This window comes from Heteronotia binoei, chromosome 5 (assembly GCF_032191835.1).
Source record: "Heteronotia binoei isolate CCM8104 ecotype False Entrance Well chromosome 5, APGP_CSIRO_Hbin_v1, whole genome shotgun sequence".
NCBI lineage: Eukaryota > Metazoa > Chordata > Lepidosauria > Squamata > Gekkonidae > Heteronotia > Heteronotia binoei.
Genome location: NC_083227.1, coordinates 13,436,514 through 13,877,826, shown reverse-complemented (window position 1 = coordinate 13,877,826; position 441,313 = coordinate 13,436,514). Strand labels below are relative to the sequence as shown.

The window sequence follows — 441,313 nt, the reverse complement described above, 5'->3', positions numbered from 1 at the left end:
TGCTGGAATGGCCTTGGGCCAGCCATAGCTTTCGCAGGAGTTGTCCTTGAAAGGGCAGCAGCTGTGAGAGCCTTCTCAGCCCCACCCACCTCACAGGGTGTCTGTTGTGGGGGTGGGGAAGGTAAAGGAGAATGTGGCCGCTCTGAGATTCAGAGTATAGGGTGGGATATAAATCCAATATCATCATCTCTGTGTTTCTGTAAAGCCCTTCTGCCAGATCATTTGTGGAAATGCCGTTTGGGAAGGTGGAGGACTTGAAGGGCATTTTGCTCCCCTGTTTCCATGGCGTTCAGCTGAATCTCGCTGATTCACTTAAAAGCCGAAGGGGATTGCTGGAAAGAAGCAAGTTTAACACAGTCGCAAAGCAGGCTGTCTTCTAGCTCAGCCTAGCAGAACGATTGGTCCCTTCCTTTGACAACATCTTATTTGGACGCTTGGATCCATTTCATGGTGACATCAGAACTAGGCTACTGCAATGCACTACACCAGGGGTGGCCAAACTGTGGCTCAAGAGCCACGTGTGGCTCTTTCCCACATGATGTGTGGCTCTTGAAGTCCCCACCGCCCCATCGGCCAGCTTGGAGAACTCATTTGTCTCTTTAAGTCATGTCTCCAAGCCAAGCCAGTCACGGCTTGGAGAATGCTTTTAAAGTTGCTTTATTTCCACCTCTCTCTTAGATTCATAGAATCAGAAGGTACCTCTAGGGTCATCTAGTCCAACCCCCTGCACAATGCAGGAAACTCGCAAACACCTCCCCCTAAATTCACAGGATCTTCATTGCTGTCAGATGGCCACCTAGCATCTGTTTAAAAACCTCCAAGGAAGGAGAGCCCACCACCTTTCATCCCTTCCCTCCCATCTATTCCTTTCTCCCTCTCTCCCTCCCTCGTCGTGCGGCTCTCAAACATCTGATGTTCATGATTTGTGGCTCTCAAACGTCTGATGGTTATTCTATGTGGCTCTTGCATTAAGCAAGTTTGGCCACCCCTGCACTTTACATTGGTCCTCCCCTCAAAAGGAATTTGGGAACTCCAGTCGGTGCAGAATGCTGCAGCACAGCTATTATCAGCAACTAGGTGGAGCATGCATGCCTGAAACTCCCGTTCAGCCAGTTTTGGGGTAGTGGTTAAGGGCATGGTCTATAACCTGGGAGAGCCAGATTTGACTCCCCGCTCCTCCACTTGCAGCTGCTGGAATGGCCTTGGGTCAGCCGTAGCTCTCACAGAGGCTGTCCTTGAAAGGGCAGCTGCTGTGAGAGCCCTCTCCAGCCCCACCCACCTCACAGGGTGTCTGTTGTGGGGGAGGAAGGGAAAGGAGATTGTAGGCTCCTCTGAGCCTCTGTCCTTGAAAGGGCAGCTGCTGTGAGAGCCCTCTCCAGCCCCACCCACCTCACAGGGTGTCTGTTGTGGGGGAGGAAGGGAAAGGAGATTGTGAGCCGCTCTGAGCCTCTGTCCTTGAAAGGGCAGCTGCTGTGAGAGCCCTCTCAGCCCCACCCACCTCACAGGGTGTCTGTTGTGGGAGAGGAAGGTAAAGGAGATTGTAGGACGCTCTGAGCCTCTGTCCTTGAAAGGGCAGCTGCTGTGAGAGCCCTCTCCAGCCCCACCCACCTCACAGGGTGTCTGTTGGTGAGGAAGAAGATAAAGGAGATTGTAAGCCACTCTGAGAGAAGGGCGGGGTATAAATCTGCAGTCTTCTTCTGCTTTCACCTGCGGAGTGACCTTGGCTGAGTCACAGTTCTTGTAGTGGTTAAGCACACAGACTCTAATCTGGGAGAGCTCTGGGTTTGATTCCCCCCTTGCACCTGCTGAATGGCCTTGGGGGCAGCCATAGCTTTCGTAGGAGTTGTCCTTGAAAGGGCAGCTGCTGTAAAGAGCTCTCTCAGCCCCACCTACCTCACAGGGTGTCTGTTGTGGGGGAGGAAAGTAAAGGAGATTGTGACCGCTCTGAGATTCAGAGTATAGGGTGGGATATAAATCCAATAATAATCATCATCATCATCCTCCACATGCACCTACTATGTGACCTTGGGTCAGCCACAAGTTCTCTCAAAGCTGTTCTGCTCAAGAGCAGTTTCTGGGAGAGCTCTCTCAGCCCCCACCCCACCCCCGCCTCACAGGGTGCCTGTTGGGGAGAGAGGAAGGGAAAGGAGACTGTAAACTGCTCTGAGACTCTGAGTGAAGGGTGAGGTATAATTCCCCTCTCCTCTCCTCTTTCTGCAGTCACTGCCCATCAATTACTGGGCTCAAGTTAAAGGAGGGGCTGTCTCATACCAAGTCCTCCATGGCCTTGGAGCCTCAAACCTGCAAAACAATCTCTTTCCTTTGGGGACGGATGGTGGCTCAGTGGCTTGGTAAGCAGAAGGTCCCCAGTTCAATCCTCGGCATCTCCCAACTAAAAAGGGTCCAGGCAAGTAGGCGTGAAAAAACTCAGATTGAGACCCCGGAGAGCCACTAAAGGGGAGGGACGGTGGCTCTGTGGTAGAGCATCTGCTTGGTAAGCAGGAGGTCCCAGGTTCAATCCCCCGGCATCTCCAACCAAAAAGGGTCTAGGCAAGTAGGCATGAAAAAACCACAGCTTGAGACCCTGGAGAGCTGCAGCCAGTCTGAGTGGGCAATACTGACTTTGATGGACTGAAGAGGGTCTGATTCAGTAGAAGACAGGTTCATGTGTTTCTTATGCTCTGCCATGAGGGCTTCACTTGTCTGAGCAAGGACTTCTGTAGGTCCCACTCTGCACACAGACAGGATCAATAAAGACCTATATATGCACCGTCTCCTTTGAGATCCCCACATTGTGGTATCGCCTTCCTGAGGGGGTCACAAAGGCATCCATTGTCCTGCTTTCCCTCAAATTACGGACAATTCAGTTATTCAGGAGGGCTTTTCTACACAGGCAACAGGCACTGTCCAAAATTATACACAGAGAAATTCGTAGAAGACGGTAGATTTGTACCCCACCTTTCTCTCTGAATCAGAGTCTCAGACCGGCTCACAATCTCCTTTACCTTCCTCCCCCACAGTAGACACCCTGTGAGGTGGGTGGGGCTGAGAGAGCTCTGACAGAAACGGCCCTTTCCAGGACAACCTCTGCAAGAGCTATGGGTGACCCAAGGCCATTCCAGCAGCCGCAAGTGGAGGAGTGGGGAATGAAATCCGGTTCTCCACCTGGAGGTTCTCCACCCATAGGCCTGGCAGCACCCTCTGGGTGACTTGATGCCACCTGACTGGCATGAGTTAACTACCTAGCTGCTGGGCCCCCCATGACAGCCACTGTTACTTGGCAAATTCCTGGAGATTTGAGGGGTGGAGCCTGGAAAAGGTGGGTTTGAGGGTGGGATTTGACAGGTGCATTGCCATAGACTCCACCCTCCAAACCAGCCATTTCCTCCTTGGGAATCACTCTTGCCAATCCCCAGGTAAGGGCTGGAGGTCACTCAGAATTACAGCTGTTCTCCAGATGGCAAAGATCAGCTGCCCTTGAGGTGGGAGGGGAGTGAATGCCTGCCCTTGTGAGGGTGGGAAGACAGCAATGGGGGGGGGGGGCACTTGCCCAGAGCTGCTTTCTAGAGCCCATTGTATTTTTCCGCACAATGGGCCCTATTCCTAGTACATAAATAAATGTCTTAATTCATTAGCTGCCTTGGTGGCCACTGTAGGGGCAGAAAGGCAGGGAATCTGGATTTTGTAATTTAAAATAACTGAAAATAAATTCTCAGCTGTGGTGGTTGTAGGTGGGCCAGAAAGGACCCCCAGGTGTGATCGTGTGGGATGAGTTATAGAAGCCCTTTGGCTGCTACACATGAAAAGCGTTTGGGGTATTGCTTCATATCCCTCTGCCATTTTCCTGGTTCATTGTGTCCCCGTTTTATGTTTTTACTGTATAATCTTTATCGAATTCTATCAGATGCTATGCAATAAACATTGTTAGAGAGTATAGTCATTGTCGTTTTTAGTGTTAATTTTTAATTATTTATTGCTAATACAGTTGTTAATTATTTACTGTTAATACAAAAAGTATTGAAATAAAAGTATTACTACAAATTATATTTACAATAGCAAGTGTTTATAGGGTATAACAAGTTCTTACTTAGTAAAGAGTTCTTCTAAGAAATAAATCAAGGAAGAAGAAGATATTGGATTTACATACCGCCCTCCGCTCCAAAGAGTCTCAGAGTGGCTCACAATCTCCTTTCCCTTCCTCCCCCACAACAGACACCCTGTGAGGTGGGTGGGGCTGGAGAGGGCTCTCACAGCAGCTGCCCTTTCAAGGACAGAGGCTCAGAGCGGCCTACAATCTCCTTTCCTTCCTCCCCCACAACAGACACCCTGTGAGGTGGGTGGGCTGGAGAGGGCTCTCACAGCAGCTGCCCTTTCAAGGACAGAGGCTCAGAGCGGCCTACAGTCTCCTTTCCCTTCCTCCCCACAACAGACACCCTGTGAGGTGGGTGGGGCTGGAGAGGGCTCTCACAGCAGCTGCCCTTTCAAGGACAGAGGCTCAGAGCAGCCTACAGTCTCCTTTCCCCTTCCTCCCCCACAACAGACACCCTGTGAGGTGGGGTGGGGCTGGAGAGGGCTCTCACAGCAGCTGCCCTTTCAAGGACAGAGGCTCAGAGCGGCCTACAATCTCCTTTCCCTTCCTCCCCCACAACAGACACCCTGTGAGGTGGGTGGGGCTGGAGAGGGCTCTCACAGCAGCTGCCCTTTCAAGGACAGAGGCTCAGAGCGGCCTACAATCTCCTTTCCCTTCCTCCCCCACAACAGACACCCTGTGAGGTGGGTGGGGCTGGAGAGGGCTCTCACAGCAGCTGCCCTTTCAAGGACAACCTCTGCCACAGCTATGGCTGACCCAAGGCCATGCTAGCAGGTGCAAGTGGAGGAGTGGAGAATCAAACCCGGTTCTCCCAGATAAGAGCCCGCACACTTAACCACTACACCAAACTGTCTCTCCATGAATGAAAACATAGTATTGTTTGAGTTGAAAAGTAATTACTGGGAACCAAGGAAAAATATTTTTTTTCTCATAAGATTACAGTGATGTGTTTTAATAACAGCTATATGCTAACTTGCAATAAATAGAATCCTCCCAGATTTTGCTGTACCAACTTTGCAATGAAGGTAATTGTGCATCTTTCCACTTTTCAGCTAATAATGTTTCGGCAATTGATAAGAGCAGTACTAACCATTTCTTTTTTGTGTCATCCTGCAATGTTTGTGTTCACAATAGTTGAAATTGTGTCCCCCTGTTAATCCACACAGCTCCCCTGCCTAACTTGGAGAGGTTTCATGCTTCTCTGCCCCTTCCCCTCTGCCAAGTTATTGCGCAGAGCTGTTGCCAAATGTGTCCAGCCTGCTGAGGACCACTGTTCCCTCTAAGCTGAGTTAGAGTGAGCTAGCTCACAGATTTTAGCCTCCAGCTCACACCTTTTTGTCTTAGCTCAGGAGGATGACCCCAGAGCACAGTAATTTATTCCGTAGCTCACAAGAGCCAGTTTGGTGTAGTGGTTAAGTGTGCGGACTCTTATCTGAGAGAACCTGGTTGATTCCCCCCACTCCTCCACTTGTAGCTGCTGGAATGGCCTTGGGTCAGCCATAGCTCTGGCAGAGTGGAGGGCAGGATATAATCCAGTATCTTCTTCTGCAACTTTAATGCCAAGTAGCTCACATATGAACATATGAAGCCGCCTTATACTGAATCAGATTCTCGGTCCATCAAAGTCAGTATTGTCTACTCAGACTGGCAGCGGCTCTCCAGGGTCTCAAGCTGAGGTTTTCACACCTATTTTCCTGAACCCTTTTTTAGTTGGAGATGCCAGGGATTGAACCTGGGACTTTCTGCTTGCCAAGCAGATGCTCTGTCACTGAGCCACCGTCCCTCCCCCTCACGAAGTAGAATTTTTGCTCACAAGACTCCACAGCTTAGAGGGAACACTGCTGAGGAGGTGTCTGCAGTGGTTAAGCCCTTACCAGTCATTTTCTCCTGGGCGTCAACTGACATCCTCACAGAGATTTCACTGGGTCAGCAGTGTTTGTAAGCCCAAAGGCTCATGGTTTCCCGGAGCTTCTCTTTCACCCCTCCCACAATTTATTGAATTTTGAAATTGTTATTGAGTGTGCCTATATGTGTGCTTTCATGGTCCTGAGAGGAAGAGTTAACAAAGCAGGAGGGTTTTGGGGGTTTTTTGTATGTGTGTATTTTGTTCATGTGTGAGAGCCAGTTTGGTGTAGCGGTTAAGTGTGCAGACTCTAATCTGGGAAACCTGGGTTTGATTCCTCCACTTGCACCTGCTAGCATGTCCTTGGGTCAGCCATAGCTCTGACAGAGGTTGTCCTTGAAAGGGCAGCTGCTGTGAGAGTCCTCTCAGCCCCACCCACCTCACAGGGTGTCTGTTGTGGGGGAGGAAGGGAAAGGAGACTGTAGGCCGCTCTGAGCCTCTGTCCTTGAAAGGTCAGCTGCTGGGAAAGCCCTCTCCAGCCCCACCCACTTCACAGGGTGTCTGTTGTGGGGAAGGAAGGGAAAGGAGATTGTAGGCCGCGCTGAGCCTCTGTCCTTGAAAGGGCAGCTGCTGTGAGAGTCCTCTCAGCCCCACCCACCTCACAGGGTGTCTGTTGTGGGGGAGGAAGGGAAAGGAGACTGTAGGCCGCGCTGAGCCTCTGTCCTTGAAAGGGCAGCTGCTGTGAGAGCCCTCTCCAGCCCCACCCACCTCACAGGGTGTCTGTTGTGGGGGAGGAAGGGAAAGGAGACTGTAGGCCACTCTGAGCCTCTGTCCTTGAAAGGGCAGCTGCTGGGAAAGCCCTCTCCAGCCCCACTCACCTCACAGGGTGTCTGTTGTGGGGGAGGAAGGGAAAGGAGATTGTAGGCCGCTCTGAGCCTCTGTCCTTGAAAGGGCAGCTGCTGTGAGAGTCCTCTCAGCCCCACCCACCTCACAGGGTGTCTGTTGTGGGCGAGGAAGGGAAAGGAGATTGTAGGCCGCTCTGAGCCTCTGTCTTTGAAAGGGCAGCTGCTGTGAGAGCCCTCTCCAGCCCCACCCACCTCACAGGGTGTCTGTTGTGGGGGAGGAAGGGAAAGGAGATTGTAGGCCGCTCTGAGCCTCTGTCCTTGAAAGGGCAGCTGCTGTGAGAGCCTTCTCCAGCCCCACCCACCTCACAGGGTGTCTGTTGTGGGGGAGGAAGGGAAAGGAGATTGTAGGCCGCTCTGAGCCTCTGTCTTTGAAAGGGCAGCTGCTGTGAGAGCCCTCTCCAGCCCCACCCACCTCACAGGGTGTCTGTTGTGGGGGAGGAAGGGAAAGGAGATTGTAGGCCGCTCTGAGCCTCTGTCCTTGAAAGGGCAGCTGCTGTGAGAGCCCTCTCCAGCCCCACCCACCTCACAGGGTGTCTGTTGTGGGGGAGGAAGGGAAAGGAGACTGTAGGCCACTCTGAGCCTCTGTCCTTGAAAGGGCAGCTGCTGGGAAAGCCCTCTCCAGCCCCACTCACCTCACAGGGTGTCTGTTGTGGGGGAGGAAGGGAAAGGAGATTGTAGGCCGCTCTGAGCCTCTGTCCTTGAAAGGGCAGCTGCTGTGAGAGTCCTCTCAGCCCCACCCACCTCACAGGGTGTCTGTTGTGGGCGAGGAAGGGAAAGGAGATTGTAGGCCGCTCTGAGCCTCTGTCTTTGAAAGGGCAGCTGCTGTGAGAGCCCTCTCCAGCCCCATACACCTCACAGGGTGTCTGTTGTGGGGGAAGAAGGGAAAGGAGATTGTAGGCCGCTCTGAGCCTCTGTCTTTGAAAGGGCAGCTGCTGTGAGAGCCCTCTCCAGCCCCACCCACCTCACAGGGTGTCTGTTGTGGGGGAGGAAGGGAAAGGAGATTGTAGGCCACTCTGAGATTCAGAGTGGAGGGTGGGATATAAATCCAATATCTTCTGTATGTGTGCCTGGAAGTCATAGCTGAGAGCCAGTTTGGTGTAGTGGTTAAGTGTGCAGACTCTTATCTGGGAGAACCAGGTTTGATTCCCCACTCCTCCACTTGCACCTGCTAGCATGGCCTTGGGTCAGCCATAGCTGTGGCAGAGGTTGTCCTTGAAAGGGCATCTGCTGTGAGAGCCCTCTCCAGCCCCACCCACCTCACAGGGTGTCTGTTGTGGGGGAGGAAGGGAAAGGAGATTGTAGGCCACTCTGAGATTCAGAGTGGAGGGTGGGATATAAATCCAATATCTTCTGTATGTGTGCCTGGAAATCATAGCTGAGAGCCAGTTTGGTGTAGTGGTTAAGTGTGCAGACTCTTATCTGGGAGAACCAGGTTTGATTCCCCACTCCTCCACTTGCACCTGCTGGAATGGCCTTGGGTCTGCCATAGCTTTCGTAGGAGTTGTCCTTGAAAGGGCAGCTTCTTTCAGAGTTCTCTCAGCCCCACCTACCTCACAGGGTGTCTGTTGTGGAGGAGAAAGATAGAGGAGATTGTGACCACTCTGAGATTCAGAGTATAGGGCGAGATATATATCCAATATCATCATCATCTCCTGGTGATTCCTGCTGGGCTTGGATGTTCAGAGAGGTAGCTTCATATTGCCTGCCTCTGCATCCTGACGCTGGTATTCCTTGGTAGTCTCTCATCCAACTATTTGCCAGGGTCAGCCCTGCTTAGCTTCTAAAATTTGATGAGATTGGGCTTGCTTGGGCTATCCAGGTCAGGCAACGAAGCAGGGTTCAAACAAGCAAGTGAACAAGGGAGTCTTGGCCAGGGGTGTCAAACATGCGGCCCAGGGGACGAATCAGGCCCCCAGAGGGTTCCTATCAGGTCCCCAAGCAACTGGCTGTCATCTGCTTGCTTCCCCTTCTCTCTTGCTTCCTTCTGCAAACCAGCTTGCTCTGCAAGGTTTGCTCAATCACACGGGAGCTACAGAGCAAAGCCTCTATTTTCTCCATTGACTGAGGCTCCTCCCTTGGGGAGGAAGGGGGGGGGAGGCAGAGCTTGCTTTGACTGGCTCTCTCAATCGCACAACAGAGCTACTGAGCCAAGCCACTCTTCCTTCTAAGATGAGAGCCAGTTTGGTGTAGTGGTTAAGTGTGTGGACTCTTATCTGGGAGAACCAGGTTTGATTCCCCACTCCTCCACTTGCACCTACTGGGATGGCCTTGGGTCAGCCATAGCTCGGGCAGAGGTTGTCCTTGAAAGGGCAGCTGCTGTGAGAGCCCCCTCAGCCCCACACACCTCACAGGGTGTCTGTTGTGGGGGAGGAAGGGAAAGGAGATTGTAGGCCACTCTGAGCCTCTGTCCTTGAAAGGGCAGCTGCTGTGAGAGCCCTCTCCAGCCCCACCCACCTCACAGGGTGTCTGTTGTGGGGGAGGAAGGGAAAGGAGATTGTGAGCCACTCAGTAGAGGGCGGGATATAAATCCAATATCATCTTCTTCTTCTATTGGCTGAAGCTCCTCCCCCAGTCCCCTGGGGAGGGAAGGAAAGAGCCAGTTTCCTTTTCCCCATTCCATGGATCCCATGGGAGAAATTGTGTTTGTGTTCTTTATTAAGTTTATATCTCTGCTACCTAATCTAAATTAGGAACACACGCAGCCTGCCCGACAAGGCCTCATTTATGTCAGATCCGGCCCTCATAACAAACGAGTTTGAGACCCTTGCTCTAGGCTAACAATCTTTCTTCCTCAGTCTGCCTTTCAGGCAGTGGACAGGTGGTGTTTAGCCATAGTCTTTGCAGAGGTGTGGAAAGGGCGGCTTGCACCTCAAGTTCAGGCAGAGATGAGCAGAAGAAGATACTGGGTTTTTACCCCGCCCTCCACTCTGAATCAGAGACCGATTTCCCATTCACGCTGTCGGCCAATTTCACACTATCTGCCTCGGGGGCTGCAGCAAGCATCGGTGTTTTCACGCAGCAAACATAAACTGGTTTTTAGCGGTTTCTGTTTGCTGCACGAAAACGACGCTTACTGCAGCCCTGGGACAGATAGTGTGAAATCGGAAGGAAGTCCCGCTGAGAAGACAAACGTGAGAGCGGCGTAAGGTGAGTGGGAAATCGGTCTCGGAATCTCAGAGCAGCTCACAATCTCCTTTACCTTCCTCCCCAACAACAGACACCCTGTAAGGTGGGTGGGGCTGGTCACCGCACCTCAAAAAAGATATTATAGCATTGGAAAAAGTGCAGAGAAGGGCAACTAGAATGATTCAAGGGTTGGAGAACGCTTTCCCTGTGAAGAAGAGGTTGAAACTCTTGGAGCTCTTTAGCTTGGAGAAGTGTCGACTGAGGGGTGACATGATAGAGGTTTGAAAGATTATGCATGGGATGGAGAAGGTAGAGAAAGAAGCCCTTTTCTCCCTTTCTCACAACACAAGAACTTGTGGGCATTCAATGAAATTGAATGGATAGAAGGTTAGAATGGATAGAAGGAAGTCCTTCTTCACCCAAAGGGTGATTAACATGTGGAATTCACTGCCACAGGAGACAACTTCAAGAGGGAATTGGATAAATATATGGAGCAGAGGTGTCAAGATCCCTTGTGAGTTTGTAATGCTTTATTCTCTTACTGTCTGTACTGAAACACCTGCTATGCTGCTTGAAAAACGAAAGTATGTAGGCCTTCTTACACTGTCTGTCCTTCAAGGTCAGTCCTATCTGTTAGAATGTGTTGCTAACAAATACTGTGCTTTGAGAATGTCTGCCTTGTTACAATTGAGTTTGGTGTAGTGGTTAAGTGTGTGGGAGAACCGGGTTTGATTCCCCCCTCCTCCACTTGCAGCTGCTGGAATGGCCTTGGGTCAGCTATAACTCTGGGAGAGGTTGTCCTTGAAAGGGCAGCTGCTGTGAGAGCCCTCTCCAGCCCCACCCACCTCACAGGGTGTCTGTTGTGAGGGGAGAAGACATGGGAGATTGTAAGCCGCTCTGAGTCTCTGATTCAGGGAGAAGGGCGGGGTATAAATCTGCAATTCTTCTGCTGCTGTTTTAAACTTATCTTGTGCGGAAGTAACATCTAACTGCTTATATATACCATCACCTGTATCCCGCCTTAATTTCACTACTGGCTTTGCCAATGGTACTATCCTGTCTTAAAATAAACGCTAATCCTATTCAAATGGAGAGTCGTTATTATTGAAGATAGTCATAGACCTGACAAGAGGTCCATCAGTGGCTATTAGCCACAAAGTATTGATGGAGCCCCGTGGCGCAGAGTGGTAACGCTGCAGTACTGCAGTCGGAGCCCTCCGCTCACAACCTGAATTTGATCCCAGCGGAAGCTGGTTCAGATAGCCGAGTCCAGGTTGACTCATCCTTCCATCCTTCTGAGGTGGGTAAAAGGAGTACCCAGCTTGCTGGGGGGAAAGTGTAGATGACTGGGGAAGGCAATGGCAAACCACCCCGTAAAAAGTCTGCCGTGAAAACGTTGTGAAAGCAACGTCGCCCCAGAGTCGAAAACGACTAGTGCTTGCACAGGGGACTACCTTTACCTTTATAGATGGAACTCTCTTTTCTGGGGCAGTGATGCTCTGTATCCTTGGTGCTTGGGTGGGGGGGCACAGTGAGAGAGCTTCTAGTGACCCGGTCCCACTGGTGGGCCTCCTGATGGCACCTGTTTTTTTTGCCCATTGTGTGACACAGAGTGTTGGACTGGAGGGGCCATTGGCCTGATCCAACATGGCTTCTCTTATGCTCTTATGTGACACAGAGTGCTGGGCTGGATGGGCCATTGGCCTGATCCAACAAGGCTTCTCTTATGTTCTTATGTGACACAGAGTGTTGGACTGGATGGGCCATTGGCCTGATCCAGCATGGCTTCTCTTACATTCTTATGTTCTCTCAGAAGCTGCTCTTTCAAGGACAACCTCTGCCAGAGCTATGGCTGACCCAAGGCCATTCCAGCAGCTGCAAGTAGAGCAGTGGGGAATCAAACTCGGTGCTCCCAGAGAAAAGTCCACGCCCTTAACCCTCCCTCCTTTCACAGAGGGACTTTTGCTCCTGTAGCTGCTGCAGGCGCCTGAGGGAAGGAGGTTCTAAGTGCCACGCCCCTTTGCCTATGCCAAGCTCTGCAATGGACTGCCCTCTTCCAGAGTACAGTGTCTGCCTGGCATGATCTCTGATGAAGGAACCTGCTTTTTCTTTCAGCGCCCCTTTTCCTTTGAGGAGGTGACCGTGTGTTTCAGCAAAGCTGAGCCGGCGCTGCTGGAGTTGAGCCGAAGAACTCTCTACAAGGGAAGTCACAATGGAGAACTATGGGAGCTCGGCGTTTCTGGGTAAGGATGTCTCATAGGTGCCAAAGGTGCAAATGGCTGCCATTCAGGGGTTGTTTCGTCGAAAAATAGGTGGCAGAGGTCATTGCGTTTGATATTTTTTTTATTAATTTTGAAGCATATAAATAAATATGAATATGCATCTAAAATCTTACGGAAACAAGCTAATGCAAGCACAAATACTTACATATGCATAATGAAATATCATAGAAGGACGTAAACTGTGTAGATGTAACAAAACGCGGCTGACTAAGTATAAAAGATATCTCTTTCCACGGAGAGAGGTCAGGATTTATGCAGAATTAAAAGTGCGGCGGTAATTTCTGTATCAGAATACAGCCAATCAAGATAAACATATATTACTATAAATAATAATAAGGCATCGATATGAGTGTTTAACTAAATATGCAGATTATTCCAAAATTACTGTTAGGTGCGCGGAGCTTATTAGCATAACTCATTAGCATATGCTCCCCCCCCCCCAGCCAAAAGCAACCCGATGCAAGAAAGGAGAGCCCCAGGCAAGAGAGACCTGCTTGGGCTGGCTAGAGATCCAGCCAGCCCAAGCAGGCCTCGCTCACCTGGGGCTCTCTTGGGCCGTCCTCCCCCCGCCCCCCATCAAAATGCCAGCAGGCCATCCGCCACCCAAAATAACATAAGCAGGGCTCTTTTTTTTTTTTTTTGCAGCAGGAGCTCCCTGATGTAGCCCATCCTTCAAGAGTTTACAGAGCTCTTAGTGCAGGGCCTACTGTAAGCTGCAGGAGGATTGGCTACTTCAGGGGGCAGGGCCTAATATGCAAAGGAGTTCCTGCTACAAAAAAAAAGCCCTGCACATAAGAAGTGGAGAAAGGGTGGGGCAGGCTTCTCCAGGGGTTAATGAGGGCTGCTGGGGGTGTGGCAAAGCCCCTGGTGGCTGACTGGCTGGCCGTTCTAATCCAGGGATTGTTATGCAGCTGCACCTGCTATTCAGAGGACATTCCCTCTGCACGCTCGTCAGTGGGCAAGAGAGGAATGCCTTGGCCACGGAGGAGGGCCGGCTGGACCGCCTCCTTCGTGGCCCAGTAGTCCAAAGGAGACGTTTCCTGCGACTCGTTGGGCTCCGGAAGATAGTCCCTCGCCATCGCAGCACCCGTCTCCGCTCTCAGGGGCCTACCGCTCCCAGAGAGGCCAACGAGCCACCCAATGAGTGTCATCTCGGCACTCTTCTTGGCGTGAGCCTGGTGGGAGACACTGCCTAGCCGGGGAGGTTGGGGACGAACAGCAGCGGAAGTGGCAGATGAGCTGCTTCCACCCCGCTCCGCCTCAGCTGTCGGCACTGGGCCCGCCCTGACTCTGCAGCGCTCGACCTTCTGGGAGAGCTCGTCTCGCCAGCGATCGAGCTTGTTGGCCCGCTTGGCGATCGTGCCCTTAAGGTGCGGATCTAACATGGTCGCCATCATATAGACCGTATCCTGGGTGAAAGTCTGAAAGCGGGCCTCAAGCCCTTCCTGCAGCCTAACAACCAGGGCGTGCACCACTGGAAGAATGTCTGCACGGCCTTGAGCTGGGACTAGAAACAAGGCCAGGTCCTCACAGGCCATGTGGACCGTAGGGACGACCAGCACGATGCTCGGTTATAATGGACAATGTAGGTGGGGAGGAGGAGGAGGGGGAACCCTCAGAAAGGTTCAGGAGCTGTGCTCCTGTGAGCTCCGGCTGATTCCGAGGCCTGCTGGGATGAGGCATAAATCAAACTGCTGCTCACGACTACCTCGTTTTCAGGCCTGGCTCACTGCTTGTACCCTGTTGGGCAGTTGGGGCAGCAGGGAAAGGGAGAATTCAGCATTGTCAGGGAGGGTAACCGAATATATCCGAAAAGGATCTCGGGGTCTTAGTGGACCATACGCTGAACGTGAGTCAACAGTGTGATGCGGCGGCTAAAAGGGCAAATGCAATCGTGGGCTGCATCAGCAGAAGTATAGCGTTCAGATCACGCGAGGTGACGGTATTTCTTTACTCTTGCTCTGGGAAGACCTCACCTGGAATATTACGTTCAGTTTGGGGCACCATATTTTAAGAAGGATCTAGACAAGGGTCCAGAGGAGGGCAGCGAAGATGGTGAGGGGTCTGGAGACCAAGTCCTATGAGGAAAGGTTGAAGGAGCTGGGCATGTTTAGCCTGGAGAGGAGGCGGCTGAGAGGATCACCATCTTCAAGGACTTGAAGGGCTGTCATCTAGAGGATGGTGTGGAATTGTTTTCTGTGGCCCCGGAAGGTAGGACCAGAAGCAATGGGTTGAAATTAAATCAAAAGAGTTGCCGGCTCAACATTAGGAAGAACTTACTGACCGTTAGAGCGATTCCTCAGTGGAGCAGGCTTCCTCAGGAGGTGGTGGGCTCTCCTTCCTTGGAGGTTTGTGCAGGGGGTTGGACTAGATGACCCCTGGGGTCCCTTCCAACTCTATGATTCTGTGAAGCCACCTGGCTGGCCCCAGGGCATCTAAGGCAAGTGTTGTGGCCATCGCAAGCCAGAGAGGGCTGTCCTGGTCTGCAGCTAAGGAGGGGCTCAGAAGCAACGTTCCCTCTAAGCTTCAGAGTTCCCTCTAAATTGGAGAGCCAATTTGGTGTAGTGCTGAAGTGCACGGACTCTTATCTGGGAGAACCGGGTTTGATTCCCCACTCCTCCACTTGCAGCTGCTGGAATGGCCTTGGGTCAGCCATAGCTCTCACAGAGCTGTCCTTGAAAGGGCAGCTTCTAGGAGAGGTCTCTCAGCCCCACCCAACTCACAGGGTGTCTGCTGTGGGGGAAGACAATAAAGGAGTTTGTAAGCCACTCCGAGACTCTGATTCAGAGAGAAGGGTGGGGTATAAATCTACTGTCTTCTTGAGAGCCAGTTTGGTGTAGTGGTTAAGTTTGCAGACTCTTGTCTGGGAGAACCGGGGTTTGCTTCCCCACTCCTCCACTTGCAGCTGCTGGAATGGCCTTGGGTCAGCCATAGCTCGAGCAGAGCTTTCCTTGAAAGGGCAGCTTCTGCGAGAGCTCTCTCAGCCTCACCCACCTCCCAGGGTGTCTGCTGTGGGGGAGGAAGATAAAAGAGATTGTGAGCCACTCTGAGATTCGGCGTGGAGGGCGGGATACAAATCCCATACCACCTTCATCTTCTGAGCAACAATTCTACTTTGTGAGCTACTAGCATTAAAGTTGTGAGCTGCTGCATCAATGTTTGAGTGTGTTTGAATTGCCAAGTTGAGTTACAGGACGGTTTTCACGGGGGCAGTTAACATATGAACATATGAAGCTGCCTTATACTGAATCAGACCCTCGATCCATCAAAGTCAGTATAGTCTGCTCAGACTGGCAGCGGCTCTCAAGCTGAGGTTTTCATGCCTACTTGCCTGGACACTTTTTAGTTGGAGACGTTGGGGATTGAACCTGGGATCTTCTGCTTACCAAGCAGATGCTCTACCACTGAGCCACTGCCCCTCCCAAGCTTTACCACTCTGCGCCACGGGGCAGAATCAAATAGGAACTTTTAAATTATATTTATATCATGCTGCCTCTCAACATCAAGTATTCTCTGTTTCACCACCATTTTGGCTTGATCGTAGGGGTGTGTTGCCCAGATCACTCACGCACGTCCACCCAAGTAGCTAGCAAAAGTATCCTCCTCCTACCAAAGAGAAAATATGCCAGGATTGTAAACCTATGTCTATCAGGGTCGAGGTATACACCCAACACTCAAGAAATGAAGATGTGAAGGTTTGGAGATACCCTTCACTCAGAGCAGCTTACAATTCCCTTCCCTGCCTCTCCCCACAACCCACACCCTGTGAAGTAGGTGGGGCTGAGAGAGCTCTGAGAGAACTGAGACTGAACCAAAGTCACCCAACAGCTGCATGCAGAGGAGTGGGGAATTGAGCCCCGTTCTCCAGATTAGATTCTGTCACTCTTAACCGCTATACCAAACTGGCTCTCTGAAGCAGGGGTGTCAAACATGCGGCCTGGGGGCCAAATCAGGCCCCCAGAGGGCTCCTATCAGGACCTTGAGCAACTGGCTGTCATCTGTTTCCTTCTCCCTTTCCTTCTGCATCACAGCTTGCTTTACAAGGCTTGCTCAATCGCACAGGTGTTACAGAGCAAAGCCTCTATTTTCTCCATTGGCTTAGGCTCCTTCCTTGGGAAGGAAGGGGGGAAGCAGAGCTTGCTTTGCCAGGCTCACTCAATAACGCAGCAGAGCTACTGAGCCAAGCCTCTCTTCTTTCTATTGGCTGAGGCTCCTCCCCCTCCTGGTCCCCCGGGGAAGGAAGGAAAGAACCAGAGCTTCCTTTGTCCAGTTCCCTGGATCCCACAGGAGAAATACAGAGAAAGCACCTTTAAGACCACGAGTGCTAATGTTTTAAGCATGTTTTATTTTTAGTTTTTTTAAATCTTTAATTGTGTTTGTCTGTGTCCTTTACAAAGTTTATTTCTCAGCTACCTAATCTTAATTAGGTACACACATGGCCTGGCCCCAACATGGCCCAGCCCGACAATCTCTCTGTCAGATTCGGCCCTCAAAACAAATAAGTTCGACACCCCTGCTCTAAAGGAGATGAGCTTCCTAAACAGCAACAGCAAAAAAATTAAATGTATTAAGTTAACAGAAAGGGGAACCAGGTTAGGTCAGGAAAATAAAAGCGCGGGCACTACAAAAAGGAAATAAATGCACATGTGAAGTGCAAGAACAGTATAAACCAGGGGTGGGGAATAGTGGCTCTCCACATGTTTTTTTGCCTACAGCTCCCATCAGCCCCAGCCATTGGCCATGCTGGCTGGGGCTGATGGGAGTTGTAGGCAAAAAACGTCTGGAGAGCCACTGTTCCCCGCCCCTGGTTTAAACTCTTTCCCTCAGTTAGGGCAGGTCTCGTCTTTCAATCGGAGGGACTCACTGTACCAGAACAGAAGCAATTGTGTGAGACAAGAAAAAACAGCGCATGACCTTACCAAGAATATTTCATAAATGATTAATGCAACACTCCTCGTAATAATTTATAGAAAATTCAATAAAGTTTTATCCATCGATTTATGCGATATAGATTTGCTTTTTTCCTCCTTTTCAACAAGATGCTTGTGCCAAGAAATAATTGCTAGTTCATAAATTATTTGTTTGCAACTGGAATCAATAGAAGGACATCGGGACCACTACCTCAGCGGTCCTAGCTCATTTAAAAAAACCTGTTTCAAAAAACCTTCTTTAGGGAGGTATTAAGAACATAAGAGAAGCCATGTTGGATCAGGCCAATGGCCCACCCAGTCCAACACTCTGTGTCACATAAGAATATAAGAGAAGCCATGTTGGATCAGGCCAATGGCCCATCCAGTCCAACACTCTGTGTCACATAAGAACATAAGAGAAGCCATGTTAGATCAGGCCAATGGCCCATCCAGTCCAACACTCTGTGTCACAGAAGAACATAAGAGAAGCCATGTTGGATCAGGCCAATGGCCCATCCAGTCCAACACTCTGTGTCACATAAGAACATAAGAGAAGCCATGTTGGATCAGGCCAATGGCCCATCCAGTCCAACACTCTGTGTCACAGAAGAACATAAGAGAAGCCATGTTGGATCAGGCCAGTGGCCCATCCAGTCCAACACTCTGTGTCACACAGTGGCCAAAAAACCCAGGTCCCATCAGGAGGTCCATCAGTGAGGCCAGGACACTAGAAGCCCTCCCACTGTGCCTCCCCCCAAGCACCAAGAATACAGAGCATCACTGCCCCAGACAGAGAGTTCCAACAATGCCCTGTGGCTAATAGCCACTGATGGACCTCTGCTCCATATATTTACCCAATCCCCTCTTGAAGTTGGCTATGCTTGTAGCTGCCGCCGCCACCTCTTGTGGCAGTGAATTCCATGTGTTAATCACCCTTTGGGTAAAGATATACTGTATTTTTTGCTCCATAAGATGCACTTTCCCCCCCCAAAAAAGTGGGGGGGAAAGTGTGTGCGTCTTAAAGAGCGAATACTGCAAAAAATTCACACAAACGCCTCTAAAAACTAGGTGCGTCTTATGGTCAGGTGGTACTTCCTTTTATCCGTTCTAACCCAGCTGCTCAGTTCTTGTATTGTGAGAAAGGAAGAAAAGTACTTGTTTCTCTACCTTCTCTATCCCATGCATAATTACTGATTATGCATGATTAGAGATTAGTGATCATCCCGTATCTCCATAACATTCCAAACCTAAGAGCAATACATACATTGACTATATAGTTGTACATTATGCCATATTAAATTACAATGCAATACAAATATATAGTGATATTGTCACTGGCACTTTACTCATCACTTGGTACTGTCTGGGAGAACCGGGTTTGATTCCCCACTCCTCCACTTGCACCTGCTGGAATGGCCTTGGGTCAGCCATAGCTCTGGCAGAGGTTGTCCTTGAAAGGGCAGCTGCTGGGAGAGCCCTCTCCAGCCCCACCCACCTCACAGGGTGTCTGTTGTGGGGGAGGAAGGGAAAGGAGATTGTAGGCCTCTCTGAGCCTCTGTCCTTGAAAGGGCAGCTTCAGTGAGAGCCCTCTCAGCCCCACCCACTTCACAGGGTGTCTGTTGTGGGGGAGGAAGGGAAAGGAGATTGTGAGCCGCTTTGTGATTCCGAGTGGAGGGTGGGATATAAATCCAATATGATCATCTTTTAAGGAAAGCAAGCGCAAATCAGACCTCCTCCTGTGGGTGCTAATGGGATCTCTCTCTGTCTTTATTCCAGCAGGGGATGATCAGAGGGACGAGGAGAATGGGGAATTGCATCTTCTGTCTCCAGATGAAGTCAAGACTGAAGACCTGAGAGAAGATTTTGGGAATCAAGAAATACCCAAGGAAGACCCAGTCAAGAAGAAGGATGAACCTATTTCTTGCCAAGAGGAGGATTTCCATGAAGTAATTCACGTGGTGGAGGAAACGTACCCGTGCTTGGAATGTGGAATGGACTTCTTAGATGAAACCCAATATAATATCCATTTGCAAATGCACAGTGGAATGGAGACCCCTCAATGCCTGGAGTGTGGAAAGAGCTTCCTTGATAGAGCAGAACTAATTAGCCACCTAAGAACCCATGCAGGAGAGAAGCATTATAGTTGCTCAGACTACGACGAGAGTTTCTCACAGGAGTCTGACTTTATTGAGCACCAAAGCATTCATTCAGGAGAGGAACCATCAATCAGTTCAGAGAGTGGAATGGCATTCTCTGATGGAAAGCAGGAAAATCTACATTTCCCAAGGAATACCATAATGAAGGCATATAAATGCTTTCAATGTGGAAGGTACTTCAAATACAGGTCACAGCTCCTTGTGCACCAAGCAATACACACGGAGGAGAAATCGTTCGAATACTCCGAATGTGAAAAGAGATTGAGTGACAACAGCAATTTCAGTTTCAATCTTCAACAGCATCTAAGAACCTATACAGGCGAGAAGCCTTTTGAATGCTCAGTATGTGGAAAGAAATTCAGTCTGAGAAACGAACTTCTACAGCATCAAACAACACACACAGGGGACAAATCGTTTGAATGCGCAGAGTGTGGAAAGAGATTCAGTTACAAACGTAGTCTTAAACAGCACCTAATAATCCACAGAGATTACAATCCTTTTGAATGCCCAGAGTGTGGAAAGAAATTCATTCAGAACAGCCATCTTCAGCTACATCTAAGATCCCATACAGGAGAGAAACCTTTTGAGTGCTCAGTGTGTGGGAAGAGATTCAGCAACACAGGTGGCCTTCAAAAGCACTTACGAGTCCACACAGGGGAGAAACCTTTCGAATGCTCAGAGTGTGGAAAGAGATTCACTCTGAGTGGCGACCTGCAACAGCATCTACGAACCCACACAGGGGAGAAACCTTTTGACTGCTCAGAGTGCGGAAAGAGATTCAGTTGGTGCAGTGATTTGCAACAGCATCTAAGAACCCATACAGGAGAGAAACCTTTTGAATGTTCAGAGTGTGGAAAGGGTTTCATTCGGAACAGCCATCTACAGCGGCATCTAAGAACCCACACAGGGGAGAAACCTTTTGAATGCTCAGTGTGTGGGAAGAGATTCAGTCAGTCGTGCAATCTTCAGCTTCACCAAAGATCCCACACAGGTGAGAAACCTTTTGAATGTTCAGTGTGTGGAAAGAAATTTGGTGAGAAGGGGAGTCTTCGCAAGCATCAGAGATCGCACACAGGGGAGAAACCTTTTGAATGCTTACTGTGTGGAAAGAGATTCAGTCACAGTAGCACTTTTCAATTGCATCAAAGACTCCACACAGGGGAGAAACCCTATGAATGTTCAGTATGTGGAAAGAGATTCAATCAGAGTGGCCATTTGCTACAGCATCAAAGAACCCACCCCGGTGTGGAACATTATGAATGCTCAGAGTGTGGAAAAAAATTCAGCTTCCCTGACAGTCTTCAACGGCATGAAAAAACCCACTTAGAGGAAAAACTTTTTGAATGCTCAGAGTGTGGGATGAAATACAGTCGGAGTTACAACCTTCAGCAGCACCTAAGAATACACAATGGTGAGAAACCTTTTGAATGTTTGGCCTGTGGAAAGAAATTCAGTCAGCGTTCCAATCTTCAGCGGCATCTGAGAACCCACACAGGGGAGAAGCCTTTTGAATGCTCAGAGTGTGGAACAAGATTCACTCAGAGTAGCCATCTGCAGCAGCATCTACGAATCCACACTGGGGAGAAACCTTTTGACTGCTCAGAGTGCGGAAAAAGATTCAGTCGGAGCAGCGAACTCCAACAGCATCTAAGAACCCACACAGGAGAGAAACCTTTTGAATGTTCAGAGTGTGGCAACAAATACAGTCAGCGATGCGAACTTCAAGAGCACCTAAGAATCCACATAGGGGAGGAACCTTTTGAGTGCTCAGAGTGCGGAAAGAGGTTCCGGTTACCTAGCAGTCTTCAAAGACATCAAATAATCCACACAGGGGAGAACCTTTTTGAATGCGCACAGTGCGGAAGGAAATTCAGTCGAAGTTATGACCTTCGGCAGCACCTAAGAATCCACAATGGTGAAAAGCCTTTTGAATGTTTGGATTGTGGGAAAGGATTCAGTCAGAGTTCCAATCTTAAGCGGCATCAGAGAACCCACACAGGGGAGAAACCTTTTGAGTGCTCAGAGTGTGGGAAGAGGTTCACTCAGAGTGGCCATCTGCAACACCATCTAGGAACCCACACAGGCGAGACAGCTTTTGAGTGCTCAGATTGGTTCGAGAAGTTCACTGAGAGTGACAGTCTTCACGAGGATCTAGGAACTCACACAGAGGAAGAAACCTGAGTGCTCAGAGCGTAGAAACAGATTCCATCACAGTGGCAATCTTGTACTGCAGAGAACCCACACAGGGGAGAAACTTTCTGAATGCTAACAGCACAGAAAGAAATTCACATTGTCAGTTTTCAAAGACAGCAGATAATCCACTCAAGGGATAAACTTTTTGAGTGCTCTGAGTATGGACAGAAATTCAGTCTGAATGAGTCTTCAGCAGTATCTAAGAACCCATCCAAGGAGAAACCAATGTTCTGTTTAGCTTGTGAAAAGCGCTTTTCTCTCCTTTCACTTGAAAAAGACAACCACAGACCCTAGAAAGGGTTGAACTCAAATAGATTTTACATGGAAGAAAGCAAGGATGTGTTCTGAGGGTGGAAAGTGATTCAAGACCAGCCCATATCTCTTTAACCACTGAGGAATTCACACAGGAGAGGAACCTCATAAATGCTCACTGTATAGCAAGAGCTTGAGGCAGAGACCCAGCCTTCCTGTTTGTAGGATAATAAACACAAGGGCAAAACTTTCCTATAGTGGATTCTGGTGAGGCTCTTCTTTAAGTGCCCAGGTGTTGGTGGCTCAGAAATGCTCCAAAAGTAGATATAGGAAGAAGAGCCTTTTTAGTGGTTGCCCTCCTTCAGTCATCTGCCAAACAATACTCCCTCTAAGCTGTGGAGTCTTGTGAGCAAAAATTCTACTTTGTGATCTAGTGGCATTAAAGTTGTGAGCTCCTGCATAAATTAGTTTGCTCTGGGGCCATTTTTCCTGAGCGAAAACAAAAACGAGTGCGTTGCAGGTTAAAAAACTGTTTGCTAGCTCACACTAACTCAGCTTAGAGGGAACACTGCTTCCAAGCTACTTCTGACATCTTCAAAACTGGCAAAAAACCCAGGCCTGTTTTCCAAACTCTGTGATGAAATAGACACATCAAGGATAGCAGATGTCTGTGGATAGATTTTAGGTGGTCCATGAACTTGGATGGGGGGGCAGAAATTACCTCTTTATTTTCACTACCCTCTGGCTGAAATTCAGCATTTCTTTCCATTATGAAAGTAGGCAACCAACCACAGTAGTATTAGCAGTACCTGTCGTAAAGAAAATAGTTCCTTGAAAACTTTGACCTTTGTAAAAATCTTTGGTTCAGGCTGCAAGAGTGGCCTAGAGAGTGTTCCCGGAAGACCGTTGGAGGCCTAGAACAAACCGACCTTGCTAGATAGATAAGATGCAGCTGGGCATGAGAGAAGATGTAGCTTGCACTGACTAACAGTTAACGTTCCAAACAATTGAGACCTTTGTGAGCGAGGCACCCAAATTGCAGGAAGTTTCATTTCTCTTCCCCCTGGTCAAGTCACACCATAGATCACATGGTCAGCAATACAGAGTTACATCGTCTCTCAGGGTTCTGATTGGCTCAACAGAACTTGAACCAATTTGGGCCCCTCACCGTAAAGACAATTTGCTTTTGCCAGTTAGTAGCTTTTAGCTTCTTAGCCATTTTTCCTTGATGGTGATTGTTTAGGGTTGCCAGGTTTAATTCAAGAAATATCTAGGGACTTTGGGGGTGGAGCCAGGAGCAAGGCTGCGGCAAGCACAATTGAACTCCCAAAGGGAGCTCTGGTCATCACAATTAAAGGGACTGCACACCTTTTAAATGCTTTCCCTCCTTTGGAAATAATGGATAGAGGCACCTTCTTTGGGGGCTCATAGAATTGGACTCCCTGGTCCAATCTTTTTGAAACTTGGGGATTTCTTATAGGAGAGGCAACTGATGCTATGCTGAAAATTTTGTGCCTCTACCTCTAAAAACAGCCCTCCCTAGAGCCCCAGATACCCATGGATTGATTCTCCATTATACTCTATGGGGACTGGTCTCCATTGGGAATAATGGAGTTCCCAGCAGACATTTCCCCCCCCACACACTGCTTTCTGATAACTCTAAAGCAGGGAGAGGGTCTCCGAACCATGGAATCCCCTGCCCCCAGCTGGGGATTGTAGCAACCAAGAGTCACACAGAAAGTGGAACTGGAAACAAAAACCCCAAGGCTCTGTGTATAAACGCCTCTTCACGATGTCAACACAGTATTCCAGAAATGCACCCAAAAATTATTTTGTATAATAAAGCTTTACTTCTCACAGTGTGCCCAAGCACACAGGTAGTACTAGAGAATAACAAAATTCCAATTTGTACACTTATAATATTCCACCGATGGGAATAACGAAAATTCCAAATGACATTTTAATAATCCGCTCAACCTGTACAGCTACAGGCAAAACCGATTTAACGTCCTGTTTCGCATATCAGCTTTTTCTGGCTTCTGAAATCACGATCAATAAATACACTTTCCACTTATCCACAGCACTGTGCTCCACACTCAATCTCACACTTTTGTCATTTGGAATTTACATTATTACCATTGGCAGAATATTATAAGTGTACAAATTGGAATTTTGTTATTCTCTAGCAATACCTGTGTGCGTGGGCACCCTGAGAAGCAAAACTTTATTATTATACAAAATAATTTTTTGGGTGCATTTTTGGAATACTGTGTTGACATCGTGAAGAGGCGTTTATACACAGAGCCTTTGGGTTTTTGTTTGCAGTCCACCAGTTACTTTGCTCCTGGGAGCCATCTTGATTGATTGCTTGCTTGCATGGGCCATACAGCTTGCTGACCCTCAGGTATGTTTGGAGAATGAGGGCCGCTTTGCTGCTGTAACCTTAAGCCTGAGTTGGATTAACATCTGGTAACGTGGAATCTTGTTTGTATTAGCTAGTGCCTTAATGGATTAGGGTTTTTATTTTCCCTCACAGTCTTGTCTCTGAACTATTTTTTTGCACCTTAATAAAAAAAATAGCTGTATTTTTTCCGTTGTGGTTTTTGCCTTCACTGACCTCAAATCTAATTCCAGAGCCTTGATCCAGTGACCACCTGGTTTGGTGTAGTGGTTGCGTGTGTGGACTCCTATCTGGGAGAACCAGGTTCGATTCCCCACTCCTCCGCTTGCTGCTGCTGGAATGGCCTTGGGTCAGCCATAGCTCTTGCAGAGCTGTCCTTGAAAGGGAAACTTCTGTCAGAGCTTTCTCAGCCCCACCCACCTCACAGGGTGTCTGCTGTGGGGAAAGAAGATAAAGGAGATTGTAGGCCGCTCTGAGCCTCTGTCCTTGAAAGGGCAGCTGCTGTGAGAGCCCTCTCCAGCCCCACCCACCTCACAGGGTGTCTGTTGTGGGAGAGGAAGGGAAAGGAGACTGTAGGCCGCTCTGAGCCTCCGTCCTTGAAAGGGCAGCTGCTGTGAGAGCCCTCTCCAGCCCCTCCCACCTCACAGGGTGTCTGTTGTGGGGAAAGAAGATAAAGGAGATTGTAGGCCACTCTGAGACTCTGATTCAGAGAGAAGGGCAGATATAAATCTGTAGTCTTCTTCTATCTCCCTGGTAACTGATTTGTGTTTCGAAACTCAGCCTGCAGGCCCACCCTGCAAGGTTGACTTTCTTGTTAATTCCCTGAAAGGCTGAGAGACTTGTCCTTTTGCTTCTGAGCTGCTGGGATAGACCAGGGGTGGCCAAACTGTGGCTTGGGAGGCTCTTTCACACATACTGTGCGGCTCTCAAAGCCCCCACCACCCTGTCAGCCAGCTTGGAGAAGGCATTTGTCTCTTTAAATCACTTCGCCAAACCAAGCTAGCCAGTGGCTTGGAAAATGCATTTAAATTTGCTTTCTTTCCACCTCTCTCTCTCCCTCCTCCCCCATCTATTTGCCTTCCCTTCTTCCTTGCAACTTCCAAACATCTGACACGCATGTCTTGCGGCTCTCCAATATCTGACATTTATTCTATGTGGCTCTTACATTAAGCAACTTTGGCCACGCCTGGGGATGGACTTAAAGGACTGGCGGCAGCTACTGAGATAAGGTTGAGAGCAATTGCACTCTGGTCCTTTTTTTTGCAGCTGCTTTCCCCTAACGAAAGTCCTTAGCCTGAATTTGAATGAGGGCTTTTGACACCCATGACTTTCACTCAGAGGACTCACAGGGTTTTTTTTCTTTTCATATATTAGTTGTTGCCATTTGCACTCCTCACTACTCTGAAATTAGGGTAATTATTAGACCTGCCATTTGATTGTATGTAATCACAGTCTTCCTGTCTACAAACCCTTGTGTGGCAAAGCCAGCCAGCGATTGGGCAACTCTGTGCCTACTTGCCATTCAGCCATGAAACGGTTTTGAAGTGGAGTGTTCTTGCACTGGTGACCTAGACATCTACATTGATTTCGGGTATTCCCTGTGTCCAATTTTTTTTGTTGATCAACATGTGGGAGGAAGTGAGCTATTGTCATTCTTCGTTGAAGTTCTGCAAAAGAAGAAGAAGAAGAAGAATTGCAGATTTATACCCTGCCCTTCTTTCTGGATCAGAGACTCAGAGCAGCTTACAATCTCCTATATCTTCTCCCCCCACAACAGATACCCTGTGAGGTGGGTGGGGCTGAGAGGGCTCTCACAGCAGCTGCCCTTTCAAGGACAGAGGCTCAGAGCGGCCTACAATCTCCTTTCCCTTCCTCCCCCACAACAGACACCCTGTGAGGTGGGTGGGGCTGGAGAGGGCTCTCACAGCAGCTGCCCTTTCAAGGACAGAGGCTCAGAGCGGCCTACCATCTCCTTTCCCTTCCTCCCCCACAACAGACACCCTGTGAGGTGGGTGGGGCTGGAGAGGGCTCTCACAGCAGCTGCCCTTTCAAGGACAGAGGCTCAGAGCGGCCTACCATCTCCTTTCCCTTCCTCCCCCACAACAGACACCCTGTGAGGTGGGTGGGGCTGGAGAGGGCTCTCACAGCAGCTGTCCTTTCAAGGACAGAGGCTCAGAGCGGCCTACCATCTCCTTTCCCTTCCTCCCCCACAACAGACACCCTGTGAGGTGGGTGGGGCTGGAGAGGGCTCTCACAGCAGCTGCCCTTTCAAGGACAGAGGCTCAGAGCGGCCTACCATCTCCTTTCCCTTCCTCCCCCACAACAGACACCCTGTGAGGTGGGTGGGGCTGGAGAGGGCTCTCACAGCAGCTGTCCTTTCAAGGACAGAGGCTCAGAGCGGCCTACAATCTCCTTTCCCTTCCTTCTCCACAACAGACACCCTGTGAAGTGGGTGGGGCTGGAGAGGGCTCTCACAGCAGCTGCCCTTTCAAAGACAGAGGCTCAGAGCGGCCTACAATCTCCTTTCCCTTCCTCCCCCACAACAGACACCCTGTGAGGTGGGTGGGGCTGGAGAGGGCTCTCACAGCAGCTGCCCTTTCAAGGACAGGCTCAGAGCGGCCTACAATCTCCTTTCCCTTCGTTCCCCACAATAGACACCCTGTGAGGTGGGTGGGGCTGGAGAGGGCTTTCCCAGCAGCTGCCCTTTCAAGGACAGGCTCAGAGCGGCCTACAATCTCCTTTCCCTTCCTCCCCCACAACAGACACCCTGTGAGGTGGGTGGGGCTGGAGAGGGCTTTCCCAGCAGCTGCCCTTTCAAGGACAGGCTCAGAGCGGCCTACAATCTCCTTTCCCTTCGTTCCCCACAATAGACACCCTGTGAAGTGGGTGGGGCTGGAGAGGGCTCTCACAGCAGCTGCCCTTTCAAAGACAGAGGCTCAGAGCGGCCTACAATCTCCTTTCCCTTCCTCCCCCACAACAGACACCCTGTGAGGTGGGTGGGGCTGGAGAGGGCTCTCACAGCAGCTGCCCTTTCAAGGACAGGCTCAGAGCGGCCTACAATCTCTTTTCCCTTCCTCCCCCACAACAGACACCCTGTGAGGTGGGTGGGGCTGGAGAGGGCTTTCCCAGCAGCTGCCCTTTCAAGGACAGAAGCTCAGAGCGGCCTACAATCTCCTTTCCCTTCCTCCCCCACACCCTGTGAGGTGGGCGGGGCTGAGAGGGCTTTCAAGGACAACCTCTGCCAGAGCTATGGCTGACCCAAGGCCATTCCAGCAGCTGCAAGTGGAGGAGTGGGGAATCGAACCCAGTTCTCCCAGTTAAGAGTCCACGCACTTAACCACTACACCAAACTGGCTCACATTGACTGTTCCAATGTGAATTCTTACCTCTCCATAATGCCGCAACAGCCTTTTGTAACACTGTTAGGTGCGGGGGATATGAGGTATACTCAGCAAGTTCACTCAACTTCCAATTGTTATTTAATGTGCTAATAAAGACGCATATCTATTACTGTATTGTAACGTTTAGAAATATTTTGATAGCTGTGTTTCAGTGTGATTGGTTTCCTTGGTAATCCTCTGCATTTTGTTCTGTGTATAAAAACATTCTTCTGAGATGGGGTTGGAAAATTTCTGGCTACAAACCCAGGTGTGAGTGTCTTTGTGTGACTGCACACACATATAAAAGTACTGTTGCCAGGTCTCTTGTTGGGAAGTACCTGGAGCCTTTGGGGGGTGGAGCCAGGAGACGGTGGGGTTTGGGGAGGGGCCTCAGCATGGAACAGTGCCGTAGAATCCACCCTTCCAAGCTGCCATTTTCTCCAGGGGACTGATCAAAGCCACCAAGTAATACACCGTCTTACAATTTGCAAAAATATATTACAAGGATTGTGTACAACACGTAATAAACAATACAATATTGATAGAGGCCAGCGGTGCTAAGGCCTTTTAAAGTAACAGAAACCCCAAGCGGGTCAAAAACCCCATCCCCAAAGTCCAAACTTGGAAATAGTCCAACAAATTCACAAGGTGGGTGCTCCTAAGGAACATAGCTTCAACGCAGCCACTTCCTTAAAAAGATGTCTTTCTAGATTTTGATGACGTTTCAGTTCCTTCAGTTTTAATGGCTCAATTGTTCAGGAGCCCCATTTTACATCCTTTAATCGCAGAGAAATCTGAAATTTGGAGAAAAGTTTCTTAAAAGCCTGCAGCAGAGCCTCCAGAGACCAGGCAAGAAGAAGAAGGAAGAGGAGAAGGAGGAAGAAGAAGAAGAAGAATTGCAGATTTATACCTCGCCCTTCTCTCTGAATCAGAGACTCAGAGCAGCTTACAATCTCCTATATCTTCTCCCCCCACAACAGACACCCTGTGAGGTGGTTGGGACTGAGAGGGCTCTCCCAGCAGCTGCCCTTTCAAGGACAACTACAAGAGCTATGACTGATTCAAGGCCATTCCAGCAGCTGTAAGTGAAGGAGTGGGGAATCAAACCTGGTTCTCCCAGATAAGAGTCCACACACTTAACCACTACACCAAACTGGCTCTCACTACTACAGGAGAGATGCACCTCTCACTCTTGGCCTGGGGGTGGCACAAGGAATTCACTGCCACAAGAGGTGGCGGCTACAAGCATAGACAGCTTCCAGAGGGGATTGGATAAACATCTGGAGCAAAGGTCCATCAGTGGCTATTAGCCACAGCTTATCGTTGGAACTCTGTCTGGGGCAGTGATACTCTGTATTCTTGGTGTTTGGTGGCGGGGGGACAATGGGAGGGCTTCTAGTGTCCTGGCCCCACTGATGGACCTCCTGATGGCACCTGGGTTTTTTTGCCCACTGTGTGATACGGAGTGTTGGACTTGATGGGCCATTGGCCCGTTGGCCTGATCCAACATGGCTTCTCTTGTGTTCTTATGACATCACCGGAAGGTGTACTAAATTAGATCAGCTCAGCATCTACCTTAAAATGCTTCTTGAATTGTAATTGTCATACTCATACTTTTCAAATTACTTTCTCCTATGTGGCCACAGCGGCATGATGAAGATTTCCATCTGTCTGCTTTATCTGTGTTGGTTATCCCCCCCCCCTTTTTGTGTGTGGAAGAAAACTCTTTTGTCAACTCTTTTAGCAAAATTCTCATGGGGGGGGGGGTTGTAACAGAGCCCAGAAGCAAGTATTTGGGGGGGGGGGAGTAAGAAAGAGCACAATAAAATGTAGAGGTTCCAGACCTCCGCTCCAGTAAGCTCCTGCCCCCAAATGGGGCCTACCTCCCCATCAGGACAGACTGCCAACAGGACGCTCCAGGCAGGGAGAGGGAGTGGGCTCACCAGCAAAGAGATACGAGGGAGGGTACAAGTAGGGTTGCCAATCCTCAGGTGGGGGCAGGGGATCCCCCGGGTTGGAGGCCTTCCCCCCCCCTTCAAGCTCATCAAAAAGCGGGGGGTGGGGGGAGGAAATGTCTGCTGGGCACTCCATTATTCCCTAAGGAGACCGATGCCCACCAAAGGGTATAATGAAGAATTGATCTGGGGCTCTGGCGGGGAGGGGGCTGTTTTTTGAGGTAAAAGCACCAAACTTTCAGCATAAAATCCAACGCCTCTCCTCAAAGCACCCCCCAGGTTTCAAAAGGATTGGACCAGGGGGTCCAATTCTATGAGTCCCGAAAGAAGGTGCCCCTATCCTTCATTATTTCCAATGGAGTGAAGGCATTGTAAAAGGTGTGCAGTCCCTTTAAATCTGATGGCCAGAACTCCCTTTGGAGTTCGGTTATGCTTGTCACAACCTTGCTCCTGGCTCCTGCCCCGCCCCCAGTGTCTCCTGGCTCCACCCCCAAAGTCCCCAGCTATTTCTTGAATTGGACTTGGCCACCCTAGGTACTAGAGCAGATATTTCCCGTGGAATCCTAAAATCGCTTTCCTGGGAGGTTTGTAGGCCGCACTCTGTGGCCCTGTGTCTTGCTGGCCTCCAGTCCCCCACCGCAGCTGCTGCTCTCTCCCCCCTCCTCCCCCACCTCTCTTAGGCAAGCAAAGCCCGGCCTTCCATCCCACGGTGCAGCTGTCTCTTCTTGCCTGCTGTTGGCAAGGCCGGCAGACCCAGCCGCCTCCACCCCTCCGGTTCCCAAGCCGGCAAAGCAAGCTCCACACTGCCCTCCAATGCCACACCGGTGGAGTTTACATAGGGTGCCAATCCCCAGGTTGGGGCAGGGGATCCCCCAGTTTTGAGGCCCTCCCCTCTGCTTCGGGGTCATCAGAAAGCAGGGGGCGGGAGAGGAAATGTCTGCTGGGTGCTTCATTATTCCCTATGGAGACCGATCTGCATAGGGTGTAATGGAAAATTGATCGGTGGGTATCTGGGGCTCGGGGCGGGTCTGTTTTTTGAGGTAGAGGTACCACATTTTCAGCACAGCATCTGGTGCCTCTCCTCAAAACACCCTCCAAGTTTCAAAAGGATCGGACCACCAGGGGGTCAAATTCTATGAGCACCCAAAGAAGGTGTCCCTATCCATTATTTCCAATGGAGGGAAGGCATTTCAAAGGTGCGCGGTCCCTTTAAGTGTGATGGCCAGAACTCCCTTTGGAGTTCAATGATGCTTGTCGCACCTTTGCTGCTGGCTCCACCCCCAAAGTCTCCTGGCCCCACCCCCAAAGTCTCCTGGCCCCACCCCCAAAGTCTCCTGGCTCCACCCCCAAAGTAGAATTGGACCTGGCAACCCTACGTTTACTGGTGGGTTGTGTTTTTTTTTTGCAGCCAGCTCAAATGAGCAAGCAGGAGTGGGTGGATGGGGGGATGAAAACTTTCCCCTGTACAATATTATCTCTTCCGCTGTGGAAGACAATAGCACCTCATTTGATTTCTAAGGCCCCCTCTCCTAGGGTTCCCAACTCCAATTCAAGAAATATCTGGGGGCTTTGGGGGTGGAACCAGGAGACTTTGGGGGTGGAGCTGGGAGCAAGAGTGCGACAAGCATCACCGAACTCCAAAGGGAGTTCTGGCCATCACATTTATAGGGACTGCACTCCTTTGAAAGGCCTTCCCTCCATTGGAAATAATGAAGGATAGGGGCACCTACTTTGGAGGCTCATAGAATTGGACCCCCTGGTCCAGTGTCTTTGAAACTTGGAAGGTATTCTGGGGAGAGGCACCAGATGCTATGCTGAAAATTTGGTGCCTCTACTTCAAAAAACAGTCCCCCTCAGAGCTCCAGATACCCGCAGATCAATTCTCCAATATACCTATGGGAATTGGCCTTCATAGGGAATCATGGAGTGCCCAGCATACATTTCCAAACCCCCCCCCCCCTGCTTTCTGATGACCCTGAAGCAGGGAGAGGGCCTCCAAACCGGAGGATCCCCTGCCCCCAACCTGGGGATTGAGCAACACAACAGAGAAACGTGGATGTGTGAAGCAGGGTAAAGGTACAAAAACCTCCACGAAAACCAGCTTCTCTCTCAGCCCCACCCACCTCACAAGGTGTCTGTTGTGGGGGAGGAAAATATAGGCGATTGTAAGCGGCTCTGAGTCTCTGATTCAGAGAGTAGGGTGGGGTATAAATTTGCAATTCTTCTTCTTCAGATGTGCCCTAAGGGAGAGAGGCAAGGGGTGGGGAATAGTTCAGGCTTGACCACTGCTTGGGGAAAGGTCAAACTTTACTCTCCTTGGGCCAAGTGTTGCCTAGCTCGGGCTGCCGATCCCCAGGTAGGACAGGGTGAAGGTACAAAAACCTCCGCGAAAACCAGCTTCAACAGTAAAGAAATGTAAGTGTAATTTACAAAATAGTTATAACACAACTAAACATAGGAAAAGTGAAGTCAATCACCATTTAAAGTGACGGAACACTGGCCACACCCGTATTATCCGTAGCACTTAACTCTTTAAGCATGAAATTTCTTGGAACTGAAGATCCGGGCTGTGGTGAAAAAAGGTCAATATTCAAACAGAGTGCAACGTTCCAGTCTTTCTGGCGAACAGATGAGCAGAATGACGCAATGCGGCAAGCCATCAGAAGAACGCAGCAGAGTTGCGCTATTCTCTCTGTTTCACAGAGTGCTTCAACGAGTTGCATAAACAGTTATAAGCTTTAAACATCATTCATAAAAATCCACGAATGCTTCCAATAATTATAAAACTACTTACAAACGTTCAAGAGTATGTTACTAAAATTCTTTCCTAGGAGAGCAATGCTTCGATATTCTTAGAGATGTAATCGACACTGATTACAAGAAATCACATGATTATATGTAAAACATTACAGCACGGGTGGCCAACGGTAGCTCTCCAGATGTTTTTTGCCTACAACTCCCATCAGCCCCAGCCATTGGCCATGCTTGGTACCATTTTGTTAGATGTCTGTAACTTTAAAGAACACTGTAATGTAATTGGGGAAGGACGGTGGCTCAGTGGTAGAGCATCTGCTTGGTAAGATTGAACCTGGGACCTTCTGCTTACCAAGCAGATGCTCTACCACTGAGCCAACTGGAAAAACATATATGAACAAGTGGCTTCTTAGACAAGAAATGTGCTGGATTTTTAAACTCCAAACCTTAATGCCAAATGGGTTAAATAATGATTGGGACCTTTTGTGTTTTCTTTTAAACTGTCATGCATTAAAGATTTTTGGTACCATTTTGTTAGATGTCTGTAACTTTAAAGCTGCTAGTTTGTAATCTGCAGTTTTATACACTAGAGTATCCAAAAAAGCTACTGTCTGGACATCCGCTTTGTAGCTAAATTTAATACAGGGATGTACATTGTTCATCCATTCTATAAATGGGACTACAACATTGTCATTGGATAATATGGCCAGTCCATCATCTATACACCTCCAAAACCATAAAACAGAGGAAGAAAAAGGGTTTTCAATGGCCTTGGGTCAGCTATAGCTCTAGCAGACGTTGTCCTTGAAAAGGCAGCTGCAGTGAGAGTATATATATATATATATATATATATATATATATATATATATACACGTACCTTAATTGTAACTTTTCCCCACATGTATTTTTTTAATTATTTATTTCTTACAAAAATTAAATAATAGCCTTACAATTGTGGATGGGTCCCCTATGTCTCCGATATTTTTAGACCCAGTCCACCATTGCCATCAGCTGACTGGCAGCTTGGAGAATGCAATTAAAGTTACTTTATTTCCACCTCTCCCTCCCCCCAAATCTATTTGCCTGACTGTCTTGTGGCTGTCAAGCTTCTGACATCCATGTCTTGTGGCTCTCAATCTTATGGTAAGGGGTCTGGAGTCCAAGTCCTATGAGGAAAGGTTGAAGGAGCTAGGGATGTTTAGCCTGGAGAGGAGGCGGCTGAGAGGTGATATGATCACCATCTTCAAATACTTGAAGGGCTGCCCTAGAAAGGATGGTGTGGAATTCTTTTCTGTGGCCCCAGAAGGTAGGACCAGAACCAATGGGTTGAAATTGAATCAAAAGAGTTTCCGACGCAACATTAGGAAGAACTTCCTTGGAAGGTGGTGGGCTCTCCTTCCTTGAAGGTTTTTAAGCAGAGGCTAGATGACCATCTGACAGCAATGAAGATCCTGTGAATTGAGGGGGAGGTATTTGTGAGTTTCCTGCATTGTTCAGGGGGTTCGACTAGATGACCCTGGAAGTCCCTTCCAACGCTAGGATTCTATGAAGTGGGCTCTCCTTCCTTGGAGGTTTTTGAATAGAGGCTAGATGGCCATCTGACAGCAATGAAGATCCTGTGAATTTAGGGAGAGATGTTTGTGAGTTTCCTGCATTGTGCAGGGGGTTGGACTAGATGACCCTGGAAGTCCCTTCCAACACTAGGATTCTATGAAAGAGGGCTCTCCTTCCTTGGAGGTTTTTCAACAGAGGCTAGATGGCCCTCTGATAGCAATGAAGATCCTGTGAATTTAGGGAGAGGTGTTTGTGAGTTTCCTGCATTGTGCAGGGGGTTGGACTAGATGACCGTTGAGGACCCTTCCAACTCTGGGATTCGATGATTTGACGTTTATTCTATGTGGCTCTTCTGTGAAGCAACGTTGGCCACCCTCGGCCTAGAATCCCCCGTGCAGAGTTACTCGCGAGCCACCTCGGCAAGCTGCCTGGCAGAAGTCCGGCCCCTACGTCCGGGTCTGGCGCGGTGGAGCGGCGGGGCGGAGGAAGCTTTTCTCCTTCCTCTGCAGCACTGAACGAGTTAAAGCGAGCGATCCGCTTCCTAGAGAGGCCCGGCAAGGCATGGGTGGGGGGATAGAGAAAAAGGTCTTTTCCGGGGGAGGGCTCTGCTGTTGAATGGCAGGGGGGGAGCTGCAGATTTGCAACATCAAAGCCTTGCCGCCGGAGCCTGGGGAAGTTTACTTACGAGTAAGTCATTGGGGGTAAACCTTTTAAAGGCCTGCAAGAGAGAAATGCGGGCTTGGTGCATTTTGGATGGGGAGTTTGCTTTGCTATAAAGTGACTTTTCAATGCCATGGTTTGATAAATGCCTGTTCCGTGGAGACAAAGGGCCGGGCCTCTTTGTGGCTCCTCCCGGCTTCCTTCTAGGGTTGCCAATCCCCAGGTGGGGGCAGGGGATCCCCCTCCCCCCGCTTCAGGGTCATCAGAAAGCAGGAGGGGAGGGAAATGTCTGCTGGGCGCTCCATTGTTCCCTATGGAGACCGATTCCCATAGGTATAATGGAAAATTGATCCGCGGGTATCTGTGGCTCTGGCGGGGGGCGGCGGCTGTTTTTTGAGGTAGAGGCACCAAATTTTCAGCATAGCATTCAGTGCCTCTCCCCAAAATACCCTCCAAGTTTCAAAAGGATTGGACCAGGTGATGCAATTTTATGAGCCCCCAAAGAAGGTGCCCCTCTCCTTCATTATTTCCAATGGAGGGAAGGCATTTAAAAGGTGTACAGCCCCTTTAAATGTGAAGGCCATAACTCCCTTTGGAGTTCAATTATGCTTGTCACAACCATGCTCCTGGCTCCACCCCCAAAGTTCCCAGATATTTCTTGAATTGGACTTGGCAACCTTACTTTCTTTCCTGCTTTGTCTCAGCGGATCCTGCCCTCCTGTTGGGGCTCATGGGGGTAGAATTGGGCATGGGGGGCAGGCTGTGAGTTGGAGTGGGTTGGCCCTGATCCAAAGAATGGCCACTGGAGATCAGTCATCTTTGTGGGACGCCCAGGGCGCAATCTCCCCCCCCCCCCAAAAAAAAAAATGCTTTCTGCCTTTATGAAAGCCCTAAAGCCAAATCCTTTATAGTCTGGTTTTGGCTGTCATCCATTTACATATGATACACCAGGGGTGGCCAAACTGAGAGCCACATAGAATAAACATCAGATGTTTGAGAGCCGCAAGACATGGACATCAGATGTTAGGAAGGAAGGAAGGAAGGAAGGAAGGAAGGAAGGAAGGAAGGAAGGAAGGAAGGAAGGAAGGAAGGAAGGAAGGAAGGAAAATAGATGGACGGGAGGGAGGGAGAGGTGGAAAGAAAGCAATTTTAACTTAAATGCCTTCTCCAAGCCACCAGCTGGCTTGGTTTGGAGAAGTGATCTAAGGGGACAAATGCATTCTCCGAGCAGGCCAATGGGGCAGTGGGAGTTTGAGAGCCTCACACAATATGTGTGAAAGAGCCACAGTTTGGCCCCACTGAGATACACCATTATCTGCATCTCAACCAAATTTCCTGATGATGGACGCAATAAAGCTTTTAAAATTGCTACCATTTTAAAAAGTTTTATTAGTTTCAGGAAAAGAAATAGGGGTAGGGAATAGAAAACAGAATACGTATTAACCTTGTTCTGCAGAAAGTTACTTTCAAAGAATAGAAGCCTACATCTGCAATACTTTCTTAATATACATAAATTGTCACATATTATTATCTCTATGCTAAACATCATCAACATTTTGATATTTTATATTATGAATCTTTTAGTTAAGGTATCTATTAAGTTTGACAATTCCAATAAAGGCAATTTTGTAATATGAAATACAAGAAAAAAAGGAGAAGCTTTTAAAATTGCTGCCAGGCTGCTGACTCTTTTAAGATCCTTTGGGTTCTATGGAACAAAATTAACAATAATTCTATTGGATAGTTTATTGCAGGGGTGGCCAAACTTGATTATAATGTAAGAGCCACGTAGAATGAATGTCAGATGTTTGAGAGCCGCCAGACGGGAACGTCAGATGTTTGAGAGCTGCAAGGAAGGAAGGCAAATAGAATTTTTGGAGGGAGGGAGAGGGAAAGAAAGCAACTTTAACTTTAAATGCATTCTCCAAGCTGCTGGCTGGCTTGACTAAGCGATTGAAAGAGAGAAATGCCTTCTGCAAGCTGGCGGACAGGGCGGTGGGAGCTCGGAGAGCCAAGCAATATGGGTGAAAGAGCCACGTGGCTTCCAAGCCAGAGTTTGGCCACCCGTGGTTTATTGAGTGTACCATCCTGTGTTCAATCACTCTGTGTGAACTCCCCTGAGTCCCACTGAGAAAGGCAGACTTTTAACAAGATAGATCCAAGTGGGCAGCCGTGTTGGTCTGAAGCAATAGAAGAAAGTAGGAGTCCAGTAGCGCCCTGAAGGCCAACAGTTTTATTTAGAATGTAAGCTTTTGTATGCATACTTCTTCCGACAAGGAATGAGGTGCGTTGAGCAAAGCTACATATAACTGGTGGGCTGCTTGCTAGCAACAGGGCAATTAACAGACAGCTTTTATTACCTTTTATTGGCTTCCCACGCAAATGCTATCCAGACCAAATGTTCTTTCAGTTTGTTAATTACGCTATTTTGCCACTGGATTGACATGACATGATAGAGGTTTACAAGATAATGCATGGGATGGAGAAAGCAGAGAAAGAGGTCCTTTTCTCCCTTTCTCACAATACAAGAACTCGTGGGCATTCGATGAAATTGCTGAGCAGACAGGTTAAAACGGATAAAAGGAAGTCCTTCTTCACCCAAAGGGTGATTAACGTGTGGAATTCACTGCCACAGGAGGAAGTGGTGGCGGCCACAAGCATAGCCACCTTCAAGAGGGGTTTAGATAAAAATATGGAGCAGAGCTCCATCAGTGGCTATTAGCCACAGTGTGTGTATGTGTATATATATATATATATAAAAAATTTTTGCCACTGTGTGACACAGAGTATTGGACTGGATGGGCCATTGGCCTGATCTAACATGGCTTCTCTTATGTTCTTATGTGACATAGAGTGTTGGGCTGGATGGGCCAGTGGCCTGATCCGACAGGGCTTCTCTTCTGTTCTTATGTGACACAGAGTGTTGGACTGGAGGGGCCACTGGCCTGATCCAACATGGCTTCTCTTATGTGACACAGTGTGTTGGGTTGGATGGGCCATTGGCCTGATCCAACATGGCTTCTCTTATGTTCTTATGTGACACAGAGTGTTGGACTGGATGGGCCACTGGCCTGATCCAACATGGCTTCTCCTATGTGACACAGAGTGTTGGGCTGGATGGGCCATTGGCCTGATCCGACAGGGCTTCTCTTCTGTTCTTATGTGACACAGAGTGTTGGACTGGAGGGGCCATTGGCCTGATCTAACATGGCTTCTCTTATGTTCTTATGCTCTTAATTGTGTACCACGTTGCATTTTGAACCACTGCCCGCCCGCTATATGCGGCTTTGCTCACTGTACCTCATTCCTTGTCTGAAGAAGTATGCAAGCATACAAAAGCTTACATGCTGAATAAAACTTCGTTGGGCTCAAAAGTACTGTTGCAGGGGTGGCCAGCGGTAGCTCTCCAGATGTTTTTTGCCCACAACTCCCATCAGCCCCCAGCCAGCACACACACACACACACACATATATATATATGTTTGTGTGTGTGTATTTCTGTATATGTATGTATGTGTGTGTGTGTATATATATATTGGCCACTGTGTTACCCAGAGTGTTGGACTGGATGGGCCATCGGCCTGATCCAACATGGCTTCTCTTATGTTCTTATGTGACACAGAGTGTTGGACTGGATGGGCCATTGGCCTGATCCAACAGGGCTTCTCTTATGTTCTCATGTGACATAGAGTGTTGGACATGGATGGGCCATTGGCCTGATCCAACATGCCTTCTCTTATGTTCTTATTGTTTCACGTCCCATCTGCCATTTTCCTGGTGGTTCGTTGTGTCCCCCTGTTCACCCAGGCAGCCCCTCTGCCCTAACTTGGAGAGGCTTTGTGGTCCTCTGCCCTTTCCCCTCTGTCTAGGGTTGCCAAGTCCCCCGCGACCTCCCAAATGGCTAGAGCGTCCGGGAAAACCATAGAGTTTGCCCAGACGCTCCTGGAGCGGTCGGCGTGTGATGTCACTGGTGCATTTGGGCCGGTGGTTTGGAAACCTCCAAGCTGGGAGAACCCCCTCCTGGCCTGGGAACTTGGCATCCCTAACTCTGCCAAATTCTTGCACAGAGCTGTGGCCAAACCCGTCTGGCCTATTGAGGAGGTACCTGCAGTGGTTGAGCTCTTAACAGTCATTTTGTGCCAGGCTCCAGCTGACTTTCGTACAGAAATTTCAGTGGGTCAGCAGTGTTTATAAGACCCCAATTCTCATGGGTTCCTGGTGCTTCTTTTCCACCCCTCTCGCAATTTACTAAACTTCCTTACCAATTTTACTGAGTGTGCCTATGGCAGCTGTGAGAAGGGTGAATGAAACTGGATTTTTGTTGTTGTTGTTGTGTGTGTGTGTGTGTGTGTGAGAAAGAGAGAGAGAGCGCGTGGCTGCTTTTTGGCAACCCCTAGTGGGGCTTGGACGTTCAGAGAGATAGCTTCGTATTGCCTGCCGCTGCGCCCCGGCCCTGGTATTCCTTGGAAATCTTCCATCCAAGTACTTACTAGGGTTGGCCGTGCTTAGCTTCCAAAATCTGATGAAATCGGGCTTGCCTGAGCTATCCAGGTCAGGGCAACGAAGTAGGATTTAAACAGGCAAAATGAACGAGCATCTAATTGTTGTGGGGGTCTGTCTAGACCAGGGGTGTCAAACATCAAGTCCAGGGGCCGAATCAGGCCCCTGAGCAACTGGCTGTCATCTGCTTCCTTCTCCCTCCCACTAGTTGTAAGCTTCTCTTTATTTCCATAATTGCCCAGGACATTTAGAAGTCTTTTTAGGCCAAGAAGTCTTTAGAAGTCTTTTTGAGAGCCAGTTTGGTGTAGTGGTTAAGTGTGTGGACTCTTATCTGGGAGAACTGGGTTTGATTCCCCACTCCTCCACTTGCAGCTGCTGGAATGGCCTTGGGTCAGCCATAGCTCTGGTAAGAGTTGTCCTTGAAAGGGCAGCTGCTGTGAGAGCCCTCTCAGCCCCACCCACCTCACAGGGTGTCTGTTGTGGGAGGAGAAGATATAGGAGATTGTAAGCCGCTCTGAGTCTCTGTTTCAGAGAGAAGGGCGGGGTATAAATCTGCAGTCTTCTTCTTCTTCTTCTTACTTTTATTAATCTCCAAGTGAGATTAATAAAAGGGAACACAGGCAGTGGCAAATCAAATGCAAGACTGATCAGGCAGGCAAAAAGGGACTATGAGGAGCATATTGCAAAAAATATAAAGACCAACAATAAAAATTTCTTCAAATATATTAGAAGTAGGAAACCAGCCAGGGAAGCAGTGGGGCCCTTGGATGACCATGGGGTAAAAGGATTACTGAAGGAGGATGGGGAAATGGCTGAGAAGCTGAATGCATTTTTTGCCTCCGTCTTCACCGTGGAAGATGAGAAGTGTTTGCCCGCCCCAGAACCACTAATATTGGAAGGGGTGTTGAAAGACCTGAGTCAGATTGAGGTGACAAAAGAGGAGGTCCTACAACTGATAGACAAATTAAAAACTAATAAGTCACCGGGTCCGGATGGCATACATCCGAGAGTTCTGAAAGAACTCAAAGTTGAACTTGTGGATCTTCTAACAAAAATCTGTAATCTTTCATTGAAATCTGCCTCTGTTCCTGAGGACTGGAAGGTAGCAAATGTCACCCCCATCTTTAAAAAGGGTTCCAGAGGAGATCCAGGAAATTACAGGCCAGTCAGTCTGACTTCAATACCGGGAAAGTTGGTAGAAACCATTATCAAGGACAGAATGAGTAGGCACATTGATGAACACAGGTTATTGAGGAAGACTCAGCATGGGTTCTGTAAGGGAAGATCTTGCCTCACTAACCTGTTACATTTCTTTGAGGGGGTAAACAAACTTGTGGACAAAGGAGACCCGATAGATGTTGTTTACCTTGACTTCCAGAAAGCTTTTGATAAAGTTCCTCATCAAAGGCTCCTTAGAAAGCTTGAGAGTCATGGAGTAAAAGGACAGGTCCTCTTGTGGATCAAAAACTGGCTGAGTAATAGGAAGCAGAGAGTGAGTATAAATGGGCAGTCTTCGCAGTGGAGGACGGTAAGCAGTGGGGTGCCGCAGGGCTCGGTACTGGGTCCCATGCTCTTTAACTTGTTCATAAATGATTTAGAGTTGGGAGTGAGCAGTGAAGTGGCCAAATTTGCGGATGACACTAAATTGTTCAGGGTGGTGAGAACCAGAGAGGATTGTGAGGAACTCCAAAGGGATCTGTTGAGGCTGGGTGAGTGGGCGTCAACGTGGCAGATGCGGTTCAATGTGGCCAAGTGCAAAGTAATGCACATTGGGGCCAAGAATCCCAGCTACAAATACAAGTTGATGGGGTGTGAACTGGCAGAGACTGACCAAGAGAGAGATCTTGGGGTCGTGGTAGATAATTCACTGAAAATGTCAAGGCAGTGTGCGTTTGCAATAAAAAAGGCCAACGCCATGCTGGGAATTATTAGGAAGGGAATTGAAAACAAATCAGCCAGTATCATAATGCCCCTGTATAAATCGATGGTGCGGTCTCATTTGGAGTACTGTGTGCAGTTCTGGTCGCCGCACCTCAAAAAGGATATTATAGCATTGGAGAAAGTTCAGAAAAGGGCAACTAGAATGATTAAAGGGCTGGAACACCTTCCCTATGAAGAAAGGTTGAAACGCTTAGGGCTCTTTAGCTTGGAGAAACGTCGACTGAGGGGTGACATGATAGAGGTTTACAAGATAATGCATGGGATGGAGAAAGTAGAGAAAGAAGTACTTTTCTCCCTTTCTCACAATACGAGAACTCGTGGGCATTCGATGAAATTGCTGAGCAGACAGGTTAAAACGGATAAAAGGAAGTACTTCTTCACCCAAAGGGTGATTAACATGTGGAATTCACTGCCACAGGAGGTGGTGGCGGCCACAAGCATGGCCACCTTCAAGAGGGGGTTAGATAAAAATATGGAGCAGAGGTCCATCAGTGGCTATTAGCCACAGTGTGTATGTGTGTGTGTGTGTGTGTATATATATATATATATATATTTGGCCGCTGTGTGACACAGAGTGTTGGACTGGATGGGCCATTGGCCTGATCTAACATGGCTTCTCTTATGTTCTTATGTACTTCCTTCTGTGTGACAGCTTGTTTTGCAAGGCTTCCTCAATCGCACAGGAGCTACAGAGCAAAAGCTCTATTTTCTCCATTGGCTGAGGCTCCTCCCTTGGGGAGGAAGGGGGGGACGAATAGCTTGCCTTGCCAGGCTCTCTCAATCGCACAACAGAACTACTGAGCCAAACCTTCTATTAGCTGAGGCTCCTCCTCATCCTGGTCCCCTGAGGAAGGCAGGAAAGAGCCAGAGCTTCCTTTGCCCAGTTCCCTGGATCCCATGGCAGAAATACAAAGAAAGCTCCTTTAAGACCAATGAGTGCTAATGTTTTAAGCCTGTTTTAATAACGTCATACCACCCCCCCCCCCGGCAGGTTTCAGATGAGGCCAAAGCACAATGGATCACAGTAATACTCCATCAGCCTATACAACCATGGACAATTCAACAAAAGCCCTGTGTGTAGCATTCATGGTTTTGGCGGCAGCCTTTGCTTTAGTCAACAGAGATCAGCTCTAGGAAAAGCTGGCAAAGTCTAACATTGATAAGAGACTGCTGTTTTTATACAGTAGTTACACTGTGACACATTCGCACAAATTAAGGTGGACCCTTCAGGTTCTTTACCAAGAGGTATTCTGGTAGGCAAAGGAGTAAAGCAAGGGTATGTTTTAACTCGTCTCCTATTCAATTTATAGGTAAATGCCATTGTCCCCAAATTATCCAAATTTGTCCTGCCCCCTATAGACATCAATAAGAGCCCCGTGGCGCAGAGTGTTAAACCTGCAGTACTGCAGTCCTAAGCTCTGCTCACGACTTGAGTTGGATCCCCGGTGGAAGCTGGGTTTTCAGGTAGCTGGCTCGAGGTTGACTCAGCCTTCCATCCTTCCGAGGTCGGTCAAATGAATACCCAGCTTGCTGGGGGTGAAGTGTAGATGACTGGGGAAGGCAATGGCAAACCACCCCGTAAAAAATCTGCCGTGAAAATGTTGTGAAAACAACGTCATCCCGGAGTTGAAAACAACTGGTGCTTGCACAGGGGACCTTTCCTTTCCTATAGACATCAGAAAATATCAATCCTGTTTATATGCCGATGATAATGGCACTAATTTCCCTAACCAGAGTTGGAGAAGAAGATTTTGGATTTATATCCCGCCCTATACTCTGAGTCTCAGAGCGGTCACAATCTCCTCTACCTCCCCCCCCCCCAAACAAACACCCTGTGAGGCAGGTGGGGCTGAGAGTGCTTTTATAACAGCTGCCCTTTCAAGGACAGCTTCTAGGAAAGTTATGGCTGACCCAAGGCCGTCTCAGCAGGTGCAAGTGGAGGAGTGGGGGAGTCAAACCTGGTTCTCCCAGATAAGAGTCCGTGCACTTATCCACTACACCAAACAGGCTCTCAAAAAGACTTCTAAAGACTTCTTGGCCTAAAAAGACTTTAAACGTCCTGGGCAATTATGGAAATAAAGAGAAGCTTACAATTAGTGACATAAAAACCAATGTGATTTTTTTTGGAATAGACCAAAAAAGTTTATCTGGAGAATACGTGGCATATCACCAGAGCAGTGTAAAACCTATAAATACCTTGCCATGGCTCCTGAATTGGAATGTCCATCTAGCCTCAATTAAATCCTCAGCTTTTAAGATTACTGGAGCAATAATAAGATTTTATTACACTGGAGGTAGCTTTCTTATAGATCTGCACTGAAGCTCTTTAGGATCGAAGTTTGGGGCTGGAAGGGACACATTCTCAATGGTTTAGAAACAATTCAGAGTTCCTTTCTGAGTCGCATCTTAGCATTGCCAAAAGAGAGGGCAGCGGCTCTGTTGAGGTCAGAATTTGGCCTGCCCTCAAGTCAAGGCCTGTACCCATTTTATAATTCTAAATCATAGAAGACAACCCAACTTACTCTCAACATGTCAGAGTATTAAAGAAAATTGTTTTAAGATGATGTACAGATGGCATATGACTCCTAAAAAGCTGGCAAAGATGAACAATAAGATGCCAGATAGATGTTGGAAATGTAAAAAACATGAAGGTTCTTTCTACCATATGTGGTGGACTTGTGAAAGAGCGAAAAAGTATTGGCAGATGATTCAACAAGAGATTTCTAAGATCTTGGGATACGAATTTAACAAAGTTCTAGAGACTTTTCTGTTGGGATTACAAATGGAAAAATTTCCAAAAGAAGATAAAACTTTAATCTGGTACTTGCTCTCAGCTGCTAGGACTTCGTATGCGCAGTTGTAGAAGCAAGAAAAAATACCAGAGAAATGGGATTGGATTGTAAAAGTTATGACATGGAGTTAAATGGACAAGTTAACAAGAACCTTAAGAGACTATGATTTAGAAGTATTTAAGATGGAGTGGAAAATGTTCAGAAGATACGTAGAAAAAAGAGTGGAAAATAAAAGGACTTTGGACAATTTTTGATAATGACTAAGTACAAGAGGGAGGAGGATATTAATTTTGGTTCTTATTAAGTAAGGGTACCTTTAATATTAAGATTTTAAGTATATAACACCGGCGGGGGTCAAGTAACGGGAGGAGGGGTGGGTGGAAAGTAATATATGGGATAGATTAAAAAAGTAATTATTAATGATGTAAGAAATTGAAATTTATTACCATATGTTACTAATAAAATGGTTTGAAATCAGAAAAAAAGAAAACCCAACTTAACACCGGCTCATTCAGCAATTCTAGCTTTCATATTTTGTTACGCGGGGATAGGGCCTGCTCTGATTTCCTTTCTAATATCACCACTCGCTGTACCATTCCAGATGATTTGCTCCAACCTGGATTTGTGAGAATGGGGATTTAAAGGGGACTCTGTAATTGATAACTTCTCAGCTATACACCAGAAATTTGCCCCATGGAACAAAGATGAAGGCAGCCCCGCGGCGCAGAGTGGTAAAGCTGCAGTGCTGCAGTCTGAGCCCTCTGCTCACGACCTGAGTTCGATCCCAGCGGAAGCTGGTTCAGGTAGCTGGCTCCAGGTTGACTCGGCCTTCCATCCTTCCGAAATCGGTAAAATGAGTACCCAAATGAGTAGATGACTGGGGAAGGCAATGGCAAACCACTCCCACAGTCTCCTGGCTTCATCCCCAGATATTTCTTTAATGGGTCTTGGCAACCCAAACCTCCGACCAAACTTATAACAAAGAATAATTTTACTCAGAATAGAAATATAATAATAAAATTCTTACAATTCAGTATAAATTATATTGTGCGCTACAAGGACTGAAAACATGCTCCAAAATTTATAAGGCAAATTAATGCATTTACAGTGTTGCTTTTTCAGACAATGCCAACTGAGCTATTAAAAGGCTGGTACTCTACAATCCCCGCTGCTCAACGTATTTGCCTGTGTAAAAGCTCTGTGGAAGATCCACCATACTAAGTTCTGACGTGTTCTTTGTATCTGGGGACCCAGGAATAAATTCCTGGCCTTGATTTTAGCTCATCTGCAGCCCTTTTCAGATCCCAGAAAATTAGTTTATAACAGAACCCTGTTTCCTCCAGATTAGCTCTTTTTGCCCTGACTGCTAGGAAGATGAGAGAAAACTTTGTTTCTAAAAGCGCCTCTAATCGATTTTTTTTTATATTATTGTGTTGATTGCATGCCGAGGTATTAGAATTCTAACTTTGGTTGTTTGCAGTTTTGTTTTAGAGATGTTTTAATTGTGGAGGCTGATGGCCATCACAGTAAATTTGTTGGTGATGATGACGAAGCAAATGACTGAGGGAAGTCTTATCTCAGGGGTGGCCAAGCTTGGTTAACATAAGTGCCACATAGAATAAAGGTCAGACGTTTGAGAGCTGCAAGACGCAAATGTTAGATGTCTGAGAACCACAAAGGAAGGAAAGAAGGCAGATAGAGGCAGACACCCCATGAAGAAGAAGATGATGATATTGGATTTATATCCCGCCCTCCACTCCAAAGAGTCTCAGCGGCTCACAATCTCCTTTACCTTCCTCCCCCACAACAGACACCCTGTGAGGTGGGTGGGGCTGAGAGGGCTCTCACAGCAGCTGCCCTTTCAAGGACAACCTCTGCCAGAGCTATGGCTGACCCAAGGCCATTCCAGCAGCTGCAAGTGGAGGAGTGGGGAATCAAACCTGGTTCTTCCAGATAAGAGTCTGCACACTTAACCACTACACCAAACTGGCTCTGAGGTGGGTGGGACTGAGAGAGCTCTCCCCAGAAGCTGTCCTTTCAAGGACAACTCTGTAAGAAGCTCTAGCTGACTAAGGCCAGGGGTCATTTTGTAGAAAAATAAGTGGTGAAGCTCATTAGCGTAACTCATTAACATATGCAGCCCCCCCCCAGCCGAAAGCAACCTGACGCAAGAAAGGAGAGCCCTGGGCAAGTGAGACCGCCTGTTTGGACTGGCTAAAGATCCAGCTAGCCCAAGCGGACCTCACTCAACTGTAGGGCTTCCAAGTCCCCAGTCCGGGCGGTTTCCCAACCTGCCAGCCCACATTAGGCTGGTGGGTGGAACTTCCCCCGATGTTGCTGGTGCGATGACGTCACCCAGAAGTGACGTCATCACACCAGTAACGTCGCGCGGCAACTGCTCTAGGTGTTTCTGGGAAAACTCTTATTGTTTTCCCGGACACTCGAGACATTTGGGAGGGGAAACTCGATGGTACAATAGGTAGCATAGAGTTTTCCCCTCCCAAATGGCTAGAACATCTGGGAAAACCATAGAGTTTTCTTGGAATCACCTAGAGCAGTCGCCGCATGATGTCACTTCTGGGTGACATCATTGTGCACACCCCGCCAGGGCTTAAAGGTACTTGGCAACCTTACTCACCTGGGGCTCTCCTTGGCTGCCCCCCCCCCCCAGTCAAAAGGCCAGCAAGCCACTCGCCACCCAAAATCACATAAGAAGTGGAGAAAGGGTGGCACGGGCTTCTCCAGGGGTTAATGAGGGCTGCTGGGGGTGTGGCAAAACCCCTGGTGGCTGGCTGGCTGCCCGCTTTCCTAATCCAGGGATTGTTATGCAACTACACCTACTGTTCAATGGACAAGATAGGTAGGTGGGGAGGAGGGGGGCTGTCAGAACATAAGAACATAAGAGAAGCCATGTTGGATCAGGCCCCCTCCTCCCCAATATATGTGTGTGTATACACACACACATACACAAACACATATATACACACACTGTGGCTAATAGCTACTGATGGATCTCTGCTCCGTATTTTTATCCAATCCCCTCTTAAAGCTGGCTATGCTTGTAGCCGCCACCACCTCCTGTGGCAGTGAATTCCACATGTTAATCAAGAAAGGTGCAAGAGCTACGCTCCTGTGAGCTCCTGCTGAATCTGAGGCCTGCCAAAGGCCATTCCAGCAGCTGCAAGTGGAGGAGTGGGGAATCAAACCTGGTTCTCCCAGATAAGAGTCCGCACACCTAACCACCACACCAAACACTTTAGAAATAAAGTGCGCAATCATCCTGAAACCATCCCCCCTCCTCCCCACCCCAGCTAGGGTTGCCAAATCCAATTCAAGAAATATCTGGGGACTTTGGGGGTGGAGCCAGGAGACTTTGGGGGTGGAGCCAGGAGATATTAGGGGTGGAGCCAAGATCAAGACTGTGACAAGCATAATTGAACTCCAAAGGGAGTTCTGGCTATCACATTTAAAGGGACGGCACACCTTTTCAATTCCTTCCTTCCATAGGAAATAATGAAGGATAGGGGCACCTTCTTTTGGGGCTCATAGAATTGGACCCCCTGGTCCAATCTTTTTGAAACTTGGGGGGTATTTTGGGGAGAGGCGCTAGATGCTATATTGAAAATTTGGTGCCTCTACCCCAAAAAACAGCCCCCCCCAGAGCCCCAGATACATGCGGATCAATTCTCCATGGTTTTCTATGGGAATAAATCTCCATAGGGAATAATAGAGTTCCCAGCAGACATTTCCCTCCCCTCCCCCCGCTTTCTGATGACCCTGAAGCCGGGGGAGGGCCTCCAAACCGGGGGATCCCCTGCCCCCACCTAGGGATTGGCAACCCTAACCCCAGCCCAATGGAAAATTGTCTTCCACAAAACCAGTCCTTGGTGCCAGAAAGGTTGAGGACCACTTGTCTAGAGACTAACAACAGTTTAGTTCAGTTTAGTTTAGTTGATTTATATTGTACCCTCCCTGCCAAAGCAAGTTCAGGGCAGCTCACAAACATACAGAACAACAATAAAAACAGTTAAATTAAACATTAAATAAAGAATTTAAAACAGTTTAAACAATTTGGTGCTAATTCTGTAAGATTTATTTATTTATTTATTTATTCCGTAACTTATATCCCGCCCTTCCCACAAGTGGCTCAGGGCGGCTTACAACAAATAATAAAACAATAAAATCGGAACAAATTAATACATTTAAATTCAAACATTTAAAACCTAAAAACCTTAAAATTTTACATTTTACATTAAAACTGTGCAGTATAATCACAAAAATCTAAGATCTAGAAAGCTACATTTGTCTAGTCAGGCGTAGGCTAACCGGAAGAGGGTCGTCTTACAGGCCCTGCGGAACTGAGTAAGATCCCGCAGGGCCCTCACCTCTTCCGGTAGCTGGTTCCACCACATAGGGGCCATTGTGGAAAAGGCCCTGTCCCTAGTTATTTTGAGGCGCACTTCCTTGGGCCCGGGGATGGTGAGAAGATTTTGAGTCCCAGACCTCAGTACTCTCTGGGGAACGTGTGGGGAGAGACGGTCCCTCAGGTAGGCAGGTCCCAGGCCATATAGGGCTTTAAAGGTGACATTCAACTTTTCTTCCTTCTTCATCTCCCTCTCAAGCAAGTGGACAGGTGATATTCAGCCATCATCTTTGCAGGGCTTTTTGGCCTGCTCATCTTTTACCTCAGAAACATTCTGGTCTCTTAGACACTTTACTGGTTTCTGCTAAAACTGCTAGAGCCTCCTGCTATAACTCTCTGGTTCCGTAAATTATGGGATCACTTTCTCATGGATGCTGTTAACTGACATAATAAATAACTCTTTGTGCTCTCCAGTTTTGAAGGCAAATGGTTTCCTGTTTTGGAATTTCCTACCCCATACAATTTATTTCTTCAGGGTGCTCCCATGTACATAAATGATTATGATATTTTTAACTTTTTGTGGATAGTGCTCTAAGGTGAACAGATTCCTTTTCCTTTTTTTAACTGTGCTTGTTAACTTCTAAAAAAATTTTGTTCTTAATTTTTAGGCGGTGATCTATAAATGCACACTACACTGTGTTATTATGAAGAATAATATATGCTTACTCTTAAATTTTCCGGTAATTTACTCACTATGTTGTGGCCATTTTGTATGGCCTTTCGCACTAAGTTTTTCTTAACTCTTTGTAGAATACCTAGGGCATCTTGTTTAGGTAATATTCTATTGGTTGTACTTTCTTTATATCTTTAAACCTGATGTTTATCTGTCGATACAGTTGATACAGATATTGATACAGTCTTTGGAGATTTATAATTTAAAAAAAAAAATTTGCGGTGATGTCTCTCTATTCTGTATTTTTGTCCAAATGATTTTTGAACATATGAACATATGAAGCTGCCTTATACTGAATCAGACCTTTGGTCCATCAAAGTCAATATTGTCTTCCCAGACTGGCAGCGGCTCTCCAGGGTTTCAAGCTGAGGTTTTTCACACCTATTTGCCTGGACCCTTTTTTGGAGATGCCAGGGATTGAACCTGGGACCTTCTGCTTCCCAAGCAGATGCTCTATCACTGAGCCACCGTCCCTTCCCCCTTTTCTTTGTACTTGTAATGATTCCTGCTGTTCTATTTTTGGTATTTTAGTAAAATCAATTTATTTAAAGAATATCTTTTACAGAGGTGTGGAAACGGCTTCTGCTCCTCCAGTCCAGGTAGAGGAGATGAGGGGGGGGCAACCTGGGTCCCCCCTCTCCTTTCACAGAGGGGCTTTTGCTCCTGCAATTGCTGTTAAGGTGTCTGAGGGAAAGGGGGTATAAGTGTCACTCCCTTTGCGCATGCCCTGACACCCTCTTGAACTGCCGCCTTCCAATGTACAGTCTCTGCCTGGCATGATCTCTGACGAGGAAATCTGCCTTTTCTTCCAGCGTTCATTTTCCTTTGAGGAGGTGGCCGTGTATTGCTGGATCCGGGCCAAAGAGTTCTACGCAGGGAAGTCATGCTGGAGACCTGTGGACGTGTGGCCTCTTTGGGTGAGGATCTTTGCTCCTACACTTGCAGCTGCTGGAATGGCCCTGGGTTAGCTGTGTCAGAGCCCTCTCAGCCCCACCCATCTCACAGGGTGTCTGTTGTGAGGGAGGAAGATAAAGGAGATTGTGAGCCACTCTGAGACTCTGATTCAAAGAGAAGAGTGGGGTATGAATCTTCTTTTCCTCCTCCTCCTCCAAAGGTTCAAAGGGCTACTATTGAGGTAAGGCATGAATCAAAACTTCAGGGCTTTTTTTGTAGCAGAAGATCCTTTGCATATCAGGACACACACTCTGATGTAGCCCATCCTCCAAGCGCTCTTAGTACAGGGCCTACTGTAAGCTCCAGGTAGATTGGCTCCATCATTTCCCTATGAAGAAAGGTTAAAATGCTTGGGGCTCTTTAGCTTGGAGAAACGTCGACTGCAGAGTGACATGATAGAGGTTTACAAGATTATACATGGGATGGAGAAAGTAGAGAAAGAAGTACTTTTCTCCCTTTCTCATAATACAAGAACTCGTGGGCATTCAATGAAATTGCTGAGCAGTTGGGTCAGAACGGATAGAAGGAAGTCCTTCTTCACCCAAAGGGTGATTAATATGTGGAATTCACTGCCGCAGGAGGTGGTGGCAGCTACAAGCATAGCCAGCTTCAAGAGGGGATTGGATAAAAATATGGAGCAGAGGTCCATCAGTGGCGATTAGCCACAGCATATTGTTGGAACTGTCTGGGGCAGTGATGCTCTGTATTCTTGGTGCTTGTGGGGGGAGCAAAGTGGAAGGTCTTCTAGCTTCAATTGTGAACCTCCTGATGGCTCTTGGATTTTTGGCCACTGTGTGACACAGAGTGTTGTCCTGGATGGGCCATTGGCCTGATCCAACATGGCTTCTCTTATGTTCTAAGGGTGTGTGGCCTAATATGCAAAGGAGTTCCTGCTACAAAAACCACCTTGCATGCACTTATATACATAATGAATAGTCAGTGGTTCTGCCAGAAATCTACTAACCCTGCCCCGTTAATTATTACTTGTTATTGCAAACACCTGCCTAATGACATGTTAATTTCTTATGCCCCTTTCCCATGTTAGCCTCTCCCAAGCACCAAGAATACAGAGCATCATTTGCCCTAGACAGAGAGTTCCAACAATACGATGCGGCTTGTAGCCACTGATGGACCTCTGCTCCGTATTTTTATCCAATCCCCTCTTGAAGTTGGCTATGCTTGTAGCCGCCACCACCTCTTGTGGCAGTGAATTCCATGTGTTACTTTGGGTGAAGTACTTCCTTTTATCCATTCTAACCCGACTGCTCAGCAATTTCATTGAATGTCCACGAGTTCCCGTATTGTGAGAAAGGGAGAGAAGTCCTTCTTTCTCTGCCTTCTCTATCCCATGCATAATCTTGTAAACCTCTATCATGTCACCCCTCAGTCAACGTTTCTCCAAGCTAAAGAGCCCCAAGTTTGATCAGGAAAATAAAAATGCAGGTGTTACAGAAAAGAAATAAATGCACATGTGAAGTGCAAACACAGTTTAAAGCCTTTCCTCTATAAACTTCTGGCTACTAAGGGAGAAAATAAAAGGGAAGAATCGAAAAGATAGAAATGTGTTTCCTGAAGACAGCTGGGAAGCTCTGGAGAAGCACAGAATAGGATGGAAAAGTAGAGAAGCCAACTATACAATTGGGGGAACGGGCTGGGATTCAAAACTTGCTACAAATTAAGAAATTAACATGTCATTGACTTCCAGAAAGCTTTTGATAAAGTTCCTCATCAAAGGCTCCTTAGTAAGTAAAAGGACAGGTCCTCTTGTGGATCAAAAACTGGCTGAGTAATAGGAAGCAGAGAGTGAGTATAAATGGGCAGTCTTCGCAGTGCAAGGAGGTAAGCAGTGAGGTGCCGCAGGGCTCAGTACTGGGTCCCATGCTCTTTAACTTGTTCATAAATGATTTGGAGTTGGGAGTGAGCAGTGAAGTGGCCAAGTTTGCAGATGACACTAAATTGTTCAGGGTGATGAGAACCAGAGAGGATTGTGAGGAACTCCAAAGGGATCTGTTGAGGCTGGGTGAGTGGGCGTCAACGTGGCAGATGCGGTTCAATGTGGCCAAGTGCAAAGTAATGCACATTGGGGCCAAGAATCCCAGCTACAAATACAAGTTGATGGGGTGTGAACTGGCAGAGACTGACCAAGAGAGAGATCTTGGGGTCGTGGTAGATAACTCACTGAAAATGTCAAGACAGTGTGTGATTGCAATAAAAAAGGCCAATGCCATGCTGGGAATTATTAGGAAGGGAATTGAGAACAAATCAGCCAGTATCATAATGCACCTGTATAAATCGATGGTGCGGTCTCATTTGGAATACTGTGTGCAATTCTGGTCACCGAACCTCAAAAAGGATATTATAGCATTGGAAAAAGTCCAGAAAAGGGCAACTAGAATGATTAAAGGGTTGGAACACTTTCCCTATGAAGAAAGGTTAAAACGCTTGGGGCTCTTTAGCTTGGAGAAGCGTTGACTGCGGGGTGACATGATAGAGGTTTACAAGGTAATGCATGGGATGGAGAAAGAAGTACTTTTCTCCCTTTCTCACAATACAAGAACTTGTGGGCATTCAATGAAATTTCTGAGCAGTCAGATTAAAACGGATAAAAGAAAGTACTTCTTCAACCAAAGGGTGATTAACATGTGGAATTCACTGCCACAGGAGGTGGTGGTGGCTACAAGCATGGACAGCTTCAAGAGGGGATTGGATAAAAATATGGAGCAGAGACTTTGAATATAGATAGAATTACAAGCGCAAATCAGGAATAAGAACATACAAACATAAGAGAAGCCATGATGGATCAGGCCGATGGCCTATCCAGTCCAACACTCTGTGTCACAGAAGAACATGAGAAGCCATGTTGGATCAGGCCGATGGCCCATCTAGTCCAACACTCTGTGCCACATAAGAACATAAGAGAAGCCCTGCTGGATCCGGCCAATGGCCCATCCAGTCCAACACTCTGTGTCACATAAGAACATAAGAGAAGCCATGTTGGATCAGGCCAGTGGCCCATCCTGTCCAGCACTCTGTGTCACGCAATGGCCAAAAAACCCCAGGCGCCATCAGGAGGTCCATCAGTGCAGCCAGGACACTCAAAGCCCTCCCAGTGTTGCCCCCCGCAAGCACCAAGAATACAGAGCATCACTGCCCCAGATGGAGAGTTCCATCTATACCTTGTGGCTATGAGCCACTGATGGACCTCTACTCCATATGCTTATCCTTTGGGTGAAGAAGTACCTCCTTTTATCCGTTCTAACCCAGCTGCTCAAAAAATTTCATTGAGCACTCACAAGTTCTTTTATTGTGAGAGAGGGAGAAAAGGTCTTCTTTCTCTGCCTCCTGCTGTGGGTGCTTAATGGGATCTCTCTCTGTCTTTATTCCAACAGGGGATGATCCGAGGGACGAGGAGGATGAGGAACTGCATCGTCTGTCTCCAGATGAAGTCAAGACTGAAGACCTGAGAGGAGATTTCAAAAATCAAGGAAGACGCAAGGAAGACCGGGTCCAGAAGAGGGATGAACCCATTTCTTGCCAGGAGGAGGATTTCCATGAAATAATTCATGTGGTGGAGGAAACATACAAGTGCTTGGAATGTGGAATGGACTTCTCAGATCAAACCCAATATAATATCCATTTGCGAATGCACAGTGGAAAGAAGACCCATCAATGCCTGAAGTGCGGAAGGAGTTTCCTTTATAGAGTAGAATTAATTAGACATCTAACAACCCATGCAGGAGAGAAACATTATAGTTGCTCAGACTATGATGAAAGTTTCACACAGAAATCAGATCTTATTAAACACCAAAGCATTCATTCAGGAGAGAAGCCATCGATCAGTGGAATTACATTATCTGATGGAAAACAGGGAAATCTACATTTCCCAAGGAACATCATAATGAAGGGATGTAAATGTTTTCGGTGTGGAAGGTACTTTAAATACAGATCACAGCTCCTTGTGCACCAAGCAATACACACAGGGGAGAAACCTTTTGAATATTCCGACTGTGGAAAGAGATTGAGTGACAGCAGCAATTTCAGTTTCAGTCTTCAACAGCATCTAAGAACCCATACAAGTGAGAAGCCTTTTGAATGCTCAGTATGTGAAAAGAAATTCAGTCAGAGAAACGATCTTCTACAGCATCAAACAACCCACACAGGGGAAAAACCTTTTGAATGCTCAGAGTGTGGGAAGAGATTCAGTTACAGACGCAGCCTTCAACAGCACCTAAGAATCCACAGAGGTTACAATCCTTTTGAATGCTCAGAGTGTGGGAAGCGATTCAGTAGGAGTGGCCATCTTCAGCTACATCAAAGATCCCATACTGGGGAGAAACCTTATGAGTGCTCAGTGTGTGGGAAGAGATTCAGCAACACAGGTGGCCTTCAAAAGCACTTACGAGTCCACACAGGAGAGAAACCTTTTGAATGCTCAGAATGCGGAAGAAGATTTGGTCTGAGTGGCGACCTGCAACAACATATGAGAATCCACACAGGGGAGAAACCTTTTGAATGCTCAGAGTGCGGAAAGAGATTCAGCCGGAGCAGCGATCTGCAACAGCATCTAAGAACCCACACAGGGGAGAAACCTTTTGAATGCTCAGAGTGCGGGAAGAGTTTCATTCGGAACAGTCATCTACAACGGCATCTAAGAACCCATACAGGGGAGAAACCTTTTGAATGCGTAGTGTGCGGAAAGAGATTCAGTCAGTCAGGCAATCTTCAACAACACCAAAGAACCCACACAGGTGAGAAACCTTTTGAATGTTTAGTGTGTGGAAAGATGTTTGGTGAGAAGGGGAGTCTTCATAAGCATGAAAAATCCCACACAGGGGAGAGACCTTTTGAATGCTTACTGTGTGGAAAGCGGTTCAGTCACACTGGCACTCTTCAACTGCATCAGAGAACCCACACAGGGGAGAAACCTTATGAATGTTCAGAGTGTGGGAAGAGATTCAGTCAGAGTGGCCATTTGCATCAGCATCAAAGAACCCACACAGGGGAGAAAGCTTTTGAATGCTCAGAGTGTGGGAAGAAATACAGTCGGAGTTACGACCTTCAGCAACACCTGAGAATCCACAACGGCGAAAAACCTTTTGAATGTTCGTACTGTGGAAAGGGATTCACACAGAGTTGCCAACTTCAGCGGCACGTGAGAACCCACACAGGGGAGAAGCCTTTTGAATGCTCAGAGTGTGGGAAGAGATTCAGTCAGAGCGGCCATCTGCAACAGCATCTAAGAACCCATACAGGCGAGAAAGCTTTTGAATGCTTGGATTGTGGAAAGAGATTTTGTGAGAGCAGCAGTTTTCAGAAGCATCTAAGAACCCATGCAGGGGAAGAAACTTCTTGAGTGCTTAGAGTGTAGAAAGAGATTCAATTACAGTGGCAACCTTGTAGTGCATCAGAAAATCCACACAGGGAAGAAACTTTCTGAATGCTCCCAGTGTGGAAAGAAATTCAGCCCGAGTGTCAGTCTTCAAAGGCATCAAGTAATCCACACGGGGGAGAAACTTTATGAGCACTCAGAGTGTGGGAAGAGATCCATTCTTTCTGAATGCTCACACTGTGGAAAGAAATTCAGTCCGAGCATCAGTCTTCAAAGACATCAGATAATCCACATGGGAGAAACTTTATGAGTGCGCAGAGTTTGGAAAGGGATTCATTCTTTCTGAATGCTCACAGTATGGGAAGAAATGCAATCAGAGCGTCAGTCTTCCAAGGCATCTAATAATCCACACAGGGGAGAAACTTTATGAGTGTGGAAAGAGATTCATTCTTTCTGAATGCTCACAGTGTGGAAAGAAATTCAGTCCGAGTGGCAGTCTTCAAAGGCATCACATAATCCACTCAGGGGAGAAACCTTATGAGTGCTCAGAGTGTGGAAAGAGATCCATTCTGAATGTCAAACTTCAATGGCATCTAAGAACCCATACAAGGAGAAACCATCTAACTGCTTAGCTTATGAAAACCACTTTTCTCTTCTTTCACAGACCATACAAAGCGTTGAAACCATGTAAACTCTTGTGAAGTGCTTGTATCTGCCCCGAATCCCTACCCTAACATAGAAGAAATGATAGAAATATTTGGACTGAGGACAGAACTCAAGTAAATCTCACAAGGAAGAAAGCAAAGATGTGTTCCGAGGTTGGAAGGAGTTTCATGACCAGCCCATATCTCCTTAACCACTGAAGGATCCACACCGAAGAGGAACCTCATAAATGCTCACTGTTTAGCAAGACCTTGAGGCAGAGACCCACCCAGCCTTCCTGTTTTTAGGATAATAAACACAAGGGCAAAATTTTCCTATAGTGGGGTCTGGTGAGGCCCTTCTTTAAGTGCTCAGGTGTTGGAGGCTCAGAAATGCTCCAAAAGTAGTTATAGGAAGAAGAGCCTTTTTGGTGGTTGCCCCCCATTTAGTCTGTCTGCCAAGCAACTTCTGAGTTCTGCAAAACTGGCTTCAAACATACCTTTTCCCTAAACCCTGTGATGAAATAGACACATCAAGGATAGCAGATGTGGTCTAAACTTGAAAGGGGGGGGGGGAATTACCTCTTTATTTCCACTGACCTCTTACTGAAATGCAGCATTTCCTTCATTTGTGAATGTGGGCAACGCACCACATTAGTATTAGCAGTCACTGTAACAGTGTCACCCACAGAACTTACAGATGTTTCATACTGCATTACTGTTGTTGCAGGCATCTCAAAACATCTGCCGTTCGATTGCACACGGTTGCAGCCTTACGACTGCACACCCTCGTATGACATAGTTGGCCAGCAACCAGGAAAATCTATGCGTACTCGTCATTCAGTTTTGAAACAGTTTTGAAGTTGAGTGTTCCTGCGTTGGTGAGCCAGACATCTACATTGATTTCTGGTATTCCCCGTGTCTTTTTGTTGTTGTTGATCAACGTGTGTGAGGGGAAGTGAGTCATTTTCCTTCTTTGTTGAAGTTCGGCAAAACTGCACAGTTCCAGTGTGGATTCTTACCTCTCCAAAACGCTGCACAGCCTTTTGTAATGCAGTTGGGCGTGGGGGCTACGAGGCGACGCAAAGCAAGTTCACTCAAGTTCCTTTTGTTATTAACTGCGCTAATTGGGCAACTCCATGCCTACTTGTTCTGCCATGAAACAAAACTGGGCATGGGGGCTATAAGGAGACACTCAGCAACTCCACTCAGGTTCCAGTTATTATTTAAATGCAGTAATTAAGAAGCCCATATATTACTGTATCATAATTTTTTAAAAAATTAATAATCGCATTTCAGTGTAGTTGGTTTCCTTGGCAATCTTCTGTATTTTTTTTTATGCATCTAAAAACGTTCTTCTGAGCAGTGTTGCCTCCAAGCTGAGTTAGCGTGAGCTAGCTCACAGATTTTTAGCCTCCAGCTCACACATTTTTGTCTTCGCTCAGCTCAGCCCAGAGATCCAGTTTGGTGTAGTGGTGAAGTGTGTGGACTCTTATCCGGGAGAACTGGATCTGATTCCCCACTTCTCCACTTGCACCTGCTGGAATGGCCTTGGGTCAGCCATAGCTCTGGCAGAGTTCGTCCTTGAAAGGGCAGCTGCTGTGAGAGCCCTCTCAGCCCCACTCACCTCACAGTGTGTCTGTTGTGGGGGGAGATTGTGAGCCGCTCTGAGACTCTGATTCAGAGAGAAGGGTGGGGTATAAATCTACTGTCTTCTTGAGAGCCAAGTTGGTGGAGTGGTTAAGTGTGCGGACTCTTATCTGGGAGAACCGGGTTTGATTCCCCACTCCTCCACCTGCTGGGATGGCCTTGGGTCAGCCATAGCTCTGGCAGAGGTTGTCCTTGAAAGGGCAGCTGCTGTGAGAGCCCTCTCAGCCCCACCTACCTCACAGGGTATCTGTTGTGTGGGGAGGGAGATAAAGGAGATTGCGAGCTTCTCTGAGTGGAGGGTGGGATATAAATCCAACGTCGTCGTAGTCATCGTCTTCTTCAGGAAAATTAACTCCAGAGCACAATAATTTTTGTCCACAAGACTCTGCAGCTTAGAGGGAACATTGCTTCTGAGAAGGGTTTTGGGGGTTACACCAGGCTGCCGAAGGGGTCCATGGCACAAGAAAGGTTAAGAAGCCCTGTGTGAGAGGGAAATCGCTGCCTTGGAGAAAAGCCGTTAGTAGGAAAACTGGGAAGAGGAGCAGGAGAGAGAGACCTCACACATCTAGGACAGTGACCCTGGTTTAGGGTCATCGTGGGGCCCGGAGAGCTCCCAGGATTAGAACTCATCTCCAGGTGACAATCAGTTGTCCCACAGGAAATGGCAACTCTGCAGGTGGACTCTATGGCATTACGCCCAGCGGAAGTTCCACTCTTCCCCAAACCCCTTCATCCTTAGGCTCCAACCCCATCTTTTCAGTGGTTTCCCAACTGGCAATGCTAGGTGGGTGGCTAGAGATGTTGCAAGCATGAACCAGGAGATGGGGTTAATGAAACTGCATTTGGCTAGAGTTGCCTGGTGCTTCCCGGCAACTGGTGGAGGAGGGGTGGGGGGGACTTAGCGGTAGAAAAAAGAAGGCGTAGGCCACGTTGCCAGCATTGCACGGGAAGGGACATCATCATGCCAATGACTTCTGGGTGCCACGTGTGGCTCTTTCACACATGCTGTGTGGCTCTTAAAGCTCCCCACCCACCCCATTGGTCATCTTGGAGAAGGCACTTGTCTCTTTAAATCGCTTTGCCAAGCCAGCTGGCTGTGGAGAAAGCATTGAAGGTTAAAGTTGCTTTCTTTCCACTTCTCCCTCTCCCATCTTTCTTTCTTTCTTTCTTTCTTTCTTTCTTTCTTTCTTTCTTTCTTTCTTTCTTTCTTTCTTTCTTTCTTTCTTTCCTTCTTTCCTTCTTTCCTTTCTTTCCTTTCTTTCCTTTCTTTCCTTTCTTTCCTTCCTTCCTTCCTTCCTTCCTTCCTTCCTTCCTTCCTTCCTTCCTTCCTTCCTTCCTTCCTTCCTTCCTTCCTTCCTTCCTTCCCTCCTTCCCTCCTTCCTTCCCTCCTTCCTCTGATGTTTATTCTATGTGGCTCTTATGTGAAGCAAGTTTGGCCACCCCCGCTCTAGTATTTGGACAAAAACTGTAACAAAACTGACTTCTACCATCAAGGCTTTGCTGAAATCCTAGAGCGTCACCTGGAAGTCGCTGGTGTGATGATGTCCCTTCCTGTACAATGCTGGCAGTGAGGCCTAGGCTGTCTTCTTTCTACCGGTAAGTCCCACTTCTGGCCAGCTGATTGGCAATGGGCCCTGCCCATGCTGGAGGATCTCGCAACCCTATTGGGAGTGGGGGTAGGTGGGCTTGAGGTGGTAACAGCAGAGAGGCAGCTCCAGATAAGAACATAAGAACATAAGAGAAGCCATGTTGGATCAGGCCAACGGCCCATCAAGTCCAACACTCTGTGTCACACAGTGGCAAAAAATGTTATATACACACATACACTGTGGCTAATAGCCACTGATGGACCTGTGCTCCATACACTGTGGCTAATAGCCACTGATGGACCTGTGCTCCATATTTTTATCTAAACCCCTCTTGAAGGTGGCTATACTTGTGGCCGCCACCACCTCCTGTGGCAGTGAATTCCACATGTTAATCACCCTTTGGGTGGATGTCCTGGAAAAGGCTGGAGTCAAACTGAAGTTTGCCGACGGGCAGGGCTTTTCCTGTAGCAGGAACTCCTTTGCATATTAGGCCCCCACTCCTGCTGTAGCCAATCCTCCCAGAACTTACAGTAGGCCCTGAAAGAAGAGCCCTGTAAGCTCTTGGAGGATTGGCTCCATTCGGGGGGGTGTGTGTGGTCTAATATGCAAAGGAGTTCTTGCTACAAAAAAAGCCCTGCCAATGGGACAAAATTATTCAGGACGGTGAAACCAAGGCTGGCTGCGAAGGGTTCCGGGAGGATCTCCACAGACTGGACACGTCGACAGCAATGTGGCAAATGAAGTTCAGTGTTGCTACTTGATCCGCATCTGAGGGACCAAAAAGCTCAACTTTGTGTCTAGGCAGGGGTGTGTTTTTTTGTAGCAGGAGCTGCTTTGCATGTTAGGCCACACCCCCTGATGTAGCCAATCATCCCAGAGCTTCCAGCAGGCCCTGTAATAACAGCCCTGTAAGCTCCAGGCAGATTGGCTACATAAGAGGGGTGTGGCCTAATATGCAAAGGAGTTCTTCTACAGAAGTCTGAACTTGCTGAGGCTGGGAGGGGAGAAGAGCTTGGGGCTGTAGTGGAGAGCTCAAGGAAAGCGTCAAACCTACCGGTTGTGGTCCATCGAAGTCAGCATTGCATACTCAGACTGGCAGCAGCTGTCCAGGGCTTCGGGCTGAGCTGCTGCGTGCCGTTTGTCTGACCCCCAAAGCCTCTGAGGGAAGAGAAAGGGACCAAATCTCCAGGAATGTCCCAAGCTGGAGGTGGCAACCCTCTCCCAACAGGTGCAATCCTGATGCGCGTTTTCCAAGGAGGAAGCCCCATCGAACCAGAGGATTGTGGGGAAGACCTGTTTTGCATCGCGGAAGAAGAACTGGCTTCAGTTTGCCCAGGGGTGGCCAAACTACAGCTGGTGAGCCACATGTGGCTCTTTCACACATTGTGCGGCTCTTGAAGCCCTCACTGCTATGTCTGCCAGCTTGGAGAAGTCATTTCTCTCTTTAAATCGCTTATCCAAGCCAGCTGGCAGCTTGGAGAATGCATTTAAAGTTGCTTTCTTCCCTTCCCTTCCCTGCCCATCTATTTTCCTCCCTCCCTGCTTCCTTCTTTCCTCAAATATCTGACATTCATGTCTTGCAGCTCTCAAACATCTGATGTTTATTCCCATGTGCTTCTTACATTAAGCAAATCTGACCATCCCTGAGTTTGCCTTTATTTCTCCCTCACATTTGCAGAGGGGCTAAGCAGCCAGGAATTCTCCCGTGCACAGTTACTCACGAGCAGCCCCATCCAGCTGGATTAAAGGGTGTTGCTGAGGGCAGCCTGGCTTGAGGAGAGGACAGGAGGAAGCCTGTTTCCATTAGTCTGATGGCACCTGGTCTTTTTGGCCACTGTGTGACACAGAGTGTTGGACTGGATGGGCCACTGGCCTGATCCAACATGGCTTCTCTTATGTTCTTATGTAACACAGAGTGTTGGACTGGATGGGCCACTGGCCTGATCCAACATGGCTTCTCTTATGTTCTTATGTGACACAGAGTGTTGGACTGGATGGGCCAATGGCCTGATCCAACAGGGCTTCTCTTATGTTCTTATGTGACTCAGAGTGTTGGACTAGATGGGCCACTGGCCTGATCCAACATGGCTTCTCTTATGTTCTTACGTGACTCAGAGTGTTGGACTGGATGGGCCACTGGCCTGATCCAACATGGCTTCTCTTATGTTGTTACGTGACTCAGAGTGTTGGACTGGATGGGTCATTGGCCTAATCCAACATGGCTTCTCTTATGTGACACAATGTTGGACTGGATGGGCCATTAGCCTGATCCGACATGGCTTCTCTTATGTTCTTCTGTGACACAGTGTTGGATGGGCCACTGGCCTGATCCAACATGGCTTCTCTTATGTTCTTACAAGCTGCTTCCTAGGGAGGCTGAACAAGGGGGGGGGGCAGGAAAGAAGAAAAGGATTGGGGGGGCTTTTTATCTGAATTGCCAAAGAGAACAAGGGAAGAAGAATTGTAGATTTATATCCCGCCCTTCTCCCTGAATCAGAGACTCAGAGCGGCTTACAATCTCCTATGTCTTCTCCTCCCACAACAGACACCATGTGAGGTGGGTGGGGCTGGAGAGGGCTCTCACAGCAGCTGCCCTTTCAAGGACAACCTCTGCCAGAGCTATGGCTGACCAAAGGCCATGCCAGCAGGTGCTAGTGGAGGAGTGGGGAATCAAACCTGGTTCTCCCAGAGTCCGCACACTTAACCACCACACCAAACTGGCTCTCTGTTCTGCAGGCTTCGGATCTGCAACAGCATGGAAAAGCCTTGCAGCTGGACCCTAGGAAGGTTTACTCACACATAAGTCATTTGGCGGGGGGTAAGCTTTTCAATCCTGGAAGAGAAGAAATGCCACCATCCTGTGTGTTTTTGATGGGGAGCTGGTATTTACAAAAATGAAATAATTTTTTAAATGTCAGCTCTGTGTAGACACATCCGGCCTCTTTCTGGCTCCTAGAGCTCTCTGCTGCCCTCTTGTGGGGAGAATTGGGCATGGGGAGGGGCTGTGGGTTAGAGTGGGTCAAATCCCTCCTGCACCAGACCCATAGAATGGATTTATACCCAGCCCTTCACTCAGGAGTCTCAAGAGTGGCTTGTAATCCCCTTCCCTTCTTCTCCCAAAGACAACCTGAGAGGTAGGTGGGTCTGAGAGAGAACTCTTTTGAGAACTGTTCTTGAGAGAACTATGACTGACCCAAGGTCACCTAGCTGGCTGCATATGGAGGAGTGGGGAAATGGCTGTGGTTAAATGGCTAAGAGTGAACATACTGAAACAAAATCCTGGGAAGTTCAGTGATGCTGGCTGGGAAGGTGGAGGTCTTGAAGGACATTTTGCTCCATGCTTTCTGTGGAGTTCAGCTAACCATAGCGGACTCCCTTAAGAGCAGTGTTCCCTCTAATCTGAGTCAGTGTGAGCTAGCTCACAGTGTTGTTAGCCTCTGACTCACGCCTTTTTGGCTTAGCTCAGGAAGGATGACCCCACCCAGAGCACACTAATTTACACAGTAGCTCACAACTTCAATGCCAGTAGCTCACAGAGTAGAATTTTTGCTCACAAAACCATCGTTTAGAGGGAGTATCTCTATAGTTTAGATTAGAGGGGATTGGATAAATATATGGAGCAGAGGTCCATCAGTGACTATTAGCCACAGCTTATTGTTGGAACTCTCTTTCTGGGGCAGTGATGCTCTGTATTCTTGGTACTTGTGGGGGGGCACAGTGGGAAGGCTTCTAGTGTCCTAGCCCCACTGATGGACCTCCTGATGGCACCTGTTTGGGTTTTTTTGGCCACAGCGTTACTCAGTGTTGGACTGAATGGGCCATTGGCCTTATCCAACATGGCTTCTCTTGTTCTTATTGCAGAAGAGCCTCGGGGGTTTTACTTGCTCGGTTCCGCAAGGCTTGCAAGACAAGTTAGCTTTTAATTGAACGATGACCACCGCCACAATATTAGACCCAATTGGATGCCTAAGAACACCGAATGCCATCCTGAATCACATGGAATCAGCACCAAATTGTTTAAACTGTTTTCAACTGTTTGTTTTAATGCTTACTGTTTTTATTGTTATTCGGTTATGTTGTGAGCCACCGGGAGTCTGTTTCAGCAGGGAGGGTGCGATATAAAACAAACTAAACTATTGCCGGGGATAGTTAATGTAGTCGCAAAAAAGGCTGTCTTCAAACTCGGCCTAGCTAAAACAACGGTCCCTTACTTTGAGAACAGCCTCCAGCTGGGGATCTCCTGCTTTTACAACTGATCTCCAGCTGGCAGAGATCAGCTCCCCTGGAGAAAATGACTGAGCAATTTGCCCTCAATGTGCGTGACAGGACTTATGGGTTCCATTTAAAAGCCGACAGTCTTGATAAATGTTGAAACCGTAATGTGACTGGGACTTTTTTCCCTCAGGATCTACGTTTAAAAACACTCTTTGGACTTTACATGACGAACTTTTGAAGAGTTTTACAGAAACTGCGCAGAAATTTTATATCACAAGTTGTGGACTTTCGTGATAGTGCGCTTGTGTGCGCATCTCAATGGGCAAGCCATTGAATGTTTGTATTGTCTATAATCGAGTAGTCTTAACAATAAATTTGTATGTGTGTTGGCTTCTCTTCACAGCACTATATTTTTGTTCGGGTAAAAATTTTGGACAGGAGGCGAAATAAAGAAGTACTGCTTACTACAGAGTGGACTTCTGAGACTTAGTTCCACAGGATGTAGTGATGGCCACTCACTTGAAGCAGGAGTAGACAGATTCATGGAAGGCAATTCCACCCATTAATTAAAATATTCATATACTAGGTGTCCCGTCCACTTTCTCCAATCCAGCCCACACTTTGGAAACATTTACACACTTCCTTGGTTGACCCCTCTGTGGTAGAGCATCAGGTGTCCCACACCCAAATCCTGAGGGGCAAAATCTCCCAATATTTGTCCTCCTCCTGAGAAGGATGCATCCCACTATGTTGGGAGTCCCTTTTTTGTTTTTTTGCTGGATCCAGTTCAACAGCAACCATCCTATGGAAGTCAATACTGTGTACTTGTTAGAGCAGGGATGTCAGACTTGTGTTATGAGGGCCAGATCTGACATAAATGGCCACTAACCACACGTTTCATGAAATGTAATGCCAGGTAGCGTAAACATAAAAGGACACAGGAAAACACAATAAAAAGATACTTTTTTTTAACATAAAATACAAACATGATTAAAGCAATAACACACTTGCTACATTTTATTTAAGAATCTTTGATAACTGACACCTCTCCAGCCTCCCCCCCTGCCCTTTAAAAGATACCTGCCTAAAATGGAAAGGTGGAGGAATAGTATAGAATCATATAGTTGGAAGGGACCTCCAGGGTCACCTAGTCCAACCCCCTGCACAAGGCAGGAAACTCACAAACACCTCCCCCTAAATTCACAGGATCTTCCTTGCTGTCAGATGGCCATCTAGCCTCTGATTACAAACCTCCAAGGAAGGAATCATAGAATCATAGAGTTGAAAGGGACCTCCAGGGTCATCTAGTCCAACCCTGTACAATCCAGGAAACTCACAAACGCCTCCCCCTAAATTCACAGGATCTTCATTGCTGTCAGATGGCCATCTAGCCTCTGTTGAAAAACCTCCAAGGAAAGGAGAGCCCAATTTCATAGAATCAAAGAGTTGGAAGGGACCTCCAGGGTCATCTAGTCCAACCCCCTGCACAATGCAGAAAACTCACAAACACCTCCCCCTAAATTCACAGGCGTAACTTTGTCCATGGGGTCGCAAAGAGTTGGACTCGACTGTGCGACTGAACAACAAAAATTCGCAGGATCTTCATTGCTGTCAGATGGCCATCTAACCTCTGTTTAAAAACCTCCAAGGAAGGAGAGCCCACCACCTACCTCCCGAGGGAGCCTGTTCCACTGAGGAACCGCTCTAATGGTCAGGAAGTTCTTCCTAATGTTGAGACGGAAACTCTTTTGATTTAATTTCAACCCATTAGTTCTGGTCCTACCTTCTGGGGCCACAGAAAACAATTCTACACCCTCCTCTACAGTAGGATTTGGCAATGCAATTTTAAAAACAAAATATCAAGAATTGCAGATTTATACCCGTCCTCTCTGAATCAGAGAGCAGCTTACAATCTTTTATCTTTTTCCCTCACAACATACACCCTGTGAGGTGGGTGGGACTGAGAGAGTTTTCACAGAAGCTGCCCTTTCAAGGACAACTCTTGCGAGAGCTATGGCTAACCCAAGGCCATTCCAGCAGCTGCACAAGGATATAGCACAAGCACCACAGCAGAAACTAAAAATATAAACTATAACTATAAAATGCTCTGAGCCTAGGAAAATATGAAATGGCTGGGCATTGCAAGTTTACCCCCTTCTACTCAGAGTGGCTGTAGCTCTTCAGGGTTTTTTACAGGTTGGCTTGAGATATTTTTTGTTGTCCTCTTCAGCATTCTACATTGGAGCCCCATATTAGGAGGGTGTGTTAAAACTGATCTTTTCTGTGCAAAACTGGAGCTCCTTGAGTGTTTAGAACTCTAAATTTTAATTGTGGCTGCTTCCAAACCTCCCCGCCCCCCCGGTCTGCCTAAAATGGTAAGGTGGGGAAATTGTGGGGTTTGCAGTTAACATACAAAACTGGAAACTGAAACAAATGCTCCAACCAAATAGGACCAAACGGAATCGTACAGATATTAGGGAAGGGGGAACAGCAGACTGTTCCAGTACATACAAAAAGTTGCAAAGAAAATACAGAATGGATTTTCCATGAAGGTCTCTGGGCACAGACACAGAATGGAAAAATCCACTCCACATTTTCTTTGCAACTTTTTCTGTGTTTCCATGGAGCCCAGAGAAGAAGCCAGCGACCACAAAGGCAGCCCTGTCCTCTGCTTCTAAAAGTTTGATCTTGAAAGGGGGAGGACAGCTGCGAAGGGAATGGGGGGGAAGAGAGCCATGGGCCTGATTAAAACCCTTGGTGGTCCAGTTCTGTCCCATGGGCTGCGAGTTTGACACCTCTAGGTTAGAGCTGTGGAATATGGTCTCAAAGACTCATGCTTGAATTCCCATCTTACTGTGGAAGCTCACTGGGTGATTTGGAGCCAGTCATGTTCTTTCAATCAAACCTAATTCCCAAAACACTGGAACTTGAGGGCATCCAAGGAAGCAGTAGGTTCAGAATGGACAGAAGGAAATGCTCCTTTGCACAGAGAGTGATTAAAACTGGAGGCTGGAAAACTGGGCTAAAACCAATAAAATGAATGTTAACAGGGATAAATGTAAAGTTCTGCATTTAGGTAGGGAAAATCCAATGCATGGTTATAGGATGGGGGAGACTTGTCTTAGCAGTAGTATGTGTAAAAAGGATCTAGGGGTCTTAGTGGATAATACGCTGAACATGAGTCAACAGTGAGATGCGGTGGCTAAAAAGGCAAATGCAATTTTGGGGCTGTATCCACAGAAGTGTAGTGTCCAGATCAAGTGATGTGATGGTATCGCTTTACTCTGCTCTGGTAAGACCTCACCTGGAGTCTTGTGTTCATTTTTGGGCACCACATTTAAAGACGGATACAGACAAGCTGGAATGGGTCCAGAGGAGGGCGACGAAGATGGTGAGGGGTCTGGAGACCAAGTCCTATGAGGAAAGGTTGAAGGAGCTGGGGATGTTTAGCCTGGAGAGGAGGCGGCTGAGAGGTGATAGGATCACCATCTTCAAGTACTTGAAGCGCTGTCATATAGAGCAATGGCCCCCAACCTTCTTGGCACCAGGGACCGGTTTTGTGGAAGACAATTTTTCGATGGACCGGAGGGAGTGGGGATGCTGGGGGTTTTGCTGCCCCAAACTGCCCCCATGCCCACACCCTGTACCTGCCTCCCATGGGGGGTCTTTAAATAAGGAGTTGGTGAAGGTCTCTTCCTCACTCCGTGGCCCGGTTGCTAACAGGCCACGGACCAGTACCGGTCCACGGCCCGGGGGTTGGGGACCCGATACAGAGGATGGTGTGGAATTGTTTTCTGTGGTCCCAGAAGGTAGGAACAGAACTAATGGGTTGAAATTAAATCAAAGGAGTTTCCGGCTCAACATTAGGAAGAACTTTCTGACAGAGTGGTTCCTCCGTGGAACAGACTCCCTCTGGAGGTGGTGGGCTCTCCTTCCTTGGAGGTTTTTAAACAGAGGCTAGATGGCCCTCTGACAGCAATGAGGATCCTGTGAATTTAGGGGGCGGGGTTTTTGAGTTTCCTGCATTGTGCAGGGGGTTGGACTAGATGACCCTGGAGGTCCTTTCCAACTCTATGTGATTCTAAAATGTGGACTATATTGCTGGATGGTGGTTGTGAGGATAAAAAGCAGCCGATGAGAATGATGCACGTTTCTTTGGATCTCACTGTGAAGAAACCCGATGGATGGATGGATGGATAAATAAATACTGCTGAAGATGAAAGCAGATAAAAGGTAGGTTGGTTAATGGCTGAGAAGAAGAGAAGGAGGCTGGGAAAAGGGAGAGTATATGAGGATTGCCAAGAGGAAGGAAAGAGAAAATAGTATTGGGGGGGAAGGGGGGAAAGTGAGGTGCCTTCCCAAGTCCTTGAGGGCTGTTTATCACGCAGGTTGGCCTGGCCCAGTGGCCAACATCTCAGAACTGGGCCACAGTTTTCTTAGGAAGAGGATACTGGAGGGAGAGAGAAGGAAAGCTGAAGAAAGAGGGTCAAAAAAATATAGGCTGGCTGTGGGATGGGAAGCAGAGAAGGAAACATGAAAGAGGAGAAGGCCTGCACTGGGGTTTTTGCCACTCCCGGCAAGAGAAGGCAGCCTGGGAGCGAGGCCAAGCTGCCTCTTTCCTCTGCCGGTGTCTCAGGCAGCAGAAAGTCGTGGCGGACCAGCTGGTCTGTGGGGAGGGGGCACCTAGCGGCACCCCGTAGGCCATGCGGCACCCTAGGCAGCCTAGGCAGCCGCTTACATTGCCTACTCCCACGTGCTGGCCTTAAAGAAGAGATGCTGTGGGGAAAGCAAAATATGAAATAGTGAGGGAGGTTATACACAAGCTTATACACAACGCCGCTTATACACAAGTCCTTGCTGGTTCCCACTTGGAAATAAATATCAAAGTGCTGAAATTTTTACACCTATCAAACACACGTCTTTGCAAATGCACCCCTTTCAAATATTTAATCCTCACAACTATCTTGCAAGGTCTTTTAGCCTGAAAATATGACAGGCATCCAAATATCTTCCATGCCTATTACGGATTTGAACCAGGGCTTTAAAAAATTTTTTAGCAGAAACAGTTTTGCATTTTAGGCCACACAATCCTGATGTTGCCGATCCTCCAAGAGCTTACGGGGCTCTTAGTACAGGGCCTACTGTAAGCTCCAGGATTGGCTACAGCAGAGGGGTGTGGCCTAATATGCAAAGGAGTTCCTGCTACAAAAAAAGCCCTGATTTGAACCCTTAACCACCAAATAGTAACCTGAGACTCTGGCTCTTGAACTTTTTGACTCACATAAGGAATGGCGGCAAACTGGCTCAGGTGCTTTCATGGGCATTAGTCATGGCCTCAAGTGTGAGTCTCAAGCACCTGCAAGAGGATTTCTTATGTAAAGCTTTATACACAATTGAAAAAAGACATGCCACACTAACCTTTGACACATTTAATGAAGCCCGGCTCATAAAAATACAATGCACAGAAAAGTAAATCTTGTGAACAAATGCATTTTTTCTTTAGAGGTCTGAAATGGGCAAAATCACGCTGACTCCTAAAAGGTCTCTCTCTCTCACGAACACACATACACAGTGGGCAGAGAACAGGCATGAGAAGGAACTCAGTCAAGGCTTTCCAGGCTCACCTTTTAGCATTAAGAAATGCTAAGAGGCCTAGCTAGAGACAATAGGAAGCTCCCTCAATCCCAGCAGGGAACAGAGATTTGGAGGAACAATATAATAGAGCAACTTCAGGAAGGAAACTCTGGAATCTTCAAGAAAAGCATCTCTGACCCAGCCTGACTTGATCAATGGGAACAGGGAACAGAGATTTGGAGGAACAGAATACTAGAGGGACTTCAGGGAGGAAACTCTGGAATCTTCAAGAAAAGCATCTCTGACCCAGCCTGACTTGATCAGTGGGTGGAGAAAAAAAAGATGATAAAACTCAGGGGAGCAAAAAGGAAGGGCTCTTGGGTGTGGCGACCAGACAGAACTCTCAACTGAGTGGAGGAGGCAGCTGCTGACCATGTGCTGTTCTGGGAGAGCTGAAGGAATCCTCAAGGTAATGGTCACTCTGTAGAGATCTGTAATTTCCTAAGCTAATGGGTCTGTCCTATATTTTAACACCTGATATATAGAGGGAGGGACAGAGGAATTGAATTTCCCCCCATAAGTTTTGGATCCCTTGCTCAGTTTGGTGCTGTGCTAAAAGTATGCTTGTAAACATTTTAATAAATACTTCATAACTTTTGATGCTGGTAGTGGTTCTCTGTACCATGTAGACATCTACCATCATAGACACACTTTTAAAAGGAGCGCCACAGGGAAGACCAGAAGTTGCCAAGCAGCTATTTCCAGGAGCGCACAAGGAACACTCTGAGCATTCAAACGGTTTTTCATCTATGTGGATTCTCCAGCACTGTTGAAGACTGCTACTGTTACTCAATATTTTTCCACACTGGCAACTCAAAATGTTTCTTCCATGTGGACTCTTCGGTCCTGCTGAAGATTGCAACTCAAACTGAATTTCTTTCCACACTCTGATAATTCAAAGGGCTTCTCCCCTATGTGGCTTGTTGGATGCTGTTGAAAATTGCCACTCAACCTGAACCTCTTTCCACACCTGAGCATTCAAAAGGTTTTCCCCTGCGTGGGTTCTCTGATGCTTTTGAAGATGGCCACTCTGACTGAATCGCTTTCCACACTGGGAACATTCATAAGGTTTTTCCCCTGTGTGGCTTGTCAGATGCTTTTGAAGATGGCCACTCAACCTGAATCCCTTTCCACACTCTGAGCATTCAAACGGTTTCTCTCCTGTATGGGTTCCTTGGTGAAGTTTAAGATGGCAACTCTGACTGAATTTCTTTCCACACAGTGTGCATTCAAAAGGTTTCTCTCCTGTGTGGGTTCTTTGATGTAGCTGAAGATTGGCACTCCGACTGAACCTCTTTCCACACTCTGAGCATTCAAAAGGTTTGTCACCCCTGTGGATTCTTAGGTGCTGTTGAAGACTACGTCTGTGACTGAATTTCTTTCCACACTCTGAGCATTCGAAAGGTTTCTCCCCTGCGTGGGTTGTTTGATGCTGTAGAAGATCATTACTCTGATTGAATTTCTTTCCACACTCTAAGCATTCAAAAGGTTTCTCCCCTGTGTGACTTCTCTGATGCCGTAGAAGAGTGCCACTGTTACTGAATCTCTTTCCACATTCTGAGCATTCAAAGGGCTTCTCTGCTGTGTGGATTCTCTGATGCTGCTGAAGATGGCCACTCTGACTGAATTTCTTTCCACACTCTGAGCATTCAAAAGGTTTTTCCCCTGTGTGGATCCTTTGATGCAGTTGAAGAGTGCCACTCTGACTAAATCTCTTCCCACACTCCGAGCATTCAAAAGGTTTCTCCCCTGTGTGAGTTCTTTGGTGCAGCTGAAGATTCCCACTCTGACTAAATTTCTTTCCACACACTGCACATTCAAAAGGTTTCTCTGCTGTGTGGGTTCTCCGATGCTTTTGAAGACTGCCACTCTGACTGAATTTCTTTCCACACACTGCGCATTCAAAAGGTTTCTCTCCTGTGTGGGTTCTCTGATGCTTTTGAAGACCGCAACTCTCACTGAATTTCTTTCCGCACTCTGAGCATTCAAAAGGTTTCTCCTCTGTGTTGGTTTTTTGGTGCACAAGAAGCTGTGATTTGTTCCATATGTGCTTTCTACACTGAATCGATTTACTTGGCTTCATTATCCTGTGCTTTGGAAAACGGACATTATACTTTCTTCCATCTCTCTTTTCAACCATACGGCCTTCTTTGTTTCTCTTGGGTCTGTCTCGATTTTTTACTTTCTTTTCCAGGCCTTCGTTTTTAACTCTATCCGGCAATTGTGGATGAAATTCCTCACCCTCTTCATTCCTCTGATCATTCTCTGCTGGAATAGAGAAAACCTGTTAACACCTGGAAGAGCTTGTAAATTCCAAAGGTGTGGTGGTAGTAAGAAAGGATAACGGCCCTTTGACCTCATCCAGCTTGGCTGATCGTAACCATCCCTCCACCTTTCCCCAGTATATCTAGTATTTAAGAAAACTTCACCCCCTCAAACAGCCACAGCTGAGCTCTTGCCCAGGAGGAGTTTCTGAGCCTCCAGATTTCAGGTCCTTAGAACAGCGGTCCCCAACCTTTTTGGCCCCAGGGACCAGCCCCAGGGCCGGCCTGCCGACCACGGCCCCAGGGCCAATTCGGCCTTTTCTCTGCGGCATTTCCTCCTCCCTCCTTTGCCCCCTGTGCAGTCTCGCCACCTCCTCCTGTTGTCCTCCCCCGTTTCCTCCTCCCTCCTTCGCCACCCCTCTGCACAGCTTCGCCTCCTCCCGTTTCCTCCTCCGTTTCCTTCTCCCTCCTTCGCCGCTGCTGCCCCCCATGTAGGCTCACCTCTTCCCCCCACCCCCGTTTTCACCATTTTAAGGCTGCGGAAGGGGCCATGAAGGCCTCCTAGGCTGACTGCCCCCCCCCCCCGATCAGCTGATGGACGGGAAAACCACAACAGCAAGTGACGCTGCCCTTGTCTCCTTCCCTTCCCCGGCCTTAAAATGGTGAAAACGGAGGGGGGGGGGAAGCACTGTGGGGGATGGGCCTCCCTCCCTCCTTACCCAATGTGCTGTATGACTGTACCAAACCAAATGCTGATCAAAACGGATTCAGAAGTCCCCTCATGGCTATTGCTTGCCTGTTGCCTTGACATGCAGGAAAAAAAAAACTTTGTACAAGCTTGCGCCTCATGGAAATGCAGTAAGATTTTTTTGCTGGACGTCAAATTGTGAGTATTACAGAACAGTAAGGCTCTTGAAAAAGCATTCTAATGCAAAATGTGATCTGACATGTAAGGAACACTTCACTTCTATTCCAGAAGTTTATTTTTCCTTTGGAGCCATATCATCAAAGAGGAGGGCTGGACTCCACACAGAGTGTTTGGAAAAGCGCAAAAACTTGTTGTGAACGTAGACATTATATATAAAAGGATGGCTTCTTCTCTGTGGTGGAACCTTACCCCATGAAAGAAACTGTTTTTTACTGTGTTATTTGGTATCTCTGTTTAAGAAACTGACACAGAGTATATAAATTTTTGGAATATATTTATTTCTTGTGCACAGTTTTTTTGTTTTTCCTACCGTTCTTCACTGTGTCTCCACTTGCCTTTTCCTGTTCCTTTGACATAACTGTGAAGGATACTCAGGCCAATTCCGCACTAGACCTTTAACCCTGGTTCAGTCCTGTTCCCAAACTGACATTCTATGCTTCAATCATGGAAGCATAGAAACAAACTCTATGAATTTATGATTCAAGTGTAGAAAATCAGTTTGAGGACAGGGCTGAACCAGGATTAAAGCTCTAGTGTGGAATTTCCCAAAACTCTCAACCGGCTTGGTGTGGTGGTAAAGTGTGTGGACTCTTATCTGGGAGAACTGGGTTTGATTCCCCACTCCTCCATTTGCACCTGCTAGCATGTACTTGGGTCAGTCATAGCTCTGGCAGAGGTTCTCCTTGAAAGGGCAGCTGCTGTGAGAGCTCTCTCAGACCCACCCACCTCACAGGGTGTCTGTTGTGGGGGAAGAAGATAAAGGAGATTGTAGGCCGCTCTGAGCCTCTGTCCTTGAAAGGGCAGCTGCTGTGAGAGCTCTCTCAGCCCTACCCACCTCACAGGGTGTCTGTTGTGGGGGAGGAAGGGAAAGGAGATTGTAGGCCGCTCTGAGACTCCGTCCTTGAAAAGGCAGCTGCTGTGAGAGCTCTCTCAGCCCCACCCACCTCACAGGGTGTCTGTTGTGGGGGAAGAAGATAAAGGAGATTGTGAGCCGCTCTGAGACTCTTGAGATTCAGAGTGGAGGGCGGGATATAAATCCAATATCTTCTTCTTTTCATTCATGAAAGAAATATGCTGTTGGAATCCTCTTGAGAAACTTTCCAGCCTGTCTTTTTATGCAAACCACTTGTCTGTTTCCACCGTAGTCTCTCTTATACTCAGGGGTGGAATTCTAGCAGGAGCTCCTTTGCATATTAGGCCACACACCTATGATGTAGCCAATCCTCCAAGAACTTAAACGGCACTTTTTTTGTAAGCTCTTGGAGGATTGGCTAAATCAGGGGATGTGGCCTAATATGCAAAGGAGCTCCTGCTAGAATTCCACCCCTGCTTATACTTATTGATTCTTTTGCAGATAGATAGATAGAGAAAAAAATATCATTCTTATATGGGGAAGGAAAGAAATTCAAGACTACACATTCTTCTGGAAGCACAGAACCATGGACACAATCAAAGCCCAGAATCCCAACCAGTATAAGAGGGACAGATCTGTGTGGCAAACCACACTAGTTCCACCAAGGTTTAACGTGATTCTTAAGTGGCGTGGTTTGACCCACAGATGTTCATGATTCAAGTCTCCCATTCCTTAGCTTTCTCAGTTACCAGAATGTGGCCATTAGTTAATTGTGAGGACCTGCATCCAATTGCTTAACCAGGAGGGAGGGGGAATTAGGAGGGTGCTGTTGCAAAGGCTGGCCACAGAGAAATGAGAATCTGTCCCCAAGCATGGAAAAAAATTCAGTCAGGGTAACGATCTTCTGCAGCTGCTGTGAGAGCCCTCTCCAGCCCCACCCTCCTCACAGGGTGTCTGTTGTGGGGGAGGAAGGGAAAGGAGATTGCAGGCCGCTCTGAGCCTTTGTCCTTGAAAGGGCAGCTGCTGTGAGAGCCCTCTCAGCCCCACCCACCTCACCTCTGTTGTGGGGGAGGAAGGGAAAGGGGATTGTAGGCCGCTCTGAGCCTCTGTCCTTGAAAGGGCAGCTGCTGTGAGAGCCCTCTCCAGCCCCACCCACCTCACAGGGTGTCTATTGTGGGGGAGGAAGGTAAAGGAGATTGTGAGCCGCTCTGAGCCTCTGTCCTTGAAAGGGCAGCTGCTGTGAGAGCCCTCTCAGCCCCACCCACCTCACAGGGTGTCTGTTGTTGGGGAGGAAGATAAAGGAGATTGTAGGCCGCTCTGAGCCTCTGTCCTTGAAAGGGCAGCTGCTGTGAGAGCCCTCTCCAGCCCCACCCACCTCACAGGGTGTCTGTTGTGGGGGAGGAAGGGAAAGGAGATTGTGAGCCGCTCTGAGCCTCTGTCCTTGAAAGGGCAGCTGCTGTGAGAGCCCTCTCAGCCCCACCCACCTCACCTCTGTTGTGGGGGAGGAAGTGAAAGGGGATCGTAGGCCGCTCTGAGACTCTGTCCTTGAAAGGGCAGCTGCTGTGAGAGCCCTCTCAGCCCCACCCACCTCACCTCTGTTGTGGGGGAGGAAGGGAAAGGGGATTGTAGGCCACTCTGAGCCTCTGTCCTTGAAAGGGCAGCTGCTGTGAGAGCCCTCTCCAGCCCCACCCACCTCACAGGGTGTCTATTGTGGGGGAGGAAGGTAAAGGAGATTGTGAGCCGCTCTGAGACGCTGAGATTCAGAGTGAAGGCTGGGGTATAAATCCAATGTCGTCGTCTTCATAAGAAGAAAGGACCTTTCATAACCTTCGCCTTGAGCCAAAGACACCTTCTCTAGCTTGGGTGATGGCCACAACACTGGACTCAGTTGGCACTGTATAACAGGAACTCATGAAACTGCCTTATACTGAACAAAGCAACGGACAAGCTCCAGCTTTAAGACCAACTAAGTTTTATTCAGAATGTAAGCTTTCGTATGCTCTTAAGCAGACTTCAACAGACAAAACTGGAATTCTTTACATTCTGAATAAAACTTCGTTGGTCTTAGAGGTGCTTTGTTCTATTGCTTCAGACCAAGACGGCTGCCCGCTTGGCTCTGCCTTATACTGAATTAGACCCTTGGCCCATTGAAGTCAGTATTGCCTCCTCAGGATGAGGTGTTTTACATCCCCTCCCACCTGCTTCTTTTCACTGGAGATGCTGGGGATTGAACCGGGGACCTTCTGCATGCCGAGCAGATGCTCTGCCAGTGAGCCACGGTCCCTCCCGAAGAAGTGGGACAGGCCTCAAAGCACTATCGCTATTCAATATTTTGATTCATGACTCCACAATGGCAGCAATTCAGACCTTTGTCACCTACGAAAGATCCTTACCCAGAAAGGCCACGTTCCCATAGTTCTCCAACATAACTTCCCGGTACAGAGCTCTTTGTCCTGGATCCAGCAGGGCCCACTCTGCCTCAGTGAAAGAGACGGACACCTCGTCTAAAGAAAACGGACACTGAAAGAAAAAGCAGAGTTCCTTGTCACAGAATCATGCTAGGCAGAGGTTGCACAGTTGAAAAAAGTGGTCTGGGAAAGGTATGGGATGTATGGCTTGGTGTGAGTAAAGGGAATAGCGTTCAGAAGATCTCTGTCAGGATGGACCTGCCATAGTTCCTGTTTGACCTGAAGCAGGCCTCATTTTGGACAGGAGCTCATAGGAGTGGAGCTCCGGAACCTCTAAACTTTATTGTGCTTTCTTTCGGGGGGGGCAGAGGGGGGTGCTTGCCCCGGGTGCGAACAGAGGGGGGGCACCAAATTGGGTACGGAGTCCATTGTATTCTATGGGACCATAAGAAAGAATGGCCCATAAGGGGGCATCATTTTTAATTCCCCCCCCCCAAAAAAAACATGTAGATCCGGTCCTGCTTTCTTTCTCCCCACCCCCAAAATACTTGCTTCTGGGCTCCGTTGTTCAAACCCCCTGTGAGAATTTTTGCTGAACTCTAAAATCTGACAAACTTTCTAATATCCCCCCTCCCACAAAGTTTTATTATGATAATTGTAATTCAAGAAGCATTTTAAGGTAGATGCTGATAGAATTTAGTACATCTGGTGATGTCTGGAGTGTGTGGCCCCTGTGTGACACAGAGTGTTGGACGGGATGGGCCACTGGCCTGATCCAACACGGCTTCCCTTATGTTCTTACGTGACACAGTGTTGGACGGGATGGGCCATTGGCCTGATCCAACATGACTTCCCTTATGTTCTTACGTGACACATAGTGTTGGACGGGATGGGCCATTGGCCTGATCCAACATGGCTTCTCTTGTGTTATTATGTGACACAGAGTGTTGGACTGGATGGGCCATTGGCTTGATCCATCATGGCTTCTCTTATGTTGTCATGTTCTGGTGCAGCCTCTTTTGGAATACTGTGTACGGTATGGGACAAAGTGGAGGAAGACGCTTTGTTCTGGTATGTGCTGTAGCAGTGATTAGTATGCTAATCAGGTTGTCATGCCAACGAAACTGAAGAATGCAAGTCCTGACCTTGAGGCTTCGTCTTCCCTGTGAACCAAGACATGTGGGAGGAGATTTGCTTGAGCGCACTTTTCTATAACTATAGGCAGGCCTTGAATTCAGTGGGAGCTCACAGGAGCACCGCTCCTGAACCTTTCTGAGGGTTCCCCCTCTTCCTCCCTACCTACCTTGTCCATTGGATAGCAGCTGCAGCTGCATAACAATGCCTGGATTAGGAGAGTGGGCAGCCCGGGCCTTTGCCATGCCCCCAGCAGCCCTCATTAACCCCTGGAGAAGCCCATGCCATCCTTTCTCCACTTCTTATGTGATTTTGGGTAGCAGGTGGTTTGCTAGCCTTTTGACCAGGTGGGGGGGGGGGAGGTGGCCCAGGTGAGCGAAGCCTTCTTGAACTATCTGGATCTCTAGCCAGCCAAGCAGGCCTTGTTGCCCAAGGCTCTCCTTTCTTGCATCAGGTTGCTTTTGGCTGGAGGGTGGGGGACCGGTTTATGCTAACCGGTTTATGACTTATCTTTCTACAAAACTACCCCGGACTATAGGTATCCATATTGAATGTATTATTCCCGGCTATGGCTTTCCAAGCAGAAGGTCATGCTCTGTATCTGATTTTTAATAAACCTTAACTACATATGTGCATGGGTGTGTTGTGTCAATAACTGCCAAAACCTTACACTCTCGCCTGAACACCTTGTGGAAACTGAAGGAGCAAAAGCACCTCTGGGAAAGAAGGAAGGACCCAGGCTGTTCCCAGCTCATCTTCTTACCTGGACTGGAGCTGCAGCAGCTGTTTCCACACCTCTGGAAAGCCAATGGCCCAACAGCATCTCTCCATTTTCTGTTAGAGAGACAAAGGAGGCAGGAAAGATGTCTGCTTGTTTGTTCCCCGCCTCACACACCCATATTCCCAGGTTGTGAAACCTTCTCTTGTGGACACTCAAAAAATCCTTGAACACTTTTTACTAAATTCTTGGAGAGGCAGAAGAGACGTACCAGGTACCGTTGAACCTCAGGAATGATAAAGGCTGCCAACATATTTCGTACATCTATGACAGGGGTCCCCAAACCCCGGTCCATGGCCTGTTAGCAGCCAGACTATGAGTTGTATAATTATTTCACTACATATTTCAATGTAGTAATAATAATAATAAGAGGAAGGAGGAGGAGGAGACGATGACATTGGATTTATATCTTGCACTCCGCTCTGAATTTCAGAGTCTCAGAGTGGCACACAATCTCCTTTAACTTCCTCCCCCTCAACAGACACCCTATGAGGTGGGTGGGATTGGAGAGGGCTCTCACAGCAGCTGCTCTTTCAAGGACAGAGTCTCAGAGCAGCTCACAATCTCCTTTCCCTTCCTCCCCCACAACAGACACCCTGTGAGGTGGGTGGGGCTGGAGAGGGCTCTCACAGCAGCTGCCCTTCCAAGGACAGAGGCTCAGAGCGGCCTGCAATCTCCTTTCCCTTCCTCCCCCACAACAGACACCCTGTGAGGTGGGTGGGGCTGAGAAAACTCTCACATCAGCTTCCCTTTCAAGGACAGAGGCTCAGAGCGGCTCACTTCCCCACAACAGACACCCTGTGAGGTGGGTGGGGCTGGAAAGGGCTATCACAGCAGCTGCCCTTTCAAGGACAGAGGCTCAGAGTGGCCTACAATCTCCTTTCCCTTCCTCCCCACAACAGACACCCTGTGAGGTGGGTGGGGCTGAGAAAACTCTCACATCAGCTTCCCTTTCAAGGACAGAGGCTCAGAGCGGCTCACTCCCCCACAACAGACACCCTGTGAGGTGGGTGGGGCTGGAAAGGGCTATCACAGCAGCTGCCCTTTCAAGGACAGAGGCTCAGAGCGGCCTGCAATCTCCTTCCCCTTCCTCCCCCACAAGAGACACCCTGTGAGGTGGGTGGGGCTGGAGAGGTCTCTCACAGCAGCTGCCCTTTCAAGGACAGAGGCTCAGAGCGGCCTGCAATCTCCTTTCCCTTCCTCCCCCACAACAGACACCCTGTGAAGTGGGTGGGGCTGGAGAGGGCTCTCACAGCAGCTGCCCTTTCAAGGACAGAGGCTCAGAGCAGCCTGCAATCTCCTTTCCCTTCCTCCCCCATAACAGACACCCTGTGAGGTGGGTGGGGCTGGAGAGGGCTCTCACAGCAGCTGCCCTTTCAAGGACAGAGGCTCAGAGTGGCCTACAATCTCCTTTCCCTTCCTCCCCACAACAGACACCCTGTGAGGTGGGTGGGGCTGAGAAAACTCTCACATCAGCTTCCCTTTCAAGGACAGAGGCTCAGAGCGGCTCACTCCCCCACAACAGACACCCTGTGAGGTGGGTGGGGCTGGAAAGGGCTATCACAGCAGCTGCCCTTTCAAGGACAGAGGCTCAGAGTGGCCGACAATCTCCTTTCCCTTCCTCCCCCACAACAGACACCCTGTGAGGTGGGTGGGGCTGAGAGAGCTCTCACAGCAGCTGCCCTTTCAAGGACAGAGGCTCAGAGCAGCCTACAATCTCCTTTCCCTTCCTCCCCCACAACAGACACCCTGTGAGGTGGGTGGGGCTGAGAGAGCTCTCACAGCAGCTGCCCTTTCAAGGACAGAGGCTCAGAGCGGCCGACAATCTCCTTTCCCTTCCTCCCCCACAACAGACACCCTGTGAGGTGGGTGGGGCTGAGAGAGCTCTCACAGCAGCTGCCCTTTCAAGGAGAACCTCTGTGAAAGCTATGGCTGACCCAAGGCCACGCTAGCAGGTGCAATTGGAGGAGCTGGGCAGTGCAGTGAGATACCGTGGGGCAAGAAAGAGGACGCCAATAAAGACACCGGATACTCAAAGAATTCACATCCCTTTGAGAAAGAACCGAAACGGACTGCTCAGACATTCAATATATGTCAAGGGAGAAATACTGAGGACATCTTCAAGCACTGTAACCTTATTGGAGTCATATTCTTATATAGCATCATTACAGCTCTTGGTATATTGTTTGTAACCCTTGTGAAGTGGCTGTTACACTGGTGTGAACAACAAGCTGTTGTATAAAATATTGAAGTGTATTATAAAACTGTCAAGAAATATATGCTGTTTCATAGACATAATAATTTGTTAGCGCTGAGAGTTTGTTTGGAGAGCCAGTTTGGTGTAGTAGTTAAGTGTGCGGACTCTTATCTGGGAGAACCGGGTTTGATTCCCCACTCCCCCACTTGCACCTGCTGAAATGGCCTCGAGTCAGCCATAGCTCTGGCAGAGGTTGTCCTTGAAAGGGCAGCTGCTGTGAGAGCCCTCTCCAGCCCCACCCACCTCACAGGGTGTCTGTTGTGGGGGAGGAAGGGAAAGGAGATTGTGAGCTGCTCTGAGACTCTTCGGAGTGGAGGGTGGGATATAAATCCACTATCTTCTTCTTCTTCTTTGTATCTCTCCCATGGGATCCAGGGAACTGGGCAAAGGAAGCTCTGGCTCTTCCCTCCCTACCCAGGGGACCAGGAGGGGGAGGAGCCTGAACCAATAGAAGGAAGAGAGGCTTGGCTTAGCAGCTCTGCTGTACAATTGAGAGAGCCTGGCAAGGCAAGCTCTCCCTGCCCCCTTCCTCCTCAAGGGAGGAGCCTCAGCCAATGGAGAAAATAGAGGCTTTGCTCTGTAGCTGCTGTGCGATTGAGCAAGCCTTGCAAAGCAAGGTGCTATGCAGAAGGAAGCAAGAGAGAGGGAGAAGGAAGTAGATGACAGCCAGTTGCTTGGGAGCCTGATAGGAGCCCTCCAAGGGCCTGATTTGGCCCCCAGGCTGCATGTTTGACACCCCTGCCCTAGAAAGTGTTTTTCAGCGCTCTGGTGCCCTAGAAAGTGGAGGCACTCTTTATTCACCAGGCCGAACAGCTCAGCCAATGTTTGTCTACCTTTCCTCCTTTGAGCCACCTTGAGTTCCTCTTATGGAAGGAAGGTGAGGTATGAATGTTTTAATGAATGAGAGGGATCACCCTCTGTGAATTTGTCTAATCCCTTTCGAGAGGAATCACAGCTAGCGGACATGGAGTGCTGTGTGTTATGTGAAGAAGAACTCTTTTCCTGACCTGCACTCTCTAATCATCACATTCACTGGGTGCCCCAACTGCATGGAGGCAGAACGAGTTCATACCACACGGGAGGGCATCTTGGGCACCCTCCTGGGCCTGCACCCTCTGCCCTTCCTCCAAGGAAGCTCCTTCTGCCTCAGGGAATGTCGCTTCTTCCTTCATGGATGGTGCCCACATCTGAAACAGCAGCAAGGGAAAGGAGTAAGAGACGGAATGGAAAACCCAGAAATGGATCCTGCCCCACTCCCACGCTCTGCACCCTTCCATCAGCAGACCTGATGAGTTATCTGGGGGTGGGGGCGGATAAGAAATTCTCTAGTAGAAGAGGCTGTTAAATCTCCCATTTGGATGATTCATAGAATCCTGGCGTTGGAAGGGACCTCCAGGGTCATCTATGCAGGAAACTCACAAACACCTCCCCCTAAATTCACAGGATCTTCATCGCTGTCAGAGAGCCATCTAGCCTCTGTTTAAAAACCTCCAAGGAAGGAGAGTCCAATCTCATAGAATCCTAGAGTTGGAAGGGACCTCCAGGGTCATAATGGGAGCACATACAGCCTGGACTGCGCGAGCTGCACTGGCTGCCAGTTATATATCGGGTTCGTTACAAAGTGCTGGTCATTACCTTTAAAGCCCTATATGGTCGAGGACCTGTCTATCTTAGGGACCGTCTCTCCCCATATGAACCCCAGAGAGCACTGAGGTCAGCCGGAAAAAACTTGCTGACTACTCCCGGGCCGAGAGAGGTGAAGCTGCAATGTACCCATAACCGGGCCTTCTCCTCTGTAGCCCCGAGCCTATGGAACCAACTTCCAGAGGAAATGCGGGCCCTGCGGGACCTTGAACAATTCCGCAGGGCCTGCAAGACCTTCCTCTTCCGACTGGCTTTCGCTGACGAAGAAAGAAATTGCTAATGGTAACCGCCATCCTAAAAGAACAGTACTAGCACTTTTATTAACTTAATTAACTAATTTTTAAACTTAATCAGAATTTTAATGCTTAAATGTAACTTTGTGTCCTTTGCTTTCTTTGTATAATTGAAATTTTATGATACTGTTAGCCGCCCTGAGCCTGCTTCGGCGGGGAGGGCGGGATACAAATAAAATTATCTAATCTAATCTAATCTAAATTATCTAATAAGAACATAAGAGAAGCCATGTTGGATCAGGCCAATGGCTCATCCAGTCCAACACTCTATGTCACACAGTGGCCCCCCAAAAATTATATACATATCTACACATATATATACACACTGTGGCTAATAGCCACTGATGGACCTCTGCTCCATATTTTTATCCAATCCCCTCTTAAAGCTGGCTATGCTTGTAGCCGCCACCACCTCCTGTGGCAGTGAATTCCACATGTTAATCGCCCTTTGGGTGAAGAAGGACTTCCTTTTATCTGACTGCTCAGCAATTTCATTGAATGCCCATGAGTTCTTGTATTGTGAGAATGGGAGAAAGGTACTTCTTTCTCTACTTTCTCCATCCCGTGCATTATCTTGTAAACCTCTCTCATGTCACCCTGCAGTCGACGTTTCTCCAAGCTAAAGAGCCCCAAGCGTTTTAACCTTTCTTCATAGGGACAGTGTTCCAACCCTTTAATCATTCTAGTTGCCCTTTTCTGGATTTTTTCCAATGCTATAATATCCTTTTTGAGGTGCGGTGACTAGAATTGTACACAGTATTCCAAATGAGACCGCACCATCGATTTATATAGGGGCATTATGATACTGGCTGATTTGTTTTCAATTCCCTTCCTAATAATTCCCAGCATGGCGTTGGCCTTTTTTATTGCAATCGCACACTGTCTTGACATTTTCAGTGAGTTATCTACCATGACCCCAAGATCTCTCCCTTGGTTAGTCTCTGCCAGTTCACACCCCATCAACTTGTATTTGTAGCTGGGATTCTTGGCCCCAATGTGCATTACTTTGCACTTGGCCACATTGAACCTCATCTGCCACGTTGACGCCAACTCACCCAGCCTCAACAGATCCCTTTGGAGTGCCTCACAATCCTCTCTGGTTCTCACCACCCTGAACAATTTAGTGTCATCTGCAAACTTGGCCACTTCACTGCTTACTCCCAACTCCAAATCATTTATGAACAAGTTAAAGAGCATGGGACCCAGTACTGAGCCCTGCGGCACCCCACTGTTTACTGTCCTCCACTGTGAACACTGCCCATTTATACTCACTCTCTGCTTCCTATTAATTAGCCAGTTTTTGATCCACAAGAGGACCTGTCCTTTTACTTCATGACTCTCAAGCTTACTAAGGAGCCTTTGATGAGGAACTTTATCAAAAGCTTTCTGGAAGTCAAGGTAAACAACATCTATTGGGTCTCCTTTGTCCACATGTTTGTTCACCCCCTCAAAGAATTTTAACAGGTTAGTTAGGCAAGATCTTCCCTTGCAGAACCCATGCTGAGTCTTCCTCAATAACCCGTGTTCATCAATGTGCCTACTCATTCTGTCCTTGATAATGGTTTCTACCAACTTTCCCGGTATTGAAGTCAGACTGACTGGCCTGTAATTTCCCGGATCTCCTCTGGAACCCTTTTTAAAGATGGGGGTGACATTTGCTACCTTCCAGTCCTCAGGAACGGAGGCAGATTTCAATGAAAGATTACATATTTTTGTCAAGTTCAACTTTGAGTTCTTTCAGAACTCTTGGATGTATGCCATCTGGACCTGGTGACTTATTAGTTTTTAATTCGTCTATTAGTTGTAGGACCTCCTCTCTTGTCACCTCAATCTGACTCAGGTCTTTCAACACCCCTTCCAAAATAAGTGGTTCTGGAGCAGGCAAACACTTCTCATCTTCCACAGTGAAGACGGAGGCAAAAAATGCATTCAGCTTCTCAGCCATTTCCCTATTCTCCTTCAGTAATCCTTTTACCCCTTGGTCATCTAGTCCAACCCCCTGCACAATGCAGGAAACTCACAAATACCTCCCCCCTAAATCCACAGGATCGTCATCGCTGTCTGAGGGCCATCTAGCCTCTGTTTAAAAATCTCCAAGCAATGAGAGCCCACTTTCATAGAATCCTAGAGTTGGAAGGGACCTCCAGGGTCATCTAGTCCAACCCCTGCACAGTGCAGGAAACTCACAAACACCTCCCCCTAAATTCACAGGAACTTCATCGCTGTCAGATGGCCATCTAGCCTCTGTTTAAAAACCTCCACAGAAGGAGAGCCCACCACCTCCTGAGGAAGCCTGTTCCACTGAGGAACCACTCTAATGCTCAGGAAGTTCTTCCTAATGTTGAGCTGGAAACTCTTCTGATTTAATTTCAACCCACTGGTTCTGGTTCGACCTTCCAGGGCCACAGAAAACCATTCCACACCCTCCCCAATATGAGAGCCCTTCAAATACTTGAAGATGGTGATCATATCAACACTCAGCCACCACCTCTCCAGGCTAAACGTGCCCAGCTCCTTCAACCTTTCTTCAAAGGACTTGGTCTAATATTGCTTGGACACAGATCTGGCAAGGAACCTTTAGGATTAATCCAGATATTGTTGCTTGAATTGGATATGTCTGGAGGGAATCCCCTTACCTGTTCTGCCTGCCTCTTTTCTGTCTGACTCAGGAGAAAACCTTCGGCCAGGGCCACCGCCTGGGAACTGGTCTCTGGCCCGCATCCTCTGGCCCAGCGCTGCATTTCCTGGGGCAGGATGGTCAGGAACTGCTCCAGGATCACCAGGTCCAGGATCTGCTTCTTGGAGTTCTTCTCTGGCTTCAGCCACTGGTTGCAGAGTCCATGGAGCTGGCTGCAAACCTCTCGGGGCCCACTGGCCTCATGGTAGCGGAATTGCCGGAATCGTTGGCAGTGTACGTCTGAGATTGCCACGAGCTCATCATGGATATCTGGCACTGGGCCTTCCCCAAATTCAACACCACTCTGACCATGTGTAGGATGGGTGCTTTTTCTTGTGGTCTTGCCAGTTCCAGGTCCTTCTGGGTTCTGCTCTTCCATCTCCTTCCCATTCTCTTGGGTCGCCTCTGACTGTGAAAAGATGTCTTTGCTCACTTGTCTACGAAGACAGGTTTCTCCCTTGGGTGGGTGGGTGGGGGAAGGCAGGCAGACAAGACAGAAAGAACACGCCAAAAGGAAAACAAAAATGAATGCAGATATACCACTGAAAATAGCAAACATTAATATACTCAAGACAGAGATACGGAAGAATTGCCAATGGGTCAGAACAAAAGCGCTTATTGTGGGTTGTAGACCAGTTTAATATCCTACCAAGCTATTTTAGATATGCCTGTTTAGTTCTTTGAGAAAGTTAACTGTCGATGGAGGCCTAGATCACAAATGTAACTAGGTTGGCATTTTTCATCTATTACTGTTGGATGGGTCTGTCACTGGTTGACAGATCACACCCAAAGAGTGCTTGTGAATGGTTCCTCGTAATCCTCTTGGAGAGGAGTGACAAGTGGAGTGCCTCAAGTATCTGTCCTGTTTTGTGCAACATCTTTATCAATGATTTGGATGAAGGAATAGAGGGCATGCTTATTAAATTTGCCAATGATCCTAGATTGGGTGAGGTAGCAAATACAGGAGAAGACAGAAGCAAGATACAAAGATGATCTTGACAGGCTGGAAAACTGGGCTGAAACAAAAAAAAGGAATTTTAATAAGATAAAGCTGCATTTAGGTAGGAAAAAAAATCAAATGTATCAGTGAAGGATGGGGGAGATGGCTTGGCAGTAGAATGTATGAAAAGGATCTAGGAGTCTTAGTGGATCATACGCTGAACATGAGTCAACAGTGTGACGCGGCGGCTAAAAAGGCAAATGCAATTTTGGGCTGTATCAACAGAAGTATAGTGTCCAAATCACGTGATGTGATGGTATCGCTTTACTCTGCTCTGGTTAGACCTCACTGAGAGTACTGTGTTCAGTTTTGGGCACTACAATTGGGCACGGCTGTTAATGAGGCTCCCCCGGTGGGAGCACATTCGGCCAGTGCTGAAAGAGCTGCACTGGCTGTCTGTTGCGTTCCAAGTCCATTTCAAGGTGTTGGTATTGACCTTTAAAGCTCTTTATGGTCAGGGGCCTGTCTATCTGTGGGACCGCCTTTCCTCATATATCCCCCAGAGAGCACTGTGTTCAGGGACAAAAAATCTGTTGTCTATCCCTGGACCAAAGGAGGCCAGGTTGCATTTGACACGAGCCAGGGCCTTCTCGGTGGCAGCACCAGAGTTTTGGAACGCTCTCCCGGAGTCCATAAGGGCCCTGCGGGACCTCCCTATGTTCCGCAGGGCCTGTAAGACCAAATTGTTTCAACAGGCCTTCGATGTCTAACTGACATCAGTTAGAGTACTCGGTGATCACCGTCCGAAAAGCAGAACCACAGAACCGCCAACATAGTAATGATACAGCACCATGAAATAGTTTTAAAAATATTTTAATTGTATTAACGTTTTATTGATTTATTGTTCTTAATTGTATAAAATGAATGTTGTAAGCCGCCCTGAGTCTGCTTGCGGAGAGGGCGAGATAAAAATTTAATGTAATAAATAAATAATGATAAATACAATTTAAGAAGGATATACACAAGTTGGATTGCATTCAGAGGAGAGCAACCAAAACTGTGAGGGGTCTGAAGATCAAGTCCTATGAGGAAAAGTTGAAGGAGCCGGGTATGTTTAGCCTAGAGAGGAGACAACTGAGAGGTGATATGATCACCATCCTCTTAAGTACTTGAAGGGCTGTCATCTAGAGCAGGGTTTCCCAAACTTTTCCCCCCTGTGGCCCGGTTATTTTTACAGATCTCCTTCATGGCCCACTAAAATTCAGGGGTGGAGCCAGGAGACTTTGGGGGTGGAGCTGGGAGACAGGAATTGTGTCGTAGAGCCGGGGGGAGAAAGGAAGAAAAACAGAGCTCAGGCTTTGCAGCCTGTGTCAGTCTTCAAGGCTAGCTTTTCTCTGCACAACACAGACATGGGGGAAGGAAGGAAACATAGCAGAGCTCATGCTTTGCTGGGGGCGGGGCTAGCTTTGGCTTTTCTTGTGACCCGGTGCCGGGTCGTGACCCTGCAAATGGGAAACACTGATCTAGAGGATGGTGCGGAATTGCTTTCTGTTGCCCCAGAAGATGGGACCAAAACCAGTGGGTTGAAATTAAATCAAAAGAGTATTTGGCTAACGTTAGGAAGAACTTTCTGACAGAGCGGTTCCTCAGTGGAACAGGCTTCTTCAGGAGATGGTGGGGGTCTCCTCATTTGGAGGTTTTTAAACAGAGGCTAGATGGCCATCTGACAGCAATGCTGATTCTGTGAATTAGGCAGATCATGAGAAGGAGGTCAGGAAGATATTTGTGGGGAGGTATTTGTGACGTTCCTGCATTGTGCAGGGCGCTGGACTAGGAAGACCCTGGAGATCCCTTCCAACTACGATTTTATGTTCTGCACCAAGCTAGACAATTGACTCCTCTTCCCATCTCACTCTGACTTAGCCATAGCAATTCATGCAACAGTCATCTTCAGGTCGGATTACTGTAACTCGCCCCACACAGGACTACCCTTGAGACTGTCCTGGCAACTGCAACTGGTCCAAAATGCACCAATGCAGGTTCTCACGGGAGCCCCACGCATCCAAGCAGTGCTCCAGCAGCTGCGCTGGCTCCAGATTGAATCCCGTATCAGGTTCAAGGTTCCGGTGTTAACCATCTAGGCACTAAATAACATATCCAAATGGTCTGGGACCAGCACGTCTAGGGGACTGCCTCTCCTGGTATGTCCCCAAAAGATATTGTGCTCATCTAATGACAACTTGCTAATTTGGAGGGACGGTGGCTCAGTGGTAGAGCATCTGCTTGGGAAGCAGAAGGTCCCAGGTTCAATCCCTGGCATCTCCAACTAAAAAGGGTCCAGGCAAATAGGTGTGAAAAGCCTCAGCTTGAGACCCTGGAGAGCCGCTGCCAGTCTGAGAAGACAATACTGACTTTGATGGACCGAGGGTCTGATTCAGTATAAGGCAGCTTCATATGTTCATCCCTCACCCATCAAACTCACAGTTTGCCCCAATCACATCCAGGCACAGTGATCCCTTACCACAGGAAAGGGCATCTTGGGCAAATTCCTGGGCTTGTCCTCTCTGCCCTGGCTCCAAAAAAGCTCCTTCAGCCTCAGGGAATGTAGCTTTTCTCTTCACGGATGGTGCCCACATCTGAAACATAAGCGAGGGAGAGGGGTGAAAGATAGAATGGGAAACAGACCAAGGAATAGATCAGCAGACCTGGTGGGTTTTCTGGAGCGATCAGAAATTCTCTAGTAGAACAGCCTGCTTAAGTAGGCCATGAAATTTTCCATTTGGATGATTAAGACTTGGACCCATGTCGGGCAGAGAACCTTTAGGGCAGGGGTGGTCAAACTGCTGCCCTGGAGCCACATGAAGCCCCCACGGCCCTGTTGGCCAGCTTGGAGAGCGTATTTGTCTCTTTAAATCACTTCGCCAAGCCAAGCCAGCCATCGGCTTGGAGAATGCATTTAAAGTTAGTTGCTTTCTTTCCCTCCCCACACCTTTTCCTTCCTTCCTTCCTTCCTTCCTTCCTTCCTTCCTTCCTTCCTTCCTTCCTTCCTTCCTTCCCTTGCAGCTCTCAAGCATATTGCATTCATGTCTTTGCAGCTCCTCAAACATCTGATGTTTATTCTATGAGACTCTTATGTGAAGCAAGTTTGACCACTTCTGCTTTAGGGTAACGCCAAATATCACTGTTTGAATATCTGGCCTTATCTGACAGCAATCCCCTCACCTGTTCTGGCTGCCTCTTCTCTACCTGACTCAGGAGGAAACCTTCAGCCAGGACCACCACCTGGGAACTGGTCTCCGGCCCACATCATCTGACCCAGCACTGCATTTTATGTAGCATTAAATGCCAACAATTCCTTTCAATTCTGTACGTAGGGCAAACCCACACCAGATCTTAACCCCCAAGAATCACAAGACTGAGAAACCAGAAGGAAAACATGTCAACTTTCCAGGACTAGAGATGTAAAATTTCTGGAAATTTTTTCGGTAAAAACGGAAATGTTGGGAAAAATTGAAAAAAAACCCTGAAAAAAGCACTTCTTTTTTCTTTTCTAGATTGAAAGTCATTCTGTTACTTTAGGAACATAAAATATGACTATGGACAACTTTACTTGGCATGAAATTATCACAACTAGCATATTAGAAATATAGTGTATCCGAACAGTTATTACAAACAGAATTTACTTTTTAAATAATATTTATTTGTAATTGTAGCAAATGGAGCAACAATCTCCTGAAGTGTTTACTAGTTTATGCGGAACAGACAAAAAAAACCCCTCCACAAAACAATTTTTAAAAATTCAGAAGTAACCATTATTCATATTTCCTCTCCACAGTATTAAATTTTTAAAAACTCATTCTCATAAAAAGAATTGAAGAGGGGGGAAGTGTATAGAAGAGAGTGTAGGACTGTTTCAATGAACGGGCATGACCTAGGACTTGCTTGTCTTTAGTGCACAGAAATTAGAATAATCTGATACCATACGTATTTTTTAGAAATGATTTGGAAAATATTTGAACACCTTCTCTTAAAATATTTTATTCACCGTGTTAAAATAAAACATTCCATAATCATTTTTTTCTTTTTTCTTTTTTTTCAATTTTTCAAAAAAAAAACAAAAAAGGCTTCAGGAAAAAAAATGGGTTTTTTTTTTTTAAATTTTTCTGGGCTTTTCCAGGCTTTCACATCGCTATCCAGGACACTCAATAGGGGACTTCAAAGTGCCTGTTTTATTGCAAAGAGATTTCAAAAACAGTGTAGAACAAGAGACTGCTGGATTATAAATTATTACAACATTCATGATGTTGGAAACCCCAGGGCTTAACAGAAATAATGAAGAATAGAACCAGAGAGGATTGTGAGGAACTCCAAAGGGACCTGTTGAGGCTGGGTGAGTGGGCGTCAACGTGGCAGATGCGGTTCAATGTGGCCAAGTGCAAAGTAATGCACATTGGGGCCAAGAATCCCAGCTGCAAATACAAGTTGATGGGTTGTGAACTGGCAGAGACTGACCAAGAGTGAGATCTTGGGGTCGTGGTAGATAACTCACTGAAAATGTCAAGACAGTGTGCGTTTGCAATAAAAAAGGCCAATGCCATGCTGGGAATTATTAGGAAGGGAATTGAAAACAAATCAGCCAGTATCATAATGCCCCTGTATAAATCGATGGTGCGGTCTCATTTGGAGTACTGTGTGCAGTTCTGGTTGCCGCACCTCAAAAAGGATATTATAGCATTGGAGAAAGTCCAGAAAAGGGCAACCAGAATGATTAAAGGGCTGGAACACTTTCCCTATGAAGAAAGGTTGAAATGCTTGGGACTCTTTAGCTTGGAGAAACGTTGACTGCGGTGTGACATGATAGAGGTTTACAAGATAATGCATGGGATGGAGAAAGTAGAGAAAGAGGTACTTTTCTCCCTTTCTCAAAATACAAGAACTCGTGGGCATTTGATGAAATTGCTAAGCAGACAGGTTAAAACGGATAAAAGGAAGTACTTCTTCACCCAAAGGGTGATTAACATGTGGAATTCACTGCCACAGGAGGTGGTGGCGGCCACAAGCATGGCCACCTTCAAGAGGGGTTTAGATAAAAATATGGAGCAGAGGTCCATCAGTGGCTATTAGCCACAGTGTGTTGGACTGGATGGGCCATTGGCCTGATCCAACATGGCTTCTCTTATGTTCTTATGATAGGGGCACCTACTTTGGAGGCTCATAGAACTGGACCCCCTGGTCCAACGTCTTTGAAACTTGGAAGGTATCCTGGGGAGAGGCACCGGATGCTATGCTGGAAATTTGGTGCCTCTATCTCAAAAAACGGTCCCGCCAGAGCCCCAGATACCCGCAGATCAATTCTCCAATATACCTATGGGAATTGGTCTTTATAGGGAATAACGGAGCGCCCAGTAGACATTCCCCCCCGCCCTTGCTTTCTGATGACCTTGAAATAGGGTTGCCGTCCAATTTAAGAAATATCTGGGGACTTTGGGGGAGGAGCCAGGAGACTTTGGGGGTGGAGCCAGCAGACATTAGGGGTGGAGCCAAGATCAAGGCTGTGACAAGCATAACTGAACTCCAAAGGGAGTTCTGGCCACCACATTTAAAGGGGCGGCACACCTTTTCAATGCCTTCCTTCCAAAGGAAATAATGAAGGAGAGGGGAACCTTCTTTTGGAGCTCATAGAATTGGACCCCCAGGTCCAATCTTTTTAAAACTTGGAGGGTATTTTGGGGAAAGGCACTAGATGCTATACTGAAAATTTGGTGCCTCTACCTCAAACTACAGCCCCCCCAGAGCCCCAGATACCCACAGATCCATGATTTTCTATGGTAATAAATCTCCCTAGGGAATAACAGAGTTCCCAGCAGACATGTCCCTCCCCTCCCCCCGCTTTCTGACGACCCTGAAGTGGGGGGAGGGTCTCCAAACCGGGGGATCCCCTGCCCCCACCTGGGGATTGGCGACTCTAAAGCCCACACGCAAAGAGGCCCCAGCTAAAAGCAGCCAAACCAACCACCCCCTGAAAAAAGGAAGGCTGGGCTTCAGCTACGGCACCTCCCCCTGCCATTGCAGCCAAGAAGGCAGGATCAAAAATGCAAACTCCGATGCAACATCTCCTCCCCTCCCTTACTTGCAGGAAGCCGGTGGGCAGAGCTCAGACGACAGCGAGGGACCGGGGATGATGCACGTCCAGGAAGGCAGCCCCGGCCCTAGCTCGGTTTGCAAGGGGAGGAGACACGTGCACGGATGAGGAACTGCGATTCGCTGCAATCCATACGGAGACTTCCGTAGGGGGAGGAGGGGGTTTCGTTCATAGGGAGGAAACAAGAGACGCTTAGAGAGTCGTAGAGGGGCGGTGGCCAAACTTGCTTAACGTAAGAGCCGCGTAGACTTAACATCAGAGGTCTGAGATCTGGAAGCAGGCAGGCAAACAGAGGGGAGGGAGAGAGAGGTGGAAAGAAAGCAACTTTAACTTTAAAATGCGTCCAAAGTGAAAAAGTCCCAGACTCTTTCATCATAGCGAAGGTGCCTCCGACTTCCTCTTCATCCAGTTTGGTATAGTGGTGAAGAACATAATAGAAGCCGTGTTGGATCAGGCCAATGGCCCATCCAGTCCAACAGTCTGTCACACAGCGGCTAATATATGTGTGTGTGTGTACACAGACACACATATATACATACATACATACATATACACACACACATACACACACACACTTATATACTGTGGCTAATAGCAAACTCTTATCTGGGAGAGCCAGATTTGATTCCCCACTCCTCCACTTGCACCTGCTGGAATGGCCATAGCTCTCACAGGGGTTGTCCTTGAAAGGGCAGCTGCTGGGAGAACTCTCTCAGCCCCATAGGGTGTCTGTTGTGGGGGAAGAAGATAGAGGAGATTGTAATCTGTTCTGAGTCTCTGATTCAGAGAGAAGTAAAGGTAAAAGGTAGTCCCCTGTGCAAGCACCGGTCATTTCTGACTGGGTGACGTTGCTCGGCAGACTTTTTACGGGGTGGTTTGCCATTGCCTTCCCCAGTCATCTACGCTTTCCCCCTAGCAAGCCAGGTACTCATTTGACCGACCTCAGAAGAATGGAAGGCTGAGTCAACCTGGAGCCGACTACCTGAGCCCAGCTTCCGCTGGGATCGAACGCAGGTCATGAGCAGAGGGCTCCGACTGCAGTACTGCAGCTTTACCACTCTGCGCCACGGGGCTCTTCTTCAGAGAGAAGGGCGGGGTATAAATCTGCTATCTTCTTCTTCCTGGTACCCTCCGGTGTACTTTTCCAGCTCTGCAGTGTCCTTTTTGAGATACAGTGATTAGAACTGCGGTTATTCCAAATGAGACGGCATCATAGATCTATACAAGGCCATTACAATATTGGACATTCTCAATCCTTTTCCTAACAACCCATAACATAGAGTTTGCCTCTTTCACGACTAAAGCACACTGGGTTGACACTTTCACTGAGCTATGCACTATGGGTTAGAACAGGGGTCCTCAAACCAAGGCCCGCGGGCCAGATGCGGCCCGCTGAGGACGTTTATGCGGCCCGCCGGGTTATGGCAAAATCAGACCGGAAGTGACATTCGACCTAAACTTGCGTTAGCAACGCACACTTCCGGCACTGGGCTGAGGCGGTGGAGACAGAGTGTGAGGTGATACCGAGGTGAGGTGAGTTCCCAGGCCGAGGTGTGTGGTGTGGGGAAGGGGGAGAGAGAGATTCAGAAGACGGAGAACTGACAGCCCGCGGCCTTGTACAGTAACGGCAGTCCGGCCCTCCAACAGTCTGAGGGACAGTGAACTGGCCCCCTATTTAAAAAGTTTGAGGACCCCTGGGTTAGAGGGTTGTGTTACCAACCCTGTTACCAACCCTGTCAAGAGTCCTGGCCAGATCAGCTCAGAGCCCCCGTTCACCACTGGGAGTCTAACTGCACACCTTGGTCCCGGCTACACCTAGACTTTGCGGGGGCATACCAGGGTCAAATATTCTTCATCCTGGTTGTCAAACATGTGGCCCAGGGGCCGAATCAGGCGCCCGGAGGACTTCCATCAAGCCCCCGAACAACTGGGTGTCATCTGCTTCCCTCTCCCCCTCTGTTGCTTCCTTCTGCATAACAGCTTGCTTTGCAAGGCTTGCTCAGTGGCACGGAGCAAAGCCTCCATTTTCTCCGTTGGCTGATGCTCCTCCCTTGGGGCGATAGGGACAAGGAATAGCTTGCATTGCCAGGCTCTCTCAATCATGCAGCAGAGCTACTGAGCCAAGCCTCTCTTCCTTCTATTGGCTGAGGCGCCTCCCCCTCCTGATCCCCTGGGGAAGGAAGGAAAGAGCCAGAGCTTCCTTTGCAATGTTCCCTGGATCCCATGGGAGAAATGCAAAGAAAGCACCTTTTAGACTGACTGGTAATGTTTTAAGCATGTTTTAAAAAATAATAATAATCCTTAATTGTGTTTGTCTGTGTCCTTTTTAAAGTTTATATCTCTGCTACCTAATCTTAAATAGGTACACACGGCCTGGCTTGGCCCAACCCAACCTGGCCTGGCACAACGAGGCCTCATTTATGTCAGATCCGGCCCTCAGAACAAATGAGTTTGACATTTCTACACTGATCTGAGTCTCAGTCTCAACAAGTTCTGATCCCATCAGCCTGTACTTGAAGTCGAGATGTTTTTGTCCCAGTGTGCATCATTTTATCGTTACTGATATTGTTGCCACGTCCAATTCAAGAAATATCTGGGGACTTTGGGGGTGGAGCAATGAGACTTTGGGGGTGGAGCCAGGAGACATTGGGGGTGGAGCCAAGATCAAGGCTGTGACAAGCATAATTGAACTCCAAAGGGAGTTCTGGCCATCACATTTAAAGGGACGGCACACCTTTTCAATTCCTTCCTTCCATAGGAAATAATGAAGGATAGGGGCACCTTTTTGGGGGGCTCATAGAATTGGACCCCCTGGTCCAAACTTTTTGAAACTTGGGGGGTATTTTGGGGAGAGGCACTAGATGCTATACTGAAAATTTGGTGCCTCTACCCCAAAACATAGCCCCCCCCCCCAGAGCCCCAGATACCTGTGGATTAATTCTCCATGATTTTCTATGGGAATAAATCTACATAGGGAATAACAGAGTTCCCAGCAGACATTTCTCTCCCCTCCCCCCCCCCGCTTTCTGACGACCCTGAAGCGGGGGGAGGGTCTCCAAACTGGGGGATCCCCTGCCCCCACCTGGGGATTGGCAACCCTATTGCCCACTTACCAAGTTCGTGGAGATTCTCTTCACAATCAGCCTCAGTTCTCGCCACCCTGATTATTATTTTTCAAGTGCAAACATTGATTTCGTAAATCAGACTTCTGTGCTGCTCTCACATGGCTCAGAGTGGTGAACGGCAATATAAAACACATTCAATTTTTAAAAATTCACAATAAAATAACACACATTTGCAAATCTAGGGATTACAAGAAAGGGGAGGCGGTTGCTACAATTTCTACAACTGAAGACTTACGGTAAACCTCTCTTAATAATAACTTAATTGCTGTATTAACTTAATAGCAGTAACATCAAGCCATCTTTATATATACTGAGTTTGTAGCACCGTTAAGTTTTACTGGATTTTAGACTATTTATGTAATTTAATTAATGTATGAACAGTTTTATATTGTTATTGTTTGATTTTATTGTTGTTGTATCATGGTATGCACCATGTCCTGTAAACCGCCCTGAGCCTGCCTTGGCGGGGAGGGCGGGGTATAAATAATAATAATTATTATTATTTGGGATAAAAAGGTACAGGTAGTCCCCTGTGCAAGCACCAGTCATTTCCAACTCTGTGAACTAACCATATTAATTTAATTGAATTAACATTCATTATATTCTTCCCTTCTTTTAACCTATTTCTATCCCTTTTCCAGTTCTTATATTTAAATGCGCTAATATTCCTCATGCCCCTTTAAATCCAAAAATCTCCTTTTTCTCCAAGGAATAGAAATTAAACTGAATGATGATTTTTCATTTCCAAATATCATCATCTGTATCTTTCAGAATTTCAAAGCTTTTAAAAATGTGAATTTGCTGTGTCATTTATTGTGCCGATTGATTGATAGTTTATACATCTTTTCTAAAAAAAGTATAAGCAATATAACAGTTATATGAGAAGTGTATACCAAATATTTAAGGAGAGAAGATTAAGCAGATGGTATAGAATGGCAACCCATTTGAAACAAAGCAGGAGTCAAGTGGCACCTTTAAGACCAACCCATTTTTATTTAGAACGTCAGCTTTCGCGTGCTCTTAAGCACACTTCATCGGACGAGGAATCCAGCACAGTGAGCAAAGCCATACAGAGCTGAGCAGAGCCATACAGAGCTGTCTCCGACCCTGGAGAACTGAAGTGAGCCATTGCAAGGCTACTCCACAGACTCTTAAGTTGGCGAGGCGTGGGCCAAAAGATAATTATCTACCATTTTGAATATGGCCATCAGATCTAACAGCAGCAGCAGAGCAGACCAGCCTCAATCCAGCTGTCTGTGGAGATAGTCTGTTAGGGCGACCGGCACTGTCTCCGTCCCATGACTAGGGTGGAAGCCAGAGTGGAATGGGTCAAAGGGCGATGTGTCCTCCAGGAAACTTGAGCTGCTCTGCCATCGCTCTCTCAGTTCCCTTGCCCAGAACATAAGAGAAGCCATGTTGGATCAGGCCAATGGCCCATCCAGTCCAACACTCTGTGTCACATAAGAACATAAGAGAAGCCATGTTGGATCAGGCCAATGCCCCATCCAGTCCAACACTGTGTCACACAGCGGCCAATATATGTTTGTGTGTATACACACACACACACACATATATACTGTGGCTAATAGCCACTGATGGACCTCTGCTCCATATTTTTATCCAATCCCCTCTTAAAGCTGGCTATGCTTGTAGCCGCCACCACCTTCTGTAGCAGTGAATTCCACATATTAATCACCCTTCGGGTGAAGAAGTACTTCCTTTTATCCGTTTTAACCTGACTTGAATGAAAGATTCAAGATTGGTAAGTAATTGGCTGCATCCAATGGATCTAAGGACGCCTTTTTCAAGAGGGACTTCTTTTAAACCCCCTGGATAGACCCCAGTGGTTTTAAAAAACAAATCTTTATTGGAAGTTGTAGAAGAATAACAATCACACTAGTAACAGAATTATGATACTAGTACGATGCTATACCAAAAATACCATGGTATAACAATTACCGAACCAACAGGAAAGACACCTATTGCCAGACGGATAGTGTAACAAGCAGAGTAAAAACACATCTACATAAAATAAAGTTAGGAGTATGTGCTGATAATTGCACTATATATTAATCCCAGGGCTTTTTTTGTAGCTGGAACTCCTTTGCATATTAGGCCACACATTCCTGATGCAGCCAGTCCTCCAAGAGCTTACAGCAGGCCCTTTAGGAAGACCTTGTAAGCTCTTAGAAGATTGGCTACATCAGGGGGGCGTGGCCTAAGATGCAAAGGAGTGCTACCAAAAAAGCCCCGATTCATACAACAATCCTAACCAAATTCCTGCGAAGAAGATTCAAAGCGTCATGGTACCAATGTTCCATACCGTAACTTTTCAGCCTCAAATCCTGTGCCGTGAATTCCAGAAAAGGGACAGATCGATCGTGTCCACTGGGGGCTCCCGTATTTCATCACCACTGGTCGTCACCAGCCATGACGGACGTGGGTCTAAGAGGCATGTGGTCGGCTTGACAGCACCCAAGATCCTGTTGAGGTCAGCTAGGAGAGCTGGCTAAAGTTGTCAAGCACTGAATCCAAAGACAGCCAAGGGGCCTCAGGTTCTCTCACTGGGTCAACAATGGCGGGCAGGTCATAGTGGAACGATTAAGATTTCAGCTGCAAAAAAAAAGCTCGCAAATAACTCACAGCAAAAGGCTGAATTTCTTGTATTTTGGGCTCTCCCTGAATGGGAGGTTAAAGATCTAATTCAGGGGTGGCCAAACTGTGGCTCGGGAGCCACATGTGGCTCTCTCACACATGTTGTGTGGCCCTTGAAGCCCCCACTGCCCCTTTAGCTGGCTTGGAGAAGGCATTTCTTTCTCTAAATAGTTTCTTCAAGCCAAGCCAATCAGCAGCTTGGAGAATGCATTTTTAAGTTAAAGTTGCTTTCTTTCCACCTTTCCCTTCCTGCTTCCCATCTATTTGCTTTCCTTCCTTCCTTCCTGTCTTGTGTCAGACTCTGTTCATTGATGTTATTTCTGAATATTGATTACTAGCCCTATTGATCAATAAAAGATACATGCTTACTAATCCATGCTGATATGCAATAGTAGAAGGGGGGAGCCATGTAAGGGCTAGCCCCAGAGTAGTTTCCCAGGAATATCAAAGGTTGTGAGTGAGGCTTTGAAGTAGAGAATGTCTGGGCAGATTCTCAACTCCTCCCTAGAGCCGGCAAGGACACCGCCGCAGGTAAATGTAACCACCAACGGAAAGAGATAAGGGGAGGCCATGTGAAATGTAGCACAGGCAAAGACAGCCTTTGTTTTGGGAATTAGGATTAGATGTGATTGCTTTGATTTGTAATGTTAAATACCAATGTCTCGAACTGTTAGCCATCAGTTCCAATGTCTATCATGCTGAAGTAACTTCGGAGTATACAATAAATGCAACTTTGTTTCAAATAATCAAGCTTGCTTATTTTGGGAACTTCAATTAACCTTTGCTGACATCTTGAGGCTCTCAAAACATCTGACAATCATTTCTTGTGGCTCTCAAACATCTGATGTTTATTCTATGTGGCTCTTATGTTAAGAACGTTTGGCCACCCCTCATCTAGTTACTCTAAATAATTGAACCAGACAAGAACTAGCAGATGCGATGGAAGCTGCAAAGAAATCTCTTTTTGCCGCTTTCACTGCCATCTCACAGGTCTTCATAAATGACGTATAGGATGCTCTTATAGCTTCATCAGGAGGCCGGAGCTAATCTCACGCTAGCTATCAGAATTCTCACTTCATCCCCCCCCCCCGAGCTCCATTGTATACCATGGAGCCAGGTTGGGGTACGAAGGAAAAGCAGCAATTTCAAAGAATTTCATCACTGGCTTCAGAGAGCTGGGTACTCCAGTCCTCTATCAGCTCATCTAAAGAATCTCTGGGAGATAACTGTAGCCGTGAAATCAAAAGACTTAATTAAAAGATTAAAGGGTTGGAACACTTTCCCTATGAAGAAAGGTTAAAACACTTGGGGCTCTTTAGCTTGGAGAAACGGCAACTGCAGGGTGACATGGTAGAGGTTTACAAGATTATGCATGGGATGGAGAAAGCATGGGATGGAGAAAGCAGAGGAAGAAGTACTTTTCTCCCTTTCTCACAATACAAGAACTCGTGGGCATTCGATGAAATTGCTGAGCAGTCAGGTTAAAACGGATAGAAGGAAGTACTTCACCCAAAGGGTAATTAACATGTGGAATTCACTGCCACAAGAGGTGATGGCGGCTACAAGCATAGCCAGCTTCAAGAGGGGGTTAGATAAAAATATGGAGCAGAGGTCCATCAGTGGCTATTAGCTATATACACACACTGTGGCTAATAGCCACTGATGGACCTCTGCTCCATATTTTTATCTAACCCCCTCTTGAAGCTGGCTATATATATATATTTGGCCACTGTGTGACACAGAGTGTTGGACTGGATGGGCCACTGGCCTGATCCAACAGGGCTTCTCTTATGTTCTTATGTGACACAGAGTGTTGGTCTGGATGGGCCACTGGCCTGATCCAACATGGCTTCCCTTATGTTCTTATGTGACACAGAGTGTTGGACTGGATGGGCCACTGGCCTGATCCAGCATGGCTTCTCTTATGTTCTTAAGACGTTTGCTCCTTGGGAGGACAGCTATGGTGAACCTGGGCAGTATAATAAAAAGTAGACACATCACCCTGCCAACAAAAGTCCGTATAGTCAAAGCGATGGTTCATTGACTACACTAAAGGCTTTCATTGTGTGGATCATAGCAAACTGTGGCAAGTCCTTAAAGAGATGGGAGTACCAGACCACCTCACATGTCTCCTGAGAAACCTGTATAAGGGTCAAGAAGCAACTGTCAGAACGGAATATGGAACAACTGATTGGTTTAGAACAGGAATTCGACAATACTACTGGGAATACCATTGCTTTGACTATACGGACTTTTGTTGGCAGGGTGATGTCTCTACTTTTTATTATGCTGCCCAGGTTCGCCATAGCTGTCCTCCCAAGGAGCAAACGTCTTTTAATTTCAGGGCTACAGTCACCATCGGCAGTGATCTTGGATCCCAGAAATGTGAAGTCTGTCCCTACTTCCATGTCTTCCCTTTCTATTTGCCAAGGTGTGATGGGGCCGGATGCCATGATCTTAGTTTTTTTGATGTTGAGTTTCAAGCCTACTTTTGTGCTCTCCTCTTTCACCCTCAAGAAGAGGTTCTTTAGGTCCTCCTCACTTTCTGCAATTAGAGTGGTGTCATCTGCATATCTGAGGTTGTTTTTCCCGGCAATCTTAATCCCGGCTTGTGCTTCATCCAGGCCAGCATTCCGGATGATGTACTCTGCATATAAATTAAATAAGCAGGGTGACAATATACATCCTTGTCGAACGTTTCCTCTTCTAAACCAATCAGTTGTTCCATATCCCGTTCTGACAGTTGCTTCTTGACCCTTATACAGGTTTCTCAGGAGACATTGAGGTGGTCTGGTACTCCCATCTCTTTAAGGACTTGCCACAGTTTGTTGTGATCCACACAGTCAAAGGCTTTAGCATAGTCAATGAAGCAGAAATAGACGTTTTTCTGGTACTCTTGTGCTTTCTTCATAATCCAGCGAATGTTGGCAATTTGATCTCTAGTTCCTCTACCTCTCCAAAACCCAGGTTGAACTTCTGGTAGTTCCCGATCTACATACTGCTGAAGCCTAGCTTGAAGGATCTTTAATATGACCTTGCTGGCATGTGAAATGAGTGCAATGGCGTGATAGTTTGAACATTCCTTGGCATTACCTTTCTTTGGGATAGGAATATAAACTGACCTTTTCCAATCCTGTGGCCACTGTTGTGTTTCCCAAATTTGCTGACATAATGTGTGCGTCACTTTAACAGCATTGTCTTTTAGGACTTTGAATAGCTCAACTGGGATACCATCATCTCCGCTCGCTTTGTTGTTAGTAATGCTTTCTAAGACCCATTTGACTTTACACTCCAGGATGTCTGGCTCAAGATCAACAATATCACCGTCATGGTTGTTAAGGACATTGAGATCCTTCTTGTAAAATTCTTCTGTGTATTCTTGCCACCTCTTCCTAATCTTTTCTGCTTCTGTTAGGTCCCTACCGTTTTTGTCCTTTATCATGGCCATCTATGCATGAAACGTTCCCTTGATTTCTCCAATTTTCTAGAAGAGATCTCTTGCTCTTCCCATTCTATTATTTTCCTCTATTGCTTTGCATTGTTCCTTCAGGAAGGCCTCCTTATCTCTCCTTGTTGTTCTCTGGAAATCTGCATTCAGTTGGGTGAACCTTTCCCTTTCACCTTTGCCTTTCGCTTTCTCCTATTGCTATTTAAATAGCTACTCTGACTGAATCTCTTTTCAGACTTTGGACATTCAAAAAGTTTGTCTCCTGTGTGGGATCTTTCATGGTTTTGAAGAGTGCTACTACAACTGAATCTCTTTCCAAACTCTGAGCATTCAAACTGTTTTACTCATGTGGGTTCTTTTATGCCGCTTAAGATGGCTACTGTGACTGAATTTCTTCCCACATGTTGAGCATTCAAAGGGTTTCTCCCCTGTGTGGGTTCTCTGATGCTGTTGAAGATTGCTATTCAGACTGAATCTCTTTCCACACTCTAAGCATTCAAATGGTTTCTCCCCTGTGTGGATTCTCTGATGTTGTTTGAGATACCCCTTCTCTCTGAATGTCTTTCCACACACTGAACATTCAACAGTTTTCTCCCCCGTGTGGGTTTTTTTATGCTGCTGAAGACTGCTACTCGAACTGAATCTCTTTCCACACTCTGAGCATTCAAAAGGTTTCTCCCCTGTGTGGGTTCTTTGGTGCAGTTGAAGATGGGCTCTCAGACTGAATCTCTTTCCACACTCTGAGCACTCAAACGGTTTCTCCCCTGTATGGGTTCTATTATGCCTTCGAAGATGGCCTCCAGTACTGAATTTCTTTCTACACACTGAACATTCAAAAGGTTTTTCCCCTGTGTGGGTTCGCTGGTGGACCTGAAGATTGCTAGTTGCACTGAATCTCTTTCCACACTCTATGCATTCAAAAGGTTTCTCCCCTGTGTGGGTTCTTTGGTGGAGTCGAAGATGGCCTCTCAGACGGAATCTCTTTCCACACTCGAAGCATTCAAAGGGTTTCTCCCCTGTGTGGGTTCTCTGATGTATTTGAAGACCGGCAGTCATACTGAATCTCTTTCCACACTCTGAGCACGCATAGGGTTTCTCTCCTGTATGGGTTCTTTTATGCCTTTGAAGACTGCTACTGCAACTGAATTGCTTTCCACATACTAAGCATTCAAAAGGTTTCTCCCCTGTGTGGGTTCTTTGGTGCAGTTGAAGATGGCCTCTCAGAGTGAATCTCTTTCCACACATTGAGCATTCAAAAGGTTTCTCCCCTGTGTGGGTTCTCTGATGGAGTTGAAGACTGCTACTTGTACTTAATCTCTTTCCACACTCTGAACATTCAAAGGGTTTCTCCCCTGTGTGGGTTCTTTGGTGCAGTTGAAGATTGCTACTCATACTGAATCTCTTTCCACACTTTGAGCATTCAAAAGGTTTCTCCCCTGTGTGGGTTCTTTGGTGACGATGAAAACTGCCACTCATACTGAATCTCTTTCCACACTCTGTGCATTCAAAAGGTTTCTCCTCTATGTGGGTTCCTTGGTGCAGTTGAAGACTGCCACTTGTACTGAATCTCTTTCCACACTGTGAGCATTCAAAAGGTTTCTCCCCTGTGTGGGTTCTTTGGTGGCGTTGAAGACAGCCGCTCATACTGAATCTCTTTCCACACACTGAGCATTCAAAGGGTTTCTCCCCTGTGTGGGTTCTTTGATGCTTTTGAAGATTGCCATTCATACTGAATCTCTTCCCACACTGTGAGCATTCAAAAGGTTTCTCCCCTGTGTGGGTTCTCTGGTGCAGTCGAAGATGGCCTCTCTGATTGAATCTCTTACCACACACTGAGCATTCAAAGGGTTTCTCCTCTGTGTGGGTTGTTTGGTGCAGCTGAAGACTGCCACTTGTATTGAATTTCTTTCCACACACCGAGCATTCAAAAGTTTTCTCTCTCTTTTGTATTCTTTGGTTCACAAGAAGCTGTGATTTATATTTGAAGTACTTTCCACACTGAATCAAATTACTTCTCTTTATTATACCATGCTTTGGAAGATGTACATTACACTTTCTTCCACCTCTCTTCTCAACCATATGGCTGCCTTTCTTTCTCTTACGTCTGCCTCGATTCCTGACTCTTTCCTTCTGGTTTTCATTTGTAATTCTATCTGGCATTTGCTGATGAAGTTCTTCACCTTCCTCGTTCTTCTGATCATTCTCTGCTGGAATAAAGAGAGAGAAAGAGAGCATAGCATCTTGGAATACAGGTATGGTCCAAAGGCATCTGTGTGACTGACATAGGAAAGGATTAACGGCCCTTAGCCATGTCCAGCTTGACTGACCTTAACTAACCCCTCATATTTCCCCTGAAGTTCCAGAATTTAATGATTTAAAAGTTGGGAACTGAGAAATTGAGACCTGGCCCCTTTCAGAATCTTTCTGAGGGCCCTAAATCCATGGCCAGATCTTGCACTAGGTGAACTAGGCAACTGCGTAGACCGCAGACTCAGAGGGTACAGAATCAGGTCCAGAAAGAGGAGTTTGAGTCCAGGGGTATCTAACACAGCTTTCCTTGGTCCCTCCTCCATCCTCCCAGAGTCTCAGAACGGCAGAGCTTCCATGCCACATGCCACCAGAAGAGCACCACCCATGGAAAGGGAAAGGATTTTTTAAAAGAAAAAAAAACCCACTCAAGTTTGTAGTTGTAAAAATCCCCCACCTCTGTGCTGATCATGGGATGGTCTGTCTGTCTTGCTTGGATTTTTTCTTTTCTTTCTTTTCCCCCCTTCCCCCCCTCCGGTGGTTATTGGGCTTTAGTTCAAACCTTCCAGGTCACCCTGAAGTTCACTTCTGTTTTCTGCACTCACCAAAGCCAATGAAAGGGTTGGTTTCCATGAGATTCAAAGAAGAAGGAAATAGTTCCTCTTAGCTGTTGGAGGTATTTCCCCTCAGTTGTTTTTCTAGTCAGTCATGCAGTGCTGGCGCTTCCGGACGCCCAGACAGTAAGTTATGCAGTGCAGTGGAATCCGGAAGCACAAGCACTGCACGACTGACTCGAAAAGCAACTGTGATTGTATCACTTGTTAGTCCCAATATTACATCTGTGCCTGACGAAGCATTCTGGGAAACGTTTCATTTACTGGTCCACTATTGTGCTTGGGTTTCCAATTTTGGGACATCTGGAATATATTGGTCATCTACAAGAAAATTTCGTTTTACCGCATTGGACTCCATGTGAGCGCATGAGTAAAAATAGAGCGCTTGCTCCTTAAACTACGGAGAGGCATGTATCTCGCAAGTGGAGTGGCATTAGAAAATGACTGTTTTGGTTCAGATCAGCATTGTGATTTTGCGACTGTGTGTGCATATAAAGTTGTATTTTTCGCACAGTAATCTTGATCAGCTATTTTTCATGTGTGTATAAATATATCAGTATTTGCAGCATTCAGCCGTGAGCCTTGTGCTTTTGTATTTTTGGTCTTCAAAATGGCGGCAATTCGCACCTTTGTCACCCAGAAAAGATTTTATTTTTATTTATTTATTTAGTGAATTTATAGTCCGCCTTTTCCCAAGATGGGCTCAGGGCGGATTACAACACAATAAAACAGTTAAAATCGCACAATAAAAGATCTTTACCCAGAGAAGCCATGATCCCATAGTTCTCCAGCATGACTTCCCGGTAGAGAGCTTTTTGTTCCTGATCCAGCAGGGCCCACTCTGCCTCGGTGAAATGCACGGCCACCTCCTCAAAGGAAAAGGGACTCTGAAAGAAAAAGCAGATTCTCTCATCAGAGATGGTGCCAGGCAGAGACTGCAGACTGGGAGGGCACGGGTTGTAGGGCTTGGCATGTGTAAAGGGATTGGCATTCAAAGCCTCTCTCAGCCAGAAACCCAGAAAGTACTATTCTCCCTTTCTCCCAATACGAGAACTTGTGGGCGCGCCATGAAATTGCTGAGCAGTCAGGTTAGAACGGATAGAAGGAAGTCCTTCTTCACCCAAAGAGTGAGTAACGCATGGAATTCACTGCCACAGGAGGTGGTGGCAGCTACAAGCATAGATGGCTTCAAGAGGGGATTGGATACACATATGGAGCAGAGGTCCATCAGTGGCTATTAGCCACTAGATGGAATTCTCTATTTTGGGGTGATACTCTGTATTCTTGGTGCTTGGGGGGGGCACAGTGGGAGGGCTTCTGGTCCCACTGGTGGACCTCCTGATGGTGCCCTGGTTTTTTTGGCCACTGTGTGACACAGAATGTTGGACTGGGTGGGCCATTGGCCTGATCCAACATGGCTTCTCTTATGTGACACAGAGTGTTGGACTGGATGGGCCACTGGCCTGATCCAACATGGCTTCTCTTATGTGACACAGAGTGTTGGACTGGATGGGCCATTGGCCTGATCCAACATGGCTTCTCTTATGTGACACAGAGTGTTGGACTGGATGGGCCACTGGCCTGATCCAACATGGCTTCTCTTATGTTCTTATGTGACGCAGTGTTGGACTGGATGGGCCACTGGCCTGATCCAACATGGCTTCTCTTATGAAATCACATCTCCCCCAAGCCCCAACCTGCCATCCGTATTCCAGCATCCGGTTTCCCACAGCAGCCTGCCAGATACCGCTATAAGCAGGGCACAGAAGCCAAATTTCCCCATCATTGTCTCCCAGAAAGTGTTTTTTTCTGTCCCAAAAGATGGAGGCTCCCTTTATTGACCAGGTTGAGTCCCTGAGGAATTGCCTTCTGTGAATTTGCCTAATCCCCTTTGTAGAGGCATCACAATGGGTGGACATAAATTAACTCTCTGTGTTGTGTGAAGAGGCTTTTAATTGGGTGAAGAAGTCTTTAAGGCCCTTTATGGCCTGGGGTATGCATATCTTCAGGACTGCCTCTCCCCATGCACCCCCTCCCCCACCCCGCCCTGGGCACTGCAATCAGCTACACAACATCTTCTTGTGATCCCTGGGCCTGCCTGGCTTTGATGAGGGCCAGGGCCTTTTCGGTCCAGGCCCCTACCTGGTGGAATGAGCTCCTGTTGGGAGATCCGGGCCCCGCGGGACCTATCCAAGTGCCACAGGGCCTGTAAAACGGAGCTCTTCCACCAGGCTTTTCCTAGATCCAGCGAGTGGCCTATGAAGCCATCGCTTCCCCAGCACCTGGCACTCTACCATCAAGGTGCTCAAGCTCTGTCGAAAGCTTCCAGCCTACACGACGTTGTGTGGTTCGTTGCGCTATCGCTCTCGAATCTGACCGACATTTCTGTGGCGATGATGTTTCTGAAGCGATTCGTTTTAATGTTGTTGTAATGTTGTAAGCCGCTCTGAACCCGCTTGTGGGGTAGAAATTGAAACATTAAATCTATCACGAGCGGGCATGGCGGCTCCATGCTCTGGCAGGTGTGTCAGGCGGCCGTGATGTATGGTGGAGACCCAAGGGGTGTGGGTGGGGCCCCGAGGGGTGTGGGAGGGGCTCCCAGCAGAGTCCCATCTCAGCCAGGACGGGACACAATCAAACTAAAATTTTTCTCCCTAATCTAATCTCTCTACCCATCACATTCACTAGGTACCCCAATCGGATCCAGGCACAAAGAGTCCTTGTCACAGGAGAGGGCATCTTGGGCACGCTCCTGGGCCTGTGTTCTTTGCCCTTGTGCCAAGGAAGCTCCTTCTGCCTCAAAGAATGTTGCTTCTGTCTTCAGGGATGGTCCCCACATCTGAAACAGCAGCAAGGGAGAGGGGTAAGAGATGGAATGGAACAGACTGAGGAATAGATCCTGCCCCACTTCTACCCTCTGCACCCTTCTATCAGCAGACTTGGTGAGTTATCAGGCTGCTGAAGGAGGCTGTAAAGCCTCCTTTTGGACAATATATCTCTCAGGGACACTTTAGGATAAGGCCAGACAGTGGTGGAATTCTAGCAGGAGCTCCTTTGCATACTAGGCCACACACCCCTGATGTAGCCAATCCTCCAAGAGCTTACAAGGTTCTTTTTTGTAAGCTCTTGGAGGATTGGCTACATCAGGGGTGTGTGGCCTAATATGCAAAGGAGCTCCTGCTAGAATTCCCCCCCCCCGAGGCGAGATATTGTTGATTGGACATATGGGAGGAAATCCCCTCACCTCTTCTTTCTGATTCTTCTCCTCTGCCTGACTCAGGAGGAAACCTTCGGCCAGGGCCACCGCCTGGGAACTGGTCTCCGGCCCACATCCTCTGACCCAGCACTGCATTTCCTGGGGCAGGATGGTCAGGAACTGCTCCAGGATCACCAGGTCCAGGATCTGCTTCTTGGTGTGCCTCTCTGGCTTCAGCCACTGGCTGCAGAGTCCATGGAGCTGGCTGCAAACCTCTCGGGGTCCCTTGGCCTCATGGTAGAGAAACTGCCAGAAGCGTTGGCAGAGGACGTCAGAGGCCGTGGTGTCCTTATCCAGGGTCTCTATCACAACTCTTTCCCAGAATGCAACACCACTCCCAGCTGGGAAGAGAAAGGGGAATTTGTTTGCTGTCTTGCCAGTTCCAGGTCCTCCTGAGTCCTGCTCTTCCATCTCCTGCTCCTTCCATTGAGTCACCTCCATCTGTGAAAAGAGGCCTTTATTCCCTTGTCTGTGAAGACAGGCTTCTCTCTGGGGGGGAAGGAGAGCCACAGACAATAACACTTCACAAGAAATGAGTGGAGATTCACCACCAAACATCACAAACCTTCATATGATCATTGGACATGTGAGAATTGCCTGGCTGGATCAGAATAAAAGTGCTTCTTGAGAATGTAAAAAGGTAAAGTAAAGGTAGTTCCCTGTGCAAGCACCAGTCGTTTCTGACTCTGGGGTGGCGTTGCTTTCACAACGTTTTCATGGCAGACTTTTTCACAGGGTGGTTTGCCATTGCCTTCCCCAGTCATCTACGCATTTCCCCTAGGAAGCTGGGTACTCATTTGACCGACCTCGGAAGGATGTTAAGGCTGAGTCTACCTGGAGCTGGCTACCTGAACCCAGCTTTCGCCGGGATGGAACTCACGTCATGAGCAGAGAGCTTAGACTGCAGTACTGCAGCTTTACCACTCTGTGCCACGGGGCTCTTTCTTGAGATTGTAGACTGGGTTTAATATCATGTTGCTGTTTGGTGTAGTGGTTAAGTGTGCAGACTCTTATCCGGGAGAACCAGGTTTGATTCCCCACTCCTCCACTTGTACCTGATGGCATGGCCTTGGGTCAGCCATAGCTCTGGCAGAGGTTGTCCTTGAAAGGGCAGCTGCTGGGAGAGCCCTCTCCAGCCCCATCCACCTCACAGGGTGTCTGTTGAGGGGGAGGAAGGGAAAGGAGATTGTAGGCCGCTCTGAGCCGAAAGGGCAGCTGCTGTGAAAGCCCTCTCAGCCCCACCCACCTCACAGGGTGTCTGTTGTGGGGGGAGAAGGTAAAGGAGATTGTAGGCTGCTCTGAGCCTCTGTCCTTGAAAGGGCAGCTGCTGTGAGAGCCCTCTCCAGCCCCACCCACCTCACAGGGGGTCTGTTGTGGGGGAGGAAGGGAAAGGAGATTGTGAGCCGCTCTGATCCTCCGTCCTTAAAAGGGCAGCTGCTGTTAGAGCCCTCTCAGCCCCACCCACCTCACAGGGTGTCTGTTGAGGGGGAGGAAGGGAAAAGAGATTGTAGGCCACTCTGAGCCTCTGTCCTTGAAAGGGCAGCTGCTGTGAAAGCCCTCTCAGCCCCACCCACCTCACAGGGTGTCTGTTGTGGGGGAGGAAGAGAAAGGAGATTGTAGGCCGCTCCGAGCCTCTGTCCTTGAAAGGGCAGCTGCTGTGAGAGCCCTCTCAGCCCCACCCACCTCACAGGGTGTCTGTTGTGGGGGAGGAAGATAAAGGTGATTGTAGGCCGCTCTGAGCCTCTGTCCTTGAAAGGGCAGCTGCTGTGAGAGCCCTCTCAGCCCCACCCACCTCACAGAGTGTCTGTTGTGGGGGAGGAAGGGAAAGGAGATTGTAGGCCGCTCTGAGCCTTTGTCCTTGAAAGGGCAGCTGCTGTGAAAGTCCTCTCAGCCCCACCCACCTCACAGGGTGTCTGTTGTGGAGAGTAAGATAAAGTAGATTGTGAGCCGCTCTGAGACTCTTGAGTGGAGGGTGGAATATAAATCCAATGTCTTCTTTTGTGTTACATACCAAGATATTTTAAATATGCTGCCTTGGCTTCTTTTGGGGAAGATAAGTGTCTGTGTTTGGCTTTTTAGAGATGTTACAAGCTTAGCCTCTCATTCCTTTGGCTCCATCTGTTCTGGGGGCTAATTCTTGAGGTAAATCCGAGCCCCCAAAAGACAAGAGGGACTGGCGAGGACTTTCCCCTTCCACGCATCTCTTCCATAGGCCCGAAGTATTAGGCAACGACTCTGTCCAACCGCCCACCTGAGAGGCCCCAACTCACCCAGACAGAAGGACCAGCTGCCTTTGGGAACAAGCCAAACCTTGCCCTTGAAAAACTCTGGATGGTCTCTAAGTGTGTCAGGAGAGATGGCCGCCCAAAGCCACACCGGAGGAGGGCAAACGTAAACCTGATGCTGACAAAGAATGGGATTGTGCCAGGAGTGTGGTTTGTATCCATGATGGGAAATTCCAGGAAATTTGGGGCTGGAACCTGGGGAAGGTGGGGTATACTGTCCTCATATGAACATATGAAGCTGCCTTACACTGAATCAGACCCTGGGTCCATCAAAGTCAGTATTGTCTACTCAGACTGGCAGCGGCTCTCCAGGGTCTCAAGCGGAGGTTTTTCACGCCTATTTGCCTGTACGCTTTTTAGTTGGGAGATGGTGGGGATTGAACCTGGGAACTTCTGCTTACCAAGCAGATGCTCAACCACTGAGCCACCGTCCCTCCCCTAAAGTCAGTCTTGTCTATTCAGACTGGCAGTGGCTCTCCAGGGTCTCAAGCTGAGGTTTTTCAAGCCTACTTGCCTGGACCCTTTTTAGTTGGAGATGCCGGGGATTGAACCTTGGACCTTCTGCTTACCAAGCAGATGCTCTACTACTGAGCCACCATTCCTCACTCCAAAGCAGCCGCTTTCTGGCCTCAAATTCATCTCTGGAACCTGGTGAGCGATTGTAATTCCATTCGCAGCCCCACATCTGGCAGATGAAGAAGAAAAAGGCACTGGATTTGTCCCCTGCCCTTCACTCGGAGTCTCAGAGCCACTTACAATCTCCTTCCCTTCCTCTCCCTACAACAGACACTGTGAGTTAGGTAGGGCTGAGAGAGCTCTTGAGAGAACTATGACTGACCCAAGATCATCCAGCAGCTGCAGGTGGAGGAGTGGGGAATCAAACACGGTTGTTCAGATTCAAGTCCGCTGTTCTTCATCCCTACACCAAACTAGTCAAAATGTTTGGCATTCTGGTCAACCAATCAGCATGAAGGAGTCAATCCCATTTGATCCTGTCTGGGCCTCCTAGCCACCAAAAGGTGAGCTTTGTATTCTTGTGGGCATCCCCCTTAGCTAGACCTGAACCCACGGCTCCTGGGACTGTGCCTTTGTGTTTCTCCCTGAGGTGTTGCCTGGGGGTCTGCAGCTGTCTCACCTGGGAAAAGATGGTGTTCCTCCCACCGAAACCCCAGTCCAAGAAGGAGAATTTGGCATTATGTTATGGCTGCCTCCGCCAAGTGAGCTGTGGAGGGATGGGTCAGGGGCGATGTGGCTGGATCAGCCCTGTTCTCTCTCTTGCGTTCAGTTGGTGGGCATCGTTGGCACTCCCTGGTGTTTACATCCTTCCAGCCAGGGTACTCACAGTGCTGTATGCCCATGTGCCATTTGTTTCTCCTGTTCCTGTATCTGTGGGAGGAGCAGGAGGAGGAGAAGTAGAAGAAGGAGGAGGAGAAGGAGGAGGAAGAGAAGGAGAAGAAGAAATTGGATTTATATCCCACCCTCCACTCCGAATCTCAAGAGTCTCAGAGCGACTCACAATTTCCTTTATCTTCCTCCCCCACAACAGACACCTTGTGAGGTGGGTGAGGCTGGAGAGGGCTCTCACAGCAGCTGCCCTTTCAAGGACAACCTCTGCCAGAGCTATGGCTGACCCAAGGCCATTCCAGCAGGTGCAAGTGGAGGAGTGGGGAATCAAACCCGGTTCTCCCGGGTAAGAGTCCACACACATAACCACCACACCAAACTGGCTCTCCAAGGGGGGGGGGGCATATCAGCATGCCCCGCCCCTCTCTGCCAGTCAGAGGGGAGTGACCTGGTGCTGTGCTTTATGGGCACTGCTGCTGACACCCTGATCTTCCCTGGCATTGCCGGGCTCTCTGCCCCTTGGCCACAGAGTTTCTGCAATTTTCTGCTTGTTTGTTGGGCGGTCCTGGGACACCAGCTGGTAGCTCTGGCCCCACACTGGGTCCACGTCAGGGCCTGAAGATGGGGCTGTGGTTGATTCCAGTGGAGGCAGGAGTTCTCTTCCCCCATGTCCCCGTTTTACTCATCCAACAGGGGGAAAGGCCAGCTTTTCAGTTTGGGCTTTTGGCACATTAAAATGACCAGCAACGAAACATCAGGTTCACACATTTCATTTTGCTTGTACCGAGATTGTCACTCTTCCTTCCCCCGCCACAGAAAAAAACATCTCAAATTCCATTTGCAAAGTGGAACAAAACTGGTGCCTAAGAGGGCTGCCAACCTCCCAGAATTACAACTGACAGAAATGAGTTCTCTGGAGAAAATGGCTGCAAGGGGGGAGGTGGGGAGCAGTGTTCCATCTATGTTGGGTCAGTGTGAGCTAGCTCACCATTTTTTAGCCTCCAGCTTAGGCCTCGGATTCAGTGGGAGCTCACAGAAGCACAGTTCCCAAATCTTTCTGAGAGTTTCCCCTCCTCCTCCTGAGAGTTCCACCTCCTTGTCCGTTGAATAGCAGGTGCAGCTGCATAACAACCCCTGGATGAGCTCCACCACCTATTTTTCTACAAAATGGCCCCTGCTCCAGCTCATGCATTTTTGTCTCCGCTCAGGGGGGAAAACGGCCCCGGAGCCACTGAAGTATGCTCTTGACTGCCAGTAGCTCACGAAGTAGACGTTTGGCTCACAAGACTCCACAGTAGGGTTGCCAATCCCCAGGTGGGGGCAGGGGATCCCCCGGTTTGGAGGCCCTCCCCCTGCTTCAGGTTCATCAGAAAGCAGGGGAGGGGAGGGAAATGCCTGCTGGGCACTCCATTATTCCCTATGGAGACCGATTCCCATAGGGAACAATGGAGAATTGATCTGCAGGCATCTGGGGCTCGGGGAGGGGGGCTGTTTTTTTGAGTAGAGGCACCAAATTTTCAGCATTGCATCCAATGCCTCTTCTCAAAAGACCCTCGACGTTTCAAAAAGATTGGACTGAGGAGTCCAATTCTATGAGCCCCAAAAGATGGTGCCCTGCCTATCCTTCATTATTTCTAACGGAGGGAAGGCATTTAAAAGGCGTGCGGTCCTTTTAAATGCAATGGCCATAACTCTCTTTGGAGTTCAATGATGCTAGTCACAACCTTGCTCCGGGCTCCACCCCCAGTCTCCCGGCTCCACCCCCAAAGTCCCCAGATATTTCTTGAATTGGACTTGGCAACATTACTCCACAGCTTAGAGGAGAGTTGGGAGGGAGGGCTCTATGGTCTGGTTCCCATCTGAAGTCCCTCCCTGTCTCCAAACCGGGCATTTTCCTGATTCCACCCCCTCCCGTGAATGCCCATCTATTTGTCTGGAGTTGGCAACCCCCAGCCTTCCTCCTTTCCAAGGTCTCAAAGCTTCCCCCTCCCCAATGACTTACTCCAAAGGAAACCTCCTGAGAATCCGGCCGCCAGGCTGTTCCCTGCTGTTTCTCTGCAGCCTCCCCATTCAAAAGCAAGCCCCTCCCACAGGAAAAGCGCCTTTCCTCTCCTCTGCACCCCCCCCTCCTTGCTCGGCCTCTCTAGCAAGCACCTCTTGGTGGTGCACAGTGGGTTGGTTGTTAACCCTTCCAGTGCTGCAGTCCCCTGGCCATGAACTCTCCTCTCGAAGCCCCAGAAACAGAAGAAGAGGAAGAGGAAGGAAGGAAGGAAGGAAGGAAGGAAGGAAGGAAGGAAGGAAGGAAGGAAGGAAGGAAGGAAGGAAGGAAGGAAGGATTTATATCCCGCCCTATACTCCTAATCTCAGAGTCAGTGGCCACAGTCTCTTTTACCTTCCCCCCAACAGACACCCTGTGAGGTAGGTGAGGCTGAGAGAGCTCTTACAGCAGCTGCCCTTTTCAAGGACAACTCCTACAAGAGCTATGGCTGACCCAAGGCCATTCCAGCAGGTGCAAGTGGAGGAGTGGGGAATCAAACCCAGTTCTCCCAGATAAGAGTCCGCGCACTTAACCACTACACCAAACTGGCTCAACCCCTGCATAGGAAAGAGGAAAACAGCTGGCAGGGGGAAAAACAGGAAGGAAGAGCGGGGAAGGAGGGATTTCCTATCCTGGAGTTGGCAACCCCGCCTCCTAGAAGGAACTGCCCTGTGGGACAAGGCTCATCCTAACATAGAGTTCTCTAGGTCCATCAACAGGGCGAAGGACTTGGGGATATTCAGTCATGGAAAGGGGTCTGAGGGGAGTATTTGAAAGGCTTCGCACTAGACTTTGAATCCTGGTTTAGCCCTGTCCCCACTAAAATCATATAGAATCATATGAACAAAGCAGGAGTCAAGTGGCACCCTTAAGACCAACCAAGTTTTATTGAGAACGTAAGCTTTCGTGTGCTCTCTAAGCACACTTCATCAGACGAGGGGATCAGGTATTGTGGGCTGCGATACATGCAGTCTGTTGTTTAGGAGTGCAAACGGGCTGTGGTCACATGATACAACAGTGTGCCTTGGCCATTTGGTCTGGATAGCCATAAAAGGTAATAAAGTTCCCTGCCGATTGGTGTCTTTGCAAATCGCAGAAGGACATGTGTTTTCTAGTTAAATTAGGCTACCTAATTTACTCGCCGACATAGGGGTTAGGGGGTTGGTCTTACAATGGCTTTCCTCCTTCCTCATGGGTCGGGGACAAAGGGTGGCAATTGGGGGTGAACGATCCCAGAGGCGCACACTAGACTGTGGGGTGCCCCAGGGAGCAGTTCTCTCCCCGATGTTATTTAACATCTATATGCGCCCTCTTGCCCAGATTGTCCGGAGGTTTGGGCTGGGTTGCCATCAATATGCAGATGACACCCAGCTCTATCTGCTAATGGACGGCCGGCCCGCCTCTGCCCCGGGGAGCCTGGATCAGGCCCTACAGGCTGTTGCAACATGGCTTAGGCTGAGTGGGCTGAAGCTGAACCCAGCGAAGACAGAGGTTCTCTGTGTGGGTCGTGGCGCTCTGGGGAGGGAAATATCTCTCCCGACCTTTGACGGTGCGCCGCTGAAGGCGGCGCAGCGGGTAAAGAGCTTGGGTGTTTTACTGGAGCCTTCATTATCAATGGAGGCCCAGATAACAGCCACTGCCAAGTCAGCATTCTTTCATCTGAAGCGGGCGAGGCAGTTGGCCCCCTTCCTAGAGCGCCGGGACCTAGCAACGGTGATCCATGCGACGGTCACCTCAAGATTGGACTACTGTAACGCCCTCTACATGGGGCTGCCTCTGTGCCGGACCCAGAGATTGCAGCTAGTGCAGAACGCGGCGGCCAGGCTGCTGCTTGGCCTCCCAAGATGGGAGCATATACGGCCGGGGCTGCGCGAACTGCACTGGCTGCCGATTGTATACCGGGTCCAGTACAAAGTGCTGGTGATTACCTTTAAAGCCCTATATGGCCGAGGACCGACCTACCTGAGGGACCGTCTCTCCCCGTATGAGCCCCAGAGAGCACTGAGGTCAGTAGGTAAAAACAGATTGACCACCCCTGGGCCAAAAGAAGTTAAACTTCGGACTACCTATGCATGGGCCTTCTCTACCGCGGCCCCTTCCTTGTGGAATCAACTCCCAGAGGAGGTGCGGGCCCTGCGGAACCTTGATCAGTTCCGCAGGGCCTGCAAGACCACCCTTTTCAAACAGGCATTCATGAACGGCTGACCAAGTCCACAAAGAAACATCAAAATGGTCCAGTCTGGAGATCCGCCATCATTCACAAACTGACAGGCATAGCGTCGATTAATAACGGTACTGTCAGATCTAACCTAATGTTTTTAGACTTAGTAACTGTTTTAACTAATGTATTAATCGGTTTGGGGTTAATTTAATGTTTTGTTAAATGTATTGTTGTTTTGCTGTTGTTAGCCGCCCTGAGCCTGCTTGGCGGGGGAGGGCGGGATATAAATAAAATTTTACTTTACTTTACTTACTTACTTATCAGCATCCATCTATAGAGTTGTTTTCTCTGACTGTACGATTCTCATGTAGAATGTCAGTTTGGGGATAGGGCTAAACCAGGATTAAAGGTCTAGCAGTGCAAAACTGGTCACAGTCACTCCGAAACAGAGAAGGAAGCTGTTCCTAATAAGAAAGACTGTGCAAACGAAACCATCCTACTAGGTCACCAGTGTCTACATGTTTGTTCGTTTCCTCTACCAGGGCCACGACTTATTCTGTCCTGGCCCCGACCTGGTGGAATCAGCTCCCTGTGGAGATCCGGGCCCTACCTGGCTTGCTGGCTTTTCGTAGGGCCTGCAAAACGGAGCTGTTCCGCCAGGTCTTTGGATGAGGCAGCGGGCGTCTATTTATCGATCAGCTGGCCTTCCCCCTACTGCTCTGCTGCTCTACTGCGCTGCTGTACTGTGGTACTATTTTGTGCTATACCACTTGCTGTCAGGTCCTCTTGCTGAATCGTCTCGCTGCACTTTGAGGAATGCTGTAATTGGTTTTATTGTGATTCCATTGCGATTTTATTTCTCTTTGCTGTACTCCGCTTTGATCCCCCAATGGGGGAATGGGCGGAATATAAATAAACAAATAATAATAATAGAACTCCAAAAGGTTGGTGAGGCAGTTTGGTATAGTAGTTAAGAGCACGGAGTCTAATCCAGGAGACCCCGGTTTGATCCCTCACTTCTCCACATGCATCTGCTGGGTGACCTTGGATCAGTCACAGCTCTCTTGGAGCTGTTCTCTCAAGAGCAGTTCTCTTTCAGCCCCACTTACTTCATAGGGTATCTGTCCTGGAGAGAGGAAGGGAAATGAGATTGTAAACCACCCAAAGACGCCAAATGAAGGGTGGGGTATGAATGCAATCACTTCTTCTTCTCCTTTGCAGGAGTTATGCTAATTTTCCCTCAGCGTCCCTCTGTGTGCTTAACAATTCTTTTATTCGGGGCTTTTTTTGAGCAGGAACGCACAGGAGCACAGTTCCGGGTGGCTTGGCATCACGGGGTGTGGCCTAGTATGCAAATAAGTTCCTGCTGGGCTTTTTCTACCAAAAAAAGGCCTGTGTGAAACAATGGTGATGTCAGGGGGTGTGGCCTTATATGCAAATGAGCACCTGATTGGCTTTTTCTACAAAGAAAAAGCCCTGTGTGAAACAACGGTGATGTCGGGGTGTGGTCTTATATGCAAATGAGCTCCTGCTGGGCTTTTTCTACAAAAAAAAGCCCTGTGTGAAACAATGGTGATGTCGGGGTGTGGTCTTATATGCAAATGAGCCCCTGCTGGGCTTTTTGTACAAAAAAAAGCCCTGTGTTAAACAATGGTGATGTCAGGGTGTGTGGCCTTATATGCAAACCACCTCCTGATGGGCTTTCTCTTCAAAAAAGCCCAGCTTCTATTACAATTTCATCCCTCTTTTCTCAGACGGACAGCCTCCTACCTCGAGACTTTACAGCAGGAGAGCTTTCAGCAGAGGAGTGGGACTGTTCTCCTAAGTCCTTGAGGGTCTCTTTCAGCATTCCCTGCAAGCTCCGCAGCATTGTGAGCAGAAATTCTACCCTGTGAGCAAAAAAACCCTAGTTGCATTGAAGTTGTGAGCAAGTCTACATTTTTTTTTTTTTTCCCAAAAACTTTTTTATTGAATTTAATAAACATACAAATAAAGCAATCAATGACTGTATCTGCAATCATTCTTTGTGTATAAGCATAGCATACCAGCAGAACACAAAATATATATATATATACAAAATACAAACAAAACAACACATACATACATTCACACACACATACAAAATTGGCAGCTGAATTAAAAAATAAATACTCTGTCCATATATTAATTACATCAAATTAATAATGTCATAATATCTACCAGGTATACATTTATTTATTTATTTATTTATTCTATGACTTATATCCCGCCCTTCCCACAAAATGGCTCAGGGCGGCTCACAACAAATGATAAAACAGTAAACAAAGTGCAAAATTATTACAATTAAAAAGTCAAAGCATTTAAAAACCATAAAATCTTAACATTAAAACTATACCGTATATTTCACTAAGGTCTGATAAGCTACATTAATCTAGTCAGGCGTAGGCTAGCCGGAAGAGGCTTGTCTTACAGGCCCTGCGGAACTGAGTAAGATCCCGCAGGGCCCTCACCTCTTCCGGCAGCTGGTTCCACCATGTGGGGGCCATTGTGGAAAAGGCCCTGTCTCTGGTTGTCTTGAGACGGACTTCTTTGGGCCCGGGGATGGTGAGAAGGTTTTGCGTCCCAGACCTCAGTACTCTCTGGGGAACGTGTGGGGAGAGACGGTCCTTCAGGTAGGCAGGTCCCAGGCCATATAGGGCTTTAAAGGTAATGACCAGCACCTTGTACCGGACCCGGTATATTATTGGAAGCCAGTGCAGAGCCCGAAGACCCGGCCGAATGTGCCCCCACCTTGGGAGGCCCAATAACAGCCGGGCCGCGGCATTCTGCACCAGCTGCAATTTCCGGGTCCGGCACAGGGGCAGCCCCATGTAGAGGGCATTGCAGTAATCCAACCTCGAGGTGACCGTAGCATGGATCACTGTTGCTAGGTCGTCGCGGTCCAGGAAGGGGGCCAACTGCCTTGCCCGCCTAAGATGAAAAAAACGCGGACTTGGCAGTGGTTGCTATCTGAGCCTCCATCTTTAGGGATGGCTCCAGTAGCACCCCCAGGCTTTTGACCCTGTCCGCCGCCATCAGCGGCGCACCGTCAAAAGCTGGTAGGGGGATTTCCCCCCCTGGACCACGACGGCCCAAACAAAGGACCTCTGTCTTCGCAGGATTCAGTCTTAGTCCACTCAGTCTGAGCCACTCAGCCACGGCCTGTAGTGCCCGGTCCAGATTTTCTGGGGCGCAGACCGGTCGGCCGTCCATAAGTAGATAGAGCTGGGTGTCATCCGCATACTGGTGACACCCCAGCCCATACCTTCGGGCAATCTGGGCAAGAGGTCGCATATAGATGTTAAATAACATCGGGGAGAGAACTGCTCCCTGGGGCACTCCACAATTAAGTGTGTGCCTCCGGGATAGCTCCCCCCCAATTGCGACCCTTTGTCCCCGACCTTCAAGGAAAGAGGAAAGCCACTGCAAGGCCAACCCCTGAATCCCCGCGTCGGCGAGGCGGCAAGTCAGTAACCGATGGTCGACCGTATCGAACGCCGCCGATAGGTCCAACAGCATCAGCACTGCCGAGCCACCCCGATCCAGATGCCGTTGAAGGTCATCTACCAGGGCAACCAACACCGTCTCCGTCCCATGACCTGGGCGAAAGCCGGACTGGAGTGGGTCAAGGACGGAAGCGTCCTCCAGGAAAGTCTGTAGCTGCCTCGCCACTGCCCTCTCGATAAGTTTGCCCAGGAAGGGCAAATTTGAGACCGGCCTATAGTGTGCCAATTGGGCCGGGTCTAAAGATGGTTTTTTTAAGAGGGGACGGACCACAGCCTCTTTGAGCGGCGCTGGAAAGAGCCCTTCTGTCAGGGATCTGTTTATGATATCCCGTATAGGATATCTGAGATCCCCTTGGCAAGATTTAATAAGCCAGGAAGGGCATGGGTCCAATTTACAGGTTGTTGGGCGGGCAGTTGAGAGAATCCTGTCAACTTCCTCCAGGCTGAGGGGGCCAAAACCATCCAGAGTATGATCCGAAGACATGCTCGGGGCCTCGGTTGCGTTAACTGTCTCTAAGTTGACGGGGAGGTCGAGGCGGAGTGATGCGATCTTGTCCGCAAAATAATTCGCAAAAGCCTCACAGCCTATCTCCAATTCAAAAGAATTTGGTCTGCCCTGGGGCAGCGTAGTAAGATCCCGAATTATATCAAACAATTGTGCCGGGCGCGAAGTTGCGGACGCAATCTTATCCGCAAAGTATGTCTTCTTTGCGGATTTGATTGCCATCTCATAGGTCTTCAAACTCTCTCTATAAGATGTTCGGGTCGCTTCGTCTCGAGTACGCCGCCATTGCCTCTCTAGTCGTCTGAGATCCCGCTTCAATTGCCGCAGTTCCTGGTTAAACCAGGGAGACGGCTTAGGGCGGGGGCGCAGAGGACGCCTAGGCGCGATCTCCTCGATGGCCCTGGAGAGTCCATCGTTCCAGGACTCTACCAGATCATCCAGGGAGTCGCCAGTGGGCCAGGTATCCCGCAGAGCCGTCAGGAACCGTTCCGGGTCCATCAGGCTCCGCGGGCGAGCTAAAATACGCTCTCCGCCTAAACAGGTTTGGGGTGACATATCCATACGAGCCTTGAGGGCAAAGTGATCCGACCATGGCACTGCTTCCATTGCAATATCGTTCACTTGTACTCCAGCCGCGAAGACCAGGTCTAACATGTGTCCCGCCTGATGAGTGGGTGTTGTAACAACCTGGGAGAGGCCTAGTGTCGCCATGGATGACACCAGGTCCATCGCCTGGCTGGAGGCCGCGTCGTCGGCATGGACATTGAAGTCGCCCAAAACCAATAGCCTTGGGCACTCCAACGCCCAGCCCGCCACGGCCTCCACCAGGGATGGTAAGGCGACGGCTGGTGCGTTAGGCGGTCGGTACACCAGCCAGATCGCCAACCCCTCCCCAACATCCCACATCAGGCCGGCACATTCAATACCCGGAATCTCCGGGGCCGGGAGAGCCCTAAAGGAGTAAGCCTCTCGTATGAGTAATGCCACTCCTCCCCCCCGCCCGCTAGTCCGGGACTGGTGAAAGACCGAGTAACCTGGGGGGGTCATCTGGGAGAGAGTGACGGTCTCCCCATCTCGCACCCAGGTCTCGGTCACGCAGGCCAGGTCCGCGTCCTGCTCCAGCAGATAGTCCCGAAGGACAGTGGTCTTATTATTGATGGACCTGGCGTTGCACAACACCAGTGTCGGAGGCGGGTGAATTCGTCTGGTCCCACTACCTGTCACCATCGGGATGGGACGCAGGCTGGAAGGTGGTCGAGCACTCTCATGTCTCAGCCTCCTTCGCTTATAAGTCTGCCTGCTCCCACCGTCATACCTTCCCCTCCCCAGGAGTACCGGAATCCCCAGACCAGTCATCTTCTATAGTGGACACCAGTTCGTCGACTGATGGTAGCAGTGCTTCGGAAGTAAAGTGCTGCTGTATACAAACTACGGAGCAGTAGGTGCAAGGTGTTAAAGTGCAGTTCTTCTTATGTCATAAAGCTCAAAACCTAAAGTGCAAAAACATGTACGCATCTGATCTACAGGACCAAAAGAAAATTTAAGAAATGGAAGCCACTTGTACATCAGAGATTCGTTACTTTCTGAATTGTTTATATTGCATAAACTATCTGCTATCTTGTCCATCGCATAGACCTCCCAGATTTTAGCATACCAGGCTTTAACTGGAGGAATATTGGGAGATTTCCAAAATTGGGCTAACACCATTTTAGCAGCAGCTAGTAAAAGGGATATCAGGGATTTATTGAGAGAAGTAATAGAAATATCTTTCCAACAGTCAAGCAAAATGAGTTCCAATCTTAAGGGTAAACTATAGCCCGTGATATCCTTGATTTTTGCCACAATTACTGCCCAAAACGACTGCACCCTCGGGCAAGACCACCAGCAGTGTGTAAATGTGCCCACCTCTCCACAATTTTTCCAACATTTGGAGGATTGATTTATCGCCATATGGCTTAATCTCTGAGGTGTTAAATACCACCGAAACAAAATTTTTTGAGTTTGTAATTGTATATTCAATGATTTTGAAACATACGAAGGAGAAGACCAGATTTGTTGCCAAACATCCTCCTGAAAATTAATTGAACTATTCCTTTGCCAAATTTCTTGATAGGATAACAAATCAACAGCATCAGTGTCTAGCAAACCCTTATAAATAAATGAAATCAGTCCCTTCCGCTTTAAAAAAGGAGAATATAGCAAGTGTTCAAAGAAAGTAAGAGGTCGATTGAAATTGTATTTCTTTAAGAGTGATGTCACCAAGTTGTTAGTTTGCAAGTATTCAAACCATGGGATTTTTGTCCCACCAGTTTTCTCTTCCAAAGATTTTTTGTCGAGCATTTTTCCATTGGACAAAATATCCACAAACCTAGAAAGGTTATATTTTTTCCAAATTGGAAAAGACTTGTAAAAAAACCCCGGTTGAAACCAAGAAACATCCACAAAATGAGATAGTGGAGATATTGGAGGGGCTAAAGAGAGGCGACGTTTGTCCCAAATCTGAAAAATAGCTTTAAGAAAAAGGTTGGAGGAGATAATAGGAGGTCTATTCTTCGGAAATTCCCATAATATAGAGTGAAACGATTTGTTATTTAGATAGGTATCTTCTAGGGCCTTCCAACCTGAATTTAAGTCAGCATCATGGTATCTAATAAGACCACCTAAAATGGCAGCTTCATAAAATTTATGGAGATCCGGAAGAGCCAGACCCCCTGAGGATTTAGAACGAATAAGAGTTGCATACCCTATTCTAGACAAGCCCTTGTTCCAAATATATCTTAAGAACGAACGACGCCAACCCACAAATAAATCCTCAGGAATAAGAATAGGAATGGCTCGAAATAAAAACAGAAATTTGGGGAAAATAAAAGATTTAATAATCTGAATTTTTTCATTCCAGGGAATGAGTGAAGAATTTTTATTCTTTTGCAGGGTAAGAATGTCCTTAATCAATAAATGATGATTAACTTTAAAAATATCTCCCAATTTCAAAGGTATATTGATCCCCAAATATGTCCAATATCTATCAATTTTTTTAAAGTGATAATTAGAGTAGATGGAGTCTTGGAGAGCATCCGAAATTGTGATGGGATAAAGAATGGTTTTGGATGGGTTTACTCGAAGGCCTGATATAGAAGAAAATACAGATAATAAATCAAAGACAGCCGGTAAAGAAGACTTAGGTTTTGTAACAAAAAGCACTAGGTCATCTGCAAACAAAGACACCTTAATTTGTTTCTTTCTAATAGGGATACCAGTGATAATATTGGTATCACGGATAGCATTAGCAAGAGGTTCTATTGCGATCGCAAAAAGCAGAGGAGACAATGGGCAACCTTGCCTCGTCCCTCTGAAAAGATTAAATTCTTCAGAATCCAAATTATTAATAGAAAGAATAGCAGAAGGCGATTTATATAAAGAATGGATTATCTTCAGAAAATTCGGGCCAAAGTTCATTTTCTGCAGTAAGGTTGTAAGATAAGGAACTTCCACGGAATCAAAGGCTTTTTCAAAATCAATAGACAAGATAAAAGAAGACTCAATATTAAATTTCCGGCAGTATTGAATAACATCAAGGACCATTCTAGTATTGTCCGTTAACTCACGGTGTGGGATAAAGCCCGATTGGTCAGGATGAATGCAGTTCCCTATAAAGGTATTAAGCCTAGCCACCAGAGCTGCTGTAAAAATCTTATAATCACAATTAAGGAGCGATATCGGCCTGTATGAACTAGGGTCTAGTAAGTCTTTGTCCTTCTTTGGAAGAAGTATGATTTTTGCCTGTGACCAAGTAACAGGGAAAGAACCAGACTGTACAAACTGATTACAGGCGTCTGCCAAGATGGGAGCCAACAAAATGTTAAAAAATTTATAAAATTCTGGTATAAAGCCATCTCGGCCTGGAGACTTATTGGATTTCATAGACTTGATAGTCTCCTGTATTTCAAGTGCAGTAAAAGGTTTGTCCAAAAAGGATTTAACCTCAGGAGAGACAGGCTTAATAACTGAGTGAGTGTCTAAGAAAGATGAAATAAGGTCTGCTGATGGATGCTGGGAGGAATATAGAGATGAATAGTACTTTTTAAACACTCCTACAATATCCTTAGTGGAATGTTTCAAGGTACCAGTTTTAGAACGAATGGAAGAAATAGCCATTGAGGATACTCTCTTTTTAACCTTCCATGATAGGAGTTTAAGAGATTGAGGAGTTCGAAACCAATATTTTTGTTTTATAAAAGCCATTTGTTTTTGAATCTTGGAGACGTCAAGAGATTCTAATTTTTTTCTTTCTATAAGAAGTTTTGAATAAGTTTTTTTGCTACCAAATTTTTTAAATTTCTCTTCCAATTTGGTAATGTTAGCAACCAAATCAGATCTAATTTTTTCTTTTTCTTTTTTATACGAAGAGGCAATAGCCATAAATCTGCCACGAATTACAGCTTTAAAAGAATCCCAAACTATATGCTGGGGTACTCCACACTCCATATTGAATTGAAAAAATTCTTTAATGTCTTTTTCAATGGAATCTGTAACCGATTTCATAGACAGAAGTTTACTATCCAATCTCCAATTAAAAGAAAAAGATCTGTCAGTAACGCCTGACATATACCCTTCCAACCATGCATGATCAGACCAAATCATTGGGCCAATTTCTACTTTAGAAAAAAGATTAGAAATAGAATCTGAAACTAAAAGAAAATCTATTCTGGAATAAGTTTGATGACGAGAAGAAAAAAAGGTATAATCTCTTTCATTTGGATGTCTGCTTCTCCAAATGTCTGACAGATTATAGGATTGAAAAACTTGAGCTAAATCATTTTGGCCATTCAAATCTTTTGATTGAGACCGTTTATTGGCAGATATAGGTAGCAGGCTTTTTTGAGATCTATCTAAAGAAGGATTAACAACATAGTTGAGATCTCCTCCCAAGATAATGGGCCCTGTATGAAAGGTTTGAAGTTGTGACAACGTATCTTTAATAAATGCAATTTGCCCATCATTTGGAGCATACACCGATGCCAGAGTATAAGGGCTACCATTAAAGACCCCATTGATAAAAATATACCGACCCCTAGGGTCAATTGAGGAATTTTCAAAAGTGAATTGGACTGATTTACCTATTAGGATGGCCACACCTCTTGCTTTGGAAGACCCATAAGCTTGAAATTGATGAGCAAAAAATTTGGACTGGAAGACCCTGGGCTGGTTACCCTTAAGGTGAGTTTCTTGCAAAAAAATTATATCTGGTTTCTGACGAGAGATGGCAGAGGCAACCCGTTTTTTCTTAATTAAATTATTTAGCCCGTTACAGTTTAGAGAAAGAAATTTCAAGTGGCACTCTGCCATAATTGAAAGAGGAAAAAACCAAGGTTATCAAAATTATTACAATTTATAGCATTTAACCCAGGTGCCACCAGGATAGCTCGAGATGAATCCTGTAGATCAAATTTCAAAGGTATGAGGACAGATTTCAAATCAAAGGCTTTAAAAAACTTCCAGCTAAAACCATAATAATTCAATACAGTTATGCTGCCCATAACAAAAACAAAAAACCATAACCAACACCAGTGGTCTAGCATTAACAGACACTAGCCACTAACTCACCCTCCAACTCTGTTAACCCAAACTTGGGAAAACAACAACTACTTACTTAAAAGGTTAAATTTGAAGCGGAAGTCTTCCTTGCTGAAGACACCACACAACTAGCAACAACTACCAAATGGAGCTATTTAAAAAAAACCGAAGTTCTCCATTCTCCCTCTCTGCCAAAAATGCTTATATTTAACAATATCAACCCAGCAAAATTAAAATTTATAAACAAAATAACAGAGCCGAATGTATAGAGAGTTTTATAATGAAAGGCCACACAAAGCTGATTGAATCAAGGCTAAAATGCCTAGAAAGCTACATATAATAAAATCTGTGCCTTTTATCAACTCAGATTAGTGAATTAAAGATAAGTACAGGCAAACTAATATACCATGTGTAACAGCATCGGATCTCGATCACAAAGTTATAGTGAGACTTAAGACACTATGATAAAAATACAATGAAACTTTAAACAGAATTGTGAACACTATTAAATACTGATCTCCCCAAACACTCCCCACCAACTATCCTTCAGCCTCTTATAAGCCTATGTAGGGAGATGTGATAGTAAGGGAAACAAATTTCCAAACCCTCATAATATCATACGGCACAAACTGACACACACATACATTCCCTACCAACCCTCTGTCTCACACACTCATTTCCATTCAAGAATTCACAAAGGAAGGGAAAAGGACCTGACACTTCATTAACTCACAGTAGAAAGAAGTATATTGATATAAAGCCCTGATCATACTATTCAAGTTTCTCACTCAGATCTACCCCCCCTCTCACTCTCTCTCACTCTCTCACTCACTCCCACACCCTCTCTCGTCACCCAGCCTCCCCATTCAAACACCTACTTCCACTTACTTTTTAAACCATATATTCCAAGTCACTCCACTCTTCCAATCATGCATACCCAATCAACCAAGAAGATTTCCTTTAATGAGTTGATTTAAATTAATAACTCCCTCACATTCATAACATTGCTTTCAAAAAAATATAAATAACAAGGGGGGGAAAAAAAAGGGGGGGAACCCCCCAATTTCATATATAAACACTGCTTCATAAGCACCACGTAGGCAAAGCTTATAAGTCAGCAGTTCGGTAGGCAAAGCTTATATGTCAGGGGGAAAAGGACGCCAGGAATCCTCAACAAAAAAAAAAAAAAAAGGGGGGGGGGAGATTTCTGCATAGCAACAGTTCCAGCATTTAGCTTCTAGAAGAAACAGGCCGATCAGGACGGTTCAAAGGCACACGACGCCATCTAGTATCTGAAGTTATTGAATGAACATGTGAGGCTGCTTCCAGAAGGCCGGTGGGAACAGGAAGATTCATATCGCGGAGCATGCATAGGCCTGAGTCGAGATCTGCAGCTACAAATGACTGATCCTGCACTGTAACTTGCAGCTTGTACGAAGCAACCCATCGATATCTGATGTTTTCCCTGTTCAGGATTTCTATAATTGGCTTCAAATTTTTCCGCCTTTGCAAGGTTTCAGAAGACAAATCCTGTAGAATTTGGACGTTGTAATCTCCTAGCAGAAGAGGATTTATAGCCCGGGCTTTTTGCAGCAACTTGGATTTCACTGAGGCAGAAGAGAAACGGACTAAAATGTCCCTAGGCAACGAAGTTTTCTGTCTGCGCAATGGGCCAATTCTATATACTGTTTCCAGGGCACAGAGATCAGAGTCAGAAAAACCCAATGCCTTCGATAACCAGGAGACTATAAGAGTTTTTAAATCAGAGGGGGAGGCAGAATTCTCGGGGAGCCCACGAATTTTAACATTCCCCAATTTCAGTTGGTTCTCAAGTGCAATAATTTTATCAGTGGCCCATTCATCTCTTTTATAAAAATACTGAGAGTCCTCCTGCACAGCACTTGCCATGTTAAAAGCAGAATCTGCCGTCTCTGCCACCTTCTCTAAGGACGTTTTGAAACCCTCCAATTGAGCAGAAAGGGGCTGGATCATGGCAGATATTTTGTCAGTCATATTTTGTTCCAGTTTTTGAAAAGCCTCCATTACCTCAGAACGAAATGAAGCTAGGTCTGCTGCTGTGTTTTCCCCTCCTTCCGACGCCATCTTGCTTGCAGGGCTGCTTGCTTTTCCTGAGGCCTTAGCCTTGGGCTTTTTTGGAAAATAGTCTTTAACAGAGTTCCTTGAATTTCTTTTTGATCTGGATTTTTGACCATCTACTGTTCCCATACTAATTAAAGAAAGAAAAGAAAACAAACAACAACGCTGGGCGCTTGCTTAAGTGGATTTGGCAGGGGTAAGTAAGGAGCTCTGTTTTCAGGCGTCCATTCCCTATGCGTGCGACGCCACGCCCCAAGTCTACATTTGACTATCGCATGAATTCCCCAATTACCAGCTCTCAAGCCAGCAATGATTTTGTCTGATCTTTAATTGGCCGAATAGGCACTGGTCACACACAAGCCACAGACCCACAATTACTTAGAAAATAAGAAGGAAATTTTATTCCCTAGGGCAGGTAAACCCCAACAGCGTATGATAACTAACAAATAATAACTAGCTACCTAAACCTCAGCACAGGTAAGAGTCCAGCAGTCTAAAGTTTCCAGCTCCGCTCCAGGAGAAAATAATTACTGCTAGGGTTCCCAAAAATACTAACTGGCCCTCGGGCTACCGGTGCTTCTTGCCTCGACAAGAGCCCATATGGGGGAAAAAGATTTCCCCTTATCTATCTCTAGGGTTGCCAGGTTGGGGCAGGGGATCCCCCGGTTTGGAGCTCCCCCCCCCCAGCTTCAGGGTCATCAGAAAGCAGGGGGGAGGGAAATGTCTGCTGGGCACTCCATTATTCCCTCTGGAGACTTATTCCCATAGGAAATAATCGAGAATTGATCCGCGGGTAGAACATAAGAACATAAGAGAAGCCTTATGTTGGATCAGGCCAGTGGTCCATCCAGTCCAACACTCTGTGTCACACAGTGGCCAAAAAAAATTTATACACACACACACTGGCTAATAGCCACTGATGGACCTCTGCTCCATATTTTTATCTAAACCCCTCTTGAAGGTGGCTATGCTTGTGGCCACCACCAGCTCCTGTGGCAGTGAATTCCACATGTTAATCACCCTTTGGGTGAAGAAGTACTTCCTTTTATCCGTTTTAACCTGACTGCTCAGCAATTTCATCAAATGCCCACGAGTTCTTGTATTGTATCTGGGGCTCAGAGGGGGGGGGCTGTATTTTTAGGTAGAGGCACCAAATTTTCAGTATCGCATCCAATGCCTCTCTCCAAAATACCCCCGAGTTTCAAAAAGAGTGGACCAGGGGGTCCAATTCTATGAGCCCCAAAAGACGGTGCCCCTATCCTTCATTATTTCCTATGGAAAGAACGCATTTTAAAAAGGTGTGCGGTCTCTTTAAATGCGATGGCGACAATGCCCTCTGGAGTTCAATTCTGCTCCTCACGCCCTTGCTCCTGGCTCCACCTCCAGTGTCTCCTGGCTCCACCCCCAAAGTCACCAGATATATCTCGAATTGGACTTGGCAACCCTATCTAGCCGCCAGCCGGTAATTGCCAAAAATAATTGCCTACAGCTGGGTGCTCCACCCTGTAGCCACCCAACCGAAGAAGGCATCCTGCCAGGACTCTGTCTTCTTTTAAAAGGTGCCTTATGGCACTACACTATCCTTCCTGAGGCAAAGATATGTGAGCCAGAGGCTGAAAAACTGTGACCTGGCTCACGCTAACACAGGTTACAGCTGATTTTGAGCAGGAGCTCTGGAACTTCTAAATTGTATTGTGCTCTTTCTTTCTTACCCCCCCCCCCAAAAAAAAAACCCTGCTTCTGGGCTCCTGTCACATTCTCAGGGTGCAGGAGGCAGGAGTCCAAAGCCAGTCCAAGTTCAAAGTCCAGGAAGTCAAGCAGGAGCCAAGTCACCAATGCAGAACCACAAACCGGAATCAGAAGTCAATGTCCAAAAGCCAAAAGGTCAGGGTGCCAAGGAAATCAAGCAGGTCAGGATCAGGAATCAGGAAGGAGCGTGGCTGTAAGCCAGAGAATAGACTTGTTGCTGCCACAAGGTTACCAGGTCCTGGGTGGGAGCTATATGGGAGTCTCGATCAGCCTGCTCACTGAGTGGCAGTGACTCTGCTAGAACTCAGGGCTGAGCGATCAGAAGCATCAGCGTGCCTCATGTCTTCGCTCTGAAAGCTCTTTCCGGAGCCTGCTTCGAACTCTTGAGATGGGAGGAGAGCTTGGAGGAGATTGATCGTCAACAGCTGACACTGGTGCCTGGAGAGTGATTGATGGGCCAGCTGCTGTTTGTTCAGCTGAGGAACTGGCTGGCAACTCTTCCAGGTCTGTTAACCCTTCCAGCTCCTCCTCCTCAGGGCTCATGACAGCTCCATTGTTCAAACCTCCCTGTGAGAATTTCACTGAACTCTCAGATCTGACAAACTTTCTAATATTTCCCCCCACAAAAAATGGGGGGGGGGGACCAAAACATCTAAAGCAGGCAGATGAAAATTTTCATCCTGCCACTGGCCACATAGGAGAAAAGCCAGTTTGGTGTAGTGGTGAAGTGTGCGGACTCTTATGTGAGAGAACTGGGTATGATTCACCACTCCGTCACTTGCACCTACTGGAATGGCCTTGGGTCAGCCATAGCTCTGGCAGAGGTTGTCCTTGAAAGGGCAGCTGCTGTGAGACCCTCTCCAGCCCCACCCACCTCACAGGGTGTCTGTTGTGGGGGAGGAAGGGAAAGGAGATTATAGTCTTCTCTGAGCCTCTGTCCTTGAAAAGGCGGCTGCTGTGAGAGCCCTCTCCAACCCCACCCACCTCACCGGGTAGGGAAAGGAGATTGTAGGCTGCTCTGAGCCTTTGTCCTTGAAAGGGCAGCTGCTGCAAGAGCCCTCTCAGCCCCACGCACCTCACAGGGTGTCTGTTGTGGGGGAGGAAGGGAAAGGAGATTATAGTCTTCTCTGAGCCTCTGTCCTTGAAAAGGCGGCTGCTGTGAGAGCCCTCTCCAGCCCCACCCACCTCACAGGGTGTCTGTTGTGGGGGAGGAAGGGAAAGGAGATTGTAGGCTGCTCTGAGCCTCTGTCCTTGAAAGGGCAGCTGCTGTGAGAGCCCTCTCCAGCCCCACCCACCTCACAGGGTGTCTGTTGTGGGGGAGGAAGGGAAAGGAGATGGTAGGCCGCTCTGAGCCTCTGTCCTTGAAAGGGCAGCTGCTGTGAGAGCCCTCTCCAGCCCCACCCACCTCACAGGGTGTCTGTTGTGGGGGAGGAAGGGAAAGGAGATTGTGAGCCACTCTGAGATTCGGAGTGGAGGGTGGGATATAAATCCAATATCATCATCTTCTTCTAAAAAGGATGATGGGAGTAAGGTTTTATTATGGCAATTCTAATTCAAGAAGCATTTTAAAGGAGATGTTGAGCTGATATAATTTAGTACACCTTCTGGTGATGCCAGGGGTGTGGCATATGCAAATGAGATGTGCTAATGAGTTCTGGCACCACTTTTTCTACCAAATGACCCCTGGGTGGCAGCACCTCGGAACGTACCTTAGAGGAAACACTGCGGGCGACAACCCCGCTTGAAACCCTGCACAAGCTCGGCGAGGGGGCACTTATAAACCTCTATAATGGTTCTACAGTGCCTCTGTAATGCTATTGCCATTATAGTCGTGAGCGAGCAATTTGGCTACCGCATCAGTTAGTTTGCCCAGGGGCCCTCCTTCCTAAACTAAGACAAAAATGTGTGAGCCAAAGGCTAAAAAACTGACCTAGCTCATGCTAACTCAGCTTAAAGGAAACACTGGTGGCAACAGGCCTCATTTTAAACAGGAGCTCAGAGAGAGCCAGTTTAGTGTAGTGGTTAAGTGCGTGGACTCTTACCTGGGAGAACCAGGTTTGATTCCCCACTTCTCCACTTGCACCTGCTGGAATGGCCTTGGGTAAGCCATAGCTCTGGTAGAGGTTGTCCTTGAAAGGGCAGCTGCTGCGAGAGCCCTCTCCAGCCCCACCCACCTCACAGGGTGTCTGTTGTGGGGGAGGAAGGGAAAGGAGATTGTGAGCCGCTCTGAGCCTCTGTCCTTGAAAGGGCAGCTGCTGTGAGAGCCCTCTCAGCCCCACCCACCTCACAGGGTGTCTGTTGTGGGGGAGGAAGGGAAAGGAGATTGTAGGCTGCTCTGAGCCTCTGTCCTTGAAAGGACAGCTGCTGTGAGAGCCCTCTCAGCCCCACCCACCTCACTGGGTGTCTGTTGTGGGGGGGAAGGGAAAGGAGATTGTAGGCCACTCTCAGCCTCTGTCCTTGAAAGGGCAGCTGCTGTGAGAGCCCTCTCCAGCCCCACCCACCTCACAGGGTGTCTGTTGTGGGGGAGGAAGGGAAAGGAGATTGTAGGCTGCTCTGAGCCTCTGTCCTTGAAAGGGCAGCTGCTGTGAGCCCTCTCAGCCCCACCCACCTCACTGGGTGTCTGTTGTGGGGGAGGAAGGGAAAGGAGATTGTAGGCTGCTCTGAGCCCCTGTCCTTAAAAGGGCAGCTGCTGTGAGAGCCCTCTCAGCCCCACCCACCTCACAGGGTGTCTGTTGTGGGGGAGGAAGGGAAAGGAGATTGTAGGCCACTCTCAGCCTCTGTCCTTGAAAGGGCAGCTGCTGTGAGAGCCCTCTCCAGCCCCACCCACCTCACAGGGTGTCTGTTGTGGGGGAGGAAGGGAAAGGAGATTGTAGGCTGCTCTGAGCCTCTGTCCTTGAAAGGGCAGCTGCTGTGAGAGCCCTCTCAGCCCCACCCACCTTACTGGGTGTCTGTTGTGGGGAAGGAAGGGAAAGGAGATTGTAGGCCGCTCTGAGCCTCTGTCCTTGAAAGGGCAGCTGCTGTGAGAGCCCTCTCATTACCACCCACCTCACAGGGTGTCTGTTGTGGGGGAGGAAGGGAAAGGAGTTTGTAGTCCGCTCTGAGCCTCTGTCCTTGAAAGGGCAGCTGCTGTGAGAGCCCTCTCCTGCCCCACTCACCTCACTGGGTGTCTGTTGTGGGGGAGGAAGGTAAAGAAGATTGTGAGCCGCTCTGAGACTCTTTGGAGTGGAGGGCGGGATATAAATCCAATATCTTCATCTTCTTCTTCTTCTGGGGTGGGGTAAAAACTGAAGGCTCTGCAAGCGGCTAAGTCGAGGCAGCCAGCCCTAAAACTTTGGAGTGAAGAAGGGACCGTACCTTGCACACAAGCAGGGGGGGTTTCCTTCCACCTCCCGCCTCCTCACCCTGGCACTTTGCAGCCAGGGTCCATCTGTGCCCCCCCCCCCCAATCATTTCCACACATCTTCCTCCACCTCCCTCATCGCCACCTTCTGTTTTTGCTGCTGCGTTGCATTGTGCTCTGCTTAGCTCTCCTGGCTCCGGCTACCTCCAACTTAGCCATGGCAAAAAAGGGGGAAGGAGAGCAGTGCCCCCACAGGGGATATGGGCCTGCCATCCCTCCCTCTGCCCCAATTAGAGATGTGAAGGCCCGCGGAAAAAAACAGAAAAATTCGGAAAAAAACAGGTTTTGTTCCTGAAGCCTTTTTTTGTTTTTTTCCTGAATATTTTATTTTAACACGATGAATAAAATATTTCAAGACAAGGTGTTCAAATCTTTTCCAAATAATTTCTATAAGATATGTATGTTATCAGATTATTCTAATTTCTGTGCACTGAGGACAAGCAAGTCCTAGGTCATGCCCATTCATTGGAACTTAGTCCTACACTCCCTTCTATACACTTCCCCCCTCTTCAATCCTTTCTATGAGGATGAGTTTTTTATTTTTATTTAATACTGTGGAGAGGAAATATGAATAATTCTTACTTCTGGATTTAAAAAAATTGATTTGTGGAGGGTTTTTTGTCTGTAAACTAGTAAACAGTTCAGGAGATCGTTGCTCACCCAAGAGAGCAACAACGCCCGCTGCCGGTAATGGTTAAAGTGTAGTGTGAGGTCTGGGAGAACCGGGTTTGATTCCCCACTCCTCCACTTGCACCTGCTGGAATGGCCTTGGGTGAGCCATAGCTCTGGCAGAGGTCGTCCTTGAAGAGGCAGCTTCTGGGAGAGCCCTCTCAGCCCCACCCGTCTGTTGTGGGGGGAGAAGACATAGGACAGGGTGTCTGTTGTGGGGGGAGAAGACATAGGACAGGGGTGGCCAATGGTAGCTCTGCAGATGTTTTTGCCTACAACTCCCATCAGCCCCAGCCAGCATGGCCAATGGCTGGGGCTGATGGGAGTTGTAGGCAAAAAAACATCTGGAGAGCTACTGTTGGCCACCCCTGATATAGGAGATTGTGAGCCGCTCTGAGTCTCTGATTCAGAGAGAAGGGCAGGGTATAAATCTGCAATTCTTCTTCTTCTTCATTTGTTACAATTACAAATAAGTATTATTTTAAAAGTAAATTCTGTTTGTAATAATTGTTTGGATGCACTATATTTTTAATATGATAGTTGCGATAATTTCAATCTGGAAAAGAAAAAAAAATTACGTGACTTTTTGGTCCATACTGACCTGCAGGAAGTGACAACACCATCACATCTACCTATTGGTCATTACCGTTGCAAAGGCTGTAAAGCTTGCAAATATTCTCTACAGTTAAAAGAATATGTAGATTCAAGAACTAAAATGACTATTAAGTTGACTGGATTTACTAACTGTGATTCTAAGGGCGTTATATATGCCTTGATTTGTGGTGAACGTTTAAAAATCTATATAGGATGTTCTCGGAGGGCTGTTAAGACTCGTATCCTAGAACATATCTCAAGGGTTCGTCATCAAATTCCTGGCGCTCCTCTTTCCCAACATCATATGGAAACGGGCCATGATTTGGAATCCCTGAGATTCTTTGTGGTGCAGAAGGTAGAAGTCTGTAAGGGTAGGGGTGGCGATATACAAAGAATCTTGTTACAGAAGGAGGCGAGGTGGATACATCGCCTAAACACGATTGAACCCTTCGGTCTTAATCAATATAATGATCTCTCTTGTTTTGTATAGTTTTGGGGTATGTGTTTGTAACCTTATGAGGTCCCCTTTAAATGCTTAATTGATACCAGATGTGACTCGTCCTTTTAGGACGCTGATCATCTAGTATGGCGTCTTCTAGTATGGCCGTCAATTGGAATATCCAAAATGGGCATTTGAGAGAAGCCGGTCTGAGGACCTTGTCAGGTTGTATTACTTATTGTATTCTTGTAGTTATTGTTTAATCCTTTACCAGAGTTTATTGTATTATTGTCGTCACATTTGGTCTTTTCACACAGCTGGCTAATGAAGAAGCTGCAAATGCAGCAGAACGCGATTTAAACTGGTGATTGCGTGAAGGCAAGATTTTTTCCTTCAGAAGCCAACATCAATGGAAGGACTCCGTTTGGAATTTACTTCTGAGTCATAGTACTCCTTACAGACTTGGTGAAAAAGAATTTTTCGGAGTCATCCCTAGAAACTGTGTTTTTGTTTGGGACTTTATGTTCTCTATATGTTTTGAATGTTTGGAATGAAGTTTGGATGTTTTTGCACAATATAATGTATAGATTTGTCTATTTGTATTCTTGACACGATTGTTTTTAGATTTTCTGTTCATATTGTGTTGCCATTGCTTATTCTGCTTGTCCCTTTAACAGAGGCATTATGGGATATTATTGATCACTTCAGGCACCCATTTCCACGCAGTGAACCATCCCAGAGTGAAGTGCCGGTTTGAAATCATTCTGACGACTTTTTTTGTCCCATTTATCCATTGGAAATCCTGAAGGAAAATACAAACATTGTTGCACAACCATTTAGAGCATTGTGAGGTGTTGCAGGATTATGCAGAGCATTGTACCTTTTGTAAGACTGTGTTTTTTGGAGCACCCAATGCTAGAAGAGAAATCAAAGTAGGAATAACCAAATCGACCCTACACGTTGGGACTCCTTTGTTGGAATTGTAGTGTTTGGGGATTGCATATTTAAGTTTCCTATGGACTGCATTTAATATCAATGAATATACAAAGTTATTTGGTCACTATAACCATTTTGGTTGTTTTGTCTGTATCCTTAAAGTGACCTCTCTCTGTACACTAATTCGTCTCTTTAACAGAGGCATTATGGGATATTGTTGATCACTTCAGACACACATTTCCACACAATGAGCCTCACGATATTTTTTTTCTCCTGAGGTCTGTTAGCAACACTAATGCAGATACCTTTCCAAATTAAACAAGACAGGAAGAGGGAAAGAAAAATTTTCTCACTCTGGTCCATAAAGGCCTCAGTGTCTTTATAAGCCTTGGCAGAAGGGTTAGTCCAGGGCATTTCTGGCTCACAAAGTCTGAAGGTGGAGAATCAGACCAGGAAGAGGAAATCTTACTTCCCGATTCTCTCTGGGAGAAGCTGGGGGGTAGTTGAGGAGCACAACCAGGATTTGAGAATTTCTGTCGCATAACGCTCACCATTAACTCCACGGATACCAGACAATCTCCTCTATACTGGATGCTGTTGGGAGGTTTCTAACCCTTAAGAACTTCCTGGGGGGTTGAGTTGGGGGAAAAAACATTTTCCTTTCAATACAAATTAATCCCACTACCAGAATACTTTGGGCTTCCAAGTGGCCAGACCACCAAAAGCTCACAGCAGGCTGGACTCGCATGTGGGTGAAGGGGGGGGGGGGATTACGGTTCAGAAACGCCTCTCTGGAACTGCCTGTCAGATTAAAATATTTGTGAATTACAGGAGCCAGCTGGTCATGCTAAGTTTATGTTAATAGAAGAGAGGGTGTAGATATTAGTTACCCTCGAGTTGTCTGAATCTTCACAGGATTTGAGAAAGGAAATGTTTTTGTCAGTTTTCTAGATGTCAGAAAGAGTTAGATTGGCATATAACTTGAAGTAGCAAGTTTCATACAGGAAGGCAACCACTAAAAAGGCCCTTCTTTGTGCAACTACTTTCTGATCCTTTCTGAATCTCCAACACTTGGTATTCAAAGAACAGCCTCATCAGAATCAGCTATAGGAATGTTTTACCCTTCAATGGATTCTCTGAGGAACACAACAGTCGGAACTTTGCCTCAAGCTCCTACCACACTCTTAGTATTTATGAGGTTCCTCCTATACGCTAAAGAAGATGGGGATCGATCTTAAATTTACTTCAGCTAGCAGAGTCCAATCTTGCTTTCTTCCTTGTGGGATCTACGAAGGGTTCAAACATGGCTAAAGCTCCTTCTATTGTCTGAGCATTTGGAACATTTCATCTCAGTTATGGTAAGAGTTCTGTAAAAATAAAAGCTTTTTAGAAGTGTTTATATTATTTCAATGCTTGGTGTGCTCTGTGGCTTCCTTTTCCCTGTGAGATAACACAAGTGCTATTTTCATGAATTAAGCGGTTATGTGGTTTCTCCTTGTGTGGGCGATTAGATTTTTTTTTTAGAAGTGCAGCTCTGACGAAATGTTTTCCCACACTTTGAACAGTCAAAAGGTTTGTCTCCTGTGCAGGTTCTTTAATGTTATCAAAGATGGCAACTCCTACTGAATCTCTTTCCACACCCTGAGCATTCAATAGGTTTCTCCACTGTGTAGCTTCTCTTAATGCTGTGGAAATGGCTACTCTGAGTCTCTTTCCAGACTCTGAACATTCAAAAGGTTTGTCCCTTGTGTGAGATCCTTCATGGTCTTGGAGAATGCTGCTACAACTGAATCTCTTTCCAAACTCTGAGCATTCAAACGGTTTCTCCTATGTGGATTCTTTTATGCCTTTTCAGATGGCTGCTGTGACTGAATTTCTTTCCACATGTTGAGCATTCAAAAGGTTTCTCCCCTGTGTGGATTCTTTGATGCTGTTGAAGATTGCTATTCAGACTGAATCTCTTTCCACACTCTGAGCATTCAAATGGTTTCTCCCCTGTGTGGGTTCTCTGATGCTGTTTAAGATACCCCTTCTCCCTGAATGTCTTTCCACACACTGAACATTCAACCGTTTTCTCCCGTGTGTGGGTTCTTTGATGCTGTTTAAGATTGCTACTCTGACTGAATCTCTTTCCACACTTGGAGCATTCGAAAGGTTTCTCCCCTGTGTGGGTTCTTTGGTGCAGTCGAAGATGGGCTCTCAGACGGAATCTTTTCCTACACACTAAGCATTCAAAAGGTTTCTCCCCTGTATGGGTTCTTTCATGCCGTTGAAGATGGCCTCGCATTCTGAATTTCTTTCTACATACTGAACATTCAAAAGGTCTCTCCCCTGTGTGGGTTCGTTGGTGAAACTGAAGATTGCCTCTCTGAATGAATTTCTTTCCACACACTGAACATTCAAAAGGTTTCTCCCCTGTATGGGTTTGTTGGTGAAGCTGAAGATTGCTAGTTGCACTGAATCTCTTTCCACACTCTAAGCATTCAAACGGTTTCTCCCCTGTGTGGGTTCTTTGGTGCAGTCGAAGATGGCCTCTCAGACTGAATCTCTTTCCACACTCGAAGCATTCAAAGGGTTTCTCCCCTGTGTGGGTTCTCTGATGTATTTGAAGACTGGCAGTCATACTGAATCTCTTTCCACACTCTGAGCATTCATAGGGTTTCTCTCCTGTATGGGTTCTTTTATGCCTTTGAAGACTGCTACTGCAACTGAATCGCTTTCCACATTCTAAGCATCCAAAAGGTTTCTCCCCTGTGTGGGTTCTTTGGTGCAGTCGAAGATGGCCTCTCAGACTGAATCTCTTTCCACACACCGAACATTCAAAAGGTTTCTCCCCTGTGTGGGTTCGTTGGTGAAGCTGAAGATTGCTAGCTGCACTGAATCTCTTTCCACACTCTAAGCATTCAAACGGTTTCTCCCCTGTGTGGGTTCTTTGGTGCAGTCGAAGATGGCTTCTCAGACTGAATCTCTTTCCACACTCTAAACATTCAAAGTGTTTCTCCCCTGTGTGGGTTCGCTGATGTATTTGAAGACTGCCACTCATACTGAATCTCTTTCCACACTCTGAGCATTCATAGGGTTTCTCTCCTGTATGGGTTCTTTTATGCATTCGAAGACTGCTACTGCAACTGAATTGCTTTTCACATTCTAAGCATTCAAACGGTTTCTCCCCTGTGTGAGTTCTTTGGTGCAGTTGAAGACTTCCGCTCATATTGAATTTCTTTCCACTCTCTGAGCATTCCAAAGGTATCTCTCTCTTTTGCATTCTTTGGTTCATAAGAAGCTGTGATCTATATCTGAAGTACTTTCCACATTGAATTAATTTACTTCTCTTTATTACAGTGTGTTTTGGAAAATGTACATTACACTTTCTTCCACCTCTCTTCTCAACCACTTGGCTGCCATTCCTTCTCTCACATCTGCCTCGATTCCTGACATTTTCTTTCTGGTCTTCATTTTTAACTCTATCTGGCATTTGCTGATGAAGTTCTTCACCCTCCTCATTCTTCTGATCATCCTCTGCTGGAATAAAGAGAGAGAGAGAGCATAGCTCCTGGGAATACAGGTACGGCCCAATGGCATCCATATGACCTATGTAGGAAAGGATTAATAGTCCTTTGGCCTGGTCTAGCTTGGCTGACCTCAACTAACCCCTCACCTTTCCCCTGAAGTTCCACAATTTAAGGATTTAAAGGCTGGCTACTGAGAAATGGAGACCTGGCCCCTTTCTGAATCTTTCTGAGGGCCTTTCATCCCTCCTTTTCCTTTATGCCAAGACTCTTGGATGATGGCCATAACACTCGCCTCAGGTTCTTCTGGGCAAGTAACAGGACAGGAGTACAAAAGTTGTAATGCTGTTCGATATTTTGATACAGGCCTCATCAAAATGACAGCAAATCAGAAGGAAAGCTCTACTCAAGAAGCGAAAGAACTTTGGGCTCCACTCTACGACTGGATCAGGAAAAAGTATGGAGCGTCGAAGCGTATTTATTAGAAATTTAGAGCCATAGGGCTGTAGTCACAATAACGTTACTTTTTTCTGGCATTAGATTAGGGGAAGAAGGATAAGAAACTATGATAAAAGACTTATATATGTCGAAGTTCAGTAAAAGAACTGTTTATAGAAATCGTACCAGTCGAAATTGATAGATTTATGGATTAATATACCCCTTGTTTGTTTTTCCTTTCCCTCTTTCCCTCCATGTTTGTATCATCTTTCTTTCAAAACCCAATAAATATTGTTATAACCCAAATGGCAGCAATTCTCACTTTTGTCATTTATGAAAGATCCTTACCCAGAGAGGCCACAGTCTCATGGTTCTCCAGCATCACTTCCTGGTAAAGAGCTTTCTGTTCCCGATCCAGCAGGGCCCACTCGGCCTCTGTGAAACACACGGCCACCTCCTCGAAGGAAAAAGGACACTGAAAGAAAAAGCAGATTCCCTCATCAGAGATCATGCCAGGCAAAGACTGCAGACTGGGAGGGCACAGTCCGTATGGCTTGGCGTGGGTAAAGGCAGTGGCGTTCAGGGCTTGAATTCAGTAGGACCACACAGGCGCGCCGCTCCTGAACTTCCTCCAGCCAGGGTCTTCATGCAGTGGGGAGAGACTTCCCTGCTGTGTGCAGGGGTGGCCTGACATCCCATGGCACCCTAGGCAGACTTGCTGCCTGGTGCCCCCCCTCAAGTGCCCCCACGCCTCCCAACCACGCCTCCTCCCTCCCTTTGAACCCTTCCCCACCCCATGTCAATTTTGATGCTGGAACCAACTCTAACTTCGCGTGCCGTCTATCTAAAGCCTCTCCTCCCTGGCCGATAACTCAATAGCGGGTAAAACTGCACCGCGGGGCCAGGACGAGCTTACAGTCTGTCAGGATCAGTGTCCTGAAAGGCCGACCCTGCTGCCGCTGACTCCTCTCCCATCCAGGAAGTGGGGAGGGGAGGAGTTAGGGACAGCGGGGTCGCCCTTTCAGAGGACGCTGGTCCTGACAGACTGTAAGCATGCCCCAGCCCCGCGGTGCAGTTTTACCCGCGATTGAGTGATTGGCTGAGGCTTTATATAGCCGGAACACGGAGCTAGAGCCAATTCTGGCATTGAAATCGATATGGGGTGGGGAAGGGTCCCAAGGGAGGGGGGAGGAGGAAGCGTGTCGGGGAGGCATGGCAGGGGGAGGGGAAGGGAAGGGAATGGAGGGGCAGGGGGCGGCAGCGGGCGGGTGAGGGAGGTAGGCAAACTAGGTGCTTGCCTGGGGCACCAGGAGTGGGGTGGAGAGTCCAATTTGGTGCCCCCACCCTCCTGGCGCCCTAGGCAATCGCCTAGTTTGCCTAGTGGGCGAGCCGGCCCTGGCTGCATGCAGATTTCAGAGGAAGGAAGGGGAAAGAGCAAAAAGATGGGGATGGAGGAAAAGGAAAGGGAGGGAGGGAGGAAGGGAGGGAAGGAGGGAGGGAGTTCTCTGCCAAAGAAGCTGGGGCCAGGAGCTCTGTGCAGCAGGGAGGTTTCTCTTCGCTGCACAGAAAGCGTGCTTACAGGCGTCTCATGCCAAGTGCTTTAAGCCGCCCAGCAAGAGAAGCCTCCAGCCAACGGTCTGTGTGGTGTGGGCAGATACCTCTTAGTTGTACATAGATCCCGGGCTGGCTTGCTTTCCTGGGCAGCCTAAAGTACCCAGCAAGAGAACCCTCTAAGCACGCTCTCTGTGCACTGAGGAGAAACCTCCCCGCTGCATGGAGATCCTGGCCCCAGCTTCTTTGGTAGGGAAGTTCCTTCCTTCCTTCCCTCTTCCTTCATCCCCATCTTCTTTCTTTCTTTCTCCTTCCTTCTTTCTTCCTCCATCCCCATCTTCTTTCTCTTTCTCCTCCATCCCCATCTTCTTTCGCTTTCTCCTACCTTCCTTCTTCCTCCATCCCCATTCTTTCTCCTTCCTTCTTCCTCCATCCCCATCTTCTTTCTCCTTCCTTCCTTCTTCCTCTGTCCCCATCTTCTTTGTTTCTCCTTCCTTCCTTCCTCCTCCATCCCCATCTTCTTTCTCTTTCTCATTTCTTCCTTCTTCCTCTGTCCCCATCTTCTTTCTCCTTCCTTCCTTCTTCCTGTTCCCATCTTCTTTCTCTTTCTCCTTCCTTCCTTCTTCCTCCATCCCCATCTTCTTTCTTTCTCCTTCCTTCTTTTCCTCTGTCCCCATCTTTCTCTTTCTCCTTCCTTCCTCCTCCGTTCCCATCTTCTTTCTCATTCCTTCCTTCCTCCTTTTTAAACAGAGTCTAGATGGCCAATTGACAGCAATGAAGATCCTGTGAATTTGGGGGAAAGTGTTTGTGATTTTCATGCTTTGTGCAGGGGGCTGGACTAGATAGCCCTTGAGATCCCTTCCAATTCACATCTCAGCTGCCTCCTCTCCTCTCCAGGCTAAATATCCCCAGCTCCTTCAACCTTTCTTCATAAGACTTGGTCTCCAGACCCCTCACCATCTTTGTCGCCCTCCTCTGCAGCCATTCCAGCTTGTCTATATCCTTCTTAAAATGTGGTGCCCAAAACTCAACACAATACAATACTCCAGGTGAGGTCTTACCAGAGCAGAGTAAAGCGATACCATCACATCACGTGATCTGGACACTATACTTCTGTTGATACAGCCCAAAATTGCATTTGCCTTTTTAGCCACCGCATCACACTGTTGATTCATGTTTAGTGTATGATCCACTAAGACCCCTAGATCCTTTTCGCACATACTACTGCTAAGACAAGTCTTCCCCATTCTATAACCATGCATTGGATTTCTCCTACCTAAATGCAGAACTTTACATTTATCCCCGTTAAAATTCATTTTATTGATTTTAGCCGTTTTCCAGCCTGTCAAGGTCATCCTCCCCCCCACAATTTCATATCATCTGCAAATTTAATAAGCATTCCCTCTATTCCTTCATCCAAATCATTGATAAAGATGTTGAACAAAACAGGTCCCAGGACAGATCCTTGAGGCACTCCACTTGTCACTCCTCTCCAAGAGGATGAGGAACCATTCACAAGCACTCTTTGGGTCTTAGTAATCACATCCATTCTTTCTAAATGTTCCAAGACCAACTGTTTGATGATTTGTTCTAAAACTTTTCCAGGTATAGACGTCAAGCTGACAGGTCAGTAGTTACCTGGATCATCTTTTTTCCCCCTTCTTGAAGATGCGGACAGCATTCGCCCTCCTCCAATCTTCCTGTTCTCCAAGAATTCTCAAAAATAATAGTCAGAGGCTCAGAAATTACATCCACAAGCTCTTTTAGAACCCTTGGATGCAATTCATCTGGCCCTGAGGACTTAGTTTCATTTAAAAAAAACTAGGTGTTTATGTACTACCCCTATGCTGATGCTAGGTTGGAACTTCATACCCTCCTTATATGTTCTGTTTTTGCCATGTTGAGCACTGTTTCCCTCAGAAGAGAAGACTGAGGAAAAGTAGGAATTGAGGAGTTCCGCCCTCTCTTCATTACCTGTTACAATTTCACTTTCTTGCCCTCGCAATGGGCTTACCGTGTCCTTGCTCTTTTTCTTACTCTGAACAAAAGAAAAGAACCCTTTTTTGTTGTTTTTAGCATCTTTGGCCAGCCTAAGCTCATACTGAGCTTTAGCTTCCCTAACTTTTTTTTCTACAAGTACTGGTGCTTTGTTTATATTCATCCTTGGTTATAAGGCCCTCCTTCCAATTCCTAAAGGAGTCTTTTTTATTTCTCAAGTCTTTAGAGAACTGTGCATGGAGCCACTTCGGCTTCTTTAGGCTTTTTCCATTTTCTCTCCTCATAGGAATCATCTGCGATTGCGCTTTCAGTATTTCGCTTTTAAGAAACTCCCACCCCTCCTGAACCCCCTTCCTCCTAAGAACCCCTCCTGAACCCCCTTCACATGAGACATCACCAACACATTCGGCCCAGATGTGACTTGAGAGCATCTAGAGACTAAAGAGTGTATTTTGGCATGCTAATGTCACACCCAAATTTTCCGCCAGATGCAACATCAAAAATTCTGGTCACCACACCTCAACACAGATATTATACCATTGGAAAAAGGGCAGAGAAGGGCAACTGGAATGATTAAAGGGTTAGAACACTTTCCCTATGAAGAAAGGTTAGAACGCTTGGAACTCTTTAGCTTGAAGAAATGGCGACCGAGGGGTGACATGATACAGGTTTACGAGGTTATGCATGGGATAGAGAGGAAAGAGAAAGAAGGACTTTTCTCTCTTTCTTACAATACAAGAACTCCTGGGCGCTCCATGAAACTGCTGAGCAGTAGGGTTACAACAGATAAAAGGAAGTCCTTCTTCACCCAAAGGGTGATTAACACATGAAATTCACTACCCCAGGAGGTGGTGCCAGCTACAAGCATAGACGACTTCAAGAGGGGATTGGATAAATATGGAGTGGATGTCCATCAGTATCTATTAGCCACAAGGTATAGATGGAATTCTCTGTCTGGGGTAAGTGATAAGTTGTATTCTTGGTGCTTGGGGGGGCAACAGTGGGAGGGCTTCTGGTGTCCTGGACCAACTGGTGGACCTCCTGATGGCACCTGGTTTTTTGATCACGGTGTGACAGAATGTTGGACTGGGTGGGCCACTGGCCTGATCCAACATGGCTTCTCTTATGTTCTTCTGTGACACAGAGTGTTGGACTGGATGGGCCATTGGCCTGATCCAACAGGGCTTCTCTTATGTTCTTATGTGACACAGAATGTCGGACTGGGTGGGCCACTGGCCTGATCCAACATGGCTTCTCTTATGTTCTTATGTGGCACAGAATGTTGGACTGGATGGGCCACTGGACTGATCCAACATGGATCTCTTATGTTCTTATGTGACTCAGAGTGTTGGACTGGGTGGACCACTGGCCTGATCCAACATGGCTTCTCTTATGAAATCACACCTGCCATAAGAACATAAGAACATAAGAGAAGCCATGTTGGATCAGGCCAACGGCCCATCAAGTCCAACACTCTGTGTCACACAGTGGCAAAAAATTTTATATACACACATACACTGTGGCTAATAGCCACTGATGGACCTCTGCTCCATATTTTTATCTAAACCCCTCTTGAAGGTGGCTATACTTGTGGCCGCCACCACCTCCTGTGGCAGTGAATTCCACATGTTAATCACCCTTTGGGTGAAGAAGTACTTCCTTTTATCCGTTTTAACCTGTCTGCTCAGCAATTTCATCGAATGCCCACGAGTTCTTGTATTGTGAGAAAGGGAGAAAAGTACTTCTTTCTCTACTTTCTCCATTCCATGCATTATCTTGTAAACCTCTATCATGTCACCCCGCAGTCGACGTTTCTCCAAGCTAAAGAGTCCCAAGCGTTTCAACCTTTCTTCATAGGGAAAGTGCTCCAGCCCTTTAATCATTCTAGTTGCCCTTCTCTGCACCTTCTCTAAAGCTATAATATCCTTTTTGAGGTGCGGCGACCAGAACTGCACACAGTACTCCAAATGAGACCGCACCATCGATTTATACAGGGGCATTATGATACTGGCTGATTTGTTTTCAATTCCCTTCCTAATAATTCCCAGCATGGCATTGGCCTTTTTTATTGCAAACGCACACTGTCTTGACACTTTCAGTGAGTTATCTATCATGACCCCAAGATCTCTCTCTTGATCAGTCTCTGCCAGTTCACACCCCATCAACTTGTATTTGTAGCTGGAATTCTTAGCCCCAATGTGCATTACTTTGCACTTGGCCACATTGAACCGCATCTGCCACGTTGACGCCCACTCACCCAGCCTCAACAGATCCCTTTGGAGTTCCTCACAATCCTCTCTGGTTCTCACCACCCTGAACAATTTAGTGTCATCCGCAAACTTGGCCACTTCACTGCTCACTCCCAACTCTAAATCATTTATGAACAAGTTAAAGAGCATGGGACCCAGTACCGAGCCCTGTGGCACCCCACTGCTTACCGTCCTCCACTGCGAAGACTGCCCATTTATACTCACTCTCTGCTTCCTATTACTCAGCCAGTTTTTGATCCACAAGAGGACCTGTCCTTTTACTCCATGATTCTCAAGCTTTCTAAGGAGCCTTTGATGAGGAACTTTATCAAAAGCTTTCTGGAAGTCAAGGTAAACAACATCTATCGGGTCTCCTTTGTCCACATGTTTGTTCACCCCCTCAAAGAAATGCAACAGGTTAGTGAGGCAAGATCTTCCCTTGCAGAACCCATGCTGAGTCTTCCTCAATAACCCGTGTTCATCAATGTGCCTACTCATTCTGTCCTTGATAATGGTTTCTACCAACTTTCCCGGTATTGAAGTCAGACTGACTGGCCTGTAATTTCCCGGATCTCCTCTGGAACCTTTTTTAAAGATGGGGGTGACATTTGCTACCTTCCAGTCCTCAGGAATGGAGGCAGATTTCAATGAAAGATTACAGATTTTTGTTAGAAGATCCACAAGTTCAACTTTGAGTTCCTTCAGAACTCTCGGATGTATGCCATCCGGACCCGGTGACTTATTAGTTTTTAATTTGTCTATCAGTTGTAGGACCTCCTCATTTGTCACCTCAATCTGACTCAGGTCTTTCAACACCCCTTCCAAAATTAGTGGTTCTGGGGCGGGCAAAAAGTTCTCGTCTTCTACAGTGAAGACGGAGGCAAAAAATTCATTTAGCTTCTCAGCCATTTCCCTATCCTCCTTCAGTAATCCTTTTACCCCATGGTCATCCAAGGGCCCCACTGCCTCCCTGGCTGGTTCTAATATATTTGAAGAAAGTTTTATTGTTGGTCTTTATGTTTTTTGCAATATGCTCCTCATAGTCCCTTTTTGCCTGCCTGATCACAGTCTTGCATTTGATTTGCCACAGCCTGTGTTCCCTTTTACTAATCTCACTTGGATTGGTTTTCCACCGCTTAAAGGAGTCCTTCTTACCTTTTACAGCTTCCATTACTTTGTTTGTTAACCACGCAGGCCTTTTCTTATGCCTGTTTGTGCCTTTCCTAACTTGTGGTATGTATTTTATCTGAGCTTCTAGGATTATAGTTTTAAATAGCGTCCAAGCTTCCCCAAGGGTTTTGACCGTATGTACCTTTCCTTTCAGTTTCTTCCTCACATGCCTCCTCATCTCAGTGTATTTACCCCTTTTAAAGTTAAACGTGGTTGTGGCAGTCTTTTTGGACAACTCCCTATTTATACAAACGGTGAAATCAATAACATTATGGTCACTGCTCCCAAGCGGCGCAATCACTTTTACATCTCTCACCAAGTCTTGGGCATTACTTAGGACCAAATCCAGGATCGCCCCACCCCTGGTAGGTTCTGAGACCATCTGCTCCATAGCACAGTCATTGAGAGCATCAAGAAACTCAATCTCTTTCTCTCGACCAGAACACATATTGACCCAATCAATCTGCGGGTAGTTAAAATCACCTATTACAACACAGTTTTTACGTTTAGCCGCTATCTTTAAGCCTTCCATCATATTATAATCGTCCTCTCTCTTTTGATTTGGTGGGCGATAACAAACTCCCATAGTTAAATTTCCTTTTGGGCCCTCTATTTCAACCCAAAGCATTTCTAAAAGTGAATCTAATTCTCTGATCTCAGTCTTACTGGACCGTATATCCTCTCTGACATACAGAGCCACCCCACCTCCAACCCTTCCCTCCCTATCCTTCCGATATAGCTTATATCCAGGAATCACCGTGTCCCACTGATTCTCCTCATTCCACCAAGTTTCTGAAATTCCCACAATGTCTATGTTTTCTCCCAACACTAAACATTCCAATTCACCAATTTTACTTTGAACACTTCTAGCATTTGCATACAAACATCTATAATTTCCCAGGCGAGCTAGGCCCGCCACCTTCCTCCTGCCGCCTCGAGACACTGGCAGACAGTCCCAAGAACCCAACCTGCCATCTGTATCCCAGCGTCCTGTTTCTCACAGCGGCCTGCCAGACGCCCCTGGCCTATACGCAGGGCATGGAAGCCAAATTTCCCCATCGATATTGTCTCTCAGAAAGTGTTTTTTGCTGCCCCAGAAGATGGAGGCTCCCTTTATTCACCAGGTTGAGTCGCTGAGGAATTGCCTTCCATGAATTTGCCTAATCCCCTTTGAGAGGTATCACAATGGGTGGACATTGAGTCCCACAAATTAACTCTATCTCTGTGTGGTGTGATGAAGCTTTTAATTCCACACCCCCCCATGACCTAAACTCTCTACCCATCACATTCACTAGGTACCCCAGTCGGATCCAGGCACAAAGAGTCCTTGTCACAGGAGAGGGCATCTTGGGCACACTCCTGGGCCTGTGTTCTTTGCCCTCGTGCCAAGGAAGCTCCTTCCGCCTCAGGGAATGTTGCTTCTGTCTTCAGGGATGGTCCCCACATCTGAAACAGCAGCAAGGGAGAGGGGTAAGAGATGGAATGGAACAGACCGAGGAATAGATCCTGCCCCGCTTCTACCCTCTGCATCCTTCTATCAGCAGACCTGGTGAGTTATCTGAAGGAGGCTCTAAAATCTCCCTTTTGGACAATATATCTCTCAGGCACACTTTAGGATAAGTCCAGACAGTGGTGGAATTCTAGCAGGAGCTCCTTTGCATACTAGGCCACACACCCCTGATGTAGCCAATCCTCCAAGAGCTTACAAGGTTCTTTTTTGTAAGCTCTTGGAGGATTGGCTACATCAGGGGTGTGCAGCCTAATATGCAAAGGAGCTCCTGCTAGAATTCCCCCCGAGGCCAGATATTGTTGATTGGACATATGGGAGGAAATCCCCTCACCTCTTCGTTCTGATTCTTCTCCTCTGCCTGACTCAGGAGGAAACCTTCGGCCAGGGCCACCGCCTGGGAACTGGTCTCCGGCCCACATCCTCTGACCCAGCCCTGCATTTCCTGGGGCAGGATGGTCAGGAACTGCTCCAGGATCACCAGGTCCAGGATCTGCTTCTTGGTGTGCCTCTCCGGCTTCAGCCACTGGCTGCAAAGTCCATGGAGCTGGCTGCAAACCTCTCGGGGCCCATCTGCCTCATGGTAGAGAAACTGCCGGAAGCATTGGCAGTGTACATCTGAGGTCATGGTGTCCTTAGCCAGGGTCTCTGGCACAACTCTTTCCCAGAATGCAACAGCACCCCCAGCTTGGAGGAGAAAAGGGCCTTTGCTTGCTGTCCTGCCAGTTCCAGGTCCTCCTGAGTCCTGCTCTTCCATCTCCTGCTCCTTCCATTGAGTCACCCCCATCTGGGAAAAGAGGCCTTTATTCCCTTGGCTGTGAAGAGAGGCTTCTCTCTGGGGGGGAAGGAGAGACACAGACAGGAACACGTCACAAGGAGAAATGGGAATGGACCAAACATCACAAACCTTCAGGGGACACATGAGAATTACCCTGGTGGGTCTGAACAAAAGTCCTTTTCGTGCTTTGTAGACCAGGTTTAATATCATTTTGCTATGTAACATACTAAGATATTTTAAATATGCTGCCTTGGTTTTTTTGGGAAAGAGAAGTGTCTCTCTTTGGCTTTTTAGAGATGTTATACAAGCTTAGCCTCCCATTCTTCTGGCGCCGTCAGTCCTAGGGTCTAATTCTTAAGGGAAACCAGAGCCCCCCAAAACTAGAGGGACTGGTGACGCCTTTCCCCTTCCAAGCGTCTCTTCAGGGGGCCTGAAGTGATAGGCAAGAACTCTGTCCAAGCACCTACTCGACGGGGCCCAACTCTCCCAGACAGGGGAACCGTTTTCCAGAGTCCAGACTCCTTTGGGAACAAGAAGAAGAAGATGATATTGGATTTATATCCCGCCCTCCACTCCAAAGAGTCTCAGAGCGGCTCACACTCTCCTTTACTTTCCTCCCCCACAACAGACACCCTGTGAGGCGGGTGGGGCTGGAGAGGGCTCTCACAGCAGCTGCCCTTTCAAGGACAGAGGCTCAAAGCGGCCTACAATCTCCTTTCCCTTCCTCCCCCACAACAGACACCCTGTGAGGCGGGTGGGGCTGGAGAGGGCTCTCACAGCAGCTGCCCTTTCAAGGACAGAGGCTCAGAGCGGCCTACAATCTCCTTTCCCTTCCTCCCCCACAACAGACACCCTGTGAGGTGGGTGGGGCTGAGAGGGCTCTCACAGCAGCTGCCCTTTCAAGGACAGAGGCTCAGAGCGGCTCACAATCTCCTTTCCCTTCCTCCCCCACAACAGACACCCTGTGAGGTGGGTGGGGCTGGAGAGGGCTCTCACAGCAGTTGCCCTTTTAAGGACAGAGGCTCAGAGTGGCTCACAATCTCCTTTCCCTTCTTCCCCCACAACAGACACCCTGTGAGGTGGGTGGGGCTGGAGAGGGCTCTCACAGCAGCTGCCCTTTCAAGGACAGAGGCTCAGAGCGGCTCACAATCTCCTTTCCCTTCCTCCCCCACAACAGACACCCTGTGAGGTGGGTGGGGCTGGAGAGGGCTCTCACAGCAGTTGCCCTTTCAAGGACAGAGGCTCAGAGCGGCCTACAATCTCCTTTCCCTTCCTCCCCCACAACAGACACCCTGTGAGGTGGGTGGGGCTGGAGAGGGCTCTCACAGCAGATGCCCTTTCAAGGACAGAGGCCCAGAGCAGCTCACAATCTCCTTTCCCTTCCTCCCCCACAACAGACACCCTGTGAGGTGGGTGAGGCTGGAGAGGGCTCTCCCAGCAGCTGCCCTTTTAAGGACAGAGGCTCAGAGCTGCTCACAATCTCCTTTCCCTTCCTCCCCCACAACACTGGAATCCCTAGGCCAGCCATTCCCCGCTGGTAGCAGTCGCTATCTTAGCCACCACCAATGTACTACTATCATTAATGCTCCCCAGTCCACTCCGCCCTACTAGATCCCAATATTCAAATTAACACAATAAAACCCCAACCCTCAATTTCCCTTGTATATTAATTGGTAAAAATTTAGATCAAATGGCAATGAATTATAAATCCCACCCTATTAATCATCCTCAAATTAATTAGCCCAAAAAAATTATTTTTTTTTACAATTCAACCCAATATATACAGTAAACCAATCAAAGTGAGTTGATTAATAATTTTTTAAAAACTAGTAGTTCATGAGTAGGTGGAGGTAGGATGTTGTTAGAGTGCAATATAAGTTCTTTTAATAAAGCAAAGAAGGGTACCGAGAGCGATATATTGCGAGGTAGAATGTTAAGGATGAACCATTGGCCTGATCTAAGAGGGCTTCTCTTATGTTCTTATGTGACACAGTGTTGGACTGGATGGGCCATTGGCCTGATCCAACAGGGCTTCTCTTCTGTTCTTATGTGACACAGAGTGTTGGACTGGATGGGCCACTGGCCTGATCCAACATGGCTTCTCTTATGTTTTTCTGTGACACAGAGTGTTGGACTGGATGGGCCATTGGCCTGATCCAACAGGGCTTCTCTTCTGTTCTTATGTGACACAGAGTGTTGGACTGGATGGGCCACTGGCCTGAGCCAACACGGCTTCTCGCGTTCTTCTGTGACACAGAGTGTTGGACTGGATGGGCCACTGGCCTGATCCAACAGGGCTTCTCTTCTGTTCTTATGTGACACAGAGTATTGGACTGGATGGGCCACTGGCCTGATCCAACAGGGCTTTTCTTATGTTCTTCTGTGACACAGAATGTTGGACTGGATGGGCCATTGACCTGATCCAACATGGCTTCTCTTATGTTCTTATGTGACACAGAGTGTTGGACTGGATGGGCCATTGACCTGATCCAACATGGCTTCTCTTATGTTCTTATGTGACACAGAGTGTTGGACTACATGGGCCATTGGCCTGATCCAACATGGCTTCTCTAATGTTCTTATGGTATCAGATTATTCTAATTTCTGTGCACTGAGAAGCAAGTCCTAGGTCATGGCCATTCACTGAAACTTCGTCCTACACTCCCTTCTATACACTTCCCCCCTCTTCAATTCTTTTTATGAGGATGAGTTTTTTTATTTTTATTACATACTGTGGAGAGGAAATATGAATACTTGTTACTTCTGGATTTTTAAAAATTGTTTTGTGGAGGTTTCTTGTCTGCTCCACATAAACTAGTAAACAGTTCAGATTGTTGCTCCATTTGTTACAATTACAAATAAATCTTATTTAAAAAGTAAATTCTGTTTGTAATAATGGTTTGGATATACTGTATTTTTAATATGCTAGTTGTGATAATTTCATGCCAAGAAAATTGTCCATAGTCATATTTTATGTTCCTAAAGTAACAGAATGACTTTCAACCTGGAAAAGAAAAAAGAAGTGCTAATGCAGAATTTTATTTTTTTTTTCAGTTTTTCAGAAAATTTCCTTTTTCAACTGAGCGTCAAAATTTTTGAAAATTTTACATCTCTAGAAGGGAGCTCAACATCAAAAAAACTAAGATCATGGCCCCATCACACCTTGGCAAATAGAAGGGGAAGACATGGAAGTAGCGGCAGACTTCACATTTCTGGGATCCAAGATCACTGCAGATGGTGACTGCAGTCATGAAATTAAAAGACGTTTGCTCCTTGGGAGGACAGCTATGGCGAACCTGGGCAGTATAATAAAAAGTAAGAACATAAGAACATAAGAGAAGCCATGTTGGATCAGGCCAATGGCCCATCCAGTCCAACACTCTGTCACATAAGAGAAGCCATGTTGGATCAGGCCAATGGCCCATCCAGTCCAACATTCTGTGTCACAGAAGAACATAAGAGAAGCCATGTTAGATCAGGCCAATGGCCCATCTAGTCCAACACTCTGTGTCACACAGTGGCCCCCCCAAAAAAGTAGAGACATCACCCTGCCAACAAAAGTCCGTATAGTCAAAGCGATGGTATTCCAAGTAGTAATGTATGGCTGTGACAGCTGGACCATAAGGAAGGCCGAGCGCAGAAGAATAGATGCTTTTGAGCTGTGGCGCTGGAGAAGAATCCCTTGGAGTGCAAGAAGGCCAAATCAGTCAGTCCTAAGGGGAATCAACCCAGACTGTTCCCTGGAAGGTCAGATGCTGAAGCTGAAGCTCAAATACTTTGGCCACCCAATGAGAAGGGAGCACTCCCTGGAGAAGACCCTGATGCTGGGAAAGACAGAAAGCAAAAGAAGAAGGGGACAGCAGAAGATGAGATGGCTGGACAGCGTTACCAATGTAGCAAACACGAATTTGAGCAGACTTTGGAGGATGGTGGAAGACAGGAGGGCCTGGCGTGACTTTGTCCATGGGGTCGCAAAGAGTCGGACTCAACTGTGCGACTGAACAACAACAAAAAATGTCCTCACTCCACTTTCTGGCCTCTAAGTCATCTCTGGAGCCTGGTGAACAATTTTAATTCCCTTAGCAGCCCCACATCTGGGAGATGAAGAAAAAAAAAGGATCGGATCTGTCCCCTGCCCTTCACTTGGAGTCTCAGAGCCACTTACATTCTCCTTCCCTTCCTTTCTCCATGACAGACACCCTGTGAGGTAGGGAGGGCCAAGAGATCTCTGAGACAGCTGCTCTTGAGAGAATTGTGACAGACTCAAGGTCACCCAGCAGCTGCATGTGGAGGAATGGGGCCTCAAGCCCCATTCTCCAGATTCGAGTCTGCCGTTTCTTAACCACTCCACCAAACTAGTCACAATGCTTGGCATTCTGGGCATCCAGTCAGCGTCGAGGAGTCATCCCATTGGATCCCATCTGCCCCTCCTAGCCATCAAAAGGCAAGTTTGGTATTCTAGCAGACATCCCCTGAACCCACGCCTCCTGGGACTTTGCCCTTGTGTTTCTCCCTGGTTTGCTGCCCTCGTCTGTAATTCTCTCATCAGGCAAAAGATGCCATTCCTCCCACCCAAACCCCAGTGCAGGCGGGAGAATTTGGCATTGTGTTACGGCTGCCTCCGCCAAGCGAGCCGTGGAGGCATGGGACGGGCGATGCAGTTGGAACCACCCTGTTCTCTCCCTGTGTGCTCAGTTTGCAAAACACTGCTGAGGGTGGGCATTTGAACCCACATCTGTGGCACTCCCTGGTGTTTACATCCCTCAAGCCACGGTCCTCTCAGTGCTGTATGCCCTTGCGCCATTTGTTTCTCCTGTCTCTGTACCTGTGGGAGGCTTATAACAGGGAAGAAGAAGATGATATTGGATTTATATCCCGCCCTCCACTCCGAAGAGTCTCAGAGCGGCTCACAATCTCCTTTACTTTCCTCCCCCACAACAAACACCCTGTGAGGTGGGTGGGGCTGGAGAGGGCTCTCACAGCAGCTGCCCTTTCAAGGACAACCTCTACCAGAGCTATGGCTGACCCAAGGCCATGCTAGCAGGTGCAAGTGGAGGAGTGGGGAATCAAACCCGGTTCTCCCAGATAAAAGTCCGCACACTTAACTACTACACCAAACTGGCTCTCCAGGGGTGTGTGGCCATATCACCATGCCCCGCCCCTCTCTGCCAGTCAGAGGGGAGTCAGCTGGTGCTGTGCTTAGTGGGCACTGGTGCTGTTTCCATGACCTTCCCTGGCACCGCTAGGCTCTCTGCTCCTTGGCCACAAAATTGTTCGTTTCCCACCCACACTGGGCCCCACATCAGGATCCTAGGATGGGGCTGTGGTTGATCCCAGTGGAGACAGGAGTTCTCTTCCCCCATACCCCCTTTTTACTCATCCAGCAGGGGGGAAAGACCAGCTTCGAGTTTGTTTGTTTTTGCACATTTAAATGTTGTTCAGTCGCACAGTCGAGTCCGACTCTTTGCGACCCCACGGACAAAGTCACGCCAGGCCCTCCCGTCTTCCACCATCCTCCGAAGTCTGCTCAAATCCGTGTTTGTTACATCAGTAACGCTATCCAGCCATCTCATCTTTTGCCGTCCCCTTCTTCTTTTGCCTTCTGTCTTTCCCAGCAACAAAACATCAGATTCACACGTTTCACTTTTCTTGCACTGAAAGACACGGATTATCACTGCTGTCCCCCCTCCTCCCCCCAAAAATTCCAAAGTTCCACTTGCAAAGTAGAACAAAACTGGTGCCTAAGAGTGTTGCCAACCTTTAGGCAGGACCTGAAGTTCTGCCAGAAATTGCAGCCAACTTCCAGCTGACAGAAATCAGTTCTCTGGAGAAAATGGCTGGGGGGGGGGGACGAGGAGCATTGTTCCGTCTACGCTGAGTCAGTGAGAGCTAGCTCACCGTTTTTTAGCCTCCAGCTCAGGCCCCGGATTCAGTGGGAGCTCACAGGAGCACAGCTCCTGAACCTTTCTGAGAGTTCCCCCTCCTCCTCCTGAGAGTTCCACCTCCTTGTCCATTGAATAGCAGGTGCAACTGCATAACAATCCCTGGATGAGCTCCACCACCTATTTTTCTACAAAACGACCCCTGCTCCAGCTCATGCATTTTTGTCTCAGCTCAGGAAAAATGGCCCCAAAGCCACTGAAGTGTGCAGTAGCTCACAACTTGAATGCCAGCAGCTCATAAAGTAGAAGTTTGGCTCACAAGGCTCCACAGCTTAGAGGAGGGAGGGCTCTATGGTCTTGTTCCCATCTGAAGTCCTTTCCCCGTCCCCAAACTGGGCATTTTCCTGATTCCACCCCCTCCCATGAATGCCCATCTCAGGGGTGGCCAAGCTTGCCACACACGAGAGCCACACAGAATAAACATCAGATGCTTGGGAGCTGAAGGAAGGAAGGAAATCAAATGGAGAGAGCGGTGGAAAGAAAGCAACTTTAAATGTAATCTCCAAGCCGTTGGCTGGCTTGGCTTGGGGAAGTGATTTAAAGAAACAAATAAATGCCTTTGGGGAGGGACGGTGGCTCAGTCGCAGAGCATCTGCTTAGTAAGGTTCCAGGTTCAATCCCCGGCATCTCCAACTAAAAAGGGTCCAGGCAAATAGGTGTGAAAAACCTCAGCTTGAGACCCTGGAGAGCCGCTGCCAGTCTGAGTAGACAATACTGACTGTGATGGACCGAGGGGTCTGATTCAGTAGAAGGCAGCTTCATAGATGTTCATATATACGCCTTCTCCAAGTTGGCCGGTGGGGTGGGGTGGGTTTTTTTTTTTTTTTTGAGAGCTACACAACATTGTAAAAGCTACCCAACATTGTGAACATCCTGAGCCACCGTCTGGCCACCCCTGGCTCATCTTATTGGCCTGGAGTTGGCAACCCCCAGCCTTCCTCCTTTCCAAGGTCTCAAAACTTCCCCTTTCCCAATGGCTTACTCCAAAGGAAACCTCCCGAGGATCCGGCCGCCAGGCTGTTCTCTGCTGCTTCTCTGCAGCCTCCCCATTCAAAAGCAAGCCCCTCCCGCAGCAAAAGCGCCTTTCCCTCTCTCCTCCTTGCCCGGCCTCTCTAGCAAGGCCCTCTCGGTGGTGCAGGCGGGGGGGGGGGGGGTCGTTAACCCTTTCAGTGCTGCAGAGGAAGGCGAAAGGTGGCTTCGTCCTCTTCCAGCTGGCTCAGCAACTCTTGCAGCCCCAGGAACAGAAGGAGAAAGAGGGAAATCCCCTCCTAGGAAGGAGAAAACAGCTGGTGGGTGGGGGACGGGAGGAGAAGCGGGAGGAAGGGGAAGAGTATTTCCCGTCCGGGAGTTGGCAACTCTCAATCACAGCTCTGGTTTGCCCCTTGGCGCAGAGTGGTAAAACAGCAGTACTGCAGTACTGGGGTCTGAACTCTGCTCACTCAGGACCTGAGGTCGATTCCGGCGGAAGCTGGATTCAGGTAGCCGGCCCAAGGTTGACTCAGCCTTCCATCCTTCCGAGGTCGGTCAAATGAGTCCCCACCTGCCTGGGGGGAAAGTGTAAAAGACTGAGGAAGGCAATGGCAAGGAAAGGAAAGGTCCCCTGTGCAAGCACCAGTCGTTTCTGACTCTTGGGGTGACGTTGCTTTCACAACGTTTTCACGGCAGACTTTTTTACGGGGTGGTTTGCCATTGCCTTCCCCAGTCTTTTACACTTTCCCCCCAGCAAGCTGGGGACTCATTTGACCGACCTCGGAAGGATGGAAGGCTGAGTCAACCTTGGGCCGGCTACCTGAATCCAGCTTCCGCCGGAATCGACCTCAGGTCGTGAGCAGAGAGTTCAGACCCACAGTACTGCAGTACTGCTGCTTTACCTTTCTGCGCCACAGGGCAAAACGCCCTGTAAAAAAAGCGGGAGTCAAGTGGCACCTTTAAGACCAAACCATTTTTATTTAGAATGTGAGCTTTCATGTGCTCTTAAGCACACTTCATTAGACGAGGAATCCAGCACAGTGAGCAAAGCCACACATAGCTGAGCAGAGCCATACAGAGCTGGTAGGCGGTGGCCCAGAATGCAACATGGTACAGATTTAAGAACCAATGACAGTGAAGTCAAATTATCTGGTAGGCAGCGGTTTAGAATGTAAAATGGTACGATGACAGAATAGTAAAATTAACAAATTGAGCAAACCTTTGATTTGAGTAGCACGAGCATGTGAAAGCAACAAAACAGCAGTATGCAGTAAAATTACAGTATGCGCCCTGTAAAACGTCTGCCATGAAAATGTTGTGAAAGCAACGTCACCCCAGAGTCGGAAACGACTGGTGCTCTCACAGGGGACTTTTCCTTTCCTTTCCACTCAGAGGTGGGAAGGAAGCTGCAGAGGGCTCTGGACCCCTAAGAAGAAACAGGGGGCTGTGATCACACCCACTAACTAATGCACTTTCACTCCGCTTTCAGGGTACTTCCCAAAGGGATTTTCCTGGGTAGACTGGAAAAATCCAGTTGGACGGGGGAGTGAAAGCGCATTCTTAGGCTGCGTGATCACAACCAGGGGCTGTGCAAACGAAAGCATCAACATAGGTGGAATGAAAGGTTTTCTGGCTTTTGCTGTGGACCACTGTGGCTGTCTGTGTCTTTCGGACAAGGAGAGACACTGGCCGTATGAAGGGGAAGAAGCCCCCCCCCTCAGGGATGGGGGGCAGCACTGTGTGTGTGTGTGGGGGGCAGTTATAATGTTCCAGCCCCGCCAGTAGACCTCCTGATGGCACCTGGTATTTTGGCCACTGTGTGACACAGAGCATTGGACTGGATGGGCCACAGGCCTGATCCAACATGGCTTCTCTTATGTGACACAGAGTGTTGAACTGGATGGGCCATTGGCCTGATCCAACATGGCTTCTCTTATGTTCTTCTGTGACACAGAGTGTTGAACTGGATGGGCCATTGGCCTAATCCAACATGGCTTCTCTTATGTTCTTATGTGACACAGAGTGTTGCACTGGATGAACCATTGGCCTGATCCAACATGGCTTCTCTTATGTTCTTCTGTGACACAGAGTGTTGAACTGGATGGGCCATTGGCCTAATCCAACATGGCTTCTCTTATGTTCTTATGTGACACAGAGTGTTGCACTGGATGAACCATTGGCCTGATCCAACATGGCTTCTCTTATGTTCTTCTGTGACACAGAGTGTTGCACTGGATGAACCATTGGCCTGATCCAACATGGCTTCTCTTATGTTCTTACGTGACTCAGAGTGTTGGACTGGATGGGCCATTGGCCTGATCCAATATGGCTTCTCTTATGTTTTTATGTGACACAAAGTGTTGAACTGGATGGGCCATTGGCCTGATCCAACATGGCTTCTCTTATGTGACACAGTGTGTTGGACTGGATGGGCCATTGGCCTGATCCAACATGGCTTCTCTTATAGCTATTTTTTGAGGTAGAGGCACCAAATCTTCAGTATAGCATCTAGTGCCTCTCCCCAAAATACCCCACAAGTTTCAAAACGATTGGATCAGGGGGTCCAATTCTATGAGCCCCAAAAGAAGGTGCCCCTATCCTTCATTATTGACTAGGGAAGGGAGGCAATTGAAAAGGTGTGCTGTCCCTTTAAATGTGATGGCCAGAACACCCTTGGAGTTCAGTTATGCTTGCCACACCCTTGCTCCTGGCTCCGCCCCCAATGTCTCCTGGGTCCACCCCCAAAGTCCCCAGAATTGGACTTGGCAACCCTACCAACATGTCATGGTCAACCATGTCAGACGCTGCTCTCAGATACACAAACCCACCACCCTGGCTGTTGGAAGTTAACCGGCCCACATCATGAACGGAGGCAAACTGGGCCGAGTTCACTCATGAGGATCAGCCTTGGTCTGAGGTAAAAGTCTTAGACATCTGCAAGGATGTTTGCAACATCCTTTTTGGAACTTTATACACAACTGAAAAATGACATGCCACATTGACTTTTGACATATTATTTTATTTGGAATTCTGTGTACAATTCTGGTCACCGCACCTCAAAAAGGATATTATAGCATTAGAAAAAGTGCAGAAAAGGGCAACTAGAATGATTAAAGGGCTGGAACACTTTCCCTGTGAAGAAAGATTGAAACGCTTGGGGCTCTTTAGCTTGGAGAAACATCGACTGTGGGGTGACATGATAGAGGTTTACAAGATTATGCTTGAGATGGAGAAAGTAGAGAAAGAAGTACTTTTCTCCTTTTCTCACAATACAGGAACTCGTGGGCATTCGATGAAATTGCTGAGCAGTCAGGTTAAAACGGATAAAAGGAAGTACTTCTTCACCCAAAGGGTGATTAACATGTGGAATTCACTGCGACAGGAGGTGGTTGCGGCCACAAGCATAGCCACCTTCAAGACAGGTTTAGATAAAAATATGGAGCAGAGGTCCATCAGTGGCTATTAGCCACAGCGTGTGTGTGTGTGTGTATATAATTTTTTTGGCCACTGTGTGACACAGAGTGTTGAACTGGATGGGCCATTGGCCTGATCCAACATGGCTTCTCTTACGTTCTTATGTGACACAGAGTGTTGGACTGGATGGGCCACTGGCCTGATCCAACATGGCTTCTCTTACGTTCTTATGTGACACAGAGTGTTGGACTGGATGGGCCACTGGCCTGATCCAACATGGCTTCTCTTACGTTCTTATGTGACACAGAGTGTTGGACTGGATGGGCCACTGGCCTGATCCAACATGGCTTCTCTTACGTTCTTATGTGACACAGAGTGTTGGACTGGATGGGCCACTGGCCTGATCCAACATGGCTTCTCTTACGTTCTTATGTGACACAGAGTGTTGGACTGGATGGGCCATTGGCCTGATCCAACAGGGCTTTTCTTATATTCTTATGTGACACAGAGTGTTGGACTGGATGGGCCACTGGCCTGATCCAACATGGCTTCTCTTATGTTCTTATGTGACACAGAGTGTTGGACTGGATGGGCCATTGGCCTGATCCAACATGGCTTCTCTTATGTTCTTATGTGACACAGAGTGTTGGACTGGATGGGCCATTGGCCTGATCCGACATGGCTTCTCTTATGTTCTTCTGTGACACAGAGTGTTGGACTGGATGGGCCACTGGCCTGATCCAACAGGGCTTCTCTTATGTTCTTCTGTGACACAGAGTGTTGGACTGGATGGGCCATTGGCCTGATCCGACATGGCTTCTCTTATGTTCTTTTGTGACTCAGAGTGTTGGACTGGATGGGCCATTGGCCTGATCCAACAGGGCTTCTCTTATGTTCTTATGTGACACAGAGTGTTGGACTGGATGGGCCATTGGCCTGATCCAACAGGGCTTTTCTTATGTTCTTCTGTGACACAGAGTGTTGGACTGGATGGGCCACTGGCCTGATCCAACATGGCTTCTCTTATGTTCTTATGTGACACAGAGTGTTGGACTGGATGGGCCATTGGCCTGATCCAACAGGGCTTTTCTTATGTTCTTATGTGACACAGAGTGTTGGACTGGATGGGCCACTGGCCTGATCCGACATGGCTTCTCTTATGTTCTTATGTGACACAGAGTGTTGGACTGGATGGGCCATTGGCCTGATCCAACATGGCTTCTCTTATGTTCTTATTTATAAACCGCCCTCCCCTGAAGGGCTCAGGGCAGTGTACAACATGGTCAAAATGTACAACAAAATTAAAATATACAATTAATTACCAATAAAATCAGTGGGCGTCATCCAACCCATCGATGGTGTATAGCCAGGGATGTCGAACTCATTTGTTATGAGGGGGGGATATGAAATAAATGAGACCTCGTCAGGGCAGCTCATGCATGTCATATAATGTAATGCCAGGTAGCGGAGATATAAACTTTATAAACGACACAAACACACACAATTGAAGATTTTTTAAAAAACTAAATAAGATATGCTTAAAAGATTAGCACTCTTACAGTTGGATCCCTGTGGAAGCTGGGTTCAGGTAGTCGGCTCTAGGTTGACTCAGCCTTCCATCCTTCCGAGGTTGATAAAATGAGTACCCAGCTTGCTGGGAGGAAAGTGTAGATGACTGGGGAAGACAATGGCAAACCACCCTGCAAAAAGTCCTCCGTGAAAACAACGTCACCCCAGAGTCAGAAACAACTGGTGCTTGCACAGGAGACCTTTCCTTTGCCTTTAATATTTTATATAACAGTTTCTGATAACTGATACTTCTTGCTTTGAATAATTGCACCAAAAACTGGAGACAGTGTCTGTGCTATAGCAGTCTTGAGTATGCTGTTCAGGTGATTATCTGTAAGTTGCAAACCTACTTTTGATTTATTGACATTCATTACAGAAATCACATGGTCAATGCTTTCAGCCTACGATCCGGGGGGAAACATGAAATGGCTGGGCATTGCGAGCCTTTGTACATAGGCTGCTTTGTGTGCTGGCCAGCCAATGGAGAAAACAGAGGCTTTGTTCTGTAGTTCCTGTGTGATTGAGCAAGCCTGGCAAAGCAAGCTGCAATGCAGAAGGAAGCAAAAGAAAGAAGGAAGCGAGGGGGGAGTTCTTTTAAGGCAGGTCCACTTGCTGCTCAGAGAAATAACTTTGCATCGTACCAGTACTATTATTGCTGGACCTGGTGTTATACAACATCAGTGTCGGAGAAAGGTATACTTTTGTGCTTCTCCACCAACATGCCTTGGGATAGGATGAAGGTTGGAAGGAGACCAAGCATATCCATATCTGTCTCCTTCGTAACAACTTTTCCCAGCGCCATCCCTTCCTCTGCCCCAAATACTAGACCCCTGGCCCGTGTTGGTATTCCAGAGGATCTCAGAGACTTCTCACACATCACAGTTCCTCCCCTCACCCACATGTCACCAAGCAGCTGTAATAAATGAATAAAAGCTTTGCAAGGCCTGTAAGACCACACTCTTCCGGTTGGCCTTTAACTGATTCTGAGTCACCGTTATCGTAGGAGAAATTAAAGAAATACTGAAGCCATCGGAAGTGAAACACCAAATGATATTAGCACCAGATTGTTTTTAACTGCTGGATTTAAATTGTTGTTGTTCAGTCGCACAGTCGAGTCCGACACTCTGTGACCCCATGGACAAAGTCATGCCAGGCCTTCCTGTCTTCTACCACCCTCCAAAGTCTGCTCAAATTCGTGTTAGTTACATCGGTAACGCTGTCCATCTCATCTTTTGCTGTCCCCTTCTTTTGCCTTCTCTCTTTCCCAGCATCAGGGTCTTCTCCAGGGAGGGCCCCCTTCTCATTGGGTGGCCAAAGTATTGGAGCTTCAGCTTCAGCATCTGACCTTCCAAGGAACAGTCTGGGTTGATTTCCCTTAGGACTGACTGATTGGATCTTCTTGCAGTCCAAGGGACTCTCAAGAGTCTTCTCCAGCACCACAGCTCAAAAGCATCTATTCTTTTGTGCTCGGCCTTCCTTGTGGTCCAGCTCTCACAGCCATACATTACTACTGGGAATACCATCGCTTTGACTATATGGCCTTTTTTTTGCAGGGTGATGTCTCTACTTTTTATTATACTGCCCAGGTTCGCCATAGCTGTCCTCCCAAGGAGCAAACGTCTTTTAATTTTATGGCTACAGTCACCATCTGCAGTGATCTTGGATCCCAGAAATTTGAAGTCTGTCACTACTTTAATTTAAATTATGATGTATTAATGTTGTGAAATTTTACTGTTTTATTGTGATTTTATTGTGGCGAGCCGCCCTGAACCTGCTTCGGCGGGGAGGGCGGGGTATAAATCGAATAAACTAAATTAAATTTAAAATTATAATAATTAAACCTACCAGGCAAGTGCCAACAACTAAATTTCTAACTCATGAACTCTCCTTCCTGCTCACCCAAACCTCCCGTCGTAATTCCCTCCCCAATTCTTCTAAGAAAGAAAGAAAACTAATCTACTGCTGATTGACTAATACAATTATGGGTGGGAGTACTTCTCCACAACTCACATAACTTGATCTAATTAACCTGACCATTAAAAGGGGTGGCAAGAAAACTTGACAAAGCTCAGTTCATAACACGCCCCTCGCAAAGCACAGAAAACCCAAAGTCTGATTTGACTGATGCAAAGTCTAATTTCTTTAATTAACTATGACACTTCCTTAGCTGAGTTTTGTTTTCTCTGATTCATTAAGAAACATTCAATCTGCTGTTGCCAAGTGCTTGAGAGGGGGGAAAAGTGGTGGTGTCAAACTCATTTGTTATGAGATCCGAATATGACCTTGTTGGGCCAGGCCATGTTGCGTTGGGCCGTGTGTGTTCCTATTTAAGATTAGGCAGCAAAGATATAAACTTTATAAAGGACACGAACACAATTCAAGAATGTTTTTTTTTTAAAAAAACCCTTAAAAATAAAACATGCTTAAACACTAGCTCTCGATCTTAAAGGTGCATTCTTTGTATTTCTCCTGTGGGATCCAGGGACCCGGGCAAAGGAAGCTCTGGCTCTTTCCTTCCTTCCCCAGGGGACCAGGAGGGGGAGGAGCCTCAGCCAATAGAAGGAAGAGAGGCTCAATAGCTCTGCTGTGCAATTGAGAGAGCCTAACAAAGCAAGCTCTGCCTCCTCCCCTTCCTCCCCAAGGGAGGAGCCTCATCCAATGGAGAAAATAGAGGTTTTGCTCTGTAGCTCCTGTGCGAAAGCAAAGGAAGCTGTTACGCAGAAGGAAGCAAGAGAGAAGGAGAAGGAAGCAGATGACAGCTAGTTGCTCGGGGGCCTGATTCAGCCCCCGGGCCACAAGTTCAACACCCCTGCATTATGAGATATTATTTATCAGTTCAGACACCCATTTTCACACACTGAGCCTCAGGGAAAGAGACAGGATATCTTTTCCCCTGAGAGCAACACGAAGGCAGACACCTTTCCAAAATAAACTCGAAAGTCAGATGGAAAGAAAAAAAATTCTCATTCTGCTCCATACAGGCATAGTCTCCAGGAGAGCTTCGGGGAGACTTGGCCCAAACCTTGGCCCAGAGCATTTCTGGCTCGTGGAGGGTTTTTTTTGCGGGTGGGTGGCAGTCAGACTAAGAGGAGGAAATCTTACTTCTCCTTCCTGATTCTCTCTGGGAGAAGCTGGGGGTGAGTGGAGCGCACAACCAGGATTTGAGAATTCATGTCCCTCAATATTCACCATCAACTTCAGAGATACCAAACAATTTCCACACGGCTAAAGCTCTTTCTGTTAGTCTAACCATTTATAACATTTCTTCCTGGTTACAGTAAATGTTCTGTGAAAATAAACACTTTTTACAAGTGTTTGTATTATTTCAGTACTTTATTTATGTGGCCTGTGGCTGTCTTTTAGCTGAGAAATAAGAGAACTGCTCTTTTCACGGGTTAAGAGGTTACGCGGTTTCTTCTTCTATGGGGTTCTTAGTTTTGTTTTGTTTTCAAAAACGCAACCCTGACTGAATATTTTTTCACACTGACCAGTCAAAAGGTTTGTCTCCTGTGTGGGTTCTTTAATGATACCAAAGATGGCAACTCCTACTGAATCTTTTCCCACACTCTGTGCATTCATTACGCTTTTCACCTGTGTAGGTTTTTCTAAGGCTGTTTAAATAGCTACTCTGAATGGATCTCTTTCCATACTTTGAGTATTCAAAAAGTTTGTCCCCTGCGTGGGATCTTTCATGGTCTTGAAGAGTGCTACTACAACTGAATCTCTTTTCAAGCTCTGAGCATTCAAACTGTTTCTCCTGTGTGAGTTCTTTTATGCCGTTGAAGATGGCCGCTGTGATTGAATTTCTTTCCACATGTTGAGCATTCAAAAGGTTTCCCCCCTGTGTGGGTTCTTTGATGCTGTTTAAGATTCCCCTTCTCTCTAAATGTCTTTCCACACTGTGAGCATTCAAAAGGTTTCTCCCCAGTGTGGGTTGTTTGATGAGATCGAAGATGACCACTCGTACTGAATCTCTTTCTGCACATTAAGCATTCAAATGGTTTCTCCCCTGTATGCGTTCTTCGATGCTTTTGAAGATTGCTATTCGTACTGAAACTCTTTCCACACTGTGAGCATTTGAAAGGTTTCTCCCCTGTGTGGGTTCTCCAGTGCAGTTGAAGATTGTTACTCGCACTGAATCTCTTTCCACACTGTGAGCATTCAAAGGGTTTCTCCCCTGTGTGTGTCCTTTGGTGCAGTCGAAGATGGCCACTCAGACTGAATCTCTTTCCACATATTAAGCATTCAAAAGGTTTCTCCCCTGTGTGGGTTCTTTCATGCTCTAGAAGATGGCCTCTCTGATTGAATCTCTTTTGACACACTGAACATTCAAAGGGTTTCTCTCCTGTGTGCGTTCTTTGATGCTTTTGAAGATTGCTACTCATATTGAATCTCTTTCCACAAACTAAGCACTGAAAAGGTTTTTCCCCTGTGTGGGTTCTCCAGTGCAGTTGAAGATTACCTCTCTGAATGAATGTCTTTCCACACACTGAGCATTGAAAAGGTTTCTCCCCGGTGTGGGTTTTCTGGTGCAGTTGAAGATTGCTACTCATATTGAATCTCTTTCCACAAACTAAGCATTGAAAAGGTTTCTCTCCTGTGTGGGTTCTCTGGTGCAGTTGAAGATTGCCACTCAGACTGAATCTCTTTCCACACTCTAAGCATTCGAAAGGTTTCTCCCCTGTGTGGATTCTTTCATGCAGTTGAAGAGTGCCGCTCTGATTGAATCTCTTTCCACAGACTGAACATTCGAAAGGTTTCTCCCCTGTGTGGGTTCTCCAGTGCAGTTGAAGATTGCCTCTCTGAATGAATCTCTTCCCACACATTGAACATTCAAAAGGTTTCTCCCCTGTGTGGGTTCTTTGGTGCTGCTGAAGATTTTGAGACTGACTGAATCTCTTTCCACACACTACGCATTCAAAAAGTTTCTCTCCTCTTGGTATTCTTTGGTTCACAAGAAGCTGTGACCTGTATTTGAAGTACTTTCTACACTGAATCAATTTACTTCTGTTCGTTATAGTGTGGTTTGGAAAATGTACATTACGCATTCTTCCATCTCTCTTCTCAACCAAACAGCTATCTTTCTTTCTCTTAATTCTGCCTCGATTCCTGGTATTTCCTTTCAAGTCTTCATTATTAAATGGATCTGGCAACGGCAGATGAAGTTTCTCACCCTCTTCGTTTTTCTGATCATTCTCTGCTGGAATAAAGACAGATATAGCATTAGCCACCTGCAGAGCCAGTGTGTCCGTTAGGTTTCCTGGAGCACAGTCCTGGGGGGAGAGCGCCAGTTAGACCCTCCTACCTGCCCTCACCTCTGAGGTGAGGGAAATAGCAAGCTCAACAGCAACTGCCAGGGGGCTTCTGGCCTCAGAGCGCACGCTTGCCACTCGTTCACCATCGTTCCATCCCTCATGTCTGTGCTTTCAGACTCACTAGCAGCGGCACTGAGCGCCTGTGAGCACAGGCAAAGTCCAAAGGCATCTATATAACTGATGTAGGAAAGGACTGACAGCCCTTTGGCCTGGTCCAGCTTGGTTAAACTTAACTAAACCCCGCTCCCCGCATTTCCAAGTATTTCCAGAATTTAAGGATGATGATGATGAAGATGAAGATATTGGATTTTTATTCCGCACTATACTCTGAATCTCAGATCCTCAGCACGTTAATAATCTCCTTTCCCTCCCCCCCCTCCCCACAACAGACACCCTGTGAGGTGGGTAGGGCTGAGAGGGCTCTCATAGCAGCTGCCCTTTCAAGGACAGAGGCTCAGAGCAGCCTACAATCTCCTTTCCCTTCCTCCCCGACAACAGACACCCTGTGAGGTGGGTGGGGCTGGAGAGGGCTCTCACAGCAGCTGCCCTTTCAAGGACAGAGGCTCAGAGCAGCCTACAATCTCCTTTCCCTTCCTCATCCACAACAGACACCCTGTGAGGTGGGTGGGGCTGGAGAGGGCTCTCACAGCAGCTGCCCTTTCAAGGACAGAGGCTCAGAGCAGCTCACAATCTCCTTTACCTTCCTCCCCCACAGACACTCTGTGAGGTGGGTGGGGCTGAGAGGGCTCTCACAGCAGCTGCCCTTTCAAGGACTTCTGTAATAGCTATGGCTGACCCAAGGCCATGCCAGCAGCTGCAAGTGGAGGAGCGGGGAATCAAACCTGGTTCTCCCAGATAAGAGTCCGCGCACTTAACCACTACACCAAACTGGCTCTCACCAGTGAGCACCTGAGAGGACAGGTAAAGTCCAAAGGCATCTATATAACTGATGTAGGAAAGGACTGACAGCCCTTTGGCCTTGTCCTTAACTAACCCCGCCCCACCCACATTTCCCAATATTTTCAGAATTTAAAGATTTAAAGGCTGGCCATTACAAAATGAGGATCTGGCCCTTTTCAGACTGTTTCTGAGGGTCTCTCATCCCACCTTTACCTTAGGTCAAGACATTTTTTCTGGCTTAGGTGATGGCCATAACATTGGCCTCAGTCGCCTCTGGGCAAGTAACAGAACAGGCGTCAAAACAGCAATGCTGTTCAATCTTTTGATACAAGCCTCATCGCAATCGCAGCAATTTATACCTTTGTCACCTCTGAAAGATTCTTACCCAAAGAGGCCACACACCCATAGTTCTCCAGCATGACATCTCGGTAAAGAGCTCTTTGCCCCGGATCCAGCAGGGCCCACTCTGCCGCTGTGAAATACACGGCCACCTCCTCAAATGAAAACAGACACTGAAAGAAAAAATCAGATTCCCTCATCAGAGATCACGCCAGGCAGAGACTGAAGACTGGGAGGGTACAAATGTATGGCATGGAATGGATAAAGGCCAGGTCTCATTTTGGGCAGGAGCTCACAGGAGCGGAGCTGCAGATCCTCTAAATTTTATTAAGCTCTTTCTCTCCCCACCCCGCCACCCCCCCAATACTTGTTTCTGGGCTCCATTATTCAAACCCGCTGTGAGCATTTTGCTGAATGCTTAAGATCTGACAAACTTTCTAATATTTTTTCCAACCCCCCCAAAAATGGGAAAATGACCTAAACACGTAAAGCAGACAGATGGAAATCTTCATCATGCCACACAGGAGAAAGTAATTTAAACAGTGTGAGGGGAGCAACGTTCCCTCTAAGCTGCAGGCATTTGTGAGCAAAAATTCTACTTTGTAAGCTAAAGTTGTGAGCATTAAAGTTGTGAGCTACTGGCATTAAAGTTGTGAGCTACTGCATAAATTGTTGCGCTCTGGGGCCATTTTTCCTGAGCTAAAAATGTGTGAGCTAGCTCACACTAACTCAGCTTAGAGGGAACGTTGGGGAGGGACGGTGGCTCAGTGGTAGAGCATCTGCTTGGTAAGCAGAAGGTCCCAGGTTCAATCCCCGGCATCTCCAAAAAAGGGTCCAGGCAAAATGGTGTGAAAAACCTCAGCTTGAGACCTTGGAGAGCCACTGCCAGTCTGAGAAGACAATACTGACTTTGATGGACCAAGGGTCTGATTCAGTATAAGGCAGCTTCATATGTTCTTCATATGTTCATATGTTCAACATTGAAGGGGAGTAAGGTTTTATTATGACAATGATAATTCAAGAAGCCTTCTAAGGTAGATGCTGAGCTGATATAATTTAGTACACCTTCCGGTGATGTCAGGGGTGTGTGGCATGTGCAAATGAGCTCCAGCACCTCTTTTTCTACTAAATGATCCCTGGTAAAGGGAGTATCGTTCAGAGCCTCTCTTGCCCAAAAACTCTGTAGAAACTACAGGAGCAAACCTCACCCCTAGGAGAAGAAAGAGGAAAGGAGATTGGATTTATACCCTGACCTTTGCTCAAAGTCTCAGAGAATCTTACAATATCCTTTCCCTCCCCACAACAGATTTCCTGTGAGGTAGGTGGGGCTGAGAGAGCTCTTTGGAGAACAGCTGTGAGGCAACTTTTGATTGACCCGAGGTCACACATCAACACCGCATGTGGAGGAGTGCCGAATCGAACCTGGTTCTCCCAAATTAGAATCCACACTCTTAACCACGACACCAAGCTGAAAGGAGTGAAGTCCCAGGTTGACCCCTGTTGAAATCCCCTACCTGGACTGGAGGTGCGGCAGCTGCTTCCACACCTGTGAGAAGATGACGGCTCGACAGCATCTCCCCACTGCCTGTTAGTGAGACAAAGGAGGATGGAAGGGTGTTTTCCACGGCTTTCTATCCCATTTTCTTCTTTGTTCCCTGCTTCATGGACCCCATTTCGAGGGGTGTGAAATCTCACCCTGTGAAATCTCACCTCACAGCTCTTTGTAACACTTTTTACTAAAGTAGGGGAGAGGCAGAATAGAAGCATCTACAGTACCTAAGCCTCCGGGATTATAAATGCTGCCAACATATTTCAGACTTCCGTGAGACCAGTTTCAAGCCGAGGGTGGGGGTGGGGGGTGGGAGGGGGCTGCAAATGATATCGCATGCCACGTCGCCCTTACATTCAGCCCAGACATGATTTGACAGCGCCTGGAGACCCAAGGCTTTAAAAAGTTTTATTAGTTTCAAGAAATCAGGGATAGGAAATAGGGAAGAAGAAAATAAGAATACATATTAATCTTTTTCTGTATAGAAAATACTTTCAAAAAATACAAGTCTGCAATATTTTCTTAAAATACGCAAGTTGTCAGTTGTTTCTTGTCTCTAAACTATACATCACCAACGTTAGAGTATTTTATATTATAAATCTTTTAGTTAAAATGTCTAGTAGATCTGACAAATCCAATAAAGGCAATCTTGTAACACAGCGTATAGGAGAAAAAGGAGATATAAGTTCACACCAGATAATTTTAAGAGTCTTGAGTGGAGACTCAAGAGAACATGAATGAGTTTTCAGAGTTTCTCTTGGCATGTTAACTTCGAGAGCAAATTTTCAGCCACACACAGCATCAACATGACATCACAACTGCCACAAGCCTCCTCCCCCCCCAAAAAAAGCTCTTGGGGGGTGCCAGGACACAGCCCACCATCCCTAATCCTATTTCCCTCAGTAGACCACCTATAAGCATGGGCACAGAAGCCAAATTTCCCCATTATTGTTGTCCTCTAGAAAGTGTTCTTCAGAGCTCTGCTCTCCCAGAACATTGAGACTCCCTTTATTCACTAGGTTGAATAGTTGAAGAATTACCTTACGCTAATTTGTGTAATCCCCTTTGAGAAGCATCACAACTGGTGGACATTGAGTTCCGCAAATAAACTCTGTCTCTGCGTTATGTGAAGAAGGATCTAACCCCACCGCCCCCAGCCCAGACCTGAACTCTGTGCTCATCGCATTCACTAGGTACCCCAATTGTATCGAGGAACGAGGAGTCCTTACTGTTGGAATTCTGAAGATTCAGATTGCATGTCGAGGCAATGTCTAAATTCAGCCATTAGAGGGTTAAATATGTTCACCAATTCGTATTGTGTAGATGACTCAGAAAGGGCTAATGCAGGGTGTCAAAGATGTGGCCCGGGGGCCGAATCTGGCCCCCAGAGGGCTCCTATCAGGCCCCTGAGCAACTGGCTGTTGTTTGCTTCCTTCTCCCTCTCTCTTGCTTCCTTTTGGATCTCAGCTTGCTTTGCAAGGCTGGCTCAATTGCACAGCAGCCTCAGAGCAAAACCTCTATTTTCTCCATTGGCTGAGACTCCTCCCCCTCCTGGTCCCCTGGGAAGGAAGGGAAAGAGCCAGAGCTTCCTTTGCCCAGTTCCCTGGAATGTTTTAAGCATATTTTAAGTTTTTTAAAAAAAATCTTTAGTTGTGTTTGTTTGTGTCCTTTAAAAAAGTTTATATCTCTGCTAAAAAAAAAAGGTACTTTTTACGGGTTGGTTTGCCATTGCCTTCCCCAGTCAGCTACACTTTCCCCCCAGCAAGCTGGGGACTCATTTGACCGACCTCGGAAGGATGGAAGGCTGAGTCAACCTGGAGCCGGCTGCCTGAAACCAGCTTCCGCCGGGATCAAACTCAGGTCGTGAGCAGAGAGTTCAGACTTCAGTACAGCAGCTTTACCACTCTGCGCCACGGGGCTCTCTGCTACCCAGTCTTAAATAGTCAGTCCAGCCTGGCAAGGTCTCATTTATGTCAGATCTGGCCCTCATAAGAAATGAGTTTGACACCCCTGAGCTACTGGTTCACTGCCAGTGAGATGAGAGCTGATGGAACGTTAATGGAGAGGGCTGGAAACGAAGCAGTTGGCAGCTTCGGATCTGTGGGGAGCTGACGGAGCACCAAGCTCGTTAGCGACAGAGTAAGGATGTAGTCTATAACGTTATTATTTTCACTCCAGTGTCCCAATCCCGATATATATATTTCAATACTAAAGATCTCTCAGTTTCTTTTGCGTTCTAGTTGTTGATAGTCCTGTTAAGAACCCAGGCAACATTGCAGCTTGGAAATTTCCAGGTTCACTGGACTAAGGTGAAGTTCATTGGCCAAAGCAGGCATCCAATTAGGTGTCAGTAAGGAATGTCCAGCCTTCTTGAACCTCCCATCTCTCCTCCCTTGGACCTCCCAGCACCTGAGGGGTCTAAGAGAGTCTATTTAACCTCTGACCCAACTCCACTCATGTGTGCTTTCTATTCAGCAACCCCTATTACCCGCTGTCTAGATCCATCCCCAATTCTGGCCACAGTGTTGGGTCCATTTCCCCTGTCCTCTTAAGTCGCCATTGGAAACCTTCCTGGAAGACTACGATGGTAAATATTACCCTGTCTGTTTATCAAATATGTTCCCCTATTGATCTATCTATATTTCCTAGACCTGTGTGAATGTGTGAGTGTTTTGTATTTTTACCTTGTATGAAAGAAATATTATTCTAAATAAATTACAATTGATTTTTACTAAATTAGAGTCTCTTATTGAGCATTGACTCTCTGAACGGTTGAGCCTGGTATACAATTGATAACAAAGATTCCTTTTTGGGGCTAACTGTCTCTCAATCTAATTCCCCAATCTCATTTTGAGAGCAGTTTCCCTAACAGAAATTGGTGGAGAAAGCTTGGGCATTATCCTGTTTGTAGGAACACACGCGAGCCGACACGCGTGTCTTCATACAGACAGACGTAGGGTTGCACCGTTCAAACAGTCTTGCTAGGGAGGCTATTGTGTGAGTGATTGAGTGAATGAGTTCTGTGTGAACGGCTCTAGCGAGCATCTCTATATAATTGTGGGTTGGGCTACTCCCATTTCTACCATTCAGCGTTGGACTTCTCAGCCGCCCCGAGGAGGCCAGACACCTCGCAAGAGGACTGAGCCCGATCGAATGCAAGGGGGAAGTCCCGTGAAGCCTGGCCGCCGTCCCGAGGCCTTTCTAAACGCGTCTATCGTGGGAGGGAATGTCAGGATAGGTCAGAGCTGTTAAGATCTGGATAGAGCACCCTTCCCTTCTCCCTTTTCTTTAGAGCTTAGTGCACACACGCACACACACTACATACACATACACTGACACACACACGCTAAGTCCTTACACAAACCTGGGCCAAGGCTAGTCTAAGGCATTTCTTTGGCCGAGCGCAGCCGGCGGCTGGCTCGTTGCCCTAACTGTGGTTGACGCGCAGCCGGCGGCTGGCTCACCACACTTTTCCTTTGGTTGACGCGCAGCCGGCGGCTGGCTCACCACACTTTTACTTTGGTTGATGCGCAGCCGGCGGCTGGCTCAACAAGTTAAAACCCCCTAGCCGAAGCGCAATCGGAGATTGGCAGTAGGCAAAACAAAAAGGGAACTTAAGAAACCAACCCAAGTGTTAAAATAGCACATAGGAGCCAGAAAGCATCTGGAAATATGTTGCTAGTTCTTACACTTGACTGTGCCTTTAAGAGAATTTAGGGGAAGGAGCAAGAAGCTCTCCATTAGGGTTAAAAATTTGTCCCGGGCGTGAGGAGATAGGAACTCTTCCCAGCTGAAAAATTTCCCTTTTACTTAGAGCCAACGGAGGAAAAGTTCAGGCTCTGAGACTTTTAAAACCTTTTGGTGAACTCAGACTTTTGATGGTTTGGAGGCAGAGGCTAGAGAAAAGCCCCTCCTGAGGAGCTCAACAATGTGTGCAAGGCCATAAGCCCATGCCACAAACATTTGTTAGTGTTGCAGAGAACTAAGGAAGGTCCTGCAACTCTCTCCTTTACTTGTGAGACACACAGAGGTGTCCTGCAAGTTCTTTGCTCCCCAATAAGCAGGAAAAGTGCCAGGGAAGGCTCCTGCATCAGTTAATTTTGGTGGCCTGTGGTTAGGCACCTAACAGTGCAGGAAAACCAGCCCTGCAAGTAAAGTTAGAACTTTGAAAGGAACTAAATTGTAAGCTATGGAAATCTTTGCCAAAAAGGAAGAAGTCCCCAAGTTGGAAAAATGGTTAATAAAGAAAGGGGACAACCCCTGGAACAAGGGAATCTTTAACCAAGGCTCTGATCCCCTTCAGTCCTTTAGAGATATATTTGAGGAGAACTGTAGCAACAAAACAATAAGTTCGGGCAAAAGAGACCTTTTTGCGACATGGGGTTTGTTTGAAGCCCTACGGGATAGCACTACCTTGATTAAACAACTCAAGGAACAGCTTACACAAAAAGAGGTGCAGACAGAAAAGAAGGGAAAAGAATTGGAGGCAAGCCTTAAGAGACATGCAGAGGTGCTGGAGGATGAGTTCCGGAAGCATACAGCGGAAAAGGAACTCATACTCCAGACCCATGAGGCTGAAAAAGCAGAATTGCATAGAAAACATGCCGCAGAGGTAAATAGACTGGCGGCGGAAAACAATTGCTTGGACCTCGACTGGCAACATGCAAGTCGAACCATAGAGGAGATTAAGGCAGAGAAACACACCTTAAACTTAGCACACCAAGACATCATGTCCGCTCTAAAAAAGGCCCAATCACAGGTAAAGGCGTTGGGAAAAGAGCTGGAACAAACAAAAGACCGAAATAATAAGTTGCAACATGCTGCTGAATACGCTGCGGAAAAGAACCGCAAAGCGAGAGAAGCAGCCAACCATGAGGCATGTAAAAAGAAGATTGCCGCTCTACAAAAGAAGTTGGCCCTTAAAAGTGCTTTCATAGCTGCCGTCTCACCCCCTGGCCTCTATGAGTTTTCATCAGACGAGGAGAGTGAGGATGAAGAGGTGGTAGAAGGAAATAAAAGCAGGTCAGCCCCAGTCCGTCCTGTGGTCACTAAAAAGACCACAGCCAGAAAACAGAATGGAGCTGAATCTGTAAAAGTAGTGAAGGAAACCAGATCTTGGGGAGCAGAGGACATTAAAATGGCTGCCAGCTTCCTTGGCCCCTATAACATAGACACCTCAGTGTTGTGGATGGCCAGCGCTAGAATTCACTACAAAGAAGCCTCCTTAACTGAATTAAACCATGTGCTGAGATTATGCGCCTCAGGCCCTGAACTAGACAAAGTAAGAAATGTAATGTATCGCCTGAACCTGTCTAATGCCACCATCTTAGAATGGATGGCTGAGGTACTATTTGCCACCTGGGATGGAGAGGATATAAAAGATCTCTACCATCAGACCTTACAAGGTCATGATGAGCGTCCAGTGAGCTATCTAATAAGGAAGAAATTCCTAGCAGAAGCAGCTAAGGTAGTATCACCCAAAGACAATGGGGAACCAGATTATGAGAATCAAAATTTCATATCCGATGTGATCAGAGGTCTCAATATACCCACCTTGAGGTGCTATGGCATAACAGCCCTGGTAAACACCACCTGGAAAGATCTAGAGGCTAATCTTGACAGAGTTGGCAATTTTATGGAAAGAGAGAGTAGAATGAAAGCTGACTATGCAAAAAGGGAAATAGTTCATGAAGACTACACAGCTAGATTAAGTGCGCATGAGAAGGAGATAGCAAATTTAACCCACTCTCTCCATGAGGTCAAATGGAGACTGGAGAATGCTTTAAAGCATGCCCAAGTCTCTGAACAAAGAGTTGCTGTTTTAGAAACACAGCTCACTCAGGCACAATATAATCAAGAGCAGGGTGGGCATGGAAAAGAGAGCCAGAACTGGAAGTTCCAAAACAATGGCCTTGGTTCCAGCTCTTCTTGCCATCCCCAGCTTGCCCCAAAGGTTCCCCTTCACAAGCAGGCTTATGCTCCTAGGCAGACACAGTCAGCCTCTGGGCAACCCTGGCCTCAGCGGACCCCTCGAGACAAAGTCAGAATGGCAGCTTGGTCCCAGCTTAGAGCCACTGGAGCAGACATGAAGCAATTTGATAAGCAGCCCACACATGTGCTACTTGCTGCACTTTCAGAAGCCATGAAGCCACCAGGGCACATGGCTCCCAATGCCACAGGGTTTGCAGAAAATGGAGATAGCTTCCCCAAAGCTACTGCTTTGGAAAATTTCCCTAATAAGGAAAGGGTAGGGAAACTTACAAATCCTACTCAGGAAAAAGATTTAGAAATCCAAAAGCTTGCTGAGAAAAATCAGGAACTTCAGCAAAGGTTAGAAGCTAGGAAAGAAAAGGAAACTGCTAGTCTCCTGCAACATGTCCTGGAGTCTTGCAGGGCCACAGAGAGGAGACTGGAAATTCTGGAAGTGCAGGATAAAAGGAAACATGGCAGGGCAAACCCAGCTGTGCAGCCCCAGACTTCTTTCCCCCATGAAAATGAGAAAACAGTCCCTATTTCAGTTCTCTTACCCCAGAATCATGAAGGAAATGTGGTCTCTGAGCCTATGCAGAGTTCCACAATCATGGCACAAGGTATTCATTTTAGCAAGGACTTGCTCCAGACACTCCTACATGAGCAAGTCTCAGCCCTTCTGGCTAGAAATTTACTGTCTTTAGCTCATCCCATTTGGGGAATTTGAAAGCCAGAATTCTGTGGAACTTCAGAGAATGGTAGTCCCACATGGGCAGGCAAGGTTCCTTTGTCTCTGAACCTTCCCCCACCCAAAGGAAAATCTAACATCTAGACTTGAATGTCTCTTAAAACAGAGAGATCTGGCTTTATTAGGTTTAAAGGTAACAAGGGCGCCTTTTCCCTTGACTAAATAAGAAAACATACAAGCAATGACTTGGACTACAATTAGACCAGGCCATTTCTCCAGGTGAGGCCTGGAGATCTCCTGGAATCCCAGCAAGGGTTCCAGCCTGCAAAGTTAGTTTTCTCTGCAGGGTAATGGGAGCTTGATGTAGTATGTATTTAGTTTAACCCTTTAAAGATGCCAGCATCAAGCACCTGAGAAAGAGACTGAACTAGTTTTTGTTAATTCAAAGCTTTCAGAGCAAGATGTAAGAAACTGTTTTAACTTTCAAATTGGCTGAATGAAAATCTGTGAAACTCACAAGTTCATCTTTCTCTCTCTTGCTTATAAAGTCAGGAAATATTTATTTCCTCAGTTCTATGAATGTTAAATGGTATAGCCTCTGAGCTTGTACAGAGTGCCTGCAGATTAGTCCAAATAGAGCTGGCTAAAGTATTGCAAATGCTCAGCACTCCTGCCATCAGGAAGAAATGCTAATTGTTCTCCCTCTTGCTCAATGGAAATCTGTAGCAGTAAAGATTTGATAAGTAACTAAGGCAAAGGAATGGAGTTTTAAATGCATTGCCCTGAGAAATTAAATTTTTGTTTATCTCAGGTCTCCCTAAGGCACAAGCAACTCAGTGTCTTTGAGAGAGAGAGCCTCATTGTCTTATAAGAGGTGTTGCCTCTCCTTCTCAAAGGTCACAGCAACACAAGACAGCTAACCTCAAATGGGCAAGTCTGTCATTTAAATCTGAAAGTACAGAAAGGAGAACCTCCAGCTGCAAGAGCAGCAACAACTAATGTAGTACTGATTGGCAAATCTCCTGCAGACCCTCTTGAAAATAAAATCAGCCAAATTCAGCTTGAGTCAAGGAAACTGGGAAAAGAGTTACAATTTTGAGCCCCACCCAGGCAGAAAGCTCATTATTCTCCTCCTCCACCTTTCTTTGTAAAAATTTATCAGGATTAGATAAGAGTACTGGCCAAATCCATTGTGTCTGTTTTAGCCTTTTGTTAAAGCTAAGCCCTCACTTTACCCAAGAGGGAAGGAATTTTGGTTTGTCTGTTAAAACCCTCCCCGCCTTCTTCATCTAGGGGGGGTGGAAATACAGTTGAGGTATTTTTTTTTTTGTGCTATTTTGAATTCTCATCTTCTGATTTTGGGTCTAAAAAGATATAATTTCAAAAGTTTTTCATTACCAAACTTTTTTTTATATTGCAGTCTCTCACAGAGACAGCCTCTTCCCAGCCAGAGAATACCTGGGCGGAAGATGTGCATACTACTGTGTTTTTGTAAGGTCGCCAGTCTCCAGGTGGGACCTGGAGGCCTCTCCCAAAATCATAGCCTTTTCCCCAGTACATTGAGGCTAGTGCCTCTGGAGGAAAAGAGTGTCCGGGAAATGGACTGCATGCCTTGTGATTTTCAAATTTGATTCAAAATTTCAGGAATCTCCAGCCTGGAGCTGGCATCCCAAAGCTCTACTTACAGCCAGTCCTTCTCTGCTAGAGAAAATCCCCTGTCTGTAAACTGCCCTAATACTAAGAGTTCTCTTAGATTAGAAGCTTTCTTTCTGTTATTTATTTTTGCTGCACCTTTTAAGTCTTAAAATATTTTTCTAGTGACTGGTACCAATCTCCCCTATACTTAGATTTCGTAGCTTTAATTTTAAGGGAAACACTTTTAGGAAATTGCTCCTCAAAGTCTATTGGGCATTCCCAGTGCTTTGTAGTAAAAGGAAAGTGCTGTGCAATCTATAGGCCCTTTGCTAAACATTAGAGCTAAGAAAATTTTATCTCACAAATTTTGGTTCCTACAAGAAGTACAGGACATCTGTACACTCCCTTGGGGTAAAATTACCCTCTCCCTGTGCTTTTTCTCTCTCAAGCCTCAAGAATTAATACTCTTGTTTTGACAGAATTCCTGAAGGTTTTTGGTCTCCATTAGAAATTTGGATTCCTCAAATGTACTTCAACTATTGATATCTTCATTTTCTCTCTGAATGCCATTTGCATCATCAATCTTCCCTTTTAGCTATTTGGTGAAGCTTGAGTTTTAATTTTAGTTTAATCCAGTCTGCCTGTGGAAAGAGGTATCCACATGTTCTTAAGAGGCCCCAACTTGTGGGCTCAGTATCTTTGTTTGGTCTTAAGCAATATAATGACCAATGGATGGTTCTGCCTCCACCTATATCTTGTTAGAACTAGACTTTTTCTGAGTTAAAACCCTTTTCTATTTTCCCATGTTCTCAAGGAAATGAGCAATAACCTGTTAGATTCTTAATGTAGATTCCTCAGGGTCCATTTCTGATCATGATTTTCTTCTTGCTACTAAATGTTCTTTTGTGTTATTTTTGCATCTATAACCAGTTGGCTGAGCCTATCAAGGCTCCCCAATTCAAGTCTTGTTGTATTATGCTCAAATTTTGGTCTACTTGGTATCCTGACAGGATGTTGCCTTCCAGCAACACATTCTTTGCACTCTGTGTATGCACAGAGGAAAATCATTCTCTGGCACAAGCCTTAAACCTGGAGCATTGTGCCATCATCCTAGTTTTGCCTTTTACTCCATAAAAGGTTTCTTCTTAAAGGGATATGCTTTCATGCTTCAAGTCTTTCTTGTGACTTGTCCTTGCAACAACCCAGCATTTTTCTCTTGATACTACAGATGCCTTGCCACATCTTTTCTCTTTTTATGAATTGTTTAATGTGTCTGTCAAGGTGAATTAACCATAATTTGATTTCTAGGATGTTGTAACTGTTTTGTTAAGTTTGCTCATCTTTTCTTTCAATATAGATGTGCAGGGAATCTGGACCTGCAAATCAAGTCTAATGCATGCTCAGTAGTTCTAAGAGTTGTTGATAAGCTTGTTAAGAATTGTTTTATGTATGTGTAACCCTTATGTTGCTTTTCAGAATTCTTGTTTTGTTAAGTTTTTGTTGAAATCTGTGCTCACATGTGAGATCGTTTCAGCTGAACTAGCCCAGAGAAAAACTGGATGTAGTGGGACCTGATCAGCTCACTTATGTCCAGGTTTTTAATTTCTCTGATCTAGCTCACCTCTCATATAAAGCTAGCTAGCATTTTTCTATTGAGGCCTCAGTTTTTGTTTTTGAAGTTTTTCTATTGTTTTGACAATTTATTATATTCCAAAGCTATAGCAAAGGTTTTATTTTGTCTCCTCTCTTCTTTGTGAACTATTTTCATTATATGGGGGACGCCCCAACTATGGTCAGTTTCCTGGAGCTCCAACCTTGCGCACAATGTTTTATTTTAAGTTTTATGTTGCAACAAAGTATATTTGGGGTTGTGTTTTCTGAATTGTGTATGTTACTTCCCTTCCTTGACAAGGAAAAAGCCTCCTAAAGTCCTGAATGATTAGTGTAATAGGCAAACCTGCCCAATGCAGGCCCCTAACATGACATATGTAAGCTTGTGACGTAAAAGCTCACTGGTCACCACACTCTGGACAGGAGGACACTTCACTAATAGCTTTTTGAAACTCCTTTCTTCATGGTTGAATGTATGCATTTTTGATCTGCTGTCACTGCTCCCTACTCTGGTACAGAATCATCCCCCATGTTGTCATGTGTGAATGTCTTTGGTTCCTTTTTGGTTCTTTCCTCAAAGCCCACCGTTGCTCTATGGACCATCAGTGATACAGGCAGAAAAGCACCATTGCCAATTACATGCTGGGTTACAGGAAGACTCCCTTTTAGCAACAATAAAGACAGATTTCGCTGGGTGCTAGGGGGGGTGGGAAGACTCTTTAGTTCACCCTCCACTAGGACTTTCACATACCCAATAGGTACATGGAAGAAGATCCTCTTCAAACCCCAGTATAAGAAGCTTATCAAGGGGGGGAGAAGAAGAAAAGAAGACTCAAGATTAAGATATGGATTCAGTTGTAACCATAAACTCTAACGTACCTGTGTGTTTTCCTAATCAATTATTGTCATGATTGTGTGTGATTTATAGATCAATTCTTGTTATTTATCTGGTTTAAATAGCAGTAATGATTTTATGAACTCAACTTTTATTTCAATGATTGTAACCCTGTGTTTTAATACTGTATGCCCTACAATGTTGCCAATGCCTGTTATCCCTGCATCGTAGTATTCAAAGGAAGGAACCTTTGGCCTATTGGAATATTTTTCCAAATTGATTTTTGAGTAGTTTAGATAGTGGCTCCAACCTTTTTAGATAGACGGTACACCCCGGTAGACAATTGAAGCTACGTGGACTCGCCGCCTGTCAACTACAGATATGGACATTGTGTTATTGCAAGACCTCGCCACCACATGGTGACATAGGTCTTGAGGGGGGGAACTGTGAGGAAAAGCCCCCTACTTTTCATACATGTGAACATCATGATCACCAGCATGGTTGCCAGGGTGCCTGGAGATTTGACTCTCACACCTCTGCTCTAAGAAGTGGACTTTGCTTGCAGTTTCTGGCTTATGTGGATACCATAAGCCTCAGCTTTGCATTCTACGTCTCTGAAGACATGCTCCAGCTGCTCCTTGTGTGCCCAGTCTTGGCCACTGCAGTGGAAGAAGCCACCATGTTTCCAGCCTGGCTCCATGGACCTAGAGCTAACAACAGCAGAATCCAGCTTGCTTTCCTGACCCAAGCTTACCCTGCCAGGCTGAACTCATTCCTTCTTAGTGGGAAAGTCACACGTACACACCCTGAGCCTGCAAGCAACCCATCTGTTTTAAGAATGGATTAATAGCTCCACTGTTGATCCTAATTGCTCAGCAATGCCAGAACAATAAATCTTGCCCAGCAGAAGATGAGAAAGAGGAAGGACATCTCCTGTCTTCATCAAGTCTTTTGTCTAACCCGGGTGGTACCTAGGCCAGCATTTGATTACCTATTGTCACCCTCCTAGTTAATCCCATTTAAACTTAAGTATCCAGCCATTCCCATTCTTACTCCAGTCTAAGTACCCTGGGGCCAACCCAGGCAACATTGCAGCTTGGAAATTTCCAGGTTCACTGGACTAAGGTGAAGTTCATTGGCCAAAGCAGGCATCCAATTAGGTGTCAGTAAGGAATGTCCAGCCTTCTTGAACCTCCCATCTCTCCTCCCTTGGACCTCCCAGCACCTGAGGGGTCTAAGAGAGTCTATTTAACCTCTGACCCAACTCCACTCATGTGTGCTTTCTATTCAGCAACCCCTATTACCCGCTGTCTAGATCCATCCCCAATTCTGGCCACAGTGTTGGGTCCATTTCCCCTGTCCTCTTAAGTCGCCATTGGAAACCTTCCTGGAAGACTACGATGGTAAATATTACCCTGTCTGTTTATCCATATATGTTCCCCTATTGATCTATCTATATTTCCTAGACCTGTGTGAATGTGTGAGTGTTTTGTATTTTTACCTTGTATGAAAGAAATATTATTCTAAATAAATTACAATTGATTTTTACTAAATTAGAGTCTCTTATTGAGCATTGACTCTCTGAACGGTTGAGCCTGGTATACAATTGATAACAAAGATTCCTTTTGGGGGCTAACTGTCTCTCAATCTAATTCCCCAATCTCATTTTGAGAGCAGTTTCCCTAACAGCAAGGCTGGCTCAATTGCACAGCAGCCTCAGAGCAAAACCTCTATTTTCTCCATTGGCTGAGACTCCTCCCCCTCCTGGTCCCCTGGGAAGGAAGGGAAAGAGCCAGAGCTTCCTTTGCCCAGTTCCCTGGAATGTTTTAAGCATATTTTAAGTTTTTTTAAAAAAATCTTTAGTTGTGTTTGTTTGTGTCCTTTAAAAAAGTTTATATCTCTGCTAAAAAAAAAAGGTACTTTTTACGGGTTGGTTTGCCATTGACTTCCCCAGTCAGCTACACTTTCCCCCCAGCAAGCTGGGGACTCATTTGACCGACCTCGGAAGGATGGAAGGCTGAGTCAACCTGGAGCCGGCTGCCTGAAACCAGCTTCCGCCGGGATCAAACTCAGGTCGTGAGCAGAGAGTTCAGACTTCAGTACAGCAGCTTTACCACTCTGCGCCACGGGGCTCTCTGCTACCCAGTCTTAAATAGTCAGTCCAGCCTGGCAAGGTCTCATTTATGTCAGATCTGGCCCTCATAAGAAATGAGTTTGACACCCCTGAGCTACTGGTTCACTGCCAGTGAGATGAGAGCTGATGGAACGTTAATGGAGAGGGCTGGAAACGAAGCAGTTGGCAGCTTCGGATCTGTGGGGAGCTGACGGAGCACCAAGCTCGTTAGCGACAGAGTAAGGATGTAGTCTATAACGTTATTATTTTCACTCCAGTGTCCCAATCCCGATATATATATTTCAATACTAAAGATCTCTCAGTTTCTTTTGCGATCCAGCAGTCCATTGAACTGTCTAGGAAATTTTAAGCAATTTCCCTCACAAGATTTCCTAACGCTGCTTACCACAGGAGAGGCCATCTTGGGAACAATCCTGGGCCCGTGCTCTTTGCCCGTGCTCCAAGGAAGCTCCTTCGGCCTCAGGGAATGTTGCTTCTGTCTTCAGGGATGGCCCCCACATCTGAAACAGCAGTGAGGGAGAGAAGTAAGAGATGGAGTGGAACAGACCGAGGAATAGATCCTGCCCCACTCCAAGACTCTGCATCCTTCTATCTGTAGATCTGGTGAGTTACTTGAAAGCAGCAAAAATTCAGGCTACTGAAGGAGACTGTAAAATCTCCCTTATGGATTATTAATGCTTGGACAAACATCTCTTAGGGATATTTTAGGACATGGGTGTCAAACACGCAGCCCAGAGGGCGAATCAGGCCCCAGAGGCTCCTATCAGGCCCCCTGAGCAACTGGCTGTCATCTGCTTCCTTCCCCCTCTCTCTTGCTTCCTTCTGCATCACAGCTTGCTTTGCCAGGCTTGCTCAATCACACAGGAGCTATGGAGCAAAGCCTCTATTTTCTCCATTGACTGAGGCTCCTCCCTTGGGGAGGAAGTGGGGAGGGTTAGCTTACTTCAAAGGAAGCTCTGGCTCTTTCCTTCCCCAGAGGACCAGGAGGGGGAGCCTCAGCCAATAGAAGGAAGGGAGGTTTGGTTCAGTGGCTCTGCTGTGCGATTGAGAGAGCCTGGATAGCACGGGAGAGATACAAAGAAAGCAGCTTTAAAACCAACAAGTGCTAATGTTTTAGGCATGTGTTTGTTTGTGTCCTTTACAAAGTTTATATCTCTGCTGGCATTACATTTTATGACACACACTGCCTGGCCCAGCAAAGGTCTCATTTATGTCACTCCGGCTGTCGTAACAAATGAGTTTGATATCCCTGCTTTAGGATAAGGCCAAATATCATTGCTTGAATTGGATATATTGAAGGAAAACTCCTCACCCGTTCTGCCTTCCTCTTCTCCTCTGCCTGACTCAGGAGGAAGCCTTCGGCCAGGGCCACTGCTTGGGAACTGGTCTCCGGCCCACATCCTCTGACCCAGCACTGCATTTCCTGGGGCAGGATGGTCAGGAACTGCTCCAGGATCACCAGGTCCAGGATCTGCTTCTTGGTGTGTCTCTCTGGCTTCAGCCACTGGTTGCAGAGCCCATGGAGCTGGCTGCAAACCTCTCGGGGCCCATCGGCCTCATGGTACTGTAACTCCCGGAAGTGTTGGCAATATACATCTGAGGTCATCAGGGTGTCCTTAGCCAGGGTCTCTGGCACAGCTCTTTCCCAGAATGCAACAGCACTCCCAGCATGGAGGAGATCAGCTTTGCTTGCTGTCCTGCCAGTTCCAGGTCCTCCTGGGTCCCGCTCTTCCATTTCCTGCCTCTTCCATCGAGTCTCCTCCATCTGTGAAAAGATGCCTTTATTCCCTTGGCTGTGGAGATAGGGTTCTCTCTGCGGGGGGGAAGGAGAGACACACGGAAAAATGGAAATACACCACTGAGCATCACAAACCTTCATAAGCTCAGGGGACACATGAGAATTGCCCTGGAGGATCAGAACTGAATTGCTTCTTGTGAGTTGTAGACTTTGTTTAATTTTTTTTCTCTTTTGCTACGTTACATACCAAGCAATGTTCCCTCTAAGCTGCAAAGTCTTGCGTGCAAAAATTCTACTTTGTGAGCGACTGGCATGAAAGTGGTGAGCTCCTGCATAAATTAGTGTGCTCTGAGGTCACCTGAGCTAAGACAAAAATGTGTGAGCTGGAGGCTAAAAATCTGTGAGCTACCTCAACTCAGCTTAGAGGGAACACTGAAACCAAGGTATTTTAAATATGCTGCCTTGGGGTTTTTTTGGAAAGTTAAATGTCACTCCGGGGAGACATGAGAATTGTCCTGGTGGATCAGAACAAATGTGCTTCTTTTGGTTTGTACACTGGGCCATACGAACATATGAAGCTGCCTTTTTACTGAATCAGACCCTCGGTCCATCAAAGTCAGTATTGTCTACTCAGACTGGCAGCGGCTCTCCAGGGTCTAAAGTTGAGGTTTTTCAAGCCTATTTGCCTGGACTCTTTATAGAGATACCAGGGATTGAACCTGGGACCTTCTGCTTACCAAGCAGATGCTCTACCGCTGAGCCACCGTCCCTCCCCCCAAAATGGTATTGAACATATGAAGATGCCTTATACTGAATCAGACCTTTGGTCCATCAAAGTCAATATTGTCTTCTCAGACTGGCAGCGGCTCTCCAGGGTCTCAAGCTGAGATTTTTCACACCAATTTGCCTGGACCCTTTTTTTGGAGATGCCAGGGATTGAACCTGGGACCTTCTGCTTCCCAAGCAGATGCGCTACCACTGAGCTACCGTCCCTCTCCCACAGCAGCTGCCCTTTCAAGGACAACCTCTGCCAGAGCTACGGCTGACCCAAGGCCATTCCAGCAGGTGCAAGTGAAGGAGTGGGGAATCAAACCCGGTTCTCCCAGATAAGGTCTAATATTTCTGCTATATTACATACCAAGGCATTTTAAATATGCTGCCTTGGTTTTTTCAGAAAGTTTAGTGTCTCTGTTCGGCTTTTTAGAGGTGTTGTAAGCTTAGCCTCCTATTCCTTTGGCTCTGTCTTTCCTAGGGGCTAATTCTTAAAGTAAACCAGACTGGTGAGGCCTTTCCCCTTCCATGTGTGGCAGAATTTCTTTTGGGGATGGGTCTCTTATGAAATTGGCAACAAATGGTCCAAGCTATTCAGCTCTATCATGCATTCATATTGCTAACAGCTTAGGCTAGGTCAGTAGAAAAAGTGGGTGAAAGGTAAAGAGCTATCTCAGAACAGGCCTAGCCTTATATGGTATGAGAAGAGAAGAACTGCAGATTTATACCCCGCCCTTCTCTCTGAATCAGAGTCTCAGAGCTGCTCACAATCTCCTATACCTTCTCCCCCCACAACAGACACCCTGTGAGGTGGGTAGGGCTGAGAGAGCTCTCTCACAGCAGGTGCCCTTTCATGGAAGAAGACAACGACGACATTGGATTTATATTCCGTCCTCCACTCACGAATCTAAGAGTGTCTCACAATCTCCTTTATCATCCTCCCCCACAAAAGACACCCTGTGAGGTGGGTGGGGCTGAGAGAGCTCTCTCACAGCAGGTGCCCTTTCAAGGAAGAAGACGACGACGATATTGGATTTATATTCCGCCCTCCACTCAAGAATCTAAGAGTGTCTCACAATCTCCTTTATCTTCCTCCCCCACAACAGACACCCTGTGAGGTGGGTGGGGCTGAGAGGACTCTCACAGCAGCTGCCCTTTCAAGGACAACCTCTGCCAGAGCTATGGCTGACCCAAGGCCATGCTAGCAGGTGCAAGTGGAGGAGTGGGGAATCAAACCTGGTTCTCCCAGATAAGAGTCCGCACACTTAACCACTACACCAAACTGTCTCTCAACCTCTGCCAGAGCTATGACTGACCCAAGGCCATTCCAGCAGGTGCAAGTGGAGGAGTGGGGAATCAAACCTGGTTCTCCCAGATAAGAGTCCGCACACTTGACCACTACACCAAACTGTCTCTCAGCCTCTGCCAGAGCTATGGCTGACCCAAGGCCATTCCAGCAGGTGCAAGTGGAGGAGTGGGGAATCAAACCTGGTTCTCCCAGATAAGAGTCCACACACTTAACCACTATACCAAACTGGCTATGAGCAGGTAGGAGCAAACTGGTATGAGCAGGAAGCAAGATACTGGCCATCTGTAGATCCATCTGCAGATTCTGGAGTGTAGCTGACGCAGATAAATCCGGTAAGATAAGAGATAATTGATAAAGTTCTGAGGGGGAAATAGTTTAAAAACCCTGAGATTTCAGCAGAAGTTGTTGGCCTGCATGAGAGACATGGGGTCTCTGTGTCGGTCAAGCCAAGAAATTAACAACCTTTGTTGATTTCAAGCCACGAATTTAACATCTCTTACTTGAGGCCTCAAACATAAGAGTGTGGCTCTAATATAGAATGGGACTTAGGTTTTCATAGATGTAATTCTCTTTAAAGGTATTAGATTATAGAATAGAGTAAGTTTAGCTATGAGAATTGGGTAAAGTTCATCTGAATACCAAATGCATAACCTTCTACTGTATCCGGAAGCTATACTAGTATTATCTATCATTTTGCTTTTCGAGTTACATATCTTTAAGCCTTCTGAGTAAAAACTTAAAGTGGAATAAAGTTTAACTGGGTAAGTTCCTGGGGTTGTTTGGGTTACTGAAGGTATAGTGAGGTGTAGTGGTTAAGTGTGCGGACTCTTATCTTGGAGAACCGGGTTTGATTCCCCACTCGTCCACTTGAACCTGCTGGAATGGCCTTGGGTCAGCCATAGCTCTCATAGGAGTTGTCCTTGAAGGGGCAGCTGCTGGGAGAGCTCTCTAAGCCTCACCCACCTCACAGGGTGTCTGTTGTGGGGGAGGAAGGTAAAGGAGATTGTGAGCCGCTCTGAGACTCTTCGGAGTGGAGGGCGGGATATAAATCCAATATCATCTTCTTTTTCTTCTACATAAGTATATCCCGCCTCACCATGCATCTCTTCAATAGCATTAGGCAAGAACAGTGGAATCTACTACTGAGGGAGGTACTACTGAACTCCCCTTCATTGGAAGTCTTGAAGCAGCGGCTGGATGCTCTAGGCCAGGGGTGTCAAACATGCAGTTTGGGGGCCAAACCAGGCCACCGGAGGGCTCCTATCAGGTCCCTGAGCAACTGTCATCTGCTTCCTTCTCCCTCTCTTTTGCTTCCTTCCGCATAACAGCTTGAATTGTAAGGCTTGCTCAATCGCACGGGAGCTATAGAGCAAAACCTCCATTGGCTGAGGCTCCTCCCTTGGGGAGGAAGGGGGGAGGAATAGCTTGCTTTGACTGGCTCTCTCAATCGCACAGCAGAGCTACTGAGCCAAGCCTCTCTTCCTTCTATTGGCTGAGGCTCCTCCCCATCCTGGTCCCCTGGGGAAGGAAGGAAAGAGCCAGAGTTTCCCTTGCCGAGTTCCCTGGATCACACGGGAGAGATAAAAGAAAGCACCTTTAAGACCAGGGGTGTCGAACTCATTTGTTATGAGGGCCGAATCTGGTATAAATGAGACCTTGTTGGGCCAGGCCATATGTGTACCTATTTAAGATTAGATAGTAGGGATAAAAACTTTATAAAGGACACAGACAAACACAAAGATTTTTTTTTAACTTAAAGCATGCTTAAAATATTAGCACTTGTTGGTCTTAAAGGTGCTTTCTTTGTATTTCTCCCATGGGATCCAGGAAACTGGCAAAGGAAGCTCTGGCTCTTTCCTTCCTTCCCCAGGGGACCAGGAGGGGGAGGAGCCTCAGCCAATAAAAGGCAGAGAGGTTTGGCTCACTAGCTCTGCTGTGCAATTGTGATAGCCTGGCAATGCAGGCTTTTCCTTCCCCTTTCCTCCCCAAGGGAGGAGCCTCAGCCAATGGAGAAAATAGAGGCTTTGCTCTGTAGCTCCTGTGCAATTGAACAAGCCTTGCTAAGCATGCTGTGACACAGAAGGAAGCAAGAGAGAGGGAGAAGGCAGCAGATGACAGCCAGCTGCTTGGGGGCCTGATAGGAGCCCTCTGGGGGCCTGATTCGACCCCTAGGCCAGATGTTTGACACCCTGTTTAAGACCGAGTGCTAATGTTTTAAGCTTTTTTAAAAAATGTATATTTGTGTTTGTCTGTGTCCTTTTTAAAGTTTATATTTCTGCTACCTGATCTTAAACAGGAACACACACGGGCCTGACATGGCCCAACCCAACAAGGTCTCATTTATGTCAGATCCGGCCCTCATAACAAATGAGTTCGACACCCCTGCTCTAAGCTGATCTGCATTGAGCAAGGGGTTGGACTAGATGGCCTCTATGGCCCCTTCCAGCCCTGTGATTCTAATGATTCCACCAGCAACAGATTCATACATTTAACTTTTCTTGTACTGAGAAGTAATAGTTGCAAACCCGCCCCCCCAGTCCCAAATTCCACTTACATAGTGGAACAAAACTTGTACCTGACAAGGTTGCCAACCTCCAGTCAGGATCCAAAGTTCTCCCAGATTTCAATGGACTTCCAGCGGACAGAGGTCAATTCCCCTGGAGAAAATGACTGTATTGGGGGGAGGGTCTATGGCAGGCGTGGCCAAACTGCGGCTTGGGAGCCACATGTGACTCTTTCACACATATTATGTGGCTCTCAAAGCCCCCACTACCCCATTAGCTGGCTTGGAGAAGGTATTAGTCTCTTTAGATCACTTCTTCGAGCCAAGCCAGCTGGCAGCATGGAGAACGCATTTAAAGTTGCTTTCTTGCCAACCTCCACTGCGCTCCCCCATCTCTTTGCTTTCCTTCCTGCTCTCAAGACGTCTGACGTTCGTATCTTGCAGCTCTCAAACATCTGATGTTTATTCTATGTGGCTCTTACGTTAAGCAAGTTTGGCCAGCCCCGATCTATGGCCTTGTTTCCATCTTAAGTCCCTCCCTGGACCAAAACCGGGCCTTTCCCCAAATGAGACCACCCCCACCCACCCCCCTCATGCCCAGGAATTTCCTATCCAGGAGTTGGCAACCTTAGCACAGAATGACCCCAGCCTCCCTTCATTCCAAGATCTCAAAGCTTCTCCCGCAATGATGACTTACTCCTAAGGAAACCTTCCTGGGATCTGGTTGCAAGGCTATTCTCTGCAGCCTTTCCAAGCCTCTGTCGCCCTGCAAAAGCAACCCCCCCCCCCCCAAAGAGCCTTTTCTCCTTCCTGACCTCCCCCTCCCCTTGCTCGGCCTCTCTAGCCAAACGGCTCTTTGGGTTTAACCCTTTCGGTGCTGCAGGGGAAGGCACAACCGTGTCCTGTCCTCTCCAGGCTAGGCTGTCTGCAGGGACGCCCTTTGCAGTTGAATGGGGCTGCTCGGGAGTAACGGTGCACGGCCCGGGGTAGCGTTCCCAGAAAAGGGAGAATGAAGCTGGTTCCCTCTTCCTTCCTTCTTCATTGCGATCGACTGGTTTTTTTTTTTTAAATAGGCGAGTGTGGATCAATAACTTCCTAATAGATTGGATTTATATCCCGCCCTCCACTCCGAAGAGTCTCAGAGCGGCTCACAATCTCCTTTCCCTTCCTCCCCCACAACAGACACCCTGTGAGGTGGGTGGGGCTGGAGAGGGCTCTCACAGCAGCTGCCCTTTCAAGGACAGGCTCAGAGCGGCCTACAATCTTCTTTCCCTTCCTCCCCCACAACAGACACTCTGTTAGGTGGGTGGGGCTGAGAGGGCTCTCACAGCAGCTGCCCTTTCAAGGACAGGCTCAGAGCGGCCTACAATCTCCTTTCCCTTCCTCTCCCACAACAGACACCCTGTGAGGTGGGTGGGGCTGGAGAGGGCTCTCACAGCAGCTGCCCTTTCAAGGACAGAGGCTCAGAGCGGCCTACAATCTCCTTTCCTTCCTCTCCCACAATAGACACCCTGTGAGGTGGGTGGGGCTGAGAGGGCTCTCACAGCAGCTGCCCTTTCAAGGACAGGCTCAGAGCGGCCTACAATCTCCTTTCCCTTCCTCCCCCACAACAGACACCCTGTGAAGTGGTGAGGCTGAGAGGGCTCTCACAGCAGCTGCCCTTTCAAGGACAACCTCTGCCAGATCTATGGCTGACCCAAGGCCATTCCAGCAGGTGCAAGTGGAGGAGTGGAGAATCAAACCCGGTTCTCCCAGATAAGAGCCCGCACACTTAACCACTATACCAAACTGGCTCTAATAGGGTTGCCAATCCTCAGGCGGGAGTAGGGGATCCCCCAATTTGAAGGCCCTCCCGCCTATAGTAAAATGGTAAAATATATGGGGAGAACTTCATACTTGCAGGTAGAAAGAACTGGGTATTTCACTTGGAGGTAGACTTGTAACTGATGTCTTTGCATTTCGCTTGGTCTCTGTTTTTCCCCACTTCGTATCCACCCCTTCCCCTCTTTAATGTATCTACGCTTGTGCCTTTTCTCGTTGTAGTTAAAATCAATAAAAATGATAAAATCTGGCCCTCCCGCCCCCCACTTCAGGGTCATCAAAAAGCGGGAGAAGGAAATATCTGCCTGGTAGAATGGAGAATTGATCTACGGGTATCTGGGGCGGGGGGGGACTGTTTTTTTTTAGGTAGAGGCACCAAATTTGCAGCATAGCATCTGGGACCTCTCCTCAAAACACCCTCCAAGTTTCAAAAATATTGGCCCAGGGGGTCCAATTCTATGAGCCCCAAAAGAAGGTGCCCCTATATTATTTCCAATGGAGGGAAGGCATTTAAAAGGTGTGCTGTCCCTTTAAATGTGATGGCCAGAACTCAATCATGCTTGTCACAACCTTTCTCCTGGCTCCACCCCCAAAATCTCCTGAGGTCAAGGTAGTCCCCTGTGCAAGCACCAATCATTTCCAACTCTGGGGTGACTGTCACATCACAACATTTTCATGGTAGACTTTTTACGGGATGGTTTGCAATTGCCTTCTCCAGTCATCTACACTTTTGCTTCTGGGGGGTGGCGGGGAAGGAGCCCCATGGCGCAGAGTGTTAAAGCTGCAGAATTGCAGCCCAAGCTCTGCTCACAACCTGAGTTTGATCCCCGGCGGAAGCTGGGTTCAGGTAGTCGGCTCCAGGTTGACTCAGCCTTCCATCCTTCCAGGGTCGGTCAAATGAGTCCCCAGCTTGCTGGGGGGGGGGGGGGGAGTGTAAATGACTGAGGAAGGCAATGGGAAACCACCCCGTTAAAAAGTCTGCTGTGAAAACGTAATGAGGCAATGCCACTCCAGTCGGAAACGACTGCTGCTTGCACAGGGGACTTGTCCTTTTTTAATTCTGGGGGGGAGGGGCATAATGAAAGTCTGGCAATAGATGCACAGCTGTTTCTTTAATTGTGGAATGTCGAGAGTAATGAACTGAGACCCTGCCACTAGATTCCGTCCCCTGAACCATGGAGGAAACATAACAGCATCTTATTTAAGGTGGGGCAATTGACCCAGCTGTACAGCGTTACTGATGTAACTAACATGAATTTGAGCAGACTTTGAAGGATGGCAGAAGACGGGAGGACCTGGTGTCGCAAAGAGTCTGACTAAACGATGCAACTGAACGACAACAAATGGACCCAGCCATTAAGAACATAAGAGAAGCCATGTTGGATCAGGCCAATGGCCCATCCAGTCCAACACTCTGTGTCACACAGTGGCCTATATATATATATATACACACATATATACGGTATATACGGTGTGTGTGTGTATATATATATATATATATATATATATATATATATATACGGTGTGTGTGTATATATATATATACACACACACACACACTGTAGCTAATAGCCACTGATGGACCTCTGCTCCATATTTTTATCCAATCCCTTCTTGAAGCTGGCTATGCTTGTAGCCACCGCCACCTCCTGTGGCAGTGAATTCCACATGTTAATCACCCTTTGGGTGAAGAAGGACTTCCTTTTGTCCATTCTAACCCAACTGCTCAGCAATTTCATGGAATGCCCATGAGTTCTTGTATTGTGAGAAAGAGAGAAAAGGACTTCTTTCTCTGCTTTCTCCATCCCATGCATAATCTTGTAAACCTCTATCATGTCACCCCGCAGTCGACGTTTCTCCAAGCTAAAGATCCCCAAGCGTTTTAACCTTTCTTCATAGAGAAAGTGATCCAAACCTTTAATCATTCTAGTTGCCCTTTTCTGGACTATGCTATAAAATGCTTTTTGAGGTGCGGTGACCAGAATTGTCATCTGCAAACTTGGCCACTTCACTGCTTACTCCCAACTCCAAATCATTAATGAACAAGCTAAAGAGCATGGGATCCAGTACTGAGCCCTGCGGCACCCCACTGCTTACTGTCCTCCACTGCAAAGACTGCCCATTCTGCCTACAATCTCCTTTCCCTTCCTCCCCCACAACAGACCCTGTGAGGTAGGTGGGGCTGGAGAGGGCTCTCAGCAGCTGCCCTTTCAAGGACAACCTCTGCCACAGCTATGGCTGACCCAAGGCCATGCCAGCAGGTGCAAGTGGAGGAGTGGGGAATCAAACTCAGTTCTCTCAAATAAGAGTCTGCACACTTAACCACTACACCAAACTGGCTTTCTCTCCTTGAGGAGTTTATATTTCACAGTTCAATGATACAGCTCAATGATTTTTTTGCCAGCAGAACAAACAGACAGCTTTGAGCTAACGATTTTATTTAAAATAAAGCATAATTCTTTTTATTGGGCAAGAACTTAACAAATAACTAATGGTGCAACAAGCTCTAAATGAGTATTCATACTTTTATCATTTCTTAAACTTGAGCAAAATGCGTAATGAATACAATTACGTTAAATCAGGTTTTAAGATGATAGAAAGAATGCAATACAAAACATGAATCCAATCACACAAGATATGCTCGCCAAATGTGAGGTCTGTTCTGATTGGAAGTCAACTGCAGAAACCCTTCATGGCACTTTTGACAAAGAAGGTAAAAATTAGCAAGAAAAAATAAATCTCTCTGACTTTGCTACATGACTGGATTGTCCTCTAAATAGGACATTTTTATAGCAGGAATTCCTTTGTATGTTAGGCTACACACCCTGATGTAGCCAATCCTCTAAGAGCTTACAGGGCTCTTATTACAGGGCCTGCTGCAAACCTCTTGGAGGACTGGCTACATCAGGGGTGTGAGGCCTAGTATGCAAAGGAGTTCCTGCTACAAGAAAAGCCCTGCCTCTAAATAAAGGTATTTGGAACCTAAAGCTAACTCAGATGAATATCAGATGAATAATATAAGGTAAACTCTTGATAACTCTCATTAAAACAATAACATCAAGGTTGAGTCAGACCAATATGGCTATCTACCTGAATCAGATCAAAATTATGAAGAAAAAGAAGATATTGGATTTATATCCCGCCCTCCACTCCAAAGAGTCTCAGAGCGGCTCACAATCTCCTTTGCCTTCCTCCCCCACAACAGACACCCTGTGAGGTGGGTGGGGCTGGAGAGGGCTCTCACAGCAGCTGCCCTTTCAAGGACAACCTCTGCCAGAGCTATGGCTGACCCAAGGCCATTCCAGCAGGTGCAAGTGGAGGAGGGGGGAATCAAACCCAGTTCTCCCAGATAAGAATCCACACACTTAACCACTACACCAAACTGGCTCTCCACACTTAACCACTACACCATACTGAACCTAAAATTAGAACTGTTCATGGTTAAAGAATGATCAGTCTGCTATTTTTTCAGCTATGCTGCCTTGCAAAGTATAACTCTTGAATTTTTGGTCCAGTGCCTAACCAACGGTTGAACTTTACCAAGGTTGGAATTCTAGCAGCAGCTCCTTTGCATATTAGGCCACACACCCCTGATATAGCCAATCCTCCCGGAGCTTACAAAAAAAGCTCTTGGAGGATTGGCTACATCAGGGGTTTGTGGCCTAATATGCAAAGGAGCTCCTGCTAGAATTCCACCCCTGAACTTTACCGAGGTGAAGAAACTATCAACACACATACAAATGATTAAAATCATGACTATATGTCACCTTGAGCAACAAAAGCCATTATACTCAGGCAACCAGCGGAAACTGCTTTGAGAAAGTTCAAAATAGTCACCCCAACTTGGATAGCCCAGGCAAGCCCAGATCTCAGAAGCTAAACAGGGTTGACTCTGGCAAGTACTTGGATGGGAGACCTTGGAATACCAGAGGTGGGAGGTAGGGGCAGGCTTTATTCAGCCACCTCTCTGAATATTCTCCAGGCCCCCAGTAGGAGTCAGCCGCCAGAGGTCACCATGACTTCTAGGTGCACGCACACACACACATGCTCATAAAAATATGAAAACAAAAAAGAAGAGAAAGTTCTAGTTAGTCTGTAATGTTTAAGAAACGCTGAAGAAGAGAGGCCAAAGACCATCACATTCTGAAGAACAAAGCAGCCTAAATATCAGAGGCACCAAGAGAAGTGTTCTTTAAAAGGAGGTGCAATACAGCTTCATTAAATGCTACAGGAACCGCCCTCACAATCAAGAGGGCATTTATACCCCTGAGGTCTACTTTGCTGGTTTTCGTGGCAGGTTTGTCCCATGTGGATTCTTTGATGCCGCTCTACCTACAGTCTGAGCAATTATAAGGTTTCTCCTCTGTGTGGATTCTTTGATGGGAACTAAGGCTTGAGCTCCGACTAAAACTCTTTCCGCACGCTGAACATTTGTATGGTTTCTCTCCCGTGTGGATTCTTTGATGTGTAGTGAGGTTGCTCTGTTGATTGAAACTCTTTCCACACCCTAAGCATTTATATGGTTTCTCCCCTGTGTGGATTCTGGAATGATTTGTAAGTTGGGACTTTTTCCTGAAGCTCTTCTCACACTCTAAGCATTTATATGGTTTCTCCACTGCGGGGGTATTTGGATGGTTAGTAAAGTTGGAGTTGTTAATGAAACTCTTTCCACACTGTAAGCATGTACATGATTTCTCCCTTTTGTGGATTCTTAAATGAGTAGTAAGGCTGGCCTTATGGCTGAAGCTCTTTGCACACTCTGAACAATTATATGGTTTCTCCCCTGTGTGGGTATTTTGATGGTCTGTAAGATGGGACTTTTTACTGAAGCTTTTCCCACACCCTAAGCATTTATATGGTTTCTCTCTTATGTGGGTATTTTGATGGTCAGTAAGATGGACCTTCTGACTGAAGGTCTTTCCACACTCTTGGCATTTATATGGTTTCTCTCCTGTGTGGGTTCTTTGATGGGTATTAAGATTGGCTTTCTGACTGAAACTCTTCCCACACTCCAAGCAATTATATGGCTTCTCCCCTGTGTGGGTATGTTGATGGTAATTAAGACGGGACTTCTTAGTGAAGCTCTTTCCACACTCCATGCATTTATATGGTTTCTCCCCTGTGTGGGTATTTTGATGGTCAGTAAAGTAGGCCTTCTTACTGAAGCTTTTCCCACACTCTAAGCATTTATATGGTTTTTCCCCTGTGTGAGTGCTTTGATGGTCAGTAAGGTGAGACTTCTTAGTGAAGCTCTTTCCACATTCTAAGCACTTATAGGGTTTTTCCCCTTTGTGAATTCTTTGATGTATAGTAACATACTCCTTCCGACGGAACCTCTTTCCACACAATAAGCATTTATACGGTTTCTCCCCTGTGTGGATTCTTCGATGGATAGTAAGATGGCCATTCTGACTGAACCTCTTCCCACACTCTAAGCATTTATATGGTTTCACCTCTGCATGGGTATTTTGATGGTTGGTAAGGTGAGACTTTTTACTGAAGCTCTTTCCACACTGTAGGCATTTATATGGTTTCTCCCCTTTGTGGATTCTTTGATGGATAGTAATGTTCTCTTTCCGACTGAAGCACTTTCCACACTCTAAGCATTGATACGGTTTCTCCCCGGTGTGGATTCTCTGATGGATAGTAAGGTGGATATTCTGAGTGAAGCCCTTTCCACAATTTGAGCATTTATATGGTTTCTCCCCTGTATGGATTCTGTGATGGGAAGTAAGGCTTGAGTTACAGCTGAACCTCTTTCCACATTCTGAGCATTTGTATGGTTCCTCTCTTGTGTAGATTGTTCGATGAGAAGGAAGTAGTCCACTAAATATGGAATTGTTTCCATACCCACACTCTGCATATGTATATGGTTCCTCTCCTATGTGGACTGTTTTATGGAAACTGAGGTACTCCTTCCAAATGAAGCTCTTTTCATACTGTGTGTATTTATAAGTTTTTTCATCAGTGTGAATTCCTTGGTGTTCAGTAAGGTGGTTTGTTTTGCTGAAGCTCTCTCCTGAAGAAGCAATGGACTCTTTCCTGCACATGAAATTTAATTCAATTTCCTGTGCCTCCTCTTCTTCTCTCTTGCTTTCTCCCTCTGTAGGAACACACAGGATATTTAAATAAGAGAGGAATCAGTGAGCAATCGCAATTAACTCCGGTTTTGAAAAAGAGAACGAAAAAAAAAACTTATAAAGAAAGGCATCCCATTCAGACAGTCATGTAAAATAAGGTTTTTGCTCCAACCATTCTATCCCCTGGCCATTTAGAGTTTATTACAGTCCTTTGTTTGGTGAGTTTGCATACCAAGGTTGGATGAGGCAGATTGGAAGGTTACTGTCAGTCATTGAGGATATACAAGGGAAGATAGCACAACAGCCAATTCCTATATTAGATAGCAATCCTAAGCACTTCTACTCAGAATCTTACTCAGGTCTATTACTCACAGGAAGTGGCGGTGGATACAAGCATAGACAGCTTCAAGAAGGGATTGGATAACATCTGGAGTAGAAGTCCATCATCATCTATTAGCCATTAGGTGTAGATGGAATGCTGTGTCTGGGGCAGTGATGCTCTTCTTGGTGCTTGGAGGTGGGGGGGGGGGGGAGACAGTGGGAGGGCTTTTGGAGTTCTGAGGGCTTTTGGAGTTCTGGAGTTCTGATCTACTGATCTACTGATGGCACCTGGGTTTTGGCCACTGTGGATGGAAAGTATTGGACTGGATGAGCCATTAGCCTGATCCAACATGGTTTCTCTTATGTTCTTATTGTTTTTTTATTATTACTATTTTTACTGTTGCATAATCAGGCCTGCTGTCCAACTTCCTATCAAAGGGATGTTGGACTTGATCTGAAATTCATCCTTTTTAGCAGTGACAGCTGGAAGGGAAATGCACACTCTTTTCCACACCAGATTCAACTGAAAGTTTATCCCATTGTGGGAGAGAAGATTCTTCCAGATCTTGGAGACAGCATCGAACACAATTCAGATGCTAGACAACTATTAGAGAAAAACAATTTTAGCCAGAGTGCCACACTGAGATCTATAAGTGATGTCTTTTTTTGGAAAGACAAGGACCTATAGAAGGAGCACTAGAGAATTCCCTACAATGGATAGCTTCTTAACAGAAGCCTGAATATCTTGGTTGAAAAGAAGGAACCTTCTCTCTAAGACCAACTTCCCATCTTTCTTTAGTCCCAAGACAGTGCACAGCAGTAAGATTTTCTGTAGCTGTCCCATATCCCAGGTGGGAGAGAGTAGTAAGCCCTGCCCCCATAAGAACATAAGAAGAGCCTTGTTGGATCGGACCAGTGAGGGTCCATCTAGTCCAGCATCCTGTTTCACACAGTGGCCAACCAGTTCCTCCAGACAGCCAACAACACAGCAAAGAGGCCAAGGCCTTCCCCTGAGGTTGCCACCTGTCTTTGGGATTCGGAGGCTAACTGCCTCTGTCCTCCTCAGTCTCCATGCCTACTAGCCACTGATAGACCTTTCTTCCATCAATCTATCCAATCCCCCTTTAAAACTGTATATTCCTGTGACAACCACTACATCCTCTGTCAGTGAATGCCAACGTTAATCAATGTCTGTGTAAAGTAGTCCTTCCTTTTGTCTGTCCTGAACCTACTGCCCATGAGCTTCATTGGATGGCCTTGAGTGCTAACCTTTTGAGAGAGAGGGGAAAAAAATTCTCTTTTTCAGCTTTCTCTACCCCATTCATCCTGTTCAATATATACAAAAGCCCTTTTGTGGTGGAAAAAGGGAGCACTCAGATTGGTTGGGATTGTACTGCATCAGACTTTGGCCCGTCAAACCATCAGCCTAGGTCTGTTGCATTCCATTCACTGAGGGTGGGAGGAGGGCAACAGCCACAGAAAGCCTTCCTCCAATGGGCTGAGAGTTCCTGGATCTTCCTGGGGAGTGTATAAAAGGAAGAGAAATGAGCCGAGCCCCTCTGTTTGGAGCAGCTCTGCTTTCATTTTCCTGGTAGTCTTAAAGACGTTGGTTGAAATACAGGAGATGGTTCTGGTGAGTAAATTGCTCGATAGACTAATTGCCCCAGTGAGATCACAAAAGTGTGTGTGTACAAACTGCGTTTGTTTGGCTGCTTTGTGTGAGAGAAAGTGCGTGTGTTCACTTTAATTTAGTGGCAGTGCAGTCAGTTGCTGGGGAACAAGGAAATGAAGACTGTATTCAGGCGAACAGCAATGTTGTATTTTTATTGCCGGGGGGGAGGGAGAGGGAATGGGAAAGTCTCCTGGCTCTACCCCCAAAGTCCTCAGGTATTTTCTGAGTTGGACCTGGCAACCCTACAGCCAAGCTTGGTTCTGTCAGTAAAAGGCTGGGGGAAGAGGCCCTTTCCAGGCCTATTTTGATGACACCTGACTGGGCCTGGCTGCTTGCTCCTGTTCAGAAAATACAAGAACCACCCCCCCGGTGATATACTGGCTATTAGTATATTTAGTAAAACATTTTAAAGAAGTCCTATAAATCTTTTTAAACGTATTATAAAGAAGTTCAGCTTTGCAAGAATGCAAAGAAAAGTCCGTCCAACAAGCACCTGGATGTTGGCTCATTTCATAAAAAGTTTTCCTCAGGAGTATTTTTTTTTTCTCAAATAGCTTCTTATTACAATTCAGTGTTAATACTGGGGAGCCAGCCAGGTCTTGGCATCTTCTCTAAACATATGCAAAAGCCTTCTGAATTTGTTTGGCAAAATGCTCTCTGCAATCTCTTTATTTTCTCAGATTTTCTCATCTTGGAATAAACCATGGTGATTATAGCAAGCTATGACACAAAGCTGGATGGAAGTGGATAACTTTTAAAAAAAAAATTCTTGCTGATTATCAAGAACTTGTCTCTCAATCTCACTTAAAAATTTATATTATTTATACTAGAAGCAAGGCAGTCCCTAACCGGACGCAAAAGCCTTCTGGATTTAGCTGGCCAAATGCTCTCTGCGTTACATTTTTATTAGAAGCCAGTTCTGAGCCTCTTTTCTAACCAGATTCAAAAGCCTTCTGAATTTTGATGGCAATACCACTTAAGTGTTTAATTTAAAAGTAAGCCAGTCATGAACCTCTTCTCTTAGATGCAAAAACCGTCTGAATTTTACTAGGGAAACGCTCTCTCCAAAAGGCTTGAAAACTAATTCTGCTTAAAGAAAACTGATCTATGCAGCTCCAGGCAGCTGCATCTTGGATATCTCTTTCTTAAAGGTAGTGTAAAACACAGAGATGTAGTAAAGTTTCAGTGATATAAACGGTGTTCATAAATGGTGTTCCATTAGGAAGGAGTGGCCAAATTTGCTCATTGTAAGAGCCACATAAAATAAATGTCAGATGTTTGAGAGAAGGAAGGAAGGAAGGAAGGAAGGAAGGAAGGAAGGAAGGAAGGAAGGAAGGAAGGAAGGAAGGAAGGAAGGAAGGAAGGAAGGAAGGAAGGAAGGGAGGGAGGGAGGGAGGGAGGGAGGGAGGGAGGGAGGGAGGGAGGGAGATAGTTGGGGAGTGGAAAAGAGCAACTTTAACTTTAAATGCATTCTCCAAGCCACTGGCTTGGCTTGGAGGAGCCGCTAAGCGTAAAGTGATACACACTGAGACACAAAAATCCCAGCCATGTCCAGGCTGATGGGGCTCTGAAGTTGCTGAGACCGAGAGGGGAAAAGATCTTGGGGTCATAGTGTTTTAATGTTTCCAAACTGAGCTAGGAGGAGGAAAGGCCAAAATAAAATATTTTAACAAATAAATAAATATTATTACCCAGAGAGGCTAGATTCTGGTAATTCTCCTCCATGACTTCCGTGTATAGATTCCTTTGGGCCAGATCCAGCAGTGCCCACTCTTCCCCTGAGAAGTACACAGCCACGTCCTCGAAGGTGACCAGACCCTGGAAAAAAGAAGGCATTCTTTGCTCTTCACAGAAAACCCAGCAGGACCCAAAGCTGCCTCAGGAACATTCAAAGCTTTCCTAGCGGGCAGATCTCAGAGAACGACAAAGAGAGGGGTTACTCCAGTCCGCAGGGGGAAATGCAGGTAGACGCAAGCAGGTGGAGTTTCCCCAAAACTTCCTTCCCTACCTGATCCTGATGCATGGTGACTGTTCCTACCGCAACAGAAAAAGGCCCAGAATATTCCACTTGCGTCATTTCAGTGCCTGTGAGGAGATGGGAAAAGAAGAAAAGATTGGATTTATCCTCCGCCCTTCACTCAGAGTGGCTTGCAAACTCCTTTCCCTCCCCCTCCCCTCAACAGACACCCTGTGAGGCAGGTGGGGCTGAGAGAACAGCTCTGACTGAGAACTGCTCTTGAGAGTACAGCTCTGAGAGAAATGCGACTGACCCAAGGTCACACCAGCAGCTGCACGTGAAGGAGTGGGGAATCAAACCCGGTTCTCCCAGATTAGAGTCTGCACTCTTAACCACTACGCCAAACTGGCTCTCATGGCTGTTGTTACGTTATCTTGTTTACCGCTTGGCCAAATTCAAGTGATTTTTCTATTTAAAATGCTGTGTTTTGAGAGCTGTGCAGCCAAAAAAGAGCAACGCAGACAATGGGGCAGGAATAAAGGTATAAACCTCCGCGAAAACCAGCCTCCACATTCAGTTTACTAAGACTGTTAGCAGTAAAATTTCTCAAGTAGTCACCAACAAATTTGTGCGCGTTTCGAGAACTGGCATGACATGATGGATGCAGAGTTGGACAAGGGACTTGAGAGACCTGGGTTCAGATTTCCCCCTTCCATTATGGAAGCTCGCTGGGTGAACTTGCGTTCATCACCTGCTCTCCACTTGACCTACCTCACCAGGCTGAGGTTGTGAGAAAAAGGGAGGAAAATCGAGAAAAATGTTCTAAGCTGCTTTATGTTCCAGCTGGGGAGAAAAATTAACACGTGGAACTCACTGCCAAATGAAGTAGTGGCAACTACAAGCATAGACAGCTTCAAGAGGGGCTTGGATGAACATATGGAGCAGAGGTCCGTTAGTGGCCATTAGCTACAAGGTATAAGAACGTAAGAGAAGCCATGTTGGATCAGGCCAATGGCCCATCCAGTCCAACATTCTGTGTCACACAGTGGCCAAAAAACCCAGGTGCCATCAGGAGGTCCACCAATGAGGCCAGGACACTAGAAGCCCTCACATTGTTGCCCCTCCCAAGCACCAAGAATACAGAGCATCACTTGCCCCAGACAGAGAGCCAGTTTGGTGTAGTGGTTAAGTGTGCGGACTCTTATCTGGGAGATCCGGGTTTGATTCCCCACTCCTCCACTTGCACCTGCTAGCATGGCCTTGGGTCAGCCATAGCTCTGGTAGAGGTTGTCCTTGAAAGGGCAGCTGCTGTGAGAGCCCTCTCAGCCCCACCTACCTCACAGGGTGTCTGTTGTGGGGGGAGAAGATATAGGAGATTGTAAGCCGCTCTGAGTCTCTGATTCAGAGAGAAGGGTGGGATATAAATCTGCAGTCTTCTTCTTCTTCTTCAACAATAGGCTGTGGCTAATAGCCACTGATGGACGTCTGCTCCAGATGTTTATCCAATCCCCTCTTAAAGTGGTATGGGGCAGTGATGTTCTGGCTTCTTGGTGCTTAGGGGGCAACACTGGGGGGTCTTCTGGAGTTCTGGCCTCACTGGTGGACCTTTTGATGGCCCCTGGGTTTTGGCCACTGTGTGACACAGCGTTGGACTGGGTGGGCCATTGATTGAGTTGACATGACATGGCTGCTCTTAGGTTCCCATGTTTTTACACAGCCTCCAACCAGTTCCTCTGGACAACGAACAACAGGGCCTATAGGCCGAGGCCTTCCCCTGATATTGCTTGCCTCCTGGCTCTGGGATTCAGAGGATCAGTGCCTTTGAACGTGTAAGTTCCCTTCCATCACAATGGCTAGCAGCCATTGATAAATTTATCCTCCACAAATCTGCCTAATTCGCTTTTAAAGCTGTTTGTTCCTGTGGCCACCACTGCAGCCTCCGTTACGTGGGTGATCATTCTTAGAGGGAATCATGGAGGAACATGGAATCTGAGAGAATAGTTCTGCCATCGATAAAGCTAATAAATTATTTTTCTTACACGTTAGATTTTAGCTAGTACCGCACCTCTTCCCCCCTCCCCAACACCAGATCGCGGCATCTGGATCGTGGCGATTCAGCACTGCTGATACTGTTAGCAGCATTCAATACGGTCGGCCATGAGGTGTTGGCACACTGCCTTGCCGACACGGGGATTCAGGGATTAGCCTTACAGTGGCTGACCTCCTTTCTCCATGGTTGGGGACAGAGGGTGGCTCTCGGGGGGGGGGGGGATTGTCCCAGCAGCATCCACTAGAATGTGGAGTGCCGCAGGGGGCAATCCTTTCCCCTATGCTATTTAATATCTATACGCGCCTCCTCACCCAGATGGTCTGAAGCTTTGATTCCTCCAGATTTGATTCCTCACTCTTCCCCAGAAAGACAGCTGGGTCAGTCACAGATCTCTCAGAACTCTCTCGGCCCCTCCAAACTCACAGGGTGTCTGTTGTGGGGAGAGGAAGAGAAGGCTATTTTAATTCGCCACAGGGTATTGATGGAACTCTCTGTCTGGGGCAGTGATGCTCTGTATTCTTGGTGCTTGTGGCGGGGAGGGGGGGCACAGTGGAAGGGCTTCTAGTGTCCTGGCTCCACCAGTGGACCTCCTGATGACACCTGGTTTTTGGCCACTGTGAAACACAGAATGTTGGACTGGATGGGCCATTGGCCTGATCCAACATGGCTTCTCTTATGTTCTTACATCTGGGGCAGTGATGCTCTGTATTCTTGGTGTTTGCAGGCGGAGGCACAGTGGAAGGGCTTCTAGGGTCCTGGCCCCACTGATGGACCTCCTGATGGCACCTGGTTTGTTGGCCACTGTGTGACACAGAGTGTTGGGCTGGATGGGCCATTGGCCTGATCCAACGTGGCTTCTCTTATGTTCTTATGTTATATAGAGTGTTGGACTGGATGGGCCGTTGGCCTGATCCAACGTGGCTTCTTATGTTCTTATGTCTGGGGCAGTGATGCTCTGTATTCTTGGTGCTTGGGGTGGGGGGACAGTGGGAGGGCTTCTAGTGTCCTGGCCCCACTGGTGGACCTCCTGATGGCACCTGGGGTTTTTTGGCCACTGTGTGACACAGAGTGTTGGACTGGATGGGTCACTGGCCTGATCTCTTATGTTCTTATGTTAGGAGGAGGAGACTGGATTTATATCCCGTCCTTTACTACCCAAAGGAGTCTCTGAACGGCTTACAAACTCCTTTCCCTTCCCCTCCCCACAGCAGACACCCTGTGAGGTAGGTGGAGCTGAGAGAGCTCTCCCAGAACTGCTCTTGAGTAGAAGAAGACTGTAGATTTATACCCCGCCCTTCTCTCTGACTCAGAGGGGCTTACAATCTCCTTTATCTTCTCCCCCCACAACAAACACCCTGTGAGGTGGGTGGGGCTGAGAGGGCTCTCACAGCAGCTGCCCTTTCAAGGACAACTCCTCAGATAGCTATGGCTGTCCCAAGGCTATTGCAGCACCTGCAAGTGGAGGAGTGGGGAATCAAAGCCGGTTCTCCCAGAATAGCTGTGCTGAGAACTTGTGACTGACTCAAGGTCAAATCAGCCGGGTGCATGTGGAGGAGTGGGGAATCAAACCGGGCTCTCCCATGCACTTAACCACTACACCAAACTGAAAGGAAGGAAAGCTGCAGTAGTGCCCATGAATCCTTACCCACTGAACTGGGAGCTCCATCACTTTCCTGCCTTATCCCCTGGAGGAGGACACTTTGTCTGGGGTCTGAAGAAGGCTTCTCTTTTCCTTTGGACAGCCCCTGAAATGACAGTAAAGAAGTAAGAAGAGCCAGGAGATAAGGAACCATGCAGTTAAAAGTCTATGATGGGGCCAAGGCTTAGCAGAGAGTGTCCAGCTAGTCCAGCATTCTGTAACAAACAACAATCCACAACAGGTATGCAGAAATGTAGCTGGTAAAGCATTTCTCATCTCCATGCCATACGAAATTTCTGCAAGACCCTAAGAAGAGCCCTGCTGGACCAGACCATCTAGTCCAGCATCCTGTCTCACACAGTGGCCAACCAGTTCCTCTGGAGGGCCAAAACCAGGGCAGAGGCCTTCATAAGAACATCGGAAGAGCCCTGTTGAATCAGACCAAAGGTCCACCTAGTCCAGCCTCCTGCCTCACACAGTGGCCAACCAGTTCCTCTGGAGGGCCAAAACCAGGGCAGAGGCCTTCATAAGAACATCGGAAGAGCCCTGTTGAATCAGACCAAAGGTCCATCTAGTCCAGCCTCCTGCCTCACACAGTGGCCAACCAGTTCCTCCAGAGGGCCAACAACAGGGCACAGAGGCCGAGGCCTTCCCAAGCTAAGAACATCAGAAGAGCTCTGCTGGATCAGACCAGTGGCCCATCTAGTCCAGCATCCTGTCTCACACAGGGGCCAACCAGTTCCTCTGGAGAGCCAAGGACAGGGCAGAGAGGCTGAGGCCTTCATAAGATCCTAAAAGCCCTGCTGGATCAGACCAGTGGCCCATCTAGCCCAGCATCCTGTCTCACACAGGGGCCAACCAGTTCCTGTGGAGGGCCAACAACAGGGCAGAGAGGCTGAGGCCTTCATAAGAACATCAGAAAAGCCCTGCTGGATCAGACCAGTGGTCCATCTAGTCCAGCACCCTGTCTCACACAGGGGCCAATCAGCTCCTCTGGACAGCCAACAACTGGACCTAGAGGCTGAGGCCTTCCCCTGAGGTTGCCTCCTGGCTCTGGGATTCACAGGATTAGTGCCTCTGAATGTGGATGTTCTCCTCAGCCACCATGGCTAGTAGCCACTGACGGACTTACTTCCATGAATCTACCTAATCCTCTTTTAAAGCTGTTTATTCCTGGGATCCTCACTACATCCTCTGGCGGCGACTTCCACATTTTAATCACTCTGTGCAAAGTAGTCCTTCCTTTTGTCCGCCTTGACTCTACTGCCCATCAGCTTCACCGGATGCCCTCGAATTCTAGTATTTTGGGAGAAGGAAAAGTGTAGTTCTCTGTGTCCACTCTCTCCACCCCCTGCAAATTTTATAAACCCCTCTCACGTTGTGCTCCTTCTAAGTTGAGTTGGTGTGAACTAACTAGGGTTGCCAAGTCCAATTCAAGAAATATCTGGGGACATTGGGGGGTGGAGCCAGGAGATTTTGGAGGCGGAACCGGAAGCAAGGGTGTGACCAGCATCACTGAACTCCAAAGGAAGTTCTGGCTATCACATTGAAAGGGACCACTGCACACCTTTTAAATCCCTCCTTGGAAATAATGAAGAATGGAGCACCTTCTTTGGGGGCTTTTTTGAGAGCCAGTTTGGTGTAGTGGTTAAGTGCGCAGACTCTTATCCGGGAGAACCGGGTTCGATTCCCCACTCCTCCGCTTGCACCTGCTGGAATGGCCTTGGGTCAGCCACCTGCTGGAATGGCCTTGGGGAGGGACGGTGGCTCAGTGGTAGAGCATCTGCTTGGGAAGCAGAAGGTCCCAGGTTCAATCCCTGGCATCTCCCACTAAAAAGGGTCCAGGCAAATAGGTGTGAAAAACCTCAGCTTGAGACCCTGGAGAGCCGCTGCCAGTCTGAGAAGACAATACTGACTTTGATGGACCAAGGGTCTGATTCGGTATAAGGCAGCTTCATATGTTCATAACTTTCGTAGGAGATGTCCTGTAAGAGCTCTCTTAACCCCACCTACCTCACAGGGTGTCTGTTGTGTGTGCGTGTGTGGGGGGAAGGTAAAGGAGATTGTGACTGCTCTGAGACTCTGAGATTCAGAATATAGGGCAGGATATAAATCCAACATCATCATCATCATCGAATTGGACCCTGTGGTCCAATTTTTTTGAAACTTGGACGGTCTTGTGAGGAGAGGCATCGGATGCTATGCTGCAAATTTGGTGCTGCTACCTCAAAATCAGTCCCCCCCCAGAGCCGCAGATACCCGCCAGTCGGTCTCTATAGGGAATAATGGAGTGCCCAGCAGACATTCCCCTCCCCTCCCTCCGCTTTCTGTTGACTCTGAAGCAGGGGGAGGGCCTCCAAAACGGGGGATCCCCTGCCCCCACCTGGGGATTGGCAACCCTAGAGATAACTCAGTTTTTTAGCCTCCAGCTCACGCATTTTTGTCTTCCCTCAGGAAAAACGGCCCCAGAGCAAACTAATTTGTGCAGCAGCTCACAGCTTTAATGCCAGTACCTCACAAAGTAGGGTTTTTGCTCACAAGACTCCACAGCTCAAAGGGACCATGCTCATGTCCCCCCTGAGTCATCTCTTCTCAACTGAAAAGTCCCAGACTCTTCGGCCTTTCCTTCTAGGGAAGGTGCCCTAACCCCCTCATTGTCTTACTTGTCCTTCATCACATACAAGATCAATCTGGGGAAGGGAACTTTTGACTCTCAAAATGTCATACCCCCAAATCTCGTTGGTTCTCTGAGGCACCACTGGATTTGAATCTTGCCAAAAAAGTAAGATTTTTTTAAAATTAATTATTGACATGGCCACTTGGCAGAAGCTTGCTGAAAGGCTTACAGACATTTCAGGTGGTTGTGAGGAAAATCGTAGCGCAGCTTAATGGCCAGCTGCGGCCCTGAAGTCACCACTGCTACAAGAAGTGAGAGAGGCTGAGTGTTCATACGTGAAGTCTGACGGAGGAAGAAGATATTGGATTTATATCCCACCCTCCACTCGGAATCTCGGGGTCTCAGAGTGGTCAAAATCTCCTTTACCTCCCCCCCCCCAATACACAACAGACACCCTGTGAGGAGGGTGGGAATGAGAGAGCTTTTACAGCAGTTGCCCTTTCAAGGACAACCTCTGCCAGAGCTATGGCTGACCCAAGACCATTCCAGCAGGTACAAGTGGAGGAGTGGGGAAGAAGAAGACTGTAGATTTATATCCCGCCCTTCTCTCTGAATCAGAGACTAAGAGCAGCTTACAATCTCCTATATCTTCTCCCCCCACAACAGACACCCTGTGAGGTGGGTGGGGCTGGAGAGGGCTCTCACAGCAGCTGCCCTTTCAAGAACAGAGGCTCAGAGTGGCCCACAATCTCCTTTATCTTCCTCCCCCACAACAGACACTCTGTGAAGGGGGTGGGGCCGAGAGGGCTCTCACAGCAGCTGCCCTTTCAAGGACAGAGGCTCAGAGCGGCCTACAATCTCCTTTCCCTTCCTCCCCCACAACAGACACCCTGTGAGGTGGGTGGGGCTGGAGAGGGCTCGCACACCAGCTGCCCTTTCAAGGACAGAGGCTCAGAGCGGCCTACAATCTCCTTTCCCTTCCTCCCCCAGAACAGACACCCTGTAAGGTGGGTGGGGCTGAGAGAGCTCTCTCAGAAGCTGCCCTTTCAAGGACAACCTCTGCCAGAGCTATGGCTGACCGAAGGCCATTCCAGCAGGTACAAGTGGAGGAGTGGGGAATCAAACCTGGTTCTCCCAGATAAGAGTCTGCGCACTTAACCGCTACACCAAACTGGATGCAAGAGCGCTGTAGGCATCCTTTAGCTCCTTGGAACATGGGAAGAATAAAAAGTGAGTGTGGAAGGGGCCCCGTCTATAACCTTTGCTCAGGAGTCACTAAGGCCACCCTGGAATCACCTATTACATTTCCTGCACTCTGGACCTCCCAGAATGCAACTCTCTCACCTGCTCTTCCTGCATTTTGTCCTCTGCCTGGCTCAGGAGGAAACCTTCCGCTAGGGCCACCGCTTGGGAACTGGTCTCCGGCCCGCATTCCCTGACCCAGCTCTCCATCTCCGGGGGCAGGACAGCCAGGAACCGCTCCAGGATCACCAGGTCCAGCATCTCCTTCTTACTGTGTCTTTCTGGCTTCAGCCACTGGCAGCAAAGATGGTGGAGTCGTCTGCAGGTCTCTCTGGGCCCCTCGACCTCTTGGTAGTGGAAGTTCCTGAAGCTCTGTTGCTGGATACTGGAACTGGTGGAGTCCTCACCTACAGCCTTCTGCACTGTTCTTTCCCAGAATCCCTTGTTTTCTCCATCCTCCATGGCCTCAGGAATTCCTTCTGCTCCACACCTGGCAGAGGCCTCGTCTTCTTCTGTCTTCCAGGAGAGAGACAAGCAGAGATAGAAAGTTCTTCTACCTGTTTCTTCCTTTCCAAGAATATCCAAAGGGGCTCTGAAAAGCACACAAGCTGCTGTGTGACCAAAATACGATGCTCTCTTAGTAGACAACCAAAAGAGGATGACTCTATCTGGCAGCGGAACTTCTAACTGTGGGAAATGAGAAAAAGACAAAAGAAAGAGTTCTTTCAACTGCGGCCCACAGCCTGAAGCTCTCCTTGGGTTGAGAGTCCCAAGGTAGAAACCTCAGTGGTGCCCGGTTGAATCAGACCAACGGCCCCTGTATCCCAGCTCCTTTTAAGGACATAAGAGGAGCCTTGCTGGATCACACCAATGGCCAGTCTAGGGCAGCATCCTACAGCCAATCTTCTCCCTCTCTCTTGCTTCCTTCTGCATAACAGCTTGCTTTGGGAGGTTTCCTCAATCGCACAGGAGGCTTCCTCAATCACACAGGAGCAAAGCCTCTATTTTCTCCATTGGCTGAGGCTCCTCCCATGGGGAGGAAGGGGAAGAGGGATGGCCTCTGCTTTGCAGAAAACTGGTTTTCTGGGTTACACCTCTGAGGATGCCAGACACAGTGGCTGGTGAAACGTCAGGTCTCACAATGCCAAGGCCACGGCCACGGCCACATAGCATGAAAATCTACAACAACCCATTTATTCGACTGTTTCTGTAAAGAATGAATATTGGCATGTTTGTGTTCCAAGTATTCTGAGTGTGTTTGAATTGTCAAGTTGAGTTACAGGAGGATTTTCACGGTTTTCGGTGCCTTCCTCATCGCCCTCTCCCCATGATTCTCACTTTTGTCGTCAAACCTCCAGATCTCCCAGTCTTACATCAGATCTCCCAACAGCAGCATTCTGTCACTCTGGGGTGGCCAAGCTGTAGCTGGGGAGTCACGTGTGGCTCATTCACACATGTCTGTAGCTCCTGAAGCTCCCACCCCACCAGCCAGCTTGGAGAAGACATTCCTTCTCTCTTAGCGGAGCCAGCCGGCAGTTTGGAGAATGCATTTAAAGTTAAAGCTGCTTTCTTTCCACCCCTCCCTCTCTCCCTCATCTATTTCCCTTCCTGCCTTATAATAATAATAATAATACTTTTTATTTGTATCCCGCCCTCCCCGCCAGGGCAGGCTCAGGGCGGCTCACAACATACAAATGGAGTACACAATAAAACCATACATAGTGATTACAGTTATAATTATAAAATCATCATTAAATCAATTTACAAGTTGTATTAAAATTAACATTGTGGTGCCTTAGAATCATAGACCACCAAGGTCATCTAGTCCAACCCCCTGCACAATGCAGGGAACTCACAAACACCTCCCCCTAAATTCACAGGATCTTCATTGTTGTCAGATGGCCATCTAGCCTCTGTTTAAAAACCTCCAAGGAAGGAGAGCCCACCACCTCCCGAGGAAGCCTGTTCCACTAAGGAATCGCTCTAACGATTCCTGCAATGCCACTGAGGATGTTCTCCGCAGCTGAGAACGAAACGTCTGGAAGAAAAACTTTCTCCAGTAGAGCACGGCACTTGAGCCCGAAAGATTCTACAAACCCTAATGGTCAGGAAGTTCTTCCTAATGTTGAGTCGGAAACTCTTTTGATTTAATTTCAAGCCATTGGTTCTGGTCCTACCTTCTGGGGCCACAGAAAACAATTCCACACCATCCTCTAAATGATAGCCCTTCAAATACTTGAAGATGATGATCCTATCACCTCTCAGCCGCCTCCTCTCCAGACTAAACATGCCCAGCTCCTTCAACCTTTCTTCACAGGACTTGTTCTCCAGACCCCTCCAAACTCCACACTTTCCAGGTTCCACCTCTCCAAATCTGCAGATGTTTTCCAACACAGAGCTGGCCACTTGAGTTCAGTTTGGGACCTCATGCCCCCCCCCACTTCCGTCTCTGTCTCCATTCACCATCCAGTGTCCCCCCCCTCCTTTTATGGCTACGTCCTTTCACCCAAGTGCATTTGGAACTCACCAGACAGCCAAGTCCAGTTCAAGAAATATCTGGGAACTTTGGGGGGTGGATCCAGGAGACTTTGGGAGGTGAGGCAGGAGATATTGGGGTGGAGCCAGGAGCAAGGTTGTGGCAAGCATCACTGAACTCCAAAGGGAGTTCTGACCATCACATTTAAAGGGACCACAGACCTTTTAAATGCCTTCCTTCCATAGGAAAAAATGAAGGATCGGGGCCCCTTCTTTTGGGGGCTCATAGAATTGGTCCGATCTTTTTGAAACGTGGAGGGTTTTTTGAGCAGAGGCATCGGATGCTATGCTGAGAATCTGGTGTCGCTACCGCAAAAAACAGCCCCCCCCCCAGAATCCCAGGTACCTACCAATCAATTCTCCATTATTCCCTACGGGAGTCGTTCTCCATAGGGAATAATGGAGTGCCCAGCAGACATTTCTTCTCTCCCACTACCCACCCCGCTTTCTGATGACCCTGAAGCGGAGGGGGGGGGGTGTCTCTAAACCGGGGATCCCCTGCCCCCACCCGGGGATTGGCAACAGAAGTTAAACAACTACTGTGATGGTAAACAAAGAATATAATAACCAATTAAAAAGACTCTCATATATTTGAATGCTCAACATTTTAAAATTTACAAACTTCATATCCCAATAAATATTCATTCATATATTTCCTATTATAAATTAGGCATGCTTCATATTCCAATAGAGGTCCAATAGTAACCTTGCCTATTGCAAAAAAAAGTCATGTTTCATATTGCAAATTAGGCATGCTTCATGTTGTTAAAGAAGCCCAAGGAAGTACTTCTTCACCCAAAGGGTGATTAACATGTGGAATTCACTGCCACAGGAGGTGGTGGCGGCCACAAGCATAGCCACCTTCAAGAGGGGTTTAGATAAAAATATGGAGCAGAGGTCCATCAGTGGCTATTAACCACAGTGCGTGTGTGTATATATATATAAAAATTTTGCCACTGTGTGACACAGAATGTTGGACTGGATGGGCCACTGGCCTGATCTAACATGGCTTCTCTTATGTTCTTATGTTCAATATTAGCATATCCATATTGCAAACCAACCCTACAAGACTGGGGTTGCGGGGGGGGGGGGGGGAGGTTGCCTGGCTGCTGCGCTCCTCCTCGCGAGAAAGCCCCAGCCTACTTTTTCCAGGGGGGGGGGAGAAGACGACGCTTCGAGGACTGCAGACCCTCCCCAGAAAGCCCAAGAGCGAGGCCCTTGCATGCAAAGGCCCCGGAGGGGTGGGGGGCAGAGACGGCTTGCAGTGCAGAAAATGCAATACCAAACCAGCCCTAGAACGACCATAAAAGCTTACCGGAGTCGCCCAAGTTGCAAGAACTGGCGGAGTTGCAGGGAATAATCGGGGGCCGGGGGATACATTCCGGATCCTACGAATTCCCCCCCCCTTTATCCCCCCCTCCCCAAATAGTGTTAAGTCAGTCGAGCTCTGCTTCCTAGAGAGGCAGGAAGGCGCGCCCTTCACTGATCTACCCCTTTGTCCATTATCCCCCCCGCCCCAGCAATCAATCTTTGCAAAATGGGCTTTGCATTTTCGGGGGTGGGGGGGAGTACAAGGCTTTCCCCCGCTGTAGGATGCAGACTGGCCAATCCCCAGCTCCCAGCGGGGGTTCTTCCGCTTTCCCAGGCTTCTTCCCTTGGAAAGGCTTCCTCTTGGGATGGGGTGTCTGTGTTCCTTAGAAGAAGTTGGCAGCAACTCGTGAGTAGAGCCCCCAGAAACCCGCGGGGAAGAAATGTCCGCTGGGCACTTCATTATTTCCTATGTGGAGATCGATTCTCATAGGGTGTAATGTGGAATTGATCTGGAGGTATGGGCAGGGGGGGCTGTTTGTTGAGGCAGAGGCACCAAATTTTCAGTATGGCATCTAGTGCCTCTCCCCAAAATACCCCCCCCCCAAGTTTCAAAACGATTGGACCAGGGGGTCCAATTCTATGAGCCCCAAAAGAAGGTAGCCACAGTGTATGTGTGTATATAACATTTTTTGCCACTGTGTGACACAGAGTGTTGGACTTGATGGGCCGTTGGCCTGATCCAACATGGCTTCTCTTATGTTCTTATGTTCTTAAGGTACCCCTATCCTTCATTATTGACTAGGGAAAGGAGGCATTTAAAAAGGTGTGCATTAGGTCCCTTTAAACGTGATGGCCGGAACTCCCTTGGAGTTCAATGATGCTTGCCACACCCTTGCTCCTGGCTCCGCCCTCAGTGTCTCCTGGCTCCGCCCCCAAAGTCTCCTGGCTCCACCCCCAAAGTCCTCAGATATTTCTTGAATTGGACTTGGCAACCCTAGTAGGATGGTGGAGGACGGAGGGTAAATGGAGCATTGGTTTTTCTTGAGGGGGGGCGGAGTTAGAGCAAGCATGTAAGAAAAGGTGTTTGCCAATCCCCAGGTGGGGGCAGGGGATCCCCGGGTTTGGAGGTCCTCCCCCCACTTCAGGGTTATCAGAAAGCGGGGTGGGGGGGAGAGGGAAATGTCTGCTGGGCACTCATTATTCCCTATGGAGACCGATTCCCCATAGGGCACAGGTGGCCAAAGTGGCTCTTTCACACATATTGTTTAAGTTTATTTCAATTTATATCCCGCCCTCCCCACCGAAGTGGCTCAGGGCGGCATATTGTGTGACTCTCAAAGCACCCTCCCCCCACAAAAATCAGTAATCTTGGAGAAAACATTTGTCTCTTTAAATCACTTCTCCAAGCCAAGCCAGCCAGAGGCTTGCAGAATACAGTTAAAGTTAACTTTATTTTCTTTCCACCTCTCCTACCTCACCCCCTTCCTTCCTTCCTTCCTTCCTTCCTTCCTTCCTTCCTTCCTTCCTTCCTTCCTTCCTTCCTTCCTTCCTTCCTTCCTTCCTTCCTTCCTTCCTTCCTTCCTTCCTTCCTTCCTTCCTTCCTTCCTTCCTTCCCCTCTCAAGTATCTGTCATTCATGTCTTGTAGCTCTCAAACATCTGATGTTCGTTCTGTGGCTCTTACATTAAGCAAGAGTATAATGGAGAACTAATTTGTAGGTGTCTGGGGCTCTGGGGAGGGCTGTTTTTTGAGGTAAAGGCACCAAATTTGCAGCATAGCATCCAATGCCTCTCCTCAAAAGACCCTCCAAGTTTCAAAAAGATTGGACCGCAGGGTCCAATTATATGAGCTTCCAAAGAAGGTGGAGGGTTACATGAGCCCCCATGTCTCCTGGCTCAACCCCCCCAAAGTCCCCAGATATTTCTTGAATTGGACATGGCAACCCTACCCATGCTCCTTCCAGCCTCTCTTTTGTCTTTCCAGACTGAGCAAGGAGGGAGCTGGACTAAGGGTGCCAAGCGTCAGGTAGGGCCCGGAGATCTCCCGGAATTACAACTTGTCTCCCGGACAGAGAAGAAAACGGCTGCTTTGGAGGGTGGCTGCCCTGGGACCAACTTCAGGTCTAGGCTCCTGGAGTTTGAACTTGCTGAGACTGAGCGGGGGGAAAAGATCTTGGGGTTGTGGTGGAGGGTTCAAAGAAAGTGCCAACCCAGTGTGTTGGGGGTTAAAGCAGGAGTCAAGTGGCACCTTTAAGACCAACAAACGCTGGTATGTAAGCTTTCGTGTGCTCTTAAGCACACTTCATCAGATGAGGAATGAGGCACAGTAAGAAGAGCTACATACAGCTGGTGGGGTTTAGAATGCAAAGAGGTACGGAGTTAAAATCCAATTGCAGAACAGTAAAATTAAAAAATTCAGAAAACCTTTGATCTGGGTTGCGTTAGCGTGGGAGACGGAAAAAACAACCAATATTGTAATGTCCTTGTATAGATCTACGATGTGGCCTCATTTGGAATATTGTATACTGTTCGGTGACTGTAGCCACGAAATGAAAAGATGTTTGCTCCTTGGGAGGACAGCTATGGCGAACCTGAGTAGTATAATAAAAAGTAGAGACATCACCCTGCCAACAAAAGTCCATATAGTCCAAGCGATGGTATTCCCAGTAGTAATGTATGGCTGTGAGAGCTGGACCATAAGGAAGGCCGCGCGCAGAAGAATAGATGCTTTTGAGATGTGGTGCTGGAGAAGACTCTTGAGAGTCCCTTGGACTGCAAGAAGATCCAATCAGTCAGTCCTAAGGGAAATCAACCCAGACTGTTCCCTGGAAGGTCAGATGCTGAAGCTGAAGCTCAAATACTTTGGCCACTCAATGAGAAGGGAGCACTCCCTGGAGAAGACCCTGATGCTGGGAAAGGCAAAAGAAGAAGGGGATGGCAAAAGATGTGCAGAAGAATAGATGCTTTTGAGCTGTGGTGCTGGAGAAGACTCTTGAGAGTCCCTTGGACTGCGAGAAGATCCAGTCAGCCAGTCCTAAGGGAAATCAACCCAGACTGTTCTTTGGAAGGTCAGATGCTGAAGCTGAAGCTCAAATACTTTGGCCACCCAATGAGAAGGGAGCACTCCCTGGAGAAGATCCTGATGCTGGGAAAGACAGAAGGCAAAAGAAGAAGGGGAAGGCAAAAGATGAGATGGCTGGACAGCGTTACTGATGTAACAAACACGAATTTGAGCAGACTTCGGAGGATGGTGGAAGACAGGAGGGCTTGGCGTGACTTGGTCCATGGGGTCGCAAAGAGTCGGACTTAACTGTGCGACTGAACAACAACAACAACATAGTGTTCGGGTTCCCGTATTTCCAAAGGGACATTGCAGGGCTGGAAAAAGAGCAGAGGAGGGCAACCAAGATGAGGAGGTTGGATCCCCTTCCCTAAGAGGAAAGGCTGAAGAGTCTGGGACTTTTCAGTTGAGAAAAGAGATTATTAAGGGGGAACACAATAGAGCAGGAGTGTCAAACATGCGGCCCAGGGGACAAACCAGGCCCTCGGAGGGCTCTTCTCAGGCCCTCAAGCAACTGGCTGCCATCTGCTTCCTTCTTCTCTATTGCTTCCTTCTGAATAACAGCTTGCTTTGCAAGGCTTGCTCATTCACACAGGAGCTACAGAGCAGAGTCTTTATTTTCTCCATTGGCTGAGGCTCCTCACTTGGGGGGGGAGGGAGAGCTTGCTTTGCCAGGCTCTCTCAATTGCACAACAGAGCTATTGAGCCAAGCCTCTGTTCTTTCTATTGGCTGAGGCTCCTCCCCCTCCCAGTCCCCTGGGGAAGGAAAGACCCAGGGCTTCCTTTGCCCAGTTCCTTGGATCCCATGAGAGAGATAGAAAGAAAGCATCTTTAAGCACCGACGAGTGCTAATGTTTTAAACATATTTCATTTTAAGGTTTTGTTTTTTTTAAATTTATAATTGTGTTTGCCTGTGAACATAAGAACATAAGAGAAGCCATGTTGGATGAGGCCAATGGCCCATCCAGTCCAACACTGTTTCACATAAGAACATAAGAGAAGCCCTGTTGGATCAGGCCAATGGCCCATCCAGTCCAACACTCTGTGTCACTTAAGAACATAAGAGAAGCCACGTTGGATCAGGCCAATGGCCCCTCCAGTCCAACACTCTGTGTCACATAAGAACATAAGAGAAGCCATGTGGGATCAGGCCAATGGCCCATCCAGCCCAACACTCTGGGTCACATAAGAGAAGCCCTGTTGGATCAGGCCAATGGCCTATCCAGCCCAACACTCTGGGTCACATAAGAACATAAGAGAAGCCATGTTGGATCAGGCCAATGGCCCATCCAGTCCAACACTCTGTGTCACATAAGAACATAAGAGAAGCCCTGTTGGATCAGGCCAATGGCCCATCCAGTCCAACACTCTGTTTCACATAAGAACATAAGAGAAGCCCTGTTGGATCAGGCCAATGGCCTATCCAGCCCAACACTCTGGGTCACATAAGAACATAAGAGAAGCCATGTTGGATCAGGCCAATGGCCCATCCAGTCCAACACTCTGTGTCACATAAGAACATAAGAGAAGCCCTGTTGGATCAGGCCAATGGCCTATCCAGCCCAACACTCTGGGTCACATAAGAACATAAGAGAAGCCCTGTTGGATCAGGCCAATGGCCCATCCAGTCCAACACTCTGTGTCACATAAGAACATAAGAGAAGCCGTGTTGGATCAGGCCAATGGCCCATTCAGTCCAACACTCTGTGTCACATAAGAACATAAGAGAAGCCCTGTTGGATCAGGCCAATGGCCCATCCAGTCCAACACTCTGTGTCACATAGTGGTCAAAAAACCCAGGTGCCATCAGGAGGTCCACCAATGAGGCCAGGACACTAGAAGCCCTCACATTGTTGCCCTTCCCAAGCACCCAGAATACAGAGCATCACTTGCCCCAGACAGAGAGTTCCAACAATACCCTGTGGTTAATAGCCACTGATGGACGTCTGCTCCAGATGTTTATCCAATCCCCTCTTGAAGGTGGCTATACTTGTGGCCGCCACCACCTCCTGTGGCAGTGAATTCCACATATTAATCACCCTTTGGGTGAAGAAGTACTTCCTTTTATCCATTGTAATCTGACTGCTCAGCAATTTCATCGAATGCCCACGAGTTCTTGTATTGTGAGAAAGGAAGAAAAGGACCTATAGATTCAGGACAGAAAAAAACCAACACTTCTTTACACAGATTCAGGAGGGAAGCCATTAGCTTGAATCAGCAAAACAGAAGTTTGACTCCAGCGACGCCTTGAGGACCTTTGAAGTTTTATTCTGGGTAGAAGCTTTCGTGTGCACATACACATTTTCACACAAAAGATTATACCCAGAGTAAAACGTGGTTGGTCTTCAAGGTGCCACTGGACTCAACCGTCTTTACACAGAGAGTGATTAAAATGGGGGAATTGCTGCTAGAGGATGTAGCGAGGGCCACAGGATTAAACAGCTTTAAAGGGGGATTAGATAGATTCATGGAAGATACGTCTATAAATCTAGCCATGGTGATCGAGGAGAAACTCCACATTCAGAGGCACTAATCCTCTGAATCCCAGAGCCAGGAGGCAACCTCAGGAGAAGGCCTCAGTCTCTCTACCGTGGTGTTGGCTCTCCAGAGGAACTGTGTGAGACAGGATGCTGGACTAGATGGGCCACTGGTCTGATCCAGCAGGGCTCTTCTGATGTTCTTATGAAGGCCTCAGCCTCTCTGCCCTGTTCTTGGCTCTCCAGAGGAACTGCTTGGCCACTGTGTGAGACAGGATGCTGGACTAGGTAGACCACTGGTCTGATCCAGTAGGGTTCTTTTTAAAGTTCTTATGGTCAAAGGACAGGATGTGCCCACCTCATTTCACCTTGCCAGACTGCCCAACTTGGTTGAGGACCTTTTGGTCAGGTTTGGCCAGGCTGGTGCTTCTTCCCCAGTTCAGGGAGTGGACAGCAAACTCTCTTTCAATGCCACCCTGCTCCAATCTATCTTGGTAACATGTGAATGTTGGCAAAAACAAAATGGCCCCTCATCAGTGGTCAGGTACGTCCTTGGCCCCCTGCCTGCAGAAGAACGTCTTATGCTGACCCCACAGTGTCATGAAAGAGGATGACACCAAACTTAGGTCAATTCAGACATTTTAAAAACCCCCAAATGGGGAGCTTTGGTAGACCATTCTAGATTGTGGGAAGGGTTGTGGCTCAGTGGTTAGAGCAGAGGTGTGAAACATTGGTTATGAGGGCCAGATCTGACATAAATGAGACCTTGTTGGGCTGGGCCATGTTGGGTTGGGCCGAGCCAAGTCAGGTCAGGCCATGTGTGTACCTATTTTAGGTAGCAGAGATATAAATTTTATAAAGAACACAGACAAACACAAATATATTTTTTAAAAAACTTAAAACATGCTTAAAATGTTAGCACCCTTTGGTCTTAAAGGTACTGTCTTTGTATTTCTTCCATGGGATCCAGGGAACTGGCCAAAGGAAGCTCTGGCTCTTTCCTTCCTTCCTTCCCCAGGGGACTGGGTGCGGGGAGGAGTCTCAGCCAATAGAAGAAAGGCTTGGCTCAGTGGGTCTGCTGTGCAATTGAAAGAGCCTGGCAAAGCAAGCTATTCCTCCCCAAGGGAGGAGTCTCAGCCAATGGAGAAAATAGAGCTCTTGCTCTATAGCTTCTGTGCAATTGAGCAAGCCTGGCAAAGCAACTTGTTATGCAGAAGGAAGCAAGAGAGAGCGAGGAAGCAGATGACAGCCAGTTGCTTGGGAGCCTGATAGGAGCCCTCCGGGGGCCTAATTCGGCCCCCAAACTGCATGTTTGACACCCCTAGGTTAGAGCATCTATTTGTCGTGATGAAGGTCCTACATTCAGTTCCCAGCTTCTCCAGTCAAAAGGACTACACAGTAGGTGGTGTAGAAGAAGAAGAAAAGCTGGGTTTTATACCCTGCTCTTCACTATCTGAAGGAGTCTCACTTACAAAGACATGTAGGGCGAGGTATTTGTGAGTTTCCTGCATTGTGCTGAGGGTTGGACTAGATGACCCTGGAGGCTCCTTCAAACTCCATGATTCTAGGTAGGTGGGGCTGAGAGAGCTCTGAAAAAGCCGTGACTGACCCAAGGTCACCCAGCTGGGTGCATGTGTAGATGTGGGGAATCAAATCCGGTTCTCCAGATTAGAGTTCCCCGCTCTTCACCACTAACACCACACTGGCTCTCTGGCGAGCCGCTGCCAGTCTGAGTAGACAAGGGTTCTGATGCAGTATGAGCAGGAATGGAATTTTAGCAGAAGCTGCTTTGCACATTAGGTCCTCCCCCCATGTAGCCAATCCTTCAAGAGCTTACAGTAAGCCCTGTAAGAAGAGCCCTGTAAGCTCTTGGAGGATTGGCTACATCGGGGGGGGGGGGCTAATATGCAGAGGAGCTCCTGCTAGAATTCCACCCCTGAGTATGAGGCAACTTTATGTGTTCATGTAAGTGTTTGTGGTTCCAAGAAGCAATATACATCCAGAAATTGGCTTCCGCTGGAGCGATCAACTTACATCATTTGCACGGGGAGTATGTCTGAATGAATGAGAGTTCTCAGCTAAATTTAGTCTGGCTGTATAAAAGAAATCCTTAAAAGCTAAAGAATCCCACACCCTGACTCTCTAGCTCACTCGCTCTCGAACCATTTTGGTGTAGAAAGAGCCAGTTTGGCATAGTGATTAAGTGTGCGGACTCTTATCTGGGAGAACTGGGTTCGATTCCCCACTTCTCCGCTTGCAGCTGCTGGAATGGCCTTGGGTCAGCCTCAGCCATAGCTCTTGCAGAGGTTATTCTCCAAAAGGCAGCTTCTGAGAGAGCCCTCTCAGCCCCACCCACCTCACAGGGTGTCTGTTGTGGGGGGAGAAGATATAGGAGATTGTAAGCCGCTCTGAGTTCAGAGAGAAGGGCAGGGTATAAATCTGCAATTCTTCTTCTTCTTCTGTTTAAAATAAAAGAATCCCTGTGTGAAGAAAAGCACAACTTCTTGTGGGACAGCCATCGGATTCAGCTGTTCAGAGGTAATTAATCTACTTAGATGTGAAGGGATTTGTTTGTATCACACCTAAGAATAGACTGTTGTGATCCCGACTCGTAACTTTTTTTCTTTGGTAAAGTTCAGGCTGTCTTCACTCACTCAAAACAATCAGCATATGATGAACATGCATTAGTGGATTCGTGTAAGCAGTTCTCCTCCCAACGCTACACGCTCCCAAGGAATTGCACGGAAACGCCGGAAGGTCACAGGTGTGATTCTCCCCGTATTATTATCAAAATCATAGTGATTTCTTCTCCCTGAATCTCCAAGGATGGTTCTAAATATCCACATTGAGACCAATAACTCGATCACAGGACTCAAGAACAATTGGATGTCGCCCTGAGCGGCCGCGTCCCCAAAGACTGGCTTGTAAATAGCTCCTGTTCCACAAGGTATTCTTTTGTTCGAAACACTTTTGACCCTGACTTTCTTTAACAAAGACTCTGGGGGAGAGGAGATTGAATATAACCCCTCTCAGGTCCGAAGGCCCAGCTGTGAGGGCGGAATAGCTACCGCCTCGGTTTTACAAGGGAGTTTTCACTGTTTCTTATGAGGTATGCGCATATCCCAAGAGAGATGGCTGAAATGGGCAGACCTACAAAGAAGCTGAGGCAATTATTGCTCTAGCCGCCTGTGAGGTATTAAGGGCAAAATTGTGGGAACGGCAACAGACCACCCACATCCACCATTATTCCAGCACGGGGAACTACCTGATTAGCCGGCTTCTATTGCCAAAACTCCGATCCAGGATCATGCGCTGGGTTTTGCTGCTCTCGAAAGCAAAGTTTGGATCATATTTCCTGGCAATTTGTAATAACGACGGACCCACACAAAACACAAGCCAACGTTTCGTTTATAAGAACGACGGTTTCGGTGCAGGAAAATCCCAGCTGATAACAATTATTGTAATTGAAAAGATTGTGAGGGCTGCCGGCCTGTAAAGCAGGTGAGTGAAAACATGCTCAGCAAAAACAATGTCCACAGGGATCTTTTTAATGGTGTGTGTGTGTGTGTGTGTGCATGCCTGGAAGTCATGGTTGACTTCTGGCAACCTCTAGTGGGGCTTGGAGACAAAAGACGTTCAGGGAATTGACTTGACGTTGCCTACCTCTGTGTTATGGCCCTGGTATTCCTTGGACGTCTCTCATCCAAGTACTTGCCGGGGACAGCTCAGCCCAGCTTAGCTTTCAAAGTCGGATGAGATTGGATTTGCCTGGCCTATGCAGGTCAGGGCCACCCACATGGATTTTGAATTGGTTATTCTATCCCAAAACAGTGACTTAAGAACACAAGAACGTAAGAGGAGCCATGCTGGATCAAGCCTATGGCCCATCCAGTCCAGCACTCTGTTAAACAGTGGCCAAAACCCAAGTACCACCAGGAGGTCCACCAGTAGGGCCAGGACCCGAAAGCCATCCAACTGTTGGCCGCCCCCAAGCACCAAGAAGACAGAGCACTACTGCCCCACACATAAGAGAAACCATGTTGGATCAAGCCAATGGCCCATCAAGTCCAACACTCTGTGTCACATATTGGCCATCAGGAAGTCCATCAGTGGGGCCAGGATACTAGAAGCCCTCCCACTGTGCCCCCCCCAAGCACTAAGAATTCAAAGCATCACTTGCCCCAGACAGAAAGTTCCAACAATATGCTGTGGCTAATAGCCACTGATGGACCTCTGCTCCAGATGTTTATCCAATCCCCTCTTGAAGCTGGCTATGATTGTAGCTGCCACCACCTCCTGTGGCAGTGAATTCCACGTGTTAATCACCCTTTGGGTGAAGAAGGACTTCCTTTTATCCGTTCTGACCTGACTGCTCAGCAATTTCATGGAGTGCCCACGAGTTCTCATATTGTGAGAATGGGAGAAAAGTACTTCCACGTGTTAATCACCCTTTGGGTGAAGAAGTACAGGCAATCCTGTTGTTTATAGTTGATGATGTTCCTTTATGGATAGTTGTTTTAATGTAGTCCCTTTAGGGCAAAAGCCTTTACTTTTGTTTCATTTTTGACTTTGAGTGTGTTGGACCTTGACTGTGACTAGCAAGGCCCAGACCAGGCCTTCAATTTGCTCTAAAAAATGCCAACGCCATGCTGGGAATTATGGAAGGGAATTGAAAACAAATCAGCCAGTATCATAATGCTCCTGTATAAATCAATGGTGCGGTTTCATTTGGAATACTGTATACAATTCTGGTCACCGCACCTCAAAAAGGATATTATAGCATTGGAAAAAGTGCAGAAAAGGGCAACTAGAATGATTAAAGGTTTGGAACACTTTCCCTATGAAGAAAGGTTAAAACGCTTGGGACTCTTTAGCTTGGAGAAACGTCGACTGCGGGGTGACATGATAGAGGTTTACAAGATAATGCATGGGATGGAAAAAGTAGAGAAATAAGTCCTTTTCTCTCTTTCTCACAATACAAGAACTCATGAGCATTCAATGAAATTGCTGAGCAGTCCGGTTAAATGGATAAAAGGAAGTACTTCTTCACCCAAAGGGTGATTAACATGTGGAATTCACTGCCACAGAATGTGGTGGTGGCTACAAGCATAGCCAGCTTCAAGAGGGGATTGGATAAAAATATGGAGCAGAGGTCCATCAGTGGCTATTTGCCACAGTGTGTGTGTGTGTGTGTGTGTGTATATATATATATATATATATATATATATATATATATATATATATATATATTGGCCACTGTGTGACAGTGTTGGACTGGATGGGCCATTGGCCTGATCCAACATGGCTTCTCTTATGTTCTTACATGACACAGAGTGTTGGACTGGATGGGCCATTGGCCTGATCCAACAGGGCTTCTCTTATGTTCTTACATGACACAGAGTGTTGGACTGGATGGGCCATTGGCCTGATCCAACAGGGCTTCTCTTATGTTCTTATGTGACTCAGAGTGTTGGACAGGATGGGCCATTGGCCTGATCCAACATGGCTTCTCTTACGTTCTTCTGTGACACAGAGTGTTGGACTGGATGGGCCATTGGCCTGATCCAACATGGCTTCTCTTATGTTCTTATGTGACACAGAGTGTTGGACTGAAAGGGCCATTGGCCTGATCCGACATGGCTTCTCTTATGTTCTTCTGTGACACAGAGTGTTGGACTGGATGGGCCACTGGCCTGTTCCAACATGGCTTCTCTTATGTTCTTAATAAAGGTCTGTCAGATCTTGGAAGCCTAGCACTGTCAGCCCTGGTTATTCTTCAGATGGGAGACCACCAACGAAGCCCAGGTTTGCTACACAGAGGCAGGCAATGGCAAACTACCTCTGCTCATCTCTTGCTCTGACCTGGATAGCCGAGCCTAGTCTGATCTTGTCAGGTCCTGGAAGCTGGAAATGAAGCAGGGTTGGTCCTGCTCAGGCCCGGCTCCTCCGCTAGGCAAACTAGGCGGTTGCCTAGGGCACCAGGAGGAGTGGGGATGACAAATTGGGCTCCCCCCCCCCCTCCTGCTGCCCAAGACAACCGCCTAGTTTGCCTGGTTGCCTCCCCCCCCCCGCCACGGCCCCCCACCTGCCTTCCTTCCCTGACGCTACAATGCAGCTGCGCTCCTTCACCCCCCCTTAACGCACTGAGGCGGGGCCTTCTCCTGTGCAGATTTCAAAGCATCAGATGGTGCGCCGGCCGCATTGGAGCTGGTAGGGCCCAACCTTGGTGTGGTGCGTTCGGGGGGCGGGGGTGGGACAGAGCGCGGCTGCATTGCAGCGCTGGGGTGGGAGGGAAGGCGTGTGGCAGCAAGTGGGGTGGGACCCGAGCCTCGTTGCGCAGGAGGGCAATGGCAGGGGGGCAGGCAGGAAGCCTGCCTAGGGTGCTATACGTCCTCAGGCCGCCATCGGTCCTGCTTCGTATTTGCATGGGAGACCACCAAAGAAACTCAAGGGTTGCTACGCAGAGGCAGGCAATGGCAAACCAACTCTGAACCAGTGTTCCCTCTAAGCTGAGTTAGCGTGAGCGAGCTCACAGATTTTTAGCCTCCAGCTCACACATTTTTGTCTGAGCTCAGGAAAAATGCCCCCTCCCCCCCAGAGCACACGCATTTGTGCAGGAGCTCACAAACTTTAATGCCAGCAGATCACAGCTTTAATACTGGTAGCTCACAAAGTAGAATTTTTGCTCACGAGACACTGCAGCTTAGAGGAAACACTGCGTGAACATCTTTTGCCTTGAAAACTCTACAGGGTCGCCATACGTCAGCCAGTGGTACGTCGCATACACATTTAATTCAGAGGTTTTAATTTTTTTTTTTTTTTATTATTAGTGTGAAGTCTTCAGTGCATGAAGTAAAATGAACTAGACATTATGGGTCAGGAGGTAAATGCAGGGCTACTGTTTTTTGGCACCAATTGCGTGTGTATGTTTTTTTTTTTTTTTTTGCCATAATAATTTTTATTTTCTTTGTATCAATGTCAATGGCATTAATACACCCACTTCATCAACTTACTGTCACATAATATATACACGTTATTTACATAAGTAGAGTTGAATAAACTTCCTTGAGGAGAATATCCGCGGCATCTATCTTAACTTAAATACAAACAGTGTTTAACTTTAGATCGTTACATTACAATTACACGACTTTTTATCTGCTTTATAGAATTCAGAACAAATTATAAATACAACAAATCATTTTTAGATAATTTTTAGATAATAATTATTTTTAAGTTTTTTCGGTTTTATCAGTGATAAAAATATTTTCTTTTTTCTCGTACCATTCATAAAACTTGCCCCAGTTTCTAACAGCGTCATCTTTAGATTCTCCTCTTAACATATTTGAAAGTACATCCATTTCGGCGGCATCCAAGACTTTTTCGATAACTTCACTCAGGTTCGGACCCCTCTCCTGACGCCAGTACTTAGCGTACACTATCCTTGCCGCAGTTATAATATAAATCACCATGTATTCTTCTGCTTGTGGAACTGTATTCTTAATAAATGATAATAGCATCACTTCTGGTTCAAAGACAAAATCTCTAGCTAATATTTCCTTTATCATACAGTGTATCTTTTTCCAGAAAGTTTTGGCCACTTTACAGTTCCACCACATATGATAAAATGAACCAATATCTACTTTGCACTTCCAACATACAGGTGACATTGCACGGTTAAATTTAGCTATCTGTACCGGGGTAAGATACCATCTGTGAAATAGTTTAAAAAAATTTTCCCTGTAATTAATTGGCTTTATCACTTTGTAATTCTTTTTCCAGAAATTGGACCATTGTTCTAAACTAATATTATGTTGTAAATTCTGCGCCCATTTCACCATAGAGTTTTTAACCACTTCATCTTCTAATTTAATTTGCAACATATAATTATAAACTTTCTTAATTATTTTCTCCTCTTCCCTTAATAGCAATTTATCAAAATCGAAGTTTACTTTTGTAAATCCTTTCGCCTTGTCTGAGTTATATTTGGTTATTACTTGATTTCTGGTCCACCAATCCATACTTATCCCTCTAGAGTCTAGATCTTCTTTTCCTCTTAAGTTATCTTTATCATCCAAAATATCTTAAGTTATCTTTATCATCCAAGATATCTTATTATCTTTTTAAAGTTAACCAGTTGAGGCAAAATTGACGCCTCTTCAGGAGATATCCATCTTGGTGTCTTAACATAAATCAATCTTCTAATTTTTAACCAAACCTCATAAATGGTTTTGCGGATCAAATGATTTTTAAAATATTTCTGCCCTTTCTGCACATTCCATAGATTAGCATGCCAACCTGATTGTAGATCTGAGCCTTCTAAGGCTAATATACGCGTATTCTCCAGCCGGATCCATTCTTTTAGCCAAAGTGTGACACACGCAACATAATATGTTTCCCAATCTGGGAGTCCCAATCCGCCCATATCTTTTTTGTCTTTTAAAGTTTTCCATTTTATCCGAGATCGGTTGCCTTGCCAAATAAAGGCTCTTACTAGTTGGTCTATTTTAGTAAAGAAGGGTTTCCTTATCCCAAAACTAATCATTTGAAACAGGAACATGACTTTAGGAAGGACCATCATCTTAATTAATGCTATCCTTCCCATAAAAGACAGTTTCATATTTGCCCATTTTTTTAAAGAGGAGTCAATTTCCTTTAACAGAGGTACATAATTATTATCGTATAGATTGCTACACTTATTGGAGAAAGTTATCCCCAAATATTTTATTTTTGTTTCATTACTAAATCCGGTTAATCTTTCAAGCTCTCTCACCTCTTGTGGGGAGATATTTTTATTGAGCATCTTAGATTTTTGCTTATTTATTCTTAGACCCGCGACCTGACCATAGTCTTCTAATTCTTTTAAAATCTCCTCCACGGATTCTCTGTTATTCTGTGATATCAATACCAAATCATCGGCATATGCTAAAATCTTATACGACTCTTTCTTAATTTCTAATCCTTTGATTTTGCTATTAGCCCTGATTAGGTTATTTAAGATTTCCAGTAATAAAATAAAGAGCAGCGGAGAGAGTGGGCATCCTTGTCTTGTGCCTTTATGTATCTTTACCTCTTCTGTTAAGTCTCCATTAATAATAAATCTAGCAACTTGTTCTGTATACAGAGCTTGTATGTTCTTAATAAAAATCTCGCCAAAACTCATCTCCCTTAATGCTCTGATCATAAAATCCCAATTAACATTATCGAAAGCCTTCTCGGCATCAATAAACAAAAGAATCAACTGTGCACAATAGCGGACCATAATCCGATTATGATATCTATAAAAGATGTTAAGAAAAGACCAGGATGGAGGTTTAATATGAGGCTTTTAGATGATAAACAATTTGTGAAATTTATTAAGGAGGAGATGAAGGTATTCTTTCAGATTAATTCCCAGAGAGAGACTTCCCACAGATTACTGTGGGAGACTAGTAAAGCGTATATGAGAGGGTTAGCAATAAGTTTTAATAATTTCAAAAAACGAGAAGAGAATAAAATTTTAGCAAATTTAACTGAATTGCTTAGGCAGAAAGAGAGTTACTTAAAAGAGAAACCTTCGGTTCAACAAATTAAAGCTGAAATGAAGTTAGTACAACACAAGATACATTTAATATTCTTAGATGAGATGAAAAAGAAGATTCAATATACCAGATCTCAATTTTTTGAAAATGCAAATAAGCCAGGTAAATGGTTGTCATACAAGATAAGAAAAGAGAAAGAAAAGAAAATAATAAGGGTCTTGAAAGATAAAGATGGTAGTCAGAAAGCAGCAACAGAAGAAAAGAAAAAAATAATATGGGATTTTTACTCTCAATTATATAGTAAAGATGAGGTAAATTCTGATAAGATAGAAGCTTATTTTAAAGACAAAAAAATGATACAGAACTTAACCGAAGAGCAAAGGATTAGTCTAGCAAGTCCAATTACAATTGATGAAATTGAAGAAGTATGGGCCAGACTAAAAAAGAACAAGGCAGCAGGACCAGATGGGCTGCCAGCCGAATATTACATATGCTTTAAAGAGGATATTATAATCCAATATAAAAACCTGATTGAGGAGATTTGGGAAACTCAGCTAATTCCGGAGTCTTGGAAAAGGGCAAATGTTTCACTTATTCCCAAAACATCAAAAGACCTAGAGGATATTAAGAACTACCGCCCGATTTCTCTATTAAACATAGATTACAAGATTTATACCTCTATTTTAGCGAATAGACTTAAAAAAATTCTGGCAAATATAATCCATTCTGATCAGGCTGGATTCCTCCCGAAAAGATATATGCGAACAAACATCAGGATTATATCTAATATATTAGAATATTACGACTTACATAGAGAAAAATTCAGAGGTTTTAAATAGGGTTTTTTTAATTGTTAACAATATTACCGCATATTTATAATTGTATTATATTTTACTTTGTTATGCTCTCCAGAGACGTGGCATGGGGATTTTCTAAATAAATAAAAAATAGAATTCTTGCTCGAAACCAGAATACCAACCTATTTTAATCCAAGAACCCTGAGTGAAAGCAAAATAAAATCAATTGCTTGGATAATATAAGGTAAAAATGGAAGATGATGATATTCGATATATATCCCGCCCTCCACTCTAAATCTGAGTGGTCACAATCTCCTTTGCCTCCCCACCACACACACATACAACAGACACCCTGTGAGGTAGGTGGGGCTGAGAGAGTTCTTACAGCAGCTGCCCTTCTTTCAAGGACAACTCCTGCCAGAGCTATGGCTGACCCAAGGCCATTCCAGCAGGAGCAAGTGGAGGAGTGGAGAATCAAACCTGGTTCTCCCACATAAGAGTCCGCCCACTTAACCACTACACCAAAGTGGCTCTGGAAAGGTATTGAAATGTTTAAGAAAGCTCCAATGAATAATATGGTTCTTCCAATTTAAATTTCTGACTATTCTCCTCAGAACACAGATCCAGGGGGGAAGTGCTGAGAGAGGGGAAAGAAATCCCCACCCCCCCACACACACACACTTCATAGTTTTATGCTGATATTAGATCAAGCTGTTTATGTCTCATGTCAGCTCACAGGAAACACTGTGATGGTGTTGGAAAATGTCATGAAGCTGGAGCTAACTTATGGTGACTCCACACGTTTTCAAGGCAAGAGACCTAGAGGAGAGGCTGACAGTGAGACAAAGAGCCCTAATTCCTCCTCAACGGTTAATATGGTTGTTAGTAGGCCTGCCCCGGCTTGCAGGTGTCCATAGTTTGGGCCTTCCTGCTGATACATACTTGTCCCTTTCAAGGCCGAATTCAAGAATGTAGTAATTGTTTAATCATGAGAACATGTGCTCAATGGGAGATGGGAGAGGGGAATTAGGGGTGGACAACATCTTCTGGAAAGTCCCATCAAAAGAGATTCCTGATTGGATCTGAGAAACCACCTGGAACCAGAATCAATCTATCTATCTATCCATCCATCCATCTATCATCTATCCATGCATCCATCAATCATCTATCCATCCATCCATCCATCATCCATCCATCCATCCATCCATCCATCCATCCATCCATCCACCCACCCACCCATCCATCCATCCACCCATCCATCCATCCATCTATCTATCCATCTATCCATCTACCTTCCAACATCTGACATATATTCTATGTGGTTCTTAAATTAAGCAAGTTTGGTCGCCCCTTTTAAGAGTTTAACATTTGGGTTTGCAGTTAAATAAATAAGAGGTGTCTTGAAACAAATGTCTCTTGTTCTCTCTTTATGCAATTGGGAAGCCGGTTTCCCTCCTTCCCCAGTGAACACAGAGGGGATGGGAATCCATGAAAAGGTTCCAGGACTCTTCATTTTCCCAACACTGACCCTACTTAGCTTCAGAGAACTGGCAAGATTGGGCTAGCATGGGCCATCCAAGTCACAGCTTTTTTATATACAGCTTTATGTATTTAAGATAGATCTATGCCACCTCTTCAGAAAGCTGGTAAGATAAAACCCTAGGTCAGGGGTGGCCAAACTTAGTTAACATAAGAATAAACGTCAGATGTTTGAGAGCCGCAAGACATGAATGTCAGATGTTGGAGAGTCGCAAGACATGAATGTCAGATGTTGGAGAGTCGCAAGACATGAATGTCAGATGTTGGAGAGTCGCAAGACATGAACGTCAGATGTTGGAGAGCCGCAAGACATGAACGTCAGATGTTGGAGAGCCACAAGACATGAACGTCAGATGTTTGAGAGCTAAAAGGAAGGAAGGAAGGAAGGAAGGAAGGAAGGAAGGAAGGAAGGAAGGAAGGAAGGAAGGCAAATAGATGGTGGAGGTGGAAAGAAAGTAACTTTAACTTTAAATATGTTTTCCAAGCCACTGGCTTGCTTGGCTTGGAGAAGTGATTTAAAGAGACAAAATGTCTTCTCCAAGCTGGCTGATGAGGCTTCGAGAGCTGAACAATACGTGTGAAAGAGCCACACGTGGCTTCCGAGCTGCAGTTTGGTACCCCTGCCCTAGGTAAAAAGCAAACACAATATAAAAATTCTAATGGACAGAAGGGGAAGATATCTTCTGGTGTGGATAAGTATGCCCAGAGCATGCCAAAGGATGTCTTCTTGCACAGAGACTTCAGCATAATTACGCATACTTTTCACTTTTCCAAAAGCCTCCTCATTCTTATGTTGGATAGAGACCCCTGGGGGAAGTCAAGGCAAACGAAGGCTATGAAGGGATGCTCCTTTCCTGTCATATCAAGGGATATCACTTTCTCTCCTCAACGGGGCTTTTTTTTTGTAGAAAAAGCCCAGTAGGAGCTCTCCCCTGCCTTCCCGGTGCTAAAGCCATCGGGGAGACATTCAATGATGCCTCCCCGGACCTTCCCCAGCATGTAGGGTGGCCAAGTCCAATTCAAGAAATACCTGGGGACTTTGGGGGTGGAGCCAGGAGAAAGGCTGTGACAAGCATCACTGAACTCCAGAGGGAGTTCTGGCCATCACATTTAAAGCACACCTTTGAAATGCCTTCCCTCCACTGGAAATAATGAAGGCTAGGGGCACCTTCTTTGGGGAGCTCATAGAATTGGACCCCCTAGTCCAATACTTCTGAAACTTGGAGGGCATTTTGCAGAGAGGCCCCGGATGCTATGCTGATAGTTTGGTGCTTCTGCCTCAAAAAAACACAACCCCTCCAGCGTCCCAGATCAATCCTCCATTACACCCTATGGGAATCGGTCTCCATAGGGAACAATGGAGTGCCCAGCGAACATTTCCCTCCCCTTCCCCTGCTTTCTGATGACCCTGAAGCAAGGGGAGGGCCTCCAATTCGGGGGATCCCGTTTCCCCACCTGAGGATTGGCAACCCTACCAGCGTGCCAGCTGGAGCCCTGGCCAGTCAAGGCGGAGCTTAGCTCCTGTGCGCTTCTGCCCAAAAAAAGCCCTGCTCCTCAGTAACGAGGAGGAGGCTAGTTTCTGTCCCATTTTGATTATGTGTGATTGAAATACAATTCAGCTAGATTCGAATCCAGTAGTAGCACCTTAGAGACCTACAGCAGGGGTGGCCAACGGTAGCTCTCCAGATGTTTTTTTGCCTACAGCTCCCGTCAGCCCCAGCCAGCATGGCCATGCTTTTTTGCCTACAACTCCCATCAGCCCCAGCCACTGGCCATACTTTTTTGCCTACAACTCCCATCAGCCCCAGCCATTGGCCATGCTTTTCTGCCTACAACTCCCATCAGCCCCAGCCATTGGCTATGCTTTTTTGCCTACAACTCCCATCAGCCCCAGCCATTGGCCATGCTTTTTTGCCTACACCTCCCATCAGCCCCAGCCATTGGCCATGCTGGCTGGGGCTGATGGGTGTTGTAGGCAAAAAAAGCATCTGGAGAGCTACCGTTGGCCACCCCTGGCCTACAGGAATTCTGGGGCCTAAGCTTTGTCAGGTTCCTGATTTCGATATAATTAAAAACTCTCTTTGTTAAATTCCTGAATTAAACACAAATTCAGTCCAGCGCCGGAGGCGTACGCCTGAATTCCACCTTCTGATACCAACGTTATCTTTGGTCCGGCCTTGACAGAAGGAAAGCTTGAAATCCACCTAAGGCCTCCACAGCTTCACTTCTTGGTGGCCTCGTCCTCAAGAGCATCGAGGAGGTGAAGTCCTCAGAAAGGCAGCTGATGAATCCAGAAGAGAGAGGGGTCCAGAAGAGACACTGGTCCTCTTTGCTTCTTCCTTCGTGAACCTGAAGTGCTGCCAGTTCTGGGGGGTTGATGACGAGAGGGATCGTGCTATAGGGTTAAGAGAGAGAGAACCTGGTTGGGGTGATGCTAACGTGACGCAGCTCTAGAAGCCCATCAGGAGGAAGTGTCCGGTGGGATCCCAGCACACCTCTCTACCAACGTTCCTTCTAAGCTGCAGAGTCTTGTGAGCAAAAATTCTACTTTGTGAGCCACTGGCCTGAAAGTGGTGAGCTATTGCATCAATTAGCGTGCTCCGGGGTCATCTTTCCTGAGCTAAGACAAAAATGTGTGAGCCGGAGGCGAAAAACCTGTGAGCTCGCTCACGCTAACTCAGCTCAGAGGGAACGCTGCTCTCTACCCCCTGGCACAACAGCGAGTGGTAGCAGCCCCAGCAGAGGGAGAAGGCAAGGAAGTCTTGGGCTGAAACGTCTTCCCGAAACACGGTTGTATGCACTGTTAGGATACATCTCTTTCCCGCTGTATGTAAGGACCCCCCACCCCTCGCTTACTCCAAGAGTCATCACTAGGGCTGCCAAACTCCCGGGCCGGGTGGGGATTCCCCCACCCAGCAGCAGGGCCATAGCCAAGATTTTAAAAGTCAGGGTGCTTTTTTAAAAGTCAGGGGGCCCCCTTTCCCATCCACTGCGGGGCTTCCCGCTTCTCAGAAGCTTTCTGGGATAGGGGGAAAGCTGGAGGCTCTGAAAGCGGCCAAGTGGAGGCAGCCAGCCCTAAAACTTGGGCCAGCTGGGGTGGGATCCTCCCCTGATGTCGCCGGCACAATGACGTCACTCGCAGTGCGCGCTGGCCGCTCTAGGAGGTTCCAGGGAAAACTCTATGGTTTTCACGGATGCTCTAGCAATTCGGGAGAGAAAACTCTATGGTACCTATTGTACCATAGAGTTTTCCCTCCCAAATTGCTAGAGCGTCCAGGGAAAACCATGGAGTTTCCCCAGAAGCTCCTAGAGCGGTCGGCGCGCAACATCACCGGCACGATGACATCACTTGACTTGGCAACCCTAGTCATCACTGCTGGGTTAAAGGATACCTCACAGAATGCAGATTCTTCACAGTTCATAAATATGCATGAACACATGAAACTGCCTTATACTGAATCAGACCCTGGGACCATCAAGGTCAATCTTGTCTTGGCAGCGGCTCTCCGGGCTCTGAGGCACAGGTCTTTCCCATCAGCTACTGCCAGATCTTCTAACCGGAGATGCCAGGGATTGAACCTGGGACCTCCTGCATGCCAAACAGAGGCTCCTCCATTGAGCCATCATCCCCTCCTATCAAGAAGAAGAAGATATTGGATTTATATCCCGCCCTCCAATCAGAATCTCAGAGCGACTCACAATCTCCTTTCTCTTCCTCCCCCACACCAGACACCCTGTGAAATGGTTAGGGCTGAGAGGGCTCTCCCAGCAGCGGCCCTTTCAAGGACAGCTCTGCAAGAGCTATGGCTGACCCAAGGCCATTCCAGCAGGTGCAAGTGGAGGAGCGGGGAATCAAACCCGGTTCTCCCAGATAAGTGTCCGCACACTTAACCACGACACCAAGGTCAGTATTGTCTACTCAGACTGGCTGCGGCTCTCCAGGGTTTCAGGCAGAGGTCTTCCCCATCACCTACTGCCACATCGTTGAACTGGAGATAGTGGGGATTGAACCCAGGACCGTCTGCATGCAAAGCAGATGCTCTATCATGGAGCCACAGTCCCTCCCTTCTGAGCAGGTAAGATGCCAATCAGGTTTCCCTTTTATTAGCCACCTGCTGAACTGCTAAATCTTGTGGCAGTTTGTCCCATAAGCTCCAAGGGGAAGGGGTCTCGGATCTCCTCCGTCTAGGCATTCTTGACTTCCATCTTCTCTTGACCATTTCATTTTGGGAAAGGACTGCTTACAGCTGGGGTGTAGAGATGAGAAGGATTTCTCCCTAAATGTTATGATTCTGGTTGGCACCTCCCTCTGGAGACATGTGAACACCTCTTCCTCTTATTGCACCCCTTTCCTTCCTCTTTCACTCACCTCATTTAGGATTGCTGGGTTTCTGGATTGTCTCCTGCTTGGGAGGAAAGGAGAACTGTTGAGGTCTTCAGGCTACATGTGCATTTATTTATTCATAAACTGCTTTTCCCTCCTGGCAGCTTCAGACATATTTCTACCCTCCTCTGGTTTCTCACAAACCAGCGAGGTAGGCCAGGCCCAAGTTCGCCAGGTGAGCTTCCGTGGTAGAAGTCGGAATTCGAACCCCGGTCACCCAGAGTTCTAGTCTAGCACTTTGTCCCAGGGCCAGCCCTAGACTATCTGGGACCCAAGGCAAGGCTGACTTGGAAAGAAAGGAAAGGAAAAGTCCCCTGTGCAAGGACCAGTTGTTTCCGACTCTGGGGTGACGTTTTCGCGACAGACTTTTTACGGGGTGGTTTGCCATTGCCTTCTCCAGTCATCTACACTTTCCCCCCAGCAAGCTGGGGACTCATTTGACCGGCCTCGAAAGGATGGAAGGCTGAGTCAACCTTCAGCCGGCTACCTGAACCAGCTTCCGCCGGGATCAAACTCAGATTGTGAGCAGAAAGTTCAGACTGCAGTACTGCAGCTTTAACACTCTGCGCCACGGGGCTATAAAAAGGTGGTCCCCTATGCAAGCACCAGTCGTTTCCGACTCTGGGGTGATGTTTTCACGGCAGACTTTTTAATGGGGTGGTTTGCCATTGCCTTCCTCAGTCTTTTACGCTTTCCCCCCAGCAAGCTGGGTCCTCATTTTACCAACCTTGGAAGGATGGAAGGCTGAGTCAACCTGAGATGGCTATCTGAACCAGCTTCCGCTGGGATCAAACTCAGGTCGTGAGCAGAGAGTTCAGACTGCAGTACTGCAGCTTTAACACTTTGCGCCACGGAGCTATAAAAAGGTAGTCTCCTGTGCAAGCACCAGTCGTTTCTGACTCTGGGGTGACGTTGCTTTCACAACGTTTTCACGGCAGACTTTTTTACGGGGTGGTTTGCCATTGCCTTCCCCAGTCATCTACACTTTCCCCCCAGCAAGCTGGGTAGTCATTTTACTGACCTCGGAAGGATGGAAGGCTGAGTCAATCTGGAGCCAGCTACCTGAAAACCCAGCTTCCGCCGGGGATCGAACTCATGTCGTGAGCAGAGAGTTCGGACTGCAGTACTGCAGCTTTAACACTATGTGCCACGGGGCTCTTACAAGTCACATGGGGTGTGTGCCTCATTAGGTGCCCCCAGAAGGCCAGCGCTCTAGACAATCTCCTAGTCTGTCCACTGTATCACAGTGCACTGGTAATTGTCCTTCTTATCTGAAGAAGTGAGCAGTGATTCATGAAAGCTCCTTCCCTGTCACAAATTTTTGTTAGTCTTTAAGGGGCTCCTGGACTCTGGCTCTTTCCTACTGCTGCAAACAAACATGGCTATGCGGGGGGGGGGGGGGTTGTAGCAGGAACTCCTTTGCATATTAGGCCACACCCCCTTGATGTAGCCAGTCCTCCAAGAGCTTACGGAGCTCTTCGTACAGGGCCTACTGTAAGCTCCAGAAGGATTGGCTAGATCAGGGAGGTGTGGCCTAATATGCAAAGGAGCTCCTGCTACAAAAAAAGCCCTGTGGCTACCCATCATGGTCTATTCTTAAAATATTTGAAGTGGAAGTATCATAATGTCCCTGTATAAATCGACAGTATCATAATGCCCCTGTATAAATCGATGGTGCGGCCTCATTTGGAGAACTGTGTACAATTCTGGCCACCGCACCTCAAAAAGGATATTATAGCATTGGAAAAAGTGCAGAAAAGGGCAACTAGAATGTTTCAAGGGTTGGAACACTTTCCCTGTGAAGAAAGGTTAAAACGCACGCTTGGGGCTCTTTAGCTTGGAGAAACGGCAACTGCAGGGTGACATGATCGAGGTTTAGAAGATGATGCATGGGATAGAGAAGGTAGAGAAAGAAGTACTTTTCTCCCATTCTCACAATACGAGAACTCGTGGGCACTCCATGAAATTGCTAAGCAGTCGGGTCAGAACGGATAAAAGGAAGTCCTTCTTCACCCAAAGGGTGATTAACACGTGGAATTCACTGCCACAGGAGGTGGTGGCGGCTACACGCATAGCCAGCTTCAAGAGGGGATTGGATAAACATATGGAGCAGAGGTCCCTCAGTGGTTATTAGCCACAGGGTATAGATGGAACTCTCTGTCTGGGGCAAGTGATGCTCTGAGAGGAATCCCATTCAAGGTGATAACACCTATAACACACTTAGAGTGATGTAAAGTCCCCCCCCCCACCTCACCCCAATGTCCACGCATTTTGAGTTGCTTACTCCCAAGACTGCATGCCGAGCAGATGCTCTTCCACTGAATCATAGAATCGTAGAGTTGGAAGGGACCTCTAGGGTCATCTAGTTCAACCCCCTGCACAATGCAGGAAACTCACAAACACTTCCCCCTAAATTCACAGGATCTTCATTGCTGTCAGATGGCCATCTAGCCTCTGTTGAAAAACCTCCAAGGAAGGAGAGCACACCACCTCCTGAGGAAGCCTGTTCCACTGAGGAATCGCTCTAATGGTCAGGAAGTCCTTCCTAATGTTGAGCCGGAAACTCTTTTGATTTAATTTCAACCCATTGGTTCTGGTCTGACCTTCCAGGGCCACAGAAAACAATTCCACACCATCCTCTATAGGACAGCCCTTCAAGTCCTTGAAGATGGTGATCATATCACCTCTCAGCCGCCTCCTCTCCAGGATAAACATGCCCAGCTCCTTCAACCTTTCCTCATAGGACTTGGTCTCCAGACCCCTCACCATCTCCGTTGCCCTCCTCTGGACCCGTTCCAGCTTGTCTATATCCTTCTTAAATTATGGTGCCCAAAACTGAACACAATACTCCTGATGAGGTCTTACCAGAACAGAGTAAAGCGATACCATCACATCACGTGATCTGGACACTATACTTCTGTTGAGCCATGGGCCGCTCTCTAACTCCTGGGTTTTAGGACGGGATTCCGTCACACTTACCTCTGGGGCTGCTGGAAGACACACGGGTTCTTGCTGAAAAGGAGAGAAAAGACAGAGGGTGGATGGGTGGGTGGAGGCCGCTGTGCTTGCCTTCCCTATCTCTTTCAGAGCAGACGAACCTGGTTTTCTTCAGCCACAGGATGAGCATATCCCCAACACAGAGGCACACAAGAATTATAAATATTAATATTTTCCGGACAGTCTCCTAAACATGTCGTTACCAGATAAGTTTTCAGGCCTGCTCCACTGAGTCTTGCTTTGGGCAAAGGAGGGCTCTCTAAACAACCAGGAACAGAGCTGGCCGATCAGGTACATTGGATGGAAAATCAGACATGTAGAGGCAGATCTGAGAATCCAGACTGGGAACACGCCTGGCCCAGCCACTAGGCAGACTAGGCTAGTCTTCTGGGGGTGCCAAACTGGGCACCCCCCAGGTGACTTGGTAATATTATCAGTGCAGGAGAGCACCAGATGTTAGTTTTCCCTAGAGCAGCGGTCCCCAACCTTTTTGGCACCAGGGACCAGTTCTGCGGAAGACAATTTTTCCACGCTGCGGAAGACAATTTTTCTACTCTGCGGAAGACGATTTTTCCACGCTGCGGAAGACAATTTTTCCACGGACCGACAGTGGGGGGTGGGCGATGGTTTCAAGATTATACAACTGTGCATTTTATTTCTATTTGTTTGGTGTGGTGGTTAAGTGTGCGGGCTCTTATCTGAGAGAACCGGATTTGATTCCCCACTCCTCCATTTGCACCTGCTGGAATGGGCTTGGGTCAGCCATAGCTCTTGTAGGAGTTGTCCTTGAAAGGGCAGCTTCTGGGAGAGCTCTCTCAGCCCCACCCACCTCACAGGGTGTCCATTATGGGGAAGGAAGGGAAAGGAGATTCTGAGCCACTCTGAGACTCTGAAATTCAGAGTGGAGGGCAGGATATAAATCCAATGTCATCTTATTATTATTATTGTTGTTGTTATTATTACTACACTGTAATATATAATGAAATAATTATACAACTCACGGCCTGGTTACTAACAGGCCACGGACCAGGACCAATCCATGGCCCGGGGGTTGGGGATCCTTGGTCTAGGGTGCCAGACGGTCTAGGGCCAGCTCTGAGTGGGCATCTCCCTTCTAGCAGAACGCTGGTGGCTGCCATCTGCATAGAACAGTGCCACCTTCCATACTTCTTCCTCCTCAGCCCTTTTTCATTTTATGGTCCACCCCCTCAGCAGTTTCTCCGCAGTTTATCGATTCCTTGATACACACAACCCCAGATAATTTCTTTGAGGGAGTGTGGGGAGGGGGGGAGGTCAGCCCTTCTGAAAGCTCCTCCTTTCTATTTGGGGGAAGACTGCATGGTATAGCCCAGGAGTGGCCAAGCTTGCTTAAACCTAAGAGCCACACAGAATAAACATCAGATGGCTGAGAGCCACAAGATATGAACGTCAAATGTTTGAGAGCCGCAAGGAGGGATGGAAGGAAGGCAAATAGACGAGGAGAGGCAGAAGGGAGGGAAAGGGGGAAAGAAACTTTAAGTGCATTTTAAAGAAAGAAAGAAACCTTAAAGTGCAACTTTAACTTTTAAGTGCATTTTCCAAGCTGCCTTCTGCAAGCCAGAGGGCAGGGCAGTGGGGGCTTGGAGATCCACACAATGGCTGAGAACAGATGGGCATTCTGGGGCACCTTGGAGGTGGCCGAAAGCGGGATGGCTCAAAAAGAACCATCCCGGAGCCTCCACATGGTCCCCTGCCAGGCGGCCCCATCCCATCCTTGAGGCGCCCAAGCGCCTCCACAAGGGGAGGCACCTCAGAAGTCCCTACTCTTTTTTTTTAATGGGTTGAGAGCTCATGCGCAGAAGCGCTCTGACTGGCCTGTAAAGGGGGGGGGGGTGAAGCCGGAACCGGCTCGGACGGCTTGGCACTTCCACACACAGCCAAGTCGCCTTGTGTGCGCCCTTCCCCTTCCAAACGGCGCGGAGGCGACTGGCAGCCGGGCCAAAACATTGTGACCGCTTCCGAAGTGGTAGTTTTTTCGACCGGGCGGATCGGCCTAGAGGACGGGGAGGCAGATGTGATCATCTGCAGGGATTTTTTGGGCCAACTTCGGAAGCGTCTCTGTCGGCCCAAAGGGGCCGTTTGTAATCAGCCATCATGTGTGCAAGAGCCACATGTGGCTCCCACGCCACACCCCTGCTGTAGCCCAATCTTATCAGATCTTGGAAGCTCTGCAGGGTTGGTACTTCAGCCATGCACCCCTGATGTAACCAGTCCTCCATGAGCTTACAAGGCTCTTCGTACATGGCCAACTGTAAGCTCTTGGAGGATTGGCTACATCAGGGATGTGGGTGGCCTAATAGGCAAAGGAGTTCCTGCTACAAAAAAAGCCCTGCATCTAGTTAATGCCCATAATGCTGTTCTCCAGTTAGTCCATAATTCTTGTAGGCACGCCTCGGTGTGGTGTGGGCACCATCACATCTGAAGGTGTAATACTTCTGCCAGGAATGTGTAGTTAATCCCCAGGTGGGGGCAGGGGATCCTCCACTTTTAGGCCCTCCCCCCACTTCAGCCAGTTTGGTGTAGTGGTTAAGTGTGCGGACTCTTATCTGGGAGAACCGGGTTTGATTCCCCCCTCCTCCACTTGCACCTGCTAGCATGGCCTTGGGTCAGCCATAGCTCTGGCAGAGGTTGTCCTTGAAAGGGCAGCTGCTGTGAGAGCCCTCTCCAGCCCCACCCACCTCACAGGGTGTCTGTTGTGGGGGAGGAAGGGAAAGGAGATTGTGAGCTGCTCTGAGACTCTTCGGAGTGGAGGGCGGGATATAAATCCAATATCATCTTCTTCTTCTTCTGGGTTATCAGAAAGGGGGAAGGGAGGGAAATGTCTGCTGGTCACTACATTATCCCCTAGGGACACTGATTCCCGTAGGGCAGGGGGTGGCCAACGGTAGCTCTCCATATGTTTTTTTGCCTACATCTCCCATCAGCCCCAGCCATTGGCCATGCTGGCTGGGGCTGATCGGAGTTGTAGGCAAAAAAAACATCCGGAGAGCTACCGTTGGCCACCCCTGCCGTAGGGCATAATGGAGAATTTATCTGCGTGTTTTTGGGACTCTAGGGGGGCTGGTTTTTGAGGTAGAGGCACCACATTTTCAGCATAACATCCAGAGCCTCTCCTCAAAACACCCTCCAAGTTTCAAGGAGATTGGACCAAGGGGTCCAATTCTATGAGCCCCAGAATAAGGTGCCCCTGTCCTTCCTTATTTCCAATGGAGGGAAGGCATTTTAAAGGTGTGCTGTCCCTTTCAATGTGATGGGCAGAAACTCCCTTTGGAGTTCAGTCGTGCTTGTCACACCCTTGCTCCTGCCTCCACTCCCAATGTCTCCTGGCTCCACCCCCAAAGTCCCCAGATATTTCTTGAGTCGGACTTGGCAACCCTAGGAATGTGCCAAAGAACAACCCCTTCCCCCCCCCCATGCTAATAGCATATATATGTATACAGTTTACTCACCGATGTACCAAAGGATCCCGACCAGAAGCAGGAGAGCAGCCACAGCCCCCAAGACACCCCCCACGATGGGCCATACTGAGTCTGAAATGCAAAAAGAGTGAAGTGACCACGGTGAAGCCCAAGGAATTCCACCTCGGTTAACCAGCCTCCAGGTGGGGAGGGGGGTGGAGTTCTCCTGGAGTTCCAGCTTGTCTCCAGACTACAGAGACCTGGAGAAAGCGACATCACATCCCCACAGAGGTCCCTCCCCTCTAGAGCTGCCAAGCTCCCGGGCAGGGTGGGGGTTCTCCCAAACCCCCCGGCACACAGTGGGCCAGCACGGGGATCCCCTCCCGATGTCACCGGCGTGGCCATTTTGCGGCTGGTCTTGCCTCCGGCGGCGGCCATTTTGTGCTTGTGCCCACAAGGCTGTGTCAGAATTCCAAAGTGGCCCACAAGCTCAAAAAGGTTCGGGAGCCCTGGGTTAGAGTGTCCGGCTGGAGGAGACATGGGCTCGAACCCTTGCTCGGCCATGAAAACTCGCTAGGTGACCTTGGGCCAGTGGCTCTCAGCCTAACCGGCCACACAGGTTTGTTGTTGTGAGGAGAAAACTGAGAAGAAAACAATGTTGACAGCTGGCTTGGGTCGTACCAGTGACGTCATGCGCTGGCTGCTCTAGGAGCTGACACTCTAGCAATTTGGGAGGAAAACTCTTTTCCTCCCAAATGGCTAGAGCGTCCGGGGAAACCATAGAGTTTTCCTGGAAGCTCCTAGAGCAACCAGCGTTCGACGTCGCCAGCCTGATGATGCCACTTGCGAGTGGTGCCATCGCGCTGCACAAAAGTAGTCCCCTGCCAGAGGCCACAGGGAACTCGGCAACCCTACTCCCTCTCCAAACCTCACCCGTCCTAGGCTCCACCCCCAAACCCCAAGGTGATGGCAACCCTAAATTCAGCTGATGATGGGAAGGAATGAAAGAATCTGTATACATACATGCAGCTCTCTTTTCGCAAAAAGAAACCCTAAAGCAAATTGAAACACACACACACCGCCTTGTAAAGCTGCCAAGGGAACAAAGCGGGGTCTTTTCTGTAGTGACTCTCTTATTTTCTCCTCAGAGAGAATCACTAGAACACAGGATTGCAGATTTTTAGGGAAACTTACAAAAGTGTCATTAAGAAGCCTGCACTTGTTAATGTGTAGCCCATCCAAAGGAATGCCAGAGCATTTTAAGACCAATGCATCCCGCTTTTGGAGGGTTTGTTTTTGGAAGACTTGGGCATACAAATCAGGGCTTTTTTTGTAGCAGGAACTCCTTTGCATATTAGGCCACACACCCCTGATGTAGCCAATCCTCCAAGAGCTTACAGGGCTCTTAGTACAGGGCCTACTGGAAGCTCCACGAGGATTGGCTACATCAGGGAGTGTGGCCTAATATGCAAAGGAGTTCCTGCTACAAAAAAAGCCCTGCTCAAAATCATGTAACTAACTGTCTCTTCTTCAACACTCTCCCTTCTGGCTGGCAGGGGGGAAATGTCAGGAAACTGGAAGGAGGGGGGGGACATGGGCAGCATCTCGGCACATTGATGTCACTCCCTGTGCACCTGGAAGTGACATCAGCATGCTGTTGAGTGACACTGGGACTAGGGCAAAAGTCTATGATTAAACCATAGAGTTTCACCCAAATGCAAGAGTGTCCCCAGTGACGTTCAGGTAGCACAGGAATGATGTCAGCAGTGCTGACCACACCCCCTGATGTCAGCAGGTCTGACCACACCCCCTGATGTAGCCAATTCTCCAAAAGCTTACAGGAGGCCCTGTACTAAGAGCCCTGTAAGCTCCTGGACGATTGGCTACGTCAGCTGGGCGTAGCCTAATATGCAAAGGGTTCCAGCAGTCACTCACCAGGTTGCTTTAGGGCAACGTGCTCCACGTGGCATCGGTAGCGGCCCCTGTCCTGCGGGTCGATCCGGATACTGAGCCAGGTGTAGAAGGTCCCGTCCGAGTTGGGGACGACACCCCCGTGGAGAGTCTCCTGCTCCCAAACCGCCCCGTCCTTCCTCCAGGCAGCCTCGATTTGCTTGGGGTAGAAGCCATAGAGCTGGCAGAGGAGGGTCTCCCGGCTGCCGTTGCTCTTCCGGTGGGTCACTTTCACCGTTGGGGGTTCTGCAAAAATGGGAACAGTTTCTAAAGACAACACATCCCTCGGCACTAGGAGGGGGCGCTGTGCCGGAAAGGCAGGGAGCTGTGTGTTCCTCAGGTGTCATGAAGTCACTTCCAGGCCTCATTCTGGGCAGGAGCTCATAGGAGCAGAGCTCTGGAACCTCTAAATTTTATTGTGCTCTTTCTTACGTAATCCAGTCCAACACTCTGTGTCACATAAGAACATAAGAGAAGCCATGTTGGATCAGGCCAATGGACCATCCAGCCCAACACTCTGTGTCACATAAGAACATAAGAGAAGCCATGTTGGATCAGGCCAATGGCCCATCCAGTCCAACACTCTGTGTCACATAAGAGAAGCCCTGTTGGATCAGGCCAGTGGCCCATCCAGCCCAACACTCTGTGTCACATAAGAACGCAAGAGAAGCCATGTTGGATCAGGCCAATGGACCATCCAGCCCAACACTCTGTGTCACATAAGAACATAAGAGAAGCCATGTTGGATCAGGCCAATGGACCATCCAGCCCAACACTCTGTGTCACATAAGAACATAAGAGAAGCCATGTTGGATCAGGCCAATGGCCCATCCAGTCCAACACTCTGTGTCACATAAGAACGCAAGAGAAGCCATGTTGGATCAGGCCAATGGCCCATCCAGCCCAACACTCTGAGTCACATAAGAACATAAGAGAAGCCATGCTGGATCAGGCCAATGGACCATCCAGCCCAACACTCTGAGTCACATAAGAACATAAGAGAAGCCATGTTGGATCAGACCAATGGCCCATCCAGCCCAACACTCTGCGTCACATAAGAACATAAGAGAAGCCATGTTGGATCAGGCCAATGGCCCATCCAGTCCAACACTCTGTGTCACATAAGAACATAAGAGAAGCCATGTTGGATCAGACCAATGGCCCATCCAGCCCAACACTCTGAGTCACATCAGAACATAAGAGAAGCCATGCTGGAGCAGGCCAATGGCCCATCCAGCCCAACACTCTGTGTCACATAAGAACATAAGAGAAGCCATGTTGGATCAGACCAATGGCCCATCCAGCCCAACACTCTGTGTCACATAAGAACATAAGAGAAACCATGTTGGATCAGGCCAATGGCCCATCCAGCCCAACACTCTGTGTCAGATAAGAACATAAGAAAAGCCATGCTGGATCAGGCCAATGGCCCATTCAGCCCAACACTCTATGTCACACAGTGGCCAAAAATAACAGGCACCATCAGGAAGTCCATCAGTGGGGCCAAGACACTAGAAGTCCTCCCACTGTGCACCCCCAAGCACCAAGAATACAGAGCATCACTGCCCCAGACAGAGAGTTCCAGCAATACGCTGTGGCTAATAGCCACAGATGGACCTCTTCTCCATATCTTTATCCAATCCCCTCTTGAAGCCGGCTACGCTTGTAGCCGCTACCCCCTCCTGTGGCAGTGAATTCCACGTGTTAATCCCCCTTTGATAAAGAAGGACTTCCTTTTATCCGTTCTAACCTAACTGCTCAGCGATTTCATCGAGTGCTCACGAGTGCTCACCTTTCTTCTGCGGGGCTTTTCTCTCATAGCCCAAGTATTCCTTCAGCTCTTCTGTGCAGTCCTCGTGCCGGAAGTACTTCCAGTGACCCGTCTCCTCGTGGGCCCTTCTGTCAATGTCCCTCCCGTCATAGGCTTCCCTGTGATAATACCTTCTTTTGGTCTGGTCTTCACTCAACTCACAGCCCTGGACACACTGGAAGGTGTGAAACCCTGGAAAAGGAGGACGATTCTGCTGGGGGTGGCCACGGATGGAACTGAGAAATATAGGGCACTCCCCCAATCCCAGACCCCACTCATGCAAAAGGCCAGCCTATGCTATGGCCAGGTGTAATTTTGACCAAAGTCTGAATTCAAGACCAATAAGTTTAATAGTATAAGCTTTTGTGTGCATTGTTAAAGAAGAAGATATTGGATTTATATCCCGCCCTACCCTCCGAAGAGTCTCAGAGCAGCCCACAATCTCCTTTCCCTTCCTCCCCCACAACAGACACCCTGTGAGGTGTCTTGGCTCTCACAGCAGCTGCCCTTTCAAGGACAGAGTCTCAGAGCGGCCTACAATCTCCTTTCCCTTCCTCCCTCACAACAGACACCCTGTGAGGTGGATGGGGCTGGAAAGGGCTCTCACAGCAGCTGCCCTTTCAAGGACAGAGGCTCAGAGCGGCCTACAATCTCCCTTCCCTTCCTCCCCCACAACAGACACCCTGTGAGGTGGGTGGGGCTGGAGAGGGCTCTCCCAGCAGCTGCCCTTTCAAGGACAACCTCTGCCAGAGCTATAGCTGACCCAAGGCCATCCCAGCAGGTGCAATTGGAGGAGTGGGGAATCAAACCCGGTTCTCCCAAATAAGAGTCCGCACACTTAACCACTACACTAAACTGGCTCTCTACCTCTGGGCTCATATTTTGTTCTATTGTTGGGACTGCATGAAGGATAGGGGCATGTTCTTGGGGCATCAGATGCTATGCTGCAAAATCCGTGCCTCTATCTCAAAAAAACAGCCCCCCCCCCGAGCCCCAGATACCAATGGATCGATTCATTATATCCAATGGGAATCTGATGACCCTGAAGCAGGGAGGATGGCCTCCATACCAAGGGATCCCCTGCCCCCACCTGGAGATAACACAACAAAAAATGCAAGCAAGTGACCAATTTACTAAGAAGTATATAGAAACCAGTCCAAATGTCCAAAACATGTATATTCAAGTCCCAAAGTAGTGTGGTGACAAGCCAACCGATTTAGTACTTGTTTCTTTCCAGTCTTCATCACACCTGGGACCACTAACAAAAGAAAATATTATACAAAAATAATAATTGCTTCTAATGCAATACGTTACTTTACCTTTAAGAGGTTTGTGTAATGGCGGCTGTAAATGAGATGTTTGCCTTTATAAACATGTTAGTTGCACCATTAGGGTGCGCAAAAAGCCACATACTGAGCTGTAGCCGATGTGAAATTGTTGCTGGAGATGCTCTGCGTCCCCCTTTTTTGAAAATTGTGTAAAGCATCTATATAATTGAATCAATATGTAAGTATGATATATTTTTTACTGGAAGAGGGTTGGTGGTGTCTGAATGTCCTTCTGATATTTTTGTATATTTTCTTTTGTTAGTGGTCCGAGGTCTGATGAAGACTGGAAAGAAACAAGTACTAAATCGATTGGCTTGTCACCACACTACTTTGGGACTTGAATATACACGTTTTGGACATTTGGACTGATTTCTATATACTTCTTAGTAAATTGGTCACTAGCTTGCATTTTTTTGTTGTGTTATCCATTATAGTGACCTCTCTCAGATTGTACTCTATCCCACCTGGGGATTGACAACCCTAGAAACTGCTATTTCCAGAACAACAATCAGAGACTCAGAGCGGCTTACAATCTCCTATATCGTCTCCCTCCACAACAGACACCCTGTGAGGTGGGTGGGGCTGAGAGGACTCTCACAGCAGCTGCCCTTTCAACGACAACTGCAATAGCTATGGCTGAGCCAAGAGCCATTCCAGCAGGTGCAAGCGGAGGAGTGGGGAAGCAAACCCAGTTCTCCCAGATAAGAGTCCGCACACTTAACCGCTACCCCAAACTGGCTCACCCCTGGTCTGGTTGTAATAATTCTGCAGAATCAAGAGGTAATCCCGAAGCCATCTCTCATTGACGTGCACCAGATCGGTCTGCTCATTCCAGTACTGCTCATTGAGGTTCTCCTCCATCCAGGCTGCCCGAGGGACGACCCTCCTTGTGTGGCTGTCAAAGTACTCAATGGGCTGGCCATCCACGTAGCCCACTTCTATGAAACGGGGCAACCCCTCACCGAACGTGGTCAATACTGTGCGGAAATAGGCGAGAGAGTGTGCAGTGGAGCCTGCAAAGGAAGAGAGAGGAAGGATTTAGGAAGCCTGTAGCCAAGACAGAGGGTGGGTTTGAGGAAGGAACGGAGCCCCGTGGCTCAGAGTGTTAAAGCTGCAGTACTGCAATCTTAAACTCAGCTCACGACCTGAATTCGATCCCAGCGGAAGCTGGTTCAGGTAGCCGGACCCAGGCTGACTCACCCTTCCATCCTTCCGAGGTGGGTAAAATGAGTCCCCAGCTTGCTGGGGGGAAAGTGTAAAAGACTGGGGAAGGCAATGGCAAACCACCCCGTAAAAAGTCTGCCGTGAAAACGTTGTGGAAGCAACATCATCCCAGAGTTGGAAACGACTGGTGCTTGCACAGGGGACCTTCCCTTTCCTTCTGAGGAAGGGTGGGACCTTACTGGAATATAATGCCATAGAATCCACCTTCCAAAATGGCTCATTTCTCCAGGTGAACTGATTTTGATTGCCTGGAGATCAATTGTAGGGTTGCCAATCCCCAGGGGGAGCAGGGGATCCCACAGAGGCCCTCCCCCCACTTCAGGGTCATCAAAAACCAGAGGTGGGAGGGAAATGTCTGCTGGGCACTCCATTATTCCCTATTCTGGAGTTTGGGGAGGCTGTTTTTTGAGGTAGAGGCACCAAATGTTCAGCATAGCATCCAGAGCCTCTCCTCAAAACACCCTCCAAGTTTCAAAAAGATTGGGCCAGAGGGTCCAGTTCTATGAGACCCTATCCATCATTATTTCCATTGGAGGGAAGGCATTTAAAAGGTGTGTGGTCCTTTTAAATGCGATGGCCAGAACTGCCTTCGGAGTTCAATTGTGCTTGTCACACCCTTGCTCCTGGCTCCACCCCATGTCTCCTGGCTCCACCCCCAAAGTTCCCAGGTATTTCTTGAATTAGACTTGGCAACCCTAATCAATTGTAATCCCAGGAGATTTTCAACCACTACCTGGAGGTCACAAATCAAAAATACACTGCTCCAGGCACTGGAAGAGGCAATTTTAGGAATAGCCAATCTTTTTTTTTTTTTTTACAAATATACAAATCCCAAATATAAAATATGGACTACGGTGGGTCAATCCAGTACACCATTTCAGATCTTCCTGAAGATCAACCCACCATAATCCATACTTTATATTTGGACATGATAGAAGTTTACAAGATGATGCATGGGATGGAGAAAGCAGAGAAAGAAGTACTTACTTTTCTCACAATACAAGAACTCATGGGCATTCAATGAAATTGCTGAGCAGTCAGGTTAAAACGGATAAAAGGAAGTCCTTCTTCACCCCAAGGGTGATTAACGTGTGGAATTCACTGCCACAGGAAGGGGTGGTGGTGGCTACAAGCATAGCCAGCTTCAAGAAGGGATTGGATAAAAATATGGAGCGGAGGTCCATCAGTGGCTATTAGCCACAGTATATTACTGGAACTGTCTGCGGCAGTGATGCTCTGTATTCTTGGGTGCTTGGGGAGGGGCTAAGTGGAAGGGCTTCTAGACCCACTTGTGAACCTTCTGATGGCACTTGGGGGGGGGAGGGTTGGTTGGCCACTGTGTGACACAGAGTGTTGGGCCGGATGGGCCATTGGCCTGATCCAACATGGCTTCTCTTATGTTCTTATGACTTTGCATGTTGTACAGTGATGCAGTATTCCTGGAGATTTGCTGCTTGCCCCTTTTGGGGCAGAACTTCCAAAATGAACTGAGTTCAGTTCCCCCTCATTCCAGTGGTAGCTGATTGGCTGGCTCCGTCAACTGCTGATTGGTTGGTTCTTGTGGCAATCGTGCAGCTACTGATGGTGAACTATTTGGTTCCTGGAGGTGGAGGAGGAGGAGGAGAAGGAGGAAGATATTGGCTTTACACCAGTTTGGTGTAGTGGTTAAGTGTGTGGACTCTTATCTGGGAGAACCGAGTTTGATTCCCCACACCTCCACTTACAACTGCTGGAATGGCCTTGAGTCAGCCATAGCTATCACAGGAGTTGTCCTTGAAAAGGCAGCTGCTGGGAGAGTCCTCTCAGCCCCACCCACCTCTCAGGGTGTCTGTTGTGAGGGGAGAAGATATAGGCGATTGTAAGCCGCTCTGAGTCTCTGGGCGGGCTATAAATCTACAGTCGTCTTCTTTATACCCTTCCCTTCACTTTGAGTCCTAGAGTGGTTCACAACCTCCTTTCCCTTTGCTTCCCCACAACAGACACCCTGTGAGCAATGTTCCCTCTAAGCTGTAGAGTCTTGTGAGCAAAAATTCTACTTTGTGAAGTATTGACATTGAAGTTGTGAACTACTGGCATTAAAGCTGTGAGCTACCACATAAATTAGTTTCCTCTAGGGCCAATGGTAGCTCTCCAGATGTTTTTTTGCCACAGCTCCCATCAGCCCCAGCCAGCATGGCCAATGGCTGGGGCTGATGGGAGTTGTAGGCAAAAAAGCATGGCCAGTGGCTGGGGCTGATGGGAGTTGTAGGCAAAAAATATCTAGAGAGCTACCATTGGCCACCCCTGCTCTAGGGCCATTTTTCCTGAGCTGAGACAAAAATGTGTGAACTGGAGGCTAAAACATTGTGAGCTAGCTCACACTAACTCAGCTTATGGGGAACACTGCCTGTGAGGTAGATGGGGATGAGAGCGTTCTCCAAGAACTGCTCGTGAGAGGAACAGCTCTGAGAGAGTTATGACTGACCCAAGGTCACTCCAGTAGCTGCATGTGGAAGAGTAGGGAATCAAACCTGGTTCTCCAGATTAGAGTCTGCACACTTAACCACTACACCAAATTGGCTCTTAACTCCTACACCAAACTGAACGAGGGGTTCTTAATCCAATCGTCAACTGAGGCAGTGAAAAATTTCTAAGACAGCTCACTAGAAAAGTTTCAAAGGCAGTCTTTTGAACATATGAAGTTGCCTTCTACTGAATCAGACCCTCAGTCCATCAAAGTCAGTATTGTCTTCTCAGACTGGCAATGGCTCTCCAGGGTCTCAAGCTGAGGTTTTTCACACCTATTTGCCTGGACCCTTTTTTGGAGATGTCAGGGATTGAACCTGGGACCTTCTGCTTCCCAAGCAGATGCTCTACCACTGAGCCACTGTCCCTCCCCACAGTCCCTTTTAACTCCTCCTCCATGATACTTTACATTTATATTCCAGCGGATGTCTTTTTTCGATCACTTCCATTCCACCAGTTACACAGCACAGCAGCTCACTACATCTGATCATCTGCAGAAGGTTGCTAGCTTAGTGAGTTATGTGCTGCGCACGTCTAAAAATATTTTCCCACATTCTTGGGGTCTTTATCTACTGATAAGAGTTGCGCTCAGCAGACTGAAGGCTTCTGAAGCCTCCAGATATTCTACTAACTCCTCGGGCACAGGAACCCATCGCTAATAGGGCTGCCAATCCCCAGATGGAATGAGGTTGCCTTAAAGAACAAAAGAAATTATATTAAATTGTTACAGGTAAGTTGGCAACCCTGATTAAGGTGTTGAAAGGTCTGTGCACCTTTGGGGCCAAGAGACTGCATAGCCAGCTGCATGCAATTATGGGGAACATTCTCCTAAAAAGGACCAACAGTAGGGAGTATCTTTGGAGCCATTTGGCCAGCAATAAGAAAGACTTTGGTCCTGCTTTAAATGAAGAATAACTTACTTCTTATACATATGTTAAGCAGCCCCGTGGCGCAGAGTGGTAAAGCAGCAGTACTGCAGTACTGTGGTCTGAACTTTCTGCTCATGACCTGAGTTCGATTCCAGCGGAAGCTGGATTCAGGTAGCTGGCCCAAGGTTGACTCAGCCTTCCATCCTTCTGAGATCAGTAAAATGAGTACCCAGCTTTGCTGGGGGGAAAGTGTGGATGACTGGGGAAGGCAATGGCAAACCACCCCGTAAAAAGTCTGCTGCGAAAGTGACGTCACCCCAGAGTCGGAAACGACTGGTGCTTGCACAGGGGACCTTTCCTTTCCTATACCTATTTGGTCTCATTGCTGCATAGCTTGCAACTGGAGAGCATTATGCCAAATGTAGAAGTGAAAGTTTGGAACCAGATATATAAGTGGCTTGCTCCATATAGAAAAGGAATTTGCAACAATGGGTGAGTTTTAAGAGTGTATGTTCCCTGTAATAGCTAAATTGTTTGGAGAGAAAGTTTTAGTTTCACCCCTGGGTCCTTGAAATGCATCATATTAGTTCATAAACAGCCTGTATTAGAGTTTTGTTATTTATATTTTCATGAAGCCTCAGGGCTTGGATCCAGTATGTATGAAGAGTTTTGTGGCCAGCAATGGAGCGGAAGACTTTGCTCATGCTTCTAGTAAAAGGAACTGGCTTACTCCCTTGTAATACACAGCACAAGTGGAAGATATTATACTACTGATGAAATGGGAACACAAAACGTGTCTATCATATTATTGTAACTAGTTACTCGTATGCTATATTAGTAAATCACTATGGGCTCTGTTGATAAGGATTTAATTGTATTTTATGGTTGTCAATGTGGACTTTTGCGTCAAATACATCAATTAAGTCTGAAGCAGGGACGGTGGCTCAGTGGTAGAGCACCTGCTTGGGAAGCAGAAGGTCCCAGGTTCAATCCCTGGCATCTCCAAAAAAGGGTCCAGACAAATAGGTGTGAAAAACCTCAGCTTGAGACCCTGGAGAGCCGCTGCCAGTCTGAGAAGACAATACTGACTTTGATGGACCAAGGGTCTGATTCAGTATAAGGCAGCTTCATATGTTCAAGCAGTTTTATAGTTAAAAAAACATATAAATATATTTTAAAAGTATTAAAAAGTCTGGTAGCCTCTTTATATCAGACATGTTGTTTGTTTTTTGTATAAATCCTCAGGTGGGGGCAGGGGATCCCCTGGATTGGAGGCCCTTCCCCCGCTTCAGGGTCATCAGAAAGCCCGGGGGGGGAGGGAAATGTCTGCTGGGCACTCCATTATTCCCCATGGAGACCGATTCTCATAGGGTATAATGGAGAATTGATCTGTGGGTATCTGGGGCTCAGGGGGGGTGCCATAGACTTTGCCCTCCAAAGCATCCATTTTCTCTAGGGCAGGGGTAGGGAACGTTGGCTCTCCAGATGTTTTTTGCCTACAACTCCCATCAGCCCCAGCCATTGGCCATGCTGGCTGGGGCTGATGGGAGTTGTAGGCAAAAAACATCCGGAGAGCCAACGTTCCATACCCCTGCGGGAACTGATTTATGTAATCTGGAGACCAGTTGTAATTCCAGGCAGTCTCCAGGCCCCACCTGGAGTGTTATGTTATACTAAGAGAGAAGTCACTATGGAGATAATAAAAAACACAACCACAAGGTTATAGTGACAATTAACTTAACAATTGCATTATTAACCATAAACACAAAGAAACATAAGTCCCTCATAAAGTCCTTAGGGTAGATACATATGGGAAAAGTCCAACACGAGAACGTCTTCTTCACATAGTGATTTCTTCAGTGAAATTTTCTTCAGCGAAATATGAATTTCCAAATGTCGCTTGAAATTCCCTGGACAGGTCGCTTAGAGCCTTTCGAGCAATTGCCACAAGTGAAGGTTTCTGTGGAGATGATGGTCCTTATAAGTGTCATGCAAGAATCTTATATTTGTTATTAAAAATTGTGAAATATCCCCCGTTGAAAAAAGAATTGGAAACAGGTGAGGCAGAAGTCGACGACCTGTCCAGGGAATTTCAAGCAACATTTGGAAATTCATATTTCACTGAAGAAAATTTCACTGAAGAAATCGCGACGTGAAGAAGACGTTCTCGAGTTGGACTTTTCCCATATGTATCTACTCTAAGGACTTTATGAGGGACTTACGTTTCTTGGTGTTTATGGTTAATATGATGATTGTTAATTACCGTATTTTTCGCTCCATAAGACGCACTTCCCCCCCAAAAAAAGTGTGGGGGGGAGTGTGTGCATCTTATGGAGCGAATACTGCAAAAAAGAGTGCACGTTATCTCGCTTCCACCAGTGCCAGCCGTTTTCGCCCACTGGCGTGCGATCTCTGGCTTTTTTTTTTTTGGAATGTCGGGCTATAGCGTTATAGTGCTATAGCGATGTCTCTGAGATGTCGCTATAGTGCTATAACGCTATAGCCCGACGTTCCAAAAAAAAAAAGCCAGAGATTGCGTGCCGGTGGGTAAAAAAGGGGTGCGTCTTATGGTCAGTTGCATCTTATGGAGCGGAAAATACGGTAACTGTCACTATAACCTTGTCGTTGTGTTTTTGATTACCCACCTGGAGTGCGGCAACCCAGACTTTCTCCACACAGACCCTCACCCTGGATGGCACAGAGGGCATCCTCCTCGTCGCTGTTGTCCCCACAGTGGTCTTCCCCATCACAGGCGAGAAGTTGGAGGATGCAGCGCCCATTCTTGCACGTGAACTGGTCGCTGGCGCAAGTGCAATTGGCTTCATCGCTGTCGTCCAGGCAGTGGTCAACGCCATCGCAGGTCCAAAACTCGTAAATGCATCGTCCGTTCCGGCATCGGAATTGGGACTCGACGCAGGTGCAGTTGGCTTCATCGCTGTCATCCCCGCAGTGGTCAAACCCATCGCAGCTCAGCTCGAGGGGCACGCAGCGCCCGTTGGCGCACTGGAACTGGCTGTCGGTGCAGGCGCAGCCGGCTTCGTCGCTGCCGTCCCGACAGTTGTCGTCCCCATCACAAAGTTCATCCTCCTCGACCCGGTGCCCGTTCTTGCACTGGAAGAACTGGCAAAGGCACCCAGTTTCGTCGCTGTCATCTCCGCAGTCGTCGTAGCCGTCGCAGGTCCAAAGCTCAGGTACGAACTCCCCGTTTTGGCACCTGAATTCATTGAGGAAGCAGAAAGGGCTGCAGAGGTCTTCATCTCCGTCCTCCCTGCAGCTTTTACCTGAAACCATCAGGAGGATAAGTCGTTTATAAATTTGGTCTAGCAAGCAATTTTTAGATTCAGAATCTGACTTTAGTTCATCACTGCCCAGAATAAATTTGTGAAAGGTATAGCCAGGCCTCATTTTGAGCAGGAGCTCACAGGAGTGGAGTTCTGGAACCTCTACATTTTATAGTGCTCTTTCTTTCTTTCTGCCCCGTGGCACAGAGTGGTAAAGCAGCAGTACTGCAGTACCGTGGTCTGAACTCTCTGCTCACGACCTGAGTTTGATTCCGGCGGAAGCTGGATTCAGGTAGCCGGCCCAAGGTTGACTCAGCCTTCCATCCTTCTGAGGTCGGTAAAATGAGTCCCCAGCTTGCTGGGAGGGAAATGGCAAATCACCCTGTAAAATATCTGCCATGAAAAGATTGTGAAAGTGATGTCACCCCAGAGTCGGAAATGACTGGTGCTTGCACAGGGGACCTTTCCTTTCCTTTTCTTTCTTACCCCCCCACTCCCACATATTTGCTTCTGGGCTCCATTGTTCAAACCCCCTGTGAGAATTTTTGCTGCACTCTCAAGAGTTGACAAACTTGACAAAAGTTAACAAAAAGTTGACAAACTTGACAAAAGTTGACAAACTTTCAAGTATTTCCCCCCCACAAAAATGGGAAAATAACCCAAACATATAAAGCGGACAGATGGAAATCTTCCTCCTGCCACTGTGGACACAAGGGAGAAAGTAATTCTAAAAGTATGGTGGGAGTAAGGTTTTATTACGACAATGATCATTCAAGAAGCACTTCGAGGCAGATGCTGAGCTGATATAATTTAATACACCTTCCGGTGATGTCAGGGGTGTGGCATATGCAAATGAGTTGTGCTAATCAGCTCTGGAACCTCTTGTCTCTACAAAACAACCCCTGGGTCTAGATCACGATGGTAGCCATATTGGTCTTTAAGGACTAACAAAATTTGTGGCAGGGTAAGAGCTTTTGTGAGCCAGGGCTCACTTCTTCAGATAAATCAAGGTTGCCAGGTCTGGGTTGGAAACTACCTGGAGACTTTGGGGGCGGAGCTGGGAGAGGGCGGGGTTTGGGGAGGGGCCTTAGCATGGTAGAAAGCACCTGTCTTCTCCAGGGGAGCTGATCTCTGCCAGCTGGAGATCAGTTGTAAAAGCAGGAGATCTCCAGGCCCCACCTGGAGGCTTGGCAACTAAACAAGGGGAACACAGCCAAGGTTGGGGGAAACGTAGGAGGCTGTGAGAAATCACTGTGCAAAGAACCATTACAACTCGCGTGACACGGCTTTATGCAAGAATTACACACTCTCCACAAACATTATAGCAGCGCTCAATCGCACTCTGCGATACATTGAGCATTTATGTTAACGCCGTTTAAAGGGAAAGCGCCGCAGTCAACTTTTTAGCAACAAGACTTCTAAGAAAAACATGCAAGGTTTGCCAGGTATAAACAGCAATTACTTCTGTGTGCAGCATGCAAAGTCTGCAGAACAAAGACAACAGCCCTTGAATTAAGCGTAGGCTTCGAAGAAGGAATCAAAGGTTGCTTTTCTGTGGATTGTCCACACGTCTAGATTCAATAATGTGGTAACACGCTTCCTAGGTTTTCTCATCTTCTTACCTTTCTTACCTTTAAAGCCCTATATGGTCTAGGACCTGCTTACCTTAGGGACCGTCTCTCCGCACATGTTCCCCAGAGAGTACTGAGATTGGGCTCCCAAAATCTGCTTGTTATCCCCGGGCCAAAGGAGGCCCGCCTGAAATCCACCAGGGACAGGGCCTTTTCCGTAACGGCTCGAACCAGCTGCCGGAAAAGGTGAGGGCCCTGTGGGACCTTGGCCAGTTCCGCAGGGCCTGTAAGACAGCCCTCTTCCGGCTGGCCTATAACTAACTGGCATTGGAAACTCTACAGAAGGTTGTAGTGTAGTATTCTGATAGCGCGCTTGTTTTATATGTTTTATTATTTTATTGTTTTAACTGCTGTAACTTGATATATTTTAAATCCAAAATTTATGTTAGATCTTATATGTTGTAAGCCGCCCTGAGCCACTTCGGTGGGAAGGGCGGGATATAAATCGAAATAAACTGGAAGAACTGAAACTTCATGTGTTTTGAATGTCTTCTTTGACCACATGATTATGACTCTGGAACCAAGGCCCATAAGGGAATCCATTCTAACAATATATTGCAGAGTGCAGTTAAGCACTGATATAATGGTTGTGGGAAGTGTGTAATTCTTGGTTTAAGCCGTGTTACACGAGTTGCAATTGTTCTGCGCGCAGCAATTTTTTCACAGACTCCTACATTTTTCCTCGCCTGGAGACTGGCAACCTTGTGGGCAGCCGTATTAGTCTGTCCGTAGCAGCAGCAAAGAGCAAGAATCCGGTAAAACCCAAAAGACTAACAACATCTGTAGCAGGGGATGAGCTTTCATGAGACGTGGCTCGTGTCTTCAGAAATCTCGTTGCTCTTTAAGGTGCTACAGGACACAAAAATTAATCAAAAATGGAATTAATGGAAATCGCACATTAATTGATTAAAACATTTATCAACTGGGGAAACTCACTGCAACGGGCAATGGCTATTAGTCTTCAAAAGGGGTTCAACAAACCCAGGAAGGGAGGAAGAAAGGAGGGTGGGAGGGATGAAGGAAGAAAGGGAGGAAAGGAGGAAGGGAGGGAGGAAGGGATTAAGGAAGGGATGAAGGAAGGAAGGAAGGAAGGAAGGAAGGAAGGAAGGAAGGAAGGAAGGAAGGAAGGAAGGAAGGAAGGAAGGAAGGAAGGAAGGAAGGAAGGAAGGAAGGAAGGAAGGGCATATTTGTGCTATCAGCTATGACTACCGAGTGGGAATTCCTCACTCAGAGGCAGAAGTCCTGGGAATGCTGATTGCCGGGAGGAAGAAGGTGTGTGTGTGGGGGGGGGGGGGCGTGGGTGGACTTTGGCCCTGCTTGTGGGAAACAGGATGCCGGACTCATTAGACGTTGGTCTGGTCCAGCAGGGCTCTTCTGAGGCTCTCATGTCCGGCAGCAGATCCCTTAGGCACAGAAAAATCCTTCCCTAGAATTGCTTCCTGACAACTTTTTTTAAAAAATGCAAATACTAGGGATTTAATATGGCATCATGCTTTTTTGGGGTGGGGGTGTCTTATTATCCAATCACATTTGCACCCCGGGGGCAGAAAAAGAAGACACCCTCTTTTCCTCTCTCTGCCCTCCATCATGCGAAAATAAGCCGCGCTAGATCAGACGAATAGTCCATCTAGTCCACCCTCCTGTCTCACACAACCAGTTCCTCTGGAGGGCCAATGGCAGGGCAAAGAGACTAAGGCTTTCATAAGAACATGAGAAGAGCCCTGCTGGATCAGACCAGCGGTCCATCTAGACTGTCCAGTATCCTGTCTCACACAGTGGCCAACCAGTTCCTCTGGAGGGCCAACAACAGGGCAGAGAGGCCGAGGCCTTCATAAGAACACGAGAAGAGCCCTGCTGGATCAGACCAGCGGTCCACCTAGACTGTCCAGTATCCTGTCTCACATAGTGTTCAGCCAACAACAGGACCTAAGAAGAGCCCTGCTGGATCAGACCAACAGTCTATCTCAGGGGTCCTCAAACTTTTTAAATAGGGGGCCAGTTCACTGTCCCTCAGACTGTTGGAGGGCCGGACTGCCGTTACCGTACAAGGCCGCGGGCCGTCAGTTCTCCGTCTTCTGCATCTCTCTCCCTTCCCCACACCACACACCCCGGCCTGTGAACTCACCTCACCTCGGTATCACCTCACACTCTGTCTCCGCCGCCTCAGCCCAGTGCCGGAAGTGTGCGTTGCTAACGCGAGTTTAGGTCGAACGTCACTTCCGGTCTGATTTTGCCATAACCCTGCAGGCCGCATAAACGTCCTCAGCGGGCCACATCTGACCTGCAGGCCGTAGTTTGAGGACCCCTGGTCTATCTTGTCTACCATCCTCTCTCACACAGCAGCCCACAAGTTCCTCTGGACAGCTGACAACGGGGCATAGAGGCCGAGATGTTCACCTGATGTGGCCTCCTGGTTCTGGGATTTAGAGGCTTCGTGCCTCTGAATGTGGAGTTTCCTCCCAGCTATCGGGGCTAGTAGCCATTGATAGACCTATCCTCCATTAGTCTATCTAATTCTCTTTTAAAGACATTTATTCCAGTGGCCATTACTACATCTTCTGGCAGCGAATGCCACGTTTGAATGAATCTCTGTGTAAAGTAGTCTTTCCTGAACCTCCTGCCCGTCAGCTTCATTAGCTGCTCTCGAGTTCTGGTATTTTGGGAGAGGGAGAAAAAGTTACCTTTGTCAGCTCTATCCATCCCATGCATAATTTTAGAAATCTCTCTCAACATCCCCCCCCCTTAGCTGTCTCTCTTCTAAACTGAAAACTCGTAGACTCTTCAGCCTTTTCTTCTACAGAAGGTGCTCCAACCCCCTCAGCATCTTGGTTGCCCACCTCTACGCTTTCCTAGTTCTGCAGTGTCCTTTTTTGAGATATGGTAACAAGAACTGCACACAGTCTTCCAAATGAGGCCACACCATATAATAATAATAATAATAATAAAATTATTTCTATTCCGCCCTCCCCACCTCGGCAGGCTCAGGGCGGCTAACAACATTTCATAAAAACATACAGTGGTTAAAAGCCTTTAAATATAACAATATAAAACAGTAAACATTAACTTAGCAGCATTAAAACAGTCCAGTAAGTGCAGTTATTCAGCGGTATGGTCTTAAACCGCATTGGCGGATACTTAATTGCCGATCTTCTTAACAGTCCAGGTATGCCAGCTTAAAAAGGGCGGTCTTGCAGGCCCTGCGGAACTGATCAAGGTTCCGCAGGGCCCGCACCTCCTCGGGGAGTCGGTTCCATAGGGTAGGGGCCGCGATTGAAAATGCCCGTACCCTAGTATTCTGATATTTAATCTCCCTCGGCCCGGGGATGGTCATTAGATTTTTCCCAACTGATCTCAGTGCCCTCTGGGGTTCATATGGGGAGAGACGGTCCCTTAGGTAAGGGCCATACAGGGGCGTTACAACACTGGCCATTTTATTCTCAGTCCCTTTCCTAATCATAGAATCATAGAGTTGGAAGGGACCTCTAGGGTCATCTAGTCCAACCCCCTGCACAATGCAGAAAACTCACAAACACCTCCCCCTAAATTCACAGGAACTTCATTGCTGTCCCATGGCCATCTAGCCTCTGTTTAAATACCTCCAAGGAAGGAGAACCCAATTTCATAGAATCATAGAGTTGGAAGGGACTTCCAGGGTCATCTAGTCCAACCCCCTGCACAATGCAGGAAACTCACAAACACCTCCCCCTAAATTCACAGGAACTTCATTGCTGTCCATCTAGCCTCTGTTTAAATACCTCCAAGGAAGGAGAACCCAATTTCATAGAATCCTGGAGTTGGAAGGGACCTCCAGCGTCATCTAGTCCAACCCCCTGCACAATGCAGGAAACTCACAAACCCCTCCCCCTAAATTCACAGGATCTTCATTGCTGACAGAGGGCCATCTAGCCTCTGTTTAAATACCTCCAAGGAAGGAGAGCCCAATTTCACAGAATCCTAGAGTTGGAAGGGACCTCCAGGGTCATCTAGTCCAACCCCCTGCACAATGCAGGAAACTCACAAACACCTCCCCTAAATTCACAGGAACTTCATTGCTGTCCATCTAGCCTCTGTTTAAATACCTCCAAGGAAGGAGAACCCAATTTCATAGAATCCTGGAGTTGGAAGGGACCTCCAGCGTCATCTAGTCCAACCCCCTGCAAAATGCAGGAAACTCACAAACCCCTCCCCCTAAATTCACAGGATCTTCATTGCTGTCAGATGGCCATCTAGCCTCTGTTTAAATACCTCCAAGGAAGGAGAGCCCAATTTCACAGAATCCTAGAGTTGGAAGGGACCTCCAGGGTCATCTAGTCCAACCCCCTGCACAATGCAGGAAACTCACAAACACCTCCCCCTAAATTCACAGGATCTTTGCTAATAATCCCTAACACTCAGGGGTTGTTTTGTAGAAAAATAGGTGGTGGAGCTCATTAGTATAATCATTAGCATATGCCGCCCCCCCACCACCACCACCCAAAAGCAACCCAATGCAAGAAAGGATGACCCCGGGCAAGTGAGGCCTGCTTGGGATGACTAGAGATCCAGCCAGCCCAAGCAGGCCTCACTCAGCTGGGGCTCTCCTTGGCTGCCCCAGCCAGTCAAAAGGCCAGCAAGCCACCCACCGCCCAAAATCACGTAAGAAGTGGAGAAAGGGTGGTGGCTGGCTGCCCGCTCTCATAATCCAGGGATTGTTATGCAGCTGCACCTACTATTCAATGGACAAGGTAGGTGGGGAGGAAGAAGGGGGACCCTCGGAAAGGTTCAGGAGCTGTGCTTCTGTGAGCTTCTGCTGAATGCAAGGCCTGCTAACGCTGACTTCCCAAAATCTTTGGGCATCTTCCTCATAAAGATCTGGGCAGACATCAAGGCGGTCAGAGAAGAGGCTCAGAGGGTGATGGAGAAAGGAACGCACAGGGATGGAGGGTCAGGGAAATAGCTCCTTCAGAAGATTTCAAAAACAGGTTCAGAGCTGTGCTCAGCTCAGCACGAAAACCCACAAGACCAGGAACGAAGCAGGAAAAACACGCACACAAAGCTGCTGCTTTGGAGTGAATCAGACCCTTGGAGTGACTCCGTCCATCAAGGCCAGCATAACGGACTCAGACGGGCAGCAGCTCCTCCAGGATCTCAGGAAGAGGTCTTTCCCATCACCTACTGCCAGATCTTTAAATCGGTGGTGGTGGGGATTGAGTCTGGGACCTTCTGCATGCCAAGCAGAGGCCCCATCACTCAGCCACAGCCCCGCCCCAAACAAGAGCACACATGAAGCTGCCCTGTACTGAACCAGACTCTTGGTCCATCAATGTCAGTATTGCTCAGCTACAGTTTGAGTCCAGTAACACCTTTAAGACCAGGAATGGCCAAACCTGCTTAACTTAAGAGCCACATAGAATAAATGTCAGATGTTTGAGAGCCTCAAGACAAGGGAGGAAAGAAGGAAGGGAGGGAGGAAGGAGGGTGGGAGGGAGGAGGGAGGGAGGAAGGAAGGAGGGTGGGAGGGAGGAAGGAAGGAAGGAAGGAGGAAGGAAGGAAGGAAGGAGGAAGGAAGGAAGGAGGAAGGAGGGAGGGTGGGAGGGAGGGAGGAAGGAAGGAAAGAAGGAAAGAAGGAAGGAAGGAAGGAAGGAAGGAAGGAAGGAGGGAGGAAGGAGGGAGGAAGGAAGGAAGGAGGGAGGGAGGAAGGAAGGAGGGAGGGAGGAAGGAAGGAAGGAAGGAAGGAAGGAAGGAAGGAAGGAAGGAAGGAAGGAAGGAAGGAAGGAAGGAAGGGAGGAGGGAGGAAGGGAGGGAGGAGGAGGAAGGAGAGGAGGAAGAAGGGTGGGAGGGAGGGACGAAGGAAGGGAGGAAGGAGGGAGGAAAGAAGGAGGGTGGGAGGGAGGGAGGAGAGAGAAAGGAAGGAAGTGAGGGAGGGAGGAGGAAGAAAGGAAGGGACGGTGGGAGGGAGGAAGGAAGGAAGGAAGGAAGGAGGGAGGAAGGAAGGAGGGAGGGTGGGAGGGATGAAGGGAGGGAGGGAGGGAGGAAGGAAGGGAGGAGGAAGGAAGAAGGGTGGGAGGGAGGGACGAAGGAAGGGAAGAAGGAGGGACGAAGGAAGGAGGGTGGGAGGAGGAGGGAGGAGGAGAGAAAGGAAGGAAGTGAGGGAGGGAGGAAGAAAGGAAGGGATGGTGGGAGGGAGGGAGGAAGGAAGGAAGGAAGGGAGGGAGGGAGGGAGAAAAGAAGGAAGGAGGGAGGGTGGGAGGGAGGGAGGGAGGAAGGAAGGAAGGAAGGAGGGAGGGAGGGAGGGATGAAGAAAGGTGAACAAATTGGAGAGGGAGGGAGAGGTGGAAAGAAAGCAACTTTAAATGCATTCTCCAAGCTGCAGGCTGACTTGGCAAAGTGATTTAAAGAAACAAAGAAGAAGAAGAAGATATTGGATTTATATCCCGCCCTCCACTCCGAAGAGTCTCAGAGCAGCTTACAATCTCCTTTACCTTCCTCCCCCACAACAGACACCCTGTGAGGTGGGTGGGGCCGAGAGGGCTCTCACAGCAGCTGCCCTTTCAAGGACTACCTCTGCCAGAGCTATTGCTGACCCAAGGCCATGCTAGCAGGTGCAAGTGGAGGAGTGGGGAATCAAATCAGGTTCTCCCAGATAAGAGTCCGCACACTTAACCACTACACCAAACTGGCTCTCCAAGTTGGCCAACGGGGCAGTGGGGTTATTGAGAGTCACAAACCATGTGTGAAAGAGCCACATGTGGCTCCTGATCTCAGTTTGGCTGCCCCTGTTTAAGACCAACAAGGTATAGTGCACGCACACTTCTTCTGAAAAAATAAAAATGGAAATTGCCAATCCATACACAGAGCAGCAGCAAGTTGGCATATGGCATATTAAAGTTGTTTGGCAGATGCAAGGACCAAACTGGAATAACAAGCTTCATTTCTATGGTCACCATTTGTTTGGGTTTAATTTTTTTTTGGGGGGAGGGGGAATCTAGTGGAGAAAACTATTATACAAAAAGGGTAGTCCCCTGTGCAAGCACCAGTCGTTTCTGACTCTGGGGTGATGTTGCTTTCATGTTTTCATAGCAGACTTTTTACGGGGTGGTTTGCCATTGCCTTCCCCAGTCCTCTACAATTTCCCCCCAGCAAGCTGGGGACATTTGACCGACCTCGGAAGGAGGGAAGGCTGAGTCAACTTCGAGCCGGCTACCTGAACCCAGCTTCCGCCAGGATCAAACTCAGGTTGTGAGCAGAGCTCGGACTGCAGTAGTGCAGCTTTACCACTCTGCGCCACGGGACTTCTCGAAAACTATTATTCTATGTGCTTATTTGCTGCTCATCCTCTACCTATATGTATGGATTGGTAAAATCCATTTCAACGTATCTGGGGTAGTGTGCATACACGTCAAAGCTGATGCCGAATAAAACTTTGCTGCTCTTAAAGGTGTCACTGGACGCAAACTTTTCTCTGCCTGCACACCAAAGCTTAAACCTTGAATAAAACTTTGTTGCCCTTAAAGGTGTCCTTGACACAAACTTTTCTCTGCATGCACACCAAAGCTTAAACCTTGAATAAAACTTTGTTGCTCTTAAAGGTGTCCCAGACACAAACTTTTTTCTGCATGACACACTTTTCTCTGTATGCACACCAAAGCTTAAGCCATGAATATAACTTTGTCACCCTTAAAGGTGTCCTGGACACAAACGTTTCTCTGCATGCACACCAAAGCTTAAACCTTGAATAAAACTTTGTTGCCCTTAAAGGTGTCCTTGATGCAAACTTTTCTCTGCATGCACACCAAAACTTATGCCTTGAATAAAACTTTGTTGCCCTTAAAGGTGTCCTTGACACAAACTTTTCTCTACATGTACACCAAAGCTTAAACCTTGAATAAAACGTGGTTGCTCTTAAAGGTGTCCCGGACACAAACTTTTCTCTGCACGACACACTTTTCTCTGCATGCACACCAAAGCTTATGCATTGAATGAAAATCTGTTTTAGAGATGCAACTGGATTAAGACTTTTTCCCCCGTCATGCACCTGAACGCTTATGCTCCTTGAATAAAATTTTATTTTATTGCATTAATATCCTGCCCTCCCCTAATGGGCTCAGGGCAGCTAAGGCCAAAACTTTGTTGGTCTTAAAGGTGCCCCTGGACTCCGACTCTAGACTGCTGCTTCTGACCAATACACCGACCCACCTGAAACAACCCACTCAGCCTGGCTGGAGCTCTCCAGGGGTGGAGGCAGCCAGAATCATAAAGTTGGACGGGACCTCCAGGGTCATTTAGTCCAACCCCCTGTGCAATGCAGGAAACTCACAAACCCCTCCCCCCAAATTCACAGGATCTTCATTGCTGTCAGATGGCCATCTAGCCTCTGTTGAAAAACCTCCAAGGAAGGGGAGCACAATTTCATAGAATCCTAGAGTTGGAAGGGACTTCCAGGGTCATCTAGTCCAACCCCCTGCACAATGCAGGAAACTCACAAACCCCTCCCCCCCAAATTCACAGGATCTTCATTGCTGTCAGATGGCCATCTAGCCTCTGTTGAAAAACCTCCAAGAAAGGGGAGCACAATTTCATAGAATCCTAGAGTTGGAAGGGACTTCCAGGGTCATCTAGTCCAACCCCCTGCACAATGCAGGAAACTCACAAACACCTCCCCCCAAATTCACAGGATCTTCATTGCTGTCAGATGGCCATCTAGCCTCTGTTGAAAACCTCCAAGGAAGGAGAGGCCAATTTCATAGAATCCTAGAGTTGAAAGGGACCTCCAGGGTCATCTAGTCCAACCCCCTGCACAATGCAGGAAACTCACAAACACCTCCCCCCAAATTCACAGGATCCTCATTGCTGTCAGAGGGCCATCTAGCCTCTGTTGAAAAACCTCCAAGGAACGAGAGGTCTTTCACATCGCCTGTTCCCCTATCCTTTGACCTGAAAGTGCCGGGCATCGAACCTGGGACCTTCTGGTGGCCAGGCAGAGGTTCTACCAGTGACCTGCAGCCCCTCCCTTTCCCCACCTTGCTCTTTTTAAAAAAGGTCAAGGCAGTCCCCTGTGCAAGCGCCAGTCGTTTCCGACTCTGGGGTGACGTTGCTTCCACGACGTTTTCACGGCAGACTTTTTACAGGGTGGTTTGCCATTGCCTCCCCAGTCCTCTACACTTCCCCCCCCAGCAAGCTGGGGACTCATTTGACCAACCTCGGAAGGATGGAAGACTGAGTCAACCTGGAGCCAGATACCTGAACTCAGCTTCCGCCGGGATCGAACTCAGGTCGTGAGCAGAGGGCTCTGGCTGCAGTACTGCAGCTTTACCACTCTGTGCCAGAAAGAAGAGGATATTGGATTTATATCCCGCTCTATACTCTGAATCACAGAGTCTCAGAGTGGTTGCAATCAATGTTACCTCTTAGCTGCAGAATCTTGCGAGCAAAAATTCTACTTGGTGAGCTACTGGCATAAAAGTTGTGAGCTGCTGCATACATTAGTGTGCTCTGTGGTCGTCCTTCCTGAACTAAGACAAAAATGTGTGAGTTGGAGGCTAAAAACCTGTGAGCTAGCTCACGCTAACTCAGCTTAGAGGGAACACTGCTCACAGTCTCCTTTATCTCTCCCCCACATACACAACAGACACCCTGTGAGGTGGATGGGGCTGAGAGAGCTCTCAGAGAAGCTTCCCTTTCAAGGACAACTCCTGCAAAAGTGGCTTGTCTTCCCTCCTCCACTTAATTATCACAACAGCCAATTTCAGAGTTAGATCAGATTGAGAGGTCACTTTATATGGTTGAGGGGGGGGTTTCAAACTTGGTTATCTGAAGAAGGAGGCATGCACACAAAAGCGAAGAAGAAAAAGAAAAAGAAGAAGACAGCATTGGATTTATATCCCTCCACTCCAAATTTCAGAGTCTCAGAACAGCTCACAATCTCCTTTACCTTCCTCCCCCACAATAGGCACACTGTGAGGTGGATGGAGCTGAGAGAGCTCTCAGAGAAGCTTCCCTTTCAAGGACAACTCCTGAAAAAGTGGCTTTTCACACTGTCTTCCCTCCTCACAACAGCCAACTTCAGAGTTAGATCAGGTTGAGATCAATTCTCACAACAGCCAACTTCAGAGTTAGATCAGGTTGAGAGAGGTCACCTTACATGGTTGAGGGGGGTGGGATTCAAACTTGGTCATCTGAATAAGGAAGGCATGCACACAAAAGCGAAGAAGAAGAAGACGACGACACTGGATTTATATCCCTCCACTCCAAATCTCAGAGTCTCAGAACAGCTCACAATCTCCTTTACTTTCCTCCCCCACAACAGGCACACTGTGAGGTAGATGGGGGCTGAGAGAGCTCTCAGAGAAGCTTCCCTTTCAAGGACAACTCCTGCAAAAGTGCATCTCTCCCGGCACCAGTGCAGCCCTCCCCGACTTACCAGGGTCTGTGTGAACTGCTTTGGCATTAAGCCCCCCAAAGTACTCACCAGAACAGCCCCGCAGAAGGAGCAGGAACCCCAGAAGCGGCAACGTCCACGCCATCTCACACTGTCTTCCCTCCTCCACTTAATTCTCACAACAGCCAACTTCAGAGTCAGATCAGGTTGAGAGAGGACACCTTACATGGTTGAGGGGGGTGGGATTCAAACTTGGTCATCCGAAGAAGGAAGGCATGCACACAAAAGCGAAGAAGATGAAAAAGAAGAGGACATTAGATTTATATCCCTCCACTCCAGATCTCAGAGACTCAGAACAGCTCACAATCTCCTTTCCCTTCCTCCCCCGCAAGAGGCACCCTGTGAGGGGGCTGGGGCTGAGAGAGCTCTCACAGCAGCTGCCCTTTCAAGGACAACTCCTGCGAGAGCTATGGCTGCCCCAAGGCGGTTCCAGCAGCCGCAAGTGGAGGAGTGGCGAATCCAAACCGGCTCAAGTTTCCCCCCAGGGGTTTAGCCCTCAGCAATCCTTTCCCATGGGGGAGAAAAAAAACCCAGGATCCTCGCAAGCCTTTGCAGGGAACACGCACACGTGTTCTTACCGGGGTGTGTGTGAACGGCTTTGGAGTTGAGCCCCCCAAGTACTCACCAGAACAGCCCCGCAGAAGGAGCAGGAACCCCAGAAGCGGCACCGTCCACGCCATCCGGAGCGCAAGCCAGCGCTTCTGGCCACTCCGGATCCGCTTTCTGGGCGAAGGGGGGTGGGGTGGAGAGGGGGGGGATCTGCCGAAGGTGGGGCTGGAAAGGCGGGGGCGGCAGGAAGCCCTGCGCCACGGGGGCAGCAGATCCTCCTTGGGATTGGACACAAGACGGTGAGAAAAAAGCCCCAGCGAGGAGAAAGTTTGGCTCCGGTCGTCCAACCCAGAGTCTCCGTCTCTTTCTTCCTCCTCCTCTTGGAAAATAAATTAGGAGGAGAGGGATCAAAGGGGGGAGGGGGGATCAAGAGGGGGGGGGGGGAGAGGCCCCTGTTCAGGGGCAGAGAGGACCTGCTGGCCACGAATTCCTTGCCAAGTGAAGGGCCCAGGAAACCCCTTTCCTCTGCGTGGAGAGCCCAAGGTCAAGGTCAGCAAAACCAACCATTCAACTCACGAGTCGTTCACATCTGGAATTCAGGTGGTGGCGGTGTATCTGGAATTCAGGAGGTGGTGGCGGCCACAAGCATAGCCACCTTCAAGAGGGTTTAGATAAAAATATGGAGCAGAGGTCCATCAGTGGCTATTAGCCACAGTGTGTGTGTGTGCGTGTGTGTGTGTGTGTGTCTGTGTGTGTGTGTGTATATATATATATATATATATTGGCCACTGTGTGACACAGAGTGTTGGACTGGATGGGCCATTGGCCTGATCCAACATGGCTTCTCTCATGTTCTTATGTGACACAGAGTGTTGGACTGGATGGGCCATTGGCCTGATCCAACAAGGCTTCTCTTATGTTCTTATGTGACACAGAGTGTTGGACTGGATGGGCCATTGGCCTGATCCAACATGGCTTCTCTCATGTTCTTCTGTGACACAGAGTGTTGGACTGGATGGGCCATTGGCCTGATCCAACATGGCTTCTCTTGTGTTCTTATGTGACACAGAATGTTGGACTGGATGGGCCATTGGCCTGATCCAACATGGCTTCTCTCATGTTCTTATGTGACACAGAGTGTTGGACTGGATGGGCCATTGGCCTGATCCAACATGGCTTCTCTCATGTTCTTCTGTGACACAGAGTGTTGGACTGGATGGGCCATTGGCCTGATCCAACATGGCTTCTCTTGTGTTCTTATGTGACACAGAGTGTTGGACTGGATGGGCCATTGGCCTGATCCAACATGGCTTCTCGTATGTTCTTATGTTCACCACCGCAGGACAGCTTCGAGAGGGCGTTGGAGCAACATCTGGAGCAGAGGTCCATCGGGCAGCTCTTAGGCCCAAGGGGTAGAGGGAACACTCTGTCTGGGGCAAGCGATGCTCTGTCTTCTTGGCGCTTGGGGGGACTTGGTGCTTCCGGCCCCACTGGTGGGCCTCCTGATGGCCCCTGGGTTTTTTTTGGCCACTCATGCGACACAGAGTGTTGGGCTGGATGGGCCATTGGCCTGATCCAATGTGGCTTCGCTTATATGTAGGGCATTTATATGCAAGGAGAGACCCTGTGGCACAGTGTGTTAAAGCAGCAGTACTGCAGTACTGTGGTCTGAACTCTCTGCTCACGACCTGAGTTTGATTCCGGCGGAAGCTGGTTCAGGTAGCCGGCCCAAGGTTGACTCAGCCTTCCATCCTTCCGAGGTTGGTAAAATGAGCACCCAGCTTGCTGGGGGGGAAGTGTAAAAGACTGGGGAAGGCAATGGCAAACCACTCCGTAAAAAGTCTGCTGTGAAAACGTTGTGAAAGCAACGTCACCCCAGAGTCGGAAATGACTGGTGCTTGCACAGGGGACCTTTCCTTTCCTATATGTAAGGAGTTGTCCTTGAAAGGGCAGCTGCTGTAAAAAGCTCTCTCAGCCGCACCTACCTCACAAGGTGTCTGTTGTGGGGGGGGGGTGAAGGTAAAGGAGATTGTGGCTACTCTGAGACTCTGAGTTTCAGAGTACAGGGTGGGATATAAATTCAATTTCTTCTTCTTCTCTTTGTGCTTAGGGGGCAAGAGTGGGAGAGCTTCTGGAGTTCTGGCCTCGCTGGTGGACCTCATGATGGCCCCTGGGTTTTGGCCACTGTGTGACACAGAGTGTAGAACTCAATGGGCCATTGGCCTGATCCAACATGGCTTCCCTTATGTTCCTCTGCTCATATGTTAAGAATCTGGACCTGTGGTTCAATGTAAAGCCTCTGACGACATTGGCATGATGACCAACGGCATCTGACTTAGGAAGCTTTGGCTCTTCAAAGTGTCTGCACCCCCAAATCTGGTTGTTTTCCTGGATTCGAATTTAGCTATGTAATTTGGTGTCAAATGGGGTTGAATAGGGTTAACATTTCCCATTTCTGATGGGAATAAAACTCAGGATTTCTCTGACATGGGAGCGGGGATGAAGCCTCTGTGCAAATGCCCCATCTAGGGTTGCCAGCCTCCAGGCGGAACCTGGAGATCTCTGGGAATTACAGCTTATCTCTGGAGAAAAGGGCTGTTTTGGAGCGTGGACTCAGTGACATTATACCCTGCTGAGGTCCCTTCTCAGGCTACACCCCCAAATCTCCAGGAATCTCTCAAACCAGAGTTGGCAACCCTAATTCCATTTGATATACATTTGATAGAGAGCCAGTTTGGTGCAGTGGTAAAGCATGTGGGGCACCTTCTTTGGGGACTCATAGAATTGGACCCCCTGGGCCAAACTTTTTGAAGCTTGGAGGGTGTTTTAAGAGAGACACCAGATACTATGCTGCAAATTTGGTGCCTCTACCTCCAAAAACAGCCTCCTCAGATACCCACAGACCTATTCACCATTATACCCTCTGGGAATCGGTCTCCATAGGGAATAATGGAGTGCCCAGTAGACATTCCCCCCGCCCCGCTTTCTGATGACCCTGAAATGGGGGGAGGGCCTCCAAACCGGAGGATCCCCTGCCCCCACCTGGGGATTGGCAACCCTACTGCCAGAGAATGTAGTAATGGCCACAGCCCCAGATGGCTTTATAAAGGGATTAAACAGATTCGTGGCGGAGAGGTCTACCAGCGGCTCCCGGCCCTGGTGATTAAGCAGCTAATCTCCGTATCAGAAGAAGTTAATCTTTATATCCCAGAGCCAGGAGGCGACTCAGGGGAAGGCCTCTGCTTCTCTGCCCTGTTGCCGGCCCTCCGGAGGAACTGACTGGCCACTGTGTGAGACAGGATGCTGGGCTAGATGGACCACTGGGCTGATCTAGCAGGGCTCTTTTTAGGTTCTTATGCAAACAAGCACATCTGGAATTAAGCAACAGATCCCCTGAGCCCCTGGGATGTGTTTTGCAGGAATGCTGCTAAGCCCACACATCTCACTGTTTCACAGGGAGCTTTTTTTAAAGCTATGGAACCTGTTTTAAATTAAAGCCAAGCCTGTTTTGTGGGAGCTGAAACAACCCAAGGGGGAGAGTGAAAGGGTGTTTTCTTTCACTGTGTATTTTTTTAAGGTTTGGGATTGTATGCTGTCTGGAGTCACGAGGTGAAGGCAGGAGACAAATATTTTAATACATCAATACATTGATAATGATCCCTTCTAGCTTTTTTCCCCCTGACCACTTCTGGTTCTTGCGGCCCAAATCAAATCAGATCTTGGGGGTACAATCAACCGGCTAGAACAAGCAATACTGGGGTTGTGGGTTTTGCAATGCAGAAGAATAATTCCCCTTCCTTGTTCAGGTTTCTGGGGTTAATTTCAGGAGTTTCAGAGTTTGATAGAGCCTTCATCTGTGCTTGCTTTATTATCCCTTGCTTATTTTTGGCTTATTTCTAGTTATAGCCTGCATTTCTCCCTGATCAGGGACCGAAAGTGGCTTTTCACACTGTCTTCTCCACGCCCCCCCCCCTCCACTTAATTCTCACAACAGCCAACTTCAGAGTTATATTTTAGATGGTATCATGTTTTAGTATTGTATAATAATTATATTTATATTTGTATAATAATTATATTTATATCATCTTTTATTGGTTATAGATTGGACTTTTATGAATTGTTCGCTGGTCTATGACTGTTATAAATAAATTCATTCCAGTGGTCAACCAGCTCCCCTGGAGGGCCAACAACAAGGCATAGAGGCTGAGGCCTTCTCCTGGCTCTGGAATTCAGAGGATTAGAGCCTCTAAAAGCGGCAGTTCTCTCACCCACCATGGCCTTTGGTAGATTTATCCTCCACGAATCTGTCTAATCCTTTTTAAAGCTGTTCCCCCCCCCCCATGGCCATCTTTACATCCTCTATAGCAAATTCCACATTTTAATCACTCTCTATGTAAAGTAGTATTTCCTTTTGTCCACCCTGAACCTACTGCCCGTCAGCTTCATTGAATCCTAGTATTTAGGATGTGGGAGAAAAAAATTCTCGCTGTCCACTTTCTCCACCCCACACATAATTTTATAAACTTCTATCCCAGGGGTGGCCAAAATGCGGCTTGGGAGCCACGTGTGGCTCTTTCACACATATTTTGTGGCTCTCAAAGCCCCCACCACCCCATTGGCCAGCTTGAAGAAAGCATTTGTCTCTTTAAATCACTTATCTAAGAATGCATTTAAAGTTGCTTTCTTTCCACCTTTCCCTCCCCATCTATTTTTCTTCCTTCCTCCCTTCCCTTCCTCCTTGTGGCTCTCAAACATCTGACGATCATGTCTTGTAGCTCTGAAATATCGTATGTTTATACTGCATGGCTCTTACATTAAGCAAGTTTGGCCATCCCTGTTCTATCGTATGCTCTACCCACCATGGTCTTTCCTCCGTTCAGTTTTTACTGCTGTGCAGCTTCTGGGTTTGTTTGGGTGTTTTTGCTCACAATATCTTTTCCTCCCAAGTTTTCTTCATGTTTTTAATTATTGTGGGGGGGGGGGGACTTGTAGAGAAATCATTGACCAGCAAATTATACTAGGCCTGAGTGCGAAAATAGAACACAAAAGAGAAGCTGGGTTGCATCAAACGCTCGGTGCAGAAAAGCCTCAAGTGGGATCTTCTGTGATGACGTGAGGAAGGAGGGGAACAGAGTCTGAATTGTACCCACAGTTGGAGATCATTTTTAATTTTTTGTTTGTAGCACAATGCTCTCATACTGTGCATAATTTTGTGTGCGTGATACATGAGAGCACTCCACATCACTGCTGTCTTGTTCCATCTACGCTGGAGGGAGTTCTCACTATCACACTTAAAGGGACTGCATTTCTTTTGAATCTCAGAAATAGGCTCATGTCCTGGGGATGCCTGACCCTGCTGGAATGGTCAAAGTTGTCTCTGCCACAGTGGCTACTCCACAACTTCCCAGCTCAGTTGTGCAGGATCCTCTTGTGAATCTCCATCTTTATTTTCAAACCAGAGTTTCTCTGATGTGCTCTGGGTGGTGTCCACATTCCCCTTCCCTAATTTTATCAGCACAACAAGCCTGCAAGATCATGGTCTGCCACTCTAAGCTTTTATGATTAATACAGAAATGTGAAGCGGGTGAGCCAATAACTGGCTGGTTGTTTGGAAACGTGGCATGAAATCCAGACTGCTTTTCATTCTTAGCTTTCTCCAGCATGGGATGGAAAGGAGAAGACTCCAGCAGAGCAGAAGAGACCTTTTGTTTCCCACAAACTGCTCCTCTGCTCTTCTGTTGACTGTGCTTTGATGGTCTTTGCTTTGCTGTCATTTCCCGCCTTTTTTTTTCCCTGAAAGAATTTCTCCCCTCAGGGGCTCTATCTGTGAGAACACATGTCTCTTTCAAAAACGTAGCATGTGGTGTGCCCCCAAAGAGCAGAGGTGTTGAGGTAATTGATGGCCCAAACATTGATAGGAAATTTCTGCATTTTCTGAAGAATCTGCTGTCATTATCTCTTGCGTATGAGTAGATTGAGCAATGAGTTTGAGTATGTTGGTTTGCTTGCTTGTGACTGGCTGAACATAAGAACGTAAGAGAAGCCATGTTGGGTCAGGCTAATGTCCCATCCAATCCAAAAACTGATAGAGGTAGGTAGGTAGGTAGATGAGATGACAGACAGACAGACAGACAGATAGATAGATGATAGATAGATTTAAATTATTTTAATTGCTATTACTTTGTTCTAATTGTTAAATAGATGATAGATAGATAGATAGATAGATAGATAGATAGATAGATAGATAGATAGATAGATAGATAGATAGATAGATAGATAGATAGATAGATAGATAGATAGATGATGAGAGAGAGACAGACAGAACATAAGAGAAGCCATGTTGGATCAGGCCAATGGCCCATCCAGTCCAACACTCTGTGTCACACAGTGGCCAATATATGTGTGTGTGTGTATACACACACACACACACACATATTTATACTGTGGCTAATAACCACTGATGGACCTCTGCTCCATATTTTTATCCAATCCCCTCTTAAAGCTGGCTATGCTTGTAGCCACCACCACCTCCTGTGGCAGTGAATTCCTCATGTTAATCACCCTTTGGGTGAAGAAGTACTTCCTTTTATCCATTTTAACCTGACTGCTCAGCAATTTCACTGAATGCCCACGAGTTCTTGTATTGTGGGAAAGGGAGAAAAGGACTTCTTTCTCTACTTTCTCCATCCCATGCATAATCTTGTAAACCTCTGTCATGTCACCCTGCAGTCAACGTTTCTCCAAGCTAAAGAGCCCCAAGCGTTTTAACCTTTCTTCATAGGGAAAGTGTTCCAAACCTTTAATCATTCTAGCTGCCCTTTTCTGGACTTTTTCCAATGCTATAATATCCTTTTTGAGGTGCGGTGACCAGAATTGTACAAAGTATTCCAAATGAGACCGCACCATCGATTTATACAGGGGCATTATGATACTGGCTGATTTGTTTTCAATTCCCTTCCTAATAATTCCCAGCATGGCGTTGGCCTTTTTTATTGCAACCGCACACTGTCTTGGCATTTTCAGTGAGTTATCTACCACAAGATCTCTCTCTTGGTCAGTCTCTGCCAGTTCACACCCCATCAACTTGCAGGGCCAGAAGCCCTCCCACGCTTGCCCCTCAAGCACCAGAAATACAGAGCTTCTCTGCCCCAGACATAGAGTTCCAGCTATACCTTGTGGCTAATAGCCACTGATGGACCTCTGCTCCATATGTTTATCCAATCCCCTCTTGAAGCTGTCTAGGCTTGAACCACCACCACCACCACTTCCTGCAGTAGTGAATTCCACATGTTGATTACCCTTTGGGTGAAGAACTGTGGGCTGCTGAACATCTAAATAAAATTTATTTGAGAATAAGAGGAATGGTGAATAAGGAACTGGGAACCTACTTCAGCCTCAGTCTTGGCAGCCTTTGGAAACTCTTTGCTATGACTCATTTCCCTGCCTGCTTGTGAGAAGAAAATTTCTACCACTGGGAATCCATTTTGGTGAGGATTTCTTGACCTCTTCAACTTCTCTTGGCCACTCATTGTAAGGGGGTGGTCAGTAGGGTTGCCAGCTGTGACTCAGGAAATATCTGGAGACTTTGGGGGTGGAGCCAGGAGCAAGGCTGAGACAAGCAGGATTGAATGCCAAAGGGAGTTCTGGCCATCACATTTAAAGGGATCACGTTTCTTTTGACTGTCTTCCCTCCACTGGAAATAATAGAGGATAGGGGCACCTTCTGTTGGGGCTCATAGAATTGGACCCCCTGGTCCAATCTTTTTGAAACATGGGAGGTTTTTTTGAGGAGAGGCACCAGATACTATTCTGAAAATCTGATGCTTCTACCTCAAAAACAGCCTCCCCCCCCCCCGAGCCCCAGATGCCCATGGATTGATTCTGCATTGTACAGGGTAGCTTACATCAGGATACAACATTGAGTTGTAACTGAAATATTTGGAATCTTGGTCCTTATTTTTGTATTATTGAGTGTTCTCTTGTCAGGGTATGCATGTCTTTAGTGTTTTGTATGAGAATATATGTTTTTGTTTAAGTTGTGCTTCCCTTGTATTAATTTGGAGGCTGGACATCACAGAACCCGTGTGGGTTTTTCCCTGCCACCTGGCAAGAGCTTGGCAGCCATTCTCAACCTTTCCCTCCTAGGGCTTGGTCTCCAGGCCTCTGATCCGCCTCCTCGCTCTCCTCTGCACTCACTTCATTCTGTCCACTTTAGGGCTGCCAATCCCCAGGTGGGATAGAATACAATCCGAGAGAGGTCACTATACAATCTGAGAGAGGTCATTTTTATCTGTTTGTTAATATTTGTATAAGGTGAAAAAAAACAAAAATCTTCACAGTCATGATTCTTTTGCATAAAATGGCTGACCATAGGAGCTTCAATCTAGGGTTGCCAAGTCCAATTTAAGAAATATCTGGGGACTTTGGGGGTGGAGCCAGGAGACTTTGGGGGTGGAGCCAGGAGACATTGGGGGTAGAGCCAGGATCAAGGCTGTGACAAGCATAATTGAACTCCAAAGGGAGTTCTGGCCATCACATTTAAAGGGACGGCACACCTTTTCAATTCCTTCCTTCCATAGGAAATAATGGATAGGGGCACCTTCTTTTGGGGCTCATAGAATTGCACCCCCTGGTCCAATCTGTCAGAACTTAAGAACTCCAGGCAGATCCCATACTTAGTTTCCAAGCTAGGATTTTATTAGAGAGAACTAAGAACTGTTAGATACAAGGTACAAGATAACAGTGATGGCGAGAGCCAGCACTGGCCCAGTTTTATATAGTAAAACAAACAACCCACAAAGCTTTAATTCACACCGTTACAGGCACATCTGTCTTCCCACCAGTGCTATCAGCAAAGACGTTGCCTCCTTACTCTGAAGGCCACACGATTCGGCTTCAAAGGGTGTCAGTGTGAGAAAGTACAGAGATACAACATTATTCAGTCTACAGCCCCCAAATACTTTGGATACCATCGGGGCAGGGTTAACTACTACTCAGGCACTTCAGGTTAAGAAAGGTTACAATATGGGGTCGGTCTGGTTCAACGCTCAGGTCCACTCTATGCATACTTGCCAACCATCAATTATACTGGTTCTACATTAAGCTAGCAATAATAAAGTTACAAGTTCTGACATACTGCCCCCCCTAAGCGCCCTCCCCCGGGGGGTGGCGGCTTGGGCTTGTGCGGGTACAGCAGGTGAAACTTTTTTAACAATTGCGGCGCAGCTACGTTCTGAGACTCGACCCATTCATCACAGCTCGGGGGGAAGTGCTTCCACCTGATTAAGTAATACAGTTTCCCCCGTTTGACTTTGGAGTCCAGGATTTCGTGGACTTCATGGTGACTCTGACCCCTCACTGTCGTCGGAGGGGGCGGCGGAGCCCTGGGATGGAAGGACGTGGCACCAGGGTCTTTCCGGAGTAAGCTGCAATGAAAAACAGGATGGATTTTGCTTAGAGACTTGGGCAGCTCGAGTTCTGCAGTCACCTTATTGATTACTCGTTTGATCCTAAAAGGCCCAAGAAACTTCAACGCAAGTTTGCGGCAGGGCTGAGGAAGGGGGAGGTTTTTTGTGGACAAAAAGACAGTGTCTCCCACTCTCAATTCCCATTCAGGAGAGTGTTTTTTATCAAACTGTTTTTTGTAAGCCTTTTTCGCTTCCTCCAGGTTCTCCTGAATTCCCTTCCAGCTCTCCCGAAGGCCTTCCCACCATTGTTGGCACGATGTGGGTTCTGAGGGGGTGGCAGGGAGGGGAAGCGTTGGGAAAGGCTTGCCCTCATAGCCATTTATGATTTGGAAAGGAGAGGTTTTAGTAGAGCTGTGAAGGCTGTTGTTGTAGCCGTATTCAGCGAATGGGAGTAGGTCCACCCAGTTGGACTGTTGGAAGTTAATGAAACAGCGGAGGTACTGTTCTAGAAGGCTATTAACCCTCTCCGTCTGTCCGTCCGACTGGGGGTGGTAGGCTGAGCTGAGGCCCTGCTCAATACCTGCAAGTTTGCAAAACTCCCGCCAGAAGTTGGCAACGAACTGCGTCCCGCGGTCGCTAATGACCTTGTCTGGGAACGAGTGTAGGCGTACAATGTGTGTAAAGAAAAGTTGGGCAAGTTTTTTAGCCGTGGGGAGCTGCTTGCAGGGGATGAAGTGGGCTTGTTTGGAGAATGTATCGACCACTACCAAAACAACAGTTTTGCCCTGCGACGGCGGGAGCTCCACAATGAAATCCATAGACACTACCGACCAAGGCCGGGTGGCTGTTGGGAGGGGCACTAGGTGGCCGGGAGGTTTACCCCCTCTTCGTTTAGCCATCAGACAGGTAGGACATGAGAGGACGAATTCGGAGACGTCTCTTTTGAGCCTAGGCCACCAAAACTGTCGGGTAAGGAGGTTGAGGGTTTTGACATAGCCGAAATGGCCCGCCAGGCGGCTGGAATGACAATGCTCTAAAATCTGCTTGCGGAGGGAGGAGGGCACACAGATCTTTTCGTTGTGCAACAGGAGGCCGTCCTCGCTTTTACGGAGGTTCGGTGGTTGATCTGCTTCCCGAGCAGTCTCCGCAACTAACTGAGACAAGAGGTCTGGCTCCGGGGGGCCGATCCTCTTCCCGGAGCGGGTGGTGACCCCCCCCGCGATGGCCGAAGGGGGGATAAGGGAGTCCACCACCTCCTCGCGGAGGCTCTCGTGCTGTGGCAGGCGGGAGAGGGCGTCCGCCAAGAAATTCTTGGTACCTGGGATGTGTTTCAGTACAAAGTCGAATTTGGCGAAAAACCCAGCCCACCGGATTTGTTTTGCAGTCATTTTGCGGCGCCCGGTCAATGCCTCGAGATTTTTGTGGTCAGTCCAGATTTCAAATGGGACTCTGGCCCCTTCAAGCCAGGAGCGCCAGGTTTTCAAGGCAAACATGACTGCAAAAGCCTCCTTGTCCCACACTGACCAATTTTTCTGCTCGTTCGAGAACTTTCGTGAAATGTAGGCGCAGGGGCGCAGAACCCCGTTGTCCCCCCTTTGCATTAATATGGCTCCGACGGCGGCGTCGGAAGCATCACATTGAACCACAAAAGGTTTTAACTCGTCAGGGTGGGCCAACACGGGCTCCGAGGTGAAGAGGCGTTTCAATTCTGTAAAGGCTTTTTGACACTCGGGCGTCCACGTTAGGCGCGCGCCCGGCTTTTTTGCCTCTGCCCCCTTCCCCTTTGTTTTAAGGAGCTCCGTAAGGGGTAACATGATGGTGGCGAACCCCTTTATGAAGTCGCGGTAAAAATTTGCGAACCCGAGAAAACTTTGGAGCTGTTTGCGGGTTCGTGGGGGCTCCCAGTCTAGCACCGCTTGAACCTTTGCTGGGTCCATTGACAACCCTTCCCCCGATACTCGGAAGCCTAGATAGTCTAGTTCAGTCTTGTGAAATTCACATTTTGATAGTTTGGCATACAACTTGTGCTTGCACAGGGTGCTCAACACTTTTCTGACTAGTGGTACATGTGACTTGAGATCTGGCGAATAGATAATGATGTCATCAAGGTACACCACCACCCCCTTAAACAGGAACTCTCGCAGAACCTCGTTGATAAAGTTCATGAATACCCCAGGGGCCCCCTGTAGCCCGAAAGGCATAACCAAGTACTCAAATTGTCCTAGCGGGGTATTGAACGCGGTCTTCCACTCGTCCCCCTCCCTGATGCGGACTCGGAAGTACGCGTCTCGGAGGTCGAGTTTTGTGAATATTTTCCCTGTGGCCACAGTGTTCAATAGGTCCTTAATCAATGGGATCGGGTAGGCGTTAGACATCGAAATCCCGTTTATCGAGCGAAAATCTGTGCAAAGTCTAAGCGACCCATCCTTTTTCTTTCTGAAGAGGACGGGGGCGGCATGGGGGGCTGTTGCCGGTCGTATGAACCCCCGCTTCAGGTTTTTGTCCAAAAATTTGCGGAGTTCCTCTTTCTCCGCCCAACCCATGGAGTACAGTTTCGCTTTTGGCAGTTGCTGCCCCGGGATCAGTTCGATTGCACAGTCCGTGGGGCGGTGAGGTGGTAACTCATCCGCCTCCTTCTCACTAAAGGCCAGTTTTAAGTCCCGGTATTCTTTGGGGATCGAGGCGACCTCCTCGAGGGTGAGGCAGGCTCGCTCATTCCGGGGAGGCGGATGCGGCCCCCATTCGGGGCGCCAATGGTGGTGTTCGCACCTCCAGTCCGGGAATCGGACGATCTGCTCCTCCCACCTTATGTCTGGCTGGTGGCGGGCGAGCCAACCCGAGCCCATCACCACATCAAACGAGCAAGAGGGGGCAATTACAAAAGTTTCGATCCCCCAATGCTCTTCGGTCCCAACGGGGACCGCCTGCGTTTCTAGCTTACATGGCTCTCCCCTCATGGGCCCCCCGTCCATCTGCTGGAAAAGCATGGGTAGCGGGAGGGGGGACGTGGCTAATCCTAGCGCCTCTACTAGGCGGGGGGTGATTAAGTCCCGGTTGCACCCCGAGTCGATTAGTGCTCGGGTATGCATGAACCGTTTTAGGTTCGGGTTGAGAAGGGTTACGGCCATAAACAATAAACCCCCAGTGGCTCTCACCGTGAGGAGTGCCGGCTGTTGCTGGACCTGCTTCGCGGCACCCATTAAAGCAGGTCGTTGTCGTTTCCCGCCGACTCGGTGTCGTCCGACTCCCCGGTCGATTCTTCCACGGTTTCTGGTTCGGCGGTAAAATCCTCGTCAGTCGCCAAGGTGGTGGCGACGGAGCCCCGTCCGGGCTCTTTCGGCCGATTACTCTTTTTCTTCTTGGGCCCCGATGCGGTTGGCCTGGCTGTCGGCGGGGTGGACCCCGCTTTGGCTGGGCAGTTGGAGGCGAGGTGGTCCGGGTCGCCGCACCGGTAACACTTTCGGGCAGTGGTGGGGGTCGAGGTTGTCGGGGCCCGCCGCCCCTCCGCCTTGGTAGGTGTGGATTTCAACCCCTTCTTCGCCAGTTGCTGTCGGCGAAGCCCCACGTGCTGGATGTTGGTCTCGACCTCTCCGGCTAGCTGGATCCACCCGACCAAGGTGTCGGGTCGCCCGTGGCTGTAGCAGCGGTCGAGGACGTTCGGGTTCAGCCCGTTACAAAAAGCAGTGTATTTCATAATCTCGTTCCACCCTCTCACTGCCGCGCAGTAGCCCAGGAACTCCGTGGCATACTCGCGAATGGATCGGTTGCCTTGTTCGATGCGCTGGAGGGCTGCGATGGCTTTCTCCTCGCGGAGCGGGTCGCCGTACTGGCGGAGCATGGCGTGCAGGAACCCCGCTACGGTTGCTAGCTCGGGCTTCCTCGCGGTGAACAGCCCGACGTACCATTTGCGGGCTGGACCTCTCAGTCGGGACGCAATGTGGTACACTCGGCTGGCTTCGGTCGGGTAGTCCGCACCCCAGTGGGTAAAGAACGTGTCGCACTGTATGGTGAAGTACTCCACGTCCTCTGGGCTCCCGTCGAATGTAATTTTCAGCTCTCTCCCCCCCCCTGCGACCGGGGGTGCCGCGGGTTGGGGCACCGGGGCCGGCAGGGCCGGTAGGGCTGGTGCAGCTGGGGCCGGCGGCGCTGGCGGTGCGGGCACGGGGACCGCCGGGGGCGCCGGAACTGGCGGCGCCGGAGGCGCTGGGACCGGCGGCGCGGGGGCCCCCGGGGCCGGAGGCGCCACTGGTTGTGGGGCCGGTGGGGCTGGAGCGGGCACCACCGGCGGCGCGGGAGCCAGCGGGGCCGGTGGAGCCACGGGCGGTTGCCCCAGCGGCAGCCCTCCCACGGGGATCCCCAGGACCGCCGTCTGCAAGGTGCGGAGCTGGTCGTAGATCGCGCCTAGGTTCTGTTGCATCTCCTCGGCCATCATAACTCGGGAGGCGTGTACGTCGTTGTGAATTTCCCGTACATAGTCGAACAGGTCGTTGCGGAGGCTCCGGACCGGGTCGTCCCCGCCTCGCGGTTCTGGACCTTCGCCCTGGTCGTCGTCTCCGTCTCCGCTTGCCCCGTCGCCCAGCATACTTCTGTACCGCTGCTCCGCCGCGTCGATCGCCGCCGTGGACTTCCGCGGGCTCCAGGATCGGGGTGCGGCGAACGCGTCCACCGAGAAAGGTGCGGGCACCTTAATCTTGCGCCTCACCCCCGTCACCTTCGGGTCGAGCGGCGGGTCCTCCGTTGGAGTGGTGGGCTCTCCGTTGTCTGGAACCTTTGCAGCCATCGGGCCGGGTTTCCAGTTCAGATAAGCTCCGAAACAATGGGATCACTGTTATAATGTCAGAACTTAAGAACTCCAGGCAGATCCCATACTTAGTTTCCAAGCTAGGATTTTATTAGAGAGAACTAAGAACTGTTAGATACAAGGTACAAGATAACAGTGATGGCGAGAGCCAGCACTGGCCCAGTTTTATATAGTAAAACAAACAACCCACAAAGCTTTAATTCACACCGTTACAGGCACATCTGTCTTCCCACCAGTGCTATCAGCAAAGACGTTGCCTCCTTACTCTGAAGGCCACACGATTCGGCTTCAAAGGGTGTCAGTGTGAGAAAGTACAGAGATACAACATTATTCAGTCTACAGCCCCCAAATACTTTGGATACCATCGGGGCAGGGTTAACTACTACTCAGGCACTTCAGGTTAAGAAAGGTTACAATATGGGGTCGGTCTGGTTCAACGCTCAGGTCCACTCTATGCATACTTGCCAACCATCAATTATACTGGTTCTACATTAAGCTAGCAATAATAAAGTTACAAGTTCTGACACAATCTTTTTGAAACTTGGGGGGTATTTTGGGGAGAGGCACTAGATGCTATACTGAAAATTTGGTGCCTCTACCCCAAAAAACAGCCCCCCCCAGAGCCCCAGATACCCCTGGATCAATTCTCCATGATTTTCTATGGGAATAAATCTCCAAAGGGAATAACAGAGTTCCCAGCAGACATTTCCCTCTCCCCCCCACCCCGCTTTCTGACGCCCCTGAAGCAGGGGGAGGGCCTCCAAACCGGGGGATCCCCTCCCCCCACCTGGGGATTGGCAACCCTACTTCAATCACATGGTTCCTAGGAAATGAAGGCGTGCCCAAGATCCTGCTGCAAAAAGAGGCATACTGGATACACCAGTTGAATTGCATTTCTCCATATGGACTGAATATGACCAATGATTTGACATGCTTTTTATGAATGGTCTTCTTTATAATATTATGAGTGCTGTGACATTCTTTGTATGGAATATTTTGTATGATTTGACATGATTTGACATGCTTTTTATGAATGGTCTTCTTTATAATATTATGAGTGCTGTGACATTCTTTGTACGGAATATTTTGTATGTTGTATCTGCTGTGATATCGTTTGTGGTGTTTGTGTCTTTTAGCATGTTGCATTAGAAATACGTTACCTTTAAGAGGTTTGCGTAATGGCAGCTGTAAATGAGATGTTTGCCTTTTTAAACATGTTAGTTGCACCATTAGGGTGCGCAAAAAGCCACATACTGAGCTGTAGTCGTTGTGAAATTGCTGCTGGAGACCCTCTGCGTCCCTCTTTTTTGAAAATTGTGTAAAGAATCTATATAATTGAATCATTGTGTAAGTATGATATATTTTTTTCACTGGAAAAGGGTTGGTGGTGTCTGAATGTCCTGATATTTTTGTACAATATTTTCTTTTGTTAGTGGTCCCAGGTCTGATGAAGACTGGAAAGAAACAAGTACTTAATCGATTGGCTTGTCACCACACTACTTTGGGACTTGAATATACACGTTTTGGACATTTGGACTGATTTCTATGTACTTCTTAGTAAATTGGTCACTAGCTTACATTTTTTGTTGTATTATCTCCAGGTGGGGGCAGTGGATCCCCCCGGTTTGGAGGCCCTCCCCCTGCTTCAGGGTCATCAAAAAGCAAGGGGGGGGCAAATGTTTGCTGGGCACTCCGTTATTCCCTATGGAGACTGATTCTCATAGGACAGGGGTGGCCAACGGTAGCTCTCCAGATGTTTTTTGCCTACAACTCCCATCAGCCCCATGCTGGCTGGGGCTGATGGGAGTTGTAGGCAAAGAAAACATCTGGAGAGCTACCGTTGGCCGCCCCTGCCATAGGATATAATGACTTGATCCACCCCCAAAGTCCCCAGATATTCCTTGCACTGAACTTGGCAACCCTAATCCACATCCTTCTTGAAGTGAGGCCTCCAAGAACTGCACACAAGACTCCAAGCCGTTTCACCCATTAATTTCACTGAGTGCCCACAAGTTCTTGTATGGTGAGGATGGTGCCATAAACCCGTGCTTGACCAGCCATGCACTGTCTCCTGCTCTCCAATGTCCTTTTTTGCCACGTGGCCACCAGACAGGAAGACAGAATTCCCAGTGCCTGGCTAACTCTTGCAGCTGGCTCCAACCCTGCCTGCTTCCTCCCTTCGAATGGGGCACATGGGCAGAACGCCAACCTTTCACCCCACCAGCTGGCTACACAAAAGGCAGTTTTATTCCTGAAGTCTGGCTATTGAGGATTCCTCCCTCACCCTTCTTCCCATCACAGACAGGAGAGTGATGTTACAGTCAGCTTGCTTGTGGATTCCCTAATGCAGGGGTGTCGAACATGGAGTTTGGGGGCTGAATCAGGCCCCTGGAGGGCTCCTATGAGGCCCCCGGGCGACTGGCTGTCATCTGCTTCCTTCTCCCTATATCTTGCTTCCTTCTGCATAACAGCTTGCTTTGCAAGGCTTCCTCAATTGCACAGGTGCTACAGAGCAAAACCTCTATTTTCTCCATTGGCTGAGGCTCCTCCCTTGGGGAGGAAGGGGGGAGGAATAGCTTGCTTTGCCAGGCTCTCTCAATTGCACAGCACAGCTACTGTGCCAAACCTCTCTTCTATTGGCTGAGGCTCCACCACCACCACCCCAGTCCCCTGGGGATGGAAGGAAAGAGCCAGAGCTTCCTTTGCCCAGTTCCCTGGATCCCATGGGAGAAATACAAAGAAAGCATCTTTAAGACCTTGAGTGCTTAAGACCTTAGCATCACGAGTGCTAACATTTTAAAAACATATATTTGTGTTTGTCTGTATTCTTTTATAAAATTTATATCTCTGCTACCTAATCTTAAATAGGTACACACATGGGCAACCCGACATGAGGTTTACTTCGTGCTCTGCTTGGTGGGCTGGCGGTAGGTGTGCTATCGGGGAAGTTGTTGGGTTTAATTTAAATGTTCATGGGGGGGAACAATAATACAGGGTTTTTAGGAGGGTTGCTAAGAAAGGAAAGAGGAATGGTATAGCCCAGGGGTACCCAAACTTGCTTAACATAAGAGCCACAGAATAAATGTCAGGTGGTCGAGAGCAGTAAGCTGAAGTATAAAGTAAAGGCAGCACTTAAAGTTGTACGGACTTCCACACCCTCTCCTGCTGGGACAGAGGCTATGGTGGCTCAGTGGTAGAGCATCTGCTTGGTAAGCAGAAGGTCCCAGGTTCAATCCCCGGCATCTCCAACTAAAAAGGGTCCAGGTAAATAGGTGTGAAAAACCTCCGCTGGAGACCCTGGAGAGCCGCTGCCAGTCTGAGAAGACAATACTGACTTTGATGGACCGAGGGTCTGATTCAGTACAAGGCAGCTTCATATGTTCATATGATTCCACACACCCCCCCCACACACACACCCTAAAACAGGATAAAAGCCTCTATAAAACCCTGTATTATTGCTCCTCCCCATAAACATTTAAATTAACCTCCCCCCCCACCCAACTCAAGCAGGCAGAGATTAAAAACAGCCCCCTCCCTTTGAGACACTTTGCAACTTAGATGACGCCCCCTCCCGATTTAAAAATCCATCCTCGCGAATCTGGAGCGCGCGTAAAAACGCGTCCCTGCTGCGCCTTTCTCGCTCCTCGGTGGAAGCGGGTTAAAGGAAGAGAGTCCAGCTTCCTAGAAAGGCAAGCAGGAAAGACAAAGAAACAAAAAGGGGAGGGGGATCCGAATTGGCCCCGCCGCCTCCTGCCCCGCCTCCTTTTTGGAGAAGAAGTCCTTTGATTCCTCTGCAGGTTGCAATTCGTTTCCTAGGAGCGATCTGGTGAGTTTCTGCTAGCCCGTTTGGTTGCAGGGGCGCAAACGCAAGGCTGCGGAATCGGGGAGGCCAGGGGGGGAAAGCAGATAAGGGCGAGGGGACAAAAAGGTAGAGGTGAAGGGGGTGAGTCGAAGCTGTACGGTTGGCCGTGGGTGAGGAAAGCAGAAGCATTATGTGAGCACCATCTTCAAGCCCTTGAAGGGCTGTCATATAGAGAATGGTGCAGAATATTTTTCCGTGGCCCCAGAAGGTAGGATCAGAACCAAGGGGTTGAAAATACATCAAAAGAGTTTCTGTCTCAACATTTGGAAGAACTTCCTGTTAGAGCAGTTCCTCAGTGGAACAGGCTTTCTTGGGAGGTGGTGGGCTCTGCCTTCTTTGGAGGTCTTTAAACTGCTCACGACTGATCCCGGCGGGAGCTGGGCTCAGGTAGTCGGCTCCAGGGTGACTCAACCTTCCATCCTTCCGAGGTCGGTCAAATGAGTCCCCAGCTTCCCCAGTGTGGGTGACTGGGGAAGGCAAGGGCAAACCACCCCGTAAAAAAGTCTGCGGCGAAAACGTCATGAGGCGATGTTGCCCCAGAGTCGGAAACGACTGGTGTTTGCACAGGGGACGACTTTTACTTTAAACAGAAGCTAGATGGCGATCTGACAGCGATGTGGATGCTGTGAATTTAGGAGGTGGTATTTGTTAATTTTATTTTTATTTATTCTTTACGGTTTATAGCTTGCCCTTTCCCAAGTGGCTCTGGGCGGGTGGCAACGATCAATAATACAAAATTGAAATCAAATACACTATACAATCTAAAAGCGATATAACGATCTAAAAACGAACTCCAGTTCCGCAGTTGGTAATAGCAGTTGCCTCCACTCCTTCCATACATCCCCCGGCTGGTGTAAGATAAATGGGTCAGCGGAGTTTTATCATCAGGGTGCCTGCAGCAGGGAGGCCGCAGAGTTTCCTGCATTGTGCAGGGGGTTGGACTAGATGACCCTGGGGGTCCCTTCCAACTCTAAGATTCTGTGATGGGGACAATCCAGCCACCCACTGGTCTTGCAACTCAGGGGTTCCTGAACCCAACACCGCAGGACCTGGACGAAGGCTGCCCCCACTCCGACTCCTGGGCAAGGGATCTGTCCTCTGCTTTCTATTCCATCCCGCAAGGATCCCAAAAGGAAGGAGCTTGCAACCAATACTCCTTCTAAGCTGTGGAGTCTTGTGAGCAAAAATTCTACTTCCAGAGCTAATGAGCTACTGCATCCGCTAGTTTGCTCTGGAGGCTGTTTTTTTCCTGAGCGAAGACAAAAATGTGTGAGCCAGAGGCTAAAACGCTGTGAGCTAGCTCAGGGGTGGCCAGACTTGCTTAACGTAAAAGCTACATGGAATTAACTTGCTTAACGTAAAAGCGACATGGAATTATTGTATAATTTAAATGCTGTTTTTAAACTTATTATATATTGTATAATTTTATTGAACTTCTTGTTAGCCGCCCTGAGCCTGCCTAGGCGGGGAGGGCGGGATATAAATAAAATTTATTATTATAAACATCAGATGTTTGAGAGCTACACGACCATGCGTGTCAGATGCTTGAGAGCCGGGTGGCAGGCAGGAAAGCAAACAGATGGGAGGGAGAGATAGAAAGAAAGCAACTTTAAATGCATTCTCCAAGCCGCCGGCCAACGGGGCTTTGAGAGCCACACAGTATGTGTGAAAGGGCCACATGTGGCTCCCGAACCGCAGTTTGGCCACCCCCGAGCTAGCTCATACCAACTCATCTTAGAGGGAACACTGCTTACAACTGCCCTGCAGTGTAGTGTGCTATTCATTTGGGATTGCTAGTGCGGGAGGTTATTGAGCATGGATTGCGGCAGTCTTGTGTGGTGTTCCAGAGATGGTCTTCACATCGTAGATTTGGGGAGGGGGGGCAACAGCACGGGATGTTGGAAGGAAAAACCAGACTTGCTGCCAGATAGTCCCCCCTCCTGACTGGAGAGATCGATTATGACAGCTCTGTTGTGTAGTCGACTGTTAAAAGCCCCATATTGAAGATCTGGTTTATGTGTGTCTTTTAGCGATGCTCTATATCAGGGGTGGCCAACGGTAGCGCTCCAGATGTTTTTTTGCCTACAACTCCCATCAGCCCCAGCCAGCATGGCCAATGGCTGGGGCTGATGGGAGTTGTAGGCAAAAAAGCATGGCCAATGGCTGGGGCTGACGGGAGTTGTAGGCAAAAAAGCATGGCCAATGGCTGGGGCGGATGGGAGTTGTAGGCAAAAAAGCATGGCCAATGGCTGGGGCTGATGGAGTTGTAGGCAAAAAAGCATGGCCAATGGCTGGGGCTGATGGGAGTTGTAGGCAAAAAAGCATGGCCAATGGCTGGGGCTGACGGGAGTTGTAGGCAAAAAAGCATGGCCAATGGCTGGGGCTGATGGGAGTTGTAAGCAAAAAAGCATGGCCAATGGCTGGGGCTGATGGGAGTTGTAGGCAAAAAAGCATGGCCAATGGCTGGGGCTGATGGGAGTTGTAGTCAAAAAAACATGGCCAATGGCTGGGGCTGATGGGAGTTGTAGGCAAAAAAGCATGGCCAATGGCTGGGGCTGATAGGAGTTGTAGGCAAAAAAGCATGGCTAATGGCTGGGGCTGATGGGAGTTGTAGGCAAAAAACATTTGGAGAGCTGCCGTTGGCCATCCCTGCTCTATATTACTGGGTTTGCCAGCCAACAGGTGAGGCCTGGAGATCTTCATGAATGCCAACTGATCTCCAGACCACAGAAAAAAGGAAGTCCTTCATTAGAGAAGGTGAAACCAAGTCCTTCTTCACCTAAGGAGTCATTAACCTGTGGGATTCGCTGCTGCAGGAAGTGGCGATGGGCAGCTAGAAACATAGATACAGCTTCAAGAAGGGATTGGATAAACATCTGGAGCAGAGGTCTGTCGGTGGCTATTAAATAAAAAGGTAGTCCCCTGTGCAAGCACCAGTCGTTTCCGACTCTGGGGTGACGTTGCTTTCACAACGTTTTCACAGCAGAGTTTTTACAGGATGGTTTGCCATTGCCTTCCCCAGTCATCTACGCTTTTCCCCCAGCAAGCTTCTGGATACTCATTTTACCAACCTTGGAAGGATGGAAGGCTGAGTCAACCTCGAGCCGGCTACCTGAACCAGCTTCCGCCGGGATCGAACTCAGGTCGTGAGCAGAGCTTAGGACTGCAGTACTGCAGCTTTACCACTCTGCGCCACGGGGCTCTTGTCCGGCTATTAGATACAAGGACATTTAGATGGAACACTTTGTCGGGGAGGGGGGGGTGATGTGTTGTCTTCTCGATGCTTGGGGGGTAACGGTTGGGGGGTTTCTGGAGTTCTGGTCCTGTTGGTGAACCACCTGATGGCACCTGGTTTTTGGCCACTGTGTGACACAGACTGAGCGGGCTGTTCTGGATCCAAGCAGCTCAGCTGAGTCTCTAGAGTGCTGTTACCAGACGGTGGCCAATGCACACACACACACACACTTGCAGAACTTTTACAGACTTTATTGAAATCCCGAAGTGTTCAACTGGTGTACTCACTGCGCCCTGTCATTGGGTGGGAAATTCAAGCTGAAATACAGTTCTTAGAGATGTCAAAAGTGTGGTGGAAAGAGAGATGAAGCTCTCCAGTCTGCCATTGTTACGGTAAATACTAACAAAGGGGTGGGGAAGAGGGGCAATAAAAAGCAATCAGCATATTTCGCGGGGTCAACTAAGACCAGATGAGCCTCCTACAATAGACCATAAAGGCTCAGGAGCATACTAAAATACAAATCCCGTAATCCCATGGCATTTAAAGGTACATAAGAACATAAGAGAAGCCATGTTGGATCAGGCCAATGGCCCATCCACTCCAACACTCTGTGTCACATAAGAACATAAGAGAAGCCATGCTGGATCAGGCCAATGGGCCCATCCAGTCGCAACACTCTGTGTCACAGAAGAACATAAGAGAAGCCATGTTGGATCAGGCCAATGGCCCATCCAGTCCAACACTCTGTGTCACAAAAGAACATAAGAGAAGCCATGTTGGATCAGGCCAATGGCCCATCCAGTCCAACACTCTGTGTCACATAAGAACATAAGAGAAGCCATGTTGGATCAGGCCAATGGCCCATCCAGTCCAACACTCTGTGTCACAAAAGAACATAAGAGAAGCCATGTTGGATCAGGCCAATGGCCCATCCAGTCCAACACTCTGTGTCACAAAAGAACATAAGAGAAGCCATGTTGGATCAGGCCAATGGCCCATCCAGTCCAACACTCTGTGTCACGTAAGAACATAAGAGAAGCCATGTTGGATCAGTGGCCAATATGTGTGTGTATATGTATATGTATATATATATATACACACACACACACATATAAATATACACAAATATACACGCTGTGGCTAATAGCCACTGATGGACCTCTGCTCCATATTTTTATCCAATCCCCTCTTAAAGCTGGCTATGCTTGTAGCCGCCGCCACCTCCTGTGGCAGTGAATTCCACATGTTAATCACCCTTTGAGTGAAGAAGGACTTCCTTTTATCCGTTTTAACCTGACTGCTCAGCAATTTCGAATGCCCACGAGTTCTTGTATTGTGAGAAAGGGAGAAAAGGACTTCTTTCTCTTACAGAATTATCTCCCTCTTGCTGAGTTAGCCCTCTTCTCCTTCATGGGGCAGAACACAGGCCAGTGGCCCAATCCAACATGGCTTCTCTTATGTTTGTTCCTTTGGAGAAAATGGCTGGTGCAACTTCAGGGAATTATAGCCACTGAGGCCCATCTCCTTCTCAAACCTCACCTTCTCCGGGGATTTCTCAATTCAGACCTGGCAGCCCTATAATCTGCATTTCAGGAGAGGAAGGAGAGCCAAAATTGAATAAAGGGCAACAGCTGTGGGCTTCAACTCTCAGGTGGGTTCTTGGTGCCCTGACAGAACTTTGCTTTGCTGTTCTGGAAACAACCCACGACACGTGCACAAATAAATCTTCCTTGCTTTTAATCCATTTGGTCAGACCAGATGTCGTTGGAGGCAACGACGAGGAAATGCCTCAACTGGATGTGTTATTGGTGTGATCCAGTGGGGGAGCAGTGTGTCTCACTGCAACATGACACAGCGTGACGTGGGACAGGTGTGTTGTTATCAAGGGCGCAACCCAAAGTGCTCTTTTTAAGGAGGTGGTATATACACTTCTGGTCCACATCTCACTGAAAATGTCAAGACAGTGTGCGATTGCAATAAAAAAGGCCAACGCCGTGCTGGGAATTATTAGGAAGGGGATTGAAAACAAATCAGCCAGTATCATAATGCCCCTGTATAAATCGATGGTGCGGCCTCATTTGGAATACTGTGTACAATTCTGGTCACCGCACCTCAAAAAGGATATTATAGCATTGGAAAAAGTCCAGAAAAGGGCAACTAGAATGATTAAAGGTTTGGAACACTTTCCCTGTGAAGAAAGGTTGAAACGCTTGGGACTCTTTAGCTTGGAGAAACATTAATTGCGGGGTGACATGATAGAGGTTTACAAGATTATGCATGGGATGGGGAAAGTAGAGAAAGAGGTACTTTTCTCCCTTTCTCACAATACAAGAACTCGTGGCCATTCAATGAAATTGCTGAGCGGTCAGGTTAGAACGGATAAAAGGAAGTACTTCTTCACCCAAAGGGTGATTAACATGTGGAATTCACTGCCACAGGAGGTGGTGGTGGCTACAAGCATAGCGAGCTTTAAGAGGGGATTGGATAAAAATATGGAGCAGAGGTCCATCAGTGGCTATTAGCCACAGTATGTGTATATATATATATATATATATATATATATATATATATATATATATAGGCTCCAAGCGAGTGACCCCCTTACCGGCTTACCGCCCTCCCAAGTGAAGGCATTCACCACCACCACCCCAAAAGGGAACTGATCTCTGTCATCTGGAGAGCAGTTGTAATTCTGAGTGGCCTCCAGCCCTCACCTGGAGATTGGCAATAGTGGTTCTGAAGGTGGATATGGCATTGTACCTGTCTGTGAGATCCCACCCCTCCTCGAACCCCACCCTCTCTACCCTTTAAATATCCAGGAATTTCCTAGCCTGAAGTTGGCAACCCTATCTCCTTCCCTTTATCTGCCCCTCCAACTTCAGTTTTCCATGGATGTTGTTAGTTGGCCTGGAAAGTAAACCAAGAGAAGGGCTCAGGAGGAAAGAGGAATAATTTAGTCTGGGAAGCGGGAAGGTTGAGAGGGGGGTAAAATGTCCACATGAAATGCATACACAAAAGATCAACGTTTCCCCCATCCTCTTGTGTCCCTCACAGGAAGTGGCGCCACGAACTGGACCATCCCCTCATTGGGGTGGGGTGGAAAGAACTACAATGCAGCTTGCTCAGGTAAGGAGAGAACCCATGGATTGCAGAGGTTAGAATGTTGGAACTGGGAGACCGGGGTTCCAATCCCCACTTAGCTGCAGCTGCTGGGTGACCTTGGAGCATTCTCTCTCTCTCTCTCTCCGTAAGCCACCCCACAGGGCTGTTGTGAAGATAGAAAGAGGATAGGAGAATCATGTACATCACCTGGTGCCTCTGGAAGAAAGCCAGAATAAAAAGCGTAGTACATAGAGAGAAAGAGGATACTCACTGAGAGAAGAAGACCATAGATTTATACCCCTCCTTCTCTCTGAATCAGAGTCTCAGAGCGGCTTACAATTCCCTTTACCTTCTTCCCCCACAGACACCCTGTGAGATGGGTGGGGCTCTCTCCCAGAAGCTGCTCTTTCAAGGACAGCTCTGCGACAGCTATGGCTGACCCAAGGCCATTCCAGCAGCTGCAGATAACCACTGCACCAAACTGGCTCTCTGCAGGGCTACAGAGAGCTACAGGGGACTGTTGGGAACACATGAAGCTGCCTGGTACAGAAACATCCCCTTGGTCCATGAAGGTCCGTATTGTCTTCTCAGACTGGCAGCAACTCCCCAAGGTCTCAGGCAGAGATCTTTCACATCACCGGCTGCCTGGTCCTTTTAACTGGAGTCGCTGGGGATTGAGCTTGGGACCTTCTGCATGCCAAGCAGATGCTCTGCCATTGAGCCACGGTGGCGTGCCTCTGCCCCATTGCTTCTCCTGTTGCAGAAATTAACCCTGCCTACTCAGAAGGCCAAGAAAGCCATTGGACAATACTAGCGTGGTGTGAAAGGCAGGGGCCTTTTTGCTTCCCCAGCCCTGCAGGAGTCAGGGTCAAAACTTGAAGACATGGACGATAATTTTATCAGTGGCTACTAGTCATGGTAAAGTTTTACTCCAGTGGCTGGCTCCTTTAAGACCAACAAAGTTTTATTCAAGGCATATGCTTTTGTGTGCACGCGCACCTCTGCAGGTAAAGTGAAACAAAACTTCCTCAGCCAATTAGGTAGTGTCAAAGATGTGTAAGTAGCTGGGCAGCTCAAAACTTAGTTCTTACATCTGTTTAACTCTTGTATTGGTATACTAATTTACTGTTCACGGGTGTTACCAATCACCTTAATCCAATCTCCACTATCATCAAGGCTTTTTTTTTGGTAGCAGGAACTCCTTTGCATATTAGGCCACATCGGGGCTTTTTTTTGCAGCAGGAATTCCTTTGCATATAGACAAGGTGGAATGGGTCCAGAGGAGGGCGACAAAGACGGTGAAGGGTCTGGAGACCAAGTCCTATGAAGAAAGGCTGAAGGAGCTGGGGATGTTTAGCCTGGAGAGGAGGTGGCTGAGAGGTGATAGGATCGCCATCGAAGGGCTGTCCTATAGAGGATGGTGTGGAATTGTTTTCTGTGGCCCCAGAAGGTAGGACCAGAACCAGCCGGTTGAAAAAGATCAAAAGAGTTTCTGGTTCAACATTGGGAAGAACTTCCTGACCGTTAGACTGGTTCCTCAGTGGAACAGGCTCCCTTGGGAGGTGGTGGGCTCTCCTTCCTTGGAGGTTTTTGAACAGAGGCTAGATGGCCATCTGATAGCAATGAAGATCCTGTGAATTTAGGGGGAGGTGTTTGTGAGTTTCCTGCATAGATGACCCTGGAGGTCCCTTCCGACTCTAGGATTCTATGAAATTGGGCTCTCCTTCCTTGGAGGTTTTTGAACAGAGGCTAGATGGCCATCTGATAGCAATGAAGATCCTGTGAATTTAGGGGGAGGTGTTTGTGAGTTTCCTGCATAGATGACCCTGGAGGTCCCTTCCGACTCTAGGATTCTATGAAATTGGGCTCTCCTTCCTTGGAGGTTTTTGAACAGAGGCTAGATGGCCATCTGACAGCAATGAAGATCCTGTGAATTTAGGGGGAGGTATTTGTGAGTTTCCTGCATTGTGCAGGGGGTTGGACTAGATAACCGTGGAGGTCCCTTCCAACTCTAGGATTCCATGAAATTGGGCTCTCCTTCCTTGGAGGTTTTTGAACAGAGGCTAGATGGCCATCTGACAGCAATGAAGATCCTGTGAATTTAGGGGGAGGTATTTGTGAGTTTCCTGCATTGTGCAGGGGGTTGGACTAGACGACCCTGGAGGTCCCTTCCAACTCTATATGATTCTATGATATTAGGCCACACCCTCCTGATGTAGCCAATCCTCTTGGAGCTTCCAGGGCTCTTCCTACAGGGCCTACTGTAAGCTCTTGGAGGATTGGCTACATCAGGGGGTGTGTGGCCTAATATGCAAAGAGTTCCCGCTACAAAAAAAGTCCTGGCTATAATTGCCCAATTATTTATGCGTCTTAACGCTAACCAGCCCTTCCTGGCAACTAACCCTGCCACACTCTGTAATGGTTTTAAAAGGAATAGGCCATAAGGTAGGGAGAGGGGAAAATAAATTGAGCGACAGAATTAAAAATTAAAAAATATACAAGTCCTGCTGGAAGCTTTTAAGCCCTCCAGGGAATCGCCCAGTTACTGCGCTTACGTCTGTGCACGGTGTCCTTTCTTCCTCTTTCAGGAGTCCGTGACCTTCAAGGAGGTGTACGTGTATTTCACCGATGAGGAGTGGGCTCTGCTGGATCAGGAGCAAAGAGCTTTGTTTATTGATGTGATGCTGGAGAATTATGGGATCGTGGCCTCTCTGGGTAAAGTTTCCTCGTTGTCCTTGGCTGGTGGATGCTTAAGTTAGAAACAGCTCAATGAGTCCAACAAGAAGGGTTGGAGTCTTTGATAGTAATAATTATTATTAAAAGTTTCTTTATATTCCGTAGGGGCTCAGGGCGGAGCACAACATAAATAATAAAATCTCAATAAAATCATATCTTAATAAAAGTCAATTGCAGTTATTCAATAAACAAAATAGCTCGGCAGAACAGTCTGGGTTTTTTTTATTCGAAAATTTTTTATTGGTTTTCTAGAAAGTTAAAGGGAACGGGTAAAAGGGAAATAGAAAAATTCTCTGTGTCACACAGTGGCCACAACCCAAGTGCCACGAGGAGGTATATTATCACGAAAAGGGCAACTAGAATGATTAAAGGTTTGGAACACTTTCCCTATGAAGAAAGGTTAAAACGCTTGGGGTTCTTTAGCTTGGAGAAACGTCAACTGCGGGGTGACATGATAGGGGTTTACAAGATTATGCATGGGATGGAGAAAGTAGAGAAAGAAGTCCTTTTCTCCCTTTCTCACAATACAAGAACTCGTGGGCATTCAATGAAATTGCTGAGCAGTCAGGTTAGAATGGATAAAAGGAAGAAGTCCTTCTTCACCCAAAGGGTGATTAACATGTGGAATTCACTGCCACAGCAAGTGGTGGCGGTTAAAAGCACAGCCAGCTTTAAGAGGGGACTGGATAAAAATATGGAGCAGAGGTCAAACAGTGGCTATTTGCCACAGTGTGTGTATATATATATATATATATATATATATATATATATATATATATATATATATAAATATATATATATATATATATGTGTGTATGTACACACACACATATATTGGCCACTTTGTGACACATAGTGTTGGACTGGATGGGCCACTGGCCTGATCCAACATGGCTTCTCTTATGTGACACAGAGTGTTGGACTGGATGGGCCTCTGGCCTGATCCAACAGGGCTTCTCTTATGTTCTTATGTGACACAGAGTTTTGGACTGGATGGGCCATTGGCCTGATCCGACATGGCTTCTCTTATGTTCTTATGTGACACAGAGTGTTGGGCTGGATGGGCCATTGGCCTGATCCAACATGGCTTCTCTTATGTTCTTATGTGACACAGAGTGCTGGACTGGATGGGCCATTGGCCTGATCCGACATGGCTTCTCTTATGTTCTTATGTGACACAGAGTGTTGGACTGGATGGGCCATTGGCCTGATCCAACATGGCTTCTCTCATGTTCTTATGTGACACAGAGTGTTGGACTGGATGGGCCATTGGCCTGATCCAACATGGCTTCTCTTATGTTCTTCTGTGACACAGAGTGCTGGACTGGATGGGCCATTGGCCTGATCCGACATGGCTTCTCTTATGTTCTTATGTGACACAGAGTGTTGGGCTGGATGGGCCATTGGCCTGATCCAACATGGCTTCTCTCATGTTCTTATGTGACACAGAGTGTTGGACTGGATGGGCCATTGGCCTGATCCAACATGGCTTCTCTTGTGTTCTTATGTGACTCAGAGTGTTGGACTGGATGGGCCATTGGCCTGATCCGACATTCAGTCCAACACTCTGTGTCACATAAGAACATAAGAGAAGCCCTGTTGGATCAGGCCAATGGCCCATCCAGTCCAACAATCTGTGTCACACAGTGGCCCCAACCCAGCTGCCATCAGGAGGTCCACCAGCAGGATCAGAACTCCAGAAGCCCTCCCACTGTTGCTCCCTCAGGACCAAGAAACAGAGCACCACTGCCCCAAACATAAGAACATAAGAAGAGCTATACAGGATCAGGCTAAGGGCCCATCCAGGCCTACACTCTGTGTCACACAGTGGCCAAAACCCAAGTGCCATCAGGAGGTATATTATCTTCTTCTTCTTCTTCTTCTTCTTCTTCTTCTTCTTCTTCTTCTTCTTCTTCTTCTTCTTCTTCTTCTTCTTCTTCTTCTTCTTCTTCTTCTTCTTCTTCTTCTTCTTCTTCTTCTTCTTCTTCTTCTTCTTCTTCTTCTTCTTCTTCTTCTTCTTCTTCTTCTTCTTCTTCTTCTTCTTCTTCTTCTTCTTCTTCTGGTGCTTTGAACACTTTGTCGTCAAAAGTAATTGGTCTCTTTATTTTTAAAGGGTTAGTGCCTAATCCTGGCATGGTGTTTCGGCTGAAAGAAGAAGATGTGGTTATTTACCATTTAGAGGAAGGGAGGAGTTTGGCAGGTGGGTATCTAGGTGGCTCCGCGTCTGTGTTTTGGGCACTGCTTGCAAAACTGAACTTTTCCAATAAGGTTTGGTGTTATCCTTTTGTGGCTGCACATTATCTCCCTTCCCAAAGTCTTTTGTTCCCCGCAAGGAAGCCTTGATATCTTTGCCCTTCCACTCTCTACAGTCCCAATGACAGAGAGTAAATGGACATAAGTCTGACCAAGGGTGGAATTCTAGCAGAAGCTCCTTTGAATATTAGGCCACACTCCCATGATGTAGCCAATCCTCCAAGAGCTGAGCCTTGCAAGCTCTTGGAAGATTGGCTACATCATGGGGGTGTTGCCTAATATGCAAAGGAGCTCCTGCTAGAATTCCACACCTGTGTCTAACATTAGAAAGCACAACATACAAAAACCGGCGGGGGAACATTTTAACTTTCCCGGACAATTCAGTTGCTGACCTCCGAGTATCAGTTCTCTTACAAAGGAATTTCAAAGGGAGATTAGGAAGAGAGACTGCTGGCTTGCAACTGATAATGAAGCTCAGGACAATGTATCCTCCTGGACTGAATCAAGATCTTGGTTTCCTCTCTCCTGACTAATGCTGATTTCTCCAGGCCTATGACCTCTCTGCATATCACACGTCACTCCACTCTCCACGGTGTAAGGACAGATGGACTCAACATGCTAGCTATCTGAAAAAGTGAGCAGTGAGCATTCGCGAAAGCTCAGACCATGCCGCAAACTATGTTAGTCTTTAATGTGCTACTGGACTCTTGCTCTTTTCTACTGCTACAGACAAACTAACGCAACTTTCTCCTATAACCGTTTTGATATCATGAGCAGAGATCATGATGCACCCCCTGCCTTACATGTCTGCAGGAATTCACAAACTTGCCTCTCTCTCCTTTTCCTGTTTTGGGATTGGAGTACAAAAAAACCTTTGGAATGCCTGAATAGTTTTCTAACTGGTTCTTTCTTTCTTTCTTTTTTGTAAGAATCTCCGAAACCTGAGCCGATCTCCTGGCGAAAAGAAGAGGAAGATGGGCCCATCCAGGACTGCACAGAAGGGGAGATATTGACACGTAAGTGCTCAGATATGGGTGGGGACCTTTTTGGGGGGGATGGGTAAAAGGAAATACTTCTTAATGCAATGGGTAATTTGATTGGGGAATTTGCTGCGAGCGGGTGTAGAGATAATGGCCACAAGCATAGATGCCTTAAAAAGGGAATAAACAGCTTTCAAAAAGGATTAGATAGATTCATGATGACCTTGACACAGGATACAGGATGACCCTGACAGGCTGGAAAACTGGGCTAAAACCAATAAAATGAATTTGAACAGGGATAAATGTCAAGTTCTGCATTTAGGCAGGGAAAATCCAATGCATGGTTCTAGGATGGGGGAGACTTGTCTTAGCAGTAGTATGTGCGAAAAGGATCTAGGGGTCTTAGTGGATAATACGCTGAACAGGAGTCAACAGTGAGATGCGGTGGCTAAAAAGGCAAATGCAATTTTGGGGCTGTATCCACAGAAGTGTAGTGTCCAGATCACGTGATGTGATGGTATCGCTTTACTCTGCTCTGGGAAGACCTCACCTGGAGTATCATGTTCAGTTTTGGGCACAACATCTGAAGAAGGATCTAGACGAGCTGGAACGGGTCCAGAGGAGGGCGACGAAGATGGTGAGGGGTCTGGAGACCAAGTCCTATGAGGAAAGGTTGAAGGAGCTGGGGATGTTTAGCCTGGAGAGGAGGCGGCTGAGAGGTGACAGGATCACCATCTTCAAGTACTTGACGGGCTGTCATCTAGAGGATGGGATGGAATTGTTTTCTGTGGCCCCTGAAGGTAGAACCAGAACCAAGGCGTTGAAATTAAATCCAAAGAGTTTCCGGCTCAACATTAGGAAGAACTTCCTGACTGTTAGAGCGGTTCCTCAGTGGAACAAGCTTCCTAGGGAGGTGGTGGGCTCTCCTTCCATGGAGGTTTTTAAACAGAGGCTAAACGGCCATCTGACAGCGATGAGGATCCTGTGAATTTAGAGGGGAGGTGTTTGTGTGTTTCCTGCATTGTGCAGGGGGTTGGGCTAGATGACCCTGGAGGTCCCTTCCAACTCTTATGATTCTATGAAGGATAAATCTATAAATGGCTGCTAGCCACGGTGACTGAGAGGAACCTCCACACTCAGAGGCACTAATCCACTGAATCCTGGAGCCAGGAGGCACATTAGGGGACGGCCTTGGCCTCAATGCTCTGTTGTTGGCTGTCCAGACTTGGCCACTGTGGGAGACAGGATGCTGGACTAGATGCACTGTTGGTCTGATTCAGCAGGACTCTTCTCATGCTTTTTAAAAGTAATTGGGCTTGATCCCTGGATTAGATGCTCAGATTGGCTACCTAACAGATCAGGGGTGGCCAAACTGCAGCTCAGGAGCCACATATGGCTCTCTCATGCATATCGTGTGGCTTCAAAGCCCCCACTGGCCCATCGACTGGCTTGGAGAAGGCATTTGTCTCTTTAATTCACTTCTCCAAGCCAGGCCAGCCAGTGGCTTGGTGAATGCATTTAAGTTAAAGTTTATTTCTTTCCACCTCTCCCCCCTCTATCTTCCTTCCTTCCTTCCTACCCTTCCTTTCCTCCCTCCTTCCTTCTGTTATGAAGGAGAGCCAGTTATGAAACTGAGAGCCAGTTTGGTGTAGTGGTTAAGTGGTTATCTGGGAGAACCGGGTTTGATTCCCCACTCTTCCACTTGTACCTGATGGCATGGCCTTGGGTCAGCCATAGCTCTGGCAGAGGTTGTCCTTGAAAGGGCAGCTGCTGGGAGAGCCGTCTCCAGTCCCACCCACCTCACAGGGTGTCTGTTGTGGGGGGAGAAGATATAGGAGATTGTAGGCTGCTCTGAGCCTCTGTCCTTGAAAGGGCAGCGGCTGTGAGAGCCCTCTCAGCCCCACCCACCTCACAGGGTGCCTGTTGTGGGGGGGAGAAGATATTATAGGAGATTGTAAGCCGCTCTGAGTCTCTGATTCAGAGAGAAGGGCAGGGTATAAATCTGCAATTCTTCTCCTCCTTCTTTCTTCCTTCCTCTTTTGGCTTTCTAAACATCTGATGTTTATTCTATGGCATTCATGTCTTGCTGCTCTCAAACATCTGTTTATTCATTCTATGTGGCTCTTGAATGAAACACGTTTGTCCACCCCTGTAACAGATCTTCTCTTTTTCCCCTCCAGCAGATGGTGAACCAGGCAGTGAAAATTCTGGAGAGCCATTTGTGCTTTCTGTAACCAGAGATAGTCCTGGAGTGAGGGAAGAAAACTTTGGGAATCCAACCGTAGCAAGAAGGCAGGATGAAAACCAGGTTGGGGAGAAACCATACAAATGCCTGGAGTGCGGGAAGACTTTTTCTGAGAAATCCAGCCACAAGAGACATCAAACGGTTCATTCTGAGGAGAAGCCGTATGAATGCTTGCAGTGTGGGAAGACCTTCCGGTGGAGCACAAACCTCACGTCCCATCAGAGAACCCACACAGGGGAGAAACCATATGTGTGTTCAGTGTGTGGAAAGAGGTTCAGCCACAACAGAAAACTTACTTACCATCTACAGGTACATACAGGCGAGAAGCCATATAAGTGCTCAGAGTGTGGCAAGAACTTTGGAAAGAAGGATCACCTGGTTGCTCATCACAGAGTGCACACGGGGGAAAAACCGTATACGTGTTCTGAGTGCGGGAAGAACTTCAGGTGGAGCACAGATCTGACTTCCCATCAGAGAATCCACACAGGGGAGAAACCATATACGTGCCCCGAGTGCGGGAAGAGCTTTAGCCGGAGCACAACTCTGACTTTGCACCAAGTAATGCACACGAGAGAGAAACTCTTTCGGTCTTTGGAGTGCGAGAAGAATTTCGGTCGCGGCTCGAGTCTTCCTTCCCACCAAACGATCCACACAGGGGAGAAACCACATAAATGCCCAGCCTGTGGCAAAAGCTTCCGGAAAAAAGACCACCTTACTTCACACCTAAGAATCCACACAGGGGAGAAACCGTATACATGCCTAGTGTGCGGGAAGAGCTTCAATCGGAACGGAACCCTCACCTTGCATAACAGAATCCACACCGGTGAGAAACCGTACCAGTGCACTAAGTGTGGGAAAAGCTTTAATCAAAAAGTAAATCTTACTTCCCATCAGAGAATCCACATGGGGGAGGAACCTTTTGCACCTCACCGGTCTCCTCCGATCTTACACCAACTCTGGGACAAGGCTGTGTACTTCCAAACTGCTACAGGACCAAGTGTGATGCCGACCGAATACCCAAATGGAAACTCCTAGAGCTGCCAGTAGAGGAAAGAGTTTCTGCCAATTCCACCACCTCCTGAGATGGTGGGCTCTCCTTCCTTGGAGGTTCTTAAACAGAGGCTAGAGGGCCATCTGGCAGCAAGGAGGATCCTGTGAATTTAGGGGGAGTTATCTGTGAGTTTCCTGCATTGTGCAGGGGCTTGAACTAGATGACCCTGGAGGTCCCTTCCAATGCTAGAATTCTATGATTCCAGGAGGTTAGCTAAGTCACGCTGCACTGGGGACAAAAGAAAGCAAAGTACTTGTACCAGTGGACAAGTTTAAACAACCCTTTAGCGGGGGCCTGCTCAGAGTGTGTCCAGTGTGTGAGCAATACAGCAGAGAGGGGCCTCCAGTGGAGGGGCAATGCAGTTGGAAGGGAGGTTGAAAAAGGATGGGCCTGGCCCCACCATAGCTACACCCTGCTCTTTATGTGCACAGACAAGAGGGAGCAGAGTTGGCTTTATGACCCAGTTTGGTGTAGTGGTAAAGTGTGCTGGGAGAACCGGGTTTGATCCCCACTCCTCCGCTTGCAGCTGCTGGAACAGCCTTGGGTCAGCCATAGGTCTCACAGGAGTTGTCCTTGAATGGGCAGCTGCTGGGAGAGCCCTCTCAGCCCCACCCACCTCACAGGATGTCTGTTGTGGGGGCAGAAGATAAAGGAGATTGTAGGCCGCTCTGAGCCTCTGTCTTTGAAAGGGCAGATGCTGTGAGAGCCCTCTCAGCCCCACCCACCTCACAGGGTGTCTGTTGTGGGGGAGGAAGGGAAAGGAGATTGTAGGCCGCTCTGAGTCTCTGTCCTTGAAAGGGCAGCTGCTGTGAGAGCCCTCTCAGCCCCACCCACCTCACAGGGTGTCTGTTGTGGGGGAGGAAGGGAAAGGAGGTTGTAGGCCGCTCTGATCCTCTGTCCTTGAAAGGGCAGCTGCTGTGAGAGCCCTCTCAGCCCCACCCACCTCACAGGGTGTCTGTTGTGGGGGAGGAAGGGAAAGGAGATTGTAGGCTGCTCTGAGCCTCTGTCCTTGAAAGGGCAGCTGCTGTGAGAGCCCTCTCAGCCCCATCCACCTCACAGGGTGTCTGTTGTGGGGGAGGAAGGGAAAGGAGATTGTAGGCCGCTCTGATCCTCTGTCCTTGAAAGGGCAGCTGCTGTGAGTGCTCTCTCAGCCCCACCCACCTCACAGGGTGTCTGTTGTGGGGGAGGAAGGGAAAGGAGATTGTAGGCCGCTCTGAGCCTCTGTCCTTGAAAGAGCAGCTGCTGTGAGAGCCCTCTCAGCCCCACCCACCTCACAGGGTGTCTGTTGTGGGGGGAGAAGATAAAGGAGATTGTAAGCCGCTCTGAGTCTCTGATTCAGAGTGAAGGGCAGGGTATAAATCTGCAGTCTTCTTCTACCTATGTGTACAATACCAGACTTAGGAGTAAAGCAAGGGAAGGGTTGCTGATGTGGTGTGTATCACGTATTGTAAATCTTCTTCGGTGCATTGAGTGGGCTAGGCCCATGGAATGATTGGTTCAGTTCCTGCTTCCCATGTTCAAATTCCCGCTCTACCACAGATGTTTGGTGGGTGACCTTGGGCCAGTTGCACAGTGCCAGCCTAACCCACATCTGGATGGCTCTGGTTTGGCTTGATTCAGGTATAAAGTAGAACAATTGCCATGTAAGAACTAACATTGCACTCAGTATTGTCTACTCAAAACAGCAGTGGCTCTCTGAGGTATGATAAAGGTCACATGGCCTAGCACTTGGCTTTTTAAAAAAAACTAAATATGCCAAGGATTGAACCTGGGACCTTCTGCGTGCCAGGCTCTCCCTTCTTCAACTCACCATCTTTAAATTTGGAACCACTGCTCAAAAGAGCCAGTTTGGTGTAGTGGTTAAGTGTGCAAATTCTTATCTGGGAGAACCGCGTTCGATTTGGAGGTTGGACTAGATGACCCTGGAGGTCCCTTCCAACTCTATGATTCCCCACTCCTCCACTGGAATGGCCTTGGGCTAGCCGTAGCTCTGGCAGAGGTTGTCCTTGAAAGGGCAGCTGCTGTGAGAGCCCTCTCAGCCCCACCCACCTCACAGGGTGTCTGTTGCGGGGGAGGAAGGGAAAGGAGATTGTAGGCTGCTCTGAGCCTCTGTCCTTGAAAGGGCAGCTGCTGGGAGAGCCCTCTCCAGCCCCAACCACCTCACAGGGTGTCTGTTGTGGGGGAGGAAGGGAAAGGAGACTGTAGGCCGCTCTGAGCCTCTGTCCTTGAAAGGGCAGCTGCTGTGAGAGCACTCTCAGCCCCACCCACCTCACAGGGTGTTTGTTGCGGGGGAGGAAGGGAAAGGAGATTGTAGGCCGCTCTGAGCCTCTGTCCTTGAAAGGGCAGCTGCTGTGAGAGCCCTCTCCAGCCCCACCCACCTCACAGGGTGTCTGTTGTGGGGGAGGAAGGGAAAGGAGATTGTAGGCCGCTCTGAGCCTCTGTCCTTGAAAGGGCAGCTGCTCTGAGAGCCCTCTCCAGCCCCACCCACCTCACAGGGTGTCTGTTGTGGGCGAGGAAGGGAAAGGAGATTGTAGGCCGCTCTGAGCCTCTGTCCTTGAAAGGGCAGCTGCTGTGAGAGCCCTCTCTAGCCCCACCCACCTCACAGGGTGTCTGTTGTGGGGAAAACAAAGCAGTAGACAAGTGGACCTTTAAGACCAACTTAAGTTTTATTCAGAACGTAAGCTTTCGTATGCTCTTAAGCAGACTTCATCAGACAAAATGGGAATGGAAGCAGCAATTCTTAATATAAGTGGGCAGTGTAGAATCATGGGAATGTTTTTAGCAGATTAAAAGAATCACAAATAGGGATCTGTGTTTGTTAGCGTTAGGACAAAACAGGGCTGAAAAAACACTGGAGGGTGATAAAAAGCAGACTGCCGTTGAAGGTGCGAAGTGCCATAAATCTGGGTAACGTTCTGGCTTTGTTAGTTTAAATAGAGGGCATGGTTTCTCAAGAGATGGGCAGGATCGAGGTGCATTTCCAGAACATAATCTCCCACACGGGGGTCCTGCCTGGGCCAATTTCTGTGGAGGGAAGCTCAGTGAGATTGTAATTCAGGTAGGGTTGTCAAGTCTCCCATGTCCTCCGGCACCTATTGTATCATAGAGTCCCCCCCCCCTCAATTGCTAGAGCGTCCAGGAAAACCATAGAGTTTTCCCAGAAATGCCTAGAGTGGCTGGTGCACGTCGTTGCCAGCGTGATGACGTCACTTCCGGGTGATTTCAAGGAGGTTTCACCTCGCCAGTCCAATGTGGGCCAGCAGGTTGACAACCACCAGGGTGAGAAAGACTCCACTCCACCCCTAAATTCGACACACATTGCTTTTAAATGAGCCAAGGCTTCTTTTTGAGAAGAGACTACTGGGGGAAAAACACCCAATTTAGTGGCCTTTTGGATCCCCAAAAGTGGTTCAGAAGGAATCTTTTGCAGTCAGCAGTGTTCCCTCTAAGCTGAATTAGTGTGAGCTAGCTCAGTTTTTTAGCCTCTGGCTCACACATTTTTGTCTTGGCTCAGGAAGGTTGGCCCGTGAGCAAACTAATTTATGTGGTACCTCACCATTTTAATGCCAGGAGCTCATGAACTAGGAAGACCCCACAGCTTAGATGGAGTACTGGCAGTCTTTCCCTTAACATATTATTAATGCCTCTCTGCACAAAAGGAAGGACCTTAAACTAGGAGAGGGGAGTTGACAGTAAGATTTTGGAGAGGCCCCACTTTATCATTAACTGATACTCCACAAATCTGTTAGATCGAAGGACATAAGAACATAATAGAAGCCATGTTGGATCAGGCCAGTGGCCCATCCAGTCCAACACTCTGAGTCACGTAAGAACATAAGAGAAGCCCTGTTGGATCAGGCCAATGGCCCATCCAGTCCAGCACTCTGTGTCACATAAGAACATAAGAGAAGCCATGTTGGATCAGGCCAGTGGCCCATCCAGTCCAACACTCTGTGTCACATAAGAACATAAGAGAAGCCATATTGGATCAGGCCAATGGCCCATCCAGTCCAACACTCTGAGTCACGTAAGAACATAAGAGAAGCCCTGTTGGATCAGGCCAATGGCCCATCCAGTCCAACACTCTGAGTCACGTAAGAACATAAGAGAAGCCATGTTGGATCAGGCCAATGGCTCATCCAGTCCAACACTCTGAGTCACGTAAGAACATAAGAGAAGCCCTGTTGGATCAGGCCAATGGCCCATCCAGTCCAACACTCTGAGTCACGTAAGAACATAAGAGAAGCCATGTTGGATCAGGCCAGTGGCCCATCCAGTCCAACACTTTGTCACATAAGAGAAGCCATTTTGGATCAGGCCAGTGGCCCATCCAGTCCAACACTCTGAGTCACACAGTGGCCAAGAAACCAAGTGCCATCAGGAGGTCCATCAGTGGGACCACAACACTAGAAGCCCTCCCACTGTTGCCCCTTTCAAGCACCAAGAATACAGAGCATCATTGCCCCAGTCAGAGAGTTTCATCAATACCCTGTGGCTAATAGCCACTGATGGACCTCTGCTCTAGATGTTTATCAAGTCCCCTCTTTGAAGCTGTCTAGTCCAGAATCATGTCTCATAGCTGGTAGTGGACAACCAGTGTCCCAGGAGTGTAGAAAAGCCAAAACCTTCCCTTGACATTGCCTCTTGGCTCTGGGATTCAGTGGATTAGTGCTTCTGAATGCGTGGGTTCCCCTCAGTCACCATGGCTAGTAGCCATTGATAGGCCTCTCCACCACGAAATGTGTCTAAGAAGAAGATGAAGAAGATATTGGATTTATATCCCGCCCTCCACTCCGAAGAGTCTCAGAGCAGCTCACAATCTCCTTTACCTTCCCCCCCCCCCCACAACAGACACCCTGTGAGGTGGGTGGGGCTGAGAGGGCTCTCCCAGCAGCTGGCCTTTCAAGGATAGAGGCTCAGAGTGGCCTACAATCTCACAGCAGCTGCCCTTTCAAGGACAACCTCTGCCAGAGCGATGGCTGACCCAAGGCCATGCTAGCAGGTGCAAGTGGAGGAGTGGGGAATCAAACCCGGTTCTCCCAGATAAGAGTCCGCACACTTAACCACTACACCAAACTGGCTCTCCACACCAAACTGGCTCTCGTTCAAAAACATTTTATTTCTGTGGCCATGCCAACATCCTCTGGCAGTGAATTCCACATTTTAATCACTCTCTAGGTAAAGAAGTGTTTCCTTTTTCCTCTGTATTAATTCAGAAACCCATGCCTTTGAACCACTGCGATATATTCTGGAGACTTTTGGTTTATTTAAAACCAACTGTATTCTGGGAATCAAACAGGAAGGTGAAATAGAACACACCTGGGATTAAAAACTCTTCTGGGCACTCCCTCCCCCCTTCCATTTGCTAAAGTATGAAAATGAATTTCTCAGAGCCTTAGGAGTACAATTACAGTCTGGAATGTGCTAATGTTTTGCTTTCAACTGGAAGGGGACCGCGTTTTCTCAAGCCTGTGTTTCATAGCTGGTAGAGGGCAGGGGATTAAAGGTTATGAACCAGTGCCCTTGATTATCCCTGACAATGGACACCACACTGAATGAACAGTGGTTCACCTCCAGGTGGCAAGTAGAAAAACAAGCAGCACACAGTAGAAAGGTAATAAAGGTAGTCCCCTGTGCAAGCACCGGTCATTTCCGACTCTGGGGTGAGGTTGCTTTCACAATGTTTTCACGGCAGACTTTTTATGGGGTGGTTTGCCATTGCCTTCCCCAGTCGTCTACACCTCTCCCCCGCAGCAAGCTGGGGACTCATTTTACCGACCTCGGAAGGATGGAAGACTGATTCAACCTCCAGCCGGCTACCTGAACCAGCTTCCGCTGGGATCGAAAGCAGGTCGTGAGCAGAGTGCTCCAAGTGCAGTACTGCAGCTTTACCACTCTGCACCACGGGACTCATTTAAAGGTAAATGTAGTCCCCTGTGCAAGCACCAGTTGTTTCCGACTCTGGGTTGACGTTGCTTTCACAACATTTTCACGGCGGACTTTTTACGGGGTGGTTTGCTATTGCCTTCCCCAGTCATCTACACTTTAATGTTTAATTCGATTTATACCCTGCCCTCCCTGCCGAGGTGGGCTCAGCAAGCTGGGTACTCATTTTTACCAACCTCAGAAGGATGGAAGACTGAGTCAACCTGGAGCCAGCTACCTGAACCAGCTTCCGCTGGGATCAAACTCAGGTCGTGAGCAGAGGGCTCCCGCTGCAGCTTTACCACTTTTACCACAAAGATTTTATCAAAACTGAAAAATACTGATGCACACTCAAAAAAGGACAATAGCTCAAAAGGCAAACAGCAAGTCTCTTAATGGTGCAAAATCCAGTGGGGTAAAATAGCTTACAAGTCCACGTTTACGCTCAATTGAATGTTCGTATAGATGTCTTCAGGAGCCCCGTGGCGCAGAGTGGTAAAGCTGCAGTACTGCAGGCGGAGGCCTCTGCTCACGACCTGAGTGCGATCCCAGCGGAGGCTGGTTCAGGTAGCCGGCTCCAGGTTGACTCAGCCTTCCATCCTTCCAAGGTCAGTAAAATGAGTACCGAGCTTGCTGGGGGGGGGGAGTGTAGATGACTGGGGAAGGCAATGGCAAACCACCCCGTAAAACAGTCTGCTGTGAAAACGTGAAAGCAACGTCACCCCAGAGTGTAAAACGACTGGTGCTTGCACAGGGGACTACCTTTACCTTTATAGTCTTCATAAGGACTACCTTTACCTTTATAGATGTCTTCATAAGGATGCAATCCTTCGCTGATAAACCCACAGGAGGGGCACAGAATTCAAATTCCAGCACAATAAACGACGACGGCATCAGTCTTCTCCTCCTCTACGCACTTGCCAGCTAATTAACTGTCACGTTTTGCGGTCGCACAAGGCAACCTCAGCTTTATCAAGAGCGATCATTCAATTCAGGAAAAGAACCTTCAGAAGTTCTCACTTCCATTTTCTTATACACCAAATAGCATACGAAATTGCCACCAGGTAGCGCCTGGAGATCTCTTGGAATTAAAATGTATCTCCAGTTCTTCTTAGGGTTGCCAATCCCCGGGTGGGGGCAGGGGATCCCCCGGTTTGGAGGCCTTCCCCGCGCTACAGGGTCATCAGAAAGCGGGGAGAAGGGAGGGAAATGCCTGCTGGGAACTCTATTATTCCTTATGGAGACTTATTCCCATAGAAAATAATGGAGAATTGATCCACGGGTATCTGGGCCTCTGGGGGCCTGTGTTTTGAGGTAGAGGCACCAAATTTTCAGCATAGCATCCAATGCCTCTCCCCAAAATACCCCCCGAGTTTCAGAAAGATTGGATTAGGGAGTCTAATTCTTTGAGCCCCAAAAGAAGGTGCCCCTATCCTTCATTATTTCCTATGGAAGCAAGGCATTTAAAAGGTTCACTGTCCCTTTATTTAGTTATTATTTTATTTAATTATTTACTACTATAAATTTCTATCCCGCCCTCTCCGCAAGCGGACTCAGGGCGGCTGACAACATTCGTATTCACAAATTGAAACCAATAAAACATAATTATAATTTAAGATGTTAAAACCATTTTGTGGTGCTGTATCACTACAATATAGTAAGCGGTGATCACGTAGTACTCTGTAATGATGTGGGGTGGCAGTTCTCTCCCAGTTAGATATCAAGGCCTGTCAAAACAGTTCGGTCTTACAGGCCCTGTGGAAAGTAGAAAGATCCCGCAGGGCTTTAAATGTGATGGCCAGAACTCCCTGTGGAGTTCAATTCTGCTTGTCTCACCCTTGCTCCTGTCTCCACACCCAAAGTCTCCTGGCCCCACCCCCAAAGTCCCCAGATATTTCTTGAATTGGACTTGGCAACCCTAGTTCTTCTGCAGAAAATGGCTACTTTAGAGTAGGACAGTCTCGATGGCATTATTCCTGAGGAAACCCCACCCCCCTCAGAAATTTCCGAACTCAAGAGTTAGCCAAACTGGAGAGCCAGTTTGGTGTAGTGGTTAAGTGTGCGGACTCTTATCTGGGAGAACCGGGTTTGATTCCCCACTCTTTCACATACACCTGCTAGCATGGCCTTGGCTCAGCCATAGCTCTGGCAGAGGTTGTCCTTGAAAGGGCAGCTGCTGTGAGAGCCCTCTCCAGCCCCACCCACCTCACAGGGTGTCTGTTGTGGGGGAGGAAGGGAAAGGAGATTGTAGGCTGCTCTGATCCTCTGTCCTTGGAAGGACAGCTGCTGTGAGAGCCTTCTCCAGCCGCACCCACCTCACAGGGTGTCTATTGTGGGGGAGGAAGGGAAAGGAGATTGAAGGCTGCTCTGAGCCTCTGTCCTTGAAAGGGCAGCTGCTGTGAGAGCCCTCTCCAGCCACACCCACCTCACAGAGTGTCTGTTGTGGGGGAGGAAGGGAAAGGAGATTGTGAGCCGCTCTGAGACTCTTCAGAGTGGAGGGCGGGATATAAATCCAATATCTTCTTCTATCCCACCCATCTTCCAAGAGCTCCACACAGGGCACTTGCCCCTTGTCTGAACCTCCCCCCCCCCCCACAAAGTAGTTTAGTTGGGGAGGGAACATTTGGCCTAATGAGAGTAAAGTTTGAACTCATCAAAGGCTCCTTAGAAAGCTTGAGAGTCATGGAGTAAAAGGACAGGTCCTCTTGTGGATCAAAAACTGGCTGAGTAATAGGAAGCAGAGAGTGAGTATAAATGGGCAGTCTTCGCAATGGAGGACGGTAAGCAGTGGGGTGTCGCAGGGCTCCATACTGGGTCCCATGCTCTTTAACTTGTTCATAAATGATTTAGAGTTGGGAGTGAGCAGTGAAGTGGCCAAGTTTGCAGATGACACTAAATTGTTCAGGGTGGTGAGAACCAGAGAGGATTGTGAGGAACTCCAAAGGGACCTGTTGAGGCTGGGTGAGTGGGTGTCAACGTGGCAGATAAGGTTCAGTGTGGCCAAGTGCAAAGTAATGCACATTGGGGCTAAGAATCCCAGCTACAAATACAAGTTGATGGGGTGTGAACTGGCAGAGACTGACCAAGAGAAATATCTTGGGGTCATGGTACATAACTCACTGAAAATGTCAAGACAGTGTGCGTTTGCAATAAAAAAGGCCAACGCCATGCTGGGAATTATTAGGAAGGGAATTGAAAACAAATCAGCCAGTATCATAATGCCCCTGTATAAATCGATGGTGCGGTCTCATTTGGAGTACTGTGTGCAGTTCTGGTCGCCACACCTCAAAAAGGATATTATAGCATTGGAGAAAGTCCAGAAAAGGGCAACTAGAATGATTAAAAGGCTGGAACACTTTCCCTATGAAGAAAGGTTGAAACGCTTGGGATTCTTTAGCTTGGAGAAACGTCGACTGCGGGGTGACATGATAGAGGTTTACAAGATAATGCATGGGATGGAGAAAGTAGAGAAAGAGATACTTTTCTCCCTTTCTCGCAATACAAGAACTCGTGGGCATTCGAGGAAATTGCTGAGCAGCCAGGTTAAAACGGATAAAAGGAAGTACTTCTTCACCCAAAGGGTAATTAACTTGTGGAATTCACTGCCACAGGAGGTGGTGGCAGCCACAAGCATGGCCACCTTCAAGAGGGGTTTAGATAAAAATATGGAGCAGAGGTCCATCAGTGGCTATTAGCCACAATGTGTGTGTATGTATGTGTGTGTGTGTGTGTGTGTGTGTATATATATAATTTTTTTGGCCACTGTGTGACACAGAGTGTTGGACTGGATGGGCCATTGGCCTGATCCAACATGGCTTCTCTTATGTTCTTAAAGAATACAAAAATAAAAAATAACCAAATATTGTGCAAAAACAAACACTCTTGTCTAGTAAATACAAAATTAAGTAAATTATATTATGTAATGAACAGCCTCCAAAAGTGGGCATGCATTCATACAGTAGAAATTAAAGACAAACAAGAGTCTCAAATACAGTATTACAGGGAGGACCTCACACAGTCTCTTAATTTTCCAAACAGAGTACTAGGGCTCAATAATAAAGTTTCACAGGAGTCCCTCCGTTGCTTGTTGACTTCTGAAGGACAAATTCTAGCCTTCACGCAAACTCTGGCTTTGATTGTGTTCTGCTGCTCCTGCAGCTTCCTCCTAAGCCAACTGTAAACAACAGAGGTGACCGATAAAAAACACCCTAAACAAAAGCAATATTGACAAAAACATACAGAAACAGTTGATAAAACAACCTGAAACTTCCAGCCAAGTTCTTGTTGGAGCGAGAATCTACATAAACCCAGTCTGACAGCTACAGTATGACAGCTGGTGATCTAGCTGCCAGGCTAGGTCACAGTGACCTGATCAGCAGACCGGCTTGAGCCGGCAGAAGCCAAGTGATGCAATCTGCTGAGTCAGCACGGCCAGGATTGGCTGCTTGGACTATATATGATCTGTGTGTGCATCACACAGGTCTCTCCCTGTGAGATGGTGGTTAGGCGAAGCACTTTGTCCGTGGAGGTGATATTGTATAGACTGCACAAGAGAGCACTTGTTGTGTATATATGTTAATACACCTTTTGGCACTAGTTGCACGTGTCTGCCTGATTTTCTTTCCTGAAGCCCTGTGTCGGGCAAGTCATCTCCCTCACTCTGCTACTCCCGCTCCGACAGGGTTATGGGCCCAGGGCGGTTCCGCTGCGCGGAGGAGAGAGTTGAGAGTTGAGCTGACTGTGAGTTTGGAAAGAGCCGGAGGCGAGGAACGCCGGTGAAGGACACAGAGGCACCACCGTTCTCTGTTTGAGAGCCAGAGGGACGTCGGCAGCCAGCTGTGAGGCGGAGTCGGCACGATGGCTCAGCAACAGCTTGGAGTAGCCGTTGAGAAGCTCACCTCAGCCAACTACGCGGTGTGGAGCCTGAGAATGCAACACTACCTCAAGCGTGAAGGGCAATGGCTGTTCGTGAGTAACCCCCCTGCTGACTTATCTCCTGCCGAGACTGTGTTATCGGATAAGGCACTGGCCAACATAGTGCTATCTATAGGAGATGACCAGCTGGTTTATGTGCGAGGGAAGGACACTCCCAAGGCTGCCTGGGACGCGTTGAGTGCGGTGCATGTTAGCACCACTGCTGGTTCCCTCATGGCCTTGACAAGGAGGATGTTCCGCACCGTTATGCCGGCTGGAGGGTGTGTGAAAGATCACATCAAACGGCTAACGGACTGTTTTGTTGAGCTGGAGGCAAGAGGCAAGACTGTAGCTCCAGACGACAGAGTGTACATTTTGCTGTCGTCGTTGCCACCTGAGTACACTCCCCTGATAACTTCTCTGGAGACGGTGGACGTAGCGACCCTGACCATGGAATACGTCTGTGCCCACCTGCTTGACTTCCAAGAGAGAATTGCGGCCGTGAGCTGTCCGGGGGTGTCGGCCGGGCAGCGTGCTGTTATCGGTGTGTCCGGGAAGACAGCCAAGAATGAGCCAGCTTTTGCTGCTGGCAGGCGTCCGAAGGTGGAGGAAGTGGAGCCGACTGCGTTTGCAGTCCGTCGCTGCTATGGATGCGGGTCGTCGCAGCACCTGCTCCGAGCTTGCCCTGAGAGGGAGAAGAGGCGGGGGCGTGTGCGGCGAGAGCGGAGGACCGCCAGCCCGTGTGAGGAAGCAACCCGGCTGGTCACGTCTGCAGTAGAGAGCACAGGGTCTGCTTGGATTTTAGACTCCGGGGCAACGAGCCATCTCTGCTGCGAGAAGGAGTTGTTGAAAAACATTGACAGTCCTGAGCATAAGTATGTGAGATTGGCTGATGGGACCACTGCCAATTCTGTTTGCTCAGGCAATGTGGAATTTCCTGCACTGAAATGTATGTTGCAAAATGTGTTGTATGTACCCTCACTGCAGTCTAACCTGTTGAGTGTTAGCACACTGTTTGACCAGGGATACCAGGTGAGATTTGAGAAAACCTGCTGCAAAATCCTGGGAGGTGGGGGAAAGTTGCTTGTGACAGGAAAGAGGGAAGGTAAACTGTATGTGGTCCAGAGTGATTGTGCCCAGGTGGCTCAGGTGTCGAATGAGCCTGTGCACAATAATTGTATACATTTGCTCCATAGGAGACTTGGGCACTGCGGATTTAGGGCGTTAAAGAAAACCCTGGAGCTTGTGCCTAGTTTGAAAGTAAATCCTTGCAAATGTTACTTGGATTGCCAGGTCTGCAAGAAGACCAAAAGCAAGGCGTGTGCTGTTGCTAAAGAAAGCTCAAGGGAAAGCACACGAGCCCTGGAACTAGTCCATTTAGACGTTATTGGCCCATTGCCAAAGAGTCTGTCGGGGAGGAGATACTGCTTGGTGGCCACCGACGACCACACGAGGTACGCGTGGGTTTTCACCATGGTGCATAAGTCTGAGGTGTATAAGACATTCACCAAGTGGGTCAAAGCAGTGGAGAGACAATTAGGGGTTAATCTCCTGGCTGTACAAACCGACAGAGGGGGGGAATTCTTATCTAACCAGATGAAACGTTGGCTGGAGAACAAGGGCATCGCCCACCGTCTGACGAACCCGGCAACGCCCCGAGAAAATGGGCATGGGGCTGTATTGCAGAATGTGATGTATTGCATGTTAGAGGATGCACAACTGCCAATGACCTATTGGGCAGAAACCATACATGCAGCTGTTTTTTTGCAAAATAGGGTTTGGTGTAATACTGTGAAAAATGTGCCTTACAGGTTACTGTTGAACAAGACCCCAGATTTGAGTTCTTTAAAAGTCTTTGGGTCACGGGCTCGGGTTGGCATCCACTCCACGAGTAGCGGGGAGGGGGATGTCCGGGCAGAGAGCCTAATTTTTCTGGGCTACAAGCCAAGGGCCAGGTGTTATCGTTTCTGCAATAGCAAAAGCAAGATAACACTTAGTCAGAGTGCCCAGTTCAATGAAGAAAGCAGCTGGCCAAGGTTGCACTCCTTGCAGAAACAATTTGTCCTGCTGCCAAGTAGCGATAACGATGTTGGAGCGCAGCCCAGAACTCCAGCCCAGGAGGTGGCACCCAGTGGGGCTGGAGAAGGTGAGCCGAATGCTGGCACAGAGCCTGACGAGCAGAGTCAGGAGGCAGAGCCTCAAATGCAGGAACTGGAGGTAAAGTGTGAGAGTCAGGAGGTTCAACACCCAATTACAGGGGCAGAGCAACCAGCCCAGGAGGTGGGAACAGAGCAACCCGAAGAAGACAAAGCTGGTCCAAGCACAGGGCCACGGGTGTCTGCCAGGTCCACCAAAGGCCAACGTCCCGCTAGGTACAAGTGTCCCTATGTCACTCTGACTGTCAATCCAGACCCACCCGGATTTGAGGAAATGTTAAAAGAAAAGGCTAAGAAATGGAAAGCCTGGGTGGCAGAGTGCGAGGCAAGGGAGAAGGAGGCTGAAGCCAAGCGTCTGAAAGAGCTGGCTGAACAGGAACACGATGATGTGTTTTACAATCATGATGAGTTCCTGAACGAATTCCGGAAAGGGTTCCGAGCTACGTAAATATGAACTGTAATGTTGCTGGTGGACATGTATGTAAACTGTGTAAAGTGTTTTGGTGCACTGGGTTTAAATAGATTAGGAGGTGTGTTGGAGCAAGAATCTACATAAACCCAGTCTGACAGCTACAGTATGACAGCTGGTGATCTAGCTGCCAGGCTAGGTCACAGTGACCTGATCAGCAGACCGGCTTGAGCCGGCAGAAGCCAAGTGATGCAATCTGCTGAGTCAGCACGGCCAGGATTGGCTGCTTGGACTATATATGATCTGTGTGTGCATCACACAGGTCTCTCCCTGTGAGATGGTGGTTAGGCGAAGCACTTTGTCCGTGGAGGTGATATTGTATAGACTGCACAAGAGAGCACTTGTTGTGTATATATGTTAATACACCTTTTGGCACTAGTTGCACGTGTCTGCCTGATTTTCTTTCCTGAAGCCCTGTGTCGGGCAAGTCATCTCCCTCACTCTGCTACTCCCGCTCCGACAGTTCTCTCTCAAAACGCCCATTTTGGTATCTTAATTAGCGGCTTAGGCTAACTGAGCACACAGATTTTTTAAAAAAGGACGGTCACAGCTGTTGTTACTCAGCCATTTAAAGGAGACATCACCAAAATCTAACAACATACCCAAGAAACAACATACATTATATATAACAAGAAAGATCATTGTATTGATTAAGGCCAAAAGGTTCAATAGTGTTTAAACGATGTATCCACCGTGCCTCTTTTGTAACATAGAAGAAGATGATGATATTGGATTTATATCCCGCCCTCCACTCCGAAGAGTCTCAGAGCGGCTTACAATCTCCTTTACCTTCCTCCCCCCCAACAGACACCCTGTGTGGTGGGTGGGGCTGGAATCCTTTGCAAATCATCCCCTCTACTTTCACCAATTTTCTGAATCACAAAGAATTTTAAGGATTCTAAGTCATGATCAGTCTCAATAAAATGTTGGAGAGGAACACCAGGAACTTCATGGCGAACCCTTGAAATGTGTTCCAAAATACGTGTCTTAATCGCCCTACAGGAACATCCTATGTACATTTTGGAGCAATCTCTACAGACCAGGGCGTAGATGACACCTTTAGAGTCACAGTTAGTGAACCCTGTTAATTTAATAGTTATTTGGGATCTAGGATCCACATACTCTTTTGTTTGTAGTGAGCACTTGCACGCTTTGCAACCCTTACAACGAAAATGACCAGGGGGGCAATCGAGAAGACGTCTGTGCAGTCTTCAAATCAGTATGCACCAAATAGTCCCTAAATTACGAGATCTACGGAAACCAACTATAGGTGGGGAGGCACATCCTGCAATGCTGGAAACAATACCCCAGTGGCGCAAAATGATATTTTTAATCGCTAATGCCTTCGGAGTATATTGTAGTGAACAAAATAATCTTTGAGTTTCCCTAGCCTCTCCATTATGTTTACTCCTACGCTGTAACATAAGGGAACGTTCTTGTTTGGCAGCCCTAATTTTCGCCCCTTTGATGACTGTTTTCTGGATAACCCCGTTCCTTAAATTGCACTGTCAGTTGATTACAGGATTTCTCATACTCAGTAACTGAGGTGCTATTTCGTTTCATGCCTAAGAATTGCCCACGTGGGAAGGTTATTACGCAAAACAGGAGGATGGAACGAAGCATAATGTAGATACCCATTCTTAGCCACCGCCTTTCCAGCAAAGAAGGCAGAATCAAGTCTTCCCCTCTCCTCGCCTGGGGAGCCCCCTCACTTACTTGCAGGACGTCAATTCAGGTGGGTAGCCAAGTTGGTTTAAAGCAAGGGTGGCCATATTGTGGCTCAGGATTCACATGTGGCTCTTTCACACATGTAGCTCTCAGCCCCCATCACCCCATTGGCCAACTTGGAGAAGACATTTCTCTCTTTAAATCATTTCTCCAAGCCAAGCCAGCCAGCAGCTTGGAGAATACATTTAAAGTTAAAGTTGCTTTTGTTCCCCCTCCCCCTCAAATTTTCCTTCCTTCCTTCCTTCCTTCCTTCCTTCCTTCCTTCCTTCCTTCCTTCCTTCCTTCCTTCCTTCCTTCCTTCTCTCAAACATCTTCTGATGTTCATGTTTTGCGGCTCTCAAACATCTGATGTTTATTCTATGCAGCTCTTACATTAAGCAAGTTTGGCCACCCATTGGTCTAAAAGAATAAAAAAGAGTACAGTGGCACCTTTAAGAACAACGTTTTATTCAAGGTATGAGCCTTTGTGCGCAAGTACACTTCTTCATATACAGCGCAACAGAAGAAAACCATTCAAATATATAGACAGGGCTGAACAGCAAATTAGCACATAACATCATGAAGACATTTTGAGCTAAAACAGGAACAGGCCAAGCATACAGGGACAACAGCTATATGGATCCAGTTAAGGGAGAACAACAGTTAAAGCAATAAATATGTCAAAACAGGAGATGTGTGTAAGATAAATTTCCACTCTCTCAAGTGTGAAGGTAACAAAGAACATAACTTCCTTTTAGTTGGGATGGGGTGCACTATATTTCAAGTTTCATAGCATTACATTATAATACGTTGTTCTACATAGCAGTATATTATTCTTTAGAGGTGTTATATTTTGCATTGCACTACAAACAGTGTTCCATTATATTAGGAGAGAGAGAGAAGAATGCATAAAAATACAGAGGATGTATTGCCCTTCTTGGTGAGAATGAGTTTAGCATATATAAGAAATCAATACCCCTGTTAAGTCCTGTGTGTGTGTATTTGTTCCAAGTGTTGTAATAACTTGTAATTCAGCAATTTTCCTTTCCCTTCAGTTCCTGAAGTTCCATTGCAATAAAACAGCTACTTTCAGGTCACCCATTGAATGTTTTACAAGGTTAAACTATTCTACAGGTTTCTCAGTCTTGTGATTCTGATGTCAGATTTGTGTCCATTTATCCTTTGGCATAGGGTTTGTCTGGTTTGCGCTATGTAAAGAAATGAAGGGCATTGTTGGCATTTAATGGCATATACAATGTTAAAAGAGGAGCAAGTGAATGAGCCCGAGATGGTGCAGTTAATGTCGTTACATCCAGTGATTGTGTTGTCTGGGTTGTATGTGGCAGCAAAATTGACATCTGGGTTCATTGCAAGCTCTGGTACCAGTATCCATGTTTAAATTACATGTTGCATTATTGTGGGCAAGGAGCTATTTGAGATTGGAGGGTTTTCTCTGTGCAAAAAAATGTCTCCCCCTCCCGTGGTTGTGAAAGAGAGCTGCCATTGTCCAGTAGAGGTTGTAAGTTGTTCAGGATGCATTGAACTGTTTTGAGTTGAATGTGACTAGTGGTGTTCTATTATTGTCTTTTTAAAGGCCTGTCTTGTAACAGATTTTCTCTAGCTTTCTTACTCTGTTTCTGGCTTTGATAATCTTTATCAGTGGATACTTCAGTGTCTTGCCTTACTGCTTCCTAAGGTTTCAAAACATTTGGTAGATTAACTCTTTAGTTAATAAACCACTGTATATTAATAACTTCTGACTGGGGAGTCACACTTTTTCATTTCACAACACTCCTCTTTCTCTCAAATCCTTTCTCTTCTTAACTCAGGTTTCTGTCAGCTTCTTCCTCTCACACTGATACTGTTAGCTTTTGAATCTCTCTCGAGCCACTAACATGTCTTCTAAGTATTTCTGCTTTTCTTCTATAGAATTTTAATGCTTTTCACAACACTATATGGAATTCTGATCAGAAGGGTGCTCCTCAGACTCTGTAGATTGCTGACTGTGAAACCACAACTGCTGTGAAAAACATTAAAGACTCTATAGAAGAAAAGCAGAAATACTTATTTATTTATTTATTTGATTTATATCCCGCCCTCCCTGCCGAAGCAGGCTCAGGGCGGCTCACAGTATAAAACCACAACAAACAATTAAAACCATACATATTATAAAATTATACATTCAAAAATTAAAACAGCCAAAATAATTTGGTGCTAGTCTCTTTGATGTCACGTAATTTCAATTTCAATGGCGACAGTATTTCTTCAATTTCCCTACGATACAGGCTCAGTGTCGGTTGAAAGCCAGTCGGAAGAGAGTGGTCTTACAGGCCTTGCAGAACTGGACAAGGCCCTCACTTCCTCTGGTAGTTGATTCCACCAGTGGGGGGCAGCAATCGAGAAGGCCCTCTCTCTAGTGGTCTTTAATCTGGCCTCGTTCGGCCCATGGATTGTTAGTAGATTTTGAGATCCAGATCTAAGTACCCTCTGGGGAACGTGTGGGGAGAGATGGTTCCTAAGGTAGGTGGGTCCTAAGCCATACAGGGCTTTAAAGGTTATAGCCAGCACCTTGTAGCGAATCTGGTATACTATTGGCAGCCAGTGCAGTTCCCGCAGTTCCGGCTGCATGTGCTCCCACCTGGGAAGCCCCAATAGCAGCCTAGCTGCCGTGTTCTGCACTAGCTGTAGTTTCCGGGTTCAAGACAGGGGCACCCCCAAGCAGAGGGCATTACAGTAGTCCAACCTTGAGGTGACCATTGCATAGATCACCATTGCCAGGTCACCGCGTTCAAGGAAAGGGACCAACTGCCTCACCTGCCTAAGATGGAAAAAAAGTGGATTTAGCAGAGGCTGCTATCTGGGCCTCCATTGTCAAGGCAGGCTCCAGCAGCACCCCCAAGTTTCTGACATTGTGCGCCATTGTCAGTGGCGCACCATCAAATGCTGGTAAGGGGATTTCCCTGCCTGGAACGCTGCGACTCAGGCAAAGGACCTCTGTCTTCATTGGATTCAGCCTAAGCCATCCTGCCATGGCTTGCAATGCCAGGTCCAGATTTTCTGGGACGCAGCCATCCATCAGCAGATAGAGCTGGGTGTCATCAGCGTACTGGTGACAACCCAAGCCATACCTCCAGGCAATCTGAGCAAGGGGGTGCATGTAGATGTTGAACAACATCGGGGAGAGCACCACCCCCTGAGGCATCCAACAATTAAGCGGGTGCCTCCGGAACGACTCTCCCCCAATCACCACCCTTTGTCCCTAACCATCTAGGAAAGAGGAAAGCCATTGCAAGGCCAACCCCTGAATCCCTGCATCAGGGAGGCGGCGGGTCAGTAACTGATGGTCAACCGTATCAAACACAGTCGATTTTAGCCACCATTTTCAGTTTGAATCCCCACTCATGCCATGGAAGCTTGCTTGGTGACCTTGGGCCAGTCACATTACTCTTAGCCTAGCTCTAACCTGGATAATCCCAGATAGCCTGATCTTGTCAGATCTCAGAAGATAAGCAGGGCCAATGTGGAGACAGGCAGTGGCAAACCACCTCCAAATGTCTCTTACCTTAAAACACCTACAGGGACAACGTGAGTCAGCTGTAACTTGATGGCAAAAAAAAAAAAAAATCCATCACACCAGTCATGTTCTTGCAGGCACTTGGGAAGGCCCTGACTTGGATAACCCCAGCTTTTGGGTTCCATTATGAAGCCCAAGAGCTGACCACTCCCAATATCTACAAGGCATTTTTGAGAACTAGGAATCTACCTTTTTACTAACTAGTACTAGCCAAAAAAATCATAAAATAAAGATCACAAGCTTCACCAGACTGGATGTTAAGAAACACATTAATCCCCACACACACACGCACACACACACACAAGAAGGTACCCTTATCCTCCATTGTTTGCTAAGGATTAAAGTCAACTCAGAGAATCTCTGCAGTCGAAACTGAAGATGCGGTGCATTTTGCAAACCCAGCAGAACCAGTGCAACATACAGAGTACCCAGCAGTACCAGTGCAATCACAGAGTGCCCAGCAGAACCTAGTGGCATTGTGGCAATGCCAGCTCAACAGGATTGATGTCAAACATAGAGGACATATAAGTTGCTAGAGAGACTCAAAAGCTAATAGAGTGTGAGAGGAAGAAACTGACAGAAACCTGAGTTAAAAAAGAGGATTTGAGAGAAAGGAGTGCTGTGAAGTGAATGAGTGTGACACCTCAGTCAGAAGTCATTAATATACACTGCTGATGACAGACCTCTGTATGACAACTGTAATGCAGCCACGTGGTTCTCACCATAGACTTCACGTTGCACTACGCTCCTCTGAGCTCATCAGGACACCTCGTTTGGCCAGTCTGCTTTGAGGGCCATCCTCCACTGACCTTCATTTCATCTCTGGTCTTCCGGTAGGCCTGTAACAGGTAGTGGTACTCTTGAGGTTATTCCTTTTGATCTACATGGGAGCACCCACCATCCTGTTCCGCTTCAGCTCAGTAATCACGCAAGTATGGGACTGCACAGAGATCACCAAAAAGATAAACGGGTTGCTTACCTGTGACTGATAATCTTCACGTCATCTTCTGTGCTGTCACGCATGCCCACCCAGCCTTCTCACTGCTGGCATCTCTCAATCATGGAATCAGAGAATCATAGAGTTGGAAGGGACCTCCAGGGTCATCTAGTCCAACCCCCTGCACAATGCAGGAAACTCACAAACACCTCCCCCTAAATTCACAGGATCTTCATTGCTGTCAGAGGGCCATCTAGCCTCTGTTGAAAAACCTCCAAGGAAGGAGAGCCCAACACCTCCCGAGGAAGCCCGCTTCGGTGGGGTAGTGCGGGATATAAATCAAATCAAATAAAAATTTAAAAAGCCTGTTCCACTGAGGAACCGCTCTAACGGTCAGGAAGTTCTTCCTGATGTTGAGCCGGAAACTCTTTTGATTTAATTTCAGCCCATTGTTTCTGGTCCTACCTTCTGGGGCCACAGAAAAGAATTCCACACCCTCCTCTATATGAGAGTCCTTCAATCACCTTTAAGTTAATGAGATTTACCAGCAGTGGTCTGAAGGAACCGAATGGCGCCTTCTCCTCAGCTCCAAGCGTGCACAGTTGATGCCTGATCCCCAGAACACAGGAGAAAAAAAAGCAGCAAAATGCTAGAGGCTAGTTCCGATGTCTTCCGAGGTTGGGTTCCAGGGTAGATGCCAAACCCAAGTGTGTGACTGCACAGATGAGCACCTGAAGATCATCAGTTACGGATAAGCAACTGTTTTTTTTTTACTCTGCTCGATAAAGGCACGATCCCAAAGAACGAATTCAAACAGCAGGCCCGGCGCATGAGGTTCTGCCACCAAAGGCAGAATTCCAACATGCACCCCCCCGCCAAAAATTTTATGCACATGTGGTATGATGACATCACAGTGACATCATTACAGCAGGCATGCGGCTTTCAGCTCTGAGGGATCGGGAGAAGCTGTTCCGATCTCTCAGAGACGAAAGGACAGTCGGCCCTTCCCTTCCCCCGTGCCCTTGGAGGGTGCGGAGGAAGGAAAAACACCACTTTCGGTTCTGAGGGAAGCTTCTCTGATCCCTCAGAGATGAAAGGACAGTTGGTCTTTCCGTTCCCCCGCGCCTTTGGAGGGCACAGAGGAAGGAAAAACACCGCTTTCGGTTCTGAGAGAAGCTTCTCTGATCCCTCAGAGATGAAAGGACAGTTGGTCCTTCCATTCCCCCGCGCCTTTGGAGGGCGCAGAGGAAGGAAAAACACTGCTTTCGGTTCTGAGAGAAGCTTCTCTGATCCCTCAGAGATGAAAGGACAGTTGGTCCTTCCATTCCCCCGCGCCTTTGGAGGGCGCAGAGGAAGGGAAAACACTGCTTTCGGTTCTGAGGGACTGGGGGAAGCTTCTCTAATCCCTCAGAGATGAAAGGACAGTCGGCCCTTCTGTTCTCCTGTGCCTTTGGAGGGCACGGAGGAAGGGAAAACACCGCTTTCAGTTCCGAGGCAAGCTTCTCCGATCCCTCAGAGATGAGAGGTCAGTCGGCCCTTCCCTTCCCCCATGCCTTTGGAGGGTGCAGAGGAATAGAAAATGCCACTTTCGGCTCTGAGGGATCAGGTTCCTTAGAGCTGAAAGAGTGGCGGAGGCTCAGGCGGGGCGGGGATGCCCACCCTGCACCCTTGCTGGGATCTGGCACCCTAGGCAATTGCCTAGTTTGCCTACTCCCACACGCGGGGCCCATCAAGGAGCAGTTGGCAGAGTTAAAGGTCAGACATAGCCCTTGGCCAAAGGTTCAATACAGGTCATTTCTGGCTCATGGAGTCAAGAGGGGGGTTTGCCTTAGAGGAGGGAATCGTGGTTCTCCTGGGAGAAGCTGGGGATGGGTGGGGAGCAAAAGCTTTGGGGGTTCATGTTCTACGATGTTCATCTTCAACTCCACACACATCAGAAAATTTCCACAATACTGGATGTTGTTGTTGGGGCGGGGTGTGTGTGTGTGTGTGTGTGTCTGACCCTTAAGAATTTAGAAGAAGAAGATATTGGATTTCTATCCCGCCCTCCACACCTAAGAGTCTCAGAGCGGCTCACAATCTCCTTTACCTTCCTCCCCCACAACAGACACCCTGTGAGGTGGTTGGGGCTGGAGAGGGCTCTCACAGCAGCTGCCCTTTCAAGGACAGAGGCTCAGAGTGGCCTTCAATCTCCTTTCCCTTCCTCCCCCACAACAGACACCCTGTGAGGTGGGCGGGGCCAAGAGGGCTCTCACAGCAGCTGCTCTTTCAAGGACAGAGGCTCAGAGCGGCTCACAATCTCCTTTCCCTTCCTCCCCCACAACAGACACCCTGTGAGGTGGGTGGGGCTGGAGAGGGCTCTCACAGCAGCTGCCCTTTCAAGGAGAACCTCTGCCAGAGCTATGGCGGACCCATGGCCATGCTAGCAGGTGCAAGTGGAGGAGTGGGGAATCAAACCCGGTTCTCCCAGATAAGAGTCCGCACACTTAACCATTACACCAAACTGGCTCTTTACTGAGGAATTCAACCTGTTCCTTTCAATCCAAATTAATCCAACTGCCGGAACACTTTAGGCTTCAAAGTGATGAAACTTCTAAAACTCACAGGCTGGACTGGGGAGGGATTAGAGTTCAGAAATGCCTCTCCAGAACTACTGGCCAGATGTGTGTGTGTGTGTATATATATATGTGTGTGTGTTTGTGTGTGTGTGTATGGCAGGCTGGCCATATTAGGCTTATGCGTAGATATAAGCTGCCCTCAACTTGTCTATTTCTTCACAAGATACTGGAAAGGAAATGTTTTTGCTAGTTTCATAGATGTCAGTTAGGCTGGGTACAGACGGGCAGCTTTGTGTGCACCGGAAGCATCCGGTGCACACAAATGTGCTGCCCAAAATGGAGCGGCCAAATTCCAATCAGATGCTCCCACACAATGTGCCCGTATATTGTGCGGGGGCATTTTGGCACCTTCACACAGTTGCTATGTGCCAACCCCTTAGAGCAGTTTGGGTTTCTTTTTTCCCTTACATTATTATTATGCACTCTAGACAGTAATTTTTTTTTTTTTAAGAATACTGGTGAGCACCTAGAGAGGATTGGCGGGTTCACACCACCAATCCACCTTGATTGCACACTCCTGTGTTCAGATGCCCAGAAAGATGGATGGAGTATGGCAGAAGAACTTGCTACCACTTGGGAAGAAAGGAAAAGTCCCCTGTGCAAGCACCAGTCGTTTCTGACTCTGGGGCGACGTTGCTTTCACAACGTTTTCACGGCAGACTTTTTACGGGGTGGTTTGCCATTGCCTTCCCCAGTCATCTACACTTCCCTGGGTACTTATTTTACTGACCACGGAAGGCTGGAAGGCTGAGTCAACCTCGAGCCGGCTACCTGAAAACCCAACTTCCACCGGGGATCAAACTCAGTTCGTGAGCAGAGCTTAGGACTGCAGTGCTGCAGCTTTAACACTCTGCGCCATGGGACTCTGTAGCTATTTGATCCATCTCAGAGATGTCGGAGGACAGGGCGAATGTGAGAGAGGGACGGCTGGCAGCTGTGCCTGCCTGACCTTGCTTTTTTAATTTGCCTGGGGGCCGTGCCTATGTTGACTCAAATTGGCTCTCTGAATTCAGCCTTAAGCTGGCAGATAACCTGAAATAATGAGTATCACGAAGCATTACATACAAGTTCTACCCTTATATGGTTTCTCTGAGGAACATGAAAGTCCGATCTGTGCTAGAAGCCCTTACCACTTACTGAGCATTTATGAGGTTCCTCCCTTGTGTGGAAGCCTCCATTCTAAAGTGGTGGGAGTTGATCTTGAATCTACTTCAGGTAGCAGAGCCCATCCTTCTTCCTTCCTTCCGCAATATCTGAGGGCTTCAAGCATGGCTAAAGTTCCTTCAATACTCTGGACATTTATAACATTAATTCTTGGTTAACGTAACATTTCTGTGTAAATTAAAGATTTTTACAAGAGTTTATATCATTTTCATGCTTTATGTGGTCTGTGTTCTTTCAGCTGTGAAATAAGAGAAGTGCTAATTTCACAGGTTATGTGGTAACATGGTTTCTCCTTGCATGGGTCACTGGATATTTTTGAAAATGCTACATCTCAGTCTCTTCCCACACTCTAAACATTCAAATGCTTTGTCCCCTCAGTTGGTTCTTTGATGGTATTGGAGATAACCACTCTTACTGAATCTCTTTCCAAACTGAGCATTTAAATTGGTTTCTCCTCTGTGTGGATTTTTTGATGCTTTTGAAGATTGCCACTCCGAATGAATCCCTTTCCACACTCTGAGCATTTGAACGGTTTCTCCCCTGTGTGGGTTCTCTTATGCAGGTGGAGATAGCGTCTCATAATAAATCTCTTTCCACACCATGAGCATTCAAAAGATTTCTGTCTTGTGTGGGTTTTTTTATGCCCATTAAGATGGCTACTCTGATTGAATCTCTTTCCACACTGTGAACATTCAAAAGGTTTCTCCCCTGTGTGGATTCTTTTATGGTCTCGAAGATGGCTACTGTGACCGAATCTCTTTCCACAGTCTGAGCATTCAAAAGGCTTCTCCCCTGTGTTGGTCCTTTTATGCCAATGAAGACTGCCGCTCCGATTGAATCCCTTTCTACACTCTGAGCGTTCAAACAGTTTCTCCCCTGTGTGGGATCTTTTATGCCGCTGAAGATAACGACTCGTAATGAATTTCTTTCCACATTCTGAGCATTCAAAATGTTTCTCCTTTCTGTGGGTTGTCTTATGCTCATGAAGATGGCTACTCCGATTGAATCTCTTTCCACACTCTGAGCATTCAAAAGGTTTCTCCCCTGTGTGGGTTCTTTTATGCAGCTGAAGATAGGAGCTCGTACTGAATTTCTTTCCACAATCTGAGCATTCAAATGGTTTCTCCCCTGTGTGGGTTCTTTTATGCAGCTGAAGATAGGAGCTCATACTGAATTTCTTTCCACAATCTGAACATTCAAAAGGTTTCTCCCCTGTGTGGATTCTTATATGCAGCTGAAGATTGCTACTATAACGGAATTTCTTTCCACACTGAGAGCATTCAAAGGGTTCCTCATTTGTGTGGGTTCTTTTATGGTCTTGAAGATGGCTACTTTGACTGAATCTCTTCCCACATTCTGAACACTCAAAAGGTTTGTCACCTGTGTGGGTTCTTTGATGATACTGAAGATGGCTACGTGTACTGAATCTCTTTCCACACTCTGAGCATTCAAACGGTTTCTCCCCTGTGTGATTTCTTTGATGCACTTGAAGATGGCTACGCGTACTGAATCTTTTTCCACACTCTGAGCATTCAAACGGTTTCTCTCCTGTGTGATTTCTTTGATGCACTTGAAGATGAGTACGTGTACTGAATCTCTTTCCACACTCTGAGCATTCAAACGGTTTCTCCCCTGTGTGATTTCTTTTATGCTCTTGAAGGTTGCCACTTTGACTGAATCTCTTCCCACACTCCGAGCATTCAAAAGGTTTGTCCCCTGTGTGAGTTTTTTGATGACAATGAAGATAGCGACTCATACTGAATCTCTTTCCACACTCTGAGCATTCAAAAGGTTTGTCCCCTGTGTGGGTTCTTTGATGATATTGAAGATAGCAACTCCTACTGAATCTCTTTCCACAATCTAAGCATTCAAACGGTTTCTCCCCTGTGTGGGTTCTCTGATGCACTTTAAGACTGCTACTATGAGTGTATCTCTTTCCACACTCTGAGCATTCAAACCGTTTCTCCCCCGTGTGGGTTCTTTTATGATACTGAAGACTGTTACTGTATTTGAATCTTTTCCCACACTCTGAGCATTCAAATGGTTTCTCCCCTGTGTGAGTTCTTTTATGCACTTGAAGATTGCCATTCTGACTGAATTTCTTTCCACACTCCAAGCATTCAAAAGGTTTCTCTCCTTCTTGTATACTTTGGTTCACAAGAAGCTGCGATCTACTTGTTTTTATTGTATTTTCCTTTGGATAATGTGCATTATGCATTCTTCCATCTCTCTTATCAACCAAATGACTGACTTTCTCTCCCTTAGGTCTGCCTTGATTCCTGAAATTTCTTTTCAAATCCTCATCATTAAATTTATCCGGTAATTGCAGATGAAGTTCCTTGCCCTCATAACTCTGATTGTCCTCTGTTGGAATAAAGACAGAGGGAGAGCATTAGCACTTGGTAGGAAAGGTAAATTCCAAAGGCTGAAGTAGGAAAGTACTGCCAGCCCTTTGACCACATTCAGTTTGGCTGATTTTAACTCACCCCCTCCACCTTTCCCCCAAATACTCGGGATTTAAGTATATCACAGCCTTTCAAGAGTCACAGCTGAGCTCTTAACCAAAAGGAGCTTCAAAGCCACCATATTCCATGTCCCAGAAGGACTCCTTCCTGTCTTGCCCAGCAGACTTTATACTTCTTCCATACTAAGAATAGCTTAGTAGTGTGGGAAACAGCTTTAGTTAGAAAAGCCACAGCCCTGCAGCAGCGACATCATCAAGAGTTAACGATCAGGCTTGGCTGAAAAAGACAGAAGAGTTAGTCTCACAAGCAATGAGAGACCAAGAGAACTAACATACCGTCCTTATTTCTAACAGAGAAACAACTTTCATTATGCCCGACTGAATCTCTACCGCTATGACATAGGCCTTTTTCACACAGCCTAAGTATTCCAGTATGGCAGCTGGTCAGTTACTGAACAGTAATGGGTTTCTGGCTGTCATTTCAGACAGACTCGATTCAGTAACTGGTTGCTACCGGAATACTATTACCTTTTCACACGGTTCCGCTGCTGTCCCAGCAGTAAGGCGTGCCTGAGTTGTTTTTTTCAAAGAGCAGTTCCCTCCAGTTTTCAACCCCTCCTTCTGAGTTGAAATCACTATGGGATGCTGTGTGAAATCCCCTGTAGCAATTCCGGGAGTGCCGGCTGTTTTCGTGCTCTTTTTTTTTGCCGGCTGGCATGTGATCTCTAGCTTTTTTTTTTTTTTTTAACATCGGGCTAAGATTGCTATAGCGATGTTTCAAAACAGCACCACCATTGGGATGCCTGGGCTCCATTGAGATGCCTGAGATCACTGCCACTGCCACTTGGCGGCAAGCACCCCACTGGATACACAGTTCAAGCGGGAGATCAGAGCACCAGGCATTGGTCTGTCACCTGTTGCTAACCCAGCCTGTTATGCACCCACCCATGCCCACAGGCTATTCAAAAGTGACTTGTGCCAAACTGCAGCAAATATAAATGTCAGGGGGGGGGGGTCACAGATTTCTGTGGGTTGTAGTTGGTGAGCGGTTTGTCTGGTTTAATAGGTTGGTGAGTGATTTGTCAGGAATTGTAAGGAGGATGAGTGGGTCAAGAGGTGTGGGCATGGAAGTATTAGCAACAGGTGGCAGACCAGTTCCTAGTGCCCTGATCTCCAGCTTGAACTGTGTATCCAATGGGGCACTTGTTACCAAGTGTCAGCGGCAGCAATCTCAGTGGAGCCCAGGCATCCCAATGGCGGTGCTGTTTTGAAACATCGCTATAGCACTATTGCGTTATGGTGATCTTAGTCCAACGTTCTCCCCCCATCCACCCAAAAGTCAGAGTTTATGCGCTGGAGGGCAAAAAAGGGTGCAAAAATGGCTGGCACTTATGGAAGCGAGATAAAAGCAGAATAGTGTGAAATGGCTCGCTTCAATCATGGAACCTTACTGGGGAAAAAAAACGCACACGTGTCTGAAAACTCCCATCACTGTCCTGGATTACTCCAGGGTGGCACAATACCGATTCCCTTCTAGTTTCCACTGGTAAGTTTGAAAAGGGCCATAGACTGTTTCCTGACTAAAGACTTGGTCAGTTAGTCTTTGATTTTCAGATGACTACCTTTTTACAGTGACATCCACTTTCATTACAATAGTAGCAATTTGCACCTTTGGTAGCTATGAAAGATCCTTACCTAGAGAGGCCACGTTCCCATAGTTCTCCAGCATGACTTCCTGGTAGAGAGCTCTTTGAGCGGGATCCAACAGGGCCCACTCTGCCACGGTGAAATACACAGCCACCTCCTCAAAGGAAAAGGGGCACTGAAAGAAAAAGCAGATTCCTTCATCAGAGGCTGCGCACTGGAAGGGAGTAGTTTGGGAGGGTACAAGTTGCATGGCTTAGCATGGATAAAGGAAGTGGCATTCGGAGTTTCTCTCACCCATATGCCTTGTAGAAACAGCAGGAGAAAAGGCCTCCTGAGAAAGGAGGAGGAACCCAGGCTAAAATCCTTTACCTGGACTAGAGGTGCAGCAGCTGTTTCCACGCCTCTGAAAAGATGACGACTCAACAGCATCTTTCCACTGTCTGTAGGTGAGAGAAAGGAGGAAAGAAGGGTATTTTCCACAGCTTTCTATTCCACTTCCTTGTTTGTTCCCTGCTTCATGCCCCCCCCCCTTCCCACGGGTGTGAAACCCTGCCCTGTGTACACTCAACAAATTCTTAAACACTTTTTACTAAATTCTTGGAGAGGCAGAAGAGAAGCACCAGATACTACAAGCCTCAGGGTTTATAAATGCTGCCAACATATTTCAGACTTCTGTAAGACCTGAGTCTGGCATGCGGGGGCAGGAAGAGGAGGGGAGAAATCACTCTGCATGACAAATCACCATGAAATTTGGCCCAAATATGACTTCAGCACATCCGGAGAGACTCCAAGGTAATATAAATGAGTCTGAGAGTGGCATGCTGACTTTAAAACCAGGTTTTCAGCCAGATGCAACATCAACGTAACACCACATCTGTTCCAAATCCCTCCCAAAGCCCCTCCTTTAAGTCGCTGGGTGTGTCAGCCCATAGTCTGCCATCTCTATTCCAGCATCTCTATTCCACCATCCTGTTTCCTTCAGTGGTGCACCAGATGCCCCTATAAGCACAAGCACAGGAGTAAAATTTTGTCATTATTATTGGCCCCCTCAGAAAGTGTTTTTCAGAACTTTGCAACTCCAGAAGGTGGAGGGTCCCTTTATTCACCAGTTTGATTAGTTGAGGAAGACTCAGCATGGGTTCTGGTTAGCATAACATTTCCGTGTAGAGTAAAGATTTTTACAAGAGTTTATATTTACAAAAATATGTAACCCTTCATTTAAATCTGCCTCCGTTCCTGAGAACCGGAAGGTAGCGAATGTCACCCCCATCTTTAAAAAAGGGTTCTGTTATTAAATAGAAAGTTAGTAGAATTAGTAGACACATCGATGAACAAACATTACTGAGGAAGACTCAGCATGGGTTCTGTAAGGGAAGATGTTGTCTCACTAACGTGTTACAGTTCTTTGAGGGGTGTGAACAAATGTGGGCAGAGGACCCAATCAAAATAGTTTACCTGGCCTTCCAGAAAGCTTTTGATAAAAGTTCCTCATCAAAGGCTCCTAAGTAAGCTCAAAAGTCATGAGGTAAAAGGACAAGTCCTCTTGTGGATCAAAAACTGGCTAATTAATAGGAAGCAGAGAGTGAGTGTAAATGGGCAGTCTTCGCAGTGGAGGACAGTAAGCAGTGGAGTGCCGCAGGGCTCAGTACTTAGTCCAGTGCTTTTCAACTTGTTCATTAATGATTTAGAGTTGGGAGTGAGCAGTGAAGTGGCCAAGTTTGCGAATGACGCTAAATTGCTCAGGGTGGTGAGAACCAGAGAGGATTGTGAGGCACTCCAAAGGGATCTGTTGAGGCTGGGTGAGTGGGCGTCCACGTGGCAGATGAGGTTCAACGTGGTCAAGTGCAAGGCAATGTACACTGGGGCCCCAAATCCTAAACTATAAATACAAATTGATTTGGTGTGAACTGGCGGAGACTGACCAAGAGAGAGATCTTGGGGTCATGGTAGATAACTCACTGAAAATGTCGAGACAGTGTGCGACTGCAATAAAAAAGGCCAATTTTATGCTGGGAATTATTAGGAAGGGAGTGGAAAACGAATCAGCCAGTATCATAATGCCCCTGTATAAATTGATGGTGCAGCCTCATTTGGAGTACTGTGTCCAGTTCTGGTCACCGCACCTCAAAAAGGTATTATAGCATGGGGAAAAGTACAGAAAAGGGCAACTAGAATGATTCAAGAGTTGGAACACTTTCCCTATGAAGAAAGATTAAAATGCTTGGGGCTCTTTAGCCTGGAGAAACGTCGGCTACAGGGTGACATGATAGAGGTTTACAAGATTATGCATGGGATAGAGAAGGTAGAGAAACAAGTACTTTTCTCCCCTTCTCACAATATGAGAACTCGTGGGCTCTGAATGAAATTGCTGAGCAGTCGGGTTAGAACAGATAAAAGGAAATACTTCTTCACCCAAAGGCTGATTAACATGTGGAATTCACTGCCACAGGAGGTGGTGGCAGCTACAAGCATAGACAGTTTCAAGAAAGGACTGGATAAACATGTGGAGCAGAGGTCCATCAGTGGCTATTAGCCACAGTGTATGGTTGGAATTCTGTCTGGGGCAAGTGATGCTCTGTATTCTTGGTGCTTGGGAGAGGGGGCACAGTGGAAGAGCTTCTAGTGTCCTGGTCCCACTGATGGACCTCCTGATGTCTCCTGAGGTTTTTTGGCCACTGTGTGACACAGAGTGTTGTACTGGATGGGCCATTGGCCTGAGCCAACATGGCTCCTCTTACGTTCTTATGCTCTCTGCCAAGATTTGTCTATCTAATGGAAGGAAGGTGAGATATGAACATTTTATTTAATGTGAGGAATTCATTTCCAAGAATTTGTTCAGTTAGTGGACACTGAATTCTGCATATGAATTCTGTGCTATGTGAAGAAGTGTTCAGTTTCCACCCCTGACCTGAACTCTCTACTCATCAAATTCATTGGGTGTCTCATCATATCCAGGCAGAAAGAGTCCTTACCAAAGGAGAGGACATCTTGAGCAGGTTTTTGTGCTCTCTCCTCTTGCTCCAAGGAAGCTCCTTCTGCCTCAGGGAATGTTGCTTCTACCTTCAGGGATGGCCCCCACATCTGAAACAGCAGGAAGGGTAATTAATTAATTAATTAAAGTATGGCACTGTGTGTAGCATAGCCACAAGATCCTAAGATTGTCTAGCAGCCAGAAGTTGTAGTTCTTTTAGCATCACACACTTAACACTTAGCACTTAAGGTCAGAGACGTTTCAGAGACAATTTGTCCTTGCCTGCTCTCTGTCACGGCTCTGGTATTCCTTGGAGGTCGCCCATCCAAGTAAAGGCAAAGATTGATCCTGCCCAGCTTCAAAGATCTGATGAGATCCGGCTAGCTTGGGCTGTCCAGATCAGAGAGCAGCAAGGGAGATGGCTAAGAGATGGACTGGAATAGACCAAGGAATAGATCCTGCCCCACTCCTAGACTCTGCACCCTTCCATCATCAGACCTGGTGAGTTACCCGGAGGGATAAGAAATCCTCTAGTACAGGGGTGGCCAACAGTAGCTCTCCAGATGTTTTTTGCCTACAACTCCCATCAGCCCCAGCCAGCATGGGTTGGCCACCCCTGCTCTAGTAAAAGAGCCTGCTGAAGGATGCCATTAAATCTCCCATTTGGATAATTAACTCTTGGACAAATACCTGGCAGGGAAACTTTATGATAAAGCCAGGAATTATTGCTTGAATTGGACATATTGGTGGAAATCCCCCTCACCTGTTCTGCCTGCCTCTTCTCCTCTGCCTGACTCAGGAGAAAACCTTCGGCCAGGGCCACTGCCTGGGAACTGGTCTCCGGCCCACATCCTCTGACCCAGCACTGCATTTCCTGGGGCAGGATGCTCAGGAACTGCTCCAGGATCACCAGGTCCAGGATCTGCTTCTTGGTGTGCCTCTCCGGCTTCAGCCACTGGTTGCAGAGTCCATGGAGCTGGCTGCAAACCTCTCGGGGCCTGTTGGCCTCATGGTAGCGGAATTGCTGAAAGAGTTGGCAATGTACATCCGAGGCCATGGCGTCCTTAGCCAGGATCTCTGGCACAGCTCTTTCCCAGAATGCAACACCACTCCCACTGTGGAGGAGAAGGGGGTCTTTGCTTGCTGTCTTGCCAGTTCCAGGTCCTCCTGGGTCCTGCTCTTCCATCTCCTGCCCCTTCCACTGAGTCTCCACCACCTGTGAAAAGACACCTTTATTCCCTTGGCTGTGAAGAGAGGCTTCTCTCTGGGAGGAAGGAGAGACACAGAAAATATCATATCACAAGGAGAAATGAGAATGGAGATACACCACCGAACATCACAAACCTTCATATGCTCATGGGACATGTGAGAATTGCCCTGCCGGATCAGAACAAAAGTGCTTCTAGTAGGTTGTACACCTGGTTTAGTATCATTTTGCTGTACTACATACTTAAATATGTTGCCTTGAGTTTTCGGGAAAGTTAAGTGTCTGCGTTTGGCTTTTTAGAGATGTTACAAGCTTAGCAGCAAGACAAGTGATAGCAAGGAATTGGAAAGAAGCTGAGGAACTGACAATTAATCACTGGAGGGATAAAATGAATAATATAATAATATTGGAGTATTTAACGATGAAGATACGAAGAATGAATGGATTAAAGGTTAGGGAACAAGAGGAGGGCTGGTTTAGAAAGATGGTGAGGTATCCGGAAAAGTTTAAACAATTTAAGACGATTGGTTGGTTAATGAAATGAATGGATAAGAAGTTTAAATAGAGGGATGGAGTTGTATTTGGATGAAATGTTAATAATTATAAATATATGGAATATTATAATGTATCTATGGCCTGGGACTCTCACAGAGGTGTAGTGGTGTTGGAATATATAACAATAAAATTTTAAAAATTAAAAAAAAAAAAGCTTAGCTTCCCATTTTTTTCACTCAGTCTGTCCAAGGGGCTAATTCTTAAGGTAAACCAGAGCCCAAAAAATATCAGGATTGGTGATGCCTTCCCTATTGCATGCATCTCTTCCGTAGGCCTGAAGCGTTAGGCAAAAACTCTGTCCAAGCACCTACCACCAAGGACCCGATTTCCCCAAAATCTAGCCTGTTTTGGGAACAAACCTAACCCCAGCCTTTGAGCAACTCCGGATGACCGCTAAGTGTGTCAGGAGAGATGCCCACTCAAAGCCACACCAGTGCCCCGCCTGTGTAGGGAAAATGTGTGATGCTGGCAGGGGTGGAATTCTAGCAGGAGTTCCTTTGCATATTAGGCCGCACCCCCCTGATGTAGCCAATCCTCCAAGAGCTTACAAAAAACCAGCCTTGTAAGCTCTCGGAGGACTGGCTACATCCGAGGGGTGTGGCCTAATATGCAAAGGAACTCCTGCTAGAATTCCACGCCGGATGCTGGCATAGAAGGAGATTGTGCTGGGGTGTGGTCTGTGTGTGGAATGGAGCTCTGAGGACTTCCTGAAGCTTCTCCCAGTTAAGGCACAGGGGCTGCTCGGATGAAGAGGAGTAGAGGGAAGCAGGGACCATTGCTTAATGTTGCCAAACACCAGGAAATTTGAGGCTGGAACCTGGGGAGGGCAGGATATGATGCTATAGATTCCACCTTCCAACGCAGCCAATATCTGCCCTCAAATTGATCTCTGTAATCTGGAGACCATCTCTGGGACCTATCTGCACTTTGGGAACCCCAGATCAAGAAGGTGGGGAGATGGGGGGAGAACCTGTCAAAATGCTTGTCTTTCTGGCCATCCAATCAGCATGGTGATCATCCCATATGATCCTGTCTGGGCCTCCTAGCCACCAAAAGATATATATCAGGGGTGTCAAGCATGCAGCCTGGGGGCCAAATCAAGCCCCTGGAAGGCTCCTATCAGGCCCCCAAGCAACTGGCTGTCATCTGCTTCCTTCTCCCTCTCTCTTGCTCCCTTCTGCATCACAGCTTGCTTATCCAGGCTTGCTCAATCGCACAGGAGCTACAGAGCAAAGCCTCTATTTTCTCCATTGGCTGAGGCTCCTCCCCCTCTTGATCCCCTAGGGAAGGAAGGAAAGAACCAGAGCTTCCTTTGCCCAGCTCCCTAGATCCCATAGGAGAAATACAAAGAAAACACCTTTCAGACCAACAAGTGCTAATGTTTTAAGCATGTTTTATTTTAAGGGTCTTTTTTTAAAAAAATAGTCACGTGTCCTTTAAAAAGTTATATCTCTGCTACCTAATCTTAAATAGGTACACACATGACCTAGTCTGACACAGCCTGGCCCAGCCCAACAAAGTCTCACTTATGTGTTGGTCTGAAGCAGTAGAACAAAGCAGGAGTCAAGTATCACCTTTAAGACCAACAAAGTTTTATTCAGAATGTAAGCTTTCGTGTGCTCTAAGCACACTTCATCAGATGAGGAATCAGGTACAGTGAGTCAGGTACAGTGAGCAGAGCTACATATAGCTGGCTTGGTAGAACATAAGAACATAAGAGAAGCCATGTTGGATCAGGCCAATGGCCCATCCAGTCCAACACTCTGTGTTACATAAGAACGTAAGAGAAGCCATGTTGGATCAGGCCAGTGGCCCATCCAGTCCAACACTCTGTGTCACATAAGAACATAAGAGAAGCAATGTTGGATCAGGCCAGTGGCCCATCCAGTCCAACACTCTGTGTCACATAAGAACATAAGAGAAGCCATGTTGGATCAGGCCAATGGCCCATCCAGTCCAACACTCTGTGTTACATAAGAACGTAAGAGAAGCCATGTTGGATCAGGCCAGTGGCCCATCCAGTCCAACACTCTGCATCACATAAGAACGTAAGAGAAGCCATGTTGGATCAGGCCAGTGGCCCATCCAGTCCAACACTCTGTGTCACATAAGAACGTAAGAGAAGCAATGTTGGATCAGGCCAATGGCCCATCCAGTCCAACACTCTGTGTCACATAAGAACATAAGAGAAGCAATGTTGGATCAGGCCAGTGGCCCATCCAGTCCAACACTCTGTGTCACATAAGAACATAAGAGAAGCAATGTTGGATCAGGCCAATGGCCCATCCAGTCCAACACTCTGTGTCACATAAGAACATAAGAGAAACTATGTTGGATGAGGCCAATGGCCCATCCAGTCCAACACTCTGTGTCACATAAGAGCATAAGAGAAGCCATGTTGGATCAGGCCAATGGCCCATCCAGTCCAACACTCTGTGTCACATAAGAACATAAGAGAAGCCGTGTTGGATCAGGCCAATGGCCCATCCAGTCCAACACTCTGTGTCACATAAGAACATAAGAGAAGCTATGTTGGATCAGGCCAATGGCCCATCCAGTCCAACACTCTGTGTCACATAAGAACATAAGAGAAGCCATGTTGGATCAGGCCAATGGCCCATTCAGTCCAACACTCTGTGTCACACAGTGGCCAATATGTGTGTGTGTGTGTGTATATATATATGTATATATATATACACACATACACACACACACACACACACATACACTGTGTGTATATATATATATACATACTGTGGCTAATAGCCACTGATGGACCTCTGCTCCATATTTTTATCCAATCCCCTCTTAAAGCTGGCTATGCTTGTAGCCGCCACCACTTCCTGTGGCAGTGAATTCCACACCTTTGGGTGAAGAAGTACTTCCTTTTGTCCATTTTAACCTGACTGCTCAGCAATTTCATCGAATGGCCACGAGTTCTTGTATTGTGAGAAAGGGAGAAAAGTACTTCTTTCTCTACTTTCTCCACCCCATGCATAATCTTGTAAACTTCTATCATGTCACCCCGCAGTCGACATTTCTCCAAGCTAAAGAGCCCCAAGCGTTTCAACCTTTCTTCATAGGGAAAGTGTTCCAAACCTTTAATCATTCTAGTTGCCCTTCTCTGGACTTTCTCCAATGCTATAATATCCTTTTTGAGGTGCGGCAACCAGAACTGCACACAGTACTCCAGATGAGACCGCACCATCGATTTATACAGGGGCATTATGATACTGGCTGATTTGTTCTCAATTCCCTTCCTAATAATTCCCAGCATGGCGTTGGCCTTTTTTTTACTATAGGCAGTGGTTTAGAATGCAAAATGGTACACATGTAAGATCCATTGACAGAATAGTAAAATTAACAAATTGAGCAAACCTTTGGATCTTAAATGTGTACCATTTTGCATTCTAAACCACCGCCTACCAGCCCAGCTATATGCAGCTCTGCTCACTGTACCTGATTCCTTGTCTGATGAAGTGTGCTTAGAGCACTTGAAAGGTTACATTCTGTGTGTCTTAAAGGTGAGACTTGACTCCTGCTTATGTTAGATCTAGCCCTCAAAACAAATAACTTCGATACCCCTGTTTTATGTTCTTGTGGGCATCCCCCTTAGCTAGACCTGAACCCACGCCTCCTAGGACTGTGCCCTTGTGTTCCTCCCTGTTGTGTTGCCCGGGAAGCTATACCTGTCTCCCATGTTCCTCCCACCCAAACCTCAGTGCAGGAGGGAGAATTTGGCACTGTGTTACGGCTGCCTCCACCAAATGGGGTGATGGGGCTGGAACACTCCTTTTCTCTCCCTGTGTGCTCCGTTTGCAAAACATTACTGCAGGTGGGCGTGGGTACATTACTTAAGCCACTGTCCTCACAGTGATGGAAATACACGTTCTTTTGTTTCACCTGGCCTTTGAAGCAACAGCAATTAACAGGCGATTTTTATTACCTTTTACTGCTACCCGGACCAAACGGCCTACCGAATTTATTACACTGTTTCGCCATGTGATCCTAACTTTTGTATTAGTTTGCGCTCTTAACCCGCCAAAGACATGCACCTCAGCCCACTGTCCCCTGTCCCCACGTCTGAAGATGTATGCACGCACATGAAAGCTTACGTTCTGAATAAAACTTTGTTGGTCTTAAAGGTGCCACTGGACTCCTCCTTTGTTCTACTGCTTCAGACCAACACGGCTGCCCACCTGGGCAGTGATGGATTGTGCTATTTGTTCCTCCCCCTTCCGCCATTTGTTCCTCCTGACCCTGAGTCCGTGGGAGGCTGATGCAAGGGGGTGTGGCCACATCAGCATGCCCCGCCCCTCTAGACTGGTTTTTAATTTAATGTTTCAATGTTTTATTGTTCTATATTGTAATTCTAATGTTTTATTTATTATGGTGTGTTTTTATGGATTGCTGTTAGCCGCCCTGAGCCTGCCAAGGTGGGGGAGGGCGGGATATAAATGAAATTAATTAATAAATAAATTTGCCAGGCAGAGGGGAATCTCTGCTGCTGTGCTTGGTGGGCACTGGCGCGGTTTCCGTGGTCTTCCTGTGGCACTGCTCGGCTCTCTGCACCTTGGCCCCAGAGTTTTCCCAGTTTTCTACTCTTGACAGTTGTGGGACACCAGCCAGCAGCCCTGGCTCCACACTGAGCCCTCATCAGGGTCTTAGGATGGGGCTGCAGCGAGCCCTAAGTGTTGGCACTGTAAGAAAGAGAAGGGATGGTACACCCACATGTGGTGGGAGTGCCCTGAGGCCAATAAATTATGGGAAATGGTAGCGGGAATGATAAAGAAATTCTTTCAGGTAGAACCGAGAATTAACTTTGAATTGATGCAGATGAGTATATTAAGGAATGAGACAATAGGGAAGAATAATCAAGATTTACTAAAAGCAATGATATCAGCGGGTAAAGCGGTAATAGCCGTAGGATGGAAGGATAAAAGTAAATGGAAGGAAAGAACTTGGCATGATTATCTCTCTGATTTTGTTCAGTCAGATATAGCTGCTATAATGTCTCAAGAAGGATCATGGGAGGAAAGAAGATCAAGAATCAAGGAAAAGTGGCAGATCTACCTGAAATGCACGAAGCAAGAAAAGAAAGTGGACATTCAGTGGAAGCGCCAAGTCCTTTGTCCCTGGCTGGAAGAAGATGATGTATAGACTAAGGGGGGGGTGGGATGGGGGGGGGAACATGTAAAATGGATATGAGAAAGTGTGTAGAGAAATGGATAATTAACAATAATAATAAAATATACATATTAAAAAAAAGGATGGGGCTGTAGCTTATTCCAGAGCAGGCTGGAGTTCCTTCCCCCTATGCCCCCTTTTAAACTCATCCAACCAAAGAAAGAAAACCCAGCTTTTTTGGGGGGGGGGGGGAGGTGTTTGCACATGTCAATGACTAGCAATAGAATGGCAGATGGAGCAGAGGTCCATCAGTGGCTATTAGCCATGAGCGTATGAAGCTGCTTTCTACTGACTCAGACCCTCGGTCCATCAAAGTCAATACTGTCAGACTGGCAGCAGCTCTCCAGGGTCTCAAGCTGAGGTTTTTCACACCTACTTGCCTGGACCCTTTTAGTTGGAGATGCCGGGAATTAAGAACCTGGAACCTTCTGTTTACCAAGCAGATGCTCTGCCACTGAGCCACTGTCCCTCCCCTAAAGTCAATATTGTCTACCCAGACTGGCAGCGGCTCTCCAGGGTCTCCAGCTGAGGTTTTTCACACCTACTTGCCTGGACCCTTTTAGTTGGAGATGCCGGGGATTGAGAACCTGGGACTTTCTGCTTACCAAGCAGATGCTCTGCCACTGAGCCACCGTCCCTCCCCTAAAGTCAATATTGTCTACCCAGACTGGCAGCGGCTCTCCAGGGTCTCCAGCTGAGGTTTTTCACACCTACTTGCCTGGACCCTTTTAGTTGAAGATGCCAGGGATTGAGAACCTGGGACCTTCTGCATACCAAGCAGATGCTCTACCACAGACCCACCGTCCTTCCCACAGTGTATTGTTGGAACTCTGTCGGGGCAGTGATGCTCTGTATTGGTGCTGGGGGGGGGGGGGGGGGCGGCAAAGTGGAAGGTCTTCTAGCCCCAATTGTGAACCTCCTGATGGCACTTGGTTTTTTTGGCCACTGTGTGACAGAGTGTTGGACTGGCTGGGCCATTGGCCTGATCCAACATGGCTTCTCTTATGTTCTTATGTTCAGATTCTCAGGGCTCTCCAGTCCACAAAACGAACCTTTTCCAGAACCCACACACACACGCATTCCAACGTCCACTCACTTGCCGGGAGTTGGCAACCGTGGCCGAGAATGATCCTAGCTTTCCCCTCCCACCACCAAAGTCTCCAAGCTTCTCCCCCAGGGGGACTCACTTCTTAAGGGAACCTTCCCGGGCATCCGGCTGCCTGGCTTCGTCTTGCTCTTGCTTTTCTACAAACCTCCCAGTCCTCTGCAAAAGCAAACCCCTCCTCCTGCTCCTCCTCCCGCAGGAAAAGCCTCTTCCTTCTTCTCAGCACCCCCCCTCCCCCCAAAAAACCTCGGCCTCTCTAGCAAGCAGCTAGGCGGGTTTTAACCCTCTCAGTGCTGCAGCGGAAGGAAAAACGCCTCCCGGCCCCTCCAAGAGAAGATTCAGCCCGGCTCCACTACGCGGCGCGATGCCTGGAGAGAAAACGCAGGACCTCAAGTGGGGAGCTAAAGTAGTTTGCGCCCCGGCTGAGAGTTTTTCACGTTATTTCTTGGAAGGAAGAGGGACAGAGCCCGGATTCGGAGCGAGGAGAATGAATCTGGGACCTTCAAGCAATAGACCCGGGGTGTCAAACATGCAGTTGGGGGGCCGAATCAGGCCCTCGGGCAACTGGCTGCCATGTGCATCTTTCGCCCTCTCTCTCGCTTTGTTCTGCATCACAGCTTGCTTTGCAAGGATTGCTAAAAGGCACAGGAGCTACAGAGCAAAACCTCTGTTTTCTCCATTGGCTGAGGCTCCTCTTCTTGGAGAGGAGGGAGGGAGGAATAGCATGCTTTGCCAGGCTGTCTCAGTCTCACAGCAGAGCTACTGAGCCAAGCCTCTCTTCCTTCTATTGGCTGAGGCTCCTCCCTCACCTGTCTCCTGGGGGAAGGGAGGGAACGAGCCAGAGCTTCCTTTGCCCAGCTCCCTGGATCCCATGGGAGAAATACAAAGAAAATACCTTTAAGATCAGCGAGTGCTAATGTTTTAAGCAAGTTTTATTTAAGGTTGTTGTTTTTTTAAAAAATAAATGTGTTTGTGTCCTTTATAGAGTTTATCTCTGCTACCTAATCTTAAATAGGTACACACACATCCCAGCCCAACGTGGCTCACCCAAACCAGCATGGTCTGGCCCACCAAGGTCTCATTTATGGGGGAGTGGTAGAGCATCTACTTGGGAAGCAGAAGGTCCCAGGTTCAATCCCTGGCGTCTCCAAAAAAGGTTGCAGGCAAATAGGTGTGAAAAACCTCAGCTTGAGACCCTGGAGAGCTGCTGCCAGTCTGAGAAGACAATACTGACTTTGATGGTCCAAGGGTTGATTCAGTATAAGGCAGCTTCATATGTCAGATCCGGCCCTCATAACAAATGCGTTTGACATCCCTGCCATACACTGACCTTTGGCAGCCCCAGAGGCAGATGGAGAAAAAAGGCAATCGAGGGCTCTTTTTGAGCAGGAACACAGTTTGAGCTGGCTTAGCATCAGGGGGTGTGGCCTAATATGCAAATGAATTCACAGTGGGCTTTTTCTACCAAAAAAGGCCCTGTGTGAAACAATGGTGACATCGGGGGTGTGTGGCCTAATATGAAAGTGAGTTCCTGCTGGGCGTTCAGAGTTTTTTGCCTTATTAAATAATTCCTTGAGCTCTCTGTTTGAAGGGCTTTTGTTTTGTAGAGCGGACTTGTTTAATGAGATGTGGACCGAGTAACTTACCTGTACTTTGTTACTGCTGGAGACACAGGATTTGGACGTTTTGTATTAATAAGAGTAATTGCATATAACTTCACATTGACTGTTGTACAATACATATAAAGTTCACTGTGATGCAAGATACTGAATTGTACGAGGAGTGCATTCTCCTGTCTTTTATATAGCAGTGTACTGTTTTAACTGAAAGAGCCCTGTGGCGCAGAGTGGTAATGCTGCAGTACTGCGGTTGGAGCCCTCTGTTCATGACCTGAGTTCAATCCCAGCGGAAGCTGGGTTCAGGTAGCCGGCTCTAGGTTGACTCAGCCTTCCATCCTTCCAAGGTCGGTCAAAGGAGTAACCAGCTTGCTGGGAGGAAAGTGTAGATGACTGGGGAAGGCAAGGGCAAACCACCCCGTAAAAAGTCTCCTGTGAAAACGTTGTGAAAGCAACATCGCCCCAGAGTCGGAAACGACTGGTGCTTGCACAGGGGACTACCTTGACCTTTACTGTTTTAACACAGGAGCCCATTTTTGCTATCAGTCATAACTCCGTCAGAGCTGTTCTCTCAAGAGCTGTTTCTGTTAGAGCTCTCTCAGCCCCACCTATCTCACAAGGTGTCTTTTGTGGGGAGGGGAGGGGAAAGGAGATTTTAAGCCGCTCCGAGACTCCAAGTGATGGACAGGGTATAAATCCAATCAACACTTTTTCTTCCTCAGGGCACTTCTAAAGACCTCTTCCCTTTGCTAGGGTTGCCAATTCTAAGTTTCAAAACTCCTGGAAATTGGAGGGGTTAGGGTTAGGGTTGGGGCCTGGGAAAGGTGAGGTTCAGGGAAGAAATCGTTTCAACAAGGCTACGATGAGATAGTCCACCCTTTAAAGCTGCCCTTTTCCACAGAGGGACTGATCTCTTGTCTGGAGACACATTATTCTTCAATATCTCCAGGAGGTTGGCAATCTGATCTCATTCACAGCACAAATCACGTGGCAGCCCCCAATTCCCACCCACCACCTGTTGCCTTTCCCAGCCAATCTCCTGAGTCTTCAGCTCTGGCCCTGCAAGGGGTACAACCTGAGCAATTCCCAAAATGCATGGAAGTGCCAGCAAAAGTGAGTCAAACCAAAATCCACCCCCTCCCCAAAGCTAGGCTGGGCTTCAGCTGCGGCATCTCCTAGCCATTCCAGCAAAGAAGGCAGAATCAAGTCTTCCTAGGCTTGCCAATCCCCAGGTCCTAGTGGGGGTTCTCCCTCTTTTCCCAGGCTCCTTCCCGCCCCCAGTCAGCTGGCCGGCGGGGAGACAGGGAGGGAGCCTCGCACCCACAGCTACCATGTGACTTCCCACCTCCTGAGGCTTCAGAAGTTGGCTGCAACAGAAATGTCTGCTGGGCACTTCACCATTCCTTATGCGGAGATCGATTCTCGTAGGGTATAATGGGGAATTGATCTGGAGGCATCGGGGACTCAGGGAGGGCTGTTTTTTGAGGTAGAGGCACCAGATTTTCAGTATAGCATCTAGTGCCTCTCCCCAAAATACCCTCCAAGTTTCAAAAGGATTGGACCAGAGGGTCCAATTCTATGAGCCCCAAAAGAAGGTGCCCCTATCCTTCATTATTTCCTATGGAAGGCATTTAAAAAAGTGTGCTGTCCCTTTAAATGTGATGGCCAGAACTCCCTTGGAGTTCAGTTATGCTTGTCACATCCTTGCTTCTGGCTCCGCCCCCAATGTCTCCTGACTCCATCCCCAAAGTCTCCTGGCTCCACCCCCAAAGTCTCCTGGCTCCACCCCCAAAGTCCCCAGATATTTCTGGAATTGGACTTGGCAATTCTAAGTCTTCCCCTCTCCTCACCTGGGGAGCCCCCTCACTTACTTGCAGAAGGACAATCCAGGTGGGTAGCCAAGTTGGGCTGAAGCAGGGCTGGCCAAATGGCAACTCGTCAACCACATGTGGCACTCTCATACGCACTGTGTGGCTCTCAAAGCCCCCATCACCCCATTGGTCAGCTTGGAGAAGGCATTTCTCTCTTTAAATCGCTTCTCCAAGCCAAGCCAGCCAACAGACCCTTATATTTGCTCCCCAGCTTCCTTAGGTCTCTACATGGGGCTACCCTTGCCGCTTTCTGCGGCAAAATGCCCCATTATCGATCAGACTTAAGCATTCCAAGTCATCGCAGGGCATTTGTGTTGGCTAGACTAAATGCGTTTCCCTCCAAAGTTTTACAAGGGAGATATCACCGAGTCCCTTTAGGCGGCAGACTCTGTTGCTGTGGAGCGAATATTCCCGACTCAATTCAGCATATATTGCTTGATTGTTCCTTTTACCATAATCTCCGTAAAGATTTATTTTGCAAGCTTTCTTTCTCCCCAGATTTGTCTATTCTGCCGCCCTGTTATTATTTATTGAACAATACTGAGGGGGAGGTTAGCGAGGCTGTGGCAAAATTTTTGGCTGACATCCTTAAATTTAAATCTGACCATGTATGAATGCATCTGTAAGCTCGGTTTTATTTTGATTTTATCTCCAATGTTTATATTTTTATATTCTGTGTATTTTTATTTGCGACTGTTATGCCATTAAAGGTTTGGTATGGGTATGAGCTTGGAGAATACATTTAAGTTTAAAGTTGCTTTCATTCCCCCTCCCCCTTATATTTTCCTTCCTTCCTTCCTTCCTTCCTTCCTTCCTTCCTTCCTTCCTTCCTTCCTTCCTTCCTTCCTTCCTTCCTTCCTTCCTTCCTTCCTTCCTTCCTTCCTTCCCTTCCCTTCCTTCCTTCCTTCCAACATCTGATGTTAATCTCTTGCAGCTCTCAAACATCTGATATTTATTCCACACGGTTCTCACGTTAAGCAAGTTGGGCCACCCCTGATCTAAAGCGATAGAACAAAGTTAAGAGTCCGGTGGCGCCTTTAAGAACAACGACGTTTTATTCAAGATATGAGCTTTTGTGTGCAAGCACACTTCTTCAAATAACATGCACTGGAAGAAAGCCATTCAAACGTATAGACAGGGCTGAAAAGCAAATTAGCACATAACGTCATGAAGACGTTTTGAGGTAAAACAGGAACAACAAACCAAGCGTACAGGGAGAACAACAGTTGAAGTAATAATCACGTCAAAATAGGAGATAAGTGTGTAAGAGAATCTTTCCCTCCACCCGTCAAGTGTAAAAGTAACAAAGAGCATTTTTTCCTTTTAGTTGGGGGAGGCGTGCAGCATATTTCAAGTTTCATTGCATTACATTACAATCACAACGAGTTGTTTTATTTATTTACATTAGACTTTTATCCCGCCCTCTCCGCAAGCGGACTCAGGGCGGTTTACAACAGTCATTTACACGATTAAAACAATAGGTCAATAACATCTATAAAACATTCATACAATTAAAATTTAAAAACTATTCCACGGTGCTGTACCATTACTATGTTGGTGGTTCTGCTTTTCAGAGGGTTGGTCACTGGGAACTCTAGCTGATGTAAGGTGGCAGTTCTCTCTCAGTTTAAGTATCGAAGGCCTGTCGAAACAATTTGGTCTTACAGGCCCTGCGGAATGTAGGAAGGTCCGCAGGGCCCTTATGGCCTCCGGGAGAGCATTCCATAATTCTGGTGCTGCCACCGAGAAGGCCCTGGCTCGTGTCAAACGCAACCTGGCCTCCTTTGGTCCAGGGGTGGACAGCAGCTTTTTGTCCCTGAACGCAGTGCTCTGTGGGGGATATATGGGGAAAGGCAGTCCTGCAGATAAACAGGTCCCTGACCATAAAGGGCTTTAAAGGTCAATACCAACACCTTGAAACGGATTCGGAACACAATAGGTAGCCAGTGCAGCTCTTTCAGCACTGGCTGAATGTGCTCCCATCGAGGGAGCCTCATTAACAGCCATGCCGCAGCGTTCTGCACTAACTGTAGTTTCCGAGTCAGCATCAAGGGTAGCCCCGTGTAGAGAGCATTAAAGTGATCTATTCTTGTGGTGACCGTAGCATGGATCACCATTGCTAAGTCATTGTGCTCCAGAAAAGGAGCCAGCTGCTGCACCCGCCAAAGATGAAAAAAGGCGGGTCTAATAGTGGCTGCTACCTGGGCCTCCATTGTGAGGGAGGACTCAAGCAGCACGCCCAAGCTCTTGACCTTAGGGGCCGGTATCAATGGCACCCCGTCTAGAGCCGGCAGCTGGACCCCTCCCCTTGGACCACCCCGGCTCAGATAGAGAACCTCCGTCTTCGTCGGATTCAATTTCAGCCGACTCAGTCTGAGCCAGGATGCTACGGCTTGAAGAGCCAGGTCCAGATTTTCCGGGGTACAGTCGGACTGGCCACCCATCAATAGATAGAGCTGGGTGTCATCTGAATATTGGTGACAACCCAGTCCATACCTCCTGACAATCTGGGCAAGGGGGCGCATATAGATGTTAAATAACATCGGGGACAGAACCGCACCCTAAGGCACACCACATGTGAGTGGGTGCCTCTGGGATGACTCCTCCCCTATCCCCACCCTTTGTCCCCGATCTTGGAGAAAGGAGGTCAACCACTGTAAGGCGGACCCCTGAATCCCCACATCGGCAAGGCGGCCAATACATCGTTCTTTAGAGGAGCTACATATTGCATTGCATTACAAAGAGGGTTGCATGATATTATTCAAGGGAGAGAGAGAGGAACGCATAAAAATTTATGTATTGTCCTTCTTGGTTAGAATGGGTTTGGCATATGTGATCAGATAAGAAACCAATACCCGTTTAATTCGGAGTGGTGGGGGAGAGGTATTTGTTCCGAGGGTTGTAATATTTTGTAATTCAGCAATTTCTCTTTCTGTTCTGTTCCTGAGGTTCCATTGCAATAAAACAGCTACTTTGAAGTCACTCATTGAATGTTTTGGGAGGTTAAACTGTTCCTTAACATCAATTGTTTGAGAGCCAGTTTGGTGTAGTGGTTAAGTGTGCGGACTCTTATCTGGGAGAACTTGGTTTGATTCCCCACTCCTCCACTTACAGCTGCTGGAATGGCCTTGGGTTAGCCAGAGTTATCGCAGGAGTTGTCCTTGAAAGGGCAGCTGTTGTGAGAGACCTCTCAGCCCCACCCACCTCACAGGGTGTCTGTTGTGGGGGGAGAAGATATTATAGGAGATTGTAAGCCGTTCTGAGTCTCTGATTCAGAGAGAAGGGCAGGGTATAAATTTACAGTCTTCTTCTCCTACAGGTTTCTCAGTCTTGATTCCTGATGCCACACTTGTGTCCATTTATCCTTTGGCTCGAGAAGCCCCGTGGCACAGATTGGTAAAGCTGCAGTACTACAGTCCAAGTTCTCTGATCATGACCTGAGCTCGATCCCCACGGAAGCTGGGTTTTCAGGTAGCCGGCTCGAGGTTGACATCCTTCCGAGGTCAGTAAAATGAGGACCCAGCTTGATGGGGGGAAAGTGTAGATGATTGGGGAAGGCAATGGCAAGCCACCTCGTAAAAAAGTCTCCCGTGAAAGTGTCGTGATGCGACATCACCCCAAAGTCAGAAACTACTGGTTCTTGGACAGGGGACTACCTTTACCTTTTATCCTTTGGCTTAGGGTTTGTTCTGTTTGCCCTATGTAAAGATCTGAAGGACACTGTTGGCATTTAATGGCATATAGTGTTAAAGATGAGCAAGTGAACGAAGCTGAGATGATGCGGTTGATGTTGTAAGGTCCAGTGATTGTGTTGTCTGGGTGTATGTGGCCGCAAAGTTGGCATCTGGGTTTATTGCAAGCTCAGATACCAGTGTCAATGGTCAAATAAGATGTTGCATTGCTGTGGGTGAGGAGTTGTTTGAGACTGGGGGATTGTCCTGTGTGCAAGAGAAGGTTTGCCTCCTAGTATTTGTGAAAAAGAGGTGTCATTGTCCAGTAGAAGTTATGTCATTGATGATGCACTCAATGGTTTTGAGTTGTGAGTTGGATGTGACCAAGTCATCATCTGTGCAGTCACACATGCCCATGCAGCCTTCCCACTGCTGACATATCTCAATCACTTACCTTTAAAATTGATGAGATTTACCAGAGACAGTCTGAAAGAACTGTGGAAGGGTGTTTTCTCCTCCTCCTCCACGTACACAGTTAATGTCGGATTCCCCAGAGCGCAGGAGAAAAAAGCAGCAAAATGCTAGAGGCTAGTTCTGGTATATTCCAAGGTTGGGTTCGAGTGAAGGTGTATGACTGCACAGAGGACCACTCGAAGTTCATCAGTTATGGATAAGCAACCATTTCTCTTACTCTGCTCAATAAAGGCACAATCCCAAAGGACAAATGAAAGGGGGAGTTGCCCAGTGGCGCAGAGTGTTAAAGCTGCAGTACTGCAGTCCTAAGCTCTGCTCACAACCTGAGTTTGATCTCCAGCAGAAACTGGGTTTTCAGGTAGCCGGCTCGAGGTTGACTCAGCCTTCCATCCTTCCGAGGTGGGTAAAATGAGTCCCCAGCTTGCTGGGGGGAAATGTAGATGACTGGGGAAGGCAATGGCAAACCACCCCGTAAAAAGTCTGCCGTGAAAACGTTGTGAAAGCAACGTCACTCCAGAGTCGGAAACGACTGGTGCTTGCACAGGGGACCTTTCCTTTTTTTTCTGGAAGAGTTAAAAGCCAGAGAGAAGCCTTGGCCGAAGCGTTAATATAGCTCATCTCTTGCTCATGGAGTCGGGGGGCAGGGTTTAGAGGAGGGAATCATACTTCCCCTTCCAGATTCTCTCTGGGAGAAGCTGGGGGTGGGTGGGGAGCAAAACCTTTGGGGATTCAGGTTCTACAATGTTCACCTTCAACTCTACAGGTACCAGAAAATTTCCACAACACTGGATGGTGTTGCTGGGGAGGGGAGAGCTGACCCTGGAGAATTTACTGGGTTGTTGAACCTTTTCCTTTCAATCCAAATTAATCCAACTGCCGGGACACTTTTGGCTTCAAAGTGGCGAGACTTCTAAAAGCTCACAGGCTGGACTGGGGAGGGATTAGAGTTCAGAAATGCCTCTCTAAAAGACACTCTGTGAGGTGGGTGGGGCTGAGAGGGCTCTCACAGCAGCTGTCCTTTCAAGGACAACTTCTGCGAGAGCTATGGCTGACCCAAGGCCATTCCAGCAGGTGCAAGTGGAGGAGTGGGGAGAACCCGGTTCTCCCAGATAACAGTCCGCGTACTTAACCACTACAACAAACTGGCTCTCCCTTTTATGGTTTCTCCGAGGAACACGAGAGTCCCATCTGTGCTACAAGCCCTTGTCACACAAGGAGCATTTACGTGGTTCCTCCTGTGTGTGGAATCTTCCATTCTAAAAAGGCGAGAGCTGATCTTGAATCTATTTCAGGCGGCAGAGCCCATCCTTCTTCCACAATATCTAAGGGCTTCAAGCATGGCTAAAGCTCCTTCAATTCTCTTGAGCATTTATAACATTTATTCCTGGCTAGCGTAGCATTTCTGTGTAAAGATTTTTACAAGGGTTTATATTTACAAAAATATGTAACCTTTCATTAAAATCTGCCTCCGTTCCTGAGGACTGGAAGGTAGCTAATGCCACCCCCGTCTTTAAAAGGGGTTCCGTTATTAAAGAGAGAATTAGTAGAATTAGTAGACACATTGATGAACAAACATTATTGAGGAAGACTCAGCATGTGTTCTGTAAGGGAAGATCTTGTCTCGCTAACCTGTTAAAGAGTTCTTTGGGGGGGGTGAACAAATGTGGACAAAGGGGACCCAATCAAGGTTGTTTACCTTGACTTTCAGAAAGCTTTGATAAAGTTCCTCATTAAAGGCTCCTAAGTAAGCTCAAGAGTCATGGGGTAAAAGGACAAGTCCCCTTGTGGATCCTAATTAATAGGAAACAGAGAGTGAGTATCAATGGGCAATTTTTGCAACGGAGGGTGATAAGCAGTGGGGTGCCGCAGGGCTCAGAACTTGGTCCGATGCCTTTTAACTCGTTCATTAATGATTTGGAGTTGAGAGTAAGCAGTGAAGTGGCGAAGTTTGCGGATGACACTAAATCGTTCAGGGTGGTGAGAACCAGAGAGGATTGTGAGGCACTCCAAAGGGATCTGTTGAGGCTGGGTGAGTGGGCATCAACATGGCAAATGAGGTTCAACGTGGCCAAATGCAAGATAATGCACATTGGGGCCAAAAATCCTAACTATAAATACAAGTTTATGCCCTCTACATGGGGCTGCCCCTGTGCCGAACCCGGAAACTACAGCTAGTGCAGAACACGGCGGCCAGGCTGTAATTGGGGCTCCCTAAGTGGGAGCAAATACAGCCGGGGCTGCGGGAACTGCACTGGCCGCCAATTGTGTACCGGATTCATTACAAGGTGTTGGTTATTACCTTTAAAGCCCTATATGGTCGAGGACCTGTCTACCTTAGGGACCGTCTCTCCCCATGTATTCCCCAGAGGGTACTTCGATCTGGTTCTCAAAACCTATTGGTAATCCCCGGGCCGAAGGAGGCCAAATTGAAAGTCACCAGGGAAAGGGCATTTTTGATCACTGCCCTCCACTGGTGGAACCAACTGCCAGAGGAAGTGCGGGCCTTGCGGGATCTTGGCCAGTTCTGCAGGGCCTGCAAAACCATCTTCTTCCAGCTGGCCTTGAATTAACAAAGAGCCTACATCGTAGATGGAAGGCCGTCGCACTGAAAAAATGGAATGATACAATACTTAGATCTTAGTATCAAATGGAATGCTGATTTTAACTACTGAATGTATAATTTTATTGAATGTACTATTTTACAGGCTGTACGGTTTTACGACTGTGCAGTTTTATGTTGTGAGCCGCCCTGAGTCTGCTTTGGTGGGAAGGGCGGGATATAAATCAAATCAAATCAATCAATAAAAATAAATAAATAAGTTGATGGGGTTGTAAACTGGGGGAGACTGACCAAGGGAAAGATTTTGGGGTTGTGGTAGATGACTTACTGAAAATGTCGAGACAGTGTGTGGTTGCAATAAAAAAGGCCAACGCTATGCTGGGAATTATTAGGAAAAGAATGGAAAACAGATCAGCAAGAATCATCATAATGCCCCTGTATAAATCGATGGTGCGGTCTTATTTGGAATACTGTGTACAATTCTGGTCACTGCATCTCCAAAAAAGATATAGCATAGGAAAAAGTGCAGAAAAGGGCAACTAGAAGAAGATGAAATTGGATTTATATCCCGCCCTCCACTCCGAACAGTCTCAGAGCAGCTCACAATCTCCTTTACCTTCCTCCCCCACAACAGACACCCTGTGAGGTGGGTGGGGCTGGAGAGGGCTCTCACAGCAGCTGCCCTTTCAAGGCTCAGAGCGCCCTACACTCTCCTTTCCCTTCCTCCCCCACAACAGACACCCTGTGAGGTGGGTGGGGCTGGAGAGGGCTCTCACAGCAGCTGCCCTTTCAAGGACAGAGGCTCAGAGCGGCCTACAATCTCCTTTCCCTTCCTCCCCCACAACAGACACCCTGTGAAGTGGGTGGGGCTGGAGAGGGCTCTCACAGCAGCTGCCCTTTCAAGGACAGAGGCTCAGAGCGGCCTACAATCTCCTTTCACTTCCTCTCCCACAACAGACACCCTGTGAGGTGGGTGGGGCTGAGAGGGCTCTCACAGCAGCTGCCCATTCAAGGACAACCTCTGCCAGAGCTATGGCTGACCCAAGGCCATTCCAGCAGGTGGAAATAGAGGAGTGGGGAATCAAAACCGGTTCTCCCAGATACGGGTCTGCACACTTAACCACTACATCAAACTGGCTCTAGTCTTGAAACTAGAATGTTTCAAGGGTTGGAACACTTTCCCTATGAAAAAAGGTTGAAACTCTTGGGGCTCTTTAGCTTGGAGAAATGTCAACTGAGGGGTGACATGATAGAGGTTTACAAGATTATGCATGGGATAGAGACGGTAGAGAAAGAAGTACTGGTACTTTTCTCACTTTCTCACAATACAAGAACTCATGGGCAATGAAATTGCTGAGCAGTCAGGTTAGAACGGATAAAAGGAAGTCCTTCTTCACCCAAAGTGTGACTAACAGATGGAATTCACTGCCACAGGAAGTTGTGGTGGCTACAAGCATAGCCTACTTCAAGAGGGGATTGGACAAACATATGGAGCAGAGGTCCATCAGTGAGTATTAGCCATAGCATATTGTTGGAACTCTCTGTCTGAGGCAAGTGATGCTCTGTATTCAGGGTGCTTGGGGGGGACACAGTGAAAGGGCTTCTAGTGTCCTGGTTCCACTGGTGGACCTCCTAATGGTACTTGGGGGTTTTTTGGCCACTGTGTGACACAGAGTGTTGGACTGGATGGGCTATTGGCCTGAACCAACATGGCTTATTTATTTATTTATTTGGTCAATTTATATTCTGCCCTTTCTCAGACAGCGTCTTATGTTCTTATATCATTTTCATGCTTTATGTGGTCTGTGGTTGTCTACCAGCAGTGAAATAAGAGAAGTGCTCATTTCATGGGCGAAGTAACATGAATTCTCCTTGCATGGGTCCTTAGATATTTTTGAAAATGCTTCAACAACTCAGTCTCTTCCTACACGCTAAACCAGGAGTGTCAAACATGAGTCCTGGGGGCCGAATTAGGCCCCCGGAGGGCTCCTATAAGGCCCCCAAGAAACTGTCATCTGCTTCCTTCTCTCTCTCTTGCTTCGTTCTGCATCACTATACACAACTCAATCGTTATAGTGACAAATTACTATGTAATGAAGTGCATATACAAAATACAAAACATAATCCATGAAATTTCTTCCACGAGTCCCGATAGGCAGGCTGTCGACTTTAAAAAGTCCTGCTTCGATTATCACTCTTCCAGCAAAGGGTGCTCCATAAATTTTCAAAAAAGACATCCCCATGTTGAACTTTCCAGTGCGTTGCTTACTGCTAAATGTTTTTTAAGATAATGTGGGAATGTAACTTCTCCAGGTGGATTCCAAATTGGCATAATACTCTAAGGCCTTGAGCCTTGTGGAAGAAATGTCATGAATTATGTTTTGTATTTTGTATACGCACTTCATTACATAGTAATTTGTCACTATAACGTTTGAGTTGTGTATATTGTTGTTCCTGTAGTGACTTCTCTCCTGTTGTCCTTCTACATCACAGCTTGCTTTGCCAGGCTTGCTCAATCGCACAGGAGCTACAGAGCAAAACCTCTATTTTCTCCACTAGCTGAGGCTCCTCCCTTAGGGAGGAAGGTGGGGAGGTAGCGCTTGCTTTGCCAGGCTCTCTCAATCGCACAGCAGAGCTACTGAGACAAGCCTTTCTTCGTTCTATTGGCTGAGACTCCTCCCCCCCTAATCCCCTGGGAAAGGAAGGAAAGAGAGAGCTTTCCTTCCCCAATTCCTTGGATCGCAAGGGAGAGCTATAAAGAAAGCACTTGTAAGACCAACGAGTGCTTATGTTTTAAACATGTTTTAAGTTTTTTGTTAAAAATCTTTAATTGTGTTTGTGTCCTTTATAAAGTTTATATCTCTGCTACCTAATCTAAAATAGGCACACATGGCCCAGCCTGATATGGCCTGGCCTGAAAAAGTCTCATTTATGTCAGATTCGGCCCTCATAGCAAATAAGTTCGACACCCTTGCTCTAAACATTTAAATGCTTCGTCCCCTCTGTTGATTCTTTGATGGTATTGGATATAACCACTCTTACTGAATCTCTTTCCAAATTGAGCATTCAGTCGGTTTCTCCTCTGTGTGGGTTTTTTGATGCTCTTGAAGACTGGCACTCCGATTGAATCCCTTTCCACACTCTGAGCATTTGAATGGTTTCTCTCCTGTGTGGGTTCTTTTATGCAAATCAAGATAGCGTTTCATAACAAATCTCTTTCCACACCATGAGCATTCAAAAGATTTCTGTCTTGTGTGGGTTTTTTTATGCTCATTAAGATGGCTACACTGATTGAATCTCTTTCCACACTCTGAACATTCAAAAGGTTTCTCCCCTGTGTGGATTCTTTTATGGTCTCGAAGATATCTATTCTGCCCAAATCTCTTTCCACAATCTGAGCATTCAAAAGGCTTTTCCCCAGTGTGGGTCTTTTTATGCCGATAAAGATTGGCCTGACTGAATTCTTTTCCACACTCAGAGCATTTAAACAGTTCCTTCTCTGTGTGGGATCTTTTATGCTGCTGAAGATAACGACTTGTAGTGAATTTTTTCCCACACTCTGAGCATTCAAAAGGTTTCTCTTTTCTGTGGGTTGTCTTATGCTCTTGAAGATGGCTACTCCGATTGAATCTCTTTCCACACTCTGAGCATTCAAAAGGTTTCTCCCCTGTGTGGGTTCTTAGGTGATAGTGAAGATAGCTACTCGTAGTGAATGTCTTTCCACACTCTGAACATTCAAATGGTTTCTCCCCTGTGTGGGTTCTTTTATGCAGCTGAAGATAGGAACTTGTACTGAACCTCTTTCCACAATCTGAGCATTCAAATGCTTTTGCCCATGTGTGGGTTCTTTTATGCTGTTTAAAACTGCTACTTGTATAGAATCTCTTCCCACACTCTGAGCATTCAAAAGGTTTCTCCCCTGTGTGGGTTCTTTTATGCAGCTGAAGATAGGAACTCGTACTGAATCTCTTCCCACAGTCTGAGCATTCAAAGGGTTCCTCATTTGTGTGAGTTCTTTTATGGTCTTGAAGATGGCTACTCTGACTGTATCTCTTCCCACATTCTGAACACTGAAAAGGTTTCTCCCCTGTGTGGGTTCTTTGATGATACTGAAGATGGCTACGTGTACTGAATCTCTTTCCACATTCTGAGCATTCAAATGGTTTCTCCCCTGTGTGATTTCTTTGATGTACTTGAAGATGGCTACGTGTACTGAATCTCTTTCCACACTCCGAGCATTCGAACGGTTTCTCTCCTGTGTGATTTTGTTGATGCACTTGAAGTTGGCGACGTGTACTGAATTTCTTTCCACACTCTGAGCATTCATATGGTTTCTCCCTTGAGTGGCTTCTTTTATGCTCTTGAAGATTGCTACTTTGACTGAATCTCTTCCCACACTCCAAGCATTCAAAAGGTTTGTCCCCCGTATGGGTACTTTGATGATATTGAAGATAGCAACTCCTACTGAATCTCTTTCCACACTCTGTGCATTCAAATGGTTTCTCCCCTGTGTGGGTTCTTTTATGCACTTTAAGACTGCCACTATGAGTGAATCTCTTTCCACACTCTGAGCATTCAAACGGTTTCTCCCCTGTATGGGTTCTTTTATGATAACGAAGACTGTGACTATATCTTAATCTTTTCCCACACTCTGAGCATTCAAATGGTTTCTCCCCTGTGTGAGTTCTTTTATGCACTTGAAGATTGACATTCTGACTGAATTTCTTTCCACACTCCAAGCATTCAAAAGGCTTCTCTCCTCCTTGTATACTTTGGTTCACAAGAAGCTGTGATCTATATTTGAAGTACTGTTCGCACTGAATGGATTTACTTGTTTTCATCATATTTTGTTTTGGAAAATGTACATTATGCATTCTTCCATGTCTCTTACCAACCAAATGACTGACTCTCTCTCCCTTAGGTCTGCCTTGATTCTTGATGTTTCTTTTCAAGTCTTCATTATTAAATGTATCTGGTAATTGTGGATGAAGTTCCTCGCCTTCCTTATTCCTCTGATTGTCCTCTCCTGGAATAGACAAAGAGAGAGCATTAGCACTTGGGAGGAAAGGTAAATTCCAAAGACTGAAGTAGGAAAGCATTGACGGCCCTTTGACAACATCCAGTTTGGCTGATGTTAACTCCCCTTCGACTTTCCCCGGAACACTCAGGATTTAAGCCTTTCAAGAGCCACAGCTGAGCTCTTAACTAGGGCTGTCAATTTGGTAAAGGGTTTACCAAATATTTACCAAAAACTGCCTTTTTGGTAAAATTCAGAATTACCGTAGGTAATTCCAAATAGTCATTTGAGCCTATTTCTGGAATTCCGAATAGTTGAATTCCGGATAATATCAGTGGTATTTGGAAATTTTTGGTAAAACCCTGTTGTCAATAGAAAACAATGGGAAAAGCAAAAGGCAGTCTGTGATTGCCTTTCCTGCCGTTCCTGTGGCTTTTCCCGCCTCTGGCTGGAGTGAGGCCCCTGATCCAATCACAGCCATGCATTTTGCAGATTGCAAAATGCAATGCTCAGGGATTTTCCCGCCTCTGTCTAGGGGGAGGGGGAGGAAAAGTCCCCTGATCCAACCACAACCAGGCATTTTGCAAATTATTATTTATTTATTATTTATTACTTTAAATTTCTATCCCGCCCTCTCCGCAAGCGGACTCAGGGCGGCTAACACCATACATTTTTACAATTTAACCAATAAAAAACTACAATTTAAAATTATTTAAAACACTTAAACATTTAAAACATTCCATTGCATTTTTGGTGCTGTATCACTATAATATAATTTAATGTAGATATAAATGTAAATGTTGATCATAGTACTCTGTAACGGTGTAGAGTGGCAGCTCTCTCCCAAATTAGGTTAGTTCTCAAAGGCCTGTCGAAACAGTTTGGCTCAGGTCTGTTGTGTGCTCCAGCAAGGAAGCTACTGCTGTGTTGCCAATTTACCATAGAGAGACTGTGAGTGAGCTTTTGTGCCCTTCGCTGTGCTCTGCTCTCTGTGGCCTGGCCTTAGCTGCTGGTGTTCCTGGCTAGACTGGAGGATCTTCATCTGGTAAAATGACTCCTTTTTTTGTGTTTATGGGGGCGGGGATTTCTGTTCAGATTAAAAGCAGGTTTATTTTTAACTTTTTGAAAACCTTTAGTTTTCCTCCTGTTTTGGTTAGTTGGTTTTCTGTTGGGGGCTGGGTTGCTTGGGGGTGGGTGGTTCTGGCATGACCTGGCTTAAAGTGCTTAATTTAATCCGTGTTATTTTTATATTCTTTTTTGGGAATTTTAAAAATGTTTTGGAATTGCCTGTTAATTTTTGTTGCTGTTGTTTGGAGCTGCCTGTTAAATTTATACCAGGCTTCGGCTGACCTGGTTGTGTGGGGTCTGATTTTTGCTCTGTTTTTCCTTGGCCAGGCTATGGTGGCTTACTGATCTGTTGAACTGCTGGTGGTGTTTTACTGTTTTTCCTGGTTGTGTTGGTGTGTATGTGTGTGGTTTGGGCTGCTTTTGGTTTCTGGGTGGTTGGCCTTTGCTTGGCTGTTCCTCTCTGGAGCCTGGCGGTGACCTGACCTGTTGAACTGCTGGTTGTCTTTTACTGTTTTCCTGGTTGTGTTGGGGATGTGTGTGCCTTTGTAAAGCCTTTTGGGGTGCCCACAGATAGGTCCAGCCTTTTTGGGCCTTCGGGGAGAATCGCCTGCAGCTGCCCTGTCATTTTGGGGGCTCCCCACAAACCCCCTCCCCTCCAGGCGGCTTCCATTATGCCCTATGTTGTGTCATTGACTTCAATGGCCCATAGGGTATAATGGTGGGATGGGAGACTTGGGGGTTCCTTGGGGAAGAGTCCCCTGAAGCTCTGCTGCAGTTTTGGGGGCTCTTCCCCCAAACCCCTTCCCCTCCAGGCAGCTTCCAATATACCCTATGTTGCCATTGACTTCAATGGCTCATAGGGTATAGTGGAGCCGAATATATCCAGATATCTCAGTATATTCAGATATATTCGGATACTACTATTCGGAAATATCCGGAATACCAAAAAAATTATTATTGAATATTTCCAGATCTGGATATTACCAAATTTTTTTTGATTGACAGCCCTACGCTTAACCAAAAGGAGCTTCTGCCTCCATATTCCAGGTCTCAGATGTAGAGATGTGAAGGCCCGGAAAAAAACCAGAAAAATTTGGGGGAAAACACAGTTTTTTTCAGGTTTTTTCCTGAAGCCTTTTTTGTTTTTTTCTGAAAAATTGGAAAAAAAGAAAAGAAAAAAATTGATTATGGAACATTTTATTTTAACATGATGAATAAAATATTTTAAGATAAGGTGCTCAAATATTTCCCAAATCATTTCTATAAAATATGTATAGTATCATATCATTCTAATTTCTGTGCACTGAGGACAAGCAAGTCCTAGGTCATGCCCCTCTTCAATTCTTTTTATGCGAATGAGTTTTTTATTTTTATTTAATACTGTGGAGAGGAAATATGAATAATTGTTACTTCAGGATTTTTAAAAATTGTTTTGTGGAGGTTTTTTTTGTCTGTTCCACATAAACTAGTAAACAGTTCAGGAGATGGTTGCTCCATTTGCTACAATTACAAATAAGTATTATTTAAAAAGTAAATTCTGTTTGTAATAACTGTTGGGATACGCTGTATTTTTAATATGCTAGTTGTGATAATTTCAAGCCAAGTACAATTGTCCGTAGTCATATTTTATGTTCCTAAAATAACAAAATGACTTTCAATTTGGAAAAAAAAAAAAATCGCGAATGTAGCATTTAAAAAAAAATTCGGAAAATTTTCATTCCCCCCCCCCCCCGGCAAAAAACGGAAAAAAATGGGGTTTTTTCCGAGCTTCAAAATTTCCGGAAATTTTACATCCCTACTCAGATGGCCTCCCTCCTGTCTTGCTCACCGGGCTTTATACTTCTTCCAAACTAAGAGTAGCTAAGTAGTGTGGGACACAGCTTTTGTTAGGAAAGGGATGACAAGCCTGCAGCAGAACATCATCAAGAAGAAAGGGACTTGGCTGAAAAAGACAGAAGAGTTAGTCTCACAAGCACTGAGACCAAGAGAACTAACATACCATCCTTATTTCTAACAGAGATATAACTTTCATTATGCCCTACTGCAGGGGTGGGGAATCTGTCCCGAGGGCCGTATACGGCCCTTGAGGTCACTTGGTGTGGCCCTCGGGGATTGCTGGGCCAAACCGAGCCATGTGGCAGCCTCCCTGGGGCCTGGCTGGCCAGCGAGGATCATGTGGCCCAGCCGCGCTGTGTAGTAGCCTCCCCAAGGCCAGGCAGGGATCACGGGGCCCAGATGTACTGTGCAGCAGCCTCCCTGGGGCCAGGCTGGCCGGCCAGAATTGCTGCAGGGCCTGAAAAAGTTACTGTCACCGTTCAGTTTGCATTTGATTATCCCAGATAGTGTGGCCTAATGTGCTAATGAGTGTGTTACCTAATATGCTAATATTAGGGGATGTGGTCTAATATGCTACTGAGTTCCTGCCGGGCTTTTTCTCCAAAAAACCCCTGGACCTATGCATTTGCCTAGGGCGGTAGGCCGGGTGTGTGTATGTGTGTGTGTGTGTGCCAGATTAGGCTCTCCCCACATGACTTCAAATAGAAAAACAATTATTTGCATTATTTTACTGGCCTGAATCATTCTCCTCGGCGGAGCACTGTTTTTTAAGTTGAAACAGTGTCAGGCTGCCTTATACTCTTTTTGAGCTGACACTGTTTCAGGAGATTTGATATCTTCAGTTCAGAAATTCTCAGAAATCCAGGCATTACAGCTTTTGGACAGCAAACAGAAAAGATCTTTATTCACACAAAGACGGGTGGAGCTGGGTCCAGGACAGTCTTTTGTTCTAGTTCAAGATGTTTCACTTTAATTTACTCTAGGCAGACGTTATACTGATATTGCTTATGCAGTTACTTTGCTGGTGGCTCTAAGAACACAGAAAATTATTCCACTTCTGCTAATATTTCCTGTTGTTCATAAGACCAGACTTCCCGGTTATAAAGGTAAAGGTAGTCCCCTCTGCAAGGACCAGTCGTTTCCAACTCTGGGGTGACGTTGCTTTCACAACATTTTCACTGCAGACTTTTGACGGGGTGGTTTGCCATTGCCTTCCCCAGTTGTCTACACTTTCTCCCCAGCAAGCTGGGGACTCATTTTACCGACCTCGGAAGGATGTAAGGCTGAGTCAACCTGGAGCTGGCTACCTGAACCAGCTTCCACTGGGATCAAACTCAGGTCGTGAGCAGAGAGTTCAGACTGCAGTACTGCAGCTTTAACACTCTGCGCCACGGAGCTATAAAAAGGTAGTCCCCTGTGAAAGCACCAGTCATTTCCGACTCTGGGGTGACGTTGCTTTCACAACGTTTTCACGGCAGACTTTTTATGGGGTGGTTTACCATTGCCTTCTCCAGTCATCTACATTTCCCCCCCAGCAAGCTGGGTACTCTTTTTACCGACCTCGGAAGGATGGAAGGCTGAGTCAACCTGAGCCAGCTACCTGAACCCAGAATTACCTCAGTTTTGCCTGACCTATGAGACTGTCCCCCTATCCAGGCCCTTTGGCAACCTTTTCCAGACTCCTAGCCTTTTCTCAACAGAGTAAAAACTTCCTCAGAGATGAGGGTGTGGCTTTTTTAAACACCAAGGAGCTTTCCTGTTTGAAGTTCCTTTTATTTAACTACCCTTTCTCTCTAGTGGTAATCAGCCGAATTTGGTCTCTAGCAACCGTTTCCCCTCAAACTTATTGCTTCTTCACAGATGTAGACACACACACAAACAGAGGGAGACAGTTCGAATGGAGTCTTGCTTGCAACCGTCCAAGTGAGGTGTCTGCCCTGCAGGTCATCTAGCGAGGGCAAGTATTATAACAGGGAGAGAAGGGATTTTTTTTTTCCTACTATGATTTGTTGCTTCTGTTCACTTTTTAAAAATGCCTGTAAATAGTTGCAGGTTGTAAATAAATGTTATGTTGGTTTAAAGTGGAGTCCCTCTGTACCACATAGTTTCCACAACCGCCTTAGAACACGCTACCATAAGAGGGGGGTCCAGAGAAGGGGGAAGGCATGCAGTTGGCAAGGGTGCCAATCCTCCAGGGGTCTCCCAAATAAGAACTTTGGTCTCTGTGATAACCAGGTGCTGGGTTGGCAGAGGACCTTGAGGCCAGACCTCAGAACTGGCAAGGGCGATTGGGAGTCCTGTTCCTCTCAGTCAGGTACCCCTAAATTGAGCAGGTGGCGGCAGCGCGCCCAAGTGGCAGGAAGAAGATTAGCTCCCTCCAGGAGTTGGCAACCCAAAAGGGAGTTGACGGGACTGGGTCTGAAGGCCGAATTGGGCCGGTTCCGCCACAAGGTGTGTAGCTTATCAATATTTTGATACATGCGTCATCACAATGGCAGCAATTTGCACCTTTGGAGCCTATGAAAGATCCTTACCCAGAGAGACCACGTTCTCATAGTTCTCCAGCATGACTTCCCAGTGGAGAGCTCTTTGGTCCGCATCCAGCAGGGCCCACTCTGCCACGGTGAAAGACACGGCCACCTCCTCAAAGGAAAAGGGACACTGAAAGAAAAGCAAATCCCCTCATCAGAGATTGTGCACTGGAGGGGAGTAGTCTGGGAGGGAACAGGATTTATGACTTGGCAAGGGTAAAGGAAGCGGCATTCAGAGTCTCTCTCACCCAGACGCCTTGTAGAAACAGCAGGAGAAAAGCCCACCCTCCGCCCCGAGAAAGAAGGAGAGACCCAGGCTGTCCCCTGCTCAAATCTGTTACCTGGACTAGAGATGCAGCAGATGTTTCCACACCTCTGGAAAGATGACGGCTCAACAGCATCTTTCCACTGTCTGTAGGTGAGACAAAGGAGGAAGGAAGGAAAGGTGTTTTCGGTGACTTTGTATTCCACTTCCTTGTTCGTTCCCTGCTTCGTGCACCCCCCTTCCCAGGCATGTGAAACGCTGTCCTGCGTACACTCAACAAATTTTTAAACACTTTTTACTAAATTCTGGGAGAGGCAGAAGAGAAGCACCAGGTACTATATGCATTAGGGCAGGGGTGTCAAACTCATTTGTTATGAGGGCCGGATCTGATATAAATGAGGCCTTGATGGGCCGGGCCATGTCAGGTTGGGCTGGGCCATATCAGGCCAGCCCATGTGTATACCTATTTAAGATTAGGGAGAGAGAGATATAAAGGACACAGAAAAACACAATTAAATATATATATTTTTTTATTAAAGCATTAGCACTTGTTGGTCTTAAAAGTGCTTTCTTTGTATTTCTCCCATGGGATCCAGGGAACTGAGCAAAGGAAAATGGCACAGTAGGCACTGGTAAAGATTTAAACAAATTTGTATTAGAGGTCGCTTAACCTACATGTTGTTACACTTCACACATTATATTCACACATTCTTGAGTGTACTCCGCTTTGTCCTTCTTGTTAAGACTAAGGTCTCTCTACTAGACCCCTTTCCCTCTGGCAAGATAGTCATTCTCTTCTCATTAAGAGCAATAACTCTGTCTCTTGGCATGTTTAGGACATTTCAAAGCCACCTCTAAACCCTTTTCCAATTCCTTTGCTAACTCCTTCCAGATGAACAGGGAGGGATGGTTGCTCAGTGTTACAGCATTTGCTTGGTAAGCAGAAGGTCCCAGGTTCAATCCCCAGCATCTCCAACTAAAAAGGGTCCAGACAAGTAGGCGAGAAAAACCTCAGCTTGAGACCCTGGAGAGCTGCTGCCAGTCTGAGTAGACAGTACTGACTTTGATGGACCAAGGGTCTGATTCAGTATAAAGCAACTTCATATGTTCATAAGGAAGCTCTGTCCCTTTCTTCCCTTCCTCAGGGGACCAGGAGGTTGAGGAGCCTCAGCCAACAGAAGGAAGAGAGACTAGGTTCAGTAGCTCTGCTGTGCGATTGAGCAAGCCTTGCAAAGCAAGCTGTTATGGAGAAGGAAGCAAGAAAGAAAGAGCAGGAACAGATGACAGCCAGTTGCTCGAGGGCCTGATAGGAGACCTCTGGGGGCCTAATTCGGCCCCCAGGCTGCATGTTTGACACCCCTGCCTTAGGGGTTATAAATGCTGCCAACATATTTCAGACTTCTGTAAGACATGTGTCAGGCGTGCAGGGCAGGAAGAGAAAGGGAGAAATGATTGCATGACAAATCACCATGAAATTTGGCTTCAGCACATCTGGAGACTTCAGGGTAATATAAGAAGACGATGATATTGGATTTATATCCTGCCCTGTACTCTGAATTTCAGAGCCTCAAAGCGCTCACAATCTCCTTTATCTCCCCCCCACACCCACAACAGATACCCTGTGAGGTGGGTGGGGCTGAGAGAGCTCTGACAGAAGCTGCCCTTTCAAGGACAACCTCTGTCAGAGCTATGGCTGACCCAAGGCCATTCCAGCAGGTGCAAGTGGAGGAGTGGGGAAATCGAACCCGGTTCTCCCAGATAAGAGTCTGCGCACTTAACCACTACGCCAAACTGGCTCTCAGTTTTAGAGTGTCTCTTGGCAGGCTGACTTCACAACCAGGTATTCAGCCAGACGCAACATCAACATAACACCACATCTGTTCCAAGCCCCTCCCAAAGTCCCTCCCTTAAGCTCCTGGGGGGGGGGGGTGCCAGTCCAAAGTCCGCTATCCCCATTCCAGCATCCTGTTTCCCTCAGTAGTCCACCAGATGCCCCTATAAGCACAAGCACAGAAGCCAAATTTTGCCATTATTATTGGCCCCCAGAAAGCGCTTTGCAAAGCTGTGCTGCCCCAAAAGGTTGAGGCTACCTTTATTCACCAGGCTGAATAGATCTTTTGAGTTTTGTCTACCTTACGGAAGGAGGGTGAGCTATGAACATTAAAATTAATGTGAGGAATTGCCTTCCATGAATTTGTTCAGTTAGAGGACAGTGAGTTCTGCATATGAACTCTGCATGGTGTGAAGAAGTATTCAATGGCCTTGGGTCAGCCATAGCTCTCGTAGGAGTTGTCCTTGAAAGGGCAGTGTCTGTGAGAGCCCTCTCAGCCCCACCCACCTCACAAGGCGTCTGTTGTGGGGGTGGAAGATAAAGGAGATTGTGAGCCACTCTGAGTCCCTGATTCAGAGAGATTGGCAGGGTATAAATCTGCAGTCTTCTTCTTCACTTGCAGCTGCTGGAATGGCCTTGGATCAGCCATAGCTCTCGCAGGAGTTGTCCTTAAAAGGGCAGCTGCTGTAAAAGCACTTTCAGCCCCACCTACCTCACAGGGTGTCTGTTGTGGGGGGAGAAGATATTATAGAAGATTGTAAGCCTTGAAAGGGCAGCTGGTGTGAGAGCCCTCTCAGCCCCACCCACCTCACAGGGTGTCTGTTGTGGGGGGGAGAAGATATTATAGGAGATTGTAAGCATTGAAAGGGCAGCTGCTGGGAGAGGACTCTCAACCCCATCCACCTCACAGGGTGTTTGTTGTGGGGGGGAGAAGATATTATAGGAGATTGTAAGCCTTGAAAAGGCAGCTGCTGGAAGAGCCCTCTCAACCACACCCGCCTCACAGGATGTCTGTTGTGTGGGGAGAAGATATTATAGGAGATTGTAAGCCTTGAAAGGGCAGCTGCTGGGAGAGCCCTCTCAACCCCACCCACCTCACAGGGTGTCTGTTGTGGGGGGGAGAAGATATTATAGGAGATTGTAAGCCTTGAAAAGGCAGCTGCTGGGAGAGCCCTCTCAACCCCACCCACCTCACAGGGTGTCTGTTGTGTGGGGAGAAGATATTATAGGAGATTGTAAGCCATGAAAGGGCAGCTGCTGGGAGAGCCCTCTCAACCCCACCCACCTCACAGGGTGTCTGTTGTGGGGGAAGAAGATAAAGGAGATTGTAAGCCGCTCTGAGCCTCTGATTCAGAGAGAAGGGCAGGGTATAAATCTGTAATTCTTTTTCTTTTTCCATTTCCACCCCTGACCTGAACTCTCTGCTTATCAAATTCACTGGGTGCCCCAATCATATCCGGGCACAAAGAGTCCTTACCAAAGGAGAGGGCATCTTGGACATGTTCCTGCATTTGCGCTCTCTCCTCTGGCTCCAAGAAAGCTTCTTCTACCTCAGGGAATGTTGCTTCTAACTTCAGGGATGGCCCCCGCATCTGAAACAGCAGCAAGGGGAATTAATTAATCAATCAAAGTATGGCACTGTGTGTAGTATATAGCCAGGAGATCCTCAGATTGTCCAGCTGGCTGGGGCTGATGGGAGTTGTAGGCAAAAAACATCTGAAGAGCCAGCGTTCCCTACCCCTGAGAAGTTGTAGTTCTTTTAGCGTTATGCACCACTAAGTAGTGAGCTAACTTGTTTTTAAGGCCAGAGACGTTTCAGAGATAGTTTGCCGTTGCCTGCCTCTGAATCACAGCCCTGGTATTCCTTGGAGGTCGCCCAGCCAAGTACCAGCCAAGACCGATCCTGCTTAGCTCCTAAGATCCGAGGAGATCTGAGATCCGGCTAGACTGGGCTATCAAGGTCAGGGAGCAGTGTGAGAGACGAGTAAGAGGTGGAATGGAACAGACCAAGGAATGGATCCTGCCCCACTCCTAGACTCTGCACCCTTCTATCAGCTGATCTGATGAGTTATCTGGGGGGGATAAGAAATTCTCTAGTAGAAAAGGCTGCTGAAAGAGGCCGTAAAATCTCCCTTTTGGATGGTTAATACTTGGACAAATATCTCTCAGGGACACTTTATGACAAGGACAGATATTTTTGCTTGAATTGGACCCATCTGGAGGAAATCCCCCTCACCTGTTCTGTCTGCCTCTTCTCCTCTGCCTGACTCAGGAGGAAACCTTCCGCCAGGGCCACCGCCTGGGAACTGGTCTCCGGCCCACATCCTCTGACCCAGCACTGCATTTCCTGGGGCAGGATGGTCAGGAACTGCTCCAGGATCACCAGGTCCAGGATCTGCTTCTTGGTGTGTCTCTCCGGCTTCATCCACTGGCTGCATAGTCCATGGAGCCGGCTGCATACCTCTCGGGGACCATTAGCCTCATGGTAGCAGAACTGCCGGAAGTGTTGGCAATATATATCTGAAGTCGTGGTGTCTGTAGCCAGGATTTCTGGCACAACTCTTCCCCAGAATTCAACACCACTCCCAGCTTGGAGGAGAAGGGGGCCTTTGCTTGCTGTCTTGCCGGTTCCAGGTCCTTCTGGGTCCTGCTCTTCCATCTCTTTACCCTTGTCTTTGGTTACCTTCGACTGTGAAAAGACACCTTTATTCCCTTGACTGTGAACATAAGAACATAAGAGAAGCCATGTTGGATCAGGTCAATGGCCCATCCAGTCCAACACTCTGTGTCACATAAGAACATAAGAGAAGCCATGTTGGATCAGGCCAATGGCCCATCCAGTCCAACACTCTGTGTCACACAGTGGCCCAATATATATACACACTGGCCCAATATATATACACACTGGCCCAATATATATACACACTGTGGCTAATAGCCACTGATGGACTTCTGCTCCATATTTTTATCTAACCCCCTCTTGAAGCTGTCTATGCTTGCAGCCGCCGCCACCTCCTGTGAAGAGAGGTTTCTCTCAATGGGGAAGGAGAGACATAGACAGTATTATGTCACAAAGGAAAATGAGAATGGAGATACAACACCAAACATCACAAACCTTAATTTGCTCAGGGGACATGTGAGAATTGCCCTGGCGGATCAGAACAAAAGTGCTTCTTGTAGTTTGTAGCCCAGATTTAATATTGTTTTGCTATATTATATACCGAGATATTTTAAATATTCTGCCTTGGCTTTTTGGTAAAGTTAAGTGTCTCTGGCTTTTTAGAGATGTTGTAAGCTTAGACTCCCATTCCATCGGCTCTGTCTGTCTAATTTTTAAGGTAAACCAGAGGCCCCCCCAAAAAAGACAAGAGAAACTGGTGATGCCTTTCCCATTATATGCATCTCTTAGACAGAAATGAGGGGGCCCAACTCACCCCAACAGAAGCACCGTTTTCCAGAGTCCAGCCTGTTCTGGGAAGAAGCCTAAGCCCAGCCTTTGAACAATTCTGGATGGCCCCTAAGTGTGTCAGGAGAGATGCCCACCCAAGCAGCAACAGTGCCCCACTGGTGTTGGGCGAATGTAGATCAGTCAGGGCACTAGGGCTGCTGGGATGAAGAGGACTGTGAAAATACTAGAAATTTGGGGTTGGAACCTGGGGAGGGCAGAGTATGATGGTAGAGAGTCCACCCTCCAAACCAGCTGCTTTCTGCCTTCAAATTGATGCCCGTAGTGTATGGTATTCCCAATAGTAATGTATGGCTATGAGAGCTGGACCATAAAGAAGGCCGAGTGCAGAAGTATAGATGCTTTCGAGTTGTGGTGCTGGAGAAGACTCTTGAGAGTCCCTTGGACTGTGAGAAGATCCAGTCAGTCAGTCCTAAGGGAGATCAACCCTGGAAGGTCAGATGCTGAAGCTGAAGCTGAAGCTCCAATACTTTGGCCACCCAATGAGAAGGGAGCGCTCCCTGGAGAAGATCCTGATGCTGGGAAAGACAGAAGGCAAAAGAAGAAGGGGGCGGCAAAAGAGGAGATGGCTGGACAGCGTTACTGATGTAACAAACACGAATTTGAGCAGACTTCGGAGGATGGTAGAAGACAGGAGGGCCTGGCGTGACTTTGTCCGTAGGGTCGCAAAGAGTCGGACTCGACTGTGCGACTGAACAACAACAACAAACAAAAAAGGTACTGGCCTATGAGTCCCCATACCTTTAGGGGCCCCAGGCCAGCTTCCCCCCCCTCCCCCCTGCTTGCTGCCCTCCCAGCATGCGCAGCCAACAACTGAGCTGCTCTTTGCCTGACTTCCAGATACAAGATACAATAACCTTTATTGGCATGATATCAAACATGGCAAGGAACCAATCCATTCATCAAATGGCAATTTACAAATACATAAAGCACTTTCTAGAAGAAGATGATATTGGATTTAATCCTGCCCTCCACTTCGAATCTCAGAGTCTCAGAGCCGCTCACAATCTCCTTTATCTTCTTCCCCCCACCCCCAACAGTCACCCTGTGAGGTGGGTGGGGCTGAGAGGACTCTCACAGCAGCTGCCTTTTCAAGGACCACCTCTGCCAGAGCTATGGCTGACCCAAGGCCATTCCAGCAGCTGCAAGTAGAGGAGTGGGGAATCAGATTCTAGTTGATAAATATAAAAATGCTGCAACAGTTTCAATTACCTGTTGGTTCTGAGTTGACAACAGGAAGACAAGTTTATATTTGTCAGGCTTCGCTGTTTGCTCACTCAGACACGGGTCAATGAGTATGGAGCGCGGGTCAGAGTAAGAAGCACAATTTAGGAGTACAATTCTAAAGTTTCTATCTCTGGACATGCACAAGAGCACAGTCTGTTGGCATCGGGAGTTTTATGGAATCTTCCAAGAAGTATTGCAGATGGTAGCACATTGAACCTAGCTAGCGAATAGGCTCTGCGTTGCCAAGGGGCCGTTAGGCAGGTGAGATATTCAGCCCTATACCCAGGAGGTAAAACCCCCAAACTCGAGGGTGAACATCGGCCTTTAGCAAGACTTTCAAGAACCTGCAATTCAACAGGGCCTGTAAAACAGAGGGCCTGTGAGACGGGAGTATTTTGTAGGGCCTGCAAAACGGGACTGTTCCACCAGGTTTTGGGGTGAAGCGACGGGAATCTATTCATTAGATCAGGCAAAAAACATCTGGAGAGCTACCCTTGGCCTGCATTAGATTAGTTGGCCTCCCCTACTGTACTATTCTACTGCCCTGTTTCGCTGTATTGTATTGTTTCACCATCTTACTATATGACCCTACTGAATCATTTTGTTGGACTGAACATTGTAATTGGTTTTTATTGTTATGCTGCTGTGATTTTATCGTTTATGTTGGGCTCCACTCTGAGCCCCTATGGGGAATGGGCAGAATATAAATAAACAAACAATAATAATATTAACCAATCTTTGATCAATAAGAAAGCTCAGGGCCTTTTTTTTTTAGCAGGAATGCACAAGAACGCAGTTCTGGCTAGTTTGGCGTCAGGGGGTGTGGCTTAATATGTAAATAGGCTCCTGCTGGGCTTTTTTCTACAAACATCCCTGTGTGAAACAATGGTGATGTCAGGGGGTGTGGCCTAATATGCAAATGAGTTCCTGCTGGGCTTTTTCCTACAACAAAAGCCCTGAGAAAGCTGATTTTTTTTTCTGAATGCAGAACTAGATCTCCAATATCGATCCCCAATTGAATTGATTTTGTCCTCAATGTGGCAAAGCCACAGCAGAGACTCCATTAACAAGTAACAAGTACTTGTGTGGGGCGGCTGCTACTGGCGTTGTCCTCAAGCTTCCCTCTCTCTGCTTCTCCAGGGGCAAAAAACTTACTGTCCGCCCCTGGACCAAAAGAAGCCAGGTTATGTGCGACAAGATCTAGGGCTTTTTCGGTGGCAGCACCAGAACTTTGGAATACCCTTCCGGAAGTCATAAGGGCCCTGCGGGATCTGTCTGCGTTCCGCAGGGCCTGTAAGACCGAATTGTTCAAACAGGCCTTCGATGCTTGACGGAAAGACGGCTGCCACCGGACATCACACAGAATGTTGGTGATCACTGTTCGGAAATTCAATGCCGCCTGTATTGTATGGATGCAGCACTATAGAATGTTTTTAAAAATTGAAAAATGTAAATTATGGTTTTATATGTTTTATTGGTTTAACTGTATGGACATGATGTCGTGAGCCGCCCTGAGTCCGCTTGCGGAAAGGGCGGGATATAAGTTGAACGTAATAAATAAATAATAAATTCTCCCCCACAGCTTAGTAAGAGAGGCTTTTAAGAAGGTGCTTGCAGACTGCAGTGAGGCTGGTGTTCAGACTCTGAGATAATTTGCAAGGGGGCCCCCAAGATTTTGACTGCAAAGGGGCCTCCACAGGATTTAATCTGGCACTGTCAACATCCACCAATTTGCTGGGAGTTGGCGACCAGTGGCGGACCAGCCAGGGTGTCAGCTTCCCTGATGGCAAGTGGGCCCCTGATGAAGAGGGCGCCCTTAAACATTAGCCAATATGTTAAAACCGTTAATGTCCTTTTAGTAGCTTGAAAATATACTATTATTTCCAATATTATTACTGTACTGCAACTTAAATTTATGTTGTCTTTAGGGTTGCCAGCCTCCAGGTGGGGCCTGAGGATCTCCCACTTTTCCAACTGATCTCCAGCTGGCAGAGATCAGCTCCCCTGGAGAAAACGCAATCTGTATTTACATTTAGTATCTACTGCATACTGCCAGTAAAATGTACAATATATGTACGCTGTAATTACTAATTTATAAAGGTAAAGGAAAGGTCCCCTGTGCAAGCACCAGTCGTTTCCGACTCTGGGGTGACGTTGCTTTCACAATGTTTTCAAGGCAGACTTCTTATGGGGTGATTTGCCACTGCCTTCCCCAGTCTTTTACACTTTCCCCCCAGCAAGCTGGGGACTCCTTTGACCGACCTTGGAAGGATGGAAGGCTGACTCAACCTGGAGCCGGCTACCTGAGCCCAGCTTCCGCTGGGATCGAACTCAGGTCGTGAGCAGAGGGCTCCGACTGCAGTACTGCAGCTTTACCAGTCTGTGCCATGGGGCTCTTTTACTAATATATATATTAGTAACACACACACATATCTATCTATCTATCTATCTATCTATCTATCTATCTATCTATCTATCTATCTATCTATCTATCTATCTCTAATTATATACACACACACGCACATTTACTTTGCAAAAGTTTTAACATTACCTTTCTCCACTGATGTATTTTTGAAAGATTTATTTATTTCTTATAAAAATTAAACGACAGCCTTATAGTTGTGGATGGGCCCCGTTTGTCTCCTGGCAAGCAATATTTTTAGACCCAGTCCGCCACTGTTGGCAACCGTGGCCGGGAATGATCCAGGTAATCCCCCCCAACACACACACAGGATCTCAAAGTTCTCCCCCAGGAAGACTCACTTCTTAATGGAATCTTCCCGGGGATCCAGCTGCCCGGCTTTTCCTTGCTCTTGCTTTCCTGCAAACCTCCCAGTTCTCTGCCACCCTGCAAAAACAAACCCCTCCTCCTCCCCCCCCTGCAGGAAAAGCTTCTTCCGTCTTCTCAGCCCCCCCCCCCCAAAAAAACCTCGGCCTCTCTAGCAAGCAGCTAGGCCGGTTTTAACCCTCTCAGTGCTGCAGAGGAAGGGGAAACTTCTCCCGTCCCCTCCAAGAGGAGATTCAGGCTGGCTCCACTACGCGGCGCTTTAACGCAGCGCAAGATCCCGCTGGAGAGAAAAACGCAGGATCTCAAATGGTCTGGGAGTTTCCCCCACTATTTCTTGGAGGGAAGGGACGCAGCCCGGATTCCGAGAGAGGAAGATGAATCTGGGACCTTCAAGCAATACACCAGGGGTGGCCAAACTTGTCAGAGTCACCCAGAATAAAGGTCGGATGTTTGAGAGGGGCAGGGCAAGACAGGAACGTCAGATGCTTGGGAGCCATGAGGGGACTGAGGGAGGGAGGAAATTGATGGAGGGAGAGGTGGAAAGACAGCAACTCCCCCCCCCATTTATATATTTTAAGGAATTTTGAAAATATACAAGTTAATATTGATATTAATACTTATATACAATTAATTAATCTTATGGAATCAGGATATAAGCAAGCATAAACATTTACATTCTGTAAGCCGCCCTGAGCCTGCCCCGGCGGGGAGGGCGGGGTATAAATAAAATTTTATTATTATATTATTATTATTATTACATGCATACAATAAAACATCTAGTAAGAGTTTGAAGTTACGTAGATGTGTCTAGATATGTAAACCATTTTCTACCCAAGGAGAGAGATTGAGATGAAAACAAGATTAAAGTGAAGGCAATAATTCCTGCATCGAAAGACAACCTAACTGAACCCATGTTATCGTTAAACTATTAAGTAAGCATTGCGAAGAATTCTTAACCGCCGAAATAATTTTTTATGCAAACGATAACTTTTAACTTGAAACGCATTCTCCAAGCTGCCAGCTGGTTTGGCTCGGAGAAGGGACATAGGACACATGAAGCTGCCTTCTACTGAATCAGACCCTTGGTCCATCAAAGTCAGTATTGTCTACTCAGACTGGCAGTGCCTCTCCAGGGTCTCAAGCTGAGGTTTTTCACACCTATTTGCCTGGACCCTTTTTGTGAAGATGCCAGGGATTGAACCTGGGACCTTCTGCTTTCCAAGCAGATGCTCCACCACTGAGCCACCGTCCCTTCCCAAAGTGATTTAAACAGGGAAAGGCCTTCTCCAAGCCAGCAGTAGGGGGGCTTCAAGACCCACACAATATGTGTGAAGCAGCCAAAGCCTGCAGCCCCAGAGGCAGAAGGAGAAAGAGGGCAGTCCCTGCCTGGGAAGGAAAAAAACAGCTGGCGGGGGGCGGGGAGAAACCCCAGGAAGAGGAGCACAAGAAGGGGCGATATTCAGTGAAAGGGAAGGTTGGGGGGAAATTGGGTGGGGGGTGCTTATTATAAGTTTTACTTCCATTTCTCAGTGGCTTTCACGCGTCTGGGAGAACAAAAATCTTTTCCACGCTAACTTGTATCTTTAGGAAAACCTGCACATATGCATGGAATCTTTTTCACGTTCTAGACATTTCTGTGTGCCTCAGATAGAGCCCCTATGCTGTGTTCCTTCTTTCTTGAAACTGCAGATTCCAGTATGCATTACCCGCTTTATTTAACACTTATTGTCAAGTCTCTGGTCAGGGACAAATCCTTCAACTCTTTGGCCAATTTGGTGTAGTGCTTAAGTGTCCAGACAGCTGCTGTGAGAGCCCTCTCAGCCCCACCCACCTCACAGGGTGTCTGTTGTGGGGGGAGAAGATATAGGTGATTGTAAGCCGCTCTGAGTCTCTGATTCAGAGAGAAGGACAGGGTATAAATCTGCAGTCTTCTTCTTCCAACAGAGAGCCAGTTTGGTGTAGTGGTTAAGTGTGTGGACTCTTATCTGGGAGAAGCGGGTTTGATTCCCCACTCCTCCAATTGCAGCTGCTGGAATGGCCTTGGGTCAGCCATAGCTCTGGCAGAAGTTGTCCTTGAAGGGGCTGTGAGAGCCCTCTTCAGCCCCACACACCTCACAGGGTGTCTGTTGTGGGGGAGGAAGGGAAAGGAGATTGTAGGCCACTCTGAGCCTCTGTCCTTGAAAGGGCAGCTGCTGGGAGAACCCTCTCCAGCCCCACCCACCTCACAGGGTGTCTGTTGTGGGGGAGGAAGGGAAAGGAGATTGTGAGCCGCTCTGAGACTCTTCGGAGTGGAGGGTGGGATATAAATCCAATATCTTCTTCTTCTTCTTAAGGCCTGCTGGATCATACTAAAAGTCCATCTAGTCCAGCATCCTGTCTCCCACAGTGGCCAACCAGAACGGTCACAATCTCCTTTACCTTCCCCCACCCCCCACAAGAGACAACCTGTGAGGTAGGTGGGGCTGAGAGAGTTTTTTTACAGTAGCTGCCCTTTCAAGGACAACTCCTGTGAGAGCTATGGCTAACCCAAGGCCATTCCAGCAGCTGCAAGTGAAGGAGTGGGGGGAATCAAACCTGGTTCTCCCAGATAAGAATCCGCACACTTAACCACTACACCAAACTGGCGGGCTATCTTCTCTCCCCACAACAGACTCCCTTTGAGGTGGGTGAGGCTGAGAGGGCTCTCCCAGCAGCTGCCCTTTCAAGGACAACCTCTGCCAGAGCTAGGGCTGACCCAAGGCCATTCCAGCAGCTGCAAGTGAAGAAGACAGTAGATTTATACCCCGCCCTTCTCTCTGAATCAGAAACTCAGAGCGGCTTACAAACTCCTATAATATCTTCTCCCCCCACAACAGACACCCTGTGAGGTGGGTGGGGCTGGAGAGGGCTCTCCCAGCAGCTGCCCTTTGAAGGACAACCTCTGCCAGAGCTACGGCTGACCCAAGGCCATCCCAGCAGCTGCAAGTGGAGGAGTGGGGAATCAAACCTGGTTCTCCCGGATAAGAATAAGCACACTTCACCACTACACCGAACTGGAGATTGTAAAGGAGACTGCAAACCACTCTGAGATTCTGATTCAGAGAGAAGGGGGGGGGCATAAATCTGCAATCTTCTTCTTCCTCCTCCAAGCAGATGTTAAACGTGAACTATTCCCCTTCAGTAGCACTTTAAAGCACCTCGGTATCCAAAGACATGAGCAGCGACTCAGGAACGTTCCTCCCCTGCCACATATTTTGTTAGTCTTTAAGATGCTGCTGGACTCTTAACTCTTTTCTATTGCTACAGACAGATGAACACCGCTGTTCTTCCTCAGCACACTTCAGAAGATCTCTCCCCTCTGCTAGGGCTGCTAACTCCAGGTTGGGAAACTCCTGGAGATTGGGGGGGATGGAGTCTGGGGAAGTTGGGGTTGGGGGAAGGGGCCAGGTCAGTCAGGCTATGATGACAGTAAAAAAAAGGTAGAGGAAAGGTCCTCTGTGCAAGCACCAGTCGTTTCCGATTCTGGGGTGACGTTGCTTTCACAATGTTTTCACGGCAGTCTTTTTACGGGGTGGTTTGCCATTGCCTTCCCCAGTCCTCTACACTTTCCCCCCAGGAAGCTGGGGACTCATTTGACAGACCTCGGAAGGATGGAAGGCTGAGTCAACCTGGAGCCGGCTACTTGAAAACCCAGCTTCCGCCAGGGATTGAACTCAGGTGAGCTGAGAGTTCAGACTGCAGTACTGCAGCTTTAACACTCTGCCCACAGGGCTATAAAAAGGTAGTCCCCTGTGCAAGCACCAGTCGTTTCTGACTCTGGGGTGACGTTGCTTTCACAACGTTTTCACGGCAGACTTTTAAGGTGACGTTGTTTTCACGGCAGACGTTTAACGGGGTGGTTTGCCCTTGCCTTCCCCAGTCATCTACACTTTATCCCCCAGCAAGCTGGGGACTCATTTGACCGACCTCGGAAGAGTGGAAGGCTGAGTCAACCTCCAGCTGGCTACCTGAACCAGCTTCCACTGCGATCGAACTCAGGTCGTGAGCAGAGGGCTCCGACTGCAGGACTGCAGCTTTACCACTCTGCGCCACGGGGCTCTATGATGACAGAGTCCACCCTTTAAAGGTGCTCTTTTCTACAGAGGGACTGTAGTCCATTCTTATTTGAGAAGGCTTTACCTGGAAGTTAAACAACTACTGTGATATGCTGGCTAACAATGTTTAATAAAACCATTTGAAAACCTTCCTATATTTTCATACTTCATATAATAACAGAGGTCCAATTCTAACATTCCCATATTACAAAAAAAAAAGTCCATATGAGCACCCGGATGTAAGCTCATTTTGTCAATAGACTTCCTCGGGAGTAATCAATTTCTTCCATGGTTTGCCTCTAGTACCAACCAAATATTAATATTCTTCTGCAGCATTTTCTCTCTCATTCATTCAATGACACTTAAGTGTATATATATTTCTATATAGGAGACTGAGCCAGTCCAAACTTATTCATTTAACCCGATGCACAAGCCTTCTGGAGTTTGCTGGCCTAGCTCTCTACAATATATCACTAAAAGCAAGCTGTGTTTACCTGTCTATTATACTTATCTATGTATATATATATATACACTTATAGATGTTGGCAATCTTATCTAAATCGCAGCACAAACCACATGGCAGCCCTCTATCAATGTCCTTTGTTGCCAATCCACTGAGTTTTCAGCCAAGGCCCTACAAGGGTCACAACTAGGGGTGTGCATTCGGTTCGGCTGTATACGGCTGTATATGGAATCGCATACAGCCGAATCCAAATGGGGCCCATTAGGCGGGAGCCGAGTATGGCTCCCCGTATACTTCCATATAGATATTTGGAAGTATACGGAATTCAATGCAAAAGGCGGGAAAGGGACTTCTGCAGCCTCAGGGGAGCTGCTTGCCTCCTTTCCCGCCTTTGGTAGCCTTTTCCCACCTCTCCCATAGCCTCCCTGGGATCAGGGAGGGGGGAGGGGGAAGAGGAGCCCCAGCAGCCAATCCAAAGCATGCATTTGCAAAATGCATTGCAAATGCATGCTTTGCAGGGCTGTTGTGTAGCTGATCCCCCAGCCATCAGCAACGTTGTTTTTTTGATCTTTTGCTTACTTGGGTATCCAAGTAAGCACTGTTGTCTGGCCAATCACAGAGCAGTGCTATATTTTGAAACTGCTCTCTGTAGGGCCAGAGAACCTTTTTAAGGAGTCTGCCTGGCTGGACTCCTCCATTGCTGCTGTGTTGGTGTGAGAGAGATTGTGCTGTGCTGGCCCTTGGCCTCAGCTGCTGCTGCTCTCTCTCAGCCTTACCAGACTTGCCTGGAGTAGAGAAGACGTCTAAGGTAAGACAGTCTTGGGGTTCTTGTTTTTATTTTAGTTGGTAAAAGGACTTTTTAAGACTCAGAGTCCTTTTACTTATCCAGATTTGGGTGGTGGGTAGCTTATTTGGGGTTAGGGTTAAGGGGTTCTGCTGGGGGAGGGGTTTTTTGCCAATTTGCCCATATCTTACTTTAGTGAGAGGACTTTTAAAAGTCCCAAGGCCATTCCAGCAGCTGTAAGTGGAGGAGTGGGGAAATCAAACCCAGTTCTCCCAGATAAGAGTCCGCACACTTAACCACTACACCAAACTGGCCCTCCCCCGATTGGCTGACAGAGGGAAGAGGGAGTAAATGTCACATAAAGCCTTCCCTTAATTGGTACTACTTCGCAGAGGAGATGAAGAAAGCTTTAACTCAATTGGCTGAAGGAGGGAGGAGGAGGGAAACAGCCACAGAAAGCCTTCCCTCAATTGGCTGAGGGTTCATCCCCCTCCTCCTCTGAGGAACCAAACAGCCAGAGAGACACAGACAAAAAAGTGTCATCCCTTGGCAGCAGAATGACATTTTATTCTAAGTACAGGGAGGGAAGAAGTAGAAAAAGAGAAAATATGGAGTCCTATATTTAACATTGAGCCCCTGGGAAACTGCCTTTGCTTTCCCCTTAGTGACTGTTGCTAGACAACCAAGCTTGGTTTTGTCAGTAAGAGGCAGGTGAGGGAAGAGGCCCATTTCAGGCCTATTTTGGTCTTTGAGGGAGAACTCATTGGGGCTGGTCCTGACTAGGGTGCCAGCTCCAGGATGGGAAATTTCTGGAACTTTTGAGGTGGACTATATGGAAGCCAGATTTTGGGAAGGGGAGAGGCCCCAGCTGAATATAATGCTATAGAGTCCACCCTCCAAAGCAGTTATTTTCTCCAGGGGGAGAGAGATCTGTTGTCTGGAGTTCAGTTGTGATACCAGGAGATCTTCAGCCTCCACCTGGAGATTTCCTACCGTAGGTCTGGCAGTACCATCTGGGTGACTTGATGCCACCTGACTTGCATGACTTAACAAGCCCTTGCTGCTTGCTCCTGTTCAACAGCAGTCCCCCTATGACAGCCAGTGTAATGTGGCAGTCAGCGTTTTAGAGCAGGGTCTGTCATACCCAGGTTCCTATTGTGGAAGCTGACTGTGTGATTTTGGACCACCCACATACTTTCAGCCCAACCTACCTTTCAGGGTTGTGCAAATCAAAAGGGGGAAGAGGAGAATAATGTAAGCAGCTTTGGTCCCCACTGCAGAGAAAAACTGTCCTTTTCCTAAGTAGAGGATGCAGGAAGGGAGGAAGAGATGGAAAGCTGAAGTCAGAGGGTCAAATAAGGGTAGGTTGATGATTGGCTTGGAAGGAGAAAGGGTTGCCAACTCCAGATTGGCAAATTCCTGGAGATCTGAGGGATGGAAACTGGAGAGGGTGTGGTTTGTGGAGGAGCAGGAACTCAGATGGGTACAGACTCCACCCTCCAAACCAGCCTTGTTGCCAATCTCCAGCTGAGGGCTGGAAATCACTCAGAATTACAGCTGCTCTCCAGATGGGCAGATATCAGTTCCCTTAGAGAAAATGGTACACACTGAGTCATTCCTCTCCCCTCAAAAGTGAAGGTAACAAACAGCATTTTCCCCCCTTTTAGTTGATGCAGTATATTTCACATTCCATTGCATTACATTACAATCACTACATATTGTTCTAAATACTATACCAATATAATGTTTTTAGAGGTGTTGTCAGGAAGAAAATCTATTCCTATGTATTGCGTTGCAAACAGTGTTCAATTATATTATTCAAAGGGGGGGGAGAGGGAGAAAGGAATGCATAAAAATACAGAGGATGTATAGTCTTTCTTGGTGAAAATTAGTTTAGCATTTGTAATGAGATAAGAAACCAATACCCCTGTTAAGTTTTGGGAGGTGTTTGTTCCGAGTGTTATAATAACTTGTAGTTCGGCTATTTCCCTTTCCATCATGTTCCTGAAATTCCTTTGCAATAAAACAGCTACCTTGAGGTCACCCACTGAATGTTCTGGGAGGATAAAGTGTTCTCCTGCAGAAGGGGTGTCAAACGTGCGGCCCGAGGGCCAAACCAGGCCCCCAGAGAGCTCCTATCATACCCATGAGCACCTCACTGTCATCTGCTCCTGTCTCTTTCTCTTGTTTCCTTCTGCATCACAGCTTGCTTTGCCAGGCTTGCTCAATCACACAGGAGCTACAGAGCAAAGCCTCTATTTTCTCCATTGGCTGACCAGCACATAAAGCAACTTATTTACAAGAGCTCACAACGCCCAGCCATTTCATGTCTTCCCCTGGGTCTTAGGCTCAAAGCATGAGATTTCTGCAACGAATGCCAATAAATCAAAAGTAGGGTTACAGCTTACATATGCACACCTGAACAACACCTGAACAGCATACTCAAAATTGCTACAGCACAGACATTGTCTCCAGATTTTGATGCAATAATTCAAAGCAAGAGGTATCAGTTATCAGAAACTGTAAAATAAACAAAATATTGCAAGAGTGCTAATCTTTCATGCATATTTTAAGTTTTAGAAAAATCTTTAAATGTTTGCCTGTGTCCTTTATAAAGTTGATATTTCCACTAACAGGCATTACATTTTATAATACACATGGCCCAGCTTGACAAGGGCTCATTTATGTTGGATAAATGGGTTTGACATCCCTGTTCTACGGATTTCTCAAATCTTGTGATTCCTGATGTCAGATTAGTGTTCATCTATCCTTTGGCCACTCTAATGGCAGAAAGTAAGGAGGACCTAAAGAACCTCTTGTTGAGGGTGAAAGAGGAGAGCACAAAAGTAGGCTTGAAACTCAACATCAAAAAAACTTAAGATCATGGCATCCGGCCCCATCACTCCTTGGCAAATAGAAGGGGAAGACATGGAAGTAGTGACAGACTTCACATTTCTGGGATCCAAGATCACTGCAGATGGTGACTGTAGCCATGAAATTAAAAGACGTTTGGTCCTTGGGAGGACAGCTATGGCGAACCTGGGCAGTGTAATAAAAAGGAGAGACATCACCCTGCCAACAAAAGTCTGTATAGTCAAAGCAATGGTATTCCCAGTAGTAAAGTATGGCTGTGAGAACTGGACCATAAGGAAGGCCAAGAGCAGAAGAATAGATGCTTTTGAGCTGTGGTGCTGGAGAAGACTCTTGAGAGTCCCTTGGAATGCAAGATCAAATCAGTCAGTCCTAAGTGAAATCAACCCAGACTGTTCCCTGGAAGGTCAGATGCTGAAGCTGAAGCTCAAATACTCTGGCCACCAAATGAGAAGGGAGCACTCCCTGGAGAAGATCCTGATGCTGGGAAAGACAGAAGGCAAAAGAAGAAGGGGACGGCAAAAGATGAGATGGCTGGACAGCGTTACTGATGTAACAAACACGAATTTGAGCAGACTTCGGAGGATGGTGGAAGACAGTAGGGCCTGGTGTGACTTTGTCCAGGGGGTCACAAAGAGTCGGACTCAACTGTGTGACTGAACAACAGCAAATCCTTTGGCATAGGGTTTGTCCTGTTTGCCTTATGTAAAGAAATGAATGGCATTGTTGGCATTTAATGGTATATTACAATATAAGAGCCCCGTGGCACAGAGTGGTAAAGCTGCAGTACTGCAGTCCTAAGCTCTGCTCATGACCTGAGTTCGATCCTAGCAGAAGCTGGATCAGGTAGCCAGCTCCAGGCTGACTCAGCCTTCCCTCCTTCCAAGGTCGGTCAAATGAGTCCCCAGCTTGCTGGGGGGAAAGTGGAGAGGACTGGGGAAGGCAATGGCAAACCACCCCGTAAAAAGTCTGCCATGAAAACGTTGTGAAAGCAACGTCACCCCAGAGTCGAAAACTACTGGTGCTTGCACAGGGGACTACCTTTACCTTTTTACAATATTAGAAGATGGGCAAGTAAATGAGCCTGAGATGGTGATTATTGTTAGCCAGTGATTGTGTTGTCTGGGTGTGTGTCGCAGCAAAGTTGGCATCTGAGTTTATTGCAAGCTCTGGAACCAACGTCCATGTTCAAATTAGATGTTGCACTGTTGTCGGTGAGGAGTTGTTCGAGATTGTGTGTAATAAAAGGCTTGCCCCCCCAGTACTTGTGAAAGAGAACTGTCATTGTCCATTAGAGGTTGTAAGTTGTTGAGGATACTAAAGTTGTTCTGTACTAAAGGGAACTATTTTATACCTGCTGTTCTTAAAGTGTTCAACTATAAGATTTGTGCCAAACTATTATATGGTGCCCCTATTTGGATTTCTGCCCTTAATGAAACAGTCGAAAGAGTCCAATCTAAATTTCTTAGGAAAATTGTAGGGCTTCCAGCTTGTGTACCTTATGTGGCAATATGCCTCAAAACAGGTTTTCTCTGGGTACTATTCTGACTTTGTTAATCTGTTTCCAGATTTAATCAGGTGGTTATTTCTATTCCATGCTAGTTCATGAAGTTTCAAAATGTATCGTAGCTTAACTCTTTAATTATTCAACCAGTTTATATTGATAACTTCTGACTGAGGTTTCATGCTCATTCACTTCACAATGCTGCTCTTTCTCTCAAATCCTTGTTTCTCTTCTTAACTCAGGTTTCTGTCAGGTTCTTCCTCTCACACTCTTACAATACTATGACAATCTTAGGTTTTGAATCACTCTCTAGTCACTAATATGTCCTGTAAATATTTCTGCTTCTCTTCTATAAAATCTTAATGCTTTTCACAGCACTATATAGGATTCTAATCAGAAAACTGCTTCTCAGATTCTGTAGATTGCTGACTGACCACAAAGGTAAAACCACAACTGCAGTGAAAAACGCTAACATCTTTATGTGTTTCTAGTTGTCATATGACAGGCTAAGTGGTAATATGGTTTCTCCTGCAGTGGGTTCTTAGATATTTTTGAAAATGCCACTACAGCTAAATCTCTTCCCATAGTCTGAACATACCAATGCTTTGTTCTCTCTGTGGGTTCTTTGACGGGGTTGAAAATGGATCTCCTACTGAAGCTCTTTACATACTGAGCATTCAATTATTTTCTCCCTTGTATGGATTTTTTGATGTTGTTGAAGATTGCCACTCCGACTGAATCCCTTTCCATACACTTAACATTTGTAACGGTTTCCTCCCCTGTGTGGGTTTCTTTATGCAGTTGAAGATAGTATCTCATAATGAATCTCTAGCCACACCATGAGTAGTCACTTTTGTGTGGGTTTTTTTATGCTCTTGAAAACTGCTACTCTGACTGAATCTCTTTCCGCACTCTGAGCATTCAAAAAGTTTCTCCTTTGTGTGGATATTTTTATGCTCTTGAAGATGGCTGCTCTGATTGAATCTCTTTCCACACTCTGAACAATCAAAAGGTTTCTCCCCTGTGTGGGTTCTTTTATGATCTTGCAGACTGCTACTCCGACTGAATCTCTTTCCACACTCTGAACATTCAAATGGTTTCTCCCCTGTGTGGCTCTTTTTATGCCGTTGAAGACTGCTACTCTGACTGAATCCCTTTCCACACTCTGAGCATTCAAACAGTTTCCCCACTGTGTGGGTTCTTTTATGCAGCCTAAAACTGCCACTCATGTAGAATTTCTTTCCACACTCTAAGCATTCAAATGGTTTCTCCCCTCTGTGGGTTTTTTTATGTTCTTGAAGATAGCTTCTCCTATTGAATCTCTTTCCACACTCTGAGCATTCAAAAGGTTTCTCCTTTGTGTGAGTTCTTTTATGGTCCTGAAGATGGCTACTCTGACTGAATTTCTTTCCACACTCTGAGCATTCAAAAGGTTTCTCCCCTGTGTGGGTTCTTAGATGATATTGAAGATGGCTATGTGTAGTGAATCTCTTCCCACACTCTGAGCATTCAAACGGTTTCTCCCCTGTATGGTTTCTTTGATGCACTTGAAGATGGCTACGTGTACTGAATCTCTTTTCACACTCTGAGCATTCAAACAGTTTTTCCCTTGTATGTGTTCTTTTATGCTCTTGAAGACTGCCACTTTTCCTGAATTTCTTCCCATACTCTAAGCATTCAAAAGGCTTGTCGCGTGTGTGGATTCTTTGATGATATTGAAGGTTGCGACTCATACTGAATCTCTTCCCACAATCTGAGCATTGAAATGGTTTCTCCCCTGTGTGGAGTCTTTTATGTACTTTAAGAGTGCCACCATGAGTGAATCGCTTTCCACATTCTGAGCATTCAAAAGGTTTCTCTCCTGTATGGGTTCTTTTATGATATCGAAGACCATGACTATGAGTGAATGTTTTCCCACACTCTAAGCATTCAAAAGGTTTCTCCCCTGTGTGGGTTCTTTTATGCACTTGAAGATTGCCATTCTGACTGAATTTCTTTCCACACTCTGAGCATTCAAAAGGTTTCTCCCCTGTATGGATTCTTCTGTGCCGATGAAGATAGTGACTTGTAATGAATTTCTTTCCACACTCTGAGCATTCAAAAAGCTTCTCCCCTGTGTGTGTTCTTTTGTGATACTGAAGACTACTACTTTGACTGAATCTTTTCCCACACTCTGAGCATTCAAACAGTTTCTCTCCTCTTGGTATACTTTGGTTCAAAAGAATTTGTGATCTATATTTAAAGTGCTTTCCGCACTGGATAGGTTTATTTGTCTTCATGATATTGTGCTTTGGAAAATGTACATTATGCTTCCTTCCATCTCTCTTATCAACCAAATGGTTGCCTTTCTTTCCCTTAGGTCTGCCTCGTTTGCCGACATTTCCTTCCAAGTCTTCATCGTTAAATTTATCTGGTAATTGTAGATAAAGTTCCTTAGCCTCCTCATTCCTCTGATCATCCTCTTCTGGAATAAAGAGAGAGACAGCATTAGTACTTGGCTGCAGTAGGAATGCGTTGACAGCCATTTGGCCACATCCATTTTGGGTGATTTTAACTCACCCTCCACCTTCCCTGAAAATATTCAAGATTTAAGGATACCAAAGCCCTTCAAGAGTCACAGCTGTGCTTTTGGCCTGAAGGAGCTTCGAAACTTCCAGATTCTAGGCCCCTGAAGGCCTCCCTCTTGTCCTGCCCAGTGAGCTTTATAATTCTGCCAAATTAAGAGTAGCTTAGTAGTGAAGCAGAAAAGAGGTATTCCTTCCCCTCCCTTGACATAACTGTGATCAGGCCTGTAGCTATGGTGGGGCCACTCTATTTAAACCCCCTCTGTAGGGCCCCTCCATTGGAGGGCCTTTCCCCCCAATTTTGCATTAGCAATACATGTTAACTTCCATTCTTCTACATCAATACGGGCTGGCGTGAAAGAAAGAGCTCTTGCTTAATCTGTGTTTTATCTGCTGCTGCTGCTTACGTCTCTTTGGATTGTACTAAGTGACTGGGGAGGGGGGGGGGAGTTACCAACGGCACACAAAGTGGAGAAACAGAATAAAGATCTCCCAAAGACAAAAACAAAAACCCAAAACCCCACTCTAATGTGGCCAGGAGGACCTGAAGAAAAAGGAGGGAGAGAGAGTGAGAAAGCGACAGCAAGGGATAAAGCAAGAGAGCAATAGCAAGGGGGTGAGTGAGAGAGCAACAACGAGAGAATGAGGGAGAGAGTGAGGGAGCAAGTGGGAGAGTGACAGCAAGAGAGCCACAGCAAGGGGGTGAGTGAGAGAGAGAGACAGCAAGGAGAAGAGCAAGAGAGTGACAGCAAGAGAGCGAGGGGGAGAGCGAGAGAGCAACAGCAAGGGGGTGAGTGAGAGAGAGAGACAGCAAGGAGAAGAGCAAGAGAGTGACAGCAAGAGAGCGAGGGGGAGAGCGAGAGAGCAACAGCAAGGGGGAGAGTGAGAGAGCAGCAGCCACAGAGTGACAGAGTGTGCACGAGAGAGAGTGCACAAGAGAGAGAGATAGCAACAGGAAGAAAGAGAGTCGGGGCCAGGTGAGCTGGCTGCTGGAGGGAAGAAGCAGCAAAGCCCCGTGGCACCCCCCTCCCAAATTTTTTATACTTACTCTCAGCCAGCCCGCTTGGGAAGGAAATCCTCTCTTGAGATCCTTCTGAGGAACTCCTTAGGCTTTCTTTGGATGCAAGGATGTTGTCTGTCTCCATCATAGTGTCTCTTAGCATTCTGGCTTCTTTCACACACACACAGACATATACAATTACAGAGAGAGAGAGAGAGAGTTCTTACGTGGGGAAGCACAGAAATCCAAGCAAGAGTAAAAATTCTCCTGGAAGGACTGAAAAATGGTCAAGATCATATCCCCAAATCCCAAGCAGTAATAGAGGGAATGGATCATTTCCAAATCCCAGCCAGAGCAGATCTTTGTAATCCCATCTAGGGAGATGGGTATGTTTCATAGGCTAGCAACTGAGAAATGAAGATCTGGTCCCTTCCGGAGCCTTTCTGAGGGCCTTTCGTTTCAGCTTTGCCTTAGGCCAGGACACTTTCTCTGGCTTCAGTGACGACCACAACACTGGCTTCAGTTGCGTCTGGGCAAGTAGTGGGACGGGTGTTCAGTATTTTGATACATGCCTCATCATGCTGGCTGCAACTCACACCTTTGGCACCTGTGAAAGATCCTTACCCAGAGAGGCCACGCTACCATAGTTCTCCAGCATGACTTCCCAGAAGAGAGCTCTTTGGTCCGCATCCAGCAGGGCCCACTCGGCCTCAGTGAAATACACGGCCACCTCCTCAAAGGAAAAGGGACACTGGAAGAAAAAGCAGATTCCTTCATTAGAGATCATGCCAGATGGAGATTGCACACTGGTAGGGAATCATCTGAGAGGGTACAGCATGTATGCCTTGGCAAGGGTAAAGGGAGTGGCGTTCATAGTCTCTCTCACTCAGACACCTTGTAGAAACTGCAGGAGAAAAGCCCCCCTGAGAAAGAAGGGGGGACCCAGGCTGTTCCCTGCTCAAAACCTTTACCTGGACTAGACGTGCAGCAGCCTTTTCCACACCTTTGAAAAGCTGATGACTCAACAGCATCTCCTGATTCCCCATTGACTCCATTGATTTCGGGAAGGGTGTTGAAAGAGCTGAGTCAGATTGACGTGAAAGGAGAGACGGCCCTACAACTGACAGACAATTTAAAATCTGATAAATCACCAGGCCTTGGATGGCATACATCCAAGAGTTCTGAAAGAACTCAAAGGTGAACTTGTGGATCTCCTGACAAAAATATGTGATCTCTCGTTAAAATTTGCTTCCATTTCTGAGGACTGGAAGGTAGCTAACGTCACCCCCATCTTTAAAAAGGTTTCCAGAGGAGATCCGGGAAATTACAGGCCAGTCAGTCTGACGTCAATACTGGGTAAGTTAGTGGCAACCGTTATTAAAGAGAGAATTAGTAGGCACATTGATGAACAAAAGCTATTGAGGAAGACTCAACATGGGTTCTGCAAGGACAGATAATGTCTCACTAACTGTGTTCTTTGAGGGGGTGAACAAACATGTGGACAAAGGGAGACACAACAGATGTTGTTTACCTTGACTTCCAGAAAATCTTTGAGAAAGTTCCTCATCAAAGGCTTCTATAGAAGCTCAATAATCATGTGGTAAAAGGACAAGTCCTCTCGTGGATCAAAAACTGGAAACAGAGAGTGAGTATAAATGGGCACTCTTCACAGCGGGGGCTGGTAAGCAGTGGCTCAGGACTTGGGTCCGATGCTTTTTAACTTGTTCATTAATGATTTGGAGTTGGGAGTGAGCAGTGAAGTTTGTGGATGACACTAAATTGTTCAGGGTGGTGAGAACCAGAGAGGATTGTGAGGCTCTCCAAAGGGATCTGTTGAGGGTGGGTGAGTGGGCGTCAACGTGGCAAATGAGGTTCAATGTGGCCAAGTGCAAAGTAATGCACATTGGGGTCAAAAATTCTAACTATAAATACAAGTTGATGGGGGTCTGAACCTAGCAGAGACTGGCCAAGAGTCAGAGACATGTTAGATAACTCACTGAAAATGTTGAACAAAGCTGGAGTCCAGTCGCACCGATGAAGTTTTATTGAGAATGTAAGCTTTCATGTACTAGAAGCACACTTCATCAGACAATGAAATGGGGCACAGTTAGCAGTGCTACATATAGCTTGTGGATTGTTGTTAAGCATGCAAAATGGTACAATGCTAGAATCCAATGGCAAAACAGTGAAATAAACAAATTAAAAGAATAACAGTTTTGGTCAGGGTAGTATAAGTAGTGTGGGAAAACAGCAAAAGGTAATAAACATGTCGGAATTGGAGAACGATGGTGAGAATGGCAGTTAAAGAAGTCTGTTAATTGCTCTATTTCTCAAAGATTTCAGGTTTTCACGGCTGGTAACATCATTAGGGTTTGTAGAATCTTTCGGGCTCAAGTGCCGTGTTCTACTGGAGAAAGTTTTCCTTCCAGACGTTTCGTTCTCAGCTGCGGAGAACATCCTCAGTGGCTTTGCAGCCGGAGCAGGCGCTCTGACCTTCTGCACAGCAGCCAAGAAGGTCAGAGCACCTGCTCCGGCTGCAACGCCACTGAGGATGTTCTCCGCAGCTGAGAATGAAATGTCTGGAAGGAAAACTTTCTCCAGTAGAACACGGCACTTGAGCCCGAAAGATTCTACAAACCCTAATGCTCTATTACTCCTCAAGCGTGGGTCAAACGGAGAACATCTTTTTCTCAGAAGTGTTTCTGTCCACCCAGTATACTTTTTAGCATGTAGCATGGTATTATAGAAGAAGCCCCGTGGCGCAGAGTGGTAAAGCTGCAGTACTGCAGTCTGAGCTCTCTGCTCACAACCTGAGTTCGATCCCGGCAGAAGCTGGATGGTTCAGGTAGCCGGCTCAAGGTTGACTCAGCCTTCATTCCTTCCAAGGTCAGTACAATGAGTCCCCAGCTTGCTGGGGAGAAAGTGTAGATGACTGGGGAAGGCAATGGCAAACCACCCTATAAAAAAGTCTGCCATGAGAACGCTGTGATATGACTTCCACCCCAGAGTCAGAAACGACTGATGCTTGCACAGGGGACAGACTTTACCGTTTTTTTTAATGGCATTATAAATATCATTCCAGTTTGCCAATACAAAAAAGAATACTTTAGAATACAGTGGAAGATGGGTTTGGCATATGTAATGAGATAAGCAACCAATATCCCTTATTCCAGTTTGTCAATACAAAAAAGACATTATTCTGATACAGTATTCTAAAAGAGAAATACACCAGAATAAAGTGGATGAACATAAGAACAGAAGAACATAAGAGAAGCCATGTTGGATCAGGCGAATGGCCCACCCAGTCCAACACACTGTGTCACACAGTGGCCAATATGTGTGTGTGTGTATATATACACACACACACACACATATATATATACTGTAGCTAATAGCCACTGATGGACCTCTGCTCCATATTTTTATCCAATCCCCTCTTAAAGCTGGCTATGCTTGTAGCTGCTACCACCTCCTGTGGCAGTGAATTCCATGGTTCTACTTAGTGAGAATGGGTTTATCATGTAAAATGAGATAAGAAACCAATATCCCTGTTCGGTCCTGGGGAGGTGTTTGTTCCAAGTTTCATAAGAACTTGTAATTCAGCAGTTTCCCTTTCCGTTCTGTTCCTGAAGCTTCTTTGCAGTATAACAGCTACTTTGAGGTCACCCATTGAATCCTCAGGAAAGTTAAAGTGTTCTCCAACAGGTTTCTCAGTTTGATCATTCCTGATGTCAGATTTGTATCCATTTATCCTTTGGCGTACAGTTTGTCCTGTTTGCCCTATGTAGAGAACTGAAGGGCATTGTTGGCATTTAATGGCATATACAATGTTGGAAGATGAACAAGTGAATGAGCCTGAGATGGTGTAGTTAATGTTATTAGGTCCAATGATTGTGTTGTCTGGGTGTATGTGGCAGCAGAGTTGGCACTTGGATTTACTGCAAGCTCTGGTACCAGTGTCCGTGCTCAAATGAGATGTTGTATTGTTGTGGGTGAGTTGTTTGAGATGAGGGGGCTGTCTGTGTGCAAGAAAACTGTCCCCCCGCCCCATTATTTTCCCATTAATTTCTAACTTTGTACCGTATTGCATGCTTAACCCTACCCACAAGCTATGTATAGCACTGCTAACAGTACCCCATTTCATTGTCTGATGAAGTGTGCTTCTAGCACACAAAAGCTTACATTCTCAACAAAACTTCATTGGTCTTAAAGGAGCTACTGGATAACAGCTTTGTTCTGTTGCTTCAGAACAACATGGCTGCCCACCTAGATTTACGAAAATGTTGAGGCAGTGTTTGGCTGCAATAAAAAAGGCCAACGTCATGCTGGGGATTATTAGGAAGGGAACTGAAAACAAATCAGCCAGTATCATAATGCCCCTATATGAACCGATGGTGCGGCCTCACTTGGAGTAACTGTGTACAATTCTGGTCACCACACTTCAAAAAAATATTATAGCATTGGAAAAAGCGCAGAAAAGGGCAACTGGAACGATGAAAGGGTTGGAACACTTTCCCTATGAAGAAAGGTTGAAACACTTGGGGCTCTTTAGCTTGGAGAAAGGTCGATTCAGGGGTGACATCATAGAGGTCTACAAGATTATGCATGGGACAGAGAAGGTAGAGAAAGAAGTGCTTTTCTCTTAATTAGTGGACATTGAGTTCTGCACATTAACTTTCTGGTGTGTGAAGAAATGTTTTAATTTTTCCCACTCTCTACCAATCAAATTTACTGGGTGCCCCAATCATATCCACAGAGTCCTTACCACAGGAGAGGGCATCTTGGGCACACTCCTGGGCCTGCACTCTCTCCTCTGGCTCCAAGGAAGTTCCTTCTGCCTCAGGGAATGTCGCTTCTACCTTCAGGGATGGCCCCCACATCTGAAAAAGCAGCAAGGGAAATGTATTAATAAATCAAAGTACGGTGATGTGTATAGTATGGTATAGTATAGTAAAGAACCTCTTGTTGAGGGTGAAAGAGGAGAGCACAAAAGTAGGCTTGAAACTCAACATCAAAAAAACTAAGATCATGGCATCTGGCCCCATCAAACCTTGGCAAAGGGGAAGACATGGAAGTAGTGACAGACTTCACATTTCTGGGATCCAAGATCACTGCAGATGGTGACTGTAGCCATGAAATTAAAAGACGTTTGGTCTTTGGGAGGACAGCTATGGCGAACCTGGGCAGTATAATAAAAAACAGAGACATCAGCCTGCTAACAAAAGTCCGTATAGTCAAAGCGATGGTATTCCCAGTAGTAATGTATGGCTGTGAGAACTGGACCATAAGGAAGGCCGAGCGCAGAAGAATAGATGCTTTTGAGATGTGCTGGAGAAGGCTCTTGAGAGTCCCTTGGACTGCAAGAAGATCCAATCAGTCAGTCCTAAGGGAAATCAACCCAGACTGTTCACTGAAAGGTCAGATGCTGAAGCTGAAGCTCAAATACTTTGGCCACCCAATGAGAAGGGAGCACGCACTGGAGAAGACCCCGACGCTGGGAAAGACAGAAGGCAAAAGAAGAAGGGGACGGCAAAAGATGAGATGGCTGAACAGTGTTACTGATGTAACAAACACAAATTTGAGCAGACTTCGGAGGATGGTGGAAGACAGGAGGGCCTGGCATGACTTTGTCCATGGGGTCGCAAAGAGTCAGACTCGACTGTGCGACTGAACATCGCATGATAGTATGACCAGGAGAGCCTAACATTGCCTAGTGCAGGGGCGTCAAACTCATTTGTTATGTGGGCCGGATCTGACGTAAATGAGACCTCGTCGGGCCGAGCTATGTGTTTCATGAAATGTAATGCCAGGTAGGAGAGATATAAACTTTATAATGGACACAGATAAACACAATTAATGATTTTTTTAAAAAACTTAAAACGTGCTTAAAAGACTTGCACTCTTGCAATGTTTTGTTAATTTAACAGTCCCTGATAACACCTCTTGCTCAATTATTGCATCAAAATCTAGAGATAATGTCTGTGCTGTAGCGATCTTGCGTATGCTGTTCAGGTGTTGTTCAGGTATATATCTGTAAATTGCAAACCTACTTTTGATTTATTGACATTTATTACAGAAATCTTATGGGCATTGTGAACTTTTGTGCATAAGTGGCAAAGAAGAAGAAGAATTGCAGATTTATACCCCGCCCTTCTCTCTGAATCGGAGACTCAGAGCGGCTTACAGTCTCCTTTATCTTCTTCCCCCACAACAGACACCCTGTGAGGTGGGTGGGGCTGGAGAGAGCTCTCACAGCAGCTGCCCTTTCAAGGACAACCTCTGCCAGAGCTATGGTTGGCCCAAGGCCATTCCAGCAGGTGCAAGTGGAGGAGTGGGGAAGCAAACCCGGTTCTCCCAGATAAGACTCCATGCACTTAACCACTACACCAAACTGGCTCTTTCCCTATGAGGAAAGGTTAAAACGCTTGGGGCTGTTTAGCTTGGAGAAATGTCAACTGCGGGGTGACATGATAGAGGTTTACAAGATTATGCATGGGATGGAGAAGGTAGTGAAAGAAGTACTTTTCTCCCTTTCTCACAATACAAGAACTTGTGGGCATTCAATGAAATTGCTGAGCAGTCAGGTTAGAACAGATAAAAGGAGGTACTTCTTCACCCAAAGGGTGATTAACATGTGGAATTCACTGCCACAGGAGGTGGTGGCGGTCACAAGCATAGCCAGCTTCAAGAGGGGGTTAGATAAAAATATGGAGCCGAGGTCCATCAGTGGCTATTAGCCACAGTGTGTATATATATATGTATATATAAATTTTTGGCCACTGTGATACAGAGTGTTGGACTGGATGGGCCATTGGCCTGATCCAACATCGCTTCTCTTATGTTCTTATGGCTCTCTGGTTAGCCAATGGAGAAAATAGAGGCTTTGCTCCGTAACTCCTGTGCGATTGAGCAAGCCTGGCAAATCAAGCTGTGATGCGGAAGGAAGCAAGAGAGAAAGAGAGAAGGAAGTAGATGACAGTAAGTTCCTCACTAGCTTGATAGCAGCCCTCTGGGGGCCTGATCCACCCCTTGGGCCACATGTTTGACACCCCTGGCTAGCAGCTAGAAGCTGTAGTTCTTTTAGTGTCATGCACCACTGTGTGGCAAGCTAGACTTGTTTTTAAGGCCACAGATGTTACAAGCTGGTTTGCCATTGCCTGCCACAACGTAAGGACCCTGGTATTCCTTGGAGGTTGCCCACCCAAACAACGTTCCCTCTAAGCTGCGGAGTTTTGTGAGCAAGACTTTGTGAGCTCCTGACATTGAAGCTGTGAGTGAGCAATCTGGCTACTGCATCCATTAGTTAGCTCTGGGGCCATCCTTCCAAGAGCTAAGGAAAAAAAAAATGTGCGAGACGGAGGTTAGAGGGAACGCAGTCAAGCACCAGCCCAAACTGAGCCTGCTTAGCTTCTGAGATCAACCTGACATCCGCTTATCTTGGACTATCCAAATCAGGGAGCAGTAAGGGAGATGGGTAAGAGATGGAATGGGACAGACCAAGGAATGGATCCTGCCCCACTCCTAGAGTCTGCACTGTTCTATCAGGAGACCTGGTGACTTATCCGGAGGGATAAGAAACCCTCTAGTAGAAGAGGCTGCTGCAGCAGGCTTTTAAATCTCCCACTGGGATGATTAACTCTTGGACAAATATCCGGCAAGGAAACTTTAGGATAAGGCCAGATATTGTTGCTTGAACTGGACATATCTGGGGGGAATCCTCTCACCTGTTCTGCCTGCTTCTTCTCCTCTGCCTGGCTCAGGAGGAAACCTTCTGCCAGGGCCACCGCCTGGGAACTGGTCTCCGGCCCACATCCTCTGACCCAGCACTGCATTTCCTGGGGCAGGATGGTCAGGAACTGCTCCAGGATCACCAGGTCCAGGATCTGCTTCTTGGTATGTCTCTCCGGCTTCAGCCATTGGTTGCAGAGTCCATGGAGCTGGCTGCAAACCTCTCGGGGCCCATCGGCCTCATGGTAGAGGAACTGTTGGAAGCGTTGGCAATATATATCTGCGGTCACGGTGTCTGTAGCCAGGGTTTCTGGCACAGCTCTTTCCCAGAATGCAACAGCTCTCCCAGCTTGGAGGAGAAGGGGGCCTTTGCTTGATGTCTTGCTAGTTCCAGGTCCTTCTGGGTCCTGCTCTTCCATCTCCTGTCTCTTCCATCGAGTCTCCTCCATCTGAAAAGAAGCCCTTATTCCCTTGGCTGTGAAGACAGGCTTCTCTCTGGGGGGGAAGGAGAGACACAGACAGGAACATGTCACAGAGAAAAACATCACCAAACATCACAAACCTTAATTTGCTCATGGGACATGTGAGAATTGCCCTGGCGGATCAGAACGAAAGTGCTTCTTGTGCTTTGTACACTGGGCTTAATATCATTTGGCCATAGTGCATACAAAAATATTTTAAATATGTTGCCTAAAGTTTTTGGGAAAATTAAATGTCTCTGGCTTTTTAGAAATGTTGCAAGCTTAGCCTCCCATTTATTCGGCACCCTCTGTCCTAGGGGCTAATTCTTAAGTTAAATCAGAGCCCTAAAAGGACAAGAAGGACTAGTGATACCTTTCCCATCGCATGCATCTCTTCCATGTGGAATTCACTGCCACAGGAGGTGGTGGCGGCTACAAGCACAGACAGCTTCAAGAGGGGGTTAGATAAAAATATGGAGCAGAGGTCCATCAGTGGCTATTAGCCACAGTGTGTATATATATATATATATATATATATATATATATATATATATATATATATATATATATATATATATATATATATATATATATATATGTGTGTGTGTGTGTGTGTGTGTGTGTGTGTGTGTATAGAATTTTTCTGGCCACTGTGTGACACAGAGTGTTGGACTGGATGGGCCATTGGCCTGATCCAACATGGCTTCTCTTATGTTCTTATGTGACACAGAGTGTTGGTCCGGATGGGCCATTGGCCTGATCCAACATGGCTTCTCTTATGTTCTTATATGACACAGAGTGTTGGACTGGATGGGCCATTGGCCTGATCCAAAATGGCTTCTCTTATGTGACAGTGTTGGACTGGATGGGCCATTGGCTTGATCCAAAATGGCTTCTCTTATGTGACACAGTGTGTTGGACTGGATGGGCCATTGGCCTGATCCAAAATGGCTTCTCTTATGCTCTTATGTCTGAAGTCTTAGGCAAGAACTCTGTCCAAGCATCCAACTCACCGACAGAAGGACCGTTGTCCAGAGTCCGGCCTGTTTTGGGAACAAACTTAAGTCCAGCCCTTGAACAACTCTAGATGGCCTCTAAGTGTATCAGGAGAGATGCTCAAAACCACACCTGTGCCCTGCTGGTGTCGGGCCAATGCGAATAGGACGCTGGCATAGAATGAAATGATGCTGCGGGTGCAGTTTGCATGCAGAATGGAGCTCAGAAGACTTCCTGAAACCTCTCCCCATTAAGGCACAAGGGCCGCTGGGATGGAGAGGAACCAAGGGAGGCAAGGACCACTGATGAATGTCGCCAGCTCTGGGTCGGGAAATACCTACACATTTGGGGGTGGAGGCTAGAGAGGGCAGGGTATGATGGCATAGAGCCCACCCTCCAAAGCAGCCGCTTTCTGTCCTCAATTTGATCTCGTAATCCGGCGATCAGATGTAATTCCAGGGGATCTCCCTGGACTTTGGAAACCCCATATCACGGAGAAATGTTCAACATTCTGGCTCTCCAATCAGCATGAAGGAGTCATCCCATTCGATCCTGTCAGGGCCTCCTAGTCACCAAAAGGCAAGTTTCGTATTCTTGCTGGCACCTTCCTTGGCAAGACCTTAACCCGTGTCTCCTGGGACTGTGCCCTTGTGTTTCCTGGCCCTGACGTAGTCATTCCTCCTGGCGCTTACAATAGGCCCTGTATGAAGAGCTCTTGGAGGATTGGCTACATCAGAGGGGTGTGACCTAATATGCAAAGCAGCTCCTGCTACAAATAGAACCCATTTGTTCCTCCCAGTCCTGTGTCTGGGGGAGGCTGGTGCCAGGGGGTGTGGCCACATCACCACGCCCCGCCCCTCTCTGCTAGGCAGAGGGGAGTCACCTCCTTCTGTGCTTGGTGGGCACTGGTGCTGTTTTCCATGATCTTCCCTGGCATTGCTGGGCTCTCTGCACTTTGGCCAAAGAGTTCTGCCAGTTTTCCACTCTGGGTCGGCCTAGGACACCAGCTGGAAGCCCTGGCCCCACATCAGGGTCTCAGGATGGGGCTGTAGCTGATTCCAGTGGAGGCAGGAGTTCCCTTCCCCCCATGCCACTATTTTACTCATCCAACCAGAAAAAGGCCAGCTTTTAATGCAGGCTGAGCTCTCTGCTCGTGACCTGAGTTCGATCCCTGCCAGAAGCTGGGATTTCAGGTAGGCAGCTCGAGGTTGACTCAGCCTTCCATCCTTCCGAGGTCCGTAAAATGAGTCCCCAGATTGCTGGGGGCAAAGCGTAGATGACTGGGGAAGGCAATGGCAAACCACCCCGTCAAAAGTCTGCCGTGAAAACGTTGTGAAAGCAGCATCACCCTAGAGTCGGAAACGACTGGTGCTTGCACAGGGGACCTTTCCTTTTCCTCTTCCAAATGAGCTGCGGACGGGACAGGGGCGATGCAGTTGGAGCAGCTACGTTCTCTCCCTGTGTGTTCAGTTTGCAAAACACTGCTGAGGGTGCGCCCTCAAACACATCTGCGGCACCCCCTGGTGCGTTTACATTACTCCTGCTATGATCCTCACAGTGCTGCATTCCCCTGTGCCATTTGTGCCTCCTGGCCCTGTGTCTATCGGGAGGCTGATGCCAGGGGGTGTGGCCACATCAGCATGCTCCGCCCCTCTCTGCCAGTCAGAGGGGAAGTCCCCTGGTGCTGTGCTTGGTGGGCACTGCTGCTGTTTCCATGACCTTCCCTGGCACTGCTGGGCTCTCCGCTCCTTGGCCACAGAGTTTTCCCAGTTTTCAACTTTGGGCCGGCTTGGGACACCAACTGGGCCCATATCAGGGCCAATTTCCGCCTGGGGAGGCTAAAAAGAGCCGGCAGGGAAAACAGGGAGGAAGAGAGGGGGGCGATTTCCCACCCGGGAGCTGGCAACCAGATATTGCAAGCAAGAGGTGGGGGAAGGGAGAGAGAGAGAGAAAGAAAGAAAGGGCATCTGGGGATTGAAGCTCGGCCGGCTGCTGGGAAGGCGAAGCCGCCCCTTCGCGAACTGCTAGTCCTCAGCGGGGCCGCCTGCAAGAAGGAACTGCTCCCCCCGGCACCGGGTGAATCCTCCGCCTGGGAAAGGCGGGTCCAAAACGACCTTAGAACTCAGAAGAAACAAAGAGGCTCCAATACAATCCGCATTTGCAGCCAAGCCGGCGATCAAACCTGCTAATCCGCTTCCGCACCCCCCCCCCCGTCTTCGGAGCTTCTTCTGCACCCGCGCATTTCCCCACCTACCCCCCCTCCGTGCAGTTCCAGCTCACCAGCAAACCATGCAATTCCAACTCACCCGATCCTGCTGTTTGGGACCGATGCATGCATCTAGACAATCTGTCCATGCAACGGGGGAGGGTTATGGCAGGAAGTGACGCCAAGCCCCCACGGCCCCCCTTGCCTGGAGGAGCGCAGGCTCATAGAATCCTAGAGTTGGAAGGGATCTCAAGGGTCATCTAGTCCAAACCCCTGCACAATGCAGGAAACTCACAAATACCTCCCCCCAAATTCACAGGCTCTTTCTTCATTGCTGTCAGATGGCCATCTAGCCTCTGTTGAAATACCTTCAAGGAAGGAGAGGCCAATTTCATAGAATCCTAGAGTTGGAAGGGACCTCCAGGGTCATCTAGTCCAACCCCCTGCACAATGCAGGAAACTCACAAATACCTCCCCCCAAATTCACAGGCTCTTTCTTCATTGCTGTCAGATGGCCATCTAGCCTCTGTTGAAATACCTTCAAGGAAGGAGAGGCCAATTTCATAGAATCCTAGAGTTGGAAGGGACCTCCAGGGTCATCTAGTCCAACCCCCTGCACAATGCAGGAAACTCACAAACACCTCCCCCCAAATTCACAGGATCTTCATTGCTGTCAGATGGCCATCTAGCCTCTGTTGAAATACCTCCAAGGAAGGAGAGTCCAATTTCATAGAATCCTAGATTTGGAAGGGATCTCCAGGGTCATCTAGTCCTACCCCCTGCTCTCTCTCTCTCTCTCTCTCTCGGCTTGACTTCGCGAACGAAGATTTAAGAAGGGTGCAGTAGTCCACGTCTGCTGCAGGCTCGCTGCTGGCTGACAAGACCAATGCGGGACAGGCAGATCCGGCCACTGTGGCTGCAGGGAAAAGTCTGATTTGGGGTTGGTGCTGTAGCAGTGCGATTCTTCCTCAATCTCCTTTTGTCCTCAAGACCAGCTATGCGTGCGTTCTCAAAGGAAAAGACAGCCTGGTGGATGGTGTGCCTCCATGCTTTGCGATCTGAGGCTAGGTCAGACCACTGGTGATGGTTGATGCGACAGGTGCCAAGGGATTTCTTCAAGGAGTCCTTGTACCTCTTCTTTGGTGCCCCTCTATTTCGATGGCTGGTGGAAAGTTCGCCATACAGAGCAATCTTGGAAAGGTGGTGGTTTTCCATCCTAGAAATATGCCCTGCCCAGCGCAGCTGCGTCTTCAACAACACAATGCAGGAAACTCACAAACACCTCCCACTAATTCACAGGATCTTCATCGCTGTCAGATGGCCATCTAGCCTCTATTGAAATACCTCCAAGGAAGGAGAGTCCAATTTCATAGAATCCTAGAGTTGGAAGGGACCTCCAGGGTCATCTAGTCCAACCACCTGAAAAATGCAGGAAACTCACAAACACCTCCCCCCAAATTCACAGGATCTTCATTGCTGTCAGATGGCCATCTAGCCTCTTGAAATGCCTCCAAGAAAGGAGAGCCCAATTTCATAGAATCATAGAGTTGGAAGGGACCTCCAGGGTCATCTAGTCCAACCCCCTGCACAATGCAGGAAACTCACAAATACCTCCCCCTAAATTCACTGTATCTTCATTGCTGTCAGATGGCTATCTAGCCTCTGTTTAAAAACCTCCAAGGAAAGAGAACCCACCACCTCCCGAGGAACCCTGTTCCACTGAGGAATCGCTTTAATGGTCAGGAAGTTCTTCCTAATGTTGAGCTGGAAACTCTTTTGATTCAATTTCAACCCATTGGTTCTGGTCCCACCTTCTGGGGCCACAGAAAATAATTCCACCCCATCCTCTATAGGACAGCCCTTCAAAGACTTGAAGATGGTGATCCTATCACCTCTCAGCCACCTCCTCTCCAGGCTAAACGTCCCCTGCTCCTTCAACCTTTCCTCATAGGACTTGGTCTCCAGATCCCTCACCATCTTCATTGCCCTCCTTTGGACCCATTCCAGCTTGTCTATATCCTTCTTAAAGTGTGGTGCCCAAAACTGAACACAATACTCCAGGTGAGGTCTTCCCAGAGCAAGAGTAAAGCGTCACCTCACGTGATCTGGACACTATACTTCTGTTGATACAGCCCAAAATTGCATTTGCCTTTTTAGCCACCGCATCACACTGTTGACTCATGTTCAGCATATGATCCGCTAAGACCCCTAGATCCTTTTCGCACATACTACTGCTAAGACAAGTCTCCCCCATCCTAGAACCATGCATTGGATTTTTCCTACCGAAATGCAGAACTTTACATTAATCCCTGTTAAAATTCATTTCATTGATTTTAGCCCAGTTTTCCAGCCTGTCAAGGTCATCCTGTATCCTTTTTCTGTCTTCTTCTGTGTTTGCAACCCCTCCCAATTTAGTCGCCCCCCTTGAACCCTCCTCTGCAAGAAGCTAAGCGGGCGGGGCAAAGGGGGAGCCAAGGAAGAGAAAAAATGCTTCCGCCTCTAAGCCCTGTTGTTGGCTGTCCAGAAGAACTGACTGGCCACTGTGTGAGACAGGATGCTGGATGAGATGGACCCTCACTGGTCTGATCCAGCAGTGCTCTTCTTGTGTTCCTTAAGAGAGTCAAAGGATTTGTCTCTGACCAGGGACATCTTTATCAGTGCATGTTATTCTGTGCTGAAAGGAAGCAGAGCTCTTCTGAAAAACAGTTGACAGCAAGTTATGGTGAGGGACCTGCCTATCTACGGGACCGCCTTTCCCCATATATCCCCCAGAGAGCACTGCGATCAGGGACAAAAAATCTGCTGTCTGCCCCTGGCCCAAAAGAAGCCAGGCTATGCACAACAAGATCTAGGGCCTTCTCGGTGGCAGCACCAGAACTCTGGAACACCCTCCCAGAAGCTATAAGGGCCCTGCGGGATTTGTCGGCGTTCCGCAGGGCCTGCAAGACCGAACTGTTTAGACAGGCTTTTCTGGTTGACTGAAAATGGGCTGCCACCGGACATCCCACAGAAGCTGGTGGTCATAGTCAGAACCCAATACCGCCAGACTGGATTGAGATAGCGTAATAGTTTTAAACTGATAAATGTATTATGGTTTTATATGTTTTATGGAATTGATTGTTTTTATGATACTGTAAGCTGCCCTGAGTCCGCTTGCGGAGAGGGCGGGATATAAATGCAAAGTAATAAAATAAAATAAATAAAATAATTATACTCCTGTCTTAATACATTCGTTCCATCATTTATATAGGCATTCTGAATTTCATACTTAAAACACATCCATTCAAGACAGCATGTATAGTTGGGGGGCGGGGTGTTGCTTCAGCTTATCCTCTGTATGTGCCTGTTTGCCCCTCTGCGCATTGGTTCAAGCGGCGATTTTTGCTCTCTTGTATCAAGTGTATCTCTCAGAGGTGCTCTCAAAAGTACTATTGCCCTGATGAAGAACAATGCATATTTGAAGCAGCCTGGACTATTACATTAAACTAATTCTTACATAATAGTTGGGGGGAAAAAACTAGCTCTTGCCACTTGTTTATTGTTCCCCAACTCTTTTATGTTTTCTGGTCGCACGTCCACTGTGGAGAGAGGCTCGCCACCAGGTTGAGCTGATTCTGCAGTCGTCATCTTGGGCTCCTTTCGTGTTTCCTCCCTTTCTTGTGCCAGCTCCCTCATTTCTTCCTGTAACTTGTTCAGAATGTGCAGATTTGGCTTGTTCTTTTTGGCATATTGCTGAAGCTCTATCATACTTTTATCAGAAGCTTCCTGTTTCACCATCTCACTGCTCTCTCCACCATACATGTGCAATAACGAGCCCCTGTTTTTCACATGTGGGTGAAGCAGCTGTAGGATTTTCTGAGATGCCAACTGTTTTCCAACTCTCTTATTTTTACACCAGCCACACACTGTGCGCTTCCCACATGTCATGACGTATTCACTCTTCTGATTTTTACAGGAATGACTTCAAACTTTATGGATGTATTACCCATTCTATGGTTTCTCTAGTTCTTCACTGTCTTTGGGCTTCTCTTCAGGGGTCATATGAACATATGAAGCTGCCTTCTACTGAATCAGACCATGGGTCCATCAAAATCAGTCTTGTCTACTCAGACTGGCAGCGGCTCTCCAGTTTCTCAAGCTGAGGTTTTTCATGCCTACTTTTGCCTGGACCCTTTTTAGTTGGAGATGCTGGGGATTGAACCTGGGACCTCCTGCTTACCAAGCAGATGCTCTACCACTGAGCCACCATCCCTCCCCTAAAGTCAGTATTGTCTACTCAGACTGGCAGCGGCTCTCCAGGTTCTCAAGCTGAGGTTTTTCATGCCTACTTTTGCCTGGACCCTTTTTAGTTGGAGATGCTGGGGATTGAACCTGGGATCTCCTGCTTACCGAGCAGATGCTCTACCACTGAGCCACCGTCCCTCCCCTAAAGTCAGTATTGTCTACTCACACTGGCAGCGGCTCTCCAGGTGCTCAGGCTGAGGTTTTTCATGCCTATTTGCCTGGATCCTTTTTAGTTGGAGATCCTTTTAGTGCTTCCTCATAAATTGATGAAATGTGACCGATTAATTGATTAAACAAGAGTGCTAGATGGCCAATCTGACAGCAAGGCAGATTCTGTGAATTTAGGGGGAGGTATGGGGTCGCAAAGAGTTGGACTCGACTGTGCGACTGAACAACAACAAAAAATTGTGAATTTCCTGCATTGCAGTTGGACTAGATGACCATGGAGGTCCCTTCCAACATTATTCTATGATTCTATAACTGGTTAAAAAAAAATGTACTAGGGCAGGGTTTCCCAAACTCCCCCCACCCTGTGGCCCGGTTATTTTTACACTTCTCCTTCTTGGCCTACTAAAATTCGGGGGTAGACCAGGAGACTTTGGGGGTGGAGCCAGGAGACTGGAAAGCCTGTTTCTTTCTTCTACAGAGGTCTCCCAGGAAAACAGAGCTCAGGCTTTGCAGCCTGTGTCAGTCTTCAAGCCCAGCTTTTATCTGCACAACACAGAAATGTTGGGGGATGGAAGGAAGGAAAATGGAGCTCAGGCTTTGCAGCCTGTGTCAGTCTTCAAGCCTAGCTTTTCTCTGCACAACAGAGAGATGGGAAAGGAAGGAAGCAGAGTAGAATTCATGCTTTGCTGGGGGCGGAGCTAGCTTTGGCTTTTCTTGCTGTTGAGGCTCCCGTGGCACAGTACCGGGTCGTGACCCTGCAAATGGGAAATGCTGTACTGGGGTATGCATTTTGCTGGCAGTGTTTGTCTCTCATATTATTGAATTACATGTATACATAATAAATGTTCTGATCTATTGATTTGTCCTCTTAGGTTATTCATTTCTCTTAAGGGAAAATTGATTTAAATAACTACATTATGGCATATTTTCGCCCTGTCAGATGGCGGCCATTTCTGCCTAAATGTCAAGGAAATCTTTTGTTGTTGTTGTTGTTCAGTGAAGCCTTCCTGAAGGAACAATGCAAAGCAATAGAGGAAAATAACAGAATGGGAAGGACAAGCAATCTCTTCAAGAAAATTGGAGAAATCAAGGGAACGTTTCGTGCAAAGATGGCCATGATAGAGGACAAAAACGGTAGGGAACTAACAGAAGCAGAAAAGATTAGGAAGAGGTGGCAAGAATACACAGAAGAATTATACAAGAAGGATCTCAATGTCCTTGACAACAATGATAGTGAAATCACTGACCCAGTGACTTACAATTACATGTAGTACTTTTTAAAAGGGGGAGGGGGAGCCTGGTTGTTACTTTCATGAGCATTTAAGGCAAAGTAGGCAATAAAATAAACTCAGGATCTTTTTAACATTAATAACATTTTAAAAAAAAAGCTTCTTTGAGCCACCAAAGTTTATACCTGAATAAATCTGTTCATCTTTAAGATGCAACCAGGCACCTCTTTATTTTCCCATCATAGAATAGAATCATAGAGTTGGAACGGACCACCAGGGTCATCTAGTCCAACCCCCTGCACAATGCAGGAAACTCACAAACACTTCCCCCTAAATTCACAGGATCTTCATCGCTGTCAGATGGCCATCTAGCCTCTGTTTAAAAACCTCCAAGGAAGGAGAGCCCACCACCTCTTGAGGAAGCCTGTTCCACTGAGGAACTGTTCTAATGGTCAGGAAGTTCTTCCTCATGTTGAGCCGGAAACTCTTTTGATTTGATTTCCACCCATTGGTTCTGCTTCTACCTTCCGGGGCCACAGAAAACAATTCCACACCCTCCTCTAGATGACAGCCCTTCAAGTACTTGAAGATGCTGACCCTATCACCTCTCAGCCGCCTCCTCTCCAGGCTAAACATGCCCAGCTCCTTCAACCTTTCCTCATAGGACTTGGTCTTCAGACCCCTCACCATCTTTGTCATCCTCCTCTGGATCCGTTCCAGCTTTTGTACAGTGAGTTTAATCATTGCTAAGATAGGTGCTTTCTGGTGGTGGGACATGTCACAGTTAATTTATGGCAATCCCGCAGGGTTCTCAAGGCAAGAGATGAACAAAGGTGGTTTGCCATTGCATGCATTTGCATAGCAACCCTGAACTATGAGTGATTAAAAAAAAAAACTCAATCTTTTAAAAAAAAATTGGTTGGAGGGGGGCACAAGTAGATGGCCTCACCTAGGGTGCCAAAAAGCCTGGCACTGGCCCTGAGCCAGATGAAGCTCTCCCATTGGCTTACAGGTGTATTCCATGCACTTGACAAATAATTGGCCCATCATGGTTCACTCAGAGACTCTGACCTCCCATTGACCGACTCGCCTCTTCCCGCCTACTGCAGGCTGGGAAATGTTGAACACGCCGCCAGAACACTCTGACCTTAGAGACTGCAACACCTCCAACTCTTCTCTGTGTCCTCTCTGTCCACTGGCCTCATGAAAAGCGTCACCGGCAACAGACCTCTACTGCCCCATCAGCGGCTCACAGAGATGGCCCCCCAGCACACCCAGCCCCCAAAGTTAGAATTCAATGGCAAAACAGTGAAATTAACAAATTGAAAGAACATTTGGTCTGGATAGCATTTGTGTGGGAAACCAATAAAACAGTAACATGTCAGAATGGAAGAATGATGGTGAGAGTATGACAAGGCAATAAATGCAGTCTGTTAATTGCTCTATTGCTTGCAAGTTTGGGTTAAACTGAGGACATGTCTTTCTCAGAGGTGTTCCTGTCCACCTAATGTACTTTTTAACATGTAACATACATTATAAACATCATTTTAGTTTGCCATTAGAAAAAAAGAATACATTAAAACCAATGTTCCCTCTAAACTGCAGAGTCTTGTGAGCAAAAATTCTACTTTGTGAGCTACTGGAAATAAGTTGTGAGCTACTGCATTAAATTATTGTGCTTTAGGGTCATCTTTTCTATCTTAGCTGGAGGCTAAAAATCTGTGAGCTAGCTCACACTAACTCGGCTTAGAGGGAACACTGATTAAAATATAGTGGAAGATGGGTTTAGTATATGTAATGAGATAAACAGCCAATATCCCTTATTTGAGTATGTCAATAGAAAAACCATTATTCTGATACACTATTCTAAAAGGGAAATAAATTGAAATACTGTGGATATATTTGGTGAGAGTGGGTTTAGCATATGTAATGAGATATTTAAAAGATAACCCCCCCCCCCCCCAATATTCCTGTTCAGTCCCAGGCAGGTGTTTGTTCCAAGTTTCATAATAATTTGCAATTCAGCAATTTCCCACTCCATTCTGTTCTCGAAGTTCCAGTAAAGCAGTTACTTTGAGGACACCCGTTGAATGTTCTGGAAGGTTAAAATGTTCTCCTACTGGTTTCTCAGATTTGCGATTCCTGATGTCAGATTTGTGCCCATTTATCCTTTGGCATAGGGTTTGTCCTGTTTGCCCTGTGTAGAGAACTGGGCATTGTTGGCATTAAATGGCATATATAATGTTGGAAGATGAACAAATGAATGAGCCTGAGATGGTGTAGTTAATGCTGTTAGGTCCAGTGACTGTGATGTCTGCGTGCAGGGATGGGATTCTAGCAGGAGCTCCTTTGCATATTAGGCCACACACCCCTGATGTAGCCAATCCTCCAAGAGATTTTAAAAAAGAGCCTTGTATGCATGTATGTAGCAGCAAAGTTGGCATCTGGGTTTATTGTAAGCTCTGGGACCAGTGTCCAAGTTCACATTAGATCAGGGGTGGGGAACCTCTGTCTCGAGGGCTGTATGCGGCCCTCGAGGTCACTTGGTGTGGCCCTCGGGGATTGCTGGGCCGAACCTAGCCATGTGGCCGCCTCTCTGGGGCCTGGCTGGCCAGCGAGGATCGTGGGGCCCAGCTGCGCTGAGCAGCAGCCTCCCCAGGGCCAGGCAGGGATCACAGGGCCACAGTGCAGCAGCCTCCCTTGGGCCTGGCTGGCAGACCAGAATTGCTGCAGGGCCTGGAAAAGTTACTGCCGCAGTTCAGTTTGTACTTGATTATCCCAGAAGGTGTGGCCTAATATGCTAATGAGTGTGACCTAATATGCTAATATTAGGGGATGTGGTCTAATATGCTGAGTTCCTGCTGGGCTTTTTCTACAAAAAAGCCCTGGACCTATGCATTTGCTTAGGGTGGCGGGCTGTGTGTGTGTGTGTGTGTGTGTGTGTGTGTGTGTGCCAGATTAGGCTCTCCCTACATGACTTCAAATAGAAAAACGATTATTTGCATTCATTTTGCTGGTCTGAATCATTCTCCCTGTTTTTTTAAGTTGATAATTTTTTATGGCCCGTGAATGATGTTATAAATATCCATATGGCCCTTGTCAGAAAAAAGGTTCCCCACCCCTGCATTAGACATTGCACTGTTGCGGGTGAGGAGTTGTTTGAGATTGGAGGGTTGTCTGTGTGTAAGAAAGTAGTTCCCCCACTACTACTTGTGAAAGAGAGCTGTCATTGTCCAGTAGAATCATGTATTCAACTGTTCTGAGCTGACAGTTGAATATGACCACTATTTTCTTTTTTAGGCCTGTCATAACAGCTTTTCTCTGGGTACGATTCTGGCTTGTTAATCTCTTTCCTGACTTCACCAGGTGGATACTTCAGATCCAAAAAGGAAACGGCTGCCTTGCTAGTTCGTAAAGTTTCAAAATGTTTGGCAGCTTAACTCTTTCGTTAATAAGCCAGTGTATAACTTCTGACTGAGGTGTCACATTCATTCATTTCACAACACTCCTCTTTCTCTCAAATCCTCCTTTCTCTCCTAAACTCAGGCTTCTGTCATCTTCTTCCTCTTACACTCTGACACTATTAGCTTTTGAGTCTCTCTCTAGCCACTAATATGTCCTTTAAGTATTTCTGCTTTTCTTCTATAGCAGAGGTGGGGAACCTTTTTTCTGCCAGGGGTCATTTGGATATTTATAATACTATTTGTGGGCCTTACAAAATTATCAACTTAAAAAACAGTGCTCCACAAAGGGAGAATGATTTAGGCTGGCAAAATTAATGTAAATAATTGTTTTTTCTATTTGAAGTCATGTAGGAAGAGCCTAATTTGGTACACACACACACCCAACCCACTGCCCTAGGCAAATGCCTAGGCCCAGGGCTTTTTTGTAGAAAAAGCCCCGCAGGAACTCATTAGCATATTAGACTACATCCCCTAATATTAGCATATTACGTCACATGCTCATTAGCATATTAGGCCACACCATCTGGGATAGTAGCTGGTGGTAGCTGACTCCCATCCCTGCCACCCCTCCCTCCCTCACGTCATGCGGAAATGGCAGCTGCGCCCAGCAGAAAGGCACCCACATACCCCAGCACAATGCCTACCACTCAGGCTCCACAGAGAGAAAGAAAGATAGAGGGAGGGAGGGAGAGAGACAGAGAGACAGACAGAAAGAAAGAAAGATGAAATGGAGGAAAGAAAGAATAATAAAGGAAAATAAAAAATGGGGGGAAGAAAGGAAAATAAAGAAATAGGGGAAGAAAGAGAAATAAATGGAAATAAAGAAATGGGGAAAAGAAAGGGTAATAAAGGAAAATAAAGAAATGGGGGAAATAAATGGAAATAAAGAAATTAGGGAAAGAAAGGGGAATAAACAGAAAAAGAAATGGGGAAGAAAGAGCAATAAAGAAATGGGGGAGAAAGGAGGAATAAATGGCAATAAAGAAATGGGAGAAAGGGGAATACAGAGAGATAAAGAAAGTGGAAAATGGAAAGAAAGGGAAATAAAGAGAAGTAATGGAAGAAAGAAAGAAAGAAAGAAAGAAAGAAAGAAAGAAAGAAAGAAAGAAAGAAAGAAAGAAAGAAAGAAAGAAAGAAAGAAAGAGGGGAAAGGGGAAATAAAGAAATGGGGGGAAGAAACGGAAAGAAAGGAAAATAAAGAAATGGGGAAAGAAAGGGAAATTAAGGGAAATAAAGAAATGGGGGGGAAGAAATAGAAAGAAAGGGAAGTAAAGAAATGAGGGGGAAACTTACTTGAACTGTGACAGTGACTTTTCCAGGCCCCTCAGTGATCCTTGCTGGCCAGCCAGGCCCTAGGAAGGCTATCAAGTTGCTCGGCTCAGCCCAGCAATCTCCAAGGGCCAGACCTAGTGCTCTCGAGGGCCATAAATGTCAACTTGTCTTTTTCCTCACAGGATTTGGGAAAGGAAATGTTTTTGCCAGTTTTGTAGATGACAGAAAGAGTTAGACTGGCAGATAACCTGAAGTATCACGTTTCACATAGATTTACAGAAAAGAAGGGCTTTTTTTGGAGCAGGAACGCAGTCCCAGCTGGCTTGGCATCAGGGGTTGTAGCCTAAAATTCAAATAAGTCCCTGCTGAGCTTTTTCTACAAAAAAGCCCCGTGTGAAACAATGGTGACAACAGGGTGTGTGGCCTAATATGCAAATTAGTTACTGCTGGTTATTTTTTTTGCTGGGCTAACGCCATGCTGGAAATTATTAGGAAGGAAATTGAAAACAAATCAGCCAGTATCATAATACCCCTGTATAAATCGATGCTGTGGTCTCATTTGGAGTACTGTGTGCAGCTCGCCGCACCTCAAAAAGGATATTATAGCATTGGAGAAAGTCCAGAAAAGGGCAACTAGAATGATTAAAGGGCTGGAACACTTTCCCTATGAAGAGAGGTTGAAACGCTTGGGATTCTTTAGCTTGGAGAAACGTCGACTACGGGGTAACATGATAGAGGTTTACAAGATAATGCATGGGATGGAGAAAGTAGAGAAAGAAGTACTTTTCTCCCTTTCTCACAATACAAGAACTCGTGGGCATTCGATGAAATTGCTGAGCAGCCAGGTTAAAACGGATAAAAGGAAGTACTTCTTCACCCAAAGGGTGATTAACATGTGGAATTCACTGCCACAGGAGGTGGTGGCGGCCACAAGCATGGCCACCTTCAAGAGGAGTTTAGATAAAAAATATGGAGCAGAGGTCCATCAGTGGCTATTAGCCACAGTGTGTGTATATATATATATATAAATTTTTTGGCCATTGTGTGATACAGAGTGTTGGACTGGATGGGCCATTGGCCTGATCCAACATGGCTTCTCTTATGTTCGACCAAAAATGCAGTGTTACCCTTCTATGGATTATCTGAGGAACATTCAAGTCACAGGCTGAGAATTTATGAGGTTCCTCCCTGGTGTGCTCCATGCTAGAGGAGGCAAAAACTTGAATCTACTTCAGGCTGCAGAGCCTGTCTTGGTTTCTTCCTTCTGAGATCATCTGATAGCTTCAAACATGGCTAAAGCTCCTTCTATAGTTTTAGCATTTATAACATTTCTTCCTGGTTACAATAATATTTCTGTGTAAATTAAAAGATTTTTACAAGAATTAACATCATTTTGATGCTTTATGTGGTCTTTGTATTTTAGCTGTAAAATAAGAGAAGTGCTCGTTTAACAGACTAAGCAGTAACATGGTTTCTCCTTGGGTTTCTTAGATATTTTTGAAACTGCTGCTACAGCTCAATCTCTTCCAGCACTCTAAACATTCAAATACTTTGTCCCCCTCTGTGGGCTCTTTGACAGTATTGAAGATAACCACTCCTGCTGAATCTTTTTTTCAAACTGAGCATTCAATTGTTTTCTCACCGGTGTGGCTTTTTTGATGCTGTTGAAGAGTGCCACTCTGACTGAATCCCTTCCCACACTCTGAACACTGAAAAGGTTTCTCCCCTGTGTGGGTCCTTTTATGCTGTTGAAGAGTGCCACTCTGACTGAATCCCTTTCCACACTCTGAACATTGAAAAGGTTTCTCCCCTGTGTGGGTCCTTTTATGCTGTTGAAGAGTGCCACTCTGACTGAACCTCTTTCCACAGTCTGAACATTCAAAAGGTTTCTCCCCTGTGTGGGTTCTTTTATGCCGCTGAAGATTGCCACTCAAACTGAATCCCTTTCCACACGCTGAGCATTCAAAAGGCTTATCCTTTGTGTGGATTCTTTGATGATATTGAAGATAGGTATGCGCAGTGAACCTTTTTCCACACTCTGAGCATTCAAATGGTTTCTCCCCAGTGTGGTTTCTTTGATGGACTTGAAGATAGCTATGTGTACTGAATCTCTTTCCACACTCTGAGCATTCAAATGGTTTCTCCCCTGTGTGGGTTTTGTTATGCTCTTGAAGACTGCCGCTATGAGTGAATCTCTTCCCACACTCTGAGCATTCAAAAGGTTTCTCCCCTGTGTGAGTTCTTTTATGATATTGAAGGCCAGGACTGTAACTGAATCTTTTCCCACACTCTAAGCATTCAAAAGGTTTCTCCCCTGTGTGGGTTCTTTTATGGTCTTGAAGACGACTACTCTGACTGAATTTCTTTCCACACTCTGAACATTCAAATGGTTTCTCCCCTGTGTGGATTCTTTTATGCACTTGAAGACCGTTGCTACGACTGAATCTTTTCCCACACTCTGAGCATTCAAAAGGTTTGTCTCCTCTTGGTATTCTTTGGTTCACAAGAAACTGTGATCTATATTTGAAGTGTTTTCCACACTGAATAGGTTCACTTGTCATTATATTGTGCTTTGGAGAATTATGCTTTATTCCATCTCTCTCATCAACCAAACGACTGCCTTTCTCTCCCTCAGTTTGATTCCTGATGTTTCCTTTCAAGTCTTCATTATTAAATATAACTGGTAATTGTGGATGAAGATCCTCACCCTCCTCATTCCTCTGATTGTCCTCCCCTGGAATAAACAGAAAGGCAGCATTAGCCACCTGAGAGGAAAGATAAGGTCCAAAGGCTGCAGTAAGAAAGGACTGACAGCCCTTCAGCCTCATCTAGTTTGGCTGATTTTAATTAACTCTCCACTTTCCCCAGAAGTGCCAGGATTTAAGGATACCAGGAGCCTTTCAAGGGCCAGAGCTCGGCCCCAGAATGCCCCCCCTCTTGTCCACCGGCCTTTATAATTCTAACAAACCAAGATTTGCTTAGAAGTGGACAGAAGTCCCATGGGTATTCCTTCCCCTCCTGGAATGGCCTTGGGTCAGTAATAGCTCTCACAGAGTTGTCCTTGAAAGGGCAGCTGCTGTGAGAGCTCTCTCAGCCCCGCCCACCTCACAGGGTGTCTGTTGTGGGGGAGGAAGGTAAAGGAGATTGTGAGCCGCTCTGAGTCTCCGATTCAGAGAGAAGGGCGGGGTATAAATCTGCAGTCTTCTTCTTCCCTTGACATAATTGTTGTGGATGCGTTTCAGTTAACAATGTTGGGTTTTTAGTTCCTGCCTGGCTCATTGGAAGCCTTTAAGACTGAGCCTGGGGACAATGGGAAGTAGGATCCAAATCTCTGCTTCCCCGGACCAATAGCTGGCCCCCAGCTGGTTTAAACGATCCAATGACGATGAAGCACGGGAGCATTTTTTTTATTTATTTACGTTATATTTATATCCCACCCATTCCATGCAGACTCAAGGTGGCTAACAGCATAAAATACACAATAAACAATGAGCAATATTAAAACAATAAAACAAATAAATTGCAGTGGTGCTACTTCAGGGAGATCATATAGTATTTTCCTTTCTCAGTGTGTACAGATCCCAGGCAGTTAGTACTAAAGCGCGATAGATCCAGATGTGGCAGCCCTTTCCTATTAGATGTCATATGCCATCCGAAACAGTTCAGTCTTACAGGCCCTGTGGAACTGCAATAAGTCCCGCAGGGCCCTGATGGCTTCTGGGAGGGTGTTCCAAAGTATTGGGGCCGCAACCGAGAAGGCTCTTGCTCTGGTGGAATTAAGTGTATATAGTTGGCCCCATTGGCCCAGTTCTCCAGTCTTAGTTTAACCATGGCAATGCTGTATCATGAATAAAGAGCTTCGATCACATTACTGCCCGTCTGCTGATGCATCGAACCCGGTACATTTCAATAACCATGAAGGATACTCACTCTCAGCCAGCCCACTTGGGAACGAAATCCTCTCTTGAGATCCCAGGGTTTCTTTGGAAGCATGGATGTTGTCTGTCTCCATCATAGTCTCTCTCATAATTTTGGCTTATTTCACACACACACACAAATGCAGACACAGAAAGAGAGAGAGAGAGGATTTTTATGTGGAGAGAGAAAGAAATCCAAGCAAGACTAAAAATTGTCCTGGAACGACAGAAAAACGGTCCAGATTAGGGGTGGTCAAACTGCAACTCCGGAGCCATATGTGGCTCTTTCACACATATTGCATGGCTCTCAAAGCCTCCCCCCCTCCACCCCACCCCATTGGCCAGCTAGGTAAAAGAATTTCTCTCTTTAAATCACTTCGCCATGCCATGTGGCATCTGAAAGTTCCTTTCTTTCTACCTCTCCCTACCTCCATTTATTTTCCTTCCTTCCTTCTCTTGTGGCTCTCGAACATCTGATGCTTATTCTGCATGGCTTTTACATCAAGCAAGTTTGGCCACACCTAGACCAGATCAAAGTCCAAAATCTAAAGCAGTGTTAGGGTGGAACAAATCATTTCCAGATCACAGCCAGAGAGGCTGATTGTAATCCCATCCAGGCGGAAGGGTGTGCTTTAAGGCTGGCAACAGAGGAATAGAGATCTGCCTTCTTCCAGAACATAAGAACATAAGAGAAGCCATGTTGGATCAGGCCAATGGCCCATCCAGTCCAACACTCTGTGTCACATAAGAGAAGCCATGTTGGATTAAGCCAGTAGCCCATCCAGTCCAACACTCTGTGTCACATAAGAACATAAGAGAAGTCCTGTTGGATCAGGCCAATGGCCCATCCAGTCCAACACTCTGTGTCTCATAAAAACATAAGAGAAGCCATGTTGGATTAGGCCAATGGCCCATCCAGTCCAACACTGTGTCACATAAGAACAGCCATGTTGGATTAAGCCAGTGGCCCATCCAGTCCAACACTCTGTGTCACATAAGAACATAAGAGAAGCCCTGTTGGATCAGGCCAATGGCCCATCCAGTCCAACACTGTGTCACATAAGAACAGCCATGTTGGATTAAGCCAGTGGCCCATCCAGTCCAACACTCTGTGTCACATAAGAACATAAGAGAAGCCCTGTTGGATCAGGCCAATGGCCCATCCATGCCAACACTCTGTGTCACATAAGAACATAAGAGAAGCCATGTTGGATCAGGCCAATGGCCCATCCAGTCCAACACTCAGGCCAATACACACACACTGTGTCTAATAGCCACTGCTGGACCTCTGCTCCATATTTTTATCCAATACCCTCTTGAAGCTGGCTATGCTTGTAGCCGCCACCACCTCCTGTGGCAGTGAATTTCACATGTTAATCACCCTTTGGGTGAAGGACTTCCTTTTATCCGTTTTAACCTGACTGCTCAGCAATTTCATTGAATGCCCACGAGTTCTTGTATTGTGAGAAAGGGAGAAAAGGACTTCTTTCTCTACTTTCTCCATCCCATGCATAATCTTGTAAACCTCTATCACCCTGCAGTCGATGTTTCTCCAAGCTAAAGAGCCCCAAGCGTTTTAACCTTTCTTCATAGGGAAAGTGTTCCAAACCTTTAATCATTCTAGTTGCCCTTTTCTGCACTTTTTCCAATGCTATAATATCCTTTTTGAGGTGCAGTGACCAGTTTGGTGTAGTGGTTAAGTGTGCGGACTCTTATCTGGGAGAACCTGGTTTGATTCCCCACTCCTCCACTTGCACCTGCTAGCATGGCCTTGGGTCAGCCATAGCTCTGGCAGAGGTTGTCCTTGAAAGGGCAGCTGCTGTGAGAGCCCTCTCCAGCCCCACCCACCTTACAGGGTGTCTGTTGTGGGGGAGGAAGGTAAAGGAGATTGTGAGCCGCTCTGAGACTCTTCGGAGTGGAGGGCGGGATATAAATCCAATATCTTCTTCTTCTTCTTCATCTTCTTCTTCAGAATTGCACACAGTACTCCAAAGGAGACCATACCATCGATTTATACAGGGGCATTATGATACTGGCTGATTTGTTTTCAGTTCCCTTCCTAATAATTCCCAGCATGGCGTTGGCCTTTTTTATTGCAATCGCACACTGTCTTGACATATTCAGTGAGTTATCTACAACATATTCAGTGAGTTCTCTCTTGGTCAGTCTCTGCCAGTGCACAACCCATCAACTTGTATTTGTAGCTGGGATTCTTGGCCCCAATGTGCATTACTTTGCACTTGGCCACACTGAACCGCATCTGCCACGTTGACGCCCACTCACCCAGCCTCAACAGATCCCTTTGGAGTGCCTCACAATCCTCTCTGGTTCTCATCACCCTGAACAATTTAGCGTCATCTGCAAACTTGGCCACTTCACTGCTTACTCCCAACTCCAGAGACTTTCTGAGAACCTTTTCAGTGGCTTGGGTGATGGCCACAATACTGGCTTCAGTTGCCTTTGTCAAGTAACAAGACAGGAGTCAAAACACTGTATTCCTATTCAAAATTTGGATACGTGCCTCATCATAATGGTTGCAGTTCACACCTTTGACACCTATGAAAGATACTTACCCAGAGAGGCCACGCTCCCAGAGTTCTCCAGCATGACTTCCCGGTAGAGAGTTCTTTGGTCTGGATCCAGCAGGGCCCACTCTGCCACGCTGAAATTCACAGCCACCTCCCCAAAGGAAAATGGACACTGAAAGAAACAGCAGATCCCTTCATTAGAGATTGTGCCAGACAGAGATCGCACCCTGGTGGGGAGTACTCCGGAAGGGGACAGGTGCGTGCCTTGGCAAGGGTAAAGGGAGTGGCATTCATAGTTTCTTTCGCCCAGACACCTTGTAGAAACTGCGGGAGAAAAAGCCCCCCTGAGAAAGAAGGGGGGACCCTGGCTGTCCCCTGCTCAAATCCCCTACCTGGACTGGAGACGCAGCAGCCGTTTCCACACCTCTAAAAAGACGACGGCCCAACAGCATCTCTCCATTGCCTGTTAGGGAGACAAAGGACGGTGTTGCCCACAACTTTCTATTCCACTTGCTTCTCTGTTATCTTCATGCACCACCTTCCCAGGAGCGCAAAGAAGAAGATGAAGATGTTGGATTTATATCCTGCCCTCCTCTCCGAATCTCAGAGCGGCTCACAATCTCCTTCATCTTCCTCCCCCCACAACGGACATCCTGTGAGGTGGATGGGGCTGCAGAGGGCTCTCACAGCAGCTGCCCTTTCAAGGACAAAAACTCAGAGCGGCCTACAGTCTCCTTCATCTTCCTCCCCTGTGAGGTGGGTGGGGCTGAGAGGGCTCTCACAGCAGCTGCCCTTTCAAGGACAGAGGCTCAGAACAGCCTATAATCTCCTTTACTTTCCTCCCCGATGCCATGTGAGGTGTGTGGGGCTGGAGAGGGCTCTCACAGCAGCTGCCCTTTCAAGGACAGAGGCTCAGAGCGACCTACAATCTCCTTTCCCTTCCTCCCCCACAACAGACACCCTGTGAGGTGGGTGGGGCTGAGAGGGCTCTCACAGCAGCTGCCCTTTCAAGGACAGAGGCTCAGAGCGACCTACAATCTACTTTATCTTCCTCCCCCACAACAAACACCCTGTGAGGTGGATGGGGCTGAGAGAGCTCTTACAGCAGCTGCCCTTTCAAGGACAACTCCTCCGAGAGCTATGGCTGACCCAAGGCCATTCCAGCAGGTGCAAATGGAGGAGTGGGGAATCGAACCTGGTTCTCCCAGGTAAGAGTCCGCGAACTGAAGCACTACACCAGGGGTGGCCAACAGTAGCTCTTCAGATGGTTTTTGCCTACAACTCCCATCAGTCCCAGCCAGCATGGCCAATGGCTGGGGCTGATGGGAGTTGTAGGCAAAAAAAACCATCTGGAGAGCTACCGTTGGCCACCCCTGCACTACACCAAACTGGCTCTGCTGTCCCTCTATTCACCAGGTTGAATAGCTCTGCCAAGATTTGTCTGCCTCATGGAAGGAGGGTGAAGTATAAAGATTGAATCAATGTGAGGAACAGCCTTCCATGAATGTATTCTATTAGTAGACGTTGAGTTCTGCAGATTAACTCTGTGTTTTGTGACATGTTTAATATTTTTCCCTGGCCTGGATTCTCTACCTATGAAATGCACGGGTTGCCCCAATTGTATCCAGGCAGAAAGAGTCCTCACCAAAGGAGAGGACATCTTGAGCGGGTTCTTGTGCTCTCTCTTCTTGCTTCAAGGAAGCTCCTTCTGCCTCAGGGAATGTCACTTCTACCTTCAGGGATGCCCTCCACATCTGAAACAGCAGCAAGGGGAATTAATTAATTAATTAAAGTATGGCACTGTGAGCAGTATATGAAAGAAACAACTACTGTGCCGTGCTGGCTAACACTATTTAATAAAAACCATTTTAAAGCCTTTGTAAATTATCTTTTTATACTTCGTATTAGAGATCCATTCTCACATTTCAATATTACAAGAAAAGTCCTATGAGTGCCCGGATGTAGGCTCATTTCGTCAATGGACTTCCTCAGGAGTAATTCCTAAAATTCTCCCAGGGTTACCGGCCTTTTGTAACAACCCAATGTAAATGCTCTTCTGCAACATCTTCTACGACAAGCTCTCTCATCCAAGAATAAACCAAAGTTCTAACAAGGCATACCACAAAGCTGAACGGAAACAGATCATTCTTAAGGTTTGTTGTCGTAAAAAAACTTATCACTCAATGACACTTAAGTGCATATACTTATATTTGGAGCTTAAGCCAGTCCAAACTTATTCTTTTAACCAGATGCACAAGCCTTCTGGAGTTTGCTGGCCTTTATAGCTCTCTACGATATTTTTATTAGAAGCAAGCTGTTCTTTCAGATGGTCAATTGTTCATCTACTCTCTATAATTATTTTATTTTTAATTTTAATTTCAAGCAAGCCATTCGTTTGACAGCAAATTAGCTCAAAGCCACTTAAGTGCAAGATTTTAAGCAGGCCAGGGGTCTTCTGGCAGTGCCCTATGCAAAAGGTTTTAAAATGGTTTTATTAAATATTGTTAGCCAGCGCGTTACAGTAGTTGCTTCATTCATCACCTGCCTTATTAACTGTGATCCGTTTTTGTTGATTATACTGTGTACAGCAGGGGTCCTCAAACTTTTTAAATAGGGCGCCAGTTCACTGTCCCTCAGACTGTTGGAGGGCCGGACTGCCGTTACTGTACAAGGCCGCGGGCCGTCAGTTCTCCGTCTTCTGCATCTCTCTCCCTTCCCCACACCACACACCCCGGCCTGGGAACCCACCTCACCTCGGTATCACCTCACACTCTGTCTCCGCCGCCTCAGCCCAGTGCCGGAAGTGTGCGTTGCTAACGCGAGTTTAGGTCGAACGTCACTTCCGGTCTGATTTTGCCATAACCCGGCGGGCCGCATAAACGTCCTCAGCGGGCCGCATCTGGCCCGAGGGCCATAATTTGAGGACCCCTGGTGTACAGTATAGTCAGGAGATCCTAAGACTGTCTGACAGCCGGAAGTTGTAGTTCTTTTAGAGACATGGGACACTAGGTAGTTAGCTAGGCTTGCTTTTAATTCCAGAGATATTTCAGAGGTGGTTTGCCATTGCCTGCCACTGCATCCATCCACGTACGAGCCAAGACCAATACTGCTTCGCTTCCAAGATCTGATGAGATCCAGCTAACCTGGGCTATCAAGGTCAGGGAGCAGTGAGTGAGATGTGTGAGAGTTAGAATGGAACAGCCCATGGAATAGATCCTGCCCCAGTCCTAGATTCTGCACACATTTATCAGCAGACCTTATGAGTTATCTGGAGGAATCAGAAATTCTCTAGTAGAAAAGGCAGCCGAAGGAGGCTCTAAATTTCCCTTTTGGCTGATTAACACTTGGACAAATGTCTGTCTTGGAGCCTTTAGGATAAGGCCAGACATTGTTGCTTGAATGAGACATATTGGAGGAATCCCCCTCACCTGCTCTGCCTGCCTCTTCTCCTCTGCCTGACTCAGGAGGAAACCTTCGGCCAGGGCCACCGCCTGGGAACTGGTCTCCGGCCCACATCCTCTGACCCAGCACTGCATTTCCTGCGGCAGGATGGCCAGGAACTGCTCCAGGATCACCAGGTCCAGGATCTGCTTCTTGGTGTGCCTTTCTGGCGTCAGCCACTGGTTACAAAGTCCATGGAGCTGGCTGCAAACCTCTCGGGGCCCATCGGCCTCATCATAGAGAAACTGTCGGAAGCATTTGCAGTGTACATCTGAGGTCTTGGCGTCCTTAGACATAATCTTCAGCAGATCTCTTTCCCAGAATTCAACACCACTCCCAGCTTGGAGGAGAAGGGGGCCTTTGCTTGCTGTCTTTCCAGTTCCAGGTCCTCTTGGGTCCTGCTCTTCCATCTCCTGCCCCTTCCACTGAGTCACCTCTATCTGGGAAAAGAGGCCTTTATTCACTTGGCTGCAAAGAGAGGCTTCTCTCTGGGGAGAAGAAGAGACACAGAAGAAACATGTCACAAAAAAAATGAGGCTCTGTCCTTGAAAGGGCAGCTGCTGTGAGAGCCCTCTCCAGCCCCACCCACCTCACAGGGTGTCTGTTGTGGGGGAGGAAGGGAAAGGAGATTGTAGGAGGCTCTGAGCCTCTGTCCTTGAAAGGGCAGCTGCTGTGAGAGCCCTCTCCAGCCCCACCCACCTCACAGGGTGTCTGTTTTGGGGGAGGAAGGTAAAGGACATGTTAGAATTACCCGGTGGAGCACAACAAAAGTGCTTCTTGTGGTTTGAACACCAGGTTTAATATAATTTTGCTAACTTACATACAAAGGTATTTTAAATGTGCTGCCATGGTGTTTTGGGGGAAAGTTAAGTAGAAAAGTACTTAAGTAGAAAAGTGTTTTGGTGTTTTAGAGATGTTACAAGCTTAGCCTCTCATTTCTTTGGCTCTGTCTGTCCTGGGGGCTAATTCGTAAGTTAAACCAGAGCCCCAAAAGGACAGGAGGGACTGGTGAGGCCTTTCTCCTTTCCTGCATCTCTTCCATAGGCCTGAAGTGTTAGGCAAGAACTCTGTCCCAACAGCCACCTGAGGTGGGGCCCATCTCCCCTTGACAGAAGGACCGTTTTCCAGAGTTCAGTCTGTTTTGGGAACAAGACTTAGTTCAGCCCTTGAACAACTCTGGATGGCCTCTTAGTGTATCCGGAGATAGGTCCACCCAAAGCCACACCCATGTCCTGCTGATGTAGGGCCAATGTAAAATTGACGTTGGGCTGGAATGAAACGTTTGCATGTAGAATGGAGCTCAGAAAATTTCCTGAACCTCTCCCCATTAAGGCACAAGGGCTGCTGGGAAGGGGAGGAGCCAAAGCAGGAAAGGACCACTGCTGAATGTTGTCAACTCTGGGTCGGGAAACATCTGGAAATTTGGGGATAGAGTCTGGATTGGGGAGGGTATAATGGCATAGAGTCCACCCTTCAAAAGCAGCTGCTTTCTGCCCTCAAAGCGATCTCTGTAATCTGAAGACCAGGTGTAATTCCAGGGGATCTCTGGGACCTCCTTGGAGTTTGAAAACCTCAAAGGGGGAGAGTAAGGAAGGAAGGACCAGTCAAAATGCTTGGCATTCTGGCCATCCAGTCAGCATGAAGGGGCCATCCCATTCGATCCCATCTGGGCCTTCTCACCAGTGTCCCTCTTCACTAGACCTGAACCCACCAAAGTGTTCCCTCTAAACTGTGTTTTTTTACAAGGTTTTAAAAGTTGAGAGCCAGTTTGGTGTAGTGGTTAAGTGTGCGGACCTTATCTTGGAGAACCAGGTTTGATTCCCCACTCCTCCACTTGCGGCTGCTGGAATGGCCTTGGGTTAGCCATAGCTCTGGCAGAGGTTGTCCTTGAAAGGGCAGCTGTTGTGAGAGCCCTCTCCAGCCCCACCCACCTCACAGGGTGTCTGTTGTGGGGGAGGAAGGGAAAGGAGATTGTAGGCCACTCTGAGCCTCTGTCCTTGAAAGGGCAGCTGCTGTGAGAGCCCTCTCAGCCCCACCCACCTCACAGGGTGTCTGTTGTGGGGGAGGAAGGGAAAGGAGACTGTGAGCCACTCTGAGACTCTTCGGAGGGGAGGGCGGGATATAAATCCAATATCTTCTTCTTCTTTATTAGTTTCAAGGAATTAGGAATAAGGAGTAGGAAGGGATAAGCAATAAAGATTACAAATCAGTCTTAATCTGCATAAAAAATACTTTCAAAGAATACAAGTCTACATTTGCAATACTTTTTTAAAATACATAAATTGTCACATATTGTTACCTCTAAACTATGCATCATCAACATTTTGATATTTTATATTATAAATCTTTTTTGTTAAGATACCTATTAAAATTGACATTTCCAATAAAGGCAATCTTGTAATACAGATTCAGAATACAGGAGATATAAATTCACACGAGAGAATCTTAAGAGTCTTGCGTATCCAGCCAGACATAAAATTTCATCCAATATTTTCTTGCTTCTTCCTTAGATTTCCCAGCCAACAGCTGGGATAAAAAGTCCAGCTCTGCTGTTTCCAGAATTTTCCCCACCAAGTCCATTCTCGTGGGGATTTCCTGTGTTTTTTAGCCTCCGTTTCACACGTTTTAGTCTTAGCTCGAGAAAAAAAAGGACCCAGAACAAACCAATTTATGCAGTAGCTCACATCTTTATTGCCAATAACTCAGAAAGCAGAATTTCTGTTCACAAGACTAGTCTACAGCTCAGAGCAGGGGTGGCCAAACTTGTTTGACATAAGAGCCACATAGAATAAACGTCAGACATTCAAGAGCCGCAAGACATGAACATCACAAGTTTCGGATCTGCAAGGAAGGAAAGCAGGCAAATAGATGGGGGGAGGGAGAGGTGGAAAGAAAGCAACCTTTAAATGCATTGTCCAAGCTGCCAACTGACTTGGGTTGGAGAAGTATCTGAGATCACCAGTAAGAGACAAATGCCTTCTCCAAGTTGACCAACGGTGGTGGGAGCTTCAAGAGCCACACAATACATGTGAAAGCCATATGTCAGGGGTGGCCAACGGTAGCTCTCCAGATGTTTTTTGCCCACCACTCCCATCAGCCCCAGTCAGCATGGCCAAAGGCTGGGGCTGATGGGAGTTGTAGGCAAAAAAAACATCTGGAGAGCTAACGTTGGCCACCCCTGTCTTGTTTTTTTTATTGGCTTTATATTTTATTGGATTTAAATCCCGCCCTCTCCACCGAAGCAGGCTCAGGGCGGCTTACAACAATAAAAGTATTTACAGTACAAAACACTAACTCATTAGAACTTTGAATAGTATAACAATTTAAACATTAGAGGGCGTATTTACCTCCTGAGACTGTGCCCTGGTGTTTCTCCTGGTGTTTTGCTGCCCCAGGGTCTGTAAAAGATATCTTCCTCTCACCAAACCCCAGTGCAGGTAGGAGAATTTGGTCTTCTGTTATGGCTGCCTCCACCAAATAAGGAGTGATGGGGAAGGGGCGATGCAGTTGGAACCATCATGTTCTCTCCCTGTGTGTCCAGTTTGCGAAACACTGCTGCTGGTGGGCTCTCGAACTCACATCTGTGGCACACATCCTCACAGTGATGTGTGTCCATGTGCCATGCGTTCCTCCTGACCCTGTGTCCGGGAGAGGCTGACAGCAAGGGGTGTGTCCGCATCGACTTGCTTCATTGCTTTCTGTCAATCAGAGAGGATTGGTGCTGTTTCCATGATCTTCCCTGGCATTGCCAGACTCTGCACCTTGGTCACAGAGTTCTGCCAGTTTTCCACTCTGGGCCGGCAACTGGCAGCTCCGCCCCCACACTGGGCCCACATCAGGGTCTTAGGATGGGGCCGGTGTTCCCTCTAAACTGAGTTAGCATGAGCAGTGCAGGATGGTAAGCAGTGGGGTGCCGCAGGGCTCAGTACTGGGTCCCATGCTCTTTAACTTGTTCATAAATGATTTGGAGTTGAGAGTAAGCAGTGAAGTGGCCAAGTTTGCGGATGATACTAAATTGTTCAGGGTGGTAAGAACCAGAGAGGATTGTGAGGCACTCCAAAGGGATCTGTTGAGGCTGGGTGAGTGGGCGTCAACGTGGCAGATGCGGTTCAATGTGGCCAGCTGCAAATACAAGTTGATGGGGTGTGAACTGGCAGAGACTGACCAAGAGAGAGATCTTGGGGTCATGGTAGATAACTCACTGAAAATGTCAAGACAGTGTGCGTTTGCAATAAAAAAGGCCAACGCCATGCTGGGAATTATTAGGAAGGGAATTGAAAACAAATCAGCCAGTATCATAATGCCCCTGTATAAATCGATGCTGCGGTCTCATTTGGAATACTGTGTACAATTCTGGTCACCGCACCTCAAAAAGTATATTATAGCATTGGAAAAAGTGCAGAAAAGGACAACTAGAATGATTCAAGGTTTGGAACACTTTCCCTATGAAGAAAGGTTAAAACACTTGGGGCTCTTTAGCTTGGAGAAACGTCGACTGCGGGGTGACATAATAGAGGTTTACAAGATTATGCATGGGATGGAGAAGGTAGAGAAAGAAGCCCTTTTCTCCCTTTCTCACAATACAAGAACTCGTGGGCATTCAATGAAATTGCTGAGCAGTTGGGTTAGAACGGATAAAAGGAGGTACTTCTTCACCCAAAGGGTGATTAACATGTGGAATTCACTGCCACAGGAGGTGGTGGCGGCTACAGGCATAGCCAGCTTCAAGAGGGGGTTAGATAAAAATATGGAGCAGAGGTCCATCAGTGGCTATTAGCCACAGTGTGTATTTATATGTGTATGTATATATATATATAAATTGGCCACTGTGTGATACAGAGTGTTGGACTGGATGGGCCGTTGGCCTGATCCAACATGGCCTGATCCAACATCTCTTATGTTCTTAGCCCACAGATTTTTACCCTCCAGCTCACACACTTAGGTCTGGAAGGATGACCCCAGAACACAATCATTTAATGCAGTAGCTCACAACTTTAATACCTAATAGACAGCTGTGTTGGTCTGAAGTAGTAGAACAAAACACCGCACCTCAAAAAGGATATTATAGCATTGGAGAAGGTCCAGAAAAGGGCAACTAGAATGATTAAAGGGCTGGAACACTTTCCCTACGAAGAAAGGTTGAAACGCTTAGGGCTCTTAGCTTGGAGAAACGTCGACTGCGGGGTGACATGATAGAGGTTTACAAGATAATGCATGGGATGGAGAAAGTAGAGAAAGAAATACTTTTCTCCCTTTCTCACAATACAAGAACTCGTGGGCATTCGATGAAATTGCTGAGCAGAAAGGTTAAAACAGATAAAAGGAAGTACTTCTTCACCCAAAGGGTGATTAACATGTGGAATTCACTGCCACAGGAGGTGGTGGCGGCCACAAGAATAGCCACCTTCAAGAGGAGGTTAGATAAAAATATGGAGCAGAGGTCCATCAGTGGCTATTAGCCACAGTGTGTGTGTGTGTGTGTGTGTGTGTGTGTGTATATATATATATATATATTTGGTCGCTGTGTGACACAGAATGTTGGACTGGATGGGCCATTGGCCTGATCTAACATGGCTTCTCTTATGTTCTTAAAACAGGAGTCGATGACACCTTTAAGACCAACTTAGTTTTATTCAGAAGGTAAGCTTTCGTGTGCATGCCCACTTCTTCAGACAAGGAATGAGGTATGGTAAGCAGAGCCACATATAGCTGGTGGGGTTTGGAATGCCAAGTGGTACAAAGTTAAAAACCAATAGCAGAATAGTAAAATGAACAAATTCAGAAAACCTTCGATCTGGGTTGAATTAGCAGTGGGAAACCATAATGCAGTAACATGTCAGAACGCGAGAATGCCTGCTAATATTCCATTGCTAATAAACCTGGGCCAAAAAGGCGGCCTCCAGCTCACACACTTGGCTCAGGAAGAATGACCCCAGAGCACAACAATTTAACGCAGGAGCTCACCGCTTTAATAATGCCAGTCGCTCACAAAATAGAATCTTTGCTCACAAGACTCTGCAGCTTAGAGGGGACGCTGGAAGGGGCTGCTGTTAATTCCAGTGGAGGCAGGGGACCCCCTTCCCCTGTGCCCTTTTTTTAAATTCAACCAACCGGGGAAAAGGGGCAGTTTTTTGTTTTGATCTTTTGGCACGTTGAAAAGATCAGCAGCAGAAATCAGATGCGGAGGTCTCACCCCGTCCCCAAACCAGACCCTTCCTTTCCCAGAATCCACTCCCTCCCTTCAATGTTCAGCAATATACCGGGAGTTGGCAACCTTGGGCGAGAAAGATCCCAGCCTCCCCGCCCCCTCCGCCTGAAATCTCAAAGTCCTCCAGGGGGACTCACTTCTTAAGGGAACCTTCCCGGGGATCCGGCTGCCTGGCTTTTCCTTGCCCTTGCTTTTCTGCAAACCTTCCAGTCCTCTGCCGCCCTGCAAAAGCAAACCCCTTCTCCCCCACTCCCAACCCCCCCCCCCTCGGCCTCTCTAGCAAGCAGCTAGGCGGTTTTAACCCTTGCAGTGCTGGACTTCTCCGCGGCCCAGTGCTGGATCTAAGGGGCGGGGCAGAGGGAGTTGCTTGCCCCAGGGGTAGGGAACAGTGGCTCTCCAGATGTTTTTTTGCCTACAACTCCTATCAGCCCCAGCCAGCATGGGCAATGGCTGGAGCTGATGGGAGTTGTACGCAAAAAAACATCTGGAGAGCCACTGTGCCCCAGGCGCCCGACTGAGGGGGGCGTCAAATTGGGTATGGAGTCCATTGTATTCTATGGGATCATAAGATAGAATGGCCCATAAGGGGGTGGGGGGGGGGAGGCAGAGGGGGGTGCTTGCCCCCAGCGCTGACGGAGGGGGGGGTGCCAAATTGGGTATGGAGTCCATTGTATTTTTGGAATCATAAAATAGAATGGCCCATAAGGGGGTGCCATTTTTTAATTTTGCCCCCCCCCCCTTCTCCAAAAAACACTTAGATCCGGTCCTGCCGCGGCCCCCTATGCAGCCCGGTGGGGCTGGTTTGGGTAGTAACTCTCCTGCTTGGGTTGGCATTCCCAGAGGATCCCGTGTTCTTCAGCCGGATTCCGAGAAAGGAAGACGAATCTGGACTCCCCTTAAGAGCTTGCTCTGTTCCCGGCAATAGACCGTCCGCTTGCCTTGCGGCCTCGGAGACAAATTCAAGGGAGGGACGTTGGCTCAGTGGTAGAGCATCTGCTTGGTAAGCAGAAGGTCCCAGTCAATCCCTGGCATCTCCAAAAAAGGGTCCAGGCAAATAGGTGTGAATATCCTCAGCTGGAGACCCTGGAGAGCCGCTGCCAGTCTGAGTAGACAATACTGACTTTGGGGGAGGGACCGTGGCTTAGTGGTAGAGCATCTGCTTGGGAAGCAGAAGGTCCCAGGTTCAATCCCTGGCATCTCCAAAAAAGGGTCCAGGCAAATAGGTGTGAAAAACCTCAGCTGGAGACCCTGGAGAGCCGCTGCCAGTCTAAGTAGACAATACTGACTTTAGGGGAGGGAAGGTGGCTTAGTGGTAGAGCATCTGCTTGGGAAGCAGAAGGTCCCAGGTTCAATCCCTGGCATCTCCAAAAAAGGGTCCAGGCAAATAGGTGTGAATATCCTCAGCTGGAGACCCTGGAGAGCCGCTGCCAGTCTGAGTAGACAATACTGACTTTAGGGGAGGGACGGTGGCTTAGTGGTAGAGCATCTGCTTGGGAAGCAGAAGGTCCCAGGTTCAATCCCTGGCATCTCCAAAAAAGGGTCCAGGCAAATAAGTGTGAAAATCCTCAGCTTGAGACCTTGGAGAGCCGCTGCCAGTCTGAGAAGACAATACTAACTTTGATGGACCCAGGGTCTGATTCAGTAGAAGGCAGCTTCATAGGATCATAAGTGGGCAGCCGTGTTAGTCTGAAGCAATAGGAGTCGAGTGGCACCTTTAAAACCAAGGAAGTTTTATTCAGAATGTAAGCTTCCCTGCGCTAGAAGCACGCTTCGTCAGACGTTCCGTCCTGTTGTCTGATGAAGTGTGCTTCTAGCACACGGAAGTTTGCATTCTGACTCAAAGCCACATCAGCAGGTGCATGTGGAGGCGTGGTTGAATCGAACCCAGTTCTTCCATAAAAGAACATAAGAACATAAGAGAAGCCATGTTACATCAGGCCAATTGCCCATCCAGTCCAACACTCTGTGTCACACAGTGGCAAAATAGCCACTGATGGACCTTTGTGGCTAATAGCCACTGATGGACCTCTGCTCCATATTTTTATCTAAACCCCTCTTGAAGGTGGCTATGCTTGTGGCCGCCATCACCTCCTGTGGCAGTGAATTCCACATGTTAATCACCCTTTGGGTGAAGAAGTACTTCCTTTTATCCATTTTAACCAGTCTGCTCAGCAATTTCATCGAATGCCCACAAGTTCTTGTATTGTGAGAAAGGGAGAAAAGTACTTCTTTCTCTGCTTTCTCCATCCCATGCATTATCTTGTAAACCTCTAAAAGAGTCCGCACATTTAACCACAACGCCAAACTGCTCTGTTTCCTCAAAGGAAAATTAGAATTCCCCTCTTAGGAGATATTATGAAGGAGGGGTTTGTCCAACCAAGTCTCACTGCAGTAATGCAGCTTTACCACTCTGGGCCAGGGGGCATTTTCACATAAAGGACACCCCTTAAAATGTACTCTTAGATATGGAATACAATAGGAAAAAATATACATCACACATGCATAAACTCTGCACATCTCCACCGACATAACAAACAAACTCACTCTACTGATTTCTTCAACAAGCTTTTGGGTGCCTCACAAATCCCCTCCCCTCCTGCAAATTGGCTCTTAGTACTGCTGTATTAAGGAATTGTGGTAAAGCTCTATGGTACCATAGAGTTTTTAGCACGAGTCCTAGAGCATCCCCGCACGACGTCTGGCAATAAATTCCAAATTTTAATCCCTCTCTGGTTTTCCTTTTCCTTTATATTAATTCGGAATATCACCCACCCTTTGCATATCCTGTCTCACAAAGGGGCCAACCAGTTTCTCTGGAGGGCCAGCTACAGGACACAGAGGCCGAGGCCTTCATAAGAATATCAGGAAAGCCCTCCTGGATCAGACCAGTGGTCCATCTCACTCAGCATCTGGTTTCGCACACTATCCAACCAGTTCCTATGGAAGGCCAAGAAACAGTGGATAGGAGCCAAGACCTTCCCCAGAGGTTGCCTCCTGGAGTTGGGATACAGAGGATTACTGCCTCCGTATGTAGATGTTCCCCTCAGTCATTATGGCTGGTAGCCATTGGCAGACCTCTCCACCATGAAATCTGTCTAAGCCTATTTTAAAGCAGTTTATTCCTGCATCCTCCAGCAGTGAATTCCAAATTTTAAGCCCTCTCACAAGATTCTGCAGCTTAGCATGAGTCCTAGAGCGTCACACTGGATATGCTCTAGGAATTGTGGCAAAGCTCTATGGCACCATAGAGTTTTTAGCACGAGTCCTAGAGCATCCCCGCACGACGTCTGGCAGTAAATCCCAAATTTTAATCCCTCTCTGGTTTTCCTTTCCCTTTATTTATTTATTTATTTATTTATTTTATTTTACGATTTACACCCCACCCTTCCCACCAAGTGGCTCAGGGCAGCTTTATATTAATTCAGAATATCACCAACCCTTTGCATATCCATGGACACAAATACCCAAGTGCACTGGAAAGATAGAAAAAAAATCCATGCCTTCTAACCACTGCTATGTTGGTCTGAAACAGTAGAACAAAGTAGGAGTCAAGGGGCACCTTTAAGAGCAACAAAGTTTTATTCAGAATGTAAGCTTTCGTGTGCTAGAAGCACACTTCATCAGACTGCTATGTTAGGAAACATTTATTGCTCATTTGACACGTACATGTTCTGGTGTTTGTTGGTTTATTTAAATGAACTGTAATCTTGTTTTATTTATTTATTTCATTTATTTTCGCATTTATATCCCGCCCTCCCCACCGAAGCAGGCTCAGGGCGGCTAACAACATCAAATATCCACAATAAAACCATAAAACACTAAAAGCAATTACAGTAAGATCAATTAAAATTCACAATTGCACTTTAAATACTGAACAGTTTGTAAACAATTTTGGTGCTAAGTTCCATACCATGATGTTAAACAGCTTTATACTTTAGTTGAAGGCCATTCGAAAAAGTGTTGTTTTTACAAGCCTTGTGGAATTGGGCTAGGTCCTGCAAGGCTCTAACATCATCAGGGAGTTGGTTCCACCAATGGGGGGCCGCAATAGAGAAGGCTCGTTCTCTGGTAGCCTTCCATCTCGCCTCCCTCGGCTGGAGGATTTCTAATAGATTTTGTGGGAATTAAACAGGAAAGGGAAAGTGAAATGTAAAGTTCTTGAGATGAAACCTCTTTGTACACCCGCTACATTTGCTAAAGTGTGAAAATGAATAGCTCAAAACCTTAGGAACGATCCACAAGTACAGTCTGGAATGCTATTGGAACATGCTAATATTCTGCTTTCAACCGCGAGGAGCTGGTGTTTTTCAAGGCTATGTTTCATAGCTGGTAGAGGGGCAGGCGATTAAAGGTTAAGAACCTGACGATGGACACCACACTGAATAATCAGTTGATCTCATCCCGCAAGACCTCTACAAGTTTTGCCAACCTTCCAGGTGGAAAGTACAATGAGAGAGGTCACTCTATAACAGGGGTGGCCTACGGTAGCTCTCCAGGTGTTTTTTGCCTACAACTCCCATCAGCCCCAGCCATTGGCCATGCTGGCTGGGGCTGATGGGAGTTGTAGGCAAAAACATCTGGAGAGCTACCGTTAGCCACCCCTGCTCTAAGAGACTAACAACATAAACCCAAAGGGTTCCTTCCTACGACCCAAATTACTATAATAATAAACATGCATTTATTACAAAGACTGGCAAAAACTACAGTCCTCAATATATAGCCACTGAATTATAAAATATTCAGTTCACGTAGATTCAAGTAGAGTCAATATATGCAGTCATATTCCAATGTCATAAAATCCCATGAAAAAATATGCATGCCACAGGACTAGGGTTGCCAATCCCCAGGTGAGGGCAGGGGATCCCCCAGTTTGGAGGCCATCCCCCCACTTCAGGGTCATCAAACCGGTGTGGGGGGGAGATGTCTGCTGGAGACCGATTTCCATAGGGTATAATGGATAATTGATCCATGAGGGCTTGGGGGGTGTTTTTTTGAGGTAGAGGCACCAAATTTGCAGCATTGCACCCAATGTCTCTCCTCAAAACACCTTCCAATTTTCAAAAAGATTGGACCAGGGGGTCCAATTCTATGAGCCCCAAAGGAAGGCGTCCCTATCCATCATTATTTCCAACGGAGGAAGGCATTTAAAAGGCGTGTGGTCCCTTTAAATGTGATGGCCAGAACTCCCTTTGGAGTTCAATTATACTTATCATGACCTTGCTACTGGCTCCACCCCCAAGGTCTCCTGGCTCCACCCCAAAAGTCTCCAGATATTTCTTGAACTGGACTTGGCAACCCAAGACAGGACAGTCAGTATTCCACTTCCTTTTGCATACATTTCCTCAAGCGCGAGATTATAATTTTATTTCATGCCATGAATGAAGATATAATTTCAGTGCATAAGTTTATGAAGGACAAAATGTCTCCTGGCTTCCTTTCTTACAGGCAAACGCTCTGATGTCCTGTCACTGAGGCTTAGGCAGGAAGAAGCCCGGGACGAGGGAGCATTCTAGCCCTCAAACGGGGCTGGCGGTGTGGGGTCTTGCCCAGGGAACAAAAACAACAAGCGGACATCAGGGGGCGAAGGGCTCAGTTGAGAGGTTTCCCCCCACCCAAACCAGCAGGCTGGTGCTGGGAAAAGCTCAAGCCTTGGGGGGGGGGTTGGGGATCAGTGGGCAATTGAGGCCTGTGAGGTTCTTCTGCCCTGGCCCTCCATGTGCAAATTTAAAGGCCCCGTTAGGGTTGCCAGGTCCAATTCAAGAAATATCTGGAGAGTATGGGGGTGGAGCCAGGAGACACTGGGGACGGAGCTGGGAGCTAGCATGTGACAAGCATCACTGAACTCCAAAGGGAGTTCTGGTCTTCGCATGTAAACTGCACACCTTTTAAATTGGAAATAATGATGGATAGGGGGACCTTCTTTTGGGGCTCATAGAATTGGAGCCCCTGGTCCAATCCTTTTGAAACTTGGAGGGTGCTTTGAGGAGAGGCATCGGATGCTAGGCTGCAAATTTGGTGCCTCTACCTCAAATAACAGCCCTCCCCCCGAGCCCAGATACCCATGGATCAATTCTCCATTATAACCTATGGGAATAACTCTCCATAGTGAATAATTAAGTGCCCAGCAGACATTTCTCTCCCTTCCCTCACCCTGCTTTTTGATGACCCAGAAGTGGGGGGATCCCCTGCTCCCACCTGGGAATTGGCAATCCCTGGCTCAGCCAACCAGCTCATCGGCGGGCCCTTTAAATAGCGTGGGGAGGTTGGCAGCTATTTCTGCTGCTTTTCTGGGACAGATTTTAATCAGGGGATGGAGGAGGACATGGCAGAGGCCCTGGGGACTGGTTGGGGGCCCAAAGTCAGGGGGCTCGCTCAAACGTCAGGAGGCAGTTGCCCACAGGCCCCATTGTAGCTACATGCCTGCCCTGTGTGGGTTCTTTTATGCAGCTGAAAACTGCTACTATAAGGGAATTTCTTTCCACACTCTGAGCATTCAAAAGGTTTGTCCCCTGTGTGGGTTCTTTTATGCACCTGCAGATTGCTATGTGTACTGAATCTCTTCTCACAGTCTGAACATTCAAATGGTTTCTCCCCTGTGTGGGTTCTTTTATGCATTTGAAGACTGCCGCTGTAAGAGAATTTCTTTCCGCACTCTGAGCATTCAAAAGGTTTCTCCCCTGTGTGGGTTCTTTTATGCACTTGCAGATTGCTATGTGTACTGAATCTCTTCTCACACTCTGAGCATTCAAATGGTTTCTCCCCTGTGTGGATCCTGTAATGCAGCTGAAGATAGCAATTCATAATGAATCTCTTTCCACACTCTGAGCATTCAAATAGTTTCTCTTTTGTGTGGGTTTTTTTATGTTCGTTAAGATGACTTTTCTGACTGAATCTCTTTCCACACTCTAAACATTGAAAAGGTTTCTCTCCTGTGTGGGTTCTTTGGTGCTGTTTAAGACCGCTCCTGTCACTGAATCTCTTCTCACACTCTGAGCATTGAAATGGTTTCTCCCCCGTATGGGTTCTTTTATGGTCTTGAAGATGGCAACTCCGACTAAATCTCTTTCCACACTCTGAGCATTCAAAAGGTTTCTCCCCTGAGTGGGTTCGTTTATGATATTGAAAACCGTGACTATGACTGAATCTTTTCCCACATTCAAAGCATTCAAAAGGTTTCTCCCTTGTGTGGGTTCTTTTATGCACTTGAAAATTGAAATTCTGACTGAATCTCTTTCCACACTCTGAGCATTCAAAAGGTTTCTCTCCTGTGTGGATTTTCTTATGGCCTTGAAGCGTGCTACTGTGACTGAATCTTTTCCCACACTCTGAGCATTCAAAAGATTTCTCTCCTTTTGGTTTTCTTCGGTTCACAAGAAGCTGTGATCTATGTTTGAACTGCTTTCCACACTGAATAGGTTCACTTCTCTTCATTATATCGTGCTTTGGAGAAATATGCTGTCTTCCATCTTTCTTATCAGCCAAATGGCTGCCTTTCTTTCCCTTAGTTTGATTTCTGGCGTTTCCTTTCAAGTCTTCATTATTAAATTTATCTGGTAATTGTGGATGAAGTTCCTCACCCTCTTCATTTGTCTGATTGTCCTCCCCTGTTATAAATAGAGAGGCAACATTAGCCACCTGTTTATTTATTTGATCAATTTATATTCCACCCTTTCCCAGATGGGCTCAGGGTTGGATCACATTCAAGTAAAACTGGTCACATACAATAAAACTGATAAATACAATTAAAACAACAGCATTATATAACAAAAGACAGGCGGGCACACAGTGCAAATTGAGGTATAATCATTCAGTGGCCCAGATATAGTAGTTCAGATGATGGATCATTGTGGGGGAGGATAGCCGATGGTATAGGCAATAAAGTAAAGGACGCCCACTTGCCTCAACTAAACGCCTGGCAGAACAGCTCTGTCTTACAGGCCCTATGGAAAGGTAACAAATCCGGTAGGGCCCGTATCTCCACCCAAGAAGAAAGATAAAGTCCACAGGCTGCAGTAGGAAAGCACTGATGGCCCTTTGGCCTCATCCAGTTTAGCTGATTTGAACTAACTCTCCACCTTTTCCCAGAAGTGCCAGGATTTAGGAATACCACGGTCTTTCAAGAGCCAGAGCTGAGTTCTTACCCAGGAGCATCTGAACCTCCAGATTTCAGGCCCCAGAAGGCCTCCCTCCTCTTTTGCCCAAGAGGCTTTATGCTTCTTCCTGGGGCTCATTTAGTAGAAAAAGGGGTGCCAGAGCATGTCATATTTGCATAACTCAGAAGAAGACTGCAGATTTATATCCCACCTTTCTCTCTGAATCAGAAACTCAGAGCGGCTTACAATTTCCTATATCTTCTTCCCCCACAACAGACACCCTGTGAGGTGGGTGGGGCTGAGAGAGCTCTTACAGCAGCTGCCCTTTCAAGGACAACTCCTACGAGAGCTGTGGCTGACCCAAGGCCATTCCAGCAGCTGCAAGTGGAGGAGTGGGGAATCAAACCCGGTTCTCCCGCACACTTAACCACTACACCAAACTGGCTCTCTACATAAAATCTGCATATGCCACATACCCCTGACATCACCGAAAGATGTATTAAATTATATCAGCTCAGCCAAAAGCTCAGCATCTGCCTTAAAATGGTTCTTGAATTACAATTGTCAGAATAAACGTTAACTCCCGTCACACTTTTTAAATTGCTTTCTCTTACGTGGCCACAGTGGCCTGATGAAGATTTCCATCTGATGAAGTGTGCTTAAGAGCACACGAAAGCTTACGTTCTAAATAAAAATTGGTTGGTCTTAGAGGTGAAACTTGACTCCTGCTTTGTTCAACTGCTTCAACATGGCTGCCCGCTTGGATCTATCTATTTTATATGTTATGGTTATTTTTCCATTTTTTGTAGAGGAAAATGGATAAAAGGAATAAAATGGATAAAAGGAAGTACTTCTTCACCCGAAGGGTGATTAACATGCGGAATTCACTGCCACAGGAGGTGGTGGCAGCTACAAGCATAGCCAGCTTCAAGAGGGGATTGGATAAAAATATGGAGCAGAGGTCCATCAGTGGCTATTAGCCACAGTGTGTGTGTGTGTGTGTGTGTGTGTGTATTTTGGCCACTGTGTGACACAGTGTTGGACTTGATGGGCCACTGGCCTGATCCAACATGGCTTCTCTTATGTTCTTATGTGACACAGAAAGTTGGACTGGAGGAGCCATTGACCTGATCCAACATCGCTGCTCTTATGTTCTTATGTGACACAGAGTGTTGGACTGGATGGGCCATTGGCCTGATCCAACATGGCTTCTCTTATGTTCTTATGTGACTCAGAGTGTTGGACCGGATGGGCCACTGGCCTGATCCAACATGGCTTCTCTTATGTTCTTATGTGACTCACAGTGTTGGACTGGATGGGCCACTGGCTTGATCCAACATGGCTTCTCTTATGTTCTTATGTGACACAGAGTGTTGGACTGGATGGGCCACTGGCCTGATCCAACAGGGCTTCTTTTATGTTCTTAGGGCCACAGAGTGTTGGGCTGGATGGGCCATTGACCTGATCTAACATGGCTTCTCTTATGTTCTTATGTGACACAGAGTGTTGGGCTGGATGGGCCACTGGCCTGATCCAACAGGGCTTCTCTTATGTTCTTATGTGACACAGAGTGTTGGACTAGATGGGCCGTTGGCCTGATCCAACAGGGCTTCTCTTATGTTCTTATGTGACACAGAGTGTTGGGCTGGATGGGCCATTGACCTGATCCAACATGGCTTCTCTTATGTGACACAGAGTGTTGGACTGGATGGGCCTGATCCAACATGGCTTCTCTTATGTTCTTATATTAGAAAGTTTGTCAAATCTTAAGAGTTCAGCAAAATTCTCACAGGGGGTTTGAACAATGGAGCCCAGAAGCAAGTATTGGCGGGGGGAGTAAGAAAGAAAGAGCACAATAAAATTTAGAGGTTCCAGAGCGCCGCTGCTCTGAGCTCCTGCCCAAAATGAGGCCAGCTTCTACCAATCTATAAGAGCCCCGTGGCACAGAGTGTTAAAGCTGCAGTACTGCAGTCCTAAGCTCTGCCTATGACCTGAGTTTAATCAGCAGCGGAAGCTGGGTTTTCAGATAGCCAGCTCGAGGTTGACTCAGCCTTCCATCCTTCCGAGGTCGGTAAAATGAGTCCCCAGCTTGCTGGGGGGATAGTGTAGATGACTGGGGAAGGCAATGGCAAGAAAGAAAGAAAGAAAGAAAGAAAGAAAGAAAGAAAGAAAGAAAGAAAGAAAGAAAGAAAGAAAGAAAGAAAGAAAGAAAGAAAGAAAGAAAGAAAGAAAGAAAGAAAGAAAGAAAGAAAGAAAGAAAGAAAGAAAGAAAGAAATCCAGGCAAGAGTAAAAATTGTCCTGGAATGACAGAAAAATACAGATAAAGTCCCAAAATCCCACGCAGTATTAGGGGGAATGAATCATTTCCAGATCACAGCCAGACCGGATCTTCATAATCCCATCCAGGGGGAAGGGTGTGTTTTAAAGGTTAGCAACAGAGAAATTAAGATCTGGCCCTTTCCAGAGTCTTTCTGAGGGCGTCTCATCCCCCCATTGTCTCAAGCCAGGACACTTTCTCTGGCTTGGGTGATGGCCACAACACTGGCCTCAATTGCCTTTAGGCAAGTAATGGGTCAGGAGGCAAAATGGTGTATTGCTTTTCAATATTTGGATACGTGTCTTATCACAATGGCAGCAATTTGCACCTTTGGTACCTATGAAAGATCCTTACCTAGAGACGCCACGCTCCAATAGTTCTCCAGCATGACTTTCCAGTAGAGAACTCTTTGGTCTGGATCCAGCAGGGCCCACTCTGCTACAGTGAAATTCACAGCCACCTCCTCAAAGGAAAGGGGGCACTGAAAGAAAAATCAGATTCCCTCAGCAGAGATAATGCCGGGCAGGCATTGCACACTGGAAGTTAGTAGTATGGGAGAGTACAGAATGTATGTCTTGGCATGGGTAAAGGCAGTAGAGTTCAATGACTCTCTTGCCCAGACACCTTGTAGAAACTGCAGGAGAAAAAGCCCCCCTCAGAAAAGAGGGGTGACTCAGGCTGTCCCCTGCTCAAATCCTTTACCTGGACTGGAGACGCAGCAGCCGTTTCCATCCCTCTGAAAAGACGACGGCCCAACAGCATCTCTGGACTGCCTGTTAATGAGACAAAGGATGGCATTTTCCCGATGTTATAATTTTCATTGATATTAACTGCAGAGAAAAGAAGCATGAGCATAGATACGTTATAGAGGGGGAAGGGGCGGATACAAAATGGGAAAGACAGAAACAAAGAAAAATACAAATATGTCAGTTACAGTTCTCTCTCTCTCGGCTTGACTTCGCGAGCGAAGATTTAAGAAGGGTGCAGTAGTCCACGTCTGCTGCAGGCTCGCTAGTGGCTGACAAGACCAATGCGGGACAGGCAGGTCCGGCCACAGTGGCTGCAGGGAAAAGTCTGATTTGGGGTTGGTGCTGTAGCAGTGCGATTCTTCCTCAATCTCCTTTTATTACAGTTCTACCTCCAGATGAAATACCCAATTCTTTCTACCCGCAAGTATAAAGTTCTCCCCATGTATTTTACCATCTTTGTCTTTCATTATAGCTTTTTTACTAAGCTATGACTTAAAATATCAGTCTAAACAATTCCTCTGCAGCACATAAAAGTATAAAAAAAATCAGAGCAGTCTCAACACAGAGCTGACTGGCTAAAAGTAACCATGTTGAAAGCACAGACTAACTTGTTAATTTAGCAATATCAACATTAGAGTAAACATATGAAATATCATGAAGGCACAAACAGACTTGTTAATGTGACAATATTAACATACCTAAAAGGTTACAACTCTTGCAATTTAACAATATCATCCTAGAATAAACATATGAAACCGATATCCTTACCCTTAACAAGCTAAAAATAAAATATAATAGTTTATCTGTCTCAGTATGAACAGTTTCTCCAAACCAACATACTAAGAGCAGATCTACCAGATAAAAAAATCATTGCATTGCCTGCCCTCTTAACAATTGATCCAAATTAACTGTTTATTTATCTAACATTTTTACAAAACCACGACTTTCCATTTTCTACAACTTTCTATTCCATCTGCTTCTTTGTTCCCTTCTTCACGCTCCCCCTTCCCAGGGGTGTGAAACCCTGTGGACACTCAATCAACAATTTTTTTACTAAATCCGGGGAGAGAGAGAAGAGAAGCACTAAGTGCTTATGAGCCTCAGAGATTATAAAGGCTGCCAACGTATTTCAGACTTCTGTAAGACCTGAGTCAGGCATGCAGGGAGGGGAAGAGGTGGGTAGAAATGACTTTGCAGGACTCGTCACTGTCTCATTCGACCCAGATTTGACTTCAGCACATCTGGAGTCTCCAGGACAGGCCTTGAATGCAGCAAGAGCTCACAGGAGCACAGCCCCTGAACCTTTCTGAAGGTTCCCACTCTTCCTCCCCACCTACCTCCCTTGGCCACTGAATAGTAGGTGCAGCTGCATCACAATCCCTGAATGAGCTCCACCACCTATTTTTCTACAAAATGACCAGAGTAATATGAATGAGTTTTCAGAGTGTCTCTTGGCATGACGGCTTCACAACCAGGTTTTCAGCCAGATGCAACATTAACATGACACCACATCTGTCCCAAGCCCCTCCCTTAAGCTTCAAGAGCAGGGGTGGCCAACGGTAGCTCTCCAGATGTTTTTTTGCCTACAACTCCCATCAGCCCTGCTCTAGGGGACCAACCCATAGTCTGCCATCCCTATTCCAGCATCGTGTTTCCATCAGTGGTCTGCCAGATGCCCCTATAAGCGCAGGCACAGAAGCCAAATTCTCCCATTCTTATTAGCCCCCAGAAAGTGCTTTTCAGAGCAATTCTGCCCCTGAAGGTAGAGGCTCCCTTTATTCAGCAGGTTGAACAGCTCTGCCAAGATTTGTCTGCCTCATGGAAGGAGGGTGAGATACGAACATTGAATTAATATGAGGAATGGCCTTCCATGAATGTGTTCCATCTCTGGACACTGAGTTCTGCCTATTAACTCTGTGTTGTGTGAAGAAGGTTTCAACGTCCACCTCTGACCTGAACTCTCTACTCACCAAATTCATTGGGTGCCCCAATCATATCCAAGCACAAAGAGTCCTTACCAAAGGAGAGGGGATCTTGGGCACGCTCCTGGGCCTGCCCTCTCTCCTCTGGCTCCAAGGAAGTTCCTTCTGCCTCAGGGAATGTCGCTTCTACCTTCAGGGATGGCCCCCACATCTGAAACAGCAGCAAGGGAAAGAAGAAGAAGAAGAAGACTGCAGATTTATACTCTGCCCCTCTCTCTGAATCAGGGAGTCAGAGCGGCTTACAATCTCCTTTATCTTCCTCCCCCACAACAGACACCCTGCGAGGCGGGTGGGGCTGAGAGGGTACTCACAGTAGCTGCCCTTTCAAGGACAGAGACTCAGAGCAGCCTACAATATCCTTTATCTTTCTCCCCCACAACAGACACTCTGCAAGGTGGGTGGGGCTGAGAGGGCTCTCACAGCAGCTGCCCTTTCAGGACAGAGACTCAGAGCGGCTTACAATCTCCTTTATCTTCCTCCCCAACAACAGACACCCTGTGAGGTGGGTGGGGCTGGAGAGGGCTCTAACTCCAGCTGCCCTTTCAAGGACAGAAACTCAGAGCGGCCTACAATCTCCTTTATCTTCCTCCCCCACAACAGACAATCTGCGACGCGGGTGGGGCTGGAGAGCGCTCTCACAGCAGCTGCCCTTTCAAGGACAGAGACTCAGAGTGGCCTACAATCTCCTTTATCTTCCTCCCCCTCAACAAACACCCTGTCTCTCAAGGATGTTTTAGATGGATAAGGCCAGATATTGTTGCTTGAATTGGACATATTGGGAGGAAATCCCCTCACCTGTTCTGCCTGCCTCTTCTCCTCTGCCTGACTCAGCAGGAAGCCTTCGGCCAGGGCCACCGCCTGGGAACTGGTTTCTGGCCCACATCCTCTGACCCAGCACTGCATTTCCTGGGGCAGGATGGCCAGGAACTGCTCCAGGATCACCAGGTCCAGGATCTGCTTCTTGGTGTGCCTCTCTGGCTTCAGCCATTGGCTGCAGAGTCCATGGAGCTGGCTGCAAACTTCTCGGGGTCCATCGGCTTCATAGCAGCAAAACTGCCGGAAGCGTTGGCAGGGTACATCTGAGTCCATGGTGTCCTCAGCCAGCGTCTCTGGCACAGCTCTTTTCCAGAATGCAACACCACTCCCAGCCTGGAGGAGAAGGGGGCTTTTGGTTGTTGTCTTGCTAGTTCCAAGTCCTCCTGGGTCCTGCTCTTCCATCTCCTGCCCCTTCCATTGAGTCACCTCCATCTGTGAAAAGAGGCCTTTATTCCCTTGGCTGTGAAGAGAGCCTTCTCTCTGCGGGGAAGGAGAGACTCAGACAGTATAACATCACAAGTAAAAATGAGAATGGAGATCCTGCACCAAACATCACAGGGGATGTATACTCAGGGGACACATGAGAATTGCCCTGGTGGAGCAGAACAAAAGTGCTTCTTTTGGCTTGTACGCTGGGCTTAATATCATTTTGCTATATTACATACAAAGGTATTTTAAATATGCTGCCTTGGTTTTTTCAGGAAGGTAAGTGTCTCTGTTTCGCTTCTTAGAGATGTCACAAGCTTTTTAAAAAAAACTTTATTGACATAAGTATTAAAATGTTACAATACAATAGCACATTATCAAAAAAAGATAACTAAATACAATAAACAACTGAACAACACATCCAAAGAGAATACAAAAATTATAATAAAAAAAAAGAAATTGTATAAGTTATAGTCAGTAATACATTACGGAATACAATGAAAAAGACACTTCCAATATAATTGAAATAAAATTGAAATAGATTCAAACTATGATGTAGATAACATAAGAACATAAGAGAAGCCATGTTGGATCAGGCCAATGGCCCATCCAGACCAACACTCTGTGTCACACAGTGGCCAATATATGTGTCTGTGTGTATGTCCTCTCTTGAAGCTGGCTATGCATGTAGCCGCTGCCACCCCCTTTGGGTGAAGGACTTCCTTTTAACCTGACTGCTCAGCAATTTCATTGAATGCCCATGAGTTCTTGTATTGTGAAAAAGGGAGAAAAGTACTTCTTTCTCTACTTTCTCCATCCCATGCATAATCTTGTAAACCTCTATCATGTCACCCCGCAGTCAACGTTTCTCCAAGCTAAAGAGCCCCAAGTGTTTTAACCTTTCTTCATAGGGAAAGTGTTCCAAACCTTTAATCATTCTAGTTGCCCTTTTCTGCACTTTTTCCAATGCTATAATATCCTTTTTGAGGTGCGGTGACGAGAATTGTACACAGTATTCCAAATGAGACCACACCATCGATTTATACAGGGGCATTATGATACTGGCTGATTTGTTTTCAATTCCCTTCCTAATCATTCCCAGCATGGCGCTGGCCTTTTTTATTGCAATCGCACACTGTCTTGACATTTTCAGTGAGTTATCTACCACGACCCCAAGATCTCTCTCTTGGTCAGCCTCTGCTAGTTCACAACCCATCAACTTGTATTCGTAGCTGGGATTCTTGGCCCCAATGTGCATTACTTTGCACTTGGCCACATTGAACCTCATCTGCCACGTTGACACCCACTCACCCAGCCTCAACAGATCCCTTTGGAGTGCCTCACAATCGTATCTGGTTCTCACCACCCTGAACAATTTAGTGTCATCTGCAAACTTGGCCACTTCACTGCTTACTCCCAACTCCAGATCATTAATGAACAAGTTAAAGAACATGGGACCCAGTACTGAGCCCTGCGGCACCCCACTGCTTACCGTCCTCCACTGTGAAGACTGCCCATTTATACTCACTCTCTGCTTCCGATTAATCAGCCAGTTTTTGATCCACAAGAGGACCTGTCCTTTTACTCCATGACTCTCGAGGAGCCTTTGATGAGGAACTTTATCAAAAGCTTTCTAGAAGTCAAGGTAGACAACATCTATCGGGTCTCCTTTGTCCACATGTTTGTTCACCCCCTCAAAGAACTGTAACAGGTTAGTGAGGCAAGATCTTCCCTTACAGAACCCATGCTGAGTCTTCCTCAATATTTGGGAATATATGATTTAAAGGAACTAAAGTGTCATTCATGATCTAAAATAGGGAACCACTTGCCAGTAAGAGTATTGGAATCATTACTATCATGAGATCTGGAGATAGAGTCATTTATTCTATCCATAAGTAGAAGTTCCCAGACTTTGGCATGCCATTGTTCAATTGAAAGTATGCTACAAGTCTTCCAGAGATGTTACAAGCTTAGCCTCCAATTTCTTTTGGCTCCATCTGTCCTGGGGGCTAATTCTTAAGTTAAACCACAGCCCCAAAAGGACAAGGGGTACTAGATGCCTATATCCTTCCATGCATCTCTTCAAAAGGCCTGAAATGTTAGGTAAGAATTCTGTCCAAGCACCCATGTGAAGGGGGCCCAACTCACCCAGACAAAAGGACCATTTCCCACAGTCCAACCTTCTATGGGAACAACCCAAAGTCCAGCCCTAGAACAGTTCTGGATTGGTTCTAAGTGTGTCAGGACTCTGTTCCCTTTAAACTGTGGAGTCTTGTGAGCAAAAATTCTACTTTGTGAGCTACTGGCATTAATGTTGTGAGCTACTGAGCTGAGACAAAAAGGAAATGTCAGGACTCTGTTCCCTCTAAGCTGTGGAGTCTTGTGAGCAAAAATTCTACTTTGTGAGCTACTGGCATTAATGTGAACTACTGCTCACCCAGACAAAAGGACCATTTCCCACAGTCCAACCTCCTTTGGGAACAACCCAAAGTCCAACCCTTGAACAGCTCTGGATTGACTCTAGGTGTGTCAGGACTCTGTTCCCTTTAAGCTGTGGAGTCTTGTGAGCAAAAATTCTACTGTGTGAGCTACTGCATAGATTAGTTTGCTGAGACTCCTGAGCTGAGGCAAAAAGGAAGTAAGGGCCTTACGGAAACTTCTTCAGTTCTTCAAGGCCTTATAAGACCGCTCTCTTCCAGTTAGCTTTCAACTGACGTGGAGCCTGTATTGTAGGGAAACTGAAGAAAAACACCGTCGCCACTGAAAACATATAATACCAAAGAGATCAGCACCAAATTATTTCTGATTGTCTTAACTATTGAATGTGTAATTTTTATAATCTGTGTCGATTTTAAATTGTTGTTGTGTTTTTTGTACTGTGAGCCGCCCTAAGACTGCTTCGGTGGGGAGGGTGGGATATTAATCAAATCAATCAATAAATAAATATATGTGAGCTGGAAGCTAAAAAATTGTGAGCTAGCTCACACTAACTCAGCTTAGAGGGAACGCTGGTCAGGAGAGATGCCCGCCCAAAGCCGCACCACTGCCCCGCCACTGTCAGACAAATGTAAATCTGAACCTTGCATAGAATGGGATAGTGCCTGGGATGTGGTTTGTGTGTGGAATGGAGCTCAGTTGATTTCCTGAAGCCTCTCCCAATTAAGGCACAAGGGCTGATGGGATGAATGGGAGCTGAGACAGGCAAGGACCCCTTCTGAATTATGAAGAAGATATTGGATTTATATCCCACCCTCCACTCCACATTTCAGAGTGGCTCACAATCTCCTTTATCTCTCTCCCCCACAACAGACACCCTGTGAGGTAGGTGGGGCTGAGAGAGCTCTCACAGCAGCTGCCCTTTCAAGGACAACCTCTGCCAGAGCTATGGCTGACCCAAGGCCATGCCAGCAGCTGCAAGTGGAGGAGTGGGGGAATCAAACCTGGTTCTCCCAGACAAGAGTCCGCACACTTAACCACTACACCAAACTGGCTCTTATGTTGGGAAATACCTGAAAATTTGGGTTGGGTAATACCTAGAAATTTGGGGTTGGAGCCTGGGGAGGGCAGAGAATAATGGCACAGAGGCCACCCTCCAAAGGAGGCACTTTCTGCCCCCAGACAGATCTCTGTGATCTGAAGACGAGGTGTAATTCCAGGGGATCTCTAGGACCTACCTGGACATTGGTGACCCCAGATCGTGAAGATGGGGGCAGGCGAAGAACCAGTCAAAATGCTGCATGAGCTGCACTGGCTACTTCATGAGTACCGGATCCATTTCAAGGTGCTGGTCCTTACCTTTAAGGCCCTATGCGGCCAGGTGCCAGCATATCTCTGGGACCACCTCTCCCCATATGAGCCAAGGCCTTGAGGTCTGGACACAACATCTTCTTGTGGTTCCTAGTCCTAAGGATGCCCGACTAGCCTCAACAAGGACCACGGGCTTTTTGGTCCTGGCCCCTACCTGGTGACATGAGCTCTTGCTGGAGATCCAGGCCCTGTGGGACCTATCGAGGTTTCTCAGGGCCTGCAAGACAGAGCTCTTGACCAGAGGGCGTCCCTTAGATACATATTGGCTCCCCATTATTTCACCTCGATGGTGATTCAGTTGTTCAGCTGTCATCAGCCTATACGCCATTGTGTGATTTGTTGTTGTACCGGAGACATTTTGTAATTGCCTTTTATTCTGTTTTATTTTATACGTTGTACATTTTAACTTGTACTACGTATTGAAACTACTGTTGTGAGCCGCTCTGGGCACACTTGTGGGATAGGCGGGATATAAATCCAAAAAATAAATTAAATTGTCATTCTGGACATCCAGTCAGCATGAAGGAGTGATCCCATTGGATCCTGTCTGGGCCTCCTCGCCACCAAAAGGTGAGCTTTGTATTCTTGTCGGCATCGCCCTTCTGAAGGTCTGAACCCACGCCTCATGGGACTGTGCCCTTGTGTTTCCCCCTGTTGTGTTGTCCAGGGGTCTGTAACCTCTTTGCCTGGCAAAAGATCGTGTTCCTCTCACCCAAACCCCAGTGCGGGAGGGAGAATTTGGCATTGTGTCATGGCTGCCTCCAGCAAATAAACCGTGGAGTGACAGGGCAGGGGCGATGCAGTTGGAATCCCTCTACGCTGCACAGTCTTGTGAGCAAAAATTCTATTTTGTGAGCTACTGGCATTAAAGTTGTGAGCTACTGCTCTGGGGTCATCCTTCCTGAGCTAAGACAAAAATGTGCGAGCTGGAGGTTAAAAATCTGTGAGCTAGCTCACACTTACTTAGCTTAGAGGGAACACCGAGAGCACTGTTCTCTCCCTGTGCATTCAGTTTGCAAAACACTGCTGCGGGTGGGTACTCAGACTTTCATCTACGGCGCTCCCTGGTGAGTTGACATTGCTCATGCCACTATCCTCACATTGATATATGCCTTTATGCCATGTGTTCCTCCAGGGGGTGTGGCCACATCAGCATGCTCCGCCCCGTCCTGCCAATCAGAGAGGAGTCACCTCCTGCTGTGCTTGGTGGGCACTGGTGCTATTTCCATGGTCTCCCCTGGCACTGCTGGGCTCTCAGCCCCTTGGCTACAGAGTTCTGCCACTTTCCCACTCTGAAGTCTAAAAGACAACTGTGTCAGAAATACATAACACTTATGACAAATTTACAAAAATCTATATTATATTGTGCAAAAGCCGTCAATTGATATATACCGGTATAATATGGGCGTTTGAGAGAAGCCAGTCTGAAGACCTTTGCCAGTTGGCTTTGTGAAGAAGCTGCAAATGCAGCGGAACGCGATTTAAGCCGGTGACTGCGTGAAGGCAAGATTTTCTTCTTCGGAAGCCGACATCAGCGGAAGGACTCTGCTTGCAATCGACTTCTGAGTAGCAGTACTCCTTATAGACTTTTCGAAATTTTCCGGCGTCATCCTTGGGAACTGCGTTTTTGTTTGGGACTTTACACTCTCTATATGTGATCTTTGGGATGAATGTTGGATGCTTTTGCACAATATAACAGGGGTGGCCAACGGTTGCTCTCCAGATGTTTTTTGCCTGCAACTCCCATCAGCCCCAGCCGTTGGCCATGCTGGCTGGGGCTGATGGGAGATGTAGGCAAAAAAAACATCTGGAGAGCTACCGTTGGCCACCCCTGCAACATAATATAGATTTTTGTAAATTCGTTCTAAGTGTTCTGCATTTCTGACACAGTTGTTTTGTAGACTTCTGCTTATATTGTGTTGCCCTTGTTTATTCCGTTTGTGCGACTTTCCCACTCTGGGCCAGCCTGGGACACCAGCTGGCCGTTCTGGCCCCACGTCTGAGTCTGGGCTGCTGTTCATTTAGGGTTGCCAATCCCCAGGTGGTGGCAGGGGATCCCCCGGTTTGGAGGCCCTCCCCCGCTTCAGGGTCGTCAGAAAGCGGGGGGAGGGGAGGGAAATGTCTGCTGGGAACTCTGTTATCCCTATGGAGATTTATTCCCATAGAAAATAATGGAGAATTGATCCACGGATATTTGGGGCTCTGGGGGGGCTGTTGTTTGAGGTAGAGGCGCCAAATTTTCAGTACAGCATCTAGTGCCTCGCTCCCAAAATATCCCCCAAGTTTCAAAACGATTGGTCCAGGAGGTCTAATTCTATGAGCCCCAAAAGAAGGTGCCCCTATCCTTCATTATTTCTTATGGAAGGAAAGCATTGAAAAGGTGTGCTGTCCCTTTAAATGTGATGGCCAGAACTCCCTTTGGAGTTCAATTATGCTTGTCACAGCCTTGATCTTGGCTCCACCCCTAATGTCTCCTGGATCCACCCCCAAAGTCCCCAGATATTTCTTAAATTGGACTTGGCAACTCTATGTTCATTCCAGTGAAGGCAAGAGATCCCCCCCCCCATGCCTCTCTTTTTTACACATCCAACCGGAAAAAAAAACAAAAGAGGGCAGCTTTTTATTTGGTATTTTTGCACATTTAAGTGACCAGCAACAGATCCGGAGGTCTCTCCCCATCCCCAAACCAGACCTGTTTCCAGAAGCCACTCCCTCCTCTCAATGTCCACCGCTTTGCCCGGGAGTTGGCAACCCCCCTCCCCTTCCAAGATCTCAAAGCATCTCTCCCGGTGACTCACTTCTTAAGGGAACCTTCCCGGGGTCTGGCTGCCGGGCTTTTCCTTGCTTTCCTGCAGCCCTTCCAGTCCTCTGTCGCCCTGCAAAAGCAAACCCCTGCTTCTTCTCAGCCCCCTACCCCCCCCCCCCCCAAAAAAAACCTCGGCCTCTCTAGCAAGCAGCTAGGCCGGTTTTAACCCTCTCAGTGCTGCAGAGGAAGGAGGGAAAACATCTCCCGTCCCCTCCAGGAGGAGATTCAGCCCGGCTGCACTCCGCGGTGCCCCATGTATCTCAGTGGGGCTGCTCGGGAGTAAGTCCGCTCCTTGCTGTTCAGCCATCTTAGAAAGAGCGACAAAGTAGGAGTCCGGTGCACCTTGTAAGACCAACAAACGTTTATTCAGAATGTCAGCTTCCCTGTGTGCATATTCACTTCTTCAGACCAGGAATCAGGTACAGCGAGCGGAGCTACATATAGCTGATAGGCGGTGGTTTAGAATGCAAGATGGTACACATTTAAAATCCATTTATTTATTAAATTTATTCTTTCGTATGAACGTATATGAACACATGAAGCCGCCTTCTACTGAATCAGACCCTCGGTCCATCAAAGTCAGTATTGTCTACTCAGGCTGGCAGCAGCTCTCCAAGGTTTCAAGCTGATGTTTTTCGAGCTGGATCGTTTTTTAGTTGGAGATGCTGGGAATTGAACCTGGGACCTTCTGCTTACCAAGCAGATGCTCTACCACTGAGCCACCGTCCCTCCCTTGGATTTTAAATGTTGTCTTAAAGGTGCAAATTTCCTATTTGTTTTATTCAGAATGTCAGCTTCCATGTATGCATGCACACTTCTTCAGACGAAGAATCAGGTACAGTGAGCAGAGCTACATAGAGCTGGTAGGCAGCGGTTTAGAATGCAAGATGGTACACATTTAAAATCCATTTATTAAATTTATTCTTTCGTATGAACGTATATGAACACATGAAGCTGCCTTCTACTGAATCGGACCCTCGGTCCATCAAAGTCAGTATTGTCTACTCAGGCTGGCAGCAGCTCTCCAAGGTTTCAAGCTGAGGTTTTTCAAGCTGGACCCTTTTTTAGTTGGAGATGCCGGGGATTGAACCTAGGACCTTCTGCTTACCAAGCAGATGCTCTACCACTGAGCCACCATAGCTCCCTTGGATTTTAAATTTTGCCTTAAATGTGCAAATTTCCTATTTGTTTTATTCAGAACGTAAGCTTCCGTGTATGCATGCACACTTCTTCAGATGAGGAATCAGGTATAGTGAGCAGAGCTTTATATAGCTTGTGGGGTTTAGAATGCAAAGCGGGGTTTAGAATGCTTGTGGGGTTTAGCAAGCAAAGTGGTACAAAGTTAAAATCCAATAGCAGAATAGTGGCACAGAGTGGTAAAGCTGCAGTACTGCAATCCTAAGCTTTGCTCACGACCTGAGTTCGATCCCGGCGGAAGCTGGTTTCAGGTAGCCGGCTCCAGGTTGACTCAGCCTTCCAAGGTCGGTCAAATGAGTTCCCAGCTTGCTGGGGGGGGAAGTGTAGATGACTGGGGAAGGCAATGGCAAACCACCCCGTCAAAAGTCTGCCGTGAAAACATTGTGAAAGCAACGTCACCCCCCTCCCCCCCCCAGTCAGAAACGACTGGTGCTTGCACAGGGGACCTTTCCTTTTCTCTTCCAAGAGTCACAGCTGAGCTTTTGCCCAGCAGGGGTTTCTGAGTCTTCAGAGTGAGAAAGTGATCATTCTTATTGGAGAGGGACGGTGGCTCAGTGATAGAGCATCTGCTTGGTAAGCAAAAGGTTCCAGCTTAGATGACTGGGGAAGGCAATGGCAAGGAATGGCAAGGTCCCCTGGGCAAGCACCAGTTGTTTCCAACCCTGTAAAAAGTCTGCCATGAAAATGTTGTGAAAGCAACGTCACCCCAGAGTCGGAAACGACTGGTGCTTGCACAGGGGACTACCTTTACCTTTTTAAAAATTAACAAATTCAGAAAACCTTTGATCTGGGTTGCATTAGCCTGGGAAAGAGAGACAGCAACTGGTTTCCAGTTCCCTCTTTGCATCCCAGCATCTCTTTATTCATCCATTTCCTTTGAGGACCATAAACCTCAAGGAAGGGAGGGTGATAGACAGAGAATCCCCCTTTCAAAGAGAGTCATATATATAAAATTTTTTGCCACTGTGTGACACAGAGTGTTGGACTGGATGGGCCACTGGCCTGATCCAACATGGCTTCTCTTATGTTTTTATGTTCTTAATTAATAACTTTCTACAGCCCCCTGGAGAGAAAATGCAGGACCACAAATAGGGACAGAAAGTTTGTGCCTGTCTGGGAGTTTTTCACACTATTTCTTGGAGGAAGGGACAGAGCCCAGATTCTGAGAGAGGAGGATGAATCTGGACCTTCAAGCAATAGGCTAACTGCATGCACCCCCAGAGACGGAAGGAGACAGAGGGAAATCCTTGCGTAGGAAGGAGAAAAACAGTTGCAAGGGAAAAAACGTGGAGGGGGAGAGGGGGGGCTATTTCCCACCTAGGAGTTGGCAACCAGATGTTGCAAGCAAGAGACAGGATGGGGGTGGGAGAAAGAAAGAAAATGGATTTGGGAGTAATGCTCTAAGGCAGGTAGGGTTGCCAAGTTCAATTTAAGAAATATCTGGGGGCTTTGGGGGTGGAGCCAGGAGACATTAGGGGTGGAGCCAAGATCAAGGCTGTGACAAGCATCATTGAACGCCAAGGGAGTTCTGGCCCTCACATTTAAAGGGACCCGCACACCTTTTCAATTCCTTCCTTCCATAGGAAATAATGAAGAATAGGGGCACCTTTTTGGGGGGCTAATAGAATTGGACCCCCTGGTCCAATCTTTTTGAAACTTGGGGGGTACTTTGGGGAGAGGCACTAGATGCTATACTGAAGATTTGAGGCCTCTACCTCAAAAAACAGCCCCCCCCCAGAGCCCCAGATACCCACGGATCAATTCTCCATTATTTTCTATGGGAATAAATCGCTTTGGGGAATAACAGAGTTCCCAGCAGACATTTCCCTCCCCTCCCCCCCGCTTTCTGATGACCCTGAAGCAGGGGGAGGGTCTCCAAACCGGGGGATCCCCTGCCCCCACCTGTGGCTTGGCAACCCTAAAGGCAGGGGCATCAAATTTATTTGTTATGAGGGCCGGATCTGACATAAATGAGGCCTTGTTGGGCCGGGCCATGTGTGGACCTATTTAAGATTAGGTAGCAGAGATATAAATATTGTAAAGAACACAGACAAATCCAACTGTATATATTTTTTTAAAACTTAAAACATGCTTAAAACGTTAGCACTCATTGGTTTTAAAGGTGCTTTCTTTGTGTTTCTCCCATGGGATACAGGGAACTTAGCAAAGGAAGTTCTCTTCCCTTCCTTCCTCAGGGGATGTGGGAGGGGGGGGAGAAGCCTCAGCCAATAGAAGGAAGAGAGGTTTGGCTCAGTAGCTGTGCAATTGAGAGAGCCTG

The 441,313-nt window shown here is 47.3% G+C and overlaps 12 protein-coding genes across 15 annotated transcripts in view; 3 read left to right on the top strand and 9 right to left on the bottom strand.

The window, feature by feature from the left end:
• LOC132571058 (oocyte zinc finger protein XlCOF6-like) overlaps window positions 1-22,014 on the top strand; it is a 64,610-nt gene extending 42,596 nt beyond the window's left edge. Inside the window, exons 2-3 of one of the 2 annotated variants that reach the window (XM_060237696.1) lie at window positions 12,080-12,207; window positions 18,933-22,014. In XM_060237696.1, the coding sequence (XP_060093679.1) occupies window positions 12,177-12,207; window positions 18,933-21,493 (2,592 nt within the window). In that variant the 5' untranslated portion in view covers window positions 12,080-12,176 and the 3' untranslated portion in view covers window positions 21,494-22,014. The remainder of the gene's footprint in view (window positions 1-12,079; window positions 12,208-18,932) is intronic. The other variant, XM_060237695.1, reaches the window with a different exon arrangement.
• Window positions 22,015-34,396: 12,382 nt separating this feature from the next.
• LOC132571080 (zinc finger protein 883-like) lies at window positions 34,397-57,006 on the top strand. Its single transcript, XM_060237744.1, has 3 exons — window positions 34,397-34,488; window positions 49,602-49,706; window positions 53,133-57,006. Exons 2-3 carry the CDS (start codon window positions 49,673-49,675, stop codon window positions 55,094-55,096), a joined length of 1,998 nt encoding a protein of 665 aa, XP_060093727.1. The 5' UTR covers window positions 34,397-34,488; window positions 49,602-49,672; the 3' UTR covers window positions 55,097-57,006.
• An 11,575-nt stretch (window positions 57,007-68,581) lies between these two features.
• Window positions 68,582-410,899, bottom strand: LOC132571070 (zinc finger protein 436-like). Of its 2 annotated transcripts, none has more exons than XM_060237732.1 (7): window positions 410,621-410,899; window positions 87,499-87,613; window positions 83,997-84,494; window positions 80,496-80,610; window positions 77,152-77,222; window positions 75,240-75,366; window positions 68,582-71,069 (listed from the first exon to the last, which is right to left on the bottom strand). In XM_060237732.1, the coding sequence occupies exons 2-7, from the start codon at window positions 87,511-87,513 to the stop codon at window positions 69,697-69,699; spliced, it is 2,199 nt and encodes a 732-aa protein (XP_060093715.1). In that variant the 5' UTR covers window positions 87,514-87,613; window positions 410,621-410,899; the 3' UTR covers window positions 68,582-69,696. The 2 variants fall into 2 exon arrangements, with proteins under 2 accessions (XP_060093715.1, XP_060093713.1); XM_060237730.1 differs by lacking the exon at window positions 410,621-410,899 and adding an exon at window positions 91,108-91,213.
• On the bottom strand, window positions 100,678-106,947 carry LOC132571724 (oocyte zinc finger protein XlCOF6-like). Its single transcript, XM_060238520.1, has 4 exons — window positions 106,453-106,947; window positions 105,901-106,047; window positions 103,969-104,095; window positions 100,678-102,554 (listed from the first exon to the last, which is right to left on the bottom strand). The coding sequence occupies exons 1-4, from the start codon at window positions 106,903-106,905 to the stop codon at window positions 100,678-100,680; spliced, it is 2,604 nt and encodes an 867-aa protein (XP_060094503.1). The 5' UTR covers window positions 106,906-106,947.
• On the bottom strand, window positions 135,361-181,475 carry LOC132571048 (oocyte zinc finger protein XlCOF6-like). 2 transcript variants are annotated; one of them, XM_060237679.1, is made up of 5 exons: window positions 181,162-181,475; window positions 146,536-147,036; window positions 145,994-146,140; window positions 138,075-138,201; window positions 135,361-137,301 (listed from the first exon to the last, which is right to left on the bottom strand). In XM_060237679.1, exons 1-5 carry the CDS (start codon window positions 181,453-181,455, stop codon window positions 135,593-135,595), a joined length of 2,778 nt encoding a protein of 925 aa, XP_060093662.1. In that variant the 5' UTR covers window positions 181,456-181,475; the 3' UTR covers window positions 135,361-135,592. The 2 variants fall into 2 exon arrangements, with proteins under 2 accessions (XP_060093662.1, XP_060093663.1); XM_060237680.1 differs by lacking the exon at window positions 181,162-181,475 and adding an exon at window positions 153,904-154,008.
• LOC132571723 (zinc finger protein 665-like) lies at window positions 192,320-238,187 on the bottom strand. The gene is made up of 8 exons (XM_060238519.1): window positions 238,017-238,187; window positions 234,169-234,201; window positions 205,672-206,085; window positions 201,717-201,816; window positions 198,073-198,149; window positions 197,756-197,882; window positions 194,791-194,875; window positions 192,320-194,084 (listed from the first exon to the last, which is right to left on the bottom strand). Exons 1-8 carry the CDS (start codon window positions 238,185-238,187, stop codon window positions 192,320-192,322), a joined length of 2,772 nt encoding a protein of 923 aa, XP_060094502.1.
• Window positions 239,551-262,723, bottom strand: LOC132571722 (class I histocompatibility antigen, F10 alpha chain-like). The gene is made up of 5 exons (XM_060238518.1): window positions 262,621-262,723; window positions 249,997-250,590; window positions 243,455-243,724; window positions 241,366-241,575; window positions 239,551-239,819 (listed from the first exon to the last, which is right to left on the bottom strand). The coding sequence occupies exons 1-5, from the start codon at window positions 262,721-262,723 to the stop codon at window positions 239,551-239,553; spliced, it is 1,446 nt and encodes a 481-aa protein (XP_060094501.1).
• Window positions 281,170-296,864, top strand: LOC132571721 (zinc finger protein 501-like). The gene is made up of 6 exons (XM_060238517.1): window positions 281,170-281,221; window positions 287,547-287,618; window positions 290,183-290,309; window positions 292,444-292,530; window positions 293,513-293,599; window positions 295,744-296,864. The coding sequence occupies exons 2-6, from the start codon at window positions 287,604-287,606 to the stop codon at window positions 296,841-296,843; spliced, it is 1,416 nt and encodes a 471-aa protein (XP_060094500.1). The 5' UTR covers window positions 281,170-281,221; window positions 287,547-287,603; the 3' UTR covers window positions 296,844-296,864.
• Window positions 320,520-335,666, bottom strand: LOC132571054 (zinc finger protein 14-like). Its single transcript, XM_060237691.1, has 6 exons — window positions 335,542-335,666; window positions 328,169-328,669; window positions 327,407-327,515; window positions 324,804-324,874; window positions 324,483-324,609; window positions 320,520-322,687 (listed from the first exon to the last, which is right to left on the bottom strand). The coding sequence occupies exons 2-6, from the start codon at window positions 328,589-328,591 to the stop codon at window positions 320,763-320,765; spliced, it is 2,655 nt and encodes an 884-aa protein (XP_060093674.1). The 5' UTR covers window positions 328,592-328,669; window positions 335,542-335,666; the 3' UTR covers window positions 320,520-320,762.
• Window positions 348,690-363,030, bottom strand: LOC132571720 (oocyte zinc finger protein XlCOF6-like). The gene is made up of 5 exons (XM_060238516.1): window positions 362,878-363,030; window positions 359,677-359,791; window positions 350,543-350,677; window positions 349,174-350,302; window positions 348,690-349,107 (listed from the first exon to the last, which is right to left on the bottom strand). The coding sequence occupies exons 1-5, from the start codon at window positions 363,028-363,030 to the stop codon at window positions 348,690-348,692; spliced, it is 1,950 nt and encodes a 649-aa protein (XP_060094499.1).
• On the bottom strand, window positions 376,368-376,979 carry LOC132571719 (zinc finger protein 391-like; the record flags this gene model as incomplete). Its single annotated transcript, XM_060238515.1, has 1 exon — window positions 376,368-376,979. A coding segment is annotated over one exon (612 nt), but the record flags the coding sequence as incomplete, so codon positions are not given.
• On the bottom strand, window positions 377,058-431,201 carry LOC132571718 (oocyte zinc finger protein XlCOF6-like; the record flags this gene model as incomplete). Its single annotated transcript, XM_060238513.1, has 7 exons — window positions 431,004-431,201; window positions 429,972-430,134; window positions 427,955-428,082; window positions 427,607-427,733; window positions 423,262-424,106; window positions 402,390-403,140; window positions 377,058-377,152 (listed from the first exon to the last, which is right to left on the bottom strand). Coding segments are annotated over exons 1-7 (2,307 nt in total), but the record flags the coding sequence as incomplete, so codon positions are not given.
• Between the last annotated feature and the right edge of the window lie 10,112 nt (window positions 431,202-441,313).

Excerpts from the sequence above, each read along its gene's own strand:
- LOC132571080 (XM_060237744.1), top strand. The coding sequence starts at position 49,673 with ATGCTGGAGACCTGTGGACGTGTGGCCTCTTTGG. Across the intron at positions 49,707-53,132 it reads TGGACGTGTGGCCTCTTTGG|GGGATGATCCGAGGGACGAG; the intron begins GTGAGGATCTTT and ends TTATTCCAACAG.
- LOC132571070 (XM_060237732.1), bottom strand. Across the intron at positions 80,611-83,996 it reads AAAAGAGGCAGGCAGAACAG|ATGTGGGCACCATCCATGAA; the intron begins GTAAGGGGATTC and ends CTGCTGTTTCAG. Across the intron at positions 71,070-75,239 it reads TGGGAACGTGGCCTTTCTGG|CAGAGAATGATCAGAGGAAT; the intron begins GTAAGGATCTTT and ends TCTCTATTCCAG.
- LOC132571724 (XM_060238520.1), bottom strand. The coding sequence starts at position 106,905 with ATGGAGGTGACTCAATGGAAGGAGCAGGAGATGGAAGAGCAGGACTCA. Across the intron at positions 106,048-106,452 it reads AGAAGAATCAGAAAGAAGAG|ATGTGGGGACCATCCCTGAA; the intron begins GTGAGGGGATTT and ends CTGCTGTTTCAG. Across the intron at positions 104,096-105,900 it reads TGTGCCTGGATCCGATTGGG|AGTCCCTTTTCCTTTGAGGA; the intron begins GTACCTAGTGAA and ends TTTTTCTTTCAG.
- LOC132571048 (XM_060237679.1), bottom strand. The coding sequence starts at position 181,455 with ATGACCTCAGATGTATATTGCCAACACTTCCGGGAGTTACAGTACCAT. Across the intron at positions 147,037-181,161 it reads AGAAGAGGAAGGCAGAACGG|AGAGAAGCCTCTCTTCACAG; the intron begins GTGAGGAGTTTT and ends CTTCCCCCCCAG. Across the intron at positions 138,202-145,993 it reads TGTGCCTGGATCCGACTGGG|TGTCCTTTTTCCTTCGAGGA; the intron begins GTACCTAGTGAA and ends TTTTTCTTTCAG.
- LOC132571723 (XM_060238519.1), bottom strand. The coding sequence starts at position 238,187 with ATGGCCGAGCAAGGGTTCGAGCCCATGTCTCCTCCAGCCGGACACTCT. Across the intron at positions 201,817-205,671 it reads ACAAAATGCAGGAAGAGCAG|GGGCTGTCCAAAGGAAAAGA; the intron begins GTGAGAGAGTTG and ends CTGTCATTTCAG. Across the intron at positions 198,150-201,716 it reads TGGAGCTCCCAGTTCAGTGG|GCACTGAAATGACGCAAGTG; the intron begins GTAAGGATTCAT and ends ATCTCCTCACAG.
- LOC132571722 (XM_060238518.1), bottom strand. The coding sequence starts at position 262,723 with ATGGCGTGGACGTTGCCGCTTCTGGGGTTCCTGCTCCTTCTGCGGGGC. Across the intron at positions 250,591-262,620 it reads AGCAGTTCACACAGACCCTG|GTAAAAGCTGCAGGGAGGAC; the intron begins GTAAGTCGGGGA and ends TGATGGTTTCAG. Across the intron at positions 241,576-243,454 it reads TTATTACAACCAGACCAGGG|GGTTTCACACCTTCCAGTGT; the intron begins GTGAGCCAGTTT and ends CTCCTTTTCCAG.
- LOC132571721 (XM_060238517.1), top strand. Across the intron at positions 290,310-292,443 it reads TGGGATCGTGGCCTCTCTGG|GGTTAGTGCCTAATCCTGGC; the intron begins GTAAAGTTTCCT and ends TTATTTTTAAAG. Across the intron at positions 293,600-295,743 it reads AGAAGGGGAGATATTGACAC|CAGATGGTGAACCAGGCAGT; the intron begins GTAAGTGCTCAG and ends TTTCCCCTCCAG.
- LOC132571054 (XM_060237691.1), bottom strand. The coding sequence starts at position 328,591 with ATGGAAGAGCAGGACCCAGGAGGACCTGGAACTGGCAAGACAGCAAGC. Across the intron at positions 324,875-327,406 it reads TCAAGATGTCCTCTCCTTTG|ACAGTGGAAAGATGCTGTTG; the intron begins GTAAGGACTCTT and ends TCTCACCTACAG. Across the intron at positions 322,688-324,482 it reads TGGGAACGTGGCCTCTCTAG|AGGACAATCAGAGTTATGAG; the intron begins GTAAGGATCTTT and ends TTATTCCAACAG.
- LOC132571720 (XM_060238516.1), bottom strand. The coding sequence starts at position 363,030 with ATGTCCAGAGATAGAAACTTTAGAATTGTACTCCTAAATTGTGCTTCT. Across the intron at positions 359,792-362,877 it reads TGTCAACTCAGAACCAACAG|ATGCGGGGGCCATCCCTGAA; the intron begins GTAATTGAAACT and ends CTGCTGTTTCAG. Across the intron at positions 350,303-350,542 it reads GAGAGTCAGTCATTTGGTTG|AGTGTGGGAAAAGATTAAGA; the intron begins GTAAGAGACATG and ends TTGAATGCTCAG.